The sequence below is a fragment of the Bubalus bubalis genome, chromosome 22 (genome assembly GCF_019923935.1).
Source record: "Bubalus bubalis isolate 160015118507 breed Murrah chromosome 22, NDDB_SH_1, whole genome shotgun sequence".
In the NCBI taxonomy this organism is placed as follows: domain Eukaryota; kingdom Metazoa; phylum Chordata; class Mammalia; order Artiodactyla; family Bovidae; genus Bubalus; species Bubalus bubalis.
The window spans coordinates 28945868-29372220 of NC_059178.1; the positions used below are offsets into that span (position 1 = coordinate 28945868).

A 426353-nucleotide genomic window follows, 5' to 3' on the forward strand; every position below is an offset into this window, starting at 1 on the left:
TGGAGTATAACGGATTTACAATATTGTGATAGTTTCAGGTGGGCATCAAAAAGACTCAGCCATACATAAAGAATATCTACAGTAATCTGAAAAGACCACTAACTTACCCCTCCTTTTTTCAACTACTTGGCTGCCAGAGGCCAGACTATCCTCATATACTTCAACTAAAACAAGCTGTCTCAACAGATTGAATATAGAAGTTAATATGAGAATTCACCATTGTGAATTGTCAGACATTAAAGAGATGTGCAAAAAAACATAAAAATGCCATTTTTCTTACTGAAGTTTTGGAAAATACAGTTACTTTTAGCTTGCAGATATTTGTATTAACATGTTTTGTTATTTTTTAAGAGTTGTTTTAATTTCACAGTTTTCATTTTTAATAGCAATAGATGTAACTCAGTCAAAAGCTCACTGAGGTCTTCAGTGATTTTTGAAAGTAAAAAGATGTCCTGAGGCCAAAAAGTTTGAGAACGGCTACTGTCAAAGATCCAAGCTTGAGAATGTATATTACGGAGAGCAACTAGAATTGGTCTTGGAAATCTTGTACGTGGATTAGCCAAAGAATTTGAAAGTGCTTAGCCTGGAAAAGATTTAGGACCTAACAGCTAGCTTCTGAAATGAGAGTGTATTGATTTGTTATGAAGGCAGTGTAGAAAGGGAGTTAACAGCAGGAGTAATCAAACAGACCTGTATTCGAGACCACTAATGGCTAAAGCTGAAACTCCAGTACTTTGGCCGCCTCATGCGAAGAGTTGACTCATTGGAAAAGACTCTGATGCTGGGAGGGATTGGGGGCAAGAGGAGAAGGGGACGACATAGGATGAGATGGCTGGATGGCATCACTGACTCGATGGACGTGAGTCTGAGTGAACTCTGGGAGTTGGTGATGGACAGGGAGGCCTGGCATGCTGCGATTCATGGGGTCACAAAGAGTCGGACACGACTGAGCGACTGATCTGATCCGATCTGAATGGTTAATAGCGCTCTGATTTGAACAGTTAAATCATTTTTTTCTCTCTTCCTCTTTTTTCTGAATTTTATTTTTTAAACTGTGATTAAATATACGTATCATAAGATTTACCATTTTAACCATTCTTTAAATGCAGTTCAATGAGATTAACAGCATTTACATTTTTTATCCAACCATCATCACCATCCATCTCTAAAATTTTTTTTATCTTCCCAGACTGAAACTTCACATCATCTAAGAAGAAACTCCCCATTCTCCCAGTCTCTGACAACTACTATTTTACTGTTTCTCTGATTTCAGGTACTCTAGGCACTTCGTGGGGCTTCCCCAATGGCTCAGACGGTAAAGAATCTGCCTACAGTGTGGGAGACCCAGGTCCGATCCCTGGATTGGGAAGATCCCCTGGAAAAGGGAAAGGCTACCCACCCCAGGCACCTCATATAAATATTAGCTTATGCCTGGGTTATTTCACTCACATAGTGTCTTCAGGTTTCATCCAGGTTGTCGCAGGTGTAAGAATTTCGTTCTTTTAAAGGCTGAATAACAGTCCATTGTATGCACATGCCACATTTGTTTTATCCATTCATCTTGGATAAAATTGGATAAAAAGTGGATACACTTGGGTTGTATCCACCTCTTGGCTGTCCTGAATAATGCTGCTATGAACATGGGGGCCTTTTTTCATACTGTTCATGGGGTTCTCAAGGCAAGAATACTGAAGTGGTTTGCCATTCCCTTCTCCAGTGAACCACATTTTGTCAGAACTCTCCACCATGACCTGTCCATCTTGGGTGGCCCTACACGGCATGACTCATAGTTTCATTGAGTTAGACAAGGCTGTGGTCCATGCAATTAGATTGATTAGTTTTCTGTGACTGTGGTTTTCAGTCTGTCTGCCCTCTGATGGAGAAGGATAAGAGGCTTATGGAAGCTTCCTGATGGGAGAGACTGACTGTGGGGGCGAGGCCATGCTCAGTAAATCTTTAATCCAATTGTCTGTTAATGGGTGGAGCTGTGTTCCATCTCTGCTATTTCAGTTCAGTTCAGTGACTCAGTCGTGTCCTTTGCGACCCCATAGACTGCAGCAAGCCACGACTCCCTGTCCATCATCAATTCCGAGTTTACTCAAACTCATGCCCATTGAGTTGGTAATGCCATCCAACCATTTCATCCTCTATCATCCCTTTCTCCTGCCTTCAAACTTTCCCAGCATCAGGATCTTTTCAAATGAGTCAGCTCTTCGCATCAGGTGACCATCAGGTATTGGAGTTTCAGCTTCAACATCAGTCTTTCCAATGAACACTCAGGACTGATCTCCTTTAGGATGGACTGGTTGGATCTCCTTGCTGTCCAAGGGACTCACAAGAGTCTTCTCCAACACTGCAGTTCAAAAGCATCAATTCCTCAGCGCTCAGCTTCCTATAAAGTCCAACTCGCACATCCATAGATGACTACTGGAAAAACCATAGCCTTAACTAGATGGATCTTTGTTGGCAAAGTAATATATCTGCTTTTTAATATGCTGTCTAGGTTGGTCATAACTTTCCTTCCAAGGAGTAAACGTCTTTTAATTTCATGGCTGCAGCCACCATCTGCAGTGATTTTGGAGCACAAAAAAATAGTCTGCCACTGTTTCCACTGTTTCCCATCTATTTGCCATGTAGTGACGGGACCAGATGCCATGATCTTTGTTTTCTGAACGTTGAGCTTTAAGCCAACTTTTTCACTCTCCTCTTTCACCTTCATCAAGAGGCTCTTTAGTTATTCTTTACTTGCTGCCATAAGGGTGGTGTCATCTGCATATCTGAGGTTATTGATATTTTTCCCGGCAATCTTGATTACAGCTTGTGCTTCTTCCAGCCCAGCGTTTCTCATGATGTACTCTGCATGTAAGTTAAATAAGCAGGGTGATAATATACAGCCTTGACGTACTTCTTTCCCTATTTGGAACCAATCTGTTGTTCCATATCCAGTTCTAACTGTTGCTTCCTGACCTGCATACAGATTTCTCAGGAGGTAGGTCAGGTGGTCTTGTATATTCCTATCTCTTTCAGAATTTTCCACAGTTTATTGTGATCCACACAGTCAAAGGCTTTGGCATAGTCAATAAAGCAGAAATAGATGTTTTTCTGGAACTCTCTTGCTTTTTCCATGATTAAATGGATGTTGGCAATTTGATCTCTGGTTCCTCTGCCTTTTCTAAAACCATCTTGAACATCTGGAAGTTCACGGTTCACATATTGCTGAAGCCTGGCTTGGAAAATTTTGAGCATTACTTTACTAGTATGTGAGAGAGATAAGTGCAATTGTGCAGTAGTTTGAGCATTCTTTGGCATTGCCTTTCTTTGGCATTGGAATGAAAACTGACCTTTTTCAGTCCCATGGCCACTGCTGAGTTTTCCAAATTCGCTGGCATATTGAGTGCAGCACTTTCACAACATCATCTTTTAGGACTTGAAATGGCTCAACCGGAATTCCATCACTTCCACTAGCTTTGTTCATAGTGATGCTTTCTAAGGCCAACTTGACTTCTCATTCCAGGTTGTCTGGCTCTAGGTGAGTGATCATACCATCATGATTGATTGGGTCATGAAGATCTTTTTTGTACAGTTCTTCCATGTATTCTTGCCACCTCTTCTTAATATCTTCTGCTTCTGTTAGGTCCATACCATTTCTGTCCTTTATCGAGCCCATCTTTGCATGAAATGTTCCCTTGGTATCTCTAATTTTCTTGAAGAGATCTCTAGTCTTTCCCATTCTGTTGTTTTCCTCTTTGCACTGATCACTGAGGAAGGCTTTAGTATCTCTCCTTGCTATTCTTTAGAATTCTGCGTTCAAATGGGTATATCTTTCCTTTTCTCTTTGCTGTTTACCTGGGCCTATTTACCTGGGGCCAAACTATGGTGGCGGTAATGAAGATAATGGTGACCTCCTTCAAAAGATCCCATGCATGTACTGCTACACTCAATGCCCCCAACCCTGTAGCAGGCCACCACCAACCCACGCCTCCTCTGGAGACTCTTGGACACTCACAGGCAAGTCTGGGTCAGTCTCTTGGGGTCACTGCTCCTTTCTCCTGGGTCCTGGTGCACAAGGTTCTGTTTGTGCCCTCCAAGAGTCTATTTCCTAGTCCTGTGTAAGTTCTGGCGACTCTGTGGTGGGGTTAATGGCGACCTCCTCCAAGAGGTCTTACGCCATACTCAAGTCTGCTGCACCCAGAGCCCCTGTCCATGTGGCAGTCCACTGCTGACCCATGCCTCCACAGGAGATGCTCAAACACAGTTCTGTCTCAGTCTCTGCAGGGTCCTTGGGTCCTGGTGGGCACAAGGTTTGTTTGAGCCCTCTGAGCGTCTCTGGCAGGAATGGGGTTTGAGTCTAAACATGAATTTGCCCCTCCTACCATCTTGCTGGGGCTTCTCCTTCGCCCTTGGACGTGGGGTATCTCCTCACAGCCGGTCCAGTGAAGCGCAGCCGCTGCTCCTGACCTTGGATGTGGAGTATCTCCTCTTGGCCTGTTGCTGCTACAGCGGCAAAATCACCGCAGCCAAAATGACTGCAGATGGTGACTCCAGCCATGAAATTAAAAGATGTTTACTCCTTGGAAGGAAAGTTATGACCAACCTAGACAGCATATTAAAAAGCAGAAACATTACTTTGCCAACAAAGGTCTGTCTAGTCAAGGCTATGGATTTTCCAGTAGTCATGTATGGATGTGAGAGTTGGACTATAAAGGAAGCTGAGCGCCAAGAAATTGATGCTTTTGAACTGCAGTGTTGGAGAAGACTCTTGAGAGTCCCTTGGACAGCAAGGAGATCCAGCCAGTTCATCCTAAAGGAAATCAGTCCTGAATCTTCATTGGAAGGACTGATGTTGAAGCTGAAACTTCAATACTTTGGCCACCTGATGTGAAGAGCTGACTCATTGGAAAAGACCCCGATGCTGGGAAAGATTGAAGGTGGGAGGAAAAGGGGACGACAGAGGATGAGATGGTTGGATGGCATCACTGACTCAATGGGCATGAGTTTGAGTGGACTCCAGGAGTTGGGGATGGACAGGAAGGCCTGGTGTGCTGCAGTCCATGGGGTTGCAAAGAGTTGGACACGACTGAGTGACTGAACTGAACTGAACATGGGGGCACAATTATCTGTTTGAGTCCCTGCTTCCTTTTGTTATGTGTGTATGCTAAAAACTCAACATGCAAAAAACTAAGATCATGGCATCCAGTTCCATCACTTCATGGCAAATAGATGGGGGAAAAAGTGGAAACAGTGGCAGATTTCATTTTCTTGGGCTTCAAAATCACTGTGGACAATGACTGCAGCCATGAAATTAAAAGATGCTTGCTTCTTAGAAGAAAAGCTGTGTCAGATCTAGACAGTGTTATTAAAAAGCAGAGATATCCCTTTGCCGACAAAAGATCCATCTAGTCAAAGGTATGGTTTTTCCAGTAGTCGTGTATGGATGTGAGAGTTGGACCATAAAGAAGGCTGAGCGCCAAGGAACTGATGCTTTTGAATTGTGGTGCTAGAGAAGACTGTTGAGTCCCTTGGATAGCAAGATCAAACCAGTCAATCCTAAAGGAAATCAATACTCAATATTCTTTGGAAGGACTGATGCTGAAGCTCCTGCTGGATCATTTAGTAATCCTGTTTTAATTTTTTAAGGACTCACTGTACAGTTTTCCACAGCCACTGAACCAGTATGTTTTATGTCTTATGTGTCATAGGTGAGATTCCACTAAAAATGTAAGCTCTATGAAAGCAGAGATTTTTATGGTTTTTTCACCAGCAGGAACCCCAGTACCCAGAATTGTGTCTTAGGTCCTCATTTAATTTTTGAATGAATTAATGAACAAATGCCTAACTAAATAGTAAGGGAAAGGAACTTATGCTGTAAAACATTTTCTAATTTTTATATCCAGCATCTTAACATACCTATGTAGCCAATGGTGGGCATCTCAAACTTTCTTTTGTGCTCCACCTATAATTACATATATTTGGAATCTGACCACTTTTTACTGCATCCACTGTCACTTCCCTAGTGCAAGTTAGTGTTTTAACTGTCTCCCTGCTTCTGTTCTTGCCTATCTCGCTCCTCGTTTCGAACAAGTCTCAACACAGCAGCCAGAGTGATCTTTTTTAAACAGAAGTTGAATTAGGTCACTTTTCTGTTCAAATTACATGAATCAGGTTCAATTTAAAACACGTCTTACAGCTGTTTAAGAACAGAACAAGTTGTTTGGCAGGACGTGAGCTTCTCACCACCTGAGTAAGTAGACACGGGTTAGATGCTCTCATGGTGCAGTACAGAGGAACGTAAGATGGTTGGTTAGATTAGCTAATTGTTATGGACCTTCCTATGTGTTCTACTAGGTTTCCCAGGTGGGGCTAGTGGTAAAGAACCCTCCTGCCAATGCAGGTAGATGTAAGAGACGTGAGTTCTATCCCTGGGTCGGGAATACCCCCTGGGGTGAGGGCCTGACAACCCACTCCAGTATTCTTGCCTGGGGAATCCCCATGGACAGAGAAGCCTGGCGGGCTACAGTCCATAGTTCCACAAAGAGTTGGTCACTACTCAAGTGACTTAACATGCACATGTTTTCTTATTTCTTTTTATGAAGATAATGCACATTTATTTTTCTAAATGCAAATAATACCAAAGGCAGGAGAAAAAAAATCAGAAATTTCCACAGTACAAGAACCATCATCAATACTATGCCTAACACTTTTTGTATACACATATACAGGCAAACACATATATGTAAGGAAACAAATTCATGTATAAAATACTTACCAAATGAAAACCAGGTTGTACAACAGTAATATATAATCAAGATTTGCCAGTAAAGAAAGGCACACAAACTTTTAAAAACAGTTCCCTTTTATAAAAGTTACATTTGTTTTAAAAACCAAATGGAATTTGAAAAGTTCAAAGAAGAAAGTGAAATTCCTGAAAACATGCCGGGCTGAGAGAACCACTCTAATAGTGTTGATACATATCCTTCCAGATGCCTCATAAAGCCTGAAAAAGACTTTAAAGACAGAACAAAACAAAACTCAGAAAAACAGAAAAGCCTGTATGTTTTGTGTTTAGGTTTCAGAAACTGTCACAAGCACCTTTTAAGCTACTTTGGGAAGAAAACATGCTTGTAAAGCTGCTTATCTTAAACACCAGACATACACTGAGCTTTCACAAGCCCACAATGAAATAAGAAACCAATGATGAACTTAGAGCTGATTCACTAACACTGGGGCAGTCAGGGCAGGGCAGGTGACTAACCCACCATAGACTGAGCCGATTGGAGGCAGCCCCTGTTTTCCTGTGCTCCTGGGTAGGCGTGTCCTTCAGGGCATCGCTGAAAGCCTGGTGGGTGCTAGCCCTGCTCCTCCGTGGCGGCCCTGAGGTGTCTAAAGATGCATTTTGCTCTGTTTCAGCATCTTCTATCTTGCCCCTTCTGCTCAGTGCCCCAGCCTCTCAGCCATCACTTTCACAGCAGAAATTTCATAGTGGAACAAAGTGGCAGCAACGCCCGCCAGGCTGTCTTCTCTGGGCCTACTTGCTCCCCAGGATCATGGCTTCTCGGGCTCCAGTTGCTTTGGGAGCTCTCCAGCACCTTCAGGAAAGGTACAAGGAATTTTTAACAAATCGTTTTAAAATGCAATTTTAAATTCTCAATAAAAGTGATTTTTTAAAGATATTTATTTATGGCTGAGCTGGGTCTTCTTCGCTGCACATGGGCTTTGTCTAGTTGCTGTGCAAAGGTGTCTCATTGCAGTGACTTCTCTCGTTGCAGAGCACAGGCTCTAGGCGCGGAGCTTCAGTACTTTCGGCACATGGGCTCAGCAGTTGCAGCTCCCAGACTATAGAGTGCAGACTCAGTAGTTGTGGGGCACGGGCTTAGTTGCTCCTAGGCATGTGAGATCTTCCCAGATCAGGGATCAAACCGGTGTCTCCTGCATTGGCAGGCAGATTCTTTACCACTGAGCCTTCAGGGAAGCCCAAAAGTGAATTTTAAATATTAAAATTATTCTGATTTGTATAATGAAATTTTATTTTTTCCTGAAAATCAAATCAGAGAAAAGGTATGGCGGCAAAGAAAAGACATATGGGCACAGAGGCACAGCTTTGCATCCATTCTTTTAATCTTTAAACAAACACAGAAACATAAACTGTTACAGAAATGAAATGAGGAAGGAAACATCTACCTAAGTAACACAGGAAATTTACAGCAAGAGCCTTCTGGTAACAGAATTATCAGGTGTGGGGGTGATGCTGAAAATTCTTCTGTGCTGAATTGAAACTTGGAGACAGTTTGGTGGAAGTAGAAAATAATACCTTTATTGTTCTGCCAGGCAAAGGGGGATAGAGTGGGCTCCTGACTCAAAAACTGTGGATTTGGTGAGTTTTATAGCAGAAGGGTTGCTGATGAGATTAGGGTGTGTGGGGGACCTGCACTCCTTTAATCTGGGCTCAAGTCATCTCTTGATGAGCTTCTCCAGTTCTTTTAATCTGGCTTTAGGTCGTCTTCTCTGGAATGAGGAATACTGACATCTTCCATTTATTGGGGTTAGGCTTCCCTGATGGCTCAGTGGATAAAGAATCCACCTACAATGCAGGAGACACAGGGTTGATCCCTGGGTTGGGAAGATCCCCCGGAGGAGGAAATGGCAACCCACTCCAGTATCATGGCCTGGGAAATCCCATGGACAGAAAGAACACTAGCAAGCTACAGTCCATGGGGTCACAAGAGTCGTACATGACTGATCATGAATATTTAAGTTTCAAAAGGAAGCTGCAAAGAGGAAAAAATAAGAACTAGTTAGAACCAACAAGGCCCAAGATGGTAGAAGATTTGACTTCCTGTGGCCCTTGAGCCTGATTACAGGCTCACAGTAATACATTAGCTAAATGATACGCCCACCAGCACCAAGAGGGCTGACAGTTGCCATGACAACAACTGGAAAAGCCCATATGAGGACTGAAAAGGAGAGCTGCATCAGTTTCAGGTCAAAATCACACACCTGTTCTTGAATAACTCATGTATTCCTCTCACTCTTTCCAATTTCCTCCCTTTTCCCTCAACCCTTCTATATTTTTGGTGTCTCCACCCAAATCAGGTTGAGAAGTTTGCAAACTAGGTTCCTGGTTCTCCATTCTTTGGCCATTAAATAAAGCTTATGTTGCTCCAGTCTTAGCATCTGTTTTGCTACTGGCTGGGCCAATCTGATTGGAAAAAGAACCTCCTCCATGGTCAAGGTGAGTCTTGCCCAGGCTAGGACCCTGGCATGGGTCATTGACTAGTTTGGTAACAGTGCCTTTATTGGGGTAGGGGACCCTTGGAGAAGACCCTGGTGAGGGGTAATCAGGAGTTTTGTTTTAGAGACGTTGGTTTCCAGGTGCTCAGAGGTGAGATCGGAGAAGGCAAGGGCAACCCACTCCAGTATTCTTGCCTGGAGAATCCCAGGGACGGGGGAGCCTGGTGGGCTGCCATCTATGGGGTCACACAGAGTCGGACACGACTGAAGCGACTTAGCAGCAGCAGCAGCAGAGGTGGAAATGAGGAGGTCACTGATGTGAGGGCTGAGTAACACAAGACACAGCCCCTGCTCTCGCAGTAAAACAGGAACAGATTATAACCATATAATTACAAAAATAAATATCAACAACATTTCATGAGATTGAGGGCATGATTAAGAGGCACTGCACACTTCTGGGAAACACAGTGACTTCACAGTTTATCACTCAGTCATGTCCGACTCTTTGCAACCCCATGGACTGCAGCAAGCCAGGCCTCCCTGTCCATCACCAACTCCCAGAGTTTACCCAAACTCATGTCCATTGAGTCAGTGATGCCATCCAACCATCTTATCCTCTGTCGTCCCCTTCTCCTCCCGTCTTCAATCTTTCCCAGCATCAGGGTCTTTTCAAATGAGTCAGTTCTTTGTATCAGGTGGCCAAAGTATTGGCATTTCAGCTTTCAGTCCTTCCAATGAATATTCAGCTCTGATTTCATTTGGGGTAGACTGGTTGGATCTCCTTGCTGTCCAAGGGACTCTAGAGTCTTCTCCAACACTACAGTTCAAAAGCATCAATTCCTCGGCGCTCAGCTTTCTTTATAGTCTAACTCTTAGATCTATACATGACTACTGGAAAAACCATAGCTTTGACTAGATGGACTTTTGTTGGCAAAGTAATGTCTCTGCTTTTTAATATGCTGTCCAGGTTGGTCATAGCTTTTCTTCCAAGAAGCAAGCATCTTTTAATTTCACGGCTGCAATCACCACCTGCAGTGATTTTCAGTTCAGTTCAGTTCAGTCGCTCAGTTGTGTCCGACTCTTTGCGACCCCATGAATTGCAGCATGCCAGGCCTCCCTGTCCATCACCATCTCCCGGAGTTCACTCAGACTCATGTCCATCGAGTCAGTGATGCCATCAAGCCATCTCATCCTCTGTCGTCCCCTTTTCCTCTTGCCCCCAATCCCTCCCAGCATCAGAGTTTCCCCCAATGAGTCAACTCTTCACATGAGGTGGCCAAAGTACTGGAGTTTCAGCTTCAGCATCATTCCTTCCAAAGAACACCCAGGGCTGATCTCCTTTAGAATGGATTGGTTGGATCTCCTTGCAGTCCAAGGTACTCTCAAGAGTCTTCTCCAACACCACAGTTCAAAAGCATCAATTCTTCAGTGCTCAGCTTTCTTCACAGTCCAACTCTCACATCCATACATGACCACTGGAAAAACCATAGCCTTGACTAGATGGACCTTTGTTGGCAAAGTAATGTCTCTGCTTTTGAATATGCTATCCAGGTTGGTCATAACTTTCCTTCCAAGGAGTAAGCGTCTTTTAATTTCATGGCTGCAGTCACCATCTGCAGTGATTTTGGAGCCCCCCCAAAACAAAGTTTGTCACTGTTTCCACTGTTTCCCCATCTATTTGCCATGAAGTGATGGGACCAGATGCCATGATCTTCGTTTTCTGAATGTTGAGCTTTAAGCCAGCTTTTTCACTCTCCTCTTTCACTTTCATCAAGAGGCTTTTTAGTTCCTCTTCACTTTCTGCCATAAGGGTGGTGTCATCTGCATATCTGAGGTTATTGATATTTCTCCTGGCAATCTTGATTCCAGCTTGTGCTTCCTCCAGCCCAGCATTTCTCATGATGTACTCTGCATGTAAGTTAAATAAGCAGGGTGACAATATATAGCCTTGAGGTACTCCTTTCCCTGTTTGGAACCAGTCTTCTGTTCCATGTCCAGTTCTAATTGTTGCTTCCTCACCTGCATACAGGTTTCTCAAGGGGCAGGACAGGTGGTCTGGTATTCCCATCTCTTTAAGAATCTTCCACAGTTTGTTGTGATCCACACAGTCAAAGGGTTTGGCATAGTCAATGTGTTTTTCTTGCTTTTTTGATGATCCAACGGCTGTTGGCAATTTGATCTCTGGTTCCTTCACAAATCATCACAAACATAGTGACGTGGAGGACTCTGGGGACGCTGATGACAGCTGTTTGGTGATTGATGGGGCAGCATCTGAAAAACACAGGAAATATGCATGAGATACTATTATCTGGGTATTTCAGAGAAGAGCAACAGCAGGGAGAGGAGGGGTCTGTCCCAGGAAGGGTCATAGTGTGACAACCTGGAACATCTGCAGGGCTCTCTTTAGCTGACCTCTCAGCAGCCTTTGTCAAAGCAGACCACACGTGCTTCCTCAGTCTCTTCACTCAGCTCCACAGAGAACCTCTCCTGGTTTTCTGTTTCTCTGGCAGGCTCTGCTTGTCCTCTGGGATTCCTGCTCCTGGCCTCGAAAGGCTGGTTGTGTGTGTTTTCCTTTATGCACCTGTCTTAGGTTATCCCACCCAATTCTGTGGCTTCAAATACCATCTACATTCCAATAACTCCCAATTTCTGTCTCCAGTTTTGTCACTCTTCTGATGAGCTTCAGACCTATATATGTGTTAGTAGCTCAGTCATGTCAGACTCTGTGCAACCCTATGGACTGTAGCCTGCCAGGCTCATCCATCCAAGGGATTCTCTAGGCAAGAATACTGGAGTGGGCTGTCATTTCCTTCTCCAGGGGATCTTAACCCCTCCAGGGATCGAACCTGGGTGTCCTGCATTGCAGGGCAGATTCTTTAACGTCTGAGCCACCAGGGATGCCCATATATCCATCTGTGTAACTATCATTTCTCTTCGGATTCATGTGCCCAAAACCCAAATCTTGACCTTCCCTACTTCCCTGCCAAACGTCGCAAGTTACTTTATATCTTAAGAGAATGGTGTCAAATTTTATCTGCTTGTTGAGAACGGACATATAGGGGGTCATCTGTGCTTCTCCCTTCTTCCCTCCCATCTCTCTCTTCTATACCTTGAATGAGGAGCTACCCCCCACTTACCCCATCCCCTTCAAGTATCAAAGCCATCAAGAGGCTTTCAGATCCGCAATCTAAATTAGTTTTCCCCGTTACACGCTCAGAGCATCCAGGCGCTGACCATGCTCTCCCTTAGTAAGAGGCTCTAGAAGGATGCGCTTTCCTAAGATCAGGCGACAGCCCTGCCCCACACGAGCACGCGGCCCTGCGCAAGCTTTCTGTGACCGAGAGGGAGCCAGGACCACCGACCGCCCGGAAAAGTGCGGCTGGGCGCCGGGGCGCCCAAGCCCGCCCACTGCACCAAACGAGTTTCCCTGTCAGGCTCTCCGCCCCTCCGCCCTCCAACCTCCGCCCGCTGGGCAGCCTTGGTGCTCCGCCCCCACCGCAAAGGGGAGGAGCCTCCCGCGGAGAGCCCCGTTTGGTCTCCGGCCGGTGGGCCCCACCGCTACGAGGTGGGCGGTTAGTCGCCAGTTTAAGCAAGATCTGCGGGTCACGTGCCAGAGGCTTGGGGGCGTGGCACCAGGAAGGGGCGTGGCACCAGGAAGCGGCCTCACCACCCGCGAGATCGCCGCCGCTGCCGCCGCCCGGCCAGACTCCTTACATCCGGTGTTGCTCGACCGGCTTCACGCTGGCGGCTGCCCCCGGGCCCCCCGCCGCCGCCGCGGCGCCCGCCATGGGCGAGGAGGACTACTACCTGGAACTGTGCGAGCGGCCGGTGCACTTCGAGAAGGCGAACCCGGTCAACTGCGTCTTCTTCGACGAGGCCAACAAGCAGGTCCGGGCCGGCCCGCGCCCTTCTCCCCTGTGCGGCCCGGCGCGCCCTGCCAGCCGCCCCCGATGCCGCCGGGTGTTCCGCGCGCCGGGGCCGGGGGCCCTGGGATCAGGCCTAGGGCCGCCGCGCCAGTCCCGTCCTGTGAGAAATCCGAGTGACCGGGCTCTGCCGCGGCCAGGGCTTTCTCCCCGAAGTGACAGCCGGGCGGACCCTGGCGCCCCTCGGCCACTGCGGTCCGCTGGTTGCACGCCGGTGTTTCCCCGACGCCTTCTCGTCATCAGTTTTCCTTGCAGTCAAGGATTTAGGCGCTGAGATTTTCACTGTTCTCGGGAATTTTGTAAACCCGAGGAGCAGCTTGGCTGAGTAGATGGGTGTGCGTAAGTGCATTCACGGGTTAGAGCTTGCAACCTCCAGGACCGACCCGATCTCGCACGGCGGGCAGCGTGCCGAATGGTAGCTTGTTTTGGTCACTACTCTCTTGTTTCTTAAAATTCATGTGGACACCAAGCACCCGCAGTTTGCTAAGTGCCACGTTAGTTCAGCTGAACCCAGGGTGGGGCGTAGCAGAAATCATCTTCGCAGGTGGGTATAGGTGTCTGGAGCCTTTCAGAGTTCAGCATGGTAAAACGTCGCTGCTTTTTCTCCCAGGTTTTTGCCGTTAGATCTGGTGGAGCCACTGGAGTGGTAGTGAAAGGCCCCGATGACAGGAATCCCATCTCATTTAGGTAATTATCATATTGACGTTTCCAGACTGTTTCAACGTGTAAACAAAATGGTGTTTTTATCTGTTTCTCATTTAGAAGCTTGTTTTGTATGTTGGGTGTGGGGCACATCCCTGCCTGTAGGAAGAGGGAAGCAGACACCTGCTATACAGTCTTGGTGGATATCCTTGGACTTCCTGTCAGAGTGAAAGTGTGCAGTCTTGACTTGTTTTGGGATCCACATACTCCAGTTGCTGTCTCTTGAAATTAACCAGTTGGAGCGTCAGCGTTTGTATTTCCGGTTTCTTGGCGGAAGAGGGGCTTTATTTCCTCTTTTGACTTAGGGGCTTTCCAGAACGTTTGGGAGATGGAGGAGATTCCTGGGTTAGTGTTTGCCATGTAATCATGTGTGTTAAAACATCAGCTTCCAGTATACTCAAGGGGACTGGATGTCCCAGTATATCCCAATGGAACCGGTGTAACTATGGGTAGCAGCTCCTTTCACTTTCAGAATTATCTGTTTGGATGATAAACTATCTGATGACCTTAACTCTTGTGATTACAGAGGGGAAAGTACAGAGTTGATCCTCAGTTCAGTGGTGACTTTAAAAACATTTTACAGTTGGACTGTGTAACTAGGAAACAGTTTTTTTTTTGTTTTTTTTTTTTTAGGTTTTTTTTTTATTTGGCTGTGCCAGGTCTTAGTTGCAGCGTGTGGGTTCTTTTCCTTGTGGCATGTGGCATCTGGTTCCCTGACCAGGGATGGAACCTGGGCGCCCTGCATTGAGAACGCAGAGTTCTTAGTCACTGGACCACCAGGGAAGTCCCTAGAAAACAATTTTTGAAGTAGAAAATGAATCAGCCTCTTTGTCTTTGATCATCCTTTGTTGGGAAAACACTGCTTGCAGTGTGCTGGGCTCCAGGTGCGTGAAGGCTTTGAGTGAGTCTGGCCCCCTTTAGGGGTCGCAAAGAGTCAGACACGACAGAGCCACTGAGCATGTGAGCACACCCCCCTTTTGGAAAACCCATACATTTAGTGTTGGGAGGCAGAGAGTGGACGCATAGTATTTCCTGTGATAGATATTGTAATCACCTTCTGTTCAGAATGCAGGCACAGAGAAGAGATGGACATTTATCTTGGGACGAGCTGGGGAAGACCACTGCCTGGGAGGGGGAAGGCCTCAGAGAGGATCGAGGCTTGAAAGGGAGGCTTCTAGGTGGACAGGAGGCTTCTGGATGGAGAGAACATGAAGACAAGCAGTCTCCCTGTTGGGGGGTGGATTCCATGTCTGTGTGACTGAAGACGAGGTTTCACGCAGGGAAGGCGTGGGTGGTGGTGTGGCCACTGACAGCAGTCGGCTTGAACCCTCTATATTCTGCTGTGGATTTCAGGGTTCATCTCATTACGTTAGATTGTTTAAAAAAGGCGAAAAGATCAGTATTTGGGAAGAGTGCACTGGTGCAGCGTTGAAGCTTGATTAGTTGCTGCGCTCTGAGCCGGAGCAGTGGAAACCTGCCTGAAGGCAGTGTAAACCAAAGACAGTGTTGACTGGCATCCAGTAGGCTCTCCAGGGTTGCTTAGGAAGGTCTGGGGTAAGACTTGCAGGTCGCTTGGGTGTAGAAAGTGGGGGTGAGGCCATGATGATCTAGCCCAGGGGCCTCAGGAAGACTTGAGCGGAGATACCGAGTTTACCCTCTTTGATTTTTTTGGCCACACTGAGCAGCTTGGGGGATTGGAGTTTGCTGTCCAGGGATCGAACCCAGGCCTAGTAGTGAAAGTGCTGAGTCCTAGCCACTGGACCACCAGGAAATTCCCTACTCTCTTTTAAAAACGTCTTGCTGCTTTTAATAGCTCTGTTATGGTCTAATAATTACTAGCTGCATATATTTGACATACACAGTTGATGAGTTTTGATACATGAAACCATCACCATAATCAGGACAGGGAGTGACCCCTTTCCTTCGAGAGTTTCCCCAGTGATCCAGACCTTGGCTTCCTCTTGACCTCCATTTGAAGTGGTTGTGAGACGGAGGTGGGGGCGTCCTGGGCGGCGCAGCCTGTGGGGTGCTGGATGCGAAAAAGTAGACTCCTTTTTCAAAAGCGCTGCTATATACTTCAATCAGAAATAAGTAAGTAAATATCTCACAGCTACCAGCATCTCAGGAGAAAAAAGGTGTTGCTGTGAAGGCAATGGAGAGAGAAGGTGGCAGTGTGTGGAGAAAGTTACTCTGGGGTCTAGACTCAGTGACATCTGAAATGAGGCTCAGGTGAAAGTGCAGTGTTTGCAACACCTTAGTCACTTGTTACGTGCAATTTGGTCAGTTTCTTCTGTCTCCTGTTGCCAGATGGACTCTGCTGTTTGAAAAGTGGTCCTATAAGCTTCAGAAACATCATTATCATTTTAAACTAAGATTTGCTGCTTCTTGAATATTTAACTTGTCTTTTTTCTTCTCATAAAATGATAGAAGCTAGAATGCAGTCATGAACTGTACAACTCATCACCTGCTTTTTCTTCTTAAAGAATGGAGGACAAAGGAGAAGTGAAGTGCATCAAGTTTTCCTTGGAAAATAAGATATTGGCTGTTCAGAGGACCTCAAAGACCGTGGTAAGACATATCTTTATATTACAAAGAAAAGGACATTAGAAGTACATTTGGTGGGCTTCCCAGGTGGTGCTAGTGGTAAAGAATCTGCCTGCAATGCAGGAGACACCAGAGATGCGGTTTCAATCCCTGGATTGGAAAGATCCCCTGGAGGAGGGCATGGCAATCCACTCCAGTATTCTTGCCTGGAGAATCCCATGGACAGAGGAGCCTGGCAGGCTACAGTCCATGGGGTTGCAAAGAGTCAGACATTTGAGAGCAAAGAAAATAGACCAAAGAAAGATACATGGTAAATAATAAGAAATACGGAATAGGGAAATATAAAACTAGAAGTACATTTGGAAGAGAACGAACTCGAGAATTCCAGTGTTCAAGGACCCATTTTTATTTTAATTTCATGGAAGCTGTAGTTCCATGCTGCATTGTATTTGAGTTTTTGGATTCTTGAAGATGAGAAAGACACTTAAATGGATAAATACTTAACAGCCTTAGTTTGTCATTTTTGACTTAAAATTTTTTTTAAATGTACCTCTTTTTAATTTTTTCCTTTTTTTTTTTTTGCTGCTCTATGTGGCTTGCAGGAGCTTAGCTCCCCAACCAGGGACCAAACTTGGGCCTCCTGCAATAAAAGTGAGGCATCCTAACCCCTGTAATTGGAGAGAATCCCCGTAAAGTTTTTTTAAAAGTTATTTAGAACATCAGGCATCTTTTGTTTTGATGGATAACTGGAACCATAGATTTTGCAAAGCATATTTTTGGCAACTTTGGGAGTTAGCCTTACCTCAGTAACTTCATATTTTCATTTTTCTCATCTTTGAATGCTTGATCTAAGAGCACATATTCAAATCTGGAGCAGCTTGTTGGCATTTTGGCTTTCGTCAGTATTCACCATCGCCATTCGTAGAGAAAAAGCTGTTGAGAAAGGCAAATCCTGTTTCTTTCTGTCAGTATTAACTGCTAAAATTTTTGGAAAGCCTCTTGTAAAATACAGCAACCCATTTCTCTGAAGTCAGTCATTTGAGGAATGCATTTTCAAAATCAGTTTCTGAACCCTAACAATATTTGGATTAACTCATTTTAAAAATTGTAATTGTCAGCCTGCTGCTGATAACGGGGCAGTTTGTCCAGATTGGTTTTTTATTTTTCCTGTCTTTGGGATTTTGTCTGTTTTTTTTTTTTTTCTGACCACTTTTTAAATTTGTCTTTTTCCGCTTGTCTCTTTGTACTTGAAGATCCACACTTCTCCTCTTGTGTGCTTCTTTCCTTTCAGGACTTTTCTAATTTTATCCCGGATAGTTCTCAGCTGGAATACACTCAGGAGTGCAAGGTATGGGCCGATGGGGTGATTCTGTCTGAGCTGGTGGGCGTAAACTCCAGGGCCAGAGGCACAGGGTAGCCGGGTAACTGAGAGCACAGATGTGGAATTAGATTGTGCTTGGACCCTGGGATCTGCCTCACGTTGGCTCTGACTTCGGACACCCTTTAAATTTTTTAAAGTGCATTTCTTCAGCTGTAAGATGGAACTGGCAGGATTAAATGGATGGACGACGTTGAACACCAAGCCCCTTCAGCCCTTGGTGGCTGTTGTCTTCCTATGGCCCCCGTCCTTCTCCGCTGGGTGGCGTTTCTGGGTCAGACCTTGGATTCCCTTCATAGCAGCCTCTTCGGAGGTTTTCAGAAAAGGAGTTCTTTCCCTCTGTTTCCTGATGATATTGTCTGGACTTGCGCTCCTTGTGTCCTTCCTCTTCCGTCCCTCCCTTCAGTGGAGATTCTAATCCATTTTAATCAGATTTGCTGGGCGTGATGAGCTAGAGGGGGCTCAGCTTAGAGAGCATCTTGGCACCTAGGAACCCAGCAGAAGCTGCTGGTGAAGTGGTTTGTCTTTGCGCATCTTTGTAATGGTTTTGCTACTTGGGGATCCACCTGGGTTCCTGATTTCCCAGGTGGCTCAGAGGTAAAGAACCTGCCTGCAAAGCAGGAGATGCAGGTTTGACCCCTGCGTCGAGAAGATCCCCTGGAGGGGGAAAGGGCAACCCACTCCAGTATTCTTGCCTGGAGAATCCCATGAACAGAGGAGTCTGGCAGTCCATGGGGTCACAAAGAGTCGGACACGACTGAGTGACTAGTACTTCTGGTGGGTTCTCAGCAAAGAGGGGCCCATCTGTGGACACCTTAGCCCCTGGCAGACTCCGTTGCTCTGTGCAGCAGAGCCTGGTCCTGGCCTGGCTGCCCTGAGGCTCCCAGCGTGGCTCTTCACCAGGTGACTCAGGGCAGGGCTCAGGATCTTCAACCCCACTTTGGGTAACTGCCACAGAAAATCTTTAGGCCTTTAGACCTTTATACCACTAGCTTTTATGATGTGTTTGATTCAGCATATCAGCTGTCTTTTGATTTCTAAAGGTAGAGGTTGGTATCAGAGTGCTGGGTACTTACCTTTCTGCCAAACTCAGTCCTTTCCCCCATCCTGTTGACGAGAAGGACTTCACATTCAGGTACTTCAGTGAGGTGTTTCAGGTGGATATCTGGGAACAGGGTATTTAACAGAAAATGTGATTTGTTCATAAGTAATCAAATCTTGGTAACTTTTATCAAAAAGCAATATAAAGAGCAAGGTACTTTAAACTTTTGAAAAAAATTACAGATTCTTTTTTTTTATTATTAATAAAAAAAAAATCTTTCTGCAATTCTTTTCAGACCAAAAATGCCAACATACTAGGATTCTGCTGGACCAGTTCTACTGAAATTGTCTTCATCACAGATCAAGGAATCGAATTTTACCAGGTATTATATTTATTACTTGGGCTTTCTTGGTGGCTCAGTGGTAAAGAATCAGCCTGCCAATATAGGAGACACAGGTTCAATCTCTGGGTTGGGAAGATCCCCAGGAGAAGGAAATGGCAACCCACTCCAGTATTCTTGCCTGGAAAATCCCATGGACAGAGGAGCCTGGTGGGCTACAGTCTACAGGGTGACAAAAAAGTCAGATAGGACTTAGCAAACAACCAAGAACAAATGTTATTACTTACTTGTTCTGGAGAAAGGTTTGTGATCATGTTTTAGCAGCTTTTTGAATTCACTTGGGTTTTTCTTTTCTTTCTAATTACGAGTAATATATATTTTTTTGTAAAACATTTAGATGTTACCTTTACTTTATATGGAAGGTAAAAATAATCCCTGGAAGTAACCATTATGAACTAATTTGGTGCCTGTTCCTCCACTTGGTTCCTACACTTAGAAATATGGTTATATTGTATAAACTTTGGGGACTGGCTCCTTTTTTTTTTTTTGCATAGGGATATTTCTTAGATATCCTACCATATCTTATTCTGACTGGTATTCAGGTGTATAGATGTGCTACAGTTTTACCAATTCTTGTTCATGAACATCTTTGTTTCCTAGTGATTACAAACAACTCTGTAGTGAGTTCAAGCAGTGAATGAACTTGTAAACGTTGCTTTATATTCTTAGATGACACAATTCTTGGAAGGGAAATTATAATCTAGGTATGAATAACTAAAAAGCTGAACAGGACTTTCCTGGTGGTCCAGTAATTAAGACTCCTTGCTTCCAATGGGTGGTATGTGTGGGGTGGGACTCTTGAAGGTTCTGTCCCTGATCAGGTAACTAAGATCCCACATGCCATGCAACAAGGCCAAAAAATAAATTGGGAGTAAGAACTAAATTAAGAATAAAAAGTTAAAACCTGAACAGATACTGTTAAATTTCTTCCAGAAGTTGCATTCTCACTAGTAATATAGGAATCTCCATTTTCCATACCATTAGCAGAGCTAGATATCATAAATCTGTAGACATTTGCCAATCTTGAGAGGTGGAAAGCCATTTTAATTTGCATGTTTCATTAGGAGGGTGCTAAGCATCTTTTGTGTATTGTACATTTGTGTTTCCTGTTTTATGAATTGCCTTTTCATCTTAAAAAGAATATTTAAAAAAATTTTTTTAAATATTGTTATTTTATTTATTTTTATTTTTTGGCTGTGCCATGTGGGATTTTAGTTCCCCTGCTAAGAATTGAACCCTTGCCCCTGGCATTGGAAGCTTTAACTACTGGGAAGTCCCAGATTTTAACTGTGATTAAAAGCACATAATATTCAGTCTACCATCTTAACCATTAAGTGTATAATTCATTAGCATTAAGTATTTTCACGTTGTAGTGAAAACGAGCTCCAGAACTTTGATCTTGTAAAACTGAAACTCAGTACCTATTGAACAACAACTCCCCATTTCCCCTTTCCCAGCCCGTGGTAACCACAGGTTTCCTTTCTGCTTCTATGAATTTGTCTGCTTTAAGGTCCTCTACCTCCTATAAATGGAATCGTATAGTGTTTGTCTTTTTCTGACCGTCCTGTCTCACTTAGCATAGTGTCCTCAAGGTTCATCCATGTTACAGCATGCGTCAGAATTCCCTTCCTTTGCAAGCCTGAAAAATATTCAATTGAATACACACACCACATTCTGTTTGTCCATTTATCTACCAACGGACACTGGCATTGCTTCCATTTTTTGGTTATTGTGAATGATGCTGCTATTAACACAAGTGTGTGAGTATCTCTTTGAGACCCTGCTTTTAGGTCTTTTGGGTATATAACCCCCAAATGGGATTGTTGGATCACATAATAATTCTGTTTTTAATTTTTGAGGCATTTCCGCATAGCAGTTGCGCCATTTTACATTCCCGGCGACAGTGCACGAGGGTTCCGGTTTCTCCATCTCACCACTATCACTTGTTGTTTTCTGTTTCATCCATAGCAGTCGTCCTGCTGGGTGTCAGATGGTATCTCATTGTGGTTTTGATTTGCATTTCTCTGATTGGTGATGGTGTACACCTTGTTCACGGCTTGTTGGCCTTTTGTTCATGCTGTGGATGGGGTCTATTCCTCTTTAAAAAAAAATAATATTTATCTTTGGCAGTGCTGGGTTTTTGTTGCTGCTCAAGGGCTTTCTCTAATTGCAGCGAGAGGGGGCTACTCTTCGTTGCGGTGCTTGGGCTTTACATTGGAGTAGCTTCTTGTGGCGGAGAAGGCGATGGCCCCCCACTCCAGTACTCTTGCTGGGAAAATCCCATGGGCCGAGGAGCCTGGTGGACTGCAGTCCATGGGGTCGTGAACAGTTGGACACGACTGAGCGACTTCACTTTTACTTTTCACTTTCATGCATTGGAGAAGGAAATGGCAACCCACTCCAGTGTTCTTGCCTGGAGAATCCCAGGGACGGGGGAGCCTTGTGGGCTGCCATCTATGGGGTCGCACAGAGTCGGACACGACTGAAGTGACTTAGCAACAGTAGCAGCAGCAGCTTCTCATGGAACACAGGCTCTAGGGCGAGCAGGCCTCAACAGTTGTAGCAAGTGGGCTTAGTTGCTCCGCAACTCGTGGAATCTTCCTGGACCAGGGATTGAATCCCTGTCCTCTGCATTGGCAGGCAGATTCTTAGCCACTGTACCACTAGGGAAGTCCCCTCTGTTTTTAAATTGGGTTATTTTCTTTTTGTCGAGTCATAGGAAGTGTTTGTATAGTTTGAATATTAACCGTTTATCAGATAGATAATTTGCAAATACTTTCTCCTGTAGGTTGCCTTTTCACTCTGTTGTTTACATTGGACTTTATCTTTCAATAACTAACTTACTGACATAGTAATGCATCTTATGTTACCAGAACATAATTGATCAGAGTGTTTCAATATTAACTTACATAACAAATTGCTGGCCACAGGCCTTAGTTTCTGCAAAAATCCCCTGGTCAATAATGTATTAATCTGTTCCAGCTGCCTGATCTATTGAGAAAGCTCCTGAAATCTCTTAAGTGGAGCCAATGTGGAGAGGGTTAGAATTCTTTCAGGTGTTAAGTTTGTTGCCCCAACGAAACCAGTGTAATTTAATTTAGAATGTACAAATGGAGGAGGCACACGGGTGTAACACAGGATGCTGTGAATGCCGTGGTACTTTGCTGTAGGTCTGTTATCAGAACCTCAGTGACTGGCAGAAAGTAAAGCTACCTGAATCCCATATGCACAGAAATAGAATTTTGTGCCTGTGACTAGCAAGGAAAGGATTGTGGCTTTACAGAAGGGTTCCTGGGGCAGTCATTTAAAAGTATATCTTTCTGTTCTCAGAAGTAGAAGAGTGTACATTCAGGTCATCTAGGTGGTTTTAAGATCTTCAAGAAATAAGTTAGAAAGAAAGAGGACTCTGACACATCTTTATTTTATTATCCCTGGATCATCGAGAAACCCATGCCCCCAATGCTGACTTCCAAGTCAGTTCTTCAGGGCAGTGTTCTGGGAGCATTAACATCATCTTTGGGCTCCATTCAGCACTCCTTAATGTATCAGGAGATTCTGAGTATATTTTAAATGTGCCGTTATTATAAGATAGTTACTCGGTTTGCACATGGAGTCTCATGAACACGTCTGTTAGAAGAAGGATACCCCGTCACCCCCAGCCTCAGATTGAGCGGGAGACCAGGAGGAAGGCTGATTCTGCAGGCAGGGCAGTGGCTGATTTGGTGCATGTGGCTCCAGGGCATCGGTTTATTTTGCTGGATCCATGACAACCAAGGATGCTGCTGCTCCCTACTCTTGGGAGGATGGTGCCTGGGAGTGTGGGGGCTTGGGCGGCCCTGGAGTGAGGTGGGCTGCCTGGGTTGTCACAGGTTCCTTTGCCCCTTTGAGTCTTATTTTTTTCCCCTCAAATCAGCCTAATGATGCCCAGCCCTTGGGGGCAGGGAAAGAATAAAGGAGCTAAGATTTGGAAGTGTTAATAAGCACAAGGCTGGAAGAATGGTAGCTGTAATAAATAAAAATGATTTTTTTCTACTTAACTACTAACTGCTGCTTTTTATGATTTTCTTTGTGTACTATGTCAGTTTTGAGGTATTTTCTTTTTTATTATTTTGGCCGTACCTCGAGGCATGCAGGATCCTCACCAGGGATCAAACCCGCATTCCCTGCAGCAGAAGCACAGAATCCTAACCACTGGACCACCAGGGAATTTCCCATTTGCTGTTTTCAAATGAAGCTTCTGTTTCTTGAACTTTGTGTCAGGTGTTACCAGAGAAGCGGAATCTGAAGCTCCTGAAGAGCCAGAACATCAACGTGAACTGGTACATGTACTGTCCCGAGGGCTCCGTGATTCTGCTGTCCACCACAGTGCTTGGAAATGTGCTGCAGCCCTTCTACTTCCGGGTAAGGGTCGGCCTCCCTTTAAAAAAGTCCTCTGACCTTGTTCCTCCAACAGCCTAACTGATCCTGTAACTTCAAAGGGGCAAGTTCCTCCAACAAGAGCCTCACCCCTCCTGACCACTAGAGGGTACCCCATACCATCCCATCTCCATCAAGAATGCGTCCTAAGGCCAGGCCCCTGGAACCCTGAAAAGGAGGGGAAGACTCAGTGCATGTGTATCCTCGGTGCTTTGATGTGGGGAGTGCTGGAACATCAGAAGGCTTAATAAGCTTCTGCAAAAACTGTTTTCTCCCCCAAACAGGCTGGCACCATGTCGAAGCTGCCCAAGTTTGAGATTGAATTACCAGCTGCCCCAAAGTCAACTAAACTGAGCCTCTCGGAGAGAGACATTGCCATGGCGACAATGTATGTCTGTCCTTTGGGAGAATTCCTCCTCATAATTGTTTTCAGTGCTGTCATGATGGGAGGTTGTTGTAAGCACACCAGGGCTGCCCTGGCTCCTATAGCCTCGGAACACACGAGAAGGAACCCCCTTCTCCACTTCCAGGTCTTATGAGTGTAGAAAGCTCCTCATCTTCCGGACATTCTTTTCTGATTTTACTGACTTTGTGATCTTAGAGAAGTTTTTTTCACCACATTAGTCTGATAAAATGAGACCATTGAGCCAATTTATTTCTCAGTTTCAGAAATTTTTTTTAGTTCTGAGTTAAAGCTTATCAAAGTTTTTTTTAGATAAAATATATCATACTTGTTCTAAAGAAAAACATAGTTTACATTTTTTATCTAACAGATGTAGCCCTAAATTATTTGTGTAGGAAGGTTTATTTTCATTTGGAAATGTAGATAGCTCAATTTAAAAACTTTATTATGAAAATATCAAACACAAAAATAAAACTGATTCAGAGAATCTCCTATATACCCAAATTCAACAACTATCAACACTTTGCTTCTAAATTACTTCTGATTCTTCTATGGCCTAAAACTGGTTTCCAAATGGTAAAATATTTTTAGCATTTCAGTTCAGCTCAGTTCAGTTCAGTCGCTCAGTCGTGTCCGACTCTTTGCGACCCCATGAATCGCAGCACGCCAGGCCTCCGTGTCCATCACCATCTCCCAGAGTTCACTCAAACTCACATCCATCGAGTCGGTGATGCCATCCAGCCATCTCATCCTCTATTGTCCCCTTTTCCTCCTGCCCCCAATCCCTCCCAGCATCAGTTTAGCACTTAGAATGCTTTTTTTTTTTAAAGAAATCTGAGGCATGATGGTGTAGAAAAAGATAAAATGAGAAGTCTTTGCAAAAGGAGACCCTTCCCTCTGTCTCTTCCTGGTCCCTGAGGCGGGACCCAGCACAGTGTGAACTCCTGGAACAAAAACCTGCCTACAGGAACTGGTCATAGCAGCACCTACCAGATGAGGCTTAAAAATGCAAAGTGATTGTCCTTTCCTATGATTAAGGAATGTATTCATTTTACACAACTGGTAAATCATAGAAAGTGAAAAGAAAATGGACTTGGCATATTACTCTGGGCTTCCCAGGTGGCACTAGTGGTAAAGAATCCCTCTGTCAATGCAGGAGACTCAGGTCCAATCCCTGGGTTGGAAGATCCCCTGGAGGAGGAAATGGCAACCCAGTCCACTACTCTTGCCTGGGAAATCCCATGGACAAAGGAAGCTGGTGGGCTACAGTCCATGGGGTCGCAAAGAGCTGGACATGAATGAGCACATGAGCACAGCATATTACTCAAGGACTATTAACAACCTGTATTTCTTTCCAGTAGTTTTGGACATGCTGCATAAGTTTGTAGGTTTTTGTTTTTTTTAAATACTGTGATCAAGTTGTATTTAGTTTTGCATCCCCCTTTTTTCACTTAATATTAGATTTCTTTTTTTTTTTTTTTTAAGATAATTGCACTTTCTTTGTTAATGTTTCTGTTGGCTGCAGAATATCTCATGCAGAATATCTGATGAAGTGGGTATCTTGTAATTCACTTACCTTATAATGGAGAAGGCAGTGGCACCCCACTCCAGTACTCTTGCCTGGAAAATCCCATGGACAGAGAAGCCTGGTGGGCTGCAGTCCATGGGGTCGCTAAGAGTCAGACACGACTGAGCGACTTCACTTTCACTTTTTACTTTCATGCATTGGAGAAGGAAATGGCAACCCACTCCAGTGTTCTTGCCTGGAGAATCCCAGGGACAGGGAAGCCTGGTGGGCTGCCATCTATGGGGTCGCACAGAGTCGGACACGACTGAAGCAACTTAGCAGCAGCAGCAGCATGGCCTTATAACTCAGCATTTAGAATGGAAGGATGTCAGATGATCAGTGTGACTTACGTCTCCTTGTTCTCTGATCAGATATGGCCAGCTGTATGTTCTCTTCCTGAGGCATCATTCTCGGACCTCCAACAGTGCTGGAGCAGAGGTGGTCCTGTATCACCTACCACGGTACGCTAATGCTGTCTTCCCTCTTCTCCAGTTTTAAAATACAAACCACAGCTTGTTGATCTATTTTGTGACCTTTCTCTTGTCTTACAGAGAAGGTGCCTGTAAAAAGATGCACATATTGAAGTTAAACCGGACAGGGAAGTTTGCCCTAAACGTGGTGGACAACCTGGTCGTGGTTCATCATCAGGACACAGAGGTATGAGTGTAGGGGCATGTCCTGCTCCAAGGAGCTGTGGAAATGGACAAAACATTCTGAAAAAGACTAGAAAATGCTCTTTATGCTCAAAGTTTTGGTCTTCCAGGTAGAAATGGGTTTGGTCTTGTAGATGGTGTAGGAAAACCCTGCCAGTTGATTAGGGGAATTAAATACTGTTTCAGAAAATAACACACATGAGATTGAACTTGGGAATAGTCATTTGGTTGAGTCATCTAAGCCAGGAATTCCTGCGAGCCACTGTGTTGCGTTAGCCCCTGAGCCTTGCACTTCCTTTGTGAGTGTAAATGATGGTGGTTTTGAGGCCATGTGGCTCCAGAGAAAGAACTAGAATGCCTGTCAGCTGGGTGTGTTCCCTCCTGGAGGCTGGTGACACCTGTGTCGCTCACTAATGAAGATGCTGCAAGTTAAAGTGAAAAGGCTGCGTTCCCACCACTGGAGCCCTTCAGAGGCAGCAAGTCATAGATGTGGGGATCCATGTGAGAGCTGGCGGAGAGCTGTGATGTCGCAGCAGAGTCCTCCTCAGATAGGCACCAGCATGCAGGGGTCGATCGCAGACACGAGGCTCCTTCAGCGGGTCTGAACAGAAGACGTGAGGTCCCGAGAGGGCGGGTGGAGCTGCGGTCTGTTGGACTGATACCACGCGGTTGTCTTTCTGCCCGCCAGACGTCGGTGATATTTGATATCAGGCTGAGGGGGGAATTCGATGGCTCTGTTACTCTGCATCACCCGGTGCTCCCAGCTCGATCCATCCAGCCCTATCAGATCCCCGCAGCAGGTAAGAGGGAGTCGCCATGTGTGGATGGAAGGGGAAGCAGGTCCAGGGTTTCCCACATCTGTTCACTTTTCCAGGGCTGGTCCTGTCTGTTTTTTCTAACATCATTACTGAATCTTGGGCTTCCCTGGTGGCTCAGATAATAAAGAATCTGCCTGCAACGCAGGAGGTGCAAGTTCAGTCTCTGGGTTGGGAAGATCCCCTGGAGAAGAAAATGGCAACCCACTCCAGTATTCTTGCCTGGAGAGTTCCATGGACAGAGGAGCCTGGTGGGCGACAGTCTTTGGGGTCTCAGAGTCGGACATGACTGAGCGATTAACACGACTGAGTCTATAAGTTAAAGTTGTGTTCTCATGAAAAGCGTTTTGTAAGTGACATGAATCTCCCTTTGAAGAAAACAGAATGATTCTTTTCTCTGAGCTTTACAATGGAGCATTGTGATTACCCACTGAAGCTCAAAGTTTTTAATGTTGAGTAAGATGCTGACATTGTCTCTGCTCGGTAACCCTGTGGTTAAATTTGGCTATTTATGGCTGTTATTTAACCTGGGATCACTTCTTATCGTTCTTATGTTCTGTGTCACTATGATGACAAAGACCGTTGTCTTCCCTTGACTGGTGGTCATGGGAAGTGTTAAGGCTGTAATTGTGAGGTTATTCTGAACCCATCCTCCGACCCGAAGAGGCGGCAGTGAGAAGTCAGAGGAGAGAGAAGGTCAGGATGTCAGAAAAGGGGAAAGGCCATTTCGTTCCTTTTGCTTTTACTCACTGTGACTGACTGCAGGGGAGAACTCAGACCATGTTCTTTTTCAAGGAGAGGAGAGTCTGGAGCAGGTTGGTTGTCGTTGCCATGTATAAACCAGAGTCAGAAGTGCACATGTGGAGCTCTGGGAGGAGCGTTTTCTTAAAGGAACCCTTGTCAGATAGCTTTGGGTTGGCCTCACCCACTGACAGAACGTCCGAGTACCTGTCATGAGAAGAATCAGGTCAGGCTCTCGCTGATAGTTTAGCCAGAGCGCTGCTTCATGCCTGCGCGCTGGGACTTGCAGGATCAGCCAGCTGAGCAGTTTGAGAACAAGCTACAGTTGACCCTTCAACAGTGAGGGTTAATCTGCATTTAACTGATGGTTAGTCCTCCATGCCCATTGTCTGCATCTGAAGACTCAGCCACCCACAGGCCGTGCAGTCCTGTGGTTTCTACTGTTGAGAAATACCCCTGTGTAAGTGGGCCTGTGGAGTTCACCCCCGCCTAGAGGGTCGGCTGTAGTTCTCACATCTGATTAGGTCTCAGCCTTCTGTGTTCTTTCCAGCTTCTTCCTTTTCCCAGGGTAGTTGAAAGATGTCAGCACTTAGAGTAGATGGTGTCAGATGAATGGCTGGTATCTGTGATGGCTTACTCAGCATGAAAGTAACTGCTGGTAATTGGGGCAAAAACAACTCTAAACATTCCAGCCTGGTCCTCTAATGGGGCGGGGCCGGGGAGCTGGGGCGGGGTGGGGGTGGGAGGAGGAAGTCTGTACAAAATTAACATCTTTTCTAACCAGCTGATTAAAACCTATCTTCAATCTGAACTCACCCAGGTGACTTTTTCAGTTCGTTCTTGTGCACGTGTGTAAAAAAGCAAGACAGCGCTGTGAAAGAAACTTCAACCTGCTTTCCGCTTCTTTCAAGACTTCTTCCTTTAAGACTTCTTCATGGATTGTTCTTGACTTCCCTCTTGGGACATGCCAATTCACTTCTCCTTACTTAACTGCAGTCGAATGAACACGCACTGAAGCCTTTAGAAAGTATTAAGTGTTGTACTGGTAGCACTTTCTGGTTGGGTTACTTAGCCCTTACACACGTGTTTTCTCTGTTTGTAGGTCCGGCTCCTGTGACCAGCCAGTCCCCCGTCCCGTGTAAACTCTGTATCTTTTCCAAAGGCCTTGGCCGGGCCGGGGAGGGGAGCTGTCACCTCTCCTTACACAGGGGTCTAAGGGAGGTCCAAGCCCCCGAGTCGGGTGAATCACATCATGAAAAGCACCCTTGGGGTTTCTCTGTCATCGAGGGCCGGGCCTCCATGGGGACCGCGGTGAGGGGTGGGGAGGATGCTCATGGGAGCTGGGTTGCCTCCTGTCCTCCTCTCCTGGAGTAGTGTTTCCTATAACGTGTGGATTCTTCATCGTGGATTGTCTTCCAGCCTGACATCATCATCAGCGCGAGTCAAGGTGGGTCTGGGGTGCGGGTGGGGGTGTCCTGTTAGAAAGACGAGCTTGTGGACGGTCTCTTGTCTGTCTCAAGGGTACCAGCTCGGTGCCGGCCCTGGGGAGAAAGGGCTGACTTGGACATTTCCTGTGAAGCCTTTAATTCTCTCCCAGAGCCCCATTGAGAAGGACTGTGCCCACTGCCCAGCAGTGAGGGTGTTGGGAGGTTCAAGGACCGGGGGTGCCCAGGGCTGGGAGGATGGTGGGTTCCAGGGCTCCTTTGGGAGCTACCAGAATTGCCTTCAACTAACGAGTCAGAGCAGAAGAGGAGCCCAGGACCAGAGTCTGTGCCTGGGCTGCCACCTGCTCTCCCATCAGCGCTGAAGGGGAGGAGGTGCCTGTATTCAGTGGTTGCTCCGCAAGTGTGCAGGGAGGTTTCCTCTGCGGAATCGGCCAACACGCAGAGGTCGTTGGCTGCAGCCCCACTCTGGTGTGGGTGTCCTGAGCGTCGCAGCCTGGGCTGTGTTGTGAGCGCAGCCACTGGCTCAGCTCTGCAGCATCACCGCCCCCCATCCCCGACCCTGCCCGCCGGGAAGGTGGAGGGAAGCAGCTCTGGGGCCGCTGCTCTGGTTTGCAGCCAGGGTTCAGCATGCCGTCTCTCCACAGGTTACCTCTGGAACCTCCAGGTGAAACTGCAGCCCATAGTGAACCTCTTGCCAGATAAAGGCAGGCTCATGGACTTCCTCCTGCAGAGGAAGGAGTGCAAGATGGTCATCCTGTCTGTGTGCTCGCAGAGTAAGTAGGGGTGGGGGGCCTTCAGCCTCTCCGTCTGATTCCTGACACGGCGTGCATGCCCACCACGAGATGGGCCACACTCTTCTGTCTGCAGCCTGTGGGCTCAGTGATGGGGGCATCATTTAACCCCCTGGAAAGGCTGCTTGGTATAAAAATGATTTATCCCTGCAAGACATTTCTTGGGTAGGAGAGACTAAAAAACAGACCTAAACCTGGGCACACACAAGGGTAGAGGCTGCCCTCTCCAGCTGGAAAAGAAACTTGTTTCTGAGTCCAAGTCACTCACGACGTTGTGTCTGTTAATACTCTGAGACTCTCCTGACGCCCTCTGTTAGTATCTGGCAAGGGCTGGTGACCCCCCTCAGGGCCCCCAGCCCCTAAACTGTGTCATGTCTCCTGGTGACCCTCAGAGACGAGTCCTTTCTCTCCTAGCGTGTCGGCTGACCGCTGTGAACCTTGATTCCTTCCAGTGTTGACAGAGTCAGACAGAGCGACGTTGCCTGTGATAGCTACCGTCTTTGACAAACTCAACCAGGAGTATAAGAAGTACCTGGATGCCGAGCAGAGTTACACGATGGTAAGTTGTATGTACACCTTACATACAAGGTGGGACGCTCCACCCCTCCCCACCCTGGGTATATTTTCAACGTAATTATAAGCAAGATTCTCATAGATTGATAACACTGAGGTTTGCCCTGTGCCAGAGAGCATGGTGGATATTTAGAGGGAGTGTAAACTTAAGAGTCCCCGTGTCCCCTGAGCTTAGAGGCTGACTGTCACTTAATGGCTTCCTCTTCATCTGTTGTTTTTAATCTGTGTTTGGTCATACACATGGATAGATCCTTGGTCTCCCTTTATGTAACAGATAAGAAAATCAGTCTCAGTTTGCATTATTTTATGTCTTTCTGCCAAGCCAGAGTCTAGACTTTGGTAAATCAGTAATTAAATCATTTTGCCACATCTTCCTTTTAGGATGGAAAAGCTATAAAAATAAGACTTATCCTGTCATTCAGGCAAGCTCCTTTTAGGATCCTGATGATTCAGTATCAGCACTGCGCTTTTCCTGGAGTGGGTTCAGGTGTTCTTTGGACTTCCCTGGTGGTCTAGTGGTTAAGACTCCGTGCTCCCAGCACTTCCACTGCTAGGGGCATGGTCTGGGACCAATTCCCCCGGTCTGGGGACTTAAGATCTTGCATGCCACTTGCGGCCAAAAACAAACAAACAAAAATGTCAAGTGTCTGTTGTGAAGAGTAGGCTTCTCAGGGTCTGCTATACTGTTTCATAAGTGTGCCTTCTGAAGCTAGAAGGAAGTTCAGGACAAGTGGAATGAATTATTTGCCTTCATGAACCTGAGTAGTCCGAAGGCTAAAAATGGCAGTGGTTTTAAACAATAACACCCCCAGAGTCCCTTCCCTTTAGCTTCTCAGGGATAACAGGGCTGAGGTGCAGTGTGCAGCCCTGTGTGGCCCTGTCCTCAGACCCATGCCCTTCTGGAGCGGTCCTGTTCTTGCCGCTGGTGTTCTGGGCAGAGGGGGCAGCAGGTCTGATCTCAGAGGGCAGTCTCTGTGAGCCCCGACGCTGTGGTGCCCTGGTTTGTAAACCTGTGGGAGTCAAGAGCACGGTCCACCAACACCACCACAGGAACATGTTGGGCTTTTGCAAATGGAGGTTTGCAGGTGCCCCCTCGCAGTCAGCATTACAAAGTGAGGTGAAGTCGCCAAGATCTCACAGGGCTTTCTTGCTCAGTGACATTTGGGGAGCCTTGCTTACCATTTAAAAAGCTACTGAGGGAATTCTCTGGTGACCCAGTGGTTAGAACTCTGTGTTCTCAGCACTGAGAGCCCGGGTTCAGTCCCTGGTCTAAGATCCCACAAGCCTTGCTGCTCAGCCAAAAAAAAAAAAATTCTATTGAGACTCATTGTAAGATATTTTTCACCCAGTGTAGGATCTGGGCTTCGTAAAACAAAGATGCAGTAGCCATTTTAATTAGACAACAAATGCCAGATGGTTTGCAATTAACAATATTAGGGAGTTATTTTAAGAGGTTAAAAAAAATAATTCTGAATAAAACTATGTCTTAGGCTTTTGAGCTCCCTCTGTGAACACTGGTGTGTTCTCAGGATGGTCAGCTCTGCCCTGCCAAACGCCCTCTCCAGCCGCACTGCAGTTTGTCCAGGTGCCGCCCTCTGCTCATGCCCAGGCTCACGGCATCTAGGAATTTGGTCTTTTGGGGTTGACTGCAAACATGCCGTTACCCAGAAGATGCCTGAGATCCTGTCTGTGGTTTGTGTGCAGGCCGTGGAGGCGGGGCAGAGCCGGAGTGGCCCGCTGCTCAGGAGGCCGGTGCGCACCCAGGCCGTGGTCGACCAGTCTGACATGTACACCCATGTTCTGTCAGTGTTCACGGAGAAGAAGGTAGGGGAGGCTCGCCAGCCCCCTTTAGGCTTAGGATTCCCAAGGCAGTGATCATACTTGAAGGGAATTGAGGAAAAAACCCAGAATGTGATTAGCGTAACCGAGCTATCTTGGAGTGAGGACTGAATGAAAGCTCATCGTTTGGCCTCTAATACTCAAGCTTAAATATGATCACAGACCAGGGAGAGTCTGGAGGGTGGCTTAGCGGTAAAGAACCCGCCTGCCAGTGCAGGAGATGTAAGAGATGCGAGTTTGATCCCTGGGTCAGAAAGATCCCCTGGAGGAGGGCATGGCAACCCACTCCAGTATTCTTGGCTGGAGAATCCCATGGACAGAGGAGCCTGTGGACTACCGTCCATGGGGTCGCACAGAGTTGGACATGACTGAAGTGACCAAGTCCAGCACAGCACATTCAAGTGGAACCCCAGAAGCCAGAGGGCAGAAGAACAAGGAGTCACATGTGTGTCTAACCATTCTTCTCTGTGCAGGAGACGCCGCACAAATTCGTGATCGCCGTGCTCATGGAGTACATCCGCTCCCTGAACCAGTTTCAGATCACAGTACAGGTACCTCTGTGGGCCCACATTCCAGGGACAGGGAATCATTAGAGTAAAAGCAGCATCACTGTCTTAACTGAGGTGGCTCTCAATATCCCACAAGGGTCTGCACACCTGGCTCAGAGTGAGTCACCCCCCTCACAGGACCCTGTATTCTTCAGTGGGATGATCAGTGTCAGATGAGGGTTGGGTTCCTGCACATAGACCCCCTTCTCTGTGATGGGAGCTTCAGTTAGAGCAGCTGTGGGCCTCGGCACACGGCGTCTCTGGTCTGTAGTTGAGTGGCGTTGTCTGTCTGTCTCAGCATTACCTGCACGAGCTGGTCATCAGGACGCTCGTCCAGCACAGCCTCTTCTCCACGCTGCACCAGTTCCTGCAGTACCACGTCCTCAGCGACTCCAAGCCTCTGGTGAGTCCCGGCCAGTGGGACCTCCCTGGGGATCCAGTGGCTTAAGACTCTGTGTTCCCAATGCAGGGGGCCCAGGTTCGATTCCTGGCGGGGTAACTAGACCCTGCTTACCACAAGTAAGAGTTGGCATGTTGTAACTTAAGACCTGGCATAGCCAAATAAAAACAAGTATAAAAAATACTTTGACCTTCCAACATACTATGAATCCAGTCTGAACGTGTGTGTCTTTCAGGCTTGTCTGCTGCTTTCCCTAGAAAGTTTTTATCCTCCTGCCCACCAGCTGTCTCTGGATATGCTGAAGGTAACTGATACAGCCAAGTTTCAAACCACACAGAAGGCTGTTCCTGCTGCTTGCACTGACCCAGCTTTCTACCTTATTTCCAGCGACTTTCCACAGCAAATGATGAAATAGTAGAAGTTCTCCTTTCCAAACACCAAGTTTTAGCTGCCTTACGGTTCATCCGGGGCATTGGTGGCCATGATAACATCTCCGCACGGAAGTTTCTAGATGCTGCAAAGCAGACTGAAGACCACATGCTTTTCTACACGATATTCCGGTTTTTTGAACAGCGAAACCAGCGTCTGCGAGGGAACCCTAGTTTCACACCAGGTGAGAATACAGCTGCAAGAAAGCTGTGGGGCAGCCACATTCAGTACCAGGAGATCACTGGCGGCTGGGGTGGGGCGAGAAAGCTTTTGGTTTGGAGAACTCTTGGGCTAGTTCTTAAAGAACAAAATTTTGTACCAGCCCGCATAAGCCTTAGGCCTGTTCACTGTAGTGAGAGTGGATTCAGGGTGCTGATGGAGTTGGGGTTCTGCTCTAGAACTTGCAGGGAGTGATGGGGTGGAGACAGTGTCATCTGGGCACAGCTGTGTGACATCTGGGCCTAGAATGGCCCTTTCTGAAGAATTAGGAACAAGACCGGAAATGGCTGCAGAGGGTTGTCAATGGCCTGAGGCTTGTTAATGTTTCATTTTTAGGCAGGATGCATTGGCCAACCACTCTAATCTCCAAAGTTATGAAATCTAAAGCACCCTTTTCCTCAGGATAGGGGAACCTGTGACTCCTTCAGGGCTTCCAGTGTTTACAGATCTCCCTGCTTCTCTACCGTCTCTCAGGGCAGACGGCGGGGTTGCTGGGGGCTGTCAAGGCACCAGCCAGTCCTGTGATGGCATGAGCTGTGTGAACAGAAAGGATGACTCAGAAGCTTAGGAAAACAAAGTATTTTATGAGAGAAAAATAAGTTAAAACCCAGTATCCACATCTAGGAGCCGCAAAGTGTTCCCTTGTTTTCCTCCTTTTGTGCCTCGTTTTAACAGATTAAATCTGCGTTTTCCTTTACAGGAGAACACTGTGAAGAACATGTCGCTTTTTTCAAACAAGTTTTCGGAGACCAAGCTCTAATGAGGCCTACAACGTTCTGAGGTCACTTGCTAGTTTTTTATATATATATATATATATATAAAATGTGTACAAAGTTAATTTATTGCATTAATAAAGCTCTTTAAACTACAAAATGTTGTAATAAAGTATGTATCTACCACATCCTCAAATGTTACTAAAAATAAGGTGTAGAACTTGTGTGATGGCTTACTCCTGAAAAAGGAGAAACATTGCATTGATTGGCCTTTAGGAAGTGTCAGTGAGCGGGTCGCAGGCTCCCTAGCGCCCCCTTCTGGCTGCCTGAGAACCAGGCAGGCCTCATTCCTGGGGAACGGAAAGGTGCCCCAGCGCCCTGGGGCTGCCTCCAGGTTCAGTAATACTGCTTCCAGTCAGAGTCTGCATTCCTGAGTTTAAAAGCGCTACAGCCAAAGCGGCTGCTGTTAAGTAGCCTGATGCTTGCTCACGTCCAGGGTTCAACCGAGCCTCGACAACACGGTTGCTGTCCAGTGGTAAACCAACCGACCTGCAGACACAGTCTCACGTCAGGGAGGGGGCAGCTAGAAGTTGAGGAGCTGTTCTCGTTCTGTACCTCTGTATCGCTGCTGCGTGGTCAAACTTTTGGCTTTATTTATTGACGGGCCTGTGAGGGATAAAATAACTTATGAATCATTTCTTGAGAAAAGGAGATGGTTTCTACTGTAACAGAACTTCCTGTTCTCCAGAGATTTAAGGGGGGAAAAAACCCTCATTTTCTCAATCACAAAGCTATAAATCAAGCAAATTAGTACTGTTCTGTCAACCACAGGTCATTTATAGAAGTTGAAGTTGCCACAGAGGTAAAATACACTCCTAAGGAGAACTCCAAATTCGAGACAAACCGCAGAGCAGCGTTCTTCTTTAAAAGTGAACGGAAATGAAGGCTGCTCCAGGGCACCGCGGGCTGTGGCCAAACTCAGGTCCTTCTCCTCAGCGGGGAGGAGCCCTGGGCCTCTGACATGCAAGCTCACTCCCAGTGCTGACCACGACAGGCTCCGGTTTTCTAATGAAGTGGTTTAGCCATGAAGCCCTAGGATCAGAGTTTTTCTCTTAGAATAAATATTTATCAAATGACCACTGGTATAAGTACGTTCAAATACTTCAGAAGAAAGCTTCAAGGTACCCGCCCTTCTATCAGGCTTCCTCCATCCCACCAGGTTAAAAACAGAAAGCTCTTACCTATGTAACTGAGTAAGACAGGGAGGAATATTAGTCCATGAGTGGCTCCCAGTAAGACCATAGCTAAATACATCCTGAAGTAAAATATCTGGAAAATTTGAGATTTGGCAAAAGCCAACACGATAATGCCTCCAAATTTCGTTAGTGTGATTCCACTGAATACCTAAGAGAAGAGAGATGGGCTCACTTGTATCAGCCGGCCATAATTGAACACGTCCTCCTAAAGGGATTTCTTAAACATCAAGGTTCAATGTAATGAGGGACTGAACCTCAGCTTTCAGAGTTACTGATAAACGCATTTGGCTCTGCCTAAATTGTTTTATCTGCTGCTTATGAATCTGGAAAAAAAAAGGTGTAATAAGGATAAAAGCTGCGTATTCTGCATATACCCCACAGCAACCCTGCAAGTCTATCAGCACCATTTTCCCAAGAGCATTAGTTTTAAATTAAGGTATGTACATTATGTTTTTAGACAATGCTATTGCACACTTTTCATTGTTCATCTATAACAGTATTTTCTATGGTGGGAAAGGAACTGGTTCACAGTCCAGCCCTGTATCCTGGTTCAGCTTGAGAAGATTCTGCCAACCTGACCCACAAACCACACTGGGCTCCAAGTATGGCAGCTCGCCTGCTTTTCAACATACATGGCTGGGCCTGGGTTTTCAATGGCTCTCACATCAAACCTGTTTTCCTGCTTTAGCCAGACTGTGCAAAGGAGTCACCAAAGGGAACAGTCCTAAAGAATTCCAGGCTAGAGCTCTATGCGAGACACAACTCTATGCAAGTTTCCTGAATTGCCTGAAAACTTGTAATCCTGAGGTACTGCCGCTGAGTCAGAGATAACAAATTCTGTTTTCAGAATTTTGAATGGTGAAGTTTCTTCTCCTGAGAAGCTCTCAATCGCCTGACTGGGCCCTTCACGGTGAAGTCCCTGCCCGGGTGGCCTGCTCAGAGGTACTTACAGAGCTGCCCATGTGGGAGAGCGCCTCCTCCGCCCGCTCTACGCGGCTGCCCTTCGTGCTCACTGTGAACGCCCTTGTGATGTGGCTACAGAACTCCACGGAGATGCCGCAGCTCTGAAATAAAGTGTTTCCGTGAGGACTGCTCTGCTCCGGTTAAAGGTGGTAAAGGCAGCCACCCCCCTTCCGGGGATGTGTGGTTACAAGGGCACCCTGGGGGGTCAAGGAGCCCTGAGCAGAGGCCCTTCTACTTGTAAGACAAAGACCCCGTGGCACCAACATCAGCTGTCCCAGGAAGCCCGAGGAACCTCCAGATTCCTCCAGCAGATCGGCCTTCTCTGGGGGAAGCAGCTGCAACCTCTCAAGGCCCTCGCAGCCCTGACCCAGGCAGCACACTGTCATCTCTCTAGCAGGGGCTCCTGACTGCCACCCACCCTGAAGCATGTTCTTCTCCTATCTGAAGGGCACATGCACTGGGTCTAGCTTCTGTTCATACTTTTTCAGATGCGCATATATTTAAGACTTAAAAAGCAACTGGTAACTGCATGAGAGGCAAAAAGTCCTGGTCAGAAAATTCCATTCAGGAGGGGCAATTTTTCCAAGTGGAAATGGAACATCTTGCTGTCATCAGGCTACATCAACAACTCACCCTTCAGAATAATACAGGCAGAATACTTCAGCCAGACCGTGAGGTCACACCGTCATCGTTACGTGACCACGTCCAACTGCCCGTGTGCACCAAAAGCAAGAGCTGAGCTTGACCTTTCACCCCAAGAAACAAGGCACATCAGTGGCACAGGAGTGAGGGCCGAGCGCTCCCCCGGGACTCACCATGACCAGGTTGACCAGAGAAACCACGTTCAGGCTGATGCCCCACAGCCACATGACACCAAACATGTTGACCAAGATCATGGCGATGGTGGCGCACATGATGGCCGCAGACCACAGCTCACAGCCCAGGAGGACCACGGCCACCAGGAAGATGGCGCCCAGGGACACGCTGAGGTTGAAGATGGTGTCGTCAATCATGGTCAGGTACTGCTCATAGAAGACGTAGAACACGCTGGAAGGGGAGAGGGGTCTGTTACTGCTCGTTCTCACTCTGGGAAGCTTTACTCCTCACCCTGCCACCACTGCGAAATGAAGCTACCTTGAGAGGCAGGCCTCACAGGAAACCTCCCTGTTTTTTTAAGACTCACCTTGGGCAGTTCAGCTGGACCTCTGACGACTGATGCCTAAAGTAGGGCCTTGCAGACGTGTATCTTATATAAAGGTTTTGTTCACGTGCCTGATCCATTCTGCTTTATGCTATGAGTGCTCAGTCATGTCTGACTCTTTGTGACCCCCTGGATTGTAGCCTGCCAGGCTCCTCTGTCCATGGGATTTTCTTGGCAAGAATACTGGAGTGGGTTGCCATGCCCTCTTCCAGGGAATCTTCCCGACCCAGGGATCGAAGCTGTGTCTCCTGCATCTTCTATATTGCAGGAGGCTTCTTTACCTGCAGAGCCATCAGGGAAGCCCCCGTTCTGCTTTGCAGGCATTCATCTATAAAGAATATTTCATGGTACTTTGGGAAAACAAGCCCTGGTCTATCTGGAGGATTACTCCCTTCCAAACAGGGTCTGTGCAGGACCTGAGGAGATAATGCCATTTTGGCAAAGTTAGCCAGCTCCTCCTAGAGGTCAGGACACCCACTCTGAGAGCTCCTTCCACAGGACAACAAGCTGGCCTTCTGTCAGGAAAAAGTCAAGGTTCCCTGAACTGAGACCCCGGGGGTTGGTGGGGAAATCACTTGTTTCTCCTACTTTTCTGTATTTTCCAAATGCAGTATTTCATAAAATATTTTCTTCCCCCAAGCTCAGGATGGAGCCAGGGCCAGAAGGAAACCCAAGTGTCAGCACCGTACCCTTCCACCCCCCGCCAACCCCAGCAAGGAAGCCCCGGCGTGTGGGGCCGCTCCCCAGGACACCCTCGTGTACACCTTACCTGTATGGAAACACCCGGTGATCACCCCCTTGCTGGTTCATGGTCCTGGTGATGTTGCTGGCGATGAGGCGGGCCTTCTCCATGGCATCGATGAAGTCAGCTGAGGTCTGCAGCACCGTGTGGTAGGTCATGAAGTACGTGGCTCCCACCCTCGTGCCGTTGTCCAGGATGTTGACGGCCGCGCTGTAGGCAGCGTGTCCCCTGCGACAAGACAGTGGTGTCAGAGGCCACACCTCGTGCCGCACCTGCAGGATCTGGGCATCCAAGCTTAGTGGGGTCACCTGGCCCTGGGCTCAGGGGTCAGACCAGCTGTCAATTTCAGGGACAGGGAAGCCCTCAAAAAGGAAAGAGGAAGGTCTGGCTTACGCTTTCCCACACTTTGCTGCTTTAGTTTCTTTGCACGCAGCTGCTCGTTTCTGTAGCTGGCTCTACTCTGCCATCCAATGTGTTTTTTCACAGAGTGTATACCCAGCCATGTATTGTAACAGGAGGCAGGAAAGGACGGGGGCCCTGGAGTCAGGTGGCCCTGAGATCATCCTCAGTCCTGGAACCCCGGGGTACAATTACTAAATTTCGGCTGCAGTGCCATCTGCAAATGGGTGCACCACCATCTCCTCACAGGGCTGTATATAAATGCAGTAGTGGCAGTGAGGTGCCAGGCACGATTCGGGCTCAAAGGAAGCTCCCTGTGAGTGGTGGCTGTTGCCTTCCAAAGAGCTGCATTCACTCTGACTTGTTTATGCAGGCTGAGTGTTCAGGCTGCAGGGAGATCAAGATGCAAGGTTCATTCCTACTTTGTTTTGGGGGACAGTTCTCCCACGGTAGCTAGCCTAGGTCCCAAAACGCAGACATGACACGTGACTGATGGAACTCGGGTCATATTATGTATTCTTAAATAAAAACAGGGATGTCCAGCATTTACCATTATAATGTAAATATAACCCTCACCTTCTGTCTGAATCCCCCCAACTCCAGACCTCAGCCATCTCTGCTATTTCTGGGCCAAAGATCCTGTTTCCATGGGAACTCTGCCTGGCTGGATGGGGAAGTGGGGCAGCCCAAGAGCTCATGTACAGATAGGCTGGCAAGAAGCACAGAGGGGACAGAAAAACCTAGACCTTTACCCCAGGCAACATCACCAGGACAGATCTGCGGTCTCATATGCCCCACACACAACTGGACAGACCCTTTCACGTCCAGAAATGCCCACATCCCTCCTCGCACTCCATCCTGCTGGAAGCCTGCACAGGACTCAGAGTCCTCTGCGCCGCCAGGAGGGCCAGGACACAGAGGGGAGCCTGGGACCGAATGCTCAGACCAGTCAGAATCATCTGAGAGTGAGGAAGGAGGAATTTTCTTCAAAGGCGTTTTGGTTTCTCTGCTTTCACAGAAGGGTGGGCACAGGGTGGCACATGGCAGAAAATAGGGCCTTCCTGCCCACCATGCCCACCCAGCCCCTCTCCCACCCCCAGCTTCCCAGTGTACATGACAGGGGACTCTGGCATGCAGCTGAACGGCTCAGCCTCCCTTACCCTTTGCCACACTTGGGGTTTGGGTTGTCGGAGAGGAACATGGGCAGGAACCTCATGAAGTCTGCGCCCTGAGGTCTCTGTTTGCCCTCTGGAGTCAGCGGCCGGCAGCGGACACAGGCAGGGTCGACCACTGTGCAAACGGGTAGAGGACCCGAGTGAGAAGGACGGGTGTCCAGATTAAAACATTTTAACACGTGATCTCTGTAGTCTAATGAAGTGGAAGTCCCATTTTCCCCTAACATAGGTTGTATAAATTTCCTTCCCCAAAGCAGGTTGCCTGCTTTAAGGACAACCTCAGTATGTTATTACCAGAGCACAGTGCTTCCATGTTTTTTTGAAGAAAATTCTAGGACAACCTCAACAGTCTTATAAAACCATAAGGCAATAGTGATAAACAAAAGAAAGCAAGCCCGTGACAAGCTACAGCCAGATAACAATCAAGAGAGGCCGTCGGCGTCACTGGGAAAAGATAAGAAACCTGAAAACCAGAGTCCCCTGACCCGGTTCAGCCTGCAGCCCCATAGCGGGCAGGAGATGGGACAATGGGGCATCTCCAGAGTGGACAACGGAGGAAGGGAACACTGACAGGGGGATGAGACCCAGCGATGGCCGATAAAAACAGGTGGAAGTGGAGGGGACATGCAAATGATCTTTAAACAATAAGTTTAAAATTTTTCAGAAAAGAGGAAAAGATCTAGAAGGGTCAAGTACCTGACGCATTGCAGAACTGCTCTGTGCTGTTGTAGATGCGACAGCAAGATGATTGAGGCTTGACCCAGTCAAAGTAATCGTCAATCCAGGATGACGGGGCAAAGCCTATCCGGGTGCTAGAGAACAGGAGAGAAAGGGTTACGGATGCCCCCATGAGGAGGAAGACAAACCACATTAGTACATTATGGGAAAGGCTTCCTTATATAAGGTGGTCCTGCTATATTTAAAATGGACAACAAACCAAGACAGCACATGGAACTCTGCTCAATGTTATGTGGCAGCCTGGATGGGAGGGGGTTTTAGGGGAGAATGGATACATGTACACATATGGCTGAGTCCCTTCACTGTTCTGAAACCATCACAACATTGTTAATTGACTACATCCTAATACAAAATGTTTTTTGTGTTAAAAAATAAATAAAATGGTTGTTGCTTAAACCAAAAAAAGTCTAATTAGCCCTTTGAGAGGTTTTGCTCATGTCAAGCTAGATTCAGCCTGCATTCTGCAAGACAGATTTTCCAGAAAAGCTGTCTTTAGAGAGGCGTGAGGCCCAGGTGCCCGTCCGCAGCTGGGGTACTCACTAGCTGTCCAGCTGGGCGGCCGTGAAGACCTGCTGCACCAGCGAGTCGTTGTTGCAGCCGAGGCCTCCACACACCATGTTCTGCCCCTTCGTGGACGTGTAGTCGTGGCCCTCCTCCAGCACGAAGTACACAGGTGGGCCTGCATGCAGGTACTGATTCAGGGACTGGAAGTAATCCGTCACGTAGGAGTCCTGAGAGGGAGACAGCACGGACGACGGGACACGGTGTGAACGTCCTGCCAGCCGAGATGCCTCCAGCCCAGGTTCCTGAGTCCCTCCACAGCCGGCACCCCTCCCCACCCTGGGCCCAGGGGCTTCTCCGGTCGGTCCCACCCTTAGGAGGGCACCTCATGAGGTCAAGACTGGCTGCTCACATTCTGTAGCGGCGCCCAAGGCCTGAGCACTCAGAAGGCCCAGGTTAGTGGGCAGAGCCCCAGGGCAGTCCCTGTGACGTGGGAGAGCCTGCCAGCACCTGTGTTCAGAAGCCGGCAGAGGCTGAAATGACCGTGTGTGTTCGGGAAAATGTATTCACTGCGGGCCAAACAAGTTAGAATAAAAGAGAATGCATCTTACATCCGGCATTGAAAGAGACTGATCCAATCCGATCTCTACTTTGTTCAGGACTGCGATACTGAACGACAGCACACCCACAAATACTGCCACCTGGAATGAGAAGTGAGAGAGGCCGAGCTGTCATGAGCGGAATAACATAAATCAGGGACTTCTCTGGTGGCGCAGTGGTAAAGAATCTGCCTGCCAATGCAGGGGACATGGGTTCGATCCCTGGCCTGGGAAGACCCCACATGCCTCAGAGCAACTAAGCCCGTTGTGCCACAACTACTGAGCCCGCATTCTGCGATGAGAGAAGCCCCTGCAACGAGAAACCCACGCACCGCAAGTGGACAGTAGCCCTCTGCCCACAAGCAGGGAAAGCCCTCGAGAGAAATAAAGGTCCAGCGCGGCCAAAAATAAATTAAAAAAAACATAAACAAATGAACATAAACAGATCTTAAACACACAAAACAGGACTTTCCTAAACTGAAAAGCAAGTTTAAATGACATACTAAGAAAACAAGGAGTCCGGGGCAGTGGCTGAAGTCACGGTCTTTAGAGCCAAACCACCCGATTCAAATCCCAGTTCTGCCTCTGACAAGCTGAGTGACCCTGGGGCAGTCATTTAACCTCTCTGAACTTCTGTTTCCTTCTCAATAAAACAGGAAAAATTAGACTTGTAGCATCAGATAGTTTTGCGGATTACATGAGAAAACTCTAGGAATAATCAATCCATAATTTACTGCAGCACCCTGTACTGACCACAGTACCAGACTAAGTATTCAATAAACGTTAAGTATTACTATTACCGGAATGAATTTATGCTTTTAGCAGAGACGTGATACACTATCACTATTGGGTATATCCAGCATGGAAACTATGAAACGCTCCTACACGGCTGCTGGGGACAATGGACAGTACAGGGAGGGAGAGGGCGGGGGTGTGTGTGTGGCAGGGTGTGTGTGGAGGGAGAGGACGGGCGGGGGTGTGTGTGTGTGTGGCAGGGTGTGTGTGACACTGAAGGTGAGGACAAGAGTCATGAGACAGATTTATTATCTTGGCGGCCGTGGTGCTTACACAAATCTGCGATAGGTGAGAAACTGACAGAAGTAGACACACACACACTGTGCCAATGTCAAGCTCTCGGTTTTGATACTCAACTACAATTATGTAAGACCGTGGGAGGAAGCTGGGCAAAGGGCAGCAGGTTCCTCTCTGTGCTACTCTGTCACTTTCTAAGAATCTGTAATAATTTAAAAAAAAAAAAAACCCAAAGCCCCAAAAACTCCTGTTTCCATTGACTGCTAAAATTATGTTATATATTTGTACATATCTGCTATGGCTTTTTTTTTTTGGCCACACCACACAGCATGAGGGATTTTAGTTCCCCAGCCAGGGACTGAACCCACGCCCCCTGCAGTGGAAGCAGAGTCCTAACCACTGGAGCGCCAGCGAAGTCCCATGCACTCTCGTAAGTATAAACAGCTGTCGGCACCCTTCCCAAGGTGACTTCTCAGAAGGCAGGTGACGAGTCTGTTTGGGGACACCATGACAGACAGGCTCGTACCACGAGGGGCCGCATCCAGTCCTTGAGCAGAAGCGGGGCGTAGGAGTTTCTGAAGAAGTGGAACAAGCAGTTCTCGGAGGCCTGGACGCCTGCATCGTCTGCCGCCCCCCCGACACAGCAGAAAACGTCCAGCTGGTTCTTCTGAGGGGACCAAGGGAGACAGAGATTACCCTTTGGCTGCCCCACCCAGACTCCAGACTCAAAGGAAACGGGCTGCCGTCCTGATGACCACTTACCTCTTGCCGCTTAATGTCCAAACCCAGGAGGCTCACGAAGCAGGTGATCTGCAGGAGGAAGTCGATGAGGACTGCCATGCCCGCGAAGAGAGAGAACGTGTGCACGGCCGGCATCACGGACAGGCCTCCTGCGGGGACAGGACCGAGGTCACATCCTCCCCAGCTAAGGGTACACAGCCTCACACACATGTGCATGGATGAACACGAGGCACCAGAGCAGCCAAGCCCATGAGGAGACCCCCACCTCCCCCTCCCAAAGGCACTCTGTCTGCGGGTGTCACACCAGGACCACCCTGGGAGTTAAAAGCAGATTCCAGGGACCTGATCCATCCCACTTTATCAAAATGATGGACATTCAACCCTAATTCTACTGTTCAGAATTCTAGGGCCCCATCTCTGTAATTTAACACACTCTCCAAGCAAACGCATGCACATCAGCATCTGAGAACCATTAACACAGGTCACTGCTTATGGGATCTGTTGTGACTCAGTCCACAGGAGGGACGGTATTTCAGTCTCTAGGTTTAGTTACAATCAGATGAGGGTGCTGCCTGTAAGCACCCTCTAGGCTACAAGACTCAGAAACTGAACACTGGCCGCCCACGGGCCACACATCTATCAACCCATTTTGTGTGTGTGCTGTGTGTATGTGCAGTTGCTCAGTCGTGTCCAGCTCTTTGCAACCTCATGGACTGCAGCCCGCCAGGCTCCTCTGTCTGTGGGATTCTCCAGGTAAGAATACTGGAGTGGGCTGCCATTTCCAATATCAGAATTTTAAAACATTTAAAAAAACATAAGGAGCCAATATTTAACAATGAGAGTCACAGTGTCATTTGAGTGGGAAAAAAAAACAAAACTCCAGATTCACAACGTTGCTTGAGAAGAAAACTGAACCTGGCAGCACCGGGCTGGCCTCTTATAAACAGGAGCCACGGGGTCCCCTCCACCCACCGCCAACTCCTCCTGTTCTCACAAAGTCACTCCAACCTTAAACCCCAGGGTCAGCTGCTTGGCTGGTTTTCTCATCATAGAAAGAAAGGAAGTAACTTTTTGGCACCCGCATCCATCAGAAGGAGCCACAGGGCCACAGGCGCCACGGTGCGCTGCTTCGTGGAGTGGAGGAGGACGTGCGCCAGTGGCGCAGGAGTCCAAAGGCCGCGCGCCATCCCTCCCGCCGCCCCTTGTGAGGCGTCCTGCGGCCCCTGGAGACATTTCTACTTGTGACCACAGGCCGTGTGTCTTCCCTGGACTTATGGGGCAATCCTAGCCGGCGTCCTGTGCAGAGGACGTAGCCAGTGTTCTCTTACTACACACCAGACATGGGGCAGGGAAGGGCCCACTGGATTTCTCCACGTGAAAGAAGACAGGAACGCTGGGTTGTGTTCCAGCTTGTGGCTCCTTGTCCAGAAGGAAGATTCGAGACCCTCTGCTCAGTCACAAGGGTGCTTCCCCGTGAACTGAGTGTGCCGAGGAGGAAGACCACCCTCAGGAACAGGGATACACACCTCGAGGGCTTATTCCTGTGACTGTGGAGTTGCTGCTGGGAGCACTATGCTGGGAGGACTTGTGGCTGTGCAAGGCTGCTATTTTCAAATCCCAGCACTCACCAGCGCTGCCCAAAAGGGGAAAGGGCAGGAGCCCTAGGTATCAACACCATCCCGAAACAACGTTTGAGAGGAGATGCATGCTAATGGTGCCCAAGTTACTGCCATGGATCCTCTTCATGGTCCACTCTGATAGTTTATAATTACAGAATACAGCTTAACAAAGGAGGAACGCAGAGGGGCATTCTGATACACCCAGGCTCAGTACACCACAGAGCTGGCCGAATTCTAAGAGTAATTACCTAAGAAAAACGCTACTGTCTCTGCGAAGGATGAGAGGAACATGCTGGGAGCCACTTCTCCCAGGACCCGGCCCACCTGTTGGTCCAGGGTTTCCCCTTGAAGACGTTCATCTCTCTTAAAAATAAAAAAAAGTGAAACATGCAACATTCACATTTCTCAATTACAATGCCACCTCTTTGCTTCTTGGCTGCCTTGTGTTAGCTTGATGGTAAGGAAAAATGACTGGCAGCGTCTACTTTTTTATAAACCTTATACAATAAAGAGGTGCAAACCCCAAACTTTTCATGTTGATTCATTCAGGGTATTTCTGAAGCCCGGAGCCAAGGGAACAGGTGAGACGCTAAAGGAAGGATTGAATTAGGTTATCAGGAAAATACATGCAACATAGGCTGCAAGTGGCTGAACCTTTAAACAACACTCCTAGGTGCCACGGGGCCTCTGCCCAGGTAAGGCCTGCAGGACAGGAACCCTGGGAGAACCAACGGACTGACAGCATCTTCTACATCAGGGTCGTATGGTGACCTTTTGCCTTTTAATAGCACTTTTTCAAGTCCTTCCTTCTTCTACACTATGTTGAATCATTTTAATAGCTGCTGTGGCAAAAATATTTTCCACAAGTGTATTAGCACTTTTTGCACACAGGCTGCATGTATTTAAAACTAAATTCTCACTTTGTATCTATGCCACCAAGCAAAGAGAAGGGTCTTATACTTCCTGGTCTCAGAGGATCCAGAACAAGCACCAATACGCACGCACTCAGAGGCACGGAAATGAAGCCTCCACGTGTCCCGCTCACAGGTACCCTGCGTGGAGCCAGCATGCGTGCACGGGGAGCCTCGCACCTGGTCAGACGCTGTGAGGCTCTGAGACGTACCTGGTAGGTCTGGACCAGGATGAAGATGTTGTCCACCCCCACAGCCAACACGAGGAATGGGATGACTTCTATCACAATGAGGGTGAGGGGGACCCCGATGTAGCTGAAGATGCCCAAGGAGCAGGCCACTGAGCTCAACACAATCAGGACACCGGCAATGCCCAGGGAGATTTTCGAATCCACCTGGAGATACCACAAAGACATAAATCATCATTTATAGTGTTTTCTGTCCTGTTCCTAATAGGTCCTCGCTTTTACCTTTTTACATGCTTACTGCCCATCCAGATTTAAACCTATAGTTCAAGGTTTGAGAGAAGACATGAACAGTTGTCTAGGTCTTCCCGAGCCACATATTTCATGAGCCTACATTCTTAGGTGATGGCAACATAGGGGGGGAAAAATGAATTAGGTGAAATAAATTTTAAGTTGAAGATAAAAATTTGGAAATAAAGAAAACAAGGGCAGGAAGCAGAAAATGTGACAGTTAAAACACTGACAACTTCCAGTTAGGACTCCATGATTCCATTGCAGGGGGTATGGTCAGGGAACGAAGACCCCAAATGCCACATGCCGAGTCGTATGGCCAAAAAACAAAAAAGCACAGGACAATTTAAGGCAGTTTTGAACATAATGAACTAGGATTGCTGCTGCTGCTGCTAAGTCGCTTCAGTTGTGTCCGACTCTGTGCGACCCCATAGACAGCAGCCCACCAGGCTCCCCCGTCCCTGGGATTCTCCAGGCAAGAACACTTGAGTGGGTTGCCAATTCCTTCTCCAATTCATGAAAGTGAAAAGTGAAAGTGAAGTCGCTCAGTCGTGTCCGACTCTTAGCGACCCCATGGACTGCAGCCTACCAGGCTCCTCCATCCATGGGGTTTTCCAGGCAAGAGTACTGGAGTGGGGTGCCATTGCCTTAGAGGCAAAAACATGACATCATGCTGTGTACTGCCATTTCTAACACACACACACACACACACACACATATATATATACATACACACCCCACTTACCAGAAGCCTGCGACAGCTTTTGATATGCCCCAAGGCTAAGGAAATATATAAAAACATGACGCCATAGCTGATCAGAACAGTGAACACGTCACTGTTACTTTCACGGTTTAGTTCATCTTCAATGCTTCGTTCAGCCTTAAAAGAAATGGTCAGATTTGGATTCTCGTAGTTTTTCACAAAATTAATGAACCTAAAAGGGTAAGCAAAATTTTATTCTGTTAGTTAAAAACTGAGTGACAGCTAAGTGAGGAACTTCTTCCTAACTTTTACAACCCCAAAGCCACACTTAACCCTTCTCCCTCATGAGAACTTTCTATACTCGCCAGATGACAAAGTTCCAGATATGTTGAGTTTTCTACCATTTAAAACAAGTTGGGACCAAGTTTAAAAACTGCTTCATAGTCTCATTTCATTTTTTACTAAAAATGATTTCTAAGTGCAGTGTATTATAATACAGATATATGCTCATGGAACAAAAATTTTTTAAATTGATCTCAGAGTCAATACAATCCTTATCAGTATCCTAGCTGACTTCTTTATAGAAAGACAAATGGACTCTAAAATTCTTATGGAATTGCATGGGGCCTGCTGCTGCTGCTAAGTCACTCAGTCATGTCCGACTCTGTGTGACCCCAGAGACGGCAGCCCACCAGGCTCCGCCGTCCCTGGGAATCTCCAGGCAAGAACACTGGAGTCAGAACAGCCAAAATGTTTTTCAAGAAGAACAAAGTAGGAGAATTCACGCTCCATAATTTCAAACTTACTACAAACCAACAGTAATCAAGACAGTATGGTTACCAGCATAAGGACAGGCATACAGGACAAAGGATCAGAACTAAGAGTCCAGAAATACGCCAAGTATTTTCACCTAATTTTCAATAAAGGTGGCAAGACTATCAACGAGGGGAAAGAATCTTTTCAACAAATGGCATGGGACAACTGGACATGCATATGCAAATGAATGCAGTTGAGCCCTTACCTCATATCATATACAAAGAACTCAATGGATCAAAGACCTAAATGTAAGAGCTAAAACCATATGACTGTCAGATGAATACATAGGTGTAAACTTCCAGGTCCCTGGGTTATGACATGGTTTCTTAGCTATGACACTAAAACTATGAGTAACAAAAGAGAAGACAGATGAATTGGACTTTATAAAAATTAAAACCTTTTATGTTTCAGAAGACGCCATTAAGAAAGCAAAAACACAGACCAGAGAAAAGGAGAAGGTATTTGGAAGTCATAGATCTGATAAAGGATTTACAGAATATTTAAGAATTCTTCTAATTCGATAATAAAAACATAAACAACCCAGTCAAAAAATGGGCAAACGATATGAATAAACATTTCTCCAAGAAAGTTAATACAAATGGGCAATCAGTGCATGAAGAGGTATTCGAATTCATTAGTCACCAGGGAAATGCAAATCAGAACTGCAGTGAGGGAATTCCCTGGTGGTCCCGTGCTGAGGACTTCGTGCTTTCGCAGCCAGGCCCAGGTTCAAGCCCTGGCTGGGGAACAAAGATCCCATAAGCTGCACAGTGTGGACAAAAAATAAACAACTGCAATGAGATATCAGTTCATACCCACTGGGATAGCTAGAACCAAAAAAGTCAAATAATAACAAGTGCTGTCGGGGGGTGGAAAATGTGAATGCTCCCTACATGCCGGTGGGAATGGAGAATGGTGCAGTCATTTGGTTTTTTGGCTGCACTGCACAGCATCGGGGATCTTAGTTCCCTAACCCGTGGGAGGGCAGTCTAAATCACTGGACCACAAGGGAAGATCCACTGGGGCAGTCAGTTTGGAAAAAAAGTCTGGCAGCTCCTCAGGGTTACCATATGACCAAGCAAGTCTACTCCTAGGTGTATACAAACCAAGAGAGAGGAAAACACATTCACACAAAGAGAGAAATGGAGGCATGTTCACACAAAAACGTGCATGTGAATGCTTATAGCATTATTCCTAATGGTCAAAGGTGGCAGTAAAGAATCTGCCTGCAATGCAGGGAGACCCATGTTCAAACCCTGGGTCAGGAAGATCCCCTAGAGAAGGCAATGGCTACCCACTCCACTGGAGAATTGGAGAACTGACCTGAAGGATCCCATGGACAGAGGAGCCTGGCAGGCTGTAGTCCATGGGGTCACAAAGATCAGACACAATTGAGTAACTTTCCGAGAAACAACACACACGTTCATCAGCTGATGAGCGGGTAAACAAAATGTGGTCTATCTATAGGATGGAATGATCTTCTGCCATAAAAAAGAATAAAGTGTTCACACATGCTGCAACTTGGATGAACCTTGAAAACGTTATTCCAAGTGAACGAAGCCAGATCGGAAAGCCCTTGTATGTAATTCCATCCATATAAAAGTCTGGAACAGGAAAATTGATGGAGACAGAAAGTAGACTGAGGGTTATGTAGGGCCGGGCGTTAGGAGGGAAACTGCTACAGGAGATGGGATTTCTGTCTGTGGTCAAGAAAATGCTCTAAAATTGACCATGGTGATGTCTGCACACATCGGTGAAAATACTAAAAGCTACTCAACTATACACTTCGAATGGGTAAATTGTATGGTATACGAATATCCCAACAAAGCTGTTCAGTGTCCCATTCTCCTGGGCCCCCGTCCCCCTTCTTCAGAGGTTACATCACAGCTAACCGGTTCCTGGGTCCCTCACTAGATATCCTTTCTAGGTGTGGACAGCATGCATGACATATATTTGCCCAAACATGCTGACCACAGTTTTTATTTAATAATTCTTGAACCATTTATTAATACTTACCTCACTATCTTTAATGATGGCATAACATTCTACTATACTTCTCCTTATGAATACACATTTAGCTTACTCCCAGGTTTTGCTGTTAGAACATAACACAAGGAGCATTCTGCATAGATACTTGTACATTCCTGTTGCAGGACTATGTATTTAAAGAATGTTTACAACTAAATTTATTTACAGATTTTTTGTTTTCACAGCATCACTAGAACCAAGTGAAAAAAATGGCATGACTTAGATCTGATGTTGGTTAATTTAGTTGAACATCATATAAATGCTTTCTGCTAGCGTCCACCTTCCCGTGAGAAGAGCAGCTGGTTTACCGACCCTGTGAGCAACTCACTCTCTTTCCCAGGCCTGGGCCCTCTGGAGCTTCTCTGTATCGTTATAGTAATTATTGACAGGAAAGGTGATCACAAGGGCTGTGGCGTTATTGTAGTTTTGATCTAGAAAGGAAAAAGGTGACATTAAAAAGCAGATTACAAGCGTGCAGAAAACCAGATCAATACGAGGAGGGGAAAAATCACAAGCTGGCTAGGTGCCCGGTTTCTCATGGAGCTGAAGCTTAAACATGCCTGAGCTTGTGGAACAAAATGGGAGGTCACCTGACCTGGTGCTTGTGTAGTTCAGCTAGGGAGAAAAGGGGACTCTCGAGCAAACGTAGACGCAGTTGTCATTCCATCATCATGACTACGCAGCACGTGCTGGGTGACGATTTCAAACAAAGCGGAAAGGTGTTCGGGGGAAAGCCTCTTTTCCCTCCGTCCCCATCTGTGTCTTAGCTCTCCTCCTCACACCATGACGGCTGCGGCCCCTACCAGCCGCAGTCCACACGCACAAGCATGGGCTTCCCCTTGCCTTCCTGTTCACATAAATAGTAACACACCCTTCTGCAAATGCTGCCTTTAAACTCATATCCTGAGAATGCTGCTTTAACAGACACAGCACTTCCTTATTCTTGTTTCTGCTTATGATGTTTTCTAGTACAGTTTAACTCCACTCCAGTTGATGGATATCTTTGCAAGTTTTTTTTTTTTTGGTTATAAGTAGAATTACTACAAAAATTAACCGGATATTTCTAACACATAAAATCCATATTTGTAGGATCAAATCTTACAAGTACTTAGAATCCAAAAAAAAAAAAAAAAAAAAGTACATTTTTAGTTTGGATGGATCTCCCAAACTGCCTTCCAAAAATGCCATCCTGCTTTTCATTTCTTTATTCAACAGAGTATTTGCTGAGACCTACTGTGTGCCCGTGTTATTTTAGGGACTGTGGATACATTAATGAGCAACAGAGGTTAAAAATCTCAACCTTCCTAGCGCTTATATTCTAGAACCATTTACACTCCCACCAAAATGCAGTTTGCCCATGGCAGGGTTTCATGCACACAGCGTTTTGTCAAATTCTCAGGTCTCTGCTTTACCATCTGAGCCACCACGGAAGCCCATCAGACTGTAAAGACTCTGCCTGCAAGGCAAGAAACCAGGTTCAAGCCCTGAGTAGGGAAGATCCCCTGGAGGAGGAAATGGCAACTCACTCCAGCATTCTTGCCTGGGAAAACCCATAGACAGAGGAGCCTAGCAGGCTACAACAGTCCATGGGGTTTCAGAGTTGGACTCCACTGAGTGACTAACGCTTTGACTTTAGATCTTTGCTAATCTGTTGTTATGTAAAAGGCTGAAGTGAGAGGTGTTTCACTAGCTTGAGTAAGGTTCAGCATTTTCTCCATATAATTAAAAGCCCTTTGTACTTCTTCTCTTATTAACATGCACACGGCTCTGCCCACTTCTTTTGGGGGGCTGACCTTGTCTTTTTTCCTCAAGAGCTCTCTATGTATTAAGGAAACACTGTTATGTATACTAACTTTTTTTCTGCTCCAGTTGGCCATTTGTTTGGTTTCTTAAAATTTTATGTTTGTTCTCTACACGGGAACTTGAAAATCTCACACAAACTCATCAGGGTTTCCTTTTGTGGCTTCGCATTGTGTGTCCTGCTTAGAAATGCCTTCTCCATCTAAAAATTACTTTACAACCTCTCCCTTCCTACCAGATGAGAAGAACATCTGGCCTCTTCGACCGGCTGGAGAAAAACCTATTGAGCTGCTTATAATTAGGCTTCAGAAGCCAAAGCCGCCACGTGAGTTATTGCCCCATCTACCTGGAGTCATCTAAGCAAAGCCCCGCTGCTCCTCCCACTGGAAGTGTCTGACTCCTTAACCAACTGGTTTAGAAGGAAAAAAAAAATCTGTTTTCTTTCCCCCTATATCTCACATGTCTCTCCTCCATTACTGATGTCCTTAACCCAAGGTCCATGGACTTGTTGGGGGCTCTCTTGATGAGTTTCAAGGGTCCCATGAACTTGAGACTGAGCAACATATTATGTGGATTTAACAGTGACGCTGTTCTGGGAAAATGTCCTTAGCTGTTGACAGCTTCCCAGAAAGTAACCTAAAAATGGCGAAAAACCACTTCTTCCAAATGCAGGATAAAACCGAAAGCCAAAGGAGATATGGTATCTGGGATGCAGTATATTGGGTAATTAATGAGTGTTTGAGGAAATCCTCATAATTACCACCTCAGTGTTAATGACAGAACCAAGACTGCTTTATCCAGTAAGAAGAGTAAAAGCTTCTCTCACTTACCATCGTAGCCTCCAAGCACAAGCCATGGGAACACTGGGCCACCAAACGTCCCCAGGCAAGGATCGTGGAGCAAACTGGTGTCATTCAGGGAAGCAGGAGCCCTGCCAGGAATTCAGAGAACACCTTCCAGTTAGAACAACCTGTACACATCACAGAGACCCAGATGTTTACACAACAGTCACGAGGCTGATTAAGAATGTGGGCCTGAGGTCCCCTTGGGTGAATGATCCAGTTCAGTATTTGCTTTGGGGAGCTGAGAGTCGCAGAGAGAGAGGCAGGTAAATATAGTGAGATGTGGCTAACATCAGCTGGTGCACAGAGGAGGGAGCTGCTAATACATGGTGAAAGCTGACACTATAAAGAGAACTTTATGTACAGACCCGGTCTCTGAGGAGGAGGGGGAATTCACCTGCACAGGAGGAGGTGAAGGCTTCCAGGCACCATACCAGCAGGAAGAGAAGAAAAGAGCATGAGGAAAGAAGAGAACAGACAGTGGCCTGAGAGACCACAGGAAGTCCTGGGTCTGTGCGTGGGGTACCCATGATGGGGGCCTCCCAAGGAGGGGATGGGGCTGGGAAGAAAGAGGGAAGCAATGGAAGGAAGGGGTACGCGTCTTGACCAGTGGTTGGGGTTTTTATTCTGTCGGCACCTGGGAACAATCAAAGGAAAGGGAGATCAAGAACTGTTTGGCAAACATAACTCAGTGGCAAAGCAGAGAGAGGTCTGGAGACCAGGCAGCGATGCCAACACTGCAGGGCAGACAGACAGACAACCAGCGTTTCAGGACAGATGTCAGCTGGACTCTGGGCACACATGAAGGTCCTCATGGATAATCTAAACCACCGCCCTTCAGTGCCAGGGGACGGACTCGGGCCGTGGAAGGTCAGGTCAATGCTCAGGGCTAACAGGCTACAGGGTTGCAGCCAGAAGCTGGGTCCTGTCCACCCACACACGTGGGGCTATGCCACCACATCGCAGGCTTGAGAGCTCATCGCGAAGTTAACATCCGCAGAGTCATGTGAGGAAGAGTCCGGGGAGCCCATAAGTGGTAGGTGTTGATGCGGGTATTAACCAGGGAACGCAGGAGGCCTGTGAGTGGTTCTGGGCTGGCCGGGCTCCAGCAGGGCCTCCCTCCAGAGGACAAGCCCAGAGAAAGCTGGAAGGTGAGGAGGGAGCTGAAAGCTAGAGATGCACAGGCGTGACCACAGACCACACAGAGCCTGCCTTGCAGGAGAGGGGATGCTCCCAGACGTGTTTCCACACCTGGGCAAACCGTGCTCCCCTTGGATAATACACCCATCTCCCCTGCTGCCAAAATTCCGTTTTATTTTGTAAAATAAATAACTTTTTTATTTAAATATTAAAGTTATATAATACTAAACGTTTTTTTTTCTAACTGCCCCTGGCTGCCCTGTACTACCTGCCCTTCAGAGAACGCTGGTTTGGGGGTACATGGGCTACACTTATTGCTTCACAGGCTCGTGTTTATAGAGGTGACCGCCTGAAGACAGTAAACAGCAGAAGCGCCTAGAGTCAGCCACACTCCAGTAACAAGAACAGACGGAACCTCAGGTCACTGAACTGGGCCAGAAGTCAGAGCACTTGGCTGTGGAGACGTGGTTAATCGAGCAGCACGTTCAAAGGTGACGGGGAGCAATCTCTCTGCTTCTGTAACAAACGAACAGCCACAGCGGTTGTCTCAGTGGCTGAACAACTTTCTGTGGGCCAGGTCAGGCCAAGTGATGGCGTCTAGGGAGGGCAGAGAAGCGAGCGCTCTTCCTGCCACAGGGCAGGCCTAAAGGTCACCTCACAGGTCACCCCGTGCGGCTTCTCTGTGACTAACTCAAACCACACGCTGGCCTGTATAGCCAGACAAGCCTCTGATGCGAAGCAACCTCAGCGTTCTCCCATCTAAACTGAACCGCAATCCGGCCCCCACTCCTCAAGGGGACGCCACACGTTTTGAAAAGTCAGTGTTGTGAAATCAATTTATACTTGAAAGATAAGAAAAGGAGTTAGAGGCTTCTGTCTTTTCACCAAGAAACCAGCTCAGAAATGCTTGGGGTGGTGTGGCAGATCCAACTAGGTGTAATCCAGCTGGGAGGGAGTCAGGGGCTGGGAGGTACCTCGATGACACATGGTGAACACTCGACCTCAGGGCCTTTGCACCTGCTGCCCATCTACTTGGAAAGCTTTTCCCCAACTCTCACAGGCTCCCTCTGTTCCCCTCCGCTGCACTTGGAATGGCACCTCCCCTGCAAGCTCACCCTCGCCCCGCTTCCTTCTCCCATGGCATCGCCTGGACCTGGCGCTGCCTTGACCTGGCATCAGGCCGAGTATCGCTTCACCCTGAGGGTCCCACTGTTTGCTCCCTGCCGGGGCTCTAGCACCTACAGCGGTGTGTGGCCACGGCAGCTGTCACCTGCTGGAGGGACGGAGGAAGGACCACCCCCGCCACGTACCGGACGCAGTAGAGGAAGTGCGTGTGGTAATCTGCATACACGAAGAAGTCATCCCCGACTTGATGGTCCAGCACGGAGTGGCTGTTCTGGAAGTAGTTCAGCACACTCAGGATGGTGCAGTTCTGGTTGTATGGCGAGAGGGGCGCCACGCAGATGTCCCGCAGGGTCACAGTCTCATTGTTGTAAGAAGCACTGATGCTCTCGATGGCGGTTTGTAAGTCAAGGACCTGAAAGAGGATTTTTTAAAATAAACAAAGCCAGAAATACATCGGTTTTCCGTCAGATGCTGATTAACTCTTACTGCTCTGGTGGGGGGTGGTGGTTAGAAGATAAAAGAGTCTTTGGGGAAATTCCTTCCTGAGACAGGGCAGAAGACTGAGATAAATGAGGATGAAAATATTTTTAAGTTTACTATAATTTTGCTGAGGATCAGCAAACTGGGGCACTCATTGAGAGGGGGAGGGGACACCATGGCAGGCCACATCCCAGTGCAGGACACACCAACATGTGCCCTCCCACCTGGAGAAACAGTGACCACGAAGGGGAGCCCAGGGTCATCTGCTGGGTCTTCCTGACAGGCCCTCCCATCCCCAGCAACCACCACCTCGCTCCATACTATGCTTTTTTACGTATATTCCTGTTATTTTCTAGTAAAGAATACAAATACACTGCAGGAGGTAAATGACAACGTGTGCACCTTTTGCAACAAGCTGGGAGAAAGCAATGGTCAATGGGTGCAAAAGATTCTATTAGACTCTTGGGAACATGCTGATGTTTTCTCAAGCTATCAGACACTCTGTAGGGCAAGAGCAATGTTGAGAGGAAAAAGTATGCAAATGTACAACTGTTCAGTAAGAAATAAGTGGGAGGCAGTTAATTTACAGATCGCTCTCCAGGGCGAGTGTGGGAAGGGAAGATGGACAGATTTAAAGGACTCTGTGGGAGCAAGGGGTGGATCTTATTCCAAACGCAAGCCGGGAGTCCACATTCAGGCAGTGACAAGGTCATTCCTGCAGTTGCGGGGTGGGGGCGGGGGGTAGTCCGCAGTGACCCAGCAGCCCCTCCAAGGTCTCCAGGACCACACAAGAAGTTTTATCCCTTTGGATCCTGGTGTATTACTTTTCAATTACTATCGGAAAAAAAATTATTAAGTTCCTAAGGTGAATATATTAATAAATACATTGTTTCAATAGAAACATGCTCTTCTCAATTTCAAGCAAGACCTTCTGTATGAAATAAATACAAAAGTGGTCTACAGTAAATTTTTCATTAAGTTCAACACTGATCACTTTTTTGAAAGTAAGTGAAAAGTGTCTTATCATTAAGGTTTACTAGATAAACCATCACACTCAGCCCGAAACCCACATCAAGTGAACTGGTCAAAAGCTAGCCCGGTGCCGGGTTCCTGGGAAGTGGCTTCTGCCAAGAGCCAATTACCTGGTGCAGAATGTCTACGGCAAGGGGAGGCCCGAAGGGCACGTCGGCTCCCGAGGGGTAGGGCTCGTATATGTGCGGCGAGGTGTGGGGGGCCCTGATGATGAGCTGCTCGGTGCGGAAGAAGGGCCCAAAGTGCGTGTCAAAGTACTCCTTCTCCCGGCGCGCCTGACTGCCGGGGGCCGACCAGAGGTCCACCGGGTCGGTTGTGACCTGGATGAACACCAGGCCTGAGGAACAGGCGGCGATGAAGGCCACAGAGAAGAACACGACACAGCCGGGGTGCCTCACGCAGAAGGAGCCCCACTGTTCGAAGAACCGCCGCAGATGGGCCTCGAAGGCGGCGCCCAGAGGGTCACAGCAGGTTGGCCCCCCTGGAAGAGCAGGAGAGGAAGGGAGGGTGAAGGTTAAGAGCCAAGCCACTCCTGAAAGTCGGAACAGGGCGAGTGTTAGCTACCACTGCATGCGGCGAGACTCACAGCCGCACAGGGACACCCAGGGACGTGCATGAGACCGTCCCCGGCCCCACCCAGCTACCTGTCTGCTGGAGAAGTGGCCCTGCCCACAGTGACCACCAGCCCCTTCCCGAGAGGGACAGAACTCATACATAAGCCTCTGAAAAGCCAAGTGCTCTGAGCATTCCAGCCAAAGCAGTTCCCTCCAACTATTCCTGCCCCGCTGCTCTCACCCCAGGCCAGGATCACTCTACAGATATTATGAACCAGGCGATTCCCATCCACCACCCCATTTCCAGCTGTCAGTGCCGCAAACAGAGGGACTCTGTCTCCATCACAGCCGTGTCCCCAGCACGAGCTCAGTGCCGCTCCCGGAAGAGGTGCGTCAACATTAAAGAAAGAAACACTCTCCTGCCAATGGTGCCAACCCTTTTACTTAAGTACAAATGTGCCTACCTTTGTCACTGGCGTTTATAGAGAAAGGTATATTGCCATCAATGGGGGTAAACTCAGAGACAAAATACCGTTTTCTGAAAGATAAAAGCACATAAGTCATGTTAGTGGACTTCAGCATCATGAGACTGTTCTTGACGGTCCCACAACCCTATTAAAAGCTTATTTCCTCATCCTGTTTGCTTCCTTCCTAACTGGTCCCTTCCTTTCCCTAAGTTCCCTTGCTCCGGGCCTCTCTGCTCACTAGTCTCCGGGGAAAATTTAAGAAGGTATTAAGAAGATAATTTCACCTTGTAGCCCTCACTCACATTTAAAAGTTTTAGGTCCTTTAAGAACACAGTGAACACTACACTCCAGGAACAACGAGCACATTTGGTGCCGAGATCTTGGTTTCTAAACACCCTTTTCCAGGGAAAGGAACCAGGGCTCCTTGCAGAAGAGGGTGCTTCTAGGGCTGGGGCAGGGAAAATACTGAAACATCCTGTGATTCCAGGAAAAAGAAGAAGCTTAAGAAAGGTGAGGGCATGCTTAAGAAACACACAGCAGCCAGCAGAAGGTGCTGCCAGTGGTCAAAATTGGGAAGATTTGAGCAAAAACATAAATGATGGTACGAAACAGAGATCACAGTTGCTTTTTTTTTTAAGTCCATTATGTAAACATAACTAAATAAATATTGGTTAAGTAAGTAGGGGAGAAGGAATAACAGAGTAAGTCCAGTTAGTAAATGGAGAAGGAATGAGGAAAACAAAATGTCCCCATTAGGCAAAAACCACAAGAGTTAAGTGCTGAAGACCCACGGATGGATGCTAAAGTCAGTGGACGACAGTTTGAGGAGAAATGAGGTATCAGCACAGTCTCAACACAGCTCCCAAAAGACGTTTATCAACTCCAAAGGAAGGAATAGTAGCTTAACAGTGGAGAAACCCAGAAGACACCTTCTAAACCAAATGATGTAGGCTAATATCACCAGTGATGAGACATACTGGCATCATAAGCCGTTGACGTGATACACTGAGAAAGACACGTCACGTCTGTGATGTTGTCAAAAACCTCCACCTAATCATGAGAAAACATCAGATAAAACCAAATCGGGGTACATTTTACAAAATAACTGACCAGCACTCCTCACAAGTGTCAAGGTCATAAAAGAAAAGGAAAGATGAACAACTGTCATGGATTGAAGGAGACGAACAAAACAAGAAGTGAATGTGACATGGGGTCCTGAAACAGAAAAAGGAAGAACCTTAGAGGAAAAACTGGTAAAACTTAAAAAAAGACTGTGGTTTAACTAATAATGGTATACCAATGTTATTTTCATGGTTTTGATTAAATTATATACTATCGGTGATGTGAGTGGTAACATTAGAGGAAGCCAGTAGAGATATAAATAAACTATTTCTGCACCCTTTTAGTAAGTCTACAATTATTTCAAAAGACAAAGTTTTAAATAAACCTGTTGTCCTAAGTCAAGACGCAGGTATCTAAAAGGACTACAGTATCGCATTTAAAAGGATTTGAATCAGATCTGGCTCAGTAGACTTTCTGTTAAAGAATGGGTCTTTTAAATCACACGCCATTTTGAATAAACCAATGGAGAAGTGTCACCCCTGCGCAGGGAAGAGCACACTGAAGGCCAAGGAGGGAGAAGCAAGACCCTCAGGGCCTCTTCAGCCAGTGCAGCTCGCTCCAAGAAACTACCGCTGGTGAATGACGGAACCTCCAGGGTAAAAACTGGTTTCGTGACAGAGTTCACCTGTGAATGAACTGAGCTTTTAGTATGCATAAAGACACAAGAACTAGCAATGTCAATGAAACTAACTTTAAACATCTCAATGTCTAAATAGGCTTTTGATTGTTGACTAGTTGCAGGACATAAGCAAGTCATGGAATTGTATTAATGCAGATCTTTGTTCTTATTCTAATGAACCAAAGTCTACCAAGTGAAAACTTAGATGTGCCACTGGGTTAAGTTTGCTCTTCTTGTCTGGGGGGCTGGGAAACAAAACAGATTACCTGTAGCACCACACAGCAAAGAACGCTCCAAAGAACACGAGCAGGAAAGCCATGTAGGTGCTCCACATGATGACGTACATGGCGTCGAGACCCAGGATTCTCCAGGGAACGGGAGGGGGCGGGGGCTGGGGCTTGGGGCCGCAGACGGCCAAGCAGTCCTGGCAGCTGCACGGCCCCGTGACCTCGTCCACCGACTCGTCACAGCCCTTGGTGGCATTGTTCATGGGCTCCATCCCATGGGTCGGAAGATCTGTGGGAAGGAGTGTGTTGAGAATCTCCATTAAAAAAAATTAATTACAAGGGTTGTACTAAATTATATTTTAACCCAATGATAAGCACACTGAAAGAAGTCATGCAACCAGAAGAATAAGAAAGACTGGAGGTTTCTGGGTGATCGCATTATGCTTTGCTACTTAGTCCTCCAAAATTTTAAGTTAACCTCAATAACTTTAGGCACAGGGTTCATCACCAACATTCAAGTCCACCACATTTCAGTGTAAACTTCCAATCAAATGTTTATCTCCACTGAGGAGCTAGTTTAATACTAAGGCAGAGCTTCTGAAAAGGCTCCTTTTTTATTTTGTACTGGAGTATGGCCGATTAACAGTGTTACAGTTTCAGGTAAAAGGCAAAGGGACTCAGCCATACAGACACATGTCCCCATTCTCCCTCAGACTCCCCTCCCATCCAGGCTGCCACGTAACACTGAGCAGAGCTGCCTGTGCTGTACAGCAGGTCCTTGTCATTTATCCCTTTTATTTTTTGAAAAGGCTCTTTTTTTTTTTTTACAAATGACTTATTCCTTCAAGTATGTATCAGCACCTGAAGGCAACTCTTCCTCTCCACCCACTCATCCAGCCCCTGATAACCCAGGGGTTACCCCTCCAGCTACCTCTTGCTGGAGGAAATTCCAAAACCTCCTGATCTGAATTCATCTTCCTATTGCACATTAGGGTTCCTGGGCTTTAAAAAAACCGTTAAGTTCAATACACCAAACCTGGGGGGTGGGGGGGGTCTCTGTCCCCACCTGAAAAGACGGGGGTGATGGTGAAGGGCGCCTGGCCATTGTCCTTGTTGAACATGTACTCGATCCAGTTGGTAGCGTTGCAGGCGCTGGCCTCGCGCCCGCACAGCAGCCCCAGGGCCTTCTCGTTGCTCGAGGGGGCCTCCACATCCCGGCAGGCATTGTACATGGCTGGTGGGGGAGGAAGGGAGAAGGCTGAAACTGCTGCTGGAATTCACCGGGTGAGAGCTTACACGGGGCCTCTCACGTGTGAACGTGGAAATCCAGACACACTGCAGGCAGGGGCTGGGAGTCTAGACAGCAACCACTGAGGGAAGGAACGGAGGTCACCTCTGACACTGGCTTGTCACCCTGCAAGCGACAGGCTAGGCCAGATTCCAAGCAACTTAAAATCAAAGGCAGGACAAGGCGTGGCCATCCCAGTCCACAGGGGCCTGGAGAAGTGTCACCCCCGCGCAGGGAAGAGCACACTGAAGGCCAAGGAGGGAGAAGCAAGACCCTCAGGGCCTCTTCAGCCAGTGCAGCTCGCTCCAAGAAACTACCGCTGGTGAATGACGGAACCTCCAGGGTAAAAACTGGTTTCGGGACAGAGTTCACCTGTGAATGAACTGAGCTTTTAGTATGCATAAAGACACAAGAACTAGCAATGTCAATGACACTCTGCACGTAAGAAACCAAAGCTCTGCTTTGTTGTTGTTTAGTTGCTAAGTCGTGTCTGATTCTTTGTGCTCCACGCACTGCAGTACACCAGTATATTAACATTCAATCGCCAGTCCCTGCTTGTTAGAAACTTCCTAAAACCTTCTTCCCCTAAACTTTAGAGAGGTACTTAGAAATTCATTGTGCTTTACCCTCACTCTTGAAAGGCAGATTAGCTAGCGCAATAGTTTTTTTCAGAACTGTGATAACCCCACTGCTTTCGGGCCTCTAGCTTTGCTGGACAGAAAATCTCCAATTGTCATTCTTTTGAAGTGATTTCCACCTTTTCTGTACTTGCATTTAAGATTATCTGTCATTCAGATTTTATAGTTTTTAAAATGAGCTGTATTTAGTTACAAATTCCTTTTTTTATACATTTATTGAGATAACTCACATACAATTCACCAATTTAAAGTTATAACTTGATGGCTTTTAGCATATTCATAGATATGAGAAATCATCACCACAGTCAATTCTAAAACGTCTTCATCACCTTAAGAAAGAAACCCAGGACCTTTAACTAATGCTCCCTTATCTCCCCATCCCCTTAAGCCCTAAGCAACTATTAATCTACTTCTGTGTCTATAGATTTGCCTATTCTGGACATTTCATATAAATGAAATCATGAATAGTCTTTTGTGACCGGCTTCTACCACTTAGCATGACGTTTTCAAGGTCTATCCATGTTGCAGCATGGATCCTTATTTTATTTCTTTTTATGGTCAAATAATATTCCATCATATGGATATACCACATTTTGTTTATCTATGTATGTATCAGTTGATGGATATCTGAGTTGTTTCATACAGCCACCTTTTGGCTATTATGAACATATGTTTTCATTTCTCTTGTGAGTGGAATTGTTGGGTCATATGGGTAACTCCATGTTTAATTGCTCCAGGAACTGCAAGACTGTTTTCCAAAGTGACTACACTGTTTCACATTCCCACCAACTGTGTATGAAGGTTCCGATTTCTCTGCATACCTGCCAGAACTTGTCTTTTTATTTCAGCCACCCTATTGGCTGTCAAGTGGTACCTTGCTGTGGTTTTGATTTGCATTTTCCTGATGACTGATTTTAAGCATCTTTTCATGAACTTATTGACTATTTGTATAAATAACATCCTTGGAAAAATGTTTGCTCAGATTCTTTGCCCATTTTTAATTGGGTTATTTTCTTTTTGAGTTGTCAGAGCTCTTTATATATCCTAGACACAAGTCCTTCATTAAATACATGCTTTGCAAATATTTCTGCCTCTTTTTGATGGTGTCCATCAAAGTGCAAGTTTTTTATTAAATTTTTTTGGTTACATTTTTAATTGATCATTATAGTAATTGACTATAGTCGCTCTTATAGTCAACAGCTTTGCTGAATTCTTATTCTCTCATTTTATTGTTTTGGGGCCCATTCTTTATTCAGCTGCATCTAATCTATCTTTTAATCCACTTGCATGACTATTTCTCATTAACTGGATCTTCCAGTTGGTTCTGTTTCTAATCTGTTCATTTTCTTTCCCTAGGGTCCTACTCTTTCAGAACTCTCATTTCAGTTGTTTTCAACAAACATGACATGGTCTTTTTCAGACTCTATGAGCTTCAGTTGCTGGGACACCTTTCTCCTGTTTGTCACATCTGCTTACTTTCCCTTATGGTGACTGGTTTCTTCACAGGCAAAATCTCTCCTCTGCCAACTAGGTCTCCCTTCCACCCCGCATCTCTGCAGTCTTGCAATAACTCATGAAGTTATGCATTTCATGTCCAACAGAACCTAAGCCCAAATGGTTCCTAAAATGTATAGAAATAAACTTGCACAAACTAAAAATTTCCATAAGGGAACTTATAGTTAGGAAAGAGTTAAAGCAAATACTTTAAGGAGATCGTTTCATAGGTTGTAGCTCAAGTCCCAGAAGACAAGCGAAGTAACAACTCACATTTCCATTGGCATTTCAGTGCTAACGGAACTGAAAACTGTCCTTTTTCACAGAGCTGACAGGACAACTTGATCCACTGTCCTGATATCAAATATAAAAGAGGGATAATTTAAAAGTTTACTTACCATTGGCAAAACTCTCTCCAACATAGTACTGTAATTCTTTTACATTTGTTTTCGTCTGGTTTGTAGTAGGATCAACATAATCTTCAGTTGCTGTAACGTTCAGAAACTGACTTTGTCGAGGGCTACATGTCAGCTCACAAAACAGGTTCACTAGGTTATAAAAACAGGATGGACATCTAAAGAAAAAGCAAACTATTTTGAATGATCTCGTGGGTAACAGGGCCAGCAAAAAGATGATTTAAAATACACAAAGACTATTTAAAATTTATTATAAATCAGCAAATGGATTACCATGAGGACATATTAAACCCAGCAATTCCAAACCTAAAACCTCATGTTAAAATAAAGACACATCTTTAAAAACCACCCTAATTACTAACATTTGTGCTGCCCAGATGTAATTTCAAGAAACAAATGCTCTCTGAATCCTGCACTTTATAATTTGGTCATGTTTCCTGTATTTTGAAGCCAAAAGGACTTAGGACTACCATGGTGACATTCTGATGGAGAATAAAAAAGGGGAAAAAGGAGATTTACACATTAGTGCTTTCATCTCATAACCTACTGAAGGGCTCTCTTTCAAGCCCCAGATAACCTTAGGCCGTCTCTAAACACAAGAGGATTCCCCAGGATTAGAGAAGATAAAAGAAGAGCAGTGGTGTTCGCCAGCTACATGCATTTCAGAAGCACCCGGTTTTCATAAGAACCACAAGCTGTCCGCTGTGAAGCTTCTAATGTTGACCAGTTATGTGGCAGAAGACCTCTGTCTTCCCCTTTAGTTCCCTGTTATCTGCAAAAGCTATTGCTTCATCAGGCTTGCATTCTTGCAACACAACCAATCAAGACTGCCCCCCAATCTGCTCCCATCCAGATGACCACACATGACACAGAACGAGGACAGTCTGGTCTCGGCCTTCAAAGCTGCCGGTCTCGTGGGACTTTCCTGGTGGTCTGGTGGTTAAGACTCCTCGCTTTCAATGTTAAGGGGCATGGGTTCTATCCCTGGTCAGGGAACTAAACTAAGATCCCACACGCTGCATGGTGTGGCCAAAAATAAAACAAAAGCCTCCCGTCTAGTGAAGGAGCAGACACACACATCGACTTGCTTTCAGGAGTCCCACGCTTTACTGTGACAGACAGGAATGACAAGTACACCACCTGAACAGAAATCACTCCTGGGGTGCACTGCTTCCTACCACTTTGCATATATTACAAATGTCTCTCCGTGTTACTCCGTTTAACTTCTACAGTTATCAGTTTGGACAGCTGCACAATATTCTGTATTAGCATCTCATTGCTATTATAAATAAAGCTTTGCTACCTCTGATGACACAGGAAATACTTGGCTATCTTTTGATGTAGATGCCCATAATGCCTCACGTAGAGTAGATGCTAAATAAATGTATTTGGCCGAATGACAGCTTTAATCTGGCTCCAGCAACAGCCATGAGATTTCCTTCCATAAGATACACTGGCTTGATTAGAGTCTCAACTCTAATGCTCTAATTAGATCATTTACTACATTGTATGTTGTCCTGGCAGAACATACAGAGGGATGGCTCTCCACTCTGCACTGCCAACTGGAGATCTGGCAAGAAACAAGGACGCCCGCCTGAGCCATCACCTGCAGTGACACCCGCACAGAGAAGCACGTGGCCTTCCGTCCGCCTTCACCGGGGGCTCACACATGCTGCTCGGAAGGCCACCACCAGCTCACTCTTCTCAGTTTGAAAACTGCTGGGTAAGCCTGGAGAACATCTATTATGCGGCCCTTTTCACTGCCCCGGCCACAGAGAACACAGTGGACAGCAAACTAACTTTGACAAAACCAGCCGACTCTGCCAGATCAGGCTTGTGAACAGTCACCAAAGGCAGGCTCCAATGAGGAAGAGAGAACCACGCGCGAAACAGGGGAGGGAGGCGACGCAGAGGACTGTGTGGAGGAGGGTCTGGGGTCAGAGACCCGGGCAGGATCCCCGGAACCTCTCCTTTCCACCGTGTGAAGGGGCTCAAGTCTGAAAGGACCCAGACCACAATGCAGGTCCCCTTTGGGGTGAAGACATCTCAGAAGCAAACCAAGTAGCAATTCTGAATATAACGAGAGCGAGAACGAAGTCTCATCATTACTACTTTATCAAAAGTTCTTCTTTATCTCTGAGAAGTCCTAAGATAGCATTCTTAAAATGAAACAAGAACTAACTTCTAAACCCATTTTCTCTGCATGCCTGGCGGTCAACCCACCTGGACAGAAACTGCAGAGGCAGCTGCAGGTTGTCCTTCAGTGTGTGAAGCTGCTGGACATCACAGCAAAGACTGACATTGCCAAAGAAGAACCCTGGACAGAGTTCCTTTTGGGAGAGAAAACATGAACATCAGAGTAGCCAAGTGGAATAAACACAAACACTCCTCAAAGAGGAAACCACTTTATGCACATCATCCTTTTTTAGGTACACAAGGGTGACACACCTCTTTGCAAAGTTCTTGCAGAATTCTTTTAAAAGGCGATCAAATTTCCGCTAGATAACCAGCAATTCACAAAAGTAGAGGCAGTACAGACATTTCCTTTTTTTTTCTTATTGGGAAGCTCCTTTCTTTCCTTGACAATCATTTTACCTCTTTTTAGGTTACTTGGTTATGTTTAACCAGAATGCTATTTTCTGTGAGTCACTCCAGGAAAAGTCAAATGCCTTTAAAAATTGTGATGGAAGAAGCAGATAAGTCCAGAAGACCTGCTACCGTGTCAGCTGGATTTTAGATAACTGCAGCCTCTAAAGCCAGTCTTTTAACCTGGATTTTTCCAGTTCTTTTCTAATATCCCTGTGTATCAGGGATGGTAAAAGAGACAAGAAACAGATTCCTGGAGGCAATCAAAGGTCACAGGCTCTCGGTGGAAACTGGAGGAACCTCTAAAGTGAACAGAGGACAAGTGAGTCACAGCCACTCAGCAGCCTCGTCTAGAAACAAAAGAGGCTAACTCTGACTGTATTTTGAAGAAGCTGCAAAGAGCAACATGCGAGGTACCAAGACCAAGTCCCTCAGTAGTAACCTGCTACTGGGAAACTTTACAAGCAAGGTATCGTCAACCCCAGAAAAATGACGCCTGCAGAGTTAGTATGTTATCTTCTCTGTGCTAGAGGTAAGAATCTGGGACAAGAGTAGCCCGTTCATTCCACCTCTACCCCCACCCCACGGGGAATATCTACGGTGTAATCGCAGAGGATCTCTGATTAGTGTTTTGTGTTCCCAAAGCCCAAGATTACTCACTCACCTGCACTAGGTCATAGCCGTCCTGTGGCAATGGCTTTGGTGGCCCAGAATATCTGCAGTTGTATCTCTTATCTCCAGATGCGATTCCACACTCGCCATACCAAATGCAGGACTGTGAAAATACCTGCAAACGTCAACAGAAAACGGTTCACTAGGGCCTCAGGGATAACACGAATTTCAACACCAAAAAACGCCCTCATTCACAGAAGCTTCCAACAGTACCTGCCAAGCAAAGTAAAAGCCAGAGGCACCAGTTAGTTGAACATTTCGAAAAACATTAATTCAAATAAACCCAAAGCTCAATGCTGGAGAAGACTCTTGAAAGTCCCTTGGACAGAAAGGTGATCAAACCAGTCAATCCTAAAGGAAATCAACCCTGAATATTCATTGGAAGGACTGGTACTGAAGATGAAGCTCCAATACTTTGGCCACCTGATATGAAGAGCTGACTTCATACTGGAAAAGACCCTGAGGCTCGGAAACACTGAGGGCAGGAGGAGAAGCAGGAGGCAGAGGATGAGACAGCTGGATGGCATCATCAACTCAATGGACAAGAGTCTGAACAAACTCCAGGAGACAGTGAAGGACAGGGAAGCAGAGAATGCTGCAGTCCAAGGGGGCACAAAAGAGTTGGACACGACTTAGTGAATGAACAACAGCAAAGTCCAAAACGGACTTGTGAAGTCAGCAAAGGAAGTAATAGAAATTACTTACATAATTTCTACTTCCTGCTAGATTATTTATTAAAAGGAAGAGACAGTTCCATACAAGAATCACTATCAATCAGCATAGAAGAAAGCCAGATAGTATTATAAGTCTATGATTACTAAGGCTCTATTTTTACACATCAGGATAAGGAATTGCTGCTGCTAAGTCATTTCAGTCGTGTCCGACTCTGTGCGACCCCATAGACGGCAGCCCACCAGGCTCCCCCGTCCGTGGGATTCTCCAGGCAAGAACACTGGAGTGGGTTGCCATTTCCTTCTCCAAAGCATGAAAGTGAAAAGTGAAAGTGAAGTCGCTCAGTCGTGTCCGACTCTTAGCGACCCCATGGACTGCAGCCTACCAGGCTCCTCCGTCCACGGGATTTTCCAGGCAAGAGTAATGGAGTGGGCTGCCATTGCCTTCTCCATAAGGAATTGAGTCAGGTGTAAATAATGAAAGAACAGCTCCATATCTGCTAAGGTTAATTAATATCAGCACACCATGAGTAATGTGGGGAAAAAAACAACACGTAAGGAGGAGGAGCAAGAATGAGTATCTTGTCCTTGAGTTTAAGTAAAAAGCAAGAAACATGCATACTTTAATCACCTCAGAATCTTGAAGAAATGTAAAACCTCTTGCATAAAGATTTCTCAAGGGCCACTCCTATTCCCCATGTGAGAGTCACATGGCATCAGAAAAGTCAGGGGGTGCGAGAGTGTGACTCATCTCATTAGCAAGGCCACCAAGCTCTGCCAAGCTGGCCAGGGTCATGGCTGGCATGACTGTGCAGTCAGCTGTCCTGCAGGGAAACAGCGGCTGCTGAGAAGTAACCATGGCTTCCAAGGTGCCTGATGGGAAAGCCATTTTTGAAAAATGGGCACAGATGCAAGAGAGTGAACTGTCTCCAAGGACAAGGGCACGTGACCCACACACCCTGCAAGGAGCTGAGCAGTGCTGGTCCCTGATGAAAAGACACAAACCTCACAACAGGCCCTGAAAACGTGGGAGGAAAAGCAGGAGATGTAGGGATGCTGGGGGGGAAATCTAAGGGCCCACAAGACTTGTCTCTGAATTCATTCTTTCCATATTTTAAACCAGCAATTATGACTTACCCCAGCTTGATTAATTAAGTCATATGTTTAGGCCACAAGGGAGGGAGGGAACTTAGACAAATGAGGAAGTGACAAGCATTCAGCAATGCCACGTCCCAAACCTTTGGCAAGAACTTACAAAATTCCACCATTCCTATATAAAAAGAATCATAATTTTGTCTGTAAACCCAGTGGTTCTAGGAAAAGTACTGCTCTTCCCGATTCTGGGTTTCCCACTAAAAGGCCATCATCCATCTACTGAAGTGTAGAAAGGCGAGTAAGCCAAGGAGGGTAACAACTACTGATGTTGACCTGTAACTTACATACCAGGGACCCGCCCCTTGGGATTCTCACCCCACCCCACCCCTCTCCACAGAATTCTCAACAGACCAACAGGGCAAGCAGGTGCCGGCCAAGGGGCACTCTGGCTTATCACCCGCAGGAGTGACAGGAATCCAGTCAAAAAAAAACCCCCACAGCTCTAGCATGACTAACAGACGGGTATCTGGAGTCTAAGTTCCCCTTCCTCAGCACTCGGCGCTCTACGGGACAATAAAGATGACCCAGTGCTGTCTCGGTCCTATTTACAACATCATCCTTCATAATCTACACCATCTGTTTCAAAGCAAAGGTGTTTCTACCCACCAGGCAAAAGAGATGGGGGTGGAGAATAAGCTTGAGGGGTGGGAGGTCAGGAGTCCTGGGCTCTGATCCTCAATAAATGCAGAGCCCAGCTGCACCCGCTGAAGGTCACCCAGCTGTGCCGAGCAGGAGTCTCCCACCTCCTACTCACTCCTGACCACCCCAACCCTGGTTACGTCACAGTTCAGGTGGGCAGACTGAATTCGGGAATAAATGAGAAAGCACTTAGAAAGCCAGAAAGAACCACCCATCAAAAGTAAGGAATTATTCTCCAGGTTTTCCGAGAAGTATATGGGACTTCACCAAAGAGGTTCAAAGACCTGAACAAAATAAACCACCTGAAGCTTCTTCCAGGCCAGGAAAAAACTGGGCTCGAGTCACTGCTCTTAGGTTTGCTTTCCCAAGTCATCTGCTTGAAGAAGCATGAACCAGAGGGGCCCAAAGGTGCTCACAGCCCACCTGCTGGGTGTCAGGCACTGCTTTAACTGCTCTCACCTTATGAACCCAACACATCCTTACAGCATGAGCGAGAGGGCAGTGTTTTGTTGGGTTTTTCTTCTTCTTTTTTTGGTTACACCATGCCAGGTGGGATTAGCTCCTCGACGAGGAATAGAACCCCTGTCCCCTGCAGTGGAAGCCTGGAGTCTTAACCATTGGATCACCAGTAAAGTTCAGGGAGGTGCTATTATTGTGCCCAATTTATAGATGAACAAACAGAGGCAGAGAGTTTGAATCCAAGAGCAGCAGAGGCAGGATTCAAACCAGAACATTCTAGTTCCAGAAACAGACTCTCAACAAGATACAATTAACCCTTTAGTGAAGGTCCTTGCTCTGGCATCAGCCTCCCCCAACCCTGTGGGCAGGCAGGCAACCCTCTGAGCTCACCCGCATGGCTGACCAGTGGGGGAGGCCTCGTGCCCACCTCCAGGCTCTCTCTCCACCTCCCCTGGGCTCAACTACAGCTGAAACCCAAGCACCTCCTTCTGCCCCAGGCCCAGCTGCTGCCAGGGTCCCGAGCCTCTCCGGGGATCTCCACCACCTGGCCCCCCTCTTGCCCACATGTTCAACCTCATCTCCACGTTGGTCCCTTCACCTGCTCCTCTCATAAAGGCGGTCCCATTTCCTTCCCCACTCAAACCGCCCCCAACCTCCCTCCAGCTGCACTTCCAACCACAACAGCTGAGATGCTCACAAGGAAACCAATCCTTCCTCCATCACCAGGCCCTCTTCAGTAGGGTTTAAAGCCCCGGGTCCTCTCCCACCAGCCTCCGGGAAGCCTCCCTGGTGCCGTCTCCCTCACCCTTGCCCTCCCTGAACCCTCCCCTGGGAGCCCACAGGCCTCCTCTGTCTACCTCACCACCTCCCTCCACCTGGTCTGTCCCCACGGGCACCACCTCCACCACCCTCACCCCATGGCACCCAGCAGCCAGCCACTGGCTAAGGGTGCCCCCGTCAGCTCAACCCCACAACAGGTGTGTGAATCTGGTACTAAAATAACACCATTTCACAGATGAGAAAACCGAGGGTTACACAGGTAAAGTGACTCTTCTGAGGCCACATCTGAGAAATGGGAAAGCCAGGCCTGGCTGGTTTGGAAGCTGGAGCACTTACTCCTTATGCTCCACCGGGATTACTCCTCTATGGACCACTGACTGGGCTGTGCTCATCCCTGCAGCCAGTCTAGAACCTAGCTGCAGTCCTAATGACCGGAATTTCCGGTCTCCAAATGGCCACAGCACTGCATCGGCCAGGACTTTATTAACAAAGACAAGGGCTACACCTTAAGATCCCTGGAAGAATCCCTGGAATGTGAGGGTGGCAGGAGCCGACACCCAGACCAAGGGCTTGGGCACAGGCCACACACCTGTCTTCCCAGGGAACCATGTGATTTCCAAAGGCAAGGTGCCTGGGTGAGAGCTGCCTTTACTGATACAAGAACACCTGTTGCTGCTTCATACCCATACTCCCCTGAGGAAGGGCAGATCCTGCTGATACTGAAAGTCACCAAGGTTTGAAGTCTGCCAGGACTCCAACGGGGGGCTTCCCTGGTGACTCAGACAGAAAAGAATCCGCCTGCAATGCAGGAGATCTGGGTTCAATCCCCGGGTAGGGAAGATCACCTGGAGATGGGCATGGCAACCCACTCCAGTATTCTTGCCTGAAGAATCCCGAGGACAGAGAAGCCTGGTGGGCTTCAGTCCAAGAGGTCACAAAGAGTCGGATACAACTGAGCAACTACACACACACACACACACACACACACACAGCTCCAAGGGCACCAGACTGCATGTGAGCTCAGCGTTGGAGATGGTTGGTGGTGGCTGCATGACATGTGATATACCTAATGTCCCTGACTGTACTTTAAAACCGTGAACTTTATGTGTATTTTGACACAAAACAAGAGCTCAGATGTCCTTCACCACTTAAGAGAAAAGTCCAGTGGCAAGGACTGCAGAGAGCATGTTCTTGGTTATACTGAGATTAACCAGAGTAGAGTGACCATCAGTTGAAACACCATGGGTCTGAATGTCACTAACACACTCAGCGTCTCTAGTAATAAGTGTTGCAAAAGCTCCACTGAGCGGTGGGGTGGGGTGGGGTCGGGGGACAAGCCCAAACAAGGATAATTCTTCCTAGTTCATCTCATGGGCACCAACCAGTCTCTTACAGGGTGACTCGTGACCACAAGAACTATCTTATTTAAGCATTTAAACATTTGACCGATTCCTAAAAAGTCAAAAATAAATGATCATAGATTTTAATTACAGAATACCCACCGATCACAATTATTCAGACATCACAAGTATATGTGAGATAACAGGGGGCGCCCCCCTCAGCTCTCCACCCCTATCCCATTCCTCAGATTTAACAAATGTTGATGTATTAGATCATGGTCTTCCGGGCTTTCAATTTCCCCCAAAAGGTAAACCTATATAGATGCACCTACTCAAACACAAGTGAATTAACTTTTAAATACATATTCTCAAACAAATCTCAATTACCCTCCGTGACTGGCTCTACTTGAACTAACTGTAACTGTATTTATCCAGGTGCCCAAGGACAGACTCTAGCCCTTGTCTGCTGTCCCTTGTTTTCTCCACAGATTTCAGTCTCCCCCAACCCCACATCTTGGGACAGCCTCCCTTTGTACAAGCCCCACCCAAGACTCACTGCCAACACTGAATTTAACTGACTCCTTTCACCTGGTCTGGGTGAGCTGTCCTGGGGAGAGGCAGGTGGTGCTATTATTATGTCCAACTTACAGATGAGCAAACCTCAGATGTGGCCTCAGAGGTGCTCATGGGCATCCTTCCTCAATGCTCAAGTCACCAGGCGTCCTGCACCCAGAGCTCTGTACACGCCCGTTCCATAAGCTCCCCTGTGGATCTACCAGGACAAGGTGGATAAATTTTTTCTATTTAATATTTATTTATTTGGGCTTCCCTGGTGGCTTAGACTGAAGAATCTACCTGCAATGTAGGGGACCTGCGTTGGATATCTGGGTTGGGAAGATCACCTGGGGAAGGGAATGGCAAACCACTCCAGTATTCTTGCCTGGACAATCCCATGGACAGAGGAGCCTGGCGGGCTACAGTCTATGCGGTCAAAAAGAGTCGGACACGACTGAGCGACTAACACACATACACACACACATACGTGTTTATTTGGCCGAACTGGGTCTTAGTTTCGGCTCATGGGATCTTTGTCGCAGCATTTGGACTCTTTAGTTTCAGTACTCGAGGTTTCCTTCCCTGACCAGGGATGGAACCCAGGCCCCCTGCATTGGGAGCACAGAGTCTTAGCCACTGGACCACCCAGGGAAATTCCTAAACTTTTCCTAAGAGAGCCAGATACCGTATTAAATATGGTAGGCTTGTGAGCCCTAAGGTGTCTGTGGTACATACTCAATATTGTCTGCTGTAACTCAAAAGTAACCACAAACAACAGGTAAAAGAGGGGCATGGGTGTGTCCCAAGAAAACCATCCACAACCAATTTGCAGGCTCCTGCTCCAGGATGAAACAGAATTCATATATTTATGAGAATGGAGAAGTTGTGTATGTGGGCAGAGGTTGCAAGAGTATTTTCTTGCTGGTGTCTTGACTCCCCTGTAAGACTGTAGAATCCTAAAGGGCAGAGCTTGGGGGTTATACTTCCTCCGAAATCTTAATATCTCATCCAGTGCTCCCTGATTCAGAAAACATCCAAACATACACGATAAGTTAAAGGAGCTTGACTGGATTATGTAAGAAGTGACTTTGGCTTTAACCCAGAATTTAGTACAAGGCTAGGATGTCTCTGCTTTTAAAGGTTAAGCTATATGGCTATTTCACAACATGCTCTAAAGTTTAATTAATGGATATGTGACTGCATAGGGAAGCATCTTTCGATAATAATAGGAATAGCTCAGGACAGTTAAAAAAAAAAAAAAAATGCCCCAGCTGCTATATGTCAGCAACTCCGGCAGACTCTAATTGGGAGCTCTGTGAAAGCACATCTTATCACATGGAGAAGCTCTGATCATCAGCAACAGAATCCTATACTTTAGGCTATTAAGTAACTCACGTTCAGTTGCTCACTGAACATCAATCAGGTTCTGGGCATAAAGCTGAGTGAGTTCTCCTTCCCTCCCCTGGGTTCTTTATCAGACACCCTATGGAGTAGCATCGCAGACTTTTACAGGTAGGAAAACTAGAACTCAGAGAGGATTCTCCAAGGTCACCTGGCTGGTAAGTGACAAAACCAATAATGAGAACCAAGGTTTTGAATGCTAAGGTAGGCGTACTCCCTCCCATCCCCCCCACCATGCCCATCCCACAGCTGCTGCACTGTTCGAACTCCAGCTCGGCTTGTACACTGATGTATCCTTAGATTGGGACAACATGCCAGGGATGGGTTGGCCCGTCTGCTACCATGCCCCTCCTGCTACACAGGACTGTTCACTTGCATAACTAGTGACTACCCTTTACGTACAACTCCAGGGAGCCGTCAAGTCCTGACTCACTTCCTCAGGATCCAGGACTGTCCCCAGCCCCATGCTTGTAACCTGACCAGCCCACACAGGTGGAGCACAGGGCCGGGTCCCTTCACCTCTGCTGATGTCCTGGATGAGGAAAGCTCCAGGCAGAACCTGGAGACACGCCCAGCTTCAGCTCTGGCAAGGGCTGGAATACCAGGGCTGGTCTGGCCAGTCAGAATAACCCAGGACAAGGGTGGAGGGGGTGGCCCGGAGAATGCTGTCCAGAGATTAAGCTTTGTATCCTTTGGAGTCAGGTAGGCAGATCAAATAAATATGACAGGACACTTGGGGTGGAGGCTGGACTGGTCTGACTTTTACTGACACAACTCTCTGGAATTCTGTTTTATAGCCAATCTGGGATAAACGTATCCACATAACAAATGATAATTTGTGTGAGCACCAGGCACGCCTTCAGATGGGTATTGAAGATACATTTTAGAGTAAGATGGGTTCAGCCAGTCTTCACTTTATAGATAAGCCCTGGGCTTGCAGTTTAACTGACTTGCTCGAGGTTATACTACTAGTTTGGTCTTAGATAAGCTCCAGCACCTACGAGTTTGAAAAATAATTCAACAGCCACAAGATCAAATAAAACCATGAAAGCGGATGGGGTGTATACCGTCCCCAGGTTTCCCTCCCCCCCCCCCCCAAGGAATGTTCACTCAAGGTGACAACTGAACCAAGGGTTGGGCCAGCAGGCTAAATCCACTTCTGATCTATCACTGGCTTTTGGAGAAGCCACACCGGAGCCAGGAACAGGCTGTGAAACGTTATTGGCCAAGTGGAACATCTGCTGAACTTTAAATATGAATCATCTGGTAGGCAGAGTTGTTAACCCATTTTACAGAGGAGGCAGCTGCCTTGCCCAAGACCACTCCTGGTAAGAGGATGCATCAAGATCTGTACCAGGTCTTTTAATGCCAAGTCTTGTGCCAGCCTGTACATGCTTCCCCGGTGGATCAGGTGGTAAACAAACCATCTGTTATGCAGGAAACAGAGATTCGATTCCTGGGTCAGGAAGATCCCCTGGAGAAGGAAATGGCAACCCACTCCAGTATTCTTGCCTGGGAAATCCCACAGACAGAGGAGCCTGGCGGGTACAGTTCATGGGGTCTCAGAGACACAATTTAGTGACTAAACAACAACAAAACACCAAAAGCTGCTGCAGCCATTTAAATAAAGAACATTTAGAACTTCAGAGGAAAGGCATTCTAGTTGGGAATAACAATGTTATAGATGATGAAGCTTTTGAACTGGACCTTGGAAGATGGGCAGGGTTTTGACAACACTTTGTTTATTTAGCTAGAGAGCTAACACCCTTCACAGAGCTGTGGGTGAGAAGAGCAGACAAAGCACCCGAGATCAGGTTAGAGATGGCCCACTCTAGGCTTCCGGACAGGTAACGTGTCATCCATTAACACCCTGACAAGAGTCCCTTTTAGGAACGGAAAGAGGGGAAGGGTTACCCAGGAAAGAGAGTTCTTTGTTCTGGGTGATATGACAAACACTGAAGGAATACAAAGACCTATTCAGCTAGCTGTCTTCTTTTTAACCACTTGCTAATCATAATAATATTTAAAAAAAAAACTCATTTCCCTTGATTACTTATGCTAGTAAAATGATTGATCACAACATCAATCAAGGAATGGGGGAGACTGGGAAAGATTACCTACATTCGCTCCCATTTCAGAGGCTTATTCTTCAATGCTCTCAGGCTGAAAGATGAACCCATTCCTGATCTCCTTTGGAAAAACGGTTTTAATGGCTTAATTCCTACCTAGGCCTCATTATGGTCTATCTCCTGACTGTAATTTTTTAAAGTTTTTTTTTTTCTCTTGAGGAACTTGGACCATAATGAGGCCTAGGTAGGAATTAAGCCATCAAAACTGTTTTTCCTAAGGAGATCAGGAATGGGTTCACCTTTCAGCCTGAGGGAGCCAATCTTAAATACAACAGAAGTGTTTCCAATTCATATTCACAAACCTTCTCAAGGCTTCCAGGAATGTTGCAAGTAACTTGTGACCAACCTCTGACCTACCCCAGAAGTCCTAGGAGGAGAGGCACTGACCGATTTCAGAGATAAGTTAAAGCTACTTAACCGGAAGCCTGCCTATTAGATCCTGACCTAAAACCTAAAGGAAACCAAACAGCTGTATTTTCAAAGCAAATAACTGCTACCATTCTTTTGAGTTTTTACTACTGTGATGAGGCCCCTCCATACACCATGTTACTTAAGAATCCCAATAATCCTATGATGTGTTGTTTATCTTCAGTAAAAGTTCGGCTTGGAAGAGTAATGAGCCCAAAGCCACAGAGCTAGCAGGTGGTCTACGGGTTGACCCCATTCCAAACCACCTTCTGAAAACCTGCTTTTCTCTGCCTCTCCTCCCCACCAGGCACCAGACATGTGCTCTTCCAGAAGCCCCCAGGGCTGACCACCCTCCATCCACCCCACCACAGGAGGCCCTTCCCAGGTCAGCCTCACCCAACCCCTGCTGAGAACGATCTAGTTCAAAGAGAGGTTTTTCTAGTGCAGGGAACCCCTTCATCAGCCTTCCCCTGTGACTCACTACACCCTCATCATAGACACGCCTATGAGTGGGCACCAGGGCTCGGGATTCCCACTGGATCTGGTTTAATCAGCACTAGATCCTTAGACATCCCCCACAACATCCAACCGCACAGTTTTCAAGGAGAAAACTGTAGATACACAAATAGCAGTGAGGCGCTCACGCCCAAGGCTACCAAAGCAAGGGAAAGCAGACCCAAGGAGTTCCAGGCCCATCCTCTCCACGGCTAGGTTTGTGACAAGGCGAAATTCAATTAACCCCCGCACCTGCGGGCCTCCGTTCCCATGGATGTAAAGAGAGCGGATAAGAAGTAACTTGCCGTCTCTGGAAGACCAAGGTGCCTTACGTGAAGCACTCAGGTGAGTTCCGATTTGGTGCCGGACTAACCTTTATTTACCTCCCCACTCTCCTTCATCTTTAGGGGAGAAGTCGGATCTCCTAAACAAATTTATAAAGAATTCCTGTACAAATGGCAGAATGAAGGGGGGGTGGGGAGGCAGGTTAAAATGATAATCCTATCCCTTTCTACCCATTTTCTTCCTCCCTTCTTGATCCCACATCCTAAACCCAGAAATCAGATGACCACGGATGAAATGAGCTCAAAACAGGTCAAACAGGCAGCCCCCAGCTGCCACCGTCCTCCAGACCACTGGGAAGAGGACGTGGCCGGAGAAAGGCACCGGAGTCGCGGCAGAGACCGCCGCCCTCCCCGACTCGCGGCCCCACCACGTCCCCCACAGCTTGCCCGGGTCGCCGGCGGCCACTCACCTGCGCCGGGCAGAACAGCAGCAGGAGGAGGCCGAGGGCTGGGCCGCGCACGCTCATGCTGCCGTGGCGACGGGCTGCGGATGTCGGAGAGACTTGGCTCGCAGGCTCGGCTCGGCGCCCCGGGCTGTCTCCGGCTCCCGCGCCCGCTGAGGGAGGAAACCAGGCGCCGGCTGCGGCGGGCTGCGCGCGCAGGTCAGGAAGGACGAAGGCGTCGTCGGCTCCTCCCACTTCTGGGAGGAACCGTCCGAGCCGATAGCCCGTCCTGGGGCGGGGCCGGAGCGGGTGAGGGCGGGGAGAGGGCGGGGAATGGGCGGGGCTAGTGGGGGCCCGGACCGCTTCTTGTCACAGCCGGTTCCCAGTCCCCTCTCTGCACTAATTCCGCCTCAGCCGCGGCGTGGGGCCAGGGACTAAGAGACCCGGGTAGAGCTGAACATTTGGAATCCGGCCTGGGAAGGATATTTCTGGGGTTGTCGCAACAGTGTGTGGTTTTGATGCTTTAACTCCTTTCTCCCCTTTTTGTCATTCCTCGATTGGAAATGGGAGGGCGAGAAGGTTTTAGCAAATCGGGGTGCGTGGGGACAGTTTTCCCAATTAAGATCCCACTTCTCAGCGGACCCAATTAGCACCCCGAGCAAGTTCTCTTTCCAAACCCAGTTACCCAAAGGAATCGGTGCCTAGGCACTTCTGGCAAATCTGGGGGCGGCGCCACGCGGTGGCCTGACAGTGTTGTGATCAGAGAGCTGAGCGGGCGGAGCGTGGCAGTGGGCGATGCCTCAGAGCCGCCCAATCTGTTTTCTGTCCTCTCAGCCCACTTTTGAAAAAAGTTCTAGAACCACACCATCTGCTGGCGGAGCAGAGCATGGCAGGGAACCCGCCCGTGGGAGAAGGGCCACCCCCGCAACCACCCCCGGGAAGTTTGACGCAAAGGTGGGACCAGAGTCCGTAAGTTCTAGGTGAAGTGAAGTAACACAGAGATAAATAAGCATCTTCGTTTTCGAGCCTTATACTTTTTTTGATCTGACACTTATTTTTGTTATATGCACTTCTGGTATCATTTCCCCTCAGATTTAATTATTAAGATCACTCAAAAGCATCAGTCATTTCCATTTTGAAGTTAGGAAAATGGACGCAAGGATCCCTCCTCCCCACAGTGGAAGCCGATGTACAGTGAAAAGACTAAATACACATCTGTAGCAATGATCAAAGCCAGTGGAGGTAGGACCATGATCAGGTAATGTTCTCATCCTTATTCTACAAGGCGACTGTCCCCTTGACTGATTTTGCCGTTACCGACTTGCCTCCCCACCTCCTCAGCCTTGAAATGTACACCTGCTTGGCTGAGCACTAAACTGTAGGGATTCCCTCTGGACATTCAGCCTTGGCGATCTCCTGGCCTCATGAATCTGCTTGCCCTCAAGTGCCTGGTGTGCTCACTGATGATAACTTAGTATGCATCATGCTGCTAAGTCGCTTCAGTCGTGTCCGACTCTGTGTGACCCCAAAGACGGCAGCCCACCAGGCTCCTGCATCCCTGGTCCAGGCAAGAACACTGGAGTGGGTTGCCATTTCCTTCTCCAATGCATGAAAGTGAAAAGTGAAAGTGAAGTCGCTCAGTCATGTCCGACCTTGGCGACCCCATGGACTGCAGCCTACCAGGCTCCTGTGTCCATGGGATTTTCCAGGCAAGCGTACTGGAGTGTGTTGCCATTGCCTTCTCCAAGGTAATCAAAATGTTGTCACTGAGCCAGATGGCAGGACCATCCTTGGAAATTTCTTAGAAATGCAAATTATGGGCCCCAGTCTGGACACCCCTCCCCATGCAAACCCTAGGAGGATGAACCCTCCAGGTGGTCCCAATTCACATTCCAATTCACGAACTACCTCTGTAATATATTTCCAAAATCTCAGTGGCTTAGTTACCCTTCCAGTACTTCCGGGGGAAACCAGGCAATCAACCAACAAAAACCTTTACTAAATAATTGAATTGAGTAAAGGAAATTTCAAGCACCATATGAAATATTTCTTGGATGGGCAGAAATTTTGATACCCAGTAAATTATGTCCACTATTCACCAAAATGGACTTCCCTGCTGGCTCAGACAGTAAAGAGTCCACCTGCAATGCAGGAGACCTCGGTTCGATCCCTGGGTTGGGAAGATCCTCTGGGGGAGGGCACGGTAACCCCACTCCAGTATTCTTGCCTGGAGAATCCCCTTGGACAAAGGAGCCTGGTAGGTTGAAAAGGGTCGGACACAACTGAGCGGCTAAGCACACACACACACACACACACACACTCACTCACCAAAATAAAAACAAAAAGATCTTTTAGCTATATACATATATTTCTAGTTCTGTATTTTGTACAGCTTTGATGATATCCAAAAGGCAATGATATATTTTAAAAATAAAGTATCTTATTTTTAAGAGAAATTTTTTTTGCTGATAAAGCAATCCATGCTATGGTAGCAATTTTGAAAATTTATAGGCAAGAGTTAAAAACATCATTTATAATTCCACCATTTATGATAATCTATGTCACATCATGGTGTATTTTCTCCTTCTCTAAAAATTGTTTTAACGCATGTAAAGAAAAAAATGTTGCCTGCCACTTCAGTTCCACAAGGATTAAGCTCTTAGTCACTGCAGTCCATAACGTGTGTGCTCTTAGGGCAATTTAGTATGGAAAACAACTGGAAGCATTCTGTGCATTAGATATACCAGTCACTAGGTAAGATACGGAGAAGGCAATGGCAACCCACCTCAGTACTTTTGCCTGGAAAATCCCATGGGCAGAGGACCCTGTTAGGCTGCAGTCCATGGGGTCGCGAAGAGTCGGACACCACTAAGCAACTTCACTTTCACTTTTCACTTTCATGCATTGGAGAAGGAAATGGCAACCCACTCCAGTGTTCTTGCCTGGACCAGGGATGGGGAAGCCTGGTGGGCTGCCGTCTATGGGGTCACACAGAGTTTGACACGACTGAAGCGACTTAGCAGCAGCAGCAGGTAAGATACATGTCTAAGAGAAAATTTCAAAGACCCCAGATTCTTCCATCTTCACATATTTAGAAAAGCCCTAAAATCATTAACTTGAAATGTTTGTTCTTTGTGATTAGCAATGCCAACTACAAATTAGCACATGGGTGCTTAAATCAGGAGCTGAATCTATGAGCCCAATTCTTATATCTTCTCATATCTAGAAAAGCACTAAAATCCTTCATGGTGACACTGTTCCTCATGACTAGTGAAGGCTCCCCGAGACTAACAGAAACCTTCTGGAAAAATATCTGCTTGATTGCATGTATTCCCCCTTCACCAAAAGTCACATATAAACTGACCTTTCTCCCCTGCCTCTTTGGAGCAGTTTCTCAGAGTTATCTGAGGTGTTATCTCCTGGGCTGTAGTCCTCATTTTACCCCCAATAAAACTTAACTTGCATCTCTCATGTTGTGCATCTTAAGTCGACAGCAGTAATCTTTTCATGCTTAATTACATGTTTTTTCCCAGCAGAAAAGTTCATGTACACACAGGTTCTTCCTTTACGTCTTTGGAGCAGGTCCTCAGAGCTCTCTGAGAGGCCTGTCTCTCTGGCTATGGTCCTCAATAAGGTCCCTGAATAAAACTTAACTCACAACTTTTACATTGTGCATTTTTATTTCAGTTGACATGTAGTCAAAGTCCTAGGAGAGGCTTTTCGTTTGTTTGTTTAAATACTTGTCAATACCACTATCATTATAAATATCATCCAACATTGATTGCATTAAAAATAAAGGACAAAACAAGAGGGTCAATGAAATTATTGCATGTATGCATCTTTATCAATGTGCAGAAAGATCCTCCAGAAAACATCTATGTATTTGAAAACATGTTTGTGAATAAAATATGTGGGCTTTTTAAACGAGTGGGGCCATATGGTATACAGTTTGCAGCTTGCTTTTTAAAAAATATTTATTTATTTATTTGGTGTGTCAGGTCTTAGTTTCGGCAGATGGGACCTTTGATCTTTGTTGGAATCTTTAGTTGCAGCATGTGGAATCTAGTTCCCTGACCAGGGATTGAACGCAGGCCCCTTGCATTAGGAGCGTGGGGTCTTAGCCACTGGACCACCAGGGAAGTCCCTGCAGCTTTTTTTTTTTTTCACATTAAGCAGTATGCTTTTCTACCTCACTACTTTTACTAGTTTTACAGGATTTCATTGTGTGTATGTGACATTTCTGAAGCCAGCAGTGTGGGCCAGTCTCAGGGCAGTGCCTAAGTCAATGAAACGGAGTGTACCATCAGAAAGTATTTCAAAATAAATAACTCAAGCCTCAAATTGCATTTCTGGTACATGCCAAGTGTTTGTATGTCTGTAGTAATACTGCATAATTCACTTTTCTTTTTCTTATGCCGTCTCACATTCCTGAGCTTGTCTGGATTCCACAAAGCTTTGCATGTCTCTGTGCCCTCGGCTTTCCTTGTGATACTGCATCACAGAAGCCCAAAAGCTACTGAACATCTTCCTTAGGGAGAGAGATGAGAACGTTGATTCCAAACAAATTTCTTTTCACCTAACAGATGGAAGGGGAAGGCTAGAAATAGTCTGTTAATAGTTTTTGATTCATTACATAATTTATTTAATCAATCTCCTACTGGATGTTTGGTTTGTCATTTTTCATTACTGGAAACAATAATGCAGTGAACATCATTATACCTAAATCCTTACAATCATATATAAATAGAACTATTGGAAAAATTTGTATATTGTTGGATCAAAGGAAATGTGTATTTTAGTTTTGAATATTGTCAAGTTGCCCTCCAAACAGACTGCAATTTACATCTTTGCTTACAACATACAGGAGTACCTGATTCTATCTCCTTGCCAACACTTAACTTTGCTATTCTGATAGGTGAAAAATAGCATCTGTGATTTTAATTATTGTATTTCATATTTTAAAAAAGATTTTGATGCTTTAATTTATATTTTATTAATGATATGTGAGATTAAAAACCTTTTCATACATTTATAGGCAATTTTATTTCTTTGTCCATATTCTTCATTTTTAAAAGAATATTTTCTGGTTATGCTGTGAGGCATGTGGGATTAGTTCCCTGACCGGGGATGGAATCTGCACTCCCTGCATTGGCAGGGAAGAATCTTAACCACTGGACCACCAGGGAAGTCCCTGTATTGTTTATTTTCTATTAGTTTTTTCATATTGATTTGTAAAAACTATTAAGAAAATTAACCTGTTGGTCTAGTATATACGGTACAGATATTTTTACTAATTTACTAGTTTCAGTTCAGTTCAGTTCAGTCGCTCAGTCATGTCCAACTCTTTGCAACCCCATGGATTGCAGCACGCCAGGCCTCCCTGTCCTTCACCAACTCCCGGAGTTTACTCAAACTCATCTCCATTGAGTCGGTGATGCCATCCAACCATCACATCCTCTGTTGTCCCCTTCTCCTCCTGTCTTCAATCTTTCCCAGCATCAGGGTCTTTTCAAATGAGTCAGCTCTTTGAATCAGGTGACCAAAGTATTGGAGTTTCTGCTTCAACATCAGTCCTTCCAATGAACACTCAGGACTGATCTCCTTTAGGATGGACTGGTTGGATCTCCTTGCAGTCCAAGAAAACTCTCAAGAGTCTTCTCCAACACCACAGTTCAAAAGCAACGATTCTTCAGCACTCAGCTTTCTTTATAGTCCAACTCTCACATCCATACATGACTACTGGAAAAACCATAACCTTGATGAGACGGACCTTTGTTGGCAAAGTAATATGCTGTCTAGGTTGGTCATAACTTTCCTTCCAAGGAGTAAATGTCTTTTAATTTCATGGTTTACAAGGTTATAAAAAATTATTCCATGTTTTCCTTTTGAGTTTTAATGATTTCTTGAAGATAATGATCTGCCTGGAATTGTTTTGCTGTGAGCAGTGATATAAGGATCCAGCTTCCCCCAGGTACCCCCCCCACCCCTCCAACCTCAACGTCCTTCCCCCACTCCCCCACCCCCCACCTCTGTCCAAGAACCTCAGCAATCACATGACACCTGCTCTTCTTAAAGTCATCACTAGTTTTCGTGTTGCAGAATCAATGACAATCTATTTGTTCTCATCTCACTTGCCTTCTTAATAACATTGAGCACAGATGATCACATGTTCTTCATTAAACATTCTTCTTTAACCCTCATTCTCCTGGGTTACCTCACTGGCTAAGCAGCCATTGCAGCTCATCTTCTAGAGACTAAGGAATGTGATTTGAACAGCATGTTCCTATTAATAAAATTTTGTTTCAATAAAATAACTTTGAGTTCTTCTAATGTAGAAGCTTAGTTTTGCTGCTGCTAACTTTGAAGCTTCAAAGTAGGCAATGATTCAAGGGGGCAAAAAAAAAGAAGGCCTAACTTCTGTACAGACTGCAAGCTTGCCCAGTTTCTAACTTGAAGGCTGAAATTTAATCATGAGAAATGTAGATGGAGCTGGGCCTTTTGGGTACTAGGATGCAGCTGACTTCACCTGGTAATACCTGAGACCGTCATTCTGGATGGACTGGGTGCCTCTTCACTTTGCTTTTTTTTTTTCATTTCTTGCTGCCACCCCCGCTACCTACCCAACCCCTTCACCTACGCACCACCCCCCACCCCCCACCACACCCCGCCCCGTTGTGTCAGTCAGCTTGGGCTGTCTTAACAAAATATCATGGACTGAACAGCTTGAACGTCAGTAATTTTTATCCCACTGTAATGGAGACAGAGAAGTCTGAGGTCCAGCTGCCAGTCAGTTCGGTTTCCGGTGAGTCCCCACTTCCTGACTTGCAGACGCTGGCTTCTCAATGTGTGCTCATGTGCTCTTTCCTTGGTGTGTGTGTGCGGAGAGAGAGATCTCTCTTCCTCTTATATAAAGTCACAAATCCTATTGGGTTAAGGCCACACCCTTAGGACCATTGTTGTTGTTGTTTTTCAGTCACTAAGTCATGATTCTCTGATTCTTTTCGACCCCAGGCACACCAGGCCTCCCTGCCCCTCACCATCTCCCAGAGTTTGCCCAAGTTTAAGTCCACTGAATCTGTAATGCTATCCAACCATCTCATACTCTGCTGCCCTCTTCTCCTTTTGACCATATTCAACCTTAATTATTAAAACTTCTTTATAGCCCTAGGGGCTTCCCTGGTGGCTCAGCAATAAAGAATCTGCCTGCAATGCTGGAGACGCAGGCTTGATCCCTGGGTTAAGAAGATTTCCTGAAGAAGGAAATGGCAATCTGCTCCAGTATTTCTGCCTGAGAAATCCCATGGACAGAGGAGCCTGGTGGGCTGCAGTCCATGGGGTCTCAAAAGAGTCGGACACAGCCACTAAACAGCAACTAACAAAAAGCCCTGTCTCTAAATAGTTACTTGGGACTTAGGGTGTCAATGTAGGAATTTGGGGAAGGCGGACACAATTCAGTTCATTGCACCGCTCTTTGTGCTCAGGGCTGCTTGATGATTTTTGTGGGCTCTAAGCATCTTTGCCTTTGGGGATCCCTCCTTCCTTAAAAAAAACCAAACACTTAAAATTCTGCTTTATAACCACATTGGTATACAGATGGATATAACCAAGCTGATTGAATTATTATATATTTATTATTATTATATTTTTCTTCTGATTTTAAAATAAATTGCTATTAAAACATTTTCATGAGACCTTAGAAGTGTCAGGGGCCCTAGGCACTAGGCCTACTTGGCTTAATGGAGACACTGTAGACACTTTTGTAGACACTGTAAATTTTGCTAACAGACTGCCCCCAAAAAGATCCAGGAAGAGCAACTAGAGCTGACTCTAGAAGAACCACCTTGTAGATGATTGGAGAGTGACCAGTTTAACACAGGGAACATGAGTAGGTGATCAGCTCACACCTGACTCCCTCTGTCAATCTACACATTGCAAACACATTTTGGTAAACTATAGGAAACCTTGAGTTAAAGCTTCTGCAAAACCCTTAGGGAGTGTTAGGTTGAGTGTTTTTGAGAGCCTCTTTTTGGTAAAATACTTTTTTTCTTTTTTATTAATATATAATACACATGTAAAATCTATAAAACTTACATGTACAGTTCAATAAGTTCTTACATACTATATATTTATATTATGTTATCTATTACTTGATAACAAATTATCCTAAAACATAGTGGATGATAAGAACAAACATTTATTATATTAGATTTTCTGCCAGCCAGGGCTTTGTGTGGTTCTGGGTGGTTTTGGCTCATGAGTCTGGGGTCAAGATGTCAGCCAGGCTGCCGTCATCTGAAGGCTTGACTGGGGCTGGAATATTTGCTTCCAAGATGCTGCTGGCAGGAGGCCTCGGTTCCACTCCACACGGCTCAGGGCTGCTCATCTGTCTACAAGACCAGGGAACCAGCTTTCTCCAGAACAAGTGATCCAAGAAAGAGCAAGGTAGAACCTTTATGGTAGCATGCCATTCTTTTTTTTTTCCTTTTTTTGCCACTAGTTTTCCTTCTATCATCATAAATTGCTTTTGCTGTTCTTGAACTTCAAACAAATTGAGTCATCGTTTGTGTCTGATTTCTTTCACTAAACATTATGTCTGCAAGACTCATCCACATCACTTATAGCAATAGTTCATCTTTTTTTTTGTTTTTATTATTGGATCATATTCCATGGTATAAAAATACCATGGCAGACATTTGAGTTGTTTCCAGGTTGGGCTATTATAGAGTTGCTATGAACATTCTTATGCAGGTCATTTCTTTGAAATATGCCCTCAATTCTTTGGAGCTCTGCAATAAACTTTTAAAACTCCATACTTAAGCTGAATTTTCCAGACATCTTCATTTAAAACAGCTTAGGCTACAACTCATGACTTTAGTGTCAGTGGTTATGAGAGTTCAGGAGTGGGGTATTGTTGGTCAAACTTATGGTAAAGTATTACTCACCACACTAAAGATACTTGAATTGGTGATTAATCCAGTCATGGGTTGCAGTGTAGTTTAGGCTCATTAGTATGGAGGTAACTTGAATTTGGCCGTTACTATTTTCCTAATTTGTCACATAATATGTCACATAAGATTCAGTCACATAATACAGTTTCCTTCCCCTGGGATGGCTTTAGGTCTTATCTTTGCTAAAATAGGAAGACTAACTCTTGTAAATGGCAGACTTTCTAAGGCTATTCTTAAAAGTTTAACTGCAAGAAATAGGAACAATAGCAGCGTTTCCTTCCTTAAAAATTAGAAGGTTTGGTTCTAGCGAGGGAGTGAAGAAATCAAAGATGGGAGAAGTCATGCTTTCTGTTGCCAGAACTAAAGCTGACAAGGCATCTTAAAACTGAAGCTCTCAGGAATTCCCTGGTGGTTCAGCGATTAGGATTCAGCGCTTTCACTGCCTGGTCAGAGAACTAAGATCCCACAGACCTCACGACACAGCCAAAAAAAAAAAAAAACCGAAAAGATATTTAATTAACTTCCTTCAATTGTTTTAATATGATTTCACTCATATTTTTAAATTATCTTAAAATATTGCCAAAAAATAAGGGTAAAACACCAGAAAAAGATTCTAAGACTTTTCAGGCCCACTAGTTCATGGGGTTGCAAAGAGTCGGACACGACTGAGTAACTGAACTCAACTGAACTGAACTGAGTGCATAAATTATTTAACTGAAGACTAAGTATGGTCAGAGAGCTTGGAGAAAACACCTCAATGAGTCCCACTGATTTATCTCATTGCATTTAGTAGGTTAAACAGCAAAAAGAGACAGGCAAGGCCCTCAGTCAGAGGAATGAGAAACAAATTATTCCAAACTTGGCCAGAGAGCATAGAACTTGGTTTGGGCCTATTTTGTTTCAGTTTTGGTTTTCTCTGTGTTTCGAAGCACAGGTAAGTACATGGGTGTGAGCTGATGAGGGGAAAAGACATGAAAAATCATCACACGGTGTGACTCTGTTCATAGCTGGGCCTCAACATGGTTCTATGCACTCATTTTTTAGCATCTTCTCATAGTGATATAAAACTTACTAAGACCAACTGACCAGCATAGATAATCACAGACACCACACAGATCACGCACAAAATTCTTTCTTGGTGACAAGCAGAGGAGATGCATTCCCATGGCAATCAACAACTCCTAGAAAGTGTTGTGTGCTCAGTTGCTCAGTCATACCCAACTCTTTGTGGACTGTAGCCCGCCAGTCTCCTCTGCCCATGGGATTCTCCAGGCAAGAATACTGGAGTGGGTTGCCATATCCTCCTCCAGGGGATCTTCCTGACTTAGAGATCGAACCCACATCGCTTGCATCTCCTGCATTGGCAGGTGGATTCTTTACCACTAGCACCACCTGGGAAGCCCTAGAAAGTGTTAGGAAGGCAACACAGTTGTACCAACAGAACTAGAATCAGGTCAGCCACTTATCATTAGCTCCAGGTCCTAACCAGACACCATGCTTTTCCTCTCCAGTGCAGTGCCAGAGTTCTTTGATGACTGAACAGGCTCACCAAGGGCAGCCTGTGCAGCACAAGAGGTCTGCAATCGTTAGCCGTTGTTTCAAGGCCACACTACTTTCTTTTTCTTTTTTTTTTTTTTTAAGGTTACTCCACACAGCACCAGGGATCTTAGTTACCTGACCAGGGATTGAACCCGTGCCCCCTGTCTTGGGAGCATGGAGTCTTAACCACTGGACCCCCGGGGAAGTCCCACGGTCACACTTCTTCATGAGGTTTGTTGCCTGCTCTCCTCTCCTTGGGACTTTTTCCTCCCACTATCCACCTTTCACTTCCTGCTCCTGTCTATTTCATCTCATCTCCTTTGCTGATTCCCGTCTCTCATCTATTTCCTCACACCAGAGTCTTTCTGGGGACTTCATCTGTCCTATGACTGTGACCATCACCTCTACACAGATGATGCCCAGATTCAGAAAACTCTTGTCCTAAACGTTAAGCAGCTACTTCCAGCTGCCTTCTGGAATCGAATTCGTACATTCTTCAAACTGAACATGTCCAAACTCCCTCTCTCTCTGTCCCCATCCCAGCTCTGCTGTTCTTCTCTATTTCCTGGCACAATTTCTAGCACCACCACCACATAAACCTTGCGTGTGGAGGTAGCCCACAGACCTGAGACTGCTCTCTATAGAAAGTCTTGCTCTCAAGGTTGGCCACTGGCAGGCCACTGGACTCTTGGCAGGCAAATAGTTCTTTACACAGATATGAAACTTTCCCTAAGTGATAACGGCTCACTGTGCCCACACTGATTGCACAAACAATGGGGCTCATGCTAAATGCCTGCTTTCTTCCCAGCAGCCTGGAATTCTGGTAGATACTAGGCAAAGGGTACCTATGTGACAAGCTCCCAGTTAAAAGCCTGAGTGAGTCTGTCATGAGCTTGCTTATCAGCAGATAACACTTCATAATGTTGCCATAAGTCTTTGCTAGAGGAGAGGACTCTTGGAAGCTTTAATCCGGATTTCTCTATATCTCCATTTCATTTCCCTTTCCCTTTTCTAGTTTTGCTTTATATCAGTTTCACTGTAATCTTAGCCATGAATATGACCATACTATAAGCCCCGTGAATCTTCCTAGCAAATCGCCAAAGATCACTGGGAGTGATCTTAGGGTTCCCTGATGCACCTTAGTATAATTCCTGACTCTTCTTTCTTTTCCTCACCCTGTCTGTTCAGTTAATCACCTAATTATCATTAGCTTTACCTCTAAATATTAAAAATAAAAAATGTCCCATTTCTCCACCTTCACTGCCTAGATGTTACAACCATGACTCCATCTGGGCATCAATCTCCCTGCTTTCCCCCACTATAAACGTAAAACCCAAAGATTGGGGGACAGCAGTAAGCTGATGCTATGAGGGAGGTTATTTCTTGTTTAAAAAAAAAATTTTGAACTGAGTAAATTTGAAGACCTAATTGGCCTTATTCAAGGATTCATGGAAATTCCCTGGCAGTCCAGTGGTTAGGACTCTGTCTTTCACTGCAAGGGGCATGGGTGCAATCCCTGGTCGGGGAATGAAGATACTTCAATTACCATGGTGCAGCCAAAGTAATAATAATAAAGGATTCATGAATTGGGCAACATTCCACCTAACAAGTAGGAAGAAGCTTTAGGAGCTGTACAGAATGGAAGGCTTTCATAGATAGAAAGGGGGTGGGACAAGGAAGTCATAAAAAAGAAAAAAGGTTACCATATTTCAGGCAAAGTCACCTTTCTTTGGAAGAAGGGTGGGGAATCTATCAATGTATCATGCAATTGCTCTCATAGGAGCTGATGTGATCATTCCAGATTGACTGGTTAAAGTTCATACTCCTGAGAGTAGCTTAAATTGAAATTAAATCTTAAAGCAAACCAGGTTTGTTTTCTGGGGGCAAGTGACTCTGTTTTGGGCATGTTGTTGCTGTTTTAAAGCACTCTCAAAGCCTGTTTCCTGGGTTTCCCTGATGGTCTAGTGGTTAGGGATCTGCTAGCCAACCCAGGGACATGGGTTTGTTAGGGAAATTAGGTAGTCTTGTTTAGGCTCCAGAGACAAAGCAGAGAAGTCCTCTGACCTTGCTTCTAACCTGCCTGGAGACTATCCTGACTATGAATGACTGCCTGCTATGACTGCAAGACTAGCAGCACCATAGATAAGATAGGGGAGGAATCTTGAGATTGTTGAGTCCCTGATGGGGGGCTGGCTAACCAAGCCCCAGGCCTAACAACATTCTAAGTGTTATGCATTAACATGAAATCAGAGCTGGAATTTGCTCACAGATTGACGATGGTATCAGTTTGCGTCCTGGGCTTATACGCGGGGAACCCTGAACTGTAATCTTTGAAGTCTCACCCACGGAGTGGAAGTGATGCCTGGCATCTTTCTGTCAGGCGAGTGTATGCTCCTCAGTTCTGTCTCGTCACAACAAAGATTTGGAGCCATGGAAATTAAAGCCCTCGGTGCGTCACAGCTCTCGGGTCTTGGACAAACTGTGTTATAGCTCTTAGACAAATCAGTGTTACAGCTCTATTTTATTTAGAAGACAGCAGAAGAATCCATCCTCGAAGCGTGAAGGCATGCCAACCCAAAGACGCGAAGAGAAGAGAGTGGAGGAGCGCACCGGCGCGCAGGAGAGAGAGAGAGCCCTTTGGCTCTTCTTTTTATGTCTTTTCCTCCCCCTGGGCCCACCCTATGTAAATCGGGCTAGCCAGGAGTGCTGTTTGTTCTACCTGAGGTCCTCATTCAGGTCCTCAGACCTTCTTTTGACCTTCCTTTGTTCTATTTTCGTGGGCTTTTCCCTTCCTTGTCTTTTAGCCACCGCCATTTTGGACCCCTGTTTCCTATTCTAAGTACCTAACATTTTCCCAACTGGGTCTCCGGATGGGCTGTGACACAGAACTTCTCAACACTGTTTGAGTCTGAATGTTAGTCAAAATCCAATTTGGTGATGTTTCCTCTGCTCTTTCTATTTCTCTTTTCTTTTAATGTTAGTATATTGAGAGTAAGCTAGATAATTCTCTAATAAATATTCCTTTCACTTCAGTTCTGGAGAAGGAAATGGCAACCCACTCCACTATCCTTGCCTGGAAAATCTCGTGGACAGAGGAGCCTGGTGGTCTGTAGTCCATAGAGTCACAAAGAGTCGGGCATGACTGAGTGACTAACACTTACTACTTACTCACTTACTCAGTTCAGTTCAGTTGCTCAGTCATGTCTGACTCTTTGCGGCCCCATGGACTGCAGCACACCAGGCTTCCCTGTCCATCACCAACTCCTGGAGCTTGCTCAAACTCATCTTCATCGAGTCAGTGATGCCATCCAACCGTCTCATCCTCTGTCATCTCCTTCTCCTCCTGTCTTCAATCTTTCCCAGCATCAGGGTCTTTTTCAGTGAGTCAGCTCTTCGCATCAGGTGGCCAAAGTATCAGAGCTTCAGCATCAGTCCTTCCAATGAATATTCAGGGTTGATTTCCTTTAGGGTTGACTGGTTTGATCTCCATGCTATCCAAGGGACTCACAAGAGTCTTCTATTGATAGTATTCATTTGTATACAATGAGTGGCTTATTTTTTTAACAAATCCTTTGAACCTGAGACAAAAGTGAAAATTTTTGGCAAAACATTAATTGGGGAAAGTGAAAACTTTCGGCAAAACAGAATTCAGCCCCAGGTCCCGGAAGATCCCACGTGCTGCGGGACATCTAAGCCCAAGCACCACAAATACTGAGCCCATGCACCTGGAGCCTGTGCTCCAAAACAGAAGAAGCCACCACAACGAGAGGCCCGCGTACTGCAAAGAGAGTAGTCCCCGCTCGCTGCGATTAGAGAAAGCCCACGTAGCAACAAACACCCAGTGCAGTCAAAAATAAAATAAATAAATAAATCTTTTTTAAAAAGCTTGTTTCCTCAATTCCAAGATGAGGATGATAATAGTGCCTATTCCATAGGGTTGGTGCCAGGGGTTAATAAGAAAATACACATAAGCTTCATGAGATTGGGCTTCCCTCATAGCTCAGTTGGTAAAGAATCTGCCTGCAATGCAAGAGACCCCGGTTCGATTCCTGGGTTGGGAAGATCCCCTAGAGAAAGGATTAGATAGCCACTCCAGTGTTCTTGGGCTTCCCTGGTGGCTCAGCTGGTAAAGAATCTGCCTGCAATGTGGAAGACCTGGGTTCGATCTCTGGGTTGGGAAGATCACCTGGAGAAGGGAAAGGCTACCCACTCCAGTATTCTGGCCTGGAGAATTCCATGGACTGTATAGTCCACAGGGTTGCAAACAGTTGGACATGACTGGGTGACTTTCACTTTTCATGAGATTATCTACCTAAAGTGCTGAGGACATTACAATCCTTTAACAAACATTAGCGATCTTTCTGTTGTTAGTAGTGATAGTCTGTGGACTCCGTCTGGGCACTACTTGTGAGGTTCAGCCAGTTCCAGCACCAAAACTACTTTACTATGAAATTAGGACCTCAGCTTCTCACCCCTACAATCTGCAGTGCAGGCCCACCCCAAGATACAGGCATTTCCATCAGATTCTAAGTAGCCTGGAATTGGGGGTGCTCTTTTCTTCTGAGTAGGTACCCCAGTGTGGGGTAATGATGAGACATAGCTTTAGTGTGGTTGTGAAACAGGAAGGAAGAGGACAGGGCACAACATTTAAAAGAGCGACAGTTGTTGAGGATATGACAAAAACTGGTTAGAACCAATCAGGTTCAAGATAGCAGAAGATTCAACTTTCAGTAGACCTTGAACCTCAGTATATGTTCACTGTAATTCATCAGCATGCTAAATGACACACCCACAGACACCATGATGGTTCTCTAGGCTGACCATAAAAGGCCAAAAAGTGACCCATGTCCTACTTCCTAGAAATCCCCACTCCTTACCCCCAAAGTCGAAATAATCCTCCCACTCATTAGCCTGTGAAATTACCCAATCTGTAAAAGCTAGTTCAGTTCAGTTCAGTTCAGTCGCTCAGTCGTGTCCAACTCTGCGACCCTATGAATCGCAGCACGCCAGGCCTCCCTGTCCATCACCAACTCCCAGAGTTCACTCAAACTCACGTCCATCGAGTCGGTGATGCCATCCAGCCATCTCATCCCCTGTCGTCCCCTTCTCCTCCTGCCCCTAATCCCTCCCAGCATTAGAGTCTTTTCCAATGAATCAACTCTTTGCATGAGGTGGCCAAAGTATTGGAGTTTCAGCTTCAGCATCAGTCCTTCCAATGAACACTCAGGACTGATCTCCTTTAGAATGGACTGGTTGGATCTCCTTGCAGTCCAAGGGACTCTCAAGAGTCTTCCCCAACACCACAGTTCAAAAGCATCAATTCTTTGGCACTCAGTTTTCTTCACAGTCCAACTCTCACATCCATACATGACCACAGGAAAAACCATAGCCTTGACTAGACGGACCTTTGTTGGCAAAGTAGTGTCTTTGCTTTTGAATATGCTATGTAGGTTAGTCATAACTTTCCTTCCAAGGAGTAAGCGTCTTTTAATTTCATGGCTGCAATCACCATCTGCAGTGATTTTGGAGCCCAGAAAAATAAAGTCTGACACTGTTTCCCCATCTATTTCCCATGAAGTGATGGGACCAGATGCCATGATTTTAGTTTTTCTGAATGTTGAGCTTTAAGCCAACTTTTTCACTCTCCTTTTTCACTTTCATCAAGAGGCTTTTTAGTTCCTCTTCACTTTCTGCCATAAGGGTGGTGTCATCTGCATATCTGAGGTTATTGAGACTTCTCCTGGCAATCTTGATTCCAGCTTGTGCTTCTTCCAGTCCAGCATTTCTCATTGTGTACTCTGCATATAAGTTAAATAAGCAGGGTGACAATATACAGCCTTGATGTATTCCTTTTCCTATTTGGAACCAGTCTGTTGTTCCATGTCCAGTTCTAACTGTTGCTTCCTGACCTGCATATAGGTTTCTCAAGAGGCAGGTCAAGTGGTCTGATATATTCCCATCTCTCAGAATTTTCCATAGTTTATTGTGATCCACACAGTCAAAGGCTTTGGTATAGTCAATAAAGCAGAAATAGATGTTTTTCTGGAACTCTCTTGCTTTTTCCATGATCCAGCGGATGTTGACAATTTGATCTCTGGTTCCTCTGCCTTTTCTAAAACCAGCTTGAACATCTAGAAGTTCACGGTTCACGTATTGCTGAAGCCTGGCTTGGAGAATTTTGAGCATTACTTTACTAGCGTGTGAGATGAGTACAATTGTGCAGTAGTTTGAGCATTCTTTGGCATTGCCTTTCTTTGGGATTGGAATGAAAACTGACCTTTTCCAGTCCCGTGGCCACTCTGAGTTTTCCAAATTTGTTGGCATATTGAGTGCAGCACTTTCACAGCATCATCTTTCAGGATTTGAAATAGCTCAACTGGGATTCTGTTACTTCCACTAGCTTTGTTCGTAATGAGGCTTTCTAAGGCCCACTTGACTTCACATTCCAGGATGTCTGGCTCTAGGTGAGTGATCACACCATCATGATTATCTGGGTCGTGAAGATCTTTTTTGTACAGTTCTTCTGTGTATTCTTGCCACCTCTTCTTAATATCTTCTGCTTCTCTTAGGTCCATACCATTTCTGTCCTTTATTGAGCCCATCTTTGCATGAAATGTTCCCTTGGTATCTCTTATTTTCTTGAAGAGATCTCTAGTCTTTCCCATTCTGTTGTTTTCCTCTATTTCTTTGCATTGATCACTGAGGAATGCTTTCTTATCTCTCCTTACTGTTCTTTGGAACTCTGCATTCAGATGCTTATATCTTTCCTTTTCTCCTTTGCTTTTCGCTTCTCTTCTTTTCACAGCTATTTGTAAGGCCTCCCCAGACAGCCATTTTGCTTTATGAAATTCCCATGAAAGAAGATGTATTTGTACAGCTTTGCTGAATAAAAGAAAGCCAATGAGGAAACTGGCATTGCTTTTTAACTATTAAGATGTTTATATCTGGATGTTTTAGCAATACAGACAAAGCTTTCTAATTTTTTTATCCCGAAATTAGATTGCAGGCTCATTGCTTGGCTGGTTAGGTTGTAGGCATCTTTGGGGGCTCTGTGGGTTGCTTATTACTGGCTTTGTTGTTATATGGATTAAAATAAGCTGATTTTTTGATGACTGTTTTAGTTTTATTGATCATAATAAACTTTAAGAGAATCTCTTCTAATGTCAAAATTATTAACTCATCATTTACTGACTTAAAGATAATGCTTTTAGTACTACTGCAAGTTGATTAAATATATATGTATATATATCAGGTTTAAAACATTTCCCTCCATTTTAATGTGTTTTCACATGGAACACTGGCTGGATACCAGAGCAGACATGAACAAGAAAACTAAAGATGTGTTTTAATAACTGAAATGCCAGCAAGTGTTTATTATGGTAAGTTACAGAAAGATTTAATTTTTGTGTGTGCAATTAGGCACTGACTGAGGCGTTTAGACACCACTGATTAAAACTGCAGTGAATATAAATTCTGACCCCCACTCAAAGGAATAAAACCTAGGTTTCTTTCTTGGAATCAATCAGGTCAAGAACATGCACAGATGAACACTTATTAAATACTAGTAACAGTCGTTTATTACTTATACTCCTTCAATAGTAACAGCAACACAGTATACTTACATACATCACATTATAGCCAAGGACTCCAAAGTCATTGTATCAAGCAACGTGGTGTTGGAAACTCAAGATTCCACAGCATGTCAAGTCTACTTAGTTATGGCACAGGAAATAGATTCCCATTAATAGACCCAGAGTGACAGCTCAAAGAGACAAGCCTACACTTCTTGTGGCCTGTGATTTTCTGAATTTCCAAATTTGCCACTTGTATCCTACCATACCAACAACATTGACTCCAGGTAAAAATGACCTTTACATATGAGGAATAAGATCAGGACTAAATGAACAATTTGTCTTTTTTTATAATTCCATAGTCCATCTTTGGAAAGCACGAGGTGGAAGGTCAGAAGTGGCTTTTTAATAATGTAACTTCACCCATTATTGATTCACAATAACCACGGCCAGGACCCTTGGGTGGATGAGAACATTTTATACTGGAATGACATACACATACATGTAAAATATGATAGAACCGTATCTTTGAGTTCACGTATATTTAACACAAAAGTAAAAGAACATCAATTCATTGAAGGTCAGACTTTCAGTCTTTTTAAAGGAACAAAGCTTCCTGTTTCTGTTTCTAAGAGGGTTTAACTCTATCTTAGAGTTTAACTGAAAGACCCAAGTTGATGTAGTTTCAAACGAGTTTCTGTGGAATCCCCAAATGAACGTGCCAGGCCCCCTGGAGTGGGGCTAGAGGCCAGAGCGAGAAGCCCACTACCTGGGAAGGGTCCCTGAGCGGCTCTGCTCTCCACTCGGGACACAAACCACACAGCTGTTCTTGGTCAGGGACCCCGGGTGGGTGTTCTGGGCATTTTCGTTCTTACAGGAATTTCCAACACTATTTGAAAAGCAATTTCTTTTTGGACAGTATGATTAAGGTTTTTATCTTTCAGTCAAATATGGGACTGAGTTAGCTCTTCCTGTGTCCTTCTTTACTTCGGAGGAGACGCAGTATATGTTCATTTTTGGTTAGTTCTGCTGGAAGTTCATTGGCCTGAAAGAAAATAAAAGAGGCATGAGTGAATTCTCCACCACCGTTGGTGTGGTTTTAGGGACTCTGAAGAGGGGCCCCTCACCCAGACCTGCTCCTCCACTGATGAAAAATCCCACTGGACTTAGTCTTTTGTATCAAGGTTTTAAAGGTTGTTGTTTTTTTTTTTAATATACTTAAATGTACATATCACCAGTTACTTTCTTACCTCATTGTTAGCACTTTTTCTTTCTTTTTAAAAAAAATTTTGGAGTAGAGTTGACTTACATTGTGTTAGTTTCAGGTGTAGAGTGATTCAGACATGTGTGGGTATATATACAGATATGTGTGTGTTCTTTTTTGTATTCTTTTCCATTATGGTTTATTATAAGATACTGAATATAGTGCCCTGTGCTATACAGTAGGATCTTACTGTTTATCTACTTTATATTTAGTAGTTCATATCTGCTAATCCTAAACTTCTCATTGATTCCTCCCCCACTTCCCTCTTTGGTAACCAGAAGTTTCTTTTCTATATCTGTGAGCCTGTTTCTGTTTTTTAATAAGTTCATTCATATCATATTTTATTTTATTTTTTAAATTTTTTTAAGATTTATGTATTATTTTTGGCTGCACTCGGTCTTCGTTGCTGCACGGGGGCTTTCTCTCCTTGCAGCAAGCACAGGCTACTCTCTAGTTGCGGCGGAGGGGCTTCTCACTCCAGTGGCTTATCTTGTCGCAGAGCATGGGCACTGGGCATGTGGGCTTCAGTAATTGCAGTGGGAGATACGTTGTTGGATGAGAAGGCAGAGTCAGGAAATAGCCAGAATGTAAGACACATGGGAAAGAGCAGCTTTGGTGGCCCCCATGCCCCGCCTGATCCAGCCTCACTCCATGTCCTCTCTTTTCACAGTGCTGCTGAGACGCATTCTTTAAGCATTTATTCTGTGAGCAAGTCTCTAGTCCAAGAAATAGACAGGACAGGTCATGACATGGTTCCCAAATTTTCAGTCTCAGGACTTTTGTACACTCTTTTGAAAATTATTGAGGACTCTAAAAAGCTTTTGTTTTTAACTTATTAAAAGTGAAAACTGAAAGAAATTAAGTATATTTATTAATTCATTGAAAATAATAAGCCTATTACTGCTGCTGCTGCTAAGTCGCTTCAGTCGTGTCCGACTCTGTGCGACCCCAAAGACGGCAGCCCACCAGGCTCCGCCGTCCCTGGGATCCTCCAGGCAAGAACACTGGAGAGGGCTGCCATTTCCTTCTCCAAGGCATGAAAGTGAAAAGTGAAAGTGAAGTCGCTCAGTCGTGTCCGACTCTTAGCGACCCCATGGACTGCAGCCTACCAGGCTCCTCCATCCATGGGATTTTCCAGGCAAGAGTACTGGAGTGGGTTGCCATTGCCTTCTCCTAATAAGCCTATTAAGGTTAACATAAATAATACATTTTGGAAAAGAACTAAATTTTCAAAAACAAAAAGGTTGGAAGAGTAGCACTGTTAACAGTTTTGCATATTTCGTTACTATGTAGCTTAAAAGAAGACAATTAGATTCTCATATCTGCTTCTGCATCCAATCTACTGTGATATTTTGTTTTGGCTGAAGTATATGGAAAAAATTTAGCTTCATACAGACAGGTAGTTGGAAAAGAGAGAAACATTTTAACAGCCTTTTGGGATCATAGTAGATATTTTTCTTTGATGCTTCAACAATACAGGACAAGTGGCTGTTTCTTAAAGATTAATTGCTGTGTGCAATCCGGAACCACATCAATGAATTTTTCTACTCTGTTGCATTAAAATCCATGGGTCTATCTATCCGCAAGTGGATTTTTTTTTTAAACCTATGCTTGATTTGTAACATCCTGTACTAGTCATTTAGAAGATACCAATAAAACTGGAATTTTTATAAAATAACTTACAACATGTAAAATAACTTACAGAGGTTTGTAAAATTATTTTCAGCCACAGTTGGTGACTCTGCTTTGATGTGTACTAAGGTGCCGATGGTTTCTTCCACCACTGTCTTTGCACCATTACAGCAAATGGCTGTGTGTGCTGAATCACTTCAGTCATGTCCAGCTCTGTGTGACCCCATGGACTGTAGCCCTCTAGGCTCCTCTGTTCATGGGATTCTCCAGGCAAGGATACTGGTGTGGGTTGCCATGCCCTCCTTCAGGGGATCTTCCTGACCCAGAGATGGAACTGGTGTCTCTTACATCTAATCTGCATCGGCAGGCAGGTTTTTGTTTTTTTCTTTTTTTTTTATCACTAGCGCCACCTGGGAAGCCCAGCAAATGGCAGCACAGGGAAAAGGGCAAATAGTGCCTCTGTATTTTTATTATTTTAATTTTTAGAAACTTCCCTGACCAGGGATAGAACCCATGCCCCCTGAAGTGGAAACGTGGAGTCTTAACATTGGACCGCCAGGAAAGTCCATCTCTGTATTATCAAGAATATTGTTTTGACCTATTAGAACCTTTGAAAGGGTTTGGAGGACACCTCAACTATCCATGGATCACACTTTGAGAACAGTTGCTACAGATGAATAAAAGGATGTTCTTGGGAATTCAGGGAGGGCAATTCAAGTGCAGAAATGCACTCAAACTGGGGAGAGAACTCAGAGGTAGTTTTTTCCCCTGAAGTTAAACCTGGAGCCCCAGCTGCTTCATCTGAAACCTGGATCTCAGGTGAAGTTCCTGCAGTCCCCACTTTCTAGAGTGGATCCTGCTCCCTGACCCCACCTGCTGGGAATGATGAATTTGCCACAGTGGTCCTGCTGTGCACCTCGTCCTGCAGCTGCGCTCCTGCCCACCCACAGGACCGCTGACGTGGGTGCCGGACTGACAGAGGGGGGTCTCTGTGCGATGCTGCCTTAGGCCAGAGGCCCCGCTGTGGGGTCAATTCTACTATTAGCTTAGTTCCTGCAGGAGCAGACATTGTATGGGCTTAATGCCTGGGCCTGAGAAAAATGCTCACAGAATGGACCTGTGTGCCATCCAGTCTTTGAGTAACCCAGTGGCCACCCACTCCAGTACTCTTGCCTGGAAACTCCCATGGATGGAGAAGCCTGGTAGGCTGCAGTCCATGGGGTCGTGAGGAGTCAGACATGACTGAGCAACTTCACGTTCACTTTTCACTTTCATGCATTGGAGAAGGAAATGGCAACCCACTCCAGCGTTCTTGCCTGGAGAATCCCAGGGACGGAGGAGCCTGGTAGGTTGCTGTCTATGGGGTCATACAGAGTCGGATACGACTGAAATGACTTAGCAGTAGCAGAAGAACTAACTGTTTGGCATCAATTGTTGGCCCTTGATTGACAGGCAGGCAGGTAGCCAGGGGGGCCCTCCACAGTCAGGAAGAGGAACAGCTCTAAGAAGCTGTACATCTGTCTAGAAGCTTGTTGAGTAGTAACGTATGTATCTGTCTGCATCAATGTCTGTATCCTTTACCATTAAAATAAGCTTTATGCTCTCAAAGTTTTGGCCAATCGCATTACTGTGTCCGGAGAAGGCAATGGCACCCCACTCCAGTACACTTGCCTGGAAAATCCCATGGATGGAGGAGCCTGGTGGGCTGCAGTCCATGGGGTCGCTAGGAGTCGGACACGACTGAGCGACTTCACTTTCTCTTTTCACTTTCATGCATTGGAGAAGGAAATGGCAACCCACTCCAGTGTTCTTGCCTGGAGAATCCCAGGGACAGGGGAGCCTGGTGTGCTGCTATCTCTGGGGTCACACAGAGTCGGACACAACTGAAGTGACTTAGCATAGCATAGCATAGCATCACTGTGTGTCATTCATATAGGCTTAAAAACCCGGTCTCATTCCTCCTCTCCCCCAGTGGGTCCCCACTGAATCCTCAGGTTGCTGAGGTTGTGCCAACTGCTATGATGGCTAGCACCCAGGTTGCCCCTAAAATCAGTCTTATCATGACAGCACAGGACCACAGGTCCATATTCATGACCCACAGCATCACATCACTGTCCCCACTGCTCTTGGGAGAAGATGTGTGCTGAGTCCCCAGTTGGGGTACCAAGAACACAGGATCCCTGCACCCATACAAAAGGCCACGGTCTGGGGGGAGGAGGCTACTGGGGCCGTGGTCACCCTCTCCTTGGGCATCCTCCTCAGGGCAGTAGTCCTGGAGCCTAGAGAGCAAACAGGTGCTTCTGTACCAGCTGAGAAGGGACTCTCCGTGCGAAGGCTTCAGTAGCATTCTTTACTTCCTGCTGACAGCCCTTGTCACTCTGTATTGCAATCTTTTTTTCTTGCAATTGTTTGATTATCCTTATTCCCCAGTAAACTGTGAGCCCTATGAAGTCAGACACTACGTCAATCTTTTTCACCAATATCTCTCCATTGATAAGGTTCACAGCACAGTGCATGCTATCTGTGCGTGCTAAGTCGCTTCAGTCGTGTTGGACTCTTTGCGACCCCATGGACTGCAGCCCAGCAAACTCTGTCCTGGGATTCTCCAGGCAAGAATACTGGACTGGGTTACCATGCCCTCCTCCAGCGGATCTTCCTGACCTAGGGATCAAACCCGCTTCTCTAACGTCTCCTGCATTGGCAGACGGGGTCTTTACCACTAGCATATCCAGCAGGCACTACTAAGTGTTTGTTGGATGAATGAATGAAGGTCAAGAATACATCCTCAAGAGTCCTGAGTGGCTGCTGGAATCCCAACAATCTTGCTCCTGAAGCTGCCTCTAAAGAGCCTGGCTTTTCCAGGCTGTCTGGGTTATGGCTTTAGGAAGGGTCCAAAGTCCAGCATTTCAGTTACTGGAAATTCCCCATAACCATTATTGACGAGATTCCAGGAGACACAGGAAGAATTGCATCTTTCAGTTTCTATATAAAGATACTAAAGCTTCCCCCTTGATTTAACTCAATACAGGATGGCTTAGCCATGAAGACATCTTAGGACCGTCTATGTCCAAGATGCAAAGTAAGAGAGCGATTGTGGTTTTGTGGGCTCATGATACAATCAGGTCCGCTAATGGAAAACAAATCCATGTATTTCAGGAAGAGATAAGCAGCAACATTGTTTTCAAGCACTTCAATGATAGGAACAGGGGAAATAGTAATTCCATCTGCTAAGTGGAATGAGAAAAAAGAGGCTCTTGGCACATTGTTTAACTGTACTTCAAAATGGTTTCTTTTAAAAACACCAGGGAATGTTACATGGTTTCAGTTTTATTGTTAATAAAATCCAACACAGTAATGGGCTTCCCTGGTGGCTCAAACGGTAAAGAATCTGTCTGCAATGTGGAGACCTGGGTTCAATCCCTGAGATGGGAAGATCCCCTGGAGGAGGAAATGGCAATCCACTCCAGTATTCTTGCCTGGAGAATTCCATGGACAGAGGAGCCTGGCGGGCTACAGACCACAGGGTCGCAAAGAGTCAGACACGACTGAGCAACTAACACACAACACAGCAACAGATGCTTATTAAATTCAAGCAGTATACAAGTATAGAGTGAAAACTGCTTTCATATCCTCCCCTGTTAATAAGCACCCATCCTACTTCCTCCTTCAAAACTCAGTAGTTCAGTTGTTTTCTCCAGACCTTTCCCAGGCTACCCTTCTACCCCCAGTCTCTATATCTGACTGCTTAGGCAGCTGTTGAGTAGGAGGGAATACAATGATAACCTTTTTTTTCCCGCCCTGTGGTTACTGTGCATCCTCCCACCTCCAAGTTTGACTTAATAGGAAACTAAAATTATTTGGGGGCTATAAAAATATGGGTTGATTTTGCTCAACTATACTTCAGTAAAAAAAAAATCTGGGTTGGTTTTACAGCTGTGGTAAAAGTCCTGTTAACAATATAAAAGCAACATTTTCGCCTTGCTGTAACCAAATAGAGCACAGGCAATTCTCAAGATATGAGTATCCAACTCATACAGGATGGTTATTAAATTACCAGAATTTTGACATTTTCAGGACACTTCTCTGATGATAGAACACTTACAACCTTACTCCCCCTCACCACTGTCCCCTACCTCCTGTCCCACTGTTACCTAAAAATCACTGATGATATAGGGGTTTTGAACCTCTGGGTTCAAAGGGCTTCCCCAGTGGCTCAGATGGTAAAGAATTTGCCTGCAGTGAGGGAGACCTGGGTTTGATCCCTGGGTTGGAAAGATCCCCTGGAGGAGGGTATAGCAGCCCATTCTAGTATTCTTGCCTGGAGAATTCCATGAACAGAGGAGCCTGACAGGCTACAGTCATGGGGTCACACAGAGTTGGACACGACTGAAGTGACTTAGCATACATGCATGCTGGGTTCAAATATACTGCTCACTCATAACCTATAATGAGAACATTTTACGTTCTTACTATGCCCAAGAGAATTCCCTGGTAGTTCAGTTGGTAAAGAATTAGCCTGCAGTGCAGGAGACCTGGGTTCTATCCCTGGGTCAGGAAGATCCTCTGGAGGAGGAAATGGCAACCCACTCCAATATTCTTGCCTGGAGAATCCCATAGACAGAGGGGCCTGGCGGGCTACATACAGTTCATGGGGTCACAAGAGTCAGACATGACTTGGTGACTAAACCAACCACCACTATGCCCAAGGATGAAGTTAGTGACTGGAGCCAGAGAGATGCTGTCTTGGCTTCAGCAGATGTGATCTTAACTCTTTTCATAGGCGCCCAATGGAGGGAAAAGATGACTAAGACAGTACCTTGTTTCTCAGGGCTGGGTCTGCCCCTGCTTCCAGGAGCAGGGCAACTGTCTTAATATTCCCGCTGAGCACCGCCGCGTGGAGCGCCGAGGTCCCATTCTAGGAGAAAAGGACAGCGTGCGTCAGGTGAGAGCTCACAGCTATCATCGCTCAGCTTGGCTTGCCTCATGAACCAGCCTGGCTGGGGATACTGTAATGCTAGAGCCTTTCTCGTCCTTATCTTCCCTTTTCAAAGTCACTAACTTCAGCATCTAACACAGTGTCCTCAGGGACACCGCGGACGGTCAGTATAAATACTGCCAACATCCTTTTGCAAGTACAATAAGGGATCTGCCCGTGCGTCCATGACTTCATGTTCACTTGGTCCATTGTTGATGCATTAGAACTTGCTGTGGGAAAAACAACAACGCTCTGTCAAACTTTTTTTTTTCCTTAAGAGTCTTTGTGCTTTAGGTGAACACACTTCTGCAAGGCTGGAGGTATAGCTTGCTCACCTACAGGCCAATTTGTCAGCCCAGCTGCACTCACTCCGCATGCACAGGTGGGCAGGACGATGACTATGGAGCCACAGGGCTTAAGAGTAAGAGCAGGTGGGGGTGAGGACCATTCCCTGCCCTCAGCCCCGAGTTGAAGCAGCTCTGGGTACAGAGGGGACCTAGTGAATAGGCTGCTGACATTTTATGAAATTCACTGCAAACATTTATTGAAATAAGGAAGCAGCTATGCATAGCACGTAGCCTGATTCTGGGAGGGAAGAGGAGAATACAACAAACCTGATATAAGAACAATGGATGATCATAAGATATCTGTTCTAGAAGGTACATATGCCTGTGAACAGCACCTATATGCAAGCTTAGTTTTCAAATTAATCACTATATCTAGATATTGGGCTGGTCAAAACGTTCCTTTTTCTGTAAGATGGTTCTAGTAGCACTTAGTTGTCTTTAACTTCATTCACAGCAATTGTTAGATTACATTCTGACAGCTGTTGTATCAGTGTGCATTAAAAAAACCTTGCTAAAATTGGTGAATTTTTGTGTAGCCACTTTAATATTGAAGATGGAAGGAAAAACATTTTGTAATATTAATAAAACACTATTATACTTTATTACTGTATATCTACATATAAAACCTTCTGATTTTGTAGACAAGTGAAATAAATATCATACCCAGAGAAAAATTTCAGCAAGGCAGCAGTTTTCCATGTCTGCTTTACCATGTTTACCACACATGGTGATATGCTAATCTGATAACATGACATTCACTTAAATCTTAACCAATCTATCAATGTTGCCTATGTGCAACATGGCTAAGAATAAAAATGTAAAAGCTAAGAATGAGTTGTCTGAAACAAGACTAGATATTGCAAAGTCCATTTCTGAAGCTTGTTTCTTTTATTCACAGAGAATTCACTTTCACAGACTGTTTATTCTTACTTTCCAAACATTTTTTACTAAGTATAGTTTTTTGACTTCCAAGCTCAGGGAGGTCAATTAACTCATTGGGGTGAGAGAGGCCAGGACTGAAAACAGGAGCTCTGTATCAGCTGACATCAGCCTTGGAGCCTGAACATATAAAGGTCAGATACAAGGCATCCAAAAAGCCTCTGGGGTCATCTAAGGGCAAGTACTTCAGATACATCAATAAATCCCCAAAGTGCTAAACGACTGTCCCAAGTTTACAACAGGTTCTGGTGTCATCTCTCTTAACAAAACAGGAGTGTGTATACCAGGAATCAGCAAACAACAGCACTCAGGCCAAATCTAGCCTCTTTCACCGCTTCCGCCGCAGCCGCCCCCCACCCCGCCCACCTGTTTTTCTACATCCTGATTAGCTCAGAATTTAAAAAAATTTAAAAAGAAGACCATTTTGTGACATGTGAAAATATGGAAGTTCAGAAATACAGGACTTCCCTGGTGGTCTAGTGGTTAAGAATCCGCCGGCCAATGCAGGGGACACGGGTTCGATCCCTGGTCTGGGAAGATTCCACCTGCTGCAGAGCAACTAAGCCTGTGCACCGCAACTACTGAGCCTGTGCTCTAGAGCCCGGGAGCCCAGACTACGGAGCCCAGGTGCCTAGAGCCCGTGCTCCCCAACAAGAGAAGCCGCTGCAAGGAGAAGCATGTGGACCACAACTAGAGAAACACCACACACAGCAACAAAGACCCAGAGCAGCCAAAAATAAAAACCCTAAATAAGTAATTTAAAAAAGGAAATGTAATATCTACCAGTGAAGTCTGATAAGATGCAGCAACACTTTTTGTTGTTGTTGTATTTTCTATGGTTGCTTGCTCTGTGCGACCGCTGAGTGAAGCTGCTCCAACATAGACTGTACAGCCACAAAGCCTAACATATTTGCCACCTGGCCCTTTATTGAAAAAGACCACCAATCTCTGGTAGATCCTCCAGTTTAGAAATATTTTAACTCAAAATGATTACAACTTAATAAAGGATTTTGAGGGCTGTTTTCTGGAAGACCCAGCCCTCCAGGATGACACAGTCTCTGAGGTGTCCAGATGTTTGAAGCTTACTTCATTTGACCTAAGCTAACACTGTGGTTCTTTGATCCAGGTAATGAACAGAAAGAATGTACCTGTCCTTCATGTTTTCTGGGACCCAAATCATGTCATGATTTGTGAAGGACTTTACCAATCTTCCAATGATATATTAATATTAATATTAATATGGTTGACTCTGATTTAGCATTTCATTACTATTGTCTGATTTTCTTCCCCCTAGAAAACTAGGTTACCTATAGACTCTGGTTCACCCTTTTTATTACCTTTCCATTTCTACCAGTGCCCAGGAATCTCCAAAATTAAGAAACTGTAGGTATGTTCTCTCAAGAATACAACTAACCAAGGAAATGGTACCTGGATTCTACTGCAGTCCCCAGTGCGGACTTCTCAAATTTCTAACCCCTCTCTTTTACAATTTGGTAAAATTTCTCTGCAGGTCTTACCTTCAAAATACCGAGGGTGGGTGAGAATTTCAGCAGCTCCTTTATAACATCATTATACCCTTTGTTGGCTGCTTTCAATAAAGCTGTTGTACCATCCTTTACAGAGAAAGGAAAAGAAAAGTTCATTATTAACATATGTGTGTGTTGGCTAAGAATGAAATGTTTGTTGAGAACTGGGAACATGCTTGTCAGAAACAGGCAAAATATGTAAACTAAAGCACAGGGCTGCCACGTCTTTTAAACTAAAATCATTTTAGAGCATACTAAACAGTTAACTCTGCATGAAAGAATACCAGACAAAGTATGTGACTTATTCTGTTATCTTAGAACCCTGCCCTTTGGGAATTCAAGGTCTTCTAGTCCCTTAGAATATTGGGGAATTTCAGGAGGATATTTTTAGAACATACATGGACTAAAGAGGCATTCTCTGCAGTTCACAACTTAGAAATTAATTGTTGAACTGCTTTTTAAAAGTTTTGAAATTTTAAATTTTTTATGATTGTTGAACTGTATCTATGGTTTTGAAAATTTAAACGTGCTTTTCTTTTTGCTTTTCCAGGTACACACTCTTGCCCTAGTCTGCCCTGGGTACATGGGTGCTGTGGGGAGAACAGGAAAGGGGCAGACTGAAATCTGCAGGAAAGAATACAGAGACAAGTTCAAAAATTAATATTCAGTTTCTGTCGTCCTTTTCTGGCCTGAAAAGAAATTTTCCAATTCCCCCTTTCTCCTGCTGGAACACATCAATTGCTGTATTTGGACGATCTTGCTCACAGACTTCTATAGTAAGGAAATCACCCCTGTGGTGCAGCTCTCTACAGCCTGGGGAGCCTGGGCACCGCGGGGACCCCAAATCACCGACCTCGAGAGCCAGCTGCACTGCGGCCCAGAGGCCAGCAGGAGGCGCAGCGCCAGGCGGATCCGCAGCCAACGGGGACACATCCCCAAGGACCGCCGAGGTCCGAGTCTCCTACCTCCCCCATCCGCCGCGGGTCATCCAGAGGCTAGCTCTGGTTGGAGGGATATTCTCGAGGAATTTAACATTTTCCCCTTAGAGACAGAGCAGCAATTGCTAGGTTTCAATGAATTCAAACCTTTCCCTGGGTTTTCTGCTAAAGAGCAGGAGGTTGGGAGGAAACCCTGGTGAATTAGAGACAAAATGAAGCGGCGTCTTTCTTCTCCGCACGTCTGGGCTCGGGGGTCAACGCTACGATGGGAGGCCTCTCCACCCCTCCCGCGCGGTGGTCCCCGCACTCACGTGGCGGGCGGCATCGCGCTCGGCCCCGCGCAGCAACATCACCCGAACCACCTCGCTGTGGCCCATCTGCGAGGCGATCCACAGCGGTGCTGTCCCGTCCTGCGGGGAGAGGACACGGGGCGGGGTGGGGTGGGTGCGGAAAGTGGTTAGGGCCCGGGCAGGGCTCCCGACCACACACAACGAGGGCGATTCTACCCACCTATCGAGACTGGCATTTGGCAGTTCCTGGACCACTTGGGGAATTGCCAACATTCAGACCCTGGCTTCTTAAAAGTCAAAGGTGTGCAGGACTCCAGGGAAGACGCGTGGGAAGCGGCCGAGTTGCATTCACACCAGGCAGAACCAAATTTGACAGCCCCGGGCAAGAGAAGCTAAGCGTGCTGTGCTAAGTCGCTTCAACCCGGTCCAACTCTTTGCGACCCTGTGGACTGTAGGTAGCCCACCAGGCTCCTCTGTCCATGTGATTCTCCAGGCAAGAATACTGGAGTGGGTTGCCATGCCCTCCTCCAGGGGATCTTCCTGACCCAGGGATTGAACCTGCATCTCCTGCGGCTCCCTGCATCCTGGCAGGTGGATTCTCTACCACTGAGCCACCTGGGAAGCCCAAGGAGAAGCCAGCCTGTCCTTATTTTCCCCCGGACTCTATCTCTTTGCTTTACTGGCGGGTTCACACAACACACCATGCTTCGTGGGGGCCCCTCATTCTCATGGAAGAGGGGGTGGTTTCCTCTGAGGACCGTCTGAGTGTCAGAAAGCTAAAGACGTTGCTCCCACTCTTTTTCTGTGTTTGGAATGCCCCACCATCACCTCGTCGTTTCCAGGGACTATAATTTCATGCAGGATGTGATGCTGTGTCTTCTGGGGGTTGCTGCAACACTGCCCAGCTACAGCAGAGCGATGGTTTTGGTAACACTTCCTGAGTGTTATTTTCCCTGTGATTCTTTTTTCCCTGTGAACACTGGGGTCATGAAACTGAGGTGTGTTGCTCCAGAGAAGGAAAAGTGAAACATCAGAGACAGAGAAGGATTTGACAGGAAGGAGGGTGGTTCCTGCTGGTCAGAAAGGAAACTAGAAAACCCTGCTAGTGCCAGGAAGGACTCACTAGAGAGGGAGTGGGGAGGTGGGGTCACGAGTGTCTGTGTTTCCACCAGCTCTGGGTTGAATCTCGGTTGGTAAGTTCGGGTGCCAGAAACACAGATCAGTTATGGTGAATTCCAGATGGGAAAGGACTTTCTCCTGTTCTTGAGATGAAACCCAGGAACACTGCAGGCCCCTTGGAGGAGCTCTGCGCTTGGCTGGAGCCTCACGGGTAGAAGAGAAATGGTTGTGGGAGCTGTCTGGACCAATGCTGGACATGGCCCCCAATACCCCTGGTCACATTCACCCAGGAGTCCCAGGCTGCCTGCGGGACATCAGAAGCGCTGGCTGAACAGCAGCCTGGAGTGAGTCTGGGTCGGGGAGACAAGGCTACAGAATGTCAAGAGCATAGGTGATGGCAGGACCTGTGTCTAGTAGACCAGTTGCCCCTTCAGGGGACCAGCGCAAGAGGCTTAGAGGCCAGGGAGCTGGACAAGCCAGCAGAGGAAGCAGACAAGAGTATCTTCACCCCCACCCCAAAGCCACAGTGATACTCTGACCTCTGAGAACCTGGGTCACTTGGAGAGACGGGCAGGAGGAGTGAGAACCCAGAACTGACCAACCTTAACCTCAGACGTAATTAAGGTAATGGAACCCGAAGAGATGGCTTTAGTCACATCAGACTAAATTACTCATCAGTGGGGCTGCGGGCTGAAGAGCAAGATGAATCAGGTACAGAGTCTAGAGTTTCACTTTCTGTTGGAGGATATCATTTCAACTCCAGGGTACCACCTGCGGCAGCCACAGGATCACTGCCCACTGCTGTCCTGAAATGGACAGAGGACCGAGGTATTTGGGTGGGGTGGTGGGTGATGGCAAACCAGGAGCCTAGAAGGATCTGGTAGTGCTGAGGGGGGCCAGAGGACACTGACACCACTATCTTGGGGGAGATACGGGGAAGAGGTGCCGGAACAAAGGATGGAAGAAGGCTGGAGACGCCCTGACCTACTTCATGCTCTACAAGGGCCTCTTAGACATATCCCTGAATCTGAATATTCTTTTTTCTTAAGATTTTTTTTTTAAAAAATATGGACCACGGGCTTTCCCTTGTGGCTCAGTGGGTAAAGAATCTGCCTGCAATGCAAGACTCGGGTTCGATCCCTGGGTTGGGAAGATCCCTGGAGAAGGAAATGGCAATGCATTCCAGGAAAATACCATGGACAGAGGAGCCTGGCGGGCTATAGTCCATGGGGTTGCAAGCGTAGGACATGACTTAGGGACTAAACCACTACCACTTTTAAAGTCTTTATTGAATTTGTTACAATATTGTTTCTGTTTTACGTTTTGGTTTTTTGACCATGAGGCAATCTTAGCTCATGGGAATCTTAGCTCCCCAACCAGGGATTGAACCCACACTCCTTGTATTAGAAGACAAAGTTCTAACCACTGGACCATCAGGGACATCACTGTATATTCTTTATCATTAGCAATATAAATAATACCTTCATCTGTACTTTGAGTTTACAAAGCACTTCTGAACTCATTGTTTAATTTGATTCTCCCAATTCAGGATTCAACCAATCTTTTGTTTGCTTATTCAAACACCCAGCAATTATTAAGCATCTTCTAAGTCTAGAGAGGAGTACTAAAAACAAGATCTGGCCTCAGTTCTCGAAGGAATGCAGCCTAGTGGAGAAGAGACCTGGAAATATCCGTATGATTGCAGGGCCACAATAAAGTACAGACAACATGCCCAGGATGAACCTGGAGAGGGACCCTCTTACTGTGTGGGGGAGACAGGGTCAGCTTCTCAGATGGCATGGTATGAGCTGGGTCTCCAGGGAGGACTAGAATTTTGCCAGGTGGGGAAAGAGGGAAAATGGTCTTCTACGTAGAAGGAAGAACATTTACAGTCACAGTGGCGTGGATAGGCGTGGCTGGCTCAGGCTGGGTGGGAAAGTCAGTTGGATGCAGCCCAAGGGATATGGGTGGGGCCCCAGGAGACAGGACAGAGAGTCTGGGTTCCACAAAAGATTTCCCCAGGTGCTAATGCACTTTCCCCTCCATCCAACTCTGGGTTCATCTGCTCTTTGTCGTTATGGCCACCAGAGGGCAGGCAAGGAAAGAAAGCCAGCTGTGCTGTTCCCTTAATTCCTAACTAAGCTTTCCAAGGGCTTAGTTGTTTTTAGATAAACTCTGTTAATAACAATGGCACCCCACTCCAGTACTCCTGCCTGGAAAATCCCATGGACGGAGGAGCCTGGTAGGCTGCAATCCATGGGGTCGCTGAGGGTCGGACACGACTGAGCAACTTCACTTTCACTTTTCACTTTCATGGCAACCCACTCCAGTGTTCTTATCTGGAGAATCCCAGGGATGGGGGAGCCTGGTGGGCTGCCGTCTATGGGATCACACAGAGTCGGACACGGCTGAAGTGACTTAGCAGCAGCAGCAGCAGCAGTGCAGTTGAGGGAGAAGGCAATGGCAACCCACTCCATTACTCTTGCCTGGAAAATCCCATGGATGGAGGAGCCTGGTAGGCTGCAGTCTATGGGGTCACGAAGAGTCAGACACGACTGAGCGACTTCCCTTTCCCTCCCTGGTGGCTCAGAAAGTAAAGAATCAGCCTGCAATGCATGAGACCCAGGTTCAATCTCTGGGTCTGGAAGATCCCCTCCTGGAGGAGGGCATGGCAAACTACTCCAGTATTCTTGTCTGGAGAATCCCATGGACAGAGAGGAGCATGGTGGACTATAGTTCATAGGGTCGCAAAGAGTCGGACTCTACTGAAGCAACTTAGCATACATGCATTAATTGATACTAATACGTGGAGAAGTGCTGAGAGGTGCTTTATTAGCAGCAACTATTAATATCGTAACAGTGATGCTAAGACTCAAATGTTGTCACCTTAATTGCAATAGTCATAGTAGGTGGAAAAAGAAGTCACCACTTCCTGGTTGAGAGAACTTAGACAAATTCCTCTGAGCCTCCGTGTCAGCCTTCTGCAAAAACATTAGCTTCAGAGATATTTGTGAAGGAGAAAGCATACAGAAATGTGCTCAGCACAAGGAGTGGCCAACAGATGCTTAGAACATGGTAACCAGACCTGAATATTATTTATCATGAAAAACAATAAGTTAATTTGAACTTTTGTTTACAAAGCATTCCATGTACTTTAAGTTGATTCTCCTAGTTACCCTAAGCGAAAACTGACTGAGCAGGTAGAATTGATTGAGAAAACGAGATTTGGGGGAAAACTATGTATTTTCTTACTGGTGCTTACTTCTCCAGAGCTGATTTTTATTTTTGCCTTTTTTTAAAAATGTTAATTTTTACTGAAGTATAGTTTCTTTAGAATGTCGTGTTAGTTCCTACTCTACAGCAAAGTGAATCAGCTATACCATACATATATGCCCTTTTTTGGATTTCCTTCCCACTTATGTTACCACCAAAGCGGATTTTTGAACCCAGGATGCTGAATGTGATCCAATTATTTACCAGCTGATTATCTAGTCTGTGAAGAGGACAGGTTTTCCTCTTCTCTACATCACAATCTTTGCTTTTTCATATATTTTCCTTCTATTAGAATCTTCATTGTGACGGTGAGTGTAATAAAACTGATGGCAATCAGGTCGGTTTAGAGCTTTTTTAGAGAGTTTTCGGGAGAAAAGGAGTAGGAAAAACATCGGAAAATATTTATAAAAGTTTTAAATTACTTCTTGACAAAAACATACTAAGTATATTAAATCAAAGAAACTTGCATGAAGTAGAAGTTACAACTTCACCAGCACATAGAAAAAGAAACAGAACATTTAGCTTGAAGATGGGATTCATGGGGATCCTGACAGCTGTCATTTACTGTTTGTGCATGTCAAGTAGAAAACAGTTTAGACTTATTTTGCATACCAAGTGATACACTGGCTCAGTGCAAAAAAGGAATGATAAGGTAGGCTGGTTAAAGATTAAATAAGCTGATGAAGTAGTAAGGAGATCCCCATGCCTGGAGGGGTTTGACAGTGCCTGATCACCAAAAAGCTTCTATACCCAATGTATGGTTAAATAGGGGGCTTTTGCAGTTCCTCCCAGCTCTGTCATTCCCTCATCCCATTTCAGATAATATTTTCAAGTATCCTGTAGTTTTATACAGAGGTCACAGCATGAGATGGGAGTATATGACATGATTTGTATTAGAGACTAAATTTTATTCGGTCTTTTTAGGCTCTTAAAGATGATTTTGGAGAGGGCACTGGCACCCCACTCCAGTACTCTTGCCTGGAAACTCCCATGGACAGAGGAGCCTGGTGGGCTGCAGTCCATGGGGTCGCTAAGAGTCGGACACGACTGAGCGACTTCACTTTCACTTTTCACTTTCCTGCATTGGAGAAGGAAATGGCAACCCACCCCAGTGTTCTTGTCTGGAGAATCCCAGGGATGGGGGAGCCTGGTGGGCTGCTGTCTATGGGGTTGCACAGAGTTGGACACGACTGATGTGACTTAGCAGCAGCAAAGATGATTTAGGAAAAAATTAAAACCATTCTCTCCCAAGTGCATTCATGTGTGCTCAGTTGTGTCTGGTTCTTTGTGACCCCGTGGACTGTAGCCCACCAGGCTCCTCTGTCCATGGGATTTTCCCGGCAAGAATACCAGAGTGGGTTGCCATGCCCTCCTCCAGGGGATCTTCCCAACTCAGGAATCAAACCTGCATCTCTTGCACTGGCAGGTGGATTCTTTACCACTGAGCCACCTAGGAATACACGGCAATAAGTATATTAAGTGGCACTAGCTCTTTGCTTCCATTGCTTTCTAGCACCTACACTTAGGCTACTTCACCCGCAGGCTCCAGACAAGAAAGTGCTAAAGACCAGTTCTGTTCTAAATTGGGGGAGATTAGGGCTTCCCAAGGGCTTCCCTGGTGGCTCAGAGGTTAAAGCGTCTGCCTGCAATGCAGGAGACCTGGGTTTGATCCCTGGGTAGGGAAGATCCCCTGGAGAAGGAAATGGCAACCCACTCCAGTACTCTTGCCTGGAGAATCCCATGGACAGAGGAGCCTGGTGGGCTACAGTCCACGGGGTTGCAAAGAGTTGGACACGACTGAGCAACTTCACTTTCACTTTCAGGGCTTCCCAGGTGGCGCTAGTGGTAAAGTACCCGCCTGCCAATGCAGGAGACGTAAGAGATGCTAGTTCGATCCCTGGGTCCTGAAGATCCCCTGGAGGAGGTCAGGGCAACCCACTCCAGTATTCTTGCCTGGAAAATCCTGTGGACAGAAGAGCCTGGCGGGCTCTAGTCCATAGGATAGGAAAGAGTCGGACACGACTAAGCGACTTAGCATGCACACATGCGAGAGATTACAAGGAACCTCATCAGTAACACAAGGGGTTCAATATGAAGACAACTTTGCTACCAGCCCTGGAGCCCTGACCTGGAGCCATTTCTCAGTACTGTGTCCTTCTATTCTGTGTCCCTGGTCCAGCAAACGAGTCTAGAGAAGATGCTACCTGATGCTTGCACTGTCCATACTGTGATCCATTCTCCCAGCCACAGGTGATCAGACCAAGGATGGGCAGGCCAGCCATGGCCTAGGGAGCAGGGATGAGCTTCAGTGACATGGCTACCCCAAGAGTTTTGGAATCTGACCTGGAAACTTGGGGACCACATACAAAATAAGTGGGTAGAGGAAGCCGATCAAAATAAAAAGGAGTGGGGAGCGAGAGAAAGGCAAGAAAGGACTTTGAGATGACAGACACTGCTTGGCTTACGAGAGAAAAAGAACAGCCTTGATTTCTGATGGGTTTTCTGTTCCAGGGAGGCAGGAAGGCCTGGATGGACTAGGAATGAAAACAGCAAAACCGAACATTCACTAAGCCCTTGGTATATGCTGGCCACTGCAGGAAGTTTTGCAGGGATTACTTTTTTTTAATGCTCACAGTACTCCCAAAGCAAAGATACCATTATGATCATGGTTTTACAGTTTTAAAAAAATGAGATTCAGGGAGAGCAAGCAAATTTGCTTGAGGTCATACAGTTACTAAGCAAAACTGAAACTATGTTTCATTGCCTTGTCCATATTCCCATAACCACCAAGCTGCTCACTTTCCCCACCCCTGGTCCCAGCCCTGAGATCTGGGTCTGGCTCCTAGAATGCTCCTGGGACTGGTGTCCTGCTCGGGAGCCTGGGCCCTACATCAGAGCCTTGTTCCAGTTCCCAGTCACTGATCACCATGCACTGCAGCCTTCCAGGCCTCATGGGAACTCTGCCCATGCCACAGGCTGTCCTCTGGTGGTCAACACAGCTTTTCTGAGAACAGAGGACATGCAAGCAGGTGGGTCTCCCTATTGCTGTCCGCTCCCATCTCAGAGCCCTCAGGACACCATACCCATCTGATGACTCCATGTTGCCCAGTGCTCACCACAGGGTTGCCCTCCAAGCTTACAACCCGGGAGAAAGGATCTGGGTCCAATCCAATCTGGGTCCCAGCATCTCTCTTGGATTGGATGGATACACGTCCAAACCAAGGCTTCTATTAGAGAAGGCACTTTATGAGATGACCTTTTGGTCAGGTTTCAAAGAAATGCTGATTAGCACATTAAGAGAACTAGATAGAGATGAGTTGATGACAGGCCAACCTCATCTCCAGGTATAGAGCCTGACCTTTGCCACTCCATGAAAGCATCATTTTAATAGGCTGTGTGAATTGAGATGGGAAAAGTATATTGGTAGGCGTGCTAAATCATTTCAGTCATGTCCGACTCTTTGAAACCCCAGGGTGTGCAGCCTGCCAGGCTCCTCTGTCCATGGAATTTTCCAGGCAAGAATATTGGAGTGGGTAGCTATTCCCTTCTCCAGAGGATCTTCCAGACCCAGGGATGGAACTCATGTTTCCTGCATTGGCGGGCGAGTTCTTTATTGCTGGCACCACCTGAGAAACTCCTTGTTGGTAGAAAAACACACTAATTAGCCATCTCAGCTACTGATTAAAAACGTCTGAGTCATATCAACTAGGTGAGGACGCATAGACATAACTGAAAATGAGGTTTTAAATGACAGTGGAGTTCACGTGTGTCTGTGACTCTTGACCTCTTAATTTAGGACAACTTAAAAGCGAAATTTTTCAAGCTCTTTCTAGGGATAAAAAAATTAAAAAAAAAAACAGAAGAAAAGAATTTCGTCTTTCCCGAACCTGTCTATGACTTGCTTTATGATTAATGACTCCTTCTCACAAGAGTTATAAGAGTACTAAAAGGATTTTCAGTTAGTTCTTCAGTGATAGAATTACAAGGAAAAGCCTTGCCTACTACCATTTGGATTCCCTGCAGCTCAGACCAAATATTAGCTGAATAATTTCAGTGCAGCTCTGTTCATATCCTGGCATAGTGTATCATACAATGTCAGGACTCCATGGGATGGTGAAACAAAAATTAGAACTCAGATTTACTCAAAAATTTTAAGAAATTAAACTAGGCAAATACCTTGTCCTTATTTTGTAAACTCAAGAATATTCAATGATTCAATGTGTCAGCTGAGATTTCAGAATAAAATATTGGCTTCCAAATGTCCTACCTGTGTAAATGTCTATCATGTGCAGGCCATTTTAATGGAAACTTTCAATTAGATTTTTTTTAACTTCTTCATGAAAGTGAAGTGAAAGTGTTAGTCCCTCAGTAATGTGCGACTCTTTGCAGCCCCAGGGACTGTAGCCTGCCAGGCTCCTCTGTTCATGGGATTTCGCAGGCAAGAATACTGGAGTTATCATTCCCTTTTCCAAGGGATCTTCCCGACCCAGGGACTGAACCTGCATCTCCTGCACTGCAGGTGGATTCTTTACCATCTGACCCACCTGGGAAGCCCTAACCTCTTTATAACTTTCGTCAAAGTCAGCTGAGGTTGATATTACTTTTTCTGTATTTCTGACACTTCTTGTTTCTTGAAATGAAATTAAATACGCAGAGTTTACTCTTTCAGAGAAGACAGAATCTGGACTAGTCTGACCTGGGTAGATAACCTTTAACTATAAGCCTGTGGGAAGGCAGTAAAAAGATTATGGTTTGAGGGTACAAGGGGGTTAGTGCACTCTATAGAAAGGAAAATTTTCATCGCTTCCCACAGGCCCCCCACCGTCATGGTGATTCTTATTTTATAAAACACCTCTCCCTAAATAACAATCTTTTCAGAGCTGGATGCTCACAATTCCAAACAGCTGCATTAGATGTAGTCGTTGGGAAGGCATGTCACTTGACCCTTGACCCAAGGGCGGGGTCCTCCCGTTCCCAGGCTGGGTCACGCACTTCGCTCAGGTTATCCTCATTTCTAAGGAATGAAAAACAGCAGCAGTGTGTTGTGGTTACCATGGCACTGCTGGGTTACTCTTTAACTTCCTGGTTTTCATATCATCACACAACTCATTTTACATTTGTTGTTGGTGGTGTTTAGTCACTAAGTTGTGTCTGACTCTCTGTGACTCCATGGACTGTAACTTACCAGGCTCCTCTGTCCATGGGATTCTCCGGGCAAGAATATTGGAGTGGGTTGCCATTTCCTTCTCCAGGGGATCTTCCCCATCTAGGGATCGAACCCATGTCTCCTGCATTGGCAGGCAGTTTCTTTACCATATTGAACCACCAGAGAAGCCCCAAAGTACCCAAGGCTACTCACTGAGGAGCAAACAGGCCCTCCCGTATCAGGGCCAGATCACAGTGGAAATCTGCCTATGTGTAATTTCCTGGCAAGTTATCAGCTTGCCCTTTTCCCTAGAAAACTACCTTTAAAAGTAAGGTTATCTTAATCTGAAATGTTTCATTAAAAACAAATGAATTAGTGAAGAAATAGTTCTGATAGAAGAGAGGCTAATTATAAAGCCTTACATTTGGATGGTTCTTAACCATTTATAAATGTGACCTTGTGCATGCCTGTGTGCTAAGTCACTTCAGTCCTGTCTGACCCTGGATTGTAGCCCACCAGGCTCCTCTGTGTGTGGGGATTCTCCAAGTGAGAATACTGGAGTGGGTTGCCATGCCCTCCTCCAGGGGATCTTCCCCACCTAGGGATCGAACCTGTGTCTCCTGTGGCTCCTGCACTACAGGCAGATTCTTTACCGCTGAGCCCCCAGGGAAGCCCTGGTTAGTTACCTTGTGGCTCTTTCTTTAAGTATCAGTTAATTGATTCTCCAGATGACATCTTGGCTTTTGGTAAATGAAGTCTCAACAGTGCTGTAATCTGAGAGACGAAACTATAGAACCCACTAAGAACACCTTTGGCTTAGCACAAGAAGCGGTGGGGAAGAGATAAGCCAGCATATCAGCAGAGGGGCTTAGCAAGGGCAAGGCTACCTGGCCCGCCTCGATTTACCTATGTCCCAGTCTAGCCTACTCTCCTGACCTCAGTGCACCGACATCATTTATTTGAACAGGAGGTGGCAGAGTATGTACTTGACCTCAGACACCAAACATATTGAATGGTGATGTCAGCCTGGTGAGCCCAAAGCAAAGAACAGGAGAAAGCTTGATCAAGGATGAACTTTCATCCAGAGGCAAAAAGGCTTTAGAGACCCGGATCTGACTGGTTATCTTAGCAGGTGCTGCTGCAGGACTGCAAGCCCACCCTGCCCACCGCCCCACACGCATGCACATGCGCACGTGCAAACATTACCTGCCTCGGCTGGTTGACCTTTGCGCCTGAAGATAACAATAATCGAATCACATCCAAGTAACCCCCTTGGGCTGCTAGGAAGAGTGCAGTGGCTCCATCCTGAAAGTTAGCAGATGTAAAGTGTTAAGAAATTATTTATTTTAAAAGAAATTCGATCTTATAATACTGATACATATGTTTAATGCAAGTTTCCACTTCCACCCCTCCCTTCCCTCTTTTTAATATGCATGGTATTTTATTCTTTGAAGACTAGTTCTAAAACATCACACTAAGTCAGGCTGAAAGGTAAAGTTTAAAACAGACAGCTGTATAAGGATGAGTTACAACATATGCAATGACTGTTCACACCATAAAATCTTGGTCATAGAGCTTATGATACATCTAGCTGCAAAACTCTGGTTTTCCAAAGAGTCATCATTTTTCTCTGTCCACACAGCTTTCTCATTAGCTGCCTTCTGCTTTTGTTGCGTGATCTCAGAGTCCACTCTCTTTTATTTAGGATAAAAAAAATACACACTTAATACAATTTTCCATTGCAACCCTTTTGTCACTAAGAGCTAAGTTGTTCATTTAAAAAACAAAAACAAAGGGTTTCCCTGGTGGCTCAGTGGTAAAGAATTCCCCTGCCAACACAGGAGACACAGGTTTGATTCCCGATTCGGGAAGATCCCACATACCTTGGGGCAGCTAAGCCCGTGCGCCACAACTATGGAGCCTGTGCTCTAGAAAGCACATCAGAACATTTAAAATCTAAATTTTTTTAGAACATTAAAACTCTAAAAAAACCACACACACACAAACGCATGTTAACTAAAAAACAAAAAAACAACCAAATCCCCCAAATCTATTTTGTGTGCCTTTACGAATTGGGTATGAACAGTATCCTTTTAATTTTTGTTTGTTGCTGTTCAGCCACTCAATTGTGTCCGATTCTTTGCGACATCATGGACTGTACCCCACCAGGCTCCTCTGTCCATGGGATTATCATGGCAAGAATGCTGAAGTGGGTTGCCATTTCCTTCTCCAGGGGGATTTTCCCAGGATCAAACCCTCGTCTTCTGCATTGGCAGGCTGATTCTTTACCACTGCACCACCAGGGAAGCCCCATCCTTTTAATTAGATATTCCCTACTGCTTTCTCTTTTGTATTGCCTTATTCATGTTCTCCAGACTTTCAGTTTCTCTACGCTTTAAAACACAAGATGCTTTCAGAATACCCACCCTAGTAAGAATGTCCATGAACTTTCTCCCTGCCAGGCCGGCAGACACCAACAATACCTATACACACAACTAAGCAGTCCTGCAGGAAAACCCAAAGTAACCACTTGTTACCAAATTCTTTAGTTCTCTTTTTAACTGAGTCTCTACATCTCCTCGGCGTTATTTTCTTGAAGACACACCATTGGTTAATTTCAGCAAGTACATCGGTCCATCCAGAGTATGCCTCCTGCCAGGTGCCCTCTCCATGCAGACAGCACCCACAGGACAGGGCGAGCCTCGTTACTTTCAGATGCACAGTGGAAAACTAGTGCTCCCAGCTAATAACCACCCCTCCTGCAGGAACACTAACCACACACTCATAGCACCTTCCCTGCAAGTCCAACCAGGTAGAGGGTGCCGGCTTTCCACTGGGTGTCAGCAGAGCAGTCGACCCCCCCAAGGCAATCATTAGGAAATTAATCAGCCTGGACAGATTTTAAAGCAGCTGTTTGATACGGGGATACAATTTTCAGCTGTTCCTTACTGTGTTGCCACAGAAAGGCTTCCGTGACATAGAAGTGCTAACTCCTACAAATTTTCCAAAACGGATCTTCCCTGCATTCATTGGATTTTTCTTTCTTTTTTTTTTTTTTTTTAACCATGCATTACACAGTTCTGTTCCTAGAAGCTTTCAGGAATCATTGATGCCACCTCCCTGGCCCCGTATTTCAACTGTTGTTAATGGAAACATTTATTTTGGACTATTCAGGTAAGGGTAAAAGTCTAAACGTATAATGGAAGTTCTGGAGCATGGAATATTTAGGTTACCCTATCACAGAAGAGTGTAGAAACCCTACATTTCTAAAGTTAAGTGCTGCCGCAATGAGCCTTATGGAAGAATGTTATCCAATAGTACAAATTCTATGCTGTGCTATGTACTAGGTCGCTTCAGTCATGTCCGACTCTTTGCAACCCTATGAACTGCAGCCTGCCAAGCTCCTCCATGGGATTCTCCAGGCAAAAATACTGGAGTGGGCTGCCATGCCCTCCTCCAGAGAATCTTCTCAACCCAGGGATCAAACCCACATCTACTTCGTCTCCTGCACTGCAGGTGAATTCTTTACCAGTGAGCCACTGGGGAAGCCTGGGTGGACCCAGGGAGTGAAATTTTTTAATGCTCCCTGGGTGGTTCTCCTGTACAGCCAGAGTTGAGAATCACTCCTTCAGACGATGGTCAAGTAGCTCAGTCATGCTACCAGAAATGCTATCGGCTCAAAGAGTGGGAGCAGGTTTTGAAGTGCCAAGGCTAAGGCTAGTTCCTCTGCACTTCAAAGAGGCCTGTGATCTGTCAGAGGTTCCATGTAGACTCTGGAAAGGATGTTCAAATGGAAAAGTTCACACCCACACATCTCATTACAAGTCTATGAAAGTCTAGTGCTCCTGGGCCCAGGGTTCATGTCTGGTGGTATAATAGCCTCAAAAACAGCTCCTAGATAAATGGAAGCAGAGATTCTCGCACTCCTCACCATGAGACTGCCCAGTCACTTCATCTCCCCATATTTTACTTCTTATTCCAAAACCAGAATAACAGTTGCCATAAATTCTACAGAATTACAGCGACCATTAAGAGTACTTGGGTAATGTGCTATTTGCCAATTAGCTGCAAACAGACCCACATGGCAGTGGATGCAAACAGACCCACACTGGCCATAAAGGCAAACAGTCCTATGCTGGCAGGGGATGCCTTTCAAGGTCAACGGCATGCACGTATTTCAGAGATCTTCCTCCATCCAGCCTCACTTCTCTTCCAAACAACTTGATTTTTCCTTTTTTTGTGTGTTCTTCCTCCCACAGAACTCTACAACAGGAGGGTTTATTTTGGTTTTCAACAAGTCCATACACTGGGCTTGTTATAAATAAATACGTATCCATGATTTTTTAAGATCTTAATTGTGTAGGTATGTGAAATACTTCATATGTGTGAAAGACTTAAAAGAGCAAAGATAAATAAAGATGATGTGATTTCTACACAGAAAAGGCTCATCCAGTTAACTCTCCTATTTCCTTGACGGCTCAGATGCCACCTCCGGCATCAGAATTTAGACTGTGATGCTGTGTGTGCTGAGGCAATGAGCGAGTGTCCCCCAGAAGCCCCCCTGAATCACACTCACATAGAGCTGGTCGTGGATGTTGGCTCCATGCTTCAGCAAGGTCTCCACCACCTGCATGTGCCCGTACTGACTGGCTGCCAGCAGGGCGGTGCCTCCATCCTGCGGCCACGCAAAGAATGAACGCATTAGAAACAGGACAGGCACAAACTTTACCAGGCAGATGCTCTTCGTGTGCTGAGAATTTTGGAAAGGCATTTCCCATACATAATAACAAACTGACTTTTCCTCTTTGATCTCTTACTTTTTTCTTTACAATCATGATAGAGTTCATCTTTTGTTTTGTTTTGACTGCTCTGGGTCTTAGTTACGGCATGCAATATCTTTTTAGTGTGGCCCTAGAACTCTTCTCAGAGAAGGCAATGGCACCCCACTCCAGTACTCTTGCCTGGAAAATCCCATGGACGGAGGAGCATGGTAGGCTGCAGTTCATGGGGTTGCGAAGAGTCAGACACAACTAAGCGATTTCACTTTCACTTTTCACTTTCATGCATTGGAGAAGGAAATGGCAACCCACTCCAGTGTTCTTGCCTGGAGAATCCCACGGACGGGGGAGCCTGGTGGGCTGCCATTTATGGGGTTGCATAGAGCTGGACACGACTGAAGCTGCTTAGCAGCAGCAGCAGCAAAACTCTTTTAGTTTCAGCATGTGGGATCTAGTTCCCTGACCAGGAATTGAACCTGGATTCCCTGCCTTGGGAGTGTGGAGTCTTAGCCACTGGTCCACCAGGGAAATCCCTAGAGTTTGTCTTAAGGACATCACTATGTTGTATACTCGGGTGACTTGCTCAAGATACATTACAGATATTTGACTAAGTTATTATAATTAATTTAGAAATTTCTCATGTCAAATGCAGAATCATCTCTTTGTCTCTCAATAAAGGAAACAAAGAACAGAAAGACTGTACCAACCAGTTGTGTCTTGGAATTACCAGAATGGTAACGAGCTTCCTCCTGTGGGTCTGCCCAGTTATAGGCCTCTGAGAATAAGGTGTATTTAGGGAGTTGCTCTCTGGGCCCCTGCCTTCTTGGACGAGATACCCATGCACTTAGAGCAGGGATAACTACAGCATATTCCATATGCTTCGCACGCTCCTACTTTGCATTTTCCTTTGAACATGTGCCAATCTGTCCAAACCTCTTAAAGTGCGGATGCCAGGACTCAACAGAGCACTGCAAAGTAGATGTGGTCTGACGGGACATTCCTTGGTTCCATCAACTCTTGCTTTTATCTCTGCGCCTAAATTAGAATTTGCTTTCACTCTAACCACACCACACTACTGACTCAGAGTCTGTGGTCAACTGAAAAACTTAATGGTTTTTCTCAGGTGCTGGGCTGAGGTTTTTTCTTTCTCCATCTAGGATTGCTGTGTTGTTTGTTTGGCTCTATGAATGGGTATTTGGACATTGAGCTAATTATAAATAATGCAAGAATGTGGAATCTGGTTTTGAAATACAAATCATAAACATAAGACAGTGTGGGTCCTAAATTTGGGCATAGAGTGTTTATTCAAAATGCCTACCCTTGGAGCCACACCCTCAGATTCAGTAGATCTGGAGTGAGGCCCAGATATAGGCTTTTGACCAGTCATGAGAGGTGACTGTAGGGTACAGGTGCCAGGGGGCAGGGCTCCCTTGGAGAAACACTGCTATAGCCACAAGATGCTGGAGGATGCAGCGACTGAGTAAGGCTTCAGCGAGGGATGGGCTATGTGATGGGAAAGAGGGGCATTTTGAAGGGTAGGCAATGAAGGAGAGAGATTGGAAGGCTGAGGTCAGTGGAGATGGTTGGGGCGTGGGGTGGCTGGGCATCAAGAAATTGGTTAATTTTAACCCATGGGGTTGCAGAGAGTCAGACTCAACTGAAACGACTTAGCACACACGCAAGTTTAATTACAATGAGAACAGTTGTTGACACAAAGTCAATTTTGGATGACAGAACTGTATTAAAACCCAAAGCTTCCCAACACTGTCTTCTTCCCAAAGAAAGCTCTTGGCCACCTGCAGCTGTCCTAATGGAAATAACGTGGAGTTGCTCGCCCTGGGCCTGTGTTCTATGGATTTCCAAGGTAGCACAGTCTGGCTCATGTACAAAGGCCAGCCCTAACTTGTTACCCAGGAAGAATGAAGCATCTGGTCACACACAATCATTTGACTTAGTTCAGAGTTGAGCCTGAGATTTGTAGAACTTCCACATTTTATTTTTAGTTGTGTCACTTTTATAATTAAAAATTAAATGATAAATAACATGAAGAGTATGAACACATGTGTTTTGGATTACTGTGCATTATACTCAGCATGTCTAGGGGCATGTACACAATCTGATAGCTGGTTTTAGAAAAGACAGAAACCCTTTCTGAAATTCAGATCTACTTCACAGTGTTTTAACAGGGAAAAAACTCCACTGGAAACTCCCTTGATATCAACATATCACATACAATGAATTAAGAAAACCTAAAAGTTTCCAACTAGGGCAAATTTTCAAGAATTTTTTATGACTGGGCTAGACAGAAGTTTTCAATTATAAAAATGTGACAGCTCAAATTCTTCTGCTATAAAATATTATCATGAAAAATCATATTGTGAAGACAAACTGATCTTTCCGCAGCCTCGGTTTTCTTATTCACATGTCAAATGTGAAGAATCAATGACTTATTTGAGGAAGAACCATAATTCCTCACCCAACCATATGAACTGCAATCATATGTTATATATTTCAGTGGCAACATCTCAGAAAGTAAACTTCCTGCCAAAGCCTCCTTAGAAATCTCTCAAGATTCACTAGGATTGGCTTAATATTTCCAATAATTCCTATCACAGCACTGGGATTAACCCTGGGGCAGAAAAAAGCAAAAGAGAACAGGAAAAGTCATGAAGCACCTACTACTGTATCCATTGTGATAACAAAATTTAGTGTCCCAGAGTAGAAAGTTACCAATACAAGAAAGAATGTAAGCCATCCCCCTGCCAAATTCTCCAATTTTTAGCCCAGGGTAAAAATGTCATGTTTTGAATTGAGTTCCTAGGACTACTCCTGAATCATTACAACTTAACCCTGTGAAACCCAACTTCTTTTGTAAACACAATAGCAAACATTCATACTATAAATGAAGAGAAATCAATACTTATAACTGCTGAAATTCTTCAATAGGGTATAAAATCAAGAAAATTCTCTTACTTTGGTCCTAAATTCAGTGGATGCTCCAAATTCAAAGAGAAATCTCACGATGTTATTATGTCCTTGTTGGGCAGCAAAGAAGAGGGCAGTTGTACCTGACTGAGAGAGAGAGAGGGGCTGGTTTTAAAAGATATTTGGTTACATTTCATTTGATTGACATGATTGCATCAAAACAAAACAAAATCCTTACATATAAACCTCTAGCCTGAAGGGACTACATTTGAACAGACTATTCCTTGCTCAGGTTAAGTGACCAGTGTGGAGAATGCTGGGTTCCAGAAACCTTAAGATGTAACAAGGTCTAGATGAGAAAACTGGGCTAGAATGGGAAAATTCTTTTTTTGTTGTTTTTGCCTGTACTGCATGGCATGCAGGATCTTAGTTACCTGATCAGGGATTGAACTCACGCCCCTTGCAGTAGAAGCATGGAATCCCAACCATTGGACCACCAGGGAATTTCCTCCTCCTCCTCCTTTTTTATTTAAATAATTTTATTTATTTTTGGCTGTGCTGGGGTTTCCTTGCTGTGCAGGCTTTTCTCTATTTTCAGCAAGCAGGGGTCACTCACTAGCTGTGATGCAGGGCTTCTCACTGCAGTGGCCTCTCTCGTAGCGCATGGGCTCTGGGCATGTGGGATTCAGTAGCTGCAGCTCCTGGGCTCTAAAGCACAGGCTCAATAGTTGTGGGGCACAGGCTTAGTTGTTCCGAGCTATGTGAGATCTTCCCGGATCAGGGATTAAACCTGTATCTCCTGCATCGGCAAGCAGATTTTTTACCACTGAGCCACCAGGGAAGCCCCCTCGTCCTCTTAATAGACATGAATATTAGAGACTACCAAAGTGTGCAAACTCTACATGTCTAGATAGACAAATAAAGAAAACAATGGCAGTACTTCTTTAGGAGACAAATATTCTGATACTGCAGAATGGATTACAAGTGAACCAAAGAAGTCTGCTCCAAGCGTCAGTTCCACAGCACTGCCAGGCACTCTTTTCCAGCTTTCAAAACATTCAGGGTGAGGTCAGGGCCTCTCTTTGGCTATTTTTCCAGACTGGCTTGGCTCAGGGAATTCCAGGGACCATCCTCTTTGAAAGAACTACAGGGCAGGACCTCCAATAAGAGTGGCTCAAGGAGAACCAAGCACTCCTGTCTCATTTGGAGCTTGCCCATGGATGCCCACTGAGGTCTGAGTCACTGTGGACTGAGGTCACGTTCACTCTAGGTGTGACCCTGGATGTGACTCCACAAAGGTGAACTCATCAGGCCCTGGACTGGTCTGGAAATTCATGCAGCCTCCCCGGGCCTGAGTGCCCAGCCTTCCACTGCTCCTCTGCATCAGACCAAGACTGGATCCTCTGGCTGGTTGGGACTCCCTTGAATGAGTGTGCAAACAGGCTCCCATTTCAGTCTGATATTCACCATGTGGTATTTCGTGGGGAAAACCTATTTAACACATGTCTGGCCAGAGAAGCCCTCTGCAGACATGGTTTGGTGAGGATGGCTGAGGTAGGTTAGCCAGTGAGCCTCCCTAACAACAGGTGGGTGACCTGATCCTTCTAAAAATATAAAGATCTCTATGAAAATCCTATACATTCTATAACATCTCATCCCAAGGGAAGAAAGAAGAACTGACTTAGGCTCAGGGTGAACCATATGAATGTTTCAGGAGGTTTGGTTATGTCAGATGCAACAAGGGCCTGGGAAGTTTTGTTCAGTTAAAGTACAACCAATAGTCCCTTCCTGGGCCTTCTTTAGACACAACACGGTCTGCAACCTGGGCTTAATGTCACATAGGGAAAAAACAACGATTAGAGTCATCCTTCAGTATTGGTAAGTTCTGCATTCATGGATTCAATGAACCACAGAAAAAAAACTGAAAAATTCTAGAAAGTTCTAACTTTTTTTCCCATGCACCAGCAACTATTTACATAAGTGGACTTCCCAGGTGGCTGAGTGGGTAATGAATCCATCCGCAATGCAGGAGAGCAGGAGACATGAGTTCAGTCTCTGGGTCCGGAAGATCCCTTGGAGGAGGGCATGGCAACCCACTCCAGTATTCTTGCTTGGAGAATCCCAAGGACAGAGGAGCCTCGTGGGCTATAGTCCATAGGGTTGCAAAGAGTTGGGCATGACTGAAGCAACCAAGCATAGGTATTGTAAGTAATCTAGAGATGTTAGAAGTATTTGGGAAGATGTGTGTAGTTATATGCAAATATCATGCTACTTTGTATAAAGGACTTGAGCATAAGTGGCTTCTGGTATCCACAGGATGGGGGGGTGTCATGGAACCAACCCCCCCAGATTTGTTGGGATGGCTGTACTCTGGTCCTTGTTGTTCAATAACTAAGTCGTATTCAACCCTTTTTGATCCCATGGACCGCAGCACACCAGGCTTCTCTGTCCTCCACTATGTCCCAGAGTTTGCTTGAATTCATGTCCATTGAGTCCTTCTTAGCAATTCACTACTGTGCAAACTTCACAGCTCTGTCACTAGCATTACTATTATTCACGTGCCAACCTGACCTACCTCTCTCTGGAGATTGATGTCCGCTCCCTGCAGGACAAGCTCCTTCACACAGTCTATGTGGCCAGCATAGGAGGCGACCATGAGGAGCGTGGTGCCGTGCTGGGGGGAGGAGAGACGCGTGAGCAGTTAGGCCACCATGACGTCCGAGAGGCACCCGGAGAAGAGGCTGCCAAGGTCAGCTCCTCCCAGGACACGGCTGAGCTGAGCGCAACAGCTCCCACAGTAAAGAAAACTGCCTCGTGAATAATCTTATAATGCAGACGATGCAGGAGAAAGCAAAATGACAAACTGCTGAGGCTGGAGTTTTCAATTTAAACTTTCGCTTACTTCCATTACCGTCAGAAACACAGTCCAAGTGAGCCATGGCTACCGTGTTTTGAGGCAGCAGCAATGGAATGGCCTGATTTTATGACTCTTACGAAATGATTCCTGAGCCAAAAGACCATTAGTAATGCAAAAAGGTGGGGTCTATGGGGTCGCACAGAGTCGGACATGACTGAAGCAACTTAGCAGCAGCAGCAGCAGCAGTCAGTTTTCTGAATTTAGAATTCTTTGTCTTCAAACTGATTCAGGTAAAGATGCCATGAGAGACCACAGAAGTGAGAGTCAGGAGCCCCAGAGGCCACCAGCTCACTGAGGGACACACTGCTCACGATTTTCGGGGCTCATTTACTTCATCTTTAAAATGAGGAATTGGATGAGATGATTGCCAAGGTCTTCGCTACCTTTAGATTCAAGGACCTGGGGCTTCCCTGGTGATCCAGTGGTAAAGAATCTGCCTGCCAAAGCAGGAGACACAGATTGGATCCCTGATCTGGGAGGATCCCACATGCCGCAGAGCAACTAAGCCCATTTCCACAGCTACTGAGACTGTGCTCTAGAGCCCCAGAGCCGCAAAACTGGGCCCACGTGCTGCAGCTACTGAAGCCCTTGTGTCCTAGAACCTGTGGTCCGACCAGAGCAAGGAGAAGCCTGCACACAGCAACCAGAGAGTGACCCCTGCTCTCCGCAACTAGACAAAAGCCCGCACAGCAATGAAGACCTAGCACAGCCAAAAGTGAATAAATAAAATAAATAAATAATTTTAAAAATGATTCAAGGACTTGAATAACTAATAAGAACCCACTGTATAGCACAAGGAACTCTACTCAATGCTCTGTGGTGACCTAAAAGGGAAGGAAAGCCAAAAAAAGAGGGGAATGCATGTATACGTATAGCTGACTCATTTTGCTGTACAGCAGAAACACAACACTGTAAACCAACCATACTCCAATTACAATTAATTAAAAAAAAAAGAAAAATGTTCTATCACGGGCACATTGGTCTCAAAATACAAATCAATCAAGGGCTAGAGGAAGCACAGAGCACTTAACTTGGACATTTCACAAAGAAAATTTTAAATGTCAGGCTTCATCTATATTAAAGTAAGGGAAGATGAATAAAACAAATTACCCCAAATGCTTCCTTATGGGTTGCATTTCACTTCTATAACATGGTCAACTGAGAAAAAGTCAGAGGTTGGGACAAAAGAGAAAGAGAATTAAGAAGTGGGACCTGTGGATGTAGGAACGGACACAAAGCTGGAAGTCAGGGGTGTCTGGAAAGGGGTGACTTTAAGAAAAAGGAGTAACTGGTCATCAACATGGTCAGTGGGTGAGACCACAATGAACTGGGGTTCCCACTCCAGATCCGTCCAGTATGGCACTGCTGCCCAGCAAGCCCCCAGTAAGACCAGATAACCAGTTCACAGATGCCCAAGACCCCATATCAGTCTGGGTCCTGGCAAAGAACAGATGGTACATTCAAACTGGGATAACTGGAAGAAAGCATAATAAAGAGACTATTTATAAAGCTATGCTCTGAATGTAAGGAAACCACAAAGAACGGGACTGAGAAGGAGGGACAGTGGGGCTTCGATGCCAGCCCAGGCCCCAAAGCATGAGAGGCAGGTGGTGGCTCCCTGGACAGACAGGGTGAGGGCGTTACTGCCAGACAGGACAGGGGGGCTGGACTCTCCGACATCCCTGTCCTCCCAGCCTCTGATTCCCGCCAAAGCTCCCATTGGCCAAACCCTACTGGCAGTCGGAGGAAAGCGAGAGCCTGAGGGCAAGCCAGAGACCTCTGACTCTGGGACACAGAACAAGTGGGGAGGAAGTTACACGTGGGTCCGGAGATGCACCCTGAGCTGTCCTGCACCAATGCCCCGGGGGGCAAAGGGGAGCAAACTTTGATACCTCACTCGGGCTGGTGGCTAATATCACCTACCAAATTTGTGTAATTAAAGCTGGAAATGGCACACCCCGTTTTCAGGAAAGCAAGAAGGCTCCTGTGAAAATATTTCTATTTAATTCCTAAAATAAAATATCTCCTCTCTCTCCTCATCTGAAGTTCTCTCCGTCCCCAGAGCTGTGAAGTCCTGCTGAGAACAGAGATCACTGCCTCTGGCTGGGGAGGGAAGGACTCTGCAAGTGATGCTGCCAGGGGGTGGGAGGACCTGTTTTAGTTCCCCGCCATCACTGATGAGTGAATTGACGTTTGCAAAGGTAGAGGGAAATGAAGTTGGGTGGGGGCTTCCATCTCTCAGCAGAAAAAATTCAACTCCTTGATCCATGGCAGCCTCCTTCTACTCTGAATCACCCCCCACCCCTTTTCTTCTTAGATCAGTTCAGATCAGTCACTCAGTCGTGTCCAACTCTTTGCGACCCCATGAATCGCAGCACGCCAGGCCTCCCTGTCCATCACCAACTCCTGCAGTTCACTCAGACTCACATCCATCGAGTCAGTTCTTGGACTGGGCCAATTCTGATTTCCCACTGACCTGCTTCTTCCCCTACTGTGACCCCTCCTGTCTGATGCAGATAATGGTTTCCTCGATATGTTTCCCATGGTACTCTGCATAAGTCTGAGCACACTCCAGGAGAGATAGCAAAGGACAGGGAGGCCCGGCGTGCTGCAGTCCATGGGGTCCCAAAGAGTTGGACATGACTGAGCGACTGAACAGTAGCAATGGTGCTTTGGACTTTTTGAAAAGGATGAGGCAAGCAAACACATGATAAAGGGGACAAGCGCATGAAAAAGGGGACAAGCGCTGTGAAGGGCAGGGTGTTCAGCAGGCGCTCTCATGCCAGCGGGGGACAGCCAGCTCCTAGCATGCGGGTACTGAATGGACCAGTCCGTACACTGTCCCTACAGTCCACGTCCACACGGCCGCTGTTCAGTAGCAGGCGGAGCAGAGTCAGGTTGCCTCTCCTCGCCGCCCAGAATGCCGCATTGGCAAGCGGGGTTTCCTTCTGCAGAAGCAAAATGAAACAGAATCTTTAAAATTGACCTTCATTAATGTGACCACTGCTACGTAAACATGTGCTGCCATTCAAAATGGAGAGTTTCCGGATGTGTCTGATCGCTGGAAAGAGTGCTCCTCCCGCAGCGGGTCATCGTTGTATACTTGGCTATGGGATGTGGGTAACCCGAGCCCTGGGGCTGTGGCAGAGAGCAGGGTTGTTGATTACACAGCACTATTAATATACTCCATTTCCCACCAATGTCCTTGCTTTCCTGCCTCTGTGTCTTTGTTCACAGTTTCCTTTTTGCTTGAAAGAATTTTCCCCCATCCTTCAAGGCCAAGGTTCTGCTTAACTGCTTTCTTCCCTGACACGTTTCCAAATGTCTCTTATCTCTAAGCGGAGGGAAATCGCTCCCAATTCTGAGTTTACCAGCATCTTTTCTGTGGCTCAGATGGTAAAGAATCCTCCTGCAATGTAGGAGACCTGGGTTCAATCCCTGGGTCAGGAAGATCCCCTGGAGAAGGGAATGGCTATCCACTCCAGTATTCTTGCCTAGAGAATCCCATGGACAGAGGAGCCTGGCAGGCTACAGTCCATGGAGCTGCAAAGAGATGGATATGACTGAGTGAGCGACAAACTAACTTTCTGTGTAGTCAATGCTTTCTACTCAATTCCAGCCGCCTGGGTAAACGCCTCACTCTCCCTTTACCAAAGGTTCTTTGATTCAGCTGGAACTTGCCAGGGGTTTCTGTTGAGAACAAAGAACTCTGGGCAGGAAATGTTGCTATGCGACCTCAGGTGGATCCTTCACTCCAGTGTGAGGTCGTTTTAAAGTTGCTAAGTTAACCCTGAAACCATGACTATGGAAGGAACAGAGGTGGAGAACAGTTCTCCAGAATCAGAGTGGCAGAGCTGACTGAAGCACCACCTCCTTCTCTAAAATGCATTGATTTGGATTTGCAGAGAAAAGTCCACGGTGGGGGCGGAAGGACAGGCAGAACCAGACAGCTCTGGGTTTCAGGCCTGGCTTTAGGCAATGGACTGGCCCTGATAAGTCCTGGTTTCCTCTTGCTTAGATGGAGATCACATGACATGCCCTGAAGTTTATGGTAAAAATTAAATGATGTAGGTTAAGGGAGGCTCAAGATGGAGGGGATATATTAATATGTATACTTACAGCTGATTCATGCTGCTGTACAGCAGAAACTAACATATAACTGTAAAGCAATTATACTACAACTAAAAAATAGATGTAAATTTTAAAAATGATGTAGGTTAATTGGCTAATACTGTATCTGGCATGTTACATGCGCTTATAAACGCTAGTTTCCTTCCTTCTATCCACTTTCTTTACAAAGTTAGAACCAACAGGCAAAATTAAAATCAGAGTATTGCTACTAATGATGAATTCACAGGAAATTTTTTAGAATTCAAATTAACAAAGTACTCTTTTTCAGTGGGCTTAAAGCACTCATTTCAGGGCTTCCCTGGTGGCTCAGATGGTAAAGAATCCTCCTGCAATGCAGGTAGACCTGGGTTTGATCCCTGGGTCATGAAGATTCCCTGGAGAAGGGAAAGACTACCCACTCCAGTATTCTTGCCTGGAGAATTCCACGGACAGAGGAGACTAATGGGCTACAGCCCATGGGGTCGCAAAGAATCGGACATGACTGAGCAACTAACACTTTCTTTCTTCAAAGTACTCCTCTGACCCAGAGAGTCTTATATACAATACATCTTCTAAGAATATTGATACGTTTTTACATACAGACCTAGTGAAAAGTGAAAGCGAAAGTTGCTCAGTTGTGTCTGACTCTTTGCCACCTCATGAACTATGAACTATACAGTCCATGGAATTCTCCAGGCCAGAATACTGGAGTGGGTAGCCTTTCCCTTCTCCAGAGGATCTTCCCAACCCAACGATCAAACCCAGGTCTCCCACATTGCAGGCGGATTCTTTACCAGCTGAGCCACAAGGGAAGCCCAAGAATACTAGATTCCCTTCTCCAGCTGATCTTCCCGACCCAGGAATTGAACCGGGGTGTCCTGAGTTGCAGGAGGATTCTTTACCAACTGAACTATGAGGGAAGCCCTAACAGTACGTAATTCACCATCAGTAGGTTAAAAAGCAGACACCAACAGTTTTGGCTGCTCTGGAGGAGCCAACACAGTGAAAGTCCAAGGGTGGCAGAGGGGTGGCAGCATCTGGGCCGGGAGGTTTTCACTTGAGAAGCCCTTCAGCACGTACCCAACTTAGTGTTCTTGTGCATTCTTGGATGAGAGCGTGGCCAAGCAGGGAGTGATAAGCAGATTACAAACATACTTGCAATGCTTTCCTGGCTCTGTTAGGAGGGAAAAAAATTCACCTTAAATTGCAGGTGAACCATTTGCTTCCCCTGAAGGTGTAAACTGTACTGTCTCAGTTTTCACAGCCAGTGTCTGTGGCTTTTACACCAGGCTGGGCCTGATGTTACAGCTGTGACTGCGAGAAGCCGTGGCAGGCTGGCCTGACTTGTATACAACTCGTGAAACAATGCCCCTTTAATAAGAAACACTGCACGAGGCCAGGATGAAGTATGGGAGGCTGAATCAGGAAGAGAATTTAATATGCACCATGGAAACAGCTCTGCTGGCTTTTCCGGAAAAATGAGAACTTGAGAGAAGTAAACTGTAAATCATTTTCGGTGATGCTGTTTCACTTTAACCCCAAATGCCTTTCAAAAGCCATCTGTAAACCACAAGCTTCTATTGGCATAATAATGTCTCCGACCAGGAGCCTCTCCTGCCTTTAGAATGGCCTCGGGGATTCCTCTCCTGCACAGGCTAGACATCCCCGTTTTGTAGAAGGTTCCAGAAACTGAGCTTTGGGAAAAGGTGTAAATCTTTCATTTTTCCCTCCAGGGTTTGATTTACTGGCAGGTGGAGGCATGAGAAAGTTGTTGCTTTGGGGTAAGAGAGAGCCGAGTTCAAGTCCTGACCCTGCTGTGTCCCTGTTCTGTGGCCTTGGGGAGGTTATTTAAGTCCTCTGTGCCCCAGGAAAGTGAGAATAATATTCATAGTGCTAGTATAGGCAATATCCTTGGGGGATTGGTTCCAGGACTGCCTGCGGATACCAAAATCTGTGCATGTTCAAGTCTCTTATATAAATTGGCACAGTATTTGCATATAAACTATTTGCATATAACCTACACATATCTTCTCATATACTTTAAATCATCTGTGGGTCACTTAGGATACCCTACACGATGTAAGTGCTATGTAAATAGTTGCCAGTGAAGGGCAAATTCAAGCTCTCTTGCTTTGAACTTTTTGAAATTTTCTGAATATTTTTGGTCTGTGGTTGAATCCACAAATGCAGAATCTGCAAACACAGAAGGTCAACTGTGCCTCTGTCATGGGTTGTTAGAGGATAAATGAGGTAATATGTGCAAATGCACTTCGATAGTAAACACTCAAGAAATGTGAGCTCTAAAAGCAGAGTCCTCCTGTGCTTAGTTGCTCAGTCGTGTCTGACTCTTCGTGACCTTATGGACTGTAGCCCACTAGGCTTCTCTGTCCATGGGAGTCTCCAGGCAAGACTGGAGTGGGTTGCCATGCCCTCCTCCAGGGGATCTTTCACACTCAGGGATGGAACGTGTGTCTCTTATGTTTCCCGCACTGGCAGGCGAGTTCTTTACCACTAGCGCCACCTGGGAAGCCCAAGCTATTTCTTACCAAGTGCTTATTCCATACCACTGGCACATCCTCTGCAACACAGCTCAGTGAAGTGGGAACATTACTACCCGACTTCTCAGATGACGTAAGTGAGAACAACAAGGCAGGCTGCAGCCCCAGGCAGTCTGGAGCTCGAGGCTAGGCTTTCAGCCATCCCACTGCCCGCCTCCTGCAGAAGTCTCCTCCCGAGACAGCAAGAAACAGGCAGTGGCCTCCCCAGTGACCCCCTTCCTAACCTCATGCCAAGCTCCTCTTCTGCCAACAGAGAAAGTCCCCTGGCCTTCTCTTTACAGACCACATTGCTTGGTAAACTTCCAAACTTCCTCTGGGCACAATATGCACATAATCCTAAAATGTGGTTTATAAAGGGCAGCCCTTAAGCTTTGAGAGGAGCTGATGCATGTGAAAATGCCTCACACAAATCCTAAGGCACTTCACCAATCCTGTGATGACGATTTAATCTCTTTCTTGGTTTTCCACGTCTCTGGCATCAGGTTATCGGTGTGATATGACGAGTTACAGCAACGACAACCTATGCTGGGTAGTGCTCTGTGTCAGGCAGCGTTCTGAGCGCTCTCATTGCTCTAACACTTTTAATTCCCAGAACAATCTCACAAGGTAGATGCTACTGTTCCCAATTTTAGGATGAGGAAACTGAGGCACAGAAATGACTTACTCAAGGTCATCCAGCTAGAAAGTAACAGAGCTAGGATTCAAACCTAACTCTGTTTGGGTCCAGAGTCTGAGATCCTATATCTTATACCCTGTGAGAAAACCAGGGCACAACCTTCCACATATGCCATCTTCTCTTCTCTTCCCCCAGCCCCCTTTTACTGCTAGAATTTTGGCTCACACACTGCTCATTAGCATACTACCAGAAATTAAATACAGGAAGGAAGGGGAGAGAAACACAGAAGGGAAGTTGTTACTTGCACAAACATGGAATTTTAATTAAAAGCTAAGAGGGGGTAGAGATCTCAACTATTGGCTTAAAAAACAGTTGAGAATCATGTGGATTTTAAGTGTGTACAATTAATTTAATCAAGAGAACACTGGCTTTGTTCAATGATGAATTTCTCTGGTGTTAGAAGCCACATTAAATGAGGAGATAAGAAGGGTGGAGAGACCACGTGCAGAAGGAGGTTTTTGAGATCTTACCATTCCACTCTGTGCTAAATGGCTGAAATTTACAGACTCACTTTAAACACATTAACTGACCGTTAAACCTGTGTTGTAAGTATCATTACACTTCTGTAAATGATAGGAAACCACAGAGAAAAAGTAGATAATTTAGGGGACTTCCGTAGGTGGGCCAGTGGTTACAAATCCGCCTTGCAATGCAGGGGAAATTGGTCCAATCTCCGGTCAGGGAACTAAGATCCCACATGCCAAGGAGCAACTAAGCCTGTACACTGCACCTACTGAGCCCACGTGCCACAACTAGAGAGTCCACGCACCACAACGAAAGATCCCATATGACACAACTAAGACCCGAGGCAGCCAAATAAATAAAATATTAAAAAATAATAAAAAAAAACACTATGGTTTTTCCAAAAAGCTAAACATCTGACAAAAAAAAAAAAAAAAAAGTAAGTGATTTATCTACCCAGGCATTCTGCCATAGAGGTAGCCCTGTATAACACAGGTGTCTCCAAACTCAGAACTCAAGACCATGTTTAAAGTCTGTTTAACACATGTATGTTCAGCAGAGGCCAGTTGATAGAGGTAGAAAGTAGTTCAGCGGTTTTCTGAAACGAGGCTATTTAGAAGAATACAGTGACTGCTAACACGTACATAGTTTCTTTTGGGGTTGATTAAAATATTCTAAAGTAGATTGTACTCATAGTTGCACAACTATGAATATGCTAGGAAAAAAAAAGCCACTGAAATGGACAGTTTAACTGGGTGAGTTATATGGTATGTGATCTGTATTTCATAAAGCTGTCAAAAAAAATATATGGCTTTGTCAATTTATTTTCCTGTGGCTCATCCAAGTAATTTCAGATGATTGATGAACTGGAGTTGATTCTAAGATAAGTTACATAGTTTCAGAACAAGGGTCGAAAGTATAAGTTCCTGTATGTCTGGCCAAGGCATGAGCAATTTCCACCACCAATATGGAACCCGGCATTCAGGGCTTCCCTGGTGACTCAGTGGTAAAGAACCCACCTGCCAATGCAGGAGACATAAGAGACACCAGTTTGATACCTGGGTCAGGAAGATCCCCTGGAGGAGAAAGTGACAACCCACTCCAGTATTCCTGCCTGGGAAATTCCATGGATGGAGGAACCTGGGAAGCTACAGTCCATGGGGTCACAGAGCCAAATACAACTCAGCAACTAAACAACAACAAATCCTCTCCGTAAGACATGATTAAGAAAGACTCAGGTATTATTCTTTATCTAGTGATCTATGCTCTAGGGAGGGAACAGTGACTCCCCCTCACTGGGTTAGGGTCTAACTTATAGATCGTGCTGGACTTCTGGCAACCTCAGCCCATAAGAATGAATCCTGAGAAGTTGAAATAGCTGTTATAAAGATAAAAGAAAAGCCATGACCAATCTAGACAGCATATTAAATAAGCAGAGACATTACTTTGCCACCAAAAGTACATATAATCAAAGCTATGGTTTTTCTAGTAGTCATGTATGGATGTGAGAGTTGAACTACAAGGAAAGCTGAGCACCAAAGAATTGATGCTTTTGAACTGTAGTGTTGAAGACTCTTGAGAGGCCCTTGGACTGCAAGGAAATCCAACCAGTCAATCCTAAAGGAAATCAGTCCTGAATATTCATTGGAAGGACTGATACTGAAGCTGAAACTCCAATGCATTGGCCACCTGGTGGGAAGACCTGACTCATTTGAAAAGACCCTGATGCTGGGAAAGACTGAAAGCAGGAGGAGAAGGGGACAAGAGAGGATGAGATGGTTGGATGGCATCACCGACTCAATAAACGTGAGTTTGAGCAAGCTCTGGGAGTTGGTGATGGACAGGGAAGCCTGGCATGCTGCAGTCCATGGGGTCACAAAGAGTCAGACATGACTGAGCAACTGAACTGAACTGAACTGAACTGAAAGACAAAGTCAATGTACTGAAATCCATGAGTTTTCTTCCACAAAAAAAGACTCAGACCTGCAATCTGAGTTCTTTTTACTTTAAAAACAATTCCAGCAAACATGTATCTCTTTTCCCAACCAGAACAAATCATCAGTTGCCTTTTCTAATGAGTCAGATCTTCAGATGAGGTGGCCAAAGCTGATGAGAAGAGCTAACTCATTAGAAAAAACTCTGATGCTGGGAAAGACTGAAGGCAGGAGAAGGAGGCAACAGAGGATGAGATGGTTGGATGGCATCGCTGGCTCAATGGACATGAGTCTGAACAAACTCCGGGAGATGGTAAAGGACAGGGAAACCTGGCGTGCTGCAGTCAACGGGGTCGCAAAGAGTTGGACAGGACTGAGCGACTGAACAACAACAAAACGTTGATAGAGGAAATTTACTGAAGGCAAAGTGCTACCAGCGAGAAGACTGTTGACAACATAATGGAGAAAGGATAAAACGAGTCTCCTGGTGGTTCAGAAGCAAATAGTCCTACAAGTGGTGACTCTGAGTCATTGAGAAGAAGCTAAATTGTGGTTTCTAAAGCCCTGTTTATCCACCCAGAGACTCAGCCAACAGCTGAGTCTTTTCAATGCAGGCCTTGGAAACAAAGGGCCTAGGGCCTCCAAGCCTTTTAGTCACCTACGAAAATGAAACAATGGCTCCAAAATCAGAGTCAATGAAAACATCATTCAATATTTACAAAATGTTAACATGTCAATTGCTAAAACTGATATTCACAAAATATTGCTGACACAATATAATCAGCAGGTCTGATTTTCCCACTATACAAGAATGACTGAATTGCACAAAAATCATGGGCAAATGTGGAGAAGGAACTGGCAACCCACTCCAGTATTCTTGCCTGGAGAATCCTGTGGACAGAGGAGCCTGATTGGCTGCTGTCTATAGGGTCGCATAGAGTCGGACAAGACTGAAATGACTTAGCATGCACGCATGCATTGGAGAAGGAAATGGCAACCCACTCCAGTATTCCTGCCTGGAGAATCCCAGGGACGGAGGAGCCTGCTCAGCTGCCGTCTATGGGGTCGCACAGAGTCAGACATGACTGAAGCGACTGAGCAGCAGCAGCAGCAGCAGCATGGGCAAATGTAAATTAAAGGTTTCTGTTGTTTAGTCACTCTTGTCTGAATGAGTGACTCTTGTACGACCTCAGGGACTGTAGCCCGCCAGGCTCCTCTGTCCATGGGATTTCCCAGGCAAGAACACTGGAGTGGGTTGCCATTTCCTTCTTTAGGGTATCTTCCCAACCCAGGGATCGAATCTGTGTCTCCTATACTGGCAAGTGGATTCTTTACCACTGAGCCACCAGAGAAGTAAAAATTAAAGATTATTTGTTGCTAAATAATTTTAAAGGCAATATTATAAAAACCCTTCCAAAAATGTACACTCAAAGTGGTTGTGGATCTTAGTTCCCCAACCAGGGACTGAACCTGGACCCCAGGCAGTGAAAGTACTGAGTCCTAACCACAGGACTTACCAGAGAATTCCCAAAAGTTGCTATTTTTTTAAAGATTCTTTTTTTTTTTTATGTGAACCACTTTTTTTTGAAGTCTTTATTGAATTTGTTACAATACTGCTTCTGTTTTATGTCTTGTATTTCTGGCCAAGAAGCATGTGGAATCTTATAGCTCCTCAACCAGGGATCAAGTCCACACACCCTGCGTGGGAAGGGGAAGTCTTAACCACTAAAGCACCAGGGATGTCCTGTATTTTTACCGTGGGCTGTGGGTACATTCTGGCACTAGTGGTAAAGCTGCCAGTGCAGGAGACGTAAGAGACACGGGTTTGATCCCTGAGTTGGGAAAAATCCCCTGGAGAAGGAAATGGCAACCCACTCCAGAATTCTTGCCTGGTAAATCCCATAACAGAGGAGCCTGGTGGGCTACAGTCTATGGGGTCGTAAAAGAGTCACACGACTGAGCGACTAAACGACATGATATTAGCTGGGGCTGCTGCTGCTGCTAAGTCGCTTCAGTTGTGTCCGACTCTGTGCGGCCCCACAGACGGCAGCCCACCAGGCTCCTCTGCCCACGGGATTTTCCAGGCAAGAGTACTGGAGTGGGGTGCCATTGCTTTCTCCTGCTGGGGCTGGTACACGGTTAGTCACGCAGCCTGCGACTCTCCCCTGCTGCCCCTCAAATCTTCTCTCTGCGCCTTTTAGAACTCCTCTACTTTCTAAAAAATCAACTGCCTTCCTCCTTCATCTAGCACCAAGCTTCCTGTCTCCCTGGGTGGGGTGTGGGGGAGGGGAGTGCGGGGGGGGGTGCTGAACCTGCTCCCATAGCAACCCTAGGATGGGGAATGAGGTTGGATCCTCCTCACCTGGCTTCCAGACACCCCTTCTCAGCAGGTGTACACATCTCTGCTGCTTCAAGGCTCAGGCCATCCCACCTTCTCATCCTCTGCTTCACCTCAAAGTAGCTGTGGCCTCTGGATTGTTTTTCCTTCTTCACTGAAAATGTTGGCACCTTCCTTTCTGCCCACCCCAAATTCTGAGCTCATCCTGGCCTTCGATCAGTGTCTCTGCTCTCCCACTTCTGAGAACTTCAGCACTCAGCTAGACCATCCTCTCCACGCAGAAGCCTTCTCAGCACTCCCCGCTGCCATCTTAAAACACTTCTGTGCTGAGATACTTGGCTCAGTCAGTAAAAAAAATCTGCCCGCAATGCAAGAGACCCAGCTTTGATCCTGGGTGGGCAATATTCCCTAGAGAAGGAAATGGCAACCCACTCCAGTATTCTTGCCTGGAAAATCCCATGGACAGAGGGATTGGTGGGCTCTGTAGCCTGGTGGGCTACAGTCCATGGGGTCACAAGAGTCAGACATGACTTACTTTAGTTTTAGAACTAATACTTTACATACTGGGCTGGCCAAAAAGTTCATTCAAGTTTTTCCATAACTATGATGAAAAACCCAAATGAACTTTTTGGCCAACCCAATACCATAAAATTCATCTTTTTAGAGGGGGGTTTGGGGGAGAATGGATACATGTGTATGTATGGCTAAGTCCCTTCACTGTTTACCTGAAACTACCACAACATTGTTAACTGGCTGTACCCCAATACAAAATAAAAAATTCAAAAGTAAAAAAAAAACAAAGACTGTCAAAAAAACTCCCAAAACCCATCTTTTTAAAGCATATAATTCAGTGGGTTTTATTTTAATCTCAAGGGTTTACAACTATCACCTTATCCCAGAATATTTTCATCAACTAGGAGAAACCTCATACCTATTAACAATCACTCTCCATTACCCCCTTCTCCCCCAACTCCTGGCAACCACTAATCTATTTTCTGTCTCTATGGATTTGCCTGTTCTGGGCACTTCATATAAGTGGGGTAGGGGGGCTTCCCTAGTGGCTCAGACAGTAAAGAATCTGCCTGCAATGCAGGAGTCACCAGGTTCGAACCCTGGGTCAGGAAGATCCCCTGGAGAAGGGAATGGCAACCCACTCCAGTATTCTTGCCTGGAGAATTCCATGAACAGAGAAGCGTGGTGGGCAACAGTCCATGGGGTTGCAAAAGAGTTGGACATGACTGAGTGACTAATACCATATAAATGGAACCCTGTAACATGGAGCCTTTTGTGTCTGGCCTTTTTCACTTAACATAATGTTTTCAAGGTCCATCCCCATTGCTGTATGTATGAGAGATTCATTCCTTTTGCTGGCTGAATGATCCATCATATGGATACACCATGTTATGGTCTGAATCTTTGCGTCCTCTCCTCTCCGAGTTTGTATATTGAAGTCCTAACCCTACAGTGTGATGTCTGGAGGTAACTAGGTTTAGATTAGACCATGAGGGTGGAGCCCCCATGGTGGGGTTAGTGCCCTTACAAAGAAAGGACATTGGAGCTCTCTTATCTGAGGATACAGTCAGAAAGTAGCTGCTTGCAAGCCAGGAAGTAGGCTCTCACCAGAAACTAAAACTGTCAGCAGCTTGATCTTGGGCTTCCCAGTCTCCACCACCATGAGATATAAATTCCTGACATATGTTTTCATTTCTCCTGGATATACATCTAGAAGCAGAATTGTGGGGTCATATGGCAACTCTATGGTTAATTTTTTTGAAGAATGACCAGACTGTTCTCTATTATTGCTGTATCATTTTACATTCTTACAAGTAATGTAGGAGGGTTCCAATTTCTCCACATTCTTTTTTGTTGTTGTTTTCAATTTCTCCACATTCTTTTGTTGTTGTTGTTTTCAATTGCTCCAGATTCTTGCCAATGTTTGTCATTGTCTGTCTTGTTGACTGTAATCATCGTAAAGGGTGTGACTGTGGTGTCTCACTGCAGTTTTGATTTGCATTTCCTGATGGCTGCTGCTGCTGCTGCTGCTGCTAAGTTGCTTCAGTCGTGTCCGACTCTGTGCAACCCCATAGACGGCAGCCCACTAGGCTCCTCTGTCCCTGGCTACTGATGTCAAATATCCTTTCAGCGGCTTATTGGCCATTTGTATATCTCCTTGGAGAAACTTCTATTCAGATCCTTTGCCCATTTCAAAACTGGGTTGTCTGTTTACTGTTGAAATGTCCCATTATCATTTAAAGATGATCAGGACTTCCCTGGCAGTCCATGCTTTCACTGAGGGCTCAGGTTCAATCCTTGCTGGTAAAGAATCCACCTGCAATGCAGGAGACACTGGTTCCGGGGTTGGGAAGATCCACTGGAGAATGCATAGGCTACCTACTCCAGTATTCTTGGGCTTTCCTGGTGGCTCAGCTGGTAAAGAATCTGCCTGCAATGCAGGAGACACCGGTTCCGGGGTTGGGAAGATCCACTGGAGAATGCATAGGCTACCTACTCCAGTATTCTTGGGCTTTCCTGGTGGCTCAGCTGGTAAAGAATCTGCCTGCAATGCAGGAGACCTGGGTTCAATCCCTGGGTTGGAAAGGTCCCTGGAGAAGCAAACAGCTACCCACTCCAGTATTCTGGCCTGGAGAATTCCATGGACTGCATAGCCCATCAGGTTGCAAAGAGTTGGACATAACTGAACGACTTTCAGCAGAACCAAGATCCTCCAAGCTATGTGGTGCAACCAAAAATAATAATAATAAAAAAATAGAGATGCTCAAGTCTCTACCATTTTAAAGCAAACAAACCCTTGGCCAAGTCTGGATTCCCACCGCAGTCACTGTTTCCAATTTTTTGAAAGAGTTCTCTCCATTTGTGGTTTCCACCCACTCTTTTTTTAAGCTATTACAGTCTGGCTTCTGAACACAACACTGCATTGAAACTGTTCTCAACAAGGTCACCAGAGCCTGCTCTGTTACTAAGTTCAATGGGCACTTTTCGATTCTTAGCTTGTTTGATTTCTCCGAGGTACTTAATTCTGCATCCCTCTCCATTTATTGAAAGGCTAGAGATTCTTGGCTTAATGGCTGCACATGCTTCTGATTTTTCTCATACACTTCTGTCTGCCTTCCCCCGCCCCCCCCCCCCCCCCATTTTCTCAATGGGTTTCTCTTATTCTGCTCATTCTTAAGTCCTGAGGTTCTTTAAGAATTTGTTCTCAGTCCTCTAATTTATTACCTTTAAATGATCTCACTGGGCAGCCACGTTCATTCCCATGGATTCAACGACCATTTAACACTGCTCACTCTTAAATGTCATCTCTGTTTCCTGCCTAGACTACCCTCCTGGGCTCCCAGTTTGCACATCTGTCTAACCAACATTTCTACCTGGACTCACCTCCATCCTGAAACTTTACATGTCCCACACCAAACATTTTATCTTTATCTCTCTGCCCTTCCCTAACCCAGTGAATAACATCCATCACTGAATTCTGCTGATTAAAAATGTTTAAGTCAAAAAAAAAAATGTTTAAGTCACTCAACGTTTGTCTGTTTTCTTCCATTCTCAAAATCTGTGCCCTAGTCTGGTACCATTTAACAAGATGTCCCCAACACAGTCTTGACTGGTCTCCCAGCTCGGTTCTATTCTCTGAACTGTTGTCGTTGTTTAGTCCTAAGTCATGTCCTACTCTTTTATGATCCCATGGACCATAGCCAGCCAGGCTCCTCTATCCACGGGATTTCCCAAGCAAGAATACTGGAGTGCGTTGCCATTTCCTTCTCCAGGGTTATCTTCCCGACACAGGGATCAAACCAGTGTCTCTTGCACTGCAGGTGGATTCTTGACTACTGAGCCACCCAGGAAGCCCAACCCCAAACCGTAGCCAGAGATCCTTCTGACGTGCAAATCTCACCGTGTCATTCCTCTGCTTAAATAAGCTATTGTAAGAGCTGGGACCACACTTGCTATGGAGCCAGACTCACTAGGGTTTCAGTCTGAACACCATTCGCTCACTGGCTGCACGGTTGTGGGAAGAGTTACTTAACTTCTCCATGTTTTAGTCTTCTTACTTAGAAAAGGTGGTGGTGATGGTGATGGGGGGTGGGGGCAAAGTACCATCTCGTGGTTCCTCCGGAAGATTCAGAACTTGAACCGTGGAGCCCCTGGATTAGAGTAGGGCACATTATATGTGCTCAGTACATTTTAACTAATATATTTTTAAAAACATCTTCAATAGAGGCAAATCAATGAACCTCACTTTCCCGAAATGAACCCGAAAATACGGGGGTTAAATAAATGACTTTAATAAACTCTTTGGTAATCAATTGCAGCTCGCTCTGCGCTGGTCCCTCAGCTCCAGCGTCGAAAAAGTATTCCGGGAGGAAGCAGCAGTGGGGCGGCTGGCGTTCGGGAACACGGATGCAGGAATCGGTGCCGCAGCCCGGTCCCCGCGAGGAGCGCAGACCCAGGGCTCCTTCCCCGCCCCCGCCCGCCCGTTACCCCGGCGACAGTCCCCGCCGCCCGGCGCCCCGCCGTCCGGCTCACCGCACCTGCAGTCAGAAGTGCGCAGAGCCTTTCCCGCAGATCCCGCGCCCCCAGGTCCCCGGCCGCTCGCTCCTGGTCCCTGCAGCCCACCTTGGGGCGGCGCCCACCCCATCCTGCGGGCCCGCGGCGGCTCCGGGCGGACGGAGGGTGCCGGCCCCGCCGCTGCAGGTCGGCCGCTCGCCCGGCGCGCCCTCCGGCAGGCGCGGCGCTCACCTTGAACGACATCTTGCACATGTCCGCGGCCGCCCAGCCGGGCCCCGCGCGCTTCCGGCCTGGACGCCTGCACGGCCCTGCCTCCCTCCCTCTCCCGCCGCCTTCCGCAGAGGGGCGGCCTCCGCGGCGCCGCGCGCTCCCGCCGCCGCAGACCGGGCCGGGCCGGGTGCTGGAGGAGGGGCAGGGGAGAGGAAGGAGGGGGGTGGGAGGAGGGAGGAGGAGGGAGAAGGAAGGGGGGACGAAGGAGGGGAGGGAAGGGGCACCCCCCCAGACGACCCTCCCCCATCTCCCTACCCTCCCATCCCCACCCCACCCGCACCCCCGTACCTGCCACACAAACACTCCCAACTCCGCTTGCACTGTGCACACACCACACACACACACACACACACACACACACACGAGGTTCATGCACGCACCGCTGCACACTCACAACCTCACATCACTCTGCACACATCCAGACTCACTCTCTCACACTCCAAACTGAACACCCCACCTGTGCACACTCTCCAGCCTCCACACACACACAACCCTAGCCACGTTTTCAACCCTAGCTGGAAACCCAGCTCTGCTTTTAACCTACTTGATAATCCACGACAAAGCTGATTTAAGCTAACGGTGCCATTCATACACAAGAGAAACAAGCATATCAATGTTTCAAAAGTTGTATAAGAAATTTTCTGTTGTAGTTCAATGTGCTGACATCCTTATATGTCCTGCTGCTGCTGCTGCTAAGTCGCTTCAGTCGTGTCCGACTCTGTGCGACCCCAGAGACGGCAGCCCACCCAGGCTCCACCGTCCCTGGGATTCTCCAGGCAAGAACACTGGAGTGGGTTGCATTTCCTTCTCCAATGCATGAAAGTGAAAAGTGAAAGTGAAGTCGCTCAGTCCTGTCCGACTCTTAGCGAGCGACCCCATGGACTGCAGCCTACCAGGCTCCTCCATCCATGGGATTTTCCAGGCAAGAGGACCAGAGTGGGGTGCCATGGCCTTCTCCCTACGTTATGAAAATGTTCTACACAGCCTCTACATTCCACACACACAGGTTCACAATCAATACATAGATCCACACACATCCATGTATACACACTACTCACACGTCCACACACAAATACACACACAACCTCCAGTAGGGCACAGTCTGCATCAGATGACTCTCAACCTTCATTACAGCACAAATATGATGATGATGGAAATGAAACATGAGAAAAAAAACCCATCATCTCACAACTCTTTCAAATGGCTATTTTCTGTCCTTCTAGGTTTTCTTTTTCTTCTTTTTCTTTTCTAAGAATCTGAGTTTTGTTCCTCTTGCAGAAAAGAGCTGGGAAAAAAGCCTTTTGATTGAGTGAATGATAAATGGTATTTTCCTTTCTGATGGTGGAGGGCACAATTTGAAATATACATGAAAGCTCCTCCTCTTGACCTTTCCTGCACACCCACAGTATGTATGGCAGGCATTGTCCACTGCCTCATACAAACTGCTGGCTGATTGCCCAGGACTGATTTGAGGGAAATAAAAGTGGGAGAGTCACATTTCTTAAAAATTAAAAACATATTATTTTTAAAGTATAAAAAGCAGTAATAGCCTTTCTAGAAAATCTGAACGCGAAAGTAAAAGTGGACATCTCACACCCTCCTACTACAGGAATCCACTCATTCCCCCTGTCATCTCTGTTTAAGCCTCTTCCTTTTCCTCAAATAAATTTGTAACGAATTTTTAATTTAAAAGTGAAAAAATACAGCTTCAAGTTGAAGTTCATAAAAGACATAAAATGTTTATCTTATATACATGTGGTGGATACATTGTATTACTTTGTGTTTAAAACAATTTTAAGAAAAAGTGTTCCAGAATTCGATAGGAACTTCTAATTTTTTAAATCAAGAAAGAGGGACTTCCCTGGTGGTCCTGTGGTTAAGACTCTGCACATCCGCTGCAGGGGTCCTGGGTTCAATCCCTAGTCAGAGAACTATGATCTGGCATGCCATGTGGTGTGGCCAAGAATAATACAATTTTTAAAAATTAAGACTGACTCAAAATTTTTACCCTGAATTTGGTCTCTATGGATGAGATAGTTTTGAAGTTGATGAGATAGTTTTGACATGACATTACTATATAAGATCAAGCATCGAAAGTTTTGTTTTATTAACAGTTCTGATAAAAAGAGAGAATGAAAAGAAGTAATATTTTGAGTGCTATAGAATACTTTGAGTGCTAAGGTGCTTCCTTTGTAAGAATGCTATGAGATGGGTGTTATGCCCATTCCGTAGTTGGAAAAACTAAGGTTCTGAAAGATGAAGTCATCTGGTCATGAGCGATCAGACTAGAACTTGAAGTCTTTCAGACTCCAAAGCCTGTTTCCTTTCCACAACTGCACTTGCCACTCAGAGTTGTTTTGGGCATTGTCTCTGGCCAGGCTGCTGATGGAATTCTTGTCAAAGTCACAGGAAAGAATGTGCCTATACACCCTCTGGCATGCCTGGCTCAGCTCATCATCATGAAGAAGCCCCCAAACAGAGCAAAACTCTCCTACTCATGGCCAGGCACCTCCTTCTAAAACCGCCTGCTCCAAAACTTAGCAGGGACCCACCAGCCCTCACACAGGAACTTGAACCCCTGTGGCTCCATCCCCATATTCAAAAACTTTCTCTTCCCCCAACAGAAGGGCTTCACACTTGTCAGAGGATTCGCCTTGTTACCACGCTCCTTCCCATCCCCATAGCTCTCTTATGTCTCCCCTCTCTGTCTGCCCTAACTCCAATCCTGACCTAGCAGGGTTACTCCCAGGTCAGGCCCTTTCCTGAACTCTGCCTCTCAGCCATCCCTCTCCCAGCTTTGCTGAGTTCCTTCTGTAATCCCACTCTGCACCACATCCCTTAGCCTGTTATCTGTATTTCTCTAGACCTTCCTTCTACTTCTGACTCCTCCAACAGAGTTTCAAATCTTCAAAGCCAGACTCTGAGTCTTATGTCTTTTCTCTTCTTCTAGTTTTAGCTGGAGATACAGTAGGTGGTCAAAATGTATTAATCATTGATTGAATAGATTCAGGAATTGTGTTCTTTGTATCTATACTGTTAGAAAACCCACCACTCCTCCATAGACACCCACAACACAGAACCATAGACATCTGTGTTCATTTCAAATGAGGCCATATTTGTTATCACTGCAGTTTACACGAGCACAGACTGTAATGTGTTTGTTCTCGATTTTGCACTGTCCCAGTTTATGCTGCAGCAGGACTTGCTCTAGACAGTACTGTGAGTGGGTCAGACTGGTTTACTGAGCCTTCTCCCTCTTTTTGTAATATATGTTAGGCTGGTTAATGTCAACTGGTAAGGCATTGTGTCTATTTTATCATCTAGTGCCTTTCTTGTTGAGCATCAATATAAAAAATTAATATATCTTAATGCTCAACAAGAAAGGCACTAGATGATAAAATAGAATGACTTACCAGTTGACGTTAACCATCCTCCATCATTGGACTCCCCCAGGGCTGGCATGGTGGGCTTGTGAGTGATACAGCCATGCTGGGAGGGATGAAGGTCAGTGAAAGGGCCCTAGAGCAGGGGCTCCCACTTACCAAGCCTGATCTAGCTACTGTGGCCACTACATGACCAATAACAGGCCTCAATACTGAGTGACCAATATGCCGTCATCCCTGGAGGAGGTCACCTGGTCATTTGGTGGCAAATTGACTATATTGGATACATTTCATCCTAGAAAACCAATGATATCTTTTGCCAGGAATAGACACATTCCAGGTGTGGGTTTGCCATTCCTGCCTGTGGGCCGTCAGCCAGCACCGCTATCTGGGAGCTTGTGGAGTGTTTGTTGGATTAGTGGACTGGCACAGAATCCAGAGTAATGTTATGTCAAACCCACTTTATAACAAAAGAGGTGCACTTATGGGCTGAAGACCGTGGTATTCCTATTATCCAAAGCTGACAATCACTTGAGTGTTGGGGTTGCATAGCTGAAGCACTAATCTGGAGATGATATTTTATGAACATAGGGTACTGTCTTCTAGGACACAATATACAGTTTAAGTCAAAGAGCTGTCTGTGGTGCTGTGTCCCATAGGAAGAATACTCGGGGCTGTAGACCAGGGGGTGGGAGCTGGAGTGGCCCCACTTACCATGACTCTCAGTGATCCACTTGTGTTTCCTGTCCCAGCAACTCTAGGCTCAGCCAGTTTACAAGTCCTGGTTTCCAAAAGGGAAAACACTTCCACCAGTGGGCGTAATAATAGTTCCATTGAACTATAACCTATGGCCATGGCCTGGGCACTTAAGGTTCTTTGTTTCCAGGAGTAGCAGGGGAGAAGGGAAGTCACCATCTTGCAAGGGTAGTTGGCCCTGATTATAAGGAGGAAGGGAGGCTGCTGTGGAACAGAGGGAGCAGGGGGAGTTCTTATGGAACCCAGGTGCTTTACTTGGTACCTCTTGACCACTGTTGATGCTAAATGGACCATGGATGAAACTCCAGCCTGAGAAGCACATGGTGACCAGGGCTTGCACTCCTCAGGGACAAGGACCTGGGTTATTCCACCAGGTAAGATGGATAGCTAAGCTGGCTGAGGATGAGGAAACTCTGAAACAGATACTTGCGGAGTGGAGAAGCATTTGTTGTAGTCCTGAGACCAGAGGCAGTAGCCGGGGCTGTGATGGGTCACCCCAGTTATTCAAGTGCTGTTGGCAGATAACTCAGAGCTGCTCGCCCCTTGGGACTGCCTCAACTGCAGAGAGTCACCTTGCCAAGGTCATGCTGTCTTTTCGGGGCCCACATCTCATGACATTGACATGGGGCTTTAAAGTCCCAGGCTTCCTGCCCCTATTCAATGCTATTCTGACCCAGTGGACTAAGCACAGGGGTCGAAATACCAGCTCCAGAGTCTTCATCCATTGGTCAGATGTCCAGATGTTTTCTGCAGTGTTTGATTTTTATTTGGATGTCTAGCATTTTTGTGCAACTCTATCTGCTGCCTCAATTTCCAACATTTGTTTGAAGAGTCTGGGTTAATAACTGGGAAGTACTCTATCACTGGGCTGGTAATCTGGCCCTTGGCAATAAGAGCAGCTATTATGGATGGGCCCGGCAGAGGTACATCCTTAGTGAATCTGCCTTAAGCATTCCACTGAGGCTTTGGAGTATCCATGTAAGAACTTTATTTTTTTTTAATGAACTGAGGATCCTGAATGCTAACCCGCTGAACTCTCAGTCCTTACATTTTATTACCGAGTTGTTAAACTCGCAGGGGTAAAAGTGCAGTAGACACATGCACACAGTCTAAATCATTAGCAAAGTGGGGACTGGTTTCACTTAATGTTTAATTGAACCGAAACTGTTTAAGAGAAACCAAAAAAGCGGAGTTCAATCCTTAGGGAAGACGGCCTAGAAGACTTCCTTGCTATGGAAATTCTCTCACAGTTTCGCATGGGAGCAAGAGTGGACTTCAAGTTTAATTTTGTTTGTGGCGATAACAGATTGACTTTTGGAACCCTTGTTTGGTAATGTAACGGTGTTGTTGTTTAGTCACTAAGTCGTGTCCGACTCTTTTGTGACCCCATGGACTGTAGCCCACCAGGCTCTCTGTCCAAGGGATTTCCCAGGCAAGAATACTGGAGTGTGTTGCCATTTCCTCCTCCAGGGGATCTGCCCAACCCAGGGATTGAACTGTGTCTTAAAAGAGGCAGGTTTCGAGTGTGGCAGGAGCCTCAAGTGAAGATGTTTTGATTGACCTCCTAGGCAGTGCTGGGTTATAGGAACGTCAGTGAGACTGAATATTAGACCATGAGCCATATGGTCACATTAAATCAGAAGTGGTATCTGCCTCAATCTCTTTGCAGCTCCAACGAGAAGTCCAGATCCTAGCACACAGCAGGTTCTCACTGAGTATTTTTGAATGAATGAATCAATTTTCTCAGGTTATCTGCAGATCCACGAGCTTCTCAGACCTGAAACCAAAGCTTCTGATGCGCTTTTCTCTAATGAGATTTGGAGTCTGTGTTGACAAGCTTCTTCTCTTACTCAGGAATCTAAGGCATGTAGATACTAGCTTATAAGGGAGGCCATTGGGCGGGTAAAAAAAATACCCCTATTTTTGCATCAGGGCTACTGCCTGGTAGAACAACCATGATTTTACTGAAAGCAGAGCTGCTGCTGCTGGTGCTGCTAAGTCACTTCAGTCGTGTCCGACTCTGTGTGACCCCATAGACAGCAGCCCACCAGGCTCCCCCGTCCCTGGGATTCTCCAGGCAAGAACGCTGGAGTGGGTTGCCATTTCCTTCTCCAATGCAAGAAAGTGAAAAGTGAAAGTGAAGTCGGTCAGTCGTGTCTGACTCCTAGCGGCCCCATGGACTGCAGTCTGCCAGGCTGGGATTTGCCAGGCAAGAGTACTGGAGTGGGTTGCCATTGCCTTCTCCGAAAGCAGAGCTACCCCACCCCATACCTCAACTCATCACTCATCCCCAAAATGGGGCTGGAATGTGCCTGAGGGGCCTGAAAGTGATTGCTAAGGGGTTGTGACTCCATCTTTGTGTGGTTCTATGTCTGTTTTAAATTAACTAATACTCTATGTATGTGTGTGCATGCCCTCTGTGCACAAGCGCTCATGCACACACATGCACTCTAGAATTTTGAGTTGAATGAGAGACCTCATGCTGTACGGAACCACCATCCTCATTTCCCCAGAGGTGCAGCTCAATGGAAGCTTAGGTCACTGACCCCACTGGCTTAGATGACTTTTATGCAGGTATGGGATTCTCAGTTCCCCCAGAAAGTGGGATGGGGCAGCAGAAGGAAACTTAAACAAAAGTACAAGGAAAAATGTATATGGAAAAATTTAAAGGATTTCATTGCAAAGAGAAATGTCAGCAGAAGCTCCCAGAAGAGCCATAATCGAACATGGTTTTTAGACAAAACAGTTCTGGTAACATCTGCCTTCAGTCTGGTGCTGGCATTCTGACCCCCTGGTGATGTACCAGTCTCAGGATGGGATTTATGCCCTGACTTGTTCCACAGCAAGTGCTGGCAGAACCGGGGCTTAGGCCCCTCTGGCTCAATCCGGGGGCAGGTTGGGCTCATGGAGAGGCAGGGATCCAGGCGCTCCCAACAGAAAGTGGAGAAGCCTGGGGGCGAGGGCAGTGTCCTGGAGGGTCTAGGAGCACAAAGTAGGTGGTGGGCAAGGCAGAAGAGCTGACTGGGGGATCCTAAGGCAATAAGAGCTTCCACAGGATACCTGGCAGCCTTCTAGGATGCTGGGACTCTGGTGAGATACAAAGTGCAGCAGCAGACGGGGTCAGCAGGTAGAAACAGAAAGTCAGTCATTAAGAGCTGATGTTTAAAGACTGGAGCAAAGAAAGCTTCCAGATTCTGAGTAATGGGGATCCTAGGCAGGCCCCGGGCCAGAAGTGAAGACACAATGGGTCAAAGCTTGTTGCTGGAACTGGGTGGAAAAGAACAATAGCTGGCCTAACTGGAGCGTGCTATGTGCTACCATTGCTTTCAACCCTTAAGAAGGTCTTCATTCCACAGTCACAAATCTCTTGCCAGGGGTAAAAATTTTCAGAGGAAGGGATCGAGACTTAAAGAGCTTCATTAACTTGCCCAAAGTCAGGGAGTCACAGAAGCTAGCAGATGGGGGAGCTGAGATTTAAACCCAAGTCTAGGACTCTGAAGTCTGTGGGCTTAACTACTTCAGTGCCCTACATGGTGAAAGCTTGGTCAGGGGAGCGAGGGCAAGGTGAAGGGAGAAGGATGGTGAACCCCAGCTGGGGCCCATCCAGCGCTCTCACAGACATGTTCATACCTTATGTCAATTACTCTTCACGGTGTCCTTGTCCTCATTAAAAAAGTTGTATTTTTTTTCCCCCAATGAGTGATCTGAAGCATATAAAGACTAACTGGCTTGCTTACAATCACATAGGAAGAAGGTGGTGGTGGTGGTGGTGGTGGTTTAATTGCTAAATCGTGTCAGACCCTTTTGTGACTCCATGGACTGTAGTCCACCAGGCTCCTCTGTTTGTGGGATTTCCCAGGCCAGAATACTGCAGTGGGTTACCATTTCCTTCTTGGATGATCTTCCCGACCCAGGGATGGAACCCACGTCTCCTGCAAAAGGAGGATTCTTTGACCACTGAGCCAACAGGGAAGCCCTACAGGAAGGAGGCCATCACCCAATTAACAGGACTAGGGCAGAGATCAGAGCAAAACCCACAGCAAGACTGCCCTGAAGCTGAGGTGCTGTGGGGCAGGAAGAGATCTACAGATAAGCACCGTAGTATTTAGTGTACATGCAGCCTTCTTAATCTGGAATCTGAGTTTATGAAGGTGTTCTAGGATAGAAAGCGATTTTGAAGACACATAACTTCAAAGAGTCTGATTTCCTGTACTAGGTGTAAGGAGTGGCTTTCACCTGATATAACCCAATGATGCATTTATTCTTCCTAAGGAATGAGTCATGGGTTTTGTCCTTACATTGAGCTCAACACCTTACACCATCTCTCTTTGCTCAAAGACAGCTGAATCAGTCGGTGCTATTATGGAGTAAGTGAAAGCTAATTTTACCTTTAGCATATGTGTCATTTCTTTTGAGTTCTCTAAATGTGGGTATAATTAATTACTCATACCAAGCCAAGAGAATTAGGCAGGTTATTTCATGCCCTTAAAAAAAAGAAAACTTGGTGAAACACTGACTTTTTTTTATGTTTGCTGTATGTATTGTTTAGTGAATGGTAAAGATTTAATTTACTATTAGAGCATCATGGGACTAGAAACTGCCTATCAGGTCATTAGCAATCAATCAACAAATGTTTTTTACCTACCCACTCTGGGTTCCACACTTTTCTAGGCCTGAGGCTGGAAGATAATTTGGAGAGATCAGTTCAGTTCAGTTCAGTTCAGTCGCTCAGTTGTGTCCAACTCTTTGCGACCCCATGAATCGCAGCACACCAGGCCTCCCTGTCCATCACCAACTCCTGGAGTTCACTGAGACTCACGTCCATCGAGTCGGTGACGCCATCCAGCCATCTCATCCTCTGTCGTCCCCTTCTCCTCCTGCCCCCAATATTTACACTAGTGCTTTTTAAGCAGTGAAGAAAGACCGTTTTAAAAAATTCCAATCGACTGTTAACCAGCATTTTGTAATATAAAATAAAACTGGGTTATGAGAAAAATAATCACATGGTTGGATGTCATGGCAATATCAAATCGCTAAAAATATTTATAAGCACTCAGTTTCTGTATATTTCTCTTTGCAATGACAGTGTAGGGACTGGCAGGGTCCACAGACCACACTTTGATTAGCAGTGATTTAAACGAGGCATGACCATTCTAAAAGCATCTCAACAACTGAAAAACGAGTTTTTGCTGCTTTTTCTTTCAGTTTTAAAATACTTTTTGCTTTCTGTGTTCTTGAATTTTCCAATGCTTGATGAACTTATGAAAGAAACTCTTTTCAAGGCAAACTACACTTTTCCTAACTGAGCGATAAGGGAGAAATACTTCCTTCAGAGACCAACCTATGAAAGGTACATGAAGAAGGAAAGAAGGAAACATAAAACACCCACCCAAGTTGAGGGGAAAAAAAGGGGCCAAAGTCTCACAAACGGTAAAAAGCCTATTTTCAGAGGAAAACTATGACTCGCAAGATAGCTACTAATGGAGTCTCTGACTGTGTGGAATCACATAGATACAGAATGAAGAAATCTATTTTTATAGAATTGTCCTTTCTGGCATTCCTCTTGATGCCGTGGCAGATAGCATATTTACAAGAACTTTTTTTTTTTTAACTTGGAATGAAGTAGCAGAGCATTTTGGCAAGAGCAAAAAACAGGGCATAAAATTCATGAGATCAAATTTTTCATTTCCCTAGATGCTTACCCAGGGGTAAAAAGCCAAGAAAAAAATAAGTAGAGATAAACTTTATTTGTGTTAAAGACATCATCTACATAGAAAAAAAATTCTAAATGCAAAAGTCAGTTTCTAAAATCTGTTTCCCAGAAATGTCTAGAAATAAAACTTCCTCACTCTAATTGGGAAGAGTATTCTATTGATATATTTTACTGTTAATGCTAACTCAAGGCATTTAAGACTAGAATGTGCATATTGACGAATAAGAAATGAGATTCTGACTATTGTGATTATCTGCTATTGTGTAATAGACCATCCTAAAGCCAGTGGGATCTTCCCTGTAGCTCAAATGGTAAAGAATCTGTCTGCAATGCAGGAGACCCAGGTTTGATCCCTGGGTCGGAAAGATCCTCTGGAGAAGGGAATGGCAATCCACTCCAGTATTGTTGTCTGGAGAATCCCATGGACAGAGGAGCCTGGCGGGCCACAATCCTTGGGGTCATAAAGAGTCAGACACCACTGAGCGACTAACACTACTAAAGCCAGTGGCTTAAAACAACAACTTTTCAATTGTTCACGATTCGGCAGCCTAGGCTGGAATCAGCTAGATGGGTCTGCTGGTCTCTCCTGGGATCTCTCTTGCCAGTGGCTTGAGCTGATGCCTTGAATGGGGCTTTTAAGACCAAGCTGGCTTTACTCACAATGCTTTGCATGGTCTCACATATTCCAGGACCTCTCTATACATTCTTTCTCCAGCAGGGTGGTTGGTCTGTGTTCTAAGAAGAAGAATTCTAAGATGGCAAGCACTTGTCAAGCTTCTGTTTGCTTCAAACTTGCTAATATCTCATTTACCAAAACAAGTCATTGGACCAAACTCAGACTAAGGATGGGAAGGAACAACACAAGGGCAGAAGTTCTGAGAGATGTGGTTCATTGGGGGACCACCAATGTAACAATAACAAAATTAAAAAAAATTTTTTTAACTAAATTGTGCTTAAAAGTTATATAAATACATATTCTATTTTTCTGAATAAGGCAGAATTATGATATTTGGAAAATAGAGCTGATGTTCTAAAGATTGGAAGATGGCATCAGTATTTGGGAATGCTCTTGGGGCTTCCCTGATGGCTCAGTGGGTAAAGTATCCAAATAGTAAAGAATTTAATTGCAGGAGATGTGCAACCCACTCCAGTATACTTGCCTGGAAAATTCCAAGGACATAGGAGCTTGGCAGACTGCAGTCCATGAGGTTGCAAAGAGTCAGGCACAACTGAATATGTGGCACACAGTTAATGGCATGAAGAGCTATAAAATCACACCAGATTACACCAACCAAACCAACTGATCAAGTCATATGTATTTATTGAGCACCTAGTAAGTCACCACCACTCTGCAAGCTCGTGTAAGAGACACTTTTTTTTGCAGTCAGGGAACCTACAATGGAGCTGAATACAAATAATATTTAATGTTGAAAACAGTGTAGGACAGAATATAATCAGCTCCCAGGGCATTGGAGCCCTGAGCTTCCAGGTAGGAAAAGAGGCAAAATGTGAAGGATCATGCAAAAGGTTTTTATGGATCACTTCTCCTCACTTTTTCATTGGCTCAAAATCAGTTAATGACCCCACCTAGATGCAAATAATGTGGGAAATATATTCCTGGGGCCAGCAGCCACTTTCCAGAACAATTTTACACTCTGGAGGGGGAGAACCAATCCTTGGTAGGCAGCTAGTCATTTCTGTCTCCTGCATAGATTATGTTAAGAGTTCCCTTGACTTTTGGGTATTTCTTTTCCTCATCTCTTCACATTATTTACATACTATTGATTCTGTCCCTCTCTCATCTCCTCCCACCTCCTCAGAGTCACTCATGAAGTTATACTCATATTTTCTAGTTGATTTATAGGCCTGGCTGTCTAACCAGCCACTCAGAATCATCTTTGGAATTTACTTACATGAAGAGCTCACTGTATGAGATAAGGAAATAGTTTGTGAGTCCCATAAGCATTGTTTCATACTCTATTATAAATCTAGATTTAAAAAAATAGAGAAACAAGAAAGTTGAATCTACACTGACTTCCTAAAAAGTAATGTATTATATGATATTGTTGTAGGAAGGGTGACCCCTTCTAGGGCCAAACTGGGCTCTTGTCTAACACTCGGAAATGAACTGTCTGAGAAGACACATGTGCTGACAAAGCAAGAGATTTTATTGGGAAAGCCCACCCAGGTGGAGAGCTGTAGGGTAAGGGAACCCAGGAGAACAGCTCTGCCATGTGGCTTGCAGTCTTGGGTCTTATGGTGATGGGATTAGTTTCCGGGGTGTCTTTAGCCAATCATTCTGACTCAGAGTCCTTCCTGGTGGTGCACGCCTTGTTCAGCCAAGATGGATGCCAGAGAGAAGGATTCTGGGAGGTGGTCAGATATGTGGTGTCACCTTTTGACCTTTCCTGAACTCTTCCGGTTGGTGGTGGCTTATTAGTTCCGTGTTCCTTACCAGGACCTCCTGTTGTAAAACAGCTCATGAAATGGTTACTAAAGGGCCTGGCCAGGATGGGCGGTTTCAGTCAGTGTGCTGCCCCTAACAATATCACTTAATATGTGGAATCTAAAAAATGATACAAAAAATTATTTATAAGACAAATAGACTCACAGACATAGAAAATGAACTTATGGCTATCAAAGGGGATAGTGGGGAAAAGGAGAGAGTTAATTAGGAGTTTGGGATTAACATATACACACTATTATATACCAATAGGTTAGCAATAAGGACCTACTGTGTAGCACATGGAATTATACTCAATGTCTTATAATAACTTATAATGGAAAAGAATCTGAACAAGAATATATATACATGTATAACTTAATCACTTTGCTGTACACTTGAAACTAACACAACATTATAAATTAACTATACTTCAATTAAATAAAGTATTTATTCAATTAAATAAAGAGGACTTTCCAGGTTTGATGCATGAGACAGGGTGCTCATAGCTGGTGTATTGAGATGACCCTGAGGGATGGGATGGGGAGGGAGGTGGGAGGAAGTTCAGGATGGGGAACACATGTACACCCATGGCTGATTCATGTCAAGGTATGGCAAAAACCACTACAATATTGTAAAGTAATTAGCCTCCAATTAAAATAAATAAATAAAATTTTTTTTAAAAAAGAGGACTTTCTTGGTGGCTCAGATGGTAAAGCGTCTGCCTATAATGTGAGAGACTCAGGTTTGATCCCCAAGTTGGGAAGATCCCCTGAAGAAGGAAATGACAACCCACTCCAGTACTCTTGCCTGGAAAATCCCATGGACGGAGGAGCCTGGTAGGCTACAGTCTATGGGGTTGCAAAGAGTCGGACAGGACTGAGCGACTTCACTTTCACTTTCTTTCAATTAAATAAAGAAGTATTGAAATTAACAACCTCATTTGTTCTGTGAACTGCTCAGCACTAAGATGGTTATTAAAGAGCATTAAGTGATGAGAGATTTCAGTGATTATATGGTTTACAAAATTACCCTTAACTCTATGTTCTAGTATTTAAGTAATATTAATTTGATCTGAATTTTGACAAGTATTTACCAATCTGCTTCTTGGTATAACTCACTTCTATAGAGATTTCAAAAGAGACAAAGAAAAAAAAAATTGGGGGGCCAGTTTCTGTTCACAAAAGTTTTCATATTTTATTGTGAACCAACCCTCTATTGGATCTGTTGGACAAATTCTTACCAAAATGCATGTCTCTGATGTAAGATATTTTTGACATGGAAACAAACTGCAGTGTGGCTGAACATTGCCAGTTGGATATATTTTGTGGTCACAGAAATCATTCAACTGGGTTCAAATCCTTAGATTTAGGGTGGCACAAAAGGGAAAAATGAGAAAATGACTTAAGGGCATAATTTAGAGGCTGCTTTCTAATTTTCACCCAAAATCTCTGCTGGATAAATTACTTAACCTTCATGTCAAGAGAATGAAGGCTCCATTTCTTAAATTTCCACTATGCCTGGGCCAGATGGTCTAATTACTCATTACCTTTTTTACACTCATCCACAAAATGAGAATAATGACTTCTGCCCACTTACCTTTCAGGGTGAGCTCTGGGCTGACAGGAAAAAATTTCATTGTTAAGAAAAGGTACTTATTACCTAGGTACAGACTTTCTTTTATCCTAGTCCCACTGCTTCTAGTAACATACAGCTGGCGAGGAAAAAGGAATTCTCCTTAGTAACAAATGTATAAAATTACCTGCTCTGCCCAACTGCATATTTCATATAAAGGCCAAACTGGAGTGTGTAAAACAGGAGCTGGAGAGGAAATTCATGCAGTTGGAATGTGAATGCTTCATAGGGTCTTTGGCAGAGCTGACTACCAGGGAGTGCCCTAATGCACCATACCAATGTCAAGGTTCCAGCTGAAGCTGGGATCTGCTTGCAGTGAGTAGAAATTTTGGATACTGAGAATTCTACTCGGTTTGGTGAACACTGGGGTTTCTGAGCTGAGATTATGAGCCAGACCCAGGCCACGTGCCAAGGGAGCATCACTACTTTATAAGAAGCCATGAGATTAGGTGGAGAAGGAAATAGCAACCTACTCCAGTATTCTTGCCTGAAAATCCCATGGACAGAGGAACCTGGCCGGCTACAGTCCATGGGGTCACAGGGAGTCAGACATGACTGAGCAACATGCACACATTAGATTAGGGGCCTAGGGCAGGAGGCTCATCACAAAAGGCAGTGGGGGTGAGACGTGCTGTAACCCGAGGCAGGCACAGGCTGTGTTCTGGACACCATTTCGTGGTGATGAGGACTTGGTCAAGTCCCTTAACTTTCACCTCTTATCTATAAATACGAGTGGATGGTATTCCGTGTTTTCCAGAGCCCAGGGGCCTAGGGGCAATTCTCAGTTTTCAAAATGACCAGTAGAAACCCTGCCTTTATTTAGCAACATAGAATAATGGATCCTCACCCTTTCTCCAGTTATTAAAGCTCAGTGTGGTCATGTTAATGACTTCATGCTAAGCCAAAGCCTATATTAGCAGTTATATAGATCTTTGATAACATGGAAAATACTTAGGAAATACAGGTAGTGATATTCTTTCAAAGCAGAAGGTCATGGGAAAAGTGTAATAAAAAGATATTCATATATACCCTTATATTCCTGTATTTTATGATAGAATGATTGGATTGCAAAGGTTGCTCTCCATCTTTGGGTTTGCAGTCAGGCTGACCAGTTGCACAGCAAAAATTTCCTCATCATCTAGTTCCCTCTGGTTTTCAAGGGGAGGCCTTGGCAGGCGTGTAGTTTTGCAAGCAGCAGTAATGCCTTCTGTTTTTCTATTTTGTTTATATTCTTTTCACTGCTGTTGGTGGTGACCCACATACTGCTGTTGGCTTAGAAAGATGTCATTGTTTTTTCTATGAAGTGATGATAAAAGTGGGAAAGTGTAATTTTAAAAAATATATATATTTAATTATTTGGCTGCGTTGGGTCTTAGTTGCCGCAGGATCTTTTGTTGAGGCTCCAGGACTTAGTTGCCCCACATATGTGGGATCTTAGTTCCCCAACCAGGGATAGAACACGAGTCCCGTGCTTTGAAAGGTGGATTCTTAACCACTGGACTGCCTGGGAAGTCCCAACTTGTTTTAAAATGAAACCAAGCCAATGGTAAGGTGTAGTTTAACAATACAATTTTAAGAAGAATAGTAATATTAATAATAAGCAGGACCTGGGATTTATAATCCCAGTTCATATTCCTAGGATGACTTGGAAGGGCAGAAGGAAAAGGGCTGCCATATTGGGGATGGGGGTGGGGAGGAAGGAGAAGAAGAAAATCCATGCTTTCACCTAAAGGAGCGTCAGTCGTAAGTATAATGTTAGGCCCATCATGGAACTAACAGAACATGGTCTAGTTTGATTATGCCCTTGGTGAACAGTGCCTTTACCACACTTGCAGTCTTCTTTCTTGATACTAGGGAAATATTTTGCAACAATGGCATGGCAAGTTGCATTTCTAACTTAAGATCTGAAGGACATAGTTATGCATGAATCACTTCTAAAGTATTAAGAGGTCAGCCAAACCCCAAATTCACTGTGTTAGTTTGGGTTTGTTTACCCACTTCTATGCATGTCTCTCACACCCACCCCTCTAGAGCTAAGTAAACCAATATCTCCTCTGGTGCTTGGGATACTTCTGCAGCTTTCACACCTCACATGGGTTTCCCCCCCGCAGAGTCCTCCTAGGAGCAGGAAGTGAGAATCAGAAGGTCTGGGTCCTGTTTATTATTCCTGTTTTTCTTAAAATGTGGGCAAGTCATTTAATTTCTTCAAGCATCATCTTTCCCATTAAAACACAAGAGCCCCATTTTGCCTTAAAAACACAAGTGTGCCTTCTATTTGCTGCCTTAGTGTTTAAAAGCACTTATTCATACGTTTCTTCATTTAAACTTCAGAGTGGCCTTTTTCCTCTCCCCCAAAGTGTCATTATTCCGATCAAATCTCCCATATCTAGAACTATGGAGTGTTGGTGCTCCTGGGGTATTTGTTTTGGATACATAGTCTTTTTTTTAAATTAACTAATTATTTGGCTGTGCAGAGTCTTAGGGCACTCGGGATCTTTGATCTTCACTGTGGCATGTGGGATCTTTATTTGTAGCAAGCAGGATTTAGTGCTCTGACCAGAGATTGAACCCAGCTCCCCTGCAGCAGGTATGCAGACTCTAGCCACTGGACCACTGGGGAAGATCCTGGATACACAGTCTTTAGAGAGACAGTTTTACTAACAAATATGAACTTTATATGTGTAGCTTTTATTTGTTCACCTTTAAAGCTGTTCTCAGTGGCAAATACACCTATTGTGCTCTGACATCACAAAGTTATTTTTAAACAGCAGTGACAGTGTGAAGTCAATGACATCACATACCATCTGACCAGGTAGGGAGTGTAATAAAACATATCAAAGAGAAATACTGCCATGTACAGTACAGCAATTTGTGTGTCATGCTCGTAATTGTTGCCTTTTAGAGCAAAATACAGGCTTCCCTCATAGCTGACTCATTTGAAAAGTCCCTGATGCTGGGAAAGATTGAGGGCAGGGGGAGAAGGGGATGACAGAGGATGAGATGGTTGGATGGCGTCACTGACTCAATGGACATGGGTTTGGGTGGACTTCAGGAGTTGCTGATGGACAGGGAGGCCTGGTGTACTGCGATTCATGGGGTCGCAAAGAGTCGGACACAACTGAGCGACTGAACTGAACGGGCTTCCCTTATAGCTGTCAGTAAAGAATCTGCCTGCAATGCAGGACACCCGGGTTCAATTCCTGGGTGGGGAAGATCCCCTGGAGAAGCAAATGGAAACCTGCTCCAGTATTCTTGCCTGGAGAATTCCATGGACAGAGGAGCCTGGCAGACTACAGTCCATGGGGTCATAAGAGTCGGGCACAACCTAGCGATTAAACCACCACCACCAGAGCAAAATACAAAGTTCTATGAGGAAGAAGGGCTGATTCGCATCCACAGATGGTCGATTCTGCTGCTAGGGGTTCTGACCTCAGAATCTCTCAGTGAGCTGGCCTGGTGTCATGGGGAGTTACTGGCTGGGTAGAGAACAGTGTCTTCAATGTAGACTTTGCTTTCATATTTGCATATTGATAAAAGAATTTTGGAATCTTAGCTGTTAGTTGAATATTTTCCTTCAGATAATCTTGTCTGGAAGGACTTTATAAAAAGAAAGTAAAATCTGTCTCACTTTCTCACAATGTTCTTTCATCCATTTAGATAGAACCATACCACCTCAGTGGGACTATTCCAGGTAATGCTGGGCATTCATTGACTTATTAAAATGTGAATGTTCTTATTAGGGCAAAGTAGCATAGGTTCATGATTGGAAAAAAATTTAAAATATAGACATAGCAAAAAGAATATACACAAAGTCCCTTCTATCAATCTATTCGCTCTTGAACATCTTCTTGTATAACTTTCAAAATCTTTTTGAATATGCTTTCACATACACATGTATGTACATGCACACATTCAAATATTCTTTTATATATAATGTATATTTCAGTTCTGCAAAAATTCTTTTTTAATAATGGCTGTGTTAAGATGCAATTCATATACCATAAATTGACTTTTAAAGTGGATGGTTCAGTGTTTTTTAGTATTAGAGTTGACCTTTGAACAATGTAGGGGTTAGAGGTGCTGACTGTTCCCCCCAGTTGAAAATCCAAGAATAACTTTAAGGTGGCTTCTTATATCCCCAGTTCTGCTTCAAGGAGCACATAGTTGGAGAAGGAAATGGCAACCCACTCCAGTATTCTTGCCTAGGAAATCCCATGGACAGAGGAGCCTGGTGGGGTATAGTCCCTGGGGTAGCAAAGAGTCAGACACAATTTAGCAACTAAATAAGTATTGTAGTAACTATTTATCAAAAAAAATCCGTGTATAAGTGGACCCTTGCAGTTCAAATCCATGTTGTTCAAGGGTCAACTGTATATTCACAGAGTCGTACAACCATCAGTTCAGTTCAGTTCAGTCGCTCAGTCATGTCTGACTCGTTGCGACCCCATGAAACGCACCACACCAGGCCTCCCTGTCCATCACCAACTCCCGGAGTTCACTCAAACTCACGTCCATCGAGTCGGTGATGTCATCCAGCCGTCTCATCCTCTGTTGTCCCCTTCTCCTCCTGCCTCCAATCCCTCCCAGCATCAGGGTCTTTTCCAATGAGTCAAGTCTTCGCATGAGGTGGCCAAAGTATTGGAGTTTCAGCTTTAGCATCACCTCTATCTAATTCCAGAACATTTGCATCATTCCCCCTGCTCAAAAAAAATTCCCATATCCATTAGCAGTTGCTCCCCATTACATATGTGACCTTTGTGTCTGGCTTCCTTCACCTAGTGTAATGTTTTTCAAGGTTCATCCATGTTGTAGCACGTATCAGATCTTCATTCTTTTTTATGGCTGAATGATATTGCATTGGATGGTTATACCACATTTTGTTTTTCCATTCACTAGTTAGTAAGCACTGAATTGTTTTCACTTTTTGGCTATTATGAATGTTGCTATGAACATCCATGAACACTTTTCCTGTGTGAATATATTTTCAGTTCTTTTAAATACAGACTTAGGATTGTAATTGCTGGGTTACATGTTAACACTGTTTAAATGTTAAAGTCTTGCACTTCTTTTTTAAATTTAGTCCTAAGACTTTTATTCTTTTTGAATATTGTAAATGGAATGGCTCTTAATTTCATTTTTGGACAGTTTGTTTCTAGTGTTTAGAAATATGGTTAATTTTTGTACATATGTATTATTTTACATCCTTTCTTTTCTGTTAAAATATTGTGAACATCTTTCTATGTCAGAAAGAATACTTCTTTACCGTCATTTTAATGACTTCATAGAGAAGGAAATGGCAACCCACTCCAGTATTCTTGCTTGGAGAATCCCAGGGACGGGGGAACGTGGTGGATGGCCATCTATGGGGTCGCACAGAGTCGGACACGACTGAAGCGACGCAGCAGCAGCAGCAGCAGCAAGCTTAAAACTGCTGTGGCCCAGGTGGCACTAGTGGTAAGGAACCTGCCTGCCAATGCAGGAGACATAAGAGATGCTGGTTCGATCCCTGGGTTGGGAAGATCCCCTGGAGAAGGGCATGGCAATCCATTCCAGTATTCTTGCCTGGAGAATCCCATGGACAGAGGAGCCTGGTGCGCTATAGTCCACAGGGGCACAGAGTCGAACACAACTGAAGTGACTTAGCATGCAAGCTTAAAACAATTATAAGTATCTCTGCTGCTAAGTCCTTGCCATTAAATCTTTGCAAACTTCCTTAACCGTTTCCTGGATATAAATCTATACAAGTGAAATTGTTAAGGCAGAATATATGCAAGACGAAGTCATTTACTAAGTGCTGCAAAAATTGCCCTCTTGAAAGGTTACACGGTTTTCACTTCTACCAGGTGTGTTAGAATTAATTTCTTGAATTCTCTTCAACTTTCAGTTTTATCATTAAAAAAAAAATCTTTGCCAATTGATAGGTGAAACACGAATCTTATTGGTGCTATGTTTGCATTTCAATTCTCAGAAAGGTCAATTTTTTTAATATGTTTATTAGCTTAACGAATTTATTTTCCTGTCAGTTGTTAGATCTATTAGCCCCTATTTTTCAGCTTTCTTGAATTATTTTGTAAATGCATTTTATATATTAAAGTCATTAATCACAAGTCATTTGTGATATACATTTTTTCCTTATTTGTTTTCGATTTGTTCTGTTTGCTTTTTGGTGCACACATTTTTTTATGTAGTCAATTTATCAGTCTGAAGTTTTGTGTTATCCCCACAAATCCCTTTCTCCTTCTGTTTGTTTTTGAAGAACATAAGATTAAATAAACACGCTTCCTTCCTACTACAACGTATCCCAGTATTTAATAAATATGCTAGTTAGTTCTCTCTTCTTTCAACTGTTCCATTTTAATCTTCATCTCAATTTTTGTTCCAGGAGCGCTCTCACACTGGACCTCTTTTTTCCTTCTCCATCTTTGGAAGCTCTAGCTCTGGTCCTTCTTTCTCAAGGCACTTTTGTTCGTCCTGGCCTGCAGCAATGGCACCCTCCTCCAATCGTTAGAGGGCTTGTGCCATCTCCTTTTTGGTGAAGTGTCCTGCCTACAAGACCAAGCCTCAGCCCTGGGAAATGGGAAGTTATTGTCCTCTACTCAGAGGCCATGTGACAGCTAAGAGTAATGTACTCAACATTGCTGTTTACCTGTAAAACACAGCAGATGGGGCGTCTGAAGGATTTCCCCCAAGGTAGGTTTGTTTGCTGTTGTTCAGTCGCTAAGGCTAAGTCGTGTCTGACTCTTTGCAACCCCATGGACCGTGGCATGCCAGGCTCCCCTGTCCTTCACCATCTCTCTGAGTTTGCTCAAATTCATGTCCATTGAGTCAGTGATGCTATCTAACCATCTCATCCTCTGCCACTCCCTTCTTCTTTTGCCTTCAATCTTTCTCAGTATCAGGGTCATTTCCAATCAGTCGGCTCTTCATATCAGGTGGCTGAACAATTTCAGCTTCAACTTCAGCATCAGTCTTTCCAGTGAGGTGGCTTTACAGCCTGGCAAACTACAGCTTGCCCTAGTGGCTGTCTTCAAGTTGCATACCTTCGGTCACTCCCAGTTCCCCGGAGCGCCTTTGATCCCACCCTCAGGATGTATCTGCAGTGCCATAGATCTTGCTGGCGCCCAGTGACAGAATTGACGGGACTTGTCCTTCGACAATTGAAACTCATCTGGGAACCCACAGTGGCTCTGGTGGAGGTTCTGCAGGCGGTGGCGGCTACTGTCTCACCCTGTTCGCCGGAGCCTCCTTGCCCCTAGTCCGAGGTCCACCTAGAGGCTCCGGAGAAGCGGACTACCCGATCTCTGCCCGGGCAGTGGGAAGGTGGGACGGTCCAGGACTCTCTTCAGCCGCTGGGCTGGGAACCGGGACACGCCTCTGGCCCTCCCCGCCCGCGAAGTTTGCAGCGCGCTGGCGGAGCCGCAGTCTTCGGGCCGAGGCCCAGCGCTGTCAGTTCCTGGTCGGGCGGGTGCCCGCTGCCGCCGCCGCACGTTCCAGACCCGAGGAGCCGCCCCCTCGCCGCAGGCACCCGGCGCGTGGGGCGCGGGCGCGCATCCGCCGCCACCACCCACGCCCGGGCGGCGCTAGTCGCGTGAGCATCGTTCGCCGGACCGCGGGGTCCCCAGCCCCTCCGCAGGCCGCCCAGCCAGGAGGACCGCGCGCGGCGGGATGGCAGCGGCCGGGCGGGCTCGGGACTGGGCACCGGGGTCGGTGCTGCCGCTGCTGTCGCTGCTGCTGGTGCAGGCGGGGTGCGCGGCGGCTCGACACCCCCCGTCCCCGGCCGGGCTCAGCCTGAACCCGCCCTACTTCAACCTGGCCGAGGCGGCCAGGATTTGGGCCACCGCCACCTGCGGGGAGCGGGAGCTCGGGGGCGCGCGGCCCCGACCCGAGCTCTACTGCAAGTTGGTGGGGGGCCCCACCGCCCCAGGCAGCGGCCACACCATCCAGGTAAGGTCCCGGGAGACCGCGGGGGGCGGGCTGCCTCCCCGCGCGGGGCAGCCACCCTGAGGCGAAGGCGTCGGACCCTTTCCCTAGCACTCTCTTGGGGAACTCCTGCGGGGCTCCGCGGCCCCCGGAGGTGGGCGCGGTGCCCCGGAGTAATCTTGGGGAGCACTGCCCTCGGGGACAAGCCGCTCGAGGCCGGGATGGGTGAAGCACGCGAGGTGAAGGGCTGAGGTTCCGTTGGGGCGAGCCCAGGAGAAAGTCCGAAGCTGCACTCCTGGGATGGACTGAACGGTGGTCCTGTCCTGCTGCATCTGTCACCCAGGGAGCGCCCAGCCGGGCCTTGAGTCCCTGAGGGCCTCACCGACGCCCCTCCGTCCAGGCCCTTCATTTCCCTGAGCTTATGAAGAGAAGTTAATAGCAGTTAGATCCCCTGGTATATTTAAAGGGAGAAACCTTTGAGTTATATCCGTATTACCACTCCGGAGTCACCAGAAAGACGCAGCTCACTCACAACCTGAAGTGTTGGCACCATCCAGAGTCATTGGGGCGAGTGGACCAGGTAGAGACAAGGGTGCTGAGTGCATCAGGCTCCTACTGGAAACACCTGTGTGGATGCCGGTGTCACTGATGCTTCATCAGCGTCTGGAGGTGTGCCAGGCCCTTACACATGAGCATCACACTACTCTGAGCACTGATCAGGTGAAAGGTTAACAAATGCGGCTACATCACAGAGGACACTTGGGTTTGAACCCAGTCCTGACTCTGAATCCTCTTTACCAACCAAGCTGGTCACTGCCTCCCTCCCTCTCTCCTGAAGTATTGCTGAGTAAAGTATTGCCGGAAGAGGGAGTAATTTCGGAGTTTGGGCTCCAAAAGGAAAAGATTATCATTAGGAGGCTAGGTCTGTTTTAGAAAGTTTTTTGACAAGTTGTTGAACATGCAGTATATTCTTATGAAATAGATGCTAATTTATTTATAAATGATATGCATGTATGACATTAATTTGTGTGTACTATAAATATAAAAATAAAAATGCTTTTAATTTTCTTTAGTAACAGCTCCAAATAATTTTGCTTTCTCTAAATGTTTTATTTGTGATTGTGTATAACATTATAAATAAACAAGTACTAATCATATATAATTATTTTTGACAAGTGTAGTTTAGCAGCATGATATAGCCGTTCAAAGTTGGTTTTACATTCATACTTGAATTTTGTGGTTGTCGCCACTGAGAAAATACCTCAAAAATACGTAAATTCAAATGAAAACTACATTGACTCCTGAGTTCCAGAGCCAGCTGCATAATTTTCAGAGTGTATTGCAAAATGAAATTGTGGAGCTGCTTGTTCAAAAATTATGCATATCAGTTCAGTTCAGTTGCTCAGTCATGTCCAACTCTTTGTGACCCCATGGGCTGCAGCAAGCCAGGCCTCCCTGTCCATCACCAACTCCCAGAGTTCACCCAAACCCATGTCCATTGAGTTGGTGGTACCACCCAACCATCTCATCCTCTGTCATCCCCTTCTCCTCCAGCCTTCAATCTTTCCCAGCATCAGGGTCTTTTCCAGTGAGTCAGCTCTTCGCATCAGGTGGCCAGAGTATTGGAGTTTCAGCTTCAACATCAGTCCTTCCGATGAACACTCAGGACTGATCTCCTTTAGGATAGACTGGATGGATCTCCTTGCAGTCCAAGGGACCCTCAAGAGTCTTCTCCAACACCACAGTTCAAAAGCATCAATTCTTTGGCACTCAGCTTTCTTCACAGTCCAACTCTTACATCCATACATGACCACTGGAAAAACCATAGCCTTGACTAGACGGACCTTTGTTGGCAAAGTAATGTCTCTGCTTTTCAATATGCTATCTAGGTTGGTCATAACTTTCCTTCCAAGGAGTAAGCGTCTTTTAATTTCATGGCTGCAATCACCATCTTCAGTGATTTTGGAGTCCAGAAAAATAAAGTCTGACACTGTTTCCACTGTTTCCCCATCTATTTCCCATGAAGTGGTGGGACTGGATGCCATGATCTTTGTTTTCTGAATGTTGAGCTTTAAGCCAACTTTTTCACTCTCTTCTTTCACTTTCATCAAGAAACTCTTTAGTTCTTCTTCACTTTCTGCCAAGGGTGGTGTCATCTGCATATCTGAGGTTATTGATATTCTCCCAGCAACCTTGATTCCAGCTTGTGCTTCATCCAGCCCAGCATTTCTCATAATGTACTCTGCATAGAAGTTAAACAAGCAGGGTAACAATATACAGCCTTGACATACTCCTTTTCCTATTTGGGACCAGTCTGTTGTTCCATGTCCAGTTCTAACTGTTGCTTTCTGACTTGCATACAGGTTTTTCAAGAGGCAGGTCAGGTGGTCTGGTATTCCCATCTCTTTCAGAATTTTCCACAGTTTATTGTGATCCACACAGTCAAAGGCTTTGGCATAATCAATAAAGCAGAAATAGATGTTTTCCTGGAATTGTCTTGCTTTTTTGATGATCCAGCAGATGTTGGCAATCTGATCTCTGGTTCCTCTGCCTTTTCTAAAACCAGCTTGAACATCTGGAAGTTCACAGTTCATGTACTGTTGAAGAAGCCTGGCTTGGAGAATTTTGAGCATTACTTTACTAGCGGGTGAGATGAGTGCAGTTGTGCATTCTTTGAGCACAACTTTTGAGCATTCTTTGACATTGCCTTTCTTTGGGATTGGAATGAAAACTGACCTTTTCCAGTCCTGTGGCCACTGCTGAGTTTTCCAAATTTGCTGGCATATTGAGGGTAGCATTTTCACAGCATCATCTTTCAGGATTTGAAATAGCTCAACTGGAATTCCATCACCTCTACTAGCTTTGTTCGTAGTGATGCTTCCTAAGGCCCACTTGACTTCACATTCCAGGATGTCTGGCTCTAGGTGAGTGATCACACCATCGTGATTATCTGGGTCGTGAAGATCCTTTTTGTACGGTTCTTCTGTGTATTCTTGCCACCTCTTCTTAATATCTTCTGCTTCTGTTAGGTCCATACCATTTCTGCCCTTTATTGAGCCCATATTTGCTTGAAATGTTCCCTTGGTATCACTACTTTTCTTGAAGAGATCTCTAGTCTTTCCCATTCTATTATTTTCCTCTATTTCTTTGCACTGATCGCTGAGGAAGGCTTTCTTATCTCTCCTTGCTATTTTTTGGAACTTTGCATTCAAATGAGTATATCTTTCCTTTTCTCCTTTGCTTTTTGCTTCTCTTCTTTTCACAGCTATTTGTAAGGCCTCCCCAGACAGCCATTTTGCTTTTTTGCATTTCTTTTTCTTTTCAAGATGCAGTGATAGAGTGTTAAACTAAGTGAGCAGCCTTTCTAAAAACGGGACCCGGTGAGAGTTTCCTGAACCGTGGTACTTGTACTTCTGCTCCATCCTCCAATTATTCTAAAGTTTTTTTTTTTTTTTAATGTAGAAACTTGGCCAGTATATGTTCATTTTTAAAGTGGAATTCAGTACTTCCTGGTAGGAAGGTGTTGTGTTTTAATGTTATAAACAATGGATTCAAAGTTCATTCTTCTCTTGCAAAATATTGAAATATGTTAGAAAATTCTGTTTCTGTTTTTAAAATGTACAAATGTAAGAGCTTTTAGAGTAACACAGTTCCAGCTTTTCAGCAACAAAAGACGACACATTTCCAAACACCTATTTTTCAAAATTCTTTCCAAGGCATGCATTTCTTTAGAATAGTATTTACTTTTTCACATATTTTAAAAACAACGCACTTTCTTTGATGGAACAAAGTACCTCTGTTGTTTTGTAAATATTTATCAAGTAGTTCAGTGGTAAAGAATATGCCTATATTGTAGGAGACTTAGGAGACACCAGTTCGATCCCTGGGTTGGGAAGATCCCTTGGAGAAGGGCATGGCACCCACTCCAGTATCCTTGCCTGGAGAATCCCGTGGACAGAGAAGCCTGGTGGGCTACAGGCCACGGGGTCTCAAAGAGTCGGACACAACGCGAGTGACTGAGCACGCACATATTCCTGGCGGTCACTGGTCATCCCAGTGAGAGTCTGTCAATTTGGAACTTTTGTGGGGAAAAAAACTGTAACTCAGCTTTAAATTTAAGAGGTGTTTTAAGTACTTTTCCATGAGAAAACCAGTGAACCTGTGTAGCCAAAAGAATTTCATGATCACCCTCCTTTTCAGTACAATGTTGTAACTCTTCTGCTGCTTAGAAAAATAGAATCCACCTGTCCACTTAATTGAGTGCACATAAGCTTCACGTGTCCTGAGCAGGTAATAGCCTGGTGGGTCAGAGCTCTCTTCCCTTGAACAGACACTCGGAACTCTTGTGGCTAGTTGACTTGTGGACTGAGTAAAGGCCTGTAGGCAATGTGTTGCTGTTGTTCAGTCAGCCAGTTGTGTCCACCTCTTTGTGACCCCATGGACTGCAGCATGCCAGGCCTCCCTCTCCCTCACCATCTCCCAGATTTTGCCCAAGTTCAGAGTTCATTGCGGCATCAGTGATGCCATAATATACAGAGGCAATCTGTATATTAGGAAAATTGAATTTCTTCATTTTAAGTAAACCAAACAGTTTGAGTATTCGCTTCTTGCACCCCACTGGATTGCCTGGGACACCCAGCTTTGGAGAGAACTGTTCTAATTGTCGGAGAAGGCAATGGCACCCCACTCCAGTACTCTTGCCTGGAAAATCCCATGGATGGAGGAGCCTGGGAGGCTGTGGTCCATGGGGGTCGCGAAGAGTCGGACACGACTGAGCGACTTCACTTTCACTTTTCACTTTCCTGCATTGGAGAAGGAAATGGCAACCCACTCCAGTGTTCTTGCCTGGAGATTCCCAGGGACAGGGGAGCCTGGTGGGCTGCTGTCTATGGGGTCGCACAGAGTCGGACAGGACTGAAGTGACTTAGTAGTAGTAGTAGTTCTAATTGTGGGAAGAGTAAACGTGAGGAGGAGGGAAGGGATCCAGGAAATTTTCAGCTGATGCTTTGTCCCCAGTTTTGCCTAGAAACGGGCCAACTCTCATCCTCCTCAGCTCGTATTTTTATTGAGTGTCGTACGTTGCCACTACTGTTTTGAGAAGTACATAAAAGTCATGTTTCTTGTTCTGATTGAGTTTCCATAATAGATTCTTAAACCTGAGTCTACAGACCTAGATAGAGTAGGCAGTGGCTTCCTGAGGTCACTCAGCTGACTGCATTTCCAGGCCAAGGTGTAGCCTGAAGGAGGAGAACGCTGTCTGGTATCAGGCTTAAATCTCTAAAAATAAGGGGTGAGCAAAACTGCTTTCTGCTTGTACAGTTGAGGGCTCGAGCAGGTGCACTGATGACTACTGCGAGAGGATCTTACGTAATTAGGAGAGAAACATGTTGGAGACGAGAAGGAGAAGGCGAATTCCAGAAGCTGGACTCTTAGACACTTGTTCTTGCTCAGTGTTAGTAGCAGCTGGTGCAGACCTTCCTTTTAGAAAAGTGAGGTGTGGTGGGAGACGGGTAGGGGAAGGGGAGAGAGATTAAGACTAATCATTTGGCTGTATCTGAGTGATGGTCATCTTTTTAAAAAAAATATTTATATCTTTATTTGACTGCATTGGGTATTAGCTATGGCATGCAGGATCTTTAGTTGTGGCATGTGGATCGAGTTCTCTGACCGGGGATCGAACTGGGACCTCCTGCGTTGGGAGTGTGGAGTCTTACTTATTAGACCACCAGGGAAGTTCCAGTTTTAGTCATCTTAAATCTGCTGATATACAGCTCAAGCTGGGAGACAGAGAAAAGTTAGTAAAAATAGTTATTTTTTTTGAAGTCTCTAAAAATAAAATTTGGGGGCCAGCTAGAGTTTAGAATTTCAGGTCAAAAGGATTTTGCAAAAAAGTAAAAAATGGATAAAAGTCACATCTTAGGAAAAAAAAAAAACAAACAATAACCCGGGTTTATGGGGCTGATTCTATAATAATAGTAATGTGGATCCTTGAACAGTAGCACGTGTCAATAGGCAGGGCATTTAAAAAGTCTGTAGTTTGTTCGTTGTGTGAAAAATGTTTGCAGTGGTTTTTCTGTACTTAAGGTTCATTAAACAAGATTTTATATACTTGTTACTGCTCAGACATTAAGTTTTGGTGTTTGAGAGCTCTGTGATTCAGGGATCCTGTCTTGTCCTGTTCCCCATGGTCTCTCCAGTGCTTAGGACGAAGCCTGGAACAGAACAGATGCTCTGAAACTATTGAATGAAAGGATGGCAGAGTGAAGATTCAGTTGATGTTAATATAAATGTTACTACTAGGGTTCCTGGCCTCCTTAATCAATAGAAATTATCAGAGGCCAGACAGGAAATTCAGGCAAGGCTTTATTGGGGTCCCTGCTGCAGCAGCTGGGGAGTGAGAACCAACAGGTTCCTTTGCTCACTCCGTGGGGGAGGTCGGGGGGCGAGCTTGTTACTTATTTGTGTCGAGGGCAGGAGACACACTGGGCTGGACCCCTGGGTCAGGAAGATCCCCTGGAGGAGGAAATGGCAACCTTCTCCACTATTCTTGCCTGGAAAAACTCCCACAGGCAGAGGAGCCTGGCAGGCTACAGCCCATGGGATCACAGAGTCAGACAGAACTGAGCGACTGAACATGCAAGGGTGCGTCCAGAGTTCAAGTCAGGTCGGAGGGGTGGTTTAGGTGATCGCCCACCACTTAGGTGGTGGTGTGTGCCTCCCGGGCAGGAGTGGGGGGAATGCACTGTACCTTGCTTTTGCTCCAGGCTCTTCAACAGTGGCTGTTGGATTTTTTGGTCTTTTTGTATCTCTTATCCAGGATTTGCCCTAACTGAGCATGCATAAAGTTATTTTTAGTCCAATATAGTATCTTTGTATTTTGTCACAGAGGAGAGGTGTGTCCAGGTGCAAGCATTGCAGATTTGCAGCAAATGGTCCGCACGTGCATGTCCCAGCCTGACCCTAAAGAGCAGATAAGAAAATATACAAATTAATTCTATTCTGATGAAAAGTAACTACAATCAAAATATGTCACAGTTTGTGCTTTAATTTAATTTCAAAAAAAAAAATTATTTGTCTGCACCAGGTCATAGTTGCAGCATATGGGATCTAGTTCCTTGACCAGGGATTGAACCTGGCTCCCTACATTGGGAGTACATAGTTCTAACTGCCAGACCATCAGGGAAGTCCTTGTGCTTTAATTTTAAATGTTTACTTACCCAAGGAATGTGAAGACATTACTGGCAGCCCTCAGTATCTCTGGGTTTTGAATCCACAGATTCAACCAACTGTGGGTTGAAAATACGCGGGAGAAAAAAAATTGAGAAAGTTCTCCAAAGCAAAACTTTAATTTGCCCTACGCTGGCAACTATTTGCATAGTATTTACATTGTATTAATATTAGGTGTTATCTGGAAGTGATTTAAAGTACTTGGGAGAATGTGCATACATTATATGCAAATATATACTGTTTTATATCAGGGACTGGAACATCTGCAGATTTAGGCATCTGTGGGGTTCCTGGAACCAGTCCTTCATGGATACAAAGGGAGGACTGAGTTTACTGACCTCTGATAGAGATGACGATAAAATGAAAGTGGAAGGCTGTGTTGAAAATATAACCTTGTATCTGGTTTAGCTTGACATGAGCACTATGCTCACAATGAATGAACTGCATGTATTTACCAAATATATGATCTTTTAAAAATTTTTATTTATTTTTATTTGAAGGATAATTGCTTTACAGTATTGTGTTGGTTTCTACCAAACATCAACATGAATCAGCCATAGGTTTACATAGGTCTAGTTTGTTACAGCAGAGAAGGCAATGGCACCCCACTCCAGTACCCTTTCCTGGAAAATCCCATGGATGGTGGAGCCTGGTGGGCCGCAGTCCATGGGGTCGCTAAGAGTTGGACACGACTGAGCGACTTCACTTTCACTTTTCACTTTCGTGCATTGGAGGAGGACATGGCAATCCACTCCAGTGTTCTTGCCTGGAGAATCCCAGGGACGGGGGAGCCTCGTGGGCTGCCGTCTATGGGGTCACACAGAGTAGGACACGACTGAAGCGACTTAGCATCAGTAGCAGCAGCAGGTTGTTACAGAGACCCAGTTTGAGTTCCCTGAATCACACAGCAAATTTCCTTTGGCTATATACTTTACATATGATAATGTATGTTTCCATGTTACTTTCTCCATGTTACATCCCATGATCTTTTTTTAAAAAAAATTTCTGGCCACACTGCACAGTTTTTGAGATCTTAGTTTCCCCTCCAGGTATTGAACCCATGACCCCTGCAGTGGAAGCTCAGAGTGACCACTGGCACGGGTGCATCCTAAGTCACTTCAGTCATATCTTTGGGATTCCTTGGACTATAGTCCACCAGGCTCCTCTGTCCATGGGATTTTCCAGGCAAGAACGCTGGAGTGGGTTGCCATTTCCTCCTCCAGATCTTCCCAACCCAGGGTTTGATCCCGAGTCTCTTAGGTCTCCTGTATTGGCAGGCGGCTTCTTTCCACTAGCGCTACCTGGGAAGCAAGTCCCAGTTACCACTGGACCACCAGGGAATTCCCAGCAAATATATGATCCTGATTTTGTACACTGACAGTTCAACATATCTTTTACGTGTTCTTTCAATGCACTTAGATTTAACCTGAATGGTAATGATAGAGAAGTATACATACCTGAGATATGGCTAAGTATGAGCATGTTGCTATTGTGTGAGCAACACAATTCCAGTTTGTGTGTGTGTAACTTGGACTTATAGTCATAAACAGGAAAACTTCACTAAGGCTCTATTTATAGACCTATTGTGAGAGGGAGCCTTTTGTTAAGTTCAACAAGGTCCCTTTCCTTTGTGAAACTGATGTGAAAATTTGGGGACATCTAAGACATTTACTGAGTCCACTGATATGTTTGTAACAGTTACTGCTGCTACTGCTGCTGCTGCTGCTAAGTCGCTTCAGTCGTGTCCAACTCTGTGGGACCCCATAGACGGAAGCCCAACCAGGCTCCCCCGACTCTGGGATTCTCCAGGCAAGAGTACTGGAGTGGGGTGCCATTGCCTTCTCCATGTAACAGTTACTAATAGAGTTATTTCAAAACTTCAGACCAATGATTATGGTCAGCACTTGAATGACAAATGATCTTTTTTAAAAAAGGATTTTTCTAATAGCTGTTGTGTGTTTGTGGACAGTAGCCAAAGTTTAGCAGGAAAAGGTTACCTACAAGTCATTTGAAGGAAGCCTAAGTGTTTTCCTTCAGAGATCCAAATTCACTCACTAGCAAACAAGTGTGCAAATGTGTCTTCTCAGCAATTTAAATTTGTTACTCAAAACATCACAGATTATTGGGGCTCGTGGACCTTCAGGGTGAAGTTAGAACTGGAATTGTCCAGTCCTTGAATTACAAGATTTCACTTCATGCTCTTCTGTGGCATTGAGAGTGTGGATCATTTAATCTGAGAAAATCATAGGGAAAGGAGAGGACCAACGGTTATTAATTTCAGCCCCTTACTTATAAGAACACTGTACCTAAATCATTACAGAAAGATAGCTGTGTGTTTTACATCTTTATTGTACGCATGAATGTGAAAGCTACCCATCTTGTTTGCATCTTTTCTTAAAAGTAGATTGGAGCATGTAAGTCATTTTTAACAGCTTTAGTGAGGCATAATTTAAATGCCATAACATACATCCATTTAAAATGTGAATTCAATAATTTTCAGTAAGTTTTTAGAGTTGTGCAACTATCACCAGAGTCTAGTTTTAGAACATACATATATTTTAAAAAGTCAAATAGAATATGCCACTTTCTGATTTTAATTGGTAAGTCTAATCTGTTCACATTCAAAGGACATTTCTGAATGAAGACAGTTCTGCCATTTTGCTATTTGTTTTCTATTTGTCATGTAATTTTTAGTTCCTCAGTTTCCCCATTACTGCTTTCTTCTGTGTTTAATTTTTCGAATGTACCATTCTGATTTCCTCTTCATCTCTTGTTCTGTAAGTTTGTGTTTTGATTGTGCCACATGACATGTGGGATCTTAGTTCCCCAGCCAGGGATCAAACCCACACCACTGCAGTGGAAGCTGGAGTCTTAACTGCTGGACTGCCAAGGAAGTTCCCTGTAAATTTTTTAAAGTTATTTTCTTAGGGCTTACTCTGAGGATTACAGTTAACATCCTAAATCTATAATAGTCCAGTTTGAAATGATACCAGCTTAGGTTTCAACAGCATCTAAAACTCTGCTCCTGTACAGGTCTGTCCTCCACTTTCATCGTGTTGTTGTTACAAATGACATCTTTGCACATTGTTGCTCCTCAAGATAGAAATATAATCATTGCTCTATTCATTTGTCTTTTAAATCCCATAGGAAAAAAAGAGTTACAAACCAAAATCGCAATAATGCTGGCTTTTGTATTTACCTAGGCAAATGGTACTTGTGTTCTCTATTTCTTTGTATAGCTTTGTGTTACTGTCTAATGTCCTTTATTTCATCTCGAAGGACTCCTTTTAACATTTCTTGCAGGGCAGGTCTATTGACTAGCAGCAAACTTCTTCAGCTTTTATTTGGGGATGTTTTAATTTCTCCCTCATTTTTGAAGACTAATTTTATAGAATTCTTGACTGACAGTTTTATTTTCTTTCAGCACTGTGTAATCTCACTGTGATCTGGCTTCCATGGTTTCCAGTGAAAAATAAGTTGTTCATCTTATTGAGGATCCGTTTTGTGGGATGAATTGCTTCTCTTTTGCTGTTTTCAAATTTTTCTGTCTTTGACAATTTGATTATAATGTGTCTTGGTGTGGATCTTTCTGTAGATGATTGGCCTTTTTATGGCCCATTTTTCTTTCTTTCTTTTTTTTTTTTTAGATATTTATTTATTTATTTGGCTGCATCAGGTCTTAGTTGTGGTGTGAGGGCTTAATTGCCCTGAAGCATGTGGAATCCTCCTGGACCAGGGATCGAACCTGCGTCACCTACGTTGCAAGGTTTCCCCACTCCTGGGCCATCAGGGAAGTCCCATAGCCCAATTTTTCTAAAAGACCAGGGAAGCTCCTGTGAGGGAAAATAAAATGTCACTTCATTGTACGTATTAGCAAACTACTCTCACTTAGAGATGAAGAACTCTGACTCTACAATCTTGTAGACCTGAGTTTGAATTCTTACTCTTGCAGCTCTCTGACCTTGGAAAATTGCAAAATCTCAGTTTTCTCATCTATAAGACTAATAATAGTGTATCTCACAGGCTTGCTGCTGCTGCTAAGTCGCTTCAGTCATGTCCGACTGTGCGACCTTGTGGACTGCAGCCTACCAGGCTTCTCCATCCATGGGATTCTCCAGGCAAGAACACTGGAGTGGGTTGCCATTTCCTTCTCCAATTCTCACAGGTTTGCTGGAGGATAAAAGCGCTTATTATGTTTCCTGGCACATAGTCAGTGCTCAGTAAATATGTTTTTCCATAGAGTGAAAAAATTCTTAGATAAAACTTCTGAAGTGGTAAGCTACAAAAATGATTTGTCACAAGAGTCATTTAAAATTTTTGAGTGAAAATTTCTTTTAATAATGGAATGTACAGCACATTATACACTGAACACATTTGGCATGCTGAATAATCCACAGGCATAAAGACTTTTATAGCCTTCTACAGAATAACCGCGTTAAATTGTTTTGGTAATGAATTGATGCTTTTGAACTGTGGTCTTGAAGACTCTTGAGAGTCCCTTGGACTGCAAGGTGATCCAACCAGTCCATCCTAAAGGAAATCAATCCTGAAATCCTGAATATTCATTGGAAGGACTGATGCTGAAGCTGAAACTCCAATACTTTGGCCTGCTGCAAAGAACTGACTCATTTGAAAAGACCCTGATGCTGGAAAAGATTGAGGGTAGAAGGAAAAGGGGACGACAGAGGATGAGATGGTTGGATGGCATCACCGACTCAATGGACATGAGTTTGAGTAGGTTCTGGGAGTTGGTGGTGAATAGGGAAGCCTGGTGTACTGCAGTCCATGGGGTCACAGAGTCTGACACCACTGAGTGAACTGAAATGAACGGAACTGAATGTGTTAATGACTATTCAGATATTATTTATTTATGCAGGTTTTTTTTAATTTTTAATAATTTTATTATGCATTTATTTTTGACTGTGCTGGGTTTTCATTGCTGCAGGGACTTTCCTCTAGTTGCGGCGAGCCGGGTCTACTTTCTAGTTGCAGTACTCAGGCTTCTCACGGCAGTGGCTTCTCGTTGCAGAGCAGAGGCTCTAGGGCATGCGGGCTTCCGTAGCTGCAGCACATGGGCTCAGGAGTTGTGGCCCTTGGGCTCTAGAGCACAGATTCCGTAGTTGTGGCACATAGGCTTAGTTGCTCTGTGGCACGTGGGGTCTTCCCAGATCAGGGATCGAATCTGTGTCTCCTGCATTGGCAAGTGGATTCTTTACCACTGAACCACCAGGGAAGCCCAGGACTTTACTTTTTTATGTGCTTTCTGGTACCAGAAAGTGTCACTGTTAATTTTCTTTGCCCCAGTGTTGAAACTAACTAGAGAGCTAACCAGAGAGCTTTGTTTTTTTAAATTAGTAAGATATGTAGAAACCAAGATCTGTATATGAGGCGTGCTCATTGTTACCGGTGTGTCACTGCTTCTAGACCCTTTCAGTGGACAGAGCTAGGAGTTACATATAGATCTGTTAATTCCTGTATAGACACACTTCATATATACACATATTTTTTTTTTATCAGCTGAAGTAACATTTTGGGGGAGGTATTAATTTTTTAAGGTGAATTTTGGTAGCACGAACTGAACTGAGGGCTTCCCTGGTGGCTCAGGTGGTAAAGAATCTGCCTGCAATTCAGGAGACCCAGGTTCAATGCCTGGGTTGGGAAGATCCCCTGGAGAAGGAAATGGCAACCTACTCCAGTATTCTTGCCTGGAGAATTCCATGGACAGAGAAGCCTGCCGGGCTGCCATCCATGGGGTTGCAAAGAGTTGGACACGACTGAGTGACTAACACTTGGTAGCACTAATACATTCTTCTAGACCATAAATATACAGGTCAGGAAGCAACAGTTAGAACTGGACATGGAACAACAAACTGGTTCCAAATAGGAAAAGGAGTACGTCAAGACTGTATATTGTCATCCTGCTTATTTAACTTATATGCAGAGTACATCATGAGAAATGCTGGGCTGGAAGAAGCACAAGCTGGAATCAAGATTGCTGGGAGAAATATCAATAACCTGAGATATGCAGATGATACCACCCTTATGGCAGAAAGTGAAGAGGAACTAAAAAGCCTCTTGATGAAAGTGAAAGAGGAGAGTGAAAAAGTTGGCTTAAAACTCAACATTCAGAAAACGAAGATCATGGCATCTGGTTCCATCACTTCATGGAAATAGATGGGGAAACAGTGGAAAGAATGTCAGACTTTATTTTTTTGGGCTCCAAAATCACTGCAGATGGTGACTGCAGCCATGAAATTAAAAGACGCTTACTCTTTAGAAGAAAAGTTATGACCAACCTAGATAGCATATTGAAAAGCAGAGACATTATTTTGCCAACAAAGGTCCATCTAGTCAAGCCTATGGTTTTTCCAGTGGTCATGTATGGATGCGAGAGTTGGACTGTGAAGAAAGCTGAGCACCGAAGAATTGATGCTTTTGAACTGTGGTGTTGGAGAAGACTCTTGAGAGTCCCTTGGACTGCAAGGAGATCCAACCAGTCCATTCTAAAGGAGATCAGCCCTGGGTGTTCTTTGGAAGGAATGATGCTAAAGCTGAAACTCCAGTACTTTGGCCACCTCATGTGAAGAGTTGACTCATTGGAAAAGACTCTGATGCTGGGAGGGATTGGGGTCAGGGGGAGAAGGGGACGACAGAGGATGAGATGGCTAGATGGCATCACCGACTTGATGGACATGAGTTTGAGTGAACTCCCGGAGATGGTGATGGACAGGGAGGCCCGGCATGCTGCGATTCATGGGGTCACAAAGAGTTGGACACGACTGAGTGACTGAACTGAATTGAGACCATAAATTTATTTCCTGTTGTGATTTGAGCTTTCATGAAACCTATGTTAACTTTTGCTCAACATTCTGGAACAATTTGACTAGTGAGGAAAAAATTTATTAAATGGTACCTCTAACCTATTGACTAAGTGGTTTTAGTCAGTAGAACTGCCTGGTTTCTGCTGTGTGCGTAAGCTCCTGGCCAACAGGGCTGAAAATCCAGCCTGGGCAAGGCTGTATCTGTTGAGAGTCAGGGAACCTTTTTCTACTTCCCAAAAAAGAGTTGTTTGCATGAGCTAGCAGATCCTTGATTAGATCCCTCCTGCCAACAGGGTGTAACGTGCCCTGGGGAGCTAACTCATTGAGTCCCATGTGTCCTGCCAGTTTCTCAAATGTCTTAAGCGTATTGTATTCTCTCAGTGGTTTTCCCATCCTGTGCTTAGTTGCTCAGTTGTGTCCAACCCTTTGTGACCCCATGGACTATATAGCCCACCAGGCTCCTCTGTCCATCAGGATTCTCCAGGCCAGAATACTGGAGTGGGTAGCCTATTCCTTCTCCAGGGGAACTTCCCGACCCAGGGATTGAACCAGGGTCTCCTGCGTTGCAGGCGGATTCTTTACCAGCTGAGCTACCAGGGAATCCCCCCTCCCATTCCTAGATGCTTAGAAAATACATGTGGAAGTAAGAAATGAATATTAGCTTGATAGCAGTATGGGTTTTAATTAGATTTTCAATGCATATCTTAACCGTGAGGTATGGAAGTAAATCTCCATTACTTTCATGTTGCACTGTATACTGTGTACAGGAATAATACCAAATAAGGTGGGGCGGGCAGAATGGTGAGCAAAGAGAACAGTCTGGCCTCCCTCCTGTGCCTCCCTCCCCACCCGCTATCCCATTCCTCCAGGTCATCTCGGAGCACCAGACTGGGCTCCCCATGCTACGCGACAACGTCTCACCGGCCATCCATCTTGCTTCTCTCTTTCGTGCAGAGTATTAATTTAACACTTACCCACACCTGGCACTGTTCTAAAGCACCTTTCACAAACTGACTTCTTAATCCTTACAACAATTTATGAAGGAGGGACTCTTGGCACGCTCATTGTCTCAATGAGGACACTGAAGCACACAGGAGTTAAGTGATTTGTTCAAAGTCACGCAGCTAGTAGGTAGTAAAGCCAGGTACTCTGGCTGCAGAGTTCATGCTCTTCATTTCTTTTTTTTTTAAATTAAAAAAATTTTTTTTACAATGTTGTGTTGGTTTCTGCTGTACAACAGTGCGAATCAGCCTTGATCATTGCCTCCCTTCCGCGTCTCCCTCCCCAGCCCCCATCCCATTCCTCCAGGTCATCACGGAGCAGCAGACTGGGCTCCCCAGGCTACTCAACAGTTTCTCACCAGCCATTCATCTTAGCACCTGACAGTACATCTGTTATCTTGCCACTTTCTCCGTTGGTCCCATTCTTTCCCGCCCCCACGGACCGTTCTCTACATCTGCGTCTCCATTCCTTCCCTGCAAATAGGTTCTTCGATACCATTTTCTAGTTTCCATCTATATATGTTAAGATACTCTGTTTGCTTTTCTCTTTCTGACTTACTTCACTCTGTATAACAAGCCCTAGGTTCCTCCACCTCACAGAGTTCATGTTCTAACCTGCCATGCTGCGCTCACACTACTGAGCCAACTGCTCTTTCCTCAGAGTTCCAGCCAAGCTCTGTGCCACCTCGCTCAAACTCCATTCATCACCTTGAAGCCATTGATTGTCATGTCTGGATCTTTATGAAATCATGAGCTTCCTGAGGGTGGGGCCACATTTTCCTGCTATTTGTTTTCCCTGCGGCGGCTTATCATGGACATGTCATAGATGCTTTTTGGAGAAGTGTTCAAAGGGTAGCCCCGTCATAGAATTAGCCTGCTGGAGCAACACCTTGATGGAAGTGCTGTTTGACCAAAAAAAAAAAAAAAAAACCCAAAACCCTGACTTTCAACAACCTGCCTTTGGAGGACAGGTATGGCCCCGGTGTGTTGAATTTCAAAGTAGGGGTGCCTAATGCAGTGGCTGAGACTGATGGCTGGGACTGGGCCACCGGCAGCTGGAAAGGGCAAAGGAAGATTCTTCCTCCACAGGCTTCAGAGGGAACGGACTTTGCCGATGCCTTGATTTCAGACTTACAGCCTCCAGAGCCATGAGATGACAACTTTCTATTTTCTAAGCCAGTATGTGGTACTCTCTTATGACAGCTCGTGTTAGTCCTTTTGGGCTGCTGTAACAAAACAAAACAAAACAAAAAAAATAGATTGGAAAGCTTCTAAAAACTAGAAATTTATTCCTCACAGTTCTGGAGGCTGAGATCCAAGGTCAAGTGTGGGCAGATTCAGTGTTTCGTGAGGACCCACATTTGCTCCTGGCTGTTTTATCGCTGTCCTCACAAGGTGGGAGGGATGAAGGATTTCTTCGGGGCCTCTTCTTTAAGGGCACTAATCCCACTTGTGTACTTGAAGCCTTCATCCTGATACCATCTTCTAGGGGGTTATGTCTTAACATATGAATGGGGGTGGGGCGGTGGGGCACAAATACTCAATCCCAGGCAGTAACGTCAGCTTTCAACCAGATAACCAGCCTCTCGGTCGGTCAGCAGTGTTTGTTGACCAGTGTGTGAGTTATCTGTGTGTGGGAGGGTGGAGGATGCAGGTATTGCGTAGGGCTCTCAGGTGGTTCTAGGGTCTCTGCTTTTGAGACTTTGCAATCTGATAACTCAAAATTAGTCCCTAAACAGAATAAGGAGAGCTTTCTGTGGAACAAATATTTAGGGATCACCCACGTGGAGAGTAATCCTTAAATATGAAGAACATTTCAGCGGGGCATAAAGTGAGGATTGCTTAACACAGGTGGGGTGGTGGAAGTTTGGGGGCCCTGGATCCCTTATCACACGGAGTCAGTGTTCTGGAGGAGTCCTTCACTAGTCAGGGTTTGGAGGCAGCGTCAGGAAAAGGATGAGGTGAGGCTGTGAAATGAAAGGCCCAGTTCACTGTGTCCTGGGATTGGCTCTGCAGAGACTAAATATGACTGAAGGTTTGTGTGCATGAAAGGCATTGCTGGCAAAGATTTTACACAAGGAATTTAGGTGACTGATAAAACTTTAAAAGAGTGAACAAAAGAGTTGAGGGCATTGGGACAATGAGAAAATAAAGCAGTAAAGAGTGTAATTATTTCATAAGGACATTAATAACTGAAGTGGAATCAAGAGGGAAACACTTGGTTGGCGGACTGAATCAGGTCAACGTCAGACTCTCTCCTGAAGACACTAACTGGCCCTTAGCAGCTCAGTAGTTGGTAGCTGGATGAACAAATTATCAGAGCGGAGCTGCTTTCATAAATCTAGCCTTTGGGATAAAGCCCCAAAGAGGAAGTGCTTTGGGTTTGGGGCGTTATGTGGACAAGCTTAAGTGTGGCCTGGCCCACCTCAGAAACCTGGGTTTGTTTGTAAGCAGGCCACTTATCTGTAACCACAGGTACCAAGTGACCCTTTATTGCCAGTGAAATGCCAGCACTATATATAGGGAACAAGAGAATAGAGGGAGAAGTAGAAGGAAGACGATTTTATGGAAACTGTTAAAAAGATGGGTTTTACTTGTGCTCTGTTGGTGGGAATGTAAATTGGTGCAGCCATTGTGGGAAATAGTGTGCTGCTGCTGCTGCTGCTAAGTCGCTTCAGTCGTGTCCGACTCTGTGCGACCCCATAGACGGCAGCCCACCAGGCTCCCCCGTCCCTGGGATTCTCCAGGCAAGAACACTGGAGTGGGTTGCCATTTCCTTCTCCAATGCATGAAAGTGAAAAGTGAAAGTGAAGTCGCTCAGTCTTGTCCAGCTCTTCGAGACCCCATGGACTGCAGCCTACCAGGCTCCTCCGTCCATGGGATTTTCCAGGCAAGAGTACTGGAGTGGGGTGCCATCTCCTTCTCCGGGGAAATAGTATGGAGGTCTCTCAAAAAATTAAGCATAGAGCTACCATGCATGCTTGCATGCTGTGGCTTTAGTCGTGTCCGACTCTTTGCGACCCCGTGGACTGTAGCCGGCTAGGCTCCCCTGTCTGTGGGATTCTCCAGGCAAGAATACTGGAGTGGGTTGTCATTCCCTTCTCCAGGGGTTCTTCCCAACCGAGAATCAAACTTCTGTTTCTTCTGTGTCCTGCATTGGCAGGCAGGTTCTTTACCAATGAGCCACATGGAAGCCTTAGAACTACCATATGACTCAGCAATTCCACTCCTGGGTATATATCTAAAAAACCCAAAAGCACTAGTTTGGAAAGATATCTGCACCCCAATGTTTATAACAACATTATTTACAATTGCCAAGATGTGGAAACGACCTAAGTGTTGATCAGTAGATGAATGGAGAAACACCCCAGTGATTCTAGTGGTGGTGTGATCACTATGGACGGCACCTCATTGAATCCTCGTGATCACTGCATAAGGTTGGTAGTGTTAGCCCATTTAAACAAAGAGAAAATGAAACCCAAGGGGACTGAACAGTTTGATTAACATTTTGAAGCTGTGGCTGGTGGAGGCAGAATTTGGACCTCCATCATTCTATGTCAAAATGCACCTATTTCAAACAAATTGAAAGAGAAGCATAATCTCTGGAATTTGTCCTGAGTGGACATAGTTTTTGAGTAATTGGTGTACATTTGGCAGATATTTGCCTTAAAAAAAATACATACCTGGAACCAACCTAAAACCCTTTGCTTTTTTTTTTTTTTCTTCTCTCGAGTCCCTTCCTCCAGGAACCCAGCACATTGGCAGGCAAAGCTCCCCCTCCTAGTCGGGTGAAATCTGTGGGTGGGGGGCAGCAGAGCTGGGTGCTCTCCTGTGCTCTGTGATTGCCCTTCACCCCACTCTGTGAAGATGTTTAGGTTCTCAGGAAATTGACAAGACACTTGTCTTACTTGTAGGTAACCTGTCCATATGCTTTGTGCCTCTCAGAAAGGAGAATGTTCTGAACAAGGTTTGGTGAGGGAACAATCCCAGGTTTGGAAGGGGTGCATTCCAGAATGTTCTCCACATCAGGACTCCAGCTGGCTGGGGTCTGGTCACTTGAGACCGTGCCTTGAAGGCACGTAACTTCAGGAGCCTCGGAAGGGCGTTCATGGCAGTGGGAACGTGGTGATCGTGTACCGGGGCCATTGATGGATGCCTGTGGTTAGATCTTGCTTTGTTTTCTGTGCCACCTGCGGGCGGGCAGCTGAGACTGTCAGACGGGGTGTTCTCCTCAGCTGGGGCTCTTCCCACACAGCTGCTTGTGGGCAGGTGTTTGGAAAATCACATAATTGTGATTCTAGCTTGGCCTCATGCTCCATCCAAATCCAAGACGGGGCTCTCTGATGCAGCTTCTAGGGCCATCAGGCCAGGATGGATGGTGTTCTGAGCTAGATTCACACACGGGTCCTGGTTCCTGCAGGTCCTAGCTGTATGGTTTGAGCCCCTTCATCTCTGTGAGCCTTCACTTCTGTGTCTTTAAGAGTTTTTTAAAAAATGTATTTTTTAATTGGAGGAATATTGCTTCACAATGTTGTGTTCGTTTCTGCTGTTCAACAGTGCGAATCAGCCATAATTGTGCACGTCCCCTCTCTCTTGAGCCTCCCTCACCTCTCCCCACCCCACCCCTCTGGATCGTCACAGCACTGGGCTGAGCTCCCTGTGTTATACAGCAGGTTGCCACTAGTTATCTGTTTTACACACGATAGTGTATGTATGTCAATGCCACTTTCTCCATTCATCCCACCTTCTCCTTCCCCCATTGTGTCCACAAATTCGTGCTCTACATCTGCGTCTCTACTTAAAAAACTAGGAATAAATCTACCATATGACCCAGAAGTCCCACTACTGGGCATATACCCTGGGTCCTTAAGTTCTGAAGAGTTTGATGCAAACCTGAGAGTGTGGTGAAGATTTAGCAGGAGAAGGCGTGGCGTGTCTCTCCTGGCACCCACACCTCTCCCTGCCCAGTGCTCCCTTCATCAGAGCACCTGCTGGTGACGTCTTGTGTTTGAGTTACTTCTTTTCTCTCCCACTGAATTTCTTCTAGAGCAGGGCCCCACTCTTGTTTGTTCCTTTGTTTTTACCCTAGCATCCAACACAGTGCTCCACACATTGGAAGTGATCTGGAAAAGTTGAATGAATGAATGATTGTTCAAACAATAAAAGAGAAGTCGTGGTAGGGAGTGGTGCTATAATCAGCCTCTAGTTTCTGAGAACAAGACAGTGTCTGGGCTGTGAATGCAATTGCACAGTCTTATATGTAAGAAGGTTTTTTTTTTTTTAATTGATTCATTTTTAGTTGAAGGATAATTGCTTTACAATATTGGTAAGAGGTTTTTGAATAAGGAGAATGCTTAAAAATGTGAGCAACTAGGAGAGACTAATTTTTTCCCATCTTTCTAAAAATGTGTAGGTCAGTCCTTGAGCCTCTGGGTGAACACTGGCATGTCCTCTGGGGCCCTCCAGTCTTGGATCTCAACTCTCTTTGTTGTTTATTTGAACAGTTTTGTCTCCTTCCTTTCCAGCCTCTTCTCTTTGCTATTTCCCACAGGACTCGGCTAATAACAGCCTTGACACAATTCAGAGGGAGAGTCCCTTGTCTTGTTTATCTTTCAGCATTCTCACCTGTCTGAAGCAGCTTCCGATTCTGCATAGATGTACAGGTTTGTTGCCTGGGTGGATGAATAACTGAACACAAAGATGTAAAGAATTCTCTTTGTTCTCTCTCTGTCCCCCTCTTCTCTGAGTTTTTGTCCTTTTATTTATTTGTGGTTATTTAAGAATATTTGACCTCAGGTGCAGAATTGCATTATGGCTTGTTCACAACCCTCAGGTTATGACATGCTTTCATCACTGGTCCTTGCATGATCAGCCTTAATGTGTATGTGGATGGATGGGTTTTAAATAGTAAAACATGGGATTTCCCTGGTGGTCCAGCAGTTAAGACTCTGTACTTGTACTGAGGGGACTTGAGTTCAATCCCTGGTTGGGCAACTAAGATTCCCATATGCTGCATGGTCAAAAAAAAAAAAAAAGAAGTATAGTTGATTGTATTAAAATGTTTCAGGTGTACAGCAAAGTGATTGCCTGTGTGTATACAAGCAATTGTTGTTGATCAGTCGCTAAGTTGTGTCCAGCTCTGCCACTCCATGGACTGCAGCATGCAGGCTTCCTTGTCCTTCACTGTCTCCCAGAGTTTGCTCAAATTCATGTCCATTGAGTCGGTGATGCCATCCAACAATCTCATCCTCTGTCACCCTCTTCTTCTCCTGCCCTCAATCTATCCCAGTATCAGGGTCTTTTCCAATGAGTCGGCTCATCACATCAGGTGGCCAAAGTATCGGAGCTTTAGCATCAGTCCTTCCAATGAATATTCAGGACTGATTTCCTTTAGGATTGACTGGTTTGATCTCCTTGTTGTCCAAGGGACTCTTAGGAATCTTCTCCAACACTGCAGTTCGAAAGCATCAGTTCTTCAGTGCTCAGCCTTCTTTATGGTCCAACTCTCACATCCATACATGACTACCGGAAACACCATAGCTTTGGCTGTACGTGTCTTTGTCAGCAAAGTGATATCTCTGCTTTTAATATGGTGTCTAGGTTTGTCATAGCTTTTCTTCCCAAGGAGCAAGCATGTGCATACATACATATATGTATATATTCTTTTTCAGATTCTTTTCCATTATAGGTTATTACAAGGTATTGAATATAGTTCCCTGTATTCTACAGTAGGTCTTTGTTGTTTATCTATTTCGTATACAAGTAGTATGTATCTGTTAATCCCAAATTTCCAGTTTACCCTTCTCCCCCTTCCCCTTTGTTAACCTTAGGTTTGTTTTCTATGTCTGTAAGTCTGTTTCTGTTTTGTAAATTAGTTCATTTGTATCATTGTTTTAGATTTCACATATAAGTGATACCATATGGTATTTGTCTATCTGACTTCTTCACGTAGTATGATAATCTCTGCTGCTGCTGCTGCTCAGTCGCGTCCGACTCTGTGCGACCCCATAGACTGCAGCCCACTTGCAGCAACATGGATGGACCTAATCTCTAGGTCCATCCATGTTGCTTCAAGTGGCATTATTTCATTTTTATGGCTGAGTAATATTTCACTATATATATTTTTATATATATATACACATACATACATACCACATCTTCTTTATTCATTAGTCTGTTGGTGGACCCAATGTTCTTAATTTTAATGTAGTCAGATCTGTCTCTTTTTTTTGTGTCAGTGCTCTCTGAAACTTGTTTAAGAACTCTTTCCAAGTTCTAAAAAGTATTTACCTTTTATTTTCCACTAAGAGATTTAAAACTTCTATTTCTAGTGTTATGTTCTTAATTATAACAACACAAAAAGCATCATCTTGAGACTTCCCTGGCAGTCCAGTGGTTAAGACTTTGCCTTCTAATGTAGGGGGTGTGGGTTCCATCCCTGGCTGAGGAACTAAGATTCCACATGTCTTGTGGCCAAAAGAGATAAATTGTAGATTATAAGCATCCACATCCTTGGAAGAGATTTGTTTGTATTATGTCTCCTTATAAACTTCAAGGAGAAATAATTTAATTCCTTTACCAAGTAATTAAACTAGTAAAATGATTTCTAGGGAGAAAATGGGAAAAATAAAAATCACTGAAGGGAAAAGTACTCATAAATGTTAAGATGTCCTAGCTTAAACAGTTGTTAATTACACTTTTGGGGGGCTTCCCAAATAGCTCAGTGGGTAAAGAATCTGCTTGCAATGAAGGAGAGCAGGAGACTTGGGTTCATTCCCTGAGCTGGGAAGATCTCCTGGAAGAGGACATGGCAACCTACTCCAGTATTCTTGCCTGGAGAATCTCATGGACAGAGGAGCCTGGAAGGCTACAGTCCATGGGGTCACAAAGAGTTGGATACAGCTGAGCACAGCACAGATGCTTTTTATTAATAACAACATTTTGGAGAAAGAACTCAAATTTATTTTTGGAAAACCCTGAGATGCTTATTCCTTTATTGGGCTTCTGTGACGTGCTGGGCTGAAGTGATGTGGGGAAATGCAAGTCACAAGGCCTCTGACCTCATGAACTGATGGGACTTCCCACCCCACAGTGCTGCTTCTGGGTTACAGAACTCTCTTCATGTAGGGTCAAAAGATAAAGTTGTAAGTAATTTATCATCACATAGTGAAAAAACCCTCTGTAACACATTTGATGAACGCATTTGGTCATGCATTTGGCTTCACTCCAGGATCAAATTTATCCTTGAACATTGAAAAGTTAATTTCCAAGATATTCATTCAGGGCAGAGCTACCCTTTTAACACAGCACATTTCTGGAGAGGCTGTGAGTCTCAGTTTGCTTCTCTGTATGTGGACTTCCCTGGTTGCTCAGTGGTAAAGAATGTCTGCCAATGCAGGAGCCACAGGTTTGGTCCCTGGGTTGGGAAGATCTCCTGGAGAAGGAAATGGCAATCTATTCCAGTATTTTCGCCTGGGAAATCCCAAGGACAGAGGAGCCTGGCTGGCTGCAGTCCTTGGGGTCTCAAGAGTCGGACACAACTTAGTAACTAAACAACAGCAACAACAACAACAACAACAACTCCTGTTTTGCAGTGGTTATGCTCTAAGATCACTTAATTGAGGAGCAAAGCATTTCAGTATGTGAAGTCCACTACTGAGTAAGCATGAGGCTTTGAACAAATTGAAATAAACTCAATATATAAAGGCCTACGATCAGCTTATTAGGTGGTGCATGCTTAGTTGCTTGGTTGTGTCCAACTCTTGGGGACCCCATGGACTGTAGCCCTCCAGGCTCCTCTGTCCATGGGATTCTCTAGGCAAGAATACTGGAGTGGGCTGCCATTTCCTTCTCCAGGGGATCTTCCTGACCCAGAGATCTAACCTAGGTCTTCTGCATTGCTGGTGGATTCTTTACCATCTGAGCTATAATGGCACTAAAATTATTCATTTCAGAAACAAAACAAGATAGAATCAAGAGAATCCACTTACTAAAAAAGAGTAATTCAGTAAGAAGATGAGATGATATCAGTAGAATCAGAATTCAGTAGAGATGATAATATTAAATGAATAACCACTCCAGATAAAAATGAATTCCCATTTACCTACTAAATGAACTGCCAACTTCCACAGTCTAGCCACATCTCTGCCACTTACCTTTCAAGTGTTGCTTCTGTATGCTCTTGTTTAAATGGGCCAGCTGGTCTCTGTGTGTTTGCTGGTGCTGGTTCCTCTGCCTGGAACACCTTCCCGATTGGCTGCTCACTGCCACTTGCCAGCTCCTCTCCACCCTCATAGGCAGCTTAAATCCCACCTCTTCACTGAGCCTTTCCTGAGCTCATGGAATATCTACCACCTTAGGCCCTGGGCTCTATGCTGTTGCCACACCTACCCCTTATGGTTACTTATATGCTTATCACCTCCACTGGGGCTGTGAACCGGGCTTCTCTTTGTATCCCAGGACCTGACATGCACCTTGCAGAGGAGGATGTGAAGAGTTGAAACGGATTTGCTGAAGGAGAACATCATTGCAGCCCAAGCACACCAGGCTCTTCTTAGTGTCATACAGGACAAGCAAAACGTAGCTGTAACGGATGGAAGATAAAGATAATGTGTGTCCTAGAAACACGATAAACAGAGGTCTAAGCAGGTGATACGGTTTAAGATGAAATGAAAAAGAGAAAGCCTTACTACTGTCTTCTGAAAATATTATGATGAACTTCAACAGTTGACATGTCTAAGCTGTATAAAGCGTCTTTGTTTTGATTACCTCTTTGACTAAATTGATAAGAAATTACTTAAAAATTAAAAAAGAACTTTTTTTTTCTCCCCAGGGGCAGTTCTGTGACTACTGCAATTCTGAGGACCCCAGGAAAGCACACCCTGTCACCAATGCAATTGATGGATCGGAGCGTTGGTGGCAAAGCCCTCCCCTTTCATCAGGCATGCAGTACAACAGAGTCAACGTCACCCTGGACCTGGGGCAAGTGAGTTGTGCTTTCCTCTGGAATGGGGAAAATCAGCTTGAATCATTGTGTCTGTGGTTACTGCTTTTTAAAATTAACTTTTATTGGCATATAGTTGATTTACAGTGTTGTGTTAGTTTCTGCTGTATAGCAAGGTGAATCAGCCATATATCTATCCCTGTATACAAACACTCCTGTGATTATTTCTGAAATAATGATTATTTTAAAAACAAGCTTCAGTTTCAGTTTACTAATACTATGAAGCCCTTTACTTTAATATTTACATCCCTCAACACCCAGCACAATGCCTGCCACAATGCAAACACCCATACCTGTCTATTAAATGAGCTAACATAATAATTGTAAGTGGTATCATTGACAAAGGTATTTTTTATTATTATTTTTGACTGTGGTAAAGTACACATAATGTAAAATTTAGCATCTTAGCCATTTCTAAGTGTAATTCAGTAGTGTTAAATAGGTTCACAGTGTTGGGAAATCAATATTCAACACTTTTTTATTTTGGAAAACTGGTACTCTGTGCTCATTAAACACTGACTGTCCATTCTGCTTTCTGTCTCTGTGAGTTTGACTGCCCTTGGTACCTCTTATAAGTGGAATCACACCGTATTTGTCCTTTTGTGATTGGTGTATTTTGTTTAGCAGAATGTCTTCAGGGTTCATCCGTGTTGCAGCATGTGTCAAAATTTCTTTCTTTTAAAGGCTGAATAATATTCCATTGTATGGATATCACATTTTGTTTATTCATCCACCAGTGGCCACTTGGGTTGCTTTCACCTTTATGCTTTCACCTTTATTGCGAATAATGCTATGAACATGGGTATGGCAAAGATATCTTTATAGCATTCTCTTTACTGGAAATCTCGACTCTGTGAGCAATGTCTACCATAGTTTTTGATCTTGTTTGGCCATCTGGTCCATGAGGGAATCTGACTTAATCAGATTAATCACAGCTGTCCTCCTGTGAGAGGCTAAGATGGTCCTAGGATGATTCATGCCCCTCTTCTTTGAGTGTGGACAGCTCTATAAATATGATGGATGTCACTTCCATGATAAGATGGTATCATATGACAAGAGATGAAGGGATTTTGCAGATGCATTAAAGATCCCAAGTCAGTTGCTCAAAAGGAAGACTATCCTGGGGACCTCTTCTAATTAGGGGAGCTCTTGTAAAGGACTGGGCCCTATCCCAAGGAAGAGGTTTGAAACATGAGAAGTTTACCTGCTGATCTCAAAGGGAAAGCTTCCTGTGGTGATGGCCACGTGACAGAGATCTAAGACTGGGTTCTAGAAATTGAGAGAGGTCCCAGCCAACAACCAGCAAGAAAAGCGGGAACCTGTCCTGCAACCATAAGGATCTAGATTCTGCTAACAACATGTGCAAACTTTAAGTAAATCTTTTCAGGCATTTAATGGACACCTTGATGAGAGCCTTGACCCTGAGCAGAAAACCTGGTCCCACCATGCCCAGATCCCTGATGTAAAGACTGCAAGATAATAAATGGTGTTGTTTTAAGCCACCGAGTTTGCAGTTATTTGTTAAGCACAAGTAAAATTCGCCTTCCAGTACAGGGAGTGCAGGTTTGATCCCTGGTCAGGGAGCCAAGATCTCACATACCTTGATGCCAGAAAACCAAAAAACCAAATCATAAAACAGAAGCAATGTTGTAACAAATTCAATAGACTTAAAAAGGAACTGCATCCCACAGACTAGAAACTGAATGTTACTGAAATTTCTTCCAATGAGTGTATTATATTCAGTTTCGTGATAGAAGGGTTCTCCACTTCTTTTGCCCAAAAGTTTTGTTAAATCAGGCCTCTCCTGAGAATATTTTCCATCATCAATTTGCATCAGAGATAATTCAGGGAGATCTGGCATGGTTTGAAAGACTCCATAACCCCAGTTTCAACCATGATTTAGTCTTATCCTTCTAGCACTAATTCAGTAGAGATTTTGCATGTAATGACTAGGATTTGCCTATCATACCACTTTTTAAACTGAAGATTTCTGTAGTTAGTTGGGAATTTTAACCCATTAAATGATGTTTACTGAACATACCAGTGCCTTCTGGATTTGCTCTTTTCCCCTGAAGGCTTTTTTTAAACCTACCTTTTAAAAGTACCCTTTTGATGTATTGAAAAATCCCTAATTAAGACAGATGAATTAATAAAACACCAACATTGAGATAATTTAGTAATTTTCAGGTTGCTGACAGACATGAGTCGTGGCCAACATCTTCATGCAGATGATGCCCACCCACCTCCTTCCTGGCTGGGAGGCTGCTCTGTAGGTGGCTGAGAGTGGGGGTCCTGGGGTCAACCCACCCTAGTTCATGCTCTGGTATGCTGCTTACTAACTGGGTGACCCTGAGCAACAAACTTCAGTGCTCTCTGCTTCAATTTTCACATTTATACACTGAAATGATACTAGTGCTCACTTCATAGGATTGCTGTGAGGTTGGAATGAGTTGACTGCTTCATTTTTAAACCTCTTCAGGCCAGTGGTTTCTAAGTAAGTTTTCATTTAATAAAATAAAGTCAATGTCAATAAACGCATTATTAAAATAGACTGACTCCTAACTTCTGCTCCTCTGGAAAGTACTGTGATGATCCTGTAGAAAATACTCTAGAAAAGTCTAGAGACAGGAAAAGCAATATACATCATGTCAGACTGAGCATGTTTCTTCCCTCTTGTGTTGGAGCAACACGTAGTAAGCATGTTTTATCTTGTAGGGTTCACATCTTATACCCTGTCCATAGGATCTATATTTTCTCCTTTTTGCTGAAATTAACCATGGAAGTGTCACTGAGAGGTTAGAATTCTTAACTGAATCGTGACCTATGAGCTTTAGATTTAGGAAATGCAAATCTTGATTTTTAAAATTTTTTAAAATTTATTTTTAAATTGAAGTACAGTTGATTTACAATATTATCTTAATTACTGCTATATAGCAAAGTGATTCAGTTATACATATATATTCTTTTAAAAGTATTTTTTTCCATTATGCTTTATCACAGGATATATAAATATAGTTCCCTGTGCTATATAGTAGGACCTTGTTGTTTATTCATCCTATATATACTGCAGCCATGAAATTAAAAGACGCTTACTCCTTGGAAGGAAAGTTATGACCAACCTAGATAGCATATTGAAAAGCAGAGACATTACTTTGCCAACAAAGGTCCGTCTAGTCAAGGCTATGGTTTTTCCTGTGGTCATGTATGGATGTGAGAGTTGGACTCTGAAGAAGGCTGAGCACCGAAGAATTGATGCTTTTGAACTGTGGTGTTGGAGAAGACTCTTGAGAGTCCCTTGGACTGCAAGGAGATCCAACCAGTCCATTCTGAAGGAAATCAGCCCTGGAATTTCTTTGGAAGGAATGATGCTGAAGCTGAAACTCCAGTACTTTGGCCACCTCATGCAAAGAGTTGACTCATTGGAAAAGACCCTGATGCTGGGAGGGACTGGGAGCAGGAGGAGAAAGGGATGACAGAGGATGAGATGGCTGGATGGCATCACTGACTCGATGGACGTGAGTCTGAGTGAACTCCGGGAGTTGGTGATGGACAGGGAGGCCTGGCATGCTGCAATTCCTGGGGTCTCAAAGAGTTGGATATGACTGAGTGACTGAACTGAACATATATACTTTTTTAAAAAAGATTTTTAAAAAATTATGTAATTGTTTTTGTCTGTGCTGGGTCTTCATTGCTACGAGGGCTTTTCTCCAGGAGCAGTGAGCAGGGGCTGCTCTCCAGTTGTGGTCCACAGGCTTCTCATTGCTGTGGCTTCTCTTGTTGCAGAGCACAGGCTCTAGAGCGCGGGGGCTTCAGTGGTCTGCTCCTGGGCCCTGGAGCACAGGTTCAGTAGTTGTGGTGCATGGGCTTAGTGGTCTCACGGCATGTGGGATCTTCCCGCACCAAGGATCAAACTTGTGCATTGGCAGGTGGACTCTTTACTACGGAGCCACCAAGGAAGCCCCATCCTATATATACTTGTTTGCATCTGCTAATCCGAAACTCTGAATCTATTCCTCCCCACCCCCTCTCCCTTGGTTATAAGTGATATCCTGTGGTGTTGGTCTTTCTCTTTCTGACTGAAGGAAGTGCAAATCTTGATGCCTGGTTGGGAAATAAAATACAGGCCATGAACTTGTTATTACCAAACCACTTTTTTTGCAGCCACTGAGGATCTGAGTTTGATTTTGCTGTGGTATAGTGACAGCTTACGTTGTCATGTCGCCTTTTGGGCTACTTGGTGATTTTCATTGTTTTTTTTTTTTGCCAACACAGTTTGACAAGTAAAAACATTGCCTTCAAGGCTCGATCTTGAAGGGCAATTTCCTTCCCTACAAAGTGTCAAATGTAGAAGTTTCTGCAATTCACTGGAGGCAGTGGCATTTTCTGGGGCTGTTCAAGTTCATTAGATTATATAGAATTCATCGGTTTCGGGCTATAGAGTAAGAACAGGATAGCTTACTGGAAACTTTCATATTGTCTGGCCAAGTATAATGAGTTCATTTTGACATTCGAAGCAAATTATGATGTCCAGATTTTAAAAAAGGATATATTTGGAATATAAGGACATTTGTTTCTTCCTGGACTCCTGGTGGAACATGACCTCTGGCCCCTGTGAGATAGGCAGCTGTAGCCATGGGCTTGAGCTGTGCTCCTTGATTTCCTTCAGAATCAGAGCGAATCTTACTCTGCCAGACTCCCTGTATCTATCTCTGCTTTTCCTCCTCCAGGGTGAGGTCTAGGGAAAAACATGGGTGGGGCAGGGCTTCCCTCAAAGTCAAGGTGGCCAGGAGCTTGGGAGGGGCTGGCTCTCAGGTGGGAAGGAGGCGAGGAAGCAGTGTGGGGCCAGGACAGGCTCCCCAGGAGAGCAGGCCCCACCCACAGGTTCCAGGGAACAACAGGAAAAGCCCCTCGAGAAGAATTGTAAGGCTTTTTTTTGTTGTTGTAAATTAATCTATTTATTTTGAATTGTGGTGTTGGAGAAGACTCTTGAGAGGCCCTTGGACTGCAAGGACATCCAACCAGTCCATTGTAAAGGAGATCAGCTCTGGGTGTTCTTTGGAAGGAATGATGCTAAAGCTGAAACTCCAGTACTTTGGCCACCTCATGTGAAGAGTTGACTCATTGGAAAAGACTCTGATGCTGGGAGGGATTGGGGGCAGGAGGAGAAGGGGATGACAGAGGATGAGATGGCTGGATGGCATCACTGACTAGATGGACGTGAGTCTGAGTGAACTCCGGGAGTTGGTGATGGACAGGGAGGCCTGGCATGGTGCGTTTCATGGGGTCGAAAAGAGTCAGACACGACTGAGCGACTGAACTGAACTGAATCTATTTATTTTAATTGGAGGCTAATTGCTTTACAATATTGTAGTGGTTTTTGCCATACATTCACATGAATCAGCCATGGGTGTACATGTGTCCCCCATCCTGACCCCCCGCCTCCCAACCTCTCCCCCCATCCCATCCCTCAAGGTTTTATGCAACTTGTCATGCCCCTAGGAGTACTATTTTTAACCTATTAGTAGTAGAAATAAGGGCTTCTGTGGTGGCTCAGATGGTAAAGAGCCTGCCAGAAAAGCAGGAGACCTGGATTTGATCCCTGGGTCAGAAAGATCCCCTGGAGAAGGGCATGGCTACCCACTCCAGTACTCTTGCCTGGAGAATCCCATGGACAGAGGAGCCTGGTGGGCTACAGTCTACAGGGTCGCACAGAGTCGGACACAACTGAGCGACTAACACACATACACACACACACACACGCACGCACACACACACACACGTAGAAATAAAGACAAAGCAAACATCTTTCTCCCACCCCCCAATCCAAAAACCTCGAAAGGAATGACTGTTTGCCTCAGAGGCTAGAGGTATGATGAAGGGAAGCGATGCCATTGTGCCCCATTCTGCTGGGTTGCTGGGGAAAGGGGGCCAGCTGGAGCAGGACAGTGGCTGAGACAGTCCCTGGGCCTTGTTAGAGGCAAAGGCTGTGAGGGCAACCCTGCCCTCAGCCCCCCAGCTCCCTCTGAGTGGGCAGCAGGGAGGATGGCTCCTGTGTCCGTTCACACGTGTACCATCTCCAGGGCCTCCCTCTGACTCCCTGCTTCCTGCCCGAGGGCTCTTCCCAGGCCCTGGGAGTTTCTGAGCCTGTGTTCAGAGCAGCTAGGAAGTGCAGGATTTAATGCCCTGAGGGGCAACCCTCAATCCAGAAGATAAAGGAGCTGGTGGAAAATCCCCTCATTTCTCTGCCACTTCTTGGGACAGTTCCGAGGAGCTTTCTGAGGACACAGTTCTTCAGAGTGTCTGCAGCAGGATGGAGCCCCATTTGGCCTTGGTGGAATCTGCCTATTAACACTTTAGTCACTGGCTCTTCTCTCTCCTCTGTGTCCCTTTGTCTCCCAATTTATGCTTCTTGAGATCAACTCCCAAATAAGCTACCTGTGCCCAAGTCTTTGTCTCTGAGTTGGTTTTATAAAGGATCGAACCCATTCCAGTATTCTTGCCTGGAGAATTCCACAGACAGAGGAGCCTGGCAGCTACAGTCCATGGGGTCACAAAGAGTCGGACGTGACTGAGTGACTAACACTTTCAAACTAAGACAGGGAAGAAAGAGGCCTAGACGGAGGCTTGGAAACCCTCCTGGGTGTCTGCATAAGCAAACACTATGAACAAATTATGTAAAATATAGACTGCAGCCATGAAATTAAAAGATGCTTGCTCCTTGGAAGAAAAAATCTATGATAAACCTTGACAGCACATTAAAAAGCAGAGACATCAATTTGCTGACAAAGGTCCATTTAATCAATGCTATGGCTTTTCCAATAGTCATGTATAGATGTGAGAGTTGGACCATAAAGAAGGCAAAGCACTGAAGAATTGATGCTTCCCAACTGTGGTGTTGGAAGACTCTTAAGGGCCCCTTGGACAGCAAGGAGATCATACCAGTCATCCTAAAGGAAGTCAACCCTGAATATTCACTGGAAGAACTGATGCTGAAGCTGAAGCTCCAACACTTTGGTCACCTAATATGAAGAGCTGACTCACTGAAAAAGACCCTGATGCTGGGAAATATTGTAGGCAGGAGGAGAAGAGGGAGATAAGAGGATGAGATGGTTGGATGGCTGACTCAATGGACATGAGTTTGAGCATACTCTGAAAGTGAAGGACAAGGAAGCCTGGTGAGCTGCAGTCCATGTGGTCACAAAGAGTCAGACAGAACGACTGAATAACAACAAAGTAGGAAATCCAGAAAAAATGTTTCTAAAGCTCTCAGCTTAAGAGTAACCAAGGAAACAGCATTATAACTTTTAAAGAAGAAAATATAGGTCACAGGGAAATTTCCCATTAGTCTACCTATTTTCTTATGAACTTGGCATGGATGCAGATGTATCTGAGAGTGAATTTAGTTTGCAGGTACCTTCTAGGAGCTCGCCCCTTGCTCCCGTCCTCTTCAACTTTTATTAAACTTTGGTGGATGAATCCAAAACATTCTTTGTAACCTTTGTCAGTTCTGACTCAGATGGGAGGAAGGCCTGGACTAGTTTCTGATGCTTCCTAATAAGCACGTGGGCTTTGGAGATTAAATTGGTTCTTGGGATTCTTGGATCACCAAGAGTCATGAAGAGTCTGACTCAGTTGGGTCCCTGGGTGAATACAGTTCAATCCAGAAAGTGCATGGCTCTTGGATTTGACCCAGTGTTCTAGATTTCTTAGGAACCCTCTAGCCTATAAGCTTCAGGAATCTGGGAATGATGTCTTTCTGTGTTCACTACAAAATGTTCTGCTCCCAACATCTTGCATAGTGTTCAGCACATAGTAGATGCTCAATAAATATTTGTTGAATGAATGTAGAATGAGCCAAGGATGATTCAGGGTTGGCCTGGATTTCGCTGGTGTCAGTGAAAGCATATTGCTGTGAGATCAAATCTCTGGGGAGAGTGGACTAGCCTTGGCCCTGATGTTAATTAGATCATTGGTTCCACTTAGGATAATTGGTTCTCTTTGCCACACCATCTAAGTATTTTAGAGCAATAACATAATTAGAAGATACAGATCTTAGAGCAAATTTATAATTAATAAATATTCTATTAATAAACATATAATCATGAGACAACCCTTGAAGGCCAATCATTTGTTAGGGAGAAAAACAAGGACCGATAAAATCCTCTGGGGCTACTGAGGATGTAATTTTATCCTTTATGCTACCGAAATAACCTTAAGTGGCAATTTGCCTTTGAAGTGCTTTTTAAGCAACTTACACACTAGGGAGAATCTGACAATCTGGCATTTTCTTTTTATGTGTGAAAAACTCAAGGAAGCTGAGTGGATCCACAGCAAGAGTAGAATTCTGAGATGTCAGTTTTGCTTAGTTCTCTGAATCACTGTCCCAAACATTGGTAATGTACATTAGTTGATAGATTCTAAGAACTTTAAACACTGTTATAGAAAACAATGTCTGAGAAATAGTTTCTCAACTAAAAACTGCTTATTCTCTGGCCATGTTGCCTGTTTGCAATATCTTTTTCTCAGTTGATGTATTTTTCCACCATCTATCTATTTCCTCAAGCCATAAAACTGAATCAACATTGACTCCATGGATTAAGATGATTTCCTAAGATTACTTAAGATTGAAACAGATCCTGACTTTAGTGGCTAAACACAATGCTGATTTATTTCTCATTCAGGTAAGAGTTGAAGCATAACTTATCCTGGCCAGATCGCTCCACTCCAAACAATGGTTCAAAGACTGAGACTAACTAGTGAGGAGGCAGGAAATGTAGCCCAGCTGTTGCTCTAGAAGGAAGCAAGCTTTCTAAAGGCAAAGCTGTCTCTTCTGTGCCCTGCAGGGGCTCCTCAAGATGGTGAAAGCTGATACCCTGTATCTCTTCCCAGCTCTGACATCAGCCCTGGGTGGGAGCATTTACACCAGAGAAATTGGCCAGTGTTACACATCAGGGCTTCTTTGCAGGAGCCAGTTTACCAGCACGCTGCTCACTGAGTCTCTTCTATGTTCATGCACTTCTCTTCCCACCCCTTCTTACTTTTTATTATATCTTGCTTCTTGAAGTTTTATTTTCCAAAATGTGCAGTTGGTGGGACCCATTCATGCATCTTTACCAGCACCCTTGGTGTTTTTGGTGTAAACTACTTGAGCTCTGTGCTTTGAAGTCAGTTTCATAAGTCCTTTACTATGGAGGTCCTGAAGGGCTACCCTGGCCAGGCAACCACAGATCTTTGGTCTCGCAGAGATGACAACTGGAGTTCTAAGCTTATAGTTAGGAATTTCTTTACAGAGTTTGTCAGATGTTGCTTTGTCAAATAAGACTAGGTTATTGAGTTTGTCCCGAACTTTGCCTTTGGACCACTTCTTCTTTTTGGCCTTGCCCCTTGATTTGTTCACAGAATGTTTGTCTTTCTTGGCTGACTTTCTGACATCTTTCTTCTTCTTGTCATCCTTGGGTGGCATAGCAAAGCCAGGAGAGGAACTGTGACCACCGCCACCTTGCTAAGATGTCAGACAAAATGTGCGTCTTGCTTCTTCATATCCTGGAGTCCCATTCCTTGTCTCCATTGATACTGCACTGCCTCGACCCTCGTATTGGCCTCTGACAGCTCTTTCCTGTGATGTCTTCTAAACCATCTCCCTGCCTCTGCTTTTGGCTCTCTCCCCTTGTCCTGCATGCATTCATGGCGCAGAAAGATGTGATGACTAGCAATAGGAACAGTAGAAATGATTGAGGTTGGTGGTTTTCCAGGCATCAACCCATCAACCCATCAATCTTTCTCATTGTTTTCTGAGCAAAACAAAGATTTAAACATGTCATTCTCCCTGTTTACATTCCTTTCATGGCTCCCCGCTACTTTCAGAATAAACTCCAAGTTTCTTGGGATGGTGTATAAGCGCCCCCCCAACCCCCCGCCCCATCTAGCTTCTGCCTTTTCACTAGTCTCTTTTCTAGATGCCGCTTTTTCCCACAGACTCCATGCCACATCAGCAAGGACCTATTTGTAATTCCCTGAACTCTCCATGGGGCTTCCCTGATGGCTCAGCGGGTAAAGAACCCTCCTGCCAACGCAGGAGATGTAAGAGACTTCAGTTTGATCCCTGGGTTGGGAAGATCCCATGGAGAAGAGCATGGCAACCCACTCCAGTACTGTTGCCTGGAGAATCCCATGGACTGAGAAGCCTGGCAGGCTACAGTCTACGGGGTTGGACATGACTGAGTGACTAACACTTTCACTTTCAAACCCTCTGTGACATTTCCTGCTTTGTGATGTTGTTTGGGTGCTGTTCATGGCGCTTAGAAGTACCTTTGCTCCACACCTGCTCTGGCTACCTCCTTTCCCAGGTAAGTCCGGTATCCCCTGCTGGAAACCTCCCCTGGCACTTGCTATATATGCTGTGTCATGTAGGCGCATTACACCGTGAGCTCCTTAAAGTTGTCGTTGTTCAGTTGCTAAGTTGTGTCCGACCCTTTTTGACCCCATGGACTGCAGCACACCAGGCTTCCTTGTCCTTCACTATCTCCCAGAGTTTGCTCAAACTCATGTCCATTGAGTCAGTGATGCCATCCAACCATCTCATCCTCAACAGCTCTCTTTTCCTCCTGCCCTTAATTTTTCCCAGCATCAGGGTCTTTTCCCAGAGAAGGCAATGGCACCCTACCTACTCCAGCACTCTTGCCTGGAAAATTCCATGGATGGAGGAGCCTGATGGGCCACAGTCCATGGGGTCGCTAAGAGTCAGACACGACTGAGTGATTTCACATTCACTTTTCACTTTCATGCATTGGAGAAGGAAATGGCAACCCACTCCAGTGTTCTTGCCTGGAGAATCCCAGGGACGGGGGAGCCTCGGGGGCTGCCATCTGTGGGGTCACACAGAGTTGGACACGACTGAAGCGACTTAACTTAGCAGGGTCTTTTCCAATGAGTCAGGTTCACATTAAGTGGCCAGAGTATTGGAGCTTCAGCTTCAGCATCAGTCCTTCCAATGAATATTCAGGGTTGATTTCCTTTAGGATTGACTGATTTTATCTCCTTGCTCTCTAAGGGACTCTCAAGAGTCCTTAAGGTCAAGGAGCATATGATATTATTCTTTTTATCCACGGAATTAAAAAGTCCTGAAAGGTCCTTTGTCCCCAAAATGTGATGAAAATGGAAAGATAAATTTCGAGAGTGTTCTTTTTATATTATCCCATTTGTTATATGTCTTGCTTTAACCATGAACAGCTCTGCTGTATTTTTTAAATATCCCTAACATTTACATTTGCTAGTTCCCATTTAACCAGCGCCACAAGTAAAACAGACATAACAGAAAATGAGTAAAATATGTTTCCACCCCAAACATTCAGTAGGCTATAGTCAGACAACATAAACCAAGAATCAGAAGCAGGAACGGAAAGTGTACTAGAAAAGAGCAACACTTTCCTACTGGAATTTTCTCCCAAACTCGCTACCAGTACAAGTTAATATGATCAAGTGCTGAACAGAGGTCACTGTGACTTCATTGGTGATGCTTACCAGGTCACCCTGAGTCACACACTATTGTGACTCTGGCATTTGCTTATATGGCAGGATTACAGCCACTGCAGAGTAGTCAGAGCGGTTTTTCTTGTCAGGAAGGGTGATACCAGGGTTTGGCCTCCCATGAGAAGATGAGGTCTACGGTCCAGGAGGAGGCACTAGAGGGCTAGCCCCCCACACCCTCTAGCTGTCCATCAGCCCACATGGAATTTGTCTCTCAAAGAGCTGGATGGAAAATATATGATGAGGTTCATTGCTCGAGAACTCCAAGGGTCATGGCTCCTGCTGCCAAGAGAAAAATAAACAGAACCAAAACCCTCAGTGCTTTCCAGAAAAGGTTAATCCTATTTGAGGGTTGGCCATGCAGTTAAGAAGACATAAGGAAGATGGCATGCCAAGGTACTGGTATGGAATTAAGTAGAACTGGGAATTGACCAGAGGAGAGCCACTTGGCTTCTTGGGAAGGGTCTAGGCTGCTGTGCCAGCCTTTGGTCCCATGGTGATGGTCAGGGTGGGAGAGAGACTGAGGCATAGAACCCAGACAGGCTGGGGTCCTGCCATCCTGGCAGGGTCTCCTCTGTGTGTGGCGGAGGCTCACTGCTGTGGCTGGAAACGCTTATGAACAATGTATGTGAACATGCTTTGATTCTTGTGAAGCACCATGCAGGCATAGACTGTTACTGCGATTACTTAGAGAAGTTGTCATTGACGTCCCTCCCTCTCTCATCTTCTAGGCTTCCAATAAGCTCACACTGCCTTCTGTCTTCCAAGTGAGTGAAGGATCTGTCGATCTATTCTCAGTAAAGTTCTGGAAGCTCAGGACTGAAGCTTCCTAGAATATTTGCACCTTAACAAATTGTTATCTATTTTCGTCATGGAACTAATACTTCTAGAAATTGATCCTAAGAAAATAATGAGGTAAATGCTCAAAATGTTTGGCTTCCCAGGTGGCACTAGTGGTAAAGAACCTGCCTGCCAATGCAGGAGATAAATGCTCAAAATGTTTGAGCAAAGATATTCTTGAGAGCATTGTTCATAATTAGATAATGTGGGAAACAGCAATCTCACATCCAGTAAGGGAACTGATGCATCGAGTGAATTAATTGACAACCATAGGAAGGCTACCACAGAGGGGGAGTCTTTATTGATCTGACAGATGTTTGTGCTATAGTGTAAAGAAAAAATAATCAAACTGTAGGTATGCTGTGTATATAGTATGGTATGATGACATTTTATCTCTGTGTATGAGCAAAGCAAAAAGTCAGGCAAGAGGGTATTTAAAATGCTAACAGTACTTTCTCTGGATGGAGGGATTATTGGTCAATTTTACTTTCTTCTGTGAATCCAATTTACAGTGTGATTCAGATCCATCACTCTTATTACACGGGTGCAAATCTGGCTCCAGAACTTTCTAGCTGTGTGATGCTGAGCCCTCTAGTTAATGTCTTGGAGTCAGTTTCTTCATCTGAGACCTGGGGATGAACCTAGAACCACCCTCATAAGGTTGTTGGGAGGAATTAATGATGTAATACAGAAAAACTCTTAAAGGGACTTCCCCAGTGGTCCAGTGGTTAAGACTCCCCCTTCCTGCAGGGATTGTGGATTTGATCCCTGGTCAGGGAACTAAGATCCCACATACCACAAAGTATGGGCAAAAGTTAAATAAATAAAAACTTGTTAAGAGAAAAATTCTTAAAATTATGCCTCTCACACTATGAGAACTCAATTCATGTTGGCTGTTATATTTGTATTTTTTCACTGAGCCCATGTATTACTTTTAGAGTTAGAAAAACAGTAAAGCAATTGGGAAAATCTTTCCTTTTGGGGAATAAAGAAGAGCTCAATACCGTGATGACAAAAGGCACAGTTATTCCCGGTGGAATTGGACGTGTTGATGGAAAAGCTTACTTGGAGCTTCCTGACATCCTCCACCCCCCAAATATAAGCTTCTGACCAGCTCCTCCTGGAATGAGGTCAGCCTGCTAGAGATCTTTAAATGCCAACAGAATCAGAAAAATGCCCAGTAAATGGAAAAAAATTTTTTAAAGAACCTTTTTATTCTTTAGCTAATCTTGAAAATTGTTTCTTCCCTTGTGAAACTTTCATGATTTCAGGCATATTTTGGCTTTCAGTCATGGCAGTTTTCCTATTACTATTATTGGCAAGCATATATAAGGAAAAACTGAATTTCGTGAATTCTTCACAGTGGTTCCAGTGAGAGTTTGAGTTAAATATACTGTCTCGGGGGAGCCCTGGCCCTGGCCCGTCCTCTCCACTGCCCACTGTCCCCCAGAACCCCCACCCCAGAGCCTCTGCCGCTCCTCCCGCCAGTGGCCCTGGAGCCTCCCTGTGTCACCACGCATCTTCCTTTACTCTTTTCTTCCCCAAACCTCTCCTCTCCCTACTCCTGTTTCTGTGGTTTCTCTTCACTTTTGTTTTTTTCCTTTCCATTCTTCCATTGTATTTCCTTCTTTTAGAGAAAAACGGGAATCAAACCAAACCACCTTCTTTTCCTGTGATCACTGCCCGCCTTCAGGAGGGGTGCTGTGTGGGTCCCCGGCCGCCCCTCCAGCCCCAGAGTGGTGGCCTGAGGAGCTGGGTGGGAGGGTTAGGGCTCCATCAGGACCAGGCTCCCTGCCTGGCTCCAGCTCTGCCCACCAGCCTGGTCCCCATGTGGATTTGAGATGCAGACAGCGTGGATGTCCTACTTCCTGGGACCCTGCAGCTCCCTCCAGACCAGGGGGCCCCAACTTCATGCCCCTCCACCCATCCACGGTTCCTGCCACTCTTCCACGCGAGGTCTACTTGGCATTTAGCCTGCAGATGAGCTGCTTTACGTTCCTTGTCTCTCTAACTTAATGGCAAGCTCCTGTGCTATTTGCACTCCTCTTTAACTCTCAAACCCCTAATGTAGATGCTCTGCCATGTAGGAATTTCCTGACTCAGTGCATCATCCGTGATGAGCTCTGAGCCATGTGCTTTAAGCTTCCTGAACAATGAGATTGCAGGTTTACCTTCAGTTTCTCAACATCATGGAATAACTGGAGTGAATGCTGGGGTCTTTCCCTTGCCTCTCACGATCGCCCTGGCTCAGGAGCCTCTTGCCATCCTCGCGTGGTTGGTTCTAAGCACATGGAGTCCCAGGATCTCTGGCTGGATGAAGGGGGCACGCTGGGGCCTCGGAGCATGGCAGGGTGGAAGGATGCAGTGTACTCTTTCTGATTCAGGATCTGGAGGTGCCAGCTGAGTGAATTCAGGCCGGGGTCTCTTATCAGAGGGTGCAGGTGGGCAGAGCCAGGAGGCAGGTAGCATCAGGGTGACGGAGCAAAGCCCAGGGCCTGGCTGACATCAGATAGGGTGCAAGGAGAACAGAGTGTAGCCTTCTTAACTGCGGAGGGAGGTCAGGGCAGGGAGACTGGGTGAAGGGCAGACGTTATATAAATTCCTGTGTTTTAGGGCGAGGGCATCTCCCCAGCTCTGCTCAGGCCTGGGCAGGGCTGGACCTGAAAGGGCCTGGTGTTGAGGACAGGCAGGGCTGACACCTTGCCCTGGCTGCTAGGATGCTGTGGTTTGAACTCGTTTTATGACTCTCCCAGGCAGCTGGTACTCAGCCTTAGCCTCTGCTCTCCTCCCTTCTCTTGTCATTCCCTCTGGCCTGTGTGTGCCCCCTACTGTCCCTGAGGCTGCACAAACCACCACCCAACCCAAGGGCACATGAAGATTTGAGAAGCACTGCTTAGACCATGCCTCTCAAAGAGTCTGTGACAAAGGACCCATTTTTAAAAAACATTTCTAAACTGTCGCAGACCACTGCATTTGTAAAATTCAGTAAAAATGAATTCATAGAAAAATGAATTGAAAAATAAACCCTAAAGACTTCCAAAATAAAGAAGTTAGTCGCTCGGTCATGTCCGACTCTTTGCGATCCCATGAACTGTAGCCCCTCAGGCTCCTATGTCCATGGAATTCTCCAGGCAAGAATACTGCAGTGGGTTGCCAATTCTTTCTCCAGGGCATCTTCCCGACCTGGGGATTGAACCCTGGGTCTTCCGCATGCAGGCAGATTCTTTACCATTTGAGGTAGCAGGGATGTCCTCAAAATACAAGCCTCATTTAAAAATTAGATTCAACAGATGCTAATTTTTTCTTTTCAATTGTTACGAAGGTTTCTCCCGCTCACCCTTAGGTTCTGTCCTTGTTGCTCCATGGGTGAGTCTGGGGACCACACTTTGAGTAGCACCACTCTAGACCATTAACTGTCATTTTTCTTGAGCATTGTTGATGCTAGTCCTGAAGTCTGCTTCTCCTTTCTGTGGCCACAAGTCTCTTCTCTGGCTCAGATTTGGTTAGCCAGTTCAAGATGTGTTTGCTAATTGTTTCAGACTGTAGCCCCGAGCCTCCATGAGCGGAATGGTTTCCCTCTCTCCCTCCAGCCACTCTCCATCCCACTCAGGGCCTGAAGCAGCCGGCCTTAGTGGGCAGCATCATATTCTCCTTGAGCTCAGGTTCTTGGCAGAGTCTGGCCAGTGGGACGTGCACACAAGCACGTGCTCAGAGGACAGGAGGGGAGTGAGGCAGGGGTGTCCCCACCGATGCAGGATCTCAGTGCCACAGGTCTGTCTCAGCTCCAGTATCTGCTTCCTGTCCTTGCCCGAGGTCTGGAGTGGGAAGGGCTCTGAGATGCTCTTATCTGTCACCCCTGCTCACTTCTTTGTAAAAATCTCCTTCAGGAAACTCTCCAAAGTTCCTCTGTTCTAGTAGATTATCTGTCTCAGGCTGGGGCTTTGAGTGACATCAGCTGACTTTTTTTTTAAGATTTATTTATTTATTGTTGGCTGTGCTGAGTCTTGGTTGCTGTGTGGGCTTTTCTCTAGCTGCGGCAAGAGGGCTCCTCTCGTTGTGGTACACAGGCTTGCTGTGGTTTCTCTTGTTGCAGTGGGCTCGGTAGTTGTGACGCATGGGCTTTGTTACTCCGAGGCATGTGGGATCTTCTTGGACCAGGGATCTAACCTGTGTCTCCTGCATTGGCAAGAGGATTTTTAACCACTAGACCGCCCGGGAAGCCCCACTCTGACTTTCGAAGGATGCTTTTTGACTGGTGGAAATTGACTAAAATCCCTCAGCTGTCATCTCTGAAAGAATGAAAGGAAATTATTGAGGAGGTGACTATTCATTTTTTAAAAGTACAGGAGGGGAGAGGGAGAGGGTTCAGTTGAGTTATGACTATAAAATAAGGAACAGCATTCTGTTCCTTTCTATAGAGAACACCTGGTGCATAGAATTAATGTATTTAATGTACGAATAAATGAGCAGAAAGTTCCTTAGTGTATCTGCTCAGTTTACACATGTCCCTCATGCACCAAAAGCCATACATATGCAGGAGTAAAACATTTATCCCTTGCAATTTGGAACATACTGAGGATTTAGTGAAAAAGCTGAACTTTTGCTCACTTACATTCAGAGTATTAATTGAAACATTCAGAAAAATGAGTGCTGAGAAGTTCTGTCGTCCTCTTCCTTGCGGTAGCTCTGCTATGAGTCTTAGAAAATTCTTCAACATCTGCTTCACAAGATGAAGCAAGAGGAATAACACCTTGCTTCACAGATGAACAGTTTAGACTTGAGAGCCTCAACTTTTATGTATTTATTTTTGGTTGAGCTGGGTCTTCATTGCTGTGCGGAGGCTTTCTCTAGCTACAGTGAGCGGGGGCCACTCTGTTGCGGTGCACGGGCTTCTCACTGTGCCGGCTTCTCTTGTAGTGGGTCGTGGGCTTCCAGGTGCTCCAGCTCAGCAGTTGCAGGACCCGGGCTCTGGAGCACAGGCTCAGTAGTTGGGGTGCAGGGGCTTCAGTTGCTCCGTGGCATGTGGAATCTTCCCTGATCAGGGATCAAACCTGTGTCTCCTGCATTGGCAGGCAGATTTTTCCCCACTGAACCATCAGGGAAGTTGCAAGAACCTCAAGTTTTATGCGCCTATCATGTGAATTGAATGCTAACAGACTTCCTAGGCTAGAAACTGGTCTAAGTGCTTTTCAACTATTAACTCATTTCATCCTCACTACAACCTCATAGGGGAGGCTTTTTCTAGAAGAGGGAATGGAAGCTTGGGGATGTTTTGTAGCCTCCTGACCCTTTGACTCGTGGTCACAGCTGAGCACTCAGTGGGTGCAGGATTGGTTCCCTCGGAGTCTGGCTGCAGAGCTGGCCTGAGATGCTGTGTGATGATGTCGCATGAGGTGCTCCCATCTGCCCCTGCTCTGGTTCATGAAACTTATGGCTCCTGTGGGTGTTTGGTTAGAACTGTGCCCCTCACTCAGGATGTTGTCCATCACCTTCCAGAGTGTTCCCCTAAGAAGATCCATTTGAGAAATCCCTTTAGTCCCTGAAATAATTGTGCTTCACTGGGGCATTAAAAGTAAAACTAAACAAAACATATAGACACTGGGATGGGATCCCATTTCCCTCTTGATTATTGGTTACTGGAAGCCAATTTATGGCTATACTGTGCAAGTGTTTAGACCTTCATCACCTCTGTTTTGTGTGCGAACTTCACTGTGAGCTCAAGATTTCATCACTACTGCTAATTTTCCTTTCACCCCTTCTGTTTGTTTGTTTTTGCTCTTGGGTAATTTCATATTGCTGTTTTCTTTACATCTCTTAGGATTTGCAGTTCTAAATCCCTCCCCACCCTTTTTTCTTAAACACAGTGGGATATAGATGAAGACAAGCAGTATATTGTTGAAACAGTCAAATATCACTGTTTCCATTCCAGTTGTACATTGGGTGCTACTTAGAATAAACCGTCAAGATGTATTTTATTTGATGTTATGATTATTCAAATCAAATTGCCAACATCTGTTGAATCATAGAAAGAGGCGCTAAAAAGCCTCTTGATGAGGGTGAAAGAGGAGAGTGAAAAAGCTGGCTTAAAACTCAACATTCAAAAAACTAAGATCATGGCTTCTGGTCCTATTACTTCATGGCAAATAGATGGGGAAACAGTAACAGAGTTTATTTTCTTGGGCTCCAAAATCACTCTGGACAGTGACTACAGCCACAAAATTAAAAGACACTTATTTGGAAGGAAAAGCTATGACAAACCTAGACAGTGTATTAAAAAGCAGAGACATCACTGTGCTGACAAAGGTCTGTGCGACTGAATGGCAACAATGATCATTCAAAGCTTGAGAGATGTGTATTTTCATATAAAACCATTTATTTTTCAGTTCAGTCACTCAGTAGTGTCTGATTCTTTATGACCCCACGAACCACAGCATGCCAGGCCTCCCTGTCCATCACCAACTCCTGGAGTCCACCCAAACCCATGTCCATGGAGTCGGTGATGCCATCCAACCATCTCATCCTCTGTCGTCCCCATCTCCTCCTGCCCTCAATCTTTCCCAGCTTCAGGGTCTTTTCAAATGAGTCAGCTCTTCACATCAGGTGGCCAAAGTATTGGAGTTTCAGCTTCAGCATCAGTCCCTCCAATAAATATTCAGGACTGATCTCCTTTAGGATGGACTGGTTGGATCTCCTCACAGTCCAAGGGACTCTCAAGAGTCTTCTCCAACACCACAGTTCAAAAGCATCAATTCTTCGGCGCTCAGCCTTCTTCACAGTCCAACTCTCACATCCATACATGACCACTGGAAAAACCATAGCCTTAACTAGACGAACCTTTGTTGGCAAAGTAATGTCTCTGCTTTTGAATATGCTGTCTAGGTTGGTCATAACTTTCCTTCCAAGGAGCAAGCGTCTTTTCATTTCATGGCTTGCAGTCACCATCTACAGTGATTTTGGAGCCCAGAAAAATTTTATTTTTAAAATGCATGTATTTATTTCTGGCTGTGCTGGGTCTTGGTCACTGTGTGGGCTTTCTCTCGTTGTGAAGCTCGGGCGGCAGTGCTTGTGGCACCGGGTCTTAGTTGCCTCGGGGCACAGGGGGGATCCTCCTGGATCAGGGATGGAACCCATGTCCCCTGCATTGGCAGGCAGATCCTCAACCACTGGACCACCAGGGAAGTCCTATTTCTCATCTTATAGTCTTGGTGATAGTTCTGAGTCATTTTAAGAAGTTCAGTGAGATTCTGTAGAAAATAAAAACTCAAGCTTTGTAAGCTGGCGTGGTTCAGTTTTCAGTTTTGCTTCTTTCTAAGTGGATTGTCACAGAGAAGCCCAACATCAAGCTGGATGACAAGCGTCAAAGGCTGATGGAAGAGGCATCTGTTCTACTGAGTGCTCAGTCGTGTCTGACTCTTTGCGAGCCCATGGACTGAAGCCCACCGGGCTCCCCGTCCATGGAGTTTTCCAGGCAAGAATACTGGAGTGGATTGCCATTTTATAATTTTCCTTTTATATATAATACATAACAGACCAAGAACCTTTTACTTAGCTATTACCTTTGAGAACTGATGTGATACGTTCTTTTCCCCTTGAGCAAAGATATCCTTTAATTATAAGGCCTCATTAGCTATTGTACTGTTTCATCCCCCAATATTTTTTCTTTTGCCCCTGAATGTTTCCAGTGACAGTAGGATAATAATGTGTGTGTTGACAGCCGAGAGTGGGTTCATTTCTAAATATATAAGGATTCATCCTAAGCATGGATATCATGACTCATAACACCCCCTCGAGGCATTCTTTCAAAAGACCCCTTCCCACCCACGTCGTACCTTTTCCTGCCATCATTACTACTCTTGCTAAGAGTTATTGCTTGCTTTGGAGAACAATTAGAGCTTAGTAAAGTGTGTTCTGTGCTGAAATTTCTTGTTCAACGTATTATCCTAGAGAAGACAGACTTGCACAAATCACAATGGCTTGTAATCTGGCTACCTGGAATACTTATTTTGTCCCCCAAACTGGTCTGTGATCATAGCATGGAGAAGACATAGTTCGTTGCTGGAAAAACTTGGCCAGCTTCCTATGGTGATGGTTTGGCGGCTGCAAGCATGGTGTGATTGCAGGGTATAGAGCAGGCTGCCCACCCACTCCTGGAATTCCTTTTGCTGAGGATCAAGCAGTTAAAAGGCTAATCTTGTTGGGAGGGTAATACAGTGACTTAAAACTCACTTGAGACCAGGTTTCTACAGGAGAAAGAGCAGTGCTGGCCATGTGCAGCTGATTGAAAAAAGGATATATGTTGTGGGCTGGGCCAGTTCTTCTCAACTTGAGTGTACATCTGAGTCATCTCTTTGGATGACAGGTCTGACTCCAAAGGTCGCAGGTGTGCCTGTAGAGTCTGAGACGCTCCCAGGGCTGCCCGGCTGCTGGCCTGGGGTCCACACTCTGAGCAGCAGTTGGCCAGAAGTACACTTTGCTTATTATCTGGCCTCCCTGGGGCTTGAACAGCAGGGAGGCTGTGCAGCCACTCCTGGTGTTGGCAGGGCCACCCAGGGAGGAACGACTCCTTGAAGAAGGGACCATGCTCTCCCTGAGCTGCCCTGTGGCTGCCCATACAGCTGACTGCATATAACAGCCCGGGCTTGGGAATCAGATGTGAACTTGAGTCCTGATTTTGTCACCGACTTCATGGAACATTCCATGTCTTCTGCAAACTTTGAAAGTGAAAGTGTATATTGCTTAGTCATGTCCGACTCTTTGTGAACCCCCTGGACTGTAGCCCGCCAGGCTGTTCTGTCCATTGGATTCTCCAAGCAAGAATACTGGAGTGGGTTGTCATTCCCTTCTCTAGAGAATCTTCCCAAACCAGGGATCAAACCCAGGTCTCCCACAATGCAGGCGATTCTTTACCGTTTGAGCCATCTGCAAACTTTAGTTTCTGCATCTATGAAATAGAATATCAGTATCCATACACTCGGGTTATTGTAAAAGCTACTGAAATACAGAAGCATTAGTACCCGGCATATCCTAAATCTTCAACACATGCTAGTGTTTCTCTCCTTCCTTCTCATGATTACTCTAATAGTTCAACTTGATGAATCCTTGCAGGTGCCCCCCTCCCTCCTTGTCTTGTGACTGCGGCCACCTGCTCAGTTGTGCTGTTTCGTGACGCTGCTGGGACCACTAACCCCAGCAGACAGAGCTTCAAGTTGTGGACTAAGCTGCAGCCCAGTGAGCACAGGGGAGGAGCCCAGCTTCTAGCTCAGTGACCGTACTTGGTCAGCCTTGAGTTGTCCTGGGCCCCCAGTGTCCTCAGGTCACCGTGTCACACCTTAGCAGCAGGACCCTCTCCACCCCTCCTCCTCTTCCCCTCTAACCATCTCCGAGTCCTTAACTGTAAAGGAAAAGGCAGGTGCACAGAACTTCCAATATTGATTTTCTGAAACGGAGGAGTGAAAAGCAAAGATTGCCTTTGAGAAGTCCCTGAACAGAAACGTGGATTCTTGTGATGAGATAGTCCCATGTGTCCATCCTTGGGCCTCTATGCCCTGCTTCCTGCCCCGGAAATTGCAAGTAGTGACCAGTCGTAGGCTGGGCTCCTGGACAGACCTCGCCATTCTGAAAGGAGCACGGAGAAAGGAAGATGCCAGAGGTTAGGAGGAGATGAGGACGTAAGGCAGGAGCCCGATCAAGCTGGCCAAGTGGATAGTTTCTGGCTCACAAAGTGTTCCCAAACTTGGGGTGTGTTTATTCTCTGGGACCCATTAGTTGGATTGCAGTTCAAGTGGAAGCTGCCTTTTCTCCTTGCAAGTCTCGCCATGAAGGGACCCATATGTCTTAGCTGTTAGGAAAGAGGAGAAAAATGCCCTCTCCATTACTGGCTGCCCAAACCACAAGAAAAGGATTCCTTCTCGGGTGCCTGCGCTCACTGGTGTTCACATTACTCAGGATCACCCCATCATGGCATCTCCCTTCCTCCCCACACAAGCGCCCACTCCTCCTGCCACCCAGGACCAGGACACAAGGTGCTTGTGGACGTTTCCAGTGGTTCCTTGACATTTTTTGCCAAGTCATTTGGCCAGAGCAGGAAACAGTATATAATGTGTGATGACTAAAAACAGATGTTCCATATAGTTTTGTATTGTTTTATCTCCTTGGGAGGCAGTTGTTGGAGGATATTAGAGGTACAGTCCCCACTTGAAGGAGAGGAGCTCACAGCATGTGATGAATGAATTGCACCCTCTCGAGCTGTATTTTTCTGTTTCTCCCTTCATCCCTGATCCTCACTCCTGTTTCCTGGCCCTCCAAAAGCACCTCCTCTAATATCTTTGCTACTTAATCTGAAACATGTGTGTGCTCAGGCGCTTCAGTTGTGTCCATCTCTTTGTGAACCCATGGACTCTAGTCCTCCGGGCTCCTCTGTTCATGGGATTTCCCATGCAAGAATACTGGAGTGAGTTGCCATTTCCTTCTCCAGGGGATCTTCCCAAGCCAGGGATAGAACCCACGTCTCTTAAGTCTCCTGCATTGGCATGCAGGTTCTTTACCACTGACACCACCTGGGAAGCCCATACAATGTATAGCTATAAAATTTACGTAAATGTGTTGTGGCATCTAGTTTGGTGTCTTCCCTCTTCACGCACTTCGTGTTATGAAGGTTCATTGGTACTGCATGTGTATCTATTCTGTTGCTTCTCACCACTACACTGTTGGTATTTGTGTGGTCATCAGTAAGATTGTCTTTCAGGTTGATTTTGTGTAATAAGATGTTGCCTGGGAGGGGCGAGTCATATGTGGGTGTAAATCAGATGCATTTAAAGTTACATCAGATATTTAGAACTCATTTTGCATTTTTACCCAGAAAAGCATTACAGATAAGAAGCTCTAAGCTATGCCTTGCTGCTGCGTAGCTTCAGTTGTGTCTGACTCTTTGCGACCAACATGGACTGTAACCCACCAGGCTTTTCTGTTCATGGGAGTGTCCAGGGAAGAATACTGGAGTGTGTTGCCATGCCTTTCTCCAGGGGATCTTCCCAACTCAGGGTTTGAACCTGCGTCTCTTAAGTTTCCTGCATTGGCAGGCAGATTCTTTACCACTAGCGCCACCTCGGAAGCTATACCTTAAAACCCATTTAGTCCCCAGTGTAGTTATAATAGTGTCCTATTCCCCTTTTGCAAGATGGCTGGTATAAACGTTATGGTATAATCCTCTCCTCTCTGTGTAGCTTTGGGGGTATGGGGAGGAGGGGGCCCCAGATTGGGAAAAGGCTGAGGAGGAAGGGAAAGTGGAGAAGGGGCAAAAGTGGGTCCCTGGGAACTGGGGGTCCAGGCCATTGTGTGGAGGTTGGATGATGGAACTTTGGAGCTCCACCCTCCCTCCAGCTCCAGACTCTCCTTCCCAGAGCCTGGCTGCTCACCCCCATCTGCCATCATCAGATCCAGACCTCATTTCCAGCGAGGTGGCCAGATTGCTTTTCTGTAGGGTAGTGCCTGCTGGCGCGGAAGGTCTTTTTCCCCATTAGTCCCCTTCTGTGCCAGTGGGCAAAGCGGGCGTGTGCTGTGCCCCACCCACCAGGCATGCCTGGAGCTGATTCGCTGCACTCGTCTGCTTAACCCACCTGCTGCAGAGGATCTGTCTGGCTGCCCTGCCCACTGCCCTGGCCATGTTCCACTTCTTGTCTCTCTGGCTGAGGCTTGAATTCCTGTCTAAGTTCCTAACAGTGTCTTGCCCAGAGCTGGATTTCAGGAAATTGAAGCTTGAAGTTCAGCTCAGTCACCCAGGGCCACCTGATTCCCCACCGATGCTGAGCCAGCCCAGGACCCACCAGCTCTCCTGACACCCATCACTGCTTTCCGCTGCCCAGCCACTGTCCCTCACCGTCTCCACTCTGATGCTTCTCTCTGGGCCTCCCCACTCCCTGCATCGTCACTCCTTATTGCATGTGTGCCCTGCTGTGAAGGATTTGCCTGTTCCGGGTCCTCTCAGGAGCCAGAGCCTTTAAGTGGGAGCGTTCGGGATGCAGGAAGACACCTTGTGTCCAGATCCGAGAGTTCACCCATGGATACATCTTTTCATCACAGTGAAAGTTACTCAAGCGTCCTTTCTTTGTCAATAAGAGATGCAGGTTCCATCCCTGAGTTGGGAAGATCCCTTGGAGGAGGGCATGGTAACCCCCTCCAGTATTCTTGCCTGGAGAATCCCATGGATAGAGGAGCCTGGTGAGTTCTGCAGTCCATAGGATCGCAAAGAGTCAGACACAACTGAAGTGACTTAGCACACAGTGCGAGTTCAATCCTTAGGGATTTGGCGGACTACCAGCATCACCCTTATCCTGGGCCAAGTGCAGGCCCTGCCCTGGCCTGTGGCTCCATATAGTCAGGGTGTTCCTGTTGCAGTTCGTGAGATGGCAGGATAATCAAGCTCACATCCTGTATCCACAGGCTGTGTGTATTCCTGCAGGAGTAGTTTTTTAATTTCTCCTGTGATGGGTGTTTTAAAGGAAGAGCACAGAGTTCCAGGAAGCATCAAACGCAGACCAGAGAAGGGGAAGGCTGCAGACCAGAGAAGGGGAAGGCTGTGTTGAAACCTATGGGTTCCACAGGAGTTAGCAGGCTCCAGCGGGCAGAGACGAGGTTGCCGTTGGGTCAAGTTGAGCTGAGCTGGGGGTGAGATGTCTCAAGTGGAGATTAACTAGATGGTTGGGTCTGGAGTTTATGTGAGGAGTCTGGGCCATGAGGTAACGTGGACATAGTGCAGAGGGAGGTTAGAGGAGGCTGAGAACTGAACTCTGGGTGAACTGGAGGAGAGGTGAGGAAGCAGGACGAGTCAGCGCTCCACTCTTTGCAGGATGGGCTGCCTCCAGGGGAAAGGAGGTAGGTGGAGGGTTTGGATGGAAGGAGAGGAATTTTCTTGGCTTTCAGAGGAAGAGTCATTTGAAAACTGATGGCTTGGGGGGTGTTATGCTTAGTGAAATAAATCAGACCGAGAAAGACAAATACTGTGTTTCCTTTAAAAAAAAAATATATATATATATATATATATATATATATATATATATATATTTGGCTGTGCTGGGTCTTCATTGCTGCAGGGGCTACTCTCTGGTTGTGGCGCTTGGGCTTCTCATTGTGGTGACTTCTCTTGTTGCAGAGCACGGGCTCTAGGGTGTGTGGGCTTCAGTAATTGCAGCTCCCAGGATCTAGACCACAAGCTTAGTTGCTCCATGGCATGTGGGATCTTCCCAGATCAGGGATCAAACACATGTCTCCTGTGTTGGCAGGTGGATTCTTTACACTGAGCCACAAGGGAAGCCTCTATATGTTTTCATTAATCATTGGAGTCTAAAAAATAAAACAAATGAACAAATATATTAGAAACAGATTCACAGATAACAGAGAGCAAACTAGTGGTTACATGTAGGAAGAGGGATGGGAGAGAGGCAAGATAGGGAAAAAGGATTAAGAGGTACAAATTACTAGGTATTAAAATAAGAATCAAAGATGTGATGTGTAGCATAGGGAATATAGTCAATGTTTTATAATAAGTTTCTATGGAATATAATCTATAAAAATGTTCAATCAGTATGTTGCACTCGTGAAACTAATATAATATTGTAAGTCAACTATAGTTTAATTAAAAAATAAATACATAAGATAAAAGCTGATGGGAAGGAGCCAACAGAAGGCAGGAGGGGAATGAGATCGGAGCAGAAGGAGGGATTGGCTTTTTGCAGAGCAGTGGGGAGGCTCCTGCTCTGTAGGTCCAGAAGGAAAGAGGGGGCTGTGCAGATGTAAGTGTGCTCATGGATTTGGGATGGGAAGGCAAGGGATTCCTTTTTGATAGTCTTAATTTTACCAGTGAAAGAGTCACCTTTGAGGATGGAGGGAGAGGATGTGGGGTAGTGGGAAGGGAGTCTGAGGATCTCAGAGAATCAGGTTCAGGAAATGGACAGAAACCAAGGAAGCTGCATAGTCAGAACCACAGGTCCCTCTGCGAGGACTCAGCTGTGGCTGAGTGCTGGAGGCTGCGGCTGGTGATGGCCACATGGTCAGCCTGGAGCCTGGACTCTGGACTTGGTACATTCCTGCTGGCATCGTCACTTCCCCAGCCAACCAGATGAGGCTGCCATATTTGTAGCTTCTAGAAACAATTCTTTAATGTCCCTGCTTTTTGGTATCATTTGCTCTAGATGCAAAATCTTGGAAGGAGACATTGGAATAGGCATCCGTGCTGACTTACCTGTCAAAGGAGCTGGAAAACTGTCATTTTTCAGCTTCTAAAGGGAGCAGTGCATTCTGTTCCCAGCAGGATTCGTAAGGTGGGAAGGATTCATACAGTGGGAAGGGCATTTGGATCCTCAGAAGTCCAACAAGCAAAAGACAAAACCTCCGTCAGGTCCCTTTGTCCAGATTCCTTACCCAGACCTGGCCATGATCTTTCTCAGGGTGGAGGTTGATGTCTCTTCATATGCATAGTCTTTCTCCTTACTGGGGTTTGTTATTGTGAATACCTGATGGCTCAGTTGTAAACAATCCGCCTTCCAGTGCCAGAGATGCAGGAGATGCGGGTTCCATTTCTGGGTCAGGAAGATCCCTGGAGGAGGAAATGGCAACCCACTCCAGTATTCTTGCCTGGAAAATCCCATGGACAAACGCACCTGGTGGGCTAGTCCATGGGGTGGCGAAGAGTCAGACACAACCACGTGACTGAGCATGAGCACACCGATGAGACGACTGATAAAAGACCCCAGATGCAATACCATCCACGTTGAGAACTGCCATTCTAGGGGATTTCATGTTCAGAAAGTAAAGACAACTTTTGGCCAAAGAATAGGTTCTAAGATGAATATTTAATCTATAGCCCCACTGATTTGAAGTGACACTTGAGCCTAAAGCTCATTCCAATAAAAAAAAAAAAAGCTCACTAACAAAAATGAATATGCTGAGTCAATTTAAGTGACCAGCATTATTCCTTACAGAAAAGCACAGCTGCTGTCAAAAAGGTCTCCAAAGTGCCCTACCATTAGTAAGAGCATTGGAAACCCAGCCAAAAGGATGGTTTTAGCCTTAGGTAACACTCTGATCGGAGAAGGCAATGGCACCCCACTCCAGTACTCTTGCCTGGAAAATCCCATGGATGGAGGAGCCTGGTAGGCTGCAGTCCATGGGGTCGCTGAGAGTCGGACACGGCTGAGCGACTTCACTTTCACTTTTCCCTTTCATGCATTGGAGAAGGCAATGGCAACCCACTCCAGTGTTCTTGCCTGGAGAATCCCAGGGATGGGGGAGCCTGGTGGGCTGCCATCTATGGGGTTGCACAGAGTCAGACACGACTGAAGCGACTTAGCAGCAGCAGCAGCAGCAACACTCTGATTTAGCATCTTAAGAAAGATGTAGCAGGAGGAGAAGGGAAGAAATGTGACAACTAAATTTAGGAAAGGAGCATTCTGAACGCAGGCTAGAAATGAGAATACTCATTTTTAAAAAATAATATTAAAAATATTTATTACTTTATTTGGCTGCACCGGGTCCCTGGCATGCAGGATTTTTGATCTTCATTAAAGCATGTGGGATCTTGTTCCCTGACCAGTGATCGAACCTGGGCCCTTTGCACTGGAGTGTGAAGTCTTAGCTACTGACTTAAAATGAGCCTAAAGCTCATTTAGGCTTCATGAGCCACTTCAACCTAAAGCTCATTCCCCCCACAAAAATGCAGACTAATAAAAAAGGAATATGCTGAGTCAGTATGCTGAGTAGTCTTGGAAAGTCCCAAGAATACTCTAGTGAGAAAAATATTGGCAAGGGGGAGGACTGGAACATGATGGAGGGTGTGGACTTGTTTATGAAAAATGATGATAAATAACATCGTTTAGAATCTGATTTACAGTAAATCATAATCATTGAGAAATACTTTGTTGAACTTCATCATGGTATAAGTCATGTGTAGAAATCAGTGTTTTTTTAGGAGTTGTGGAGTTTAAAAATGCAGATTCAAGGAGGAATTAGATACCGTGGTTGCTGATTATTGAAGTTGAGTTATTTAAATCTCTTTGCCTTGGAAGAAGATGATTATCATTTCCCTTGTCCTGTATAGTTTGTCAAACAAATTCCAGTGCTATTTATTGATTCAGGGATTGAACTAAATGTCATCCTCAATTTTATTATAAATTAGCAAAAAAAAAAAAAAAAAAGTGTGAATAGGGAAAGTAAGTTTTACAGGGAGAATCAAGTCCTGGACAAAAAAGATTCCCCGAGAGTTCAGTGTAGCAATAGAGTTGGATAAAATATTGGACTTCATTGTGAAGGTGAGCTCAGTTCTTGGACTCCAAAGGGCTTCAGCTTATTTAAAGTGAAAGTGTGAAAGTGGAAGTTGTTCAGTCATGTCTGACTCTTTGCGACCCCATGAGCTATGGAATTCTCCAGGCCAGACTATTGGAGTGGGTAGCTGTTCCTTTCTTCAGGGGATCTTCCCAGCCCAGGATCAAACCCAGGTCTCCCACATTGCAGGCAGATTCTTTACCAGCTGAGCCACCAGGGAAGCCCAAGAATACTGGAGTGGGTAGCCTATCCCTATTCCACAGGATCTTCCCGACCCAGGAATCGAACCAGGGTCTCCTGCATTGTAGGCGGATTCTTTACCAGTTGAGCTACCACGGAAAGTAAAAAAAGTGAAATTGAAAGTCGCCCAGTCCTGTCTGACTCTTTGTGACCCCATGGACTATACAATCCTCAGCTTATTTAAAATTACCACCAAATCTATCTGTAAAATTTTAGTTGTGACAAAATGCTCTTGAGTAACATATGTTAATTTCAAACCCTACCCTTTGAGTCTGCTTAGGAAATAATATTGAATAGTTAACATCTATAAGGACTGAAAACCATGCTATATGTCTTCAATCACTTTTTTCCTCCAGAGTTAAGAATTCATCAATCATGACATATAGATGCAAATGTTTCACCTTCTCCCTGCCTTTTGATTTTTTTTTCTTGAAATCTTCCACTGAAAAATAGCAGTCTTGTCATTTTTCAAGTTATTGGAGTGATCCAAATCTTTAGACTGTATTTTGGCTCAGGGTTTTATTGCATGGGGTTATTGTAGTTATTTTTAATGAGGAAGTGAGATATTTTAATTCTGTTTTCCTTCCCACTTCCTATCCTAATCCTTGCCTCCTGGTGACTTGAATCTTAATTCCTTAAAAGGAACCTAGGAAGATGTGTTGTTGGTATTTAAATTATGGGCAGGCGGTCATGTGGGATAAATGGTAGAAATCTGTGCTACTTCAAAGAATAGGAGGAGGAATTATGAGAAAAAAATTTAAAGACAGCGAGGAAACATGCAGTGGCCAGAACTTGTTAGCAATGCAATGTGTTTTCTCTTAAAAGGAGATTCTAGGGTGAAGGTTCTTTCCTGGGGTGAGAGATTGACCTGGGACCTCTTAAGTCCCTTGCTTTAAGTTTCTGGAATGCTCTACCTTCCCTCAAAGGGGAGCAGGTGCTTTTGGGAAACAGTGAGAGGAGCTGAGGGACACAGTGACTTTCCTCCCGAGCACCCTCTTTCCGATGGTGCCAAGGTCTGCACTTCATAGGGCAGGGTGGTGATAAACCCACAAGAAAGAAGTGTCCTCGCCAAGCTGTTGGCAGACATGCTGTTTGGACCAGGATTAAAAGGATCTGTTTCAGGCCAGCAGAGCCGTATTTTCGTCACTGGACTTGATTGTTTAATGGGGATTGTATTTCATTTTGTAAGAAGTTTTCCAACAAGATTACTAAAACGGAGTTTAATTCCACTTGACCTGCATTTTTCCGTCTCAATTAAAAAGTTTCTATAACATTCAGTTCAGTTCAGTTCAGTTGCTCATTCATGTCTGACTCTTTGTGACCCCATGGACTGCAGCACGCCGGGCCTCCCTATCCATCTATAACAGTAGCTCATTCGATAAATTTTTCAACTGGACATGAGCCTCAAAGGAAATGTAATTGTTTGGTTCTGGATTTTGGGGCTTATTTTTTCATAACTCTTACTTGTATTTTTACATAGATAGTAGGAACATTTGTAATTCAGTTAATTAAAATAAATGTGTTAAAATGTCTCTCTATGGGTTACTTATTAATGACACAGGAAAAGGTAACTTTATAATTGGGAAATCTGGTGGACATCTTAAACAAGTGGTCAAACATAGCATCAGTGTTAAGAGGACAGCGTGGCATCCTGTGCCCCCTGGCATGATGCCATGAGAAAAGGATGTCCCATGGGCAGTAATCCTGCCAAAATGTTTACCCTGAATCAGATCATGAGGAAATAATCAGACACATTCAAATAAGGGAACATTTCTGTGATAGAAAGATGTCAGTACCATAAAAGAAAAATCATGGGAGAACTGCTGTAGATTAAAGGAGACAAGAGACTTGACAAGTAAATGCTATCCATAATCCTTGACTGCATCCTGGATTGGAAAAATACAATGGGCATTTTTAGGAGAATCAGGGAAACTCAAATATCCAATTCAAGATGATATATGATTTTTGTTTAAATGATAAAAATTTGATGGGCATCAAAATGTTGTTTATGTAGAACTGTCTGTGTTCTTGGAAGATACATGCTGAAATATTTAGGGTTGAATCATAACGATATCTGAAATTTGCTTTCAAAGGTTAGAAAAAGATATATGTGTGTGTGCAGACACAGAAAGAGAGAAAATACAAATGTGGCAAATATTAACATTTGGTGAATCTAAGTGAAAAGCGTAGGGATATTCATTGTACTGTTCTTTGAGCTTTCCTGTAGGTTTGAGAATTATGCAAAACAGAAAGTTGGAAGAAGACAATCAGGAAATGCTGCATTGTGGAGCAATGTTTATCAAATTATAAAACTGTGATATCAGATTTATTTCACATTATAACTTAGACTTTTTTGAAGGAAGGTTCCTGTTTCGTTGAGTCAGAAGTTAATTTTGGATGTGACTTTTAATACATTTGCATAATATTTTACAATTTCACATGTCTCATTTAATAAATTTCATTTCGATTCAAAGACATATATTAAGCACCTACTCTGAGGCAACAGGAGTGATTAAGACACGGAGATGTCAGTCTAGTGGGAATGTCATATGAAAACAGATATATGACACAGAGCTTAATGGTGGTTTTTAAAATGGAGAATGTAAAATTTGTATGAAGTGGATATTCTTGTCCCTCACCTATGTATTAAATATCTTTTATGATTGTTTTATTGGAGAAGGCAATGGCACCCCACTCCAGTACTCTTGCCTGGAAAATCCCACAGACGGGGGAGCCTGGTAGGCTGCAGTCCATGGGATCGCTAAGAGTTGGACACGACTGAGCGACTTCACTTTCACTTTTCACTTTCATGCATTGGAGAAGGAAATGGCAACCCACTCCAGTGTTCTTGCCTGGAGAATCCCAGGGACAGGGGTGCCTGGTGGGCTGCTGTCTATGGGGTCGCACAGAGTCGGACACGACTGAAGCGACTTAGCAGCAGCAGCAGCATGATTGTTTTATATTACGATTTTATGGACAAGGAAATAAAATTGCAAAGTGCTTCAGTGATGGACTTAAGAGTCACAGGACTGGTGGGTCAGAGATTTGCTGCTGGAAATTGATTCTTCTCTGCCGTTAGCAGGCCACTGCCGAGAACACTTTGGGGCTCACCTCTGTCTCTGTGTTGCCAACGAGCGCCCACCCCCTACCCCCCAAACTAGGTGGTGATTGCACAACTTTAATATTCAGCCCTTCATTCGTGGCATTCATTGAACACCTGCTGCCGGCATCTGGGGAGGAATGAATAGGTGCTGGGCTGTAGGAGCTGGAGTCTCAGAGGCTTCAGGGTGATGAGCATGAGGATCAGACAGGGCTGGCTCATCCCACCTGCTCTCCCTGAAGGCTTTTAAGTCAAAGTGCCTTGGGCCGTAGCTTTCCAGGTGGCTCAGTGGTAAAGAATCTGCTTGTCACTGCCAGAGACTCAGGTTTGATCCCTGGGTTGGGGGAAGACCCCCTGGAGGAGAAAATGGCAACCCACTCCAGTATTCTTGCCTGGAGAATCCCATGGACAGAGGAGTTTGGTAAGTTGCAATCCGTGGAGTTGTAAAGAATTGGACTGAGCATGCATGCCTTCTTATAATTATTATCTGCTTCATTAAAACATTATTTAGGGATTTCCTTGGTGGTCCTATGGCTAAGACTTTACACTCCCACTGCAGGGGGCCTGGGTTTGATCCTTGGTTGGGGAACTAGATGCCACATGCTGCAACTAAGAGTTCGCATGCCATAACTAAGACGCTGTGCAGCCAAATAAATATATTTTTTTAAACTTTATTTAAAAGACTACTTTGTACCTCCACCTAATGCTCATCAGCAACATTCAAGCCATCTTAGCTTGTCTCATAAACACATGGAGAAAGAATGACAACTCAGTCCTTTTCGGTTACTTTTCCCTCTTTACTTTATCTCCCAAATGTTATTTCTTCAAAAATGCACAAAGTGGCCTTCTCTTTTCTGCCTCGAGTGACTCCATAGCCTGGCGCTTTCTCGTTCCACCAAGGGCCCTCCTTTACATCCGTGAGTCTCAAGTGTCGCTGGTGCTGCTTTGAAGTGTTTCGAGTGATCAAAGAGCAATCATAAATAACTGATAACTCGGGTTAACAGAAGGCGCCATTTAGAAGGCACAGCGTTTAAAACTATCAAGTAGAAGAGAATAAGTCCCCACCTGTTGGCTTAACATACGTGAACCCACTGTGAACCCACTCAGGAGGCTGCCTCTCGGTGCCATCTTGAATCTGTACATTGAGGGGAAGTTGGCGGGCACGCAGGAGAGCTTGGCAGGAAGCCACTGCAAGTTGAACTGCAGTGGTGGGGAGAGAGAAGCAGAGTCTGTCAGTGCAGAGGGACTCAGAAAGAATGAAATGTGGCCTCCCAGTGTCTGTGCACAGAAACAGGTGCTGAGGCATCTCAGAATTAAGTGGCTAAGACAAAAATGGAAGGGAAACATTTGGAGCGGAAAGTCCTGTTGGTACATGGTGGAATCCCAGGACTTCTTAAACTAGATCCCCGTGGAAGGCTCAGGGAATACTGTGGTATGTCTTCCCTTGCTCGATGTGGGATTTTTTAATTTTTATTTTTAAAACTCTTATGGCCACACCACTCAGCGTGTGGAATCTTAGTACCTTGGTGATGGTGGTTTAGTTGCTAAGTCATGTCTGACTCTTGCAACTAAACTATATGGACTATAGCCTGCTAAGCTCCTCTGTCCATGGATTCTCCAGGCAAGAATACTGGAGTGGGTTGCCATTTCTTTCTCCAGAGGATCTTTCCAACCCAGGAATCGAACCCTGGTCTTCCTGTATTGCAGGCAGGTTCTTTACCAACTGAGCTATGAGGGAAGCCCTTATAGTTTTTAGTTTCTCAACTAGGGATAAAACCCATGCTCCCTGCATTGGCAGATCAGAGTCTTAACCACTGGACAGCTAGGGAATTCCCTCAATGTCAGATTTTTAAATGCTGTGCTGCTTTCAAGGAATTATGCATTATCTCAGAGTAGGATGAAGCAAAACAGAGAGGTTCCCTCTGAACCACCAACACTATTTCATTGATGAGAATTTGTGGTAGCAGAAAGTGCAGCTTTGGAAAACCAATGCACTCAAATATCCATCAAGATGTATTATCACATAGCTCCCTACCTCCTGGCTCCCTGTAATGGAATCTTAGCCTATTTGGAAATAATGATGTCTAGAGCTTCTTTGACGTTATTTCCTCCAAGATGAAACAGATCAAATATAAGGACTGATCAGGTTTGGTGGCATTGCTAATTATCAGTGAGTAGAATATACAAAAGTGCTGGATTTTTACACCTGCAAAATGTGGGCACGTTGCTTCACCTCTCAGAGTCACACTTTCCTCATATGTAAAATGGAATTCATGAAATTTCACTTTTATTGTGAGAATATTTGTGAGATGCTTAACATATATGGTACCTAGAATATAGTAACCATTAAATCATACACTATTAAATAAATAGGGTCTTGGGGACATGCTATGATTATAGGATTTTCATGGAAGAGATTAAGAATGTTTAAATTATTATTCTATCCTGAAATGTTTCATTTGTATTCTCTCTCACGTATCTAAAAGCAGTCTTCTCTTGATGTGATCTAAGAGATGTGCCACTTTTTTGGTTGGGTTGTGCTGCGTGGCATGTGGGATCTTAGTTCTCAGACCAGGGATCAAACTCCCACCCCCTGCATTGGCAGCACGGAGTCCTAACCACTGGACTGCCAGGGAAGTCCCAAGATGTGTAGTTTTTAAGGGAAATGTATCTGTTCTGATTCTTCAAACTGGGAGTTCTCAGATTTCCTATGAATTTCTTCAATATGTAATAATGGTGCATGTCTTCTGGGATTTATTTCTCCTATCTTTAGGGATTGCTTTATGGTTTTTAGAGTACCTTACCATTCTGAATTAGTTTTTCTCCATGAGACTGGATCATTTTTTCCAAGGATGGGTAGACAATCTGAAAATACTAATCTGAACCCATGAAGCAGATTTTCCAAGATCAAAGAACAAGTGTTTGGGACTAAACCAACTGAACTCAGGATTTCTGTAATTGGTATGACAGTTCTTCTTTCCACAGAGAAGGAAGAAATCGGACATCTTAGAGTGAAGGATAGTCTGTGACCAAGAGTGGAGATGACACAGGAGTCAAAGTGTGGTTCCTGAGACCTTTCAGGAAGGGTCCCCAAGCTAGGAGGTCCGTTTTCCTATTATGGATTTATGTGAAGCCAAATTTTCTTCCAGTACTTCAACCAAAACATATTACAACAAGTATGAGAGTCCAGCTGTCTTCTATGAAGGCAGACATTCAAAAAGATCTTAAGGATGTAAATTAAAGCCACTGTTTTCAGTATATATTTTTTTATGCTTTTAAAAATATATGGTATATTGTCCCCTGGGGTTGGGGAGTATGGGGGATGGGGATAATCCTCACTCATTAACATGTTAGCATATTTGTTTAACACCTGTGTTCCTTGTCATCCTAGGCTCTTTGATAAACACATAGATTCTTAGGGTTCACAGGCAAGCCAGATGAGTTTTGAGGGAAGGGGCAGGAGTAGCCTGCAAGGACTCCTGGGGTCCATCACCGAGGCATGCTGGGATTCCAGGATGGGAGGCTAAAGAATCTGGACCAGTGCTGCACTTCATCTCTTTCATACATTGGCATTGTCCTGGCCGTGGGCAAAGAGTGATGAGGATGAACAAGAAAATCAATGAGGGGGAGAGAAATCAGGAGAAGAGGTGATGACACAGGAGTCGGAGATGCTCCTCTCTACATGCAGCTGCTCAGGTCTCATCCTGCAGCCATGAGCTCTCCAAGACCTGGACCAGGACCGTTGCACTCCTGGGAGATGCTTAGGTCTGTACTGTCTTCTCCAGGTCTTGGAAGAGCTTAGCACATGATGACTGCTGTTGGACATCAGACATCTCTGAATGTACAGACTTGAAGATGCCATGTAGGCTGGTTGAAATTCAAGGGTATAATGATTAAGATGTGGCAAAGATTAATGTCTAGATTCAGTGGAGGAAGAAAAATTATGACTTGGGGTGTGAAAATGTTAAGCTGGAGAGGTCCATTTGGCAGTTAGAAATGGGGCCTGGATCTCGGGAGGGGCATAGCTAGATGTGTCAGCTTGGGAACCACCATCCCATAGAGATGGTGGAGTGTTTGGATAGACAAAGTGAGTTGAATAACTGTTTATCTTTTGCTCTATCAGCTTTTCCAGGTGGCCTATGTTTTAATCAAATTTGCAAATTCTCCTCGCCCTGATCTTTGGGTCTTGGAAAGATCTGTTGACTTTGGAAGCACCTACTCACCTTGGCAATATTTTGCTCGTAAGTAGTCTTACCTACCATGTTATGAGGGGTTTGAATTATTTACAGCAGATCAAGACTGTAGGTTTAATTAGAAAGTTAACCTTTCAGTGTGGTGCATCAGGGGCTGGTCTGTTTTAACTTTCTAGCTTACCCTCAGAACATCCGTTTCTAAAGCGTGTGTGCATGAGTACCAGGGATACACATGTATAACTGGGGTTGAAACCCCTCTTATGATAATGGTTCTTGGTACTATTCAGGGCGAAGCAGTGTATCTATAGGGCTTCCCAGGTGGCGCTTGTGGTAGAGAACTTGCCTGACAATGCAGGAAACATAAGACATGCGGGTTTGATCCCTGGGTCAGGAAGATCCCCTGGAGGAGGGCATGGTAACCCACTCCAGTATTCTTGCCTGGAGAATCCCATGGACAGAGGAGCCTGATGGGCTGAAGTCCATGGGGTTGCAAAGACTTGGGGCACTACTGAAGTGACTTAGCATGCATGTATGCAGTGTATCTGTAACTGGGCCAGAGCTTCATTCTGTTTCCTTTTATGTAGAACCATGAAGTAAGTTCCATCTTTATGGATCCTGCCTTTTCACGTTACTTACCTTGACCTTGTCATCTTCACTAATGAAGAATGTCTGAGTCTCTGAACCCTATGATGAATTGAAGTGGACCGGAATCTTGCTATAAAGGCATTGGGTTTTCCAGGAATGCTCCTTAGAGGGTAACCTTGTCTAAGGAAGAGTGAAGATTTAGAATGAAATTTTCAGACTATTCCTGTTGAAAGTCGCAACAGGGCTTTCAGTGGCCAATATTTAAGTGGCCTGAAATGGCTTGGTTTTTCTTTCATGAATTAAGAATTTCATTCTAAGATTCTATCTAAATATCTTAAATGCTTCTCTGGTCTTTCCCTTTTTGTGTATTTTCTTAAAGAAACATGAGATTTAAGAAATTTAAAAGAGGACAATATTTTATTGTACAAAATTAATGTTTCTTTCCTAGATTCTAAAGTAGACTGTTTGGAACAGTTTGAGCAGGAAGCAAACAGGGCTATCACCCGAGATGATGATGTACTTTGTACTACGGAATATTCCCGGATTGTGCCATTGGAAAATGGTGAGGTAAGTAGCTTTGGGAGGCCTTGAGAGATAAGACTTAAATATGAACATGAAGATGCACATTTTTTATAATTGTGAACCTTGCATTTTCAAGGAAATTTAACATAGATGGAAAGAAACCATGTTGAAGATGCCCAGACTGAGTTGCTGGAAATTCTTTTTTTTTATTTTAATTGAACTATAATTGACATTGGAAATTCTATTTGAGGTCTTTGATTTTTCTTGGGAAGTCAGGATTCTGACTCCAAGGCCCATAGGTCTTAGATTCTCTTTTCTGTTGGAATATTTAAAAAGTGGATCACTGGTGATTGCGGTGAAGACCCCTCCCACTGCTTCACAAACACCTTATCTCCCGTTGGAGTAGGGGGATGAAGGGGTGGTGGCAGAGCTAACCCTGATCCTTTTTGGCAGGATCGGTGGCATTTGTCGGGGAGGGTTGCATGTTGTTCCTTGTGAAGTCAGCCAGGCTATTGTTAGGGAAGATGGAAAATAGCGTGGTGGGAATCAGAGAAGAATTCCATGGAGTGAGTTTCAAGTGAGTGTCTTTAAAGGGTGTCAGTCTCATTCTCCTTAGGTAGGGAGATCTTTCTTGAGCAGCTGTATCCAGTATCTTCCAGCGATGGGTCAGTGGTTCATATCTTAATAAATGGTTGGGACTTGGATTTCATCTCCTCAAGCTTTAAAACAAAACTTGGGTGGTCCAGTGGTAAAGAATTCACTGCCAATGCAGGGGACATGGGTGTGATCTCTGGTCTGGGAAGATTTCACATGCCCCAGGCCAACTAAGCGTGTGTGCTGCGACTCCTGGGCCCACACTGCAGAGCGTGTGCATTGCAACGAGAGAAGCCACTGCGATGAGAAGCCTCCCACCACAGCTAGAGAACAGCCCCCGCTCACTGCAACTAGAGAAAGCCCATGGGCAGCAACAAAGAAGCCGTGCAGTCATACATAAATCAATTTAAAGATATAAAAAAATAAAAGCAAAACCTGGGTTTTGAATAGATTTCTTTGTCCCCATTCACTGTTTATATCCAGAGATTTCCTTTTTTCAACCTCATTTAGGTTTTTAGCTTCCTTTCTTTGATGCAGCTTGACAAAAATTGTTTCCTTATTTTCATAGATTTTAACATTATACTTCCAACATCTCATAGTGTTTATAGCTCCACAACATGGATACAACAAAGGGTTTGTGAATGGAAATGATTTACAGAACCCAAGAGCCCAGGTTTTGAAACATCAAATGACTCAAAGAAACCAAGAGTTTTGGAGCTTTAGTTGTGTGTGTGCTACATCACTTTAGTCATGTCTGATTCTTTGTGGACTGTAGCCCGCCAGGCTCCTCTGTCCCTGGGATTCTCCAGGCAAGAATACTAGAGAGGGTTGCCATGCCCTCCTCCAGGGGATCTTCCCGACCCAAGGATCGAACCTGCTTCTCTCACATCTCCTGCATTGGCAGGCAGGTTCTTTACCACTAGCGCCACCTGGGAAGCCTTTGCTAAAAGGACTTTTTTTCTCTATGTGTGTGTGTGGTGGGCCTTTTAGGTTGTGGTGTCCTTGATAAATGGTCGGCCAGGTGCAAAAAACTTTACTTTCTCCCACGCCCTGAGGGAATTCACCAAGGCCACAAACATCCGACTGCGTTTTCTCCGAACCAACACCCTTCTTGGACACCTCATCTCCAAAGCGCAGAGAGATCCAACCGTCACCCGGCGGGTGAGTAGTGCTCTTCAGCGCCAGGACAGCAGCTTTTGGTACTTTGTTTGCTTGTTGAATTCATTGCCTCCAACTCTTTCAAGTAAGCCTTTTTTTTTTTTTTCAAATTGGAGTTTAGTTGCTTTACAATGTTGTGTTAGTTTCTGCTGTGCAGCCAAGCGGATCAGTTTTATATGTACATAATCCCCTGCTTTTTAGATTTCACTTTTCACTTTCATGCATTGGAGAAGGAAATGGCAACCCACTCCAGTATTCTTGCCTGGAGAATCCCAGGGATGGGGGAGCCTGGTGGGCTGCCGTCTGTGGGGTCGCACAGAGTTGGACACGACTGAAGCGACTTAGCAGCAGCAGGTAACTATGAGAACTACTGTAGCGCGCAGGGAACATTACTCAGTGCTCTGTGATGACCTGAATAGGAAGGCTGCCCCGCCCCTGGGATCTCCAGGCAAGAGCACTGGAGTGGGTTGCCATTGCCTTCTCCAATGCATGAAAGTGAAAAGTGAAAGTGACGTTGCTCAGTTGTGCCCGACTCTTAGCGACCCCATGGACTGCAGCCCACCAGGCTCCTCCATCCATGGGATTTTCCAGGCCAGAGTACTGGAGTGGGGTGCCATTGCCTTCTCCGCTCATAGTTACCTAGTAGTATGTATATGTCAATCCCAATCTCCTGACTCATCCCACCTCCCCCTCCCCCTTGGATGCTCATATGTTTGTTCTCTGCATCTGTGCTTTTAAGTAAACTTTACAGCCAGTAGCGTCAGAGACCTAGGAGTTGTTCTTGTCTAAAATATGAGATGCAGTTTAGAAGTTTGGCTGTTAAAGACAAATCATCATATTCAAAGAAGATGAAAAGCAAAAGATGACAGCCATCCTGGTATTAGTCTGCTGTTATAACAAGTAGTCCCCAAGTGTCAGAAATGAATACAATAAAAGATTAGTTTTAGCTCATGTCACAGTCTGATATGGGGTCAGCAGATGGGATCAGTTCCACATGGCCGTTCAGGGTCCCAGGCTGTTTCTGTATAGAGCCACAGCCATCCTAGGATGTTGGACCCCAGGTCCTCCTCACATTCCCTGCAGCTGGTCAGCTGATGAGGGAAAAGAGAGAGAGCATAGGGAGGGTGAGTCTCCTAACCACACAGCTCACTGCCATTGGCAGGAACTGGTTGTGGGACTCATTGGACATGCAGGAGGCTGGGTAATGCAGTGGAGAAAAGCAAGGGGTACAGGCATTGGTGAATATCAGTACTCTCTGCCAGTGTTAGGTGGCCATCCCTCACTCTCAGTGTCAGGACAGTCCCCTGACTCCTGGGCACAGAGGGTACCAGCAGAATCAATATCCCTAGTTCATTCTCCTCCCATCCTCTGATCCCCTCCCCTGGTGTCCCAGTGGTCAAATCTAGCAGGAGGCCGAAGGAAAAGAGACCCTTGTCATCCCATAAAGTTCAGCCTCGGGGCAAAGGGCAGGATGGAGAGGGGTGCACGGTGGACTTGGGAGGTTGAATGGAAGATGCCAGCTCTATTTTATAGTCTGGCTTCTTATGTAGGTAAGTCAGAGAGCTGGGAAAAGAAGGGAGAGAGAAAACTCAAGTTTTGCTACTGTTTTGAGTTTTCCAAAAAGGCCAGTCCTCTGGAGTATGGGTGGCCTGTTTCCTACAATTTCAGCCCCCTTAGCTGTCTCTGAGCTGCTATACATGGGAACTACAACTGGATCTGAGGGTGGAATTTACAAGGGAATCCCGGCCTTTCTGATCAACTGTAGCCAGAGTGTTTCCATTCCTCTACATTTGGAGCCTTACCACAGATGTCCTCAGCACATTTTTTTTTTTTTTTTTGTCTTTTTGAGGGTTGTAAGGATACTCCTATGTATGTAGATTTCTTTTCACTTAGATGAATGTAGTCTTCTCTATTAAGTAATTTTTAATTTGAGTGTAATTGGTTTACCGTGTCGTCTTGGTTTCTGCTGTACAATGAAGTGAATCAGCTGTATGTATACATATATCCCCTCCCTCTGGGACCTCCCTCCCACCCCCCATCCCACCCCTCTAGGTCATCACAGGGCTCTAAGTTGAGTTCCCTAGTATACAGCAGCTTCCCACTACCTATCTGTTTTACACCTGGTAGTGTATATATCCAGAGAAGGCAATGGCACCCCACTCCAGTACTCTTGCCTGGAAAATCCCATGGACAGAGGAGCCTGGTGGGCTGCAGTCCATGGGGTTGCTGAGGGTCGGACATAACTGAACGACTTCGCTTTCACTTTTCACTTTCATGCATTGGAGAAGGAAATGGCAACCCACTCCAGTGTTCTCGCCTGGAGAATCCCAGGGACAGGGGAGCCTGGTGGGCTGCCGTCTATGGGGTCGCACAGAGTCGGACACGACTGACACGACTTAACAGCAGCAGTGTATATATGTCAGTCCTACTCTCCAAATTCTTCCCACCCTCCCGTTCCCACACTGTGTCCACATTGGAGTCTCTATTCCAGAAGTCCATGGGCAGATGAATGGATAAAGAAGATGTGGTACATGTATACAATGGAGTATTACTCAGCCATTAAAAGGAACAAAATTGGGTCATTTGTAGAGACGTGGGTGGGTCTAGACTTTGTCATACAGAGTGAAGTAAGTCAGAAAGAGAAAAACAAATATTGTATATTAACACATATATGTGGAACCTAGAAGAATGGTACAAATGAACCTACAAGTAATTTTTTATGGCGTGCACCGCGTATATAATCCCCCTCCCCCAGTCTAGGTTGCTCTTTAAGTCGAGGAGCCCAGAACTCCAGCTGTCCTGTTACACGCATCACGTATGCAGATGAGTGAAGGCAGATGGCGGGCTTCCCTCTTGCCACTGCTGCCCTAACCCATGTGCAGAGAGAAACTTCTGTGGTGAAAGCTTCTGAGTGTGCACGTGTCTCAGAAAGCTCGCCAATGCTGCATTTATCTGTATTGACAAGAGGGGCTGTTAGTGTCTTCAGACTAAGTAAGACATGGCCAGGAAGCTAAGACACCTCACAGCTTTTAGTGAGGAGGTGGGAACAGAGCCCCAGCTTGGAGTGAGTGGGGAGGTTTAGGATGATAACCTCGGCGACAGCCAACAGATACAAAGCCCCCTTGTCCTTGTGAGTTCAAAGACTTCCTAACAGATATCCTCGCTGGTGACATCACCTCAGTGAGAGAGATTATTTATACCCTGACCCCTGAATTCCTTACTGAATCCTGTGCATCTCCAGCCAAGGGAAGGAAGGGAGCTGGCAGTTGGTGCCACCCATTGTCACAGTGGAGAGACCCCCACCATGCTGGAGATATGCCCTGTCCGTGAGATGGCCACCCACATGGCTGGACTGGTTTAGGGGACGAGCCTCAGCTGGGTCTGTAGCTATCTGGCCTTTTGGAGCTTGAACCTCTGCCTGTGGCTTTATTCACCCTGCCGTAGGCAAGCGGACATCCACAGCTGCTGGTGGGCCCTGCCGGTCTCAGCGCTGTATCTAATCCATCTTGATGAATATTGTTCTCCTTTCGGAACCTGCATACAGTTGGTGGCAGATGTTTGCTACAAAATTATGTGTTTGGTAAATAGATAATGTGCAGTATATTGTGCACTATATGGGACTCAGCTTTATATTAAAAAAAGAGAGAGAAGCTAGGAAGCAGGCAATCCCTTTCCCAAAGGCTATAGGGTGTGTTTCTTTTCCAAGGTAATTTCTCTTCATGCATTTAAAGCATTTAATTAAAAACTTTTTAAAGTTTAGTTTTATTTTTAAAGATTTTTTTTTTAATGTGGACTATTTTTAAAGTCTTTACTAAATTCGTTACAGTATTGTTTCTGTTTTATGTTTTGGCTTTTCGGTTGTGAAGCATGTGGAATCTTAGCTCCCCAATCAGGGATCAAACCTGTGCCCCCTGCATTGGAAGGTGAAGGCTTAACCACTGGACCACCAGGGAAGTCCCAATTATATTTTTAATAATGTAACAAGTTTTGATCATTAGTCACGACAAGTATACCATTTTTTTCATTTAATTTTTTTGTCTTTTGACTATGTGGCATATGGGATCTTAGTTCCCCAACCTGGGATTGAACCCACGTCCCCTGCATTGGAAGGCGGAGTCTGAACCACTGAACTGCCAGGGAAGTCCCAATTACTTTTTATAATGTAACAAGTATAGTTCATTAGTCATGACAGCTGTACCATTTTATTTATCTATTTTTATTTGTCTTTTGACCACGAGGCATGTGAGATCTTAGTTCCGTGACCAGGGATTGAACCCACGTCCCCTGTATTGGCTGCACGGAGTCTTAAGCACTGGACCGCCGGGGTATTTTATTTTTTTAAATGGACAGATTCAGCAGGGTGCTATTACATTTGATTGGGGAATGTATTTTTTTGTAAGAAAAGTTACATCCAAACGTGGCTTCCTTTTGTGCTGAGGGAGGCTTAGGAGACAGGATGGAAGGGAAGAGGGTCAGTACAGGTGTGCGTTAAAGATTAGTAAAGTCTATGTCAGGGCTTAGTAAGACTGACATGTTCTGTTTTCTGCTCTATAGTATTATTACAGCATAAAGGATATCAGCATCGGTGGGCGGTGTGTTTGCAACGGCCATGCTGAAGTGTGCAATGCAAACAATCCGGAAAAACTGTGAGTACCTTGTAGAGATTTTTTTTTATCTTTCTATGAATGTCTAATTGTTTCAGTGGTGTTGGCATCCTATTAAATACTTCTAAGTTCCTTCCCTCAATAGGAATGTTTCAACCTCAACACAAAGATGATGTGTGTGTCTCCTCTCCTGCATCCCAACACCCCCTTTCCCACCCCCGCTCCAGACGGTGCCCCAGGCAGCCACAGACAATTGAGTACAATTTGCAGGAGAAATGTTTGGCATCCCTGGTGTATGTTTTCAAATCCTTTTTCATCTTTAAAATTGTGGTACAATATATATAAAGTTTACCATCTTAACTATCCTTAAGTGGGGGTGGTTTAAGTTCATTGGTGTTTAGCGCATTCATAGTTGTGCAACCAACCTCCAGAACTCTTTTCACCTTGCAGAACTGAGGCTCTTTACACACTACACACCTCTGCATTCTGTCCTTTCACAGCCCCTGCAACGCCATTCTACTTTCTGTCTCTATGAATTTGTCTACTCTGAGTGTCTCATAGAAGACACAATGTTGTCTCTTTGTGACTGGTTTATTTCACTTAGTATGATGTCTTCATAGCATGTGTCAGAATTTTCTTCCTTGTTAAGACTGAATAGTATTTCGTTATGTACACACTGCATTTTGCTTACCCGTTCATCTGTTGATGGACACAGGTCACTGCCACCTTTTATCTGTCGTGAATAATTCTGCTATGAACGTCAGTGTAACTCTGGGCGTATTTCACATATAACAAGATGCGTGTATCTCTAATATTGTGTTCTGCAGTTGTATGTATGTTGCATTGTGTGTGCTGCTCTGCAGTATGTATGTAAGTGTGGCCAGGTGTGCTCCGTCGTGTCCAACTCTTTGTGACCCCATGGACTGTAGCCCACCCGGCTCCTCTGTCCATGGGATTTTTCAGGCAAGAAGCTTGGAGTGGGTTGCCATTTCCTCCTCCAGGGGATCTTCCCAACCAAGAGATCGAACCTGTGTCTGTCTGCAATTGTATGCACTCACATTATCACTTCTAGAAGGATACTCTGAAGGGCCGGAAATGACCAGATGCTAGATGTGGTAATGTTTGTCTCTCAGTGTTTTGTTTTAAAGTGTTCAGTCCCCCATAGCAGCATTTACCAGGGCTACATTCACTGTTAGTCAAGTTCAAGTTTGTGCATGGCTGCACAACGCTAAGGCCTAGCTACAGGTTTGGGCAGAGGTGTCAGCTACCAGTGTACTTGGTAAGTTGGGGATGCCCTTCTGCCCAACTTGAAACAATCTCTAATGCTATCAGCCCCCTTTCAGGGATCAGGTGGTACTCTCTGAGATAGCACTGTGAATCTATCAACCGACAAGTCCTTAATCAGTAAGGGCTTGCTTATTAATGATTAAATATCCCTGCCATGTAACTTCCTGAACGGTTGGGCCCTCAGGCACTAGAAGCCAGGTCAAAGAAGTCCGGAGTTGGAAGAGAAGGAGAAAAGAGTTCACTGTAGGTCTCTGAGCCTGAGATAAAGTGGTGCCCTGTGGGAGAGGAGAGGAGGAGAAGTCACTGGAGAGAGGCTGAGCTTCCCGTTTGGAAGAGCTGCTGGCTCTGTGGCCTTGGCAGACCTGCGGGGGTTCTGTACTCCACGGTGAATTGCTCCCGGCGTGTGTCACAAAATATCTCTCCGTCCCTCAGTGAAAGGCTGAGTGCCACTGGTCTACATTAGCACAACTGCCTTGCCTCCCCGTCTGCTGGTTGGCTTCTGCCCAACAGGCTGACCTGCACAGGTGATTCACGGAGGCCTCTATGAATAGAAAAAAAGTCTTATGTTCAAGGTGATTCAATGACCTAACGGAGGGAGCCACGGCTGGGCAATCAGCAATCAAGTAGAACCCATGGCAAGGCAAAAGAGGACTTTAATCAAGCGTGGGTACAAGGCTGACTTTGATGTCCAGAAACGTGGAAGGGTCATGGGTTTAATTCTGAGCTTCCTAGCAGTCAGCTCAAAAAGGGAACCCTGCTCAGTTTCATATTTCACTATGATCATAATCTAAAAAGGATCAGTTGTATAGGAGGTGAATGTTGACACCGGGGCCAGATGAGACGTCTACCTGGAGGTGGATGAAATGGTCATGACGAGGATTCTCCAGTCAACAACATATTCAGTAACATCCTTCCAACAGGCACAGGGATTAATTTTCTACACCAGTCATCAGCCTGGGCTGAGAGAGAAACAGCAAAAGCAGTTATTTGGGGGTGGCAATATGATTCAGAAAGGTTTCCAGCTCTCTTTTCTTTTTATGTACTCAATATGGATCTCCCTATAAGAGTAGTTGGACACTTCACTGGTGGTCCAATGGTAAAGAATCCGCCTGCCAACACAGGGGACACAGGTTCGATCCCTGGTCAGGGAAGATTCCACGTGCTGAGGAGCACTAAGCCTGTGCGTCTCAGTGGCTGAGCCTGCATTCTAGAGCCTGGGAGCTTCAACAAGAGAAGCCACTGCAATGAGAAGCCTGAGCACTGCAATGGAGAGTAGCCCCCATTCGCCAGCACAAGAGAAAAGCCTGCACACGGCAATGAAGACCCACTGCTGCCAAAAATAAATATTTTTTTAAAAAAGAGAGAGAGTAGTTGGACTCCACAATACCAGAAAAAGAAAAAAAAAAAGAATAATAAGACTGTATGTTCTTTAAGCAGTTTTCCCTAAATATTTGTTCAGTCCAGCTTAAGCAAATGCCTCATTGGCAATGAGCTGAAAGTGCATCTCTGACCAAAACTCATTTGGACTCCAGCTATTCTGTGTTGCCAGTTAAATCTGTGTCCATCTGCTTTAATAGGCAGCTGAGTTGGGAAAGGGATGATGCCTTTTCTTAGGAGAGTAACCTTCCCATCTCCCCTGGGAAGGATTAATGGGATCCCCATGGGCACAACCAAGAGTTTTCTTAACTCTGTTTTGAATCCTCTTTCAAGCACAGATGAATGGAAGCTCAGAGCTTGGAGTTCTAATTCAGTGCCATTTCTATAGTTATTTCATTTAAGCCTAGAAACATTTTAAGGTACATCTATAGTGGAAAAGCTATGACAAACCTAGACAGCGTATGAAAAAGCAGAGTCATTAAAAAAAAAAAAGCAGACAACACATCCCTTGGCCAACAAAGTTTCGTATAGTCAAAGCTATGGTTTTTCCAGTAATCATGGATGGATGTGAAAGTTGTGTCATAAAGAAGTCTGAGCACCAAAGAACTGATGCTTTCAAATTGTGGCACTGGAGAAGACTCTTGAGAGTCCCTTGGACTGCAAGGAGAGCAAACCAGTCAATTCAACCCTGAATATTCATTGGAAGTGTAGCCACATGTTCTGAGAAACAAAGTCACTCAGAATGACAATGCAGATAGTGGAGTGCAGTTTATTACACCAGGGGGCCCCAAGGCAGAGTCTCCTCTTAGCCAAGGACCCCAACCAGTTTCTGTGAAACCTTATATACCCTAAGTGTACGTGCTGAAACCCACCTCCCCAAATTCTCTGAAACTAGTCTGAACAAAGGAAAGATACAATCAAAGTTAACCCGTGATTTGTTTGCCTTAAACACGTGATTCATATGCCTTTAACCCATGATTTGTGTGCCTTAAACCTAGGTAGTTAACAGTGGACAACTATCAGTATGCCTGTGGTCATACCCCAATAAGCTTGATAGAATTTACGATTCTATTTGGCTACACAGATAATTAGGGTATTCTTTTAGGCAATGGAGTGTCTAGGTATGAGCCCTGGTGCTCTTCCATCCGGAGGGGTCTGGTTTTCCAGTTGGTATGTCATTTCCACAGATACTGGGCATATAGCTCAAAGTCCACAGTCTGGCCCAAGGTGAAGTCCTGCTTTCAAGAGGGAGCCTGTTCTGTTTCCTCCTTCAGAAGAACTGATGCTGAAACTGAAGCTCCGATAGTTTCGCCACCTGATGCAAAGAGCTGAGTCATTGGAAAATACCCTGATGCTGGGAAAGATTGAGGGCAGGAGAAGAAGAGGGTGACAGAGGGTGAGATGGTTGGATGGCATCAGCAACTCAATGGACATGAATTTGAGCAAACTCCGAGAGATAGTGGAGTACAGAAAAGCCTGGAATGCTGCAGTCTATGGAGTCACAAAGAGTCAGACATGGCTTAGCGATAGTTAAGTTTCAAAATAGTTCTTTGAAAGTAGATTTTTTGTGTTTACCCCATTGCCTTGCTGAGTAATCTGAGCTTTGGCCCAGTGATGGAGCTGTTTTTTGGAGCTGGACCCTTCAAGCAGGGTCCTCTGAGATGCTGTGAGTGACTGTCTCTTGGATTCTTTGTACCTCTGGCCAGACACCAGGCTGAAAGTAAGCAATCTGACCCATCTCACAGATGACTCTAGATTTTTGTGAAGATGTTGATACTCCGCACACCTCAGTACCCTCAGCACTTGCTCCTGTGTTGATTTATCGTTATATAAGGTGGTAGAGAAGATCTGGGAGTTTGGAATCAGACAAACTTCAGTTTGAAATCTGGCTCTCTGTTGACCATCTCCTGAGTTTTGGCAAATATTTAAATATCTCTGGATCTTAGTGTCACCACATGTAAAGTGGAGTTAATAAGCAGGATGGAGGGACTTGAAATAACATATGCAGAGTGCTTTGTTCTCATAGTCACGCAGTGGTACCATAGGTGACCATGATGACTCAGTTTTTCACACGGGAGCAGCTGATCTTCAGTTAAAAAAAAAAACAACTTTTCAGTAATAGATCTGCTTTGTTATATGCCCAGGTTTCGGTGTGAATGCCAGCACAATACTTGCGGGGAGACGTGTGATCGCTGTTGCATGGGGTACAATCAGAGGCGCTGGCGGCCTGCCACGGGGAAGCAGAGCAATGAGTGTGAAGGTGAGCCCTGGAGGAGGGACCCTGGGGCGCAAGGCCCCGCCCATGAGCCCCCTCCCTCATTTCTGCCTGAGGACTGAATGCATGTGTGCTCAGTTGCTTCAGTTGTGTCCGACTCTGCGCGACCTTGTGGACTGTAGCCTGCCAGGCTTCTCTGTTCATGGGATTTCCCAGGCAAGAATATTGGAATGGGTTGCCATGCCCTCCTCCAGGGAATCTTCCCAACCCAGGGATAGAACCCATGTCTCATTTCTCCTGCACTGGAAGGCGGGTTCTTTACCTCTAGCACCACCTGGGAAGCCTGCCTAAGGACTGAGGGCAGTGTTTTTCCTGTGCTCGTGAACAGGGCAGGATCATGTCAGTCTCGAGAGTCAGAACTATCCATCCCAACGAGTAACTCACCGACTGGAGGTAGAAGTGCCCCACTCTAAATTCAGATAGAAATATGTGAACAAAAATAGCAACAATAATGACCATTAATATATATATATATCAAACATTCACTGTGTGTAAAGATTGGGCAGAGTGCTTTGACAATTGGCCTCTCTTTTTAGCAATCTAAAATGCGATGCAGCCACTATTAAATTTTAAACCCTTACAGTTTCTTAGGATGTGATACTGGATTGGAATCCTGATTTTTTTGAGGACCGACATCCAAGAAGGTGGTGAGATTGATGTCTAAACAGAGAACTGGAAACACCGAGGGAATAGGACTGAGGGGGATGTAGGGTGGAGAGGACCAGAGAAGGAAGGAAGAAAGGCGAGAGGCTGCTTTTAATTATGGGCACAATATAAACCAAAAAAAAAAGTGTTATTTTAGCAAACGAGCCCCATGACAGCCAACTAAAGATCCCCTTTTCAACCCACCTTCTTAGAAAGTCACATATGTATTCCATTTGCTAGAAACGGTTTTTAACTTGTCGTTATTGACTTTGGAGATTGTGGCTTATTTTTTCCTGAATATTCTTAGCATTTGAAGATGAATTTGCTTTTATGAAATGACCAAAAGGTGTTTGGATCCAGGTTTGTTGAACTAGGGGGCTTCCATGGTGGCTCAGACCGTAAAGAATCTGCCTGCAATGCAGGAGACCCAGGTTCGATCCCTGATTTGGGAAGATCCCCTGGAGAAGGAAATGGCAACCCAGTCCAGTATTCTTGCCTGGAGAATTCCATGGACAGAGGAGCCTGGTGGGCTATAGTCCATGGGCTCTCAAAGAGTTGGACACGACTGAGTGACTGACATTTTCACTTTTGTTGTTGTTGTTGTTTTAACTAGATGGGTAAGAAAGCATTTTGGCCAAAAAATTCTTGTAACTGTTAAGAAATAAGACTGTGATTTCTGTAACTAGCAGAATTACTTAGAATGCATTTCTGGTGAGAAGTTCCAAGCGAGCTTTGAGAGATGCTAGCTTTGTTGGAAGGTATGGATGCTGTCTGGGTGAATGCTCAGGTGATCTCTAGGTCCAGGATGTTACCTGGATGGCCATCCTCGCTTGATAGTCAAAGCTAACAGGTTCCTTTTCATTGAATCCCCTACTTCTTATCCCTAGATAATAGGACCAAAAAGAGGAAAAAGTAATAATCAGGGGTTGTTTCTTCCAACACTTTCAGATGCTGGTTTAAAATAGTTTGATTGAGTAAATGTTATCACACAAACTCCAACACTGGTCATATGATTTGTTTCCAGACTAATGGAACCCCTCAGTCACATGCTTACTCCAACATGTGTGATGACTTTTAAATAATTTCCTTTCATAAGTTTTTAACTTTCTTACACTTGCCAAAATGGTTAAAAATTACAGGCTGCATGTGGAAATCAGACCTAGTAAGATATTTGTTAGATGCTGTCTAAACTCCATGTGAGTTATTGCATTCAAAATAAAGACTTCTGACGAAATAACTGATGTAGTAAATAGAAATGCTTAAAAAAATCATGGCACCACTGAGGAAATGAAAATAAGAAAATGTTCAAGCTCATAAAAACAGGATTAACTGGGGACTTCCCTGGTGGTCCAGTGGTTAAAACTTCACCTTCCAATGCAGGGGGCTGTGAGTTGGATTCCTGGTTGGGGAGCTAAGATCCGCATTCCTCAGGGCCAAAAAACCAAAACATAAAACAGAAGCAAGGCTGTAACATATCCAATAGAGACTTAAAAGAACAGGTTAATTTGGAATTCTAACTCAATCTTCTTCCCTAATAGATTTATCTGAGAACTTGATTAAAATATACAAATTCCTGGAAAGATAGAAAATTTAATCTAGGCAGAATGTAGTGAATATGTATTCTACCTAAGAAACAAGAAGAATTTTACTTGTGTTAAATCTTTTTCATCTTGGCAATGATGAAAATCCTAAATGGGTTTAAACTATGTTTTCTAATTTTATAAGTATCATATATTAATTGTAAATAATTTAGAAATTATTCCTTGAAGTAAAATCATTAATACTTTTATTACCTAAGAGATCCACTATTAATATTATGTTAGGTATTCTAGTGTTTTTTCATACATTAAATGCTCAAGAGTATATTATTTTATACAATTTTATATCTGGATCTTTTTCACTTAGTATTTAAAAATATTTTCCTGTATCATTAAAAACTCTTTGACATCCTTTTTGATGGCACACGGTATAGTCATTCTTGATTCAAGTGTATCTAAAAAGTGTTTGTTTTGTTGAGTCCTTACTGAGTGCAGGGCACCATGCTCTATTACAAACAAAACCTGAGCAGTGCTTGACTTCATAGAACTCAGTCAAGCAAATATACTGTTGTTTGCTTAGCCATTTCCCTATGGTTAGATGTCAAGATTACTTCCATTTGATCACTATTATAGACAAAGCTGAGATGAAAGGCTTAGAATGTTGACTGAGAGAATAGGTTTTGGAGTCACAGAAAGACAAGTCAGGATTCTGCCTGTCTGACTTGTGAACTCTGTGCGTGAACACTTCCCTTAACCTCTCTAAGCCTCAGCGTCCCCGTCTGGGCTATGGACATCACCATACCTCCCCTAGAAAGTTATTATGCATATAAAATAAGATAATGCATGTAATGCTTTCCGTAGTGTATCAGGAACTCAGTTATTCTTGGCAGTAGGAGCAGTAGTAATATTCACTTTGTGCAGCTTAATTGGTATGTTGTTGTTGTTGACCCCATGACCCCATGAGCTGCAGCATGCCAGGCTTTCCTGTCCTTCACTGTCTCCCAGAGTTTGCTCAAACTCGTGTCATTGAGTCGGTAATGCCATCCAACCATCTCCTCTGTCATCCCCTTCTCCTCCTGCCTTCGATCTTTCCCAGCATCAGGGTTTTTCCAGTGAGTTGGCTCTTTGCATCAAGTAGCCAGAGCATTGGAGCTTCAGCTTCAGCACCAGTCCTTCCAATGAATATTCAGGGTTGATTTCCTTTAGGATTGACTGGTTTGATCTCCTTGGCATGTTGATTTATCTTAATTTGTTGTAATTACATATCTTATTTTTTTGAAAAGAGAAACTTTCTCCCAATTAATATCAAACAAAGAAGGTATAAATTGCATATGGTTGTAGGCTGATCTTTGTGTAAAAATCTCTAGAATTTTCCACTGAGGGTATCCATGGTGCTCCAGAATGGACCTTCTTGTAGTTCAGTTAGCAGTAATCCTCAGGGGCAGGGGGTGCAGGGATTTACTGAGGGTCTCACAGTCACGATGCAGTGCTAACTTAGAATGCTCTTTCCTCAGCATGCAACTGCCATGGACACTCCACCGACTGTTACTATGATCCGGATGTTGAGAGGCAGCAGGCAAGCTTGAATATCCAAGGCCTCTATGCAGGTGGAGGGGTCTGCATTAACTGTCAGGTAAGGCACTATTTAAGTCAGCCTAGGAAATGAACAGTCAGGAAGCCCTACTCTAAAACAATATCACCAACTTCCCTGGTTGCTCAGTGGTAAAGAATCCGCCTGCCAGTGCAGGAGACATGGGTTTGATCCCTAGTCCGGAAAGATAATGCACGTGCCACAGAGCAATTAAGCCTGTGTACCACAACTGTAGAGCCTGGGCTGTAGAGCCTGGGAGTTGCAACTACTGATGCTCGTGTGCCCTGGAGTCCATACTCCACAAGAGAGGCCACTGCAATGAGAAGCCCGCGCACCACAACAAGAGTGTAGCCCTGGCTTACTGCAACTAGAAAAAAGCCCAGGCAGCAACAAAGACCCAGCATAGCCAAAAATAAATAAATAAATAATATATAAAAATATTTTTAAGGACATTTATAGGAAATTTTAAAAATAAAAATAAATAAAATGATGTCAAGAAAGTAATATGCAATTGAAAGGATTTTCTGACACCCTTCTCCACTTTTGTACATAGAAAGCCTGCTTAGCTGGATGTAATTTAGAGATTGTAGGGAAAATGGACTGAGGTATATTTGCCCGAACTCTGTTGATTAGATTTTTGGGTCTTTGCCTGATTGGAGGGGGGAATTCCTCTCATCTTGACTGCTATCCATGTTATAGTAGAAAGGCTCTAAGATAGGACAAATTCGTATCAATTTCCATGCTGACTTTAAATCCCATTTTCAAATGGATTCTGAGTCTAGAGGAAGTATGTCATGATCGGTTAATGATGTCTGCCATTGATATTGAAACCAAATAAGAATTGATTCTTCATCCCTTCTGTAGAATGATTGGGCTCACTGGAATTTAGCTAAGAGGTGTATATAGCAGAGGAGGGTATATGTATACCTGCCTCGAGATATTCATTAAAAATTGTGTAAAATGTTCATGAGTTTAGTCTATATTCTGTCTTGTTTGCTTTTAGAATGATATTTTGTTAATGTTGCCATTAAAGAGGCACTTTACATGAGGTGCCTATTTGTATGGAACCAGGGATACACCCCCTCAGAGAGACCACCATTCTCTGCATGTCTCCCTCTCCACACATTTTTATATCGTCTGTCATCACAGTTAATTAAATACAAGTAAATATGCACCATAGGTTTGTTATGAATCATTGGGTTTTGTGACTAAGTGAGAGACCCCAGGATCTTGTTAAAGCTATGTGTTACAGAACCTTCAGGTGATTTGCGTACACATAAAAACTGCAGGTACACTGGACAGTCTGAAATTTGATGAAGGGCATTTATGAAAACCCTATAATGGACGTCGTGTTAGTGATGAAGTGCTGAACTCTTTCCTTCTAAAGATTGGGAACAAGAAAGGATTCTTGTTACAGTGTCCTGGAGGACCCAACCATTGCATAAGACAAGGGGAAAAAAAGTATTAAGGTCAGAAAGGAAGAAGTAGAACTAGTAGAACTGTTTCTGTTTGGAGATGACATGATTGTTTATGTAAAAAAGCCTAAGGAATATACAAGACAATTACCAGAACTAATAAGCGAATTCAGTAATTTTGTAGGGTACAATGATAATATAGAAAAACTAGTTGTATTTATATATACTAGTAGCAAACAATAGGAAAATGAAGTTAAAATGTGATTAAAAATAGTATAAAAAAACATAAAATGCTTAGGAACAAATTTAGCAAAAGACATGTAAGACCTCTCTGTTAAAGCTAAAAAGCTTTTCTGAGAGAAATCTAGAAAAAACTAAATAAAATAGAAAAATGTAACATATTTATGGATTAGAAGACTCAGTAGTATTATGATAACAGTTTTCCCCAAATTGCTGGACCAAGTTAATGGAAGTTCTTATTTTTTATAAAGATGTTGACATGTGGATTAAACTTTATATGGTTATATAAATGACCTAGAATATTCAAAGTTGTCATGAAGAAACTAAATAAAATTGGAGAACTTATCATACTTCAAGATTAACTGTAAAGCTACAGTAATTGAAGCACTGCTACTGACATAAGGCTGGAAGAACAGATCAGCATTGCACAACAGGAAGCACAGAAGCAGACCCAGACTTGGATCATTTTATGTCCACAGTGGACATTTTATTTTTGATAAAAAGTACCAAGGCAATCTAATGGCAGGAGGTGGGGAGAGAAGAGAAAGTCCTTTCAACAAATGGTTCTGGAGTAATTGAATTTTATATGGGGAAAAAGTTAACTTTGACCATTCATCTCAAACATACACAAAAAACTAAATTGATATGGATCAGACCCAAAATAAAGTTAAAACTTTAAGCTTTAGAGAAAAATATGGGAGATAATCCTTATGATTCAGAGGATGAGCAAATTTTCCTTAGGTCACCGAAAACAATAACCATGAAAAATAGACAAATTAGACTTCATCAAAATGAAAAACTTCTGCTCACAAAAGGCACTGCAGAAAATGAATAGGCAAGCCATGAATGGGGAGAAAATATTCCCAAAACATCAATCTGACGGTTGGTTGGTATCCAGGATGTATAAAGAACTCCCACAACTCAGTAATAAAAAGACAAATAACCTAATACAATTGCAAATGGTTTGAATATCCACTTCACAGAAAGTGGATGTATGAATGGTCAACAAGCATACAATAAACACTTCATAAAACTGGGTATATGAGTGGCCAATAAGCATACGAAGGGCTTAGCGTCGTTAGTCATCAGAAAAAAATTGGGACCCAAGTTCAACCTGATGTGCTCTGTCAGAAGCCATAGTGGCCAACAACAGAGTTGAGGGGTCATTGGCATTTGCTGGAAGAGAGGGTGGACCACAGCTGTTTCCTATTTGTCCAAGATGTTTATGCATGTAAATGAAGTCAAAGACGTGGCCAATGTGGTTTTGACCTCAGTGTTAAAGTGAATTCAGATTTTAGCCCACAGGACAAGAAGTGGTAGTAAATAAAAGTCTGTAATTAATAAAATCATGTTAAAGGGGAGAGGATCCAGAAAGGGTCCTTGTTTTCTCTGTGTTCTATGCAGACTCCTTTTGAATCAGTGTGTTATATTTGTTTTTTTTTTTTTAATTTCCTATTGCCTTTCCTTTCATTAACGAAAGAATATTGTCCTTCTGATTGTTTCCAAATTGGGAGAGGGGGGCAGAATTGAGCTAGATCCATCCTTTATAGTTCTTGGAAATTGATGGTGCATGTTGGGTAATTGATTTTCTGGCAATTACAAGGATTAGCTGTGAAATATAAAAGGCTGCCTTGTATTGTACTTTAAAATGAGCTCTGTGTGTGAGACACATGCCTACATTTTCCATTCTCATAGCAGAAATGTTTGGGAAATGGTTTCAGAGTAAAGCAAAGATAAAATTTTGGAATGACGAGAGGAACTGTCGGTGCAGTTTCTTTCAAAACTGAAGAAGATAAAAATACACACATGGCCCTTTATTCCCAGGGTTAAACCTAAAGGTGATCTATTACCCATTCATCACTGTCGAATGAAGCTTGAAGAGTGGCCTTCTGGAGTTTTTGCTCACTCAGATATCAGGTGCTTCAGTAAGAGGCAGTGAGGAAAACTTGGCCTGTTCAGTTCGTGGTCTCATTTCCTCTTCCAATGGGAAAAAATTCCAGAGCCAAGTTCAAGCCAGCGTCCTGTGATAAATCTTGGAGACTCAAGGTCAAGATCTGTGCTTTTTTTTTTCTTCAGTGATTTTAACATTACAGTTGTGTATGACAGAATTATTTCTCAGGATGAATAGCACAAAATAAGGGCTTCTCCTGTATTCTTCCCTCTAAGTTCCTTTTGCTTCTTTCTAGCATAACACAGCTGGTGTAAACTGTGAGAAGTGTGCTAAGGGCTATTACCGCCCTTATGGCATTCCGGTCCATGCCCCCGATGGCTGCATTCGTAAGTTTCATTCCAATTTGGTGTGTCTTAGACTTTGGCCACCTCATGTGAAGAGTTGACTCACTGAAAAAGACTCTGATGCTGGGAGGGATTGGGGGCAGGAGGAGAAGAGGACGACAGAGGATGAGATGGCTGGATGGCATCACTGACTCGATGGACGTGAGTCTGGGTGAACTCCGGGAGTTGGTGATGGACAGGGAGGCCTGGTGTGCTGCAATTCATGGGGTCTCAAAGAGTTGGACACGACTGAGCAACTGAACTGAACTGAACTGAAATAGACTTCAGGGAGATCATTGGGCTAAATTACAATTGGCTAATAATTCCTTTTGTTTTTTCTCTCTCTTCATATTATTGGTTCTACTCCTTACTGTGTGACCTCAGTTACATGTCTCTCTGAGAATCAGATTTCTTCTATATAAATGGAAATGATAATCTAGTCTCTAAGATTAAGTGAATTGTCATCAAAACCAATGGCAGTCCAGCGATTAAGACTAGGCTTCCAGTGCAGGGATCATGGATTTGATCCCTGGTCAGGGAACTATGATCCTGCATGCCACGTAGCATGGCCACACACACACAAAATAAATTAAATAACAATAGTAAGAATAAAATAATTTCTTTTTGAAAAGAAACACACCAAAAACATCACCTGGGAGAATACTGAGATTTGAGCCTGTCCCATACTAGGCCTGCAGCAAATGTTTTCTGTTGTTTTGGCATGTTTCTGTGATCTCCAGTAATTTCAGATTTCATCAGAATTAGCATAAGACACATAGCAATGATTTCATAAGGATTTACGAATAGTCATAATATTCAAAATAGTTATGATTCATTGAGCCCTTGCTATATACAAGGCATTGCCTGAATAATTTCACAAATTTCTTTTCTCACAACAAACTTAATGTATTATTAGTCTCCTTTTTAGATGTAGAGAAATCAAAGGGTCTTAGTAGTTAAGTATTTTGGCCCAGGTGACACGTGACAGAACCACTAACTGGTAGGCTAGGATATTGTTCATATCTGTCCAGTGCCGCTGTAACCTACCGCTTCCATAGTGCAGAAAAACACCACTTTTTCCCCCTGTGCAATTATCAGCCATAGAGCAGATTATGGACTTTATTCAGCATGTGAAAGTTATTTGATTCTTTTATGTTCTCTGGCTATTGCAGTTAGAAAACAATTCCATTCCTGAAGTTGACTTCCGTGCCCACCTTCCCCCCAAATTCATTCATTGTATCATGTAAGGTTTGAGGGCATCATCGTTGTTAAAAGTGGGTCTCTGTTTTCCCTCAATCTTCCATATCATCCCATGAAGTATGCCCATCATTTTTCTTGTGTTCACAAAAAATAGGCCTTGGCTAAGGAAAACAGGACATTGTGAATATAGTCTTGCGTTATTAGGAACCTCAGTTTTCCATCACTTTTCTAGTTTCTTTCTTTGTCACTGAGATGGTCTCCTAGAGGTATTAGAGACATAGCATTAAGAATCCACTGGACACATGAATAATAACAAATCAAACAAAGGACCTCAGGAGAGGCCAGACTTGGGGGATGCTTGGTGCTCATGACTTCTGCAGCCTCCCAGGTCCTCACTGCACAGGGACTCAGCTGAGCTGTGACAGTATTTTCGCTGCCCAAGGTGAGGACTTTGGCCAGGTCAGGGGAAGTGAGGGCGTTACCAAGCATTTTACAGCCCAAGTCTGTCCCTCTGGAGTGCAAACCTGACCATCATGTCAGTCAGAAAAACTGCCTTCAGTAAGTCTTATCATTTGATTCTAACATTTGGATTATGGACATGATCTTGCTGTGCTGTCCACGGATTATATATCAGTGTCTAGGCATTTCACACTCATGTCCACAACACAGCTGTGTAACGAGGAGCACTCTGGACATTGGCACCTGGCTCATAGCCAGGAGAGACTCTGCCCACCCAGCCCCTCCAATGGGGGGACAGTGCCTTTTGCCTCTTGCATGGTGAGCTGGGTGGTGCTCACATCATAAACCACATCCTGGAGGCCTTCCAAGTATAACTGCTCATTAAAGCCTATTTCTGAGGGCCACGGGGTTGGGTCACTGCAAACCATCCACCAGGTATGAAGTGGAAAGCAATGGCCTTTCAGGAACACATGTGGATCAATGATGAAGGACTGGATTGGTCAAAAAGTTAGTTTGGGTTTTTCCGTAGCACCTTATGAAAATACCCGAATGACCTTTTCAACCAACCCAGTAATAAGGACATTAGGAAATATTGGCCTTAAGAGGTGCAATGAAGGACGGACCCTCTGAAACTGGGGTTTCTCTTAGCCTGCAGCTGCCACCCGGAGCACACGGAGGACTGTGAGCAGGGCTCCGGCCGCTGTACCTGCAGGCCCAACTTCCGAGGAGACCACTGTGAGGAGTGTGCGGCCGGCTACTATCATTTCCCAGTTTGCTCCAGTAAGTCCTGGTGGTAGAAGGGGAGGCCTGGCTTCTTGGCGCTTACCTGGGCTTTGTGCATCGACCCCTGAGGGCATGGCAGGTGGGGTGGGGAAAGAGAGAGGGACAGAAATAGGGCCAGGAAGGCTGTATTGAGTTGGACAAAACTACGTTCATGTTTTTCCATTAGATGTTACAGGAAGACATAGATGAACTTCTGGGCCAACCCAATATTTGTGTGGAAGTGTTTCCCAAAGTTTGGAACATTACCTTTATATAAGTATGTTGTACAGTGTTATTTATCTCCAAAGTGTTAGGCTGTATCATAGACATGACCATCTCATCAGACCCAAGGGGCAAATATTGGCAATTTCAACTTACTAGTAATCCATGTGTGAAGTTTTTCTTCATAAACCTAGAAAAAATGTCATGGGCTTCCAGATATTTGTTTGCACACACACGTGTGTATGTTGTATTTCTGGTGGCTAAGGGATATGTCTACTCTTACCCACTTTACAGGGGAGAACCCCATCTCACCCTACTGTCATGACCTAAGAGAATGGCTCAGTACTTCAGAGAGGAAAAATATGTATCTGTTAGAAACACCATGGAACAGGGAGCAAGTGTGTTAGTGTCAGTCGCTCAGTCCTGTCCGACTCTTTGGGACCCCGTGGACTATAGCCTCTGTCCACGGGATTCTCCAGGCAAGAATACTGAAGTGGGTAGCCATTCCCTTCTCCAGGGAATCTTCCAAACTCAGGGATCGAACCCAGGTCTCCCACATTGCAGGCAGATCCTTTACTATCTGAGCCACCAGGGAAGAACACGGAGCAGGAGAGTCTGAAATCTGCTGTGCAGGTTGTGGCAGGAGCCACGGTTCTGTTTGTTCTGCATTAGCGTAGAAACTGGAGTTTGGTGTCAGGACAGAGAAACACTGTCTCCGGAAGAGGCTGCCACAATGAGACCTTAGTTGTTGCCCATTCCCACCGCACAATCTACTATCCTGGGAAAATCACATTGAGTTTGAGGCTGTGCAGACAGGACGTGTGTGGCCCCATCTGGTGTGTGGTCACCATCTGGCCCCATACCCACCTGCAGTCCCAGGGTCACTGTTCAATAAGGACCCACTTCCACTGTCAAGTGTCCTATTTTGGAGGACAAATTATATAACCATCTTAGAGTTAAAGGAGCCGACTTTTAAGCCCAAACAGTAACATTAAGCCCTGAATCAGGGCTTAATCAGTTTAGAATCCTTAATTATTGGAGACAGGCTGAGCAGAAATTGCCTGGTGGCTTAGATGGTAAAGCTGCCTGCAATACGGGAGATCTGGGTTCTCTTCCTGGGTCGGGAAGATCTCCTGGAGAAGGAAATGGCAATCCACTCCAGCATTCTTGCCTGGAAAATTGCATAGACGGAGGAGCCTGATATACTACAGTCCATGGGGTCGCAAAGAGTCGGACACGACTGAGCGACTTCACTTTCACTTTCAAGCAAAGTTTTAGAGTAAAAACTTGTAAGGAAGCATTTTTTAAAAACTAGTCTCAATTTTATATTAAAGAACAATAAAGATACTAAAGGGACTTCTCTGGTGGCCCAGTGGTTAAGAATCCATCTGTTAGTGCAGAGGACACAGGTTCGATTCCTGCTCCTGGAAGATTCCACATGCCTTAGGGCAGCGTAGAGCCCGTGCTCTGCCACAGGAGAAGCCACTGCAGTGAGAAACCATGCACAGCAATGAAAACCCAGTGCAGCCAAAGTTAGTTAATTTTTTAAAAAGATACTAAAGAAGTCCAGTTCAGCCCTAATTGACTGGGACTTAGCCATTGTGAGCACAGAATATCCATTTCTGTTCATTAGTATACACATCACACTCATGTCTGACCTTCCTGGTTCTAGATGCTATACTTTTAAGTGTAGCAATATTTCTTTTTTTTTTTTTTTCCCAGTTGGTTTTCACACACTGCTTTCACCACGTTGGAGTGGGCATCTTCCTAGTTACTGCAATTTACTGTTTTACTATGCTGTGTCCTTAATTTTTCTCTGTATTTTTCAATAAACTATTTTTCTAGGAATTCCCATCCTTCCTATTTCTACTCCAAGTCCAGAGGATCCAGTAGCTGGAGATATAATAAAAGGCAAGTAATTTCTCACTTGGTTTAACTTCAGTAAAAATGTTCTCCATATTCCATTCCTTCTTCTACGCACATGGCTATGTCCAAGTTCAAATCATTCTTACGGGAGCTTGGTGGTGCCTTGTGGGTGTGTTGCATTTGGACTCCTTACCCCCCTGCCCCTTCATCCTCTAATCCTGTCTGTGCTTTGCAAAGGCACTGCCTGATGAAGGGAACTAAGCCATTTGGATTGTCTGTCTCCAGTTTGCTCAGAAACCTTCAATGACAGTCAGCTGCCTGCCGTCTGTCTTGGTCTCCATGAAGGGAGTCTGAGAAAGGGACTGAGTACAAGCAGTTCATTTGGGAGGTGACCCCAGGAAACATAAGTAAGGGAGTGAGTCTGAGACTGAAGGGGGCCTTTATGAAGTTGCCTTAGCGAGCTTGGTCCTGCGGTAGCTTCTGGAGCTGTAGCCCTCATGGCAGCTCTGGGAGACAGCAGAGAACTTGTTCAGCATTCTTCCAGCTGAACGGAGAACTTCAGTCACCTGCTGGGTGGGGAGGCCTGCCTCTGGGGCATTAACTCTCCGGACCTGGCCTGCAGGGGTCCCAAGGAGCTGCTGCAGCCAGAATAGTGCCCAGGGAAGAGAGTGGCCGGGTGTGCGGAAGCAGACTTTGGGGTGGAGAGGTGCTCTGCCTGCGTAATCCCTGATTCTGCACGTGTTTTGTGAGCACCTACTAAGTGTCTGACACCGTTCTGGCTGCAGGGGACTTAGCAGTGAAGTAAATTTCCCAGCTCTCCTACAGCTTATACAACTTATATTTTAGTTGGGGGTAGGGTGGGGGCAACTCATAAGGTAACATATTTAACATATAAACAAGTAAAACCACAAATGTGTTAGATGATTAATATGCAGGGTTGTGTCTTGTACAAGGTGCTCCTTTTAAATGGGAATCATTCACAGTGGGGAACTTATGCATCCCTCAGGCTGTGTCTTGTATTATTGGTATAAAATATTCCAGTTAAGAATTTCCAAAGGCAGGTGATGGATCTCACAGATTCGAGGTTACTTTGGGGATATTTGAAATTACTAACTCCCTGTAATAAAGGTTGGCCAGATTTCTGTTCATTTAATCTCATTAAAAGGATCACAAAAAGGTACTGATTTATTTAAAGAAAAGTAATCCATCTGCTTACTTTGCCAACAAAGGTCCGTCTAGTCAAGGCTATGGTTTTTCCAATGGTCATGTATGGATGTGAGAGTTGGACTGTCAAGAAAGCTGAGCGCCAAAGAATTGATGCTTTTGAACTGTGGTGTTGGAGAAGACTCTTGGGAGTCCCTTGGATTGCAAGGAGGTCCAACCAGTCCATCCTAAAGGAGATCAGTCCCGGGTGTTCATTGAAAGGACTGATGCTAAAGCTGAAACTCCAGTACTTTGGCCACCTCATGTGAAGAGTTGACTCATTGGAAAAGACCTGATGCTGGGAGGGATTGAGGGCAGGAGGAGAAGGGGACGACAGAGAATGAGATGGCTGGACGGCATCACCGACTCGATGGGCATGAGTTTGAGTGAACTCCGGGAGTTGGTGATGGACAGGGAGGCCTGGCGTGCTGCGATTCATGGGGTCGCAAAGAGCTGGACACGACTGAGCTACTGAACTGAACTGAATCCATCTGCAATACAGAAGACACAGGAGATGCGGGTTCGATCTCTGGGTCAGGAAGATCCCCTGAAGAAAGAAATGGCAACCTACTCCAGTATTCTTGCCTGGGAAATCCCATGGACAGAGGATCCTGGTGGGCTACAGTCCATGGGGTTGCAAAGAGTCAGACACAACTGAAGGAACTGAGCACGCATGCGCACACTTGGTCACCTGGGGACAGTAGCTGTGCTTGACTTACTTTCTGGTCCCCACGGCATGGTATTCTACCCATAGTGGGTACAGCAAGTGTGTCCTTAAATGTTTGCCGTTTGATTAGAATGGGGCTCAGCTTTTGAGCCTGGATTACAATACACATCTCTGGTCTCCTTCCACAAGCATGTTTTAGATACTCTGTTTCTGGTCTGTTTCCAGTAATCCCTTTGTTATTCTGTTCCCTTTTCTCCCCAGCTAGGCTGGTGGTGATTTAGGGAAGGAAATTTAATTGAATTTGAAGGAAAGTTCTTCTGTTACAAAATATTGGGGAAGCCTCAGAACACAGCCTTGAGGAAAAGAAATTCCACTTAGTGCAGTTAGATTTATTTGGGAATTTGAAAGCAGAGAGATCCCGTTCAATTTGATTTTCTACTAATGCACTTTAAAAACACCCAGTTTGGGGCCTGACTTCTGGCAGTGAACCTTAGGAGCACAAACATCTCAGCTGCCAGGAGATATACAACACTGGATGATACCAGGTCTCCCCCATCCCTGAGGATTTTAATTCACTGAGGCCCATTAATGCTTTCATGTCTTCTCAGTGGTTCTTAAAGCTATGTTTAAGAACCTGCTTTTACAAAATCTAAATGCCTGTGTTTCACCCTCAGATCTTAAATCTAGATTTCCAGGGTGAAGTTCAGCCTGGTGTTTTGAACAGATTTTCTAGATGATTCTGGTGTATGTCTCTTGTTAAGAACCACTGCTCTTGTTAGAAGAAATTTGTATTTCATGGTTGGCAGACTTTCCTGTAAAGATAGAGTAAATATTTTCAGCTTTGTAGGCAAAGTTGCGTGTACTCAACTCTGCTGTTGTAACATGAAAAGAATAGACAATACATGAATGAATGAGCTTGGCTGTGTCCCAATAAAACTTTGTTTACTAAAACAAAAGGATCTGGCCCTCAGGCCTTAGTTTACAGATCCTGGGACTCTATCAGCATCTCTTGACTTTGGGATTCCACACCCAGGCAATGATGTTTTACCAGGAGATTCCAGTGTGCAGCCCAGATCGAGAAGTACTGTTCTAGAAATTCCATAGGCTCAGTTCCAGACACTTGAAACAAAGGAGACTTGAAGCGAAATGACAGAACCGTTTTGCAGGCCAGAATGTTTTTAGCTTTACGTGACCCTGGATATTATTGGGATTTTCTGGGTCCAAGAGATCATTTATAACCACTTGGCATTTATGTTTAGAAAATTCATGTTTAGTAGACACATCTTCAAGGGCTCTTTTTGAAAATGAAAGGATACACGAAACGAAACATTTACTCTAGAGGGACACTGGCCTCTGGGCACTCTTTTATTCCTCCAAGTTCAAACGAAGAGTGATGAAGAGCAAAATCAGCAGCTGCAGAAAGACTGTAGATGCTTACTTTAGGAGAGTGATGCCATCTTGGGATGGGTTTGTAAAGCAGCCTGTTTGGTTGGAGGACATGTCTGCCTAGAGCTTCCTTGACCCCGTGAAAAGGTTTTGATTCCCCTGATCACTTTGTAAGGAGCTAGTTGTGATTGTTGTTTAGCTGCTAAGTCATGTCCGACTCTTTGCGACCCCATGGACTGTAACCTGCCAGGCTCCTCTGTCCATGGGATTCTCCAGGCAAGAACACTGGAGTGGGTTGCCATTTCCTTCTCCAGAGGAGCTACTTGCCCTTGCCAACTTGTGAGTCAGTGTGGGCGGGTCTGTGCTAATGAAGAGAACTCTGAGAGTTGGGGGCGACAGCCTGCTGGGGCATGCCTTTGCGCTCTGTCCCTCCCCAGGCTGGGCATTTTAACCTGCCTGGCAGGGTGGGGCAGCCACTGTTGGCATGGAGACAGGCCAGATACGGCTTAGAGAGAGACAGGTGAATTCTGATATCTTAGTTTGGCGGCTCTCTGTAGATGCCAGTAAAACAGAATTCAAGGAATGGTGTTTACCGAACAGAACTGGAGTCTTGAATATTTAGCATATTCTCCATTCACTGGACTCTTATTAAGTGACTCCTCTGTACCAGGCATGGCCGAGGCAGCTGCTAGTTCTCAGTCGCTGCTCCCCAGAAGCCCCCAGGCCTGCAGGAGACACACTGGCAAACAGTTACAACAGCAGGAGTTAATCCTATGACCTGGCAAGGTGCTGGTGGTTTTGTCGCTGAGTCGTGTCCGACTCCTGCAACCCCGTGGACTGCAGCCTGCCAGGGTCCTCTGTCTATGGGGTTTCCCAGGCAAGAACACTGGAGTAGGTTGCCATTTCCTTCTCTAGGGGATCTTCCCGACCCAAGGATTGAGCCTGCATCTCCTACATTGCAGGCAGATTGTTTACCATCTGAGCCACCAGGCAAGAACACGGAGCAATAGAAGCAGACCCGAGGGTCATCCTTATAGCTTCTTACAAAAGGGAGGGAGGGAGGGAAGGTAGGAAGGTAGATGGGAAGGATGGGAGGAAGAATGGAGGAAGGAAAGAAGGAAGGAAAAAGCTAGAGTTCTAGAAGGGCTTCCTGGGACCAGGAGAAAGCCTTGAGAACATTACAGATTTGTATATATTGAGGTGGCCTAAACATCATTTGGAGTTTTCCATAAGATGTTATGCTGATGATTTTACAGCAAGTGATAGGAAAGCATCTTGAGACACCTTTTTTTAGTTTATGCAAAAGAGCTGCATGGCCTCTGGCAGCATGAAGATTTTGAAGGGTCTTCCGTGTCACACATGTTGAGGACTTTGCATTGTGTTCTGAAGGCATCAGGTCACCATGGAGGGGATTAATCAAGGAATGGCAACCCACTCCAGTGTTCTTGCCTGGAGAACCCCATGGACAGAGGAGCCTGGTGGGCTACAGTCCATGGGGTCGCAGAGTCGGACAGGATGGAGCAAATTACACTTTCACTTTCTTTCATGAAAAGATTGGCTTTTTAGAAAGATCACTCCTGCCACCAATGTGGAGAGTAGGTTGGAAGGAGAAGATGGGAAGCAGACAGCCTTGTTAGGAGGATCTTGAAATAAACCAGGCAAACAAGGGTGAGGTCCTGGAGGAAGGCTCTGGAACTCTGGAAGGAGGGGAGGATTCCAGCTACCTTCCTAAGATACAGGCACTATGACCTGATGAGGAGGTGGGAGGTGAGGGTGGAGGAGAAGCGAGGGGCCTCAGAAATCTCTGGTTCCTGCACTGTGTGGGAGTATTTGCCAGATAAGTTAAAAGGTGTCAGGAGAACATGATAACCACTGCACTACAAAAAGCACACCTAAGTTAAAAAGTAAATTTCAGAAACAGAAATTTAGCAATGCATAGGTACTCGATGCTTTTTTTCTGTTTACAAATGGTAGTAAATCTAGATTCCTTGGACTTCAATGCCAATGGCAAGTTCAAGTTTCTTACTGAATTCCAATGCCTGGTTTATCACCAAGACTGTAGTTAACAGTAAACCTCTGCGTTTCACTGTGGTGGTCTCAGCCTCTGGGGCTGTGGCACTGGGACCTCGTGTGGCAGCTGTGATGGACAGACAGGGTGGTGCTCATGCCAGCCTGAGTTCCAAGGCTTCTCTTGTGATGAATATACCCTTGGACACATCCAGTGCCTCTTTTGTCAAGTTAGGTGACTGTTCGATTGAAGTATGATCAAGTTAGAGATTATGCAAAGATTGTAGAATTGTTCTGATTTACCCTGATCTTTTTTTCTTCATTATTGTAAAAAAATAAATAATAATAATAATTCTACAACTCTGTTACCAACCTTTTACATGAAAAAGGGCAAAGGGAAGGAGTGGGATTTAGCTAGCTCTTCAGATTATCTACTATTTTTAACCCTTGTAGAAAATCGTTCCAAAGTGCATGAGGCTTCTCTTCCTTGAGAAGTAGGGGTAACCCAGTCAAATCTTTGATCTACGTTAGGGACTGAATCAAGGGACCATGTTGCAGGTGTAGATGTTAACGTTCTTGATAGAAATGTAGATACTTTAAATACAAGAATGATTTGGATATGTATACTAATCTAGAACATACCTTGAACACAGCTTTTAAAATCAGTTCTCAGCTTGTATCCTTCACATCATATAAAGGGCATGGGGCTTTAAAACCAGGCTGACCAGGATTCACCTTCCTACTCAGCTTTTCTGGCTGTGTGACCTTGGGCAAGTTAAGTAACCTTTCTGAGCTTCTTTTTTCTCACCTATAAAATGCTTATCTTAACAGGACTCTTGCTTGACCTCATTATCTATCCATCCATAATGAAGTTGAGCAAGAGCCCTGTCTTTCTGAGAAATGCTTATTGATTAAGACATCCTGTGCATGGCAGCAGGTGTCCTGAGGTGAGCTCTCCCTAAATGTTTAGTCTGGTAGGTTTTTCCTTCATTTATTGCTGCCTTTCACTATCTATTTAGCCCCTAAATTTAGTGGCTAAAAACAACATGATTTATTTCTTGCAATCTTGTGGCTTGGCTGGGCAGTCTTTCTGCCGAACTTGCTGGAAGGTCTGCTGGGGACAGCTCAGTGTCTCTCTCCCTGTGGCCCTTTGTCCTCGAGGAGGTCAGCCAGAGTACTCCCCTCACCCCCAGCGATCTCAGGGTTCCCAGAGCGTGAGAATGGAAGCCACAAAGCCTGTCATAAATCCACAAAGCTACAAAACCTGGGCTCTGAAATCCCAGGACAGCGCTTTCCCCTTATTCTACTGGTCAAAGTCAGTCATGCGGCCAGTAAGTGATTTCAGTAATTAAAGTGTGAAAGACAAATCCAAGTTAAGGCAGAAAGTGGGCAAGGGATGGGGGAGCTGCTGGTACAGACTGGGTTGGGGAGGCCTTGCTGAGGTGGTGACTTCCACACAGAGACCTGAAGGATGCGAGGGAATGCAGAAAGGGTGCTGCCCGCGAGGACCGACCGGCCAGAGCGGAGGTCCTGACACAGAAGGAGCTCCCTGTCTGCTGGGAAGGGCTGGTGCCTGCAGGCTTGAAACAAGCCCCGTGAGGTCCTCCAGAGCCACATCTGGCTCTGATCAGGGCTGAATGGATGTCCATCTCTTTTCTTCTAAACAATGGAAGTGGAAATATGTTTAATTCAAGATAGTCATTCAGTGGGAATCTATTAAGTTGAAATTTTACTAAATAGGGCTTATGTGTGTGTGCGTGGTCAGTCGCTCATTTGTGTCCGACTCTTTGCAAACCCGTGGACTGCAGCATGCCAGGCTCCTCTGACCATGGGGATTCTCCCAGCAAGAATACTGGAGTGGGTTGCCATGCCCTCCTCCAGGGGATCTTCCCAACCCAGGGATCGAACCCAGGGATCGAACCCAGGTCTCCTGCATTACAGGTGGATTCTTTACCATCTAAACCACCAGGGAAGCCCAACTAAGGCTCAGTTTAGGGGAAAAAATTGTTCCCACTGGTATGGATGCTAAAAGATTATAGATACTTTGTAAACTAATGTCTGCCCTAGAGGTTCCTGAATGGCACTGATCTTTCCTGGTGAGATGTCTTACTCCCTTTAAGATGAGTCTTTCTCAGGGTTAGGAATGTGTGTAAACCATTTGTTGTTCAGTCACTAAGTTGTGTCTAACTCTTTGCCACCCCATGAACTGCAGTAAACCAGGCTTCGTCCTTCACTGTCTCCAAGAGTTTGCTTAAATTCATGTCTGTTGAGTTGGTGATGCTATCTAACAGTCTCATCTTCTGCTGCCCCCTTCTTCTTTTGCCTTCAATCTTTCCCAGCATCAGTCTTTTCCAATGAATTGGCTCTCTACATCAGATAGCCAAAGTATTGGAGTTTCAGCTTCAGCATCAGTCCTTCCAATGAGTATTCAGGGTTGACTAGTTTGATCTCCTTAAAGTCCAGGGGACTCTCAAGAGTCTTCTCCAACACCAGAGTTCAAAAGCATCAATCCTTTGGCCCTCATCCTTCTTTATGGTCCAACTCTCCTATCTGTCCATGGCTAGTGGAAAAACCATAGCTTTGACTATATGTATGTTTGTTGGCAAAGTGATGTCTCTGCTTTTTAATACACTGTATAGCTTTGCCATAATTTTCCTTCTAAGGAGGAAGCGTCTTTTAATTTCGTGGCTGCAGTCACCATCTGCAGTGAATTCGGAGCCCAAGAAAATAAAATCTGCCATTGTTGCCACTTTTTCCCCATCTATTTGCCTTGAAGTGATGGGACTGGATATAAACTATAGAGAACTCAGAATCTGGGTTTCCAGGGCAGACACCGGGGTGAAGGGAGAGACACACAAAGGGATGAAGGATGGAGAGCCCCTCTGAATGTCTCTTCCTCTTCGCAGGCTGTGACTGTAACTTGGAAGGAGTTCTCCCTGAAATCTGTGATGCCCAAGGGAGGTGCCTGTGCCGCCCCGGCGTTGGGGGCGCTCAGTGTGACGCCTGCCGCCCGGGTTTCTACTCCTTCCCTATTTGCCAAGGTAAGTGAGCAATGTGAACACGTGGACCGTCAGTCCCCCGAGATAAGTTTCCTCCTAAGGAAATTCAGAGGCTCCTTTTGGCAGAAGTGTGTGGCCTCCCATTTAAGCGAACGAGCTGCTGGCTCATGTATGTATGTTACGTGTGACCGTCCTACCCCAGCCAAGTTGCCACCCTTATTTTGTCCTTCACCCTTACCCTTCTTCCTCCCCAGTGGTCAACCCGTGGGCTCTGGAGAGGGGGTGGTACCTGAACAGCGTTTAGGAACCTGCCAGGCAGACATGGGGGAGGAGGCTGGGGATTCCAGGATGGAGGACAGCACACGCAAAACCGCAGCCTCCTCCTTCTCCACTGGGTTTGTCTCTTAGTCTCCCGTCCTAGTAAGAGTCACCGACGGGGCTGGAGGGAGGGAGAGGGAGGAGTCTGGCCAAGGCCCCGAAGAACAACAGGTGTGCAGGCAGTGATGCGTGTGTGCTAGGTTGTTTCAGTCGTGTCTGACTCTTTGCGACCCAATAGACTGTAGCCCTCCAGGCTCCTTTATCCATGGGATTCTTCAGGCAAGAATACTGGAGTGGGTTGCCATTCCCTTCTCCAGGGGTATCTTCCTGACCCAGGGATCGAACCTGGGTCCTCCCCCATTGCAGGCTTCCCTGGTGGCTCAGACAGTAAAGAATCTGCCTGCAGTACGGGAGACTCAGGTTCGATCCCTGGGTCGGGAAGATCCCCTGGAGAAGGGCATGATGGCTACCCACTTTTCTGAACTAAGGGCTTGAACCAAACCCATAAGGTAAATCCCAAATTAATTCAAGGTATCCTAACTCCAACATTTCATTATGTATCACAACGTGATAATAGAAATAACACACATGGTAAATGTAATACGCTTGAATCGTCCCCAAACCATCCTCCCCTGCTCTGGCCTGTGGGAAGGCTGTGTGCCATGAAACTGGTCCCTGATGCCAGAAAGGTTGGGAACCGCTGCTGTACCTCATTTTAAGAGCCTGTAGCCCCCGTCCTGGCTGATCTCCCTGTTTGCACAGATGTCTGTGTGCCACATCCCCAGCCCTCGCTTTTCCTCCTGGTCCTGGGCCTCTATCCTCTGTCACCCTTCTCAGCCCTGGCCTTTTGGGCCACAGAAACCCTCCGCAGTCCCCACCCAGAGATATGGATCACCCGGCAGATGGGAGGGTAAGGAAAGGAATGGAGTATTTTTACTTTGTGTACCTTGACTTCCGCCAGAGAAGTTCAGTACTAGGAGTTGGAACACCCAGTGTGTTTCCCGTTGAAACGTCAGTACCGCTGATGCTTATGTTGGGGTTGTACGAATCGTCCTAGAGGCAGATTCAGTACTGAGCCGACTCTGGTCTGGGGTGGTAACCTCACCCTTGCAGGTATATTTTCTCTATGGAAGGACATCCCAAATAATGAAGTTTTAGAGCATGAGGTAGGGATGCTTATATGTCTAATTTAAGCTGTAGACCCCGAATGTCTCATTGACAAAGTGAAGAACTAGCAGGTGGGAGACGAGGTGGAGACCTTCCATTTCAAGGTCCACTAGGGGCCAATCTGGGCTTCCCTGGTGGATCAGATGGTAAAGAATCTGACTGCAATGCAGGAGACCTGGGTTCAATCCCTGGGTTGGGAAGATCCCCTGGAGAAAGGGTATGACTACCCTCTCCAGTATTCTTGCCTGGAGAATCCCATGGACAGAGGATCCTGGTGAGTTACAGTCCATGGAATCACAAAGAGTCAGACTTGACTGAGCGACTACACTTTGACTTTTCAGGGACCAATCCCAGAGGAGCTTATATTAGGAGCAGGCGAGGTTATGAGTAGTGAAGATGAAGTCTGACAAAAGACAGGAGGAGAAAGATCAGGGCAGCCTCGTTCCTGGCAGCGTGGAGAGGTGTGCCGCCAAGTTTGTTCTTCCAGATTTGAGCCATTAGGCTCTGGAAGCTTTTGGGATGCTCCCACATTCTGTTGCCAATGGTCTCCCTTCTCTGGTACTCACTTTTTCTAACAGCTTTTGTGATCTTTTAATTTTTTTTTCCTTTGGGCAGTGTTGAAGCCAGTGGCTGAGGCCAGACATGCTGAAATCTGAACTTGGTCTAGCGTCAAGGTCTGACCCAGTATTTCAATTTGCGATCTTTCTTAGATGAAGTTGGTTGCTTGACCCATGGAATTTTAGAAGAGAACCAGTATAGCCACAAATCCTATATCGGAGGGTCCAATATAGTCTAGCCAAAGAATGCTTGTGTGGCTTTTCTCTAACATTGCTTTAAAAATTTTTAAAAATCTTCCTAAAAAGAATCCTAAAACTCTTCCTAATTGTTCTTGCCAACTGCAGTCCAGCATTTATGTTTTGTATTAACTTAATTTGCTCCAGACTTTAAGCGCAAGGCTGTCTCCTTCTCATTTTATTTTGGATTCGCTGAAGTGCTTGCAGTTTTCTTGATTGGAGTTGAAACTCAAATCATAGATGTGAGGCCATGATGAGAATCGTCTCTGTGTATTTCAGTTTTACGTTTGTGTTGATGTCTGGCTCAGTACTTTGTGAACTTGGTTCTTTGGCGGGGGAGGGCGGGAGGTGTTGTTCTCTTTTAATCCTCTCCGTCCATCCTTCCTTCCTTCTTCTTCTTGATTTTTCTTTTCCTCTTCCTTCCTTCTCCTGCTTTTTCCCTTGTGCAATTTGCTAAGTAGCCGCTACTGCTGCTGCTAAATCGCTTCAATCGTGTCAGATTCTGTGCGACCCCATAGATGGCAGCCCACCAGGCTCCCCCGTCCCTGGGATTCTCCAGGCAAGAACGCTGGAGTGGGTTGCCATTTCCTTCTCCAATGCATGAAAGCGAAAAGTGAAAGTGAAGTTGCTCAGTCGTGCTGGACTCTTAGCGACCTCATGGACTGCAGCCTACCAGGCTCCCCCACCCATGGGATTTTCCAGGCAAAAGAGTACTGGAGTGGGGTGCCATTGCCTTCTCTGAAGCAGCCGCTAGTCAGCACTTGGAGGAGAGACCAGGAGGGTGGGAGTGTAGAGAATGAGGGCCTCCCATGGCTGGCACTGAAGCCTGTCACAGTGGAGCTGCCCCCAAACCTCAGTGTCCTGGGACCTGAACTGTCCCCATTGGAGTTTGCCATAGTCTTTGGGTTACAGGTAGTTCCTTAGAAAAGTTCTATATATATGTTACCAGTGCATGTCTAACCTCTTCCTACATGTCAGCGTATTCTCACAAATCAGACAAACTAGCCCTGGAAAGAGGCCAGATGCACCAGCAGATGGCAGGTGGCAGTGCAGGGGGAGGTTTCTGACCTGGGATGCCCCCGGGAGAGCCCTCTCCTGGCCTTTCCAAGGGGAAAAACCAAATCCAGAAGGATGGGCCAAGTTCTGTGCAATTTTGCTTTGAACTGGCCCTTCGCTTTGCAGTTCAGTGTTTGTCTAGAACATTGAGGCGGTTGGAAGAAGCCTTGGGATTTTCTGTAGGTCTGATCAGTTAGCCAGAGAGGTGGAGGGTGTTCACTACGATGGAACTGAAATGCTGACTTTGTGGCTCTGATGGAGAAGGAGCCAGCCTGCTCTTTCAACAGAAGGAAGAGCTCCAAAATCCTGAGCATCGAGAGCACCCCTGAAGTACTAAGGAGCTCTCTTTTCCTCGCAATGTACATGTCGTCTGGCAGTGTCGCCTCCCTCTGTGAGTTTATTCACTGACAGGGAAGAGGGTGGTGTTCCCAGAACAGTGCCTCACACAGCAGTGTTGCAAGATTCAACCAGAAAACACGTATCAGTTGAACTACAGGGGTGGATCCGGAAAAGGATTTCAATAGTTGCTTATTCCTTCATTTAATAAGTATCTATTTGGCATGTCATAGAGACCAGGACCCTGTATGCAGGTCAAGAAACAATAGTTAGAACTGGACATGTAACAGTGGACTGGTCCAAAATTGGGAAAGGAGTATGTCGAGGCTGTATATTGTCACCCTGCTTATTTAACTTATATGCAGAGTACATCAGGTGAAATGCACATCAGGCTGAGTGAATCCCAAGCTGGTATCAAGATTGTTGGGTGAAATATCAACAACCTCAGATATGCAGATGATACCAGTCTAATGGGAGAAAGCAAAGAAGAACTAAAGAGCCTCTTGATGAGGGTGAAAGAGGAGAGTGAGCAACAGAGGATGAAATGGTTGGATAGCATCATCAACTCGATGGATGTGAGTTTGAGCAAACTCCAGGAGACAGTGAGGGACAGGGAAGCCTGGCGTGCTGCAGTCCACGGGGTTGCAAAGAGTCAGACATGACTAAGCGAGTGAACAACAACCAGAAAAAAAGACCAGGACTGTGCTTGAGGCTGGAAGATTTGAAGGGAGCACAGCAGACAGGCTCCCTGATTCCTTTTATTATTTAATATCATCATTTTAAAATACTCTTTGAGAATCAAAGTATCTCAAAGCAGAAGCACAGTGAAGAGCAGATGAGAAGAAAAGATTCCAAAAACTCAGAAGGACTGGGATCAAAGCAAAGAGTAGATTTAAAATATTTGCAGAGCCTTGTGGTATTTCCAAGAGTGAGAAATAGGCTACCAGTGTTGGGTTTGAGTTTGGGATCTGGCAACTTTCATCAATAAGCTGGATAGAAACCCAAAGTGTGATGCCAGATTGAGTCATTCACGATTTAAAATAATGTACCTGTGTTTAAGGCCGTGTCTTTGTTTTCACCTCTGGAGTGTATCTGCATGTTCCGAGGCTCCCTAGACAACCCCTCTGGTCCTGGGAGGAGTCAGTGTTAATTTCACCCATGTGATGCTGGCTGGAGCTGCCTCCTCTGTTGCTCCGGGCTCCTGTTGCTGCTCCAACTGCCAGCATGAGTGTTTGCTCTCTGCATTCCCTTCCTTAAAGGAAGAAGAGCAGAGAGGACCTGTGTCAGGGATCTCCAGAGGGACGGAACCCATAGGATGTGTGTCTGTACAGTAAATCCCCCACATGTGAATGAGTTCCAGCCCCAGAGCACGTTCATTCGTCCAACAAAGTAAGCCTAGGTACCCCACTGACACAATCGGTTATACAGTACTGTACTCTGTGTGCTTAGTCGCTCAGTCGTGTCCGACTCTTTGTGCCCCCATGGACTGTACCCCGCCAGGCTCCTCTGTCCATGGGATTCTCCAGGCAGGAATACTGGAGTGGGTTGCCATGCCCTCCTCAGGGGATCTTCCCAACCCAGGATGGAACCTAGGTCTCCCACATTGCCGGTGGATTCTTAACCATCTGAGCCACCAGGGAAGCCCCTGTACAGTACTGAAATGGGTTTATAATACTTTTCACACCAAGAATACATAAAAAACAAACACGAAAAATAAAGAAAGCACTTGTAACCTTATAGTACTGTGCCTTAAAAAGTACAGTAGTATAGTACAAGGGCTGGCATACAGGGGCTGGCATCGCCTGAACAGGCAAGAAGAGTTACTGACTGGAGGAGGGAGAGGAGGTGGGAGATGGTAGAGCTGAAGGATCGTCAGCAACAAGAGACGGAGGGCAGGCTGCGGTTTCACTTGTGCTTGTTGTTGGAGGAACACACGTTTGCATCTTTGAAAGCTTGCAACTTGAGGGTTTGTATGTAAGGGGCCTACTATATCTATAGATATAGATAGATGTAGATACAGATAGATTTAAGGAATCAGTGCATGTGTTTGTGGGGCTGGCGCATCTAAAATCTGCAGGGCAGACGAGTAGGCTGGAGACCCAGGGAGGGAGGGGGGATGATGCTGCAGCTGGCGTCCACGGGCCATCTGGAGGTGGGATTCCTTCTTCCTCCTGAACCTCATGCTTTTCTCGTATGGCCTTCAACTGATGGGATGAGGCCCACCCAGACCGTGCAGAGTAACCTGCTTTACTCAAGGTCAGCGGACTTAAATGTTCGTCACATCTAACAAAGCACCTTTTCAGCTGTACTTGGTGTTGAGCCAACATCTGAGCCCTACAGCCTAGGCAACGTGCAAGCATAAACCATCCCAGAGCCCAAGAACGTTTCCTCAGTCGTCTGCCCCTGGGCAGGGACCTGATCTCTGCAGACAGGCCTGGAGGGAGTGTGGGGCCTCAGAGTATGCTGGCCCGGATAGCCGAAGGGCTGAGTCCTTGTCCAGCTGTCTGATGTGAGCTGGCTGAGCGGCACTAGCCTGTTTCTTCTTTCTTACGTTTAGTTTCTTAGGACCATGTCACTAATTCTCTAGTCCCTCTCCTGGAGTTCTACCCCACTGGATTCTTGTCAAGTAGATGCTAATATTATTCCCATTTAAAAAAGGGGAAACTGGTTTTTAGAGCAACAGAGCAATCTGTTTCAGGTTCTAAGTCTGATTAGCGGTGAAGCTGGAACTGCCTTTGGGTCTTTGGGGCCCCACGTCCGTACTCTTATTCAGGTCCCGGGTGCCCCTGCCGTGGGTCTGACTGAGGTCTTTTCATCCAGCCTGCCAGTGTTCAGCCCTTGGGTCCTACCAGACGCCCTGCAGCCCAGTCACTGGACAGTGCGAGTGCCGGCCGGGGATCACGGGACAGCGGTGCGACAGGTGTCTCTCGGGCGCCTCTGATTTCCCCCACTGCCAAGGTAGGGAAGACCGCAGATGGCTGGAGGGTGGGCTCCTCTCCACCTTGTGTGTGTGGCCAGCCTCCCAGAGAAGCCTGCAAAGCCTGCCAGACCCACCGCTGGCCACTGCTTCACTTTTGACCCTAATCTGCCTGGTTCTTCCCTTTGTAACATGAGATTGACTAAGGCAAGAAATTAATTGTAGACATAATTTTAGTATGGGTGGAGAACAAAGGGGCTGTGATAATGAAGGAAGTAAGTCTTGGTTAACTAAAAAATGTACTTACAAATTCTATAACAGCTAATTGTTAGTGTGTTAGTCGCTCAGTCGTGTCCATGACTGTAGCCCACCAGGCTCCTCTGTCCATGGAATTCTCCAGGCAAGAACACTGGAGTGGGTTGCCATGCCCTTCTTCAGGGGATCTTGCCTCAAACTCCAGTCTCCTACATTACAGGCAGATTCTTTACCTTCTGAGCCACCAGGGAAGCCCAGCATCAAATTGGACAATTAAAAAAACAAAAACAAAAACAACTCTTTGTATAATACTGCCCTCTTCTGGATAATTCTAAGGATGTTCAAAATTCTAGACTCATTTCCCTAGTCTCCTTTTTGTCATTTGGAAATGAACTTTTAGGAGGAGGCAGAGAAGAGAGTCGTTCAGTGACCAAAAGGGTGATTTGGAGAGTAAGGACCATGAAGGCTATTAGAGGTGTCTTTTTCTGAATTACTGAGTTGGTCCAGAACTTCTTTTGGGTTTTACCATAAGATGTTATAGAAAAACGCAAATAAACTTTTTGGTCAACTGAATACATGCAAAGACCTTGCCACCCATCTATCAAAAAATATAAATATAGATGCACTAGTTTTAAAAACAAGGCAAACTTAAAGAAAAAAAACCTTGAAACATCAAAACAAAGGGAAAAATGAACATTAAAACCCCAGACATTTCTATACCATGTAACTATTTATATATCATATCCAGGCTCCAGCAATGTCTGTGACCCAGCCGGAACTGTGGACTCCAGTTTGGTAAGTAGAAGATTGTTAAAGCGTTGCAGTTCTAACTATTATTCTGATATTTATTTGAGACTGACACATTTGTGAGCTTCCTGAAATTAAAAGTAAATTAAAATAAGACCTGAGGCTGAATTGCTTGATGAGGCTATCGCTCTTTTTCAAAGTGCATATATGATATTGTAATTTCTTTTGGTCAAAACCAAAAGAATACAGTTTATTTAAACTTTTGTAGAATTGTAGAGTCCTAGTGTTCCTCTGAAGGCGTTACCTCCCTAGAGACCTGCACATAAGCCTGACATAGATAATTAAAATTAAAAAAATCAAAGGCCAGTAAACGTTTAATTAAGCTGTCTGTGTACAGAGTAATTGTAGTCTACTTGATGTTACTCCAAGCACAGTGCTGTGGCATTCTGATTCATTTTCTAAGCACTTTAGAAATTATCTTCTTAGAGTCAGAGCCTGCAAAAGCTGGAACCCCAGGTTCTGGAGGGAAAGTGGGAGAAAGTTCTCTATCCTCACTGTGGGACTTGATGATGTTTAAGCAAGGAGGTGACTCTTGCATATTATAAACATACTTGCAGATAAATCTAATTTCTGCTGAATCTCAGCAAGTTAAATGTTCAGATATTTTCCGTTTAGATTTATATCCACGGTGTAACAGAATCCACAGATAATGACAATGTTGTAAATAAGAATCATTAAGATTTTTTCTTATTCTGAATTTTCCAATTTTGTTTTAAGCACATATATGGATTCTGTGTATAACAAACAAGCAAATAGTAAAACAAAAGCAATTAGCACATTGTTAAAATCAACCCAGTACTTTCACTCCCTCTGAATATACTTAAGTTACTTTTCATGACCAAAATATATTCTGTGACTAGCTTTTCTCAGAATGCTTGTTTGGGAACCTCTTCATTCTAAGATGTCAGATGATTAATTTTCTTTTAAAGGGCCATTGCCAATGCAAGCTTCATGTTGAAAGTCCTTCGTGTAGCATCTGCAAACCATTATATTGGAATCTGGCCAAAGAAAACCCTGATGGATGCTCAGGTAAGGTTTCCTGTGTTCAGTGTTTTTAATATATTGTAACTTCCTCTTAATTTTCCCCTCAGTGACTCAACTCACAAAAGAGCTATTGATTTAATCCACTCAGTTTGTTTGAAATTCCATATAAATGTTTTGATGTCTCACCCCCCGACTTTTGGCAGAACTTCTATCATTTTCGAAATCTCAGCAAGGGATTTATATCCTGTTTCCATATGTATCATGTTGTTTGTGATGGCAGCTGCTTGATAAATGGTTTTTCTGCCTTGTTTTTATAATCCACACTTTCCGGTTTCATTTTATTTTCATTTTATGTTTAGTTGGAAGCCAGGATAGAACTGAAAAACACCTAGTTAAAGATAGCTCAGTGGAGTGAATATTTTTCAATAGGGTATATTTTCATGTAAGCATATCAGTAATAACCTTGACCTTAGAATCGAGTAAAAATCCCATGACAGTGCAGCTTTTGTCATTTATGAGTGGTCATAAATGAACCAGTACTTCTTGTAGGCAGATGGTATTGATCCAGTTGTTGGGTTCTGCTGAGCCCAGGAAGCAATCCAGTGTTAGGCCTGATGGATGCAAACTGGAGTTCTGTTGGAGCATGCTGGAAAGTCACTGCACCTCTGTTATTACTCATGTGTCCTGTAGAGGCAGAACTGGCCTTTCTGTAACCTTGGTCCAAGAATGCTCTCTTCTCTTCCCAGAATGCCGATGCCACGTGGCGGGAACCATGAGCGGAATTGGAGAGTGTGGGCAGGTAATGTGGGCCAATTTTTCCTGGGATGTTGGTAGAATATAGTAACAGTTAATTGTGGGATTTCTGCAGGAGGGGGTTAGTACCTCTGTAATTGTATAGCATGTGGCCGTCTTCATGGGAGTTTTCAGATCCCAGCTACCCTGCTTCATAGGACAAAACAAGCCAGTTTGAAATCTTGAAGATTACCAAATTCTGTGAAAAAGTAGTGAAAGTCGTTCAGTTGTGTCCAACTCTTTGCTACCCCATGGACTGTAGCCCACCAGGCTCCTTTGTCCATGGGATTTCCCAGGCAAGAATACTGGAGTGGATTGCCATTCCCTTCTTCACGGGATCTTCTCGACCCAGGAATTGAACCTGGGTCTCCTGCATTGCGGTCAGATTCTTTACCATCTGAGCCACCAGGGAAGCCCGGCAAATTCTGTAATCTCACCAGATTTTGTCATCTGCTTATTGTTCTGCAGTTAGATGGTGACTGTCATTGTAAATCCCATGTTGGTGGCGATTCCTGTGACGCATGCGAAGATGGATATTTTGCTTTGGAAAAGAGCAATTACTTTGGGTGTCAAGGTACATTCTCCCAGGGGTTCCTGCGTAAGGCAAAAATGTTGATGGGCAAAGACTGTCAGAGTAACCTTGCTTCTGAGTTCACTGTCTTCTTGCTGACTTTCTGATAGAATGGGACTGAAAAGTCCTGTCCAGGGAAACTGGCCAAAAATTCCTTTAAGACAAATAGTAAATTTCGGCCAGAGCCGCTTCCCCTTGTCTTCTACCAGCACACTGTTGGGTCAATTATAAAAAATCACAATTGGGGTGTGGGGGAGCCCTGGGGGAGAAGTAAATAACATCAAGACTTAGTCATTTTAGAGATAAATTTAAATGTAAATAACATCTTGAATTAGTCATTTTAAAGACAAATTTGAAATATTAAAAAAGTTCACACAAGATAATACCATGTTAAATAATACAACTGCAGGAGTGGTCACCCCACAAGGCCACTCTGCTATCTTTCAAGCAGCCTCTCCTTGGCACCTACTGTTTGCAACATACTATGTTGTGAAATCGTGTTTAGCGCCTGGGCTGCTGTCACCTACGTGGTACAGCAGAGTTGGAAGTGGCCTACCAGTGCATCTCTGCTTTTCAGGTGGACTCTTGAGGCGGGGGGCATGCCTTCTTACTCTGGGATTTTCCTACAAATTTCAAATACCTCCTGGATGCGTCTGGGGAAAGGAGGCAACCGGGCTTCCTGGTTTCAGCTCCTCATAGAGGGAGGGAAGGCCTCCAGCCTGGAGATGCTGTGATGGGTGACCCCAGCCGTTTCCTGACTCTCAGGGTGTCAGTGTGACATCGGTGCAGCCGTCACCCCTGTGTGCAGCGGGCCCTCCGGAGTCTGCCAGTGCCGAGAGCACGTCGTGGGGAAGGCCTGCCAGCGGTGAGTCCTCAGGGAGATGCCTTTGTGTTCCGATGTTGTGAAGCCTTTCTCAGAGTCCTGTCTGTGCTGACAGTCCTGGGGAGAGAGAAGCGGTCCCACGGTGAGAGAGCAGGAAATGAACCTGTGCTGTTATTTGCAGTCTAGACACTTGTCTGTGAGTCCAGTTAAAGCAGGAGGTAAAGAGACTTCCCTGGCAGTCCAGTGGTTACAACTTCGCCTTCCAAAGCAGGGGGTATGGGCTCGATCCCTGATCAGAGAGCTAAGATCCCACATGCTTCACAGCCAAAAAAAGCAAAGCATAAAACAGAAGCGATACTGTAGCAAATTCAGTAAAGACTTTAAGAAAGGTCTACATCAAAAAATAATCTCTTTTTTTAAAAAAGCAGGAGGTATAAAGTTGCTCTAAAATGATGCCACTTTGCAGATCACAGAGTGGCCTCACTGGAAAGTTCCCAGAGGGGCAGAAAGCCAGGTGAGCGAGTCTTGGGCTGGAGGCAGGAGGTAGATTCTCATGGCTGAACATCCATGTGAACTCCCAGCCTGGAGGAGTCTGGCACTTGCGCCTTCTGCTTCTTTTTCGGGACCCATGACTGTGGGGCTTGGGTGCTGGGGGGTAAGACAGCTTTAGGAATGGGAGGAAGTGTCCCCCGTCTCATGCAGAAGCAAATTACAATGAATGGAAGGAGCAAGAGAGCCAAGTGGAAACTGAGGTCCCAGAGGGACTATAGCGGGTATGGTGCACACAGCCTCTGTCCTGATTGGTTAGCCGTTTCTATATTTATCTGAAACCATGATCCATCCATAAGTGTCCCTCTGTGGAGGGAGGAAAAATCTAGTTTTTAATATGCCAACTTTGAATCATTTGCTGAAACTCTTGTGACATGCAACTTCTTCTAAATCTCATCTTCACTGTTTCTGCCTTGTCACCAGGTTAATAAAGAGATCTTTAATGAGGTCAAGTGAACCGTCTTATTTATTGATAGAATGGAACATCTCTCCTTTTCCTTGATGTTCCCAGCATTTGAGGTCTCAGGCTCAGAGCTGCTCAGCTGTGCTTTCTCCTGCTCTTTCTGAATAAATGGTGGTCATAGGGGTTCATAATAAAATGAGTGTGAAGAAGGGCACATCTGTAGTTTTGTCTTCCTGTAGACCAGCAAGGCTCACGATGGAACAGAGGAACTTTGTGAATTGGCTCAGAAACATTTTCCACCCATGTTTTGCTTCTTTCCTCCCTCCTGTTGATAAAGCAAGCTTTCCCCCTATTTAACCAGCGTGAATGTTTTCTTCTTCCCACCATGTAGGTGATTGGCTAACTTGGAAGTTGAAGTAATGCGTCAGAATAAATTACCTAAATTATCCTGAGGCCAAAATACTGACATTACAGTCCATATATATACATATACATGTGTTGTGTTGTGTTAAGTCGCTTCAGTTGTGTCCGACTCTTTCCAACCCCATGGACTCTAACCCACCAGTCTCCTCTGTCCATGGAATTCTCCAGGCAAGAATACTGGAGTGGGTTGCCATGCCCTCCTCCAGGGAATCTTCTTGATGGACAGATCGAACCCACCTCTCTTATGTCTCCTGCATTGGCAGGCGGGTCCTTTACCACTAGCGCCACCTGGGAAGCTCCACATATATACCTATGGGATTTAAATTGTCCTTTGATTTAGTAGTGAATAATACTGAAATAAAAGGTTAGCAAACCAGAAATGTAGATGCCACACCACCTTTCTTCCAGGTTGATAAATCTTGCATCTTTTTGCCCTCAGTTCCTCCAAATGTTTGTTTATAATCTGCGTTTTTAGTTTTCCCTACAAGTTTAGAAAACATTCACATTCACTTTGTTTTCTAAAGTTTTTGTGATAATGTCATATGTATTCATTGTAAAATTTTGAGGAGTACCTGAAAGTAAAAAGGCAAAGGGAAGACTTCATTCTACCACCCAGAGATAACACCTTTTAATATTTTTTTGGTTTATTTTCTGGGCTTTTTCTATGAATAAAAATTAGTATTGAATTTGTTTCATGTAATTTATATCAATATCTTCACATGATATCATGAACATTTTCCATTGTAATTAAGTAGTGTTAAAATATTAATGGTTACATAATATTTTAAACTTTCTTTGATTATTTCATAATTGTACATTTGTATTGTTTCCAAGTTTTTCACTATTATAGACATTCTTTTATGTTAATTTTTGACCCTATAAAATCATTCTTTAGAAAATATTCCCCAAGATAGAATTACTAGGTCAATGAGAATGAACATTTTTAAGGCTCTTCATAAATTAGCTCCAGAGAAATTGTAAGCACTCCTAATTCTACTTGCAGTATAGAAGCAGACCTTTTATTTTCCTGGACTAATTGGTCTTTATGGTTTTAAATCCATCAACACCTATTAGCTTGGGACTGGATTGTCAAAATCCTACCATTCTGAAGGACTTAAAGGTGTTTGAATATAGAATGTCACAGAAGGTTTAGAATATTTTGGTTTTGTTTTTTAACTTTTCTCACGTGGCATGTGGAATCTTAATTCCTCAATCAGGGGTGGAACCCGTACCCGCTGCACTGGACGACCAGGGAAGTCCTGAGTTAGAACAATTTTGATCCTTCTCTGTGGTTACCAATATTGGACTCCTGAGTCCATTTACAGGCATACAATAAGAGAAGACAAGGCATAGAAAAGTCATTCTAATGATCAAAACATATATGTGTATGTAGAGAAAATGTATTTAACTTCTAATCTTAGCTTAGGAAAGTATTTGTCATAATGTAATATGTATTCACGGTAAAATTTCACTGTTGTGTTCACTATTATATCTATGCTGCTTAGCAACAGTACTTGGCAAAGGCATTCAGTTCAGTTCAGTCACTCAGTCGTGTCCGACTCTTTTGCGACCTCATGAACCACAGCACACCAGGCCTCCCTGTCCATCACCAACTCCCGGAGTTCACTCAAACTCATGTCCATTGAGTCGGTAATGCCATCCAGCCATCTCATTCTCTGTCATCCCCTTCTCCTCCTGCCCTCAATGTTTCCCAGCATCAGGGTCTTTTCAAATGAGTCAGCTCTTCTCATCAGGTGGCCAAAGTATTGGAGTTTCAGCTTCAACATCAGTCCTTCCAATGAACATCCAAGACTGATATCCTTTAGGATGGACTGGTTGGATCTCCTTGCAGAGACATTAATATTTATGTAATCAGTGAATATGAGTATATAAATGGATGATTTTATGGCAAATAACCCAGTTTGACTTTGCTAAATGGTTGGTAACCATTTAGAACATTTCAGAGGATGCCGTCACTGGGTTGTTCTTAATTATTTTCTCTAACTGGAATAAGTAGGAGTTGGATGTATTTTTTGTGAATGTTTACATGAGTTAAAGCAATAATTTAGAGAAAAAGCAGGGAGCCTCTCTCCCTTGTCCATATTTAATGTGTTCTGTTAATTATGGGGAGTTCTTTTAGTGCCACCTACTGGGATTAAAGGATATTTGGGTTATCAATGAACCTCACTTCACTGTATGCTCATTTACTTTTTATTTATAAAAGGCCTGAAAACAACTACTATTTTCCGGATTTGCATCACATGCGGTATGAGATTGAAGACGGCACTACACCCAATGGAAGAGCACTTCGGTTTGGGTTTGATCCTCTGGAGTTTCCAGGGTTCAGCTGGAGGGGGTACGCTCAGATGACTCCGGTACAGGTAAGCAGCCAAGGGGACCCGCCTCAGGGCAGAGCCGCCCAGGCGTTTGCCCACAGCTCTCTCAGCGGGTCCCCCAAAAGGTGGACTCTCCCCAAAACTGACTCTAGCATTCTGGTTCTGCGGAGTATGGATGGGGCTCGGGCTAAGGTTGGATTTTATATTAAGCGTATATATCGATTTCATAGCTTACTGTTACTTTAATTTGGTCACCAAGTCAGAAAATGAAGCCATTAAAGATGGTGTTTACCCCTAGAGACTTTTTAAAAATTGTGTAACTTTTAGACTGTTGTCTAAAAAGTTTACAGCACATACAAAGGTAAGAGAAAAGCCACAAGTAAGAAGGTTTCCTCCAACACTTAAAAAAAACATGAAATTGTGAAATAAAAATAAACAATGTACAAAATAAGCAATGTATGAGGAGATAATCCCTTAAAGAAATTTTCACAAACCTGCTCCTCTTTATTCTGACTATATGAATTTAGGTGATACTAAACATAAATTGTGTCCTATTGTGTGTCTAATATGTTGACCGTCAGCTCCATTCTTTTTGTAAGAAGTTTCCCAGGGACTTCCCTGACCATCCAGCGGTTAAGACACCACACTTCCACTGCAGGGGGCTTAGCTTCCATCCTTGGTCGGGGAGCTAAGATCCTGCATGCTTTGAGGTGTGGCCAAAAAAAAATTTTTTTTTAATTAAGAAGTTTCCCAAATGAGATTAGGCTCTATTTTAACATGAGAGATCTTTTTCTTTAAAGCCATTTGTGGAGAACAAAAATGAGTTGACAAATAATGCTAATAAAACCTGTATTGCTGATTTTTGACTAATACTTAAAAAAATTTTTTTTTAAACTCTGAATTACTATATGAACATAAACTAAGATAAAGGAGGAGTTGTAGTTAGTGCTATTCCATTTTTCTTTCCATATTTCTCCTTTCCTTCAGTTCTCTCTACTGTGTCCATTTCTTTTGGCTTTGCAGTGGAATAATTAAGGAATTTACACATTGACTGTTTGCCTTTGGAATTTATACTACATTTGTAACAACATTTCTGTGTAGTCATTGAGTAGTTTTGTTCTTGGAATTTCTCTTTGAGGTTGTTCTCTTTAAGCTGTTGATTAGTGGAGAAATTGAGAATAAAGAGGCAAGTTGATGATAATTGTAAGTCAGTATGTGTTGCAACCAGAAGTTCACAAGCCACAGCTGAAGTTCCCGTGTGCCGCAACTAGGACCTGGCACAACTAGATAGGTAGATAGACAGATAGATAAAATAACTTAAAAAATCAGACAGCTCTTAGAGAAACAGGGATGGGCTCACAATTCCCTAGGAGCCCTCATTGATTCTAATGTTGCTACTCGCCTGGCAAAGTCCCCTATCTAAGTTGCCTTTCTTTAACAGTGCCTAGCAATCTTAGCGGAGAAGGCAATGGCACCCCACTCCAGTACTCTTGCCTGGAAAATCCCATGGACGGAGGAGCCTGGTGGGCTGCAGTCCATGGGGTCGCTAGAGTTGCACATGACTGAGCGACTTCACTTTCACTTTTCACTTTCATGTATTGGAGAAGGAAATGGCAACCCACTCCAGTGTTCTTGCCTGGAGAATCCCAGGGACGGGGAAGCCTGGTGGGCTACCGTCTATGGGGTCGCACAGAGTCAGACACAACTGAAGCGACTTAGCAGCAGCAGCAATCTTAGACACTTCACTGTTTACTGTTTTCCCCAAATATAGCAATTCTTTGGTTCCCTCCTTTTACTCCACTGTTCAGAAAAAGGCAGGGAATTCCACTGAGTCATAATAGGATGTGAGTGGAGTGACTAAGAGCCCAGTTAAGGTATATACCTCCTCCCAGGTATTTGCAGTTTGAAAGAATAGCTGGTTAACACAAAAGAATGAATTTCTAATGATGGATTTTTCTGTTAGTATTTTTAGTCAGAGAACTTGGGTGGTGTTGCCTGGAATCACCACTTACTTTACTCTGCCCTTAATACTTGCATTAAAATAATAATTCTTGCATTATTATTTTCCAGTGTGGAATTAACCCTTAAAGATGTGAAAATGAAAGTGTTAATCCCTCACTCCTGTCTGACTCTTTGGGACCTCACAGACTGTAGCTCACCAGGCTCCTCTGTTCATGGGATTCTCCAGGCAAGAATACTGGAGTCGGTTGCCATTTCCTTCTCCAGGGGATCTTCCTGACCCAGGGATCAAACCAGGGTCTCCTGCATTGCAGGCAGATTCTTTACCATCTTAACCACCAGGGAAGCCCTAGAATCAACCCTTAAAGATGAGTTCCATCAAATTGTGAGGGTCATGGAGATCCTCAGGGTTGGCTGCCACCCCTTCTCCCAGAGCAAGGGATTCTACTTAGCTCCAGTCTTTACTGTCATGGATGTCTCACTCAACAAAAATCCCCTTCATTTCAACCAAAGGAGCTGAAGGAAAGGCCTAAAGAACTACTGATTTAGAAATATCCATGTTTCATGAACTTTCCTTAGGATGCAGCTAGATCTGGTCATGTGGTCTGTGGTTCAGAATTGAAGTAATCTAGACTCTCAGTTGACTCATTGGAAAAGACTCTGATGCTGGGAGGGATTAGGGGCAAGAGGAGAAGGGGACGACAGAGGATGAGATGGCTGGATGGCATCACTGACTCAATGGACGTGAGTCTGAGTGAACTCCGGGAGTTGGTGATGGACAGGGAGGCCTGGCGTGCTGTGATTCATGGGGTCACAAAGAGTCGGACATGACTGAGTGACTGAGCTGATGTGATCTGATCTGAGACTCTCCTTCAAGGTCATGAGCACAGAAACACTTACAAGCATTGTATGAGGACAAGGGACCTGGGCACCAGCAGAACTCCCTGTCCCCAGCAGAGAGCCCATGTTTTTCTCCCACAGGGATTGAGATAAATTCCATATTATTTAGCAGGTGTATTTTAGTTACCTCCACATCTCATCCTCTCCTTGGGCTTTCTTGCTGGCTCAGATGGTACAGAACCTGTCTGCAATTCAGGGGATCTGGGCTTGATCCCTGGGTCTGGGAGATCCCCTGGAGAAGTGGGTGGCTACCCAGTTCAGTATTCATGCCTGGAACATCCCATGGACAGAGGAGCCTGGTGGACTGCAGTCCATGGGCTCACAAAGAGTCAGACATGACTGAGCAACTAACACTCACTTTTCCACAACCTCTTCTTAGCCTCCAGTGGTTTCTATGACTGTTTCAAGTGTTATGTATGTGAAGTAGACTCCAGAGTTGTCTCTCCTGATGGGGCTGGTGGTGTTCTCTAACATACTTTCTTTTCCTTCTCTTCTGTCTTTTTATTTCTCCCAGCCAGTGGTGGTTGCCCCTGTCATTGTGGCTTTTTCTAAACTAATTCATCTAACCTTCCGCTCTGTATGCCTGATTGCTAAAAGGTCAAAAGAGGAGCTTGGTTGCTGAGGGGAGTGTGTTTTCACTGTGACTTTAATTGTAAGTGATTTTAATTGATTGGCTGACTTGCCTGTTTTCATCTTTCACAGAGTTAGTCACTTGGTGCTTGTTGAGTGGGTGTGCATGTGGTGTTATTTGAGTATGTGTGTATGTGTTTGAGTGTGTGTGGGTGTGTATAGTGAAGCCCAGTATTGAAACTTTTGAATAAAGTCACTGTTTGGCTAACATTTCTTTTAACCAGTTGTCTCTTCTATACTTTATGGGTTTTTGGTATTTTTCAGAATGAAGTAAGAATCATGTTAAATGTGGGGAAGTCAAGTCTCTCCTTGTTTCACGTTGTTCTAAGATATATGAACCCTGGAACTGAAGCAGTATCTGGTCGTATAACTATTTATCCATCCTGGGCTAAGGCAGGTGAGTAAATTTTCAAGCTGCTTTTGGATGAAGTGATTTATTAGTGAAACGTTTTCTCCAATTTTCGCAAAGTTGATCTTTTCAGAAAACATGAAGACTGCAATGATCGGGGCCCTTATGGTCTGTCCTTTATACCTTTTCCGTCTCTAAACGTTCTGCATGTTTAAGTTGTGCTGTTAAATTTGTTATTAACTGTCATTAAAAAAATCAGTATAACAGTCTGCGTACCCTGGCTGAACCCCATGGATTATCACATTACCACAGGGTGAAGCTGATTTATAGCTCGTTCAGGTAAATTGGGTGTCACTTTGCAGAGTTACTTGAGAGGCCTTGGCCTCCTGCCCTAAATTCTCCCATTGTTTCAGGCAAACCAAGTAATTCAAGGAGAAAGGGGTGAGGATAGGAGTTTTTAAGACGAATGTGGTAGGGACTTCCCTGGAGGTCCAGTGGTTAAAACTGCACTTCCACTGCAGGGGACAGGGGTTCAATCCCTGGTCAGGGAGCTAAGATCCACATGTGGTGTGGCATGGCCAAAATATAAATAAATAAATAAAATGCTTTAAACAAGATGAATGTGGCAAAGCATGAAGCCCAAGAGGGCTGCGGAGAAGAGCATGCCAATCTCATTTAGGGGTGAGAGATTCCTGAGGACAGAGGAGGGGCCCAGTCAGAGGGCAGGTCTCACCACAGTCAGAGATGAGGCCTGAACATCTGTTCTGCAGGGGGTGAGGGCTTCTTTTGGTCCTGGAAACAGATTCCAGGAATATACTAGTATGAATTCCACAGGGACACAAAATGGCACCAGTGGAAATCTAATTTAGGATGGAAATTTAAGCATCTTCATTGAGTATCCACAACAGATTGGGACTTGGGGTAAGAAATGATGTTCCTATGTTGTGTCATTCAAGCTTACAAGGGTGGAGGTTGATTTCTTGTTGTTTAGTTGCTAAGTCATGTCTGACTCTTTGTGACCCGCATAGACTCTAGCGCATCAGTCTCCCTGTCCGTGAAATTCTCCAGGCAAGCATACTGGAGTGGGTTGCCATTTCCTTCTCCAGGGGATCTTCTCCACCCAGGGATGGAACCCGTGTTTCCTCCATTGGCAGGCAATCATTTACCACTGAGCCACCAGGGAAGCCCAGAGGTTGATTCAGAGGAGCTAATAGGACGAATTGGCAAGCTTGCTTTATTATTTCAAGAATACTCCAGCATCCATTTCCTCACATTATGAGAATTTTGAGAACTGAAGAGGGCTGAGGAGGAAACGGCTGAGAGGTGTAGTAAATTTTCTAAGCACATAGCTAATCTCTGTGGACAAGTCCCAGTCTTTAGACCCCAAACTCTTTTTTTTTTTTTTTAAATAGTCACTGTCTTTATTTTTTTGGGGGGGGAGGGGGGGAGATATTTTTATTTATTTATTTTATTTATTTTTTTTTAAATTTTATTTTATTTTTAAACTTTACATAATTGTATTAGTTTTGCCAAATATCAAAATGAATCCGCCACAGGTATACATGTGTTCCCCATCCTGAACCCTCCTCCCTCCTCCCTCCCCATTCCATCCCAAACTCTTATGGACCCACTCTGCCTTCCCAGTGACAGCGTCATCAGCAGTTTGTCCTCCGTTAACTCAAACAGTTAGAATCTGCTGGCTTGTTTTCTTGTGCTTTGGGACACCTTTCCTAAGCCCCCACATCTGAGTCAGGAGCCCAGTTGTATATTCCTTAGTGACCTACTTCCCAGGTGGCGCTAGTGGTAAAGAACCCACCTGCCAATGCAGGAGACTTAAGAGACACAGGTTTGATTCTTGGGTCAGGAACATCCCCTAGAGGAGGGCATGGCAACCCACTCCATTATTCTGGCCTGGAGAATCCCATGGACAGAGGGGCCTGGTGGGCTACAGTCCATTGGATCGCAGAAAGTCAGATATGACTGAGCAGTTGAGCACACATCAATAGAAATTTAAAAAATTCAATTACATATAAAGAAAAGGGAAAAATAGTTTAATATCTATGTAATATATTGAATACTTACTATGTACAACAAACTTTTCTAAGCAGTTGCTTATATGTCTTCATATATGTAATAAATTTTAAAATGACTCACAATCACAGCATAGATAGCCACTGCTAATGTCTTATCAATATGTTGCTAGTCTGTTTTATATATAGGCATATGCATTCATGCTGTTGTTGAAGATAAGATCAGTAAATCTGATCAGTTCATATGATCAGTGAAGCATCTGAAAGTTTCATAGATGTAAACTGAATGTTTTAAGTTGAATACCTAAAATCAGAACACTGACTGCTCAAAAGATGCCCTAAGCAATTCTTTTCATTTCTGATAGGTGCTGCTCAAACCAAAGAGATCATATTCCAGCCGAGTAAGGAGCCAGCCTTTGTCACTGTACCTGGAAATGGTTTTGCAGACCCGTTTTCAATTGTACCAGGGACGTGGATTGCTTGCATTAAGGTGGAGGGAGTCCTGCTGGTAAGAGGGGGTTCTGAGTGGTGATTCTTCCCCTCTTAGAGATGGTCCATCCGTAGTGACCACAGTGAGCAGAAGATAGAAGAATCATAGCTGATTCCCTTTTAGATATAGGAACCTGTGGTGACATTTATCCTTACATGGCGTAACAACATACGTTGTTCAGTCGCTAAGTCCTGTCTGACTTTTGCAATTCCATGGACTGCAGCCCGCCAGGCTCCTCTGTCCATGGAATTTGGCAGGCAAGAATACTGGAGTGGGTTGCCAGTCCCTTCTCCAGTGGATTTTCCCAACCCAGGGATCGAGGCTGCATCTCCTGCATTGGCAGGTGGTTCTTTACCACTGAGATACCAGGGAAGCCCAGGCATAATAATATGGGAAACAAAATAGATTTTATAGTCTTCCAGCCAGTCTCTTACAGGCAAAAAAAAAAAAAAAAAAAAAACTGAACTCATGAAATTTTAACAGTATCAAAATAAATGTAAAACCTTGATGAGCCTATGTCCCAGCCTTTCAAAAATTTCTTTGGGATTTTTCATCATGAATCAGAAGGGTGATAAAAAAGATAACCTCTCTGGGAATCGTGCAGAATGAATCAGAAGGAGCTAGAAGAAGAGAAGATGCTAACATCAGTCCAGTTCTTGGTGGTGAAAAGAGAAGGGAGAGACAAAGAGCCAGTGCCTCTCTGTGACAGGCTTCCTGTGTCCTTCTGCCTTGACTGTGGAAATAGCATCACCAGATTCCTGGACAAAAACTCTTTGCCAGGGGAAGGGCTGTATCCTTGCACTTAGATAGAATTGCCAGAGAGGCCAGGGATGACGCCTGCCTTCTCAGAGGCCAGGGATGACGCCTGCCTTCTCAGATCTCTGCTTTGATGTCTGCTTTTGCTTATAGCAAGGTCTTTTCAAAACAGTCTTTGGTAGTTCTTGGTTTCATGTGCTCAGAGTGGAAAATGTAAAGCTTTTCCATCTGGCTCAACTCTTGATTGGCTAAATGAACAGATCTCAGGCAAGTTCTTTAACCCTACACCTGCCCCATATAGTAGGAACCATGCTTATCCATATGGTCCTTTCCAAATCTAGGATCTTATCCACAGAATATGAAGGTTTAAGCTGTCCCTGCCTTTCTTGTGCTTCTTAGTAGAAAGCTTTGTTGCTTTACTAAAGTTTAAGGATGTTTCACAGATGTAGAAATGAGGAGGAAAATCCCACTGAGGCCAGTAATGGATACAAAGTTGGACTAATGGAAAGAAGAAGTTCATGATAAAAATTACTACATAGGCCATAGGCATGGAAAGTTCTTCATGACGTTTAGCCACTACAGTTGTGTCCTAATTCATATGTTATTGCTGTTCAGTTGCTAAGTCATGTCTGACTCAAAAGTTCATATGCATGCTTCCATATTATGATCTCATTTTCTCTAGCAATATTTTATTGAGCACGCCTTATCAAACTTCACTGTTTTAGAATCTATGGGACCATAAAGTAATGGGGAAATACAGTCCCTACCAAAGGAAGCTTATTAACAGAGCAATAACCATTTAAAAATTAGTATTGGAGAAATGCAAATCACAGCTATAATGAGGTATCACCTCACACAGGTCAGCATGGCCATCATTAAAAATTTTACAAATAATAATTGATGGAGAGAGTGTGGGGAAAAGGGAACCCTCCTACACTGTTGGTGGGAATGTAAATTGGTGCAACCACTGTGTAAAACAGTATGGAGAGTCCTTAAAAAGCTAAAAATAGAGTTGCTGTGAAAGTGAAAATCGCTCAGTCATGTTCGACTCCTTGCAACCCCTTGGACTATACAGTCCGTGGAATTCTCCAGGCCAGAATACTGGAGTGGGTGGCTTTTCCCTTCTCCAGGGGATCGTCCCAACCCAGGGACAGAACCCAGGTCTCCTGCGTTGCAGGCGGATTCTTTACCAACTGAGCTATCAGGGAAGCCGTATGATCCAGCAGTTTCACTCCTGGGCATGTATCCAGAGAGAACTCTAATTTGAAAAGGCACATGCACCCAAATCTTTATAACAGCATTATTTACAATAGCCAGCACATGGAAGGAACCTAAGTGTCCATCAGCCGGTACATAGATAAGGAAGATGTGGTGTATATATACACAATGGGATACTGCTGCTGCTGCTGCTAAGTCGTTTCAGTCGTGTCCGACTCTGTGCGACCCCATAAAGGGCAGCCCACCAGGCTCCTCTGTCCACGGGATTCTCTAGGCAAGAATACTGGAGTGGGTTGCCATTTCCTTCTCCACAATGGGATACTACTCAGCCATGAAAAGAATGAAATAATGCCATTTGTAGCAACATGGATGGACCTAGAGATTATCATACTAAGTGAAGTAAATCAGAAAGAAAAAGACAAGTACCATATGGTATCACCTATATGTGAAATTTAAAATATGATACATATAAACGTATTTATAAAACAAAAACAGACTCACAGACATTGGAAACAAACTTATGGTCACCAAAAGAGAAAGGGAGGAGAGGGGGATAAATTAGGAGTGTAAGATTAGCAGATACAAGCTACAGTGTATAAAATAGATAATCAGGTCCTACTGTATAGCATAGGGAACTATATCCTATAATAAATCATAATAGAAAATACATGTATATAACTGAATCACTTTGCTGTACACCAGGAACTAACACAACATTGTAAATTAACTATACTTCAATCAAAACTTTTTAAAAATTGCATTAAAACCCACTCAGGTATTAAGACCACTGAGCCCCTACTTTTTCTCTCCCACACATTCTCCGCTTCTTTGTTATAGACAAATTGAGGGCTGTGAAGAGAGAAAAGCCTTGTGGCCAGTATATGAGTCTCTCACTGTTGTGACAAACATTCCCCCTCCTTCCCTGGGCAGATAGGCAGGGATGCTGGGATGGCAGAAGTCCAGCCTCTGCCCTTTTCTGAAGAGCTGCTTCTCCGAATCCCACCGTGGGCTCCACTTGGCACCCTCAGCGGAACATGTTCTTCCTCTCTGGTCCCAGGACAGGCAGTGGGCCAGGTTCAGGCTATGATTCACCAGGATCACAAAACATCACTTTTTACATGAAGCCAGGAGAGCGTTGCTCGGCTGGAGGAGTAAAAAGCCAGACTACATTATCTACAACTCTGGATCCTATAGGGATGAAGGCAACCAGCATGTCAAAAGAACATCTTTTCAATGGACAGTTTATTATTATCTTTAGTTCTGAATTTATTAACAACCCAGAAGAACCGGTAAAACTTCCCTGAACTTTGGAAATAAAAATGTTTGCCTGAAATGCTTATCTCTGATGCTTAAGAAGTGAAAGTGTTAGTCACTCAGTTTTGTCTGACTCTTTGTGACCCCATGGACTGTAGCCCACCAGGCTCCTCTGTCCATGGAATTCTCCAGACACGAATACTAAAGTGGGTAGCCATTCCTTTCTCCAGGGGATCTTCTCGATCCAGGAATTGAACCTGGGTCTCCCACATTGCAGATTCTTTACTGTCTGAGCCACCATAGGTTGCTTGGTGTGCTCTCATGAGTCAGGGGGCAGAAAGAAAAAGCAGTTGATATGGAGAATTTAACTAGAGTGCTTCACCTGGTTATTATTCATTTAGCTAGTATGTGCAGCTATTTTATCATTAACACTAACCTAGGGCTGCCCTCCTAATGAGTATTCATTGTTTGGTCTTTATCTCCTAGGATTACCTGGTGCTGCTCCCCAGGGACTACTATGAGGCCCCCTCGCTGCAGCTGCCGGTCACGGAGCCGTGTGCCCATGTGGGCCATCCCCAAGAGAAGTTAGTATGGGCGGCAGGTGCATCATCGGGTCTTCTAACTCAGGAGCCTTGGGTTCAAGGATTCTCAATAGCCCTCAGGATCATGACTGCACAGGATGCTCTGGTTAATGACTCAATTGTGCCTTTTCTCTGTGGCAGTGACTGTGTTTTGTGTAAGACTCACAAAGCACTTTGTACCCCATAGCTAGGGCTTCAGAGTGACTCTCACCCTCTTACATGAGGAAGTGGCGATGTGTGCCTAAGTAATACGCTCAGGGTCATGCATCTAGTGAGGGGAAGAGCTTACAATGAATCTGTGTTTGTGGACCACTGCTTCTCCCATTCCTCATGCAGATGAAAATTTATCGCACGGTTCCTGTAGTAAGCACTTAGTAAGAGTTTGTTGAAGAGTGATGAGTGAATGAATGAACGCACGGGATGGATAGGAGTCCTGGGGGTGAACTTTGATCCTCTGTGTTATGTTCTCAGTTGTAACTGTTGTATTTTGTTGTTGTTGTTGAAGTTGTTTGCTTTACCAGCATTTGCCAGTAACCCGATTCCCCTGTGCCCTGGCTTGCGAGGCCAGACACTTCCTGCTTGATGGGGAGCCGAGACCTTTGGCGGTGAGGCAGCCCACCCCCGCACACCCGGTCATGGCAGACCTCAGTGGAAGAGAGGTGAGGCAGTCTTTTTTTGTTTTTCTATCAGGTATTTTACCACCTCCCTGTCCTTCTGCTGAAAACCCTTGGCCACAATTGCATCTCATATTCAGGTAAATCTGGAAGACCTCCCCAGAGATGTTAATTAAAGGTGTGCTGAGCTCTCTGGTTCAGGCTGGGGCTGGGCAGTCCACCGTGCTGAGCCGTGGGAGGGCTAGTCTTCCATCACTTTCTGTACATGGCGGGCAACATGAGCAACCTCAGAATTTTTTCCTTTTGATTCTCTGGATTTACAAGGGGGCATCCTGTTCACCCTGATTCGGGGCACGATCTCTCTACAAAGCCTCCAGAAATCACACAGCTCACCCTAAAAGGATACAACGCTCTCTGACTGCTCATCCCCTCGGGCTAGACGATTCGTAGCAGCTGAATTCCTTGAGCTCAGATTCTGGAACTGCTACACCCAAAGGCACCTCCTTCCTGGCTCAGAGGACAGGTTACTACAGGTCTTGGCATTGCTTTTCTTCCAGGAGTTCTTTGAGCCTCAAAACAATTTAAGACTGTAGAGTTTTAAGATTTGAGTTAGAAGTACTGTGTATCAACAATAAGAACTCATTACTTCAGAATGAAGACATACACACACAAAAGCAAAACCTTTCTCTACAATGTTTCCATTCCTTACTTTTTACAGTGTTCTCTGTTTTGTACCCTTGAGGAAAACATTCATCTGGGGGATTAAATCCATGAAATGAAAATATATGCAGTATTCTCACTCACCATTTCTATATGTATCTTTTTTTAAACTACATTTCTAACATTTTCAAGGTAGAAGTTGTAGGAGTTTGATGGTATTTCTTAAGTTTAGTCTTTATTTTATTTGAGTTTTTATTTTACAACTATTATTTTTACCCAAAAAAAGAAAAGTATGTTGTTCAGTCACTCAGTTGTGTCCAACTCTTTGTGACCCCATGGACTGAAGCATGCCAGGCTTTCCTGTCCCCCACTCTCTCCTGGAGTTTGCCCAAGTTCATTTCCATTGAGTCGGTGATGCTATCTAACCATCTCATCCTCTGCTGCCCTCTTCTCCTTTCTACTTGTTATAATAAGAAAAACAATATGCATGAATATATATGGAATCTATAAAAATGGTACAGATGATCATATTTGCAAAACAGAAATAGAGACACAGACATGGAGGACAATCTTACGGACACCAAGAGGAGAAAGGGGGTTGGGGACGAGATGAATTGGGAGATTAGGACTGACATAATCACTTCCCCAATCGCTCAGCAGTAAAGAATTCGCCTGCAATGCAGGAGACTTGGGTTTGATCTCTGGGTGGGAAGATTGCTTGGAAAAGGAAATGGCAACCCACTCCAGTATTCTTGCCTGGGCAATCCCATGAACAGAGGAGCCTGGCGGGCTACAGTCCATGGGGTCGCAAAAGAGTTGGACACGACGGAGCGACTGAACGACAACATAGAGTAGATAACTAATGAGAGCCCACTGTACAGCTCAAGGAACCCTCCTCAGTGTTCCGTGGTGACCTAAATGGGAGAGAATCCAAAAAACAGAGGACATATGTATTTGTTGTTCAGTCACTTAGTCGTGTCCGACTTTTTGTGACCCCAGGGACTGCAGCACGCCCGGCTTCCCTGTCCTTCACTATCTCCTGGAGCTTGCTCAAACTCATATCTATTGAGTCGGTGATGCCATCCAACCACCTCATCCTCTGTCATCCCCTTCTCCTCCAGCCTTCAATCTTTCCCAGCATCAGGGTCTTTTCTAATGAGTCAGCTCTTCGCATCAGGTGGCCAAAGTACTGGATATATGTATAGGTATAGCTGATTTACTTTGCTGTACAGTAGAAACTGTTGTAACATTGTAAAGCAAATATACTTCAATAAAAATTAATTTAAAAGAAAAATATGCATCAGGAAAAACAAAATGATCTTACTTCCTCTCCGTTCTAATCTTCAGTCCACTGTCTCTCTTCCTGTCCCTGCTGTGTGTGTGCATACAGATGCACATACATGCACACACATATACACAGATATGTGTGTGTGTGTGTGTGTGTGTGTGTGTGTGTGTGTGTATACCCCACATAGCAGGGAGGTACAATTGGGAAGGGCTGATGTCCAGGAAGTAATGCTGATGATTCATCAGGAGCTGTTCCTGCCTCTGACTTAGCCTGGAGCCATAGCTCTGAGCTGTTCTATTTGCATGATGCATACAACTCAGCCCTGAGCTGTCCAGTTTTATTTAAAAATCCTCTTTTACTGTTTTATCTGAGGGCCTGGAGACTTATGCTGTCTGATTCAGTATATATATATTTTAATTAATGAAACTTAAGTAAAGCTAAAAATTCAGTTGTTTGGTTACACTAACCACATTTCAAGCTCTCAGTAATCATATACGTCTAGTGCCCATTGTATTGGACAGCACACATCACAGAATATTTTGCCATCACAGAAAGCTCTATTGCACAGCATTAATGAAGCATTAAAATCACTGTGCTAAAAGAGACCAACAGAATTTGTTGTTGTTGTTTAGTAGCTAGAGTTGGACTCTTTTTGACCCCATGGATTGTAGTCCACCAGGCACCTCTGTCCATGGAATTTCCCAGGCAAGAATACTGGAGTGGGTTGCCATTTCCTTCTCCAGGGGATCTTCCTGACACAGGGACTGATCCTGTACTGGCAGTCCGATTCTCTACCGCTGAGTCACCAGGGAAGCCCAACAGAGTTCGCGAAGGTCTTAGGAGTCATCTGATCTCTCTTCCTGGAAAAAATTCTTTCTACGTTATCCTTGTCAGATATTGATTCATTTAGCCTCTGTTGAATACTTGAATTGATGGGGGGCTCACTTCTTCTAGACGTAGCCTAATCCAACACCTGTGGTACCCTTTTTACTCTAGAAACTTCTCTGGGAAACTTTCCTGAGTTATTCCTTTGATAAGTTATTTCTTTATCTTTAGCCCACCTTTTCAATAGCCTTATCTTGTTTTATGTTTTGAGAGATTTCTTAGATTTTTTTTCTTCCAACTCCAACCACAACAGCAACCTCAACTCCAACCCAAACCTACACACACACACACACACACACACACACGTTTCATCTTTTTTTGATCTATTCAATTAGTTAACATCCAATTGCATTCTAGCTTCCAAATTTTTCATGTCTCTGGTCTGTTATTTTCCTCTTCTCTATTCTCTTTTCTTTGTGGGTTTATGATTCAAAAAATATTTACCCTTATTTTTGTGGATTTCTGAGAGGGAGGATCAGTAAATAGGTGTGCTATATCCTATATGTTTAACCGGAAGTTCCAGGATGTACTTTGTGATGTTCTGAAGTTTCATTTTTATGTGAGGTGCAGATTTATTTTTATTATTTTAGTACTCAAAGTGCAATTTCATGTGAAAAGTCATGTCTTTTATCCTGGGAATCTTTTGGATAGTGTCTCTACAGATATTGCCACTGCTACTGCTAAGTCACTTCAGTCGTGTCCGACTCTGTGCGACCCCATAGACGGCAGCCCACCAGGCTTCCCCGTCCCTGGGATTCTCCAGGCAAGAACACTGGAGTGGGTTGCCATTTCCTTCTCCAATGCATGAAAGTGAAAAGTGAAAGTGAAATCGCTCAGTCGTATCCGGCTCGTATCGACCCCATGGACTGCAGCCCACCAGGGTCCTCCGCCCATGGGATTTTCTGGGCAACAGTACTGGAGTGGGGTGCCATTGCCTTCTCCGCTACAGATATTACTTTGCTGCAAATCCTTTCATCTTCTTTTCTGGAAGTCAGACTGGAAGAATGTTGGAGCCTCTCAATCTGTCTCTAAACGGCTCTTTAATATTTGTATGTTTCTTTGGCTCTTTGCACTGCTTTCTGAATGACTTCCTCGAGACTCTTAGAATCCATGAATGTTCTAGTTCACTGTCTCTAGTCTAGATTTTATTCAGCCTCCCAATTCCATGTAACATGTACTTTTCATCTCAAAAGATTTCTTACTAGCTGTTTCTTACATTTACTTTTTTATTGTTTCTCCTTTGCCAATTTTTGTTTCATAACTTCATTTACTTTTTAAAGAGGAGTTACTCTATTAATCTTTTTGAGTTTCTCAACATCTTTGGAGCAAGGTATAGTTCAGAATTCAGAATTTTTAGAATTTTAAAAATATAAGATTGTACATACATACATAACATCTATAGTGGGTTCTGGAACAGCACCTTGTACTCAGACAAGTTAATATTTTTCCAATGAAAAGCATGAATAGACACACCAAGGGAGATACATGAAGACTGTATTTATGGAGTTAGTTCAGGTCAGATTTTACCACCAAGTGATGACTGGTTAGAGTTAGGTTAGGTTTTGTAACCAAACACGTTTGAAAACAAGTTTTCCTTTTCAGACTTTGGGGGTTCTGGATTAGGGACCAGTGTACTTATTTTAAAACTTCATCAGACTTTCATAAAGTTTATTTCATCTGAGGTAAACTCATCTTCACTTGATGATATATTATTGCCTGTATTTTTTTAAAAAAAGAGAAAAATTCTTTTTTTCCTAAATATTTATGTATTTATTGGCTGCACTGGGTCTTAGTTGCCACATGTAGGATCTAATTCCCTGAACAGGGATCAAACCCAGGCCCCCCACATTGGGAGCATGAGGTCTTAGCCACTGGACCCCCAGGGAAGTCCCCTTGACTGTTCTTATTAACGTTAGATTTCTTTATGTTGTAGAGGCTTATTTTGTTTGCTTACTGGCTTACTTTGAATGAGAGGTTTTTATCTTCTCCCTCTTTCCCTATATCCATCTCAGTTTGGCTTGTCTGTCTGGTTCTCTGTACCCTTAGCCCAGAGCCAGGCATAACAATATGCCAACGTCTCTTATTGTGGTCCTGGGGCTAGTGCAGATTCAGACACTGAGCCCGCGGGTGCTTAACTCAGTTCTTAGTCCTGGGCCTCATCTTTGATCTTTGTTTTCCATATCCCACCATTTTTTATAAAGCTGAAACCCAGATGGCAGGTTTTCAGTGATTTTTTTTTTCTTCTTCAGCTTTTCATGATGTAAGGAACCCTCATCCTTTGGCTTCAAAAAATGAGCCTGGATCTGGCCCCTGTCTCATATAAAGCATTTTAAGTTCTCTTTACGCTGCATATTCTGAACTGCTGGCCTACTTCCGGCCTGGAGAACAACAAGCCTGTGACTTCAGCCCTGGTGCCATTTCAAGTTTTTCTTTTACTTATGTTCCATCATCTGTCTCCTTTTAATCCCAAATTTATTTTGTTGTTGTTTTACTATTAAAACATTATTTGGTGGCTCAGGCGGTAAAGAATCTGCCTGTGATGTGGAAGACCTGGGTTCAATCCCTGGGACGGGAAGATCCCGTGGAGCGGGACATGGCAACCCCCTCCAGTAGTCTTGCTGGAGAATTTCATAGACAGAGAAGCCAGGTGGGCTACAGTCACAACTGTAGGGTTGCAAAACAAACAAACAAATCCTTTTTACGACCAATTCACACCCATAGTTGCTGTCTCTTGGAGAAGGGGTACAGCAAATATGAATTCCTGTGCCATCTGAACTGGAAGTCATCCCACATTTAAAAAATGCTAAGTTCTGTCCTGTTTTTGCTTCCCTGATAGCTCAGTTGGTAAAGAATCTGCCTGCAATGCACGAGACCCCGGTTGGATTCCTGGATCGGGGAGATCCCCTAGAGAAGGGAACAGCTACCCACTCCAGTATTCTGGCCTGGAGAATTCCATGGACTATAAAGAGTCAGACACAACTGAGTGACTTTCACTTTCATCCTATTTTTATGAAAACCCTACTTCCCCTTCCCACAGTCCTTCAACCACTGCTCCATAACTCTGTCCCTTCAAAACCAAGAATTGTCTAGACTCATAATTTCTAATTCTCTACTTTCCATTCATACCTCAACCCACACCAGTCTGACTTCACCTCCCAGTCCCATTGATTTTTTTTTGTGGGGAGGGGGGCAGGATTTCCAGTGATTGTGTTAGTGTTGCTCTGCTAAGTCCAATGGATATTTTCCAGTCTTCATCTGTTCAACTTTTCAGCAGCTTTCAATACTTGTTGAACACTCCTTCCGTTTAAAAACAGTCTTTTTGTCTTGAATTTAAGAGCAGAATTTAAATTCCAGAATTTAGGAGCAGACTGGGTCTCTTTGTACCTCTCTGGCTGCTTCCTCAAACTATCATTTGTAGGCTTACCCTCCTGTCTAGGCATTAAATGTTAGAATTTTTGAGGCTCAGTCTTAGCCCTTGTCTTTTTACTCTGTAGTCCCTCCCTAAGCAGTCTTCTCCATGTCTACTGTGTGAGGTACCAGTTCTACACAGATGATTCTCAGATTGCTATGTGCAGTCACACCTCCCATTGTATATACAGAGTAGCACAGCCCACTTCCTTCATGGCATTACCTCTTAGTTTTCTCAGCTGTTGTTGTTGTTGAGTCACCCAACTGAACAACACCCGTGTTCGACTCTTTGAGACCCCATGGACTGCAGCACGCCAGGCCTCCCTGTCCATCACCATCTCCCAAAGTTTGCCCTAGTTCATGTTCATCGCATCGGTGATGCCATCCAGCCGTCTCGTCCTCTGACGCCCTCTTCTCCTTCTGCCCTTGATCTTTCCCAGCATCAGGGACTTTTCCGATGAGTCATCTATTCACATCGCATGGCCAAAATACTGGAGCTTCAGGTTCAGCATCAGTCCTTCAAGTGAATATTCAGGGTTGACCTCCTTTAAGATTGATTGGTATGATCTCCTTGCTGTCCAAGGGACTTTCAGGAGTCTTTTCCAGCTCTACATTTGTTCTGCCTTCTTTATGGTCTAGCTCTCACAACCATATGTGACAACTGGGAAGACCATAGCCTTGACTATACGGACCTTTGTCGGCAGAGTGATGTCTCTGCTTTTCGACACGCTGTTTAGGTTTGTCATCCCAGAGGGATCTCAAATTCCATTTTGGAGTTCCCAAAGTAAATGGCTTCACCACCCATGTAAATACACAAACCCAGGGAGTTCCCTGGTGATGTGGTGATTAAGACTTATCTAGTGGCTAAGACTTATCTCCTGCATTGGCAGAAAGATACTTTATACTGCACCACCTGGGAAGTCTTCAAAGATAATAACTGATAAACAGAAGGGTTTCTGTTTTCCATTTTTTGTCTGACTTCTCAAAACCCATTTCTATCATCAGATGTATTCAAAACCCTACCAAGTCTTCCAAAAGCCAACCCATATGGCTTGGAGTAGGAAGAGTAATAGAAATTTATAATAGAGTGCTATGATAGACCTGGCAGCCAATAATAACTCCTGGGAGAAAGCTCATTGGCCTTGTGTGTTTCGTGGTGGGGTGAAGACAGACAAGCCCTCGTCTGGAGATCCCAAGGGAGAGATGTTGGTAATTACCTCTCCATGTGGACTAGTGGCAGCATCATATTTCACTGTATAACGAGTGGGAAAGTGGTGTGGATAATCTACGTTTTCTCCTGGAGGGAAGTCTTTCTATTATTTAAGTGATAGAAAAATCACTGTGAAAAATAAGCAGGTGTGTGGTTCAGAGCTGTGTGGAAGGAACAGCAGATGTGAATTTCCTGAAGACCAGAGGCAAGAGGATTTTAATTAAGTGTGGTGAAGCTTGACAGGGCCTGAGCTTATGGGCGGAAGTGGGTTAAACTGCTTAAGGAATGTAGTTCTGATACTGACTTGGGAATTAAATGTGCACCACATTTTGATCTAGTGATTCTAATTCCATGTCTAGGAATCTTACAGAAATACTAGAAAAAGGATATAGATCCAGCTATAGATATAAACGGGCTTCCCTGGTGGCTCAGACAGTAAAGAATCCGCCTGAGTTTGATACCTTGGTCAGGAAGATTCCCTGGAGAAGAGAATGGCTACTCACTCCAGTATTCTTGCCTGGAGAATCCCATGGACAGAGGAGCCTGGTGGGCTACAGTCCATGGGGTCACAAAGTGTCAGACATGACTGAGCGCCTAACACTTTCCCTTTCTTCTATAGATATAAATATGGATATATACTTATATATATAGATATAGATACATGATCATATAGCCTTATATGTTTTAGGAGAAATTAGAGATAACCTAAATGTCTATCAATAGGGGATTAGTTAAATAAATGACTTTACATTCATACTATGGAATGGGAGGAAGGGCAGACATTAGAAGAGTGAAGTATGTTTGTATGGCACACCAAATACTACTGAGTTAAAAAAAAGTCATGGCAAAAAGCAATAACCACAATTATAATCATCATTACACACACATCAGTGTGTGTGTGTGTGTGTGTTAGTCGCTCAGTCGTGTCTGATTCTTTGCAAACCCATGGACTGTAGTCCACTATGTTCTTCTGTCCGTGGGATTCTCCAGGCAAGAATACTGAAGTGGGTAGCCATTTCCTTCTGCAGGAGATCTTCCCAATCCAGGGATGGAACCCAGATCTCCTGCATTACAGACAGATTTTTAACCATCTGAACCACCAAGGAAGCCCCTTATACAGGGCTTACAACAAGCCGGATACAGTTCGAAGAGCTCATCCCATATTAGTTTACTTAATCCTCATAATCTTAAGAGGTGGGCACTATGTTATCCTCATTTTCACACAGGAAGATACTGAGACATACAGATGTTGAGTAACTTGCTCCAGGTCACACAGCTGGAGGCAGTGTGATTCCAGACTCCAGGCTCCTAACCACAAGGGGATGCCATGGCTGGGCATGCTTCTTCTGTAAAGAACCAGATAGTGAATATTTTCAGCTTTGTAGCCCATCGAGGCATACTTTCGTTCCTTTTATCACCCATTGGAAATTCCTTTTTACTTCAGGTTTTAAAGTATCTTTGGCCTTGAGAAACAAGGCAAATATATGGATGATAATACCAAACCCAGGTCCAGCCGCTTGCTGCTCAAAAGCCATCAGAGAGGCCAGGATGGGGGAAAAAGAAAGTTTGCTTTATGTTGGATGCTGGCAGCAGCAAAGGAGGGGCAGGGAGAACAGACTCCTGTCCATAGGCCAGCTCCTCCCACTGACTGTGAGTGGGCAAGAGCTTTTATAGAGAGAGGGAGGGGGCTACACGCAGAAATCGCACAGTCAGCCCAGACAGTCAGCTTGAAATTGGTCATTGGCAATCTGACCAGTGTCTTCTTGATTGTTTTAATAGATTTAATCTTCAGTGCCAGGGTCAATTTGTTTCAATTTCTTGAGGCCAGTTCTGCAGTTGTGGCATCTTATGTCATGACTGCGGTCTGGTTTTCATGTAGTTAAGTTCTCCACTTGGTGAGGATTTCAATATCTATAAGACAGCTCCCAGGATATAGCTCAGAATATTATCTATAGCCTTGGAGAAGGAACTTAAAGTCCTTGACTATGTTTAGTGACTCATTATGGTTATTTGGAAATCACCTTTGACTGTTTTCCATTGTTTCTGCATTTCTCACTTCTCTGATTAAACTTATTCTTTGGCTAAAGTTTTTCCACAGACAAAAGACAAGCAGAGGACATGGTCGGGAGGAAGGACCATAGAGTCCTGCTCCGTTTCAGTAGTGGGAGTAGAGACCCCTATTAGTAGGGTCACCAGATTTAGACAATAAAAATACCGGATGCTCCCATTTGGTTTGAATTGTAGTTAAAGTATAATTATGTATTGTTTATCTGAATTTCAAACTTAACAGAGCATCCTGTATTTTATCGGGGATCCCTGCCTGCAGGACCACATTTCTTACTGAGTGCTCTGTCACTCAGTCGTGTCCAACTGTCGGCTGTCCCATGGACTGTAGTCCTCCAGGCTGCTCTGTCCATGGGATTTTCCAGGCAAAAATACTGGAGTGGGTTGCCATTTCCTACTCTGGGGATCTTCCCAACCCAGGGATGGAAAAGATCCCATGTCTCTGGCGTCTCCTGCATTGGCAGGTGGATTCTTTACCACTAGCGCCACCTGGGAAGTGCCACGTTTCTTACTATGATGACGTATAAAACTCCTCCAGGGGTCCGCTCAGCCCCAGTTTCACCTTTGCCTGTGGAGACGCATCCAGTGCATCTCACCTCTTTCCGACATCTTGGGCTCTTCGACAGGTGGAGCTGCACCTGCGCCTGCGGGTCCCACGGGTCGGCCACTACGTCATCATAGTCGAGTACGCCACGGAAGCAGACCAGCTGTCTGAGGCCGCAGTGCACGTACAGAGCCCCGGGGCTGACCTGGCAGGCCGGGTGGACATCTACAGCTGCAAGTACTGGTAAGTGTCCTGCCCTGGGGGAGTCTGCTCTAACTGAACAGGCAGGAGGCCAGGTGTGGGAACTTTGTTTTTATCCAACTTGAGAAATTGTTTCCTTTTTGAGGTTGAGCTTGAGAACCAGCAGGGGACGAGTAATGCGATCCAGAATCACCCCTGGTGTGCTATTAGAAGGCTTCTCCGTAGGCAGCGCCTTAAAAATATTGCATTTTCTGGAAAAGCTGCATGTTCTACTTAGCATTTTAGCTCAGATTCACAAGAAGCAGGGGCTTCCCTTGTGGCTCAGACAGTAAAGAATCTGCCTGCAATGCAGGAGACCCAGGTTTGATCCCTGAGTCAGGAAGATCCCCTGGAAAAGGGATAGGCTACCCACCCCAGTGTTCTGCCTGGAGAATCCCATGGACAGAGGAGCCTGGTGGGCTACAGTCCATGGAGTCACAAAGAGTCAGACACAACTGAGTAACTAACACATTCACACCCACAAGAAGCAGCACAACCTTTTTGTTTTTTTCTGTAACCCCCATGGTGGGCACTGAACCCAGGGCCTTTCTCTCAAACACTGTGTAGAGTTCATGGGTGCCTGGCACATTCTCCATTAATCCATTAGGAACTGGGGGTCATTAATGTTTGACGAGCATCACGTGAAAAATAATTTGACAGAGGAATCTCAAATTCACCCTGATGAAGTTCATCTCTTCCAAGAGCTCTGATGGGGATTTATTGAAAATCGTTTCCTTTGCATAATGAATCAAGATGTATGCAGATGTTTAGAGTATTCTTTGATTAGAGAATCAGTGCAAAGGATGTTTTCCATGGAATTAATTGTAGAATAAATAGCCCTGGAAGGCAGAGTCTCCTGAGAAAGCATGTGGGGAACTATAGTGTACATGCTGTTTAGTCACTTCAGTTGTGTCCATCTCTTTGCAACCCTGTGGACTGTAGCCCACCAGGCTCCTCTGTCCATGGGGTTCTCCAGGCAAGAATACTGGAGTAGAATGCCATTCCCTTCCCCAGGGGATCTTTCTGACCCAGAGATCAAACCCGTGCTTCTTAGATCTCCTGCATTGGCACATGGATTCTTTAACACTATGAACCACCTAGGAAGCCCTTACAGTGAACCCTCCCAATTCTCCACTAAGACTTTGAACATTTTGTGACCTCTGCACTCACATGCCTTGTGTCAAACCCAAGATGACTTGAGGAGTTGGACACTCTCTGTAATGCAAAGAAAAGAACTTATAAAAAGTGTCACTTTTGGTAGCTTAGAATGGAAAATTTTATGAGACTTAATGAAATGATTATTAAATGAATATCACGTGCTCGGCAACCCTAAAAAATAAACTGTGAAAGATTCTTTTCAAAATCTTAAAAAAAAAACAACTAATCTTTCCTTTTCTCTGGGATGATGATTAAAAAAAAAAACAATGTAATTATATTTGCATTTTTAATAGGAGTACCAGATGGCCCAGCAAAGTTCCTCCAGAATGTTCTGTCATTATATGAAAATACTAGTTTCATCTCTAGGTGACATTAGCAACCACCAGGATGTACACTTCCAGATGGGTGGGTCACCTTGCCATCGGAATCTGGGAGACTGTCATCCACGTGACCTGGGGCAGGACTTCTCCATAACCCGTCCATCCAAGCCCACCCTTCAGTTCAGTTCTCTGACCCCTTCTGCCTTCCAGATTGGGGTTTGACTCCTGCTCCACTGGGTACAAAGTGGAGATGGCTCAGGACAGGAAGAAACATTCCTTATGACCTTCGTGACTCTTGACTATCTCAGAAGAGGCTAAGACATCTACACCAAGCAGAGGAGTGATTTCAAAACTAAAGAAAGGAAGGACCCTCTCCCAGGGATATATAAGTCCCAAGCATCATTTCAGGACCTCTGCTGAGCGGTGGCTTTTTTTTTTTTAAGCTCCATGTCCTTTATTCTATTCGTATCTTGTTTCAGACGGTATCAGTTACATGTGGCTATTTAAATAGGTTTCCATTCGTTTTTCTGCTTCGTTGTGTCTGACTCTTTGCAACTCCACAGACCTTAGCTTGCCAGGCTCCTCTGTCCAGGCAATAATGCTAGAGTGGGTTGCCATTTCCTCCACCAGGGGATCTTTCTGACCCAGGGATTGAACCTGTGTCTCCTGCATTTCCTGCATTGGCTGATGGATTCTTTACCACTGAGCCACCTAAGTTTAAATCAGTTTGAATTCAATGAAGGAAAAAGTTTAGCTCCTGAGGTTCACTAGCCACATGCCAAGTCTCAATAGTCATGTGTTGTTAGTAGCTACAGTTCTGGATGGTGCAGATAGAGAATATTTTCATTATCTCAGAAAGTCTACTTGATAATGTGGCAGTCTAAATTGTACTGTTTCTCCAGGCTGGTTTGCTCTCATGAGATTTTTCTTTTAAATATTATAACAAGGCTCACCACCAGGGGCATCTCTGGTGGCTCAGATGGTAAAGAATCTGCCTGCAATGCAGGAGACCCTGGGTTCAGTCCCTGGGTCAGGAAGATCCCCTGGAGCAGGGATTGGCTATCTACTCCAGTATTCTTGCTTGGAGAATTCCATGGACAGAGGAGCCTGGAGAGCTACAGTCCATGGGGTTGCAAAGAGCAGAGCACGACTGAACAACAAACACTTTCCCATTCATCAATAAATTATTTAACTCCCTGTAATAAAGATAACACGCTGGTATAGATGGCCATGTTGTTGTTTAGTCACTAAGTCATGTCTGGCTCTTTTGCAATCCATGGACTGTAGCCCTCCAGGCTCCTCTGTCCTTGGGCTTTCCCAGGCAAAAATACTGGAGTGGGTTGCCCTTTCCTCCTCCTGAATGGTGTTTTAAGGAGAGAAGTGCATGATATTCTGCAGATGATTTTGACTCCAGATGTGACAACACCAAAGTTCTCCATTGTTAGATTTTGAAGACAGTGTTGCATTAGACCAGGAATCACTTTTATTGTATTTAACCACTCCCAGCAAGTCCCATGGTATCTTTTCACTTGTTTAAAATATTCCCTTTTTCTCTACTTTGCATGTCATGTGATCAGTGTAAGTGACCAGGCTACCAAGTACTGGAGTCTAAAAATGTGGTGCAATTAGAAGATATTCGACCCATAGAGACCTATTTCAAATGACAGACCCTTTCAACATGGCAGCTTCTCCCACTGAGGTTTGAACCTTTCCCAGCATTTCTCAAATGAGGTCTGTGTTGTTAAAAAGCAATATCCCAGAAGAAAGGCAAAGGAATACCACTTTCCAAAATAGTGCTGTGATAACTCTGATAAAGAGTTATCTCCACCTGCAATGCAAGAGACCAGTGTTCGATCCTTGAGCCAGGAAGATCCCCTAGAGGAAGGACATGCAACCCACTCCAGTATTCTTGCCTGGAGAATCCCATGAACAGAGGAGCCTAGAGGGCTACAGTCCATGGGGTTGCAAGAGTCAGACACAATTTAGCAACTAAACCACCACTACCAACGATATTGGTCAATTTCCAAGAAGACTGTATAGAGATTAGACTTTACTGGCCCTGGGGCTCTTTCCCAGAAGACCAAACCAGATATTCCACAAAACCAGTGGAGATGGTGATGGCCGTCAGCCCTGAGAGGTACAGCTCAGAGCATAGAAAGAAGGTTCTTTTACCCATACCGAAGATGGGTTGCATCTGTGCTCAATTCCACCAGCAGGGAAGTTCACTGTTGGTGACCCAGTTATGAACAAGAGAAACTGAAGCACGATCAGCCACCCCACAGGGGTGGGAGGCAGACCAGGGGAACCAGGCTAAGATAAACTGTTTCTTCTTGCAGCGTCCTCTGCCGCAGCGCTGTGACTGACGGCAGGGGTCGCCTCGCCATGTACGAGCTGTTAGCAGATGCGGACGTTCAGCTCAGAGCCCGGATGGCCCAATTCCTTCTGGTACGCTTCTGTTTTGGCCACTGATTTTTAGAAATTTTTTTTTATTGATAAGCATATATATTTCTAAAGCTTATTGAAGTTTTGGCTGGGTTTGTATTACATCTATAAAGTTAACCTGCAGAGAATTGCTGGAGTTACGATGTTTATTTTCCTATCTGGAAATCTGTCTTCCCCTTCATTTGTTGGAACCTTTTCCTATAGCACCCAATAAAGTTCAATCATCAAATTTGGACATGTTTCACAAAACTCCATTTAATTCATTTTTATTTGTTGTTGCTATTATGAATGAAATATCTTTTGTCATTATATCTCCTAGTCTATTTTTATTGCTGGTATATAGAAATGTCATTGCTACTGCTGCTAAGTCGCTTCAGTTATGTCCGACTCTCTGTGACCCCATAGACGGCAGCCCACTAGGCTCCCCTGTCCCTGGGATTTTCCAGGCAAGAACACTGGAGTGGGTTGCCATTTCCTTCTCCAAGAAATGTCATTAGGGACTGTTTATTTTCTTTCCACTCTACTATTTTATTATATCTGTTAGCTTCTTTGCAGATTCCTTCAGAATTTTCAAGATTGCAGTCACCTGGTATTTTTTTCCAGACCATTGTTGCTCTGTTTCAAGAAGAGTATTTTCAATTAATTAGTTATATATTGTTAACAGTTAAAACGCTAGCTTTTACAGATTAAATACCCTTTTAATAGCATAACTTTAGTATTGAGAATTGTGGTAAACAGAGAGTGGGATCTGGGCTAGGAATGGGGTGTTCAGATTTATAATAAATGTCTCAGGGAACATAAGATTAAGTATGAAGCAACTTCCTGTTACTGCTAATATTAAGCATGTATCACACCTGGGAAATGCCAGGCCAGCCTGTTCTAATATGTTTTAAACTTATTAGAAATGTTGAGCTTTCTCTTAAGAACTACCTGGAATTCAGTTTTTAAAAATTATTATATGTTATATAACTCAAGACTTTTCTTTTTTTAAGGACAACTTTCTTTTTTGAACATAATGAGCCAAGTGAATCTTAACCTTTTCATCTTTGGAAATTGTGATGGGGCTGAAAGTTCTTCTTTTAACATAAGTTTGCCCTTTCTGAAATAGTCAGATGTCATTCAGAGTCAAGGCTGGCTAGAATGAAAGCTCTATGAAGGCAGGAATATGTCTATCTTGGTCTCATACGATCCCCCAGTCTCAGTGCCTGGCATATAGTAGGTGTTCAGTTAAAAATCTTTTGTTACTGAATGGCTTTGTGATGTAGCCAGTTATAGTTATTGATTTACAGTGAAAAGTGGTATTAAGTTATTGACTAAGTTTCTTCGGTGACTCAGAAACTAGCTCTGGAGACACAGTTCAGATATGCCTGCGATACGAGTCCTCCTCTATTGAGAAGGGTTACTTATAGCAGGAGCATCCGTCTTTCTGAACAGCAGGCTCCCCAACTGCCCACCACATCCCCCTCTCCCTGCCTAGGGGTCTGAGGAGCCAGCATCAGCCCAGGGCAGGAGAGAAGACACTGTCCAAAGTTGCTGACAGAGTTGTTTTAAACTCTCACATGATTTTATTTGTTTATATGATTATTCCAGGAACAATTTAATCAGTGATCCTGTATAACAGTAAAAAGAACTTGTGTCCATGTAATGATGCCATACAGAATGCTATCCTATGATATTTACTGCTGTAAAGTGATAGTTTTAATTTCTCTGGATGAATTTTTAGCTGTTTTCTTTGAAGTGCATGTTTGGTCATAACCTTGACTTGGGTGATAACGGGCATGTACCTTCTTATATTTGTTGGATAGCATCAAATTTGTATCATACCCATTGAAGAATTCTCAACAGAATATTTGAGACCTCACATCAAATGCATTGCCAGTTATGGGCGATTTGTTAATCAAAGGTAATGTGTTTCCTTCCTTTATCCCTTCTTTGTGCTTAGTGATACTTAATGCTTTTAAGACTATGTTTTATATTTCACTTTAGAAGTGATCCCAGACCAAGATGCTAAAAGCTGGTGGTGCATTTTTCTTTTAAGAGCTAAATCATTTATCCCAGCAATTTTTCCAGAATTCCATAACATCAGGAAGCTGACACAGTAGCAACTGGGGGAAATGGTTAAGCCTCGTCCTTGAAGGGAGTTACTCTGATTTCTATTCTGAGCTCTCACCAAGATCCAGGCTGTTCCAATCCTTTAATCTCTGTGTCTGAGACTCTTCATTTAAAAAACCATGAAAATAATGACCCATCGCACAACTGTGTTATGAGAATTAGGTAACCAATGATTATTGGGATTTGGGGAAGGTTATTTGGATGTAGATTCAAAAATTCTTCAGGGACACAGTCATGACATCTTATGCATCTTTATGGAAACCACCAAGACAATAATATCTGGCAGTGCCTGAAAGAAAGGATGGCTGTTTGTTCTCTTTGGTTTTGTATAGCTTTATGTCAACATTGATGTTTAGAGGTGAATAGTGTTTCATTGCATTGATCTCATTTAGCAATGAATTTTAGTACTAGAGAGGGAAGTTTCAATAAGTTTCCATCTAGCTTCCGTTCCTTCAAAATTAAGATTTTTTTTCTGGTCTGAGCTCATTGTATTAGGTAGGCAACTGGGATATACTTGGCCAATCCAGAACACCAACTATCTTTGTATAAAGATCTCTGCAGACCTGTGGTTCTCTGGATCCTTTTTTTTTTTAAGATTTTTTTTTTATGTGGACCATTGTTGAAGTCTTTATTGAATTTGTTACAGTACTGCTTCTGTTTTATATTTTGGTTTTTTGGCCAGATTAAAGTCTTAATCTCCAAACTGCCAGGGAAGTCCCAAATGTATTATTATTATTATTATTTTGGCTGTACTAGGTCGTATATGGAACTTCTCCAGCCAGGGGTCAAACCTGCATCCCGTGCAGTGGAAGTGCAGAGTCTTAACCAGTGGATCATGAGGAGAGGCCCTTCTCTGGGTCCTTTTAATGCTTAGAGTCTGTCTCTTCAAAGGGACAGTTCTTTGGGTTTTGGTTATTTTTCAACATTCTGTTTTTCAGTGCCTCCTGTGTCTCCCTGGTCCCCGAAACTCCTCCGACAGCACTAATTTTGGATGTCCCAAGTGGTGGGTCTTCCCCTCTCCTGCCCGAGGATCCTTCACCTCCTGCCGATGCTGTTCTTGGGGTCACCTTGAAGGCCCCACAGGTAGGGTTATCCCGAGTGTGTTTCTTGTGAACTGGTGGTTCTCAAAGCTGGCCCCAACCAGCTGCATCCCCCCTGCAACCCCTGGGAACTTGTTAGGAATGCAGATCTGCAAGCCTCACCCAAGAACTGCTGAGTCAGAAACTCTGGAGGGTGGCCCAGGAATCTGTTTTTTAAAAACAGACTCCTCAAGGGGTGTTGACTGCCCCTAAAGCTTGAGCACCTCTGCTCTCAACTGTGGAGAATCCCAGGAATGAGGCTTGCAGTTAATTCTGTCTGTGGCCAGCCTATCCCAATGCTCTCTTTCTCTCTTGCATCTCTGTCTGCACAGTCATTTGGCAATTTTTCATAACCCATCTTAGGATAGGTCATATTTGCATGGGCTACTGCTACTTAACATGGTTGAGTTTATTAATTATCTTCTTAAATGAGAACATAAGCACTTTTAGAAATCTAATAGATTTTTTTGCAACCCCAATTTGTAGGCAGGAAATTCCCAATAAACATGTATTGATTAATCATCTAGAACACAAAGATGAAATATATGAAGGGAACACACATTTTTTCATCATAAACCACAGAATTGCAGGACTTAATGTTTGTTCTGATGACATGTCTTTTTAATCCTAGAGATGGCTCATGTCAATTCATGTTGCATTAAGATAGGAAATAAAAGGATTTGGGAGAGAAAATTTAATAAGATCCCATATGGGGTAGGCAGCCTGGAGTAGTAGGGGGAAATGAATTACAGTCACGATAGTAGAGTTCTAGTTCTGGTTTTGCTATAAAATTAGTCTATGACATTTAGTAAGTTACTTACCCTCCAAGGCCCAGCTCTCATTTGAAAGACAATCTTTTATTGTTGCTATTCTTGTAGTTTTTTAGTTATTATTTTGAGGTTTGAAAAGACTTATTACTCACATGGTGAGGCTTTCTGGGGAGAACCTGGCTCACACTCAAGCCTGAGCGAGTGTTGGAGTCTGACCCTGGTTTTCATTATGGTTAGGCAGGGCCATAGTGGGTTGGGGGGGTCCAGGTGAGAGCTCCCTCTCTCATGGGCTAGAATTTATGGGGTTTGAACTTCCCACCTCTGCTAAGGGATGAACACCTGGGCTTTCTTACAGCTTGTCCAGCTGTTTGACAAAAGGCAAAAGATGAAAGATGGAGCTTGAAAACTATCAAACAGAAAAAAATGGAGTCTGACTCTGTTACATGGTTATTACAAGTGGTGCTTGAATGCTGGGAACATTCTCGTATGGCTTTTTGCACACAGAGCATGCATTTCTCTTGTGATGTACCTAGAAATCCAATTGCTTGATCATATGTTTGGTAGAAAGCACATATAGTTTCCCAAAGTGATTGTACCAAATGAGACTCCCTCCAGTCTTGTGTATGCTTGTCCCACTGTTGGCTTGTCCATTCTGCAGCTGAAAGTCACGTGGTTGGTTTCCAGTGTTTGTGACTACAAATAAAGCTGCTACAAAGATTCAAGGGAAGGCTTTGTGTGAATGTGGGTTTTTTACTTCACTTGGGTAAATTGTTGTTGTTCAGTCACTAAGTCATGTCTGACTCTTTGCAACCCCGTAGACTGTAGCATACCAGACTTCCCTGTCCTTTATTACCACATGGAGTTTGCTCAGACTCATGTCTATTGAGACGGTAATGCTATTTATCTCATCCTCTGCTGCTCACCCCCTTCTTTTGCCTTCAGTCTTTTCCAACGTCCCTGTCTTTACTGGATAAATACCTGCATTGTTTTGATTTTTATTCTTGAAATATCTTGTGATTCTAATCCGTAATAGCTCTGCAGCTTGACTGGAAAAGGTCAGTTTTCATTCCATTCCCAAAGAAAGGCAATGCCAAAGAATGCTCAAACTACCGCACAATTGCATTCATCTCACATGCTAGTAAAATAATGCTTAAAATTCTCCCAGCCATGCTTCAGTGATATGTGAACCATGAACTTCCAGATGTTCAAGCTGGTTTTAGAAAAGGCAGAGGAACCAGAGATCAAATTGCCAACATCCGATGCATCATGGAAAAAGCAAGAGAGTTCCAGAAAAACATCTATTTCTGCTTTCTTGACTATGCCAAAGCCTTTGACTGTGTGGATCACAATAAACTGTGGAAAATTCTGAAAGAGATGGGGATACCAGACCACCTGACCTTCCTCTTGGGAAATCTGTATGCAGGTCAGAAAGCAACAGTTAGAACTGGACATGGAACAACAGACTGGTTCCAAATAGGAAAAGGAGTACGTCAAGGCTGTATATTGTCACCCTACTTATTTAATTTATATGCAGAGTACATCATGAGAAACGCTGGGCTGGAGGAAGCACAAGCTGGAATCAAGATTTCCAGGAGAAATATCAATAGCCTCAGATATGCAGATGACACCACCCTTATGGCAGAAAGTGAAGAAGAACTAAAGAGCTTCTTGATGAAAGTGAAAGAGGAGAGTGAAAAAGTTGGCTTAAAGCTCAACATTCAGAAAACGAAGATCATGACATCCGGTCCCATCACCTTATGGGAAATAGATGGGGAAACAGTGGAAACAGTGTCAGGCTTTATTTTTCTGGGCTCCAAAATCATTGCAGATGGTGATTGCAGCCATGAAATTAAAAGACGCTTACTCCTTGGAAGGAAAGTTATGACCAACCTAGACAGCATATTCAAAAGCAGAGACATTACTTTGCCAACAAAGGTCCATCTAGTCAAGGCTATGGTTTTTCCAGAAGTCACGTATGGATGTGAGAGTTGGACTATAAAGAAAGCTAAGTGCAGAAGAATTGATGCTTTTGAACTGTAGTGTTGGAGAAGACTCAGTCCAGCAAGGAGATCCAACTAGTCCATCCTAAAGAGGATCAGTCCTGGGTGTTCATTGGAAGGACTGATGCTGAAGCTGAAACTCCAATACTTTGGCCACCTCATGCGAAGAGCTGACTCATCTGAAAAGACCCTGATGCTGGGAAAGATTGAGGGCAGGAGGAGAAGGGGACGACAGAGGATGAGATGGTTGGATGGCATCACTGACTCAATGGACATGGGTTTGGGTGGACTCTGGGAGTTGGTGATGGACAGGGAGGCCTGGCATGCTGTGATTCATGGGGTTGCAAAGAGGTGGACACGAGTGAGCGACTTAACTGAACTGAACTGAACTACAGCTTGAGAAGATTTTTTTTTCCCACCTAGAACCAGGTGACCCTTCGAGGACTAGTACCACGCCCAGGTCGGTATGTCATCGTTGTCCATTTTTATCAACCAGCACATCCGACGTTCCCAGCACAGGTGTCTGTGGACAGAGGACGGCTGCAGGCAGGTGAGCTACAGGGAGCAGGGCCGGTTTCGGGGCTCACCTGTCCTGGCAGGGGTGTGACAGGACTGCCTCCCTCTGCCCCCAGGTGTCTTCCGGGCCTTTTTTTGCCCCCATGTGCTTGGCTGCCAGGACCAAGTGATCACCGGAGATCAGGTTGAGTTTGACATCGCGGAGCCGGAGGTGGCCCTGACTGTGACAATTCCAGAAGGAAAGTCCTTAGTTTTGGTGCGTTCTGCTTTTTCCTCTCTTGCTCTTTACGTGCTTGCCTTGGTCAGCTGCTCTGTGTGTCTGTTCTGGCTCATGACAGTAATTCCTCCAGAGAATTGAAGCCATGTTTATAGAAAAATGTTTTTATTTTACAGCTGCCTTTAGCAAAAAAAAGGTCTATGGCTATTGAAATCAAGGGAAATCAGAATACTAGAGAAGCGACTGAGAAGAAAAAACTCCCTTGCATGAAGCGTGCGAGCTGTCTCTCTGTCTCCATCAGCCCTGCCTCACTCTCATCTGACAAGTCTCTCTCTGAGGCGTTGAACACTCCTTTGTTCTTGAAACTATCTTGTTTTGGCTCCCAGAGCTACTTTCTCTTGGCTTGCTCTGCTTTCTCCAGTGCTCCTCCAATGAGTTCTCTTCCCTTTCATCCCTTTCATGTCAGTGTTCCCTTGGGCTTGACGCTGAGACCCCTTGTTCTAAGATTCCTCTTCATATACCATCATCTGTGCCTGTTGATTCTGTTCACCCCTCTGTGGGAATGATACCCACACCTGTGACCTCATCTCCCATCTTTCCTGAGCTCTAAGACCATCTACTGTGCATCCCCATAGCCAGAGCGCTCACAGGTCCCTCCAGCTTAGCCTGTTACCTGTATAGACCCCAGGTTCCCCGTTCCCTGCTTATCACCTTGGCTGGTGGAATCATGGTCACCCAGTGCCTGTAAAGCCTTTGCGAGCCAGTGAACACTGTCTAGGCCTGCCCTGCACCCTCCAATTCTTGCTCATGCCTCCTTTCTCTCTGAGGATGTCATCTCAGGGACAGGGGATACATTTTGTATCCCTGTGCCTGAAACAGCATCTGGCAATGGTGTTCGGCAATGTTTATTGAATAACATGAGAGCAGTAGACTCTGTAAACTGTCAGTGGGTGAGTAGTTGACAAAGACGGTTGAAATTTCCTGCAGCATTTGTTACTGGTGTGGTGTGATTTATACGGGTACAGAGAATACAGGGTGGTATTTTTAAAGACTGGGGCCACAATTATTCATAATAGAGTATCTGATAGGATAGGCATTTCAGGGGCAAGCCACCATATGAGTCTCTCCATTGGTCCTGCTGTTTCAGTTTGCTTACTCTCTGAAAATACAGAATGAGGACTTCCCTGATGGTCCAGTGGTTAAGACTGCTCACTTCCAATGCAGGGGGCTCAGGTTTGATTCCTGACCAGGGAACTAGCTCCTACATGCCGCAACTGAGAGTTCGCATGCTACAACTAAAAAGATCCCAAATGCCCCGACAAAGATCAAAGATCCCTTGAGCTGTGACTAAGACCTGGCACAGCCAAATACATATGAAAGAAAAAGAAATACTAAAAAATAAAAATAAATAAATAAAAATACAAAATTCCACCCCCTGGAGAGTCAGGGTCATCCCAGGGATGGATCACACGGGGCCCTGACATCATAACAGGTCTCTGTCTCCTGTCCCCGCCCAGCATCCAAGGCTGCTGCGCCTCTGAGCAGGCGCCCCAGGGGGTCTGTCCCCCAACTCATTATCATTTCCCTAGGGAGAATGTGGCCTGAGCCTTCAACACTGAGTTAGGGTTGCTTTGTGATTCTTTTTTTGTAAGTTCTGTTTCATGTGGTCTTGGACTTAACAATAAAGAACACTGATCTGGCAACCCACTCCAGTATTCTGGCCTGGAGATTCCCCATGGATGGAGGAGCCTGGTGGGCCATAGTCCATGGGGTTGCAAAGAGTCAGACACGACTGAAGCGACGTAACACGATCTCAGTGAAGAGAAAGCACGGTGGAGCCGTGGGTGTGCCGTGCTGCTGAAAATCCAAAGACGTGCTGACACTTTCCCTTTAGGTCCGTATCCTAGTGGTGCCTGCAGAGAATTACGACTACCAGATCCTTCACAGAAAATCACTGGACAAGTCATTGGAGTTTGTCACCAATTGTGGAGGAGACAGTTTTTATATTGAGTAAGTATCACTTTGTGTGAGGGCTTCCTAGGTGGCACTAGGGGTAAAGAACCTGCCTGCCAATGCAGGAGACACAAGAGAAGTGAGTTCAATCCCAGGATCGAAAAGATCCCCTGGAGGAGGGCATGGCAACCCACTCCCGTATTCTTGCCAAGAGAATTCCATGGACAGAAGAGTCCTTAGGGTTGCAAAGAGTTGGACATGACCGAAGCGACTTAGCACGCACACATCACTTTGTGGCACAGCCATGGGAGGCCTGAGGCTCTCCCACATTCCCGACCAGAGCAGGAGGCACGGGGAGGGGGGGCCCTCGGGTCTGTATTCCTCCTCTGAGCGCCCAAGGGAGCAGTAGTGAGTCCCCAATCCTCAGCACACACTGACCTGTGTACTATCTCATCATGTCCGTCTGGGCGGGATTTCCCTCTTCAACTCTGATCTCAGCAGATCACCCCCAAGCCGGGATTCACAGGCTGCTTGGGGGTTTCTCTTCCTCTTTGTTGCTTCCTGTCGGCCAACTCGGATTCCTGAAAGATACCACACGGTTTCCTCTGCTGCAGGGCACATCATCCCTGATTCCCGCTCTCCTTTGCCCTCTCATCAGTGGGGAGCATTACAAAGGGCCAGGCCTCCCTATCCTCCCTTGGTGGGTTCCCAGACGCTAAGAGCCTAGAACAGCCCTTAGTATCAGTTCCTGTCATTCTTTCCTGCAGACCCCTCCTCCCTGCCCCCTTGTAGGTTTCCTGAGGAACCCGGGCCTCCAGAGGGTGGAAACCTCTTGTACAGATAATATGAAGAACAAGGGCTCTGAGGTCAGACCGCTGTGGATTTGAATGCCTACCCCACCCTCCATAGCTCTGTGGCCTCAAGGATGTTGCTTAACTTCTAGGAGCCTTCGTTGTCTTACCTGTGAAATGGGGCTTTGGCCGAATTGGTTAGGTGGTTGTCAGGTTAACGTTGTTCAGTCACTAAGTTGTGTCCAACTCTTTGCGACCCCATGGACTGCAGCACATCAGGCTGCCCTCTCCGTTACCATCTCCTGGAGTTTGCTCAAATGTCCATTGAGTTGGTGATGCTATCTAACCATCTCATCCTCTGCCGCCCCCTTCTCCTTTTGCCTTTAATCTTTCTTAGCATCAGGGGATTTTCCAGTGAGTTAGCTGTTACCATCAGGGGGCCAAAGTATTGGAGCTTCAGCTTATGAGGTTAATGAGGTGAAGGGAAAACTTTTAACATACATGTTCAGTAAAAGCTGACGATTCAGCTCCTCCTCATTATTATCCTAATTGGTATATCATAGCACATGCAGGTATAAATTTTTTGGTGACTGCTGTATTGAGATAGAACCTATACACCATACAACTCATCCTATAGATGAATCTTCACCCTTTTATTCCAGCCACCAAAGGTTCCGGCCCCCCAGTCCTGTGATGAGTCCTGAAGTAGATGGGGGTGGGTGGGTGGCTGTCAACCACTGTAAGTCCAGGGGTGGGGTTTCCTCTCACTTTTTCCTAGACTCTAGAGCCCCTCTCCTAAAACACTGCTTGGTGGGGCATGTGGGAAGGGGAAGGTGGGACCATTTCTGGGCATGCCTCCCAGGATCTCACTGTGTGTTCTTGTTCCCACAGCCCCCAGAGAGCCTCTGAATTCTGTAAGAATTCTGCCAGATCCCTGGTGGCCCTTTACCACGAGGGTGCACTGCCTTGTGAGTGCCACCCCGCCGGGGCCACCGGCCACCCCTGCAGCCCCGAGGGCGGGCAGTGCCCGTGCCGGCCCCATGTCATCGGGCGGCAGTGTACCCGCTGTCAGACGGGCTTCTACGGGTTCCCGCACTGCAAACGTAAGTGCATATTTGGGGCGGCCAAAGTCATCTCTGGTGCAGGCGGATGAAGCCCACCCAGGGCAGGGCTTGTCCAGTTTCACTGTGCTGGAGACTCACCTGGGGATCTGTGAGAGTGCAGATCCTGAGTCAGGAGGCCTGGGCTGGGGCCTGAGAGTCTACATTTCCCGCAGCCACTCAGAGGATTCCCATGCCGCTGGTCCAGGGACCACATTCTGAATAGCAGGCTTCTAGAAAAGACGCATTTGTGTCTCCTGGGCTAGGGGACCCATGCCCTTGGCAAAGCAGGTGAAGGGAAATAACCTTAAGCTTCAAAACACTGGACAGTTCGGCCCTCTTCCTGGTGGGATGGGTTAAGGCTTCAGTTTTTGCAGCCTAACCACCAAAGCTTAGTCGAGGTAGGAGGAGACCCAGGGTCAGAGGGCACCCTCCTTGCTGAGGAGGCTGTGGATCTTCATCTAAGAATTGTCCTGCCGCCCTAGACAAGGGGCAGCCCGGGCTGTGTGAGGGGTGCAGAGGCCCCATGTGGAGGCCAGCCTTTGCCCGCTGCAGGCCCCACCCCTGATCTTGGGCCCAGTGCCCTGGGGCGACGTGAAGGCCCTTCAGGGAGACTGGGAGGAGCAGACCCTATGACGAAGGCCAGACCTCACGTTAGAATGGCACACAGCCTCAGCCTGGGGGTGAGGGGGAGGCCCCTAGAGTGTCTACCTTGAGGTCAGTAGGTCCAGTGATGCCTCACTCAGCGTCCACACACTTGTCCACCCTCAGCATTGGATGTGGTTGGTCTTGGCCCCAGAAAGGAGCCTTTCAGGTCAACCACACTCAGTGTCGCCATAATGAAGGAAAAACAAGACCTTACTCCCAGATACCCCTTGGAAGCTTCTGGAAACCCTGGAAGTGCAGTTTTGCTGGAGGTCAGGGGCGTCTAATCCTTACACCGCGTCTCTTCATCCTTGGCCAGCTTGCAGCTGCGGCCGGCGCCTTTGTGAGGAGACAACAGGGCGGTGCCTGTGTCCTCCCCAGACGATCAGGCCCCAGTGTGACGTGTGTGAGGTGCACTCCTTCAGCTTCCACCCCCTGGCTGGCTGCGAAGGCTGCAATTGTTCCCGGACGGGCACTGATGGGACCACCACCCCGGAGTGCGACAGGGACCACGGGCAGTGCAGGTGAGGCCTGGGGGGCTAGCCTGTCGCGTCCTGTCCTGGGAAGGGAAGATGCCATTGGCCCCCACTCAGGTCCTCATTTACTTCCCTCGTCAACACTGCTCGATGGTGCTTCCCACCCAGGATGGGCATGGTATGTGGAGTAACTGGTCCCCTGGGGCTCAGGGTAGCCTGGCAGAGCCTGAGTGGGCAGATGGCTGTTGTCTGAGGTCCGAGTGGCCTCACTATCCTTTCCAGCCTTGTTCTGTGTGTTTACGTGCTGTGTGTGTGATAAAGTGATCAGTTCCATCTCCTGGGTCATCGGGTGGTGAGCACCTCTCGGCCTGTACTGAGGTTTGAGCTCTAAACCTTCTCTCTCGTAAGCTGCTAGTTTTGTTAAGGACAGTACATGATGAAGTCTAAAACCCAGATCCTGCCGCCCTGACTCAGACAGGCAAGCTAGAGGCCGTGTGGGGTCTCCACCGGGGGGTGAGTTGTGGGGAGGGTGGCAGGGTGAGCAGTACCTATTGGAGAGCCTGGCCTGTGAGGGGGGGCTGCCCCCAGGCCCACCGATCACAGCTGCTGAGAGATGAGAAGGAGAGGGCGGCTCAAACAGATGCTGTGGGGCCAAGAGGCTCTTCCAGCAGATCGGCTCCGCATATGAAACCAGAGGCTGGTGTCGCGTGATCCAAGTGATCAGGCTGATCTCTGCAGGACTGGAGAGTAAGCACAGGGGGTGAAGAAGAGGACCCTGTCTCCTAGAAGAAGAGGCTGGAAAGAATCCCACAGGGATTATGTGGCAGGGAGACCGAAGCAGATCTTTTTCCATCCAGGCGGGTGTGGCATGCACGTGCGCAGGAGACAACATGAAAATAGGTCCATTCTGAGTCCCCTCCTCGTCACCCCCATCCCCACCCTGGGTACCGGATGTCTGGGTCTGTGTCTGTGATCCGGGTGTGACAGCTGGAAGGGGCTGTGGCTGCTGCTGGCAGGCGCCCACACCTCCAACTCCACTGCAGCTGTGTTCATTTCCTGAGGCCGCTCTGACAAATGACCACACGCTGGGTGTCTTCAGAGTCAAAAGGCTAAAGTCTGAAATCAAGTCGACAGCACCGTGCCCTTTCTAAAGGCTCCAGCAGAGACCCTGTTCCGTGCCTATCTCTTTCCTTCCCATGTTGTCGACAGTCCTTGAAATTCCTTGACTCTGCCTCTGTCGTCTCGTGGATTCTGCCTGTGTGTCTCTGTCTTCACATTGAGGTCTCCTCTGTGTGTGTCTGTGTCTTTTCTTTTCTTTATTCTTTTAGCCTTTAATTATATATATTTTTTTACCTTTTCTTAGTTGAGGTACGGTTGATGTATAATATATACATTTCAGGTGTGCAACATAGTGATGCACAATTTTTTAGTTAAACATCATTTATAATTATTATAAAATATTGACTATATTTCCAATATTTTATACATTGCTGTAAAAATACCCTTGTAGCTCATTTGCTTTTATATAATAGTTTGTGCTTCTTAATCCCTTACCTCTCTTGGGTCCCTCCCTTCTTCCCTCTCCCCACTGGTAATCACTATTTTGTTCTCTATGTCTGTGAGTCTGTTTCTATTGTTTTATATCCACTAGTTTGTTTTATTTTTTTAGATTCTTACATATAAGTGATATGCACTATTTGTCTTTCTCTGCCTTATTTCATTCAGCTTAATGTCTTCTGGGCTTCCCAGGTGGCGCTAATAGTAAAGAATCCGCATACAATGCAGGAAACCCGGGCTCGATCCTTGGGTGGAGAGGATCCCCTGGAGAAGGAAATGGCAACCCACTCCAGTATTCTTGCCTGGAAAATCCTATGGAACAGAGGAGCCTGGTGGGCTACAGTCCATGGGGTCACAAAGAATCAGACACAACTGAAGCGACTTACCATGTGTGCACAGTGCCTTTCCGGTCCAAGCATATTGTTGCAATTGCAAAATTTCTTTTTTTCTTATGGCCAAGTAGTATTCCATTATATACATATGTATACTTGTGTCTTCTTTCCTTTTAAGGATACCAGGGGTATTGAATTAGGACCTGTCTTACTCCAGTATGACCTCATATTGATTATGTCTGCAAAAATCCTCCTTCCTAGGTCACATTCTAGGTACTGGGGGCTTAGAACTTGGATGTATCTTCTGGGGACAGCATTCCCTTCTCTATAGCAGCAATGTTGACTTTTCCTGAGGAAGGACCCTTGACCACACCTGTGATTGTTGCCCCATTCCTAGTAGTTCTTTGTTCTCAGGGAAGGAAGCTGAATGAGAACTTGAGTCATGGAAGATTCCAAGACTTTAAAACCACAGGTTGTGAGTCTTCCTTGAGTCAACGTGGTTGTCTGTCCTTCTCAGACTATGAGCTTAAACGGAATGTGACTTGCACAAAGAATTTTGAGGTGAAACCAGAGAGTTCTCTTCACAGTTAATAAGCATACATTAGAATCTGTTCCCTCTGGTGCATAAGCTATTCTCTGGAAGGATACCAGGGATTTAGTTCATTACTTAAGACTTTGGGTCCTGACTGCACCAGTGGGCCTGTGAAGATGTCTAAGCCATTTCCAGTAAGTCCTGATATCTAAGAACAATGGTACTGAGCAGAAGCACAGACTTCTCCCAGGACCTGTGGAGATGCCACAGAGCAGAAAGGTGCACTGCGCCAGGAGTTGCTTGCTGTCTTGTGGCCGGAGAAGATGCATAAATGGGAAGCGCAAAGGACCTAAATGTGCCAGCCATGACCCAGTCAGTGTAGAAGAGACCAGACCAAAGGAAATTGAAGAGTTAGAACTGGCTTCAGCACATTATAAAGAAATTATCTTCCAATTAAAAAAAAAAAAAGAACTGCCCTCAGAGAAGGAAATCCAGGGTATTATAAAAAGGGAAACAGATTGAACTAGGAATGGTATTCCTTTTAATATATTTGAAAAACAAATCAAAGGAAAGAATCCAACACCTAATTGTTCAGAGGAAAGAATAGTCTGACAAATAAGTGGAAGAAGCAGAGGGGGAGGTGTTAGCATTAAAATCCTTCCCCCACTCAAGGGAGTAAGAATCTGGATAAAAACAGATTGCAATATTTAAAATAGATAAACTAGAAGGATCTACTGTATAGCACATGGAACTCTGCTCAGTGTTATGTGGCAGCTGGATGGGAGGGGAGTTTGGAAGAGAATGGATACATGTATATGGATGGCTGAGTCCCTTTGCTGTTCACCTGAAATTATCACAACATTGTTTGTGAATTGGCTGTACCCCAACACAAAATAAAGGTAAAGAAAGAAAGGGTGAAAGAACAAGGTTCCATTTGAACAGGAGAATGAGCAATGTATAACCTTGGGAAAAACAAAGGAAAAACCAGATGAAAGAGCAAGAGGGCAGATAAACAAGGAGAAGTGGGATGAACAGTCACGGGGACATGGAATCCGGGCAGATCCGGAGCCCAGGACATTGTAGTGGCCACAGTCACAGCTGCATACAGAGTCCCCATATTTGATTGAAAATAAAAACTCACCAAACCACAGAAAGTGCAAACCAGTCCAACAAAGTTCCATTTTTCCGTAATGACTTCTTTACTTTTTCTTCTGAAAAGAGGACACCCAAGGGAGGAGATTGGGGCTGGGACTGGAGGTTGGAGAACCATGTACGTGGGTGAGAGTAAGAAAGGACCCAAAGGAGAAGGTGTAGACACATAGGAGGGAAGACGGGTGTGGGGGTCCCTGTGATTAATCATAGGCAGCAAAGGAGCCACAGAGATGGAGAGGCAGTTTTCAGGCAGGAGGAGAAGGCGAAGAATTCACTGTGTTAGAACCAGTGGGAGAGTTTTAAAAGGGATTAGCGGCTCAACAGAAGAAATTGCTATGAACAGAACCTCACACACAGTTTCTCAAAGCTGCTGCCACATAAAAAGGAAACCAAGGACGCAATGAAAACTATAAATATCAGGGCTTCCCTGGCGGTCCAGTGGTTAAGATTCCGCACTTCCACTGCAGGCGGTGAGGTCTCAATCCCTGGTCTGATGCACTAAGATCCCACGTGTCCTGTGGCTCAGCCAAAAAAAGAAAAGCGCTTAAGGCATCATCTATGAGAGAGAGATTTACTGTAGGATTTTAGATACAAATTCTAAGGAGTGTTTAACAAACCTTCACTAGCCAATGGCAGTTGAGTAGACTAGAAAATGCCTAACTTGGAACTGAGGCAGGCTGTATAGTAGTTTTGCCCATGCCCAAGGGAACATCAGCAGGAATGGAATCTCATTGACCTGCATTGCACCCAAAGTAAAAGGCAAAGTTGTTTATCTTGACGTTACCTAAAAGACTGTAATCACCTAATGGGATGACATATCTATCCATGATCAAAGTGGATTTGTCATGAAAGGGCCCTTGGCAGATAATGTAAGGAAAACTTCAGTTTATTACATGACTGTAAATTGCACAAATTACCCATGATAATTCCAGCGTTGATGCCGAAAAAGCTTTTGACGGCCTAAAGGATTATTTCTTTAGAAAATATTAGAGGAAAGAATGCTCCCACCGCCTCTGAAAAATTTCCTAGTGAAAAGGAAGAATGTGTTTAGAGGAACCTAAGATTCAAGTAAAAGAAATAATCAAAGATAGCCGGAAGTGAAAGAAAGTGTGAAGGTGGTAGTTGCTCAGTTGTGTCCGACTCTGCGACCCCATGGACTGTAGCCACCAGGCTCCTCTGTCCATGGAATTCTCCAGGCAATAAAACTGGAGTGGGTTATGAAATTATGTAAGTTATGGAAGTATGATAACATATTTATAGGAAACTTGGAAAATACAGAACAAGATTACATACAATTCCACTATATATTACAATTATTTTTTAGTAGATAAATTAAGATTTTTAGTTGGAGTTTCAATATTGAACCCTCAAAAATTAGTAGAATGACTATACAGAGAAGTGAAAGGATATAGTAGACCTGAAAGCACTGTGAACCTATTCAACATAATTAAGATTTATACAAAATCACAGGATAGTAGGAAACAAATTTTATTCAAATTCCCATAGACTGTAAACTGGGAGACACTGGAATATATCCAGGGACATAAAACAAGGTGCAAAAATTTCATGATATAAAGGTATTGACCGACTTCCCTTGTGGCTCAGACAGTAAAGAATCTGCCTGTAATGTGGGATACTCGGGTTCGATCCCTGGGTTGGGAAGAAGCCCTGGAGAAAGGAATAGCAACTCACTCCAGTATTCTTGTCTGGAGAATTCCACAGACAGAGGAGCCTGGTGGGCTACAGTCCTGAAGTCGCAAAGAATCGGACATGACTGAGCAACTAACACTTTCATTTTTCACTTTCAAAGGTACTGAAATCATACAGAGTCTGTTGTCTATCACTGTCCCACCTAAATTTAAAACTCTAGATTATATTTCTTTCTCAACCTCTGATTACTTCCCTGGTGGCTCAGACGGTAAAGCGTCTGTCTACAATGCAGGACACCTGGCTTCCATCCCTGGGTCGGGAAGATCTGCTGGAGAAGGTAATGGCAATCCACTCCAGTACTATTGCCTGGAAAATCCCGTGGACAGAGGAGCCTGGTAGGCTACAGTCCATGGGGTCACAAAGAGTCAGACACGACTAAGCGGCTTCACTTCACTTCACTTCATTGTATAAAAGATAAAAAGTCCATTGTTTGGGACAGCTCTCTGGATTGTGGTCTTAAAGGTTGATCAAAATTTCATTTTTTATAGCAACACAGTAATTTGCTTCCGCTTTTAATAATGGATGGTTATGCCATCAGATTCTGTGAACGAACAAAAGGTCAGAATGTCCTCAGAAGGTTTTTATCGATCAGTGACAGATACACGGACACTGGGAATCACTGCTTTAAAAAAATACCGTGATGTTGACCACCTTCAAGACATTTTAAGATTGATTATAGGAGATGGCAGTTCACCTGGACATCCAGTGAAACCCACAAGTGCAAACAGCTTGTGAGAAGAGCAGCAGCTAAAGGAAAGCCGTTTGCGGGGGGGACTTCAGCCAGTGTCACCGATTTACTCAGTATTTGTGTTAGATGGAGAAACAAAATGCCAGAGAAGGTCATAGACTTGGCATCCTGGGAACAGAAGTGCTTCCAGTTTGGCAGAAACCCACAAGCCCCAACAACTTGGAGAAGTAATTCCTTTGATGCACCTCATCAAGGAATAGGAATGGTAAATTCCAGACAGCCTGCAGGCAAGCTCTGGGACACAGTGGTGAGCAGGGCAGATGAGGCTCCTGCCACAGGATGGAAGAGCTCAGCATTCTCACCTGCGTTCCCTTTTCCTAGAAGCTCCCACCTCTTGAAGTTCTTGGGACGATGAAATAATCCTGTGCAAAGCCCTTCAAACAGTACCTGACACGCACTAGCGCGGGTATTAGCTGTTGCTATTATTTGCCAAGCACTTGGCTGCCTGCCTTCCACCCTTTACACTTTGTCCCCCTGAAGCCCTGCCCATTCTTCTGGCTTCAACCACCTCCATGCTGGATGATTCCCAGACCCAGAGCTCCAGTCCTGGTCCCTGAAGGACAGCTTATCCCACCTTCATGGAAAATCATTTCTACGTCTGTTCCCTTACTAGCTTTTCTTGTGGGTCTTAGAGGACAAGTCCCCTGACCTCTTTAAGCTCCTATCCCCTTACACATATAATGAAGTGTTAGATTAGATGATCTTTAGGGGCCCTTCAAGTCCTTGGTCCTACCGCTGATTCTATATCTGAAACACATGCCGTTATCTTGCTCTTCAGGCTATTCCTCTCTTTGAACTTTAAAAAAAATTCTTTTTTTACTTATACGTGGCAGCCTTCTCCCTGTCTCCAAAGCCTGAGATCTCTGTATCACCTTAGAATCAAGCCCTTCTCCCTACAGCCCATCGGGTGTCAACTTCTGAAACAGTATGTATTATCTCCCTTCCTTTCATGGCCCCTGCAGGTCCTGCACCTGGAGAAGTCCTTTTACAATTGATCATCTCTGAATTGACCTTCCTTTTCCTGGCGTACTTTCTCTCTCCCGCCCTCTCTCTCTCTCCTTCCTTTCTTTCTTCCTCCCTCCTTCCCTCCCTCTCTCTCTCCCTTCTTTCTTTCTTTTTCTCCTTAATTGAAGGGGAAATGCTAGTATGCAATCACCTCTCTCGGTCTTGCTTGGTCAGTCGTGTCCGACTCTTTGAGACCCTATCGATCATAGCCCACCAGGCTCCTCTGTCCTTGGGATTCTCCAGACAAGAATACTGGAGTGGGTTGCTGTTTCCTCCTCCAGGGATCTTCCCAACCCAGGGATCGAATGCACACTCCTTGTGTCTCCTGCCTTGATAGCCAAATTCTTTACCACTGAGCCACCAGGAAGCCCATACATCATTGTACTTGGATTTAAAAATCTATTTGCTCCATAATTTTGTTTTTAATGCATAGAGAATATTGATAAATGCATGTTTGTGATTTCATCTTCTTGGTATGTGGGGGGTTTTGAAAATAGGATAAGACATTTCCTTCAGTCCCTGTGATTTTTTTTTGAGTCTTAAATTCTATTTTATCATTGTGTTTTATGGCTGAAACTATTTAATATATTTAGCACCTACTCCAGTTTGGGTGCTGTTTCTCGTACAGAAGGCACCCATGCCTACTAACAAGAGGTCATGGTCTGGCAGGGCAGCCTCCACTCACCAGTTATGACAGTGCATCATAATGAATGCCGTATTGTGTGCAGGCTACTGGAGGGGGAAGTCACTCTGCCCGGTACCATGTCTGTCACATCACTCTCTGCACAAGCAACTTCCTTAATTCCCCATTGTCTGAGAGGATAAAGACCAGCTTTCCGTGATCTGGCAGCCATTTACCCTAACTTAAGCCTTTTTTTTTTTATCAGCTTTTCTGGTCTTTCTCGCTTTCTCTAAACGCTTTTTGCCAGCCTTCAGTTCTTCAGTTATGGGTTCTCCTTTCCCCTCTTCTGTTGCTGCTGCTGCTGCTGCTAAGTCGCTTCAGTCGTGTCCGACTCTGTGCAACCCCATAGACGGCAGCCCACCAGGCTCCCCCGTCCCTGGGGGTCTCCAGGCAAGAACACTGGAGTGGGTTGCCATTTCCTTCTCCAATGCATGAAAGTGAAAAGTGAAAGGGAAGTCGCTCAGTCATGCCTCTTCTGTTACCCCCTCCCAATTATCCACATCCTTCAAGAGTTCTGTGTTAAAGGTACAAATGCAAAAAAGGCGTGAAGCCTCTGCAAGCCCACAGGGATACCCCCGTCATCTCGCTGCTGTCCCGTCTCTCACATGATCACCTAACTTTCTGCGTCTCTGTGTCCCGTGTCCTCAGTGAAAATGCACCAAGGTCAAGACTAACTTACTGTACTTTGTCCTCTCCCTCTCATGTCCCCTAATTCGAGGATATGTCTATAGAAGACACTCCGTAATTATAGGGTGAATAAATGAGCGGATATAAGGTAGGCTTTGGATTCCAGGTTAAAACTGGACTTGATGGGGGTTCAATATGACGGGACCCATGGTGTTTAATGAGCAAAGGATAGAGTTCACCCTCATGCCTGACTTTCTGGCGACCTGCGAGACACGCGAGCACCCACACATGTGCAGTCGTCTTTGCATAATGTTTGGCCCTGAGCCCGTTGCCGTGGAGATGACTTCACTTGACCGGCATCCTCAGTGCACGTCCTGGCAGCGGCAACTGGAGCCTTCCTGCTGTTGCGGTGAGGGCAACTCCTTGGAAAGCACAGTGTCTCCCTGGAGGAATGTGCGAGGTCAGGCTGACTTCAGGTTGTTTTCTAAAGATGTTCAGCCAGACTTTGGGGGAGGAAGTTTCCTTTTTATTCCCCATTGTCATGGCACCACTCCAAACTCCTTTGTTTGCTTGTCTTTGCACAGGATCCATGTGCTCGGAGCTCTCAGCACTGCGTTGCTCAGACATCATGTTCTCCACATTTTGGTGAACGCTTGCCCATCAGGTGCACCTGGGATCCTTGGGGTTCAGCTCCCAGGCCACTGCTCTCATCACCATGCTCAACTTTTTGCTTTTTTCCATCCACTCATATGTGCTTCGTTGCTACCTGCATGCTAAGTGAGGCTCAGCGCTTTATCCCGTGTTACCAACGAGGTCACACCCTCTCTGCCCAGCTCTCCCACCACGTCATCCCACGGTTGCCCTGAAATAAACAGGCACACATTTCTCCTTGTCTATACAAGCAGCTTGCACAGCTGTCCTCCCTGAAAAATACCCCTCCACCTTTCTTTTCCAGTGAAGTGGAAATATTAAGAAATAGGCTCCCATCTGCCTGTCCTCACCCTAAAAGCCTATGTTCAAGTCAGCGCTCAGGGTCACTTGTCCGCTGTGGTGCTCAGGGTGGGAGGGGCTCATGGGCACCAGCATTCTGGATCGCACCCGTGGGCCAGCGGCCCTGTGTGTTTGCAGGACGGCCAGCTGCCCAGTGGCTCTGTGACAAGAACAGTGTTGGTGCAGAGTCCTTTCCCCACTGCCAGGTGGGAGGAGCAGAGAGCACCCTGCTCAGTGAGGCCATCCCCAGAGGCCCTCCTCTGATCAGGTCTCCTCTTCCTGATGCTTTCTGTGGAGGGGGTTATCTGTATTGTTCCTTCCCATCTCTCACTCCTGGCCCCCTCCCAGAGTTCTTATGCTCCAGAAATAGGGAACATCGTCTGGGGACAGGCAGTTGTCGGCAGGACTGTGATTGCATTTAGTCTGGGATTCACAAGGAGAGAGTAGGTGTTATTCACCTGGGCCTAGGAACAAAATTATGTGTGCTAGAATGTGTGTGTGTGTGTTTTTGTGTGTGTGTGTGTGTGAGAGAGAGAGAGATGATGTAATCTGCAAGTGGGTATAAGTGTTGAGTTGGCCAGAACATTCATTTGGGTGTTGTTTCTTTTTTTAAAAAAAATAGCATGTTACAGACAAATCTGAACGATACTTCTCTGAGAAGATGGTTCATGGTTTCTGTAGCTCCCCAGACACCCCTTATCCCTCTCAGAGTTTGCAGCCCCCTGTACCAGAGCAGTCACTCCAAGCAGATCACTTCCACCTTCCACCTGTTTTACTAGAGGAGTGATTTGGGGAATATTTTCTTCCTCTGCAGAAGAAACAATCTCTGTAGGTATCAGGGAGGGAGGGAGATGAGGAGATGGGGCTGAAATGACACTTGCCCTGCCAGCAGGTCTTGCGGGTGAAACTGATTTTATCTTCATAGGTGTGTGGGTGGGATAAAGAGACCCCCATCTGCTCCCCTTTGCCGATGCCGCAACAAGAGTACTTGTCTAAGGCAAACTTACTGGAATATAAAGTTGTATTTATCTTTTTTGGGGTGGTTTCTGGGGTGGTCCTTTGGGCTTCCCTGGTGGCTCAGATGGTAAGGAATCGGCCTGCAATGTAGGAGACCCATGTTCGATTCTTGGATTGGGAAGATCGTCTGGAGAAGGAAATGGCTATCCACTCCAGTATTCTTGCCTAGAGAACTCCAGGGACAAAGGAGCTTGGCGGGCTACAGTCCATGGGGTCGCAAAGAATCGGACACAACTGAACGAGTAACACTTTCACTTTCTGGGGTGAGTTTTTTTTTTTAACTGAAGTATAATTGATGACAATATTATATAAGCTACAGGTATACAATATACTGATTCACAGTTTTAAAAGTTATACTCTATTTACAGTTATTATAAAACGTTAGTTATATTCCCTGTGTTGTACAATAAATATATTCTTGAGGTTTATTTTATACCTCATAGTTTATACGTCTTACTCCTCTCCCCCTGTGTTGCCCTGAACTTCCCTCTTCCCACTGATAAGCACTAGTTTGTTCTCTATACCTGTGAGTCTGCTTCTTTTTTGTTATATTCACCGTTCATTGTATTTTTTAGATTCCACACATAAGTAAGATCATGCAGTATGTCTTTCTCTGTCTGACTTATTTCACTCAGTATAATTACCCTTCAAGTCGCTCCATGTTGCTGTAGATGACAGGATTTCATTCTTTTTTATGGCTGAGTAGCAGTCCATTGTATATAGATACCACATCTTCTTTATCCTGGTATGAGATATTTTAATAAATATTAAGAGATAGGTAAAAGCTTACATTTGGTAGCAAGTTAATGACAAAATATTTCATATCAGGTTGTCCTCCTAATCATCTCATGGAAAGCAGATTTCCTAATAGTTTCTTTAGACCCACAAGAAAGGCTCAGTGTGTGGATCCAGCAGGCGGCGGCTGTGGAGCCCAGTGACCGAGCTGCTGCTTCCGTCCTCCCACCGCAGAGCTGGGTTGCTCAGTCCTGAGAAGTTGCTAGTGCTTTCTCGCCAGTCTTGTGCTCAGAGCTGCCCACAGCCACCTGGACGCCCAGCCCCACACAGGCCATTGCCGCCTTCCCCACCTGCTCCAGTGTCACCCGTCACTCAGCCGGACAACGGGGAGCCCTCCTTGCTGTCTCCCTCTTCTGTCCCCCCACCCAGACCATGATGAGTCCCAGCACCCTCACCTTGAAATAGCTTGGGGCCCATCGCCCCCTCTCCGTCCCGAATACCTCTGCCCTCGCTCTGCCCCCGTCTCCCCACCGCAGAGCTGCCCTCAGCTCAGTCCTTGACACACACAGCCACCTGTCCTTCTTCCTCTCTGAAAGCTTTTCAAGATGACAACCCCCGTTTGAGAACTGGCCAGCTGCCGGCACTGCCTGGCGTCTCCACCACCGCCTCCCCTCTCTCTCACGGAGGGAGAACGAAGCCTTGAGAAGCTGGGTAACTTGCTGAGACGCTGTCTGTAAGTCATGTGAGAGCTGATCAGAACGCCGGCCAGTCTGCCCTCAGTGTGCAGGGCTCAGCCCCGCCCCAGGGCTCCGGCACAGTGTCGCAGCGGCCAGCCCCTCCGTCCCGGTGAGCTGACCCCCTCCCGCCTCCCCAGGCTCTCCATCATGCACGGTGACTGGGGTCAGGCTTGGGAGTAGGGTCTGGGGTGAGGGAAGGACAGAGGCCCTGGGCCTGTGAGCTCCCAAGTGTTAGGTGGGAATGTGAACACTATACACATGGGGTCTACACGGGGGTCAGAAGCCAACAGACTCAGTCTCCTGGAGGGAGGAGACTCCCGCCTCTCCAGGCTCATGGCTTAGCATCCTCGCTTGCACCCCTGCTCCAGGAGCTCCCCACTGTGTTCCCTGCACACACCAGGCCATGCCCCCCATTCTTGCTCTCTGGAATGCCTGCCCCACCTTCTACCCCAGGACGCTTGTCCTTTTAAACTCAGCTCAGGCATCACCTTCCCCCGGGGAGGCTGGGTCTGTGCGGGCCTCTGACCTCTATGTAGACCACATGTGTATATTCACATTCCCACCTAACATTCACCCTGGGAGCTCTCAGGCCCAGGAAGTCTGTCCTTCCTTCACCCCCCGAGCCTAGTACCAAGCCTGGCCCAAGTCATCATCCATAATGCTCACTGCTTTTTGTTTTCAGTTAAGGTATAACTGGTATGCAACCTTATATTAATTAGTTTCAAATGTAAACATAGTGATTCGATATTTGTGTCTATTGTGAAACGGTCACCACAGTAAATCTAGTTATCACCCATGATCGTAAATACTTATAATTTTTTTTCTTGTGATTAGAATTTTTAAGATTTACTGTTAGCAACTTGCAGAAGTGCAATATGGCATCATTAACTATAGTTGCTGTGCTGTACATGACATCCCAGGACTTGGTTATTTCATAACTGAAAGTGTGTATCTTTTGACCCATTTTTCATTAGGATGATGGTCACTTTGAGCTGCTTTGTGTGAGTGCCTTGTATCTGCCTTTCCCCATTCTGCTTGGACACTGGCACCTGTGGGCAGGCTCTTTGTCTACTTAACTGGCTTTTAAAAATATATATATTTATTTATTTATTTGCATTGGGTCTCAGTTGCAGCACACAGTATCTTCATTGCATCATGCAGGATCTTTCCTTATAGTGCACAGACTCCCTAGTTGTGGCTCAGTAGTTGTGGTGAGCAGGCTTAGTTGCTTCGTGGCATGTGGGATCTTAGTTCCCCGACTGGGGATCAAACCCGTGTCCCCTTCATTGGAAGGTGAAGTTTTAACCACTAGACCGCCAGGAAAGTCCCTGAACTGGCTTCTGATAAGCAACTTCTCTGCAGCAGTGCAGGTTGGCTTTAGAACTGTGTGTACAAAGGTGATGAAGACTTTTGCTTCCTTTCCTTGAGCACAGATGCAAGCCCAGGATCACGGGGCGGCAGTGTGACCGGTGTGCTCCTGGCTTCTACCGCTTTCCTGAGTGCCTCCCCTGCCACTGCAGCAGAGATGGGACCGAGCCAGGAGTCTGTGATCCAGGCACTGGGGCGTGTCTCTGCAAGGTAATACAGAATGTGCAATGCTGGGGATATGGGCTACCGGCCAGAGTGGAGGGTCTTCATGCTGAGTCATTGTATAAAAATCTGTGGTAAATGAGACTGACCCATGATCAATGATGCTGGGAAAGATTGAAGGCAGGAGAAGAAGGGGATGACAGAGGATGAGATGGTTAGATGGCATCACCGACTCAATGGAAATGAATTTGAGCAGGCTTCGGCAGTTGGTGATGGACAGGGAAGCCTGGCATGCTGCAGTCCATGGGGTCGCAAGGAGTCGGACACTACTAAGTGACTGAACTGAACTCATTGGGTACAAACAGTTAGAAGCCACCCCAGCCTCACTGCTCTTGTCCTTTGGAGGGTCTACAGACCTCTTTAAGAATCTGATGACACAAATGGTCTCCAGAAAAATCGGCACAAACTTTTGTCTATAATTTCAAAACGTTCATGGGTTTCCCTGAAGCCTATTCCTGTCCTGTGGACCCCAGGTTCATCATCTCTGCTCCAGGGTGTTCTGCCAATGACGGATGGGCTCCCTAATCCCAGCAGATGCTCTAAAGTGGTTGTAAGTGGGATGAACTAGTCTCCCCCACATTGTGAACTTTTTGGTGCTGTTTTTCTACCTTCAAGATGCTAAAGGGTATCTGATGAAATTTAGGAAATCCTCTCTTCCATTTGTATGCAGTATAAAATTTAAATAGTTAATGTGGTAGGACAGTTGAACAGCCATATAACTTTGGATGTTTTATTAGCATCCACGTCCCGTTGTCTTATGTTGGTACTTAATTTGTGCATGTAGCTTTCTTCAGTCAGAGACCCTTCAGAAGGAATGATCTCTTCTCTCGTGGTTTTCTTTGATAGGAAAACGTGCAAGGCACGGAATGCAACATGTGTCGGGAAGGGTCATTCTACCTGGACCCAGCGAATCCCAAGGGTTGTACCAGCTGCTTTTGTTTTGGAGTCAGTCATCACTGTCACAGCACACATAAGAGGAGGGCTAAGGTACGCAGGGCATCAGAGGCCTTCTGTTTTTCTTTAGCACTTCTAAACGAGGAAGTGAGGGGTTCCCAGGTGGCACAGTGGTAAAGAATCTGCCTGCAGAACAGGAGATGTGAGTTCAGCTCCTGGGTTGGGGAGATCCCCTGGAGTAGGAAGTGGCAACCCACTCCAGTATTCTTGCCTGGAGAGTTCCATGGACAGAGGAGCCCGGTGGGCTGCAGTCTGTGGGATCGCAAAGAGTCGGACATAACTGAGCACGAGCACGCATAAAAGAAAAAAATGAGAAAGTAATGCACTGGCATGAGACATGAAGAGTCATGGAGGTTTCTGCATCCTGCTGGGTTAGAGTGTTAAGCCCTATGCTCACTGTCCTTAGCCTGCAGTGTTCTGTCCCCAGATGTCCTCACATCCCTCAGCTCACGTCACTCATCAGATCCCTGCTCATGTGTCCCAGTGCTCAGAGAAGCCTCCCCTTGCCACTCGCTGACTCTGTGACCTCGCCTTTCTCTGTGGACTTCATAGCGTGCATCACAGTTCTAACACTTATTATCTCTCTTCTTTCACCACTTGCGTGTAACCTCCTTGATAGAATCCCAGTGCCATGAGCAGGATCTGAAATGTAGTAGTTGCTCAATAAACACTGAGTTGTTCTCCCTTACTTCTTATCTGCTTATCTTCCTGTTTTACTTTCCTTCTCACTTGTTTTACCACATCTTGTCTTTGGCCACTTTTAAAATCAACTCCAGAAAGCTAAAACTTGTGTTGCCTCCATGATCCCATGCTTGCTTGCTTGTGTGAGTCATGTATTTTTTGTTATTGTTGTTTAGTCACTAAGTTGTGTCCGACTGTTTTGTGACCCTATGGAGCGAGTCATGCATTATGTCCAACAAATATTCAAAGAAAGATTTTTGTATCTGTTTTACTGCCTGCCTCCTGAAAGGAGCACAAGCTTGTAGTGGGGGGAGAAAGTTATTTTGTAAATCCACCCTGAAGGCTCCTCTTCTTATCCCCAGGGGACCCCCGAAGCATTATTCCACATCTATGCTTTGTCAGCTCCTTCTTTTTCTTCCCCTCATAATTTAACTCCTCGCTTCCTTTGTGATCAGGGGAGTATTTAATTCTGATGCTCCATTTAGAGAAAAACAACGACAGCAGGCCACTGTACTTCACATCATATTTTTTCTGCAAGGAGCTCACCATTAAAATGCGCCCACAATCCTAGTTATGATCCACAGCCTTATTTGCATATTATTCAAACAGTTATTGGACACCTACTAAATGTCAGGATGTGCACAGGGCCAAAGGATAAATCCCACGTACATATGGCCGCTATCCTTTGAGAACTCCTAGTCTCGATGGGTCAGTTGGGGGCTGAGCGGGAATCAGAGATGAGGAGACACCCGAGGGAGGCCTTTGCAGCAAGGTGGCTGCCCCACGGCTCTTTCTGCTCTTCAAGATTCAGCCATCGCCAGAGGAGCCACGGGCACATGGTTCCATCCCTTGCCTCTGTGTTTCAGCTTGTGGACATGATGGGCTGGCGCCTGCAGACAGCGGATGGAGTGGACATCCCCGTCTCCTTCAACCCCGGCAGCAGCAGTGTGGTGGCCGACCTCCAGGAACTGCCCGCCACTGTCCACAGTGCGTCCTGGGTCGCCCCGCTTTCCTACCTGGGGGACAAGGTAACCACATCCTGCTGTTCTCCTGTGCCCTTGCTGGACTTCCTCCATCACTACCTGGGCACCATTAACCAGATGTCAGGAAGGAATGTTCAGATTACTAAAATTGGAGACCTTAGGTTAATCACGGGCTTCCCACATGGCTCAGTGGTAAAGAATCCTCCTTCCAATACAGGAGACTCAGGAGACTTGGGTTCTATCCCTGGGTCAGGAAGATCTCCTGGAGGAGGAAATGGCAACCCCCTCCATTATTCTTGCATGGAGAACCTCATGGGCAGAGGAGCCTGGCGGGCTACAGTCCATAGGATCTCAAAGGGTCGGACACAACTGAGTGACCGAGCTCTCATGGGTTAATCGCAAATGCAGATGATGGAGGGACTGAAGGTGTTCGTATCTCAGGGGCCCCACAGACATTGCTCACCAGCAAAGGAATAATGCACCAGGTTGTTCTTGGTTTTCGCATAATGCCAAAGAATTTTCCTCCATGGAAATAACCCATTTAAATGATACCTGCTGCAAATGGCACATGTATGCTTTTAAATGCCAGTGCTGAGAATTCTTTGTTTTAAAGCAGAAGAAAGGCCCCTTGTCAGGAACACAAAAGCTGCAAAGTGACTCATGAGCTTATTAAAAGAAGCCCAGGAACCAGTGACAGCACAGCTTTCATTAATAGAGTCACGTGTGGTTAGGAATAAATTCTTTCTTTTAAAAAAAAAATTTATTGGGGTACAGTTGATTTACAATGTTGTGTTAGTTTCTGCTGTCCAGCAAAGTAAATCTGCTATCCACTCTTTTTTGGATTCTTTCACATATAGGTCATTACAGAGTATCGAGTAGAGTTCCCTGTGCTATACAGTAGGTCCTTATTGTTACATATTTTATATGCTGTAGTGTGTATATGTCACAGATGTAGAACACAAGCTTATGGTTACCAAAGGGGACAGGGTGCGGGGGAGAGGAATAAATTGGAAAATTGTGAGTGACGTGGTTAGATGCTCCTCAGGAAGCTTATAAACAAGTTGCTTTTCCTTTGTTGCATAAATTAGCATTCCAGGATCAGGCCACCTACACTCATTTATAAGGACAGAAGTATGAGCCTCCCATAGAAACATCCTCTGGGGACACACGCTCCTGGGGGCCCAGAGTAGAGCTTTGGAGAAGAGGGAGATTTCACAGAGCCCCGGCCAGATGATGCCATGCTCTCACATCTAGAATGACTAGATACTCGGGTCTTCTCAGCCTGAGCCCTCTGACGCTGTCTTTGGGTTGAAGGGCTGTGGGTGCTGACCTGAGTGTGGGGAACATTGCTCGTCTCACATAATCCCACGTCTCCCTCTCGTGACATGCCTCTTCAAGTCCACAGGGCGAGCCCTGTACTTACTGGTCATCTCGTCCTGGGTAACAGACGACCCACAGACTTTGCAGCTTAAAGCAGCAGACCATTATTACCTTGGCCAGTTTCGGTGGATCAAGGTGGCTCAGGGTCTCTCATGAGGTTGTGGTCAAGACGTCAGCCTGAGCTGCAGTCATTTGGGCCTGGAGGACCCATGTCCGCACTCGCTGGTGTGGCTGTCAGCCGGCCTCTGTCCTTGGCTGGCTGTTGGTTGGTGGCTTAGGTTCCTGTTCATGTGAGGCCCTCCATAGATGTGTGAGGGTCCTCATGATACTGCAGTTGGCTTCCACCAAAGCAAATGAGAGAAAAAACAATATTTTTGTAACCTAATTTCAGAAATGACACACTCTAGTTTCTGCTATATTCTATTCTCTAGAACACAGTCACTAAGCCCAGCCTATACTCTGGGAGGAGAATTAAGCTCCACCTCTAGAAGACAGGAGTATGAAAGAATATGTAGACCTGTTTTTAAAACCTTAAATTCCTTTAAAAGCTGTAAAAATAAACTTACCATATGAGCTTGCAGTCTCATTCCTGGGCATGTTTTTCCAGAGAAAAACATGGTCCAAAAAGATACACACACCCCAATATTCATTAATTACTGTTTACAATAGCCAAGACAGTGGAAGCAACCTCAATGTCCATTGACAGGTGAATGGATAAAGAAGATGCAGTGCCTGTATACAATGGAATATCACTCAGCCATTCAAAAGAATTAAATAATGCCACAGATGGACCTTGAAATTGTTGTATGGAGTGAAGTAAGTCAGACAGAGACCGACAAATATCATATAATATTGCTTATATGCAGAATCTAAAAAGATGATACAAATGGACTTAGAAAACAGAAACAGACTCAGGCTTAGAGAATGAACTCAGGGTTTCGAGTAGAGGGAAGGGGCTGGGGAGAGGGACAGATCAGGAGTTTTCAATTGATGTATTCAACCTTCTGCATTTAAAATATCAATAGATAACCAACAAGGACCTCCTGTATAGCATAGGGAACTCTCCTCAATATTATGTAGCAACCTAAATGGGAAGAGAATTTGAAAAGAATAGATGCATGTATATGTATAACTTAATCACTTTGCTGTACAGCTGAAACTAACACAACGTTTTGATCACCTATACTTCAATATAAAATAAAAAGCAAAAAACAAATGATATCAGCCCATCAAAAAAGCAATCCTTACTCTCAAAAGAGAATTCGAGATGTTATCTTGAGTACTTCCAGGCTCTTTGGTCGTAACTAGGTGAAGCTGCGTAGGCTGTAGGCTCTAGGGAAGAACTTCAGTGGACTCCGAGTCTAAGGGCTGCCCCACCTCCCTCCCCCAGTTTATTTGCATCTCAGTAAGGGTACTTTGTCTACCTGCCCTGAGGTGACATTGCCTCTGATTTTCATCCCTCAGTCACTCATTCCTTCTTGATCAGTTTTTACTTTAAGGGGGAGAGATGTCAGGACCAGATGTAAAGTCTGTCCAGAAAGATGCTGTCCAGAAAACCCTGATCATTCACTTCCTCATCTCTGTTACCATCATGCTGCTAATGCAGCACTGAGAGGGGGTCCATATACCTGGTGGTACCGTCGGACATGGGCTTCCCCAGTGGGTCAGCGGTAACGAATCTGCCCGCGGTACAGGAGCTGCCTGAGACATGGGTTCAGTCTCTGGGTTGGAAGATCCCCTGGCAGAGGATATGGCAACCCACTCCAGTGTTCTTGCCTGGAGGATTCCATGGACAGAGGAACCTGGTGGGCCACAGTCCACAGGGTCGCAAAGACTCGGACTTGTGTGAAGTGACATAGCACACACACACAGTTGGACATGGCTCATGCGCCCAAGAGAATGCAGAATCACTTAGGAAACAGTCACCATCTGTGCTCAGGGGAAGTTTTTTTTAGTTTATTTTTGGAAGTTCATCTTGTAGCTGATAGATATTAACCAGTTCTCTCAGCTAAATAGAAAAGCGGTGGCCTAGATTTCCTAGAATAGCTGTGGTTTAGTAGCCATCTAGAATAAAAGGATCTTATTTGTTTCTGTGTGACTATTATTTTTCTTTTTAAGGGAAGTATCCTCTTGCTTGTAAAACCCAATCATCTTCACATTAAACATTTTAATCAATATAAAATGGTATAAAGTAGAGAGTTAAAATACCATCTTCAATTCCACTCTGTAGAAATGACGGCTGTTAAGGGGCTGATAGTGTATCTTCCCAGAGCTCTGTGCCAGTGTACTTCATAGACAAACTGATGTGGCCATGGTGTGTTGCAATGCTTGTGCTATTAATGCTGTTATTTCAATTTTAGGTTTCCTCTTATGGTGGCTACCTCACTTACCAGATCAAGTCGTTTGGACTACCTGCTGACATGGTTCCTCTGGAAAAGAAGCCTGATGTGCAGCTCATTGTAGGTATCAGAGCACAAGCCAAGTGACAGGAAGTGGCAGTTGCAGCTGGTGCCATTCTGGTTTTAGGACATCTTTTCTTAAAAAATAACTTTATTTACATATTTCTTGGCTGCGCTGGACCTTCGCTGCTGCTCAGGCTTTTCTCTAGTCGAGTCGAGCGGGGGCTAGTCTTCCTTGTGATTCAGGGGCTTCTCTTCTTGCTGAGCACAGGCTCTGGAGCATGTGGGCTCAGCAGGTGCAGCTCCCCGGCTCTAGAGCACAGGCCCTGTAGTTGTGGCTCACAGGCCTAGTAGTTCTGCAGGATGTGGGATCTTCCTGGATCAGGGTTTGAACCCGTGTCTCCTGCATTGGCAGGCGGGCTCCTCACCACCGAGCTACCAGGCAAGTAAGTCCTAGGACATCTTGATAAGTGGCCTACCAGAAGTCTGGATTAAGTCGTTTCCAGTATTTTGTAGAAACTCGAAGGGAAGTTGAGAGCATGTAGCACCTCCTCCAGATCCTGGGTGCCTGACCATCCCAGCCCTGAATCGTTTCTCTTTTCTTCCCTCCCAAGAACTTAACCATCTCCCTCCTGGCTTCTCACAATCATTGCCTCATTGTAAACTTGTATTATGTTTCTGTCTTTCAATTTCATTGCACAGATGTTTTTGAGACTTCCCTTTTTGCAAAGTCACATTGCTGGGCTCATGAAGGACAGGTGGTCCCTGTTGTTAAAAAGAAAAAGTGTAATCTAAGGGGAGATGGGCTTCTCTGGTGGCTCAGTGGTCAAGAATCCGCCTGCAATGCAGGAGACCCAGGTTCCATTCCTGTGTCGGGAAGATCCCTTGGAGGAGGAAATGGTGACCCACTCTGGTATTCTTGCCTGGAGAATTCCATGAACAGAGGAGCCTGGCTACAGTCCATGGGGTCTCAAAGAGTTGTGACTAAGTGACTGAGCACAAACACGAGATACTGGGGAGCCCTTTTGTTTTTTTGAGAAGTGACACCCGCATGCTATGCGCAGGGCACCCAGTCCAGAACTACAATCTAGCAATTTCCTTGAGGGCAGGGGTGATATACCATCCTGCTTTGAATCCCTACAATGTACAGAACCTTGAACATGGGATGGGGTGCCATTGCCTAATCTTGACTCTGTTTCTGGCTCATGTGCTGTAATTAATGTGTTGCAATCCCAGCTTCCTGAAGGACTTCTTTGTGTATTTTGTGTAAGTGATGCCTGGAAAACCCCACATGTCTCACGCCAGCTGAGGGCCTTGCATTCTGGTAGCTTTTTGTGTTCAGGCATGGCTGTGCTATGTTCTGTTTCTGCTGGCACCCAAATGTATTAAACTGTTGTTTTAAAAACTCCAAGGAACCTTCCTTTGCAAAACATCTTGAAAATGAAGCACCCAGGACTTTAAAGTCCAAGGAAAAATAGTTCTGCAATAAAAACACTATTATGACATGCTGTAGATCAGCTTCATTATTTTTTTACAGAGCATCTCAAATTCAGGCCATTAGTATGCCTATATTTTACTGCCTCTGTTATTATGCAAACTGTTGGAGCTCATGGAGAAGTGAGGACCAAAATTTCTTCTTAATTTATCTTCAAACTTGGAAAGTAATTTAGGCTCATAAAGCATATACTCTGCTGCTTTGTTCCAAACCACTGAAATTAAAAGCTTATTGGGCATGTTTCTTAGATTAAGGTTTTCAATGAGTGATTGCAGATAATGCTCTTCTTTCTGAAAGGCCGGCTCTGATGAATGAAACCTTTAGGGGTTTGGTGCCCCAGCATAAGAGCTGAGCTCCTCTGTGTGGGTGTGGGGTGAGGGTGCTGGTGGTGGGTGCTGACTGTCCCATTGTGCCCTCAAGAGCTGCTGTAATGGGGACCAGCATGCCGAGGTTGAGTGATGCGGCTGGTGCCTTCAGGGTCTTGGGCTGTGGGGTGAGCCCTGCTGCACGTGCCAGCCCCGCAGCACCCTGTCCATGCCACCTGCACAGCCCACAGCCAGCCTGCCAGCCTTCTGCCCTCCTTCCCCTCCTCACTAACCCACCCACCAAAGCACTTTCTTGCTCCCTGTCTGGTCCTAGACAGTAGGGGAACTGGTCCTTCATGTTATCTGCAAAGCATGTTTATTGATTTTTAAAAATTGTTTCCATCTTTTTAAGCCACTTTTAGTCAAAGGAACTTTCCTTTGTGAAAGTTTAGGAAACAAAGGTTTCCTATTTGGGAAAATGAACTCTCTTAGGTCTTATTATTCCATTTCCGTGTTACTAATCCTTTTGCTTGTCAGTTCATTTCGCAGTTACTTTTTAGAATCAGTCATTTCATGTAAAGCAGATCCATAGACATTTGTTCTCAAATCAGCCATAAACTTCGAAACATGCCGGCCAAGCTACCAACACATTCATATTTGTCTTCCACAGGGTCAGCACATGTCCATCAGCTACCATGAGCCAAACCATCCCCGGCCAGACCGGCTGCATCACGGGCGAGTGCAGATGTTGGAGGTAAGGGAAAAGTGAATGCGAAGTGGTTCTTTCTTTTGTATTTTTTTTTTTTTTTTGGCCACGCTGCAAAGCATGTGGGATCTTAGTTCCCTGACCAGGGATCAAACCTGCACCCCTTGCACTGGAAGCTCTGCAGCTTAGCCACTGGACCACCAGGGAGGTCCCTGAAATGGCTCTTGATAAACTTTTAAGAGTTGGTTTTTCTTTTTACTTATTTTATGAATTTAAAATATTAATTATACTTATATAAATATAATTTGATATATAAATTAGAAATTATATAAAGTATACAGAGCTCCAACCTCACAGGGCTTTGTTTGCACTATCTTTATGGCACTGAAACAGGAGACCGTCCTGTCTCCCATTTTACAGTTAAGTATCCTTAATGTATAAACTCCATGAGTCTGTCATGCTCCGATATAGCTCCCATTTATCCTCAGGATTCTCTCAGTGCCTGGAACCTGGTGACTTTCCAACAAATGTGCTTGGAGTGAATAAATAGAAAAGTCACAAGCACATCTAATACCAAAAGAAATAAGAATCAGATCAGATCAGATCAGTCGCTCAGTCGTGTCCGACTCTTTGCGACCCCATGAATCGCAGCACACCAGGCCTCCCTGTCCATCACCAACTCCCAGAGTTCACTGAGACTCACGTCCATCAAGTCAGTGATGCCATCCAGCCATCTCATCCTCTGTTGTCGCCTTCTCCTTTTGCCCCCAATCCCTCCCAGCATCAGAGTCTTTTCCAATGAGTCAACTCTTTGCATGAGGTGGCCAAATACTGGAGTTTCAGCTTTAGCATCATTCCTTCCAAAGAAATCCCAGGGCTGATGTCCTTCAGAATGGACTGGTTGGATCTCCTTGCAGTCCAAGGGACTCTCAAGAGTCTTCCCCAACACTACAGTTCAAAAGCATCAATTCTTTGGTGCTCAGCTTTCTTCACAGTCCAACTCTCACATCCATACATGACCACAGGAAAAACCATAGCCTTGACTAGACGAACCTTTGTTGGCAAAGTAATGTCTCTGCTTTTGAATATGCTATCTAGGTTGGTCATAACTTTCCTTCCAAGGAGTAAGTGTCTTTTAATTTCATGGCTGCAGTCACCATCTGTAGTGATTTTGGAGCCCAGAAAAATAAAGTCTGACACTGTTTCCACTGTTTCCCCATCTATTTCCCATGAAGTGATGGGACCAGATGCCATGATCTTCGTTTTCTGAATGTTGAGCTTTAAGCCAACTTTTTCACTCTCCACTTTCACTTTCATCAAGAGGCTTTTGAGTTCCTCTTCACTTTCTGCCATAAGGGTGGTGTCATCTGCATATCTGAGGTTATTGAGATTTCTCCCGGCAATCTTGATTCTAGCTTGTGTTTCTTCCAGTCCAGCATTTCTCATGATGTGCTCTGCATATAAGTTAAATAAACAGGGTGACAATATACAGTCTTGATGTACTCCTTTTCCTATTTGGAACCAGTCTGTTGTTCTATGTCCAGTTCTAACTGTTGCTTCCTGACCTGCATACAAATTTCTCAAGAGGCAGATCAGGTGGTCTGGGATTCCCATCTCTTTCAGAATTTTCCACAGTTTATTGTGATCCACACAGTCAAAGGCTTTGGCATAGTCAATAAAGCAGAAATAGATGTTTTTCTGGAACTCTCTTGCTTTTTCCCTGATGCAGCGGATGTTGGCAATTTGATCTCAGGTTCCTCTGCCTTTTCTAAAACCAGCTTGAACATCAGGAAGTTCACGGTTCACATATTGCTGAAGCCTGGCTTGGAGAATTTTGAGCATTACTTTACTAGAGGGTGAGATGAGTGCAATTGTGTGGTAGTTTGAGCATTCTTTGGCATTGCCTTTCTTTGGGATTGCAATGAAAACTGACCTTTTCCAGTCCTGTGGTCACTGCTGAGTTTTCCAAATTTGCTGGCATATTGAGTGCAGCACTTTCACAGCATCATCTTTCAGGATTTGGAATAGCTCAACTGGAATTCCATCACCTCCACTAGCTTTGTTCATAGTGATGCTTTCTAAAGCCCACTTGACTCACATTCCAGGATGTCTGGCTCTAGGTGAGTGATCACACCATCGTGATTATCTGGGTCGTAAAGATCTTTTTTGTACAGTTCTTCTGTGTATTCTTGCCATCTCTTCTTAATATCTTCTGCTTCTGTTAGGTCCATACCATTTTTGTCCTTTATCGAGCCCATCTTTGCATGAAATGTTCCTTTGGTATCTCTGATTTTCTTGAAGAGATCCCTGGTCTTTTCCATTCTGTTGTTTTCCTCTATTTCTTTGCATTGATCGCTGAAGAAGGCTTTCTTATCTCTTCTTGCTATTCTTTGGAACTCTGCATTCAGATGTTTATATCTTTCCTTTTCCCCTTTGCTTTTCGCTTCTCTTCTTTTCACAGCTATTTGTAAGGCCTCCCCAGACAGCCATTTTGCTTTTTTGCATTTCTTTTCCATGGGAATGGTCTTGATCCCTGTCTCCTGTGCAATGTCATGAACCTCAGTCCATAGTTCATCAGGCACTCTATCTATCAGATCTAGGCCCTTAAATCTATTTCTCACTTCCACTGTATAATCATAAGAGTAAGAAATAAGAATAATATAGCTAAATAAAGGAGAGCTTATCAAATTATGTGTGTGTGCATGCTAATGTCCAACTCTTTGTGACCCTATGGACTGTAACCTGGCAGGCTCTTCTGTGCATGGGATTCTCCAGGCAAGAATCCTGGAGTGGGTTGCCATGCCCTCCTCCAGGGGATCTTCCTAACCCAGAGATTGAACCCACATCTCTTACATCTCCTTCGTTGGCAGGTGGATTCTTTACCTTTAGCGCCACCTGGGAAGCCCTATCAAATTGTAGAACATTGTATCACACCTACTTGGTTACAACTATTCCTTTAAACAATGTTCCAATTATATTCTTAGATTTGTCCAGGGATTTCCCTGGTGGTGTACTGGCTAAGACTTCACGCTCCCAATGTGGGGGGACCTAGGCTCAGTCCCTGGTCAGGGATCTAGATCCCACATGCTGCAGTTAAGAGTTCAGAAGGTGCAACTTTAAACGTCCCACGTGAGGAAATGAAGATGGAAGATCTGAGTGCCACAAAGAAAACGTGGCACAGGCAGCCAGAGAAACAAATAAAAACATTTAAATATGTGCAGTGAGAATTGTTAAATATATCCTCAAGGGGATACTTTTTCGAGTACCTTAAACTTGCAGACATGCTGTAACATTTCTGTACTGGTCCATCCATATGGTGGAATACCATTTGGCAATAAATAGAGCAAAAAGTATTGGTAACTTCCACAGTGGATGAAGCCCCAAAATATTATGCTGAAGGAAAGAAGCAAGACACAGAAGTTCACATATTATGTGATTCTGTTTATATGAGAGAGGTTATGCCAGCAAAAACAGTGAAGAACCTCTCCCAATTTTTCCTCCACAAAAGCAATGAGAAAACTGGCAAATGTGGTCAAAGTCAACTAGTTTAGAAGTCTTGACAATTAACCAAAGGCTAGCAGTCATCTGAAAAGCATATATTCCAGAAAAAAAAAAGCCTGAATCTTTTGCCACTAAATACTACGGTACTACATGATCTATGGTTGGTCAAATCGATGCATTTGAAGCCACAGATGTGGAGAGTGGACTGGGAAGATTTTCACAGATTTTTGACTCCCAGAGGGTTGTCACCCCAATACCTGCATTGTTCAAGGGTCAACTCTATATTCCAAATAGGTGGAAATAGGGTTCTGAAGATATTTGCACAGTTGTGTTCACTGCAACACTGTTCACAGTAGCCAAAAGGTGGAAGCAAGTGCAATGTCTATCGATAGCCGACGGGATAAGGAAAATGTGGCACATACACACTGGAATGTTATTCAGCTTAAAAAAGAAGAAAGTTCTGTCATATGCTAGAACGTGAATGAAACTTGAGCTCATTCCACCAAGTGAAATAAGCAAGTCATGAAGAGATAACTACTGTGTGATTCCACTTATATAAGGTATTTAAAGTCCTCAAATTCATAGAAACAGAAAGGAGAATGGTAGTTGCCAGGGGCTAGGGGAGGAGGAAATGGCAGTTATTGCTTAATAGGTGCTGAGTTTCAGGTTTGCAGGATGAGCACGTTCTAGAGATCTGTTGCACAATAACGTGAATATAGTTAACACTACCATACACTAGGCTTCCATGGTGGCTCAGGAGGTAAAGAATCTGCCTGCAATGCGGGAGACTGGGGTTCAATCCACGGATTAGGAAGATCCCCTGCAGAAGGGACTGGCTACCTGCTCTGGTTTTTTTGCCTGGAGAATTCCATGGACAGAGGAGCCTGGTGGGCTACAGTCTATGGGATCGCATAGAGTCGGACAGACTGAGCGATTAACACTTTCACTTCACTTCACCATACTGTTAAAAATGATTAAGATGGTAAATCTTATGTTACATGTTTTTCACCATCATAAAAATAAAATAACATGAATGTGTGTGTGCAAGAAAAGATTGGACTTTGTCACAATTATGAATGTTTAATGAATGATCTGAGCTGTGTGACTTACTCTGTTTCCATATGCCTCTCTACTTTTTTTCACTCCCTTTATGCTTGTACAAGCAAAACTGCATTTTGCAATAAGCTGAACACTGAGAAATCTGATTTCATTTTATTGCTCTTTATTTTCTGCCTTCATTTTTTCCCCCCTTTCTCGTGGCTCTCTTCCTTCTTGGGAACAATCCAGGATATGTGACTTCTGAATGTAAATCTACTGTGTCCACTTACCTATCTCATTTTAGTATTTTCCCTGATGCATACATTTTTATTAATTTTTATTGGGTATCCCAGGTGGCTCAGTGGTAAAGAATCCACCTGCCAATGTGGGAGATGCTGGTTCAATCCCTGGCTCAGGAAGATCCCCTGGAGAAGGAAATGGCAACGCCCTCCCATATTCTTGCCTGGGAAATCCCATGGACAGAGGAGCCTGGCAGGCTGTAGTCCATGGGGTCACAAAAGAGTCAGACACAACTTAGTGACTAAACAACAACCACAAAAAATAGTTGCTTTACAAGGTTGGGTTAGTTTCTGTTGTGCAGCAAAGTGAATCAGCTATATGTATATATATATCCCCTCTTTTTCAGATTTCCTTCGCATTTAGGTCACCATAGAGTCTCTTCAGTAGGCCAATAGTAAAGAATCCACCTGCAATGCAGGAGACCCAGGTTCGATCCCTGGATCAGGAAGATCCCCTGGAGGAGGGCATGGCAACCCACTCCAGTATTCTTGCCTGGACAGTCCCCATGGACAGAGGAGCTTGGTGGGCTACAATCATAGGGTCACAAAGAGTCAGACTCAAGTGACTTAGCACGCATGCATGCAGAGCGTTGAGTAGAGCTCCCTGTGTTATGCAGTAGGTTCTCACTAGTTATCTAGTTATACATAGTAATGTTGAGTTTATACATAATAAACTAGGGAACTAGGAACAGTTTACTATGTATAAACTACATACTATAATCTGTGTAGTTTATACATAGTAAACTAGGGAAGCCTGGCGTACTACAGTCCATGGGGTCACAGAGTCGGACACGACTGAGTGAGTGAACAGCAGTGTTCGTGTATGTCAGTCCCAGTCTATCCCACCTTCCCCCCTTGGAAACCGTTAAGTTTGTTCTCTACTCCTGATGTATTTTCAGTGTCTTTTGTTGGGTTCCTTCTGGCTGGCTGTCTTGCGGTCCCTGGGACTGAGTTCGCTTCTCTGCTTTCACGTGTAGGGAAACTTCAGACATGCCAGTAGCCAGGCCCCCGTGTCCCGGGAGGAGCTGATGACCGTGCTGTCTAGACTGCAAGGTGTGCACCTCCGGGGCCTCTACTTCACGGAGACGCAGCGGCTCACCCTGAGCGGGGTGGGGCTGGAGGAGGCCTCGGAAACAGGAAGTGGACGTCGAGCACAGAGCGTGGAGATATGTGCCTGCCCCCCTGACTACACAGGTGACTCATGTCAGGTAGGAGCTGCCCCTCAACCGTCGAATGCCCTGGAGGGCTCCTGGGGCTGGCGCTCCTGTCTGTTGTCCAGCCCTCTTGGACAGCCTGGAGCCCTCTGACCATCAAACAAGTTTCTGCTGGGGGGTCTAGCGTGTTATCTTACCTGGACCACCTGCAGGTATTAAAAATGAAAAAAAAAAAATCACTTGTCTCAGAACCCATCAGAAGGCATTAGGAGCTCAGTGGATCCTGGGGGCTGCAGAAATCTGGACTTTCCGGGGGGGCAGGAAGGAAGTAACTGTGCACGTCCCAATATGTGAGCCACTGCCTTCCCGGGAGCTGACCCAGGGTCCTCCTGCCTTTCCTTAATCCAGGCCTCTTTCCAGCACCCATGCCCCCACAGAGTTATAGTCCAGAAAACGTCCTGATTCTTCAGGGGACGTTTCAGTCCAAGTTTCCAGCTCACAGCAGATCCTCAGTGGAGGCCCAGTGTGCTGTAACATGAAACTATTTCATATCTCAAGCTGCAAATATTTCCTCTTCCTGAAGAGAGGGAAAGAAAGCACAGTGGGTAGTACAGTGAATAGGAAATGGCAAACACTGTCATCTTGAGAATTCCAGACGCCTGTCGGATATGCAATTAGCAACCTCCTTCACTTCCCCTCCTGACCCCCGGATTGCAGAAAACCCTAAAGGTGATCTGCACATCGGTTCTTTTTTTAACCTGCAGGTATAATATTTTTGCAGATTAAAATGCGACCTATTTTGCAAGTTAAAATATACTCGCTATGGTTTTCTCGGGATTCCTGTCAGGTAACTTTTAGTCTGCAGGTGCCTCCGTTCTTTGTCCCCCTGCCTTCTCTGTCTTTTCTAGCCCAATTAAGTGAAATTCCTAGCCCAAGGGAAGGAGAGGGACCTCTGGCTCACCACCCTCCTGCCCAGGGCGTGTTCTAGGCTCATGACTCAGCCTGTGATTTACAGCTTCGAGTGCCGTCTCAGGGGTGAGGTGGGTAGAAGGTGATGCCTGCCCCACCTGGCAGGAATTACAGAGTGGCGCGCTTCCCTGCGGGACTGTTATGTGCGCGCTCTCCCAGGCTGACTCACAGGTGAAGTTTACAGGTGGGGCCTCCTGCCGCAGACAGCCTGCCTTCTACCTGAGTCAGCCCAGCCTGGGCAGCGAGCAGGAAGGGCAGGTATAAGAGGAAGAGGCAGAGGTCTGCGCGCAGCCAGCAGGACGCCCAGGGACTACGATGCCCCTGGCAGTGAGGTGGTCTGCCCGGAGTGTGGGATGGCTGTGGATCTTTGGGGCAGCCCTGGGGCAGTGTCTGGGGTACAGTTCACAGCAGCAAAGGGTAGTGCTTCCTCCATCTCCGGGTCAAAACCAACTGCAAGCAAGTTATGTGGAGCTTAAGCCCAGCCAGGTAACTGCCCTTTTATGTTTTGCTTTGGGTGGGGAAGGGTTCCCAGCTCCCTGAGATTTCAAGGCAGGGTGATGAGTGAGGAGTGGGTGGGCTGGGGGAGGGGCCGATGGCTCCCGCATCTGCTGACTGGCAGTGTTCATTATGGTGCCTGACAGATCGCTCTCCTGGGCTGTTAACCACAAACCCTATAAACATCAGCCCACCTGGAAATGCCAAGGCAGCTAGAGTTTGAATGCCTGTGGGATGTTCATGTCTAGGAAACTTTGTGCCCTTTCTAAAGAGTCTGGATGCCTGTAGGTTTCCAGGTTCTGCTTGGGAGAAAAATTACCCATAAAGTAAACTGTGAGAATCAGTGAATCCCTGTTTAAGATTAAGAAAATTGATGAGATCAATCTTGTGTAATACCTAACAGATGTGCTTCAATTAGACAGGCATTAAACATTCATAAATTCTGCTTTCACTGTATTTAAATTTTCTGGATAGTACCTGTATATTCACAGAGAAATAAACGCTATGGCTGCTAAAGTGATCCAGGAAACTTGAGAGAGACATCATTTTATCATTTGTACTACAAAAGTTTATTGGAAAAGTTATCCTGAAAAATTGTGACTTAAAAAATTATTAGTTGCAAAGTCTCTTTACTGAAGTAACATGTTGGGACACATTCGTTTTCATTTAGAACAAGTCTTCAATACAGCCTTAATAGTTGAACAGAATTGTATGTTAAATGTAGAGTTTGTGTGCTTTACAGAGGTGAGAAAAGAATTATATTCCCATAACTGACAAACGTTCTGAGAGTCACATGATACATAGTTCTTGTGGAGTGTTTTACTATTTCTAAGCAAAAGCAAATTAAGATGGGTGATTTACCTTTAATCAGGATAGACCATCCTCACCCACCAAAGAATATTTAATTAAAGCTTTAACTGGGCATGTTGTCATAAATAAACCATATATATTTATTATTTAGATAATTTGTTCTTTCTTAAATTGGATAATTTTATAATCATGTAATGGGGTATATGGTGATAATTATAAGGCCCTTGTGCCTTCTTAGTAGAGATTATTTGCAGATATGATCATACCACCACTGGCTGAATTAAGTTCAAATGTATCTCTCAGTTGTGCTTTCAGCTCAAGAACATTCCTTTCATGTTTGGATTCTCCTTAGACAAGCCCATTCAGTAATCTAAGTTTTTGTAGTGCATTCTTTTGCCTCGACACGGTTCCTAATAGCTGAAGGGAAAATTGTATTGGAAATTATAGTATTGTTATTGTGTATGATTTGACATCATTTGTGTAGCTTTAGAAGGAATTTCTAGCAACTGGAATATTCAACTCTGGGGAGCGTGTGAGCTTCTTCTCATCATTATCATCATAATTCTTCTCATCCACATGAAAAATAATAACTTGCAGCATTACACTGCAAAAAGGCAATATAGAGGAGATAGGGTTAATCAAAGCAATGTTGAATAAGAGAAGGAGACCACACTCAAGGAAATTGCCTTAAGCTGGGTCTTTGTGTTCAGTAGGAACCAAACATCCCTATCAAGTTCTGTACAAGAATGCCAGCTGTTTCCTTTCCCCAGGGTTCCCAGTCACCTGTAGTCTGGTGAGTAGCAGTGAATGGGTACCACCGGACCTGCCATTATTGATTAAATCCCAGTGGTGATCCCACCTTTCCCCTCCTCCCATCCAGCTCCCCCACCAGCCCAAATCCACACTTGAAGTGGCTACCCAAAGAGAACTTGAAGGGATTTGCTCAGAGGTCCTCCCCCCTGGCGGACTGAGGTCCTGATTCTCTTTGCTTTTTCAGCCTTCCATGCCTCCACTGGCCCTCAAAACGATTGGCTTGAGAAGGAGAGGCACCCAACTTCCACAGTCCACCCCCCATACCCCCTTTGCTCTGATTTCCCCACCACACATCTCCCATTCCACCACAAACTCCACCAGCTACTTTCACATCCACCAAGATGTGAAAACAACAGAAAACCTGATGGAAAAAGCAAGCGAACCTGGCTTGCATTGGAAAGTAGAAGTTCACACACTGACCAAAGTAGGGAAGATAGAAAGGTCAATGCTGGACGGTCAGGATGGTCACCTGCCTTGGATAATAAATTTCTTTCTTTGTATTGACTAAATGATATGTTTGCAAAACAGGGATGCAGACCTGGATACTATCGTGAGAACAAAGGCTTATACACTGGACGGTGTGTTCCCTGCAACTGTAACGGGCATTCCAATCGCTGCCAGGATGGCTCAGGAGTATGCATTGTGAGTAAACTGATGCTGGAATGTTACTAACAAATGATCTGTGTATCCCCGGCCCCCTCCGCTAGGCCTCAGACATCAGATGTCACCTCTACCAAACCCTAAATAGAGGTGATTATGTGAGCAGGGGATGGGGTGGGGCAGGGGCAGGGTGCAGCACCAGGTAACCAGGCTGAATTACTTTACACTCACTTTTCCCTCCATGTTTTTTTTCCTAAAGATTTCTTTTCCTGTGTACCATTTTTAAAGTCTTTATTGAACTTGTTACAGTTTTGCTTCTGTTTTATGTTTTGGTTTTTTTGGCTGTAAGGCATGTGGGATCCTAGCTCCCCGACTAAAACCCTCACTCCCTGCATTAGAAGGCGAAGTCTTAACCACTTGACTGCCGGGCAAGTCCCTTTTCCCTCCATTTTAATGTGTGCCGTCAGAGAACGTTCTATCTGAGCAATTAAATTACACCTTAGCTTCTGAATCTTACTAGATGATAATAATGGGTAGATGCTGGGGTTTAACTCTTGCCGTGTGTGTGTGCTAAGTGGCTTTAGTCGTGTCCTACTCTTTGCGACCCTGTGGACTATAACCCACTAGGCTTCTCTGTCTATGGGATTCTCCAGGCAAGGATGCTGGCGTGACATCCTTGCCATGCCCTCCTCCATCTTTCCAACCCAGGGGTCAAACCCACGTCTCCTGCAACTTCTGCACTGCAGGCAGATTCTTTACCCCTGAGCCACCTGGGAAGCCCTAACTCCTGCCAGGATATAGTAAACCAGAGCTACTCCTTTGAACCTCAGTTTTGTTGAGGGTGGGATGGGGCAGGAGGTTGCAGGGAGGAGACCTCATTGCTGTCAGATGAGCGGTGGCTTAAGAAATTGATCAGAGGAGAAGGAGATGCTGGCAAAGGCTGAAGGCACACTCTCCATCCATCAAACACTAACCCCCATGGCTGCCAAGGCAGTGCGTTTAGAGGGGAAGACAGGCAAGGGGAGTCCCAGTGGTTTATGACTTAGCCACAAGGAAACTATCTTCTTTGGGTATGTTTTAGAAAATTCTCCCACACAAAACTAGGTTCTCAGGAGATTTTTCTCATGCATCCTGAAGCAAAACAGTTTTTATTCTGCTATCTTCCTCCCTATCCTCAGAGGTCCCCCCTCCAGTAGCCACGGCCTCCCCAGTTAGAAAAAAGATGGACAGTTCCAAGGCAAGGAGGCCACGTTGGTGCTTGAATACAGAGCCCCCACTTCTTTTGTGTAGTTCAGAAATGCATTGTCCTGGCACGGGCTTCCTCTGCATTGTGCGAGGCACCTAGACTGTGTTTCAGCTCTTTGAGTTCCTAGACTGTTTTATGCCCATTCAGCATGTCCTGAGGAGCTATTTCCTCTGCAAGACAGAACAGGCCAGGACAGGAAATTGTTGTAAAGAGCCTGACAGAATATTCTGTAGGATTTTAGCCTTATAAGTTCCGAAAGTGTAAGAGATGTCAGGCAGTATTATTTTTCAGCTCTTTGGTATCTCATGAAATAGTTTGTATTTCATACTGTGTGATGTGTGTAACACAGGTAGACACTGTCATTAAAAATACTTATCTTGCCATTGAGTCATTGCAAGGCCACTTTATAAAGGCTGCCAGAGAACAAAGGGAGTTTTCTCTGTAGTCCATCTACCCAGTGAAGGGATCACTAGTGAGAGTCATAGTTCGTGTTTCAATCAAACATGATTCTCTTTTTCATTTTTGTTTGCAGCTCTGTCTTCCCTTGTCCTTGACGGCCGTGTGCCCTCTAGAACTGATTCATTCAGGGAACCCTTGCTGAGTATTTGCTCTGATGGGAAGGACTAAGCTAAGTGCTGGGGTTAGAACCATCGGACATAATCCCTACTCTCAGGAGGCTTGCTGTCTGGTGGGGGGTGTGCGTGTGTACACACATGTACATGTGCACACATGAGTACCACACACGGGTGCAGCTCAGTGGCAGGCCGTGGGTGCTGGCCCTGCACTCCAACATGGCCCTTGCCCGGGAGCCGCACACACAGCCCCATCCTCAGAAAACAGAAACAAGGAGACCCAGCCCTTTTCGCTGGCAGATGGGACGATTCTTTACACTGGCCTCCGCTTCCTGAGGTCCAAAGTCAATTTTGAAATCTGGGACCTTCACACATGTGCATCTCTCCCTGTCATTTCAAGTATAAGCTTCGAAGGGTAAAAAGAAACCAGTCCACCCCCTGGCAGTAAAGCAGCATGTGTCCAGCGGGGAGGCAGCCAAAGCCAGTGACGTGTCCTGTGGGTGCCGTTGGCTGGATGGAGCTCTGATGACCGGCTCCCTTCTCTCCACCGAGGCCCTGCTGTTCCGCCTTCTCCTGGCTGCTTTCTCTCCCTTCCTCTGCCTTTGCTATCCAGTCACCTGTCAGCTTCCCTTTGTTTCCAGTTCCTTCCCTCCTCTCTCTTCTCATCCTCGTTCTTCAGTTTTCCTCCTTTTTATTTATTTTTAAGGGAATTTTACTTTTCAGTTATCTTACTTTATTTTTTATGCTTAACACATGTGATTGCTCAGTTGTGTCTGACTCTTTGCAACCCCATAGCCGGCTCCTCTGTCCAAGGGATTTCCCAGGCAAGATTACTGGAGTGTGTTGCCACTTCCTCCTTCAGGGAATCTTCCCGATTCAAGGATCTAAACGTCTCTTGTGTCTCCTGCATTGGCAGGAGGATTCTTTACCACTGGTACCACCAAGGAAGCCCATTTTATATTTATTTATTTTAATTTATTTATTTGACTGCCCCAGCTCTTAGATGAGGCATCAAACTCTTAGTTTCAGCATGTGGAATCTAGTTCCCTGATCAGGAATTGAACCCAGGCCCCCTGCATAGGGAGTTCGAAGTCCCAGCTACTGGACCACAACACTGGTTTTCCTCCTTTTTATTCCCTGCTGCTGGAGCCCGTCTCCCCCTGTCTCCAGGATGATTTGTCTGAAATTCACAGCTGACTCGGGGGTCCCCTGAGGCTCACACCCAGACGTTCACACTCCTCAGGTAGCCTCAGGGCCCCTTGATCTGTGCTGCTGCCTCTCCAGCCATATCCTGCCCCCTTGCACATCACCCTCGGGAACACCAGCTGCTTCAGGTTGTCCGTCCACACCACTGAGCTCCTGCAAGACTGAGGTCCTGTGCACACCGACCCCTGTTCCCCATGTGCCCTTCCTCCCTTCTCCACCCAGCTCGCTCCTCTCCTTCTGTCCTCCACACAGGCCTCATCGCCTCCCTGAGGCTCCTCATCGCCTCCCTGAGGCACCTCATCGCCTCCCTGAGGCTCCTCATCGCCTCCCTGAGGCTCCTCTTGGTATTAGGGCATGCTGCCAACACCTTTGTCATCATATTCCCCACACTGTATGGAAGATGTCTACTCACAGGGTTCTGTCTACCCCCGCTTTGCGCCCCTGTACCTAGCATAGCTGAGCAGCTACTTCATGCACAGTTTGCTGTCACATGGACCTTGGAAAGCACATGCTGTGAGGGTGGATATGGATTCATTCATTCACTCATTTATTCACAGTAAAACAAGGAAATCTGATAGGTAGATGCCTCAAAGTTGCAGGACTGAGGAAGACAGATTTCAGGGTAGATGCTTTCAGCTGAGAGTGAGTGGTATTTCAGACATTCTTATGGGCTTTTTATCAAGCAACTCAGTTTCTAACCCCTTTCTACGCTCCTCTCCCCGTGCCCCTGTAAAGGCCCAGAGTTCAGAGGGGTTTGGGGAGGATTTATAATAGGATTCAGGTCACCTCACCACCATTCTTGCTTCTCCACATTCTTACTTCCTTAGTGTTTTCAGCTTAAAACTAAGTTGACATTGGGACTAAAGCATCTCTCTCCAGGCAGCTCTTCTTCAAAATTGTCATTTGGAGCTATAAAGGAAAGGAAACTGGGACTTTCCTGGTGATCCAGTGGCTAGGACTCTGAGCTACCAATGCAGGGGGCTTGAGTTCCATCCCTGGTCAGGAAACTGGATCCCACCTGCCACAACTAAAAGATTCTGCATGCCACAACTAAGACCCTGCATGGCCAAATAAATAAATAATAAAGAAAGGGAACTAACGTGAAAAGGGGAACACTTAGTTCAAAAGAACAGATGTTTCTGAGAGAGTCAGGGAGGCCGAGCAAAGTAAAGGTACAGGAAGCCGCCAGCACCCTCACCTGACACCCGCAAGAGATTCCTCTCTGGATCCTACAAGTCCTGATAACCTTGGAAAGTGGGTATTATTTTAACTGTACATTTTAGGAAAATTAGAATAGTATATACATCATCAGATCAGATCAGTCGCTCAGTCATGTCCGACTCTTTGCGACCCCATGAATTGCAGCACGCCAGGCCTCCCTGTCCATCACCAACTCCCGCAGTTCACTCAGACTCAAGTCCGTCGAGTCAGTGATGCCATCCAGCCATCTCATCCTCTGTCGTCCCCTTCTCCTCCTGCCCTCAATCCCTCCCAGCATGAGAGTCTTTTCCAAGGAGTCAACTCTTCGCATGAGGTGGCCAAAGCACTGGAGTTTCAGCTTTAGCATCATTCCTTCCAAAGAAATCCCAGGGCTGATGTCCTTCAGAATGGACTGGTTGGATCTCCTTGCAGTCCAAGGGACTCTCAAGAGTCTTCTCCAACACCACAGTTCAAAAGCATCAACTCTTTGGTGCTCAGCCTTCTTCACCGTCCAACTCTCACATCCATACATGATCACAGGAAAAACCATAGCCTTGACTAGATGAACCTTTGTTGGCAAAGTAATGTCTCTGCTTTTGAATATGCTATCTAGGTTGGTCATAACTTTCCTTCCAAGGAGTAAGCGTCTTTTAATTTCATGGCTGCAATCACCATCTGCAGTGATTTTGGAGCCCAGAAAAATAAAGTCTGACACTGTTTCCCCTGTTTCCCCATCTATTTCCCATGAACTGGTGGGACCAGATGCCATGATCTTTGTTTTCTGAATGTTGAGCTTTAAGCCAACTTTTTCACTCTCCACTTTCACTTTCATCAAGAGGCTTTTGAGTTCCTCTTCACTTTCTGCCATAAGGATGGTGTCATCTGCATATCTGAAGTTATTGATATTTCTCCTGGCAATCTTGATTCCAGCTTGTGTTTCTTCTAGTCCAGCGTTTCTCATGATGTACTCTGCATATAAGTTAAATAAACAGGGTGACAATATACAGCCTTGATGAACTCCTTTTCCTATTTGGAACCAGTCTGTTGTTCCATGTCCAGTTCTAACTGTTGCTTCCTGACCTGCATACAGATTTCTCAAGAGGCAGATCAGGTGTTCTGGTATTCCCATCTCTTTCAGAATTTTCCACAGTTTATTGTGATCCACACAGTCAAAGGCTTTGGCATAGTCAAGAAAGCAGAAATAGATATTTTTCTGGAACTCTCTTGCTTTTTCCATGATGCAGCGGATATTGGCAATTTGATCTCTGGTTCCTCTGCCTTTTCTAAAACCAGCTTAAACACCTGGAAGTTCACTGTTCACATATTGCTGAAGCCTGGCTTGGAGAATTTTGAGCATTACTTTACTAGCGTGTGAGATGAGTGCAATTGTGCAGTAGTTTGAGCATTCTTTGGCATTGCCTTTCTTTGGGATTGGAATAAAAACTGACCTTTTCCAGTTCTGTGGCCACTGCTGAGTTTTCCAAATTTGCTGGCATATTGAGTGCAGCACTTTCACAGCATCATCTTTCAGGATTTGGAATAGCTCAACTGGAATTCCATCACCTCCACTATTTATATGGACCTTCCCTGGCAGTCCAGTGGTTAAGACTTCACACTCAACCACTTCCACACAGTGTAGGGGACACAGGTTCAATCCCTAGCCAGGGAAATAAGATCCCACATGCCACGTGGCATGGCCAAAAAAGTTGATTTATTAAAAAACACCGAGGCCCAGAGAGGTGAATGGACTTGCCCAAGATCCCACAGCTATGGAATGTTCAAGTGGGATTTTAACCCCACTGATCTGGCTCCATTTTGCCCTTCCTCCCCATAATAACACCCAATAGCTGATGGAAGGGCAATTACACCATTTTTCTGGCACCAACAATGATTGGCTGGGTAGGAAAAGCATATGATTAGCAAAATCGATATTGCTGTGTCAGAGGGTTTGAGTTATAATTGTGTGAGTAATTAAGATGACAGCAATCTCAATAGTAATAAATGTAATAGGTTGTTATTAATTTTACTGTTTCTCTCTCCCAAGAACTGCCAGCATAACACTGCAGGGGAACACTGTGAGCGCTGTAAAGAGGGTTACTATTGGAACACCATTCATGGATCCTGCAGAGTCTGCCCATGTCCTCATTCAGACAGGTACTGTAGACGTTTGACAATAATCTATAAAGACAGGAAGTATTGAGTTGGCAAAAAAGTTCATTTGGATTTTTTGTAGCCATGATGGAAAAACCCGATTGAACTTTTTTGGCCAACCCAATAGTTTGATGGGTGTCTAGGGTTGGGGAATGGGTGGTGGGGAGAAATGGGAAGGGGCTGTTAAATGGCATAAAATTTCTTTCAGAGGTGATGAGAATGCTCTAAAATTGATTGTGGTCATGACTGCGCAATTCTGTGAACACACTAAAAGCCATTGAATCTAACATTTTAGGTGGGTGGATTTGTATGATATGTGAAGTCTATCTCAATAAAACAATTTTCTATTTTAAAAAAGGATTAGACAAAAAATGGAAACAAAACCAAACAAAAACAGATTCTCCAAGTTGTGTTCCTCAGGGTTTTGCCTTTTCCTCTTTTCTTTTGCTCTTCATTCAATGGCTAAGCAATTTATTGAGCATCATCCCTCCTCCAGATGCTGGGGTAACTGCAGTAAAGAAGGCTGGCAAAGACATTAAGCTTCACCTGAAGAATGTGAGGAGAGAGTGGGGTTATTACTCAGTAAAATGTGCACAAATCAGTCTGAAGTATAACTTCAGAGATGGGCCACACCACTAATTAAAGGGTTATGTGATAGATAGTGGATTCTTTACAGAGGGTGGTAGCAGGGCTTTCTGGAGTTGTTGGGCAGGGACTCATGAGTGATGAGGTGGAGTACCAAGACAATATGATGAGAATCCACGGCAAGGGGGGAAAAAGATGAGAAAACTCCTGTGATGATGAGTTTGTGGACAGTAAGAAGGCATGGATGGCTTGATTGCATTGAGAGAGAGCTGGCTGGGAGATGAGGTTGGTGGGACAGCCGGGATACAGATCCTGTACCTTTCAGGCACAGGATGTGCAGTAAGGCACTTGGATGTTAAGGACTTTTATTCTCAGTGTGATGGAAGCCACAGGACAGTTCTGAGCCTCAGAGAGATGTGATCTGCATTATCATCCAGGCTCCAGTAAGGTCAGTAGACTCTGTAGGTAGAAAGCTGTCATTTTCCTTTCGTGATAATTCATGTTCAGTTTGGCTTTGGCACTTTGTTCTACTCTTGCTCATCATCACATGTTTGTTCACTGTGAGTCCAGACAAAATATAAACAGGTTACCAAGTGAAGCAAGATTTGATTTGAAAAATCAGATTGATGGTGATCAAGTACCAGTAGAGCCCAGGTTCAGGAGCAAGTGTGGACCACAAGGCTGGTTGATAATCAGCTGAGCTAGCAGAGAAATTGGCCAAGTCTTAAAATTATCAGAAGTCACCTGCCCAATGTGGCTTTTCTGGAGATGCATATTTGAAATATCCACCCTGGTTTGCTATCTGTGTGTTTGATACTCCTTAAACCTGCCCGGTCCTGTGGCTTTATTTGTAAAGGGATCTATCACTTGACACTTGCCCAGGCTTGTTTGAACAGAAGCTGAAGAGAGTAAAAAGCTGCAAGATGTTCACAGTGTGCTTAGGGAAAGTGTTTGATCTTTGGTTGCAAAGCATGCTATCATCAAGGTCAGCTTTCAGCTTCTGTGTAGTTGAAGTAACACGCAGTTCCTAGGATGTATCAGTAAAATCCTATTTTTATCTAATTCTCCTTCCAGCAATATTAATACTGCTGACAAATTTCTAACTGTCCCTTTAAAGGTGTAACTCTATATCTATCTAATTGTCCAAGAGAAGCTTCCCAAATAAGAACTCTTTGAAACTTCCCTTGTGGTCCAGTGATTAAGAATCCACCTTCCAATTCAGGGGATGTAGGTTCAATCCCTGGTTGGGGAACCAGGATCCCATGTGCCACAGAGTGACTAAGCTCACATGCATGCGTGCTAAGTCGTGTCTGACTCTTTGGGACCCTAGGGAGCCCACCAGGCTCCTCTGTCCATGGGATTCTCCAGACAAGAGTACTGGAGTGGATTCTCCAGGCAGGCGCTCCTCCAAGGGATCTTCCTGACCCAAGGATCAAACCCGAGTCTCTTATGTCTCCTCCATTGGCAGGAGGGTTCTTTACCTCTAGCACCACCTGGGAAGCCCAACTAAGTCCATGAGCCGCAGCTAAGATCCAGCACACCCAAATAAATAAATAGTTTTTAAAATCAGAATTCTCTTACCAGCTAGTGATAAATGGAGTTATTTCCCCTCAGATCTATGTCAGTGGGATGTTCAGTGGTCATAGGTGTTTCTTCGTAAGGCAACAAGGACTTTTTCATGGTCTCTTGGTTTAATTTTTTTTTTTTTAAAGAAGCTTCTATAAATACACCAGTTCAGAACTAAAAGAAAGAGAATAGAAGTTCCAACAACCTGATTGGAAAAGTGTGGAAATCACCAGGGACCATGTCCGCAGAGCTAGCTGGGCCCAAGCATGATCTGTACTTGAGTCCCCTCTGGGACTCTGGGTGGGCCTGCCCCCACCCCCGAACCCTCCACACAAAATACTTTTTCTTTCCAGAAGGGATTGTGCCCAGTATAAGATAAAAGAACTAGAATAAGCAAGGAGGGGAAAAAAAATTTTTTTTTAAAGAATCAGAACTCTCTGTTCTTCTTTTCTGCCCAGACTTGTTTGATTCCTTCCTTGTTATTTCTGGAAAAAGTGCTTTCGTCACCATCTCTTCCCAAGTGCGTTCCTTTACTCTGTCTTAAGGGAGGGAATGTATTTCTCCAAGCCGAAAATAAAAATGCCTTCAGTCCCTATTCACCCAGATTTGCCTGTTGTCCGCTGAAATCATTCATCATTCTCTCGACAAGTTTTGATGGGCAAAATTTTCTTCACATGAAAGCTACCTGGACCCTTGGTTTCCAGTTTCACTTCATGTGGCAAAAAATAATGAGCATAAGAACCTGTGGGGTTTATGTTTCTACTGGGGCTTTTTTCTGTCTTTTTCTTTTTTTAAGTTTCGCCACCGGCTGTGTTGTGACTGGGGAAAACGTCAAGTGCTCCTGCAAACCTGGATACACAGGAACACGCTGTGAAAGGTGGGTGCCGCCCTCCCCCGTGCCCCCCTTCTCTCCTCCTCCCCCCATCTCACAGGTGGGGTGGGCTCTGCGGGCAGGCTGCTACAGGCACCCTGGGTGTGGGTGGGGCTCAGAGCTGGGGTGGGGCCGCTGGGTTCTCTGAGGCTGGGAAAAGGTCTCTTGGGAAAAACACAAGCCTGTCACTTCATAAATCATTAACTTCCTTCTCTTCCTTGCTTTGTACCTGTGGAAATTTGAGAATTAGGGCCAATATGTCATAGTCCTATACACTCCAGCAAATGCCCCTGTATCCCCCTGTGCTTACATATATGCTTACATATCCCCACTCCCACGCACACTCCTGTATTCCCCTCCCCAGACATATATCTACGTACTCCTACCACCATCGAAACTCAAACTTCTATCCGCAAATATACACATCCCTGCTTGCCTGTACACAAACATACAACTCTACATGCTCCCACACATGCACACGTATCCACAGCCCTACACACACACCCCTGTTAATGCACACACAACATTATGAACACTGTCAGGACAGTCTGTGTCTCACTCATTTCTGAATCCCTTAGTGCCCAGTGAGCTACTATTCATATAATAGGTGTTGAGAAATGTTTGGGAAACAAAAGAATACATGTTACAAAATGGAAGGTATGTACTTGATTATAAAGGCCACAGAGGCAAGCTTGCACTTTTCCTGAACAATATTTCATAATTAGCTATTCTGCCCAGTTATTGTGAAGGGTGCAAAAGATACTTGTCATCTAGACAGGAAGAGAGCATACACATACATTGATATCTGGGAAAGTAACAGTAAAATGAATCATATGGATAACATTTTAAAATTTAAAATAACTGTCATAAGATCAGCACATAATTATAAAAAATGTTATAATTATAAATTATGAAAAGGATGTAACACAGGTGTGTGCGTGCTAAGTCGTTTCAGTCCTGTCCGACTCTTTGCAACCCCATGGGGTGTATAGCCTGCCAGGCTCCTCTGTCCATGGGGATTCTCCAGGTAAAAATACTGGAATGGGTTGCCATGCCCTCCTCCAGGGGGATCTTCCCAACCCAGGGATCAAACCCATGTCTCTTACTATCTCCTGCATTGGCAGATGGGTTCTTTACTGCTAGTGCCGTAAATCCCCATAAAATAGGTAAGCCAAAAGCTAGTAAGGCAAAAACTAGTAAGTTCACACCCTTACAATTGCCCTATGCTCACACCTGCCCACCTACAGTGCTATTCATATTTCTTCTGCCTACAGAAAACCATTGTTAAAACTTGTTGAAGGGAATTCCCTGGTGGTCCCCTGGTTAGGATTCTGTGCTTGCACTGCAAGGGACACAGGTTCAGTCCCTAATTGGGGAACTAATATCCCACGTGCAGCCCCCCCAAAAGAGTTGTTATATGTTCTTATATGTCAGTTCTATATGCACAGACTTTTTCTTTAAAAATAATGTAGATTTCAGTTTTGCTTTTTGTTTTGACTTATTTTCTCATCTAATTATATATTAGTAATCTGTTTCCATGCAGGGTGCCCTGGTGGCTCAGATGGTTAAGAATCTGCCTGCAGTGCAGGAGACCCAGGTTTGATTCCAGGGTCAGGAAGATTCCCTGGAGAAAGAAATGTCAACCCACTCCAGTCTTCTGGCCCAGAGAATCCCATGGAGAGAGGGAGCCTGGTGGGCTACAGTCCATAGGGTGGCAAAGAGTCAGACATGACTGAGTGGCTAACACTTTCATTTTCAGTCTGTTTCCATAACAATAAGTATTCATTGATAACATCATGTTAGGGCCAGGAAGTTCCACTTAAGTTCCATCATCCCCCGACTCTTGGCCTTGGAGGTAGTTAGATATAAATGTTTATACCTTTTTTGGTTTTTTGGTTTTATATCACCACACTGTGAGGCCTATGGGAATCTTAGCTCCTCAATAAGGGATTGAACCCATCCCCCCTGCATTGGGAGGATGAAATCTTCACCACTGGACCCCCAGGGAAATCTCTGTTTTTGAACTTTTGTGGTTTTACTTCTTAACTTCAAATCTCGATGTTAGTGAAATATTGGAACCTCGCCTTTTTTATGGTGTTGCTTCTCACATGGCAGATAGACTTAGGGTCAACATATAAGACAAAAATTGACCAGAGCTCAAATAACCTTGACTATTCTAGTATTCTGTGTCTCCATAATCCAGGGGGGGCTCACTGCATGAAATGTGCATGGCATCTGGCTACATCTGGAGCCGCACTCTGTAGGGTGAAATGTTCATGTGAGGAGAGGCACAGGGAGACCAGCCCAGCTGAGGGTGAGCAGGCTCACATCCTCATGTTATGCTCACCACAGGATGTGTGCTCACAGGGTGATGGGGACACAGTCCCATACACTCATGCTCTCATCCCTCTTTGCCTGGGTACCATTAGATAAATTAACTGAACCTTCTCCAGGGGATCTTGCCAACCCAGGGATTGAACCCAGGTCTCCCACATTGCAGGCCAATTCTTTACCAACTGAGCCACCAGGGAAGACATTCACTGAAGCTGCTGCTGCTGCTGCTAAGTCGCTTCAGTCGTGTCCGACTCTGTGCGACCCCATAGACGGCAGCCCACCAGGCTTCCCCGTCCCTGGGATTCTCCAGGCAACAACACTGGAGTGGGTTGCCATTTCCTTCTCCAGTGCATGAAAATGAAAAGTGAAAGTGAAGTCGCTTAGTCGTGTCCGACTCTAGCGACCCCATGGACTGCAGCCTACCAGGCTCCTCCATCCATGGGATTTTCCAGGCAAAAGTACTGGAGTGGGGTTCCATTGCCTTCTCCATCACTGAAGCTACATATATACAAAATTTCTGTATGGACTTGGATTTGTACAGTTTATTGGGTTCTTGTGCTATTATCACTTCTGAATCATTTCTGAAACTATAAAATGACTATTTGGTTGAGCCAGTTTCCCTTCATAGAGCTTAAATTGTTTCCTTGACTGTTCTGACATATTGTTTTTCTGGATAACTTTAGAAGAGTTTTACCAAATTAAACACACACACACACACACAAAATCAATTCAACTGAATTTCATCGTAAGGGGGGCTACTGTGGACTAGGAATATCTGAAACATTTTATGGACAAGATGGGACTTATGTAGGTTGAGGGAATGGCTAGAACCCAGTGGAGCTAGGAGGTGGAGCTGGAAGACAGCTTAGGTCAGGGAAGTAATGTAAGCAAGTCCAAGGGCCTCGAGGGTACCTGCCATGGGTGGAAGAGGGGACACTCTTTTTATGGGCATCAGCTGAGGGTCTGGACACTATCCCATGGTAAAAAGGAGCAATTCAATTTTCTTCTGTTTTTCATTTCTGCAAGGGGAACCTAGCTCACGTTTGTCTCACATCTATTAGTCATTCTTTCCTTCAATGAAAAATGGATGGAGATCCTAGTATCTGCCTGGCACTGTGCTGAGCATTAGAGACACATGAGCAACCAGAGCACAGACTCTCCTCTCAAGGGTTTTCCAGTCTAGTGGTGAATAGGCATACAAACGGGCTGTTGACGTAGAGAAAGTGAAAGTGTTAATCTCTCAGTCGTGTCTGACCTCTTGTGACCCCATGAACTGTAGCCCACCAGGCTCCTCTGTCCATGGGATTCTCCAGGTAAGAATCCTGGAGCAGGTTGTCATTCCCTTCTCCAGGGGATCTTCCCAACCCAGGGATCAAACCCAGGTCTCCTATATTGCAGGTGAATTCTTTACAGCCTAAGTCACCAGGGTAAGCCCTAAAACAGGGAACTGGGCTAAATCAGGTTGCAACAGGAGGGGCATCCCATTAGAACTGAAGGGGGAGGGACAGAAGGGGCAGCCACCCTGAGACAGGAAAGATGGGTAGAGTGGGGAGTGGGCCTGGGAGGGTCTTCCAGGCTCCATGATTTGAAAGCTATGGGGCTCCCATCTGGGAGAGGCTTCCTAATTTAATGCTCCGTACAGTTTTTCACAAACAGTGAAGTGGAAAACAGCACCAGTCTGGAGGAGACATCCATTTGGCAGCAGCTGATTGGAAAAGGGAAATTCTTAATTAACAGTAGTCTCAGCTTAGGTTTGTTACATTTGATCATACATCAAGGGAGCAAGTATTGTTTAAAAAAGAAACAAAACTTTTCTATTGCTAAAAACTTTTCTATTGCTTCTCAGCCTTTTGGCTAACATCAGGTGTAAAACACTTTTCTACAGCTTAATGCCATTTTAATGTCAAATTTTCTCACTTGTTAGACATTTATTGAGCACCCATTCTGTGCCAGGCTGCCAGGCATCGTCAGCCACTAATGGTTAGCTCTGCAGTGATAAATAGAAGCGCAGTGTGGAGTGAAGAATAAGGATGTATGCAGCACAGCTGGACAGAGGGTGGGGGAGGGGCAGGGAAGGGTTCCCAGCTCACATTCCAGCCCCACCCCACCCCCACCCCATGCTCTGGGACAAGTTTCTCCCTCAGCTGTCAGAGCCACAGATGACAGAAGCTCTCTCTGCTCTTCACTTGCTGTACCAATGTCATCTATGAAATCAGAAAGTCCATTGTGTCTAGCCACTGTTGTGGCTAAATAAGAAGAAAGGCACCAGTTCAGTTCAGTCACTCAGTCGTGTCCGACTCTTTGTGACCCCATGAACTGCAGCATGCCAGGCCTCCCTGTCCATCACCAACTCCTGGAGTCCACCCAAACCCATGTCCATTGAGTCAGTGATGCCATCCAACCATCTCATCCTCTGTCGTCCCCTTCTCCTCCTGCCCTCAATCTTTCCCAGCATCAGGGTCTTTTCAAATTACCTTACTTAAAATTACATAAATATTCCAGAAATTTTATTCTGCTTTGCAAGATTAAGGAAGAAGCAGAATAAAATTTCTGGAATATTTATGTAACTTTAAGTAAGGTATTTTGTAAATATGTATCTTTTACCTAGAAAGTTTAGATACAAGTGAGACACCTGAAGAAAAAGTATTTTCAACCCAGATCTTTTGCGTAGCATGGTTAGGAGGCAGAATATGGGGCTGGACACTTCAAGGAAAGCCCTATTATTAGGACAGCCTGCTTAGTAGACTTGGATAAGCCACCTCAGCTTGGTTACCTTCCTGATAATTAGGGAATACATGGGTTTTCTACTTCCTATCCACTTTCTGAAATGTAGTCATTCCAAATGATACCAATTAATACATACCATTACATGACTATTTTCATCATGTCTTGAAGTGATAGTAGCTGCCTTTTACTGAGTGTCTGTTATGTGCAGGCATTGTACTAGATTCTTTACTGTGTTATCTTTTATCTTATATCCATCCACCAAAATAGATATGGTTAGTACAATTTTTCATTCATTCATTCAACATGTATTTATGCTGCTGCTGCTGCTAAGTCGCTTCAATTGTGTCCGACTCTGTGCGACCCCATAGACGGCAGCCCACCAGGCCCCTCCGTCCAATACATAAAAGTGAAAAAATAAAGTGAAGTCGCTCAGTCATGTCCGACTCCTAGCGACCCCGTGGATTCCAGCTCACCAGGCCCCTCCGTCTATGGGATTTTCCAGGCAAGAGTGCTGGAGTGGGGTGCCATTGCCTTTTTATATCTGATACCTAATATGTGCCCAGGCACTGCCCCAGGTGCTAAGGATGTATCAGTGAACAAAACAGCCTCCCAAAATCACATCCTCATGGAGCTTACATTTTTATAAGAGGAATAGATGAAGACGGGGAGAAGGCAATGGCACCCCACTCCAGTACTCTTGCCTGGAAAATCCCATGGATGGAGGAGCCTGGTAGGCTGCAGTCCATGGGGTCGCACAGAGTCGGACACGACTGAAGCGACTTAGCAGCAGGAGATGAAGAAGTGGAAGCTTGTGGGGTTCAGATAAGCCCAAGATTACACGCATGGTGGTGAAAGCAGGAATCCATGCAGCCAGATCTTACTGACTCAAAACCTGTGTCCTTTGCACTATATCACCAGTTTATCCATTGGGAACACATATTTAAATTGCCTGGAAATTCTTTGATACAAAACTTAAATTTGGGTTGCATGCACGCTTAGTCGCTTTAGTCATGTCCAACTGTTTGTGACCCTGTAGACAGTAGCCTGCCAGGCTCCTCTCTATGGGATTCTCCAGACAAGAATGCTGAAGTGAGTTGCCGTTTCTTCTGCCAGGGAATCTTTTCACCCCTGGGATCGAACCCTTGTCTCCTACATCTCCTGCATTGGCAGGCAGAATTCTTTACCACTGGTGCCACATGGGAAGCCCTAAGTTTTGGGAAGAGAGTCAAATGCCATATTTCCTTGATTCTATCAGTTCCATTGATAATAAGACTACACACACATACCAACTTAATGACAATTTAGGGGGTGGGGTGGGTAATAGAGTGGAAGTGGAATTTTGCTAATGAACATAAATATTTTTATTTACCTCCCAGTTCCAGAAACATTAACATGGGTTTGTTTTATTGTTTGAGAAAAGTAGAAACTCACCATCAAGGAAATATTATCATTTAACTTATAAATAAGGAACTGACATCTCATCACTAAATCATCTAGAATAATAAAGCCTTGGGCCAAGGTAGCAGCTGTAACTGCTCAGTTATTTAAGCCCCTTATGTACATCACTGCAGTAATTAGTGCAAATAAGTGTGAATTATGCAGAGTTGGAATAGTACAATAAGAAATATTAATAAAATCCCCCTTTATGCAAAAAATTGAAATTATATGAATTTTCCTTTTTTTACCTTTGAGGAAATTAGCTGTAAATTAGGCAGAATGTAATTGTGTCATCTCTTCAGAAATTCAGCTCTTGCATAAAATTCACGCATCCCTAACCTCCATACTGATCAGACCACTGATTCCTGTTTGTGTTTCGTTCATCTGCCATTTGGCTGTAGGTATGTCATCTGCGTGTCAAGGGGGAAGGGAGAAGTCTTTGCCTGCCTCCCATCCTCACCATTCCCATTCAAGTCACAAATATCTCTACTGAGATACATTCACTCATGCAAATCTATGTCAGCCTTTTCTCCCATAGGGTTATGATATCCCAAACAGGGAGCTGGAAGTTGAGAAAACTGGGTGGAGTCAATGACGCATCCTTTGGGTGTTTCCTCTCTTTTTCTGTATTCTGTGTAGGTGTGCTCCCGGATATTTTGGAAATCCCCAGAAATTTGGAGGCAGCTGTCAGCCATGCAATTGTAACAGCAACGGCCAGTTGGGCAGTTGTGACCCCCTGAACGGAGGTAAGATCAACTCACACCTCTGTTAACCTACCTTTATCAAACTGGTATATCATAGCAGGCAAAGAAGCCAAACAGACCTTTTCAGGAAGCATGCACACAACAGCACGTAACAAATTGTGCCCTTGTTTAGACAAAGTTGGGAACGCTTAGGTAGTGCTCACAGCTTTGGTGAATAACTTAACTTCAAGTAGGTTTTTTTTTTTAAGGTAAATTGTTTTTAAAACATTTTTAATTATAGCCAAAATAACTTTAGATCCTATTTCAGTGATTTTGGTGAGATCTCTCTTTGCCATTATAAGGTTATTCTCTCATCAGCTTCCTTTGCGCGTATATCTGAAGAATCCAAAGTGCTCTTCTCCTAAAGTAGTAACTGTTCTAGAATGTGAGTGTATAATTGAGATGGATTTTACCTACCAGGAAAAAGACATTAACTGGAAGTTAGTATAGATGGATTAGGAGAGAAAGGAAGCCGGGAAAAGAAGGGAGAGTCTCCATTTCCTTCTTTGATGGAAAATATTTGTTGTCGTTCAGTCGCTAAGTCGTGTCCAACTGCAGCACGCCAGGCTTCCCAGTCCACTGTCTCCTGCAGTTTGCTCAAGCTCTTGTCTGTTGTGTCAGTGATGGCATCCAACCATCTCATCCTCTGTCTAATGGAGAACATTAATGGATTTATCAGGAAAACGCCATTGATATAGTACAGTACCAAATCCTTTGATAAAATCTCTCATCTTATAGACAAGGTAAAGAACTACACCCTGGATGCGTGGATTAGATCTGCTCAAGTGACTGTTCCCAAAGGACTGCAGAGTAAATGGCTCCTTGTCAGTCTAGAATGAGGTGCCTGCTGTCACTTTTGGGGGCATCATGTGAGCTCCATCTTGTTCAATATCACTGACCTGAATGGAAATATAGAAGGCCTGCCCACTCTGTTATCAGATGACGCAAAGTTGGAGGAGCCAGAAAACACCTCCTATGACACATTTAGAATAAAATAGGTCCTCAACAGCCTGGAGTGAGGGGCCAGTTCTAACCAGATAAGATTATGTTGAGGCTTGCGTGTGGTCAGTCCTGTAGTGATAAGTGAGTCACGGCTAAGGTCTCAGTCAGTGGTGAGTTTGATATGAAGCAAGAGAGTGACATGGCCCCTTAGATGCCTCGTACTGTCTCCACCGAGTTCTGGTGTCCAGAACCAGGTGGCTTACTGTTCCCTGGTCCGGTGCCCATGCAGGTCCTCAGTGGGGGGAGCGGTGGGGAGGGGATTGTCTTTACAAAGCAATAGACACGCTTCCATTTGTTCAGAAAGACGGTGAAGCTGTGAAAGGACCTGCAGCCCTGTGGAGAGGACAGTGGAGAGTAGACTTGGAAAGGACGGATCTGAAAGGGGCATGTGTGGGAGAAGGGTGGGTCTCTTTCTATGTGACTTAAGGGCTGGAACTCGCTTCCAAGAGTGGAAGCTAGAGGGAGGCCTATCGTAAATCATTCCGAGTAGGAAGTGTCAGATGTTTAAAGATGAAAAGGACTGGCTTAAAAGGAAATGAGTTATCTACTGTCTCTGGAGGTCCTTGGAGGTGTTCAGGAGACGTTTCAATATCAGACACATCATGCTCTGAGATGGATGCCTTTTCAAGCCTCCTTGTCCCTACTCTAATAACAAAAATAAGCAATCTGAAGTGAGGATGTTAACTGTTTGTTCCTCGAATGGAATAAAATGTTCACACGTGAGACACATTTGTTCCTGTGGGATTCCCTCCCCCCCACCTTTTTTCATTCATTGTTTTTTTTTCTACCTAGTAATGGACAGATTCCTTGGTGGTCAAAACTCAAACTTGTTGAGAAAATTGCACTGATAAATCAATCCTCCTCATAAGTCAAGTTCCCCATAGACTGTCCAAGGTGCTGTGTTTGCAGAAGTTTGTGAAGGAAATAAAACCTTGTTTCCTGCCTATAAGGAGTTCATGGTCTAATTGAGGAAATAAAGTTGACACAGCTATATGTATATATTGTTGTTGTTCAGGCAACCAGGCCTGTCCGACTCTTTGTGACCCCATGGACTTCAGCACGTCAGGCCTCCCTGTCCCTCACCGTCTCCCAGAGTTTGCCCAAGTTCATGTTGATTGCATCCAGCGATGCCATCCAGCCATCTCATCCTCTGACAACCTCTTCTTCTGCCCTGAATCTTTCCCAGCATCAGGGACTTTTCCAATGAGTCTTTTGTTCACATCAGATGACTGAAATACTGGAGCTTCAGCTTCAGCATCAGTCCTACCAGTGTCCTTTCAGCATCAGTCCTTCTTATATATACATGTAAGAGTGAATAAAAGCGTTTTTTTTTTTTTTAAAGGATGAGTAAGAGAAACCTATGATTATATATAATAAAGTGTATGCAAATATACACTGGGGACACATTGATTGTCTTCGAGTCGTAGGATCAAGGATAATGTTTTATCTCATTTTTCTGATCTTTCCAAATTTTCCACAGTCAACTTATGTATTTTTTTACAATGAAAAGCAAACATGGTTTAAAACGTATCTGTATATAGACAAAGTGTAGAGTATTGCCTGCCATTGAGAACACACCTGAGGGCCTCCTTGTTGCATGTTTAAGAAAGTTTTGAGTTTAGCGTTTTCCTTTGATGAAGTTAGATGGTTTTTCAGAGGGAAATGAGAGGACATTTCAGTATTAAGGATACATGGTATGGGGAAAGGAGTAGAAGTTAGCAGAGTGAAGACTGTCCAAGGGTGACCGTTAGGCCTTCCTGTCTGTAGCTGAGAACCTCAAGATTTAGCGGTAGCTAGTCCACTGTGTGTGCATATCTCCCTTATAGCATCTGTCACACTGCTGTAAAATGTGTCTACCTCCCCTGCAGGACCATTACGTTCCCTGACCATTAAGGAGCATTAGTTCTCTGACCAGAGATTGAACCCGCGCCTATAGGACAGCAGAAACTTTGTCTTCTATCTTTGTATTCCTGCCCCTAGCACTGGGCCATGGAACTTAGGGAGTGCTCAAAGGCACTCAGTGAGTGTCTATTGAATGTTCTCGAATGATATTGGAAGAGACATCAGCAGTTGTATAAGAGGCCACCAAATGAAGGCAACAGTAACAAGTTGGGGTGTTAACTTCATAGGAATCACATGACCCTTTGGAGAGAAGAAGCAATATATCATCAGAGAGGCCACAAGAGACATTCCTGCAGCCAGACTGCTGGGATCCAAGACAGCTTTCAGAACAGTGGCCCTAAGGGAAGGAGGGAGAAGGGAAGAGCTGGCGATACTGGGTGGTTGGGTGACTGAAATTTTCTGAAACTAGCTTTCCTAAAAGCCAAGTTAAAAAGTACATGAAGAGTAAGTTTAGTAGCACTGCCTTCTTTGTTTACTCCTCATTTCAGACTGCATAAACCAGGAACCCAAAGATAGTGGTCCCGGAGAAGAATGTGATGGTGAGTAAAGAAAGTGGCTCCTCCTTTCCAGGTTGTGGGGTTCAGCTTCAGATCTGTGAACCCCAGACTGTGACATGGGAAAGCGCTGGTGCGACAAGGTGGGAGGAGGTGTAAGGAGGGCTGTGTGTGTGCTAAGTCACCTCAGTCGTCTCCAGCTCTGTGCTACCCCATGGGCTGTAGCCCACTAGGCTCTTCTGTCCATGGGATTCTCCAGGCAAGAATACTGGAGTGGGTTGCTATGCCCTTCTCCAGCAGGGCTACTTAGGGTCAAATCCAGTCTCTGCCAACTAATATCTGTCTGATCTCATGCCAGTGACCTTGCTTCTTCAAGCCTGTTTCATCATTTGTACAATGGTGAAACTGAGGTTAGTAATAACTATACTAACCTCATATAGTTGTTGGAAAAATGCTTATGAATCCCTTATCATGATTCCTGGTAAATAGCAAGCACTCAGTAAATAAAAGCTATTTATTATTCCTTTTCCCATATACGAAATAAGCAACAGGTTGCATAGGTTCACCATTTATTTGCCCAGTTGTATTGCTATATAGTTGACATGCTACATTGTATTAAAGTCTACAACATAATGATTTGATATATGTATAGGTTGTGAAATGATCACCACAGTTAGTTAACATCCATCAACTCACACAGTTACAGATTTTCTTCTGTACATTAAGAATTTTTAAGATCTCCTTTTTTAGTGACTTTCAAATATATAATAGAGTGTCCTTAACTATAGTCACTATGCTGTGCATTTTACATGCTAAGTTACTTGTTTTTTATTTTTTAAAATGTTTTTCTTGGAGTATAGTTGCTTTACAATCTTGTGTTAGTTTCTGCTGTACAATGTAGTGAATCAGTCATATATGTACATGTATCCCCTCTCCCTTGGGTCTCCCTCCTGCCCTCACCCCATCCACCCCTCTAGGTCATCACAGAGCACTGAGCCGAGCTCGCTTCACTATCCGGTAGGTTCCCCGTAGCTGGCTTGCACATGGTGGTATATATATGTCAGTGCCTCTCCCCCAATTCGTCCCACTCTTCCCTCCCCTTTTTTGTCCATTCTCTACATCTGCATCTCTGTACCTGCCCTGCAAATAGGTTCATCTGTACCATTTTTCTAGATTCCACATATATGCGTGAATATACAATATTTGTTTCCCTTTATAACTGGACGTTTGTACCTTTTGACCATCCTCACTCATTCTCCCACTGCACCATTTCTTTGTCAAATGCTCCCGTCTAGAGATCTCCCTTTTTCAGAATTGCATCCTTCTCTGAGAAGTCCCGGATGGTGATTTCTGCCTGTGATGGGCTATGTGTGTATTAACCGGGCTGCTGTGCGGCCCTGGGGCTGGGTCTGCATTCCTGTGGCTCCAGCAGCAGCACGTGTGCCTCTGATTGTGGCCCCACAGATTGTGACAGCTGTGTGATGACGCTCTTGAACGACCTGGCCACCATGGACGACGAGCTGCGCCTGGTCAAGTCTCAGCTGCAGGGCCTGAGTGTCAGCACAGGGACCCTGGAGCAGATAAGGCGCTTGGAGACCCAGACCAAGGACCTGAGGGTACGTACCCCTGGGGCCCACACGATGCCTGGCCCAGAGCAGTTACTCGGTGGATTCACAGATGCTGCGTGAATGAATACTGCTCATGCAGGGAGGGGTGGGGAGCTTGACTCCACTTAAGGTTCAGGGCAGCTGTCCTTCCTCTGCTCTAAATGAAGATTAGATTTCTCCTGGTGAAAGTACAGTGAACACAGAACACTGACACTTCTAAGGGAACATTCCTTACATACTGAATGTTTCTGGCCTCATTTTTCTCATAGTCTTTATCTCAGTATCTTGTGTTCAGAAGATTCAAACTCAAATTTTGGTAAAACTGTCATTAATTCTTTTTTAAATGTTTGGTAGAATTTTCCAGTGAAGCCATGTGGGCCTGGAGTTTTCTTTGTTAATTTTTTTTCTCTTAATTTAACTACAAGATCAATTAAAAATAGGTACTGGACAGTTAGGATTATTTATTTCTTTTTGAGTGATATTTGGTAATATATGCTTTTCAAGTAATTTTTTCATTTCACCTAAATTATTAATACCAAATATATTGACATATAATTGTTTATAATTTTTCCTTATTATCCTTCTAATATCTGCAAAATCTGTAGTGATGCTTTCTCATTCATTCCGGCTATTGGTCATTTGTGTCTTATCTATTTTTTTAATTATTCTGGCTAGAGGTTTATCAGTGTTATTGATCTTTTTATTTTATTGATTTCTGTTGTTTTTCAGTTTTCAATGTCATTGATTTCTGTTCTTATCCATATCTTTTCTTCCTTCTGCTTGCTTTGGGTTTAGTTTGCTATTCATTTTCTAGTTTCTTAAGATAAAAGCTTGTTTCCTGATCCAAAACATTTCTTAATATAAGCATTTAATGCTATAAGTTTTCCCCTAAGAAGTACCTTAGCTGTATCCCACACATTTTTAAGTGCCAATTTCCATTTTCATTCAATTCAAAAGATTTTCTGATTCCCCTTGTGACATATCTTTGATCGCTAAGTTATTTAGAGCTATATTGTTTAATTTCCAAACTGAAGATTTTCCAGTTAACTCTCTATTATTGATTTCTAGTTTAACTCTGTTGGGATCAGAGAAAATGCTTTATGATTCCAGCTCTCTTTAAGTATGTTGATACCTGTTTCATAGCTCAGAACATGGTCATCTTGGAGAATGTTCTATGTACACTTGGAAAGAAGGTAGCCAAGAGGGTATCCTGAGAAGTATTGGGGCTGAAAGTGCCCCATGGGCTGGAGTCAGGCTTCCTGGCTGGGGGGAATGGGGGCTTTTCTGCCTACAAATGAAGACTGAAGAAACAAACTTGAAACTGCCCAGTTCCCATTGTTAGGCAACAATTGTATGAGAACTAGGAAAGCTACAACCTTATAGCTAGGACATGGACAAGATTCACAGACCAGGATCTGTGTTGCAATGTGACATTGTCAGCATCACCATAGTGTGCAAGTCCTAAGCTGCCGATATAAGACCTGGTCCTGGACTGGGGGGGCCAGAACCCAGGGGGAGCAGGAGTGATGATGACCCTGAGATCACCAGACAGGACACAAGGAGTGCAGGACACAAGAGACCCTCTCAGAATGAGCCTGAAAACACTGTGAAAGATAATGAGAAAGACATGCAGCAGAAGCAACAGTCATGTGATGAGTCCCTGTAGCAAAAACAGAAATCACAGGACAGTCTGAAAACTACTTTACAGGGTGACATCCAATGAAAGAAACAAGAAATTAGAAAAACTTTTAAAACACAAGAAACCAAACAAGAAGAGGTAAATGTGAGAAGATCTAATTAAAAAAAATCACAGAAATTAAAAAAAATCTACTCAAAAGTAAAAAATTTAGTAGGTGAAATGAACCCTAAGTTAGAAAGGAAAGTTAAATTAAGGGCTTTTGGAATGAAGGCTGCTTTGAAACCATTAGTGGCTACGGTTGAGTACATACAGCAAAAATAAATAGTGCTGGAAAAAATGGCTCTTTTCCATCCCATTAGGGTAATTTTAGTGCACGGTTAGAAGGCTTAATATGGAGAGGAGAGGGGAAAAGCGTTTGTGTGTTCAGAGGGAAAAAAAAAAAGGCACTTTAGTGACTGATGTCATCAATACAGTCTTGCACTTTTTCAAGGGAGGGAAGGGACGAACATTGTGGTATCCATCCTGTGCCCAGGTCCCTGTGCTAAGTGCGTTCCTTAAATCTTACAACACCCTGTGAGGGAAATAGTGCTATTTTTTATAGGTATGTAAAAGCCAAGTAACTTGCCTACAATCACAAGCTAGTATGTGGTGGTTCTAGAAGAATTCACACCAAGATGAAATTCTAAAGAGTATGTTCACCCACTATACCTCTTATCCAGCTGTTCTGACCTGCAATCATGTGCTTCATTTTTCTGCAGCACAAATAGAACCATCTTCTTGCAATATCACACAAACACTGTGAAAACTGAGCAGGAATATGTATGACAAAGCAACCAACTTTTTTGAATGGTTCTGCGTATACGTAACATTTTATAATACATTAGCCCACTTACCACCAAAAAGAACCCAGCAGCTTAATATAGCAACCCCTGATAGACAGATGAAGGAGATAAGGCCCAATGGGCTTGTCTATGAAGTGGTGGGCCTAGGGTTTGGCCCTTAGCTGAAAAGCCTGTGTTCTTTTACCCAACGCTGGCTTTTATGTACAAGTAGAGATAGTACTATTGCTTTTTCTTGTAAAAACTTTCAAGATATTAACGCATTTTTTTTCCAAAAAATTGAGGGATTTCCCTGGCAGTCCAGTGGTTAAGACACTGTGCTTTCAGTGCAGGTTTGATTGCTGGTTGGGGAACTAAGATTCTGTATGCTAAGTGCGACCAAATAATATGAAAAAGTTAAAACTTAAAAAAAGCAACAACCCCAAATTGAAAATAATTACTACTCTAGATATTATATGCAGCAATAGTAGTATTGTTAGTCACTAAGTCATATCTGACTGTTTGTGACCCCGTGGACTGTAGCCCACCAGGCTCCTCTGTCCATGGGATTCTCCAGGCAAGAATTCTGGAGTGGGTAGCCAGCCATTCCCTTCTCCAGGGGATCTTCCTGACCCAGGGATCGAACCTGGGCCTCCTGTATTGTAGGCAGATTCTTTACCGTCTGAGCCACCAGGGAAACCCATATGCAGCAGTGTTCCCTCTAAAAGTAATGTTGCCATTCAGTACCCAAAAGAGGAAGGGGACCTGGATTTTGGTCTCACTGATAATCTATACTTCCAAGGCATGGCCAAATCACCCAACTTTTTTAGGTTTCTGTTTTCTCGTTTTTTTCCTATTAAATGAGGGTATTCAACTTAATGAGTTCTGAGTTTTTCTCTTGCTCTATAATTCTTTGAATCTATAGATTATTTCAACAGAGTAGCCCTAGATACTTGTTTTTAGCATAATCAAGTAAAATATAAGTTTAAAAATTGACTTTATTATAGAATTTAAAAATACACCAAGTAAGTAACATCACCCTCATTTCTATAAGGTTAGGTCATTAATTCAAATAAAGTATCTTGTCTCTTCTTGTCTTTAACTTTTCCTACTTTATTTTAGAACCATATCACAACATCAGAACATAAATTCTTCATGAGGCCTATTTCAAAGAACCATATTTTTTTCTAAGGACCAGCACTGGTCTTACTCAATGAATCTTTTCATATCATCACCAGGTTGACCAAGTTGATAAGACTTACTCCAGATTTCTACTCTAGAGTGTGATTAACTTTGTGTTTTACTTTCCAGAACCAGCTGCTCAGCTACCGTCCCACCATTTCAAATCATAAATCAAAAATGGATGGTCTGGAAAAAGAACTGAGTAACTTGAATCGTGAATTTGAAACTTTGCAAGAAAAGGTAATATGTTAGGTCAATAGCATTAACTCATTTTTTGCTTCAAAATGTTGCTAGTTTTTTCTCCCAACAACTTAATTTGTTGCTCATCAATTTACTCTTCATATAGGTTCAAATAAATTCCAGAAAAGCACAAACATTATATAACAACATTGATCGGACAACCCAAAGTGCAAAAGAGCTGGACTCGAAGATTAAAAATGTCATCCGGAATGTGCACAGTAAGAAGAGTTACTCAGCCCAATTAAATATCTTTTATACTACTTTAGTCTTTGTTGTACAAAGAAAGAGTTCAGCGTTATGAAAAAGAACCTATAGTGACACTGAAAAACCAATACAAGCCCTCTATCAAAGTCCCTGCTTCTTTTCTTAGTGGTCTCCTAGAGTCCAGAATTCCCAGTTTAATAAACAGCTTGATGTTTTCCAGTTCTCGTGAAGCAGATATCTGGGACGGAGGGAGATGGAAACAGGTTGCCTTCAGGTGATTTTTCCAGAGAGCTGGCTGAAGCGGGGCGCATGATGAGGGAACTGAGGACCCGCAACTTTGGGAAGCACCTGAGGGATGCCGAAGCTGAAAGAAGAGAGGCTCAGCAGTGTAAGCACCCTTCCAGATGCTTGCATCCAGTCTGTTCTGATTGGCTTGACATACAGGGCGCAGAGTACACCGTGCCAGGTTGGGGGAGGAGTCACCATTTCAGCCGCTGTTACTGGTAGAGCATCGTGTGGTACAAACGGGTAGCCCTTCCAGGTTACTGAGAGGTTGTGGAATAGAACTCCTTTTTCTTAAAAAACATTTATTACATTATAGTTGATTTACAGTGTTGTGTTAATTTCAGCAGTGATTCGGTTACACATACACACACGTGAATTTTTTTCATATTCTTTTCCATTATGATTTATCACAGAGTATTGAATACCGCTGTCTGTGCTGTTCAGTAGGACCTTGTTATTTATCCATCCTATATATAATAGTTTGCAGCTACTAATCCCAAACTCCCAATTCTTCCCTCCCCCACCCCCTACTACTTGGCAACTACAAGTCTGTTCTCCATGCCTAGGAGTCTGTTTCTGTGTGTACATAAGTTCATTTGTGAACATATCACACATTTAGATTTAGAGTCCACATATAAGTGATATCATATAGTATTTGTCTTTCTCTTTCTGGCTTTCTTCGCTTACTTTGATAATCTCTGTGTCTATCCAAGTTGCTGCAAGTGGCATTATTTCATTCTTTTTAACAACTGAGTAATATTCCACTGAATATGATACATATGTGTGTGTGTGTATATATATATATATATATATACACACACACACCACATCTTTATCCATAGAATAGAATATCTTACCATCATGCAAAAAAATAGTTTCTTCTCCTTAGATATTAGACACTGGTACCTCTATTTTGTTTTTAACTGCATTTTCATTCTTCTTTCAGCTCTATTACTTTCTCATTATATCATTTTTAATAGTCCCCTCATCACCACTGGGGTTTTGAATCATACATTGATATTCGCATTACTACTACCAAAAAAATGGATGTACTAGAAATGAAGGGAATATATCTAAAGATTTGAACTAAGGAAAATGCCACATTAACTCAAAACTTTAAAAATAATAGGCCTATATTTTTCCAAATACTGAAAAATACTTTATTCTGTAGTGGAATGACTTATCAGTGGTTAATCTACAAATAGTGGCATCTCTCTTTTAGCATTTGTATTGTTTAAATTTAATGTTAGCCTCGGAGACAGTATTAGTGATAGAAGGAGCATGTGCTTTATACTCTGCAAGTTCAGTTCCAGTTCCAAGGCTGAAACCTTGTCACCTAATTTCTCGGGCCGTCCATTTTCTTATCTGAAACATGAGAATGATAATCACTGTCTTCATGTGGTTGTCATAAAAGTTAAATGAGACAATGTGTACAGCGCACAACATAACATAAACACTAGCCTCCTTTCTCATTCCCTTGCAAGTTCAAGGAAAACCATGCAGTGAGTAGAAAATCAATTCTTCTGTAGTCTTTATAACTTAGTGTCAACGCACTCATTTCTCAAGTGGAAAACAAAAGGTGATATATTTCAGTGCTGAATCGGATAAGGAGCTGGCTGGAAAACCACCAGGTGGAGAACAATGGACTGGCGAAGAATATACGAGATGCTTTGAATGATTATGAAGCCAAACTCAGTGGCCTCCATGCCGCTCTACAGGAGGCCAGCGCCCAAGCAAAGCAGGCCACCGGCCTCAACCGGGAAAATGAGAGGGCTTTGGAATCCATCAAGGTGAGGTCATGGTCAGAATCTGCACGGTTCAGTTAAGAACAAGCACAGGGAGCAGGGAGCTTTAATGTTAATCAAGTGGCAGAATCAGGAACCTGTCTGTGTGAGAAACCCTAATCAAAGAGGAATGAGGCGTTAAACACAAAATCAAAGTATCTCTTATTACTCAACGGCCAGAAGTGTTTCTGAACTTAAACCACAGGGAAAGCAGACCCAATCTCTTCACCCCAACTCCTGACTGGTAGAGGACTAGAGGAATAATGCTGCCAAATAGTTGAGAAATTACTATTGTTATAATTAATTCAAAGTATACAATATATGTTTAAAATAACTGACATTTTGTGTTGTCTGTGTGTGTTAATCACTTAGTCATGTATGACTCTTTGCAACCCCATGAACTGTAACCTGCCAGGCTCCTCTGTCCATGGGGATTCTCCAGGCAAGAATACTGGAGTGGGTTGCCATGCCCTCCTCCAGGGGATCTTCCCAAACCAGGGATCAAACCCAGGTGTCCCACATTGCACGTGGATTCTTTACCATTGAGCCACCAGGGAAGCCCAAGAATACAGGAGTGGGTAGCCTATCCCTTCTCCAGGGGAACTTCCTGACTCAGGAATGAAACCAGGGTTTCCTGCATTGCAGGCAGATTCTTTACCAGCTGAACTACCTGGGAAGCCCAACATAGGACTGACCCACTCCCTGCCCCCCACCCCAAGAAAGAGGAATTTGGTAAAAGAAAATGAATAATATCTTCGCAGATGGTAATATGGTTAACTCCCAAAGCCTCTGCAAATAACACCTCTGTTGGATTATGCCAAGGGGAGGGAGCAGGACCCAATTTTATGGATCTCTGAATTCTCGCAGCCTCCACCCTGGTTTCCTAAGGTCTTGTGTGCTTTCTTAGTAAATTTTTTTTTGGCTGCACCATGTGGCATGTGGAATCTTAGTTCCCCAACCAGGGATTTGAACCTGCGTTCCCTGCATTGGAAGTGCAGAGCCTTAACCACTGGACCGCCAGGGAAGTCCTCCTGTGTGCGCTCTTATTGCAACGCCCCTACACCTTCATCAGGACCAGCATGTAGAGTGTACTGATGGTGCTGGTTTGCTTAGTTCAACTCCCTCCACCTGATCCACTAACCAGAGCTTCACTGTGCATCCACCTCATTGGGCTGGTAGGCCCTAGGGTAGAAGCCTCCTCCAACGTGACAGCGGTTGTTTGGTTGGCATGCAGCCTGCAGAAACTATGACATCGCCTCCACACGACAAATTGAACTGATGTCTCATGACTTAGGAGTTTCCTAGATGATCTTTAAGTTCAAGATGACATTTTGACTCTGAAATTACCTCTATGCTGTTGTCCAATAAATATGCCTGTGCCTTCTGACAATATATCATGCAGCTCACAGATCTTTTTCTCTGCAGAGACAAGTTAAGGAAATGAATTCCCTCCAGAGTGACTTCACCAAGCGTCTAGCCATGGCAGATTCTTCCTTGATGCAAACTAATATTGTCCTGCAATTGATGAAGAAAAGCCATGAGGTAGAGGCAAAACTTGTTTTCTAGAAACTCGAAAAGCATTTAAATTACATTTTGAGGAACTTATAAGATCGGCTAAACATTTTTTCCCTCAAATATATGTCTTTAGATGGAAGAAAATATACCAAAATGTTAACAGCGGTTGTCCCTTAGGGGAGGGGTGAATGATGTGTCTTCTTTTTTTTTTCTCCCAAACTTGAAACTTTTTATTTTGCGTTGGGGTATAGCTGATTAACAATGCTGTGGTAGTTTCAGGTGAACAGCGAAGGGACTCAGCCATACATACACATGTATCCATTCTCCCCCCACCCACCTCCCGGCCAGGCTGGCAGGTAACATCGGTTATCCATTTTAAATATAGCAGTGTGTACATGACCTTCCCAAAGTCCCTAAGTATCCTTTCCCCCCAGCAACCATAGGTTTGTATTATACCTATTTGCCTATCTACCTAATTTGCCTGAAATAAGCGAATGTTACTTTTATAATAAAAAGAAATTGTGCTAGTATTTTTTAAATACCATTTTCACCAATGAGATGAATAAGGTCTGAGGAGCTAATATAAAACAAAAAAGGGACTCCAGTTGATGATACTGTATTGTATAACTGAAATTTGCTACAAAAGTATAATTTAAATCTTCTCACCTTCACCCCCCAAAGAAGGTAAGGGGATAAAATATGAGGTGATTGATGTGTTAATTCAGTGGGGGGAATCCTTTCACAATGTGTACATATATCCAATCATCACTTTGTACACTTTAAATTTCTTACAGTTTTATGTCACTTATACCTTCTTGAAGCTGAAAAAGTAATTAAAAATAAAATAAATCAGGCATACATTAATTAACAGAAGACATTAGGACTGGTAAGAGATTGGCAATATTTCTCATAAGCCCACTGGGCATTTTGAAAATATCTTTTATGATTGCTGTTTCTAAATCAGAAAAAGTGTTTAGGTTTAGTACAGTGATACATTAAGGATAATAATGTGCTTTCATAAAATTTATCAAAGTGGGTACCCACCATATGGAAAATGCTCAAAATGGTGGTGAAACTTGGGAGAATATTCACAGTGCCACTGTGTGAAGTAACCAGGGAGTAATTGGTGTAGTGAATGGGCTCAGGAACCAGTGTCTCATTGTTGCTTCCTGGAAACCTCATTTATGACAGAGTTCAGGAAAATGGCATATCCGTGCTTTGCTTAAATTGACACTATCTCTTGTTTACTTGGAAAATACAGGAATATGAAAAATTAGCTGTCACTTTAAATGAAGCAAGACACGAACTAAGTGACAAAGTGAGAGAACTTTCTAGATCGGCCAGCAGAGCATCTCTGGTGGAGGAGGCAGAGAGGCACTCGCAGTCCCTACAGGAGCTGGCCAAGCAGCTGGAGGAGTGAGTGGGCCGCCTGGGGGTCTGACCGCAGGGGCTGCTGGAGCCTGGTAGGAAGTACGGACCGGCCGGGGGGGAGGGGGCAGCACCCAGGGCCCAGGTCTGAACCCAGCTGATTCCCAGCTGCATCTTTGGAGCAGAGCCTCGGAGCCCACAGCCCCGAATCTCCATCGGCCAAATGAATGGGGAGGTAAGGGGGCTTGGCTGCAGGCAGAGGCCACCGCTGGAGCCCTCCTCCTGCACCATCTTCCAGGATCAAGAGGAACGCCAGTGGGGATGAGCTGGTGCGCTGTGCTGTGGACGCTGCCACTGCCTACGAGAGCATCCTCAACGCCATCAAAGCGGCTGAGGATGCGGCCGACAAGGCCACCACTGCATCTGAGGCTGCTCTCCAGGTGGGTATCTGCTGTGACACCTTCTCTCAACACACTCTGGAGATGACTCACTTTTCTGTTTCCTTTCTGTGTGCACAGGGAATAGAAAAAAAAACAAAGCTTATTTTAGCTCAGAATTTGTTATCTAGAATAGACTTGAACTTGCTCTAATATGTCATTTCTGTATTTACTTGAGTTTTGGATAAACATAGCCCAGTATTCAAAATCATTTGTAAAACCAGATAATAATCACCCTGATTATTGATGTTGAACCATGAAAGTATTATACCCTGATTCCTACCAGGTATGCTTTTAAGCTGTGTGATCAGGTATCATCATTTGCCAAAGAAGAGATTTTTGTACACCATTTGAGAACAATTTATTTCCTGTCATTTGTCATTCACCTGGGCATGTCTGTGGATCCTATGGGATCTGAAGTGCATTATATAATAGGCCTATATCTAAAAATAAAGAACAAATTATTAACTGTGAGTGAATTAATGAACAGACTTCTTGGAAGGTTGAAGATTTTTAATCTCCCAAAGATTAAAAGCCTGAAAGTAATTCAGCTCTGTCCTCTAGTATTGCAGAGGGCGTTGTACAAGTGACAGTGAGAAGATGAGAAGGCGTCACATAATTTATCATTATGTCAACAGTGATGGGTCCACCTCCCCAAGCCACAAATGTCTACCTAGAGCCCTAACTGTAGCTTTTAAGGAACAGTCTTTTTAAACCTTTGCTTTACCTTCTAACCTCAGTTTTTAAATATTAAAGTTAAGGGCTAGGATGAAAACTTTTACTCCGTATTTCCTAATGTATGTATCACATTTAAGACTGATAAATGCTTTGCTTTCAGACAGTAATAAAGGAAGATCTTCCAAGAAAAGCGAAAACTCTGAGTTCCAACAGCGATAAACTGTTAAACGAAGCCAAGATAACACAGCAGAAGCTACAGCAAGGTATGGAAGGGGTGGCTATTGGGGGCTGGGATAGTCAAGGGCTTGGAAACAATCTATGAGACCAGGAGCAAATGCACTTCTTGAATCTCAGTGTCCCTGTAGGTGGTACTTTGTAAATACGTTGATTTGATGTGTCTACCCTTCCCAGGTGGCGCTAGTGGTAAAGAATCTGCCTGCCCATGCAGGAGATGCAAGAGATATAGGTTCGATCCATGGGTTGGGAAGATCCCCTAGAGAAGGAAATGGCAACCCACTCCTGTGTTCTTGCCTGGAAAATCCCATGGACAGAGGAGCCTGGTAGGCTACAATCCATGGGGTCACAAAGAGTCAGACACGACTTTGCAACTGACTACCACCAGCCAATATTCTAACAGAAACCAAATTAGTTAGAATCTCATGAATCTAAATAAATCTTGAGACTGATAGGCTTGTTTGGGTCTGGCCTTGGATTTGGGAGAGAGGATTCTTCATTTAGTCCCATATGCCCATAGTGTTGGGGACCCACGTAGCTTTGAGGTGTGTTCAATGCTGCTGTCTTATTTAAGGCCCAGATAAGTAGCTTCAAGTCATTAGAGCAACTGCTTCAAAATTTCTTAAGCTCTAAAATCTTAGTAAGTAAAAGCACCAAAAATCACTACCACTGTGATATATGAGGATTTTTAAATTTTTGCCTTTGAATTTTTCCCGTTATTTAATTTGATTAAAAAAAATCAAACCATCTCAATTTCACCAAATTCCTGTGTTCAGAAAATGCTGTCCCTTGATTTTTCTCTGGTCTCCTGTAGTCATTCATAGGTGAGCAGGTATCTCAGTTCGTAGCCCTCATTCACCTTCTTAATCCTTTCAAAGTGATTAGATACCCTCTACCAGTAAATAAATACATTTATTTATCATTTTCATTTTTAAAAATGAAAATGAAAAATAAATATGAAAACATGAAAAAATACAAAAAAAATGTAGTCTGCCTAGCACATTTCAAAGATTAAAATTTCCTGGTATGACCCCTGTTCTCTTTACAAAATTTGAGCTAAAAGGTGAAGATGTGTGTTTTTGGAAGGATTAGGATGTTAACTACATTGTTATTTGAACCAGTCCTGGAATCACAGTTTAAGCCACGTGTCATCAACTCGACACTAAAGCATTCACTGGTGGTTTTCCATGACCCCCAAGGGGCAATATTATCAGGTAGAAATGCCTGTGAGCTTTGTTCCTTTCACTGAATATGTCCTTGAATGTGTCATTTGGAAATGAATGGGAAGGTGCCTGCTTTGTGTGCGTGTGTTTGCTTCAGTGGGGCTCGCTCAACAACATTCCTTTACTCTTTTTTTAAAAGGCATTTTATTTACTTCTTTATGGCTGAGCTGGGCCTTTGTGGTTGCTCAGGCTTTCTCTGGTCGTGGAGAGCAGGGGACTGCTCTGTAGCCGCGGTGCGCGGGCTTATTGCAGTGGCTTCTCTTCTTGGCGAGCGTGGGCTCCAGGCCGCTCGGGCTTCAGGAGCTGTGGCACATGCACTCAGCTGTGCTCCCAAGCTCTGGAGCACAGGCTCAAGGGTTGTTCCTCGGCATGTGGGATCTTCCTGGATCAGGGATCAAACCCCTGTTTCTTGCATTGGGAGGTGGACTCTTTACCACTGAGCCACCAGGAAAGCCCAATATTTCTTTACTCTTGACCAAAGGGGCATCCCTTATGCATTATTCATTCAGTAATTTATTCATACATTCATTCACTTGTTCCATAAATATGTACTACTATTTTACCCCAAAGAGTATTTTACCCCAAAGAGTGCCTGGACACAGCAGTGAATAAGATAGACACATCCCTTTCCTTGGGTGTCCCTCATATCTCAGTTGGTAAAGAATCTGCCTACAATGCTGGAGACTGGTTTCGATTCCTGAGTCTGGAAGATCCCCTGGAGAAGGAAACAGAAACCAACTCTAGTATTCTTGCCTGGAGAATCCCATGGACAGAGGAGCCTGGCGTGCTACGGTCCATGAGGTCGCAAGAGTCTGACATGACTTAGAGACTAGACCACCACCACCATCCCTTTCCTTTACTAAGCAGAGACTTTTGCCCTGAGCAGAGCGGAAGTTAAGTCTTCCCTTGAGTTGGTAGGCCTTTCCCTTTCTTCATGTGCATTTCCGAGGAGCCTGGTACCACAGGCTCTGTATGCTCCTGGCCTCTGTAATGGAGGACCTGGGGGTCTAGGAGCAAGCAGCGGGCATCTTGGGGATGACCCCTAAGATGCAGGTCTGCTCAATGCTGTGCAGACCCTGGCTGCTTCAGGGGCCACCAGTACCCATGGAGGATCCAGATCTTTAGGGTAATTGCCTCTTCCTACTTTATTTCAGAAATCAGCCCGGCTCTCAACAACCTGCAGCAAACACTGAAAACTATGACAGTTCAGAAAGGCCTGATAGACACCAATCTCACCAGCATCCGAGGTGATCTTCATGGAATACAGAGAGGTCAGCCACTCCCTAACCCACTGGACTTGGCTTCTTTGTCAAACATTTTAGAGACTTACGCATCCCTGTTTGTATGTGCCTTAGATGACATCGATGGCATAATCAGTAGTGCAAAGAGCCTGGTCAGAAACGCCAATGACATCACAAATGAGGTTCTAGATGGGCTCAACCCCATTCAGACAGAAGTGGAAAGAATTAAGGATACCTATGGGAGCACCCAGAGCGAAGACTTCAACAAGGCTCTCAGTGATGCGGATAACTCAGGTAGCAGGTGTTCTCTGGCCAGGATGTATTATCTGTTTTCTCCATCATTATGTGCTTTGGTCCGTTGTAATTTTTCCCCAGTAAAATCTGATCTTAGAAATTAAAATATTAAGAAGAAACTTCACATGATCCATTCAAAGAATATGGCTATTCTGTTAGTTAACAGGACCAAGAAGGACTTTGGAGGAGCCAAGGTGATTGGCAGTGGAAAGAATCAGAGCATGTGAAATTCCTTAAAAATTTTTATTGACTTAAATAATTTTGCCTGCGTCACACATGATTAGAAAAAAAGCCTGTATATTTTGAAAAAAAATTCATGAAATATTGCTGTTGATTTTCCCTTTTATAGAGTGGAGATGTAGTCCCTGAATCATGACCACTTGGATTATGATTGATATTAAAGATCAAAAAGGAAAGATTTATTTTTTAATTTATTAATTTTTAATTGAAGGAGAATTACAATGTTATGTTGGTTTCTGCCATATATCAACATGGATCAGCCATAGGTATACGTATATCCCCCTCTTGAAAGATTTACTTTTTATAGTGTCAAGAAAGATGATTTGATATCCAGAATAAAATCTACGATGTATTTATATATTATACATAGAAATATGTGTAACATATATTTCTATAATAGGAAAAAAGTATTACCTGATTCTGAGTCATCCTATCCAATGTGTGGGACCCAAATATACCACTTGACAAATACAACCCACGAGAACATCTCTATTTAACCTTTTCTCAACTCACAATGATAAATTTCTGTTTCATAATCTCACCAACAGTGAAGAAATTAACTAACAAACTGCCTGATCTTTTGAGTAAAATTGAAAGTATCAACCAACAGCTGTTGCCACTGGGCAACATCTCTGACAACGTGGACCGCATACGGGAACTAATTCAGCAGGCCAGAGATGCCGCAAATAAGGTGGGTGTGTCTCCTCATTGCCAGGCACCAAGGCTCATTCTTTGATAAGTTACTCTATTAGAGTTAATGAAACTAACTCTATTAGTTTCACTAATTAAGAAGTGAGAGATATCCAGGTACCCAAGAATCAGTTGTCTTTCTTGCCCAAATTCTTTAGGTGCTCCCCATGTGAAAGTTCATTTCCTCCCATCATCTTTCAGAAGTTCACATCATCTTCATCCCTTAAATGACCTGGTATGCCGGAAACAGTGGTTTCCTTTCTGCTGGCTTATGCAGGCAGGAAGCAGGGTTCTCCTCCAGGCTCTAGGCAGTAAAGTGTTTGCAAGTTCAAGTAAGGGTTCTATGATCAAAATGTGTAGATATGATACTGCACAAGCCCTATCTTCTCACGGTAACTCGGGAATTGTAGAATCCACTTTTAGTGAGGATGGAGGAGTGGTTCCTACCCACATGGGCAGTGTTCTGAATATGAGATTACAGCAGTTTTCCTTCATTGGAAAGTTCCATCAACCTTTCTTCTAATTTTAATCTGACATTATTTACTTGAATTTCTTCTCTCCCAATTTGTTTTATCCTAAAATAATGTAAATGAAATATTTTGTATTTTGTAGTCAACTCCCTATGAGATATTTGGAGATTAGAGGGATGGAAACCAAGTCAGAATATCATTGTCTTTGAGGCACCATGGTTGATTTCTAGGCTTATATTCCTTACTTTGAGCCTCAAAATCTGCCTTTTCTTTTAAGAAAGAGAACTTCCAACACAAAACCTTTAGCAGAGAAGCAAAGAGCCTAAGGCACAGTTTGGCAGAAACCACCCTCTTCGTACCCATACACGTCTTATAAAAAGCCAATGGAAAAGAGTGTACTTCTAGCTTTTGCCCCTCTACGTTCTTCCACTAATTTAATGAACAAAATATGAAGTGTATAAATAGCGCAGAGGTTTAGCGCTGATAACCAAGGCAGACTGCCTTGCTTCTTTGTTTTTTAATGTTTATTTATTTATTTGACTACATCAGGTCTTAGTTGCTGCTCATAGGATCTTCACTGCAGCATGGGTTTCTCTCTAGGTGTAGCATGTGAACTTAGTTGCTCTGAGGCATGTGGGCTCTTAGTTCTCCAACCAGAGACTGAAGCTGTGTCCCCTGCATTGGAAGGTGGATTCTTAACTACTGAACCACCAGGGAAGTCGCCAGACGGCCTTGTTTTGATCCTTGCTCTGTCACTTACAAAGCTAAGACTAGTTTCAGTTCATAGATAGATAATATTTCACAAAAGTATTAAAGCACACATGAGAAGCTGTGTGGGAATCCAGATCCAGGGTAGTGGTGGCCTCTGAGAAGGGAGAGGCGACTAGGACTAGGGTGGGCTATATAAGGGGCTTCAGTTATAACAGTAATGTTTAATTTCTTAAGATGGTCATGCGTATGCAGGTATAGTCTCTATTTTTGTGTGTTCATGAAATGTTTTCTTAACTAAAATTTTTTTTTAATGAGCAAGAGCTTTCCAAGTGACAAAAAACAGAAGGGCATGCCATAGACTCAGGATGTGTGGAAAGTATGAAGGGCCGAGGGCAAGAAGAAGAGACAGGTGTAAAATGAGCCTTGAGTGTTGTGGGGGAGCTCTGTCCCCATGGGCACCTTGGGGTGACTACAGCTCAGGCATCACTAAGCCCCCCTGCCTGATACCTGCATAGACAGGGTCCTCCGTAAATACATGCTTGGGAGATAAAATGTAGAGGTGATGTAAGTATCATTCCTAGAGTTATTCTTTAGATAGTTAGGGAATATTATTTTCTGTGTTTTAATGCAGAGCTACCCAAGGGGATCCACAGACCAGAGCTAGTCAGATGTTTGTTACTGCTCCATTATATATAAGTACAAAATTGTGAGTAAAGGCTTAGAAGCTTTCAGTAACTTGAATTGCTTCAATATCCCAGAATGGGATCAGCAGGCTTGTATTTTGCGCACTTTTTCATTTCATTTTTCTAGTATTTAAGTTTTCATATATTTTACAAAAGTATTGGTCCAGGGCAGATAACAGGGGGAAAAAATGGTCCTTTACCCTGAATTTAAGAAGCACATTTTAGAGAGCCTCGATGCACTTATTTTTAAGGACTGAGTGCCTATAATAAATGCAACCAGAACATGTAACATGTTAAAGAGAAATGATTCCTTAAAGAGTTAATTCTTTAAAAAAATATTTTGATGTATTGTACATTGACTATATCATATTGAGTGGTTCCATATAGGTTAGCTCATTTGCACAAAAACCTTCTGGGGTTGGAATAATAGTAATTTTATTAATGTTATATATTAATAGGGCTATAATACATATTAACAGGGTTAATTTAATATTAATATTATAACCCTATTACTAATTTTATATATAATTAGAGTTTATATTAAAATACATAATACTATTACTAATAGGATCATGATATTAATCCTGTTATTATGTATTTTAACTCTATATGTATAATTCCCTATATTACAATTATATTATGTATTATATAATATTTATATCATATATTGCATATTATATATCATATTTATCACATTATATATGTAAAACCTCATTATTATAATACATTAATATATTATGATGATGGTGGTGGTATTATTATGACATTAAGATGGCTAATATTATATTAATATTATAACCATAATAATGATGGTAATAATTTACTATAATGATTATTGTTGCTGGCACAGACAACAGAGTACACTTCCCAAAGACCCTTGGCTTGTAGGCAGGAAGAACAGGAGGGCTTTACTCCACTACTCCTGGAGCAGCCGCCTGAGTGTAGACTCCAGGCCGAGGGGGCAGCTATACACCTTCACTCCCTATCCTAGCCACTTGGGAGCAGCTACAGTCAGAAGCCTCCACCCCGAGCACCCCACCTTTCTCCCCTGGACCAGCTAACACCGTGGATCTGGTCCCTCTCAGGTTGCCGTCCCCATGAGATTCAACGGTAGATCTGGAGTTGAAGTCCGGCTGCCAAATGACCTGGAAGACTTGAAAGGATACACATCTCTTTCTTTGTTTCTCCAAAGACCTGAATCAACAGAAACTGGTGGGACCGAGAATATGTTTGTGATGTACCTTGGAAATAAAGATGTAAGTATTGCTCTGACATTTCCATGGTTTTTAAAACAGAATATGGCTTTTGAGGTGCACGACACAGCCATGTGACTGCCATTGGCATGGCAGGAGGAGATTCCACTGCCTCTGATGGCTCCATGGGCGATCTCTCATCAATTTAAAGTTGCTTTTGGAGGTGGGGATCTAGAAGCCGTGCTAGATGGGCCAGCATGTGAGCACATGTGTGTGTACACCTGAGCACGTCCATACCTGGGGCTGAAGATCAGCACCCTCCCCTCTCAACCAGGCAGCAGTATCAAGGCTTTCTGGAGATCAGAGCAGCTCTTCCTCACTGCTCTAGACTCTGTCCTCTTCTCAGGGCGCCCAGCCGCAGACCCTCCCATGTCTCTGGGGTGGAGACCCTCTGTGAATGGGGCCTGGAGAGAAATTAAGCCCCTCCTGCCTCATTAGTGAGAAATCCAGTTGCTTCATTGCTATAATTCCAGATTCTTTAAACCACCACAGTTATAGATATTTTAAGCAGTTTATTTTAGCTTTTAATTCCTCCTCTTAAAATATATCTCTTCCACGTAAGTGTCAGAGGAACAGGTAATCAGTGACTAGGTTATTTATACATGAATGGAAAAGAAATGGGCACCCCAGGTGGCTCAGTGGTAAAGAATCTGCCTACCAGAGCAGGAGATGCAAGACATGTGGGTTTGATCCCTGGGTCAGGAAGATCCCCTGGAGAAGGCAATGGCAACCCACTCCAGTATTCCTCCCTGGGAGAGCCCACGGACAGAGGAGCCTTGCAGACTACAGACCCTGGGATCACAAAGAGTTGGTCACGACTGAGAGACTGAACACACGCGTGTGGAAAAGAAATGCCTGAAGTATGGTTCTTGAAAATTCTGGGCAGTTAGGAAATTGCTGGCCGTCACTAGTGGACACTGTATTTAAGGATTCCTAAGATCAGCACTGTTGTTGGTTACTCGTTCACGCTTCAAGGATTGGGGATTTATTTGTAACTTTCTTATGACTCTGCTTTGTATTATGGCAGAATGTACATGACTTTATTCCTTCAACAAACTTATACCATGTATCTACTACGTGCCACACCCTGTATTTATGTAAACAAAAATTTGTGTCTTGAATGTACTTAATGTGTACTTAAAACAGGTTAAAATAGTAAATTTCACGTTATGTATATTTTACTACAGTTTTCAAAAATTTGTTTTTACCTTAAGGTGCTCACATTCTAATAGGGAAGAAAGATCCATACACAGCTGACATGATAACATAGAGAGAACAAGCATGCCCAGAGTATTGAGGGGACCTTGTATGGCATAGGAAGAGCATAAATGGCTTATCTTCTTCCCAGAATGAAATTGAATGGCAGCCTGAGCCTGTATCTGGTTCATCTTTATGTCAGGCGCTTGGCAAATACTTGCAGATTGAGCGAATGGAGGAGTGGATAAATGAATGCCCTCCTGATAACGTGAGCAAAGACAGCCCGGACATTAATTAACTGTGCTGTCTGTATTATTTTATACCAGAATGTACCTCATTCATTCTGTCTGCCCAGGGCTGACTACATGAAAGCTGTTATCTATTTGAAATGCACCCTCTGGGGATGGTGAGTTCGAAGAATATGGTATGTTAAATGCTTTGGTGTCTCCAGGCTTCCAGGGACTACATCGGCATGGCTGTTGTAGACGGCCAGCTCACATGCGTCTACAACCTGGGAGAGGATGAGGCTGAACTCCAGGTGGACCAGACCTTGACCGAGAGCAAAACTCAGGAGGCAGTGATGGACCGGGTGAAATTCCAGAGGTATGAGTCTGATTGATTACGGCTCTTTGGTAATCTGACCTGCGGTCACCAAATCTTAATTTTATATTGCTGAACCCCCTTTTAGTACTTAGCTTTAATTTCTTTCATCTCCTCATAAATCTTTTATAACTTTATTTTCTGACTTATTTTTTAAACAGAATTTATCAGTTTGCAAGGCTTAATTACACCCTAAAAGCCACCTCCAGTAAACCAGAAACACATCAATTCCATGACATGGATAGTGGAAATAGCAACACACTCCTCAATTTGGATCCTGAAAATGCTGTATTCTATGTTGGAGGTTACCCATCTGATTTTAGAGTAAGTTTGAATGTTATTTCACAGAATGGAAATATTTAAAATTTAATTTGGCATAATGATGTTTTGATCAGTTATATATAAAATGGATTAATGATATATTCTTAAAGCATCTATAGTGATAATTACTAAACTTATTGAATTATTTTATATGCAGTGATCTAGGTATAAGTGTATAATTTAAATAAGCATCATTATCATTCCTATTTCACAGATGATGAAACTGAAACAGGGAGGTTGAATAACTTGCCCAAGATCAGACAGCTAGAAAACAGCGAAGCCAGGGCATCTGTCTTCAGGGTCTGCATGCTCACCCCTAAGCTATATTGATGGTTAAAAGCGATAGAGTTAAACTGTTTCTTGGTCAACCTGATCATTGTCCTTTGTTCAATTAGTGAAAAATTTTTTGTTGTTTTTTTTTCAGCCTCCTAGTAGACTGAAATTTCCTCCATACAAAGGTTGTATTGAATTAGATGACCTCAATGAAAATGTTCTGAGCTTGTACAACTTCAAAAAGACTTTCAATCTCAACACAACAGAAGTGGAGCCTTGTAGAAGGTAAATAAAACCTAGAAGCTGATGTCTCTCTGTGATTTTGCAGTCATATAGCATAAAAAGCATATGTAATTTATACTTAAGGAATGTAAATTAAATAAGGAAAAGTCTTTCTTATTCATATAAAATATTAGATGGACAGAATTTTCTTGATTTTGAAAAAAGTAAATCTTCAGTTTTTGGTGCCTCCTACCACAAAATATCCAGCATTAGATGGTGCCTGATTTAGGGCACAAACTATTTATTTACTGTAAATTTTTTAAAAAGTAAAACAGTAGTCCATAAATAACACTATGACTTTGGCATATGAACCTATTTGAAAGTTGCTGCCTTGAGCTTCTGACTTACCCCAAAGTTTAAAAGATTGGGAAGATTCTAATATGAGACAGACTGAGTATTACTCAGAATAAAATTATATTTCATTATATATTATTTCTTACATTGCAAGACCTTCAGCTGCTGGGTCACGTCTTCCTAAGCAGGTGTTTGCAATAGGGTCTCCTGAAGAGCATCTCTGTTGAGGTAGAGTTTGATCATTGTCGAGTATAAGAGCAGATCCAGGAGATACAGTGGACCATTTTAACATTAAATTTGAAGATGTTTCCTCTTTAACAAAACATGACAACTTGATTGCATAGGCTTTGCTCGCTTTTTCATCAATAAGCATAGTTTCCTGGCAGTCTTTTGCTGCTGTGTTCTCACTTAATGGTGATTGGTGTTGACAGGAGAAAAGAAGAATCAGACAAAAATTATTTTGAAGGTACAGGCTATGCTCGAGTTCCAACTCAACCAAACGCCCCCTTCCCCACCTTTGGACAGACGATTCAGACCACTGTGGACAGAGGTTTGCTGTTTTTTGCAGAAAACCAGGTAACCTATGACAAGCATCCAGATGTTACCAAATACGTCCATTCATTTGAACAATTTTGGGGTAACTGAGTTATTATAAACAAACAGTGTATCTGAAAAACAATGTGCAAATGTTAGCTGCATCCTTTCCCTTGGCCCTACTCTGTTGGATTGGCCAAAAAAGTTCATTTCCATAACATTTTATGGAAAAACTCAAACTTTTTGGCCAACCCAATACTTTCTTTGGCTATGTGAGTGTGTGTTGGTAAGGCAAGTCATCCAGAGTTTAAGAAGATGCCACCAAAATGTGGGAGAAATTGCCACTTACCCATTCTGTTGTTGTTGTCAGTTTTATTCTTTGAAAACTGCTGTTTGCCTAATAATAATTGCTTATTCTGCCTAAAAGAAATGTTAAGTCTTCCTGGGGCGTCTGAAAGCTAAGCTGTTCGACCTCCTGCTGTTTGCTTCTTGGTCTGACTCTTTTCAGGCCGTAAGAGATTTCATCTCTATCTGCCTGACCCTTGACTTTCCAAGACATGGAGGCTTCTCTGTTTTCAAGCAGCTGAGGTTCCTGGAGACCATTCTGACATCTAGTTTAGAAAAGGCCAAAAGTGACACTATGTGAGTGATCGTCAGCACCATCTGCTGGTAGATAGGCCTAGACTTAATCTCTCTAGACAACAAGCTCTTCTTGAAGATGCTGCATAGGACATGTCATTGTTCAGTCCCTCAGTCATGTCTGATTCTTTGTGACCCCATGGACTGTAACACACCAGGCTTCCCTGTCCTTCACTGTCTCCCAGAGTTTGCTCAAACTCACATCCATTGAGTCAGAGATACCATGCAGCCATCTCATCCTCTGTTACCCCCTTCCCCTTCTGCCCTAAATCTTTCCCAACATCAGGGTCTTTTCCAATGAGTCGGCTCTTCGTATCAGGTGGCCAAAGTATTGGAGTTTCAGCTTTAGCATCATTCCTTCCAATGAATATTCAGGGTTGATTTCCTTTAGGATGGACTAGTTGGATCTCCTTGCAGTCCAAGGGACTCTCAAGAGTCTTCTCTAGCACCACAGTTCAAAAGCATCAGTTCTTCAGTACTCAGCCTTCTTTATGGTCCAAGTCTCACATCCATACGTAACTACAGGAAAAACCATAGCTTTGACTATATAGACCTTTGTCAGCGAAGTGATGTCTCTGCTTTTTAATAAGCTGTCTAGGTTTGTCATAATAGCTTTTCTTCCAAGGAGCAAGTGTCTTTTAATATCATGGTTGCAGTCACCATCCATTGTGATTTTGGAGCCCAAGAAAATAAAATCTGCCACTGTTTTTATTTTTTCCCCATCTGCTTGCCATGAAGTGATGGGACTGGATGTCATGATCTTAGTTTTTTGAGTGTTGAGTTGTAAACCAGCCTTTTCACTCTCTTTTTTCACCTTCATCAAGAGGCTTGAAGAAATGTGGATCAGTCCATGGGATTTTCAGTTTGAGAATGCAGGATTGATATGGAGCTTTAGATTTTACCAGACACTTTGCCTACAGGATGGGGACACAGACCTGGTCCACCTCTCCTCTCTTGCGGTTGTTCTGGGACTCCTAGGGAGAGTCCAAGGCTGAACCAGTTCTGATGGTTTGGGGCATCCTGACCTTCCTGAAGAATGCAGAGAGCTGAGAAGTCACACAGCACCTTCAGAGCAAGGCAGTTGTTTTCCGCAACAATGTCTTCTTTGTACTAGGTTTGGCCAAATATTTTGTAAGATGCTACAGAAAAATCTAAATGAACTTTTTGGTCAACTCAATACATTTTGAAGTTCTTGGAGACTAAGAATCAGAAATACTATTTATATTAGAAGAAATCTTATGAAATGCCATTAGTAACCAGATAAAAGGAGCTTTCCTGGTAGCTCAGTTGGTAAAGAATCCGCCTGCAATGTGGGAGACCTGCGTTCAGTCCATGAGTTGGGAAGATCCCCTGGAGAAGGGAAAGGCTACCCACTTCAGTATTCTGGCCTGGAGAATTCCATGGACTGTTTAGTCCATGGGGGTCACAAAGAGTTGGACATGACCGAACGACTTTCACTTTCACTTTTTCACTTCCAATCAGATATGAGAAAATGATCCCCAGTGCTGCTGTTAAGTAGGATGAATTGATATTATTCTGTTCTTTGTGAGTGTGATGAACCCTCCCTGACTTTCGAGAGCAAAGCTTAGCATCCAGAGAAGGACTGACTTTCCTTTTAGGTAAGGACTCTTGTTGGGCTTCCCAGGTGGCACCCAGTGGTAAAGAAACAAAAACAAAAAAAGCCCACCTGCCACTGCAGGAGATGTAAGAGACATGGGTTTGATCCCTGGGTTGGGAAGGCACTGGAGGAGGGCACAGCAACCCACTCCAGTATTCCTGCCTGGAGAATCTCACGGACAGAGGAGCCTGCCGAGCTACAGTTCATGGGGTTGGAAAGAGTCAGACATGACTTAGTGAGTAAACAGCAACAACAAAGCAACCGTTAAATGGAAGATAGAGGAGAAATAGGAATACATCAGAAAACAGATGGAGGAAAGTGGGGTTTGAAGAGACCCTACCTCTCTCCAAAATGTGCATGCATGCTAAGTCGTTTCTTTCACCAGGCAAGAGTACTGGAGTGGGTTGCCATTTCCACCTCTAGGGGGTCTTCCAAACCCAGGGATTGATTGAACCCCCATCTCTTACATCTCTTGCATTGGCAGGTGGGTTCTCTACCACTAGCACCACCTGGGAAACCCCTCCAAAAGGTAGCAATCATATTTTCCAATGATATTCGTGATCTGTATCTTTTCAGTTGCCAGTTTTACACGCTGGTTATAGATTGGTATAAAACAAAATCATGACAGTAGTGAGCATTTATTGTTTCCTTCCTGTGTGCTGATTACTGTATAGATTGTTTAACAGGATTGATAGGATTTAGCCGTCATCCCCATCCAAGGAGTTGAGTATTAAGCGCTGTTGTTCCTTTGAACTAAGAAGGCAGCTGAAGCTGAGAGCAGGCTGGAGTCTGAGTGCATGTGGCTCTGCCTGAGAATTCTCCTAATCTACATTGTCCCCATGCTGTAGGATCATTTCATATCTCTGAATGTGGAAGATGGTCGACTCATGGTGCGGTACAAACTGAATTCAGAGCCGCCTAAAGAAAAAGGAATCAGAGACATCATAAATGATGGGAAGGATCATCTGGTACATCCTTTGAATCTGTTTATCTGAATCCTTTAAGTTAGTGCACAGAACACTTTTCTTTTAGATTAACTTATTAACTGAGAGACATATCCTTTTAAAATCTGAACATTTTGCATGAAATATATAACATCCATATGGTGTAGATAAAACATGATTAATTTCATGGATGTATGTATATATATGGCTGAGTCCCTTTGCTATTCATCTGAAATTGTCACTATCTTGTTAATCAGATATACCCTGATACAAAATAAAAAGTTAACAATAATAAAATATTTTAACATTAAAAAAAATGATTAATTTCAAATGCAAACATTTCGGGAATGCCCTGGAGCTCCAGTAGTTGGGCACCAAGCTTTCACTACCAAGTGTGCAGGCTCAATTTTTGGTCAGAGAGCTAAGGTCCTTCAAACTGTGTGGTGCAGCCAAAACAGACAAACAAACAAATGCAAACATCTCTATTTAAATTTTTATTATTATAATTTTATGCAGATGTGCTAATGTGCTCAGATCCCTTGTATTAATATATATACCATGTATATAAATGAATCTGAAGGAAGGCAAAAACATAATAGCTCTGAACCATCATGAATAGAATTATTTTATTTCTCATTGCTGGCTGATTCATCTCTCATTTATTTTAGGTTCAGATCAAAATTGGAAAAATCCAACAACGTATGTGGATAAATGTGGATATTCAAAGCGTTAAAATTGAAGATGATATATTTGATTTCAGCACATACTATCTGGGGGGAATTCCCATTTCCATCAGGGAAAGGTAAGATGATCTTTTTTCAAAGAAGCAAGTCACCTGTCTTAATAGTTATGATTGCTACTGATAAATCTGCCTTGTTTAATTCCAGCAAAAAACAAAGAATTACTTTTCTGTATTAATAGTGTTAGCCAACAGAGTACAACAGGCTGTTAATACTGGGTAACAGGCCTGGCTGTTTGAAAGCTGCGGGGGTCAGGGGTCGGGGTAGCGGGGAGATGAGGGAACAGCGTGCCACTTCATTGTCGTTCCTGGGAGGAGAAGCACTGCGTGAGTAGACTTGGTGTTGACAACACTGCCATCAAAAACAGGGGCTATGTCCTGGGGCCCTTGTGGACTTCCCCGGTGGCTCAGATGGTAAAGAATCTGCCTGCAGTGTAGGAGACCCAGGCTTTATCCCTAGGTCGGTAAGGTCCCCTGGAGAAGAGAATGCTACCCACGCCAGTATTCTTGCCTGGAGAATTCCATGGACAGAGGAGCCTGACGGGTTACAGTCCATGGGCTCGCAGAATGTCAGACATGACTAAGCAACTAACACTTTGACTTGGGGTCCTGGTTGGTACAGAGGAGAGCACAAGGGGGCACTGGGCACAGAAGGCTGGGGCACTGAAGTGCCTCCTAGGACATGAGGCACATTTGTATTACCTGCCCCTTATGTGTGTGTTATCGGGGAGGGACCAGGGGCATGACTGTCTCGGATGAATGGATACACGAATGAATTAAATTAACTTGAATGGAAGTAAAGTTTAATGTGAATGAGAAAAACAAACACCACTCTGAGGATACACTTAAAAATAACTTTCCCATTTTGTTCGTTTGTTTACATCCTTCCAAATGGCTGACAGTGATGTGTGGAAAGAAGATTCCTTGGAAGGGTTACTACAGCCTCATGACTAAGCTAAGAGAGCTCCCAAAATGTTTGGTGATGATTGCTTTCATATGAGATGTGAGGCTGGTTAACTCTTCCTGATTTATCCATCATTTGGAAGGAGCACTAGATGTGATTTATGAAGTGTTGTGCCAAGGTGGTCTTCTCAAATCCTTATACATTTGAACAGCTGTCCAGCCTCAATAAGGAGGCACTAATCTTTGTCTTAAAGTTGTCTGGGGACTTCCCTGGAGGTCCAGTGATTGACAGTTAGCCTTCCAATACAGGAGATGCAGGTTTAATACCCGGTCAGGGAGCTAAGATCTTACGTGCCTCCTGACCACAAACCCAAAATATAAAAAAGAAGCAATATTGTAGCAGATTCAATAAATACTTTTAAAAAATGGTCTACATCAAAAAGATCATAAAAATTAAAGCTGTCAGGGTTGCCCCCAAAGACAGAGATGCAGGTGAGAAAGTTCAGCACTTCAATAGAGTTTGGGAGTGAATGTCTTTCCTCCCTAGGTTCTTTGAACTAGAAGGGACCTTGTGGATCATGGTATGTAACCTCTTAATTTTAATGTAGAAATTAAGAGAAGAGGTAATATTAATATTTAATATAATCAGTACTAAATAGCAGTTCAACCTTGAATAGCTAGTTATGAATGGCCAGTAAACTTGGTTTTATTCAATTAAATGTAATAAAATTGAGTAACCTAAGGCAGCACCATTCACACGTTGGAGGCTCATTTGTTTGCTAATTGCACAAGCACTCATTGGGTTTCTAATGCCATTAGGTAGTGTGGTCAGTTCTGGGATGATGATGAACAGGAAAGAGTCTCAAGTATAGCAGAAGGGAGACAGTAGAACAAGGCCAGTGCTTGTTCAGACGGGAAGCTCAGGGTGATGGGGACCCAGTAAAGGAATCTATCCACCCATTTAGGGTAACAAGAAAGTGGTCTCTGACTAGATCTGAAAGAACCTGACATATGAAAGGTAACATATGTAAAGAGATAAGAACCAAAGTGTGAACTCTTAAGAGACACTATGAGGCAGGCCCTTGTGGCTGGTGTGGGAAGCAGGGGCCAGACCACAGAGGATCTTGAAAGTCACAGTAAGGACCACTGGGGGCTTCCACAGAGAATAGGACATGATCAGACTTGGGTTTTCAGTAGCTTGCTGTAGTGCAGGGTGCAGATTGGATTAAGAGGGAAAAATCAGAGGCAGGTGGAGAGGTTTGAAGATGAGTATAACAGGTGAGAGACAGGTGGTCTGCCCACAGAAACGACAGTGCCGATGAGGAAGAGAGTGGATTCTTGTTATGCTTAGGGCAGCAGATGGGCAGTGCTGAAAGGTTGCTTGGGTTTGAAGAATAACAAAAAAAAGTGCTCAAGAAGGACTTTGATCTAGCGCTTGGACAGATGGCCAGCACCAGCAGAGAAACGGGGTGGTGAGCTCAGTCTGAGACAGGCTTAGTCCCAGGAGACAGCAGATGGAGCTGCCTGGAAAGGACTAGATGGAAGGCCTTGACCTCTAGAGAGACGTCCAGGCTGGAGCAAGGGTAAATGAAGCTTGAGAACAGGTGGCTACTGAGGTTATGGGGGCAAGTAGGCTCCCCCAGAGCAGCGAGGGATTCTCAGAGGTGTTTGCCTCTGTGTGGCGACAGCAGAAAGTCCACAGCTCATGATGAGGATGTTGGCCAAGCAAGGTTTACTAGGAAAAAGTAATGGGTGAGGATCCAAAAAAATGGTTCAGTTTGGGCTTAGCCATCAACGAGTAGGGTGACCTTGGATTAAGTCAATACTCAACCTTTGCCTTTTTATTTCTGTCCATTAAAGAAATACATATATGGGTATTGTGGTAAAGAATTTGCCTGCCAATGTAGGAGACACAAGAGATTTGGCTTCAATCCCTGGTTTGGGAAGATCCCCTGGAGAAGGCAATGACAACCCACTCCAGTATTCTTGCCTGGAGAATCCCATGGACAGAGGAGCCTGGCAGGCTACAGTCCATATGGTCGCGAAGAGTCAGACATGACTGAGTGTGCACGTGTGCATGTGTGTGTGCATGTGCGCACACACACACATACAGATAGACATATAGAATTTTCCTAGGCATCTGTTTTAGGGTCTTCCAAACAGGGACTGCTTCCTTTTTCTGGGTAGGTTTATACTTTGAGTTTTGAGTCAAACTACAAGGACATGGAACATGCAGGAGACAGAGGCTGGTCAAAAGATTTCACTGAGCTTTTCCTCTCTCTTAAGTAAAATGCTTAAGAGTATTCAGCTGTTTCTGGCCCTGCTTCATCCCTCTGATGCTGTCCTTGATGGTTCAGAGTCCTGAGACCCCCTTCTGTTGTGGGTCACGGAGGATTTCTCCCCAGTGACCCACAGCTGAGTCTGTAGGGGCAACCAGCGGTTCTTTTAAAGAGGGGAGGTGCCCTGAGCCCTGGCAGGGGAGTAGTGGAGACAGTCAATGCTTGAGCCTAACATGGAGAGAAGCAAGCCTTATGTATGTTACCTCTGTGTACAGGAGCATAGGCAAGAGACCTTGTGAGTGTGGTGTTTTTTCTCTCTCCCTGTAGCGTACCTCCTGGGACTGGGAACCCAGATCTTGGAGTGACTTGTGTAGGATTAGAGTCGGAAGCCAAGCCACAGTCTGTTAATCCCATCTGCTTCCCAGGAGGAGAGCAGATCACCTCTGATGATGCCAGAGATGCACTGTCATCCCTGACAGTGCCTCAGACCAACAAAAAGCACTTCCCGAGGAGTTATGTCGGAGAAGGCAGTGGCACCCCACTCCAGTACTCTTGCCTGGAAAATCCCATGGACGGAGGAGCCTGGTGGGCTGCAGTCCATGGGGTTGCTGAGGGTCGGACACGACTGAGCGACTTCACTTTCACTTTTCGCTTTCATGCATTGGAGAAGGAAATGGCAACCCACTCCAGTGTTCTTGCCTGGAGAATCCCAGGGATGGGGGAGCCTGGTGGGCTGCCATCTATGGGGTCGCACAGAGTCGGACACGCCTGAAGTGACTCAGCAGCAGCAGCAGCAGAGGAGTTATGTACATCGTTGCATCACAGAGTATGATAATATCACATCACAATGAAACGAACTCCAAAACTAAACACCAGGCAAGGATCTGTTAAGCATTTGTTAATACCCAGCACTGAGTTCGGGATTTGATTTTGCTCCTCCTGCTCTCTGAGATCTGCCCACAGTAGGCTGGACCCGGCTAAGTCTTTGTGAACAGCTTGGTCCATGGTGTGTACACATACGCCAGCATACACACCCATTCTTATGGCAGCCTACAGCCCTCCTCAGCCATGTTCCTCCTGCAGGTGTGCTCAGACCTGAATTCTGGAGCAAATGTGGAACTCTATAGGCCCTCAGATGAGCCAGAGTAACGAGAACATCCCAAGGAATAGTGGAAATGAGTCTTTCATTTTAACATCTCTGCTGTAGGTAACTGTTATGTAGGAAAGAGTCATGATCATACCAGTGCTGTGGGTGCACACCTGTGTAAGCATAAAGAGCAAGGGCTTCAGGTCACACTAGCTTGTGTGACACGCTGACCCCCAGGACCCCAACGCTGCCACCTTCCTTCTGCATGACCTTGTGGGAGTCACTTAACCTTCCCAGCCTCCTTGTACATCTGTAATGTGGGCACAGTGATGCCCTAGCTCTTAGAGGGGTCATGGGATTCAGAGTAAAGGATTTAGCACAGTGCCTGGCACATGCTAAGTGCTCAGTAATGTCAGGTGAGAAAATATCTCCCTTGTGGGGAAACATAGAGGGAAGGGATAGTTAGGGAGTTTGGGATGGCCAGGCACATGCTGCTGTATTTTAAATGGGTAACCAACAAGGATCTACTGTAGAGCACAGGGAGTTCTGCTCAGTTATGTGGCAGCCTGGATGGGAGGGGAGTTTAGGGGAGAATGGATACATGTATCTGTATGGCTGAGTTCTTTCTCTGTCAACCTGAAACTATTGCAACATTGTTAATTGGCTATACTCCAGTATAAATAAAAACATAATAATAAATTAATTAAATGATAGTAAATTTTTTTTAAAAAAAGAAAATATTTCCTTCAAAAGGCTATTATGAGGATCAGATAATAGTTGTTGTTCAGCAGCTCAGTTGTGTCTGACACTTTGCGACCCCATGGACTGCCCCACACCAGGCTTTTCCCTATCCACCATCTCCTGGAGCTTGCTCAAACTCAAGTCCATTGAGTCGATGATGCCATCCAACCATCTCATCCTCTGTCAACCCCTTCTCCTCCTGCCTTCAATCTTGCCCAGCATCAGGGTCTTTTCCAATGAGTCGGCTCATCACATCAGGTGGCCAAAGTATTGGAGCTTCAGCTTCAGCACAAAACAGGTGTTCCTTGTCGGTCAGCTACCTTCCTTTCCCCTTTTTCTGCCACCTTATTCTTCCTTCAACCTGTGCTTTATGGAAAAAAGGAATCAGGAGATGTGGATGAGTTTAAAACATGTTGAAACCCAAGAGAGAATGTATCAAAATATTAAATTAATGAGTTAATAAATATTAACATGTGGACAAATAGACAAGCCCCAGGAATGGATATGAATTTTCCTCCTCTCCTGAGGCAAGAAGCCAGTTTTATAAAATCATCAAGTTTGTGCTGCAATGCCCATGAGGATTTGTTTCTTCCTTTTAATGAAATTTAATTTTATGCATATTACATGTAGCTCAGCTGTTTGTAATGAATTGCATAAAAATGAAGGCAGACATCTTTCCATTTAGAAGAGCGTGCCGCTTTAGGGATTAGCAATGAAGTCAGCTTTGTGTTTATCTTAGTACATCATTTGCTTAAGAAACACAAATATTTGCCCGGACTTCAGTCATTTCACGTATGTTAGTGTTTTTGTGTGACATCCGCTCCAGATAGATCCAAAAGTCAAATCAAAGGGGAAATGCCAAGGCAGCCACGTAGGAAGAGCTGCTTTATCAATTGCTTCTTTATAGGGGCTTCCCTGGTTGAGAGTCCACGCTTCCAATGCAGGGGGTAATGGGTTTGATCCCTGGTCAGGGAGCTAACATCCCACATGCTGTGTAGCCCAACCAAAAAAAATTTTTTTTCATTAAAAAAAAAAGAAATTGCTTTGTTATAGTGATGCACTGTTATGATGGGGATAGTTACAACTCTGCCATCATACCCTGAGTCCTTGCTCTGCACTGGGCACCATTGGAGTATGTTACCCACATTATCTCATTTAAACTCTGGGCTGGGAAGCAGATTACCACTTTCCTGTGGTATAAATGAGGAGACAGAAGCACAGAGAAGACACCTGGGACAGAACTTGAACCCACACAGCCTGCCTCCAGAGCCCAATGCTCCAGAGCAGCTTCCCTTGGAAGCACCTGCTAAGTGTCCAGGACCGAGTGCCATGGAGGGTTCTGAGCACCTCCTGGACGTGAACTTGTTTAATCCTCACAGTGACCTCTTGCCCAGCCTGAACAGTTAGGTGGTGGTGGATATAGCATATGAGGCTGGACAGTGCTTTCCATTGTTCCAGCTTGGCATTGATTAAATATACCAAGCCACACTTTTCCTAATTGACTAGGACCAAAAAGTAATAATTTATTTCCTTGGCGTTTACAGTGGCTGACTTAAAACTGGACAGGAAAAAAAGATCAAGAAGTTTTCTAGAGTATTTCTCACTCCAATAAATTACTTATTTATTTAGTTATTCAAAGGGTTAGTCGCTCAGTCGTGTCTGACTCTTTGCAACCCCATGGACTGTAGCTCACCAGGCTCCTCTGTCCATGGGATTTCCCAGGCAAGAATACTGGAGTGGGTTGCCATTCCCTTCAGGGGACCTTCCCAATCTCCCACATTGCAGGCAGATTCTTTAACACCTAAGCCACCAGGGAATTTAATATATATTTATATGATGTTTCTAGTATATCAATTTATTAATATGCTTTTAATTCATGATGCATTATCATGACTCCAGGAGAGGATGGGGGGAGCAGTTTCAGATGTTGTACATCTTCTATATGTCTATACTTTTTGGGGACACTGGCTATTCTTCTGTCAACATTATTGTGTTCCTTTTTAATACTGAGAATGCAAATCACACAGAATGGAAATAGAGATTTTCCCAGCATCACAAAATTAGCAGTCTAGAAATCCAATGAGAAGAGATAACCATAAAACACGTACTTGTTCATGGGTGAGAAGCTGTAGGGAATGAGTGTCATATTTCAGCTGCAATTCCCCATCAAGCCTGCACTTGGTCCATCTCTTCTTTTTCTTGCATCCCCAAATCAGGTTTAACATTTCTACACCTGCTTTCCGAGGCTGCATGAAGAACCTGAAGAAGACCACTGGCGTTGTCAGATTGAATGATACAGTGGGAGTAACAAAAAAGTGCTCAGAAGACTGGAAGGTAAGTGAAGAGTTCAGAACCTTGCAAAAGAGAGTGGTTCCCAGCTAACCCATGTTTGGCTTTCGTTAACACACCAACTTTTGACGTATTCTGATATGATGAACTGGCTCATTTATTACACTCTCCCTGTACTTGCAAAACCTCTTCAGGCTTGTATATTAAATTTGTAGGAAGGTAGAAATACCAGCTCTACACACAAAAACATCGAGATGGTTGGCAAATTATCATGCAGAAAAAGCAAACTTTTTTCCCGTGGGTCAGTTCAAGTGAAGTGACCTAGGTTAAGATACTATTATTTCAGCCATGGCATGATTACAGGGCCAGTAATTTATTCCATGTTTGCATTTCAGCTCGTGCGATCTGCCTCATTCTCCAGGGGAGGACAGTTGAGTTTCACCAATTTGGACTTCCCATCATCTAGCCACTTCCAAGCCTCCTTTGGATTTCAGACCTTTCAACCCAGTGGCATCTTATTAAATCATCAGATGGGGGTATGAAATATTGTATGAATGTTGAACAAGATTTAAGCTTGACTCAAGGTTTGATGTCAAAAACAATAGAGGGGTTTTGAAGGTAAATCCGTTGGGCGTTTTTGTCTAGCATCACACAGTAGATGTTTTTGTGGATTTCAACCATGTAAGTGGTTGCCCATACTGGGGTAGGGCCTAAAAGAAATCAGGCTTAGAAAGTACATTCTAGTTTACAGAATGGGATTTATGTGTATTCGTGGGCTCCGTTTTCATTCTTTTCAGGTATATTTTGAGTGAAGGTGAAGTAGAACTGTTGTAAGTAATAATGTAGCTATAAGTTTTTAGAACTAAGAAAAAAAATCAGAATGTACACCCATTACTCGTTTGTGATTCCATAAAAGATAGCTCTTAAGATTCCTTTTTTGGCAGCAGCAGCTTGTTGGACAATATTTGCATCAGAGAATGGAAGAAAATAATGTCTTTTGCTCTTTGTTCCTGTACAGCAAGAGATTCTCTAACTTAAGAGTATTTAGCCAGTGTGGTCATGTAGGCGTTAAAGTCAGCTAATACTCCTAAATTGGCCAGTGGAACAACTGGGATTTTAAAATAGAAAGAGAAGTAGGACACTCTCTTTCTTGGGTTTGTTTCTTCAGGGCTGCCAGCACAACAGACAACTAGTATTTGCTGAAAGGAAGGACTAACTGCCTCTGTGGTTATGTTGCAATAGAACTCTTCTCCTCTCTTGCTATCTTTGTCAATCAGCTGTTAGAGATCTTTTTTTTTTTTTTTTAATTCATGTTCTATTGATTATTTTATTTTTTACTGGAATATAATTGCGGTACAATGTTGTGTTAGTTTCTGCTGCAAAACATTGTGAATCAGCCATGTGTATACATATATCCCCTCCCTCTTTAGCCTCCCTCCCACCCCCATCTCATCCTTTGGGGTCATTACAGAGCACCAAGCTGAGCTCCCTGTGCTATACAGTATAGCTTTGAGATCCTTTTTTTAAAAAACAAAACAAAAATGCCCCTGAAAAAGCACATGCCTACATTTAGATTGTGAATGTGGCTTTTCTATCAGAGCAGGATATTTTGACCCAGCTCTTTTTCCAAAAAGTATTTATTTATTTATGACTGGCTGCATCAGGTCTTAGTTGTGGCATGGGGGCAACTCTTTGTTGAAGTGCGCAGGCTTAGCTGTCCCGTGGCACGTGGGATCTTAATTCCCCAACCAGGGATCAAACCCTCATCCCCTGCATTGCAGGGCAGATTCTTAACCATTGGACCGCCAGGGAAGTTCCTTGCCCCAACTCTTGACACACTCTCCAGTTTCCTCCACAGGAGTGGGGACACTTAATACACAGTATACAAAATGGTCCAAAGAGGCAGAAGACTTGGCTTAGCAAAGATGAGGTCAATCCTGGAGAAGGCAGGAAGCCTTCAAATATCCTAGGAACACTGCCTGCAACTTCTTAAGGGATTCAACTTCTTAAGAAATACATTTCAGTTAGCATTCTTTTATCCAGTTTATAATAAATATTGCCAATTGAAAAACATTAACATAAAGTGAAACTGACAATGGCTACAACCACACTCTGTAAACATTGTTTTAGGCTCAAAGCTCCCTGAAGAATCACATCTGGTCGAAAACCCAAAAACTGTACCTGGTAGGAAAAACACATCAACAAAATGAAAATGACAATGCCAAAAACGACACCAATTTTTTTTTGTATTTTTTAAATATTTATTTTCAACCACACACATTTAAAGAACATTAGCAATTAATAGAAAGAATCAAATTATCTTGCCAACATTTATATCTGCAGAGTTTGACATTGGAAAATTGAACCTCCTGGAAATTAGGACCCAAAAATAAAAAATTCATGAGTGAAGGGAAGCTGTCATTGTAATCATCTATGAAGAAAATTGATGAATCAAGTCTTTGTTGTAAAAATGTATTCACTATAACATTGATCCTGATGACAATAACTTCAGCAGAGTGAAAGCGAAAATAGAAAAATTTAGAAATGGTGTTATCTTTCGTATAATTGATGGAGACATTAAGTTGGTTAATGAATGTAGGTCCATAAAATGCTTTTGACAGATTCATCAATGTTGAAATAATTTGCATAAGATTTTTATATTCATAAACACAGAGTCCAAATATTCAAAAATAACCTTTAGATCAAAATAGCAAAGTCAAAACATTGGGTTTGAAACATCCTGTTTTGTACATAGTTTCGCTCACACATTCAGTATTGATACATTCATATTAAAGGCAGGTGGATTGCACTGATGGATACGTTGTTCTCTGATGATTGCAGGCAAGCGGTCTGCAGGTCACCCTGGAAGACGGTCACATTGAACTGAGCACCAGGGACAGCAGCAGCCCGATTTTCACATCTCCACAGACGTACATGGATGGTTTACTGCATTATGTGTCTGTAATAAGCGATAACTCTGGGTGAGTGGAATGGCTCTTCTGCCAGAGCACTAAGAATTTTATTTTATTTAGTTTAATGGAATTTTCTAGTATCTTTTCTGAGACATGTTTGTCCTCGATGTTGGCAGTATTTTACTAGTAAATCTTGACCTTCTTCTTGGTACTGTATCAATTTTCTCATTGATTGAGAATCAACAGTTGGACGGATAAATAAATTGGGGTGCATTCAAAATGGGCGAATGAGAATGGAAGCTCTACAGCTGTGCATAGCCACATGGGTGAACCTCGCGTGTAAGGCTGAGCAAAAGAGGTCACACCCGAAATCATTATATACCTGATTTCATGTATATAAAATTCAGAAGCAGGCAAAACTAAACTATTTCATCAGAATTCAGGATGCTGGTTACTCTTGGAGAGGGAGAACTGGAAAGGGAGCCCAGGCAGGGTGCCTGGGGAGCTGGCAGTGTTGGCATTTTCACATGTCAAAGATGCATTGAGCTGGGCACTTACGACCTGTACTTTCTGTATATATACAGGCACACCTGGGAGTATTGTGGGTTCAATTCCAGACCTCTGCAGTAAAGCTAATGACACAATAAAAAGAATCACACAACATTTTTGATTCCCAGTGAATATAAAAGTCATACTTACCTTATACTATATCTATTAAGTGTGCAATAGGTGTCTTAAAAAAAAAAAAAAGACGATGTACATACCTTACATAAAAAGTACTTTATCACTAAAAATACTAACCACCATCTGAGCCTTCAGGGATTTGTAATTGTTTTGCTGCGAAGCGTTTGAAATCTTGTGAAAACTACCAAAGTGAGACTCCGAGACACGGAGTGAGCAAATGCTATTGGAAAAACGGTGCCAGTAGACTTGCTCGAGGCAAGTTGCTACACACTTTGAATTTTTCAAAAACCACAATATCTGTGAAGCATATTTTTAAAATGAAGTCCAATAAAACGAGCTATGCCTGTAGAGTACTTTAATAAAAATGCTGTGTGCAAAAAGAAATATATGGGAAAAAAACTGCAAATGCACTTTCAAAATAGTTTAGTGAGTTCTTTCAGGTAAAAGACTTTGGGTCTGAATCAAAGACAGTCAGTTGCCCACCTGGAGAGGATCGTTTTCACCAGCTGTTCTCACTCCTGTTTGTTTGTTTTTTTCAGACTCCGGCTCCTCATTGATGACCAGCCTCTGAAGAATAACCAAAGGCTTCGAGGCCTTTCAGGTTTCCCGCAGTCCCTGCGTCTGGGCGGGAGTCATTTCGAGGGCTGCATCAGCAATGTCTTCGTCCAGAGGTGTGTGTGCAGCTGCTGAGAGCGGCCTGCTGACACAGAGAACTTGTCACCATGGCTTCATGCTGCTCTCATCTGCAGACTTTCCAAACACCTTCTTTGGCACGATTTATTGTTGTTCAGTTGCTCAGTCATGTCTGACTCTTTGTGACCCCATGGACTGCAGCACGCCAGGCTTCCCTGTCCTTCACTATCTCCCAGAGTTTGCTCAAACTCATGTCCATTGAGTTGGTGATGCCATCCAACCATCTCATCCTCTGTTACCCGCTTTTCCTCCTGCCCTCAGTCTTTCCCAACATCAGGGTCTTTTCCAGTGAATTGGTTCTTCGAATCAGATGGCCAAAGTATTGGAGCTTCAGCTTCAGCATCAGTCCTTCCAATGAATATTTAGGGTTGATTTCCTGTAGGATTGACTGGTTTGATCTCTTTGCTGTCCAAGTGACTCTCAAGAGTCTTCTCCAGCACCACAGTTCAAAAACATCAATTCTTAGGTATCAGCTTTCTTTATGGTCCAACGCTCACATCTTTGGCATGATGCACACATTAAAAGCAAACTAACCAAAAGCTCTAGGGCCCAGCCTCCCTTTGCAGCAGCAGCTTTGGAACATAACCTTGGAAAAGATTTAATTAAAATTAACTTTCAGATTATGTCCCTTTTTAGATGAGAGCAAAACTCTTCCCCTGAGCAGAGGGAGAGCCTGGCCCTGTTCATGAGCCTTAGGCACCCCGGTAGGCTTATGAGCTGCTGTCAGGGCTTGGTGACAGTCATAAGATAAAGTAGATTTACCCATGAGATTTGTCTACAGAAATGCAGTGAGATAAACCTTTTCTCGAAGTCACTTCGGGTGGTTTCCTGTTATTCATTGTCATCTAGGTCATCTGGTATCTGTGTTTGTCTTCTCTGCCTATTTTGTTTTTCATATTTCTTTCTTTATATGTTTTTTAAAATTTATTTTTAATGGGAGGATAGTTGTTTTACAATTTTGTGTTCGTTTCTGCTGTACAGTTATGTGAATCAGCTATAAATATACATATAGCCCGTCCCTCTCGAGCCTGCCTCCCAGCCACCCCCCATCCTGCCCCTCCCGGGTCATCACAGAGCCCCGGGCTGTGCTCCCTGCGCTGCACCCCGGCTCCCCACCAGCTATCTGTTTTACACGTGGTAGTGTATATGTGTCCCTGCTACTCCTCCGATTCATCCCTCCTTCCCCTTTCCCCCACCTTGGGTCCACACATCTATTCTCTACTTCTGCATCTCTATTCCTGCCCTACAAAGAGGTTCATCAGTACCATTTTTCTAGGTTCCACATATATGCGTTAATAATTTCCAGGTGGCACTAGTGGCAAAGTACCCACCTGCCAATGCAGGAGACAAAAGAGACTCAGGTTCAATCCCTGGGTCTGGAAGATGCCCTGGAAGAGGGCATGGCAACTCACTCCAGTATTCTTCCCTGGAGAATCCCCATGGACAGAGAAACCTGGAGAGCTACAGTCCATAGGGTTGCAAAGAGTCAGACATGGCTGAAGCGACTTAACATGCACGCACACACACACCCTGTACTAGGTGGAAATAGATGAGCGTTTAGCCTGAAATCAGGGCAGTTTAGCCTGTATGTTTGAAACGAATTCTCCCTGCCAATGTGTCTTCCTGAATGTGTCAGAGTTTGTTTCCGCTGTCATTTCCAGATCATCAGAGAGTCCCGAAGTCCTGGATCTGGCCAGTAAATCTTCCAAGAGAGATGTGTCCCTGGGATTCTGCAGTTTAAACGAACCACCTTTTCTAATGTTGCTTAAAGGGTCCACAAGGTTTTACAAAGCCAAGACTTTCAGTATCCACCAGGTGAGTGCCAAGAACCTTGCATTGGGGTTTGCTTCTTGATTCTCAGAAGAGAATCTCCCTCACTGGAGATGCTGGGGAGGAGCGTAGATCACCTTCTCCCATGGTAGCCAGGGCCTCCAGTAAGTGGGACTAATGGGTCATCCATAGTTGGATTTCACCAAAATGTCAAAGCAGTTTTCGTTTTAGCTCCTCTTTTGAATCTTGAACACTTGGCAAGTTTTGCAGCCCTGGAAACAAATAGAGGGGCTTCCCTGGTGGCTCAGTGGTAAAGAATCCACCTGCCAATGCAGGTTCAGTCCCTGTCTTGGGAAGATCCCCTGGAGAAGAAATGGCAACCCACTGCAGTATTCTTGCCTGGACAGAGGAGCCTGGAGGGCTACAGTCCACAGGGTCACAAAGAGCTGGACAGGACTTATTGACTGAACTAAGAACAAATAGGACCTTGACTTTAGTTTTTCAATGTCTGCAGCTGATGAGCCTTTTCCTACCCACAGACACTTCTCTGTCTTGCCTCCTATAACAGGATACACACATGCGCCCAGGCCTTGCCATGACCAGTGTGACTTGAACTTGATGGCACATTAGGGACACCGGGGAGTGTTTAAAATCTCTTATGATCCAGCAATCCTACTGCTGGGCATACACACTGAGGAAACCAGAAGGGAAAGAGACACATGTACCCCAGTGTTCATCGCAGCACTGTTTATAATAGCCAGGACATGGAAGCAACCTAGATGCCCATCAGCAGATGAATGGATAAGAAAGCTATGGTACATATACACAATGGAGTATTACTCAGCCATTAAAAAGAATACATTTGAATCAGTTCTAATGAGGTGGATGAAACTGGAACCTATTATACAGAGTGAAGTAAGCCAGAAAGAAAAACACCAATACAGTATACTAACGCATATATATGGGTTTAGAAAGATGGTAACAATAACCCTGTGTATGAGACAGCAAAAGAGACACTGATGTATAGATCAGTCTTATGGACTCTGTGGGAGAGGGAGAGGGTGGGGAGATTTGGGAGAATGGCATTGAAACATGTATAATATCATGTATGAAACGAGTCGCCAGTCCAGGTTCGATGCACGATACTGGATGCTTGGGGCTGGTGCACTGAGACGACCCAGAGGGAGGGTATAGGGAGGGAGGAGGGAGGAGGGTTCAGGATAGGGAGCACGGGTATACCTGTGACGGATTCATTTCGATGTTTGGCAAAACTAATACAATATTGTAAAGTTTAAAATAAAATTTAAAAAAAAAATCCCAGTGCATGGGTTGCATCCCACTCAATTAAGTCAGATGCTCTTGAGTTAGGTCTAAGTGACAGGAGTTTATAAAGCTCCTGGGTGATTCTAATGTTTGGAACTAAGAGAGACTGAAAGGAAATGAAATTCCTGGTTTTGAGGAATGGAAGCGTCATCATAAACTGAACACAGGTTAGAACTTGAATTCAAGTTAGAACTTGAATTCCTAGCTCTGCCTGAGGTCAACAGTGTGACCTCCTCATATCCGAGGTTACAGTTAATATGATTAATGGATAACGTTGAGCACCTCCGATGTGCCAGGTGTTACACTGAGCTCTTTAAGTGGATTTTCTTACTAAACCCTCACGTAACCATGTGGGAGAAGTACTATTATCAGCCACATCTCAGAAAAAAGGATGCAGTAGCCTAGAAAGGTGAGCAGTTTGCGCAGGCTCCCACAGATGGAAAGCGGCATTGGAATTTAAACTCAGACAGCCTGACCCCAAAGCCGGGGCCTTCTCGAGAACAATGCCCTTCCATTCAACCCACTTTTCACTTCATGTCAACCACATGCTGCTTGTCTGTCAGTAATTCTCCCGCTGCACGATGATTCGGGGGAGTTGAAGAGATAGTACATAAAGAGAAACGTTCAATGGTATTTAAGAAGAAATATATTTCATAAATCCCAAAGTGTTGTCATTAACTCTTAGGAAGAGATCATCTTTAGAACACCCCCATCAGGAATGGAGTCATAGAGTCATTTTTTTCTCTGTAAGGCTGAGAGTTACTGAGAAGCTAAATTAGCACAGTCCTGGTGGAGATGAATATGGACTTGGAGTTATTCAGAGGATGGAATGTATCAGACCATATAATAATTGAAGGTGTGTGGCAGAGGAGAGGCAGGAGTTAATATAATTCTGAGGCAACTAGTGTGGGTTACTGGGTGGACGGAGAAGTCAGTCGTGTAGAGAGGATACGGACAAGCCTTTAGATGGAAGGAGAATGAATGGAGTTGCTGGCATATTGAGTGACGGGTGCCTCAAGCGGGTGGAAAGCTGATGGGAGACTGGCAGGTGTCTCTGGGGGCATCAGCAGAAGAGCGGCATGGTGCGATTGATGTGCGAGACCCAGTGAATACACTGGATGTAATGTTCCCTGTTCCATGCAAGCCCTCAGATTAGACAGAATATGAAATTAACTCTGCCTCCAAAAGCCCAATAACAGAGAGAAGGCCACCAGGCTTTGTGGTTAAATACTGGACTTTGGGGACAGCCTTCCTGGGTTTGCATCGGGTTTTCTCAGTTACTATGTGAGTGTTCTTGCAATAATTAACCTTTCTGTGGGTCTGCTTCCTGCAGCATCAGTGAGGATAGTGAGTGAGTACTTAGTCGTTCAGTCATGTCCAACTCTTTCTGACCCAGGGACTGTAGCCCACCAGGCTCCTCTGTCCATGGAATTCTCCAGGCAAGAATACTGGAGTGAGTTGCCATTCCCTTCTCCAGGGGATCTTCCTGACCCAGGAATTGAACCCAGGTTTCATGCATGGCAGGCAGATGCTTTACCCACTGAGCTATTGGGGAAGCCTTGTAAATGAAGATAGGTAATAGTAATATCTCATGGTGTTGTGAGGGTTCAGTGAGGTAATAGACATAAACCATGTGGCACATGGTAGGCATGCAATAAATATTAGCTATTACTATTATCATTCAGTTCAGTCCAGTCGCTCAGTCGTGTCCGACTCTTTGCGACCCCATGAATCGCAGCACGCCAGGCCTCCCTGTCCATCACCAACTCCCGGAGTTCACTCAGACTCACGTCCATCGAGTCAGTGATGCCATCCAGCCATCTCATCCTCTGTCGTCCCCTTCTCCTCCTGCCCTCAATCCCTCCCAGCATCAGAGTCTTTTCCAATGAGTCAACTCTTCGCATGAGGTGGCCAAAGTACTGGAGTTTCAGCTTTAGCATCATTCCTTCCAAAGAAATCCCAGGGCTGATCTCCTTTAGAATGGACTGGTTGGATCGCCCTGCAGTCCAAGGGACTCTCAAGAGTCTTCTCCAACACCACAGTTCAAAACATCAATTCTTCGGCGCTCAGCCTTCTTCACAGTCCAACGCTCACATCCATACATGACCACAGGAAAAACCATAGCCTTGACTAGACGGACCTTTGTTGGCAAAGTAATGTCTCTGCTTTTGAATATGCTATCTAGGTTGGTCATAACTTTCCTTCCAAGGAGTAAGTGTCTTTTAATTTCATGGCTGCAGTCACCATCTGCAGTGATTTTGGAGCCCAGAAAAATAAAGTCTGACACTGTTTCCACTGTTTCCCCATCTATTTCCCATGAAGTGATGGGACCGGATGCCATGATCTTCGTTTTCTGAATGTTGAGCTTTAAGCCAACTTTTTCACTCTCCTCTTTCACTTTCATCAAGAGGCTTTGAGTTCCTCTTCACTTTCTGCCAGAAGGGTGGTGTCATCTGCATATCTGAGGTTATTGAGATTTCTCCCAGCAATCTTGATTCCAGCTTGTGTTTCTTCCAGCCCAGCGTTTCTCATGATGTACTCTGCATATAAGTTAAATAAGCAGGGTGACAATATACAGCTTTGACATACTCCTTTTCCTATTTGGAATCAGTCTGTTGTTCCATGTCCAGTTCTAACTGTTGCTTCCTGACCTGCATACAGATTTCTCAAGAGGCAGGTCAGGTGGTCTGGTATTCCCATCTCTTTCAGAATTTTCCACAGTTTATTGTGATCCACACAGTCAAAGGCTTTGGCATAGTCAAGAAAGCAGAAATAGATGTTTTTCTGGAACTCTCTTGCTTTTTCCATGATCTAGCAGATGTTGGCAATTTGATCTCTGGTTCCTCTGCCTTTTCTAAAACCAGCTTGAACATCTGGAAGTTCATGGTTCATGTATTGCTGAAGCCTGGCTTGGAGAATTTTGAGCATTACTTTACTAGCATGTGAGATGAGTGCAATTGTGCAGTAGTTTGAGCATTCTTTGGCATTGCCTTTCTTTGGGATTGGAATGAAAACTGACCTTTTCCAGTCCTGTGGCCACTGCTGAGTTTTCCAAATTTGCTGGCATATTGAGTGCAGCACTTTCACAGCATCATCTTTCAGGATTTGAAAGAGCTCAACTGGAATTCCATCACCTCCACTAGCTTTCTTCGTAGTGATGCTTTCTAAGGCCCACTTGACTTCACATTCCAGGATGTCTGACTCTAGATGAGTGATCACACCATCATGATTATCTGGGTCGTGAAGATCTTTTTTGTACAGTTCTTCTGTGTATTCTTGCCACCTCTTCTTAATATCTTCTGCTTCTGTTAGGTCCATACCATTTCTGTCGTTTATCAAGCCCATCTTTGGATGAAATGTTCCCTTGGTATCTCTAATTTTCTTGAAGAGATCTCTAGTCTTTCCCATTCTGTTGTTTTCCTCTATTTCTTTGCACTGATCACTGAGGAAGGCTTTCTTCTCTCTTCTTGCTATTCTTTGGAACTCTGCATTCAGATGCTTATATCTTTCCTTTTCTCCTTTGCTTTTCACTTCTCTTCTTTTCACAGCTATTTGTAAGGCCTCCCCAGACAGCCATTTTGCTTTTTTGCATTTCTTTTCCATGGGAATGGTCTTGATCCCTGTCTCCTGTATAATGTCACGAACCTCATTTCATAGTTCATCAGGCACTCTATCAGATCTAGGTCCTTAAATCTATTTCTCACTTCCACTGTATAATCATAAGGGAGTTGATTTAGGTCATACCTGAATGGTCTAGTGGTTTTCCCTACTTTCTTCAATTTAAGTCAGAATTTGGTAATAAGGAGTTCATGATCTGAGCCACAGTCAGCTCCCGGTCTTGTTTTTGCTGACTGTATAGAGCTTCTCCATCTTTGGCTGCAAAGAATATAATCAATCTGATTTCGGTGTTGACCATCTGGTGATGTCCATGAGTAGAGTTTTCTCTTGCGTTGTTGGAAGAGGGTGTTTGCTATGACCAGTGCATTCTCTTGGCAAAACTCTATTAGTCTTTGCCCTGCTTCATTCCGTATTCCAAGGCCAAATTTGCCTGTTACTCCAGGTGTTTCTTGACTTCCTACTTTTGCATTCCAGTCCCCTATAATGAAAAGGACATCTTTTTTGGGTGTTAGTTCTAAAAGGTCTTGTAGGTCTTCATAGAACCGTTCAACTTGAGCTTCTTCAGCGTTACTGGTTGGGGCATAGACTTGGATTACTGTGATATTGAATGGTTTGCCTTGGAAACAAACAGAGATCATTCTGTCGTTTTTGAGATTCCATCCAAGTACTGCATTTCGGACTCTTTTGTTGACCATGATGGCTACTCCATTTCTTCTGAGGGATTCCTGTCCGCAGTAGTAGATATAATGGTCCTCTGAGTTAAATTCATCCATTCCAGTCCATTTTAGTTTGCTGAGTCCTAGAATGTCGACATTCACTCTTGCCATCTCCTGTTTGACCACTTCCAATTTGCCTTGATTCATGGACCTGACATTCCAGGTTCCTATGCAAAATTGCTCTTTACAGCATCGGACCTTGCTTCTATCACCAGGCACATCCACAGCTGGGTATTGTTTTTGTTTTGGCTCTATCCCTTCATTCTTTCTGGAGTTATTTCTCCACTGATCTCCAGTAGCATATTGGGCACCTACTGACCTGGAGAGTTCCTCTTTCAGTATCCTATCATTTTGCCTTTTCATACTGTTCATGGGGTTCTCAAGGCAAGAATACTGAAGTGATTTGCCATTCCCTTCTCCAGTGGACCACATTCTGTCAGATCTTGAGATCTGAGATCTGAGGGACATGAATGGTCTGCAGGCACTTTTCCTGCTACTGAGATCAGGGGCTGGGGGTGTTCTTTTGGGAGGAGGGGATAGCCAGACCGGGTCAGGAGTTTGGGTTGAATTTAGATGAGTGAATGTTGTTGCTCCACAAACAGAAGCCCAAAGCTGGGAGGCAGCAGGGTGTGGTGGGACTTACAGGTACAGACACTTTGCACATGTGTTCTCTCATGTCTCAGTTCTCACCATACCCCTAAAGAGCAGAATAAAATGCCAACCTTACAGGTCAGGAAATTGAGTCTTAGGTTAAAAAGACTGCCCAAGAGCACCCAGGAAGTAGAGTTGGAGTTAACACTTAGGGCTGTCGAGCCCCAGAGAATGTGCTCTTCATAGTCATGTGCGCTCTTCACTTGTGCTCTCTACGGACTTGGGAGGCTCGGTGAACAGGTGAGCTGGGGTAGTTTGGAGGAGAAAGGAGACTGGGGGAGGTGAACTCAGAACCACTCACGGGAGCCCGATCAGATGAGCTTGATGTAAGGTTTTTTGTGTTTTTCTTGATAAAAATGGTTGAATGCTACCTCTCTCAAGAACTACTGTGGTTCTTCTCTTGAAAACCACTGTGGGTCTTCTGAAGCTCCAGGGAGAGGAATGTTAGTTGTTCAGTCACGTCTGACTCTTTGTGACCCCATGGACTGTAGCCAGTCAGGCTCCTCTCTCCATGGGATTCTCCAGGCAAGAATACTGGAGTGGATAGCCATTTTCTTCTCCAGGGCATCTTCCTAACCCAGGGATCAAACCCAGGTCTTCCACAATGCAGGCAGATTTTTTACTGTCTTAGCCACCAGGGAAGCAAGCCCGCAGGAAGGGGAGGTGCTCTGGATACTTGCTGGTACCATGTACCACAGACCTGTGCAAGATGGGAGCAACATGCACCCTCCCCAGAATGAATTCATCCCTATTGAATTCAGCTCTTAGAATCAAAAGTCAAAACTGAGCAAGGCACTTAGCTAGACAGGTGTTCTCCACCCTTCCCCCAGATAATTAGCTGTCCTGATTTTTGGTTTCTCTCCCACACAGCCATTGCAGGATGCGCCAGCCATCTCCCCGAGGAGCTCAAAGGCATGGAGAGAAGCTCAGTCTTGCCCACCACTTCCAGGCGTCCAGCCCAGCCACAGAGCCCTCCGGTTTGGGGACAGTCCCACCAGCCACTTGCTGTTCATGCTTCCCCAGGAGTTGCTGAAACCCAGGTATTATTTCATGTTTTTGCCCCACGCCAACTCAGACTCTGACTCTATGTAGGATTCTACACTAGGGCAGGCTAACTGCCATGATGCCAGGCACTTGCCACTGAGGAAGGGGCTGGTTGTTGTTTAGTCACTTAATCATGTCCAGCTCTTTGTGATACCATGGACAGTAGCCTGCCAGGCTCCTCTGTCCTTGGGGTTCCCCAGGCAAGAGTAATGAAGTGGGTTGCCATGCCCTCCTCCGAGGGATCTTCCTGACACAGGGATCGAACCTGTGTCTCCTGCTTGGCAGGAGGATTCTTTACTGCTGAGCCACGTGGGAAGTCCAGTGAAGTGGGGAACAACCATGATTATGAAAAGAGGTCCTGGCCTGCCCAGCACACAGAGCCCAGCCACTGGAGCAGCCTTCCTCCATGTGGCCAGAGGCACACGTGACAGGTGCTGCTCAGACCCTGAAACAATCAGTTCAGCTCTGGTTTAGAACTGACAGTGTGCTAAAAATAAGGCCGATATGTCTTTCCAAAGCTGCTATTTATTTCTGTGATACATCACCTTTCTTCTCCTGCATTCTACAGTCAGAGAAAAATCATTCTTTCAGGAAGACTTGGTGCCAGATAACATCATCTTTAGAGAATACATTGGGACGTTTTGTGCTAACAAGTTGCATCACTTTGGGGGAGGAGGGAAAGAGCAGAGATATTAATTGTGTCAGGAAAAAAAGAAAGGCGAGGCTTGTCATTTTCATATAATTTGAAGGAGACATAAATAAAACGGTGCCCAGAATTCTTTGGTGACTTGTCTACGAGGCAGAATTGCCCGAAAGTCATAAAGACCTGGCTTTCCGATCTTGGCTGTCTATCCACTCGCTCGGCCACTGGCTCACTGTGTGACCTCATGCCACAAGCAAGTTCAGGTCCTGGGGGTGCAGATATCAAGATGAGATTAGATGCACAAGAGAATGGCTGTTCCTCTGGAAGATAAAAGGGGGGAGCAGGAGCTGGTGGGGAGAGCCTTCAGCTAAGACATGGCGGGGGTACTGTGAAAGGAGAGGGGAAGGCAGACAGAGGTGGGAAGAGCCTCAGACAGCAGGGAAGCTCCGAGGAAGTCAGGCTGGCGGGTGGGCATCACAAGCAAAGATCATCACCAGTGTTGGCAGAATGGCCTGGCTCTTTTCTGCTGAGCTTGATGTGTGGCTGGGAGTCACTGGGTGCCACTGCGGTTCTGAGAGAGGGCCAGCTGGGTGCTGCCAGACCACGGTGCCCCAGCAGTGGGGTCTCCTGAACAGAGCTCTGAGGGGCAACTCCAAGGCCACCATACTCTGCTGTTCAGCTTGTCTAATTATGCCACGTTTAAACGTTTAAACGTGGCATAATTACACCTGCCTCACATGTTCCCACAAATTGCTCCATCTCTTCAAACCTCAGTTTTCTCATCAGTCAAATAGGGTTGGTAATGTCTTGCTTGGAGGGAGGAGAGGTCATAGGTTGGAATGAGCTGGCCCTCGGAGGGCTCAGTGAGCAAGTGTGTGATTCGCAGGCAGGTGTGAAAGCCGGAAGGGGAGGGGCTGAGTGTGTGAAAGCCGGAAGGGGAGGGGCCAAGCTCTGAAGGTGACCCTCAGCCCCCAGCTCAGACTCCAGTAGACTCGTGGACATTATGGAGATCCCTGATCTGGCAAAGCTGTGTCAGTGGGAGACAGGCAGACAGCAGAGGTGGTGACCTTCTCAGCTGTCTGCCCCTCCTGGGCCGACCCCGCTCCCCAGCGCTGCTCTTTCAGTCACGTTGACCATGATGGCAGCAGTCTCCCTGGGATGCTGCATGCACTGCTCTTTCCCACCCTTCAGCCTCCCTCCCCGCTTCCCGAGCTCTGAGGTTGTTCCCAGAGCTTTGCCTTCCCCTCTCCCTCCATGGCCCCTTCTCTCCTGCATCTTTTCTCAGCACATTCATTGTGGCAACCTATCTGGCTTCCTCTGATGATTCAACCCAGGCATCTTCTCATCCAACACTGAATTATATACAATAAATGGAAAAAGTAATATTCTTAAAGGGAAAGTGGGAAAAAGTAATCCTTAGTACATAGAATTTTAAAATTATTTTAGTCCCCAGTACTGTGGCAATCAGAGTGTATTTTCAGGATCTTGCAAGATTTGGACTATTCTGTCATTCTTATCCTGATTTCTATTCTAGCAAGTTTGGTCTCTGCTTTAAAACCCTGTACCATCATTTTAGGGACTTCCCTGGTAGCTCAGTTGGTAAAGAATCTGCCTGCAATGCAGGAGACACTGGTTCAATTCCTGGGTCTGGAAGATCCGCTGGAGAAGGGGTAGGCTACCCACGCCAGTATTCTTGGGCTTCCGTGGTGGCTCACCTGGTAAAGAATCCACCTGCAATGCGGGAGACATGGGTTTGATACCTGGGTTGGGAGGATCCCCTAGAGAAAGGAAAGGCTACCCACTCCAGTATTCTGGCCTGGAGAATTCCATGGACTATATAGGGATAGGGGTTGCAAAGAGTCAGACACAGCTGAGCAACTTCCCCTTTCACCACCATTTTAACCTCTGGATGAATGTAAAAAAAACATGCTTCTTTGCTCTCTGCCTTACCTTCCAATCCTCAGCAATAAAGACTCATAGCTGCAGTACAATATGCCAGGATTTGAAGCTACTGATGTCTTTTTGGGGTGTTAGTCAGTTAGTCTTTTCTGAAAGAAAATTGCTTTAAGAAATAATGCTGGAAAGCAAATGTCAAGTCCAATAACAAAGCCCACATATGTAAAGTACTTTAATTCTGTAGCAAGTTCTAATATCCTCCTCAAATTGGCTAACCCTCGTTCTCCAAACCTCTGCACTAAGACACAGCTACACCAAGAGACATGCTGAGCGGTGTCAACATCTGGTCGGTTTAATCTCACAAATAGAGATTTCTTTTTCATTTTGAGGAACTCTACCCTCAAGGAAACTTGCAAATCTGAAGAATGAAAGTGCAGCATCTCCAGGTTTGCTCAGCCCCACAGTATTAAAAAGCAAAGAGATATAACAGTGTCAGTATTTCTTCTACTTCCTGATTCTGCCTCCACATTTTCCATTTAATTCAATTCAGTAACTGTTTCTTAGGGCTTCCCAGGTGGCGGTGGAAGTAAAGAAGCCGCCTGCCAATGCAGGAGACAGATGCGGGGTCCATCCCTGAGTCGGGAAAATCCCTTGTAGGAGGGCATGGCAACCCGCTCCAGTATTCTTGCCTGGAAAATCCCATGGACAGAGGAACCTGGCAGGCTACAGTCCACTGGACATGACTTAGCGAGTAAACCTCAACCAGGGCATCTACACACCACAAACCAGTCAAAGAATGAAACATCCATTGCTTCATTCTCAGAGCTCATCATGGTGCCTTGTACATACTACCCACTCATTAAGTATTTGTTGAATGAGTAAGTAAATGGATGAATGGATGTGAGTTTGCATAGAAAGTAAAGCTTGCTTAGCCACACGTGCCTATGTGCAACCATCATGCAAAGGAATATTAACTTTAACTCTCTGCTTTTACTGCATGATGCTTGCTTAATTCCTGTTCCATCAAAGGTGAGGTATTAAGGTCTGAGAAACATAAGGGTGGGCAAGAGAAGGTGGATCTGGACTTTTGTGTGTCTGTGTTAAGTATATCTTACAGAAAGAAAATGCCTGATACTGCTAAGTCACTTCAGTCATGTCCGACTCTGTGCGACCCCACAGACGGCAGCCCACCAGGCTCCCCCGTCCCTGGGATTCTCCAGGCAAGAATTCTGGAGTGGGTTGCCATTTCCTCCTCCAATAGAAAATGCCTACCCAATGCTTAACTCAAATCCTTGTTATTCAAGTTTTTCCCTGACTTTCCCTCGCAACTTTCTTTTCCCTGCATGTATATGAAATAGAAAGCATTTTCACTGGGTTTAAAGATCGAGGCTGCTCAGTGAAATAAGCCAGTTGCAAAAAGACAAATATTGTATGATTCTGTTTCTATGAAACACCTAGAACAGTCAGATTCTTAGAGACAGAAAGCAGAATGGTGGTTGCTAGGCACTATGGGGAGGAGGGAATACAGAGCTGTTGTTTAATGTGTAGGGAGTTTCAGTTTTACAAGATGAAAAGAGTTCTGGAGATTTGCTTCACAACAATGAAGTACTTACCACCTCTGAGCTGTATTCTTAAAAATGGTTAAGATGCTAAGCTTTATGTTATGTATATTTTACCATAATTTTCTAAAATGCAGATTTTTTTTTTTTAAGTAGGTCATCTTCTTCCTTGCCATTCACTGGGACTTACATCGCTAGCTGAGGTTGTCATAAAACTTCCTCTTATTCCCCAACACAATAAGGAAATTATACAACAAAACTTTTAACCGCTGAAAAACAAGCTCTTAAAAACTCCCAGAGAAATAGGTTGTTTAATCAATTACATGCCTTAGTTTATTCACTTAAATTATGGAGTAGTCGGGGGTTGCTCCTTACCCTCTCTCCCGGCTTTAGAGATTTGGAGAAACACGACAAACCTCGTGTTTTCCTTCTTTGCCTTTTGCTGTCTTTCTCCTGCAGGTCACAGTTTGCCATGGATGTGCTGACGACAGCGTCCAGAGGGCTCGTGTTTTATACGGGGACTAGGAGCTCCTTTATGGCTCTGTATCTTTCAAAAGGACGGCTGGTCTTTGCCCTGGGGGCAGAAGGAAAAAAACTGAAACTCAAAAGCAAAGAGAAGTGCAATGACGGGAAGTGGCACACGGTGAGCTCTGGGGCTGCCTTAGGTCCTCTCCCAGGGCCAAGTTCACTGCCAGTAGCTGAAGACGGAAGTCTCAGCATTCTTCCAGGCAGGAGGGCACGAGCACTGGGAGAGCGCGAGTGGCTAGAGGCACTGAGCACCCCAGCATCTCAGCCTGCACGTGCTGAGACTCCTGCACGTGCCATGCATGGATGTCATCCTAGATGCCAAGAGGGGCTTTCCTCTCTGCTGCTTCACATCCTCCCCGCCTCACAGTTCTGTGGACTGCTCCTTGCTTGATCCTGTCCTTGCCCCCGGACCATTTTTCTCCTTCAAGACAATTTCCAGGTCTCCAGAGCCTTCTCTGAGTCTGGAATGCTTTCTCTAGAGCACAGGTATAAGGGCCCACATCCTCAGCATCTCAGCTCTTGCCTAAAGGCATCCTGGGGTTAAAGAAATGCAGTTTAAGGCAAGTGTGTGCATGCCTGCTAAATTGCTTCAGTCATGTCTGACTCTTTGTGACGCTATGGACTGTAGCCCACCAGGCTCCTCTGTCCATGGAATTCTCCATGGCAAGAATACTGAAGTAGGTTGCCATTCCCCTCTCCTGGGGATCTTCCAAGTCAGGGATCGAACCCAGGTCTGTTGCATTACAAGCAGATTCTTTACCATCTGAGCCACCAGGGATGCAGGGTGAGGCAGGCCCAGGTCATTTAAGCACTGGATTAGGTGAGGATTTGGGATTTTATTCTGAGTCTCTGAAGCTTTTAGAGAGTCTAAAACTTAAAAAAAAAAAAAGCATTACATGATCAGCTTTATCTTTTCAAAACCCTTTTTAACTGAAGCATTTAAAAAGGAGCAAAAGTAGAAGACCAGATGGATGTTGTTGCCTTTGGTTCAAGAGACCAGGGCGGAGGGGGAGAGAGTGGATGTGTCTGAAGGCAGAGCCCAGAGTCCTGTGATTTTGGACCAGCATTGGGGTCAGTAGTGGAGATGAGATGGAGAAGATGTGGGGAAGGTGGATGTGGCTGGGGAAGAATGGTTCTGTTGTGAATATCCTTCGATCCAGTTGCCTGTAAGACATCCACGCCCAGGTGTCAGAAGACGCTGGAGGCCAGCAGTCAGAGCTGGGCATTTACACTGGGGAGCCGTTAGTGAATAGTCTGGTAGCCATGAGGTGGCAGAGTCCACACCAGAGTCCAGGGATCCTGACTTTTAGCAGAGTTGAAAACATTTGCTCCTCTTGTTAGACAAGAAGTAGCCCTCTGTCTCTTCTCCAGGGCCCCTTCTCAGAGGAGCGTGTGGCTTTCCCTGTCTCAGCTCTGCACAAACTCTTCCTTCCCCTGCGTTGCATGGATGTGTATTTATTTATGATCCTTTGATTCCAGTTATTTGTCTTTTGTCTAAGTTTCCAGGCCAGCTATTTATTTTTGTTCACTTATGAGAATCTTTTTTTAGTTCATGTTTTAAGCTCACTCTGGTTAATACCTAACATAATCTTACAAAATAAGGATGATGAAAAACACTAGGGAAAAAAGTCTCTGATTTTTTTCAAAGCTACTTGAAGGGACAGAAACTTTTTTTTTTTTTTTAATTCCTGTGACCACTAATAAACTACAATGCCAGCTGTTGAAGGTAAGAATACAGTTAACTTATTTTCTTTATCCTTAAGGTGACATTTGGGCAAGATGGAGGCAAGGGGCGCTTGGTTGTGGATGGTCTGAGGACCCGGGAGGGACGTCTGCCTGGAAATTCCACCATCAGCCTCAGAGCACCAGTTTACCTGGGATCAGCTGCATCAGGGAAGCCAAAGGTAAATAGGGATGCTTCAGAGCCATAGATGAGAACAAGTCACCTTCTAAGTTTTATTCAAGTGTATCAAAATACTTTAAATTATTTTAAAAACCGAATCTGTGTTTTAACGTTATTTAACATGTTATAAGATAAAATTATCCCAAGAACCAATCTTGGGGAAAATTTAGGCTGAGGGAAAAGTCACCAGTCTGTCTGTCCCCAGAAGGAGGGGCAAGTGCCTCTGTGGCCACAGGGCTAAGCTCTGTGGGTGCCCCTTCCCTCATCTCCTCCACAAAGCCAGAGCGCTCACTGCCCTGGTTGCTTGGGGTGGCCGAACCCACCCATCACTCTTCTCCCAGATTTGCCCTTTTCACTCACGAAGTGAACATGGGCCTGTCAACAGTTCCGACCCAGGGACTGTCTTCTGGCAAATGCGCTACCAGACGCTCAGCCCCTCCTGCCCCTTCCCTCTCCGTGGGCACCCCTCCTGGTATAAGGGTGCCCATTCTGGTGTGAGGGAAGGGATCAAATTCCATTCTGGGCTGGAAATTGACTTAATTAAAACAGGGCACTTCTGCTGGAGGGGGTTCTAGACGATCAGGCTGACCTGGCCTTGTCTGTGATGTCTCCACAGGGCTCATCCTGGCCCACTTGAGTTTTACACTGGGGTTTGGGCCAAAGCCCCAGCCAGTCAAAGTACTGTTTTACTCCTTGTATATAGTAACTGCTATATATGTATCACAAGTAATATGTAACGTAATTTATGTATTATCTACTACATTATAATGTATAACATGGAGTCTCTACATATATACTGTATACTGTATAATCTATACATATATAATGTAACACATGTATAATGGATAACATGTTAATTGCTAAGGAGGTTACTCATTGCTTGTTTTTCTGCAGCCTCTGTACCTGTTTCTCAGAGAAATCACAGGACAGGGTAGCAATTCAGGGGCACAATTTGGATGCTCTTTTGACTTGGATAAATCACACTCAACATCCTAAAATCTGAGAAAACCAGTCGCACCTCACTTACAACATCCTTTGCATGCAAGGTCCTGTTTGCAGCCTTCCTTCATCCCGAGGATGGAAAGCACTGGATCGCCCTCCTCCACATCCTTTCAAAGGGCGGGCAACATCCAGTCCCCCAGTGACTACCTCAAGACACACAGCACCTTTGGGGATTCCGAGTTAGGTTACAGCCTGTCTTGGAGGCTCTGAGCATCATGTCAGATACAGGCTCATCATTGTTCATGATGGCAAATCTGAAGAAATTAGAAATTTCACAGGAGGCCCAATCAGTACTCTGTTGTTGACGCCGACACCACATGCCTCTAGAATGCCATGGGATTCCCTTAAAATGATCGTGTCTTGCATCTGTCATGTAGGATGTCAGAGTCCTAAAGGCATTTACTCCACAAGAGTGCTGAGGGATTTTATTCAGCGATTTATTAACTTTTTGGAGAGCTTCATGGAAGTTATAGCTCCTCTCCCCAGGAAAATGCACTGGACTTCTGACATATAATTTAAGGGATCAGAGAACCCCAGAAGCTCATCCCCAGGCCCCAAGTGAGGAGCCCTTGTTCCAGGCCCACTTTGGGCAGCCACGGGGCTCTACACAGGCCCTTTGATCCCATCCCCTGTGTCTGATCTTAACCCCTCCAGCATTTGTGATTCATTGACGGTGCACCGGGCCCAACAATGTAGGAGCGTCTTTACACTTTATTATTTTGGGAATGTTTTGGCCTCTTTTCTCAGTCAGCTGCCCTGCCTTAAGCTATCACACAGGCTTATGAAACTCTAAAGTATTTTGTACCTGCAAAGAGATGTGGAGATCTGTGAACTGCAAGGTGGAAGTTCCCCCTTGCTGCAGCTCTGATGGTGGCCTGGGGTCCAGTCACCCCCTCTATTCTTTTTTCTTAGCTCTTTATTTTATATTGGTGTATAGCCAATTAATAATGTTGTGATAGTTTCAGGTGAACAGGATAGGGACTCAGCCATACATATACATGTAGCCATTCTCCCCTAAATTCCCCTCCTATCCAGGCTGCCATAAGACATTAGGCATAGTTCCATGTGCTATACAGTAGCTCCTTGTTGGTTATCCATTTGAAATATAGCAGTGTGTACATGCTCATCCCAAAGTCCCTATCTATCCCTTCCTCCCAGCAACCCTAAGTTTGTTCTCTTAAGTCTGTGTGTCTCTTTCTGTTTTGTAAGTAAGTTCATTTGTATCATTTCTCTTTAGATTCCACATATAAGGGATGTCATATGGTTTTTCTCCTTCTCTGTCTGACTTACTTCACTCAATATGACAATCTCTAGGTCCATCCACCGGAGAAGGCAATGGCACCCCACTCCAGTACTCTTGCCTAGAAAATCCCATGGACAGAGGAGCCTGGTAGGCTGCAGTCCATGGGGTCGCTAAGAGTCGGACATGACTGATTGACTTCCCTTTCACTTTTCACTTTCATGCATTGGAGAAGGAAATGGCAACCCACTCCAGTGTTCTTGCCTGGAGAATCCCAGGGACGGGAAGCCTGGTGGGCTGCTGTCTATGGGGTCGCACAGAGTCGGACATGACTAAAGCGACATAGTAGCAGCAGCAGCAGCAGCCATCCACATCGCTGCAAATACACCCCCTCTATTCTTGATTCCACACCAGGTAGCCATCTCCACCACCCCTGCTCTCTGCACCCACACCCCTTGATTTAGCAATACCTTCAAACTTTGACCACCCACGAGACACGTAGTATCCATGTTTTCTGGCACTATGGAGGGAGCCAGAATGGACCGGTCAGGTCCACCTGACTCTTGGAAGCAGGATGGATGGATCCCCCTCCTTCCTGCTTTTTTGAACAACCTGTGCATTTCTGGGAGCTATGGGTCATGCAGTTCGCTTTCTCTTCTGCTTGGTTGTAGAGCCTCCCCCAGAACAGCTTTGTGGGCTGCCTGAGGAACTTTCAGTTGGATCTGAAACCCCTGGAAACCCCTTCTGCAAGTTTTGGGGTGTCTCCCTGCTTGGGTGGCTCTTTGGAGAAAGGCATTTATTTCTCCCAAGAAGGAGGTCATATCATCCTAGGTAAGGAGCAGTTTGGAAGCATTTCAATCTTCATAGCCTTGATTATCCTTTTTCTTGAATTATGATGTGTTACCTGTTTCCTTAATTTTCTTTTGAAAGCTAACTCTGTGTCGCTGGGGCCAGAATTTAAGCTTGTTTTCAACATTCGTCCCAGAAGTCTCACTGGAATTCTCATTCACATTGGAAGTCAACCCGGGCAGCACTTATGTGTTTATATGGAAGGAGGAAAGGTACGTGGTCCTCTGATGACATGGGAGCGGGTGTTAATCTGTATAAGAACCACATTCTGTTCCTGGAGACCAAGGCAGGTGAAGTTATGGTAGAGTGGAACCCGATCTCGTGTTTAAGAGACATAACTTCAGGGCTACTCTTTTGGTTTAGCAAGTAATTTGGTCGTCATGTTTTCTGTTCTTTATCTTTAAAGTTGGGCAGATGCAAACAGACTGGGCTGAATTTCAGCTCCACCACTTAGTTAAATGGCCCTAGGGACCTTACTTAACCTCTTTCAGACTCACTCTCTTTATCTTTAAAAAGAGAATAGGATTTCCCTGGCAGTCCAGTGGTGAAGACTCTGAGCTTCCGATGCAGGGGGTGCAGTTTCAGTCCCTCAAGGACCTAAGATCCCACATACTGTGTGGCATGGCAAAAAAAGGGAAAAACTAATTAAAACGTGGAGAATAATGCTTATATCTGAGGGCTTTCGTCCAACAGAAGAGAAGCTGCTGTATGCAAACAGTTTCATTTTTCTCACCTCCGCTTCACCCTTGTCACGTCTCTCCTTTTATTCATAAGGGCAGGACCAGAATTCACGAGATGGATTTTCTCACCAGCTATCTACACTGCGTTACACCCAGGCCTGTGGCCCTGTGTCCTCTGGGTCAGTTTCCCCTGACCCTGTCTACACGGCGCACCGGCCTTTCCCTGCAGTCAGGCTGATCCCTGCAGTCAGGCTGATCACCGGGTTTGCATGCTTTTCCTGGATTCCTTCTTCAGTGCATGCTGCTGCTCCATCCTTCCCATCACTCACAGGCCTACTCCATATCCTATTTTTACCACCCACATTTACCTCTTACCTTTTTAAAAAATCTTTATTTATTTGGCTGCACTGAGTTTTAGTTTTGGCATGAGAACTCTTGGCTGTGGCATGTGGGATCAGACCCAGGCCCCCTGCATTGGGAGCATGAAATCTTAGTCACTGGACCACCAGGGAAGTCCATCTCTTACCTTTTCAAAAAAATCTCTTTAAAACCAAATTCTTCCAGGAAGCTTCTCTCAATTAAGACCTTAAGGCAAAGATTGATAATAACGCCATTTTCTTGTACCTCTATCCTTCCAGTTTATTAAACATGAGGGAAAACTCTCAGGATAAAATATAGTAGCCCAAACTCTTGGATGCTTTTTTTATTAAGCTGCAGCTTGAAGTGTGAGCAGGCCTCTCATGGGCCAGAGGAGCGAGCAGTTATGCTTAACGGTGGTGCAGAGAAGCCTCACTTTTCACGGGAGGGGTTGGGAAATGCCTCCAGTGAGAGCTTCTGGATAGGAAAAAATCCGACCCCCTGAAACAAAATCCAGACCCCGTAACCTTCCTAACTAATAGCTGTGAGACTGTTTAGCTTGAAAATGGCCCAAAAAGAGGCTGCACTGTCCGAGGACCTGCAAATTAAATGTAAATTATTTATCCACATGCTTGTTTCAGTCCTCTCATTTCCTTGACCTTGATTCAGGCCATGGAGGATCCTGGCCTAGAGTGGGAATGCGGGATTCTGCACTATAGCACGTTGAATGCCTGACCCTGGCATGTGCCCAGAGCAGACTCGGTTGGTTAGCCTGCTGAATTCGTTGTATGAGAACCCTCCTGAAGGCCTGTGTTCATGGAATTACATAATTGGCTGGCCTTTTCAGCAGCGTGTAGGCCTCAGCCAGCATTTTTGCCTTCCAAATTTCACATGTCCTCCTAAACTATCCTACTATCACATACTAATAACTCAGGCAGGTCTTGGAGGCTAATCAGTAACTTTTGAGTTGATCTGATGGGATCAGGGTTGAGGGTCAGAGGAAAGGCTCCTTGCCTTTGGCATCGGGTTCAGGCCAGGCCCTGGGTTTGCAGCTCACATGCCAGAAAGGGATGCTGCAGAGAGATGCTTATGAAGCCTCGGCCCCCACGTGACCACCTGGTACGGGTGGGGGCACCCATATTTCAAGGGCTCCTGGGAGGTCAGGGTGCAAGGGCTGGGAAGGGACTTGGCAGGACATGGGCTCCACCTGCCTTTCCGAAGGAAATAGGAAAATGCATGTGTGTTCCAGGTCACGGCCTCTGTGGGCAGTGAGGCAGGTGAGGTCCTGACATCGGTGACACCCAAGCAGGCTCTGTGTGATGGACAGTGGCACTCGGTGGCAGGTATGATGTTCAGAAGCCTGTTGTTCACAGGCTGAAACAGTCTCCCTTCCCATCCAGACTTGGAATGTCCCACCGTGGTCTCGGTTCATCCATCCATTAGCATTTGACCAGGGTCAGCCCACCAGGTGAACATTCTGAGAACCTGTCCCTTCTCACTCACCCCCAGACATATTTACATAATGCTTGGTTCCAGTTCTCTGTAACACTTTGAGGGTTTTTTTGTTTGTTTGTTTGTTTTTAAGCCTAGCAAACTGATAAGCTGTGCTTTTTTTTCAAGGTAGGATAACATTGTGACTTAGATTTTGGCTCTAAAGTCAGAAGTAACCAAGTTCAGATCTCAGTTTCAGCCCTTACCTATAAGACCTTGGACAAGCTACTTAATTTCTCTTTATCTTCAGTTTTCTCATCAACACGATGGAGATAAAAACAGTGATACACCTGCCAGGGTTGTGAAAATTATAATGCATATAAAGTGCTTAGCAGTGTCCAGTATAAACTAAGCGCTCAGTAAATGTTTGCTCTTACTATTGTTAAAGTTCATTGTTGGTTTATTTTTTCAACAACCATTTAATATTAATGCTGAAGATTTAGATAAACCACTTAACAGAGAACAGGCACAGCCTCTCAAATTGAATCTGGTATTTTATGAATAACTTGCACATATACGTTTGGTGATATATTAAAATGTATTGGCTAGAATATCAGATGGTAAAGAATCTGCCTGCAGTGCAGGAGACCCGGGTTCGATCTCTGAGTTGGGAAGATCCCTACTTCAGTGTTCTTGCCTGGCGAGTCCCATGGACAGAGGAGCCTGGTGGGCTACAGTCCATAGGGTTGCAAACAGTGGGACACGACTGAGCGACTAACACTTTCTTGGCTAAAAGCTAACTCCATCGCAGTTGGTTAAGGTTTTTAATGTGGGAGGAGTTTTATTTAGCGGGTCAAAAGCCACTGTCTTTCGAGTCAGTTTTCAGAAGTCAGTCCGTGTCTTCTTGGAAGGAACCATCATGGGAACCAAGCATTGGCCTCTGGAGCACAGGAAACTGGGGCTTAAATCCCAGCTTGTTCCGTTTATAACAACTTGTCAAGCTCCTCGGTGGCTGAGGGGGATAGTCTTTTATCTGGGAAACGAGTGATAATACCTTCCTCACGGATTCATTGTAAGGAGTAAGTTCTGTCATATATGTGGAAACACCTAAACAGCACCTGGTGGTGAGAAATTAGTTGAATTTGTGTTAAGGTCGATGGAATTCCCTCGAGCAGCACTCCCTCAGGTCGGACAGGAGTGCGTTAGAAAGAAGCCAGCGTTGACGTGCAGGTGTAGACATTACACAGTGGACAGGGCTCTCCTCAGGTGATAGATCTGACCGCTTCCTTTCCCTCCAGTCACCATAAAACAGCACATCCTGCACCTGAAACTGGACGCAGACGACAGCTACACGGCCGGACGACACCCCTTCCCGCCGGCCCGCCCGCTGGAGCATCTATACATTGGAGGCTTGCCAGGTAACTCCCGTGCTGACTTCTACACCCATGTCCCTTGTCAACTCTTAACATGTTCGTCCTAACCCAACAAATGCGATGCCCCCGCCGCCCATGGCTCATCAGCAGGGCACCCATCAGCTGGACTGTGTAGACAGTGAAGCCCTTTCTCCAGCTTGTGGGGAAACCCGATTGCCAGTAACGGACCATTTCCCAGCAGCCCAGGCCCCATGGCTGTGGCTCCCTAATGTCCCAAGCTGATGATGTATTTATCAACCTCTCTTAAGAGGCCACATGAACCTAGGAGCTTGGTATCATAAAGAATCAGACAAGGGCCTCAGAAACTGGTCTCTCCCCCTCCAGGCGCTTAGTTATGGTGAGTTATTAAGCTTGTGGATCCAGAATGGGGGGAATCAGGCAGGTTGAGATGGAGTCAAGTTCAAGACTGGAAGTTTGCCTGGAAAGAGCCTCATCAGTCTTCATTGTTTTATGTCTCTCCAGATGGTCTGGTTGTTAATTTTATAGCCTTCCATGGCCCATGAAAAAGCACTAGAGCTCGGAGTCACTGTCTATTGATTTGGCTGTGGACTCTCCTTTGAAGGATGTGAAAAGTAGCCTTGTGGTTGATTTATCACAACAGGGTGTGTGTTGGGTGCCCACTTAAGGCAGGAGATGATGGGGTGGCCTGAGACCTGGGATACCTTTTGCTCTAAGATTGTCTCTTATCCCACTAAGAAAGCATTTGCTCCACTAAGTAAGAATGATCCATCAAATGCACCTCCTTTTGCTTTCAGGGAATCTGAAAACCCCGAAGCTTCCCGTGTGGACATCCTTTTTTGGCTGCCTGAAGAACATTCAAGTCAACCACATTCCTGTCCCTGTCACTGGAGCCGCAGAAGTTCAGGGGACTGTCAGTCTGGATGGCTGTCCTGACCACTGACTCAGACCCCCTCACCCAGCAAGGAAGTTCATCTCCAGAAGCACTAATGACCCAGCACCCCTCCCTCTCCCCTCTCAAGGTCGTTCTTAACTTCAGACACCATCCGAATGCGTTTAAGCAGACCTCACTTTTAATTCCAACCACACATACCCATCATTTTGGCATTCAGTGCTGCGTATATATTTTAAGTCAAAATCCCATTTCTTAAAGAGGATCAACAAATTGTTACATGCTTCTGGTAATACCATTTTCCACTAAAAGTTCAGTGTCTTTTAAAGAACATTATTTTCCACTTGTTAAAAAAAATAAATATCTTTCAAAGCACTTCAAAACTACAAACATTTTCACATGTGTCAAGATGTTATAATTTCTGGGGTTGAATAAATGCAGTGTGCTCTTTAAATTATGATGTTTTATTAACATAAAACCGTTGGCTTGATGGTCATTATTATTTGTATTAATTCTTCAGCACCTGTTCAGTGTGCAACATACAACACAGTTTTCTACAAATAATCATCAAACACATGCTCGTGAGGGACTGTGTGTGCTCAGTGTTGGGTCTACAGTGACATAGGAGGAGTAATTACTTCTTAGAAGGAATATGCAGTCTGGCACAATACTCACAAAATGGTAACAAACCGAATTAATGAACCTGTAATTCCACATGACTTCCCACATACAGTCTGCTACCAACCAAGTCTAGATTATGATTTTCAATTCCTTGTGGGTAAAAACTTTCTAGTAGAGGAGCTAAGATGGATGTACTATATGTACTATAATTAAAGCTTTGCATAAGAAGCTAATGGAAGTCAATGGGAAGTAGGAATCAAATTTTATCT

General features: G+C 44.8%; 5 protein-coding genes across 11 annotated transcripts; 2 read left to right on the forward strand and 3 right to left on the reverse strand.

Annotated features, from left to right (window-relative positions):
- The first annotated feature begins 12874 nt into the window (after positions 1 to 12874).
- Positions 12875 to 34929, forward strand: RMC1 (regulator of MON1-CCZ1). Of its 2 annotated transcripts, XM_006079181.4 has the most exons (20): positions 12875 to 13116; positions 13762 to 13838; positions 16337 to 16421; positions 17689 to 17745; positions 19113 to 19199; positions 23478 to 23618; positions 23918 to 24021; positions 25975 to 26064; positions 26155 to 26260; positions 26945 to 27056; positions 28915 to 28959; positions 29206 to 29259; positions 29902 to 30030; positions 30501 to 30607; positions 32326 to 32445; positions 32934 to 33011; positions 33307 to 33411; positions 33644 to 33712; positions 33796 to 34021; positions 34757 to 34929. In XM_006079181.4, exons 1-20 carry the CDS (start codon positions 13015 to 13017, stop codon positions 34834 to 34836), a joined length of 1974 nt encoding a protein of 657 aa, XP_006079243.3. In that variant the 5' UTR covers positions 12875 to 13014; the 3' UTR covers positions 34837 to 34929. The 2 variants fall into 2 exon arrangements, with proteins under 2 accessions (XP_006079243.3, XP_025129315.3); XM_025273530.3 differs by lacking the exon at positions 13762 to 13838 and having other exon boundaries at positions 12985 to 13116.
- NPC1 (NPC intracellular cholesterol transporter 1) lies at positions 34621 to 78287 on the reverse strand. 2 transcript variants are annotated; one of them, XM_006079183.4, is made up of 25 exons: positions 77958 to 78287; positions 67164 to 67286; positions 66137 to 66243; positions 63896 to 64071; positions 61144 to 61311; positions 60117 to 60366; positions 58107 to 58180; positions 57199 to 57569; positions 55762 to 55988; positions 53300 to 53400; positions 50998 to 51100; positions 47868 to 48057; positions 46859 to 47041; positions 45984 to 46098; positions 44138 to 44265; positions 43902 to 44042; positions 42356 to 42445; positions 41784 to 41974; positions 41202 to 41317; positions 40491 to 40620; positions 38959 to 39159; positions 37804 to 38035; positions 36976 to 37089; positions 36011 to 36173; positions 34621 to 35435 (listed from the first exon to the last, which is right to left on the reverse strand). In XM_006079183.4, the coding sequence occupies exons 1-25, from the start codon at positions 78012 to 78014 to the stop codon at positions 35353 to 35355; spliced, it is 3834 nt and encodes a 1277-aa protein (XP_006079245.3). In that variant the 5' UTR covers positions 78015 to 78287; the 3' UTR covers positions 34621 to 35352. The 2 variants fall into 2 exon arrangements, with proteins under 2 accessions (XP_006079245.3, XP_025129312.3); XM_025273527.3 differs by lacking the exons at positions 66137 to 66243; positions 77958 to 78287 and having other exon boundaries at positions 67164 to 67290.
- Positions 78288 to 95971: 17684 nt separating this feature from the next.
- On the reverse strand, positions 95972 to 145066 carry ANKRD29 (ankyrin repeat domain 29). Of its 3 annotated transcripts, XM_025273192.3 has the most exons (11): positions 144894 to 145058; positions 133111 to 133341; positions 130895 to 131005; positions 127716 to 127814; positions 125189 to 125305; positions 122014 to 122112; positions 118644 to 118742; positions 107921 to 108019; positions 106663 to 106758; positions 103701 to 103799; positions 95972 to 97033 (listed from the first exon to the last, which is right to left on the reverse strand). In XM_025273192.3, the coding sequence occupies exons 2-11, from the start codon at positions 133111 to 133113 to the stop codon at positions 96950 to 96952; spliced, it is 906 nt and encodes a 301-aa protein (XP_025128977.1). In that variant the 5' UTR covers positions 133114 to 133341; positions 144894 to 145058; the 3' UTR covers positions 95972 to 96949. The 3 variants fall into 3 exon arrangements, with proteins under 3 accessions (XP_025128977.1, XP_006079239.1, XP_025128980.1); XM_006079177.4 differs by lacking the exon at positions 133111 to 133341 and having other exon boundaries at positions 125189 to 125287; positions 144894 to 145066; XM_025273195.3 differs by lacking the exons at positions 103701 to 103799; positions 133111 to 133341 and having other exon boundaries at positions 125189 to 125287; positions 144894 to 145066.
- Positions 145067 to 166377: 21311 nt separating this feature from the next.
- Positions 166378 to 425935, forward strand: LAMA3 (laminin subunit alpha 3). Of its 3 annotated transcripts, XM_025273657.3 has the most exons (75): positions 166378 to 166806; positions 191664 to 191816; positions 227978 to 228095; positions 229081 to 229199; positions 230739 to 230909; positions 235461 to 235552; positions 240319 to 240434; positions 244147 to 244265; positions 248065 to 248155; positions 250460 to 250591; positions 252641 to 252706; positions 260831 to 260965; positions 267415 to 267552; positions 268515 to 268561; positions 269503 to 269602; positions 270304 to 270356; positions 270818 to 270923; positions 271686 to 271785; positions 275343 to 275499; positions 279208 to 279340; positions 281688 to 281830; positions 285527 to 285624; positions 286127 to 286280; positions 296377 to 296537; positions 300349 to 300457; positions 302260 to 302357; positions 303505 to 303649; positions 306839 to 306965; positions 307048 to 307187; positions 309043 to 309158; positions 310784 to 310995; positions 311957 to 312161; positions 325371 to 325515; positions 326374 to 326514; positions 328029 to 328190; positions 331886 to 331984; positions 334395 to 334478; positions 340246 to 340476; positions 344038 to 344151; positions 350378 to 350487; positions 353432 to 353512; positions 360644 to 360750; positions 364140 to 364190; positions 365610 to 365761; positions 369521 to 369631; positions 369738 to 369849; positions 370056 to 370223; positions 371714 to 371910; positions 373330 to 373446; positions 374681 to 374835; positions 375086 to 375227; positions 376063 to 376165; positions 378514 to 378630; positions 378715 to 378894; positions 379683 to 379825; positions 382774 to 382944; positions 384590 to 384741; positions 384900 to 385062; positions 385484 to 385617; positions 386340 to 386484; positions 389548 to 389667; positions 390312 to 390445; positions 397609 to 397726; positions 398077 to 398217; positions 400523 to 400662; positions 401817 to 401948; positions 403632 to 403785; positions 410919 to 411088; positions 415650 to 415833; positions 417482 to 417622; positions 420535 to 420694; positions 420794 to 420924; positions 422999 to 423092; positions 424479 to 424598; positions 425369 to 425935. In XM_025273657.3, the coding sequence occupies exons 1-75, from the start codon at positions 166528 to 166530 to the stop codon at positions 425512 to 425514; spliced, it is 10005 nt and encodes a 3334-aa protein (XP_025129442.3). In that variant the 5' UTR covers positions 166378 to 166527; the 3' UTR covers positions 425515 to 425935. The 3 variants fall into 3 exon arrangements, with proteins under 3 accessions (XP_025129442.3, XP_044790759.2, XP_044790760.2); XM_044934824.2 differs by lacking the exons at positions 166378 to 166806; positions 191664 to 191816; positions 227978 to 228095; ... (8 more) ...; positions 260831 to 260965; positions 267415 to 267552 and having other exon boundaries at positions 268519 to 268561; positions 270822 to 270923; XM_044934825.2 differs by lacking the exons at positions 166378 to 166806; positions 191664 to 191816; positions 227978 to 228095; ... (33 more) ...; positions 334395 to 334478; positions 340246 to 340476 and adding an exon at positions 341491 to 341877.
- LOC123331256 (40S ribosomal protein S25-like) lies at positions 200935 to 201297 on the reverse strand. Its single transcript, XM_044934826.2, has one exon. It carries the CDS (start codon positions 201295 to 201297, stop codon positions 200935 to 200937), a length of 363 nt encoding a protein of 120 aa, XP_044790761.2.
- Positions 425936 to 426353: the final 418 nt, after the last annotated feature.

Bases quoted from the DNA above. Each gene is read 5' to 3' on its own strand.
- LAMA3 (XM_025273657.3), top strand. From the start codon at position 166,528: ATGGCAGCGGCCGGGCGGGCTCGGGACTGGGCACCGGGGTCGGTGCTG. The intron at 166,807-191,663 runs GTAAGGTCCCGG...TTTTCTCCCCAG, and splicing joins GCAGCGGCCACACCATCCAG to GGGCAGTTCTGTGACTACTG. The intron at 375,228-376,062 runs GTGGGTATCTGC...CTTTGCTTTCAG, and splicing joins CATCTGAGGCTGCTCTCCAG to ACAGTAATAAAGGAAGATCT.
- NPC1 (XM_006079183.4), bottom strand. From the start codon at position 78,014: ATGAGCGTGCGCGGCCCAGCCCTCGGCCTCCTCCTGCTGCTGTTCTGC. The intron at 48,058-50,997 runs GTGAGTTGCTCA...TTACCCTTTTAG, and splicing joins GCCCAGGCCTGGGAAAGAGA to GTTCATTAATTTTGTGAAAA. The intron at 36,174-36,975 runs GTAAGTACCTCT...CTCTTCTCTTAG, and splicing joins TCTCCCACATGGGCAGCTCT to GTATTCAGTGGAATCACACT.
- LOC123331256 (XM_044934826.2), bottom strand. From the start codon at position 201,297: ATGCCACCCAAGGATGACAAGAAGAAGAAAGATGTCAGAAAGTCAGCC.
- RMC1 (XM_006079181.4), top strand. From the start codon at position 13,015: ATGGGCGAGGAGGACTACTACCTGGAACTGTGCGAGCGGCCGGTGCAC. The intron at 16,422-17,688 runs GTAAGACATATC...CTTTCCTTTCAG, and splicing joins AGAGGACCTCAAAGACCGTG to GACTTTTCTAATTTTATCCC. The intron at 29,260-29,901 runs GTGGGTCTGGGG...GTCTCTCCACAG, and splicing joins CATCATCAGCGCGAGTCAAG to GTTACCTCTGGAACCTCCAG.
- ANKRD29 (XM_006079177.4), bottom strand. From the start codon at position 144,914: ATGTGCAAGATGTCGTTCAAG. The intron at 122,113-125,188 runs GTAAGAGAATTT...GCGTGGCCGCAG, and splicing joins CCACTGAATTTAGGACCAAA to GATGGAGGCACCGCCCTGCT. The intron at 118,743-122,013 runs GTGAGTGTGATT...GCTAACTTTCAG, and splicing joins ACATCCACGACCAGCTCTAT to GATGGAGCCACTGCACTCTT.